General features: G+C 53.2%; 9 protein-coding genes, 1 long non-coding RNA gene and 3 other non-coding genes across 24 annotated transcripts; 5 read left to right on the forward strand and 8 right to left on the reverse strand.

Annotated features, from left to right (window-relative positions):
* The first annotated feature begins 23,768 nt into the window (after nt 1–23,768).
* CUX1 (cut like homeobox 1) lies at nt 23,769–363,852 on the forward strand. The gene is given in 26 exon segments (XM_042921134.1): nt 23,769–23,927; nt 24,206–24,550; nt 101,896–102,006; nt 190,157–190,204; nt 219,644–219,722; nt 239,475–239,612; nt 243,911–244,034; nt 247,757–247,833; nt 249,269–249,335; nt 282,020–282,068; nt 296,378–296,482; nt 303,213–303,401; nt 311,829–311,887; nt 314,902–314,950; nt 315,755–315,851; nt 316,867–317,538; nt 318,651–318,716; nt 320,076–320,177; nt 322,746–323,575; nt 325,562–325,727; nt 326,221–326,277; nt 347,137–347,439; nt 350,870–351,058; nt 356,723–356,987; nt 362,197–362,545; nt 362,547–363,852. Coding segments are annotated over 25 exon segments (4,905 nt in total). The 5' UTR covers nt 23,769–23,927; nt 24,206–24,220; the 3' UTR covers nt 362,931–363,852.
* TRNAR-CCU lies at nt 41,032–41,104 on the reverse strand. The gene has a single exon. It is a non-coding gene; the product is annotated as a tRNA-Arg (tRNA).
* TRNAR-CCU lies at nt 43,873–43,946 on the reverse strand. The gene has a single exon. It is a non-coding gene; the product is annotated as a tRNA-Arg (tRNA).
* On the reverse strand, nt 233,372–233,473 carry LOC122210398. Its single transcript, XR_006198045.1, has one exon. It is a non-coding gene; the product is annotated as a U6 spliceosomal RNA (small nuclear RNA).
* Nucleotides 363,853–390,443: 26,591 nt separating the features above from the next.
* Nucleotides 390,444–414,997, forward strand: SH2B2 (SH2B adaptor protein 2). 3 transcript variants are annotated; one of them, XM_042921713.1, is made up of 9 exons: nt 390,444–390,595; nt 403,224–403,987; nt 407,009–407,110; nt 408,813–408,904; nt 410,199–410,290; nt 410,373–410,537; nt 411,027–411,235; nt 413,744–413,915; nt 414,486–414,997. In XM_042921713.1, exons 1-9 carry the CDS (start codon nt 390,550–390,552, stop codon nt 414,827–414,829), a joined length of 1,986 nt encoding a protein of 661 aa, XP_042777647.1. In that variant the 5' UTR covers nt 390,444–390,549; the 3' UTR covers nt 414,830–414,997. The 3 variants fall into 3 exon arrangements, with proteins under 3 accessions (XP_042777647.1, XP_042777645.1, XP_042777646.1); XM_042921711.1 differs by having other exon boundaries at nt 390,465–390,595; nt 410,376–410,537; XM_042921712.1 differs by lacking the exon at nt 390,444–390,595 and adding an exon at nt 392,181–392,423.
* A 25,729-nt stretch (nt 414,998–440,726) lies between these two features.
* PRKRIP1 (PRKR interacting protein 1) lies at nt 440,727–472,595 on the forward strand. Its single transcript, XM_042921976.1, has 6 exons — nt 440,727–440,895; nt 441,592–441,670; nt 443,160–443,260; nt 450,200–450,285; nt 451,575–451,642; nt 472,104–472,595. The coding sequence occupies exons 1-6, from the start codon at nt 440,770–440,772 to the stop codon at nt 472,208–472,210; spliced, it is 567 nt and encodes a 188-aa protein (XP_042777910.1). The 5' UTR covers nt 440,727–440,769; the 3' UTR covers nt 472,211–472,595.
* A 5,121-nt stretch (nt 472,596–477,716) lies between these two features.
* LOC122210206 lies at nt 477,717–481,718 on the reverse strand. Its single transcript, XR_006197967.1, has 3 exons — nt 481,533–481,718; nt 481,247–481,401; nt 477,717–478,635 (listed from the first exon to the last, which is right to left on the reverse strand). It is a non-coding gene; the product is annotated as an uncharacterized LOC122210206 (long non-coding RNA).
* Nucleotides 481,719–481,779: 61 nt separating this feature from the next.
* ORAI2 (ORAI calcium release-activated calcium modulator 2) lies at nt 481,780–494,638 on the forward strand. Its single transcript, XM_042921189.1, has 4 exons — nt 481,780–481,921; nt 485,123–485,410; nt 489,854–493,839; nt 494,079–494,638. The coding sequence occupies exons 2-3, from the start codon at nt 485,186–485,188 to the stop codon at nt 490,391–490,393; spliced, it is 765 nt and encodes a 254-aa protein (XP_042777123.1). The 5' UTR covers nt 481,780–481,921; nt 485,123–485,185; the 3' UTR covers nt 490,394–493,839; nt 494,079–494,638.
* Nucleotides 494,639–495,573: 935 nt separating this feature from the next.
* ALKBH4 (alkB homolog 4, lysine demethylase) lies at nt 495,574–502,022 on the reverse strand. The gene is made up of 3 exons (XM_042921188.1): nt 501,837–502,022; nt 499,271–499,468; nt 495,574–496,520 (listed from the first exon to the last, which is right to left on the reverse strand). The coding sequence occupies exons 1-3, from the start codon at nt 501,957–501,959 to the stop codon at nt 495,933–495,935; spliced, it is 909 nt and encodes a 302-aa protein (XP_042777122.1). The 5' UTR covers nt 501,960–502,022; the 3' UTR covers nt 495,574–495,932.
* A 75-nt stretch (nt 502,023–502,097) lies between these two features.
* Nucleotides 502,098–508,780, forward strand: LRWD1 (leucine rich repeats and WD repeat domain containing 1). Of its 2 annotated transcripts, none has more exons than XM_042921186.1 (15): nt 502,098–502,281; nt 502,819–503,053; nt 503,154–503,270; nt 503,728–503,868; nt 504,108–504,212; nt 504,472–504,594; nt 504,682–504,796; nt 504,994–505,103; nt 505,289–505,496; nt 506,001–506,073; nt 506,153–506,296; nt 507,600–507,691; nt 508,080–508,235; nt 508,324–508,436; nt 508,517–508,780. In XM_042921186.1, the coding sequence occupies exons 1-15, from the start codon at nt 502,202–502,204 to the stop codon at nt 508,655–508,657; spliced, it is 1,953 nt and encodes a 650-aa protein (XP_042777120.1). In that variant the 5' UTR covers nt 502,098–502,201; the 3' UTR covers nt 508,658–508,780. The 2 variants fall into 2 exon arrangements, with proteins under 2 accessions (XP_042777120.1, XP_042777121.1); XM_042921187.1 differs by having other exon boundaries at nt 506,156–506,296.
* Nucleotides 508,781–509,058: 278 nt separating this feature from the next.
* POLR2J (RNA polymerase II subunit J) lies at nt 509,059–512,533 on the reverse strand. Its single transcript, XM_042921190.1, has 4 exons — nt 512,415–512,533; nt 511,214–511,303; nt 509,859–510,033; nt 509,059–509,264 (listed from the first exon to the last, which is right to left on the reverse strand). Exons 1-4 carry the CDS (start codon nt 512,465–512,467, stop codon nt 509,229–509,231), a joined length of 354 nt encoding a protein of 117 aa, XP_042777124.1. The 5' UTR covers nt 512,468–512,533; the 3' UTR covers nt 509,059–509,228.
* Nucleotides 512,534–514,373: 1,840 nt separating this feature from the next.
* On the reverse strand, nt 514,374–538,203 carry RASA4B (RAS p21 protein activator 4B). Of its 9 annotated transcripts, XM_042921868.1 has the most exons (22): nt 537,969–538,203; nt 533,931–534,058; nt 533,113–533,169; nt 531,294–531,407; nt 530,719–530,780; nt 529,439–529,571; nt 527,785–527,866; nt 527,129–527,260; nt 526,779–526,870; nt 525,383–525,500; nt 524,977–525,127; nt 524,657–524,721; nt 524,233–524,345; nt 523,799–523,991; nt 523,434–523,571; nt 522,747–522,891; nt 522,227–522,393; nt 519,773–519,910; nt 518,634–518,769; nt 516,995–517,115; nt 515,151–515,215; nt 514,374–515,020 (listed from the first exon to the last, which is right to left on the reverse strand). In XM_042921868.1, the coding sequence occupies exons 1-22, from the start codon at nt 538,185–538,187 to the stop codon at nt 514,899–514,901; spliced, it is 2,691 nt and encodes an 896-aa protein (XP_042777802.1). In that variant the 5' UTR covers nt 538,188–538,203; the 3' UTR covers nt 514,374–514,898. The 9 variants fall into 9 exon arrangements, with proteins under 9 accessions (XP_042777802.1, XP_042777805.1, XP_042777807.1 ...); XM_042921871.1 differs by lacking the exon at nt 533,931–534,058 and having other exon boundaries at nt 537,969–538,118; XM_042921873.1 differs by lacking the exon at nt 533,931–534,058 and having other exon boundaries at nt 531,294–531,402; nt 537,969–538,057.
* Nucleotides 538,204–555,185: 16,982 nt separating this feature from the next.
* UPK3BL2 (uroplakin 3B like 2) lies at nt 555,186–559,899 on the reverse strand. Its single transcript, XM_042921821.1, has 6 exons — nt 559,515–559,899; nt 557,787–557,939; nt 557,378–557,597; nt 556,788–556,864; nt 556,404–556,524; nt 555,186–555,536 (listed from the first exon to the last, which is right to left on the reverse strand). The coding sequence occupies exons 1-6, from the start codon at nt 559,780–559,782 to the stop codon at nt 555,428–555,430; spliced, it is 948 nt and encodes a 315-aa protein (XP_042777755.1). The 5' UTR covers nt 559,783–559,899; the 3' UTR covers nt 555,186–555,427.
* Between the last annotated feature and the right edge of the window lie 2,772 nt (nt 559,900–562,671).

Consider the following 562,671-nt stretch of genomic DNA (forward strand, 5'->3'; position numbering starts at 1 on the left):
ATGAAAATGTGTCGCATCTCTTGTGGGCAGAAGTGAGGTATATGCTCCCGCTCCGTCTCGATTTCCATCTCGTGTGCATCTTGGAGTTTCTCTAAACTGCATTCTCTGGGCAAACGCTCAGTCGCAGAATCAGTCCCGGCTAACTGATGACCGAGGTCGCCGCTACCCATCTCTGCTGGCCGGAGCGAGAGGCTGGCAGGCCAGGCTCCCTGTTCCGGCTCCAGGTTGAGCCCCGGTGCCTCTGAGCGAGGTGTCGGTCTCCACGTGCTCCCTTTTACCGATCCGTAAAATGGGTGTGCTGACGCTTCTGTCTTTCGCGGAACGCTTGCACGGTAATTATGTATCTGTGAACTAACCTCCAGCAGCCTTTGGATGAGGAGGCCAAGCATGTTTACGGTTTTCTTCTGAATACCTGCACAAGGCCAAACTTGCTGGCAGGGGATTCCACCTTGCCTGGGTCCAAACAGGTACATGCAACTCCGAAAGCTGCCTTCTGCCCCATTTCCTCTATTCCCGGGACCTTCTAGGCAGGTGTGTTCACACCACTTCTGAGAAGCCTGTTGCACTCTTCAGGAACAATCTTACCAGCTCAGCTCACGAGTAGCAAGACGGTCCCGCCCCTGCTGATGGGTCTCATGTGGGAGAGATCAAGCCTCCCATGAATGGCTCCAAGGTGTGGTGCTAGGACCTTAGAGGGGGGAACCTTCTAGTGGCACCCAGAGAGGTGGACCAGGCTCCTCAGGAAGGGTGAGGGCACAACAGGGGGGCACGTGTTCTTTAATGAGCCCCTCAGTCACCCCGGGGACCTTGTGAAAATGCAGATCTTGACTCAGTGGGCCCAAGGTAGGACCTAAGACTGTGTTTCCACACGGCCTCCAGGCCATGCCAACACTGCTGATCGCAGGAGCCCCCATAAGTCTGGCTGAACTTTGGCATGTCCACCAGCCCCAAGTTCTTACACTTCTGTGATTCTGTGATGCGGTAAGTTAGCCCCCCGGGGGTCCTGGTTGGCTTGGACAAGGGAAGGCGGGAATGGAGTCAGAGAGCCCCCTCTGCAGCAGCCCCAACCTTGCCGAGGCTTCCCAGCTTCTCTCCCTTTAGAACAGTGGCTTTCGGTTTTGTGATGAACCGTGGGGACACTGCTCGCTGAGGCCACTGGGGCCCTCTTGGGGGTCGTGCTGCTTTGGAAAGCCCAACCCCAAAAGGTCTCCATGGAGGCTGGGGCTAGTGTGGTCAGTGGGCTTCCGAAAACACAGCCAAAGTTCCCTTCCACAGTCAAGGTGAACAAAAGAGAGTAAGTTACAAGAATGTTATTGTGCCCACAGGAAACTGCCTGGCCACGGCCACAGGAATCCGTGAACAAGACGTTGCTTCTGCCCAGTTGTCCTTTGTTGCCGGAGGCTCCCTCCATTCTCCAAGCTCAGCACACTCCTGCTCACTCCCCATCCACGTTGAACTCCATCCACCTGGTCCAGCAAGCATTTTTCAGAGGTTTCCCTCCTCTTGCCAGGTACCGGGTCTGATGCAGGGGGGCACAGAGGTGGACCAGGCACAGGGCCCCTCCCCATGTGGTACCACCAAGAGAAAGAAAGCAGTACGCGGAGAGAAGAGAGCTGAGGTCATCAGGGAGGGCTTCGTAGAGGAGGTGAGATTTCAGATGAGCCTTAAGGATTATAAAGATAAAGATCATTGGAAATGGGTCATCGGTGAAGATGGGGAGAGGGTCAAGGATGAACAACCCAGAAAGACCCCCCCCCCCCCCCGCCCTACAGGAAAACCTAGTCAAGAAGCATGAGGGGGCACCTGGGTGGCTCAGTTGGTTAAGCATCTGACTTCAGCTCGGGTCATGATCTCACAGTTCATGAGTTCGAGCCCCACATTGGGCTCTGTGCTGACAGCTCAGAGCCTGGAACCTCTTTCGGATTCTGTGTCTCCCTCTCTCTCCGCCCCTCCCCTGCTATGTCTCTATCTCTCAAAAAAAAAAAAAAAAAAAAAAGAAGCATGAGGGTTACCATGCTGGTGGGAATGTCACAGGCTGCGGCTGCTTTGGAAAACAGTCTGCCGTTAATCAAAAGGTTAAACATGGAGTTAACCTATGACCCGGCATTCCCTGTCCTAGGTACATACTCAAAAGAAGGGAAAACATACAGTCCCGCAGACACTCATACACAAACAGCAGGGTGATTCACAATAGCCAAACAGTGGAAACAGCCCAAATGTCCATCACTTAATGAAGAGATAAACAAAATGTGGTGTGCCCACACAGCAGAATATCATTCAGCCAGAGAAAGGAATGATGCACGCTATGATGTGGGCGAGCCTTGAGAACACTGTGCCAAGGGAAAGAAGTCAGACGCAAAGGACCACAGATCGTATGAGGCCATTTATAAGAAACGTCCAGAAGAGGCAAATCTATAGAGAGACAGAAAGCAGTTAGTGGTTGCCAGGGGCTGGGACTGAGGGATCAGAGAAGGATAGGGAGGGACAGATAACGGGTATGGGGTTTCTCTTTGGGGTGGTGAAAATGCCCTATAAACTTTTTTTTAATGTTTATTTATTTTTGAGAGGGAGAGAGAGAGAGAGAGGCACAGAGTGTGAGCAGGGGAGGGGCAGAGAGAGAGGGAGACACAGAATCCAAAGCAGCCTCCAGGCTCTGAGCTGTCAGCACAGACCCGATGCGGGGCTCGAACCCACGAGCTGTGAGATCATGACCTGAGCCGAAGTCGGACACCCAACCGACTGAGCCACCCGGGTGGCCCTCTAAAAACTTATTAAAGGGATGGTTGATGGTTGTAGACCTCAGTGAGTAGGCCAAACACAGCGGATGGTCCAATCTAAATGGGTAGAGGGTGTGGTACATGAATTTATCCCAGTAAAGCTATTGACAAAAGAAAAGAAGCAACACAAGGGTACTTCCTGGCCCAAGAGTCATCAGTCGTGTTCCTAGAGATTCGCCCTTGATAGGTACTCCTGGTCCCCTGAGCAGCCAATTTCCGGTCACCACCTCCTTGCCCGCAGTAGGTCAGTTTCTCCTAGAACCAGATTCTGAAGGAGAGATTCACGGGCAGGAAATCTACTGGCATCGGCTCAGTAATTCTGGATCCATACTTTTGAGGGACGCAGGTTGATGCGGGAGGAAGGGTTGGGCTGGGATGCAGTCATGAAAAGGCCTCAGCCACTCCTGTGGTGACCTTCGGAACTGAGTTGACCCAGGTGACTTGGCACACTGGAGGCAAGGGGGCTTAGGCCTCTTGAGTTGGGGGCTGCCCCCCCAGGAAGGGGCATGACCTTGAGCAACATGGCCGTCTTTGGGGAAGGACAGTCCTTGAGGAAGGATTCAGCTGAGCACTGGGGGCCATGAGCACTCCCAGAAATAGGAAGCCTGAGGGCATCAGCCCTGGAGGGAGGGTCTGGGCACTACCCCCATCATTCACCATGTTGCTTTTCCAAAAGCCTGGAGACCTGCTTTCCACCCCTGAGAGCGAGAAGCCTCACCTCCAAGGAGTAAGCCTGTCCCCCTGGCCTCCCAGCACAGATAAAACAAAAGAAGGCAGATTTATGGGGCACCTGGCTGGCTCTGTCAGTGGAGCACACAACTCTTGATCTCAGAGTTGTCGGTTCAAGCCCCACATTGGGGGTAGAATTTACTCTTTTTTTAACGTCAGGAAGTTGATTTACTTATTTTGAGAGAGAGAGACAGAGAGAGAGTCAGGGCAGGGGACGGGAAGAGAGAGGGAGAGACAGAATCCCAAGCAGCCTCTGTCTCGTCATCAAGGAGCCCAATACAGGGTTTGAACTCACGAACCGTGAGATCATGAGTCAGACACTTTACAGACTGAGATCAAGAGTCAGATGCTTAATCGACTGAGCTCACCCAGGCACCCCAGGGGGTAGAGGTTACTTTAAAAATATTAAAAAAAAAAAAAAAAGACAGACTTGTTTTGAAAGGACCATTCTAGGGATAATCTTTAAAATAGCTGCGTTATAGCACATTTCTGGCACAAGAAGGAGGAACGTAATCCTTGCATTCTTTCCTGTTTCTTCCTTGTGTTTTTCTTCTTTTAAAATATTCTTTTGAAAAAAAAGTTTATTTTTTTATTTTGAGAGAGACAGAGACAGCACAAATGGTGGAGGGGCAGAGAGAAAGGGAGACGGAGAGGGAGAGACAGAATCCCAAGTAGCCGGGACAGTGCAGAGCCTGACGTGGGGCTCAGACTCAGGTACCGTGAGATCACGACCTGAGCCAAAACCAAGAGTGGACGCTTACCCGACTGACCCACCCAGGCGCCCCTTTTAAAGCTTTCTGAAAATGGAGATACAATCCACTGAACATAACTTTCGTCCCTCCTTGTTTTTGAATCTTTAGTTTTTTCTCCCCTGCTGCCGTTTGAAGGCATTTGGGCACAAGGCTCGAAGAAGCAGCAGGGCCGTGATAATTGAGAAAATAAGATCAGCGGAGGGTTTTAAGACGGTACTAATAACGAGCGTGATTGGAGAACTGGGGAAGCCAACGTTTTACTCAAAGAGATAGGTTTCTCTTGTCCCTTGTTGGTTCTGCCCATAAACCGCCGGAAAACATCTGGGTTGAATAGAAAAAGATAGGCTATCCCTTTAAATACGCTTTCAGCAGAAAAGAAGGGAAACTGACTTTAGGGTATTTGCTGAAGCTTTTTTTTTCTTTCTTTTGGTAAATAATACATGATGTTCTGTCCCACCCGTGAAAGCAAATTGGATCATCGAATTGCCTGAGTCACCTGAGAAGCCACAATTTAAAGCCACCTTCTACTGCCCAGAGTTCCTGTCTCCAAATCAAATTAAGTAGAAAAACAAGTTAAAAAAAAAAAATCCTTAAATAATTATGGAAGTGGGCAGAAGTGTTTTTTTTTCTTTTTTTTCTGATCAAAATGGTTGATAACGCTTGTATAAGGAGTGAAAAACATCTCATATAAAAATTTAATCTGAGTGTTTTTGTTGTTAAAAATCTCATGTGAATCATGAATTATGAAAAACATGACCGGGGAAGGCTGTGAACAAGTTGATTCAAGTATCTCAGGCATCTGATGATCTCACACCCCAGTCCGGCTTGGCTTCTGGGACCGTCAGGATTTTATCAGGTTCAGAGCTCTCTGATGGCCTAATGCTGGCTCCAGGCCTCTCCCGGCTCCTTTCACACCGGCGCCAGATGTTTGGAAGGCGCTCAGGAAATGGTGGAGAACCAGCGCTCCCCTGGTCACCAGTAAATGCAGCGGTGGTGGCTGCCATGGCTCTCCCATTCTTAAATTCGAAGAAAGCCCCTAAAAATGAGGAGCGCTGTAGGATCGACTCATGATCTCTTGACCTTGGACTCTCAACTGAAGCGTGAACCTGCCTCCTGCCTTCGTCAAGTGTCTATTAAACACCTACTCTGTGTCCAACTTGGAGGTGAGGGGAATACAAAGAGACATGAGGCGAGGCCCCTGTCCTCAGACAGCTCAGTCCAGGGGCAGAAACTGAAAAGTCACCGAAGTATGTTTAGACAGGTTGCAGATAACTTTCGACTCTGCGATGGAGTCTGTGTGTCGTGGATTTGGGGCCAAAGAATGGCGTTGGCCTTGAGAGTTGGGGCCACCTGCCCATCCCAGGGAGTGGCTGACCGAACTCCTGGCAGGGAGACTTGCCTGCCCCTTGCGCTGGTGGTTAAACTCTGGGCAAAGAACGGAGTCAGTGACAAGTCTGGTGTCTGGTGTTAGAAAATGCTAGCAACTGGCCAATCGGAATAGAAGGGCTCTGACCAATCAGAGTGGGTGCTGGCCGCGAGGGAGCCGCTGATGCTATACTGTGGGTGTGGCGGGGGGGGGCGGGGGGGGGAAGCTGGGAACAGTCTGGTGTGGCTAGAGCGGTGACTGCGGGGGCTGAGATGGTCGTGGGGGCTGAGAGGTTCAACTCAAGGGGAAATGGAGGCGAAGCTAAAAGGTTAGCAGGAAGCAGGCCACGCCAGAGAGCTTCAAGATGCTCGCTCAGGTGGCCCTGCGCATGTCAAGTGGATGATTTGGTCCCTATGCCCTGTGCACCTGAGAATACAGAAGCCGAGATTGACAGAATGGAAGGGACATGGAAAGCACAGAGGCCTGGGCCACGGGTCCCCTTCTTCCTTTCTTTCTGAACGTGAGGCCAGCATCTAGCCACCTGATGTCCCCTTCTATCATCTTGTCCATGACTTAGAAGCTGAAAGCGGGAGCGAGGCCATGTAAACCTGATTTTTTAACCCCTTCTCATCTCCTCTTTTCCAGCCCCGCCTAAGACCTGGTACGGCCCAGCCCAGCCTGGAGGAGGAGTCCACCCTGACCATGCCCTCTGGAGGGGGGCTGCCTTCAACAAGGCCCGGCTGCCTTTCAACTTGGCCAGAGGGCTTGAGACACTTCTTAGCTGATTCCCTACCACGTGTTTTTGAACTCGTCCTTCCTCCAAAGCACAAAGCTACGAAATATACCCTAGCATGCATAGCTCTACCCCTCCAAACGGGTCCACGGCGGTGTGTGAAAGCCCAGTACGGAGACCGGACCATCTGTTAGATGACTCTTTGGCGAAATGACCAGCCCCCATGCACCAGCCTGCTGGCATCCCGCGAAACTGCACAACAGCGCAGATCACAGACCTTCAGGGTTGGTCCCAAATCCCGGAACCCACAAGCGCTAAGCCCACGGTGCTGAGGGCCTATGGAATCACCGCCACTTTGCAGGTCGGGAGACCCCCACTCAGCGTCGGCCACTCGCCTGCAGCCGCCCAGCTGGACAGCCGTGGAGCCTGGTCGTGCCCTGCTCTGAAGCCTGTGTTGTTTTCCCCTCCCTGCCCCGTCCTTTCGGTGCTGACCGTTCCCAAGTGAGCTCAACTTTCAAGATTTGAAGCATATGAACTGACCTCCAACTCTTTAGGTGGAAAAGATGATCATTCAGCTGGCCTCTGGGCTTCCTTCTCTCTGGTGGTGGGGGGGAAGGCCATGAGTTCTGACCCTAGGGCCCCAGCTACAGACCTACTTTGCAGAAATACCTTTCTCAATCCCCAGCCAGGCTCAGAAACCACAGGTGTCCCTGGAGAGGAGGCTTCCCAGGAAACCCCATGAGCCATTTGCAAGAGAGTCTGTGATCCTTAACTGCCCTATGCTATTCTATGGGCTTCAGGAAACAGGGGTCCTAGCCTGCTAGCATGTTACCTTAGTGGCTTCTCCCTTAATCCTCTGAGCTAAATGCCCTCAGATCGGAACTGCACAGGACCACTGCCTCGGCCCCAGCAAGAGATGGTCTTGATGAATAAGATTGGTCGACGCTTTCATTCATTCAACACATCACCATTGACAGAGCTTCAGACCCTGAGAGACAAAACAGCAAGAGGGAGGAAGACAGACCCCTTTCCCAGCCTCGCTGCTGCTAGGGGTTAGCAGAAAAGACAAGCAAACCAGGGGCACTTTAAAAGCTTGGTATTATGCATACTGACAACAGGGGGGCTAAAATGAACGAAATCCTACCTGAATATCGCTTTGCTGAGTGCATAGGTGTTCTCTTTATCCTTTTTCATTCATGTAATGTAAGTGACATATATATTTTGAATTCCTGCTGTATCAGTCAGGGGCCTACCAGAAAACAAGCGTCAAACGCAGATGAGTCAAGGGAAGTTAACCAGGGACTAGGTACAAGGTGTGGGCAAGAATGAGGGAGCCAGCAAGGGGTGTTGGGCCCCCTGAGATTACCAGCAGCAGGAAGCTGTCACTACCCCAGGCCGGAAGGGGCAGGGGGAGGGTTGTGACAGCTGGAGCCACAGGGAAGCCAGAGTGCAAGGGACCCTGGCAAAGTGGCCACCCTGAGCATAGAGCATAGGGATTAAAGGCGAGAGTGGCTGTGGGGTGGGGTGGGGGTGGAGGGGAGTCAGAGCATAACTCTGAACTGTTGGAAGGAAGACAGGCTAAGATTTCCAGGAGTTGGGATGCATCATTCCATAGGCGTGATCTGCTGGGAACTTGGAGGTGTGGAAGAAGGAAGAAAAAGTGAGGAGAGCTGGTTAATCCGTGCTGTTTGGGTAGTCAGAGCGCATAGCTCAGTCCCGAAATGGGATATGCGGGAGGGCGGGGGTGGTAATGGTGGAGGTTCGTCACCAGCCTGTCCTGTCCTTATCGATCAACTAACCAGATAACTACCAGCTGTCCTGTCCTCTGTGCTGCGAATTCACAGCCATAATGTGTGTGCATCTGGCCCTTAACGAGAGTTCACGGAGGCTGAGTAATGTTTGGATGGAGAAAAAAATTTATTGCGTTCAGCAATATGATCTTCAGCAATTGACAGCTGGTGATGGAGGGGTTTTCAATCTTTTATTTCGTCTCAGGCTGAGCCGCGACGTCTGGTGTTTGGCTGTCTGTTGTATTGATTTCCAAAACGACAAAGAAATTTCCCAAGCTGTCAAGCAAACAGGAGGCATTTATGAAATGAAGTTGTGTTTCATTGCAATTTATGATTTCTTCCTCATCAATTATGGATATTTCATTAGCGATTAGTCAGAGACTTGAAGCTAACTTTGGGGTCTGTCATTTAGAGCTTTCAATTTCCTTATAACACAAGAAATAACATTCCTATAAATAAAGCAAAAGGCTAAGTACATAGGCAGATAATCCAGTGCAGAAAAGAAAACATAATTTCCAAACATATGCAATTATGAAAAATAGAATAACAAAGCAGGCGATGTTTCAAATTAAGTTCCTAAATGTACATTTCATTTAAGCTTAATAAAATATCACTTATATTGCAGTAATATCATTTAATTATTAAAGATCCTCTCCAACTAGATTAATAACTATGTAAAAGATGCTGGTCTAAATTCTAAATTTTTCCTCCACTCGGTAGTCCTTCATTATGAAGACTATCCCTCATTTTAGAAAGAATTTTCTTCTGTCCTTCAAAGACCTGCTGGTAACTCATTTTTAACACCGTAAATTATTTACACCAGGAGCCTGGAAACACAAAGCAAAATACAGAAGATGTCACTGATGCCTCGTTTCATGTTATTTTTCACCACTCCATCTTACTGGGCTCGGGTGAAATTTTACAGGAACATCTTTCATAAAGATCTACAACCGTGTGTCGGGGACAGAAACCAGACTGTGCTGGTGCGCGTGCTAGGTGCCTTCCCAGACGCCGGACGTCTCCTATCCCAAATACTCTCTGCAGCCGGTGCGTGAGGCAAGTATGACTGTGCCCATTTTGCAGATGAGAACAGAGAGGCTGGAAGGGCTGGCACAGCCCGCGAGCGGCAGGGCCTGATCTGGCCCCACTGTTCTGCGTCACCATTTTGTGTTTTCTCCACTAAATCGTGCTGCTAACACAACGTGTGATAATTACCTACTATAATCCCAACGCCACAGTTCACATCAAATGCCATTGCCTTACGATTTGGCTTTCGTCGGATCTTAGCAATCTTAGCGCCTGATCACAGTTTCGGTGCCAACCCCCTTCCATGATACGCTGTGTGAGTGTATCTAAATTGATGGTTTTATTAATCGGTGACATGCCTTGAAAACTCAGTCTCCCAGGGTAAGAGTTTGGGGTCTTGGCAACCAGACAGGATACGCTGGGGGAAGTTTCCGTCTGTATTTAAAATATGTTTTTGGAGTTTCTGCCTTCCTTTTTGTGGTTGCTTTTTACTCCAGGATTATCGTAACGTTGGCCTCAAGGCACTAAGTAATCAGCCCTCAGTTGCTCTGGGGGATTTGTGTTGGGTGGGGAGGCTGTTTTGTTTATTTTTTAATTTATTTATTTATTTATTTATTTATTTATTTATTTATTTATTTTGAGAGGGGGTGCAGGGAGGGGCAGACAGAGAGGGAGACAGAGAATCCCAAGCAGGCTCTGCACTCACAGTGCAGATGTGGGGCTTGAACTCACGAACCCTGAGATCATGATCCGAGCTGAAGCTGGACACTTAACTGACTGAGCCACCCAGGACCCCCTGGAAGGCTGCTTTAATTCCATGAGATTCAATTGCTTTTTCTCATGGAGTTTGCGCTTCAGAGGCTTTGGACCAGAGAGAAGCTTCAAGGATTCACTCGACCACAGAACCATATCTTGCAAGGCGGGATGATGAGGCCAGTGGCTCAAGAGCCTGAGAAAGACAAGTCCATTAACTGTGGTTACAGGAGAGCCCAGGACTCAAAAGGTAGGAAATGACAGACGATCCCTTGCTGTGGTGAACTCGGGACAAGGAGATAAGGGACCTCCACTCCCAGCACTATTTACTCCAGAACCCAGGAGACATTGAAGGGACCTTGATCCTGAGACCCCTGAGAAAGCCTCCAGTCTGGGTCTCTACCTCCAGGGACAAAGCTGATTCACTGTGAGCCATTAGCATGGGACCTGCCCACAAGAAAAGAGTTGTTAATTTTGGGTCACCCATACAGCATGATGCTGTCACTTCCTGGCTGCTGGTCCCTATTTGTGAGTGTGTTAGGAGGGTAACAGTATGCAACAGAACCTGCCTCACCTTTTTCTTTTTTAATCAAGAAGCCTTAGTTTTGAGGGGTACCTGGGTGGCTTAGTCGGTTAGGTGCCCGACTCTGACTCTTGATTTCGGCTCAGATCATGACCTCACGGTTCGTGAGACTGAGCCCTGTGTCGGGCTCTGGGCTGACAGTTCAGAGCCTACTTGGGATTCTCCTCCTACTCTCTCTTTCTGCCCCTCCCCTGCTCACACGTGTGTGTGCATGTGTGCTCTCTCTCTCTCTCTCTCTCTCTCTCAAAATAAATAAATAAACTTTAAAAAAAAAAGCAGCTTTATGGGGCGTCTGGGTGGCTCAGTCAGTTAAGCATCTGACTCTTGATTTTGGCTCAGGTCATGATCTGACGTGGGATCGAGCCCCGCGTCAGGCTCTGCACTGGCAGTGCGGAGCCTGCTTGGGATTCTCTCTCTCTTCGGCTCTCTCTGCCCCTCCCCCGCTTGCACTATCTCTGTGTCTCTCAAAATAAATAAACTTAAAAAAACTTTTTTTGAAAAAGCAACTTTATTTTTGAGAAGAGTTTTAGTTGTACAGACAATCTGAGCAGATAGTACAGAGAATTCCCATATACCTCCCTCCCTGCCCCCCAGTCTCCACTATCATTAACATCTTGCATTATCACATAGTACATTTGTTACGGTGAAGAACCCATACTGATATGTTATTATGAACCAAAGTCCACAGCTTACATAAGGGTTAACTCTTAGTGGTGTATTTTCTATGAGTTTCGACATGTGCATAAGGTCATGTATGGACTATTGCAGTATCATACAGAAGAGTTTCCCCACCCTAAACCCCCATTGCTATGGATCCATTCCGATCCCATGGGTAGTGTCATCATCCTGGAGTTAAGCAAAAACCATACTCCTGGAACGAGGAAGTATGAACAAATATTCCACTCCCGATGGGCTAGGAACATTCTATGACGGATCTGGGCTGCTAAACAAAACCTGTAATAGCAAAGAAAAGAATTACAGGCAGAAGAATGTAAAATAGGGTTGCTGAGGGAGAGTAAATCTTGACTGGGTGAGGTCTGAGCCCAAGTCTGATGTTTTCTTTAATCCCACAAGGTAGGCATGGTAATTATTTCTAATTTACAGATAAGGAAGGGCAGGCACAGAGTTCAAGCAATTTGAGCCCAAGGACGCAGAGAAAGATCATGCCGCAGCTAGGATTTGAATCCGGGCGGCGGAGAAGCAGGGAATGTGCTCTTAACTTCCATCGCGAGGCAGGAGTTTGCTGCCTCATTTCAGCACAATTCACGACAGCCCCACGGGATAGGTTAGCTATGGTGCAGATGTGACAGGTGAGGCCACAAAGACTCAGAGAGGTTAAGGAACCAGCTCGAAGTCGCCTGGCTTCGAGCCTAGGGTTTGCACACGGATCTGTCCCCTCTGAGGTCCAAGCCTGTGACCTTCCCTGCCCACCCCCCCCCACACTCCACCCCGCCCGTGGCCCTGTCTCTTCTGAGAAGATGGGTGGGTGAGGACTTAGCTCTTTTCTGCATCAGTCGAGTCGCTGCTGCAACTGCTCCCGGGAGCGTGAGGCAGGCAGTTTTTAAGAGAGGCAGCGACAGGAAATTTGGTCTATTGTTTGAAACAAGAGGTGCAAACAAGTCTCCGCTTTGAAGTGTTGAATAACAAATTCCTCCGGGAATGGAAAGGCGAGAAGCTACGAGATTCCTGAGCTGGTGTCGAATGCTCACCCAGCGGTGGCGGAGGGCAGGAGAGGAAGACGCAGCCCTCGGAGAAACTGGGGCAGGATCTGTTTGAAGAGAACGTGTCTTAAATAGATCAGGCTACAGAGGACAGCGAGAGGGGCCAGGGGGGTCAGTTCTCTTTTTTTTCTCGAAGGGAGCCTGTTGGGGAAGGAAAACACAGCGTCTAAAGGTGGGGGTGGGAGAGACCGGCTCGACAGTAACACGCAGAGCTGTTCCAAAAGAAAACAAAATCAAACCCCACCACCTGGTCCGCCTTGGTCGGTAATAAAATGCCATCGGATCAACAGAGCTTGTGTAAACTAATCCCACCTCCCACTCACAAGTCAGCGTTACATTTAGGAAGGAGAGAGGGTAGGATACCCAACTTGGAATGACTTGTAATCCCTTTACTGAACCGCCTCTGATAGCGAACCCGTGACCCCACCCTCCCAGCCACACTTGTAGCCAGAACTGGATCGTTGATCAGATATTTCCCCAGACAGTCCATTAGATCAGACTCCCCGAACGCGAAGAAGTGAGAAGCCCCTGGGCAATCAGCGAGGAGAATCCCAATGCTGGCTAGGAAAACACACCCCTCTCTCCAGCCGCCCGGATTGCCAAACATCCAGTCTTCCTGTACTTAAGGGGACTTTTGACTCTCCCCGACGCCTCTCATTTGCAATCGATGTCTCATGCAAGACCAAGGTCAGGTTATCAATCTTTATTATAGATGCCCTGGACCAGGGTGTCTGGAGCCTCTACTGCCGCAGAGAAATGTCCGGAGACATCGGGGAGGACTCCTGGCAAGCAGGCTGCTGTAAGGTAAGATGAAGGCATCCGTCCCGGGGAAAGCAGTACCCAGGACTTCCTGAAGGGGTGACAGAGAGGCTGCCTGTCCCCATGTCCCAGGTGGGTTCCGACGGACCAGGCGGGGGCCTGGGGGTGACAGGGCAGCTGCAGGTAGGTCTAGGGCCGAGCAGTAAGACCAGACACTGGAGGAGTCTCCTTGCCTCTCCGCTCCTCGGCTTTCTTATATGCAAAATGCTTCCTGCTTGCAAACCTGCTGTGAAGATCGGAGATAAAAGCTTTGTATGGCTCAGGACAGATGGCAGGTGCTCCCTGGGTAATAATTGTTGTTATTTGGTGGTTTTACAGACAAAGATGACTCTTCCAGGCTTGTGACTTTCAATCTGGCCTTTTCACCCTCAGGACATCAGTAGATAATAGGATACCCTTTATGGCTCTATTCCCAATCTCTTGAAAGAGTTTCCATGAATATGTTTTACTGGGGTGGCAGGGGGGGGGGGGGGAGGACGCCTGACCTCAGGAGTCTCCAAATGGGAGAGAAGTCTAAGGGAGGTGCATGGCTGTGTCAGAATGGGGCTGGGTGCCTCAGACCCTGATGTCCCCAGAGCACTATCTACCAGCGACAGCAATGGACCTGTGTGCATTTGGGGGTGTTCCGGGCCTCTGCCAGCATCGGATATTTCCTCATGCACATCAAACAGCCTGTACGATGGAACCAATTACGTGTTTCCAGTGTCTTTTCAGCCAGATTTTAAACTTTCTCCAAAGGCAAAAGGCTACCGCATTTCATTTGGCTGTATATACACCCCCACCTTGCCTTTCCACCTGCCCCCAGAGCGTGTGCACGCACACACACACACACACACACACACACACACACACATCCCACACCAGCCTGATTGGGAACATTTGTAGATTTGAGCTGACTTCATTTCACATCACATTTGGGCAAGCGGGAAACTTTGCTTCCCTGTATATGGTTGTGGTCTCAGCCCTGATTTCTGAAATAAAAGGTCTGGGGGGGAAACAGGCCTTGACGCTGAGAATGAGAGTAGCCTTTGCCAAGGTCAGACCTACCAAAGACTTCATTCTGGTGATAAGTGCTTACGTTGCCAAAAAAGGCTGAAGGATTACAGTGCTCTGTGGCCTGAAGAATGTATCTTGGGGAAGGAGAAGGCATTTAACTAGCAATGACATGGCTGATGTGGCAGAGGGTGAGAAGGCTGCGAGGGGCCATTCTCCCTCGCTCTGGGATTTCTTCCCATGGTGCTCAACCATCCTGTGGAGAAGGCGCCGGGACTTGGCACACAGTAGGCCTTCAATAAATATCTTTGAGAGGAATAAATGCAGAAAAGCATCCATCGCTTCTGAAAGGCATTTGGGAGCGGGCAGCTGAGATCCCGTCATCAAGGGGTGGTCAGAAATTTGAGCAGGAGCTAGGCCACCTGGCCGAGACATCCAACCTGTTCACCAAACGACTGGTGCCCAGAAGCTCAGTCTGCTTGTCTCTAAAATGGTATTATATCCATGTGAATGCAGAGACGCCAAGTTAGGGTACGTAGATGTAAATGAAACAGTGGCTCGCTCTTACTGGGTGCTTAGTCCACGCAGGTAGAGCTCAAAGCATTTTATGTACATTTTCTGATTTCATCGGCACCGCACACAAGGAGGTGGGCACGTCTCTGGTGGAGACTGAGACTCGGTGAGGTTCAAGAACATGCTCAAGGGCAAAACGTTCTTTACTAGAATTTGAACCCACATCTGACCCTCTGGCTGCTGGCTTCAGCACGAACCGCCTCTCCTGAGCCCTACTGCTCAAATAATGACTGCTAAGGCAAGGGTGTTTCTGGCACGGTGAATTGGAAACGGGGGCTCAGGTGTTCACAGGAACAGCACGTGGCCAGCAGCTCTGTGGCCCATCTTCCAAAATGGCGGAGTCCCCACTTGCCCCTTCGGCGATGCCACCAGCGTCTTCCCATCTGGCCAAGCCTTTAACATGCCAGTCTGCTGTCCACCTCCTGGGCTCCCAGCTGAAACAACCCACTCACTGTTCCCCTCCTTCGCGGGCATCGTGCGTGCTTTTCCTGACCCCTAACACACTCCATCTTTCTTACCACCTCTTACCTCCTGCCCTGGCCAACACCCCAACATTTCTGAAGTCCTTTGCTCATCTGAACTGACAGGGGCATCTCCCTTCACTGCTCAGATCAAAGCTAGTGTGATGGGGGCGCCTGGCTGGCTCAGTCAGTAGAGCACGCGACTCTTGATCTCGGGGTCGTGAGTTCGAGCCCCACATTGGGGGTAGAGATTACTTTAAAAATATGTTTTTAAAAAGCTAATGCTACGGCACGTATTCCCACTTCATCAGCTTCTTTTGTACATATTGCCTTCTGCTCAAGTTGAATTGTTGCTTTTTTTTCCACGTTGAAAAAAGATTGTTATTTTTTTTTTTTACTATCGTTATGGACCTATTCCCAACAGAACTGTAAGCTTCTAAGGGCAGGGATCTTGTCCACTGCTTCTCTGGTTCTTTATAGTGTGTGACACAGCACTTTGCTCAACAGTGTCTGGTGATTAGACAGCATTGTTGGTGACATCCTTATCTGCCCCCAAAACAACTTTTATAAAGAGCACAGGGAACCCACACAGCCACAGTTTGGCATTTGGCAGGGTATCTATAGTGCCTTCTTCCACCGGCCGTAATGACTGCCGTTTTTCTTGAATGCCTTTGTATTTTATATCCACTTCAATTAGCATTAATAGAACAACACTTTGTACCTTTATGGGATCTCTCGTCGGAGAGCTCAAAAGCATTTTACAAGAAAGTATTAATTATTCCTATTTTACAGGCAGGAAACCTGAGGCAAAGTCAGTGACTCAGTGGCAAAATTAGGACATGATTTTCCCTCTGTTTTCAATTGTCTATTTTAATCACTAGGTCATGCTACCCCTTCTGGTTAGAGTTAAATTACTGCTTAAAAAATGACATGCCAGCCCTTTTCGCCAGCCTTATTTTGAACAACATTCACTATTTTCCTGTATTATAAAGATGGCATATGCTCATGTAGAAATTATACAAAATACAGAAATGTTAAAGAAGATAAAACTTACCCATTCAGTCGCTGTCCAGAGGCATCTGCTGTTAACATTGTTGTGTACTTTCTTACTGCATTTTTTTTAAATCTTTTTTTTTTTTTTTTAACGTTTATTTGTTTTTGAGACAGAGGGAGACAGAGCATGAACGGGGAAGGGTCAGAGAGAGGGAGTCACAGAATCTGAAACAGGCTCCAGGCTCTGAGCTGTCAGCACAGAGCCCGACGCAGGGCTCGAACTCACGGACCGCGAGATCGTGACCTGAGCCGAAGTCGGATGCTTAACCGACTGAGCCACCCAGGCGCCCCTTTCTTACTGCATTTTATACGAAGACAAAATATGCTGTTCTTTGCAGTTGGGGTCACGCTATGGCCTATTTTCTGCTTATATAATAAACACTTTCTCGTGTCATTACATATTTTACAAGCATGACTTTTAATGGCTATACAATATTTCATCACTTCTGTGTTATTGGAGGTTTCTGTATTGTTGGACACTTTAGGTCGGTCCGTCTTTTTTTTTTGTTTGTTTATTTTTTATTTTGCTTGTTTTGTTAGCAGAAATACTTCTGTGCTGAGAATATTTGCATTTCATTCTTTTATTTAACGTTTTGACTTTTCAGATGACACGTGTGTGTGTGAATATTTTAATTAGAAAAAAACAGTTGCTAGATTGGAGGCCCACTTTCCTCCTTCTTTTTTCTGTGTCTCACACACACACAAAATTTTGACATCCAATGGGATTCTGCTAGCGACTTAAAGCTCTAAAGATATTATAATACGGATCCTCAAAAACTGACATTAGACCAAATATTCAATGTGAATGGAGCTCGAGGGAATGAAGAAAGTTTTTTCCTCACTGCTAGAAAGATCAGCTTCCCTATTTTCCAGTGGAAAACAAGCTTTCGGGAACTTCCAAACCACATTTACCCGGGAAAAAAAATAATATCCAATCTGACAGTGCTCATGACAAAAGAAAATCTAATTACATTTCATGAAAACAAATCTTCATTCAACTCCAACCATATAACTGCAGAGATGTGTCATAAATGATCTTGCGGAGAAACAAAACAATATTTTGCTTCATGTTGTAAATGCAATTTTTCAACAAAAAAACAACACATGTATCTACTGTAGATGTCCTGGCACCGGGGATGTAGTTGTGTGTTTAAAATATTGGATGGCAAACTGATATTGTAAGAGCAATATTGATAATGAAAGGTCAATAGAAATAGAACGCATATGGCTCATATCTCCCAGGAGGAAAGAAAAGGAATTAATATAAGGTCTTAGCACAGAATGCGAACTTTACATAAAGCAAGATCATAATAATATTTATACAATACCTTACATATTTCAAGCCCTTTCAAGCTACTGACGAGGTACACTATTAATTTCTAGTGAGTCAGCAATGACATCAGTGAGAGTCACATAGGAAGGCATTTATTGCCACTGTGTACAGGAAATATGTAATATGACATTGCCATGGGCATTTTAAGATGCAGAAGAGGCAAAAAGGGAGAAGTGAGATGTGTTTTCCTAATACACTCAACATTTCCAGCAAATTTATATTAGAATAGAAGTTTGGTCAAACGAGGCTGCTGCGGGGGGGGGGGGGGGGGGGGGAGGGGGCGTGGCTGGTAAGGTGGGGTTGAAGGGAATTGTTGGGTGATGAGATGCTCCAGGTCTGTCCTCGGGGCTTGGGAGTATGAAGCTAGCTGTGTTTTCCAAGGGGAAGACCGAACTCCAACCGAAAAGCTCCAGCTACAAGCTTTCTCGTTTAAGAGGAGCGGAGGACCGCAGAACGTAATTGTTAGAGGTGCAGAAAGATACCTACAGTTAGTGGCATCGGCATATGCTGTCCAGAAGTGTAAGGCAAAGCTAAACGGTGGGCCAGAAATTAAGTCTTTGAAGATTTCTGAAAGGGTCTCGGAGCCTGAGAGATGCTGTCACCAGAGAGAGGCTGAGAGGGGTGGTGAGGCGGAGAGCCTGCTGCTTACAAGTCATTATAGTTTGATCTTACAAGTTCGGCAGGTTCTTGGTACAATTATATAACTACACGTACATTTGGCGGATGGAGACGAATTATGTACTATGCATGTAATTACATGTAGCAAAATGTGTACTTTTATTCGGTGGGTATTTACATAGTACAGTGAATGGTGTACTTAGAAATAATTAACAGAAAGCATTATTTAAAAAACAAAACAATTAAAAGGAGTTTGGTTTTCTTGAGCTCAAAAAAAAAAAAAAAAGAATCTGGAACCTTCCTTTTATTTATTGCAGTCATCTATGCCAAATTGTTCTGGAAGGCAGTCGCCAAAGACAAAAGGAAGACAAAGTAATTTCCTTCTGTTATTCATACTCTTTTGATTTAAGGAAAAGGCCTCTTCAAATTTAAAGTGTCTCAAAACTTCTGTCTGGCCTTAGATATTCCTAAATTTAAAACATTTCAAATTCAGTCAGCTTGAATGAATACCTTGGTATAATTTTCAACTTCTGTCTTTGTGAAATTGAGATTCCTGTGTGACTTATTAGGAGTACGATTCATTTTTACCCATGCCCCACAGAGTAGGCATGCCTTTATGTTTGTTTGGGAATAAATTTATGATGTAAAACACTTAGCAGTATGTTCTGTCTCTGCCTATCTGAAATATTTCTTGCTGAATACTCTTCAAAACCAGTTTTTTTTTTTTTTAATTTTTGATGTTTACTTTATTTTTTGAGAGAGAGAGAGAGACAGAGTGCAAGCAGGGGAGGGGCAGAGAGAGAGGGAGACACAGAATCTGAAGGGGGCTCCAGGCTCTGAGCTGTCAGTACAGAACCTGACATGGGGCTCAAACCTACAAACCGTGAGATCGTGACCTGAGCCGAAGTCGGACGCTTAACCGACTGAGCTACCCAGGTGCCCCCAAAACAGTTCTAATTTGGATGCAAAAATATCCAGAAAGTGAATGAAGCTTTCAGAAGGCCTCTCTTGTAAAGTTTTCTTTTAAAGCCTATCACATGGGATACAAGAATCTCTGAATTTTTTCATCATTATTTGTGGAGTTCAGATTCTTTTCCAGCTTTTTCTGGAGATAAAGTTTCTAGGTGAAACTTCGTTTTATGAGTCCCTTATAAATAAATAAGATCTCAGAACATAAAAACTCTCTTATGAGAGATAAAGAGTATGGCTTTTTTTGGTTTTGTTTTGTTTTTTCTAATGCTCTACATTATAAGACATTGGAAGAATGTCTTGATGGTTAATTCCTTCAAAAAATTAGGTTAAAGGGTATCAGAACAATTACTAAACTAGAATTTTTAGAAAACAAGGTAATGTCTTTTCCTTTCTTGGTGGCTACCAAAGAGGACCAATTTAGTGACCATCAATCCACCGGGTGTTTTAGAGATTTTGCCAATTTTCACCTTAGGATTTAATCAATTACGTGTCGGTGTCAGGAGCTAGGAGGGTCCCCCAATGCCAGGAGGGTAGGAGAGCCTGAACTTCCAAAAGTGCTTTACAACCTTCTAAGTTACATTTACCAGTATTATCATGCCCCTAAGACGGCCACTGTATTTTTCTCAGGCAAAATAAAACGGGTCAGAAAGGAAATTTTGGAAGTCTGGGCTCAGATCCTAGTTGTTAGCTGCCTTGTTTGGTGCTAAGCTGTTATTTCATTTAAAGGGGTCAGGAACACTCAGGTCACTCTCCCACTCCCCCATTCTGATTACTTGGGGCTTGATTTTTGAAAGTTGGGGATGGAGAATTCATCATAAACTTGGGACCTGTGAGCTTTCTTTCCCTAAAGGGAGAGCCTGAACATCAAAAGGTACAAAAATGGCCCTGGGTTGTGTTCCTCCTGCTCCATTGTTAGAGAATGACTTTTAGTCCTGTTGCTTCTGTGTAGTGGGTCAGTTATCTTCCTAACCTGCCTTTTTCTCACACTTTGTTGGGGGGGGGGGAGGCTAGCCATCATTTTATTGTCTTTGTGGGTGCTAATGGAGATCTAGGTCCTAAAGCCTTTCCATTTTCTAAGTATTTTATACAAAATCCACATTCATGGATTTACTGTATTTGGATGTCCAAGAGAGTCCTCCTAACCTTCTACAATGAGACAAAGTCAAGCAGAAAAAAGCCAAAACAAAATCGCCTTTAGAAATCGATACAATTTGTTCTGATTCTATGTCTACACTCAAGAAAAAGGAAATGTACTTTTACAAGCTTTCTAGGTCTCTGCTGATCACTTAACTCGGCTAAGATAATTTTTGATCAGTGGCTTGTTCTGAATTCCATTTTAAAGTGGTAACATTTTGTGGTGTTGGCAAAGTCATTCCTAACTTTTGTCTACCCGCACCCCCCCCCCCCCCCCAATACCCAGAAAGCAAGAAGCCTAGTATAAGGCAAAACTCTGGAAGAAAAAAAATCTACATGTTCTTTAAATAGAGCTTGACCTCTGGGCCAATGTATTATTTCTCTAGGAAGTCAAGTTAGTAGCATGCAAATAACCTAAACATAACCAGAAATGTAACAAGGGTATCTAATACTCATCAAATTTATTTCTAAAATATTGCAGTGGATTCAGAACCCTGAATTCCAACCAGATGTACTTCTGGAGTATTACACAGGTCATATATATTTCACTTTTTTTTTTTTTTTTTTTGGTTCAAACCCAGGGGATCGACACGATAATTAGATTGAGAACATCTGCACCAAATCCAAACCATTTCCCTGATCCTTCCTTGAGCCTTCCCTACGGGAAGTTTTGGGGGTTTTCTGTTTTTTTTTTAAGCCCCTGCACATTTTATTTGTCTGGCCACCTTCAGGGCAATTGCGAGGTCTCGCCTGCCTGCCACCGCACGAATAGGAGAGGAGCGCAGACGTACCCCCAAGTGTTGGGATACCGGGCCTGGAGGGGGTGGGAATCATTAGAGGTGGTATTTCGTCGGGACAGGGATCCCTTGAGGTGGCAGGGCAGTTTCCCGCCTGGGGCCTGGCTCCGGGACAGGGCGTGGCCAGGCGCGGGGCGCGCGGGTGGGCACGTGCGCGGGGACCCGAGGACGCGAGTGTCGGGGCGCCGCTGCCCTCTACCGGGCGGCGCGGTCGGAGCTGCAGCGCGGCCGCCTGCCGACTGCGCGCGCGGGCTCGGGCGCCCCACACCGAGGCGGTCCTCGGCGTTCCCGAGGTCGCCAGTGCCCTGCCCCGCGCGGCGTCACAGCATCTGCGGCGGAGGCTCGCGGCGCCCCTGCCCTGCGCTCGTGCGCTCCCACCCACCTGCTTCCTGCCCCCTCTGCTGGGCGAAGCTGCGATGGGGACGCCGAGGGACCCCCACCCCCGCCCGCCGCCGGCCGACCTCAGGAGCCGGTCACGCATTGACGGAACTGAGGTTCTTCGCCGGCCGAGACCTGGGGCACGTGTGTTCTCTAAATCTCGTGGCCTTTCATTTCCAGGCCCTTCATTCAAAACTGCTTCCGTTCACCCCAATGATCAGCGCTAAGCCCTCGAACTCAGTTGAAAAGCAGTCATATCCTTACACGTTTTATTTCGTATCCCATCCGAATTTTATTTACATATAATTTTCAAGATTAAGGAATTTGGGATGTAATCACACGTCAAATGAAGTGCGGGGGAATAAAAGTACAGTATTCCTGCTGGGAAGTCAAACTCACACGTGTGCATAATCAGTTAAACATGACGATCATAAAACGGGGTGCTTTTGCCAGGTTTCTGCGAAAAAAGAAATCAAAAGCGAATTGACTCTGGGGTTTAAATGCCAGCATTTCTGTAAACCAGGGACCATACTTTGTTGCAAGTGCACCTACACTTTCCAAGTTTCTGCGCCAAAAGGAGTGAAAACCGAAGTGTCTGAACTACAGGAAGTTTCCAAGGCTGTTCCGCCGAAGCGGTGCGGGGCATACACAACGGTGCGCCAAGACTTTTCCTGTCGTGGCCTAAGCTGGCGCAGCTAGGACCCCTGGCCACCCGGCTTGCGGGTGCGTGGCGGCGCGGCGCGGGGACCGCGCTGCCACCGTTCGGGGCGTTAACGTGTGCAGCGACAGCAGGGTCGGGGCTGGTTTCACCCCAACTCCACTCCCCCCAATCTCAAACGCTGTCCCTGGCGGGCTCGACCGGGGTCCGGCTGGGGCCCCGGGGAGGTGGGTGCGCCTCAGCCGCCCGCCAGTGCGCCTCGCACACGCGCGGCCGCCGTGGGCCCGGTTTGCGCGGGGTCGGCGCTCGGGGCTCGGGCAGGTGGTCGCGGCGGCGCCGCGCGCTCGGGGCCCGCAGGAGGGCGAGCGAAAGCGGCGCGGCTCAGGCGCCCGCCCGGACGCGGCCGAAAGCCCGGGACTCAGGGCCCCCGAAGGGCTGCGCTCGGCCGCCGGCGGCCCCCGCGACCCCCAGGGGCCCGAAGCAAGCCCCAGGTGAGCCCGGCCCGGGGCCTCCCGCGGGGCCCCGGAGCCCCTCCCGCCGCCCTCCAGCGCCCCCTCGGGGCCGGGCCGGGGGCCGCCGCCCGCTGGGGCCGGGGGCCCGGGAGGGGCGGGGGTCGCGGGCCCGGCGCCGGGCGCCGGGGGGAGGGGGCAGGGGCCGCGCGCTCCAGGCCCCGCGGCGGCCGCCGCGCCCTCGGGCTCCGACTCCGGCTCCGGCTCGGGCTCGCCATGGCTGCGGCGGCGCCGTGAGGAGGAGTCCGCGTCCTCCGTGGCGGCGGCGGCGGCCGGCTCCAGGCCGGGTTTTGGCGCCGCCCGCCTGCTGCCTCCTGGCGGCTCCTGAACTCCAGCCCCCTCTCTATCAGCCTCTCACTCCGTCTCAATATGTCTCAAGATGGCGGCCAATGTGGGATCGATGTTTCAATATTGGAAGCGCTTTGATTTACAGCAGCTGCAGGTCAGGCTTCTGCTCGCTCGGCCTCTCGCCCGGGGGTGGGGGCTGCGGGCGGTCGCGGCCTCCCCCGGGGCCCCGGGCTGCCCGGCCGCCGGGGGGCCGCGGCGGCGGGGAGGAGGGGGGTGCCGGGGAAAGCGGGGCCGAGTCGGGGACAAGTCCCTCTCGCTCCCCGGCCCCCATTGATAACTCGCTTGATCAGAAATTGATCCTCTTTGTTCAATTCATCGATCAGCCCAAGATGGCGCCGGGAGCCGCCGCCGCCACCGCTGCCCCCGGTGTCGGCCCCCACCCCGGGCGCCCCCCCGGCCCTGCGCCGCCGCCACCGCCGCCGCCGCCGCCGCGGGACCGGGGAGGGGGGCGGCCCCGGCGGCCCGCGGGGTGCGCGCGCGAGCGGGGAGCGGGCGGCGGCGGGCGGCGGCGGCGGCGGGCGCTGCGCCGGGAGGGGGCTGCGGCCCGGCGGCGGCGCCCGGCCGCGCGCCCCGCGCCCCCGGCCCGCCGTATTCCCGGGGAAAGTTTGTGGGGAGTTGCTGTGGGGGGTGAAGCGCCTGCCTCTCCAGGAGGAGCCGCCGCCGCCACTGCCGCCGGCGCGGCGGAGCTGGGGCTGGTGGCGCTGTGGTGCCGCCGGCTCGGGGGAGGGTCAGAGCGGCCACCGGCGGCGGCGGCGGCGGCGGCGGCGGCGGCGGCGCGGCCCGGCTCCGGCCAGGCGGGCGGGTGGCCGGGCGGGCGGCCGGGCGTCCGCGCGCCCCGGCCCCGGCCGGCCCGGGCCCCGGCCCGCCGCGCCGGGGCTGTCAGCGGGCCGGGGCCGCGCCGCCGCTCCCGCACCCGGCGTGGGGGTCTCCGCGCGGACCCCGGGGTTTGTTTACGTCCGGACGGGCGCCCCGGGGCCACCCGCAGCCGCCCGGCTCTTTTGTGTGCCTGCACGAGTGGCGCGGACCGGCCCCTCCGCGGCCGGAGACGCGGGTAGGGGTGCTTGGGGGTAAACTTGCGAGGGGCGGCGGGCACCCCGCGCGCGGAGCCCGAGGGTCGGCGCGCCCGGCGGGAGCCGGTGCGGGCGGAGGGCAGCAACTTTCCCCGAGCTCAGGCCCCGCGCTGCGCCCTGGCGCGCCGTCTACCCGGGTGGGGGGACGCTTCCTCCCCGCCGCCGGTCCGGGCGGCCCGAGCCCCGAGGCTCCCGCGGCCCCCGGTGACCCGCCGGCTCCGCTCTGGCGCTCTCCTCCGAGGCCCTGTCCTCCCAACAGGGTCCGCGGGGCTCGATGGAGCGCGCGGCGGGTCCCGTCCGAAATGCCGCCTCGGGCCGGCTTCTCGAAAGCAAAGCCCCGGGGCCCCCCCTGGACAGTGGTGTGCCGGGCCGTGGTCCGCGCGCCGAGCCCGGGGCGTTGCTGGGGGATCGTGCCGGGGCTCCCCGTCCGGCTCCGGTGCTGCCGCTGTGCCCAGGGGGCGCGATTCTGCCTGTCACCCCAGACCCAGAGGAGCCGCGCGCCCTCGGGGTTCGCCCCGAATCTGCCGGCTCCGCGCTCGCCGCGCCTGGACGGCCCCGGAACCCCGCCAGGTGGATGTTGTGCGTAGCCGGAGTCAAGTTGAAGGTGAGCGGCGTGTGGGTCAGAAGAGCGATGCGGGGGTGCTGGGGGGGGGGGCGTGGGGGCGCGGGAGGGGAGGTCGGTCTTCGGCTCCGAAGGGCCCCGGGGCGGCCTGGTACCGCGGGGGTCGCCCAGCGTCCCTTAGGGACGGCCGCGGCGCCCTGCTTTAAGGTGTGCGGGAAGGTAAACTTGGCCGAACTTTCCTAACCCGGAGGACTGGTGATAGTGACCTACAGTACTTTTAGGAGGGAAGCAAATGAACTCCAGATGCAGCCTTGGATGAAATGAAGCGGATTGGATTAAAACCTATATAAATGGAGTCTGACAACTTTAATTGTATATGCTTGTTTTCTGTTCCTGCCTACGTAAGAACGATAAAACAGACTCATAGTCGTTATGAAATTTCTTCAGATTTCTCGCTTAACTAGGAAGAAGACTATGTGAAATATGTATTTTCGATAAGATTAAAACTTAAAGGAGTTTGAGTATTTATTGACTAAAATAGATTACTCCAAAGTGTCTATTGTGTAAATTAGATTCCTGAATGTAATGAACACAGCCGAATGGCATTTTTGATAAATTGGTCTACCCTGTTTTAGTAAAAATAGCTCCCTTTTACCATAATTTAATTCCTGTGCTTACAGTAAAACCCGTTGTGGAATTTTGAAGAGACAAACCTTAATTTTTTTTCCTTGTCTTCCTAAATGTGACATTTAGCTGAACATCCATGAAGTTTATTTTTTAAGCATTTTTTTTTTTTTTTTTGGCAAAAAAACTGCGTGGGAGGTCGATTCGGTTTCCAGAAAGGTATTAGATTTTAGGATCTCTTTGACACCCCACAACCTGCCAGTGATGAGCTCCTTCGGGATATCATGAGGATATTTAACTGTGGAACTCCAGGATCGGCCTGGAAGGTTCCTTGTCCGTTTATGTGAATGAGCTTTAAGGTGTTGGTCTTGCAAACAAAATTATGTGAGCGAGCATCATTATCATTGTCTGTACGGAGCTTCCTTTAGCTTTTGGTGGTAGGTGAAGATTGGGGCTGAGATGATTTTCTGCCCCTTCTTGACAGGTTTGAAAAACTTCATTTGACTGTGGAATGTCAAAGTTCAAGCAGAAGGCTAAACTGGTTCTTTCTCTGGGCCCTGAAGAGGCCTATTGAGTTGGTATCCAGTTTAACGTCATCTCTGTTCCCATAGACAGTTAAGTGAGCCGATGAGACTGCAGTTTGAGAAGAGAGAATTCATTAGTTTCAGGCTCTTCTCGTCTTTCCAGAACCCCTGACCCGGAGATCGGGTTGCCTGCGGAGCCCAGTGTGGGTTGTGGCATCGCCACCTGAGGGTAAAGAGACCCTGTCTGAGCTAGACTCAGACCCAGGTTGGAGACCTCAGCGGGTTTGCTGGAGACAAGATGGTTGTGTGTCCCTCCCATGCCCCTGCTGCCCCCCAGTGAGCACGGGCTGAGTTCTGGTCCCTCGGCGTGGTCTTAAAGCTGCCCTGGGACGTGGACTGAGTGCCCAGAAAGAGAGTTTGTGAAGATCGGGCTCTATTTCGTTTCCTTTTCAGTCCCAAAGGCTTGTGGTATGGAAGTGCCAGTGCTTCGGTGTTGCTAATAAGACGAGTTGGACAAGTTTTTATCCTATCCCAGACTTGTAAAAAAACCAGGTTTTTTTTTTTTTTTTTTTTTTTTAAGACAAGAAAAACACCATTGTATAAATTTGCCTTTTAAATACATGTTTGAAAAGAGGACACTTTCTAAAACAAGCTCTCGTAACTCTGTGTGTGAGTGAAGCTTTTGGGGATGGGGCCTGCCAGCGACCCACTTCCCTTCGGGGCGTTATTCTTCCGTGGTGACTGGTGTTCCCCTTTAAGGAGTCTCTGCAAAAGTTAACTTTAAACATTTTCCTCTTTGTCAAAATCCAAAAATAATTCCAGTTTTGCCCAAAGTCCGTTTCTCTGATAGCTTTTATTTTGCGTTTCCCTGTTAGGGAAGTATTCCCCAGAAGTGTATTATTTTGATTACAGTATGTATCCCATCTAGTAAACAAATCAAGGGCTTCTACACAGCTGCTGTCTTTGTTTTCTTGGCTCTTTTAATATCAGTGTCTTTGAGATGGCGTGTGGGAGGGGGTCATTGTCAGTGGATTAAAGTTTTTTTCTCTGTGTGAAACTCTGTGTGGTTTTTCTGTTTTTGTCTTTTAAAGGTGCAAGGCGGTGAAGGGCTGGGGTTACACAACAGCCTCTGATACAGTTGGGTCCGTGGAGTCTCCCTTTGCCTCCTTCCCCAGTTTCACACAGCTCTTGCCAGTAGTTAGCTGCAGGAGGGGGTTGGAAGGGCGAGGGGACAAATTGCCAATCCCCTCCGGAATCACTCTCTCCACATCCACTGAGTTAACCTTAAAAATGTTGTCTGGTGAGCCTATGGAGCCCCCGAGACTTTTACAGGCTGTTGAAAAAGTCCCCTGTCCTGTTGTGTACAATTAAAACAAACCCAGCAGGGTTTCTGCAGGAGCTGTGCGGAAGGGATGGCCTGTGCTTCCCTCCCGTCCTCCCCCCTTCTGGGTCCACCTGTAGCAGTCAACCAGCAGAACTGCTCCCAGGGCTGTGCTCGGGGTCCGTCTTAGGAGAGAAGACGAGGCTCGAGGTAGAAAATCTGTATCCGTTTCAGCTCATTGTATAAGGCGCCGCGAACATCCTCAGCGAAACGAAGGAAGGACAGATTTGTTAGAGGGAAGCTTGCACATTTTTAAAGAGAGAAATTCGTCCTGTGAAAAAATCCTGCAGAGCTAGGCCAGATTCGTACCTGTGCTTCCATTTCACACAGTTCACGTTTGATGTCCTGTAAATTTCCCGTTTTTAAAAAGGCAGGTGCATCCGCCGGCCTGTAACACAAATCCTACCTGAAAGTTACTTTAATATATAGGATCGCACACTTATTTGAGAAATTATTTAAAAACCTATTTACAGTCATTTAACGTATGAAAGTGTGTGTATATAATTGCTTTTCCTATGAAAGGTCTGATTTTTACAAGGAACTGTCAGAGATAGAAATTCGTTATCTTGTTCTATTGTTTTGTCTGAAGCTCTGCATTATGGCTGCAGAGAGACAGTTTTGGTTTCAACTGAAATTCCCCTGCCTCTGATTGTTTAAACCAGACCCTTAATCTTATTTTAACATACTTAAAACGTTCAAAAAAACCCGGAAGAATTGTTTTGTATAAGTAGCAAGTGAATGTAGTTTAAACACTCAAAGCAATTCTGGTATCTAATTGGAAACAGGTGGAATTCTTGGAATCCTGTGTTTGAATCTTATTATAGCATAGCACAGAGACACTTTTTACTTATGGCCATTTGTTTTGTTGAAGCTGTTTGAAGAGGGGCCCCATGACCTCTCATTGTGCCTCACTACTGTTTACCTGGACGTTCCAGTCGTGCTGGGCATTTTCGGAACTAGATGCCTGTGTCTGCCGGGACACCCGAGAGAACTATGCATGTGCAGATCGTGGAGTGAAAAAGGAACTTGAATGGCATAATTAGACAAGCGATTTAATATCTGTGTTATATAGCTTTTATAGCAAAGAAGTTGTGAATTCATTTGTGATTTCTGATTTAATAAACATTTATTGACATGAGCATTTGGATACATTTTATTACACCCTGGTAATGATTTAGAATTCACAGAGAAATTACTGTTCCTACAAACTCGACATTTAGGGATATAAAGTCACATAGCAACCAAAAAAAAAAAAAAAAAAAAAAAAAACCTGCCCCAAGTTTGGGATATTTCAACAAAATGTCAGTGGCGGGGCTCTCTGAAATATCTTAGTCATGTTTCCTATTCTCGTTTTCAAAGCCAGCTAAATAGCCTGGTTTTGCTGCATGGTTAAGGACCAGGTTTTGGTTTGTGTTTACGTGTTGATTTTATTGAAGAGGACAGCCAAGATTTGTATTGAGCTGTGGGTCCTGTCACAGTTCTGGATTTGCTGGGCTGTAATCAGTCCCAATTTTCAGTCGTATTCTAAGGAGGTAGGGAGAGGACAGTGGTCTTTGGCTGGGCAGGAGATGTCCCTGCAGGAAGTTGCCTGGGATGGGTGGGTGTGTGGGGGGACCCATGGCGTCGCCTTCATTGGTAGAAGCAGCTTTGAAGCACCTTAGATTTTTAAAAAGGACAAGTGCTACCCTACTCACATAATACGACACCGTTAAAAAAACATAATGAGGGCCAACAGCAGTTTCTGAAAGCCATCTAATTTGTTGCAAAACCCATCAAGGACCTTTCCTTGGAAAAGTAAACAACTCTCTAATAAAAATAATTCTAATTCTTGCTGTAATTAAATTCTGATAGGATGATGTCAGTGCACGAAATAAATCTTGTCATTTTCTTCATTTGAATCTGAAGGCTCTTCCTTGCTGCAGGAGGCCCAGGGCAGTTGGCAGAATTTTTGTGTGTGTTAGAGCCCTGGGCCATGGGCAGCCTGGGGAAGCTCCTCAGACGTGAACCCCCACCCCCGCCTTCCTCAGGACCCCCGTCAGACAGGTGGCTGGAGAGGAGCGAGGTTGGGGGTGTTCATTCCTCCCCAGAATTTACCCAGCATCACAAAGTACCTGGAAAAATAGCCAGGTAGAGGATTTACATGGAACTGAATAGATTCTACTGCTTTTCACTGAAGCATTTGTGAAAATGAGTTGGCCCACATCCCCTTTTTTTTAAATTTATTTATTTTTTTAAGTTTATTTGTTTTAAGAGAGAGAGAGAGTGTGTGTGTGTGTGTGTGGGACCTCAAGTGAGCCGGGGAGGGGCAGAGAGAGAATCCCAAGCAGGCTCCACGCTGTCAGCACAGAACCAGGCACAGGGCTTGAACCCATGATCGGTGAGGTCATGACCTGAGCAGAGATCAGGAGTCAGCCGCTTAAGCGACTGAGCCTCCCAGGTGCCTGGCCCACACCTCTGTAAAACCCCAGACACCACAGTGGGGCCCACTCGGCCGACAATTGAAACCTTCCATGCTTTTGACTGTGATTTACGAACAATGTTGGAAGAAATTATCAGAACTTACTCTGAAGCATGTTTTAGCATCATCCTGAGTATACCAGCACGAGGGTTGTTTTCTTAAAGACATCTTTGTATTTGGCTGTGTTTATTCAAAAAGTTAAATGAGTTAACGTTTTTTAAAAAAGTTATATATGGTTGCGAGGTATCCTGAATTTGGTTAAGGGAAAAACAAATTGACAAATTAGCTCTTTTTTAAGGGAACATTGCGAAATTGCAAGAAATGGAATGCCATTCTGACTGTCATTAAGATTTTATTTGGGTGTTGACAGCTTTTTGCTAAATGTAAGATGTTCAGATCCTGTCCACTCAGCTGGGAAAAAAAAAAAAAAAAAAAACCAACAAACCAAAAACAACTAGCTTAAAAGCTTATTCCCAATTTCCCCCTAAAAGACAGTTTGTCTCACATGGGTTCTTAACCCCCAATACATTTTTAATATTTTATTTCCTCACATAGTTTTTAAGACCAAAAAGAATATGAAGTCATTTTAGGCATCTCAGTTCTGTGATATATTGGACCTGTGACGGTCCTTGCTTGATTACCGCCTTCCCTCCTGTTTTTAGGGGAGAGAGCGTTATTTGGGTCAGAATAAAAAAGCTAATAAACGACACCAAAGGTAGATCCGTGTCTTGAAAAGCCCGAAGCTGCAAGCAAGAGCAGGAAGGGCCTTTGAGGTGCTGCCCTAAGTGCCTGCTGTCACCCCTGCTGTCACCCCTGCTGTCACCCCCTCCGTCACCTCTGCCTGCCGCTTCTTGCCCTTCTCAGCTCCTGCCCTGCCAAGCCTGTCCTGTTGTGACAACTGTTGTTTTATAATTGTTTTATTTTATTTTTTTTGCTAAGTATTTGTGGAGCTCCATTATTTTGAGATTCTTGGAAGAAAGAGAGCTATGTAAATGAAAATTAAAAATAAAATTCTTGCTGGAGGGAATTGTGCATTTAATTTTTTTGATTAGGTTTGGGAAAGACTTCTTTTTCCCCCCTTACCCTGAAAATAGGAACATTCTGTTGCTCCTATCACCATTTTTGCTTCATTCCACAAGGTGTGGCAGATAATGGTGAAACACGTCCTTTATTTTCTGTTTTTCACTGTGGTAGTCGACCTAGAACTTGAACCCACGCGGTTCTGCCTGTGGTGAATTACTTCTGTTTCACATTGCTCTGCCCTGCCCTCACTGAGCACATAGGTAGCTACTGCCCATAGAACACTTTTAGGGGCGCCTGGGTGGCTCAGTTGGTTGAGTGTCCGACTTCGGCTCAGGTCATGATCTCACAGTTCGTGAGTTCGTGCCCTGCGTCAGGCTCTGTGCTGACTGCTCAGAGCCTGGAGCCTGCTTCACATTCTGTGTCTCCCTCTCTCTCTGCCCCTTCCCTGCTCATGCTCTGTCTCTCTCTGTCTCAAAAATAAATAAACATTAAAAAAAAAAAAAAGAACACTAACCTTTTAAAGGGGAAAGATTTTGAGTCCCCAACATGCAGAAATTACAACTAAAATTATAGGAAGACCTGCAGATCCATTTCCACCTTCCCGTCTTGTTCACACGGCAGAGATGTTCTAAGTTGTATGATTTTGAAAGTGAAAACTGACTTTAGGAGCATTCGTGGAAACATGAATTTACTGGAATGGCTTCATGTCAGCTGTGCCTCGGTTTCTTGCTTACATAATCCCACGTGCTGTCACAGCGATCAGCCAAGTGGGGGACAAAGTCAGGTCTGGAGTCCATAGGCTTCTGTTCCGTAGGCATGTGTGGGACGCAGGAGCCAGATGGGAAGCCCAGGCTGCTGCAAGGCGCCCATCCAGGTGACTCGGTCCGCCGTGGACCTCACAGTTGCAGGTGAGCCCAAGGGGCCGGTGAGTGCCAACAGCCTGGAGAGCGGTGCTACGCAGTCAGGAAGTCATTACCTGGAGTGGGTCATCCCGGGGGACCCCTCAGTCATCTCTCTTCTCCCCACTTCTCAAATTTGTCACCATTGGCATGGAATTGAGAGAGGGAGGGTATTGCCAGTTGTGGCTAAAAGGTCATTGTCAGGGGAGTGAGGAATCGTTGGCGATTGTTTTACTTTGCTGTGTGTTGGTGTGCAATTCTGCTGCCATTTTACACCGCAAGGATGTTTCAATGAACCTCTTGTGCGTGTGTTTGCAGTTAGGGTTGGGGGCTGCTTGTTGTATATGAGAGCCAGATCTTTCTAGCACATGAGGGCTGAATGTGTAGCTTTTACTTGTTTCAAAAGTGTTCACAACAGGTCGCAACCCATCATAGATGTGGCTGCCAGATTAATCTTCCCAAATCATTGATCCCGTCATGCTGTTCTCTCTCCTGTAGTGGCTCACTTGGGTGTAGAATGGAGACCACTTTCCTTCGGCAGACAGAGTCCCTGATGGTTGGTCCTGCCTTACCTAAACCTTCTGCCCCACTTAGAAGGATCCCAGATTCATGCTCAATTTGGGAGAACGCTCTCGTCCTCCCTGTGCACATCTGAGCGTCAAACCTTGTTTCACGCACTCCTTTTTTCCTTGCTTTTAACAGCCGTGGGAGCCCCGTGCACCAGGCGCTGGTGATGCAGGCTGGGATTCCAGCACTTCCCATCCTCGGGGAGCGGGCCGCTGGCATTGGCTGTGACGGAGCTGTGTGCTATGAGTTGATGGAGGGCTGTAGAGGAAGGGAGTCCAAACTGGGGACCCCCCCACCCCACCCCTCGCCACTGCCAGCAGAACAGTTGGAGGGTGGCTGGTGGTCTCTAAGGTCTGCCTCCCTTCTTTGGTGATTCTGATGGACCCCACGTAGCATCCGCCATAGCTTCCGGCTCTCCTTAACCATTCACGCTCCTGTTCTGCACCTTGTGTTGTTATGCACCTGTAAGTCCTGCTGCAGGAGAGCCATTGGCCTTTTTCAAGGGGGCAGCCCCCTATATTCGGATCTAAGACGAGTTCAGCTAGTTCATTTAAGAAAGCAAACGGGATTCGTTTTTGGATTGTGCAAAGTAGATAGGTATAGAAAATGGTTGTGTTTTGAAAGCTACTGATAGCCATATACGTAATCGCGACAGAACATGGATTTCTTGTTTATTTCCATTCCGTCTTTGCGAAGTGACGTGTACGTTGGTTAAAGTATATGTAATTGTATTTGTGGTACATAAAACATAAAAAAAAAAACACCACATTTTTAAAAATAGAATTAGGCAGAACAATCCTCTGACAGAGATTTATTCTTTGACTCTGCCCAGGGCCTGAATGGGAGGAAACTTCCCCCTGTGAATGGGGAAAGTGCGCACTGTAATGATTAGAACCCAACCCGTGCACAAGAAAGCAAGCAGCAGGAGGCCCGAAGGTCCGGGTGTCAGCACTGGAGAAGGGTCGAGAATGTGCGCAGCCCCTAGAAGCCGCCCCGTGGGCCTGGCGTGCAGCTGGGCAGAGGCCTCGGACCAGCCCCGGGGCGGAGCAGTGGCCTCAGTCGCCTGCCTGCCTTTCTCTGTTTCTTCATTTACAAAGAAAGTACCTAGGATATTTTTGTGAAGGTGACGTCACTGTCTGGCTGCAGAAGCATTTGCATGGGTTTGGGGGAAGCAAGGCTTGCCAGGGGCATCTGAGGAGCCACAGACCCCAGGGCCCAGCCTGGGGGGGGGGGCGGTGTCGACAGGGACGGGGAGGAGGGAGAGGAGCCACCCCTGCCAGGGGCAGAGGGTGTGTTCCCTGCGGGGTCTGTGGGATTTGGGAGGTCCGGTGGGAGTTCAGGGGCTGAGCCCTGGGGAGGAGGAGGGCGGAGCTCAGTGGAGAGGCTGCCGTTGAAGGCACAGGTGAGGAGTTGAATCGCGGGGTTTGAAGCTGGTGGAAGGTTTGTATGCCTTTCAGTCGGTGTCGAGAGGCTGGCCTCTCATTTGAGGTGGGGAGGGCTGGAGAGCCGATCTCAACTGGGGGACCCCCGCCTGAATCTTAACTTCCCGGCCCTGGGGCCCGGACTCCTGTGATGTTTCAGTCGAGGGGCAAGAGAAGGACAGCGTCGCTGCTGGTAATGTGGATCGCACGTTATCATAGCTGGTCTTATGACCACTGGTGACAAGGCAGAGGCTGAAACCGGTTTTGTTGTTGTTGTTGTTAAATATACGCTAACAGCTATCATTTCCTGAGTATTGACTAGGGGCAGATGCGGTGTGGGCCCTCAACTTCTTTCCCGTCGTGCACACACAGCAGCCCCGAGGAGGCCAGAGGACCCAGCTGGTTAGGTGAGAAGCCGGGAGCCCAAGAGCGGTAGCTGATTCCTGGGCCCATGGCTTTCCTGCTGATCCCTGCTGTTCACGAGGCCGGCTCTGCAGAAGCCGCAGGGTCCTCGTGATGAGGTGCTGCGGTGGGGGGACTCAGGAGCAGGCTCCTGTCCACGGACCACTCTCCCCACCCAGCCCCGAGATGAGTTTGGGGTGGGGAAGTCACTTAGTGTGAGTCACCCGGGATGAAAATGAAGCCTGGGGTGGTGGACGTGCATGTACCTGAGTTGACCTCGGCGGGTGGACACCTTCTGTGGGAGACCTTGGTGGAGTTGTGAGCCTTTCTAGAGCCTCCCCTGCCTTGAGACTCGAAAGAACTTTTCTAGAGCCTCCCCTGCCTTGAGACTCGGAGTCATAGCGATGGGGTCCTAGCGATGGAGCACCAAAGAGAAGGTAATCCGATCCTCCTTGGCCGGCAATGAATCTTCCCATCAGCAAACTTTATCTGGTTGGTACCTGGGGTGCAGTGATGGCCTCGAGCTGAAGGTAGCCCTCCTTTCTGTGTCCCCTGCTATCCTCTGTGCCCTGTCTGTGCATCCAGCAAATGGCGGCGGAAGAGATCTGGGGAAATGGGAGGCAGGAGAGAGGCCTGATCCCGGGACCTGGGCCACGGGGAAGGAGGGAAGGAGCTGGTGGCCCAGAGGCTGTGCCCTGTTCAGCTGCGGTGGCTGGGGAGCACAAACCTAACCAGGGCTGGTCTCTGAGACATGGGACCTGAGCTGGTGTTGGGGAACAGTTTGCTGTGAGAGCCTAATATTTGTGTTTTCACCCTGGATGGCCAAGACAAAATCCCCGCTCGCTGAGCCCCTGGGAGTCTGGCCGATTGAGGCACAGCAGTGATGCTGGGTTCAGATCCGTGCGGTATCACCTGCCAGCACCAGCCACACCAGGGCTCTGTCCTCAGTTACACATGGAAGGCATTGTTGGGGTGTGTTTGGCGAGAGGCTGGCTTTGTAAGGGGTCTGCGGGTGAGCATCTGTCCCGAGAGAAGAAGTCTGGCCAGGTGATACTCCTTAGATCTCAGCTTACTTTAGTCGAGGACATTATCATGGAAAAACGGAGCTTCTAGGCTACTCTGGATTCAGATGACTGTTTTTGCGTGTCTGGTTTTTTTGGGACGATGCAGCTTTTTTTGTAATGAAGTTTTACAAATTTAAAAAGAAAACCTACAAGGTGCAGCCGGCTTGGAAATAATGCAGCGTGTTTGAGCGAAGTTGCTGGCAGTTTGGTTTGTTTTGGAGTGACTCCTTTTTTGCACGGACCGTTGGGGCCATTCGTTCATTCCTCAAGAGTGTCTCCACGGTGCCTGATCACCCCTGGGGTGCCAAGAGGAACGGGTCCCCAGCCCTGCTGCTCGATGAACTGCAGGACACCCCGTATCCCCAGGTGTCAGGATTATAAGGCCTGGGTCCTGGAAAGATGGTCCTTGGCTGTCCTGCTCCCTTGACTGATTTCATCTCCTGTGGGCCATGCAGGGTTGTAGCACAGCATTCTAATGACCAGAACAGTGGGGAAACCCCGGCCTTCAGGGGACCTACCTTCTAGCAGGGAGATGGAGAGCGAAGGTACGGAAGACGTCCATGACGTATTGCCCGTGCCCAGGGCCGTGGAGCAGACAGAACGGGACCTCAGCGCGCAGCCCCACTGAGTCATCGGAAGGGCTGACCAGAGTGAGGCGGGAGGGGTGGTAAAGACAGTGGGAGGGGTGTGTGGAAGGCACAGTTCTGGTGAGAGGTGGGGAGGGACAGGAGAGAAGATACTGGCCCGAGGGTGTGGGGTAAGGAAGAGGGCAGACGGAACCCGGGCCCTGGAATTTTGGGGCAGGGCCCGTGGGGTCGTGGTGGCCTTGGCTGAGAAGGGGCCACCTATGGGTGAGGTGTCAGCAGAGGAACCTGAGTGGGGGAGGGGCAGGGAGCGGCGCAGGGAGGGCCTTCTGGGTCCATTGGACCCCGGGCGTCCGGCAGGCTGGTGTCACCTGGGGCTGGCCCTTCGAGAGGCAGCCCTTGCACCCTGCCGCCTGGCTGGGCCCCACGGGTTTATTAAAGGCAGGTGCGGTCACTACTATCCTGTTCTTGAGCGTTGGGCGTGACTCAGATGTGCAGGGAGTCAGTCTGGAGTTCCTTTATTCATCCCTATTTGCTTTTTGTCGGTAATCCTTTGTAATTCCCCAGTTTCATGATGTAATTTTAATGGAATTAAACTTGAACACTTCGAAATTATGTAATTAATTACGTTCGGCTTCAATTACAATGACTAATTATAGCGTGATACCTGGTGGCAAGTCAGGCAGGTACTGGTGGGGGTTCATGCCTGCTGGCTATCGGGAGGGCCACTTCCCGTTCAGCATGGGAGCCACGTCGCCCCAGGGACAGGTCGCCTGCCCCTGGGTTGCCCAGGGCGCCTTCCAATCCCACCCCTCCGCTGAGGTGCGAGGTGCGGGGTGTGAGACGCGTGGGAAGTGCAGGCGTGGGAGGGTTGTTTGGGGATGCAAAGGCTCGAACTTGTTTCCAGGTTGAAGGGAAGGACTCTTCTTTGTAAGTCTGGGGTGCCAGGGGAAGCGGAGGGCCCTGTTGTGACATTCTTCTGGGACGCGGGAGGGAGGCTGCTCCCAGGTGAACGCGGAGTGTCAAAGAGCCGAAGAGATGGTTTCCAGCGAAAAGAAAAGGTGTGAGAACCACTCTGGGGTGAACAAGGAAGGTGGAAGCAGGTTTAAAAAGGTTACTGCGTGGTGGTGTTATTTCCAGGTGACCCACATGCAGGGCTTCTGGGACCAGGAAACCGAGCCTCAGACCCCAGGACAGAGTGTGTGTTTGCGGACTTTCCAGAAAGTCTGCCCCCCCCCCCCCCCCCCCCGCAACTTTGCACATGGTGGTGGTTTTACTCTGCCTTAGGAGGAGGGAAGGGGTCTAGCTAAGAAATACCCGAGTTGATGGCTGCCTCTAAAACACCCACGTCTCCTAATGGGGGCTGTGCAGCCCCTTCCAGAATGGGGAAGCAGCGTTCCCACGAGGGAGGAGGGGGGTCGGGCCCTTCCGCCATGTCCCGGCACAGCTGCCCGCCTGCCCGCCTGCCTTCCCTGCCCCAGGCACACCTGCCGTCCAGCTGTTCTTGCCGGGAGGCTCCTCGGAAGGGACTTGAAACAGAGGTGCCTGCGTATGGAATTCAGTGGCCAGTGTCCTGTGTCTGTGAGATGCCTGCTGTTTATTTGAGAGGCTTAGGGCGTTTTTCCAAAAGCTGATTCTTATACCTCAAATAGATTTTTTTTTTTTTAATGCGGTCTCTGAGTTTTCCAGTGTGTTCCCCATTGGGTGTACACAGAGCAGATGCGCTGGCCGAGGAGCCCCTGCTTCCAGAAGCTTGAGCTGAGGCTGATATTTGGGTTAGGGCGAGGGCCAATAGGATGTCTAAACATCTTACAGATTTCTGTTTTTTAAGGGACAGCGTGACCTGAAAACATTTTGAGTATACGACTAGGTTTACATTTTGGTTGGGGGATGTCCTGGTACAGAGTGCTCTTGGAACACTTTTTTTTCTATTGAACACGCTTCAGAGGACAGCTCCCTGTACACAAAGCCCATACCTGTGTTGTTACTTTTTTTTTTTTTGATTTCTGAATTTTTTTAAATGTAAGCTCTATGTCCCCGAAGACATGGGGGACATAGTTCGGCCTGGGGCTTGAACTCATCACCCCGAGATCAAGACAGAGTCAGCCAGGCACTCATTTGTTACTTTTTGTTTTTTAAGATCAAATTCATATAAAATTCACTGTATTCACCTTTTTAAAGTGTGCAGTTCAGCTTGTGGGTGTGTTCCTCATGTTGTGCAACTGTCACCACAGTCGCATTCCAGAACATTTTCCACCCTCCAGCAAGAGGCTCGTACCTGTTAGCCGTGACCCCTGCATCTGCCCTGCGCCTCCCCCTACCCCATCCCGCCCGAGGCTCTGTGTAACCATCACGCTACTTTCTGCCTCCATGGATTTCCCTGTTCTGGATATTTCACATATAAATGGAACCCTACAACACGTGGCCTTTTGTGTCTGGCTTCTTTCATTCGGTGTAGTATCTTCTGTGTTCACGTATGTCGTAGTGTGTATCCCTTCTTCATTCCTTTTATGGCCGAATGAGATCCCGCGGGATGGGTATACGACATCTGATGATCCTTTCATAAACGATGGGCATTTGGATCGTTTCCGCTTTGGGGCTTTTACGGATAATGCTGTTGCGAACACCTGTCTGTGTGCAAGTTTCTGTGCGAAGCGTTTTCGGCTTTTCTCGGTACACGCCCAGGAGTAGGAACGCTGGGTCACATATGGGGACTCTGTGTTCCCGTTTCCGAGCCTGCTGCTGTTTGACGTCTCGGGTGCGGCTCCTGTTTGTTCTCCAGGTGCTCATCTAATGCCTGGGCCGCTGCACCTTTTCCCGCTCTGGTCTCCCTCCGGCCGCCTCGTCGGGTTCCTTGCGTGGTGGAGCTGCCTCACTTTGGAACCAGCGTGAGAGACAGATGGACGCGTGAGCAGGCCGTGTGTTTGGCTAACGGCAGATGCTGTTGGTGGCCCACCCGGGGTCTCTCCCCTCTGCGCCTGCCTGCCTCCTCACTCTTCCCCGCACCGGGGCGAAACCAGATGTTTGTCTAAACTGTCCTGGCAGGGCCTTCCCTGTGGCCAGGCGTGGTGGGGGTTGCCCTTGGTTCTGGCCAGAGGGGCAGGGGATGTCAGGGTTGCTGCTGGAAAAGTGCTGCTTCTCTCATAAAAGGAGATGAGCCAGGACAAAGCCCATGAACGTGCCTGTGGGCAAAGAGGCTCCAGGGCCAGCTGCCACCAATCTAAGCATTGGCGGGCCGGTGGGGGTTGGGGGGCAGGACAGTGTGCAATGCAGGGGACGCGGAGCAGGAATGTGGAAGGGGCCTGGGCTCTCAGTCTTGCAGTCGCCCTTCCCCCAACTTTCTGTGATGGGAAACAGGAGTGTTACGGTTAAAATCCGGATGGTAGAAAGTTTCTTTTGGCTGCTTTGCTGGTGTGGACTTAGTAGTCCTGCCTTTGAGATGCTCTGGTTCTGGATGAGGGTAGACATGAGAGCATGAGGAGGAGTGTGTGCTCCAAGCTGTCTCTCCTAGCAGCAGGCAGGGTCCCATTTGCCCAGCCAGATGTCCCTCGATACTTTGCATGGAGCCAATAAAGCATTAAGCAATTAGAATGGTTAATATTCAGTTAAGTATAATTAGAAGCTGGTGTAAATTGTGAATGAAATTGACAGGTTCCAGAAGTTAAGGCAAAATACCAAATCTTTTTCAGCTGTGTGTGTGTGTGTGTGTGTGTGTGTGTGTGTGTGTGTGTGTGTGTTCTGCGAGGGTCTGTCGATTCAGATAGGTGTGGAATTGACACGGAGGGCCGTCACCAACTCAGTTCGTTGTAATTTTCCAAGTTTAGGAACATCCTGCCGATTGTTTTATGGTGTTAAACATTGAAATCCTTAAGTCAAAGTGTAAGAGTTTTAACACCGATCTGTACGAGATGGGCAGGAAAATCCAGACCCCTGTTTTCTGTCTGCCTGTGGGGGTATGTGTGTGTGTGTGTGTCTCACCCTCATCACTCATCAGTTCACAGCACACATGATTCATCTTAGTAAGTTTTTCTTCCTTTAGGCTCCACCCCCATTTCTAGACGCTGGCCCTCCTGCCCTATGCTGGTGTTTAGTATGCCTCTACACAGCTGTATTCTTGTGAACGGGGCGCCCTGCTTTGTAGGTGTAAGTAGCTTAACTCCTGTCTGGTGATGTGCTGTACGTCTTTCTCCCTCCTTTTCACTCGTCACTGGTTTGGAGATCTGACCATGATCCCTACACAGTTTGGTCGTCCTTCATGATAGCTGCATTGGATTCCATCTGAAGAATCCACTTGTCTTGGTTCGCTCAGGCTGATCTAACAAGATACCCTAGACTGGGCGGCTTAAACAACACACATTTTATTTCTCACGGCTTTGGAGGCTGAAAGTCCAAGGTCAAGGTGCCTGCAGATTGCATTCCTGGTGAGCGTCCTCTTCCTGGCTTTCAGACTGCTGTATCCTCCAGGCGACAGACGGGCCTGAGAGAGAGTGAGGGAGCACCCTGGTGTCTCTTACAAGGTTGCTAATGCCATCGTGGGGACCCCACCCTCATGACCTTCGAAAGACCCACCTCCAGATGTCATCACTTCAAGGGCTAGGACTTCAGCATATGAATTTGGGGGACATAAGTTCAGTTCTTAGCACCGCCCGGCTTCTGGGTCCATTTCCGTGGGGGTGGCTCCACACTGTGGTCTCTAATACCCCAGTGCCTCTGGCATCCTTAACGCACAGGGCATGATGGCTGGTCCAGGAGTGGGTTGCTGCGTCCAGAGTGAAAAGGGCTGTTAATTTCACTAAGTGCTGCCAGATTGCTTCCCAGAGCAGAGGCACCACTGCTCTCTCCATGTTCGTGTCAGCACTTCCTGGAGACTTTTTGCCATTCTGATGGTTTTAAAGTGGTACTTCAGCGTTGTGTGATTCTTCTCTAATCACCGGGAAGGTTCATACTTGTTACCTACCTCTTTTATACTTCTAAGATTTTCAGATTTACCCTTCTGTAAATTGTCTGGTCATATAGTATTTTGTTTTGTTTTGTTTTTTTTTAATGATTTACTTTTTTGTTGTTGATTTGTAAGAGTTCTTTGTATGTTTTGCATGCTAATCCTTTGTTGGTTTTTGCTGTTGCAAATGATCTTTCCCAGTCTCTTTTGTTGATTTGCCTGTAGTGTCCTTCGATACGTAAAAAAACTTAATTTTGATGAACTCCAGTGTATTCGATTTTCCCCCTCATGTTTGGTGTGTGATTTCCCTCTTGAGAACATCTTTCCCCATTCGGAATCACGAAGATAATCATGTACTTTTTTTTTTTTTAATGGTTCTTTAAAAATGAAATCTTTTCTAATTCATTTTTGGTTGGTTTTCATTTTTGAGAGGGAGACCGAGCACAAGCCAGGGAGGGGCAGAGATAGAGGGAGACACAGAATCCAAACGAAGCAGGCTGCAGGCTCTGAACTGTGGGCTCAAACCCACAAACAGTGAGATCGTCACCTGAGCTGAAGTTGGGTGCCCAATCGACCGAGCCACCCAAGGGGCCCCATGTCTTTTTTTTCTCTTTTAAAGTTTATTAAGTAATCTTTATGCCCAACGTGGGGCTTGAACTCATAACCCTGAGATCAGGAGTCTCATGCTCTACCAAGTGAGCCAGCCAGGTGCCCCAAAGATACTCGTATTTTGATGGCTATGTCACATAACCATCAAACATTGGTCTTCCTCGTTTAGATCTTTAGGTTGGAAATGGTTTTTGCACAGAGAGGTAGCCAGGTTTTCCAACATTGCTGAACGGTTTTGTCTCCTACCCTGTGATTTTGGGAGCCGCGTCTCTTGTACGTCAGGGCCTCATATACACGTGGGGATGTTTCTAGGGCCATTCTTTTGTTCTGCCCCCTATTTGTTTCTTCTTGCACTGGCACCACACCATTTTACGGTGGCTTTATATGCGTTTTAATTTCTGATCACGTGAATTTATCCTCTTTGGCTCTTTTTCTTTTTTTTTTTTAACGTTTTTTTGTTTTGTTTTGTTTTGTTTTTTTATTTTTGAGACAGAGAGAGACAGAGCATGAACAGGGGAGGGGCAGAGAGAGAGGGAGACACAGAATCTGAAGCAGGCTCTAGGCTCTGAGCTGTCAGCACAGAGCCCAACGTGGGGCTCGAACTCACGGACCGCGAGATCGTGACCTGAGCCGAAGTCGGCCGCTTAACAGACTGAGCCACCCAGGCGCCCCAACTCTTTGGCTCTTTTTCAAAGCACCTTGGCGACTCAAGGTCTATTGTTCTTTGATGCACATATCTGTCTGGTTCCCCCTCAAGTTCTGCTGGAGTCTCTATTGCATTTGGATGAAATCTACAGGTTAATTTGGGGGCAGGGGGGAAATGAAGACCTTTTAAGTTGTCCCATCCTTGAACAAAGATACTTCTCCATTTATTTAGGTCTTCCTCCTCCAAAAAGGTTTTGTGAAATCTTTATTTAATTAATTTCTAGTCCTTTACAGTTTTGTGGTGTCGTGACCAGTGTCTTATTTAAAAACTTTTTTTTTTTTTCTTCTGATTGATGATTGTGGTATGGAAGAAAAACAACCGGTTTTGTTTGCCGATTTTGAAACTGGCAGGCTTGCTGAGTCTCTTTCTAGTTTTACTGATTACCTTGACTCTGTTACCTTTCCCTGGGGATAATATCATATGCAAAAAAAGTGACTCTTTTGTTTACCCCTTTCCTTCCACTCCTTGAACCAGAGTGGCTTGTTTTGTTGGCCAGAAACTCAAGGACTCGCATAGTGGTTTAGTGATGGTGGCCTGCTCTTTCCTGGTCTCAAGGGAATTTTTGGTAGACGCCTTAAACAGATTAAGCAATTACCTTGATTCCCTTTCCCTTCCTTTTCTGAGAGTTGTTTTTTTTTTTTTTTAATAATAATTAGGTGTTGACCTTTAGCAAATACTTTTTCTTAAAATCTATTCATGGCCATGCGATTTTGATCCCTTAGTCCATGCATGTGGTAAATTGCATTACAGTGATGGATGCTTTGAGGCCAGATCATGCAGTGCATTGTGGGGCCAACTGTGTCTTGAATTTTAAAATATGGTTGGATTTGATGCCTAGTTTTGACATCTGTGTTACCCAATAAAATCGGCCTATACTTTTCTTACCCTTATCTAGTTGGAATTGAAACTATACGGGTCTCGTGTAAAATAGGTTAAACTTGTTTTGGGATCATTTCTATGAGATGAGGAACGCCTGTAGCTTCAGCGTGATCGGGCTCCCCCTGTCCCGCCGTGGGTCCTGAGACTGAGTGTGGCGAGCAGGCGTTCACCGTCTCACTCTCTTTATTAGTCTGACTCTTCCTTTTGTAGACCAATCTGGGCATTTTATAACTTTCTAGAAATATGTCCATTTCATCGTGGTTTTAACACTTATTCTTGTATGAGTGTTCGTAATATTTTCATGATTTGTGTAAATCTGTTGTTTTAGTGCTAGCTGCTTCGCATTTTCTTTCTAGATTCTGTATTTCTGAACGTGTCTGTGACTTCTTTTCAGTCTCCTGTAGAGTTTGGTTTGTCTTATGAGTTCTTAAACGAAAACTGCCTTTTGCCCTTCTTGCCCTCTTTGTCCTTTTTTTTTTTTCTTTTGAGTCACTGATTTTTCTCCTTTATTTCACTCCTCTTAAAGGGCACTCTTTGTTCCAAACGTCTGTTTTTGAAAGTTCAGCTTTTGGGGTGCCTGGGTGGCTCAGTCGGTTAAGCGGCCGACTTCGGCTCAGGTCATGATCTCGCGGTCTGTGAGTTCGAGCCCTGCGTCGGGCTCTGTACCGACAGCTCAGCTCCTGGAGCCTGTTTCAGATTCTGTGTCTCCCTCTCTCTGACCCTCCCCCGTTCATGCTCTGTCTCTCTCTGTCTCAAAAATAAATAAACGTTAAAAAAAATTAAAAAAAAAAAAAGAAAGTTCAGCTTTTAATAGTTTACATTCTTTATCGTTTTCTGATGAGTGTATTGAAAGCCGTAATATTTCTTCTAAAAATTGCTTTAGCACTGCTCCATAAACTGACAGTTAGTGCTTTCATTTTTTTTTTTTTTTTTTAAATTTTTTTTTTTAACGTTTATTTATTTTTGAGACCGAGAGAGACAGAGCATGAACGAGGGAGGGACAGAGAGAGAGGGAGACACAGAATTGGAAGCAGGCTCCAGGCTCCGAGCCATCAGCCCAGAGCCTGACGCGGGGCTCGAACTCACGGACCGTGAGATCGTGACCTGAGCTGAAGCCGGACGCTTAACCGACTGAGCCACCCAGGCGCCCCTAGTGCTTTCATTTTTATTCACTTTGTAATTTTGTATTCGTTTTGTAATGTCCCCCTGTAACCCAAGGGTTAGTTAATTGAATGTCTTTCCTAGATTTTTGACATTTATTTTATTGATTGATCGTGGGCTCCATGCCCAACGTGGAGCTTGAACTCACGACCTTGAGATTAGGAGTCACGTGCTCTACCAACTGAGCCAGCCAGGGCCCCTGGATTTTTGACATTAAAAAAACAAAAAAACAAAAAACAAACAAACAAAAACTTCTTGGGGGCGCCTGGTTGGCTCAGTCCGTTGAGTGCCCCACTCTTGATTTTGGCTCAGGTCGTAATCCCCGGGTCGTGGGATCGAACCCCGTGTCTGACTCCTCACTAAACATGGAGCCAGCTTGAGTTTCTGTCACTCTCTCTGCCCCTCTCCCCTGCTCGTATGCGTGCTCACGAGCTCTCTCTGTCAAAGAACAAAACAAAACAAAAACTTTTTATTCTGTTGATGTCTGTTTTGACTGCATATGGCCAGAGAGCATAGTTCACGTGAATGCCGATTTCTTTGGAATAGATATTTAAGAGACCCTATGGCATTTGCCCTTGGAATGTTCCATATGTGCTCAAAAGTAATGTGTTTTTTGTTTGAGGAGAGAATTTTCTATGTATTATTTTGAGCTTATCTGTGGTACTTAATTCTTCTACGCCTCTGCTAATTTTCTTCCCATAGTTTTGACAGCTGTTTTATTATAGAATGTTAAGGCTATATTGTTAGATGCACATACGAGCACGGTCTTTACATCTTCCTGATTAAGTTTCTTTTCCTGGTGTCTGTGCAGCCTCTTTCTTCCTCTTTTATGATGTTTTTTTCACCTTACATTCTATTTGTGTTGATGCTACAGTAATTTTGTTTATTCTTTTGTTTTTAGTTTCTGTGTGCCCGATAAAGCTTTTTTCTCTTCTTTCCAGGTTTTCAGTCTTTCCAGATCCTTTTGCTTTAAATGTGTTTTATTTTAGATACACGATGTGGGATCTTGTTTTTTAATTTATTTCTTATTTTTTTAATGTTTATTTATTTTTGAGAGAGAGAGAGAAAGACAGACAGAGCATGAGTTGGGGAGGAGCGGAGAGAGAGGGAGACACAGAATCCAAAGCAGGCTCCAGGCTCTGAGCTGTCAGCACAGAGCCTGATGCGGGGCTTGAATCCACAAACTGCGAGATCGTGACCTGAGCTGAAGTCGGACACTTAACCTACTGAGCCACCCAGGCGCCCCGGATCTTGTTTTTTAAACCCAGGTTGAGAGTCTGTCTTTGATTAGTGAATTTAACTGGCATACATTTAGGGTAATTGTGATTATATTAGCACTTCTGGAGTATTATTTTATGTTTTCTTTTTACCATTATTTTCGGGAGGGTATCTTTCCTTGCAATGTTTGATTGGGTTGATTTTTTTTTTTTTTCCCTCTGCTGGATTTTATAATTATGCCATCTATTTTCTTTTCCTGAAATTCAGAATCCACATTATTCCTGAAATGATTAAGACCCACTCCCGTATTTATTTTTTCCTCTCCGTTTCTAAAGTCAGTATCTCTGTCCTATTAACACCAGCCCGTCTCTCTCCTCTCTGCTCGTTTGGGCTGCATCCGTTTCAGTTCGGATCCATGAACTCTGCTTCGTCTGTGCAGGTTGCTGGGCTGGTTGATTTCTTTTGTCTAGTGTTCCCTCTCCTTCAGACTGTTTTTCCTTGTGACCCCTGATCCCCTCGGCCTAGGCCTCAGGGTATTAGCTGATCCCTTGCCCCTGAGGGGGGAGAGTTAGGCCACAGCTTGTCAGTCACTGAGTTTGGTGGGTAGAGGGCTTGAGGGGGTGCACTGAGGCCCCTTAGGCAACCTCGGGGTCTTCTCTCCAGCCACACCTGTTTTCCTGGGGCTACCTGCCTCTGATGTCCTGGGCCGCAGATCCCCCTGGGCATGGGCCACCCTCAGGGATTCTGATTCTGCTAGTTTGGGGTGAGTATTGGTGCCTTTTAAAAGTTTCTCATGATAGGAATAGGGTACAGTATGGACTAATTATGAATTGACAGTGGTTGAATATCCAACTAAAATTCATGCACAGCTAAAATTCTGATCACTTCCCAGCTAACACCCAGGAATTCTGGGAGACGGCTTGGAGGAGGCCAGCTAGCTAGACCTGGGGCTAACTGCGAGAACAGTTAAAATGGGTCTATTATGTTTCTGCTGGACAGCGCTGTTCTAGCGTAGACCCTCGCTACTCAAAGAGGTCCACAAACCCGTTTTGGCATCCCCTGGGAGCTTGTTAGAAGTGCAGAATGTCAGACCCCAGCCAGACCTCCTGAGTCAGAATCTGCATTTTTATGGGATTCCCCAGGTGATTCATAGACACATTAAAATTTGAGAAGCACTGGGCTAGATCCTTAAAAGGGAGGGTTGGTCTTATTTAATTCATATTTTAAGAGAATGATGCTTCCCTTATCTGCTCCGATGAGCTTTCCAGAACACAGGTAGCAGCAGTCAGGGGGCTGAGCTGCCAGGGGATGGCTCTCCAAGGGCGCCTCTCTTGCCCCCTCCCAAGCCTCGCTTCCACCCAGCTCCTCTTGTACACACGCTTCTAATAGTATCGATCATCTGCTTCTCAAGGTCCTAACACGTTAAAAGAACAAATCGGAAGAAGGCAAGGGACATCCTCGAGGTAGGACTGGCTGTCCACTTGGGAGCAGAAGACCAGAAAGACAAAAGAATTGCAGGCCCCGGGCTGTGTCGTGCGGGGCCAGTTTCTGCATGCAGACTGTTGAGGAATGTACGGATGCGGGACGGATTTCGGCACTAACCTTCATTATGCTTAGCCCGAGCCACTAAGTGATTAAGTTAGGTTCTGGTTAGACCCCTGTGCCGACCATCCCTGTGGAGGAGGCGTATTTTCTCCTGCGCTGTAGCAAACGTCGGGGCCGAGACCGAAGACACTCACTTGGAAGTTGAACTTCGGGGCGCCTTTCTTCCGCTCATTGTGCCGGGCCCATGGTGTACCGTCATCTGGAAATGGTGGCTCTCGGTGTGAGAACGTGGGGTTTTCTGGGTGGCCTGCCTTTGGATGCGCCCAGAAGCCGTCAGCTGCCTGCCCTGCCGGCTGAGGGCACGCTGGCCTGGGCGGCCGACCCTTCTGACGTGGAACCTTTGCTCTTCCATTTATGAGCCGTGTGACCTTGGGCCCTTAACCTGCTTCCTCTGTACAAGGGTGATAGTAAAACCACTCTCACTTCGTAAGGGTTTTGTTAAGACTCCGCTTAGGACGGTGCCTGATCCACGATCCTTGGTTGGTTTAGCCTGAAAAAGTCAAGGAGGGTGTTACGGGGGAAGCAGCTCACCGGAAGAGACCGCCTTGTCTGAAAAGAGTAATAGTGGTAGTAACCCAGACCGAGATGTCCTGTCGTCAGGGCGGCAGGGATGCCTGGGCCGTCTGGCTCACCGGGTACGTACTGATGTTGTGGCGCTGGTATTTTTCTTTCACGCTTTTTTCCCCCAAAGACTGTTCTGCCTTAGAAGATTAAAAATATCTGCTTCCACATTAGACCCAATTCAGTTTGAATAATTGCATTTTTAAGGCAAAAGCCTGCTCCTGGGCGTGAGCAACTTCCACGTCAGATGTTCAGCGGGCAAATGAAAAACGTGAGTCATGCCGTACTTGGCACCTGGGGCTTTTAATATTTGGTGGCAAACTTCCTACGGAGAGGAGGACTTTGAAAGTGGAAGTCCTTTCAGATCCAGATGGCCAAAGGATTCTCCGGTGTCGGTTGGGACTAGTGATTGAATTTTCTCCTCCTGTTTTCTTGGCCTGCTGGGCCTCTCCGGGGGCCCAGTTTTGTTCAGAAGTGACCGTGTCGGTACGGCGAGGCTGTGTGCCTGGGGAATGTGCATACCTCGAAGGATGAGAACAACCCATCCTAGCAGCTTCTCGAATGCACAGCAGATAGAAAAGGGAGCGCGTGTAGAGCAACGTGCAAGGCATCTTTTGGTTTTTTTTTTTTTTTTTTTTTGTCTCTGGTGGTTGCTGACAGCGACCAGCAGGACCCAGCAGCTTGCCATGTGACTTACGTGTCAGGCTCTGAGTTTTGTTTTCTTGGCCAGGATCTGGAGGGCTGTTTCCAAGTAGGTGTTTCTTCCTTGGCGGCAGATCTGGGCTGTTATGTAGTCAGCCCTGTCCTTTTCTGAAGGGGAGCCGCCGTGGGGGGATGGGAGAGGGGCAGAGTGGCTAATATTAGCGTTCCCTCCCTCCTGGATCATGTAATCTCTAACGGACTGGCACTGTTGCCTGAATTTTGAATGTAGGCAGTTCCTATAAAGCGCACTTGGGTCTGACTTTTAGGTATGTAAGAGGAAGACAAAATTTGGAGGAAATGGTGAAATCGTTTTACAGAACATGCAGCAGCCCCTAGGGATTTCAGGAGCAAAGTCAGAAAGTTTACTAGGGAGAAATCTTGGAGGATAAGGAAAAAGAATTCCGTGCCTGGTAGGGGCTCGAGGCTCCCCTGCGACATAGGTGCTCCCGGGTGCCCGGCTGGGCCCGGGGCTACAGGAAGGGCCTCCTGGGCTTTCGGTCCCAGCAGTTCCCGGCAGCCTCTGGGGAAGTGGGAGGCTGGGAGCCCCCTCCACCTGACGTTTCCAGCCCAGGTTGGAGCAGAGCTCCTAGGTTCTGCCTTGAGAAAATGGTTAGGGGGTGGGGGGGGGGGCGGGGGCGCCTGGGCGGCTCAGTCTGTGAAGCGTCCGACTCTTGGTTTCAGCTCAGGTCATGATCTCACGGTTCCTGAGTTCGAGCCCCACATCGGGCTTCGTGCTCACAGTGCGGAGCCAACTTGGGATTCTCTCCCTCCCTGTCTCTCTGCCCCTCCCTTGCTCACTCTGTCTCGCTCTCTCTCAAAATAGATAAAAAAACACTTAAAAGTTTTTTAAGAAAATGGTCAGGGAGGGCACCTGACTGGCTCAGTTGGAGGAGTGTGCAACCCGTGATCTTTTGGGTTGTGAGTTTGAGCCCCACACCGGCATAGACTTTACCTAAAAATAACTAAAATAAAAAAAAAACAAAAACAAAAAAAAGGAAAGGGTAAGGGATGAGAAGCTTGGGAGGAAAAACAGTTGTGAAGGCAGAATAAACACTCTTCGTGTGATCCTTATGGTTATCACAGTGTGGAGTTGTTGAAGGAACCAGAAAAAGAAAACAAAAGAGGGTTGTCCGTCCTTTTGAATGTATTTCATTTTAAAATAAAAACGGCCTAACGGTAGTCATTGTTTTTGCAGGTTTTCTTTCTTTCAAAGCACTTTATTTTCAGTTTTTACCCCGATTCTATCAGTATGAGAAAAGGACCAGCCCCGGCCCCCTGCCCACCTCTCCCCACCGTCAGCACCTGCACCCTGGAACTGTTCTCTGTCTACGCAGCTGGCTTCTGCACCTGGTCCCCAGGTTTCAGCGTGGGCATTGCTTGCTGGTGGGGGTGCCGTGGGACTGGGACCGGCAGGTGCGGTGGAGGCCTCACCATGGGGCCCCTGCAGAGTGGCCCTGTTTCTCTGCTCAACCGATTTTCGAGTATTGGGCATTTGGATAGCTACGACTATGGAAATAGGAGTTTCTGTGTACAAGGTCTAATTTACCCCCAAACTCTTTTCCAGCAACACGTATCTCTTAAAACATCAGGTAGGTAGGGGTTCATCTTTTCTTTGGGAGCCCCCTCCTGGTCCCTTGTCCTTCTCCTGCTGGGACGGGCTGCTGCCTGGCACAGGGCCCCCCACTTTCCTCCTGGTCCCCTTCCCCATCATCTTGGGCCACCCTTTCCCCCTCCTGCTTTGGATCCCTGTCTCCTGAATTCTGTGATTTTGTCTTTCTCTCATTTGGGGAATCTCCTCCAGTAGCTTCCTGATGAAGGTGGTTGCCGAGCATAGAATTCTAGAATCCCACCCTCGCAAGTCAAAGACGTGGCTCCCCTGGTCAAGGACAGTCTCGTTCCCCGTCCTTGGCCGATTCTCTGTGACACCGTTTACAGACCTGATCTTCGCCTCCTGTTCTCCGGGATCCTGACGGTTCTCCTCGGGGTGGGTCTCGTTCTCTGTCCTCCAGAACTCGTTATGCAGGCGCTGGGCCTCGTGGCCGAATCTGGCCATTTTTCTCCCCTTCCATTTTTCATGTCTTTGTCTTTTTTGATGTATCTGGGAGAACTGTTCAACCGTCCAATCTTCCTGTACTTTTATCTGTCAGGGTTGTAACTTCTGAGTTTTCTTTCTTGTTCTCTGAATGTTACATTCTTATGCCCTACTCTCGTTCCTACCCGAAGGGTCCTTTTTGATCTCACCGGCTGCATTCACCACGGTGTCTTTTAAAAGTTCTCTTGTCTTCGTTGACTTCTCTTCATTTTTTTACTTTTAAAAATCCGTCTTACTTAATATCGGTAAACAATTGGATGGAACACATTTTGGTCACAAAGGGTAGTAACTAAAATCCGCAAACGTCTCTCCCCTCCTCTCTCTTGAACTCAAGAACATCCCCAATAATTTGCATCCACCGGGAGACTCCCTCCTGTTTCTCTGCCTCCTTATCCAGACAGGCGACCCCTGTGCTCCGTTCCGTATCTATTATGTCATAGCCTTAAAATAATGTCGTTTATCGCAAATGTATATATGCTGTGGTATTTACTCTTGCTTGGTTTTGAGCTCTGTAAAAATGGTATCATTTGGCCGACTGCTGGCACTTACTTTTTTGACTGTCGTGTCACGGAGATTCATCTGTGATGTTGCAGGAAATGTGGTCTCTATTTTCTCTGATGTTCGTACCCAGTTGTGTGACTGGGCCAATTTTATTTATCCCTTCTCCTGTTGATTCGTCTCTTTTCTTTTTTTTTCCTCTTTGTCTTGGTCCCAGTTAGAGGTTTCGTCAAATGCCTGGTGACATTTCTGTCATCTGTCCATACTTAAGAGCAAGGCATCAGCATGCTTATATAGAGTGGGGCAGGGGAGGGGGCGCAGGGTTGGGGACAGTTGACAGGTGGTGGCCTTCCCTGTAAGAGATCAGTCAGGTGTTTTTGGGGGGGAGTCCCTGATGTGTCAGTGTCTGTGGCTCTTTTCTTTTGAGTTGACAGTTTCTTTAGCAAGAGGCCCTTGGTTTCCCTGCAGGGAGGGGAGGTTGGGGGCGAGACAGCTGATTGCCGGTTTTCCAGTGCCCAGGCTGGGGAAGGGCCTGGGATGTTCACTCAGTCCCCCTGCATGTGGCAGAGAGCAATTTCAGTCTTCTGCCGATGGGGGTGAGGTGGGGGGAGGTCCCAGGCTGCTTGAGGTGGGGGAGGGGTCTGCCTGCTCCTCTGAATGGCGTTTTGCCCACCTTGCGCCCCCACCTTGCCCCCCCACCTTGCCAAGCCCCTGCCGCTCCCTGTCCAAGGTCTGTGGAACAGATGACCTTACTGCATATTGGGTCCCATCTTGAGGTCAGGCCGTAAGCTTCCTCTGCTCTCTTGAGGCTGCGGTGTGGCTGGTCCAGCCACCTTCCAGCCCCTCACGTTCGGGGGTTTCCCTTTTGCTCCCTCCCCTCTCCTCTGTGTCCTGTGAGTTCAGACCTTACTGCTGCGGAGGGCGCAGAGATGACGCATGTGTCGGTCTGCCACATTAACCTGGAACTCACACGTTTTCAAGAGGCCCGAATTTATGGACGGGCTGAGGCTTTCTACGAGGACACCGGTTTTGTAGGAAACACCAGTTTTGTCTTTCACGGCAATCTTTTGGGAGCTGCTCCCAGCCAGGCTGCCAGTGAGTGACACATGGGAAGCACATGCTGGGATTGTCTTCAGAGCTGCTTCAGGAACTGCCGAGAACAGCCGTCTCCTTACCGTCGGGGCCTTGGCTGTGCTGGGAGGCGGGGGCGCGGCTTCCAGTCCTGCCTGCCTTGCTTACTGGTTGCCTGGCCGCACACCCTCACCTCCCTCACCTGTACCAGGCGAGACCTTCTTGGCTGGGTGGTTACAAAAACAAAACGAGGGGGTAGATGTGAGGTGCCGGCAGGGAGCCGCTCTGTAAACAGGAGCTATTATTAACCCTGCACCCTTGCTGGACCAAGAAATGGCACCTCATTCGCAGCAACGTGCTCCCACCCGTTTTTATTCACACGGACACATGCTCAAAAGGACTAAAAACAGACTCACTTTGGATTGCGATACAATCCTCCCTCTCCGTTTTCTCTCCTTCCCCCCCACCTTTTTTTTAAAGTTTATTTTATTTAAGTAATCTCTATGCCCAGCGTGGGGCTCGAACTCACGAGGCTTAGGGCACCTGCAGGTGGCACAGTGGGAGAGTCCTCAGTGTTCCCGCAGGGCTTTTATAATTTAAGTTCCAACACTGAGTCTGGCGCCTTCTCCGTGTTCTCCCCCCCGCCGTGTGAGAAACAGCTTGGGTCAGCAGGAAGCGTGCAAGTAACCAGTAAGCTTTAAGTTGTCACGATACGTAATGACTAGAATGTTATTCCACGGTTGCAATTTGTTTACCTCATTAGAGTTGTGTGTCCATCCATTCTCCTCCCTGACCTTAATTGTTTACCCAGGCCGCTGTTTCCCATTCTCTAATTGAAGGCTCTAAAAACGGCCCGTCAAGAAGGCTCGTGGATGTGGGAAGGAGGCGGGCTTCGCAGAAGGATGGCCCGAGCAGACGGGTCTTAGGAAAGCCTTGAGAAGGCTGGGCCTCTCCGAGCCGGGACAGACGCAGCAATGCAATCTGTTTCCTGCAGGCCCGAAGGGAATGCTTCCTCCTTGTGGTTAGTGACTTCAAAAGTTGCCCCAGTTAGATGAAGTTCAACCGTTTCTCCAGTTTCCACGACTGTGGGGCAGCCGGTCACGCTGCCGTAGCCACTGTTGCTCGGGCCCTTGAGGGAAAGCCTCCTCCGGACCCCCCGGGAGAAGAAGCTTACGAGCTTTCCTGTTCGTTCTTTCTGGGCCCTTCTTCAGTGTCAAACCGAAACTGCTTTCCTGAAGCCAAATTAACTCAGGGATCCCTCCTCAGGCCTCATCCTCCTTGACCTCCACCTCCTCGACTCCCACACGTGCCGGCTGTACCAGGCCCCTGGGCCTTTGAACCGGCCCTCCTCGGTCATGCCTCTGTCTTCTCCCGGGAGCACCCTCTCCCGTCCTTCTCCCCCAGCCTCTCAAGCCCTGCCCAGCTCCAGTTCCTGTTTCTGTTTGACCGGAGCCCTTCCGATCCCCTCCAGCAGACAGAATCTGCCCTCCTCTAAGGCCCCCGGGCCCTCCGGGCCTGCCCCAGGTTTCTGCTCTCATTGCACCCGGTGTCAGTCGCCTGGGTCCTCGTTTGGCGCCTCTTGGAGGCCTTCAGCAGCGCAGGGGCTGTGCAGGGCTCTGACGCTCCCGCGCCTCCCGCACCTCCCGCGGTGCCTCGCATATTATAGGCATAGCATTCAGTAAATGTCATTTTTGAAATATCCGTAGGAATAAAAAGAAGTGCTTTTTAAAAAAAAATTTTTTTTATTTATTTTTTTTTTATTTTCCAGGAGTCAAAATGCATGGCTTTCATCCACTTTCAACACATAAAAGATGTTTTCAACACAGAAAGGCCTTTCACCGCTCTTAATAGTCAGCTTTTGGAAAGATGTGGACTAGAATGAAAAATGAGGATGAACACCTCTGAAATCAGCTGTTTTGAATTAAATAAAGCAGAGTGAGGTGGGAGTCAGGTGAAGCGAGAAGATGGCATTTAGCCAGTGAGGATTAATACGCCGGCTCCTTTAAGCCGAGGGACCGTCTTCTCTGAAATGTGTGAGGGGTGGACAGGGCTTGTCTGCCCCTCTCCCCCCCACTTCTGCCCCAACAGGGCTGTCGCCCCCTTACCTCGACTTGGCTCAGGATGACTTCATCCTTCCCATGGCTTTGCATAATTGCAAGGAGGTGTTCTGGGGGGTTTTTCGCGGGGATTTTTCCCCCCTTAGCTGTAGTTCCGGGTGCTTTTCGGAGACCCGCTTCACCGGGCTGGCTTAGCAAGTGAGGATTCCGAGTCCGGGAGCGGGTTGTCTGAATGTCGGGGGCGGGTGAGCACCTGGAGGCCCTCTCGGCTCCGTGGGCGTCTGCAGGTGTTTTGGGTGGGTCGAGTGCCCCTGTCCCCTTTGTCCACGTGGAGCATGGTGGCCTGGATGTCGTGTATCCAGCGGGGCCCTTAGCCAGCTTTGCACGGAGACTATGGGAACGGGACTAAAGTCACGAAACGTCCTTGCAGGACCTGTTGACCTGACCTCTGTCTCGGTGGAGCAGTGGGGGTCCCTAGTCTGACCCCGAAGGTGGCAGAGGCGATCTTCCCTTGCTCGAGGCCAGCTGTTAATGAACTTCAACACAGAAGGGAGTTCTCTTCTCCATTCTGGGTGGGGACTAGTAAGATGCCTTTGGCCAGCTGGTAGAACTAAGTCCTGGGAAATTCTGGAACCTCCAGCTCAGTCGACTTGGGGTGAACCGTGTGGACAGCAGTGAATTTGCCCCCCTACGTGTTTTCTCCAGTCAGGCTCGTCCCTCGTGGTGGGCACCTGGTGCTGGTGGTTCTTACGGGAGCCGAGTGCCCCCTTCCTTGGAGCCAGCCTTTGCCTGGGCGTGGTCTTGTCGGCCACTCGGGGCCATTCCAGATAGTGCGGCCCTTCAGGGGTCAGGTCAGGCATCTGTGGCCCCAGGCCAGCATTTTAACCGAATGCCCGGAGTGCACAGCCCAGGCCCTCCACTCAGTGCGGTGCTCGGGCCAGAACAGAGTATTTTGAACACTGGACACTGTGTTTCAGTTGTTACACCCAGGAGCAGGACTCATTACTAGGGAGCTTGAATTTAAGAAAAAAAAAAAAAAAATGCCGTTATCTAGATTCCTCAAGGTTACGACAAAGCTGAAGCAGCTTGTTACCAAGCAAATGGACAGAAGTGTCGCCAGAAGCATTTCAGTTTCTGTTTTTGGGGTAGTGGTGGCAGGGGTTCCATCTCAGAGGCTGACTTTGGTTTGCTTCAGTTGGTTTTACTTCCTTCAGGACGCAGGTCTGGTGTTCCTTCCCGCATAAGAGAGCACCCCCTCCCGGCCCCTCCCTGGACTTTTTCTTCTTCATTGACTTATCAGTCACGTGAGCCACTATTTATAAAGTCTGTCCCCTCCCTCCCCCACTCCCCCCACCATGTGAACCGTGGCTGCTTAATGAAGGTACACCTTGGGCCCTAGTATGGGAATGGCTTTTTAATCACAAGAACGTCTTGCTATTTATTCCTGGATCGTGGAAACCGGTACACTGCTCCTTTTTTTTTTTTTTTTTTTCTTCCCCTTGAAGAAATCCAGTAACCCTAGGCTTTCTAGATCCAAAGTGGGTCAGATGGCTAATGATTGAAGATGGATTGGCGTCCAGTGTCTTTGGAAACCTAAAGCTGGACTCGGGCTGCATTCGTGTTTCTCTTCCTCTCGTCAAAGCGCCTCCAATGGCAGCTGACTTTGCAGTCACTGTGCACTGGGGGTAAGCCAAGCCCCAGCCGCTGGAGACCGGGTGGCCCTGCCTCCACCTGAGCTGGGAGGGAGGCGGGTCTATGATTAACTCGGTGATGTCTTCAATGTGATTGCTGGGGGCTGAAAACATTAACTTTTACAAAATGATTTAAAATTACCAATTGACCATATCCGGGGCTGAACCTGCATGATTCAGCTCCTTTTAAAAATATCTTTTCTCAACAAATTGCTTCCTTAACATTTTAATTTGTTGATCATAAAGGAAGCTTGCCAAATATTAGCTGGTCTTTTCCATTTCCTGCAGCTCCGAGCTTCCCTTATTTGGCATATTTCAGTGGAACTGTAAGGTCACTCCCTAGTTCTCTTCCCAAAGAACTGTATTTATTACTGTCAAGTATTGGCGGGTTTGATCCAGCTGTCATCAGAACGTTTGGAAATATTGTTTTTTGCCAGAATGCTGATTTAATGATCTAATACTGACATGGCTTGTTTTCTCCGCTGATTTGATAACTTACTTGTTCAATAAACTCCCCTCTTAGTGAGCCACGCTGTTCTTTTTTTTTTTCCTTTCTTTTCTTTCCTTTTCTTTTCTTTTCTTTTTTCTTTGTTTTTCTTTTCTCTTTTCTTTTCTTTTCTTTTCTTTTCTTTTCTCTTCTCTTTTCTTTCTGCTACCACAAGCTTTATGGGCAGTGTCTTAAAGACAGTAGTGGATTTTTTTTTCCCCTTCCTTTCTCTTTCTTTTACTCCCTCCACCCCACCTCCTTCCTCTCCTCCCCTCCTCTTTTTTTCTTCTTTTTTTTTGGCGAGGCCCTAGATGTGTTACCAACTGTCCTTGAAGAAGTTAGCATTGCTGCTGCCTGGTATTTTGAAGTGCACTTAAGAAAAATTTCAGACGGACCCCAAAATAGAGAGGCAACTAGAACGAAACCTCCGTGTTCCTACCCTTCAACCAGCTTTACAAACTTAGGACCTAACATTATGCCCGGTTTCATCTCTGCCCCCACTTACTTGAATTTTGGAAAGGACATCGTACTTCCCCGTAAATATTTCAGTATATCTCTAAAAGATAACGTGTTTATTATTTTTGTTTTATTTAAAAAAAAATTTTTTTTTCAACGTTTTTTATTTATTTTTGGGACAGAGAGAGACAGAGCATGAACGGGGGAGGGGCAGAGAGAGAGGGAGACACAGAATCGGAAACAGGCTCCAGGCTCCGAGCCATCAGCCCAGAGCCTGACGCGGGGCTCGAACTCACAGACCGCGAGATCGTGACCTGGCTGAAGTCGGACGCTTAACCGACTGCGCCACCCAGGCGCCCCGTATTTTTTTTTTAAGCACCATATACCCAACATCATACCTCAAAAAAAGAAAGCAACAGTGTGAGGAAGGAGTTTCTACCGTGTGGCACCCTACTGAGTCAGTCTGTGGGCGTCACGGGAGGAGAGGGGCTTTGACTCAGAACTCTGCCCCAGGTCCTTTGCTGCTGCACCTGCCCTAGGGTCCCGGGCTAGTTACTGCTACGACCCAGGCGTTGTGCTAGTTCCTCTGACTCAAAATCCTGAGTCTCCGGATGTTCGAGGCTCTGACTTGCTTTGGAGTTGGCCACTTGGGCTTGGTTGCAGGAGGAGGTAGGCTCGTGCCTCGTGTTGACCGATTCTGCTTGCGCGAGCGTGTGCCCTGCCTCGTTCCTGCCGGCGGTGGGAGTTTGAATGTTGGACTTCGGCTGCATCCACCTGGTAGTGGAACCTGTGCTCCTGATCATCCCGTTTCTGTCCTGGCGGATCATTGTGTGTGTCTCGGATTCCCCTCCTTTCGCTTGTGCCGATCATCTGAAACTCTGTGTAGTAGTTGATTCTCTACGTGGAAGATCGGCTTCCACATTCAGTGGGTTAGTGTTTAGGGCCAGTTAACAGGGGTCAACATTTGCAACCCACTGTCGCCCCAGTCTTTTGGGACTGAGATGTTTTGAATTTAACGAACTGCCTGGCTCTGCGCCAGATACTGGGGCTTCAGAGCTCGTTCAGCTACTGGCTGTGCGTCCAGGAGCTCCTGCCTTCACTGCAGGAGGATGAGCCAGGCATAGGGCTGGGAGCTCAGTGCTAGGGGGCTGGGTGGACAGAAGGTCCTGAGTGGTGGTAATGGTCCTGCTGGGCCTTGGAGCATGCGTGAGATTTGCACATGTCCGGGGGGTGGGGGGTAGCCCTGTGTCGATCACCCATAATCCCACTACCAGAGTCCTATACCGTGAACGTTGTGATTCATTTCCTTTGGATATTTCCCTACAAATATATGTATTTATGACATCTATTCAATCAAGCAACCAGTAACTCAGGAAGTCCGTATCGCGCACCTGGCCATGGGCCAGACCCTCTTTCTTGGTTCTGGGGTTGGTGGGGAGAGGTCAAGGTAATTCTTGCCCTTAAGGAGCTTACATTCTGGTACGTTTATGGAACAAATCCCATCATACAGTAGATGGTATCTGCGTTCGGTTTGGCTCACTTTACAAATCACACCAGGCCATCCGTGGAATTATTTGCCTGCCCTTCCAGCCTGCAATTGCCCTTCAGCTTGACAGAGAACAGCTGCCCGTGACATGTGACCCTCTCAACACCAGCCCCACTAACAGGCTCAGAAGGTGCTCAGAGATGGCTTCCAGCCGGGCGGACTCAGGACCTGCCCCCTTTCCCTTTGGGTTGCCTGTAAAGGGTGGGTTTTTCCTCTTTTTGAGTGATTATACTGACCTAATTTGCATTGAGGGGCAGATTTAAAATCCTGGTATAATTTGCAACCCAAGTATGCCCTTAAATTGTTCCATTGCCAGGGGCGGTGTGGGGGCAACTGTTGTGTTGGTTTTCTTAGATATATAGGTGCCAGGTATGTGTTTGGATATGTCACATCTGAAGTTTAAAATTCAGAAAGGATAAATACCCTATATCGTTCAGTGTATTTGGAAAATTTGGTTCTAAATTCAAATATATACCCAAACAGAAGAGCATAATGAATCCTTTTGTACCCATTATCCAGCTTCCATAATTATCTGCTCACAGCCAACCTCGTTTTAGCTGTATGTTCTCATTCCCCACCCCAACTTAATTTTGAAACAAATCCCAGACAGTGGATCTTGTTTCATCCATAAATATTTCAGTGTGTATCTTTAAAAGATAAGGACTTTTTTTTTAATGTAACCACAATCCATTATCATATTTCCCCCCAGATGGCAAAAAAAAAAAAAAAAAAAAAAAAAAATCATTAATATCAACTATCTACTCAAACACCCAAATTTCCATTTTCCCATAAATATCATAAGTAAAGAAAATCCGATTCAGGAACCAAGTAAGATCCTCACATTGTGATTGGTTCATGCATCTTAGTCTTTTCATTCTTTTAATTGACCAGAACACCTCCCCCCCCCCCCCCCCCCCCCCCCGCCTTTCTTACCCCCGCCCTGAATCTATTTCTATTTTGGAAGATCACATTTGGGCTTTTTTGGGGGGCGGGGGTGGGGGTCTAGATCCTTCCCTAGGTGATGGCATGCATTTCCGTCAGACCTTCCTTCAGGAGGCACACGTAATGTGTATGTGATGGCAGACTTTTTTCTCCTAATTTCTAAAATTGTGAAGTACACAGAGAAGATGCTGTCTTCACTATTTTTAACTGTATTGCTCAGTGGCGTTAAGCACATTCACGCTATTGGGCAAACCATTACCACCATCTCCAGAATGCTCTTCATCTTGTGAGACTAAAACTCTGTCCCCACGGAACACTAACTCCCCATCCCCCGTCTACGGGCAACCACGGTGCTTTCCGCGTCTATGGAGGACTACTGTAGGTGTTTGTGGAAGTGGAATCGTAACGGTGTTTGACTTTTTGTGACTGGCTTATTTCGCTCAACACAACGTCCTCAAGGTTGATCCTGGTTGTAGCACATGACATAACGCTTTTCCTTTTTAAGGCTGAATAGTATTCTGTCGTATGGATAGACCACACTTTGCTTATTCATTCCTCCATGGGCGGACACTCGGGTCGCTTTTGTGAGTAACGCTGCTGTGAACATTGACGTGCAGATAACTCTTTGAGACCCTGCTTTCAGTTCTTTTGAGTATATACCCAGAGGTTTGCTGGATCATATGTTGGTTCTATTTTTGATATTTTGAGAAATGGTCGTACTGTTTTCCACAGTGGCCGCACCAGTTTGCAATCCCACCCACGGTGCACAAGGGCTCATTGCCTTACTTCACCAGTACTTATTTTCTGTGTGTGTGTGTGTGTGTGTGTGTGTGTGTGTGTGTGTGAATGTTTATTTATTTTTGAGAGAGTGTGAGCAGGAGAGGGGCAGACAGACAGGGACAGAGGACCTGAAGTGGGCTCCGTGCTGACAGCAGAGAACCCGATGCGGGGCTTGAACTCACAAACCGTGAGATAATGGCCTGAGCCAAAGTTGGACGCTCAACCGACTGAGCCACCCAGGCACCCCTGGTTGGTTGGTTATTTATTTATTTATTTATTTATTTATATTTTGATTGCCATCCTTAATGGGTGTGAGGGTAAGATGTCCTTGTGGTTTTGATTTGTGTTTCCGTAATGATGGCACTTATTTTTAATAACTTATTTAAACTTAATATCTCATCTGTGGGTGCTTCAAGATGGGGAATGTATTTCGTGAGCCACCTTAATTCTAAAAACAATGAGAGGTACCTGGGTGGCTCAGTCGGTTAAGCGTCCAACTCTTGGTTTTGGCTCAGGTCATGATCTCATGGTCCGGCTCTGCGCTGACAGCATGGAACCTGCTTGGGATTCTGTCTCAAAATAAGTAAGTAAGAAGTAAATAAGTAAACTTTAAACAATTTTTTAAAACTGGAAAATACTAGTTCCTAAACAGTATTCACGATGGATATTATCGTTTGTCTGAAAGGCTTTGTAGAATCCCCCAAATGAGACCAGTCCGCTGAGAGTTTATCATGAAGCGGCGGAAAGCCAGAGAGGGCTGAGTCTTCGCCCACGGCCTCAACCCCACCAGAGGGGAGAGAAGGCTGGAGCCTCCTGGGATCCGAGGCCCGAGTCTCCTGTCTGCCCTGTCCTTCCACGCGCCCTGCTGTGGTGTTTGGGTGGTGAGGGCCAGGTGCACAAAGCCCTGCTTGTTTGGCTACACATGCCCACCAGCAATTGCTCTGATTACAGAGTGGTTATTCTTATTTGTCAAGAAACCCAGAACAACTGTTTTTATTCTTCACAGTGGATGCTTATGCACATGACCTTTTGAGAACATATTTCTGGATGCTGTAGAGGCACTGATGTTCATGCAGATCAGCTCGAGTTAAATCTTTTCTTTCTTTCAGTTGCAGTGGCCTCTGTGCCTTTAAGAATTGCACTTTGTGGAGTTATTGTGTTTCTCATGCCGTTAAATGTTTATTAGACATCCTGTATAATTTAGTATATTATTTTCAGATGACAGAAGAGCCCCTTGGCAGAGAGCGGTGTTAAAGTCTGATGTTAGTTAAGCCCTGTCATGTTTGGTGCCGTACAGGGCTGGGTGTCTGGTGCACGTGGGCAGGACGGGGCAGAGGGGGGCATCGGACCGTCAGCTGCAAGCAGCCACGTAGCCTGTGTCACGTTGCCTGTCCTCCTAGGGGCAGCCGGCCTGGGTTTACACACTTGTGCGTAGTCTGTGAACCCAGGTATTCACGAACGGAGGAAGCCCGTGCGTACGCCTTGCAAGGGCACGGATGTCCCGAGTGCGGTTCATGATGGCCACGAACCAGCGAGGTTCATTTGCTCCTTCATGAAGTTCGTCTTTATCGCTTGTTAGGGAGAGCCGGGCACAATGCTAGGTGCTGGGGATTGTGACGGCCCCTGCCCTCACGGGACTTAGATTTTAGTGGTTCCAAAGGAAAACAACACTTGCTTTTGTGAGACCTTGGCGAAGCAAACGACCTTGAAATCCACCAAAGGAAGAGCTTTGGAGTGCTCGTTTGATAGTCTGCAGACAAAAAAAAATCACATCAGACCCTTTGTTGCAGACGTGAACATTTATTTTAAGGGCTCAAATTAAACCGGAGTAGATAAACGAGCAGGCGTAGTTGTTTGCTGATCGTTCACGGCTGATGCAATCCACAACTCCGTACGTTGCTGCTGGCAAATGGAATCGTGAGAATTTCAACCCTGAGACATTCCAGACAGCCCAAGCCGTAAAACGTTGACGTAAAGGTGATTCTACTTTGTCCTCTGACTTCAAAGCTTCTAGAGAAGGCACCACGGGGGGCCTGTGGGGGAGATTGGCATATGAGAAGGTTCACAAAGTTTCATAAAAGTTAGATTTGAAGTTTCAGTGTGGTTTGATTTTCCATGGTGATAATTAACGTGCTCTGTGTTTCCACAAGCCTCTTAGCTCTGTTTTCTTCAGGATGCTTAAGTTTACAAAGCAGAGAAGAGCATGGCGGTCTCTTCCACAGAGATGCCTTCCAGAACGTGCGCGGTGGAGCCAGCTCGGGGTGGGGGTGGGGGTGGGGACAGCAGTCCAGTGGTTCAGGTGGCCCTTGGCAAGCTCCGTTTTAATGGCGGACTGTTGATTTCAAGTCTGGCCACCAAGAGGCGAGTCTCCCAGCCCTAGCCACTGCGACGCGCCTGCACGTCCTGGGGGTGCTGGCAGTGACCAGGGTGAAGTCATACCCGGCGTGCCAAGTGGCACGGCTGTGGCAGATCTGAGGCGCTGCCGCCAGGGAAGAGGGGGGGAAGGCTGGGGGGTGAGGACAGGCACATAGGACACTGGCGAGATTCTGAGCCACACACCGTGTGCGTCCTCCCTGACACCTGGGGGGTGGGGGCGCACATCACAGAAGCCAGCCAGTGCGTCAGCTGACCAGTGCTCACCCTGCTGGCTTTCCTCTCTGGACCTTCATCTCGGGGTGTCTCCAGAAGCTCAGACTTCAGATAAATTTGCTCTTCTCTTTTTAAGCCAACTAATCACTCACTTGCGGCTTTAACCTTTAATGCCGCATCAGTGTCAGTGCGTTGGAAGTCAGTCCTGTGGGCTTGGTTGCTCGGTGGCCCCACTTCCCTTCAGTTGGGCTGAGGCTAGCCTCATCCGTGCTTCCCCCCTGTGCAGAGCTGGCTTCTGTCCTCCTGCTCGCCCACTGAGCCTTGGCCTCGACACCTCCTCTGGCGTCGCTGGGGGCGTCTTGAATTTGCCCCTCCCCTGTCTCTTCCCCTCCAGCCCTGCACCTCTGCCCCAGTTGCGGGCCGACCTCCCCTGCTCAGTCCGTCTTACCCTGCACGGTGCGAGCTGTTGGTGCTCCCTGTGTGGAGCACTCGATCCATGACGTCTGCGACCCTGTCCCACTCTCAGGGGGTGTTCCCTTAACTGGGCGATGGGCTGTTTGGGGGAAAAGTCAGCCATGTTGACTGCAGGAAATCTCCTGAGCAGCACAGAACTCCAAGGGGACAGACAATTCGTGCTTTAGGAAGCAACAGGAGAAGGGCCACTGGTACCGGAGCTGTTGGGAAAGGCTTCTGGGAGGAGGCACCGTCTGAAGTGGGAGGTGAAGGGTAGGATCACGTGGCCAGCAGGGAAGGGGGCGGGGTCTTGGGAAGGGGCGCGCACATGAGCAGGGCCAGTAAACTTGGGGATGCCGTGGCTGGATCGGAAAGGGAGTCAGGGAGCTTGGGGCCCAGCGGAAGAGTACCGGGCCTGGGGACCCAGGTGTGGTGATGGGGGGGCCAACCGACCATTGGAGACTTCGCGCAGGAGGGCGGCACGATGGCTGCAGTGATGGGTCAGGAAGACCTCCGGCTTTGGAGAGCTGAGTGGGTGGAGGGCCTGGAGCCTGGATCCAAGGTTAAGAGGGCCTGTGGCCGATGTCAGAGGTGAGAAAGAGTCAGAGGACATGGTACCTGTTTTTCGGGGGCAGGGGAGGGAGGAGACTAGGATGAGCCAAGGTGTGCCCTTGCACATGACTGGGATGTGAATCGAGGTCTGGGTCAAAAACCCAGAGGGCCGGAGGGGTGGTCTCACAGACCTCTCGAATCAGCAGAAGTGTTCAAGACACCGGGCAGGGCTGTCCCCTCTGTGCCGAACTCCCCGTGTCCAGGACGGTGCCTGGCGCGTAGTAGGTGCTCCATAGATACAAGGACTGAAGGGGGCGGAGGGGAAGTCAGGACAGGCCCCAGGTCCTCAGGCCTGGTGGTGAGTGAATGAATTCCCGAGGGATGGAATTTAAAGGCAGGAGAGCTAAGGGCTGAGGGCAGGCGTGGGCAGCGCTGGGCACACTGGAGGCAGAGAACTCGGCAAAGGAGTCAGGAAGGGAATGACCAGGGGTGGGAGGAAAATGGCATGGCACAAGGTCAGCCAAGGTCAGGAGGCTCCTGTGAGGGGGTGGCTACTGTGGGCACACGGGCCAGAGGGCATAAGATAAGAAACCTCGTTCAGGTTTCTGCTGGCTTCCCCTGGCCGCCCCTAAATCTGAACACCGCTGCCCCTGCAAGTGCTCCTTCCCCCATAGTCTCACTGCCCACAGAGGACAGTGGGAGGGAGGTGGACGACTTGGGGCCACCACCCCCTGGGCAGCCGGGCCTTTGTCCCTCTGTCTTGGGCCTACCCTCCCCGAACCCTCTCGAGCCCCTCCCGAGATGGCCTTCCTGGTGGAAGCCTGCGTCCCCCGTCCTCCTTCACCCTGGAGGGGGCTGGAGCACCTTGCGGCCGTTCGATCCCTGTGTCCCGTCAGCCCCACAGAACACCTTTCGAGGTCACGTAGCCCGGCGCGGCTGATGTCTCATTTTGGTAGGTGGGTCATCGACCTCCAGGTCCAGAGGGGGCGTCCAGGGGACGGAAGGAGACTGTGCTAATTCGGTCAAGGCTGGTTCTTCTCCACCCTACCTAAACTCTTGTCTAAAAATTAATGGGTGAGAGAAGCTAGGGAATCTTGTCAGATTGTTTCTTGAGGAAACCTCGAGAATATGAACAGCGGTACATACCTAACCTTAAGTGGCAGAGCTGGTTTAGCCAGATTTTTCCCCCCTCACGGTAAAGTTTTCATTTTTCCCGTTACAGTTGTTCAGATAAAGCTGTGAGGGTAGAGAGTTTTGCTTTTTTCTTTTTTTTTTTTTGAGTTGGTAATGAGTGATTTCAGGATAGATGCTTGTGAAGTCTGTAAATAAGAATTAAAAAAAAATCCTTGCCTAGTCAGCGCCTTGCACCTATCAGTTCTACAGATGTTTCCATCGCTGGACTCATCTGTCTGCTTGGAGGGGCTGGGGCTCAGAGCCGGAGATCCTGACGTCCCCCCTCTCTTGACATTTTCTTCTCGGAATCCCACAGTGCATCATAGTTGCACCTGTTGTCTGAGCCCCTCTCCTTGGTGGGTGTTAGTCTGCGATCCTAGCTTCCAGGGCTCGGGAGACGGTGGCATTCACCCTCCTGTGGTCTGACTGCCGGCACTGTGGGGCCACCTGGCTCATCAGGACACAGGCCCCGGCTCCCTGTGAATGGGTCCCCTAGTGAGGACCAAGAGGGGTTGTTCCCGGTGAGGCGATGGCTTTCAAAAGTAAGGCCCCTCCGCCCTTTTACACACCCATCAGAATGGCAAGATCTGAAGTCTGAATATACCGAGGGCTCACGGTGTGACCTCCGTCCGGTCGGTGGGCACGTGAACCGGAATGACCACTTCTCAGTGAGGTGTAGAAGGCCTCAGAGGTAGAAGACCACTTCTCAGTGAGGTGTAGCGATGTCCTGGGGAGACGCTTACAACAACGGTCATGGCGGCATCTCGGAGCAAACGGTTGGAAAGCACATCAGGGTCCCGGAGGCGTGTCGCCGTCATCCAGGGCTGTTCTGGAGGACAGGCCACGCGTGGCTGGACCTTGCAGACACCGTGTGGAGCCCGGAAGGCCCGCTGAAGGGTGTGCGCAGCGCCGTCCTATCTCTGTGTTAAATGTGCAAAACTGTACCTTATGTTGTCAGTGGGATCTTAAAGAGCTAGAAAATGTAGAGAGATTTCTTGAGAAGGGCCAGCGGCAAATTCTGAGAAGTGATTATTTTGGGGGAGGGAGGGAGAAAATGGGACTGAGGAGGGGTCTCCGAGTATATTTTATTCCTTTATTTATTTTTTTAATTTTTTTTTTAACGTTTATTTATTTTTGAGACAGAGAGAGACAGAGCATAAACCGGGGAGGGTCCAAGAGAGAGGGAGACACAGAATCCGAAACAGGCTCCAGGCTCCAAGCTGTCAGCACAGAGCCCGACGCGGGGCTCGAACTCACGGACCGCGAGATCATGACCTGAGCCGAAGTCGGCCGCTTAACCGACTGAGCCACCCAGGCGCCCCTATTTTATTCCTTTAAAAATAGCAAAGATGGCAGAATGTTAAAATTTGGTGAAGCAGAGTGGGGGGCACGCGGGGATTTGTGCTGTTCCGTGTGGTGGTGGGGGCGCCTGAGTGGCTCAGTCGATTGAGTGTCCAACTCCTGATTTCAGCTCAGGTCATGATCCCAGGGTCGTGGGATGGATGGATTGATTGATCCCAGGGTCGTCGGGAGCCTGCTTGGGATTCTCTCTCTCCCTCTGCCCCTGTCCCCTGCTCACTTCCTCCCCTCCCCGCCTTTCTCTCTAAAATAAAAAAAAAAAAAATTTTTTTAAATAAAGCAACGTATGCTATTTATATTTGTATCTGTGTGAATGGTAACCTATTGTACTTCCAACGTAAACTTTTCAAGATTGTGGTGTTTTATGTGCATACTCCTCATGTGCTCACTTGCAGAATACTAAAATTATGGTGACTTTAATTGTTTCTGTTGAAGAATCTTTATGTTCTCTCATTTTACATGTTGGGAGTTAGGTGACGCTTTTTAGGATTGTCTCCATTTTTAAAAGGCAACTTTAAGGTGTGTTTCCTCCTTGGATTATGCCTCTTGCCACTGTTTCTGTTCAATACTGGTGAATCTTCTACAGAAAAATGAGGACAGGCGAACTGCTAAGTGACGAGAACCCACAACGCCCGGATTTCCTTAGAATGTTCGGGATGCCTCGGCAAAAGTAAACCATAAATTATATTTAGTATCGTCCAGGCCGTGCACCTGTAATGGTTTCCTATTGTCCCTGAGATAGGAGTTGCTGCTCAGAATGTGATTTCTGGCTTAATTGAATTAGGATTATTGCAGTCAGGATGGGAGTGAAATGGTACATTCCTTTCGTGCCCGTTGCGGGGGGTGACATTAAAGCAGGCCGTTGATAGAATAATACCCTGTTACTGACTCAGTGTCTCTCTCTGAGGAAATAAGAGCTTACTCGGCCCCATTCAATTAATCCTGACAACATCCTTAAAGGTGAAAGGAAGGCAGGTAGCATTATCTGCCTTTTACTTAAAAAGCAGCTGAAGCACGAGGAGTCTGAGTCCCCCGGGAGCCCTCGGACTCCTCTCGAGGTGCTAGCCAGGAGCCCGTGAACCTGACCGGCGGCGGAGAGGAACGAGGCACACGGAGGAGGAAAGAAGTAGCCATGATGTGGGCCGCCGCGCAGGGCTGTGTTGGGAACTCGTGGGATTGTGATCCCTTTGGATCCCGAGTGCGGTTCGGGGAGGTGGGGGGCGGAGTCCTCCGGGGCCCTCACGGGGCCGTCCGGACCCCGGCCCTGAGTCCCCGGCTGGTTAGCGACAGGCCCGCGCGCTGCCCTGTCCCCTGTCCCGTTGCCCCACCCCCCCCACCCCGAGCCCGACCTCTGCTGCCAGGCCGTGCGCCCGGCCTGGCAGTGAAAGAGAAACCAGGGGGACCTGTGGTCGAAGGCGGAGGTTCAAGGTACCCGAAGCCAGACCGACAAACTTGGTTGAGGTCGATGTCATGTGTAAGACCATTGAACTCACTTTTACCTAAATGGAAGCATTTGGGACCATTGAGTAGAGTTCCAGGGCATTTGAACTCCTGCTTCCTGACCCTAGAAGGGGCCTGCCTACCCCAGAGCTTCCAGAATGCATGCATCGTGCATTCGTAGCCTCTGTCGCTGGACTTTATTGGGCCCCTTGAATGGGGCCCACCGGGTGCCAGGGGCTAGACTATTTCCGTGCTTAACAGTTCTGGCCAGAAATGGTTAGGAAAAGGTCAAGAAGGGGAAATGAGGCTAACTGGGGCCTGTTGTCTTTGCTGCCGGGTCCCGGTGTCTTGCAGGGGGACTTGGCAACAGGGTCTCTCTGTTTTACCGGCAAGGAAAGGGGGGATATTGGAAAGGTGAACTTGTTCGGGGCAGTTTTTCATTAAGTAGTAAAGCTCGATTCCAAACCCAGGCCACTTTGGTTACAAGTTCACACTCTCAGATCCAATAAACTGTGTGCCATGCCTTTGGTGGGGTGGCGATGGTTCTTCTCGTTTTTAAAAAATACCGCTAATCACTCAGAAACCAGGGTGAGGGCTTAGATTTCAGCCGCTTTGAATTAGACAGTGATTTCTCTTATTATAAGCAGAGCCCTTTATTAACTGAAAACACTTGACTGTTAGACATGGTGTTTAATTGCCGCTAGAATGTGTTTTTGTCACACTGCCCTATAATAAAGCCAAAGAACTGTTTGTGCCAAACATAGAAGGGAAGGGAAGGGAGGATGAAAACCCTTCTGCTCCTCCAGCTCCCCATTTGAGCCCCTGGTGTTGTGTTTGCTCTTCTGGTTCTGGTTTCTGTTTACCACTTCTACTTCCTGGGGAAAGAACACCTGGCCTGAGGTCGGTCAGGGCCCGTGAGAGGGAGACCCTCCTCCTGCCTGGTGCTCGGGCACGACGTCTGTGCCCTGGCCGAGTGCTCTTCTCGTTCTGGCCTTCGAGGTTTCCTTCATTATTCCTTCTCTCTCTGCCCAAGAGAGAGAAAAAAAAGCAACTCTTTATGTGGCCTTTTTAATTTTTCTTTGCAAAATGGAAATGACTCTGTCTCTCTGATTTTCAGCAGTGAGAAAGGCTAGTAAAAATGAAGCAACTGCAAAATATAACACAAAGGAAGCAAAAGTCACCACTGGTCCTATTACTGTTCACATTTTGGCAGACGTCCTTCCAGAAACCTCGTTTATGTAAACATAAAGCTAGGTGAGTGTGGTATAACACTTTGGAAACTGTTGTGTAACTAGCTTTCCTGATCTTTCCCCAGCGGAGAGTTTCCTGTGATGTTAAGAATATCTCTCTCTGAGGGGTGCCTGCAGGGCTCAGTTGGTTAAGCCTCTGGCTCTTGATCTCGCCCAGTCACGAACTCACACTTCGTGGGATCGAGCCTCTTGTCGGGCTCTGTGCCGAGAGCACAGAGCCTGCTTGAGATTCTTTCTCTCTGCTCTTCCCCTGATAGCACTCTCTTGTTCTCTCTCTCTCAAAAAATAAGTAAATGTTTTTTTTTTTTTAATTTTTATTTTTGCGACAGAGAGAGACAGAGCATGAGCAGGCGAGGGGCAGAGAGAGAGGGAGACACAGAATCAGAAGCAGGCTCCAGGCTCTGAGCTGTCAACACAGAGCCCGATGCAGGGCTCGAACCCACAGACTGCGAGATCATGACCTGAGCCGAAGTCGGACGCTCAACCGACTGAGCCACCCAGGCGCCCCAATAAGTAAATGTTTTTTAACAAAATGAAAAAAAAAAGATTATTTTTCCCTATTAGTTGAAGGAAATTAGTATGCTGTTCATTGAAGTTACATTTAGTACAGTATGCCCCATATTGCATTAAATTGATCTTTTCTTTTTCTGCTTTTTAGTACTTTAAGCATTTACTATATTTAGGCATCGGGATGAACATCCTTCTACATCTATGTGTGTTTTTGATGATTGTTCCTGATGTCTGATTATTTCTTTAGGTTAAGTTCCTAAAAGCCATGCTGAGTGAGTAGTGTGAGTATATTTTTAAGACTGTGGGTACCTATTCCCTGAACTTTCCAGAAAAGTTGGACCATTTTTATAGCAGCAGTTGCACTAAATTCCTTGTATTGCCTATTTCCAAGTAACAGTCCCATGGTTCCGAAACAAAAGGCTCCTGTCTGCCCTCCCCACCCCTACTGTTGCTGATTTCTTTGAGTATCCTCCCAGAATTTCTTCTTCTTTTTTTTTTTTAATGTTTATTTATTTTTGACAGAGACAGAGACAGAGACAGAATGCAAGTGGGTTAGGGGCAGAGAGAGAGGGAGACACAGAAGCAGCAGCAGGCTCCAGGCTCTGAGCTGTCAGCACAGAGCCCGAAGCGGGGCTCAAACTCACGAGCTGTGAGATCATGACCTGAGCCGAAGTCGGACGCTCAACCGACTGAGCCACTCAGGCGCCCCCAGAATTTCTTTATATGCACAGAAGCAAACATGAATTTATGTCATTATCCTCTATGTACACAAAGTCTAGCATGCTATGCCCAGTCTTCTATACCTTGCTTTTTAATTAAAAATAAATTAACTGCTTCTTAGACTTTCCAAATGCGGCAGAAGCAAATTCGATCTCCGGCCCTTCCTACATATCCCTCTCCCAAAGTGGCAGGATATTCCCTGCTATAGATGGCCGTATTCGATGCACCCAGGTCCCCATCGATAGATACTTGGGTTGCTTCCAGTCCTTGGTGTTCCAACAGCACCGCCTCGAACAGCTTTGTACACACGCCATTTGACACGGTTACACGTATGTCTGCAGGGTATGTTCCTGCAAGGCGAGTGGCGGGGTCCACGGACAGGGGCGTCTGTGAACGCGATGAGCGCTGCCGGCTTACCCCCACATGCCCATGTAGCTGTCCCCACCGTGGAGTCTGCCTTGAGTTCTGGTTCTTTCCTGATCGTTCCAGTTGTGCAGATAGTATGTGCCTAAGGGATGCAGAAACCAAAGCAAAACAGACCACCTTCTCTTGCAGGGGAGTGTGGAAGAGAGCACTGAAGCATGGAGTCAGAAGCGAGAGTAAAATCCGTTACTGTGGGCTACCACCCCCGCACGAGGGAGCGTCCTCCCTGTCTCTTCCCTCCCTCCCCCTCCCCTCCCTCCCCTCCAGCCTGAACCAGCACCACTTCCTCTTATGAACCTGGCGGTGGCTTTCGGTGCGTGCCATCTGAAAAGCAATGGGTCTTCTTAGGGACTGACCTCACAACCAGCAAGCAGCAGGTACTGGCGTCTTAGCGAGATGGTATTTGAAGCAAACATTCTGGCAGTTTGAGGAATCGAGGCAACCAAGGGAGCACAGCGAAGGCTGGCAAGATGTAGGCGGGGCCGAAGGAACACGAGTGGCAGCAACCTGTTAGCCAGCGGGCGGCCGGCCTGGCAGCGGCCCGGAGGCCCCGGGGGTGCCGCTCTAGCCTGGATGCGGCCGGGCTCCACGCGGTTCTGTCCGGAACAGTGTGGTTGCCTCATCACAGAAACAAACTGATGCTTTTTAATACAATTAATTTTTTACAACGCAGAGAGATGAACCAGCAGCTTGCAGGTTTTTAAATAGAAGAAACTGTTTTCTTCCAAGTCCCGTGAGGGTAGGAGGCCCGTCTGTGTTCTCTTCGGGCGTCCCGGCCCTGTCCTTTCCGTGTAAGTGATGCAAACCTAGACAGTATGCTGGGGCTTTTTCAAACTCTTACAAGGCACAGCTCCTCCACCCCCTCGGGGCCGACTTGTGCTGTTGAGCTGAGCCCAGGGAGAGGGCGTGGGGCTGCTCGTGGAAATGCAGGGCACCACCTGGCAGCTTTGGGGGACCTTGACGCCCTCCCTGTCCCTCTTGTGTCCCTTCCTGATGGCTTTTATGTAAAAATGTTTCTAAGTCATCCACCCTGTGCAGGGACACTGAAAACGGGGTGGGTCCCTCCCTCCCTCCCTTTTCCCCATTTTATGTCTAGTTTCTGGCCCTTTAAAATACCATAGCGTTCTGCTTTATTCTTCTAGATAAGTACATTCTAACCATTGGAATGTCAGAGTTCCTTTCTCAGGGGCTGTTAGCTTCTTCCTGGATGAGGCTGGGCTTACCTGATGAGGCTGTTCTTTCCTGATGAAGGTGGTCTTACATGGATGAGGCCGGCCTTACCTGGATGAAACTGGTTTTACCCGATGGTGGTCTTATTGGATGTGGCTGCTCTTACCTGGATGGAACCGGTCTTACCATGGCTCTGGTGGCCTTCAGAGTTTTCTTGGGCTTGCCGCCTCCCATTCCGGAGGTCTGAGTCTGGAGGCCCAGCCAGTGGTCTCCTGAGTCAGTGTGACCCCCCACAGTGGGTTCCCCTGGCTCGCCGAGACGGGGGCAGGGGGCATGGTGTCTTCTGCTTCTTCCATGGCCTCGCCTTGCCGGAAGGTAAAAGTGGGCTCCCTGGGTGCCAAGCGGGTCGTCTGTAGGGTCCCTGGTGCGATTCCGGATACAGGCATTGATTTGCCTTCAGGATCAGTCCTTGACCAGAGGAATCACAGTGGCTGCACAGAAGGCACCCGGCTGGGTGAACCATGGTCACGAAGCACAGGCCAAGGCCGCTGTCGCATTGGGGTACGTGTGTGCATGTGTGGGACTGTAGGATCCTGCTCTCCTTTTCCCCTGCTAATGAACCTCGGTGGCGGGCGATGACAAACAGAAGTCGCCTCGGACTGGACGGGTGACTTCTGGGGGAAGAAAAGGATGTGTTTGTGGACTGTAGTGCACATCAGTCCAGGATTGTATAAAAACCTACAGGAAAAGGCTGGCTTTCAAAAGCAACTAAAGGCCCACAGGACTCAAAGCACAAGAATATCCAGGATGCGTTATATAACGCGTGCCACCGAAAGGAACATTTTGAGCAAACTTAGGAAAAGGATTTTTAAAAATGGCTTTCGCAAAAATACTCCTAGGAATGGGTCATAAAGGTTTGGAGAACTTGCCTTCAGGAAGTTCGGTTCCGGTGTGTTGACTGGTGATCGAAGCTTCTTGGGAGACATTTGGAAGTCTGTATTCCCTAGAAGCGGCCACCTCAGGAAGGATTTTTGAGGAGGGTGCGTGTCCCCCGCAAGAGTGGGCTTTGGGGGCCTTTCCTCCTTATCGCGCATCCCCCAGACCCCTCTCGCTGGCCTCGTAAAGAAACAGATGGTGCTCCAGAAATAGCTCAGAAGTCACGTTGGCTCCTGGCTGTATAAAGAGAAAGAACTGGGACCATAAAAATTTGAAATCTCCCAGGAAAGGAAATTACTCCCTCCATGAAATATCGATGTAAAGGGAGCATTTAAAAAGACAAAAATTATGAACCCAGATTCAAGTCGAACCAGAGACTATACCTTAACCTTTTTGAGAATTGTTAATTTAAAAGCAAATCGAATGAAATATAGACTATAAAAGCAAATTAAATCATTTTTATGCTTCCTGGGGCTTTGGCGTCACGTGACTGGAAGAGCTAATCGAGAAAAGCAGCTTTTGGACGGAGGACTGGGCTCGTGTCAGATCAGGCACAGGCTGTGACCCTTTGTAGGGACGGGAGAGAAACTAGCCGAGCAAGGGCCCGCCCAGGGTTGGAAGGTCTGCAGATCGAGAGTTCTCCGGAACACGGTCCCCCCGCAAAGAGCATTTCCTCGAGCAGAGACCGCCCGTCCCCGCGTCCCGGCAGAGGGAGCAGATGTTCGAGAAAGGTGTCTTTGTCTCATTGATTGGGGGGTGCCCCCCAGCAGTTGATGTTTTGTGTGGCGTAGGGGAAGCCGGGGCTGGGTTGCGTGTACCTGCCTGCAGGAATAAACAATTCTTTTGAAACATCACTGGGGTGGGGGGAGAAACAAGGCAGCTTAAGATTTATCTGAAAAGGAAGTGGGAAGTTTAAGTTGCTGGAGATCTCATTACTGTCTGTCTCGCTAACCGTAATTAAAAAATGCCTGAATGATCTTAATAACACATGATTCAGCTGACAAGCACTAATTGCCCTGTATCAGGCCAAGGGAAGATGAATGTTGTCAAGAAAACCACAAGTCAGACAAGCTGATTCTCTCTTAGTCTGACACCGTGTTCCCATGTACAGACCAGTTTTTACTGGAGCCCTTCCAGCATCAAAAGAAGCTCTTTACCTTGCCATTAATTTTCATCGCTGGCAGGCCCGAGTTGTTTGTGACGAGCTGTTCTCGTTACTCCTGCTTGCCGGGCTCGAGAGCCCGGCTCTGCAGACAAAATGTAAATATGTTTCTTGCTCTTATCTTGGTCCTTTTTAAGAAAAGAAATCCGTTCCCATTCAATACTAATGCCCCGGTGGGCTTGTCAGTGAATTACATGGCATTTGGGAATTGATTTTCTGACGCTCCCGATTTGTCGGGAATTTCTTCTGCCTTTTCAGCAATTTGACAGAACCTGTTGGGCCACCGAATCATGTGATCGGGGATTCGGTCTGCAGAGAAAAGGGAACCAACAACTCGGCGTCACTCGGGCATCCAGAAACCTCCCGGAAGGGGGGTTTGTGAAGACAGAGTGGGGAAAAAGAATGACGTTGGCTCCTTCCTGCACTTCTGCAGGACGGCCGAGTCACTTTGTCACACGGGAACTGAGTCACAGTCGGAATCTAATACAGAAAATCCGTTCCCAAAAGGGGGCCAAGTGACCCTATGCTTCTGAGCAAGCGCAGCGCGCCAGTGGGCGAAGGAGCCACGAGGATGATCACGCCCTTGCCGGCCTCGACCGCCCGCCGCGGCCCTTGGCACCAGGCCCCGAGCTGGGGGGAGGAGGATGGACGAGGAGCCTGGCCTCACCTCTGCGGGAAAACACAGTGGCAGAGTCCTGCTGACGAGCATCTCCTGTGATAGCCTTGTCCCCTGCCCTCTGGAGAGGCAGGCCATCTGGGGATGGAGAGGTTGGTTCAGAAACCTGGCAGAGCTGGGCCCTCGCCGTGGGGCCCAGGGCACGGTTCTCGCCATCTCTGAGCCAGCGTCCTTGTCTGAGAAAGGACCCCCCCCCCCCCCCCCGCCCAGGGTGGAGATGGGGTCTCAGTGCGGACGCCCAGGGCGACAACGCTTAGCACAGTGCTTGGTCCGGAAGGGCTGGTCCGTGTCACTCTACGGTTACTGCCTTACAGGGTTGGGGAGTGGAAGAGGCCGATGAGGCTAGTAAATACATGAGCACGCATGTAAGCCAGCCCACTAACTCAGTGAGGCGCCAGTGGCTAGTTCCTAGCGTTCCCTGCTAGAGGGCTGATGACCAGCTGACAGTGACACCGTGGAGCCACCCCCCCCACCCCCCCCACAGCTTTCGGTTTCGCCTACTTACCCTAAGTGTCTCGTTTCAGAGACCTATTTTCCTGAAATTTGGAAAAAAAAAAAAAAAGTGAAAATTTGCAACGGTCATCAAATACCATCGGTGCGACTTCATTGTAGGAAAAAAAAAAGGATCGCCAGGGAAGCCGTGCATGGAAATGAAGTCAGGGTGCCTGCCCTTCCTGGTTCCCACTCAGAACCTGAGTCTGGGGGCGCCTCCCATTACCCGTCGACTTGGAAACCCGGAAACCCGGGACCCTGTGCAGAGCTGCGTGTAGGTGCTCGGGACAGGAGCCACGGAGGCGGGTGTTCCAGGAGGAGCCAACCACGCACCACAGTGTGTGTGGTCCCTGCTCCCAGCCGGGCTCCTTGATCGGGATCTTCCTTTCGTGGTGACCTGGTGACCTCTGGAGTCTCTGGAGGCCTGGAATCCCCCACCTCAGGATATCCTGGGATTTGAGAATCAGGCTTGTGAAGCCCCCACTGTTCTAAGAAACAGCACCTCTGTGTGGTGTTATGTCCCCTTTGTTGTTTAACAACAAAGCTCTGAGTCGCTGCAAACGGGGACCAGAGAATCCAGATCATTGACTGATTCCCAGCCCCAACCTTACAGACTCAGTTTTAAAATTTTTAGGCTGTGAAGGGGATGGTTGTTCATTTAATCTTTCTATCTCACCGATTTTTTGTGTGGAGGAATGGTGCTCACCACCCTGGGGTTTTTTTTTTTTGTTGTTGTTTGTTTGTTTGTTTGTTTTGATCAAGTTATTTATATTACGGGGTGAGTCTGTCACACGGTCTGAATACGGAATGTTGCCATCTTTCTAATCAGAACTCTGCCAGTAATTTCTGTTTACAATAGAGCTATTGAAATTATATTGGGATGAAACTGACATAATATAGAAATTGTTGGCTTGCGTGCGATTTTTATAATATGTACATGCAGACAGAGCTGGCTTTAGTTCAGAAGGCTACTTCTGTTTATTGTTGTGCTTTTATTAGCTCATGTTAGAGAGCCCCCACGGTGTGCCAGATGCTGTTGAGAAATTCGGGGGAATGGAGTCCCTGGCCACAGACCTCGAGATCTCTCGTCTTATCTGTAGTTAAGAGCCCTCCTGATAGATTCCCAGAAATAATCTGATGCCAGAACTCCTTGCTTTTCTCCCACGATTTGATACGTGCTTTTCTCTGCCCTGTAATTGCCACAGCGCTGGTTTGTAGAGGGGTACGGAAGGCAGGGTGCTCCGGGAAGGGGGGAGGGGGGGGAGGGGGGAGGGGGGAGGGGGCTCGTTTCAGAGACCAGGTGCAGTTTTGGAAAGGTGATTGTTCAACCCCCCCGGCAGGGTAGGTGAGTGTTGCGCAGTCTCCTGCGCGGAGTGCCTGGGAAAGCAGGCTTCTCCAGGAGAGCAGATCAGAGCTTTTAGGTGGGGCTCTGAGAACGGAATACACGCGGTTGTCAATTTCATGGATTACCGTTAATTCTGTTTAATGTCCTTTCCCCCCCTCCTTTTTGCAAAGTCCTGTGCATTATAGAACATTGACTTTAGCATAGAAGTGCTTAATACTTGATTTGGCACTTTAATGGATATTTACACAGTGACACCACAGATGTTGGATAAACAGGGGATTTGTTCTAATGAGATCTTCAGTGATTCGAAGCCGTTTTCCCCCTTGCCTTCTGGAATGCTGGGCTCCACTTCTGCCTAGTTGTGGTGGTGCCAGAGCCACAGAATGCTCTTCTCTGGAGCGTTCCGCTCACTCTGGTCTCCTCGCTTCCTCACTGGGTTTCAGGCGCTTTGAAGCACCAGCTTCCTCTCTTCTGTGTGTGTGTGCCCTCTGCAGCGCCTACTTCTGTGATTTGCATGTAGCGGAAATACTTGTTGAACTGAATTATTTTTACACACGAGTCTTTCATGTGGCCGGCGTTTTGAGGTCTGTTTCCTTTGGCTGGAGGCGGGGAGAAATCTTCCAGTCCCCCGAGGAGCATCGATAGCTTCAGGTACAGGGGCGCCCTGCCCTCCTCAGGGGGGGCGGCGCACGAGGCGAGTGCCCACATCCCCCTGGACAGCATTCAGCCAGACAGGACAGTGGTTTGTCAGTGGTGACAGTCGGGGGTGGGGGGGGTGGATCTCGAGGCCTCTGGATGGACGCCATAGGAGAAGTCCCTCCCGTGGCCGGGCCGAAGGGGAAGAGGGGAGAGAGAAGGCATCGAAGACCTCAGAGTTCCCTGGCCCTTCAAGGCCCAGCTCGGTGCCGTCAGGACGTCCTCTCTGTATCTTGTGGATTAGCCGGTAAATATCCATGCATTCCAAGGATGTTTTGCCTGGCTCTTTCTGACGGAAAACCCGGGCTCACGCTTAGGGGATGTTTGCTCTGTGCGCCGGGGACCGGTCTGAGCTCTTGGCGTCTTCCAACTTTAGTCATCCCTCACGAGGAGGAAAGTGAGGCGCTGGTGGCGGTTCTGGCCCCAGGGTCCCTGTGACCCCCTGGGAAGACACTCCGGGAGTGGCCGGTGAAGTTGCTCAGGCCTCTCCTGTCTCCTGACAGACCCAGGTCTCTGTGTGGGCGTGAGCCCAGAGGCCTTGCCGGACGTCAGTCCCAGCCTCGGGAGCCTGCAGGGACTCCCCTTGCGAGGGGCGCCGGCTCTTTGTGCTGACTCTTCTGTTGACTCAGCCACACTCGGCACTTCTGGCGGGGGGGCCCAACAGTACCCCCCTCCCAAACTGCTCACTGAGAGCTTACAGTCCCGTGTGAGGACCCTCACGGGCAGTGTGGGTTTGGAAGGTCCCGGTCTTGTAAGTGTGGACCCCAGCCTGGCTGAAGTTGGATTTTTGTCCCCAAGGATGCAGCAGCGCCCCCCCCCCCCCCCCCCGGGGTGGGGGCGGTGGTCAGGTGGGCTCTGGCTTTTGTGGGATGCCCCGCACACGGCCACTGCCGTCCCTTTCCTCCCGCTGTCTCTGGGTCACCTGTGCCCTGTGGGGATTTGGAGGCAGCCTGAGGCTCCCACGTTTCCTGGCCTGCCGGGGTTTCAGGACTCTGGGACCCCGGGACTCTGCCACAGCGCGGCCCCCACCCGGCCCCGGGCACAGATCCGGGAAAGCAGTTGTGCCCTAGAATAGGTGTTCTTGCGAATGGGATCATGGCAGGGTGGGGGGTCGCCTCTGGGCTGGTGGACGCTGGAGGTGAGGCTCTAAAGGAGCTCTGTGACTCAGAGATTCGGGAGAGGGAGGCCCCGACTTGGGGCGTTGGGGGTCCTGGCAGCACTGCCTCCCCCCTTCCCCTCTTTGTAACCGCCCAGTCCTCCGTCCCTTCCTCTCTGAACTGTGTGTTGACAAAGAGGGCGAGAGCCACCCGAGACACTGGCATCAGCCTTGAGACCACCTGCATGGACCCTGGGCCTCGGACACCCCCCCGGCCCTGACGGGGGCCTCTGGGAGGAGCCAGCGAGTGGGGCAGGACCCTCAACCACTGCTCAGTACAAGCTCCTGAGCGGCATTTGTTCTCAAACGGCATTTCTTACTCTTAGTACGCAAACCAAACAGTACCTAGTGATGACAACGACCTTGATTTTGCTTAGAAGCTTTCAGTTCTTAGGTGTCTTTTGGCTTATGTGCAGCTCAGCGGTCATGGGGATCTCAGTATGCTCACTCCAGGAGAGCACACGCAAGGCTAAGTAACTGATGTGTTAAGTTATATAGAGTTGAATTTAGGGATTTCCAAGAGAAAGCTCACTGAAAGTTCACCAAACTTTTTTTCTTCAAGTTTATTTATTTCCTTTGAAAGAGAGAAAGAGAATGAGCTGGGCGGGTGGTGGGGGGATGCAGAGAGAGAGAGAGAGAGAGAGAGAGAGAGAGAGAGAATCCCAGTCAGGCCCCGTCCGCACTGCTAGTGTGGAGACTGATGGGGGCTCGACCTCATTAACCATGAGATCATGACCTGAGCTGAAATCCAGAAATCTAGAGTCGGACACTCCACTGGCCGAGCCACCCACACACCCCTCACTGAACATTCGTGAGTGTTTTCCTTGTGCCTGGCAACATGTTTCGTCTCATTTAATTCCACTGGCTGTTAAACTAAACTCATGTTAGCTTTCGGATTTACATACATGTGCTTATATTCGTGTTTGCTTGTAAATAGAAGTCCTTAACACTTAACTGGTTTACTGCCCTTCCCCCTATACACCGTCAGCCTGAAGATCGTGTTCCCTGTGGTGATGTCACTTCCCAAACTGCGCGGACAAACGAATGAATGAACGAGGCTCAGTCTTTCTCCCCGGGATCCGGCACACAGGAGATGGTCATTAAAGCGTGCTGAATTGAATCAGTTCTCGCAAACCCCCATACACTTAGTATCACTCCTGTTTTGCGGGTTAGGAAATTGATGCTCAGAGAGAGAATTTTTCCCCCGAGGGTGGCTGTGCCGTTCCAATCCAGGTCTTGTACTCTGTGCCACGACTTTGTCTCCAGGCGCACATTAGCTTTGGGGTTTTGTTTTCCCCCTTCCTTTCGTTTTGTCCTCACTTTCAGCTTTCAAGGATTCATGAAATAGTGAAGTGTTCAGGAAATAATTTCTTAGGAGGAACTCTGCCATTGCAAATACAGTATTGCTGGCTGCATGCAGGGTGGCGTGAACCTCCTGGCATAAATAGTGATTGGAGGTGCTCTGTTTTCTGGAGATCCAAGCTTTCCTACCCCTGCTCAGCCCAGATGGGATACCAGGGTCTTTGTAGTAGAGAGATGGCCGCCCTGAAAGTAAATCCTGAAAGTGGGGCGTCCCAAATGATCTGGGGAGAAGGAAAGCCAGTGGCAGGAAAGGACTAGAAGAAGAGAGTGCTAGGAAAAACGGGGTCACAGATGAACAGGTTTTCGCACCAGGGCGGCCTCACGTGGATGGCAGGCAGGCAGGACAAGGAGACCTGAAGCTGGCAGTGTTCAGGGACCTAAAGAGTGGGGGCGCTGGGGACGCTGTCGGCTCAGAGCAGGAACCCCATCCTGGCACAGTGGGGTAAGTGGGCACTGGCCAGAGAAGGGCAGGGCGGCGGTTCCAGAGGTAACAAAAGTCCAGACAGTGACCCAGATAGGGACACGAGAGCTTGGTCCGAGCAGACCGACATGAGGGCTCTTATCCCCGGAAGCCCCATCTCTCCTGCCTTGGGTCCAAGCTGGCCGGACAGCCGAACCTGCTCTCGTGGGCAGGAGTCAGGGCTGGAGGGGGCGAAGCACCTGGCAGAGCCCTGCGCTGGATTTACTGGGGTCAGAGCGATACACATGCCTTACATTTTTAAGTTGCTGCTTTTGTGGGTTAGTCTGGGGCAAAAGAGGGTCTCTTAAAAGAGAAACATGAGCTCCAGTCTCTTTTGTGTGTATTCTCCCTGCTAGAACACAAATCTACTTTCCTGTTTTCTGAATTGCATTTCTTCGAATTTTTAAGTCCTTATATACTTCGTGAACTGGGCTCGTTAACCTCGGACTTTTCCGTGGCTGTGGTCACTGCCACCTGCCCCCTCTCACTTGACACGCCGTGAGGTCTTTTTTATTTCTGAAGTGTGGTTTGACATTGTCTAAGCTGCTGCTTGCTTCTTATTTTCGACTCCTCTTTTGTCACTTAAGTAGGATGTCTTCATTCTTATTTAGCGTTAGATCACTTAGCAGATTTTTTTTTTTTGCTATTTTTTTTTAATGTTTTTGTATCGCGTTTTGAACATTTTCCTATGGAAAGATCTTTCACGTTTGCTGCAGATCCTATGATTCTGTTCTCGAAGATATTTAACTGTCAGATATAGACACCAGACACACTGGGTGCAATCATTCATTGAGAACTCTACCCCAGGGAAGTTGGCTGTTTAAAACGAGCCCCCAGAGTCGGACCTTGTAAGAATGCACATCGGATGAAGATTCACTTGATGATGGGCGTGTATTTCTGACCTGTGCTAGGGGCTTTGGGGGAGTCTGAGGGAGAATAAGACAGCCCCCGTCTCCTAGGAGCTGTGTTTAGTAGGGCCAAGAGGACCCACTAATAACTGAAAGCCGCACAGAATGTGCCACGTGCCGTGTGACACAGAGGACAGGCAGGGGAGAACAGAGAAGGATTCAAGGAGATGGTGGCATTTGGTTTCCAAATTTGGGGCTGTTGGGTTCAGATATTAAATTTGGGGTGGTAGTCCGCAGTTTTTACCCACCCCCCCAAATGCAAAGGCATTGTGACATTTGGGTTTTTAAACCAGTTGGTGTGGGCGTTGAATTTCTGTACAGAGAACACTTGCTCATTTTTTTTTATCGTCTCTTCCACTGCATAGTGTCAGTAAATGCTAAAGTGTATCCTATGTAAGGCTTTGTTGTTACCGCTGCTGTGGATGAGCAGGGTTGCCTTATTTTGTTTCACATAGACCGTAGACTGGAAGCCCCGTGTGGGTATGGGCAGGGCTCATTTTAGCTTTTTGTCCCCGCAAACGGACCCACCAGAGGCGAGGGACTCACCCGATGGTCTTTGAAGGAGTCAGACACCAGGAGCGTCCTTCATGGGTCTAAATGGCGAGGCCGTCCACGTCCTGTCCCTTTCCTCGCTCTGAGCTGACCAGTGGCAAGCAGAGGACGGTGGACCCCTTGAGAAAACAGCTCTGAGAGGCAGTTTGTCAGTCAGATTCTTTTCATCTTAGGTTTTGGTGTTGCTCCTTTCTCTCCCATTTGGTAATGGTTTAGCACATTTTAAATAAGATACACAAGCTGCCTTTAGCTGGCATCAAGTGTCGTTTAATCTGGAGAGAAAATGTTAGCGCCTTCATTTGCAAAGCAGAGCGCTGTGGTACCATATTCTGGAGCGTCTTCTGGTGGTTCTGTTTTTCGAAACTTACTGTGGGCTTCTAATTACCCTCATTTAGCCGTCCAGGGCAGAAACTGTCACTTCAACAAGAAAATTTTGTAATGAGCCAGAGGAAATGGGCTCGTCATTACTCTGTTATATGCAGCCTAAAAATCTGTGTGGATTTTTATTTCAGGAGAAAGTGACTGTTTAATTGAAAAATGCTCTTAAAGTGTCCTTTCCCTTGCCGTCAGGCCCTTGTTAACGCGTCTACATTCAAGCGAGAGTCCGTTAAAATGGGTGCCCCTTTGCCAAAATACTTCTTCCCTTTCTCATTTCTTGTGCAGAATTCTGTGGCGCTAGATCTATTTTTGTTTAATTAGGCCCTGCAAGAATATGAAGGAGAGCGGTATTTAAATTTTTAGACCATTAAAGACCTAAAACCATCCTAGATGAGAGGCACAAAAAATTAACTTTAATATTTATTATGTGGATAAAACCAATACAGAGAATATTTCCAGAAACCTTCTCTCTTTTTCCTTCCTCGGACGGCTAAGATTAATAGCAGGCCAGAAAGCAGGGATGTTTACTGTTACTTCTTGTTCTGTTACCAGAAAATAAGTCTTTTTTTTAATTTTTAATTTTTTAAATATTTATTCATTTTTGAGAGACAGAATGCAAGTGGGGGAGGGGCAGAGAGAGAGGGAGCCACAGAACCCGAAGCAGGCTCCAGACTCTGAGCTGTCAGCACAGAGCCCGATGTGGAGCTCGAACTCAAGAGTCATGAGATCATGACCTGAGCCGAAGTCGGACGCTCAACCGACTGAGCCACCCAGGCGTCCCCAGAAAATAACTTTTTAAAAAAATTTAATTTAATTTAATTTTTTAAAAATTTACATCCAAATTAGTTAGCATCTTGTGCAACAATGATTTCACGGGTAGATTCCTTAGTGCCCCTTCCCCATTTAGCCCATCCCCCCTCCCACAACCCCTCCAGTAACCCTCAGTTTGTTCTCCATATTTATGAGTCTCTTTTGTTTTGTCCCCCTCTCTGTTTTTATATTATTTTTGTTTCCCTTCCCTTATGTTCATCTGTTTTGTCTCTTAAAGTCCTCATATGAGTGAAGTCATATGATTTTTGTCTTTCTCTGACTGACTAATTTCACTTAGCATAATACCCTCCAGTTCCATCCACGTAGTTGCAAATGGCAAGATTGCATTCTTTTTGATTGCCGAGTAATACTCCATTGCGTGTGTGTGTGTGTGTGTGTGTGTGTGTGTGTGTGTGTGTACACACACCACATCTTCTTTCTCCATTCACCCATTGATGGACATTTGGGCTCCTTCCATCCTTTGGCTATTGTCGATAGTGCTGCTATAAACATGGGGGTGCCTGTGTCTCTTTGAAACAGCACACCTGTATCGCGTGGATAAATGCCTAGTAGTGCAGTTGCTGGGTCCTAGGGTAGTTCTATTTTTAGTTTTTTGAGGAACCTTCATACTGTTTTCCAGAGTGGCTGCACCAGCTTGCATTCCCAAGAAAATAACTCTTAAGAGGGAATAGAAACTGTCAGTCTCCTTGCATTTTGGGTGGCAGGTTGTAAATTTTATAACTCACCATATAAGAAAATGTTGCTTCCTAACATGATCCCATTTATCTTTGATAGAATGGTCCTAATTTCTACTTCGATAGGGATTCCTTTGAAAATGTTCACGTGGAAGACAAAACCATGTGCGAAAGACTTGCCTCGTACATAGAAAGTTCTTACAACACCAGTTCCGGGGGCATCGAGCAGGCTGGCCCTGGCCCACAAGAAACTCGGCGGGAAGCCTACCTGGGGCCCAACCTGTGAATGTTCCTTTCATCCTTGGGGCAGCCATACCCATTTGGGCTGAGGGTTAGCCAGACACTTTTGTGGAATGATGCATAGACCTCGTTGCATCGAAGGTAGGCTCAATGGGCACAGAGAAGGAAGGGGGGATCCCCGCCTGGCTCGGGCTCTTGTATTTCCCCTGTTTGTTGGAGTCCCCCGAACTGGATTGGCTGTAGGGGCGGAAAAGATTGTCAGCACTATGTAAATGAGACAGGAATGCACATCTCATGCAGATAATTTCTATGTAGATAATTTGCCATAAAAATTTATACTGCAGTCCTTAAAACCTTCAGAGATTTAGTCTGTCTAGGGAAAGGTGATTTATATAGCATTAAAACACTTTTTATGTTCTAGCCCTTTAGATTTAATGTTTATTGCCTATAAAAATGAAATCTTCTCGTGGATATTTAAAAGTTTTGGTACTGTGTGAAATATATATTCAAGTTAGAGCCTGCAATGCTTTGGAGACGCTGTAAATAAGGGGCACACTCTTTGCTCCAAAATCCACACTACTGTTTGGGCCCATGTCTGTGCTTTGCACACTTAGGAGGTTGTACGGGTATGGGGCCTCGTCACCATGGTGAGGTTGCCTGGTAGGAAAATGTTTTATATGGGGATTGTGTGTGTGTGTGTGTGTGTGTGTGTGTGTGTGTGTGTTTAATGTTGACTTATTTTGTGAGAGACAGTGTGAGTGAGGAAGGGACAAAGAGAGAGAATCCCAAGAAGGTCTTGTGCCATCAGAGCAGAGCTCGGGCGTGGGGCTTGAACCCACGAACCGCGAGATCACGACGTGAGCCGAAATCAAGAGTCAAACAGACACTTAACCGACCGAGCCATGCAGGGGCCCCCGTTTTGTTGTTGTTGTTGTTGTTGTTTTTAATTTAAATCTGCTAACAAGTCTGGAGGTATTCTAGTTCTCCAGAAAGTTATGCAAGGTGTGACCAGAATTTCATTCAGACATGTAACTGTGTGAATTATGGCCCAGGCTCTGAAGACTGGAAATGCTCTGGCAATGGAGCACCGAGTGCAGAGCGGGGTTTGGACTTTGGCAGGCCCTCCGATTCATAAGTAATGGCAGGCTTGAATGCTGGTCTTAAATGAGACTCCCAATGGATAAATCATATGGGGAGGGGGGTGCTCCTGGGGAGGAGAAGCGTTTAAGCAGCGTGGGGGCTCCTGAAGGGTGTCTCTGGAGCAAAGAGCCCTGGCCCTGGTTTGATTGTTAAACTACAGCGTAGTCCCCGCAGCCCTGCAGTGTGCTCCCCCGGGCAGTCCCTGTCTGGGTTACGTCCGCGTGCAGGGAGATGGTGGCCTTGCTGAGCCGCACGAGCCAAGTTCCATCCCAGGCTGAGCTCCAGCCAGCTTTCCAGGTTCCTTAGATGCTGGACATTGTAGAAGTTACGTGGGCATCGCTTTTCTTGGCGACATGAAGGAAAAGGTGGAGCTAATCCGTGAGGGCCCCCCTCCCCCCCGTTACAAGCCACGGTGGGTGGGAATCCCGATGGCAAAGCCCTTCGGGCCTGGTAGCCGGGGCGAGCCTGGCCCTGGGTACTGGCTGCTCTTTGAGGACTGGTGTGGCCCAAAGAAGACACCGGGGGTGTTGGGTGTGGATTATATTTGGACAAAAGGAACCTGAAGCTTTGATATGGCTGCGATGGGGGTGTTCTGTTCAGCGGAGAGTGCTTGTCCGTGGGGAGGGGTGTCAGTAAGCTTTGCTGCGTGACCGGCTGGGCTCAGCCTCCGGGCGACAAGAAGAACCCGTGTCCTTACAATTCTAGGGGAGGAAGGACCGAGGCCCCGAAATTCTGAACCCTTCACAGTGGAACCCGAGTAGCTCCGTGCAGCGACCTGCAGGTCAGAGCTGCCCTCTAAGAGGTGTCACAGGGATAGGCTTTTAGGCAGAATCAGAGGTGGTTACTGTTGCCGGATTGTGGTGGTGACACTGGGGGCAGTGTGTGGGAGGCCGTCCCTGCCGACTCAGGGGCCATGTTTTCTTGTAGCACCAATAAAATGAAGCCAGATAGCCTGTCTGGGGAGGGCAGACGCCAGTCGACAGCCTCCTGACGTGGAGCTCTCACTCCTGCGGGCGGCCTCCCAGGCGGGCACACTTACTCACGGGGGTGAGGTTCGGGAAGAAGGTCAGCAAGCGGGCAGATGTGAGAATAAAGCCCTACCTGTCACCCTGGGGACAGGCTCCCACCCAGAGTTCGTGTGTCATCCTTGTGCCTTCGGTGAAAGGAGGATGGGTGTGTGCGATGACAGTCCCCACCCTGGGTGGGGAGGGGACACAGCTGTGTGTAAGAAGGGCCGGCGAGCAGATGGCCAGCCCCGCTTCCACAGCCCTGCGTGCTCCTCGGGAGGGGACAGAGCTCGCCGACTTCAGAACTCTGTTGGCGTGAACCACACTCTCCGAAAGGAACGTGAACACACAGACTTGGCAATGACAGTGTGCGAAGGAGGCCAGTTCCACAGCTCCATCTACTAATATTTTTGGTACAAAGCGGTTGCTAAAATTAATTCCAGCCTGAAACTTGATGAATTCTCAGTCATGGAATTAACAGGTTTCGAAATGAAAAAAAAAAAAAAAAAAAAAAAAAAAATCGGCTCGATTAAAAATAAATGTTGATGCCGGAAATTTGGAGCCTGTCCCTAACAAACTACATCTGAAGTTTGTCACTTGAGAGCATTCGCTTGCCTTTTGGCGTTGATGGGGAAGGTGCAGACCGATAGCCATTTGCCACCCCCCAACCCCATGATCTCTCAGGAGGAGTCAGTACTATTCTTTATGCCCACGGGCCGGCAGGCAGGCCCCGCCAAGATGCAGCCCAGCTCCCCGGGGCCCCCGAGTGGACGTGGATCGGCAGGAAGTGGCGCTCCCACGACCACGTGTGCAGTAAAGAGCGCACAGGAGGCACAGCCTCCTTCCAGCCCGCACACCCAGTGCACCTGTCGTCTTACTAGGCCTTGCTCTGAATTTACATCAAGCCAACTATTTAGGACACCCGTGTGTGTGTGTGTGTGTGTGTGTGTGTGTGTGTGTGTTTCATTTTGTTTTCAGTGAGGTTTCAAACTCCCTCTGCCCGTCTCTGTTCTCTGGGCCACAACGCGGAGCTGCAGGCCATTGGACAGGAGACCTCTGTGGTCTGACCCCCTTGAAAGCGTAGCCACTCCCGGGTCTGCTAGGTGAGCGTCACAAGAACAGACAAGGGCCTCGCGGTGAAGAACTAGGAGATTTGCTGGTTTGAAGATCACACGCGGGCCGTCGTGAGCCGTTCACTCTTTCTGCCCGGCCTCGGCTCTGAGTAATGGCCAGGATGTAGCACGGCCAGCCCGTTATGGTCCCCAAGCCTCCATGGTGGCCTTAGCTGCAGGGATTGAAAATTGAGTAAGCGACGCGTGTTCCTGGATACATCCACGTGGCAACAAGCTGGGCTTTACCAGTGTTTGAAAAAAACAATCCTTACTCAGGTGTCCCTGCACCGCCAAGGCTCTGTCCTCCAGCTGTGAGACCCAGTAGCACACCCCAGGCTGCCCCGTTGGGCCTTTCTGGCAGCCGGCCGGCTTGGGGATCCAGCAGGGTGAGGTCACCCCGGGAAAGGGCAGATGTGCTGGGAGGGGGAAGCCCATTCCCCCGCTTTAAACCGCAAATGTCTTCTGATAACTAGTAAAATTGGCGAGCAGAGTGATTGAAAACATGTGAGAAGTAACTGGATCTAAGTTTCAAGTAGTACATATTTGAAAAGTTTTCCCCAATGTAAAAGGTACTCTTTAAGAGCCTTAAACTAATAAAAACAAGGAAATTCCATGTTACGGCTGCCACTCGGCCTTTCCATTTTTATTCCAGCAGTCGGATTTGACAGGTCCCACGCCGATTGGCTCTGGGACCCCCGCGAGCATTGAAAGCGCGGGGGTGGGGTCCACGAGCAGGCGTTGGCCGCAGCTGGGCTGGGCAGGTCTCCACCGCTGTTTGATGCTAGGCGAATTCCCTTCTAGTACATCCTATTTTCTCTTCTTGGGGCTGCTTCCTGTATTTACTTTATCCACTGAAGCTGATTCGGGATTAATTTAGAGACAGCTCTGGTTTCTTTCTTTTCCCTTTATCTCGTTGCAGACTTCCCTGGGCAGCTGTCTGCCCCACAGGCGTCCAGGCGGGACATCTCTCACCCTTGGGGACCCTTGTCCCTTGTTCCCGTGGCTTCTTCGCGGAACTGCAGGGCCTGCTCTTACTCAGCCTCTCCTCCTTCCAATCCATCCTTCCTGTGGCCGCCAGAACGGTCTTTCTAAAGACCTGCATTGATCACTAATCGCTTCCGAGAGTCGACAACGCATTGACTCAATGCGGCGTCAGATGCACATGCGGGGCCTCGTTAGGTGCCCCCGGTCTGTTCCTCGATCCACCCCCCCTCCTTTCGTAGTGACCCAGCGAATAATGGGTGACTTTGGCACTCGAGACCCCACTGTCCTTGCCTTTTCTCAAAGCAGATCTGGCAGCAACGAGCTGAGGGCGCTCCGCCTGCCCCCGGCCGACGGAAGGGGAGACCAGCTTCACCTGCTCCACAGTTAAGACCTAATCACGGAACTTTAGAAGAGGAGGGAGCCCTCGAGTTCTTTCCCTCCGTGCCCTTGGGAGCCGGCTGTCCCCGTGTCAGCCCCAAGCCTGTTGCGCCTTTGAGTTTTCTGCTGGAGTGGAAGGAGCAGATTTAGGGGCAGAAAATCGTGCCTTTAGAATCTCGATGCATGGCTGTGTGTTCTCGGTCGGGTGACCGAGGTAAGGCCACCGTGGAGGTAAGGCTGGGGCGGCCGTAATGACCGTGTTGTGGGGTCAGTGTGGCGGTTCAGACAACAAGGGATGTAGAACCTGAGTCTGTCCGCTGGAGCTGCGGCTGTTTTTCTTACCTCTGCCCACTCTAGGCCTTCTGGAAACCTCCTTCGCGCCCCCTTCCCCCTCCATGGAGTCTCTTCCCCCACCCCTCAAGGCCACCTCTTGTTGCCTCGCCTGTGACATTGTCCCAGTCCTGCCGACAGGAAGTCCCCTCCCTTCCTGTCCGCTCCCAGGTAGTCTGGATACCGGTCCTGTAGCTCTGCCGTGACAGTAGTCCGGTTGTGTCCCCGGCTCGGAAGCGGTTTGTTGCGCCTTTTGTGCCCGGTCTTTCCCACGAGGGGCTTCCTCTGACGGGTGCATCGTACGCTGACCCAGCGGCTGGGCGGGAGAGCAGCGGTTTCCTGGCGCATTCGGCCCGTGTAGTGTCCCCGGGAGCGAAGCCTTTGGTCTCTGCGGCCCTTGTTTGACATAAGTGTGCAAACGTGGTCCGGCTGTCTCTGAAACCGGTCGTCGCCTCTCTTGTGAGGGATCCCCTCGGACCTCCCCTCCCCAGTCCGGGTGTTCGCGGCACAGCCACATGTGCTGGGCTGTTGGCTTGGTGGCTACGTACAGCTCCTTAAGTGAAATACAGGTGTATAGAAATCCGGTGAAACCCATTAAGCAGACGCTTCGGGGCGGGAGGGTAGCCAGGAGTAAACCAGGAAATCCTCTTTTGTCTCAGCTCTTGTGGAACATCTTGATAAAGTAACTGTGTCGCTGTAGCTTCCAGAATTAGTAGAGTGTACCGAACATAATTGGTTGTTTTCGTTTGCCATCATTGGCGATCTCGATTATCGTTTCGGATCTGTGGCAATACTTCCTTTGTGCTTGCATTAGCTCGCAGCATCGGATGTGAACGCTGGCACGGAAGGACGCTGGCCCTCTGCTGAAACCTCACTGCCTGTGGCCTCCTGCCTGCGATGGAATGGCCTGGGCAGGGAAGTAACCAGAGAGCATAACCGAGGCCGCTTGGCCCGAGCTCCTTCCTGATGCTGCCCGGGCGATGCCCCGGTGCCTGGGCCCCTGGCTGGTACTGCTGAGAGGGCCCGGTGGGGTGGGAGGTGCCCTTTTGTAGATCACCCTCTACTGGGAGCTGCCTTTTGCCACCAAACTAGAACCCTCTGGTCCCCTTTGCCCCTCGACAAGTCACAAGGGACACAACCGATAGAGAACCAAGAACATGCGTTAGAGAAATGTCATTCCTAGGCTGAAATAAGCAGCGTCTGTGCGATTGAAAGGTGACAACACGAGGGGCGCCTGGGTGGCTCAGTCGGTTAGGCATCTGACTTCAGCTCAGGTCATGATCTCACGGTTTGTGAGTTTGAGCCCCGCATCGGGCTCTGTGCTGGCAGCTCAGAGCCTGGAGCCTGCTTCGGATTCTGTGTCTCCCTCTCTTCCTGCCCCTCCCTGCCCCTCTCTCTTTCTCTCAAAAATAAATAAACATTAAAAGAAATTAAAAAAAAAAATGACAATGCGGTGTGAGGGGTAGAAACCGGTGCCAAGAACCTGAACTTGGAGCAGTCACAGATCAGAACGCCTTGTAATTGGCATTACTTTCCTGCCTCGAGAACCTTTCCCTCGCGCCCCACGTGGCCCTGGGATGAAGAGAGGGCTGTTCGTGCCGGGTCAGAGCTGGGAGGGTATTGGGGGGCCGCGCTGGCTGAGCGAGCTGGATTTGGGTTAAGTATGAGAACCCCCTCACATAGTAGTAGTTGGTCGTAATCCTGTTTCTCAATTGTGTGTTCGATAGTTAGCGCCTTGTAAAGTCTGAGTTAATGCGTCCCTCCAGCTATTTTTCGGAAAGCTCCCCAGGCCAGATGGAGGGCAGCTGAGGGCGGGGGCGTCATTTCCAGCGCCCAGAGTGGGCAGACTGGGAGCAGCCCCTCTTCCTCCCTGGGCGTCCCGTGCATCTGGCGCAGCTAGAGGTGAAACCCTTGGAGGATTGAAATGGCCCCCCTAACGTCACACTTGCGCTGTGGGCACGGGGAGCCCGCCTGCAGCGTCACCCGTCGGTGCCCAGCACCCAGGTTTCCTGACTGCGGCCAGCAGCACCGGTGCCAGGGGAGAGCGGAGGAATCACGACGTTCACCTTCTCTGCCATGCGAGTGTCGTTCTGCGGGGCCATCTGGCTGGCAGCAGGTCTCCGCCAGTGGCAGGATGTTGTAAACCTTGCTCGCTGAACGTGGCACCGAAAGCCTCGAAAATTAACTGCAGAGATAAAATCAAAGCTGGCTCCGAGGTGACATCCCTGGGCCCGACACAGGCCGTGCCAAGGGAAGCTGGTCTGAGTCGTTGATAGATGCCTGTTACTCATTCGGTTTCCCCCAGGAGCCACTTCGGCATTCTTTTAACTTTTGCTGATAAATTCCAGGCGAAAAACATTTGGAGAGCTTTTCGGGGTTTTATTTGCTAATTAAAACGTGAGAAGGGAACACAGCTACAGGTGGAGTTCTCGTGCAAGCCACAGCTGTGATTTGGCAAAAAAAAAAAACAAAAAAAAACAACCCAACCTGACACTTTCAAAATGAAGTTATTAGCACTTCACCTATAACTGTGATAGCTTTTAACTTTCATGATCTGTCTCTCCCCCGCCCCCGTAGCATTCAAAAAAGGGAGCTAAGTGAGGAAGTTGGAAGATACTTTACCCTTGCAGAGGAGAAAAAGAGCTCCCATTTTTGCGGAACCTTTTTAACTTACAGGAGTTTTTCTCCTCCTTCATGCCATGATGTCTTCCGACAACCCCCGTGAGCCAGGGTAGGTGGGATCTTTTACAGATGAGAAGACCAAGGCTCAGGGTGTCTTGGTGACCTAATTCTTGTAGCCAGGATGGAGCCTGGTCACCAGAAATTTTCCAGCTTCTCGCTCCCTAGACCTCATGGATGCCCCAAGGGATGGGGCTATGTGGGCCAATCGCCCACTGTTTGGGCGACCCGTCTTGGACCGCTTGCAAAATAATTAAGCGAAATGGACTCTCATTCTGCAAATCAAATTCAGCTGATTGCCCGCCAAGCCCAGTCATATATTCCTAATAACCCCCAAAGCGGCTCAGCCCCAGCAAGCACTGGCTGGTTGGCTCCATTCACAGCCTGTGTCTGTGCCGGCAGATGTTTGTGGCCGGGATAGCCCAAACAGAGAGAGCGAGCGAGAGCTGCAGGGCGGCGGACGGCTTTGCCGCCAAGCTCTTTCCCAGGGAAGGGGAAGGGAGCCGTTGCCAGGGTGGTTGGTGCCCTAACAAATTGATTCCTGCCAAACAATAGAAACAAATATTTTCAACAGACAGAAATTTTGGCTCCTAAAGCATTCAAATTAAGGGCTTTATTTCTGAAACAAATACTTTAGGGGAAAAGCGTTTACCAGCATAGATGAGATCGGAGCTATTCCTTCTGGCAGTGGCATCATTATTTTTTGAGATTAAAACATGCTATTCGTGTCCCTGCCTAATTTTGAGCCCGTGACCTTACCCCCTATTTGCTGGAGAATGTCAAGTGCGTTAAGCTGGGACACGGGGAAGGGGTGTCTGCATGGTTTACTGCTGAGAGCCTCAGCTTCCATGGAGATGGTCTCCCAGGTCTGGGTTCAGAACTTGGCGTGGCCCCTGATCCCTTGGTGGGGTACTTTGGGCCGATCCCCCCGAACAGCTTATCGTCAGTTTCATCAGTGTGTTAAGTATCAGTCTTATAACAGTTAACAGCATCACCCTCGGACCCTGGAGAGTCATTCTAGACCAGCAGTGTGTGGTAGAACTTCCTGCATTGATGGAATGGTCTTTATCTGTGTCATCAAATATAGTTGGCCACTGGCCCTTGGAGTGTGGCTACTGTAACAGAAACTGAATTTCTAATTTATCTTAAGTGGACATAGCCACATGTGGCTAGTGGCTGTCATTGGGATAGTGCAGTCTCATTCATTCTCCTCAATTAATTGGTCCCTGGGTCCAATTACTTGGTTGACGGGCCAGCCTGCTACAGATCTGCCGGCATCCTGAATGCAGCTGTGGGGGTTTCGGGGCTTCTGTTCTCTCTGACACTCGTCTCCTGTCCTGCAGCCAGAGAGCAGCGGGGCAGTTCCCTTGAACTAGACCACAGCCCCTCCGGAATCAACCTTCGTGGACGTGGACGTTTTAAGATTGTAACAAGTTCTCATTTGGTTTTAGAATACGTCTCCTAATGTGCACTAAGTGTAAGAAGAACGGGAGTCACGGAGTGGAGGGAGCTATTCCCTGGGCATTTGTTAGCAAGGGGGAGTCACAGACGTGCCCTGCCTCGGTCTCCTCATCTGTGACATGGGAGTAGCAAAGCTCCTGTGACTGCTTCTCTTTCAAGTTCATCCCGAGGCCCACGGGTGTGTGTGTGTGTGGCCGGGGGGTGCCAATAGGTCAGACTTCATTGGCCCTCCCTGGCCCCCAGTGTGGGTCCTGCAGGGGAACACAGAGGGGGCAGAAGACCAGGTATTCAGACAAGGAGGCTCTCGCTTCTCCCCGGGAGAGAAAGCAAACGAGATAATTAGCAAGGACAAGGTGGAGGGGCTACGAGCGGAGGAAGGGTTCTCTGGGCGCCCTGGAGAAGTCCAAGGTGGGAGGGGGTCAGCACTCTGCTGTCCGGTGGAGGCTGCTGGGCAGAGTTTAGTTTTGTTTTGTGATCTAGCCAAAGAGAATGGTAAAGAAGGCTCCTTACGAAACAGACATTAATTTTTGTAGCTCAAAACTGGGCAAGTGTCAGCAATTTCCTATGGTTTGGTCAATATGTAAAGCAGGAGCCTTCTCGTCCCGTTTAAACGCGTCCTGCCCTCTCCCTGCACCGGCCCCGGGCCACGCGGACCTACTGTTTGCCACACCGGTGCTCCGATCCGTCTGTATTTCATTATGCATCACTGAGACGCCGTCTCTCACGTCTCACTGTTTAAATGAGAGTCTGGCAAGTATTATATGTAGTGCAATGCTTGTGGGATACATCTGGCATTTTTGTCTTTGCATAGTGGGTTTTCAGCAGGGTGAGGAACAACAAAAAACAAGATCTCGGTGCTCTATTGAAATTTCTCAATCCCGAGGAATTCACAAAAGGGCTTGTATAAAAACTCTGTGCTCGTAGCCTTTGTTAGGCCCCTTTATTTATTTTTATTTTCTGAGTCGGTAACGCATTCACTTGGTTCAAAATCGCATTTCCATTTGAAGGTAGATACCGAGGGGGTGCCTGGGTGGCTCAGTCCCCTTAGCGTCCGACTCTTGATCTCAGCTCAGGTCTTGATGTCAGGGTTGTGAGTTTAAGCCCCGTGTGGGGCTCCACAGTGGGCACGGAGCCTGCTTTAACAGTAAAAATAAAAAGCATACACCGAGAAAGCTTGCCCCTGCCATCCCCAGTGGTGGAGTCATTAGATGGAACCGTGACAGGGAGGAAGTCTGTGTTGGAGTAAATCTTTTTACTTGAATTTCCTAGATCAGGAATGAATACCAAGTTGTGTCCCAGAATTGAGAACTGTTGAGTACGTATTAGATGAACAATAGCATCTTTAGAGCGAGAGCAGCACGAGGAAATAATCTTCGTACGAGGTGGGGTCAGCTTCAATAGGGAGAGGAGAAGAGGAACTACCATTGTCATCGTCCCGGGCATTTTATCTTATTTAATCCTCATGACAGCCCTGTGAGATGTGTATTCGTGTCCCTGGTTTAGGTTAGAGAGCCCGGCTGGTCGCAGAGCTAACAGGTCCATAGGCACACCGGTCCCCCAATACACCGCCCCGTAGGCACCTCCTCTCTGTCTCTGTCCCTGTCTCTGTCCGGGGTGCGGGGGAGCAGGACCCACTCTCATGGTGGGAAACCCGTGCTGTGAGTACATCACCTGTGCCCTGGGGACCCGGCCAGGAGGCTGCGTCCCCCTCTAAGTTGGGAGAAGACGGCTGGCTGGAATGCGCAGTGTTTTGGATTCAGCCCCCAGCGAGCTAGAAACCTGAACTGTAGGCAGTCCCTTGCCTGTTCACCTGCCCACTTCTTTGTTCCCTGAGTTGAAGAGCCACGGGGTGTGATTAATGCAGAGAGCTCACTTCTCTGTGGCCAGCGTTTACTGAGTCCCTGCTTGGAGCTGGGCTCTGTACTGGGTGCCCTGGGAAGAGCATTCCCTCCCCCGGACCCCTCCTGGGATCTCCTTCTTGGGGGCACGTGGACACAGAGAAGGGGGCACATGCAGGCCCTTCTCATAGGCAGGGGAAGAGCCCCAGCAGCGAACCCCATATCTGCTTTGCTGCTGTCTGATTTCCCCAAAGCACTGTCAGGATGGACTTTCCCACCACTGTTTTCCCGTTCCGCATTCTTAGGAGGGGGCTCAATGAAAGTTGTTTCCTAGGCTGCTAGGAGAGCTTGCTAGGGTGGCTCCAGCAGGGAGGAGTCCCTCGTGGGCAAATGATCCTAATTCTCGTAAAATGGTGCCATTTTAGGGCTCGACCCAGGATCCTTTGAGGCTGAGCAAGAGGGGAGTGTGGGTCTCCTCCAGGCCCCCCACGCCTCCTTTCCCATCCATCTTGCCTTTAAGAAGCTGGCTCTGTCAGCTGACCCCTCCTCCTCCTCCTCCTCAGCCCCCACAGTCTCCTGAACTGTTCTCAAACATTCTCTACCATTCAAGGCCTCAGTGCTCAGGCCAGCCTTTTGCTTGCAGCCTCTCTTTCCGACTAGAAGGAAGCCTTGCAGAGTTGTTAAATTTCTGCCCCCTTCCTGTATATTTTGCTTTTTATTTTTCCTTTCCTTCTTTCTTAAGCTTACCCTTCCATTTAGCAAATATTGACTGCCTACCTGTGATATGCCCCACTGCCATGTGAAGTGCTGGGAACTCTCCAGTGAGCAGAAGGCGAGCCCTACTGGAGCTTACAGCCCATCGGGAGACGTGCTGATCTCACACACTTGCACGCAAATGCAGCATTGCAGACCCTTTTGCAAACCAGGGTCACTGCCACGAGGCACAGTTCAGGGAGCTGGGCTCATACCTTATAGTCTCTTCCGGAGGGGGGTGGGAGGGGCTGGGGGCTGGGGAAATGGTGTTCAATCGGAGCTCCTCTGACAGTTTGATGGAGGGGAGCAGGGATAGGTCTCCCAAGTGGAGGGAACAGCTGACGCTGAGGGTCTGAGGGAGGGAGGGGACCCAGCCCTCTGGGGACAGTAGAGGAAAGCCAGTGTGCCATGGTCTTATCCGAGGCCCCCTAGGACTGACACGCTCAGATCCCCTCTCCTGCCTCCCCGGGAGGGTGTGTGCTTGTCCTGGCCACCTTTACAGCTCCCCCCAGCTCAGAGAGGTCATTGGTGCTCCCAGGGGATAAAGGGTGCCTGAGTCTTGTGTCCGGGTGCACTCTCGCAGCTCCTGTAGGACTCCAGGATCCCTGCCTTCCTGCCTTTAGGTGTGCTGTTTTCCACCGTTCAGTGCCCCCCAGGGTCCCCGCCGGAGGTCTGTCTAACCGGCGGCACGTAGGGCTTCCCGAGCGGGAGTGCTCACCCCCGGCCCCTGGCTGCCACCGCCTGAAAGCCCCGTAGCCGCGATTCAGACTTTGGTGGGACTCTCAGTGAATCGGGGATCGTGCGCGGGGAAAGCGATGGGTGAGAACCAAGGGTCTGAAAAGGGCACCCGAGAAACACAGCCTCAGACTCGGTCCTCTGCCGAAACTTACAAAGTAAGTGAAAGCAGGGGCGTTTGCTTCAGGACTTCTGCAAGGTTCTCCTTTAAATACCGTGCATTGTCGGTGCACACACCCACGGACGGAACAAAATGCACTTCCCGCAGCTCCGCGGGGAGCACCACTCTGGGAAACGGGGGTGGGGGGGGGCAGTCAGCCGGCCTATCCGTCCACCAGAGCCTGCGTCTCATTGTAGGGAAAAACTGACATTTGGAGAGATAAATGCATACTTTTTAGCAGAAGACATTACAGTTAGGTGCTCAAATTCAAAGGGTATAAAGGGGAGAAAGTAAAAGGCCCCCCTCCTCGTCCTCCTCCCCAGGATACGGGGTGGTACCCATATCTCTTCCAGAGGCGTCTTGTGTACGTATGAGCAAATGAAATGTGTGCACACGTACCTGTCCACTTACGGTGGGTGTCCTGGTCGCTGTTGGTGGACATGTCTGGGGAAGCAGCCTCCGTGCTTCTATTTGAACCCAGTTATTTCCATATTGGCGTGTTCCTCTTGTGTCCCTGCCACCCCTACCCTGGGGGGGCCTGACCAGGCTCCTGGTTCCTCTGAGCCCCTCTTCTTGGTCTCTGACAGCAACCGCCCCCCCACCCGGGTTGTGCCAGGGACTCAGTGAGGGGAAGAGGAGGAGGGGGAGGGTAACGGGGATTGACCCCATCCCCCCCACAGGCCCCAGCCAAGATGGGCATCTTCTGCGAAAGCTCATAGGTCTTTCTTTCTGGAACTTATATTCTCCCTTTTCTAACCCCTGCTCTCTTTTGGTTCCACTGGCCCAGGCCCTTCTGTCCTGTTGCTTTTCCGTGCCTGCCTGGTTTCCTCCGCTGGACGGTGGGCACCTGGAGGTCAGGGTCGGCTTCTGACTCATCTGTGCATTCTCTGGAGCCCCCGACCTGGTTGGAGACACTGGTGGCAGACTGAGTTCAGGCCTGAGGTCAAGTGCGTGGCTCTTATAGTACAGAAAAACTCTCCTTGATGGAGCACGTCCCGTGCCCCAAACTGAACATGCTTTATCTTAATTCCCTCCAGAGAGGGAATCTCATTGGACCAAAACCACACAGGTTACAGCTGGGATGGAGCCTGGATTCCCAGCCGGGTTGCTCTGAGGCCACTGTCCGAGGAGTCTAAAGCTGTTCCGTGTAGGGGGCTGGGCGGGGGCGGCTGTTGGTGGGCTGGAGCCCTTACCCACTTCCTGCAGTTGTCCAAATGACCCTGTTGCTGGAAATGAAGCAGAAAAAGCCCCGGGACCACCCCATGCAGAGACCGGGGTTGCCTTTCCCTTTTTGTACGGGTCCTCTTGGTTTCACCGATAAAGCCATTTTGGATTCGTATACGTGATCTGCTGTTTGATTAGCTTGACAGGTAAACCCAAAGGAAATACCAGATGAACGAACTTTCACTTAAAGTTACAGACAGTAAGCAGAGAATACTTATTTGCCTTGTGGAGGCAGTTGGCCAGGTATGTTTTCCGGCCACCCCAAGGGTGCTGGGGGAGAGGGCTCACCTCCCTGGGCCCAGGAGGAACAGGGAGCCCAGGAGGGCCTGGCAATGGGACTTTATGAGAGGAGTCTCCCAAAAGCACTGCAGGTACCCCCCCCCCCCCCCCCCCAGTTCAATACAGACAAACGGCAGGCATACCTACTTTAAATTGATTTCAAATTGATCACTGAGGTTATTAAGACCTGTTTTATTTGGGAAAATTTTCTTTTAAATAGGCTTGTGGTCACATTTTATTTCCTGTGTGTGTGTGTGTGTGTGTGTGTGTGTGTGTGTGTGTGTGTGTGTTTTAAGCTTATTTATTTATTTTGAGAGAGAGAGAGCGCGGAGGGAGAGAGAGAGAATCCCAATGAGGCTTCTCACTGTCAGCACAGAGCCCAACGCGGGGCTCGAACTCACAAGCCTTTAGATCATGTCCTGAGCCGAAGTCGGGCGCTCAACTGACCGAGCCACCCAGGCGCCCCTGTTTCTTGTGTTTGATAAATCTTTAATACTCGGTTGAGAGGCTGGAGTTCAGGAAGAGAGAAAGTTAAAAAGTTAGGCACTTTGCCCTTTGAGGATCTGTCAGAAATGGGAGGGAAAGCCTGCCAGAAGTTCTCGCCAGAGAGGAAGGCAGGACTCCAGGCGTCCACGGCTCTGCGGGAGCCTACCCGCCTTATAGCAGGGGGTGTGCCCGTGCACACGGGGCCTCAGGTTCAAACACTGGGCCTCGTCACCTCCTGGCATCGGCTGCCACATGATGACTTTGAAAGAAAACCGCAGTTTCTGCCTCCAGGTGCCTGTCCTTGTGGGACACTCACCCGGGACGATTTCCACCACTTTCAGCCTAGTTGAAAGTGCCCGGGTGTTCAGAGCCCGCCGGTTTGCCACCAGCCCTGCCAGCTTCCCATGATTTTGGACTTGGGGCTGTCGGCTGTTACCAGCGGGAGAATATTTCTAAATCGTTTTGAGGGGACGCCCTCCTCTGCCATTCCCTGGGAAAGCTCTGGCCTGGGTGAGCGGCGTTTTCTGTAACTGGCCACCTCCTCCTCGTTCGTAAGCCCGGAGACTGGCCAGTGTGCGACGCGTTGTGCAAGAAACAGCTGTTGTTTTGACAAAGGACGTGCTTGCCTCAGTTTTTGAGTTACCGGAGTGAGTCAAGAGCTCATCTATTCCAGGCCTCTGCTGCTGGGCAGGGGGACACGCGGGCCATGAACATGCCTATTGTGGGCCGCACGATGTAAAATATGTTTCTAGAACAATATATGTGTGTATTTTTCACATTAGCAGGATTTAAAAAGTTAACAATACAGTGTTTCGAATTGGGTAATAATGCATGCACATGGCTAGAATAGTCAGAGGTACAATTGACCCTTGAACAATGGGGGGATTAGGGGTGCTGACCCCGGCTGGTCAAAAATCCACATTCAACGTTTGACTCCCCCTGAACCTTAACTACTCAGAGCCTACTGTTGACTGGAAGCCTGGCCTATAACATAAATAGTCGATTAACTCGTACTTTGTATGCCCTACGTATCATATACCATATTCCTACAATAAAGGGAAAAGAAAACGTTCCGAAGAAAATCATAAGGAAGGGAAAATACATTTACGGTACTGTGCTATAAAAAAACCCCCGCGTCTAAGCGGTCCGTGCAGTTCAAACCCATGTTCTTCGAGGGTCGGCTGGACGCTGAAGGGAAGGTTCCGCCTCCCCCCTCCCCCTCTCCCCCCAGCGCCTTCTCAGAGCCAAGCAGTTACAAGTGTCTTTTGTATCATTCTGGAGACAATCAAAGCTTATGCAAGCATATGTATAGATACTCTTTTAAACAATCCTGGCATTGTTCTTGCACTTTGCTCTTTTTGCTTAAATATATCTCGAAGATCAGCCCGTCTCCTAGCACATGTAGGACTTTTTCTTACCATTGCAGAATGATCCTTGAGTGGATATGCCAACACGCTCTCGTTGGACACTGGTTGATTCCCAGGTGTGGGTTTTTGGTTTTTGTTTTCTCTTGGCGAGTTTTGAGTGCCTTTCAGGTGTGGGGACCCTCCATGCTCTTTTTTACACGTGACCAGTGACTCCGGGACTGAGGGTTCTGTCTTTTAGGCCCCCACCGCCACCTCCCGTCAACACATTAAATTCCCTTGTTAATGTGTCATTGTATTTGACACTTTGAGCATAGGCGGGCCGGGTAGATAATAAAACAGTATTTGGCTTATGTTTAATAGCCGTCTCTTCTCTGCGTCGTCCCAACAACCGTACAAAGCCTCCGTGTCCTTCAGAAGGCCTCGTGGTGGTTTTGTAAGGGGCCTGGTCAAAGATCGCGAGCCCTAAGTCTGACCAACCAGACCCCGGGGCCAGGCAAGCCCAGCCTGTCCTCCTTGGCGGTGCTGGTCGGTTTCTGTGCTGGCGGGCCGAGGCACGGTATTAAATCTGGAGACCCGCGTTCGTTTCTCATGTGGACCTGCGTATGTCTGCACGCATGGGGAAGGGAGTGTGGCGGCCCCCAGGGGGGTCCCCGACTGTCAGCAGTACGTCACCCCAGGCTCACTGGCCCTATGGCCCTGTGACAAAGGTGGGTTCACTGCCTTGTATCAAGGGTCCTGTCTCAGACTCAGCCCTCCTTGGTGGGGTTTTCTGATGGATGTGCCCATGGATCTCGTGGGCTGGGTCGGACTTCAGCGTGTGGGGCATGCGGGGACCCGAGGGGACCGTGCGCTCTGTCACGTCTTCCGCAGCATTGCCCCACTGTCCCCACGCTCGTCCCTCTAGGTGGGAAGGTGGGGGTCAGGGCTGGGACCGCAGTCCCCTCTGTGCCCCCCACCGTCCAGCCGTTATGGCCGATTGGGTGACAGCCCCCCCCCGCCCTGGAATTTAGGTCCTCGTTGGAAGCAGTCAGTGCCCAAGTTTTCTGCATCTGCGGGCGATTAGAACAAAACATCAACTCTACTTTTTCTGTCATGTTTCAATATTGGCGTTTCTCCCCACTTCTTGAAGCCTCCTTTTATAACTTCTGCTCCTGCTGCTTAAATATAGCCGTCTAAGTCCTCCTCCTTACCAGATTGTTTATATTTTTGAAAAGCCTTCTGCTTATCTGCGATTGCTCTCTCTTCTCCGTCTCCATCCCCGCATCACCACATTCGTTTCGGTTGCTCTTTTTTCCCTGCCTTCACTCGACTGGGATGTGTTTCAAATGTGGTCTATCAAAATGTGCAGTGTTTCCCTCTTTTCTGCAGTAGCTTTGACATCTGTTCTTGAATTCTAGCCCATGTTATTCTTTTGGACTTGTTTGCTCAAGATTTGCTGTAATGCCAGAAACACGACAGGGGAGAGAGAGTGCGGTGGGGAGTGTCTCCCCCTCCCCACCCCCCACCCCCCCCCGTAAAAACCGTCTTATGATTTCCAAGTCGACACCACGCTGGATGTGGCTCCAGCGCCCTGTCGTCCTCTCTGGCAGTGGCCCGCCCCATACTGTACGAGTGAAGTGCCCCTCAGGAGGCCCCACCAAACTCCTCGGGTTACTTCCGCCACAAAGGGAAGCAGGTGAAACCTCATAGGGGCGGGGGTGGGGGAGGGGGAGACTCACGTGCTTCCCGGATGTCTGTGGAAGGATCTCTGTGTCTGATGTGCCTCGCTTTTCAGTCCTCAATTGGGTCCTTGCCCTGCTGGGCCGGAGGGGATGGGGCATACCACGGAGAAGCCATGCGCAACAGCCACATCGAATCCTAAGCAGAAGATGCCAGTGTGTGTCTTTAGTAACTGAGGCCGCTGCGCAAGAAAATGGGCCTCTTGGTGGCTACGGCAGCGTGTCCTTGTGCCCCTGCTGTCGGCTCGGGACACCACCCTGGGCCCATCTGCTGCAGGCTTGTTTGAAACGGATCCCATTGGCAGCTCCTCCCAGAATTTCCGAGGCCAGGGCACAGGTTCTCTGATGCTCTGAGCGTTATTTTGTCGTGTGAGCCCAGGTCCTCTTACAGGGTACCTGGCCCTGGTGGCTCTCAGAGTTTCAATGCAACGACGGTAGCTTGAGAATAGCTGTTGTTACCAGGTGCCCCATTCCCAAAGTTGACTGCATCCTGCAAATCATTATTCTTGGAATTTGCCCCGTAAAGGTCCCTCCTGAAAACTAGTCACAGGTTATGGGCATGATACCTCACCTCTCTGAAACCCACAATAGGTACTGTTAAATGAAAGCAGACCCAGTTATCAGCACATGAGCCCCCAGGCCCACACTGTTGAAGTCAGACGAATAGCACGCCCCAGCGAGAAGCCCAGAGTAAAGCAGAGTCATCAGGGCACAGAGACTCGGCAAGAGGGAAAGCTTGCCGAAAACAGAAACCAGGAGCGCCTGGGTGGCTCAGTGGGTTACGCGTCCATCTCTTGATTTCGGCTCAGGTTGTGATCTCGCAGTTCATGGGTGCGAGTCCCGCGTCTGGCCCTGTGCTGACAGCGTGGAACTTGCTTGGGATTCGCACTCCTAGCCCCTCCCCAGCTCACGCTCTCTTTCTCTCTCTCCAAATAAAAATAAGTATGTTAGACGACATCAGGGCATTGGGCTGACGCTGGCTTTAGCAAAGAAAAACGTGTCTGCGTGTTCTGTCCCCGAAGCAGTCATTTGTGAGGTGCGTGTGGACCCACGGCACATCGAGCCGGGGGAGCGTGGTGTTCTGGGACGTGCGCACGGGGCGATGGCAACTGCCCGAGTGTGCCCACTCCCCTCTGCGGCCCCAGCCCCTCCTCTGCCCGGGAGGTGGTAACGCCCAGAGCCACGGGGGGCCTCTCCCGGGTTCTGGTCAAATGCAGATACGATCCCCTCTGGTAGGAAGCAGCAGTGACAACCTTGTCTTCCTTTGTGTCTCTCTCGACAGAGGGAACTCGATGCCACCGCAACAGTACTGGCGAACCGGCAAGATGAAAGCGAGCAGTCCAGAAAGCGGCTTATCGAGCAGAGCCGAGAGTTCAAGAAGAACACTCCAGAGGTGAGGCCGCAGGACCGTCCAGGTGTCTTTGAGAGGGGTCTCCCTGCCCTTGGACATATTCAGAAGCTGTGTTTGTAAGCATTTCGTCCCCAGCAGACTGCGTGCCTCGCGGCGGGCCGGGGGCCCTCGGGCGTCGGTCGGTTGTCGGAACGCAGGAGAGCGCGAGCTCATTCCAGATGCGCCTGCTGACCCACTTGGGTGTGCGAGAGCACGTGGCCGGCTGCGTGGCCCATTCGGGGCTCCGGCCCCCACGCTCCGTGCCCACGCCTGTTAGCACGTGACCCCGAGTCCTTGCGGGAGCCCCGAGCACGAGGGCGTAGCGGGAGGGGGTGCAGGGGGTCCTCAGAGGGCCCCTTCCCTGATTCCCTGTCTGAGGCTGCACACTTCTGAGGACGCGATGTGCCGATCCTTCTTGTCGAACAGACATTTAGTCCGGTAGGGCCTGTTAAACGCCTCTGTTTCCTGAAATACGCTTTAAAGGGCACTGGAAATGTGCTCCTCGTGGGCTCCTCTTTTTTTCTTGTAAGTACACGTTTGAAAGGCCGTGTTCAGAGGGCCTCAGGCGGCATTTTCCCAGTCTGTTTTCGAGGCCCCTGGTTCCCCCGGTCCCTGTCCAAGGGTTTGTAAGAAACGAAAAGCAAGGAGGGTTTTAGAGACCATTGGACAGACGTGGGAATTGCTTTCCGGGAGCTTCTGCCAGGCTGGCCCACGATGGTTCTCGGGCCGCGGGCTCTCGCCCCAGCCTCCTGCACCCTCCCGTCAGGCGAGAGCGGACTGCCCACGCTCTTCCGTGCAGGACAAAGGATCAGGTCTGGAAGGAAAGCTGCTTTCTGGGAGGCATGCCCCAGACTTTGATAATATTCCTGAAAAATGATGCGTGATTGGAACTTTCAAGGGCAGACCCGTGTCGAGTGTACCGTCTAGCTTGCTGCTTGAGGGGGTGTGCTATTGTGAGTCATTTTGGGAAACAAATCATTAACCCTCTGTTTTCAGAATAAATATTTGGGGAGAAAACACGATAGCCCAGCGGGAAGAAAGGGGGCTTTAGGGGCAGACCCACCTAAGGGCTTTAAGTTTTAGATGCACTGCTTGCCCTCACCCCCTCCCTTAAACGTGGATCGTCCCGTCCTATCCAAGCACAGGTGCACATTGTAGAGATTCGGGCCTGGTTACCGCCTTCCATGTGGTATCGGGGATCCGCTCTGCTCTGTGTTGAGTAAAGACAGGATCCAGGACTGCCTTCCTCTAATTACTTTCCTTCTCTAAGGCCACTTCAGAGCAGGCCTTCCTGGAGGGTCTCACTGTGGGGTTTCCCGAGCTCTCATCCTTGTCCTTGACTCCTGTTTTCCCCTGGCCGGCGCCCTTCACATCTGTCCCTCGAGCCACCCTTCGTACCGTTCCCGTAGTGAGCTGTCATCCTCTGCCCTGTGTTCTTACTGCCCTTCCCTTGGTGACCATTTTCCTTGGAAAATCTAAAACAGAAGGTCAAGGTCATCCTTCCGAGGCAGCAGACAATTCAGTAAACATAATCTGTCCCATGGTCGGTACTATGAAGAGCAGCAGAGACCCGGATTCCTGGATGTTCGAGTCCCAGGCTCCCGTCAGCTGTGGGGGCGGGGGCCCGCCGAGGGGGTGCGTTCCCCTCCGGCCACTGAGGGTACGGCCCCTCCCCTGACATGGAAATGGGAGACCAGCTCACACAGCTTGAAGAGCCCTCCCCCTCCGAAACACGTAGCATTTTATCTCCTAATCTCAGTCACTGGAAGAGGCTTGGGGGAGAAGCAGTGTGGTTCATAAATGCCATTTGGAGCATTTCTTTCCAGAGCACAGTTTTAGACCCTGTCTTCCGTGGAGAAGAGGGGCCCAGAAACACCTGGAAGGGGACGGAAGGTTTCTGTGCTGCTCGCTCCTGGCCTCTGCCAGCTGGTCCAGGCTAGTGCTCACTCAGGCTACTCTTGCTGCAATGAGGAGAGTCTCGCTGCAACAGGAATTTTCAGGAAGCCGGGAAGGGTGACGCCCCCTGCGGCTCCCGCCCCTTCCCTCGGCTCTTTCTATCCCAGGACCGTCCACGACATCTGTGTGGGGTCCCTGTGGGAACTCTGAGGCGAGAACCGATAGGGGAGATAGGTTCACTGATGCCACCAGCCGGCCAGAATCCCGTGTAAATAGTGAAGCCACGTGAGGCCAGCACGGGGGTGGGGGCGTAGCTATAGCCAAGTCCTCCGGGGTTCGTGGAGGGGGAGGGTACACGCGTGTGGGGGTCTGGTGGCACGTGTCGGGACTCTAGTGAGTGCGGGGCCTGGGGTCCACAGGGGATATTGGATTGTCTGTTTGGGGTCACAGTGCAGAGGGGCCCCCCACGGTTTTCCAACATCGGTCCCCTCTTGTGACTACACTGCTGGACGGATCGTTCAGCAACGGAGGGAATCAATTCACACTTAACCGTCGAGGAAACTCTTTGAGAGATTGGACATAAAAGTGAAGGTTGCTTAGAACTTGTTCTCGGGGGTTAAAAAAAAAAAAAATTGTCTCATTGGCCGGAGAGGCGTCTTCCTTAGGGGGACACAGACCAGGATCTCCACACCTCAGAAAGTTGGCCGAGTGAGGACGAGGCCCTCGTTCCAGGGCGGGTGGCCAGCGCTGTGACTGGTTTGCACCTGGTGTGCTGATTGCTGATGAGCACGCGGGAGTCCCCCTCTGTGTTCTGGGGAAGAAGATAATGCGCTCCTAGCGTCCGTCGAATGTTTAGTGAATCTACTGTGCAGGACGAGGGCACCAGAGAAAAGTCAGAGGCGAGCGTGCTGGTCTCCCAACAGGGAGTTTCTGTTTTCCAACCTGGCCCTGCCCACGGGTAGCTGGGGAAGCTCAAGTCCAGAGGGAAAGGGGGGCTGTGCGGGAGGCCTCAGAGCCAGCGGGCAGGTCCTTCCACACGGGATGAGCCCCGGGAGCACAGAGTGGCAGGTGCCGCGGTGGCCAGAGCCCTGGAGGTTTTTCGTGGATGGTGCATTTTTTCTTTTAAGTTTCCATTTTGTGTCATTAGATTAATCCCTTCACAGTCAGTTGATATTACCGCTTACATCTTTTTAACCCCCAAATTGTGGTCAATTTGAAGACGGTTGCAATTACTCCAAAAAAAAGTGGTAGACATTGTTCTGATTCAAAACAAACAAACAGAAAAAGCCCCTTTCGAAGAAAAATGGTTTTTAATTTTAATTTTGGAATGAAACATCCCTTCCCTATTGGATTAATAATTGATTAGGTGAACATAAAAGACTGGGGGGATATTTCTATATCCTGTCACTTTCCGTGTCACCTCCGGTGGCTCACTGCCTCGTGGCACTGGTGAATTACTTCACCTCCCAGAGCCTCAGCGTTGTCACCTGTCAAAAGTGTGATGATAGGGCCCAGCTCACAGGGGTTGCTGTGTGTGTGTGTGTGTGTGTGTGTGTGTGTGTGTGTGTGTGTATGCATGCATATGTTGTGTATTTGTGTGTGTGTGTGTGAGCGTGTGGAGGGCTCCACACAAGCCTGGAACCTCGAGTCCAGGGCGTGTTTGTTACCAGTATGAGCTTGGGACATAGAGTACGGAGCACATTAGATGTAGTTGATATCTGCTTCTCAAAGCCAGCTCAGGGAACTTGAAAAAAAAAAAAAAGACACAACAAGGGGGCTCCTGGGGGGCTCAGTCTGTTGAGCATCCGCCTCTTGATTTCAGCCCAGGTCATGATCTCATGGTTCATGGGATTGAGCCCTGAGTGGGGCTCCGTGCTGACAGCATGGAGTCTGCTTGGGATGCTCTCTCCCCCTCTCTCTGCCCCTCCCCTGCTCGTACGAGCATTTTCTCTCCCTTTCTCTGTGTCTCTCAAAATAAATAAATAAACATTAAAAAAAAAAACCCACAACAAATGCAGGTAGTTTCAGCTCGTAGTATTTCAGAAGTTGGTTTGTGGTGACAGGTAATCATTTTGCAAATATTTTTGGAACACCTTCCATGTGCCAGATGGTTCCGCCCTGAGGATACAACCCTATCCTTGTTCTTAAAGAGTTCCTTATCTTTCTTACCAGCAAGTTGAACATCTTGATCTGGCATGTTAAGTGCTAAGATGTTATAATTGGAATCTTCTGAATGTAGACTTCCCCCCAGAAACACTCTTCTATCCGTGGTAAAGGTCTCAGCCCCATGTGCCTCAGTAACCCTTGTTGTAGGTCAACAGGGCCCCTGTTGGGCCTTGGTTCTCAGTCTCTGAAACACCGGTGGGTGTTAAGGACCTCCTTCCTCCCCTGAGAAATGCACGCGCTTGCATAGTTTCTCTTGGACCCGCTGGAGCTCACCCGGAAGCCCCTGGCCTAGAACACAGTCCCCGAGATGCACATCTGCAGCCTCAGTGTGCCACATCTGGAGGGCACTGGGGGTAGGGGTGGGAGACAGGAGGAGGGTGGTGAAGGGGGAGGTTAGGCTGGTGGCAGTATGTGCAGGAAGGGCGGTGGTGGCTTTCTCGAAGATTGTATGCCACTAAGTGCTCGCCTTCTGCTTCGCTCTTGCCCTGATCGGAGATCCCAGGTACAGGCCGGGATGACCTTTGAGGCCTCGGATGGCATTCGCGTCAGTGAAGCCGACTGCGGACTGGGTCAGCAGGGACGTGGAAGCACGTGGGCACTGCCCACAACTGGCCCCGGGAGGCCGGGCCCGCTCTGCACTCCTGGAAACAGAGTCATTTCTGGAAAGTCTGGGACAGCGCTAGGGTTTCACGATTCCACTCAGGGATTCCTTTTTCTTGTTCTCCCATCAGTTAAGTTTTCCACTACTTGGCCAGGCGGTGACGTGAGCCCAGGCGGTGTGGCCACTGAGTCCGTGCTCTTGCCTGCCGGGCTCTGAGGCTGAGTGAGGCGCAGGCCCTTCCAGGGAGGTCCCAGGGCGCCTGCAGGGGGACAGCAGGCCCAGCTCACCGCCATGCTATTTGGATGGAACGCTCGACTCTCAGAAGAAAGGTCCTCAGTGTCAGACTTGATTCCACAAAGAGCATGGGCTTTGTTTTGTTCTGTTCCTGCTCTTTTCAGTGAGGGAGGAACCATCCTTCGTGGGGGGCGGGGAGGGGAAGCAGGGAGCAGGGGCGCAGCAATTTCATCACAGAACCACCCTCAGAACTCATTTCTGCCCTGTCTGTGTCCAGCTGCTACCCAGGAGTCGGTCTTAGGCACTTGTCTGCCCAACTTGGCCAGGTTGGTTCACGTTTCCTATAAAAGGGGCCATGTCAACTGGGGCTGCCGTTTAGGGACTCTTGATGGTCATTTTTGTCCCGACGTACTTGTACCTCGACATGTCTTGCCCTCGAGAGCATTAATCGTCGTGAAACCCGGCCCACGGCGGTCATCGTCGGGGTGGTAGTTTTCCGCGTCCCTCCTGCCCGAGTGCCATGGCGTGTCTTCTCCTGTCACGGCCCTGACTGTCATGGGCACAGCTGCCTGGGGTCAACACCGGGACTGACTGCCCCTCCCTCACTCGCCATCCACGCTGGAAGGTGGCCCTGGGCCCGATGCCAGCCGCACACCCGGCTCCCTGACAGGGAACATTCTCTTCAAGGCTGACCTGACCGCCTGCTCGCTGGCATTCATTTCCTGAGTGGCAGAATCTTGGTTCGCCCCTTCTTGGTTCGCTGCTCTGAATTTTTCATTCTTGGGAAACTGTTACCAAAAGTCAGGAGTCATCTTGGGGTACCACCTGGAAAGGAAACTCGTGCTGTCCCTCCGTACAACCGTAACTAGGGCTGTGGATCCCTTCCCACCTCCGGCAGGGGGGACCCAAGGGGGCCCAGGAGGGGACACCTTCTTCAGGAAAGCCACAGCCATCTAGTTGTTGATCAGGACGCACCCTCGGAATGAAATGAGAAAGCGTGTGCCCCAGCGTCGTGTCCCTCACACGCAGGTCACCCAGTCCCCTGTTGCCGAGGTGAGGACGACACTGCCAACTCTGTGAGTCCTTCCGTGCTCCCCGTGAGAGGAGGAGCCAGCAGGCCGGGGGATGGGGGGAGTAATATATAGTCGTGGCCCAGGCCCAAATGCATTTAGTCACTGCCTCTACAGCCTTTATATAGACACTGCAGGGAGTGACTCAGCCTGGAAAAAGAGAGTCACTTAAAAATAAAGTTGCAACTCAAATGGACACGTCCTGCACGGGCCGCCTGGAGCCCGCGTGGCCGGGTCTCGGTGAGCAGCGGGGGCGTCCGTGCCCTGCGTGGTGCTGGAGGGGTGCCGGGCGCTTCCGGCATCACTTACTGCATCGTGGAGTCGGGGTGGGGGGGGGGGGCTCACACGTGACCCCCTGTGCCTCTTAAACTCTAAAGCGGTGCGGAGACGTTATTAGCAGCTACTGGGAACGTTTGTGTTGAGTAGCGAGCGAATTCTCCACTCTTTGTCTTCTACAAACGGACGGAGTCCGGAGGCCATGCGGCTCTTCAGTGACCACTCAGCTTTTGTTTCGTGCTTCTGTCCTCGTAAGAATCTACAACCGATGCACGCAAAATGCCTGAAACACCGGCATACGTTTCCTCGTCTCGTCGGACGTGGGAGCGGTGGGTTTATTGAAGACCCACAGTGCCGATTGACAGACTGGTTTTCACAGAGCTGGGCGGACCAGACATGCCCCTCAGTGATGGGGGAGGAGGCTTACAAGCCTAGCAGGCCAGGGAGGCAGGCTGGACACCAGCTGGACAACCCCCGCCGCCGACACACTTCTCATGTTGGGGGTCCAGGAACCTGCAGCAGCTCTGGTAGAATGACTCTCTCCTGCTTCTTTTTTTTTTTTTAAGTAGGCTTCATGCCTGGCACAGAACCCAATGTGGGGCTTGAACTCATGACCGTGAATTGCAGACCTGAGTTGAGATCAAGAGTTGGACACTTAACTGACTAAGACACCTAGGCGCCCCTCTCTCACTTTTTTTTTTTTTTTTAGTATTTATTTATTATTTTTTTTTTTTTGAGAGAGAGACAGAGACAGAGTGCGGGGGGGGGGGGGCGGGGGTGCAGAGAGAGGGGGAGACAGAGCGCAAGCAGGGAAGGGGCAGAGAGAGAGGGAGACACAGAATCGGAAGCAGGCTCCAGGCTCTGAGCTGTCAGCACAGAGCCCGACGCTGGGCTCGAACCTCCCCAGCCATGAGATCAGGACCTGAGCCGAAGTCGGAAGCTTAATTGACTGAGCCACCCAGGCCCGCCCCCCGCCCCACTTCTGATGGGCAAGGCCTTTGTTTTGAGCCAGGCACTTTGGATACAATGAGCACTTGATGACAACCATAGCACGAAAAAGCCTTACCATATTTATAGCATTTGCTTCGGAAATCTTTCCTTTACAAAAGAGAATTCTTAAAAATGCAAATTACCCTGCAAGATTCATTTCTCAGACAGGCAGCTAGTAAAATTTTATTTGATGCTTCAGTTTTATTATTATTTTTTTGTGTATAGAACTTTTTAAAAAAGGAATTCAAGAAACGCCTTTCCTTGGCAGTTCTTCAAAATGTTAAACATAGCGTCACCCTGCGACCCACCCTTTCTACCTCTAGGTGTGTGTATGTATTCAAAAGAATGGAGAACAGGTCCACCCAAAAACTTGCACACGAATGCTCACAGCAGCATAATTCAAAAGAGCCAAAAAGTAGCAGCAACCCCAATGTCCCCCGAGGGATGAGTTGATAAACAAAGTGTGGCCTGTCCATACAAAGGAACGTTATTCAGCTGTCAACAGGGATGAAGCAGTGACATCTGCTCTAAGAGGGATGAACTTGGAAAACATTACACAGAGTAAAAGAAGCCAGACACGAAATGCCTCCTGATCCCGTGTCTATAAAATGTCAAGAAGAGGCAAAGCCAAAGAGGCAGAAAGTGGAGAAGTGGCCCGGTGGGGGGGGGGGGGGGGGGGGGGGGTGTGTGTGACTAATAACACAAGGTTTCTTTCTGGGATGGTGGAAATGTTCGGGCATTGGCTAGTGGTAGCAGTGGCACAACTTTGGGACAATGTCAGACACGACTGAACTGCACACGTTAAAAGGGTAAACTTTGCGGTATGTGACTTTTCTCTCAATTTAACTTTGTTTTGTTAATGCCACTCTTTGTGGGGGTAGGAAATTATTCATTTGTTCTCTCTGATACTCCATAGAACCCCCCCCCCCCAGAAGTATCGGGTGAATTTTTCCTTTCGGCGGTAACGACTTCGTTCCTAAAGGGCCACTCTGGTATCTGGCAAAATGATAAAGCTCAAATAATAAACTTGGACGTTTAATCATTCTAGAATCACCCACCGTTAAGGTATCATAAGACTTTAACTAGGAAAAGTTTAAAGATTAAAAGTGAGATTTTTAACTGTTACCAATTAAACTCTTTAAGCCAGTGTATCAACCCAAGAGGTTATTTCCTCGTTTCTTTGGGGTCCCTCAGAGAGAAAACCTGCCCTCGAGCTAGATGGAGTAACGGGTGCAAATCGCACCGAATTCAGCCCCGGTCAGTAAATGGCTGGTGGCTCTATTTCCTCCCTGCGTCCCTGCCAGATTCTGCAGCAGACCCCAAGCCACTGGGGAGGCCCGGAGCAGAGGAGTTAGCTTGAGCACAGACCGTTTGAGAGAGAATCCAGTGCTAGCTAGCTCCATCGCTCATTTGCATGTTGATCTCAGTAGCATCGGGACAGAAACTTCAGCTTCTTCTTCTGCAGAAATATATCATGCATCCTTCAAGGGGTCATGTGAGAAGTGTGTGAGATTCCTTGAAGGTAAATGTCCAGCCCCACACCAGGAGTGGAGCAGATATTTGGGTCAGGTGATCTTGACCAAGGTCACTGAGCATTCTGAGATTCGGACCCATATATATACACGGAACTAATCAGGTCCCGGTTACTAGGCAGGTGAAATGAATTCAGGTAAACAGAGCATATAGTAGGTGCTCAGTAAACATTTCTGTGCTGTGTTCTTTTCTCCCTCGCTCCCTTCTACAAGTAGTTCTGAGCCCTTGCCAGGAGCCAGGGGCAATCTGAGGTTCGGGGAGACAGCAGGCACTGAGAGAAGGTTCCAGCTCTCCTAGGGGGCAGGCAGACAGTGGCCAAGTAAACACAGCAAGCACCTGGCACGCAGGGTACCTAAAGGTGGTGGTCAGAACTGAAACAGGACACTAAGGTAGCAGGTGAGTATGGATGGGGTGAGGGTTCTTCAGAGAGTTCAGGCAGCTTTTTGAATCAAAGATGGACAATGGCCCTTTGTATCTCCCCACAGAGGATGAACTTGGGCAAGTTGTTAGTGGTGGTGGTGGTGGGGGGGGGGGGGTCTCTCAAGTTCCTTTTAGGTCAAAGCCTGGTCATCTTTGTTTATTCCTGATACTCACTTACTTTCCAACCACAGATTCGGTCCCTCTAATTTCTGAGACCAGGATGCTGTTCACTTTGGACATTAGAAAGTTCGGTCAATGGACCTCTGAGTATGAGGGTTACCTTATTTTGTTCAGTCGCCTTTGGCCCAGAAAAGTGACTTCTTAGGTAATCAGTGAAGAATTAATCTCTGAGTTTGATGTGTTGGTGACCCAGGAGCCCGGACCAAGGGGCGGCAGGGTGGCGTCGGAGAATGCACCACCCGCCGCCCCGCCCCAGGCCACGCTTCCTTCAAGCTGTGAACCCCGTGGGGCCGTCTGTCCGGGTCACTCCCCGAAACGTGGATGGGGCTGGCGTTCCCTTTCCTTCCTGAGCCCGCATGTCGTCTCCTTGTGTGTCTGGCAGTCTTTAAAGGACTATTTTAAGTGTAACAGACAAATAAGTGTCAAAAGGAAAAGACTGTAATTGGATTCACGCGGTATGGAAGTTTAGTCGGGACCATGCTGAGTTGTATAACCTCTCTGGGCCCCCGTCTTCTCGTCCAAACACGGGGAGTGATGACAACTCTCCCGGAGTTCTTATGAGTCAGACAACATGTTGTAGAATAATCCAGAATAACCTTGGCAAATAGCAGAGGCTCCATAAATGGCATGTTGTATGTGCGTTATTAAAATCTAATCTTCTGAAAGGAGAAATTGTGGTCACTAATGTGTTTTATTTTTAAGTTTGTTTTTGTTTTTGTTTTTTTTTTAATAATCTCTACACCCAGCTTGGGGCTTGAACTCACATCCCTGAGCTCAAGAGTCACACACTCTTCCCACTGAGCCAGCCAGGCGCCCCCACACGCATATTTTAAAGCTATAAATGAACAATAAAATTTTCAAAGTACTCTTAAAAGCTCAGGGTAGACCTATCAGTCTGTAAAACTACAGACCCAGTTTCCCGTGCGGACTTGAGTCGATCGAGTGAAAGAAAAGCAGTTTCTGTATAGAGATGGTCGTTTTCTCTCCCTTTGGCTGAGCTTGGCTGTTCGTGGGGCAAGTACTTGCCCCTGGACTTGCTCTGTGGAAGCCGTTCTTCCCGAGTGGCGCGGAACGCGTCTTTCCAGTCTGTAACCGTAACCTCAGCCCAAACGCATGTTGAATGGAGGAGGTCATTCTCGGGACGGTCTTCTCAATAGGCACCCTGGTTGTGTGCAGGTTGTAAGGCGGCTGAACGTGAAGGCCATGTGTTTTGGTCGGAATTGTGGCGAACTCTCGTTTACTGGCCCTTCGTTGTTTCCAAAGAGCTCGGCATTGTGCCAGCCTCACAACCCCTCGCTGTCACCCCAGGACGCGGGTGCCGTCAGTGTCACTTAAGCGCGCGTCAGCCACCTGCCTACCAGGCAGCAGGCTCCTGAGAACGAGGCCGTAACCACTGTGCTGCTCTGTCTCCTTTTAGCTTCTAGAAGCTGACTTTTCGCCACTTACCTGTGAGCGGCGCCTCTTCTATCCGTAGAAAACAGTACCGACTTTGAGTATTACTCCGAAGTGACGCCCTCCTACAGCGCGTGTGCGTGTGCGTGTGTGTGTGTGTGTGTGTGTTCTGTGGGAGTGTGCCCAGGGAGGAGTCAGTAGCTGGCATGCTGGGATTTATCGTAAACCAGAGCACAGCAAAGTTTCCCCTTGTGCCTTGAAATTACGTCAGTCAAGGAAAGACACCTGCCATCCCACCGACCCTGAGATTTGTTGTCTCGAGTTCTTCTTTCATTGGCGGGGGGCAGGGGGCTGCGGGCTGGGGTGGGTGCAACTAATCCCTGAACGTTGATGATGCAGTAATGTGCCCGCTCTGGGTTTTAACTGGCAAACCTGAGTTGCGTAAAAACAGTAAGTTTACAAGGAGCGTTACGAGCCCGCCGTGCGGAGCACGGTAATTTTGTCTGTAGCCCGCTATTTTTTCCGGAAGACCCTATGATACGGTCGATAGAGTTAAAGAGTGTGTTTTTCGGGAATCTGGACACTTGGATCCTGATTCAGGCTCCGCCAGGGCCTGCGTTTCTGATCCAAGCAAGCGAGGTCTCTTCTGTCGTTGGATCTGAGAAAGGAGCAACGGCGTGATGCTGTGTGGCCGAGCACCGCGCCTCCGGGAAGCGCCCCCAGCTCGCTCCTGCACACCCTCCCCGTGGCTCCAGACTTAGGTGCGGCCCTTTCTTAGCAGGCCTCGCCTACTTTACCCTCTTGGGGTTTTCTGTTCAGAGTTCATTTTGCGTGCAGCTGAGAGTCATGGCGATCCCACTGGGTGTGCAGTGGGTGTCCCGGGTGGCTCTGTTTTGAGGACTCCGGTCGCTGCAGGGACACAGCAGTGTGTAACAGCCAGTAACAGCAGCTGCCGCTTACTGAGCCCTTCACCACGTGCCGAGCAGTGTTCTGGACGCTTTAGATGTATCGGCTCATTTAACACCGGATGCCGGTGAAATAAGTACGTCATTTATCCCCGTTGCGAAGAGCGGGAAACTGAGGCTCAGAGAGGAGGAGGGGCAGGGGGAAGGACCACAGCTAATAAGTGGAGAAGCTGGCTGGAGATTTCCAGTCCAGGCCAACTGGCCGCAGGGCTGTGCCAGAGCAGGTCCTTGGGGAGCACTTACGAGCTCTGGCGGCTACAGTCCCGGCACGCAGAGCCTCCCTCCCCTGCCCCAGTCTCCCCAGCAGCTACGCTTCCCAGTGCACTTAGCGGTGTGAACGAGCCTGGATCACTGCAGCCCGATGCAGCTTCCAGCTGCGGGACCCCCCCCCCCCCCCCGGGGTTCCCTCCTTCACATTTGAAAGGTCACCGTTCTAGCTTCAGAAGGCCGGCTGGGTCCCCCTGATTTGACCTCATACTTATTCATCCATCCGCTGAGTCTGCACTTGGGGTGCTTCGAGGAGGCCGCCGCTAAGAGCCTCTGGGTCAGGTATCCTGACGTCCGGCCACGGTCCGGCTCTTCCCGACCTCAGCCCCTGACACGTTCCTCGCCACCCGCAACGCTGTGCCACAAGGACCGCATTCGGAAGGTACGGGACACGTTTCACCCCTAAAAACATTTTGCGTCAAACAGACCCTGTCCCGTGTTTCTTTTTAAGAACTCTTCTGAGGGAGTAGCCACTGAGGCAGAAAGACCCGGAAGGTCTGTGCCCTCCTGCCTCCCCCCCCACCCCCAGGCCCCACTCACGGGCCTCACGCAGGATATTACCTGCAGTGACTTAGTCCTTTTGTACACCAAGCTGTGTACCTGGGTTTGATTATTTTTTTTCTATGAAATATTCCTAGCATCCCGACAAGTGGGGAGAACAACACTTTCTTGCCCTTCCTGAAGATCGGGTCCATGTTGACATTTTGCCCATTTGCTTCTGATGCCTGTTTTTTCAAACAGGAATAACACCCTAAACACACAGCTCAGATCCTACCTCTGTTCCTTCTCCTACCTTCTTCCTTAGCTGTAAACCCCATCCTAAAACCGATGTTTCCTTTCCGTACGCTTTTTGCATTCATGGCAACGTTTATGCCCTCGTAAGCAGTGGATATTGTGTGCGTACACAGATTTCACTATTCATACAAACCATGCTGTGCAGACCGTATCTTGCTATATACGTATATGTCCTTTGACCCCTGGCCTTTTTCACGTGTCAGAGAGTTAGTCCTGTGTGCTGCCTGTATGCACCTCGTGTATTCGCTCGAGCTGTGCCACGGTGTTCCGCCCTGTGTGGGAACCACAGAGATGGCAGCCGTTGCCACTGAGGCAGCACGTGGGTTTCTGGTCACGGCTGACACTCTTTCCTTACAATGCTGTGGACTGACTGGCCATGGTGCTCGTGCTGGGGAGTTCTGTGGGGTGGGGACATCCAGAGGTGCGGCCGCCGGTCGCAGCTTGAAAAGCTCCGTGGGCCACAGAGTCGCTCTCAGTGGCGCATGCCGTTACCCCCACTGGCGAGCTTCCGGCCAGGTCCTCACCGATTTTGGCTGTTATTTCCTCATTTCCGATGTGGGTGAGCACTCTCTTGGACAATGAATGACTCGCCTGCACGGAGTCGTCTTTTGTGTTTTAACTGCTCATATCCTTTGCTCATTTTATCTCCTTGGCCCTTGACTATTTTCTCGCCGATTTGTGGGCAGTTTTAATACTCTCAATCGGGACCTTCTGCTGTGTGTGCTTTGCTGGTATTTCCTCCCCGGCCGTGGCCGGTCTTTTCTCTATGTTTCTAGTGTCATTTGTCGCTGGAAGATTTTAATTTTAGTGCAGACGAATGTTTTCCAGTTTTAGATGTGAAGTTTACATTCTTTCTGTATCTTATTTCAGAAGTCTTCCCTATGCTGATGTCATAAAGACAGTCTCCTGTGTTTTCTTTTCTTTCTTTTTAAGTTTTTTTTTTTTTTTTTTTTAAACTTAAGTAATCTCTATACCCAGCATGAGGCTCGAACTCACAACCCCAAGATCAAGAGTCGCATGCTCTTCTGACCGAGCCAGCCAGGCGCCCCTCCTGTGTTTTCTTTCAATAGTTTTTTGGTGTTGCTTTTAACGTTAGGCCTTTAATGTGTTTGTGTGATGCTCTGATTTGCTCCTGTCCGTTGAGAGCCCCTCATCCCAGAACCATTTACCGTGGGGTCCACCTTTCCCCAGTCTCATTGCTAAGGCTGGGCATCCTGTAGAGCAGTGTCCTCACTGCTCTTCCGAATGATCTAGATTGTACTTCTGCATGACTTTCCAGAATCATTTATTCACTTCCATTCTAAAAATTCCATCGGCATTTGTACTGGGATCCCACTGAATTTGTAGATTCGTTTGGAGAGACTCTATAAAGTGTTGAGGGTTGTGATGGAATCACTTCATTTAGATCTTAGGTGAATTTCATTCAGTGCGTGACTGCAGGGATCCGTGAAGATGGTACCCTCTTAACTTGCCCTCGTTCATGGTGTGGATACGGCATAGTCCCAACTGAAGGATTGATCATTGTAGTCTGCAGCCAGGCACAAAAATAAACCCCGCTCTGTTATCATAGGTGGCTGTGATTAAGATCAGGGGGAAAGGTCGGCTGCATGCCTCCCAACATTGACAGTTTCGTTCAGAAGATTAAGTGGTTCTTCATTTTTGGCCCAGGCCATCAGTAGCTTAAAGCCATTACTGTCTATTGGCTGTTTGGTTTGTCTGAAATATGGGGCTGGTCTCAGCCTGCTTCCCTGGGGCCAGGTGTGTTCACATAATCAAAGTGCCGGGAGCCCATAGCCTGTGTGCGTGCGTGCGTGCGTGTGTGAGTGTGCACGTACGAGCCCTGGTCAGCCTCCTCTGGGGAGGAACGCACGAGGCCAAGATACAGAGATGTTCTTCTCATGTTTGCATTTTAAAATGTGCGCCCTTTATTAGTAGAGCGTTTTCCAGTCTGTTTTTGAGACAGGCTTGTTCAGCCAGTTACGTGTGCTTTCGAAAATGACCATTTGTGAAGCTGTCAACCGTTGGCACGGTGAAGAAAAATGAAGATCCCTTTTCTGTTGATGTGTGTTCAGGGATTTTCATCAGCCAATGCAGTTCCCATGACCTATTCGGGAAAGGGTGATAGCTTCTGTTTCCTTTAATTAAAAGTCAGTGACGACGAGGAAATTTTTATTTATTTTGTTTATATATAAACAAGCCAGGAAAAGCATTTCATATATATTGAAATGATTAATTTGCCACAGCAAAGAAAAAATGCTGGTTCCCACAGTGATATGACTCTCCACCCCCCCACCCCCACCCCCCCACCTCCCGCCAATGATCTGTGAGTAGGAGTGAAGTTAATAGTAAAAAATTTGATCTGGACAGGTTGGGCTAATACCGTGGAGAACAGAACTTATGGTTTAATTCTCTTTGCTCCTTTAAGGCAAGGGAAACAGTTACCTATTTTTTTTTCTTTTTCTTTCGAATCTATTTGTACTTCAAATTACATTCACTGTATTCAGTTCCTTGATTTTAAGTGCGAGAAGTGAGTTCCTTGGTAACCCTTTTCAAGTGACTGAACTGATATGTTAGAACCAGAAGAGCTGAGAGTCATTTTTATTTGAAATTCTTTTCGCATTAATACATCTGCAGTGTTGAGGAATATATGGAAAATTGAAATAGTGCTTCTATCCTGCCGTGTCTCCAGCACGTCAATAAATCACCTTTTTTTTCCTTTTAAAATGTCTGGCCTCGTAATTTATGTTTGCATAACCCATTACTAAATTCATAGTAGGTGTTTTAGTTGGCAGAGGCATTATTCCAGGGATTCTGAAGATCTTGAAAAAAAAATACAGAGCCTTTGTTAGTATTTATATTTTAAGTGGACATTTTCCTTAAAAAAAAAAATAATGATTTAGGTTTTTTTTAAAAAGAATTTGGAGCTATTTACCTTTCTCTTAAGCAAACAATATCAAGTCTGTCTTCCCACATTATCAGCTGTCATGGATTTCTTAACAGACTTTTATTTCCTTTCTTTCTTCTTTGGATTAAAACCGGCAGGAGAAAATGAGCCTGATCTTTAGATCAGACTAATTTCTATATAATTTTCTCTAGGTTTCATGAGACACAGAAAATAAGAATTTCTCTTTTAGTAATTTTTTAATTTCGTAAATGCATTTGGCCGTTTTTGTTATAAGTGAAGATGAATATATTCATTCATTTAGAACCCTATTTGGTGCTTGACCAGAAATAGAAATGCTCAGGGTGAGTTTCACATACTTGTGGCTTACCTTTGAGACTTTCTAATTTTTAACCAGACATTTAAAAATAATCATTGTGTCTTCTAAGCTCTAAGTTAGGAAAACGTTCAGAGCTTTACTTCGAAATGACGAGAAGAAGAATTATTTCTGGTTTTTTATTACAAAATTTTAAAAAGTGACTTCTATGGTAGTGAAAAAGCCGGAAAGGCCATTCATGGTTTTCTGAAGAAGTTTGCTTTATTTGTGATGTCTAACCTTCTCTTTCCCTGACTCTCATTAGCTGGTCAATAAAGTTTTCAATATAAAATATGTCTCAGCCCATTGAAATGACTGCGGCCAATCAGAGGAGGGATTGGCTCCCCCCTGCCCCCCCCCCCCCCCGGGGAGCCTTAATATGTTTATCAGGAAGTCTGTAGCCCTCAGTCCTTTGTGAGATGGCTTATAGGTCATTGTTCAAAGGAGGGTGTTGTGTTTAAAAATGCAGAATTTAACAGGGTTCACGCTACGATCCGAAAGTCCAGTTGTGCTGTACAAGCTCGAAAACCTTTGACTTCCCCCTACCTAAGGATGAAAAGAAATGGCCGTTTTCTTTGTTTCTGCTTATTTTAGAGTCCTGGCTATTTAGACATCTTTTAAAGTGCCTTCTCTTCATTAATAACATCACTTCATTCTCAGAGATGTTTATTCCCGTCGTGCCTGCTCTGACAGCCTTCTACACTTAACGGAGTAACTTCTGTTCCTTGTATTTCTGCACTTCTGGAAACTTGAGGGGGCATGCCTCAGGCCGCCTGGTGAAGTGCAAGGGTTTCGTGAGTGTCCAACTTTTAAAAACGCAGCTCTCAGAGGGGAGCCTCTCGTGACTCTTACAAGAACGACGAGAGCAGATTAAAGAAGTGGTGTTACTGCTTTCAGTAGATGAGAAACACATTCTCTGGCTTCCTGTGGAGTTTTCTTCCCCCTCTCCGTCCACCCCCTGCCCTTGGACTTGGTGGCCCCATCGGCGTGAGCCTTGCGGTTGTGTCCCAGAAAGCATTTCCACCAGGGGAAGGTGCTGTGCCAGAAGCTGGAAGAAAGGAGAAAGGAGGTGTTTATCGTCCCAAAGACGCCTTCCAACTTTTATTATTAACTCCTTTCCAAAGTAAACTTTCGGGTTTGTTTCAAGTCGCTTCTGGCCAAAGTGCAGTTGGGTTTGCCGTGTCCTGGAGGAGTCGAGGCGAGAACGGCATCGCCCTGGCCCGGGAGGGGGAGGGGATCCGGACGCCACCTGCGGGGGCAGTTTGGACGAGCGGAACCAGGGGCACGGATGACTGAGGCCCGCCTCAGTTGGCCCTTCTCAGTCCTGTGCCCTGCGAGAGGTGCTGGGGGTCCCCGGAGTTCCCGCAGGCCACCCCTGATCCGGCCGGAGATCGGTGTGGAAATGGAACGTTTCAGTGAAGAGTAGTGATTGGCAAATGGAGGGGGTGGCGCCCCGTGGACGCCTGGGGCAAAGAGGAGGGGTCCGTGGGAGAGGCAGGAGCCCTGACCCGGCCTGGGCCAGTGTGGGACTGTCACCAGGGGTGAACAGCCCGCGGCAGGTGGGGTGGGCACTGGCCCGGTGGAGAGACTCCAGGGCAAGGCTGGGGAGCCTGGGCCTCCCTCTGGCAAGTGGTCACAGGGCGCACACGTAGAAGGGATGTGGCCAGGTTTACGTGCTGCGGGGTCGGTGCCACGCGCCGCGGTCAAGCACGTGGATGTTCCAGGAACAGAGGTGGAGCCAGAACATGTGAGACGCTGCTCTCATGGGCCCGGCGAGAAACAGCATGCTCTATGAGTAAGCGAGCAAGCCACGGTTATGTCGTATTCATACAGCAAGTGCCTGTTGTGTACCTTCTCTGTGCCAGGCACTGTCCCAGTCCCCAGAGACACGGCAGTGAACAGAATACCCCAAATGCCTGCCCTCTCGATGCTTACCTCTGAGTGGAGGCGATGGCAAGCCAGAACATAGGAACGCGTTCCGGGAAATGTGGATATGGAATCCAATCGTGGGATTGTGGAAGCAGAGACCGTGAACTTGGGAAATGCTTGGCTGAGAAGGGCAGGAAAGAGGCAGGCAGTGGCCAGAACGACAAGGTTTCAGGGGGTGGTTTTCCCCACCCTTAGGGGGACCTGCTTGCCTCTAGGTGGCAGTGGGTGGGGAGAGCGAGAGCCCATGAGACCAGGGGCGTCATTCTGAAGGAAGGTCTGAGTCACAGAAGTGGGAAGAGGGACCTGGCTCCCCGGCTAGAGGGCAGGAGTGAGTTCGAGTGGATAATAGGGAATCGGCCAGAAGCGAAGACAAGTTCCGGGTAGTGACACGGACTCTCCTGGGGAAGTAGGAGAAGAAATTGTCCTTGAGGGGCGAGCAGGGGGGCCGAGTGCTAGGGGGTGGGGAGAGGGCAAGGTTTGAGATGGCCAAGAACGTGACGGCAGAGGGATTTGGCGAAGCAAACCAGGACGTGGCGGTCATGGATGTGGGGTGGTGCCCGCCCTCCAGGCGTGCAGAAGGACGCGGTGGGGGTCCTGTTTAGGATGGCACATGACCCGTGGAGAAGTTCCCCGGGCGACCAACCCTGTGGTCCCACCGGCTTCCTTGCCTCGGGGTTTCCTGTCGCTTCGCCTGCTCACGCCGGCCCCCATGCTCTTGAAACTCTACAGTACCCAGCACGTTTCTCACCTCTCCTGGTTTTTTTTTTTTTTTTTTTTTTTTTTCCAACGTTTTTTATTTATTTTTGGGACAAAGAGAGACAGAGCATGAACGGGGGAGGGGCAGAGAGAGAGAGGGAGACACAGAATCGGAAACAGGCTCCAGGCTCCGAGCCATCAGCCCAGCGCCTGACGCGGGGCTCAGAGCCTGACGCGGGGCTCGAACTCACGGACCGTGAGATCGTGACCTGGCTGAAGTCGGACGCTTAACCGACTGCGCCACCCAGGCGCCCCACACCTCTCCTGGTTTTAATGGTGAAGAAATCAGCTTTGCTTCCCGTCACGCAGGAGCCACCACCCTCTGTCGGTATTTTCCTAACTTAGCGAATCATAAAAATCTCCTGGGTGTGTGCTTGTTAAAAATACTGTCCCTGGGCCCCACCCCGCGCATAGTGAGCCGTGATCTCCTGGGAAGGGCCCGGGGACCTGCATTTACAACCAGCACCCGCCAGTTCTTGCTTGGGGAATTCGTTCTGGGTTGGGGCGCCCAGGCTCCCTCGGTCTCCCCGGTTGGGGTGGCCTCTTCCTCCGTGAAGATGTAGACGGCTTTCCCTGCCGGGCCATGAGGCAGCTCCGGCTTTCGTTTGCCTTTCTCTGAAGCCCCACGACACTGTCGACGTGCAGGGAGCGTGTGCAGAGTGGCCACCTGAGACCCAGGGGTGGCCAGGACAGGCGGGGGGCGGGGGGGGGGGTCAGTCACGAGCCCTCCGTGACATCAGTGCTGTCCCTTCTGGAGGGCAGCTGGGAACCCTCCCTCGCGGTGTTCAGGAAAGCCTCGTGGAAAGGGGTGTTGTCCTAAATTGTGAAGATTTGGAAGCGTTTTCTGGGGTTTCCAGCCCAGGGCTCCGTGACTGGCTGAGGCCTCAGCACTGTACAGGGGCGGTGCCAGGATTCCACGGAATTCCTTTTGGCCAGAGACCGCCCACCGCCCTGGCTTTGGGGTAGGCCGGGGTTATTGAGATGTCCCGGGTGGCGGGGTGCGAGGGCACCGTGCGGAGTCCCGGAGCGGGGAGGAGCCACGGGCTGGAACTCTCCTACCCCGGAGGGGCTGCGGCAGGACGCCCGGAGCGTGTGGAGGCCAGAAACCGTGTCTGGGAGGCCCCCACCCAGAGGAGGATTTGGTGGCCGTGGTCTCTGTGGTACCCAAAGCATGGCGCTAACAATAATCACGGACGCCGGCGCTCGGGGCTCGCACATCACACCCGGGCACTGTGCTAACGTGCTCTGCACACGCGCCCCGAGCGCTTGTCCCAACAAGCCTCTGAGGCAGGCTGTCCTCACCCCCCGCGTGCCGAGGAGGGGGATGAGGCCTCGCGGGCACCAAGCCGCCCGGCTGGGATGTGGCCGTGCAGGGTCCCAGCCTGCCAGCCTGGCCCCAGAGCCGTGTTCTGCATCCCTGCTCTCTCACCCCCGCAGCACGGAGCGTGGCACTGGTGGCCCGAGGCGCCTGGCCAGTGAATGATGTTAGTGGTGATGTTACGGTATCACACGTTTCCTCCTCCCCAGTGCTTTCTAGCCGATGTGAGTTTAGCAGGCACGGAAGATTTTTATAAATAATGGGAGACCATCTTAAGTTGAGCAGATTCTTTCTCTGTCCTACCCACACTTAACCCCTCCTGCCCCCCGTCCCGGAAAAGGCCAGGAGAAGGGTGAATAAGTGAAGTAATTATAATCATTAGTAGCGCCTGTCCCGGCCTAGCTACTCATGGGGCTTGAATGTTATCAGTCGGTGAGAAACGCTGTGACCTGTTTTTGGTTACGCTGTAATCCCTTTTCTGGGAACAGCGTGGAGATATTAGTGTAAAATCAATTCTTCACTTGGAGAGAGATTTTTTTTTTTTTTAAGGTCAGGTTTACGCTCGGTAAAATTCACCCGTGTTAGGGCGTCTGCCTCTGAATTTTGAGACGTGTACCGTTAGGGGCCGCCTGACCACTGAGCAGTGCCAGATTCTTTCACGCCTCTTTGTCATCAGCCTCTAACCCCGTCCCTAGCCCATGGCGACGCCTGGTCTGTTTTCTGTTCCCATAATTTTACATTTTCCAGAACGCCAGGTAAATGGATCATACAGCCTTTGAGTCTGGCTTCTGTCCCTTAGCCACGCTGGTGAAAGGTGTCAATACTTCCTGTCTCCTTAAAGGAGGGCCCACTCGAATTCCCTTGCATGGACGTACCACAGCAGGGACGGATTGGCAAAACTGGTTGGACTCCCCTTAGCTCAGGATCCCCAGGATCCAGTCCCCTGGGCCGCTGGAGCCGCGCACAGCCAGGGCACCTGGCTGGCCCGGTCGGTAGAGCACACGACTTGATCTTGGAGTTGTGAGTTCAAGCCCCACGAGGGGCGTAAAGCTACGCACAGCCTCACACCCAATCCTGCCTCATCCTCATCCTCATCCTCATCATCGGCCTCACAGGGAGGCGGGCACGTGCGCTTTCCACCCTGACACAGGATGATCGGGGCGACGTGCTGCCGTTCCTCTGCGTTGCCTGTCCACCGTCATTCTGAGCGAGAGCCGTCTTCCTTGAAGAAGGAGGGCTTGGTTGGTGTTGGTAAAGCTGGCTGGCTTCTGCTTTGTGTCACAGAGAAGGAAGGATGTGAGCGCTGTCGTCGGAAACAGGCTCACCCAGAGATCCGCTCTGTGAAGACCCCGGCCCCGTCGGCTGAGGTGGTGGTGGGGGGGGGGGGGCGAGGCCAGCCCGCGGTGTGTTCGTGGAGGCACAGGTGTCACAGGTGTGGCAGGAGGGCAGGCTGCCCGTCTGTCAGTTACACGCGAGCAGCTGGGCAGTAAAACAGGTGTCTGGCTCCCTCTGGTCTCTGAACTATAGATGTTCTTCTGATATATCCTTATTTTGTCATTCAGTTTCATGGGAGGTGCTTTCTCCGGCTTCGATCGTAAGCTCCGGGAAGGCACGGATACCTCAGATCCTCCTCGGTTCTTGGCTGGATTTGCTGGTTGGGTAAATGCTAGAATACAGATGTGCACTGAGTGGTCCAGACCCCCCTCCCTCGCCGCTGAGTGTGTCTGTGGGGGACAGAGAGAGAGAGGGTGGCAGCGTGGAGCGGTCGGAAGCTCACCCCGTGAAGTTCTTCAGGAGAAAACCAAGGCCCAGAGAGGGCCACTGTTCTCCCCGGAATCACACGACAGGCCCTCAGAGGACTTAGGGACACGCGGGCGGGGTGTGCGCTCCCTCGGGCCCAGCCGCTCCGCACGTCTCCGCTGCAGATTTGGAAAGGCAGAAGGAAAAGGGCGGCCCGCCGGGCTTCCTTGAGGCAGGTGGCTCTTTTAAAGCTGGGGCTTGTTGCCAATCTGACCTCGTTTCCATGGAAGCAGCCAGTGGGGCAGCTTGTTCCTGTCAACCTGAGGCCTGGTGGAGCCTCAGCCCCTGACAGGCTGCAGGAGCTGGCCAGCTCACTCAGAGGAGGGGGGACCCAGGAGCCCCGCTGGCGTCCCCCTCCTACCCGCTTTTTGCCGCAGGAGTTTGGTTTGAAGGGAAAGCCGGGGAATTGCTCTTGCCGGCCTCCTCTGTCCCCGGGACTGGCACAGGGGTGGCCTTCGCCACGGCGCTGGGGACGTGGTGGGGTACCCCTGTGGACCCTGTCTTTGCGCATCGTCCCCGGAGCATCTTCAAGGTGAAAACGGAAGAAATACGTAGCAACTTTGTTCTGTACGGTAAGCGTGCGCTTCAAAAAACCAAGTATCTCAATGGCATCTGTTTCTTGAAATCCGTTTCCTCAAGCTCCTGGAATTTCTTTCTTGCTGAGATGGTAGTTTTCCAGTTTGACGCCATAGGTTTGCTGCCTGTCTTACCTGGTAGTTGTTTTTTTTTTTTTTTTTTTTTTAACTTTTTAAAAAAAATTTAAATATTTATTTGAGAGAGAGAGAGAGAGTGCACAAGCTGGGGAGGGGCAGAGAGACAGGGAGACACAGAATCAGAAGCAGGCTCCAGGCTCTGAGCTGTCAGCACAGAGCCCGACGCTGGGCTTGAACTCACTAACCGGGAGATCATGACCTGAGCCGAAGTCTGATGCTTTAACTGACTGAGCCACCAGGCGCCCCTCTTATCCAGTGGTTTTGACGTCTTAGACATTCCTGAGCTTGGCTGGCTTCATTTCACGTGAGGATCACAGCTCAGTAAGGAAACCTTTATTGTGTTAACTAGTCAACAGATAACGTTCTTTCAAGAATTCTGAGTTTTTAATCACCCCCCACCTAAGCCTCTGGACTCATCGGTTCTGAGGGGCAATTTGCGTTACTAAATTTCAGAGTTGACTGCAAACCTTAAAAGACTAGAAAATGTAGGGGTGCCTGGGTGGCTCAGTGTGTTAAGCGCCCAGCTGGTGGTTTCGGCTCACGTCGTGATCTCACGGGCCGTGAGTTTGAGCCCCGCAAAGACAGTGCGGAGCCTGTGTGGGATTCTCTCTCTTCCTCTGTCTCTTCCCCTCCCCAGCTCACTCTCTTTGTCTCTCTCTCTCTCTCCAAATGAATAAATCAACTTAAAAAAAAATTTTTTTTAAAAGCCTAGAAAATGCTGAGAATGACTCGTCACGTCACAGACCAGGCAAAGCCCCCGCTCCGTTGTCAGTCTTGCTGGTGGGTGGTAGTTTTAAGGGTAGTTTATCAGACCTGCCGACACATACTGCTTCCCAAAAACTATCCGACTTCTGTTCCAGTAGGTGGAGAAAGAGACTCCAGTCCTAGAAGCACACTGCTCACCTACCTTTTTAGGGTATGGCAGGTTTAGCTCGAGGGCTGGAGGACTTCCAAAAAAGTCTGACTAAGGGAGAGAAAGACAACTCCCAAAGCTAACAGGGTGGGGCCTCACGGCCAGGACAGGAAAATTCCCAGCAGGAAAGCAGCCTGTCTGTAATGCAGACACGTTGGCTCATAGATTTGCTTTCACGGAATAAGTGAAACGGAACAAAAGTTTTTCTGAACTCTCAGTCCAAAAGGCCCAGCTCCCGCAGGTGTGTGTCTTTTGGTCCCAACTCGTATTCAGTATCATTTCAAGCGATGTTCCCTTGCGGTGGCGGTGGCCTACTCCAGACAGCCAGCGGAAATGTCCTCCTGTCGCTCGGCGGGACACACGTCTTAGGGCAGAAAGCGAGCAGCATCTCTTCCCAGAGATCCTGGCCGCCGGCTTTGCTTCCCCTGCCGCTTCGCCTTTGCAGGTGAGCAGCCCCGGCCTGCCGAGAGCCAGTGTGCGACGTGCGCCGTGTGTGGCTGCGGAGCCGCGTGGACCTGGGTTCAGATCTCGACCCCGCTGGCTTGCTGGCCATTCAGCCGGTGTGGGAGTCTGCCCGTTCTAGAATCGCTGTGATTAAATCATCACCGCCACGTCCCTGCTCGTCGTTAGCTTAGCGCCCTGCCCACGGGTGTCTGGCGGCCGTGACTCTCCTTCCCAGCCCGGCAAATGGGCACGCACGGGAATCGCAGAAAAGCGAATAAGCCACCTAACTGGGTGGTAGGTGCTTCCCTACGTGCACGTGGCTGGACGCGGCCCATCTGTGGACATCTTCTGGTTGCAGTGGGTCCTCTCAAGCCGGCCGCTTTCAGTTATCGTGTGTCAAGGGCAGATGCCGAGTGAGGAGCCGGCCTCAGAGACACCGGGAGTGAAAGGAGTAGGAGGACCGGTAGTAGAGTGGGAGCCATGTCCCTTCAGAGCCTGAATTTTTAGTTGGAAACAACAACAGGCAGTGATTACGTTTGTGGGTACCTTTTGGCTTTTAGAGGTTCAGAATGTAATCTCGACCACTGTCGTATGCACCACACCGCGCAACGCCTGCCGTGCGACCGTTACAGTAAATATGGGAGAGTAAGTGAATAAGTAACTTACAAAAATATCGTTAACCCTCTTGCATTGCACAGAGACAGACCTGATGGCGACTCTTTGTTGATTCTCTTTGTGGATGAGATACCCTTTGCTGTCCTTCGGGGATCTACGAAATCTGCCTGTATAGAGCACACCTCTGCTTTGCAAGATGGGGAAGAGAAACAAAAAAAAGCTTTGTTTTCTTTTTCTCATTATGAGGGTCAAACAGGCTAGTTGCAAAACATTCAATTCATGAAGACACAAAAAGTCCTCCCCAGTTCTGCCATCTCAAGATAACAACCGTGAACATTTTGCAAACCGTATCTGCAGTATCTCTGAATGCACGCACAGGCTCAAGTTTTGCTCCATAAAGTTGGAAAGCACCTACTACGTGCCGGGGACTTGGGGGTCGTAGCACGTACAAGCCCTCCTCTGAGATGGTGCGTCGGGACATCTGTCCAGTCTGTTCGGGCCTGGCCTCTGTGCCTCCCATGGCTGCATGATGACCCTGGGCTTGGCTCGTCCTGATATGTTCGGCCAGCCCTCACTTGTTGGGAATTCACGTTCCTTGTTATTTTAAGTAGACCATGTCTAATCCAACGATACCACAACTTGAGCCACTAACCGGTTCTTGCCAAGCCCTCTGCCGGTGCTGTGACTCAGGTAAGAAAACGTGCTTTTTCTCCAGGTGCCAGGCCATTCCAGGTGTGAGTGATGGAGGCCTGGAGAGCAGGCAGTTGACCTGTCAGAGGCACAGGAGGGAGCCCCGGCCCCACAGAGAGGGACCGTCTGAGCCCTACGTGATAGAGTCGGGGGGCTTATTATCGGCCCCTGCAACGAAGGAAACAAAACCGCTTTTCCCAAGGCAGATCCTGTAAGCGGTGTGCCTCAGGAGTCTCGCTGGTGTTAGTGACCTAAGCCCGCCCGCTGGAAGGTGGGGAACAAATGGGGGAAATGCCAGGTGCTTAGGTCCTGGCTCACTCCCCGAACTCCCCAGGGAAGTGGGTGGTCTGGGCAGACAGACCCGTGCTAGCCGAGGAGAGTGACCGCCTGTCACTGTTAGGAACGCTCTCTTTGGGCCAGACTCACGTCTGCTTTCCGGTGGCGGCCAGTGAATCCCCGACTTGGGACCCCTGATCCGGTCCACCCCTCCCACTGCACGGACGCTCGTGGTTGCACTTCAGTGAGTTACCAGATCGAGCCTAGGAGCTGGGCCTTCATCCTTCTACTGGGCCCCCACCGAGCGGACAGTGTCTCCACATCGCCTCTGCTTTGTCGTCATTTGCCACACTGTCTGCCTGTGGGTGATTCTGTTTTTGTTTTCAATGAAATCCTGTGCTTTTTGGTTGGTGCTCTTCCCTCTTGCGCATCCATTTGGCCCCCAGCACACACCTGGGCCTGACCAGAGAGCAGGTGCATGTGTCCGCGTTGCCCCCGGGAGAGCCAGGGCCCCCACATTGCCACGTCGGTGCCTTCTGCGCCCCACTCCTGCCTGCCAGGCGTGAGACGAGAGGGCCTGTTTTCTGGAGCGAGGCCCTGCGGTTTGACCTGGGGAGGAGCACACGGCTCAGGGTCGCCCTGCTTTTTCCATTACCCCGAGTTAAGACCAATGTCAGGGGCGCCTGGGTGGCTCAGTCGGTTAAGCGTCCGACTTCGGCTCAGGTCACGATCTCACTGTCCGTGAGTTCGAGCCCCGCGTCAGGCTCTGTGCTGACTGCTCAGAGCCTGGAGCCTGTTTCAGATTCTGTGTCTCCCTCTCTCTCTGACCCTCCCCCGTTCATGCTCTGTCTCTCTCTGTCTCAAAAATAAATAAACGTTAAAAAAAAAATTAAAAAATTTAAAAAATAAATAAAAAAATAAAAAAATGAATATTTAAAAAAAAAAAAAAAAAGACCAAATGTCAGAGAGAAAAGGATGGGGGCACTGTACTTTCCCAAAGTGCTGTCGCTCCTGGGTGCTCCCCACCCCGTGCCCGCTTTGCAACTGCTGCTGGTTCAGCTCATAGTCACCAGAGACTAACGAGCCGTGGGGCAGGTGCAGGTGTGTGCGGGAGTGGGGTCGGCCTGCCCGGCAGAGCCACCGAGGGCCTTGGACCGCAGCCCACTCCAGCCCCGGCTGGGCCCCGGCTCAGCTCCAGGGTGTGTTTGCTTTCGACACATCCACTATCATTTAGATACAAAGCATCACACGGCTGAAGCCATTCGGTGGAATTCAGAGTTCATTGCCAGGAAAATAAAACAAATCAAAACAGTCATTAATAATTTTATTTAAATTGTGAGTAAATTCCCCCTGTTACATTTTGTAGATTATCTCTACGAGTTAATTTATTGCTGTTTGAAATTGCACAAGGACCCATGGAAACCCTGCCTTCGTCGAGCGTCTCCTGTGTGTTGGGCTCTGTGCGAGGGGCTGGCGCGCCACAGCTGCCCTTCCCTCACGGGCACGATGCCCTTCCCGACGTTCTGCACGGGCCTGGGGTCCCCGGGGGGGTGGGGGGGGCATCGTGAGAGCTGCTGCAGCCCAGGGCTCTGGGCAGAAGAAGCACGCATAGATTCTGTGGGCAAGAGGGAGGAGCCAGAGGTGCGGGTCTGGGCCAGGCAGGGGGCGGTGGATAGCCTGCCTCATTTACTCAACACCAAAGCCAAGGGCCGTGCCAGGCCTCTTGCGTGTGTCCCCTGTGGTCGCCCGAGGCAGACCTCGCTGCCTAACCTCTACAGCTGAGGACAGTCGAGAGCGTTCAGGAGCTTGCCCAGGGCCAGTCGGCGGGGATCCGCACCGGGCTCTGCGGACTCCGGCCTTGGCCGCCCCGCGCCACCGCCGGAGGGCTGGCACGAGTGTCAAGAGAGACCGAAGAGTCCAGTTTCCCCACGGGCTTGGCGGTGAACGGCCGAAGATGCAGAGCAAAGGGAACCACGGGGAGCGCCGGGGTGTGTTGTCCGTGTTTTGAGCTGAACGGGGAGATCTGGTGGGGGAGGAAGGGGGAAGCAGGCTGAAGAGCAAGAAAGCAGCGACCTTTATTTTAAATGCTTTGGTGACAGATTTAAAACTTGACTAACTTCACGCCAGAACGACCTCACTCACCCGGGAGTGACCTCGAGCTCGAATATTTTCCCTGTAAATCCATAAGCTAATGCCGTGCGCACATCCACGGGGTTCCCGAGGAAGGGAGCTGCTCGGGACGGGGCGTGCGGGGAGGCGGCGACTTAGGGTGGGGATGGCAAGAATCCCCCTTAAATTTTAAAGAACACGGCAGAGTCTCTAAAATTAAAGAAAAGAAGGATTTTTAAAAAGCCTACAGTGAAATAATTGTCTCAGTCTGTGGCTAGAGCTAATTTGGGGAGAATCACATATTTTGATTTCTTTGGGATTTTTTTTTTTTTTTTTTTTTAAGGAAACTTTTCAAGCAGTAAATTAAATATTTTTGGATGTATACTGAGATGACTTACTTCGGGAGTACATCGACAGTGAGGAAAGTACGAAGACAAATTTGGGGTTAGCAAGGACACCCTCCAAAAGTTTGGCTCCTGAGGATCGTCGACCCCTTGCAATAAAATGGCTGTGTTTTCTTTGAGCTGTCGCTTTAAGAAATCGAGAGCGCTGTCTGGTGACCAGGTCCCTAGCCAAAACATTCACATTTTGCCTCATCTGCAGAGAGACCTGAGCTGAGTTTTATCTCTGTGTCTTTTTGCAAAGTGTTCCTGCTCTGTTAACAGAGCTATAATTAACTCACAGGACGCCAGGCAGCCAGATGCGGCCAGGCGCCAAGAAATCAGCCCCAATTACTATATTCACATCGTCAGTAATGCCCACTTCAAAGCTCCTGCTGATTTGAAATGGCAAGTTCCAACTTTCCATAGTAAAATTACCATTTTTGTACTATTCTATTACATGGTGATATTTGTCCATTATTTTGCCTGTGTAAACTGGGTATTGTAATGACAATTAGTTGTTGAGCGTTTTCTAAAATGATTTGCAGTCACGTCTCTTCAATGGGAAACCCACGGCCGCCTGTATGGAGTGAGCAGCGCGTTCCCTCTGTGCCCCAGACACACTTCAAGAATCGACTTCTCACAGGGGGACGGCATGCCTTGGGATTTTACGATAAACGTTGGCCTTTACGATAAGGAGTAGCCTTTGAATGTCGCCTGTTTTGTAGGTGTTCGGCGTTAGGGTTGTCTGATCTCTTTTTAATGACGGAGGAGGGTCCTGGCCCCGCCAGCTCCTTGAGAGGCCCTGGGGGCTGGTGCTGGGTTTGCATTGCTGGGTCCCCACCTCACCTTCTGGTACTAACTCAGTGGTGGCCCTGGGGTCTGACCCGTGCCCTAGACGCGCGGGGTCACAGCGTCTGTTCTCTGCCGGTCTCTGACCCCCAGCAGGTGGTTTTCCTCCTGCTGGCGCAGTAAGGTTCCCGGTTTTCCGGGGAGGCTCGTCCCCGGGGACGCAGGCCTGGTGGCCTGATTTGGTTGTACATTTTGCTCTGTTTTCAGCAGAAACTTCAGGAGGCACGTTCTAGGCCAGTGTGCCACTCAAAGTGTGTCAGAGTGTGGCCCGAGGGCCAGTTAACCGGTCGTTAACCGGCCTGCAGCTAGAGAAGCATAGAAATTCAGAGCAGACATTTAAAAACGTTTATAGCATCTTGACATTACAGTGACATCCAAGTGGCATTTTTGTTGTATTTTATAAAAATACCAGCCCAGAGCAGATTGGAAATTTAAAAATCCCTGCCGTGGCCTCCCCCACAGATTGTGTCAGAGACATTGGTCATTAATTAACCCTTGATCCCTGGTTGCATTTCACAGCAATAATTCATGTTGGGCAAGGCCGAATATTTTCTTTTTCTGCTGGGGAGTGGTCTGCAGGTACAGTCACCGAGGAAGGGGCTTCTAAGAGGAGAAGGCCAAGTCCCCAGAGGCAGACAGGGGCCCTTGGGAGAGACCGATGACCCTCAGTGGCTGGCAGCCTGGAGTGGGGGCCTCTCTGGGGGTGCTGGTGTCTTCTGAGCATATCTACCAGGACCTGACAATTCGGGACAGGCTCCGGTCTCGGGCCCCGGACGTTGCCTTTCATGTGTTGGCTGGGCATCCTCTGGCCTGCCAGCCTGCCTGCCGCCCCGTCGAATTGCCTTCCACGATTTCCAGACCTTGATGGGGAGGGCGGGGGAACAGAGGCCCAGATTCCGCCTTCCCCCTCAGCCAGCCACCAGTTCCTGATTGGAGCTCCTGCCCGACCCTCGAATCTCTTGGGTCATCTTTATGCCCAGTGCGTAGCTTGGGGGACGGCCACCTCCTGTTGGCCTGCCCTGCCTGCTCACAACGGCATTTCCTCTTCTAAATGGTTAAAAGAAAACAAAAGAAGACAATGATAACGTAAGTTAGGAAATTCAAATGACAGTGTCCACAAATAAAGTCGTTTTGTTTTTTTTTTAATTGCAGTAAAACGTACCTAGCACAAAATTTACCACTTTAACCATTTTGAGTGTACAGGTTGGTGCATTAAGAACATTCATACCGTGTAATCGTCACCACCGTCCATCGTCCCATGCGAGACTCCGTAAATAAAGTTTTATTGGAACACGGCCATGCTCATTTGTTTACCTGCTGTCTGCGCCTCCTTTTCTGCGGCCAGGACAGAGCCGAGTAGTTGCAACAGAGACATCTGGCCCGCAAAGCCCTTTCCAGAAAAAGTTTGCTGACCTCTGCCCTAGTGCCTATTATCTCGCACAGTTACCATAGCAACCACCTAACTGGTCTCCTTACCTACAGTTACATTTCTTTCCAATCTGCCCCTGGAGCGATCCCCCTAAGATGCACTTCTGTCAATGAACCTCCTCGATTAGAATCCTTTAGGGGCGTCGCATGGACCAATGCTGTGTTCCTGGGAGCACCAGCCCCAGAAAAACAACTCTAGCTATTAAAGGCCCTGAAAGCCCTGCAGAAAAAAATCCTGCTGAACATCAATTAATTCAATATCTTCCTAAATTAATTGACTGTAAAATCATTATTTTCTTTTTCTCATCACCTGCGAGCATCCGTTAGCAGGGGTGAGCAAACCTTCACTGTGAAGGGCCAGGTGGTAAAATACCGTGGGCTCTGTAGGTCGTATGGTCTCTTTTGCAGCCACTTGGGTCTGTTGTAAATTAGCCATAGACAATATGTAAATGGTGGGCATGTTCCAATAAAATTCTATTTTATTTATTTATTTTTTTAACACTTACCCGTTTTTGAGAGACAGAGCTCCAGCAGGGGAGGGGCACAGAGAGAGGGAGACACAGAATCCGAAGCAGGCTCCAGGCTCCGAGCTGTCAGCACAGAGCCCCACGCAGGGCTCGAACTCATGAACCTTGAGATCATGATCTGAGCCAAAGTGCGATGCTCAACGACTGAACCACCCAGGCGCCCCCCAATAAAATTTTATATAGAAAAATACAACAGGCCATGGGCCAGATTTGCTGCGCTGTGTTCTGTAGAACAGTGGTTCTCTTAGGGTGGTCCCAGACCAGCAGCCTCCCCTCACCTGAATACCGAATTGGAAACTCTGGGGGTGGCCCAGCAGTCTGTGTCTTAACCAGCCCCACCTGCCAGCTAAGTGAGAGCCCCTGTTACAGAAACACCGGACACACTTCAGGGAGCGTCTGCTTCAGGAACGAAGGCTAACATTAGCAGAGACCGGAGGCCCTCCGAGATCTGGCCTCTGACCAGCTTCCTGCCTACATTTAGCAGACGTTGCGCTCAGGCTGACCCACCCGTAGGTTCCTCGGCATTGCCATCCTGTTCCCGGCCTGTGCGCCTGCACAGGTGACCTTCTGTATGGACCAGCTCCCCTCCCTGGCTGCCACCTGCCTCTTCCCTCACTTCTGCTAGTCGTTTGTGACTTGGTTTAGGTAGTATCTGTCTCAGAAATCTGTTTGGAGGGGCGCCTGGGTGACTCAGTCGGTTGAGTGTCCGACTTTGTCTCAGGTCTTGATCTCGTGCTTCGTGGGTTCGAGCCCCGCATCGGGCTCTCTGCTCCCAGTGCAGAGCCTGCTTAGGATCCTCTGTCCCCCACTCATTCTTTTTCAGCAATAAATAAATCTTTTTTTTTTTTTTTTTTTAATAGAACTCTGTCTGGAGCCTCCCGGCCTCCCTGCTAACCAACCCCCCCCCCCCCCCCCAATCCTGCCTGTTGGGTTTTCCACCTCTGCACTTGTGTAGTTGCTGGTGTGGACTCCTCAGATGGGGCCATTTTACTCATCTCTGTGTTCCCAGCACGCGGGCACCGCGGAGATGTTTGCTGGGTGGTTAAATAAATGGGCAAACCCTGTACTTGGGGCACGATGCCCATTTCCAGCTGGGCCGCCTGGTCTCCATGTGTGAGGAGGTGGGAGGGTGGGGGCAGTGCCTCGGGGCTTCCTGGCTTCCTGCGGTTCTGGAAGGTGCAGTAGGGGCTCCCCAGTCATTTCCTCTTCCCCTACCCCCACACCCCCCAGCTCACTGATTGATTGATGTTTGGAAATTGTGACCCATCTTGTTAGAGAAGGAAAAGGGAATTTTACCCTCCTCGTTCCCCCTCCCTTTCAAATAAGCGAGAAATAAACACGGCCAGCATCGCACTTGGTGCAATACGAAACATTTTTAAATGCATTTCTGGTTTTCATAATTGGTAGCTTCTCGTCGAAGGGTGCTTATTAGGAGAAAAATCTTCCCGGTGTGTTCGTTGTCGGCCTCCTTGTCTGTGGAATCGTAAAGCGAGTTGGTGTGGGAATCGGCCCTCCCTCTTTTTTAAAGGTATTCGTGGCAATTCACGTGTCACCGGTGCGGCGTTGAAAGTTAAAGCCACTTCTCTTTTAGTAAGAAATGTGAGGTGTACCCCTGCCGCCTTCAGAGTTTCAAAATGAGTTCGCTAGGGGGGTGAGTAATGATGTGTTAAGCTGGTTTATTAAATGTGAAAGAATAAGATGTTCTAGGTTGACATCATGTACCAAATATAGATAAGGCCTGGATCGGCTGGGCTCTCGGCCTGGGGCTCATCCCGGTGCCAAACAGTTGAATCTGGTGATGCCTGTTTTGTGTCATGACAGTGGCGACTGGAGGCGGGGGGGGGGGGGCGGGGGGGGGGACACCGCCCCGGCTCTCCAGAGTCTTCTCCTGGGAACCCCAAAAACAGGCGTTGGCTCACTTCTCACGTAATAGTGGAGCTGGAGCTTGGCGTTGTGCGTCAGCCTTTGATTGTCTGCGTGTTCAGCACTTCTGGAGGGTTTTAGGCCCTTGCTTCCAGAAAACCGACCAATGAGGCCAACGTCTTTTCACATCCTAACTTCAGCGAAGGGTTGTTAGGCTAGTTTTGTCACCTCCATCCTTATTATTTGCCGGGCGTAACACTTGCCACCTTAGGTACCTTTTTGTGTTAACGAACGTAACGTGCCTGAAACGGCCTGACCGTGCAGGTGCCATGCTGTCACCCCTGGAGGGCGCGGACGCTGCGGCTTAGAGGGACTCTGGGACACGCTCATGGCTCCACGGCCCTCGGGCTTCCTGACGCCGGTGCCCGAGGTCTTCCCAAGTAAGAAACCCGTCACACAGAAGTAACTGTTGTGGGGAAGCTGTTTATTTAAAAAAAAAATTTTTTTTTTTAAATGTTTATTTATTTTTGAGACAGAGCGTGAGCGGGGGAGGGGCAGAGGGAGAGGGAGACGCAGAATCCAAAGCAAGTTCCAGGCTTTGAGCTGTCAGCACAGAGCCCGACACGGGGCTCGAACTCACAAACCGCGAGATGGTGACCTGAGCCAAAGTCGGACGCTTAACCGACTGAGCCACCCAGGCGCCCCGTGGGGAAGCTGTTTAAATGCAGGATTGGGGGCGGGTGGGGGGTGGCCCTGGCTGTGCCGCTGCTACGAAGCCGTGAGGGAAAAGGAACGTGTTGCTTCTCAACGACGACAGTAGCAGACGTTCGCCATGGGGAGCACTTTGCATTTATTCCCTTCATGAGTATCCCCAACTGCCTCTGAGGCCAGCAGAGCAGCATACCTGTTTCATAGATGGGGAAACTGAGGCGCTCGCCCAGGCCTGCCACCTGCTGCTCACCTCCACAGCCTGGTGTCTCAGAGAACACGCAGTGGGGGCCCCTCTCCCACCCGGACACGGTCCCCGTCCTTACTCCTGGGTCCCCTCTGGCCAGGGACAGACAGCTGGGTCGGCCGGCGGGGGAGGCCGAGGGAGCAGGGCCCCAGGCTCGGACCCTGAGGGTTCGGGGCTGCCCACAGGAGGCCGACTGTGCCAGAGCCGAGAGTCACGACTTAACCTCTGCCCTAAAGCATCCGTTCCTTCTCCAGCCTTGTTTCTAGAGTCAAACAGAAAAGAGCAGCGTGGGAGGAGGGGGAGTCCCCACTGCCACGTCCGCACCCCTCGCAGAAGGGACAGAGCGCACAGGCCACGTCTGACGTGAGAATCGTGGTGTCCTGGTCGCCCCGCGCCCTCGGCGACGCCAGGCTTAGGTCATTTCCATTTCTGTATCAGGAACGGCCTTTTGCAGATAACTGGTTATATTTATCACCGGCTAACTTATCGGCATGTGACGCCAGATACTCTAGAGTTTGTAACCTGACTCGTGAAAGGATAGATAGTTCGTGACTCAGTGGGTTAAGTAGATCAGTTGGAGCAAATCGAGTGGGGTATGGACTCAGCTTCTTCTGGAAAACTTTGTGGGATGGCCTTAAGAGGATTGTCAGACCTTTCTGAAGACAGTTCCCTTGAAAACGATACTCCACTGACCCACCAAACCTATTTTTTGAGACTCCGTCCTCAGCTTTAGAAATGTAGCCCAAGCTTTATGAACAAGAATGTTTGTTATAGTGTTATTTGTAACACTAATAAGCCGGGAACAGCCTCCTGTTCAATGTAGGAGGTCGGTAAATTGTGTTAAAATCCGTTCATTGAAATGGATGTAACTGATCCTGTTTTTCCAAGAATATTTAGTAATATGGAAAATGACCACGATCTGACCCAAAGCAAGAACTATAGAAGCTGCGTCACCTTAGTTTATGAGAGAAAAATATGCAAAAATATAAACAGAACACGAGTACATGCAAATGCCCATTACATAAACACAAGGGCTGGTGCGCATAAGTACGTAGAAAAAAGAAGGGAAGAAAATAGTCTTCGCGGGGCTTATTTCTGGATGGTGTGAGATTGTTTGATTTCTAAAAAATTTCTTTGTTAGGCCTTTCTATATTTTTCAAATTTTCTATAGTGAGAACGTTATTACTTGATAATTTGAAAATAGTAAGAAAATGCTGAACTTTGCAACAAGAAAAGAGACTTTTTGGAAGGCTCTGGCATTTACGAAGCCGTTTACCAGGCCTTGTTAAGTGGGAAATGGGTTAAGGCCAGGATCCTGGCCTGCCATTTACTCGTTGTCGTCCCCAAGAGAGTCACTGAACCTCTAAACCTCAGTGTCCTTGTCCGTAAAATGGGACACTTCTGGCACCGTCCCTTGAAGTTGGTTGCCATGATTAAGTGGGACGAGGTGCTTGAGCCCCCGGGTGGCACACAGGTCCGGAACACCCGCTACTATTAACTCACACGATTGTTGTTGTGGTTAAAGTCGCAGCCTGGAGATGGGGGAATGGGGTGTGGTGTGGCCGGGGCCTCCCTGAGAGCCAGCGGAGAGGGCCTGGGCCGAGGCCTGAGCCAGGTTCGAGGACACTGAGGAGGAGGAAGTATCTAGAGAACTTGGTTCAGTGGGAGGGATGATCAAAAGGGATCTGGGGTGGCACTCAGATTTTAACTGGGGCATCTGTCCAACGGGGAACTTTTTTCACATCATAGGGAGATGATGCCTTTACTTTAAGGAGAAAACAGACTTTTTCCCCTTTTTTCCAGTGTTCACCTCATCTGAGGGTGTGTGTGTGTGTGTGTGTGTGTGTGTGTGTGTGTGTGTGTGTGAGAGAGAGAGAGAGAGAGAGAGAGAGAGAGAGAGAGAGAGAGAGAGAGAGAGATGGGAAGGCGCGTGGTTACACCAGGAGTTTTTGCCTGGCATCACCATTTCTGAGTTGTCTATCTTTGGTCACCTCGGTCTGTTGGATATGCCTTTTTACCCCATCCCGTCGGAGAAGAATCCGATTCTCTTCTCCCAAGCGTCATGCTTTTCCTCTCCTTCTTTCTAGGGCAGACCAGAGGGTGCTCCCGTTTGCCTGGGCACCGAGGGGTTCTTTCTGTTCTTTAGAGCAGCGTGAGGAAACCAGGGAGCCCAAGTCGAGCTCCCTAATTATTTCTGCTGAAACCGATTATACTGAGGGTGGAGGCGCATTGCCTTTCATTTCTTTGTGCGCGTGTAGTCTTTTGCCCCCTCACAAGACGTGTATTCTTTGCTTTCTTGTTTGTTCCTGCTCGATTTGGGGAGGCTGCTGTTTTCATTGCCTAATTAATGGGGAAGTGTTCTGTTGAGGATTTTATCATGGGCCTGTTCTCTGTTTGAACATGGTACAACCTGTGGACCCTTTAAAACATAGTTATGTGCTTGACTCTTTATAGGGCAATAACTAGATTAATTCTGCAATGCTTTTCAGAATACCATTGTTCATTTTAAAAGAATAGGTTGGCTGTTTTAATAAGACACGAATGTCATCAAGACGCCTTAAATTGGCATGCTTGCTTTATAATAGCATAGTCCCTTAAGATGAATTGTAGGGAGCGTTTTATGGCTGCCGGGTTGTTCGAGGCGGCCCCGGCGACATGCTGCTTCTGCCCTCAACCACAGTTACCGTGTTGACCCTAACGTTCTTTCCCGTTCACGTTCACGAGCTTTTTTAGCCTATGGCGAGGTGCCTTGTGTTTGTCTTGCCCCACTCCACGTTTCGCTAATGAGATCCATTTTGTAAAAGGAGAATTGAAAATTAATTGGATGATTAATTGCAAGATTCTTATTCTTAACCAGGGGAAGTCGTAGATGTCCTGGCTTCCGATAAAATGCATAATAAGCCCTTGAAATACGTTTTTTTATTTTTTAGTTTTTAATTTTTGAGAGAGCAAGAGAGAGCACGAGCTGGGGAGAGGAGCAGAAGGAGAGAGAGAGAGAGAGAGAGAGAGAGAGAGAGAACCCGAATCAGTGGGGAAGCCAGCCTGACACGGGGCTCAATCCCATGACCCCGGGATCGTGATCTGAGCCGAAATCGAGTCGGACGCTCAACTGACTGAGCCACCCAGGCGCCCCTGTCTGTTATTTTTAAGAGCATGATCATGTAAAGAGAATTCAGTGAGCTGGACGATATTTTTTTTTTTTCTGTGCATTTGCTACGACTCTAATTCCATTGTAGGGCAGACAGTGTGTTGTTGTAACAGAGCAGAGTGTATGGAGTCAGGAGATTCCCTCCACCCCGTGTCTGCTAAAGGTCCCTTATTTGTCAACCATTGTGCCCTGTGGAAAAAGGTGAGTTTGACCAGGGCCTTTCTGTGCAATGTAGACCGAGCCTTGGGAGTGGTTGGATGTAGGGGTGCGGGAGGAGGGATCAGGGGAGGGAGGAGGACTAGTGAGAGCCTTGCAAGATGCCACCAGGCAGAGCCACCCAGTAGACAGGCTGGCCTTCTGTTTCTTGGTGTTGATGTGGGAGCCCTTGATCCGGAGACAGGTCCCACCTCCGTGTCCCGTGTCACTTCTGGCAGTGTGACCGCGGGACAGTCGTTGAACCTCGAATTCTTGGTTTGTCTCTGTCTGTAAAGTAGACATAAAAAGAACTCCCCTACAACATTGCTGCGAGGGTTGAACAAGCTTAACGCACATGAAAATGCTTTATAAGTTGTTAAACTAACTATAAATATTGCTGGTTATTGTTACAATCGTTCTTCTGTTAAAATATCATTGGCCCAAGCCGTTTGGGAAGCCTTGCACGCCACAGCCCCACATGGAGATTTGCAGGGCATATTATTATCTGTTTGTTCGCTCCGTCACAATATTGATTAGTATTCAAACAACTAAAGCAGTGTGTTTTAAAAAGCAGCCAGGAGCAGCCATTCTTTGACGTGTTCTACAGTCATCAAAAATTATGTTTGCAGAGAGAGTTTGTAATGTCTGGGCAGGCTTCAACAAAACAAGCAGCTTAGAAAGTCCGTACAACGGATTATTACAATTATAAAAGAAACAGGCAGAAGAGATGCACCGTTCTGTGCCGGAATGGGGAGTGAGTGCCTTGGGGGAGGAACTTAGAGTAATTTTTCTTCCTCCTCCTCCTCCTCCTCCTCCTCCTCCTCCTCCTCCTCCTCCTCCTCCTCTTCTTCTTCTTCTTCTTCTTCTTCTTCTTCTTCTAAATGTTTGCTTATTTTTGAGAGACAGTGTGAGCAGGGAAGGGGCAGAGAAAGAAGGAGACAGAGAATCCAAAACAGGGTCTGTGCTGACAGCAGAGAGCCCGACGTGGGGCTCGAAACCCACGAACCGTGAGATCACGACGTGAGCCGAAGTCGGACGCTCAACCAACCGACTGAGCCACCCAGGCACCCCAAATTTTTCTTCTTCATTAATACTTTTCTATGCCTTAAGCATATATTACCATGGCATATATTACTTCTGTAATCAGGAAACAAACGAATTAACAACAGCAGCCCTACGCTCTCCCCCCCAACAGCACACGGCTGGGAAATAGAAGTCCGAAGAACTGAAAGAACACACGTTGGTCTCATCTTGTTCGTATTTTCCTGTATTCGTCTTGCCTGAAAAACCCCTGTTTCCATCTGGCAGTAAAAACTTAAATGTGACTGCACAGAAACGGCGGGAACAAAACCAAAATGTCCCTGAGCACAGTCTCAAATTGCTCTGCCCTTTTGGGATCTCCTGTTTACGTTTTTCGATCATGAAATTTGATCTCGATTTCAGCTAAAGCTTATTGTGTATTCATCTAACATTTGCGTGTAGTGGATGTTTTTAGCAGCCCGCGGAGACCGAAGATAACAAATTGTCGTTTATCTTCTCTGTTGTCCTCGTGCGCCATGGATTCTGGTTCGCAGACGCGTGTAAATGGATGTTTTCATGTGTGCCCCGTCATGCCTAAGAGGGTGGCACCAGCGTGCTGGATATTCTTTTCTGGGACAAGTGGATTTCTCCAGGGCTTTCGGGGTTCTGGGCTTCTTCCCTTCGTTACGAGGAATAGTCCTCTTACCATATTTATCAATCTCGGATTTCTGATTTGGCCCGAAAGCACTTGCTCTTTCGGTCTGGCTGTCATCTGTGCCTTTTTCCTGTGTTTGTGGTGTCCCCGTGTGCCCCTTCTGGGACTCTTGTCCTTGCCTGAGCTGTGGTCATCTGTGCCTTCTGGTTCTCTCTGCTGACACTTGCTCTGTGGTCGACCCTCCAGCGTCTCCGAAACCGTCCCCTCTCTCCCCTGTGTGTGGATAGCCGATATTTTGCTGCTAATCAGGTGGAGGAAGAATCATGTTGGTGAATCGTTCACCCATCCACGTGTTTGCTCGCCTGCTCGGTGCCTGTCCGAGACGGGGCTCCCACGCTGTGAGCCGGTGTGGACGTGGTGAACGAGACAGACCCAGATCCCGCCCCCCGTGTTGGACTCAGTAGTTCATCCCTGTGTCTGGGGATTGGCTTTCAGTCCTTCTTCTTTCCTCTTCTCTCTCTTGAGAGGGGGTTGTTGCTGGTTCGTGGGCTGGACCTCGGGCGGAGGGCATTACGCGGAAGAAAGGGGAAGTGCGGGGTTGGGGACGGAGCAGGAGACCTGAGTCTAGTCCCACTTGGGTCACTAACTTGCCGATTCCCCACTGATGGGGCTAGGAACCACGGCAAAGCCAGTCCTTTATTACCAACTAGCACAGGCCCTTCCTGTAGTTTTACTGTGTACTTTTACTGCCTCTTCTCACCTGTGGTGTAAGTTGGCCATTTTTGTCCCAATTCCACCTGCAAAGGACTTGAAGTTCAGGGACACCCATGAAATGTAGAGCAGGAATCTGGATCCGGGTTTGGGGACTGAGGACTACCCGCCCCCCCCGCCCCCTTGCTCCAAACAGCCGATCGGCCCGAGGGATTATTTCCCTAAGTCTGTTCCAGATGGGTTGTAGATGGCATTCTCGGGAGAAAAGCCTCCGTGACCCGGTTGCTTTGGGCAACACCGCACTCCGAACTTGCAGGCTCCGATGGCGCTGATCCTTCGCTTGGTGTTTCGTCCATTTGCTTAGAGGCCGGGGAAGCAGCACGTGGCCGTGGTTAAAGAGGGCAGGGGTGGGGAGCCAGACCCCCTGGCTGTGGATTGTGGCCCCAGCACTTTCCTTAGGCAGCCACTTCCACTGTCTTTGAAGACCTTGCCTCACTGGCTTGTTAGGAGAAGCAGCTGAGGTCACACAAGTGAAATACTCAGACCAGGACCTGGCCTGTGCTAAGCGGCGTGTGTGTGTGTGTGTGTGTGTGTGTGTGTGTGTGTGTGTGTGTGTGTTCGCTGTTGTTCTCACTGCCATTGCTGTTGCTATCGGCTCAGGGTGTGGAATCGTGTGCAGAACACATACACCTTCTGAGAAGCCCAAGAAAGAGAAGGCTAGCTTGCTTTGTCCAGAGTTTCCCATTCTCTTCTGTCCGCCTCCTCTATTGATCAGGAGTTCTGGAAGCCACAACTCCCAGAGACACGTGTTGGAAATCCTGTTTTAAGTGGTTTTGCTGGTTTTGCACGGATCCCACATCAGCGAGCACACCTCAGTGCCTTCAGACCGTCCCCAGGCAGCGGAGTGTCGTGTTGGGGTTGGGAGGGGCCGCGGAGTCGGCCAGCCCACCCTGTCTGGTCGCAGGCCCCACATGGAGGGCAGTTTCATTTGGCCCAGAGCAGAGGACATCTCTTTCCTACAGGCCTGCAAATGAAATAGAAGAGATTGTGAAGCAAGCTTATCTCCACCAAATCACAGGGACCGGATTCATTTCCAAGGAGCGGGGGCAGGGGAGGGGGTGCTTTCCCTTCCCAAAGCGTGTGTGTGTGTGTGTGTGTGTGGTTTATTGGTGTTGATGCATTTGTGTTGAATTTGATCGCGTGCACGCATAGGGTTTATAACGGTAGGCGTGTGCGCGTGCACACGGGTTGATGGTGATCACGGATTCTGGCAGAGCCCTGACCGCCTTCGCCCTTTCACCTTTCGTTAGGTGTCAAGCCTGGCTCTGACATCGACGAGCCTTTTTCTAGTCAAACGGAAGAGTCGTTCCTGTGTTTTTGCCACGGCACGTGGTCAGGAATGGCAGGTCTTTGCGCGAGGAATTGTACCTCCCGCAAATAGCGCGTGGTTAGGGTTGCTTTGCCGACTCAGCTTTGCAGATGTTGCCAAAAAACATCCCAAGGAGCAAAGCCGTGACACCCCCCCCCAAACCTGCGCAGTAGCCTGAACTCATCAGCCCGGGTTGCGGGCTCAGGAAGACGGGCATCAGTGAGGCGCCCACAGTGATTACACAGTGGGCCCTGATGAGCTATCAATTATAAATGGAATCCACGCAGAATACAACTTCAGTGCATCACTAAGGTGACCTATCTAAAGCAGATCTGTTGGGACATAATAAAAATGAGAGATTTAATCATGTTGTAAGCCGTCTCAGAGTTTTGAAGTATTAGCGGTCTCGCGTCTCTGGGGAGAGGATACCTCTGCTTTCTTTAAGCAGGGAAGATACCAGATAATTCTTCTAGCTGTTAACGTGTTCACAAATCGGAATCATCCCTTTCAAAAGTGTCCTTCCGAGGCCGTGAACGAGGACCTGTCTGTGACCGTCACCGTGAGAGGTCAGGGAGGAAGCGGGTGCAACACCTGGTTTTACTGGGATGTTCTGGGCATCCACGAGGACACAGACCAGGTCCCCATGAGCACATCGCGCCGCGCCGCCCTGACATGAGGAACCGACTCGCCTGGGTTTGCACTCTGCTCCCGCGCTTTCACTGCACCGTGACTTGGGCACGTCACTGTGCCTTGGTGTCCCCATCTGAGAAAGGGAGGGACTGGGACGCTGTTGCGAGCTTTCCGTGAGTTAACGCAGGTAAAGCATTTAGAAGAGAGGCTGGCACGGGGTAAGGGCAAGTAAAGCGTTGGTTACTGACGTGGTAGAGGCCGGACGAGGGAGCCGCGTAACACCGGCAACCAGAGGACGCCCCGAGGATGTGCGGGAGACGTACCACCTGCCGCTGAGAGTTAGGGAGAGGCCAGAAGCCCAGGAAGCACCCCTGTGTCTGGAGCCATGCGGGCTAGTTCTTGTGGGCTCGCAGGGTCGTCCATGCTGGGCACCAGGTGCACCGGGCCCAGAGCCAGCCCCCGCTTTGGGAGCACCGCGGTGCTGGGCAGGGGGCAGACCTGAAGACAGGCATGTGGTTTTACGGCATGCTATTTTAGAAAATACAGCATATTCAAGGGGCGCTGGGTGGCTTAGTGGGTTAAGCCTCCGACTCTTGGTTTTGGCTCAGGTCACGATCTCAGGGTTCGTGAGTTCGAGCCCCAGGTCGGGCTCCATATACTATACTGGCAGTATAGTATATAGTATACGTATATATATACACAAGTATTCTATTATGATGTAATAGGTGGCAGAATGGTATTAAAACCCCAAAATGAGAGACTAATTCCAGTTGGAGGATCTGAGGATGGTTTGAGTGGATCCAGAGAAACTTCTTCGTAGAAGGACAAGACCACAGACTCTTTCGTGAGCATCTCCTCTGTGCTGGCCTCATGCCAGGATGTCCCCACCCATCCAAGAGGGACTTAATAAGCCCATCCTGGCACCGATACCCAGCCCCACGACTTGGGGCCCAGCTGCCTTCGGAAAGGGACCGTTTGAATCTTTTTCCACTTAACACATTTGCGACTTAGCTAAGTGTCTTCTTCAAAGTCTAATAAAGCCTTAACAGCTTCTGAAACACCACAGTCTACCCGATACTAGTTGACAATTTGGATTCCGTCTCCAGTGGGAAAGATTCAAAACTGCGGGTTTTAGAAGCTTTTAAAAGCTTCTTGTTTGTGTAATGTTCATTGAGCACAATTCTTTTGCAAATAATGGTCTGCAAATGCTTTAAAGAAATAAACTCCACTTGCTTAGCTGGGGCACATATCTGTCGATGGCAAAACCACAAGCACACATTCTATTAGCTGAATCGTGTGTAATTAAGCCACATCCTCGGAATGATCCGCGCCATACGAAGGGACAATATGTGCAGCACACTTCCCGAAAAGATATGTAAAGGGTCCCCAGAAACAAATAATCAGAATTTATCCTAGACAAGTCATTTCCTCTCTCTGGACCTGTTTCCTCATCTGTAAAATGAGGTAGCAGGGCTGGGACAGCCACAAAATCCTTGGGGTAATGCAGTTCGAAGATTCTTCTGTTACTTGGGGTAACCGTACAGACGGTCCCGACTTACAGCGGCTCAACTGAGGATTTTTCCACTTTGCCAGCGTGATAACGCATTCAGGAGAAACCGTATTTTGAATGTTGAATTTCGGTCTTTCCTTCCCGGGCTGGCGGTGGAGCGCTTGCTGCCTCGCGGTGCTGGGCAGTGACAGCCACAGCCCCCAGCCAGCCAGCCAGCCAGCCACGCACCGGCGGCCCTCCTGTGCCCAGGCAGCCGCTCTGCTTCTCATCTTCCGTGCGGCATCCGGTACCTTCCATGAGACGTTCAACGCTCCATTGTCCAATAGGCTTTGTGCGAGGTGATTTTTGCTCAACTGCCAGCTATCGTAGGTGTTCCGAGCACGTTTAAGGTAGGCGAGGCTGCTACGCTCCGGTGCTTGGTAGGTTAAGTGTGTTAAATACGTTTTCCACTTAGGATATCTTCAACTTAACGATTTTATCGGGATGTAACCTCATGGTAAGTCCTTAAAGATTTGTAATGCCTTGGGGTTTTAGCCTCCCCCCACCCCGCCCCCCCATCTTCACATAAAAATTAAATGGTAGGGGATTCCCATATCAAATGACTATTCAAATATGAGAATCAAAAGACCAAGACCATGGTTCACACGGAACTCCTGGTCAACCCTGTCCAGGCTTGCCATTGCTCTTTAAGTGGCTCGGAACCCTGGACACGTGGGTGGTGAGGGCACAGGAAGAGCACCTAGAACCTTTCGGCCCTTTTCCGGATATCCCTACGGTCCGAGCGGGAGGCAGAGGTGTGGAGGAGCAGATCCGGAGGCTGACCTCAGCTCTGCAGCTCACCGGCTCTGTGGCCTTGACCCCCTCTCATCCCCCTTCCGTCCTCGGTCAAGAGGACTGTCCGGGCCACCACGGTGGCCGTGAGCACCCGGCAGCTGGCGGCCCTCGGTCCCCTAAGGAAGGTACACCACGTGGACTGAGTACAATCCGGATTTCCCTGAGCCTGAGAAACAGAAAGCTGGAGCTCAGATGAGGGACCTGGAGTTGTTTTAGAAACAAAAGTGACCAGCTCCTACTTTCTGAAATTTCACCTCCATTTTTACACAAGTGGAATCCTCACAATAAAGCAAAATCTGATGCCAGGTTGGTCCTGGATTCTCGGCCGAATTTCCTGCATTTTCAGCGTGAGGGTTTATAGAATCATCTGCTTTCAGTGGTTGAAAGGAACTTAAGATGTACCAGCTATTTCGAAGTTGTGAAGCAGAGACTAAAATAGTTGGAAGTTGAATTTTAAGCCTCTTTTGGCCGGATCAAAGAAACCCAAACTTCTAAAAATACCAAATTAGCTTTTTAAGCATAGTTTCTATCTTTAGTTGGAAAATGTGTGCAGTGTATGCTCCTTGGAGCCTACTTAAATGTATCCATTGAAATGAGCATTTACCTTGGAAAATGAGGCGTTTGGCCTGGGCTCATACTGAAGTCCTTTTCTCTGCCCCCGACGTCCCTGGCCCCCCGAGTCGGGATTCCACGGTATAGACGGGCCTCTCGCCTCTGCCTTAGTTCATCCCTGTCCTCTCGCCGGAGTTGGTCGTGGGATCGATCATACTTTTGAAAACCTCCACGAGCAGACGTGGGAAAGAACTTTCAGTTTACGTGCCATAAATTAAAATGGATGTGCCTGCTGGGGCATAATCTGAAGCATTTGTATTTGGGTTTCAAATGTGTTCCGTGATGCTCTTAGCAGCAGATTGGCCTCTGTCATCGCCGTGCTTGTTCAGATTCAAGTTTGTCTTTATTTTCCCAAACCGGCCTGGACTGGCCGTTGCAGAAAATGGCCCAGAATCCTGTTGAGTGATGGGGGCCAGGGGGCCTGGGCTAGAAAACATGGGGCAGAGTGTTCACAGGAAGTGGACTTGACCTTCAGCACTTCTATTACAGATGCTTTGGAGACAAAGCGTTTTTGCCATACCTAGTTGGCCATGGCCGTGGGGCCTGACCCGTGGTCACTGAGGGAAACGCTCGCTCACATACAGCCAGATGGGGGCACAGGAGCATCGGCTGGGGGCTGTGTTCCCAGGAACGCGGAGCCTGATCTCCAAGAGTGGGACGTGGTCTCCCCAGGCCTCTGCCGAGCATCTCGGGCTTTCGCGTTCCCGGTCCAGACCGGCCCTTGGGTCAGCTGACCTCCTTGGGGCTGTCTGGGGACTTGGGGTGGGATCTCCACCAGTTTCGCCTTGTTTGGAGGAGAGAGGATCCGGGAGGAGGGGCAGTGAAAAACGGAGTTTTCTGAAGCACCTGCTTTGTGCCAGGCACCAGGCTGAGCACGTGCATGCACGTCAGCCAATTAAACGCTCACGACAACCGTGGAAAGATCCTTTCCCCCTTTTGCATCTGAGGAGAGGGTGAGGCTCAGAGAGGGCCCTGGCCTCCCTAGGTGGTGGGGCTGGTAAGCAGTAGAGCTGATACTGAGCCCCGGCTCATCCGACCCTACAACCATGCTTTTGCCGCGACGCTATTCCCGTCCTGATCGCGTTCTGTCTGCTTTCAAAAAGATTTCACAGAGAGAACGAACAAGGCGGCGGGGCTGGGAGCGAGTGGGGAAGGAAGAAGAAACAAAGGGAGGGGAAAACAGTGACGGGGCCCAAAGCTGGGTAACCATCCAGTTCTGGTTCCAGGCCTCGTATGCTTCATAGCGGGGAGAAGCGGTCCCTACTTGAGCTTCCTAGCATCCAGTGCAAAGAGGGCGACCAGATGGGTCATGTGACTCCTACTATCCATGAGCTAAAAACGGAGTATTTGTGTGGGAAGAGCACAGCTCCTCTGGTACTGGTTTGTGTCTGGATTTACGAGGTGTGGGAGACACGTTCTGATTTTAGATGCAGGGCAAATGTGGCGTAGAAAATCGTGATCGTTAGAAACAGAGAACTCTGCCTGTCTGAAGGCTCTTGGTTCCCTCTTCTTAGGTACATACTGTTTTGGGACAGGGAGGTTTGTGAGAATTTTCTTGGTCTGGGTGAAGATCGGGGTGGGGGTGGGGGCTGTCTCACGGAGCCCACGCCACAAACAGCCTGGAAGAGGGCGGAGCCCCGCGGAACCGGCGCCGGGGAGCCCTCCGACCCTCGGCGCATGTGCACATCCTGGCTCTCCCTGGACTCCGGCTCTGCCGGCGACCTGCTTCGGCTGTGTTCGCGCGGTGGAACGTGTCCTCGGCGCATCCTGTGTACCCGTGACCTTGCGTTGAGCCGCCAAGACGGGGAGAGGCTCCCTTGCTCCTCACAGCCCTTAGTTTCATTTCTAGAACTTCAGGGCAGGACCCTGACCCAGCGCGGGGCCGCTGTCTCCTTCAGACCGGTGTGCACCGGCCCCCATTGGGCGTCGGGAGCCCGTTCCCTTCTCCACATGCGGAGATGCGGCCTCACGCCTTCAAGGAGTCATGACTTCCTGTCCCCACTGACCCGGACAGCGTTCTCATCAGTGACCGTAGGGTGACAAGCTCTGGATCTCATGACTGACCAATCTAACCGGCTACCGCCTTCCTTTATTTGATTCTAAAACTGATACCGGGCGTTAGAGGATTGCTTTTCAGGCAGCTGAAGTCCCTGCTTGTGCACCTGGGGCGTGATTCAGGAGGGAAGGAGGAGATTCCTCCTCTGTCCTTGTCCAGGCGCTCAGGCCCGTGGAGTGCTTCTGGGTGTCCGCACAGCTGGGCCTGCTTCCCCCAGCCGGGTGCCTTCGGATTTCCCGTGTGGCCTCAAGTCGCCTCGTGACCTTCCCCGCTCCGTGTCCCCAGCCCCCAGGTGACATCAGCTCCCGCCCCGTGGCTCTGCGGCCCGGGCAGGACACATCTCCTGCTCTTGGCCCAGCCCCTGGAAGGCACTCGTTTCCTGGGAGAGGCTGGCCTCAACCCCAACAAGCCGGTGCCAGGACGCGGTCTGCTGATTGGAGCATTGGGGGCCGCACAAGTCCCCTATTTGGATTAGGTTTGCTAGACACACCCACAGGAAGCATGCTCACTTCGTTAAGTGCACACTCACCCAGTGTCCCCAAACTGAACATGTCCTTGTCATCAGCACCCAGAGCAGGAATGTTACCAGCACCCACAGAAGCCCGTGGAATTGGAAAAAGGTTTACAGGAAGGAGGAAAGCAAAACGGTCTTCACAGACTCCCTTATGGGACAGGCTCTGGCACACTTTTCCCCTGGCCCCAAACCCTCATTTGGAAGATTAGGAATCCGACCCGGAAGGGATGAGTGGCTTGACCAGAGGCCGGGGCCACGGAACCAGCTCTCCCAAAATCTCAGTTCAGTGCTCTTTTCTGTAAACCACAGTGGTGAGCGTTTTTTAATTCTCTCTTCATCTCTTATAGATTGTTAGGAGATGAAATGCCATATTAATATTTTCAAAAGTTCTCAAGAAATTTGAAGTGCAGTATAATGATTAAGATAGAAACTAGGAAACGAGAGCTTTTAATCCCAGCTTACAGGAAATTCTAACTAGTAGGAAATCTAATTCAGGCCGTCCTGGGAAACATCACACGCTCTGAGATGAAAGTCAGCTAAATTGGGATCTAATTCTATAATCTAAATATAGATGTAGATATATTACAGGTTGGCCTTTTCAGCTCGGGAGAGGATCATTCACTTTAAAAAGTGCCTTTTGTGTCAGGAGAGCTGGTGGCCGTGGTGACAGCTCAGAAGGGCAAGGAGGGGCTTTTGCTGTTTTATTCCTCAGTCTTTCTTAAATCGTATAATAAGGATGCATTTGTACATTACATGTGTAATACACAAATGGAAAGGACAGGAGGGAAGAGGGAGTGTTTTCAGGTCCTGGGGTTCAGCCACCAAGAGGGAGCGTTTTGGGGCGTGGACGGGGGAGGTTTTCAAGTGGCTCTTGCCTTTCCTGCCGTGGTGACTGTGGCAGATGAAGGTGGTCAGCTGCCCCCGATCCGTGGGACACAGAGAGAGACCCTCCCGAAGTCAACTAGCTGTTAGCCATTGTGTGGCAGGGGCTCTTTTATTTACAAAATGTTCTATCACAAAATTAACATGCTCAGAAACATGAAACCATTTGCAGATTCGCATAACCTAAGAAAAAGGTAAAGTCCCCTCTCTGTCCCATGTTTCTGAGGTCACCACTATTAATTACATAGCATGTGCCTATTTATTTTGATGGTTGTTTTCCCCTATCTGAACGTAAAGACCAGGATCTTCTCTTTTGTTCACAAGGTCACTCAGGCACCGGGAAGAGTGTGTTGCACGCAGTAGGTGGCACATAAATGTCCGTGGAACAAGTCCATGCTGCGGCGGGCATCTTTGTACATGAGCCCTTGACCCTTGGTGCAGGGACTGCTTGCGGATGGATTTACTTAGGTGCGAAATCACTGGGCCGTAAGATTCGCATGTGGTTTCCTTTTGCTGGTTCTCTCAGTCATCAAGATGGCATCCCCTCAGTTGTCACTCCTCACCAGGTCACAGAAGAGACAGTGGGACTGTCCCTTTCCTCACACCCCCACCGGTACTGGCCATGTGTCTGCTGCTACGTCTTCCACTGGTAAAAAATATATATATATTGCTTCAAGTTCACATTTCATCAGTCAGCAGTCAGGTTGGTCCTTTGGCGTGTCTCAGCCCGTGGCGTCTCTCGTGTAAACTGCCTCTTGACCTTCGTTGCCCATTTTTCTCGCGAGTTGCTTGCCTTGTCTTGGTTCTCACTGGCTTTCCGAGTGAATGGTATTTAATTCTTCCTCTCTTATGAATTACAGACATTTCCCCCCAATCTATCATTTGCCTTGTAAATATAAACATTTTTTTATGATATTCTCTTACAGCAATGGAAGAGTACTGGTTTTTCGTTGGGTTTTTGTTTTTTTTTTTTTTTTCCCCCAAGTCGGAGAGCGAATTTTCCCAGTGCAGTATTCTTTTAAATACTCTGAATCAAAGAGAAGAAAGGTTGGTCTCTGAGAGAGGGGGATTGGGAGCCAAAAATATGCAGAGCAATTTTAATTTAAAAACCCAGACGGGAGCAGGCGTTTGAAATGAATTTCCCCTAAAAGCCAAAACTTGTAGAAATGATAGCCCGAGGGCTTTCCAGAGAGCTGTAATGAGCATTCCGAGATCAGCCTTGACTCTTTCCCTTACTCTTTCCGGGCAGCCACGAAGGAGCCGAGGACTAGTGTGAACGTGGCGGCGTTGTGGCATTTAGGACGGTGGCGTGATCACACGGGCCGACACGCTCTAAACTCGCGTCGGTCCGTCTGCCGCGCCTCATCACACCCAAGGTGTGCGCATCCCGCGTCCCGCTTTGTACACCTGTCCCGCGCATCGCAGTTCGGAGGAAACAGAAGTCACCGTCACTCACATTACAGAGAATTGTTTAAATTAGCCTCGGCTCCCTTGAGTGGATACCGAAACTAGAATTTGAATATGCTTTTCCTTTCTTGCTTTTCACTTCCCCTTAACCCACGCAGCTCAGACCCTACAGCCACCTTCACCTGGGCCACGGGACCCCGTGAGAGGGGCACCCTGGGCCTCGCTCACCGAGCCACGGCCGGTGCCAGCCCAGCACCTGCCCCAGGCTGTGCCCTGCCGTTTTTTCCCCTGCCCCCGCCCTGGCCCCGGGAGTCCCCAGCGCTCACACCCCAGGCTCAGGTCCTTATTCTGCGACACTGGCACACGTTGTCTCGCATATTGTTTCCCTTTTCTGCCTGTCTACGCAGACAGACTGGGACGTTAGTCCCAGGAGAGCAAAGGGACCCTTTATGGTCATTTCACGGCTGCACCTCCAGCCCCCAGCACAGAGCCTGGGATGTAATAGGTGCTCAGTAAATACCAGCCGACTAGCTGGCTGGATCTTCTGGTGGGGGGAATAATGACTGATGATTACAAGTTACAGAGGGGCTACCCGCCCTTTCCCATAAAGCCGGGAGTGCCCATTTAATTGCAGAGGGACTTAGCTCCTGGACAAGCCGTACAGATGTAAGCTCTCAGAGGAGGAGTGCTTTTACTACTCAGAAAATGTTCCAGGTGACGAGTGGAGAGACACCGGCGTGCCCTAGCCTGTGAGGCTGGAAAATTGGGTTCTGGGCTGGAGGAGCAGGCGGGGGCCCCCTGGGGCAGGCCGGTGTCCAGGGCCCCTGGAGAGAAGAGGGGCTTGACGGGGAGACCCCGGGGGCTCTCCCCCTGAGCGGGTTATCTCACACAGAGGCAGAACCTAGTTTGAATTTGGTAGTGCTTAGAAGTTTGAATGTTTGGCAGAAGCCCGAGTTAATGCAATAGCGTGAGAAATTGATGTTATTGGATTTTGAATTGCAGTCAGATAAGCCTTATAATTAATTATCAGTGTACTATTATAAATCAAGTGTTGGGTTAAAAAGATCACGTCTAGGGTCTCGCCCATAGAATAGCAACTCAGAAACAGCTCCAAAGAGAAGATTCCTCGGGATTGACTCCCCAGTGGTCCTTAATCAGCCTGTGTGTTTGGGCAAGATTGTCCCCCGTCACCGGGCCCCGGTTTCTTATGTCCTCACTCATTGTGTTCATTCAGCCAGTGTGTTTTGGGCAGTCTGTGGATGCCAGGCCCAGTGGGAGGTGCGGGAGTGCAGTGAGCAGGGACTCACCGGCTGAATGGAGGGGCTTTGGTCCAGCCCTAAGCTCGTGAAGCAGGGACCCACAGGGGGGCTCCAGGCCGAGGGTAGTGTGATTAACATCGCGATAAAAAAAGGGCTTCTATCCTGCTGCCTCTCAAGAATACAAGACCTTACAGAGTAAGCACTTCTGTGTCAGCAGATCAGACCAGTTCTCTGCCTGGCACTGGAGCGGAAAATGACAATGGAGAGCAAGTGGTAGATTGGTCCCCGGGCAGGCCCTGAGACTTTGGCTTCTCCCCTCTTCTGACCCGAGGGACAGCTGCTGTGATGTCGATGGCCTCCCTGTGCCCTTCGTCAGCTCTTCACTGTGTACGTTCCCCTGCCAGCCAGTCCTCAGGGTTAACTCTGTGGTCCGGGAGGTCCCGGAAGCCACAGCTCCCTGCATCGTTCAGGGCTTTCTCCCCAAGATGAGTGCACTGGTCCTTTCTCTCCTCTCTCCTAATCCAGCCTTTGGATACAATTTTCTCGGTACTTAAACGCCAGAGTTTTTGTTTTCTGATTTTTGAGCCACCAAGTTATACTCTGTGTCTTGGAATTTTGAAAATAAACAGAAAATTAACGTGTGAACGGCCGGCTTGGCCTAGGGGGCGCTACAGACACCCCCTCACTTGCTCCAGGAGCTGAGCAAGGGTAGGTCTGTGGCGCGAACACTCCCCTGCTCCTTTTCGGGAATCCTGACCCGGCACTATGGCCCCCAGCCCCCCTCCTTTACTCGGCTGTGTTTTCTCCATTGCATTTAACTGTCTCCTGACACATCACCTCTCTGTTCGACACCTATGTTTCCCCATTAGGATGTAAGTTCCGTGAATACAAACACTTGTTTCGTTTCTGTATCCGCCATAGTGCCTGGCACGTAGCAGGCCCCGGAATATCGGTTTGATAAATGATGGAGATCAACTCAGGACACAGACAGCGAGTCTGGCCTGAGCTTCACGGAACCACCAATTGCTTAGTGGCCGAACGAGGGTGGCGGGCCATTCCCAGGAGGGGCTCTCCGTCACTCTCTTTGACAGATGCGTGTTTATAGAAATTACATCTAGAAGATTCTGAGTGGTCTCTAAGTCATGGATACAGATGTCAGGAACTCTGAAGTCTCGAGTCTCGAGACTCTAATGAAACCAGGAATGTTGCCTGGTCACATTCGCAGGAGGGAAAGTCGGCAATTGTTTTCTGTATTCACCAGAATGACCTGCAATCTGAAAGTGGCAGGAAAGGAAGAAAACCGAACCCCGAGAGGCTTATGCAAGTATATCTGTGCAGGTATCTTCTTGCCTGCCGATGGCTGGATTTTCTCTTTATTACCTGCATTTCAGGCTAAAAGGTATGAGTCAGCTATGGCCAATAACACACCAATAAAAAAGGGTTTGCCCTCAGAGATTTCTCTTCTTCCAGAGTTGGGAGGGTTGTCAGAGTCCGCAAAAAGCAGGAGTAAGGTCTGCTCTGTGCTCCTGGGCGGAGAAGCCCCTGCTGGCCTCGCCCTTCATCCCAACGGCAGCGCTGCGGACACCGCAGTTCCCCAAAGTGCTCCCATCACCCAGACGGCGCGGCCCAGAGAACGTGGCTCTGCCCGGACGCGGTGTGGACTGTAGGTGTTCCGGATATGAACTCTTGAATGCTGTCACATGTATTCTCCTTAAAGCGATTATTCGGAGGGTGGCAGCCTCTGCTTTAGAAAGCAAACCTTGAAAAAGAAAAAGCAAAAGCAAGCCCATGGGCAGCCTCTTCCCCCGGGAGCCTGGCCTGCTGCCCCCACCGGCGGCCGTCCCTCCCTCCCTCTGTGGGCTGAGACGTGAAGTCTCTTGGTGCCCCTGACGCCCCACACCTGTTGCTGTTGTTCACGCTCAACAGCCACGTAGGAGTCATCGTGGCCAGTGGACTGGAAGCTGTTGGGCGTGGGCCCCGCGTCTTAATTTGTCCTGACTTCCTTGCCGGTTAGCGCATAGGTGCGCCTCCCAGGAGTAGGGCGAGCGGGTGGTTCACCTTTCTAAACCTGTTTCCTAATCCATGCGTTGTACCCACACTGCAGGATGGTTGGGTGTGCAGGTCCTCGTGCACAAAGGGTGCTCAGTAAATATTTTCTTCCCTCTTTCGTGGCCTTCATTCTCAAATGCTCAGATTGTCCTCTTAAAAAAATTGCTCGTGGGGCGCCTGGGTGGCTCAGTCGGTTGAGCTTCCGACTTCGGCTCAGGTCGTGAGGTCGAGCCCCGCCTCGGGCTTGCTGCTGGCAGCACAGAGCCCCCTTTGGGCTCTTCTCTCTGCTCCTCCCCCGCTCATTCTGTGTGTGTGTGTGTGTGTGTGTGTGTGTGTCTCTCTCTCTCTCTCTGTCTCTCAAAAATAAACATTAAAAAAAATTGCTCCCGACAGCAACATGCCCTGTACCCTATTGGGCTGTTTTTACTTAACCGTTTTCATGAGTGTCCCATGGGACTGGGTTTTCAAGGCCATGCGCCGCCCCCCACCCCCACCCCCGCCCGACCGCCGCACTTTCACGTGGCGCAGGCCCCGCCGCGGGAGGTGGCCCCCGCCTGAGAAAGCTAGACATCAGTGAAAAATGCTGGGGGTGCTTGGCATCCGCAGAACCTGGTCGTAAAACCGGTGCGTTCTCAGGACAAAATGAACACTGTTAAAAATAAAACGTGCGTGCGAGAAGAAATACATTTGAATACGAGGGCACTGCAAACAGTTTCGCAAGGTATTAAGGTCGCATTAATCTTAATTTTATTATATATTAAAGTTTCTAACTTTTCAAATAATGCAGTTTTCGTTGTTTTAAACCGTCTGAGAATTATAGAGCTATTTGGTGTGGCTGTCAGGCAAGGACTCCTGCCATTTATTGGGGCCCTGGTTTTATTTAATAGCCAGATGAATGGAACAGTTAATAAAAGAAATATTGCTTTATTCCCTGACATTTATGTCCTTGGTTTCCAATAAAGAATTGAAATTATGAATAGTTGATGGTTTAAATTGATGTTTTATGTTGAACGCTAGCTATAATTTGCCCTCTGAGGATTGTAATACCGAGAAACAGATGGTTTTTCACAGTAACAAATTGCTATGTGTATACAGTCTATAGTCTTGGCTTTCAGATACTTTCACCTTCGGTTCCGCGCCGCCCTGCTGCTGGCCGACCAGGGGAGACGCGGCGGCGCTGGGAAGGGCTTCCCGCGCCGGGGTGGGGACACAGCCAGGCCCCCGGGGTTCGGGGGCGGATCAGATGGGAACCCAGGAAGTGCTGGGCCCCGGATGCTGCCGGTACCTGCACTGCGGGCCCAGCCTGGGAGCCGGGGCCAGGAGGAGCCACCGGCCTTCGGGAGACGCCCCTCCCGGGTTACGGTGGCGGCTCTGAGGCGGCACTACCGCATGTGACATTCGGATGCCACGGGCACTGCCGACCTCCCCGTCCTTCTGGAACAAGCGGCGAGACGCAGGGGAGGCGACTTGCTGCATTTTGCGGGACAGACACTGAGAGCTCGGGCCCTGGAGCCAGGTGGCCCGAGGCCCTGGCCTGACTGCCACCGGCCGGCCCGGTGACCTTGGGGACGTTCCCTGATCTCACGTCCCTCCGTCTGTAAAACGTGAATGACGGCAGGAGCCGCCTCCCTGTTACAGGGATTGAATGAGATGATCCCATAAAACAACAGGAGGCACCGTGCAGGGTTCAAAGTACGGTGCCCGGTAAATGATGGCGGGGGTGCTGCTGAGCTGGGCCAACAGGAATTACAAGGCAGAGAGCGCCAGCGTGGTCGTGAGCCCCTCAGAGCCTCCTTGTTCATCGGAGCAAGTGCCCGCGCCGGTTGCTTCAACAGCTGTGCGTGAGGGCTGCAGAAGTGTACTTTCTAGAATGCTGAAAAAATTTATCTATCTATCTATCTATTTATTTATTTATTGGGAGAGAGAGTATGAGTGGGGGAAGGGCAGAGAGAGAGGGAGACACAGAATCTCCAGGCTCTGAGCTGCCAGCACAGAGCCCGACGCGGGGCCTGAACCTACGAACCGTGAGATCATGACTTGAGTCGAAGTCAGGTGCTAAACCGACTAAGCCACTCAGGCACCCCTACTTTCTAGAACGTTTTCGGGAAACATCGTTTCCCCGGAGTAAGGCCCCTGAACAGTAATCCTCCAAAGTGCCTCTGTGGCGTTGGCCCCCGAGGTGCCGTCCTGGGAGGAGGGTCCAGGCCGTCTCGGGCCCGGTGGCTGCCGAGGCTGGTGGGTGTCCCACAGAAACGTGGAGCTGGGTGAACTGTCGACATGTGAACCAGAGGCCCTGGCAGACGGTGCAGGGATGCTTCCGGATACAAAGTGGTTCCTGCTCGCGTGTGTCATTTTGCACAAGTGATCACAGCACTCGGTGATTGCAATTCATAACGATGCACTTGAAGTCAGAACTTAATATTTTTGTAAAATTTCCTCAGTTGACCTTAGTTCTCTCTTCTTCTAAGAAGAAGGTTGAATTCAGTGCTTTTCCTTGTTTTGTTCCACGAGCTTGTTTGCAGGGCATTTATTTATTACTTAGAATGCAAAGCTCTTTTCCACAAGGAAAGAAAACCTGAAAGTGTTTGAGATCCTGGTTGATTGAACAAAAAAACCTGCCTCGTGACTCACCTAAGAGAAAACTAGCAGCATTTCCCAAATACCTCTTCTGAGCTTCGCTTGGCCTTTTACTGGATCCTCCCAGGGGGGATGAGGCCAGGGCGCTTCCCGACGCCCCGTCGCCATGCCGGTGCGCGACGGAGCCTGGGTCCCAGCTGGTCTCTGTCACAGAGCCCCCGCCGTCACTCCGCCTCGTCTGCCTCCGTGAAGGACCCGGGCTGAGCTCTGGAGACCGATAGAGCCTGCTGGTCCGGAGCAGATGTCTTTGTGGACCTCTTCCCCATCCGGAACGTGAGGTTATAGACGCAGGACGGTCCGGCTCCAGCGCGGAGCTTGGTCCCGCTTCAGATTGTTCAACATCTCCCTGCAGCCTGCGGGACAAATCCGGCTCCTTCCGACCCCAAGCCCGTCTCCAGCCTTGCCGACCTCTGTGGAGCCTCCGGTCTGTCCCCTCCCTGCCACTTCCTGCGCTCTGCCTTATTCGTCCATACGCTTCGCTCACGGCTCAGCTCGGGTCCCTGCCGCCCTGGAGCTCTGACTCCTGTGCACGATGATGCCTCCGACGAGTGGCAGCAGCCCTCGTGTTGGGTTCGTCGTGCTTCCTCCCCAGTTAAGTCCCCTCGCCCGGACACAGTGCCCCGCACGTGGCAGGTGCCGCGCACATGGAATGGACGAGCGTGGGCCACGTGGCCCACCGCCAGGTGCCTCTTCAATGGTGAGATTCGAAAGGCGGGGGGCACTGTGCGCATAGTCACGTCGTGGCCGTGGTTACTGATGGGTTGTCATGTCCTCAAGTGGGAGAGCTGATCAGTGTGGAAACACTGCTTGTCTCGAAGTCTGTCATGGATCAGAGTCGTTTCAGAGCTTTTGGACATTTATTTTTTAATCAAAAAGAAATTGGTCTCGTGAGTGTTAGGGGCCTTTATCCTGAGTACTCCACGTGACGGCGGAGCCCCTCAGGCTCCCTTACAAGAGGCAAGGACAGGGACAGTGTCTTCCTTGGTCACCGCCGTGGCGGCACAGAACACCTGCCTGAGGGCTTCTCGGAGGCCGACTGGGGACTCTGGTGGCAGGTCCGATAGAATACACGAAAGCAACAGAATCGGTCTGGCGCCCTAGTATTCCTGACGCAGGCTAAAAACAAACGTGTGATGTATTTTATGTTGGGAATACGTTCGAAATAACTGTTGGCCGGAAAGGCCAAGGTCAGAAAAGGTGGAGGTCCCGCTGGGAGAATCTGCCCCCCCAGCCCCACCCCACGCATCAGCCCCGGCGTCTCCCAGGTGTCCCGAGCGCCGTCTTCACGGCCTGCATCATCCCAGCGGGGGCTGGGGTGGGAGGTGGGAAATCCGGGCTGAACCCTGAAGTCCGGGGTGAGCTGTGAAGAAAACGTCACCCTCCCTGGCTGTGAAAGCTCGAAGCTTTATTTGCGGTGCCCGCACCACGGCGGGCCTCACCTCGCCTGAAATCTCTTCCTCGTCAGCGGCAGCCCTCCTGGCTGGGTCCGCACCGACTTCTCCTCCTCTGCACCTCCTGCCTCAGACCTCTTCCCCCAGTCTCACATCTCCACTGCGGTTTTTCCGTCACTCCCAGCTCCACAGCCCTGCTCATGCGCCCTCCCGTCCCTCACGTGGCCGGCCCTGCAGACCTCTCACGGTTCCCAGGTCTCTGGGGGGTGCTCGTGATCTTCCCTGCATCCCGGCGCGTTTGGAACGAGGCCTCCGCACCCTGACAGGCACCCCGGGGCTCTTGGCGACGATGGGTCCCACAGCCCAGTACCAGACAGACTCGGCCTCGGCCCAGATGCGCCAGGCTCCCCGTGCTCGGGACGCCGGGGTCCCCTCTGGAAGTGAGGGCTCCCACGTTCCGGGGCCTTTGGGCTTGCTCGTTCCTCTCCTTCCGCCTGTCGACATCCTGCCCACCTTCCAAGGCCCAGCCGGGCCGCCTGCCCCTCTGTGACCTTCCCAGGCCCCCTTCCCCTCCCACAGTACCTTCCTCACTCCGTCCTGCCTCCGTGCGTGGCCGAGGGCCCCGCTCCTCCTAAAGAACCAGAGACCCTGGGTGGTGGCGTCCCCACTGGCGCCTCGCCTACGACCTTGCCTGTGCGGGCGGTGCTGATGACGACAGTAATAGCAGGAGTGGTGGCTGGCTTTATGTTAGGCACAGCGCTCGGTGCTCTGCAGCCGCCATTATTTTATTCCACCTCACGGCATCCCGGTGGGGTGGGTAATCATCTCTGGATTTCACAGATGGGAAAACACAGGCCCCGAAGCATCAGGGAAGTTTCCAGGCTCTCACGGAAGGTCACGGAGCTGCCCAGGGGCAGAGCCCACACTCAAACCCAAACCACTGGCCGTGCTCAGTGTGAATTTTAGCTGAAGGTCCTCGTGTTTAGGAGTTCGAAGGCCGGTTGCGGGTGAGGAGGCCCGGTGCTGTCGCCTGATGGAAGCTGAGCCTGGCAAAGAGACGTCCCGGGTGCGCACGGCGGGTGGAGGCACGGCCGGAGGGCGGGCACCGTGTGCTGACCCCAGCCTGGTTTCCTCCAGCTGCTCGCGTTCTCATCTCCTCCGTCACCCCCACCGCCAGGTGCATGGAGAGCAGAAAGGCAGCCGCGTGGGTAGATTGGGGCAGAGCGTGGCTCCCCGTAAAGGACACACGTCGGGTCTCTCCGCACCTGCTTTCTGTGGCTGTAGTTTGTGTGTGGGTTCCTGTGCTCCGGGGAGTGACGACGACGACGACGGCCTCACCACGGCGGAGACGAGCCACACTGGGGAGAGGCTGAGGGGTGGAGGGCGGCCACCCCCCGGGGTGGTTCCTGCAGCCCCAGCCCTGCCGGGAAGAACAGGTACAGTGCAGTGACCTTAAGTTCATTCGGCACACGTGCGTGCTCGTCTGCCCCAGAGCCTCTCCAAGTTCGTGTGGTTACGTCCCCGGTGACAGATGAGGAGCCGTCCGGCTGCATCGGGCCCGGGGCCGTGCAGTGCGAGGGAAAGCCCGTCTGGCCGCTCGGCTCTCCGTCTTCCCTTTGGTAGATGGTTCTGGGTGCATCCAGAATAGAGGAGCGTCGGAGTGAAAGGTTTTGTTAGAATAGCATCTGCATGCAAATAAGAGTCAACGGGGTACGTGGAGAAAACGAACTTGAAAAAGGCCAGGTAAGTAAAGTAGCTGCTAAGTGTACCAAGAAGCAGGACTCCCCGACGTGTGGTCGGGGAGAACCACCGGCTGTATTTCTTCCCTTCTCAACCCCCCAGCTCCTCAGCCTTTGCACCGGGTAATGCTGCTGACGTTCCTGGTGGAAACCCCGGGGAGAGGGCGGCCAGCAGAAGTCGCAGGACAAAAGCCACGGGGATTTCAGAATCCCCTTTTCCTTTCAGTGTGTGTTTGCACTGAGCCACGCCAAATGCTGCCTGAGCCTCCGGGACGGGGTGAACTTGCCGGGCTGTCCAGGTGCTGCTGAGGCCGTGTCCCCTCCCCACCCAGCTCAGAGAGGCAGCACTTCCCCGGGTGGCTCACGAGATCCGGCACTTCTGGTTTCATAACATTAAAAAGAGTACCTAAGAAAAACGCTGTGGAAACGCAAATAGCGTTCGAAACAAACGGTGGGTTCCCCTCCCTCCCGCCACCGTGGGCGGAGCAGTTGAAGCGCTCCACGGTGGCAGCTGAAATGTTGTCCCCAAGGGAAGCCAGGCACCCAGGCCAAGTGCCGAGGTCACTGCTGAGACAGGACTCGTGGATGCAGTCAGAGAGGGTCACTGGAGGAAAGCCAGCTCCTCTAGCGTGGAGGTTTCCCGCTCAGTGTTTTGAAGCTCCTGGGGAGGTGGGGAGGGGGCTGGCCTTACCGGCCTCCCCATCTGCCACCAGAGTAGTTCCATCTTTGCCCGCACACACCCAGGTACCACATCTGTGTAAAGTTTTGTTTGAAAATAGTTTTCTACAACCAAAAATATAAAAAAAAAAGGTTTGAAAATCACTAACCTAGACTCTCACCTCCTTGTTTTTGATTTGGGAAACTTAGGACCACAGAAGGGAGGTGGCCGGCTAGTGAGCTGGGTGCCGGTTGTCACCTCACCTCATACACTGGCTGGTGGGTCCCCAAGGACCACGTGCCCAGTGCCCATCAAGGGTGTGTCGAGGCTCAGTACATGGTTGTAAATTGGAGTAAATAGACATTTTCCAATTGGCCATATGGCCCATAGGATGACACTGATTTAGTTCTCTTATTTCAGCTTGGCTGGAGAGGTAAACTCAGACACGAAAACGGAAAGTCAGATGGTCGTGGATGTGTCTGGAAGGTGATTCATCAAACTCTCGATGGGTTAACAAGACTTTGCTCTTGTATCATTTGAGGGGTTTCTTTGTTTATGGCAATTATATGCCATTAGAAAGTAACGTAGTTCCATTTTCAGTAGAGAATAATACAGTATATATATATAAGTATATAATACCCCAGTCTTCAAATCTGGGGACCTCTGACCTCCCAAGTTGGGCTGGGCTTGCTGTGCCGACCGCAGTCCGCTCGGGGTTTCATCCGGGTTTCAGCTTTTCCCTCTCTGTGGCATCCTCTCCTTACTGCCCACTGTGTCCCCAGTCCCTTCCTCTGGCCTCGGCCACCGTCCCTGGACCGTGTCTCCAAGTGCAGAAGACACCCTCGGGCCTTGTCTTCCGCATGCCTTCACCTGAGAATGCACCCCTCCCTGGTTTCCTGAGGTCCCCTCTCTCTGTCATCATGGCGCTCCTGGGAGCACACACTGGCCCTTTACACCTGTGTGTCTGTTCAGCGGGCTGGGACTTTACGAGGGCATCACTTATTCTCTCTGTCCCTCAGCTCCCAGCCCGACCAGCTCTGGGTCCATTTACCCAGTGTCTCTGTGCGTCAGAGTGTCCAAAGCCAGCATAGTGATCTCCGCTTGCTCGGGCTTTCTGCCTCCCTGGTGGTGGCTGCGTCGCCCACTGAGCTGCCCCGGCCTGCAGCCCGGGAGCGACCACGTGGCGCTCGCCTCCCTCATCAGCACATTACCAGGCTCGCCAAGCTCATCTTCTAAAGGCCTCAGGTTCATTCATTTTTCTCTCCATCATGCCTTACGAGTCGCTTTGATTTTATTTTTTCTTAGCTTTTATTTTATCTAGAGCTCTGCTGGTTATCGTCTTAGCAGTCTCTCCGAGACACCTCGGCCAGCCTTGCGCACCTTTAATTGGCTTTCTTTGCCCAGACAGTTGGATTTAGACCTGGGCCGAAGGCGTTGGCTCTCTCTGTTCTTGCCTTCCGGTACCACTTGTTATCTGCCTCCCGAGGATGTTACAGAGGGCTTTGCTTTCGTTGGTGGAGGGCATTTAAGAACTCATTTATCCAGAAGAGAAACCGTAGGAACCGGGTGGCTTTGGTGACTGCCGATGGACTGTTATTGGGAACCGTTGGGGGTCGGGATCTCCAGGCACCCCCCTCCCCACCGCCGTTTTTCCCAGATCGTTCAGGACGCCGCCTCACATCCTCCCGAGAGAGCCCGTTAAAGCCACCCTAGCTGATTTCCTCCTGTTTGTATAAGCCGGAGAAACCACACGCCGTGACATAGCATATACTGTGTACCTCATCGGCTCCTTCCTGTTCTTTCTGCCGTTCTTTTAAAAATTAACGAGTCTAGATTTCTTCTTCTCCTAAGTCAGCACCATCTGAACCTGTTTGGCTTAAATTACGGCCTTCTGCCTTTTGACTAAATGACCCTAATCACATCTCTCTGATCTGAGTGAAGGGTCACTTCTGATCAACGTTGTCAGAACTTCCGGCCACACTCGCCTTGGGAAGTGATCTCGATCACCAAATAGAAAATCAAGTGCCAAAAAAGAACCTTGCCGACTGTGATAAAATGTCCTTAGGCCGTAGTTGTCAAAGATTAGATTTACTTGTACAAAACTCGTGTTGATGTTTGAAAAGCACATGGGTCTGGCCCTGGGCCCGTAGGCAAGACGACACCCTGGTGAACACAGAGCGATTTGTGTTTATGGGGACTTAGCAGATTGGTGGGTAGTTTGCAGTCAGCTTGGCAGTGCTTATTCATATTTATCCAAGAGCTGCAGGGCCATCTGCCTTTTTTTACATTTTGGTGGCGATGTCTGACCTTCCTGGGGAGGAGGACTCCCGGGGAGGCCGTGCCTCGGAGGACGGCCGGAGGGTGACTGGGCACTTCAGGAGTCGCTGTCCTCTGCTCTGGGTCGGCACTGGGAGAGAGGGCGGAGGGAACGCTGCTCCAAACTGGGTCCCGTGCTCTCAGGCCCAGCTGACCCTGGAGGAGTCCCCGCTCCGGGCCTTCCGGGTGGACGGCAGCCCGTGCCTCTGGCAGCCAGCCCCAGCTGCTCAGGCGTATTGCGGCAAGTCGTTTTTTTCTGGTTCGCCTCTGCCTCGCTTGGTGTGACCAAGCCCGGAGGGGCCCTGGGGCGGATCTGGAGGTGGTGGTACTGAAGCAAACACACAAGGGGAGGAGATGAAGTGAGGAGCCCCAAATGTAGAGTTTTCGTTCTGCCTCCCTTCTTCCTTTCCCGGCATCCTTTTTTCCTTCTTTCTTTCTGTGACTTGTCGATACGGCCCCCTCGCTGTCTCCTCTTTCTCCTCTACCACGGCCTTGCCATCCGATGTCTACCAATAAAAACCACCAGAAAAATCTCACACCCCCTTCCGTGTGCCTGTCCAAAGCAGCCTGCTCTAGAAACTTCCCTCTGTGTGCGCTTCAGCCCTCCCCTGTTTTGTCCGTATCTAGGCGCTTGCCTTCTGTCCTCCCCATCCCGCAGACGAGAAGAACAGACTCGTAGTTAGGAAGCTGCTCGAAGCCACCCAGCCCCTGACGGAGGAAGCCAGCCAAGCGCAGCTGAGAGCCGGGCTCCAGGGCAAGGCTTTGCTGACAGGCCTCGGCTCTCCCTTCCCGCCTGAGGATCGCAGGGAGGGTTGACTGTGGGTCAGAGTGTCTGGTCATAAGGCCGACCCCGCCCAGCGCTGCGGGGCCCTGCCGGCCCCCCCAGAGCAGCTCTCACTGGCCTGGCCTCCCCACCCGCAGCCCTGGGGCTCCCCGGCCGCGGAGCAGGCGCCACTCAGTTACTGTGTCGTCCTGGCCGTGCACCCCCCCGGCCCCACCCCGGGACCTGGCACAGAGCCATGAGCCTTGTAAAGATTGCTCTCCGCTTCCCCACGTTTCCGGGGTGTCCAGAGTGCCCACTGAGGAGCTGAGCCTGGGGTGCACGGATGAGGCAGCCACTTCCTGCCCCCCCGGGATGGAGGCGTCCCAATACAGGACAGACCCCGGCCGAGCGTTCCCCCAGGACGGCCTGGAAGGCACCCGTCGTCTTCATCTACCTCCTGCTGTGGCAGAGCAGCTTTTCCGCTTAGGCCCATGGAGTTTCAGGAAGGATGGAGAGGGAGGGGCGGCTTTCCCGACTTCAGTTTTCCTGAAGGTAAACCGATTCCTGGTGAAAACGGGCATTTTGGAACGAAGCACGCAGCCTTGGCACATGGTACCCCAGCTGCCCTGGGGGGGGGGGGCGGTCGGGGGACACGCTTCCCAGGATGCATCACAGCACCTGTGGGCAGGGGGCCTTGCTTGTGTGGGTGTCAGCACCCAGCTCTTTCTTCCTCCTTTCTAGAAGTCCTGGGGAGTTGTTCTCTTGAGGCATGATAGATGACGGCTGATGAAGGCCCTTGACCTCTCTGGTTTATGGCGGGGCTTTGCCGTGTGTTTCCTCTTGGCCCTCGGGCAGGAGCGTTTCCCTCCTCGAGCCCAGCCCATCAGCTTCCTCCCGGTTCTGCAGACATTCAGAAAAGGCACGTTGGCTTCTGTCGTGCCATCGAGACCTGCGTGTCGGGGCACCTGCTGTCCCCGCGCCGGCTCAAAGCAGGCGATCTGATTGTCAGGAAAGGGGAGGCGGCCGGTCCCTAGGGCCTCCTGGGTGTTCGTCCAGTCCAGAGAAGCAGCCCTCATCTCCTCTGAGGTTCCCCTCCTCCTGGCCTCAGCAGGAGCTGCCGGCCGCGCCTGCGCATGGCCCCTTGAACTCCATCGATGTCAAGTGTCAGAAGATTACTTTGAGATCTCGGTTCTCCAGCAAATACACCAGCCCGGGAGCTGACATCCTTTGATTTATGTTGGCCACATCCAGACAGCGGGCTGGCCACCGCTTCGAGAGAGCACCCCACAATTAGAGTGTCTGAGTGTGGTTTCTGCTCCGCTGAGGCCCGTGACAAATTGCCTGAGGAGACCCCCCGACAGAGGACGATGGGTTCATCGGCAGCACGGCCACTGGTGGGCCCAATTGCGTCCAAGATTGCACTTGGCCCGGCGGTCTGTGCTGCCCTGTGAGTGGTCCAGCTGCTTGGTTTCAGATTACTTGATGAACGTATTGAATTGGGTCTGGTTGAAAACTCTATAGCTTTTGAAGCCTTTGGGTTTGGTAAGAAAATGGAATCCTTTGTCCCAACCCAGGGCCTGTTGGTTTTGTCGATGTCGTGTGAGCGTGTTTTAAAGAGTCTCTATTTTGAGCTGTTTGGAAAAGCAGCCGCCCCGACTTGAAACACATGTGTCTTAAGCTCATTTCCCGATGTTGGCACTAAAATAGAAATCGGACTCTGTGCAGGATCTCTCACAGGCAACTTGTCGGTGAAACTGCTTCCAAATGTTTTGCCAAGTACACCGGCTTGACCCAGCTTCATCCCGGTCCTCGCGTGGAGGCGGGAGCACAAGATGTCCCGTTGCTTGACCTGCACCCGGTTCTCTCCCACAGCCAGCCGTCCGCACACCCGTGAAGAGTTCACTCGGTGGGGCGAGTGCAGTTCCCCACGGTGCCGATGGGTTGGGATTCATCCGTATTGAGGGCAAGATGTTTCTGAACACTCGCTTTCGACCGATGTCCTGCAGCCTTCGCTTGGAGAATCCGTGGGACAGCTTGGGGTCTTTCAAGAATGACTGTGCCCACCTGCCCACCAGACTCCGGCCGGAGGGGGACCGACCGTGGGCGTTTGTCTTGGGTACTCCCGGGAGCTCCAGTCGCCCTCTCCCCCGGGAACAAAGTTGTTTAATTTGGGGGTTCCTTGTCTTCTAACTGAAAATCTCTTGTTTATTTAGCTTTAAGGATGGAGAATGGAAATGCTCTTTCTGCACCTTTGAGTTTTTTCACCGACCCGTGTGCTCAAGTTAGAGACCTCGCTATCCACTCACTACTGACGTGAATAGAAAAATGAGACTCACTTACAGACGTTTGACTGATGGTCAGAGAAGTGTTGTGCAAAGTGAAAGGGTGTGTGGTTGCAGCTTCTGTGTCACAGCTTGAGTCCGGGGCAGGGAGGGAACTTTGGCTTTCGGTCCCTTCTCCCTTGCCTCCGTGGCCGTGGCGTTTGGGGTGGTTCTGTTCCTCCCTGGCATATTCCGCCTCCTGTTTTCTTGCAGGGTCTTGCCCTTCTGGGGCTCCCAGGTCTTGTGCGGCCCTCCCCAGCATGAGTACAATTCCAGGTGGTGGCCTCCCCGGCTGTTGTGGTCCAAAGACACCTTGCTGGGGGGCCACAGCCCTCTCAGAGCTCCGTCCCCTCTTGGCTTGAGGCTGACGTGAGGTCTGCTTGGGTGTCTGGACGGGGCTCCCTGTTAGATTATTTGGGGGGCCCCAGGGAAATGAGGGCGCTCTGTGGCTTTGACAGCATCTCTGGGCTTCCTGGCTACTCCCTCCCGTCACATACGCCGTATTAGAAGTGTGGAGTCCTTCCCCTCCTTGGAAGGGAGTTGGGAGCTGTGGCCCCCCACGGAGGGACCATCCAGTGAGAGTCATTTGGTCCTTCAAGGGAAGGTCTCTGTCCCGTTCCCCCCCCCCCCCCCCCACCTTCTAACAGGTCCACCGCCTGGGACACAGTGCCACAGGCAGAAGGGGCTGGCACGTGTCTCCATGCTGTTAGAGTCATACTTTGCTTTCGGGGGACTGGCGGAAGCTATCCTAATAAAGGAGGTTATTTTTTGGCTGGTCAGAAAGTGCCCTGGGAGGGGCTGACCACCAGCCTCGTATTTGCAAACGATAGTGACCATATTGGAGGGTCTCGGGGTTGGAGGAAGGGGCTCCTGTGGACAGAGCAGGCCCCCCCCCCAGAGGCCTGGGGCCCATGCCAGCCCCGCCACTCCCATCAGGCCGCCCCAAGCTTCTCCAGGCTCTGGTTCCTCGCTCTCAGAGTGGCCTCCCAGGCCGTTACATTAAATGACCGGGACTCACGAGGTAATAAGGTCACCACAGTGTCACTTAAATTAATCTCAAATTGCGACCCCAGCTTTAGAATGACCTCGAATGTGAAATATCACCCTTCTCCCTGAATTTCTCTCTGCCTTGTGTTACAAGATGCGTAGACAGTCTGGGTTTCCTAAAAAAATATGGCTCAATCCTTTGTCTCCCGTCACGTACATCTGGGCGCAGTCGGGAAGGTTTTCCAAACGGCAGAGTGTGGCCCGGGTAAGCCGTGTCCAGCGGGCCGGGCAGCGTCCACCCCCAGCACACGGGCTTCACGAGGGACAAGTGGGGGGGGGCGGTTAGCCTGACCCAGGGATGAAATTGGATCGTGGGAGCACGGGTTAGGCTGCTCGAATCATCTGCCTGGCAGCTGAGCAAATCCTCACACGCATTCTATATTTGTGTGGACTTGGAGAGAACGTCAGGCTTCAACGTTTACAAGAAGAGAAAATAAGTTTTGGTGATAAATCAGCTCGTAAATAAGCACCAGTGACAATCAGCTTTCATCTCCAGAACGTTCTGAGCTCTTGAAGGAGAGATTCGTATCCCACATCTCATTTGCCGGGTCCTACCCAAGTGGGGAAACTGAGGCCGGAGGGTGCTGCCCATTGAGGTGCTCCGGTCTCCTGGCTCCTTCCAGTCGGCCTCATTTCCCCGAAGCGAAGCCACGCTCCCCCTCACAGGTGCGCACACCTGCGACAGGCGAGTGGGGTGGCGAGTGAAGAGAAGAACGAGGGAACAAATCGGGGGCCCCAAACTTTCTCTGTAAAAAAAAATTTTTTTTTTTTTTAACATTTATTCATCTTTGAGAGACAGAGACATAGCTCTCGTCGGGGAGGGGCAGAGAGAAGGAGACACGGAATCCGCAGCAGGCTCCAGGCGCCGAGCTGTCAGCACGGAGCCCGACGCGGGGCTTTGGAACCCACCGACCTCGAGATCGTGACCTGAGCCGAAGTCGGTCGCTCAACCGAGCCACCCAGGCGCCCCCCAAACTTTCTCTTAAAGGGCCAGATGCTAAATATGGTAGGCCTGGCTGCCCGAGAGGCAAAATAAGGATATTATGTAGTTACTTCTCCAACCCTCTGAAATGTAATCACTGAAAAGCATAAAAACCACTCCCAGCTCGCTGGCCATAAAAATACTGGCAGTGGGGCGCCTGGGCAGCTCTGTGGATTAAGCTTCCTACACTGGATTTTGGCTCAGGCCACGATCTCACAGTTTGTGATCGAACCCCACGTCTGTGCTGTCAGCACAGAGCCTGCATGAGATTCTCTGTCCCTCCCTCCCTCCCACCCTCTCCCCCCCCCCAAATAAATAAACATTAAATCCTGCTGGATTTGGCAGGGGTGGGTGGTCTACTGCTTGTCACTGGCAGGATTCTGCAGGGTGTCCTGGCACAGCCCTCCTCAGCCTCCCACGGGAGTCCCTGGCAGTCTCTGAGTTTCCCTGTGTTGCGGTCACACAGAACTTGGCCTTGGATAGAGTCAGGACCCACGGGATACTCCCGGGGACGCATCCCCTGCCTCCCTGCCCAGCTCCCTACTAACATTATGGTTCTCAGTATATCCCTTCCGGAACCTGTTCCTAGAGGTGCAGGCAGTGCAGCCTCTCTGAGTCCCTTTCCCTGAAGAAAGAGCAGCTGCAAAGGATCCCAAAGAGAAAGAGAGCCAGGAATGGGGGGGGGGGGGGCACGTCGAGGAGTTGAGCCAGGCAGTCGGACTTTTGCAGATGATGGAAGATGAGCTTGGAAAATAAGGCCACGGCAGCTTAAGGGCGAGGTGATCGTTGCGGACCTGGGGAAGCGGGAAGTGCAAGGTTCCGGGGGACGCTGTAGCCACGCAGAGAAAGCCGCGCGGGTTTGGTTTCAGTCTTCCTCCTTCCTGCCTGGGAGAAGAAAACAGATCGGCATGAGGTCCGTCTCCCTTGGTTTGGACCAGCTTTGGGCGCTCTGGTTGCTAACTTGTGTTTTTTAACGACGGGACCCGTTGTCTGGGTACTTTTGAAACAGGGAAGTCTTATTAGACTCTCTCGAGAGGCGGCTGGGTGGCTCAGTCAGCTTAGCGTACGACTTGGGCTCGGGTCATGATCTCACGGTTGGTGGGTTCGAGCCCCGCGTCGGGCTCTGTGCTGACAGCCTGGAGCCCGCTTCAGATTCTGCATCTCCCTCTCTCTCTGCCCCTCCCCTGCTCACGCCCTGTCTCTTCCTCTGTCAAAAATGAATAAAAACTTTTTTTTTTTTTTTAATATCTCTCGTGCACCAGGCATCTCGAGTGCTACGCTTTCTTAAAGGGCAACATTTTCAGGGTACATGGTGTCATCCAGGGACGACAGATTTTTTTCTCAGGGAAGAGAAGGTTCTCGTGAATGAGTCTGGCCCATCCTCCTCAGAAACAGGTTGAATCTAGAACAAGACGTGTGTGGCGGGAGTGGAATAAAAACCGTCCCGCACGTCCGATTAAGTGTCATCAGCAGCTCCCCGGGCAAGAAACTGGGGGCGCAGGAACCCAAGTTCCCGCCCTATCAGCGTGGACCAGGCCGCAGACGGAGGCCTTTCTTGGCTTTTCCAGATTCTCCACGTGGACGTGGATTTCTTTTTGATTTCGTTGCTGTTGCTGTAAGTCGGTGAGCTGTCTTGGGGCCGGTCGCCCCATCCCTGCCGCTAACCTGGTCAGAGGAGTAGACTCTCCTCACTGGCCTGGCCTCCCTGTCCATCTTCACCTCTGACCTTTAACCCCGCTGCTCTCTCCGAGCTCATACCAGTCTCCGCGGCCTCATCCTATTGTCCTTTTATCCTTCTTTGATCCGAGAAAGGCTTTCTCTCTCTCGAGCCTCCGTCGTGTTTTCCCTGTGCCTTTTTTTCCTGTGTCGTCGGCCCCCCACCCCCCCCCTCGCCGTGTCATGATTTGCACACACACCCTTCGTGCCCTGTGCCGGCTTCCAGGTAGAAGGGGGAGCAGGCCCCGCGAGTGACCGTGCTCAGTCCCCGTTGGCACGAGCACCTGAGTGCGGACTCTCACGCTGTCCTGCTCTGCTGTGAGCTTGCGTGCCGGGGTGAGGCTCCGTTCCTAACCTGGAGTAGGACAAGTCACATGTAGGACCGTAACACGTAGCACACGTCAAATTGCACGTGGAAGCTGGACGAAATACTGTTTCAGGAGGAGAGACTAGGATAGGGTTGTGTGAAAGCATGGCTTTGTGCAGACGGGCCCTTGCCAGGATTTTCTTCCACCTGCTGGACACAGGCTCGCAGGTGGCGAATCAGGAGTCGGTGGGGTTCTTGACCGCTCGCCACAGTTCAGGGACCCTTCGGACATGCGCACTCCAGCAGCCCAGGGCTTAACCGGAATGAGCGCGCGCAAAGACTTGGCTTGCTTAGGCGTCGCCCGGCACAGCGTCGTGGCTTTGGCACCAGCTGGCCCCTGAGTTTGCGTTACAGCCAAGTGGCCTCAGGTGAAACACGGCCTCTCCGAGCCTCGGATTTCCTGTCTCCACAGTGAGCATCGTTCTGCCCGCCTGAAGGGCCGTTCTGATGCTTGCGCGAGAGAGCCCAGGAGAGGGCCTGCCATGGCGCAGGTCTCGTGAAGGATGCCCCTAGAACGCCTCGTGGGATGTGGCCGGGCGTCCCCCAACACCCAAAAGTCCACGCTACAGAAAGGCTCTGCGGGGGCGGCAGATCAGCTCAGTCTGAGAAGCCTCAGGAAATGGCTCGGTCCGGACCAGGGAGAGGAGCCTCTTTCTACAAGTGAACTGATGGCCGGGGCCAGGTCTGGACCCCAACCTTGTGCCCTGTGCCCTTCACCCTCCTCTCTCCACCCCTTCTCCCTCACCCTGGGGTCTGTTTCTCCACACCGCGTGGGGGGCAGTTGGGGCAGGCTTCTTGAACTTCTTTACCTCTAGCATGTTTCTGTAAATTTAGACTTTCTCAGTTGGGTAAAAGCTTTAGAATTACTAAGATTCCTTTTGTATTGCATAATGTTCTTGCCATTTAAAAGATTAGCAGGCATAATTTCAGCGAGCCTTCATGAATGGCATGCCTCATTTAGCTTAATCTCTCTTTGGTGCATGTTAAGACATAGAAAGAGGGTGTCTCTAGCATACACAGGGAGCTTGGAAACGAAAGGTCACACTGATCTAGCCTCTCAGAATAGCGCGCGTCTTAAAAAAGAAAAAGTGAGGTGAGTGGCCTCCCTTAGCCTGATACAAAAGTGCCAAGTGCCCACGGGGAGGGCATCGGAAGTCATTCCCACATCATCTGGGAGGAGAGGGCCAGGCACCGAGTTTGGGGTTACAGTGGGGGAAACCGGTGACATTAACGGACCTTCTCGGCCACAAACGAGCAGAGATCACCTTCGGAAATTTCTGCTTGGGAAAAGCCCTCTTAGCCAAGCCCTGCCTAAGACGCCATGAGCTGCCTTTGGCAGCCTTAGGGATGGCTTCGGGAGGAGCTCGAGCGAGAGGGGCTGTTGAGACACTGCTGGCTGCCCCGGAGCCACCAGCATGGGGCGAACACCCAGTAAATGCCAGGTTCTTGATTGAGTGCCTGGGAGAAGTAACAGCCTTGCCGCCAGTCAGGTTAGACTACCTAAGCGCCTACCTGCCACAGAGGAGCGCTTTGCAGACCACTTGGGTAAAAGATGGCAGAGGGGCGCCTGGGTGGCTCGGTCGGTTAGGCGTCCGACTTCGGCTCGGGTCATGATCTCGTGGTTCGTGAGTTCGAGCCCCGCGTCAGGCTCTGTGCTGCCGGCTCGGAGCCCGGAGCCTGCTTCGGATCCTGTGTCTCCCTCTCTTCCTGCCCCTCCCCTGCTCATGCTCTGTCTCTTCTCTCTCGAAAATAAATAAACCTTAAAACAAAAGTTAAAAAAAACTGGGAGAAGTTGAGGGGCTCTGCGTACTGCACACGCAGTAATGGGGTCACATCCCTATCATCGTCCCGGTAACAGCTACCTCAAGGACCTACTGCGTTCCTATTCATTCCAGAATATTCACTGGATTCCTGCTTTGTGTGTCGAACACTGTCCTTGTAAGGCTGGGAGGATCATTTCTACCCGATGGGGGAAAACCTGATGTTCAGAGAGATGAAATCCTAGCAAGGAGCTGAATTCACACAGCCACGACACGCCAGAGCTGGAGTTCCAGCCCAGGCTGATTTGAAATTTTCCATAAGGATGACTTTGCAGATGTGCTTACGTAAGGAAGGGCGCTTCACAGAGCGACTGAAGCATGCACAGCATTTCTGGAATCAAATCTATATTTGGGGACCATGTGTGTTGGGCGTCTCATCTGTAAGGCCACACCCAGTAAGGCCCATCTGTAAGGCCATAGCCTGGAAGGGGCAGGGGCTCCCAGGTGATAGAGTTGTTTGTTGACTTGTTTGTATGTGCATCATCATGCATGTCTGCACGATAAAGAGGATCCCAGAGAGGCTCAGGTGAATACTGACGGAGCCCCTGGGCGGGCAGAGAAGGAGGGGTTCATGTGTGTAAGCACCTGTGACTTGCTAACCTGAGGACTATTCCAGAAGATGCCAGTCAGACTGTCGGTTTACCTTGCTCGGCCCGAGGCGTGTGTTATATTTTATTAAACTTTATTCCTACGGCCCCTCCCAAGGATGTTTTGTGGGGGAGAACCCCTCTCTGGATATATCGCTTTATAGTATAGCGTATACCCACGTTGCCATCTGCTCTCCCGGCATTCCTACCATGGAGTCGGAATCGGCTAAGAGCCCTGTGTTCCAGAGAGAGAGTCGTAAGAGGGCGGTGTGTCCAAGCACCTCCAAGCCCAGCACTCCGCGCGCAGGGGACGTTTGGAGAAGGGTGCACTCTGATCCCGTGATCCTCTGCCTGGCAGAAACCACAGAGTCCCCTAAACTCCCCAAGACCACCAAGAAATGTCTTTCTGGAAAGCTTTGCTGCTCTCTTCGGATGTTGGTGGCATTTGGGAGACAAAGACGGCCTTTTCTGCCTGTTTTCGTTAACTCCTCTATGTAAGAGAACTACCGTGTAGGGCCAGCCAGGCAGGAGACTGAGTTACGCCCCCCCTTGCAAAGCATATGGTGGGGGGCGGGGAGCAGTTGTTAGTTTGCCTGGATACTTGAATTTAAAATACATGTTTTGTTGCAGGTAACTTTGGATGACCGGTAGAGGGTGTTCCCAGATAATTTTACCAAATGAAGTTTTAAGCGCAGGTCGCCATATTGTTGATTTCATGTTATTTTTATATAAACAGACCTCCTAGCGGTCCTCCAAATATACAGACCTTCCCACCAGATACCCTTTTGTGTCCATAGATTCTCAAGGAGCCACCTGATGGAATGCAATGATATGCACATCTGCAGGTGAATCCTCTTAACCTGAGGTCGGACAGATGCATGTTTGATCCCGGGTCTACACAGCCAGTTTCCTTCACGGATCTCTGGCAGGCCTTCAGCGTCTTTTAGAGGTTATAGCTGGAGACTTTGCTGTTGTCACAAGGGGAAGTATGAAATGAATATGAAATACGACAGACAGGAGTGAATGAATGAATGAATGAATGAACGAATGAACGTAGGCAGTAAGCATTGCCCAGAGCGTTCTTAAACTGACTTAGCCACTCATGGAATTTCCCTGCAGTCAGCTTTTGGAAACCTGAAAATATTTTTGATATTTATCTCTTTAAGGAGTATGTCAAAAAAAAAAAAAAAAAAATCAGCCCCAACCACTATTTTTTAGCTGATTCCCGAATGTGTGATAAGAAACATGATTCCTTGAGGGAGAAAACTGGTTCAGGTTAAATTCTTGTGGAAAGCCTTCTAGCCCTATGACGTTCGGCTCCGATGTAGCAAGAATGTAAATAGCTAGGGATTTTGACCTACCTCAAATATTTACCGATGTAAAACATTCTGTCCTCATACAAAAAAAAAAAAAAAAACACCAGCCCCAGGTTATGAATATCAGTATTGTCACTGGGTGTGCTGCCGCGTGCAGCTCAGTCATAGAGCAGGAGACCTTTTTCAGAAAGGCAGTAAGGTAGGGAAAACGCTAAAGCTCATGTTGAGTTGATTAGAGATAAATAGATCTATATTCACCATATAAGGTAATAAAGGAAAAGCCTGTGTAAATGCTCTCGACATTTATGGACTTCTCTATGATTCATCTAGCAGGGCCAGCGGCACTGGCCAAGAGATATAGAATTCGTTAAGCTGTATCTCTTTCCTGAATTGTTTCGCTTACAAAGAAGCCGTGCTGAATATTTAGAAAAAAAAAAATTCCAGAACTGTGTCAAAGTCAGCATTTGGTAACAGGCCTGAGCAGGATTGCTAGAGGAATTCCAGAAGGGTTTTAAGGCCACTTGTTGACCGGAAGCATGATCATCCTCTAAGCATTAGCAGTTTTCTGGACCCAGGTCCAGACCCAGTGTATTTTGTGTGTTTTGTATTTTGTCCGTCCCACACCGGGACCACAGGGCTCTGCTTTTTCCCCCGAGTGACTCAGATGCACGCTGTTCCACTTTCATCTGTTACAGAGTCTGGTGTAAATCCTGGCTCCATTTCCAGGGACAGGATTAAAAGTGAGCACCTTGCCTTTTTTTCCTGAAGTCCAGCGGTTTCCAAGCTGGGTCTGGGTCTTGCCGTCCAGGTCCTGGCACTTCCTGGGCAGTAGGCCTGGTAGAAACCAAATTCGATGGCCTTCGTGGTAGGTTGCCATCACGGATGGCTTTAGAAGCCACCTTTACAGCGCCACAAGGGGACGCATCCCAAAGGGACACTGGGTATGCCCTTTGCTCCCCCGACACACCACCTTTCCCTGCCCAGATTTCCCGTGAAATGTGCAAATTTTGAAATGGCACGTCAGCCTGGGACCGCAGTGTGGCGTGTACCCATCAATACCCAGCAGACTTCTTTTTCTTTTTCTTTTTTTTTAATTTTTTAAGGTTTTATTTATTTTTGAGAGAGAGAGAAAGAGCACACGCAGCGGAGGGGCAGAGAGGGAGAGAGGGAGACACAGAATCCAAAGCTGACTCCAGGCTCTGGGCTGTCAGTGCAGAGCCCGGACGTGGGACTCGAACTCACGAACCATGAGATCATGACCTGAGCCGAAGTTGGACTCTTAACTAAGGACAGAGCCACCCAGGTGCCCCACCTGCTGGATAAGACTGGAAGAAACTAAGGAGATGCTTCCTTGAGGCCTCCAAGGACATCCTTTGGTGGCGGGATGAAGTCTGGTCTCCTTCCTGGAGCCGAGCGGTGCTATTCTGCCACGTGTTTGGGATGCTGAAGTCTAGGGGGGCCAGAAAGTCTGTCTTCGCCCTGGAAGCCTTTGTTTCCCCTTAATTGCTTGGCTGAGGTAATCCACTTGGGAAGCCTCTGAGTGTCTTTAGACATCAAATCTGATTCCAAAGGTACAAATTCCCCAGTTGCCCGCTGACTCACATGTTTCTTAGACTTGGTTTCCAGCAGTATGATATAAATAATTCCGTTTAGAAATTAAGAAATGATGGCCTGCATTTCACATGCCCTTGGCTCTGTAGTCTTTTCCAAAAGCGAAAACACAAGGAATGATCATAAAGCCCCTGGTTTGATCCCACGTCACTGGGGCCTCCTGGTTGCACGGGGGTCACCAAGTACCTTGTTCGGCCACTAAAGAGCGGGACCGTGCAGACGGAGGCCCCTGCCTCCGTTGACATGTGTGCGTGTGAACGGGTTTCTGAGAAAGCACTTACAGTGTGTGCTCTGTGTCTGTGGCTAGATTTTCCTGTCGTTTATTATTAATTACTCCTCTGAGCAGCTCTGTGAAGCAAGTAAATATTAATAACAATATGCACTGATTATTAAGTTACGATGAAGGTATATCTTTTCCATGACACTGAATTTTAGGTGAGCTCGTTGCACACAAATGATGAATAAATTGAAAGTAAGGCCTTCAGGTGGGGAAACAAAACGGAGACCAGAACTGGGAAGAGGGGTTGTATGTTCGAGATCTGGTTTCAAATCTTCTCTGTGTGTCTTTGGCACAATCCATCCTTGTCGGGTGATTTGCCTGCTGAGCGCCAGCATCCCTGTCTGGGATCTGCGTGTGGTGTGGGCTCTTCCTGCCCCTTTGCTGTTGGTTTACGATGATGTTTTAAGTCTCCCCAATATTGTCTGAGATCTGTGACTTCGTGAGTGTTGATTACAGAAATTTGCATATAGCGTAAAGAAAGAAAGAAATCACTCGTAATCCTAGACGTAAATGTTAGCGTGTTGCTTTTAGATCTTTCCATTCTCCTCTTGTTCATGAATGTTACATATTTTAAAACAATAAAGATCATGCCGTGCATCCTGCTTTGTAGCACGGTTTTCCGCAAACCAGAGTATTTTATATACATGAAAAAATGTAAAACGGCAGATCAGTAGATTTCCTGCTAACACTTACCGCACTTATCAAATAATTTTTCCGTAGAGAAATATGTGTAGTCTGGCCACGTGTTAGCAGGCAGAGTATTTCTTTTCTCCGTGGGCCGTGAGTAGACTGATGAACGCTCGGCCGCTCACTTGGCCGCGTGGATGTCACTGTGTCCGGAGGTTCTGCCATTGAGGAGCAGCGGAGGGTAAACCTTAACAACCCCTCTTACTTTTTAAACTATTATCTGATCCCCATCCTCGATGTTCAAAAGAATGTTTTTCCTGTCAAGAGGATGCGAATTATTGAAAGGCCAAGAAGTGACGAATATGCTGTAACTCCGTTCACTTACCACATCACATTGATGTAGTTCTTGCCCTTTCCCCCCAAACGCATTATATGTATGTTTCTTCATTTTTACCCACATGGGGGTCATACTCTAAACCCTGCGTCGTCTGTGGCTTCTCTTTCCTTCTTTAGCCCCTGCTTGTCCTACGGATCTGGGCTCGGTGCCTCTTGGTCAGTGGAGCGCCCCCTGCTGTCCCAGGCCACGTTTGCCCCTCAGGACACCCCGACCCCCAGCACCACGCGATTCCCCTTCACAGCACCAACACCCACCCCCTAGACAGGAGCCCCCAGGTGGCACAGGAGCCCGGTGGTCTGGCTCACGACTGAAGGAGCTCCAGTAACAGCACCCGAGGGCCCGTAATAGCCACCCAACAAATATCTGGTGGAAAAATGGCAACGGTGCATTATTTAATGGTATTGACTGTCCTTTGAAAGATACTTTTACTGGCTACCTAACGTGCCATTTTATTGCTTTACTCGGATTTAACAAGTAACCCCATACCGTTGGCCTCTGTATTATTTCTGATTTTTCTCTTTTCTAAACAGGACATGCTAAAAACATTCCTGCCCATAAATCTCTGCCTACGTCTGTGGCCATCCTTATGGATAAACTCCCAGAAGTAGGAACACCAAACTGATGGATTAACCTACATTCTAATCCCAAGTAGCCCCTTTGTCTCAATGTCCACAGGGCCTAAGGCCTCGCGTAAATTAACACGGTGGGCACGTGTGGTGAAGTACAGTCACGCTTCCTGGTTCTTTTGAGGAGCCGCAGGGTAAAAAGACACCTCTGGGGCAGGTCCCCTGTCTGGTATGTGACCCCATAAAAGGTCAGGGTGCTGATGATGCGTCTGAGCATCCACTCGTTTTCTTACTCAGTCCGCAGGCTGCACACCGTCAGTGGCCCCGGGAGCAGACTTGGGTGTGCGTGGCCCCTCCGCTGTCTGCTGGGAATCCGGAGTCGATTCATCTTTCACACAGAATATAAACCCCACGAAGGCAGCGACGAGCTCACTCCTGGCCCGTAGTAAAGGCTTGAACGGTTTTATAGTGGGTTAGACATCCAACACGTGGTTCCTCTCTTTGACAAACTCAGAACCCAGTGATGTGTAGATACGTAAACCAATCACAGCAGTGTTTTCAAAGTTCTGAAATAAGACTAAGAGTTTAGGCATGAGCGTTTATTCAGAAGTGACCTAAAGGCAAATCAGAGGTATTTAGAATACTGGTTGGAGGAACCTGAGGTTGCCTCTTCCCCCGGCCACCCAAAGCCCTGGCAGGAAGCCCCTGTGCCCCCGGGCAGGGCAGACGCCAGCCCAGGCTGTGACAGCCAGCGTTTCCAAGCCCTCGGGCCGGCGGGCGCCACGGGACGCTGGGGGAGGGCTTCGGGGCCCAGAGGCGGCTGGCCGGCCCAGCTGGTTCCCGGGACGCCCGCAGCTCCTCAGACAGCCTTGACCTGCCCGCCGCCGGATGCACGTCTCTGCCCCAAGCCTAGAAACCTTAGAGCTGCCGTATCTCAAACATCTTGGTCTCTTAAAATTGACTCCAGAGAGCTTTTGTGTCGGGGTGCATATCCATCAGCAGCGGTGTGTTAGCGATCGAAACTGAGACTTTTTAAAGCACAAGAAGACACAAGCCCACGTGGCATCACATCAGAGTGATGACCTCATCACGCATCACAGAGCATCCGGAAGACTCCACGGACATTCGGGAGACAATGAGAGTGGAAAAGGCGAATCACAAAAATAGTTGGGAGCTCGTGGACCCTTGGAAGGATCTCGGGGAGCCGGGAGTCCCCAGACCTCACTCTGAGAACCACGGCTTGGCGACCTTTGGGCTGTCCCGTAACTCCTGGGCCGCCACGAGGCACTATCTGTTTTTCCTTCAAAGCAGGGCCTCTGCGTCTCGAATCTGGGCACCGTCCTCAGCCCTTATCGCCTTAGGTCCAAGTTCAGGCGTACCAGTCTGATAAACCTGCCACTTCTCATCATCAAACGAGTCTTCCAAAGGAAGGACACCACTTGCTCTTGCCCAGGGACCCAGCGGTGCCCCCCTCTGCCTTCCCGTGCCCGCGGCTGGCCCTCGGCACTCCCCACCGGGAACCCTCCCCTCGAGCCCCACAGACACTCCCCTCCGGCTCCGCAAAGCCGGGCCTTCCCATTACGTGGTTTCATTAGGCACAGTGCTTAAGGCATATCCATCAGTGTTAGAGACTTTTTGCCAAGATACAGAACATGTTTTAAATGGAGCAAAGAAATTTAAATGGGAAGAAATTATAGCATGAGTGAGTTTATCCCTTTCAAGATAATCTCATTTAATAACCAAAAAACTCACAAAGATGTGCACTTTATCCAGCTACAAAGGCAGCGTGGCAGGTTATATATTGTGGTAATTACATGTTTGGGGTTCCATTCCCTTCCTTAAACTAGATTTCTATTATTTCAGAAAATCAGCCACTGTAGAAAAGGACTATTCATTTATTTCATTGCCGGGTGGCCCATACACTGTAAAAATAGGTCAAGAACAGTAATCTAAATTGACTGCTGATAAATAATTAAAGCTAATGGAATTTTCTCAAATCTGTGAACTACAATCTTTGAGAAATTGCCAGGACATACTGTCTGCTGTTGTATAGAAACATATTTTTTATTTAACACTTCAGTTTAAATGCCATTTAACATTACCTTTTTCTATCACAAGGACTGCAGGGAGTACGTGTTCATCTCTAAAAGTCACCAAAAGTAGGGTGCTCCATTGATAGCCGCGTGATTCACCTTCCGATGATGAGTCGGGAAGCGGTTTCGGTATCGCGGCACAGAGAGAAACTTCCCTCTTCACCGACCTGTATCTTAAGTTGAGCTGGACAGCGTGTGCATCGTACAGTATACGTTGTCTGGGTTCAGCACCTCCACACCTGGGCCGCGATCCGCCGGACGCGGTAAGGGAGAAATTCCTTCAATCTAAGTGGCGTCCAGGGAAATAAAGGCCAAGAACATTTTTTTCTTTTACAGATAATTAACGATTCTTTCATTGGTGCCACCGGGACCTTATAAAAATACACCGGACAAAGATGCATAGACGTGTTTGTAGAAGGGATGGCTTATCAATACGAAAGCAGACTGTTCTGTGACCGTCCATAAGGCCGGCCTTTGGTATGGTGCACCACGTGGGTTTTTCTTCGCTGATAAGAATGGTTCAGACACCATCAGGATATTTGAGAACCCCAAAGACCTCACAAGAAAGAATCAGTAGCCCAATGTTTTTGAACAGTCTGTCTTCAGCATCTTGGCTTTAAGACGGAGAAAAGAGACCCTATTTTCTCCATTCAGTCCGATGAGGATCTCGGTTGGAAAAAAATAAATCCCCAATTTCTGATTACTTCTCAGCAAAGCTATGGTTCCGTTAACCTGCAGTATTCTTCTCTCACCTAATGCTGTACTTAGTGTGTGTTAATGTACTTTTAAATGGTGGGCCCCATTTTGGAAAATAAATGTGTTCGTATTTTTCTTTAAGAAAATCCTCGGGATAGGGGTTTCTTGATGTCCAAAGGAAATGAGTCCATCCAGTTACCCCTATCCAGCTTCTGTGTCAGCTGCGCTTCTGGCAGCTAGAATCTGAGTGTTTGTTCCCTCCGGAGGCGGGAGGGCTTTGCCGAGGGGGTCCCACAACAATGGTTGGGGGGGCATTTGGTCCAGAGGGAAGACACGCCAGCTCGGTGTTTGAAATCTGTGATCCACGACGAGGCGCATCCTGACACCATGACTGATCCAGGAGGGGACGGGAGTGGCCTTGGGAGGGCAAGCTGCGTGGCCGGGACACCACAGACAGGTCGGAGATTGGACCAGTTGACCCTTCGATTTCCAGGTTAACCTGACGGAGGTGACGGGTGACTAGCTGGCAGCTTGTGATCTTAGAGCGAACGGACCCTCCCCCCCCCCCAACCTCATGAATCTCCCCCTGCCTGTTCCCTGGGATCAGTCAGCTAAAGGCTTGGTGTCTCTCAGAGTGAAATCTAAAAACACTTTCTGTTTCAAACATACACAAGATAGGGTGAGGAGTACCGTGAACCCCGGTACGCCATCGTCCCTCTGTGCCAACGACTGGCACGCTTGTCCTTTCTCATTCTCAGCGTGAGTGAGGGGAGGGGCAGAGAGAGAGGGAGACCCAGAATCCGAAGCGGGCTCCAGGCTCTGAGCTGTCAGCACAGAGCCCGACGCGGGGCTCGAACACACAGACCGTGAGATCATGACCTGAGCCGAAGTCGGAAGCTCAACCGACTGAGCCACCCAGGCGCCCCAGTGACTTCGGTTTTATAAGCAACACCTTTTCCTTGATGCGGCATAAAATCGTGGTACATCTTACGTGTGACGATACTACATTTTATGACGATACTCCGCCATATACTGAATATATACCTAAAATGTTTTCAAATGAGTATTTTCTCCCTTGGAGGCCTGAGTAGGAAGGGGGAAACGGGGGGTGAGTAAACTCATTTGGAGATCACTTTTTCAGCCCCAGGTGGGTGTGTAACATGCATTCAGCTGATGCATACATAAGCATTTCGAGGGTTTTCAGTGCAAGCCAGTCTCCTACTTTAGCCTGGCCTCTAGCAGGGGTTATTCCCCTCCCACCTTTCACCATCCAAACACAGCCAGCAAAATGTGAACTGAAACGGGGGAGCCTGGGTGGCTTAGTCGATTAAGCATCTGACTTCGGCTCAGGTCATGATCTCGCGGTCCGTGGGTTGGAGCCCCGCGTCGGGCTCTCTGCTGACAGCTCGGAGCCTGGAGCCCGCTTTGGATTCTGTGTCTCCCTCTCTCTTCTCCTTCCCCGCTCACACTTGTTTCTTTCTCTGTCTCTCTCAAAAATAAAAAAAAAAAAACGTTAAAAATCTTCTAAAAATGTGAACTGAGTGGAGAGGGGAGCATGGAGAGTGGCCCTGGGCCAAGGTGGTTCTGAAACAGTCTCTCAAGGGTAGTCACTGCTGCCGCCGGCTGGGTCCCCGACAGATCCTGTGACAGCCCTGGTCGAGCCTTTCAGAGGCGACCTGGCCCAGCGCCTCCACTGTCCCCACCCTGCCCCCCTGCCCAGTACTCCTGGGAAGGCCGTGCTGTCCCCAGAGAAGACAGGACCCACTCCTGGGCCACCACCATAGGGGATGAGGTACCTCTGAGGGACGCAGCTAGACGGCTGTGAGTGTTACGGTGTCATTTCACAGAAGTACACGTGAGTTAACACCGCGGAGCCGAAGCGAAAGGGACATTGTGCAATTGAGTAAAACATCCTGAGAAACCAGGACCATACGATATTTTGAAAATAGACACCGTTTTATGACGGAAGATGTGTCTGTGATTCACAGCCTCTTTTCGTTCAGCTGCGACAGCCAGGCTGTCCCCGTTCACCTGCTTGTCCTTCAAAGCCTAAACAGCCGTGTCCTGGGCACCATTCTTTTCCTGGACACAGAGGTAGACCTTGGTGGCCACCAGTGCCGAATCTGTGGTACGAGATTCTGTGATAAGCCCGGCCCTGGGAACGGTAGAGCAAATACCAGGCCCCGAAGTGGGAACAGAGCCTTCCAGAAACTATCCAAGTGCCCTGAATGGGCAGAAAGCCAGCGCCACACGCTGCGTTTTGGGACGTCTTCCACTTGTAGCTCACAAGTGGGGCCGCTGAGTGCCACATGGTGGTCTTGTTTTGTTTTGTTTGGGGCTTTTAAATCAGAACGATTTTCTCCAAGGATCGTCATGACCCAGAAAGTTTCCTCAGTCGCATTGCACCATTCAGCTTTCCGATCTAAAACATGAGCTGCGAATCCGTGGTGTGGAGAACAACGGAAATCCTTTCCGCCTAGAAGCGTCTCTCGATAAACATTGCTTGTTATTTGGAATGAACGCAGGGGAGAGAAGGTTGAAATGCGCCTTTCTGGCTTTGCCAACAGACATCGATAGTAACAGTCTCGAGGACGTCGCTCTGTGCGTTAAGATGTCTGCTGCTTTTTGCTCAATAAATGGTACAGGATCAAAGCGAATTGAAAACCGCACTGCAAAGCCTGTCACTGGGTTAAGTGGGTACCCCTAAATTATTAAGGTTTTCTTTTTTTTTTTTTAATTTTTTTTTAACGTTTATTTATTTTTGAGACAGAGAGAGACAGAGCATGAACCAGGGGAGGGTCAGAGAGAGAGGGAGACACAGAATCCGAAACAGGCTCCAGGCTCTGAGCTGTCAGCACAGAGCCCGACGCGGGGCTCGAACTCACGGACCGTGAGATCGTGACCTGAGCCAAAATCAGGAGCTGGACACTCAACCGACTGAGCCACCCGGGCGCCCCTCTCTAGAGCTGTTGAAACATATGTACACGTGTAAGTGCTGACACACACATCCAGCTTTAACACCTTAAGAGGTTCTTTAAGCAAGTCTGTCGCGCGACAGGACTGTTCCCAGAGGAATAATTGTGAGACTACAGCGGGTTGCTTACAGCAGGGACAGTGGAGATGAGTTTACTTCCTTTACGGTCACGATGGGAGGCTCGGCTCTCTTTGCCTTCCCAGAATGCAGCGCCGGAACTCAGGAATACTTCGGTCACCTCCTCTACTTCTCACAGCTGGTGTTTTCGCGAGGCAGGCCCAGACCCGGGTCGGCGGGGTGTGGGGTAGACTGAGGCAAGCCTGGTAAGAGGCGCCGTTCTGTGGGTTCGACTCCAGGGTGCCCGGGTCTTGTACCATCCGGACCCTGCACCAAGGCCTCTGTGCCCTCACCCTCTCTCCCTGCCTCTTCTGTCCTCCACGGTGGTGCCAGATGCCTCGGCCCCGCCACCTTTTACATTCTCTGACCCCGTCCAGTTTTACCATTTCCCCTCAGAGTTTGGTCCCATTATAAGACTCGAGTGACAGATGAGTCCCCGACTCCATATCCCCGTCCAGGTGGCCCCCAGATGTCATCCCTGTGCCCACACCTGGTCAAGGCGATTGACTCCTGTACAAAATCTCGCCGTGGCACGGGCCTTGGAGAGCTGGGGTCGCGTCCTCCTTTCTGGCTGTGCCACGTCGGACAAGTGCTCCTCCCCTGCTGAGCCTCAGGTGTCCTGAGGTCCGTCACTTCTGTCGGCAGGACTGTTGCGGACAGCGGTGACCCTAGCACGTCTGAGGTCCCTGCCGCAGCGCTCGGTGCGTAGGGCATGCTCAGTGAGAACTGTTGTCAACTCTGCCCGAGACCTGCTCCCCCCACCCGTTCCCACCTCTCTCCTGAGAGCTCAGAGCCCCAGCCCCTCAGCCCCTCACAGGTTGGCTTCTACCCCCAACTCCATTCAGGGGGCGCTCGGCATTCCCGGGACCTCCCCGGCGGCCACATCCAGAGCTTTCCGCGAGCCTCACGTCTGTGATGCCGTTTGATAGAAGCGAGCACCTTCTCCCTCTTGGAACCGCCTCCTCCTGACCTCTGCTCTCCCCGCTCTCCTCCTGCTTCTCTCATTCCTTTTCTTTCACTTCTGCCTCCGACCGGCTGAGAGAGGGAGAGCTGGCTAGCCCCGAGCCTCTCTCCCAAGAGACCCCTGATTTGTGAATCGGCCCTGGGCTGCTCCATGAGATGGGGGTTGGGGGGGGGGGGTGGCACTTGACATGCGGCCGGTCCAAAGAGAGATGTGCCGAGGCGTAAAATGCCCCCCAGGTGTCAAAAGCTTAGTACCGGAAGTATCTGTTCTCTGTTAATAACTTCTATATTGATGGGGCAGGAAATGAAAATATTGGGGAGATATTCATTTCATCTGGTTCTTTTTGCGTTTTCAACATGGCTTTGGAGAGTTCTAAGTCACCTAGGAGGTTGGCACCCGGATTTTGGCGGTGGTGGCGCTGGCCTGGACTGTGGACCGGGCCTTGCACCAGGCCCCCCTCACACGCCCGGGTCTTGATGCGCTCGGATGGGGCGTTCAGCCACTCACTCACTCTCTCTCTCTCTCTCTCTCTCTCTCTCCCTCTCTCCCTCTCTCTCTCTCTCTCTCTCTGTCTCTCTCTCGCTTGCACCCACCCCGTGTCTTTCGAGTCCCGCCTGTGTGGCGGGCCCCTGCCGTACACACAGGAGACTGAGATCAGTGCTCCTGGAAGTGGAGCCCGACATCACGTCCGCTCTCTGGGCCGCAACCAGGCCGTGGGCTGCAGAGGGCACCGTGTGCATCAGGCCGGGCCGCACCCGCTGCCCTCCCCCTGTACCCCCAGGGAGTGGGACTGACCCCTGAATGTGACCGGCTTCCTCAGTCCACCCTTTGTTTTGTTTTGTTATTTATTTATTTACTTGGAGAGAGCGAACGTGAGCAGGGCCGGGGGGGGGGGGGGGGGGCGGGTAGAGAGAATCCCAAGCAGGCTCTGCACTGACCGTGGGCACAATCTCGTGAACTGTGAGGTCGTGACCCGAGCCAAAATCAAGAGTCGGACTCTTAACTGACTAAGCCACCCAGGCGCCCCCAACCTCTGGAGTTTTGAAGCGTCCCACGCCTAGACTTCCCTGGCAAAATATCATCCAGCCCCGCTCGGGTGCTGGAGGTGCGGGATGTGGGACTGTGGGAAGGACTACAACCCATTCCCTGCCCTCAAGCAGCCCTCGGTCCGGAAGGAACAGGATCGCTCCTGCCCTTACAGACTCCCAGTGGGAAGCGACAGGAAACACATCCTGTGATGGACACCGGGGCCTGGCTGCCTCGGTTCTGCAGGCCCAGATGTAGACCCGTTGAAAGCCTTAGGTGTCCCCTCTCCAGAGTCCGAGGCCCAGCAGGTGCCTCCGGCCGTCGGACCGGCAAGGCAGGCCCGCCGCCTGCCCCCAGAGCCCCCCGACTACCTGCCGGTGGGGCGGGGGCTCAGCCATAGCTCCCTGGAAAGCCAAGGGCTGTCCCTGCAGTGGTCGTGAGATGGGCATCACGTTGAGTTCCCGTCCTCGAGCTGTTTACATCTTGCTTGTACATAGTAGATTCGCGTGGCTCTGTGGCCTCGGAGAGGGGGACTCGCCACGCGCGTGTGAAAGCGGAGCTTGCGTGCTGCGAACCGTGCCGGTGCCGCCTCGGGAAAGTTCGCCAGCTCTTTACCCGCTGGGATGCACACCCTAGTGCCGGGCTGCCCGGCGAGAACACCGGAGACTATAGCCGCACCTCATTAGCCCGTCACCGTCCTCGAAGTCGGCTTTTTTAGAAAACCAGCAACAGACAGGTTTTTGCCATCCTCCTGCGTCTGCAGCCTGTCACCAGAGCGGTGCCGGGCGCCCGTCCTGCCTGCCTGGCCCAGCCTCGGGGAGGCAGGGGGAGGGAAGGGGGCCAACCCAGAGTCCCCGGGCTCTCCCCGCCTCCACCCCAGACCTCTGCGTCATTACCCGTGGTCGCGGGTTTCTGCCAAAGAAGCGTGGCTCGTTCCTCGCGGTCGCAACATAGGCTTTTACCCCTGACCCTGCCCGGGACCCAGAGGTGATCTCCCCTCGTTCCTCGCCCTTTTCGTCCTCTGTGCTGCGTCCTCCCGAGAGGGACAGGGGCTAAGTGAGACGGTGTCGTAGTAGGGTCTCCTGTGGCTGCACCGCGGACCTGCTGGTTCAAAACATCAGAAACTCCTCATCCAACAGTGCCGGGGATCAGAAGGCCAACACTGGTGCCACGGGGCTGAAGCCAGGTGTTGGCAGAGCTGTATTCTCTCAGAAGCTCCAGGGAGGGGCACCTGGGTGGCTCAGTCGGTTAAGCGTCGGACTTCGGCTCAGGTCATGATCTCGCGGTTCGTGAGTTCGAGCCCCGCGTTGGCCTCTGTGCTGATGGCTCAGAGCCTGGAGCCTGCCTCTGATTCTGTGTCTCCCTCTCTCTCTGCCCCTTCCCTGCTCATGCTCTGTCTCTCTCTGTCTCAAAAATAAATAAACATTAAAAAAATAAATAAAAGAAGCTCCAGGGAGAATCATTCTCTAGGCGCCTGCAGCTTCCCGGGCCGCCTGCGCCTCTTGGCGTCCACCCCTGTCATTCTGACCCCCGCTTTCACCGTCACACGCTCTCGGGCTCTCGCCCTCCTTCCTCCCTCCTGCCTCCGGCTCGCTTGGGATCCAGGCGCGTCTCCCAGACTCAGGGCCCCCAACTGCCATCTGCAGAGTTCCTTTCACCATGTAGCCTAATAGAGCCACAGGTCCCGGGGATCAGGACGTGGGCGTCCCTGGGGGCCGATAGTGGGCCTAGCACGGATGGCCTTATTTATTTAGGAAGAGCCTGGTGAAGAGTCTGATTGGTTTTGGTCGTCGAACTTGGCGCAAAAACACGGAAGATGATGCATTTCCACCTCCACATGAGCGGGCTGCATTTGCAAAGGATCAGGGTCTTTGGATGCTGAGGAATTCGGCAGGTGGCGGAAAGGTCCCCCAGCCTGTGGCAGGGGCACGCCGTGGACGGCGGCCTTCGGGAGCGCTCCGCCCGTGTCCTGGGGAGGAGCGAAAGCACGGACCTCTCCACGGAAATACTGGCGTCACCCGTAGGAATGCAACTTAGAGGAAGACGTATAATTAAAAGGGAAACTGGATACTTCTTGATCAGATACCTTGGCGGGGTTACAATCCAGAATAACGTGGGTTAGCTGTGTCTGGCCCAGAGCCGATGGTACAGCCCTGTCTCATGGCCGACTCTGCAGCGAGGGAGGTGCTCCGCGTCTGGCATCTGGCACGATGGCCGCCAGCCTCCCGTGGCTGCCGAGCACTTGAAAGGTAGCTCCTGCCACCGAGGAACTGAATTTTTAAATTCAGTTGCTTTAAGTGACAGTTCAGGCGGGAGCAAGGGGTCCTCAGGGTCCCAACCTGGGTTCTGGGGGGAGGCTTTAGGAAGGCCACGGTGGGGTGATTTGCCGGACAGTATCCCTGAGGGAAGCATCGCTCGCTTTCCTCAGATTCTCGGAAGGCCTCGCGACCCAGGGCGGGTAGGGGCCCTGGTCCAGAGGAAAACCACCGAGGACACTGGAGCACAAAATACCCGGAGCCGTGCTTGCTGATAGTGCTCCCTAATAGTGCTCGGCTCGGCGAGTGAGTGAGGTGGGTTCGAGCTTACGACCGAAGGGCCCTTTGGCTCAGGTGCCTGTCTAAAGGAGCACAAAACGCTGTCAGTCAGTCGCTGAAAGAGCGAGCAGGTGCCAGACGTGCAGCTGACAAGGACGGCTCACCTCGGGGTGGGGCAAGCAGGCCCAGGGCCGGGCTACTTAGACCATCCCAGCACCCCAGCGGGAGAGGCCGGGTGCTCAGCCCCCACCCCTTCCGGGGTCCGTGAAGTCCCTCCTCATCCACCTTCAAGTGATGCTTGAAAATCCCGATGCCAGAAAAGGCTGTCTTCTGTGCACTCCGATCGATTTAGGATTAACTCTAAATTTGCTAGAGGGGCGCCCGGGTGGCTCAGTCGGTTAAGCGACCGACCTCGGCTCGGGTCACGATCTCGCAATTTGTGGGTTCGAGCCCCGCGTCAGGCTCTGTGCTGACAGCTCGGAGCTGGAGCCTGCTTCGGATTCTGTGTCCCCCTCTCTTCCTCGTACTCTGTCTCTCAAAAGTAAATAAAATCAATTTTAAAAATAAATAAATAAATAACTTTTTTTAAATTTGCTAGAAACCTTTTCCTTGAATGGTAATGGCGATGTTACTCATAACAATAAAAAGTTGTTCATACTATTAAGTACTTGCCGTGTGTCAGGACCAATACTACCCATGTGGATTACACCTGATCCCCTCTCCGGGGAGGACATCGTGACCCTTGAGCATGTGGAGCTGAGAAAACTGAGCTTTGGGAGGCGAACTGGGATCCAGAGCTCCCGTGGATGGTGAATGGCGGGGCCAGAATTTGGAATCAGGGCCCCTGCCTTCTGCCTTCCGTCTTCCGGACATGGTTCTGACCTAGGAGCTGTGGACAGACATCCAGACCCTTCCTTTGCTTGGTAGCGCCCGTAGGTTCGACAACGGCCCGGCTCAGCGGTTTAGAGGTGGCGAGAGCCCAGACGGGCACATGGACAGCTGACCTACAAAGATCCTGCCTGCCTTCCCGGCTCGGACGCCACTTCCTCTGTGAAACCACTCCTCACCTCCCTTAATCTGAATTGACCCTTCCTCTGTGTTTCCCGCCGTCCCCCCCCCCCCCCTTCCCCGGGGCTCCTGACAGAATGCTTTGCCTTCTTCTTGTGTTCTGGATTGGTTGGCACATGTCCAGTCCTCGCCGGTCTAGTCAGTGTCCGTTGGCGTGTGCTTAAGGCCCGGAACCCGGAAGTACGCGGATACCTGGCTTTGGTCCAGACTTACTAAATCCGATCTGGCGCGTAGGTCGTGCTCAGTGAACGCCTCAGATGTCCGTGCCTCACGTCATTGACTTGTCGGTACAATTGACACGACGTCGTGGGAGTCGGAGGCGTCCGGTGTGTTGGTTCGGCACGTTTGTATTTTGCCCCGTCGTTGCTGTAACAGTGTGAGCCTTTATCACATCGCGTGATTGTCATTTCCTTGTTGCGCTGAGAACAGTTCAGATCTAGTCTCCCCGCAGCTTTGAAGTTTACGATACAGTAGTGTTGACGATAATCGCTACGTTGTGCCTCAGCCAGTTATTTCATTTCAAAGAGAATCTTCTCAAGGAGACTCATACCGACTTCCCTCTGGGCTGTTCCATCGTCTTAAAATGTGGACTGGTGGCTTGGGATGAAATTTCCACTGACCGTGTCAGACATGGCTTCCAAACAGATGTATCTCCTAGTGAGTGACAGCGCCCTAAGGCAACAGCTAAAATGCGACATGGGGACCCCAGATCCTTTTCAGACACCTTTTCAGTCCAATCTACACCGTAACTCCTGTTTTATGCTAAGCAGGTCACCTCAGACCGATACGAGCAAAACCTTGCGTCCCTAGCGCGTTGGGGGGCGAGGTGCGTATAACCTGGACGGGGTAGAAATAAAATCTGATGGTATTCTCGAGGAAGTTCATTTAAACGACAGAGCGCCAGTCGGCGTGATTTATGTTGTCCGAACGAAGGAAACGGACAGGGGAGGGACCAAGATTGCTTTATCTAATGGCAGTCATCACTGAATTCAAAGCTGTTTTGATAGGAGGACTTAACAATGTTTCCCTTCTCTTTCCTTCTCCGATGGCTGTTTCCTGACGCGCCCCTCCCGCTCCAGGATTTGCGCAAGCAGGTAGCGCCGCTGCTGAAGAGCTTCCAGGGGGAGGTAAGCATTTATGTTTATTTTATACCCTGAGCCACCCTTCGTAGTTCATCGTGCTTTCTTTTCATTCTCATTAAGTAAATGCCATTGACAGAAGGGGCTTGCCCAGATGGAACCTTCCCAGCCGCACTAACTCCATGTCATGTGGATTTTGTGCTTCCCGGTGTGATGTTTCCACTGGGTCCTCCATTAAAGCCCGCGTGGAAAGCGAAGCCGTGTCCGCAATGGAAGGAGGTGTGGCGGATCCAGGGGCGAGGCGGCCTGCGCGCTTGCACTTCCCACGGTGGACTGAGTTTGTCCACACCGCGGCCCCTGGGAGCCCGCACGTCCTCAGGCTCGCCGGTTGCCGGAGTTAGCCTGGGGCTGCAGCCGCCGGGAGGCCTCCTGTGTGGGGGGCGGATGCAGTGGGGCAGGCCGGTGCCTTCGCGCCCAGCTACTGAGGGAAGAGGGATCTTCACTCGCTTGAGGCTGGCAACAGCCACGAGGAGTCCGTTTGGGCTCAGCAGAAGCAAGAGCTCTCTGTCGGGTCCTTCCAGACGGGGAGCGCGCCGTCTGGCAAGATGGCGGACAGCCCTTGGAGACGTGAGCGGTCGAGGTGGGTGACGCTCCGGCTCCTTCGTGGCCCTTTGTGTGGTCCCGGCGAATTTGAGAACACCGGGAATTTTGGGATGGTTGCGGAGTTACCCGTTCCCAGCTCTTCGCCTCTCCCGTTGGAACGATGGCAGCAGTGCTAATACTGAGGAGAGGGGACAAGACTTTTTCAGAGCCCTCCAGAGAACCCAGATTGGTAGGATCGTGGGATTCTAGTTTTTGGCCACTTCCCGATGCCCAGAGAACGTGGGGAGGGGGCCGGACCTGCGCAAGTGAGACGGCAGGTTCAGGGCGGGCCTTCTCGGCCCCGCAGCGAAGGAGGCCGGCGTCCTGGGCCCGGGGCTCCCGAGGAGGGGGCGGGGGCTGCCCTTTGGCAGATTCTCCAGGTGACCGCAGAGGGCAGGGGAGCCGTGCAGGAAGCAGCGGGCACCGTTGGCACCGCCGAAGGTTTCGGGAGGGACGCAGCAGAGGGCCCTTCTCTGCTCACCGTCTCCTGCCGCAGGAAGCCCTCCCGCGCTCGGCGCCCCGAGGCTCAGAGGCTGTCACTGTCCCAGGGCCGGAAGGACACGAACTGCCTTTCCTCAGAACTGCATCTCCGAGCCTCGTTTTCTGAGCGAGACCGTCACCTTACACCTGCCCACATTGATCTGATCTCCTCTTTTCCCTGTTCAGCGGCTTTCGTGAGGCCTGGTGGCTTAGTATTTCTGCAGCCGCGGCAGCTCAGGGTGCCGTTTTGGGGGTGTTTGCTTGTTTTTCCTTCTTTCTGAAAAATTTCCAATCCGCCTAAAAGCGGAGAGGCTAGCGTGACGGGCACGCGTACGCCCTCTACCCAGCCTCGCCGCCTGCTGCCGTTTTGCCACGTTTGCTCCCCCTGCCCTTTTGAGGTGGCGCCGCTCTGTGCCCCTAAACACATCCATGCTTGTGTCTCCTAAAAGTCAGGTTCCCCGGTAATACCACAGTAACCCTGAGTATCTCACCCGGGAAAGTAACGCGCCACGATACTTAATATTTGGTCCCAAATCTATCTCCCAGTTATTCCCAAAGTGTCTTTTATAACTGCCCTGCCCTTGAACTGGGGTTCAGTCAGGTTCATGCATTGGATTTGGGGATGGGTGAGTGTATGTATGTATATGTATATGCGTGTGTGTGTGTGTGTGTGTGTGTGTGTACGTATATGTATACATCCATGTATATATACGTACACACACACACACATCTCTCTTTTAATATAAAACACTGCCTCTACACCCTGTCATTTTTAAGAATTTAACACATTTGGGTCACCCGGTGGCTCAGTTGGTTAAGCATCCAACTTCAGCTCAGGTCATGATCTCACGGTTTGTGAGTTTGAGCCCCGTGTTGGGCTCTGTGCCGACAGCTCAGAGCCTGGAGCCTGCTTCGGATTCTGTGTCTTCCTCTCTCTCTGCCCCTACCCCCTCCTGCCTGCGCTCGCTCGCATGGTCTCTCTGTCTCTCTCACTCAAAAATAAAATAAACATTAAAAAAATTTTTTTTAAAAGAGAATTTAACACACTTATTATAGATTGCCCCACATTCTGAATGGGGTAATGGCTGTGGTTCTGGATATATTAATTTTGAAATGCCTGAGAGACATCCAGATTTCTTATCTGCCTATTTTTTAAAAGGCTATTGGAAAAATAAATATTTTTATAGCACCGCTAATATTTACCAAGCCTCTGCTAATTGCTCTGTTTATGTGAAATAATCTGTGCTTTCTAGTAAGCTCATTTGAGTAGAAAGGGCTAAATGCTACTTGTTTCTGAAGAAAGAACTCTCCTAGCAGAGGGCAGCTGCAGACGGGGACCACATGTACAGGGTCGGTTTTCCGACGAGTAAGGCCAGAAGGCAGCAAGCCTTGGTGCTCCAATGAAGCAGGATCCATTCGGCCTGTGTTTCTACAAAGCTGCCCTCTCTAATCAGAGGATTGCTTTCGTATCCTTTGTCAGTGTCCGTTGCACGCGATTTTATTTATTGGATATATTCTTGGAGTGTATCCCCCAGTGCTAGAGTTTCCCCTGGAACAGCATATGGTGTTGGTGAGAACACGTTCTTTGCCTTCGAATTTGTGTACATCACTTTGCTGGTGGAGGTCCCCGAAAGAAAAATACCAAAGAACGAGATAAAGTGTTCAGACAACTAGACATTCATGTATCCGCGGTGTGTCAGACTGTCCTGAGAGACGTTAGCCTGGCCAGAGGACCGTCACCCCTTTCAGTGTTTCCTGGTGGTCCTCCGTGTAAATCCAGGCACCTTCCAGGCGGAGGAGACCCGCATGCTTGGGCGGCCGCTTGCCTTTCTAGACTCTTCTCACTCCTAACCCCTATCGCTGGATACACGCCATTCTGAATTTCTGTCAGGCCCTGGTGTTTGGGGCATCCTCGCCGGCCCCCGGGCCTTGGCACAGGCAGAACCGCTTCCTTACCTGGCTCCTTCAGCTTGGGCGCCCCTTCCTCAAGGAAGGTGTCCCCTGAGCCCCAAATGATAGGCCACGCCCCTTCTACACGTGTTCCCATTGCACGCGCATGGCTTCGACACATTTGTCGTCATGCCTGAGCACCGCCTGTCCCTTTGTCCCTCGTCCTCTTTAGCCTGTAAAACGTGTGAGGGCAACCACTGTGCCTGGGCTTGTTGGCCGTTGTTTCCCAGCACCGGGCACAGCAGAAGCTCAAAAGTCTTGAGGCTCTCAACAATGGCTACAGAATAGATGATGGAGCAGTAAGGTTCCTCTGGAGGTGGTTTTTAAAACATTTTGCCTCCATCCTCTCGTCGGGTTGTGTTGTATTAATAAGGAAAAAGGTACGCCAGAAAGTCTGCTTGGAACATACCTTTAAAAGAAATGAGGGGCGCCTGGGTGGCTCAGTCAGTTAAGCACCTGACTCTTGATTTCAGCTCAGGTCATGATCTCACAGTTTGTGGGATCGAGCCCCACATTGGGCTCTGCACTGACAGCAGAGAGTCTCCTTGGGATTCTCTCTCCTTCTCTCTCTCTCTGCTCTGCCCTGCCTCTCCCCAGTGTGTTCTCTCTCTCTCTCTCTCTCAAAATGAATGAATAAACTTAAAAAAAAGAAAAGAAAAGAAAAAAGAAACTAGTAAATAACTGTATTTATACAGCTGGTTGAATAGTAGGGAATACTATGGATCGTAATGGTCACTCAGAGTTATTATAACAAAGTCTTCACATTTCACTCCCTGAAATTTGACTGACTGATTGATTGATTGCTATACCTAAGTTTGTGTGTTTCATGAGCCTGGCCAACAGATCAGTGTGGGGAAGGGGAATAACCTAGATGGTCGATCCAATTTAAGACTTATCTTAATCTAGTAATTTAGACAGTCCCTTCAGTAAAGTGACCCACTCTCTAGGAAAGTGCTAAGTCTTATAACTTGTCTCCCCCTCTCCGTGCTTCGCTCCCTGACCGGGGTCCTGGTATAAAAGGTTGAGCTGGGAAGGAGTGGCCTTAGAGCCTACTCCTCTTGGCTGTTGGGGAGCTGCATGCTTAAGCCAGGTGTTCTCAGAGAAGAAAATCCTTTTAGGAAATAACTTAGGTGCTTGTATCAGAAAGGAAATGAAAGACTGAAACTCTGTGAGCTCAGCATCTAGCTTAAAAAGTTAGAGAAGTACAACAGAATAAACTCGAAACAGGAAGAAGGAAATAACAAATATAAATAATAATAAAAATATAATAATAACAATAATAATAATAATAATAAAAAGACTGAAGAGAGAAACAGCCCCAAAACTGGTTCTTTGAAGAGGCTACTAAATAGACAACCCACCTTTCTTCCTAAATCAAGAAAGAAAATGTTAGTAATGGAAATAGGGATAATGTTGCAGCTGCAGCAGAGATTAAAAAGATAGTAAGGGAATATTACAGTCAATTTCATGCCAATAACATTTTAAAACCTAGACAACATGGACACATTTCCGGAATACCGGAATGCACTAAAGCTGATTAAAGAAGAAGTAGAAACCCTGAGTAGCCTTGTAACGATTACAGAAGTATTCCCATCAGGTATGGGTGCTTTTAGGGAGTGTTCTGTCCATCATCCATGAAACAGACACGTTCTAATCTTTCGCGGGCTCCTTTAGAAAATAAAAAAAGAAAGAACACTCCCTAACTCTTTTTGCGAAGCTAGTGTCACCTTGATACCCAAACCGGTAAAGAATAGTACAAGAAAAGAAAATCCAAAGTCAGTCGTATTTATGAATAGATATCCAGAAGTCCTTAAAAGAGTATTCACAAATGGAATCCGTCAAGTTCCATGTATGTCAAGAATGCTGTTTGGTTTAACATTAGAAAAATGTATTAGTGTATATTAATGTCATTAGCAGATTAAAGAAAAAATTATCATAATAGTTCTAGGAAAAGAATTTGATAAAATTCAGCATCCATTCATGATTTCAAAACAAAACAAAACAAAACTACCAGCCAACTGATATAGAGGAGAACGTCTTTAATCTGGGGAAAAAAGTATTTGCTAAAAGCCTATGTCGATCATTATGTTCTGTGATATTAAAAAAAAATCCCTTAAAAATCAGGAGCAAGAAAAGAATGTGTACTATTACTGCTTTTGTTTAACATTGTCCTGGAAGTCTTAGCTAGCACGGTAGGCAAGAAAGAGATCAAGTATTGTCAGAGAAGGAACAAAACTGTCAGTTTCCAAGTGAGCCTCAATTATTAAACAAGGTTGCTAGATACAAAATCAATATGCAAAAGAAATGACATACTTCTACATGGACAGCAGACCGAGAAATGACACAACTAGAGTTAGCAACAAAAAATAAAGCATACCTAGAAGTAAAGCTAATAATGCATAGGAACTAACTCTTCCTGGAGAAAAGGAGATCATTTATTTAACATGAAAGACTTTAAAGAGGACTTAAATGGAGAGAGAGAGAGAGAGAAAGTATTCAAGGATAGAAATTCCCACTATTATTAAAGATAATCAATTTCCCTCAAGTCGATTAGAGGGAGTCATTGTCATTCCAATCAAAATTCCAATAGTACTTTTCAGAAAACTTGAAAAACTGATTCCAGAAGTGATAAAGCAAGAGCAAGCGGTCAGTAATGGTGAAGGTCGTATTAAATACGAACAAGATGGGACACCTCGGTGGCCCAGTCGGTTAAGCATCTGATGTTTCAGCTCAGGTCGTGATCTCATGGTTTGTGAGCTTGAGCCCAGCATCGGCCTCTACCGTCAGCATGGAGCCTGCTTCAGATCCTCTGTCTCCCTGTCTCCCTGCCCCCTCCTTCTCTCTCTCTCTCTCTCTCAAAAATCAATAAACATTTAAAAAAGAGCAGAGCAAAATGGAGGCTTTGCCCTGCCAGATGATGATGAAAGCTACAGTGATGGGCACAGGGATAAATATAAATACAGTAATGGGACAAAATAAAAGATCAGGAACTGACATCACCCATAGAAGCCACGAGTATTGCAGAGATGGGACTGTAGATCGGTGAGGTAAGGGTGGATTTCTCAGTAATGGTTCCCCCAATAATTGGTTACCTTTTTGCAATTAAGTGAGATTGGATCCATAACCTCACACCATATGCAAACACAAAATACAGGTGAAGACTTAAGGCAACACTTTAAGCCTTTTAGAAGAAAATATAGATAATGATGACTTTGGGTTGGGGAGGATTTCTTAAATAAGAAACCATAAAGGAAGAAATTGTTACATTTAACCGCATTAACATTTTAACGTATAAGTTTTTTTTTTTTTTAATGTTTGTTTATTTTTGAGAGAAGGTGGGGGAGGGGCAGAGAGAGAAGGAGACACGGAATCTGAAGCAGGCTCCAGGCTCTGAGCTGTCAGCACAGAGCCGGATGGGGGGCTCGAACCCACAAACTGTGTAGGAAAATGCTCCACCTTTCTGAAGACATTTTACAGTATCTGTTGGAAACTTGTAATAAAGATTCAGACTTACGTAAAGACCGAATGTCTCTGACATGAACAGTGCTCCCCAGGGCCAGACTGAATAGGTCATGGGTGGGGGGAGGGGGGAGGGATCTTTGGCCGCGAATCACAAACCCGGAGGAGACAGTTGCCACACACTTAGGTAACAAAGGATTAATATTCAAAAAATATTTTAAAATTTTGCCCATTAATAAGAAAAAGACATAGGAAAAGGGGACAAAAGCCACGAACGGCATCCTCAGAGGGGAAAATCAGAACGGTCACTAAGTATATGAAAAGATACCCAGCCTTATGAGCAGAAAAACGCAAATTCAAATGATTTCATCGCAGCTTCCTCCTATCTGCCAGGTTGGCCAAACTCCAAAACTCAAGATAGGAGTGTAAATTGTGTAGCCATTCTGGAGACCAGTCTGGCATCAGATACTAAAGCTTAAGAAGCACGTTCACCTTGACACAGCAGTTCCACTCCTAAGAATATGTCCTAAATAAGCTGAAACGTGGGCCCCAGGAAGCAAGTTCAGGAGTGTTGGAAATGAGTAAGCAAGCAGACACAGCCCACTTTCCATCAGCAGTAGAAAGAATTACGTCAAGCACGGTACATTCATACGATGGAATACAGCGTAGCAAGAGAAAGTTAACGACGTGAAAACGCGCACTACCGCGCTGACGTTGTTTAGGGGTACGTGTGTCCCTTTATGATATAGTGAAACCGTAAAGGAAGAGTTAAACAGGAAATTCAGAATAGAGGTTATCATAGCGAGGCACAGGCGAAGTTTCAAAGGTCACGGAAGCGTCCCTACTCCCAGGTGCTCGTTTTGTTAATTATACCCGATGTATTCTTTTGTAAGCATGAGCTGTTTCTTTGGAGAAGAAATAATCGCCCTTAGAAGGCGGTGGCTGCGTGATTATAGTTTTGCACGGGAGGAACCAAGTATCTTCCCTCCCCTTTGCGTTTTGTCCATGATAAATTTTCCTCTCCCGGCAAGTGGGTGCTTCTGGGGAGGCTGTGCACCTGGGAGGGCCAGGGGGGAAAGCACAGTTGTGAATGGTGTTCGCAATGACGTTTGTGGGACACCAAGCAAGTCAAGTGCTGTGTGCTAAGTGCTTTCCAAGCACGTGCTCACGCCGTCTACACGGCACTGGAAAGGCTCTGCCCCTTCCTCAAATACCGGTCCCTCCACGTGGGCTCTGGAACCCTCCTCTCTTGCCCTCACAGGAGCCACAGCCCTGTGGGGACTCCTGTCCTGGGTCTTCAGTCTCTGCTCATCTGCATTCTGTAAGCACCAGTATGTTCCATCTTGAGACAGAGTGAGTGGGCAAGTGCCTCCCTTGTCCCCAAGCTGCCGCCTTCTTTTTTTTTCTTTTAATTTTCTTTTAAAGTTTATTTATATTGAGAGAGACAGAGAGAGTGCGAGTGGGGATGGGGCACAGAGAGAGGGAGCATCTCAAGCAGGCTCCGCACTGTTGGTGCGAAGGCCGACGCGGGGCTCAAACGCTCACAAACCGTGACATCACGACCAGAGCCGAAATCGAGAGTGAGACGCTTAACCAACTCCTGGCGCCCGTGTCTCCCAGCCTTGTTGGCCAGGCTTCTCCAGAGCTGTCTCCACCCCCGTGTGCCCATTACTCTCGGACCCACCCCGGTCTGGCCATCTGCCCCCTCTCCCTTGACCCCTGTGGTCCTCGGCTCTCTCATGTCAGGGACATTCAGGCCTCCCGGCAGCTCCTCTCCATGTGTTCCCTTTTGACATCCCACGATATCATGCCTTCCAGACTTTCCGTCTACTTCTCTGCCTATTGATTTTTAGTCTTCTTGGGCAGCTCCTCTGCATTCAGACCTCTGAATGACGGCGTCCTGTGCTATGCGATCTCCTGGGACCCGTCTGCTGGAAACTCACACGTCTGTCTCTAACTCGGTCTTCTCCTTTGTGTTCCAGGCTCACGAGACTGCCTCTTGCATATTACCCCTTAGGTATTCCACCGGAAAGGACTCTTCGCCCACAGCCCTCCCGTCTCCAGCTCCCATACCTGCTGGGGTCTCCGGCTGCCTCCTTTCCCTTCTCAGCAATGGCTCCGTGGTCCGCTCGGCAGCCTCGGCTGGAAATCTAGGACACCCGCTCCCTCCCGTCCGCCCCACTCGCCATCCTTCCTCCCGCCGTCCTCGTCTGCCCACATCTTACCAGCCCTACTCCCCACAGCGCGTCCAAAGCCATCGTTTGCCACTGAGACCCCTGGTCTCTGTTCCGGCCCCTGCCCGCTCCACCCCCACCTTAGCTCCACGCATCAGCCAGGAGCGGGTCCCTTCCTGCTCACTGCCCTTGAGGCAAGCACGGAACCCCGACCTCAGCCTTCAGGGTGCCTGGCCTGGCTGCGTCCTGCCCTCCACCCAGCCCCGTCTTACTCGCTTTTTGGTGCTTTCTTCAGGTGTCATGCCATCAAGAGGTCCCTGCCTGCCCGTCCAAACCAGGGTGTTCTCACTCTTCCTCTTGTAGCACCTTGTCCCTTTGTCCGGAGTGCTTTTCTCATTGTCTTCGTGGGTTTGTCTGTGTCCACCACTCTCTCCAGACTTTCTGTGTCCGCGTGGCCTTGTAGACCCACTGCCTGGCCCTAGCGAGCATGCAGTAGGTGTCCACTAGATGGGTGAGGGCCAGGGGGCGGCACTATGCTTATTTTCAGATGGCAAAGCTACGCCCAGAGAGGAAAAGTACCCACCCAGAGTCGCACGGGTGGTCACGGCAGGGCTGAGACCCACCTTGGTACCGTCCGATACTGCTCGGGGAACAGGGAGGGGGCACCTGCCCTCCATCACCTCAGTCACCCTCCCCGGTCTTTGATAAGGACCTCGGGCGTTGGTGCCGCGTAACGTGCTTTGCAAGTATCCCTCCGGGCCCCCCTCTTCTGACCAGCCCCTCCTGTGTGGATTCTGCCCGCCGTGCTGTGTCTCACACGTACGTAAATACCCCCGCGTGCAGACGCTTTGCCACAACTTGATCTGTACTCCTGGGAGGAGTGGGGGGCCCTGGTTAACTGAAGGCGGGGGCTTCACGCCTGTGTCCCCTGCTCCATGGCCCACACGGACGGCCAGACTCATCTTTTGAAACTTGCCGTCCTCCCGAAGGCCCACTGTGTGTGTGACCTACCGACAGTACTCAGAGCCGCGGCCGGGCCGTGTGAAACTCCACACCATCTCTCTGATACCTGTTTATTTCTTCGTGCAGTGAAACCCTCTGAGTATGTACAGCTCGGGGCCATCCGGGAGCCAAGGATATAACCCTGGCTACAGTTGACAAGGCCCCTGCTACCTCGAAGCCCACGTTCCGGGGAGGGGAAGCGTAATAAAGACGAGGAGTGATGTCAGATGGCGACGAGCTCGGGGCTGGGGAAGGAGCGTGAGGCAGAGCAGGCCGAGCAGGGGCGGCGCTCCCGGTGCCCGGAAGGCTGAGGGGACGAGGGAGGGAGGAAGGCCAGAGCACTCGGAGGCCCCCGAACACCCTTGAGAACCATTTGCCATCCACCAGTAGCTGAAATGGATTAACGGTGGGTAAATATTCTATGAATTCGTTAAGAGGAACTAAGAGTTTTGAGGATGTTCTGTAGCCCGTGTCTGTGGCCCTGTTACATACTTAAGCTTTTAGATCTAAAGGCCATGTCTAAATAAAGCCAGAACGTCCAAGGACTTTATTCCAAAGAACATTTCCCAGGGACTTGGAAGGACCTGGGAGTTGGCCCCGGGCTCTGCCGCTCACTCTCCCGTAAACCTCGGGCAGCTCAGGCCTCCTTCCGCCTGACATCGCTCATCTGTAAAATGAGCGGGTGAGCGAGATGGTCGGCGAGAAGCCCCGTAGCTCTGAAGTCCAGTATGACTCAGCGGACTAACCCTTGGGTTGACCGTCATCAGCAGAATAGAAGAGGACATTTGTCAGCAGGTAGAGCCACTCAGAAATGGAATGAGCAGTCCTCTAAGGTAGTGAGTTTCCTGTCGCTAAGAGTGTTCAAACAGGGCCAGAGGACCAAGGTCAGGGAGGCGGTCAGCTCTTACCCATTCATCCTTCGGGGCCCCGTCATGCCTACACTTAGCAAGGGCTGCACTGAGTGCCGTGGGCGGGACTGTGTCAGAAAGTTGGACCGGACTCTGGTTCCCCAGGCGGGTCCTCAGAGGGGCCAAGAGGGCCGCGTGAGAATCACCCACGTGTTCCCAGAAATTCTGCTCCCCGGGCTCCTCCCACCCTGAGGTTCTGGTTCAGCTGCCCGGGGCAGGGCCCGAGAAGCTGGAATTGGACAGAGTCCACGCGTGGTTCTCCCGCGCGGCTGCCCACTGGGCTGGGTTCCCTGCGCGGGTGCCTCCTCTCCGGGTTACGCTCTGTGGCGCTGCCCGCTCCAGCACCTGAGACTGGCGGGGAGGGGGCTCCGTGATTCAGCTTGCAGTCTTTCCGGGCTTTCGGTCCGTGGCTTCTGCTCCGGCCAGACTGGTCCGTCTACCGTCCCTGAGCATGCCCCTGTGGTTTCCCGCCTCTGACCTTCTCCTAAAGTCACGGCCTCGGCTATTGGAACCTTCCGCCGTTCCTCACCTAGAAACACCATGTCCCTCCTTAAAGACCTGAGCGTCTGCCTCCTTCGTTCCTCTTCCTGCCGTCCCAGCCTGAGCTTCTAGCTTTTTCCTTCTCTTCAACTTCGTACCCTCTTCCTGGCCTTACCGAGCCGTCCTTCCCCTGTTACTGAGTACTCCTCGAGTGCTGTGTGCCAGGCTCCCTGCCAGGCTCCTGAGTGACCCACAGGAGCAGCAAGGCTGCTTCTCCCCCCGGGGAGACGGCAGGGCCGTCTGTGAGTTGGGACCCCGTGTCCCGGACAGGTGAGTGTGGAGCAGACCGGGCACCCCCGAGGACACTGGCAGGCGCCGGCTGTCCGCTTTCCCCGGGGGGACCTTGTTTCTCACCCCACGCGGCCATCGTCGGACTTGTAGGCCTTTTCACGTGCGTTGGTAGTTGTGGCCACGGTGGTGACGGCGACAGTGTTTTAATGACCTCACGGCGCGGTCCGAAGACCGGGTGCACACGGTGTCTTCCTGGAGGCTCCCTCCGTGACGGCTCAATTAGGGGAGCGGTAGGGCTGTGGTTCGATATTCGGGCCAGCTTCCTAATTGAAAACACATTTTCCCCTCCGAAGCTGCAGCTGGTTTGCTTCTGCTCATGCAGAAAAGGATATAACCTTGCCTAACATAGGAAATGAACGGTTGAGAGAGAAGCCAAATTCAATTTCAGTCAGATACGTTGAGGCTAAGCCCGTGATCTATGGAAGCAGGGGAGCGAGCCGTGTGCATGTGGAAAGGGGCGCACTCAGCAGTCCATTAATCACGGCCGCCCGCCCGGCGCTGCCGCCACCGCGTGGGCCTCTGCGCCGGGGCCGCCCCTCCGACGGGGCTGGACCGCAGCCAAGCACTCCAGAAGTTAACCTCTTAAAGACCCGGAGCTGCTTTCTGTTGAATAAATGTAATTTTGTGGTCAGACATAAATGCTTGTGATGTAGCAGGAGCTTTGAAAACAACAGTGAGCCAAAGCTATTACAAATTGCTCTGCGTTGTGGAAGTCAACAGCATACATCAAAACTCCGAGTGTATGGCAAATTGATTTCGGCCCAGAGCTCTGCAGCTATTCAATAAAAGTCCTATTAAGCCATTGTATGTAATGAACAATCCAGAGCAAATCTAATATTTTCAGTGGATAATTATTTTTAACATCCTCTCGGTAACCGTCAGTAGAGCTCTTGGATGTTTCCGGCGCGGACCCGCGTGCGGTGGGCCCTCCTCGGCTCTCATCTGCCTCTGCCGGAGGCCCCAAGGCAGTACCCCCCTGCCCCGAACTCGGGGTCCCCCTGCAGGGTTCACCGGCAGACCCTGCTCCCGGAGAAGGACACGGAGGTTCCGGTCTCCCCGAGCCTGGCACGCGGCGGGGCCCCAGGAAGCACTGGCTGAACTCAGATGAACTGAGTTGACATGGGGCAAGGAGGCAAAGAGCTCTAGAATAAGAGAGGAAAGTGCTGTGTTGGCTCCAGAGCCTCTAGAGACCAGAGGGTCACAGGTCAAGAATTCGAGGTCCCATGTGCTGTACCCAGAGGGAGCCCCAGGACTCGCCCACTGCCCTTCTGCTCCTCGACAGCTGGGGAGACAGGCTCTGTGTCAGGGAGCCCCTGCTGATGGAGCCACCAGAGTGATCGTGTTGCCAGCTGAGTGGGGGTCACCTTGGCAGAGGCCACCTCCTCGGCTGCTCCACCACTCTGTTCGCAGCCGGGAGATGACCCTGGTCACACTGACTCATGTCACACTCTTAATATCAGTCTCTCCTTCCAGACTAAGCTTCCAGAGGTCAGGGTTTACTCATTTATTCTTTCATTCAGTTAGTATTTACTGAACACCTACTCTGTGCCAGTCTGGACCTGACCTAGACTGTGGTCTCTAGTTGTAGGTAACTAAGCTGCTTTCATGGTGCTTAATAGCTGAGCAGGATCTGTGTCCTCAGATGGGAGATAGTAAATGAGGGATGGGTGGGGGTGGGTGAATGGATGGGTGGGTGGGTGGATGGATGGATGGATGAGCAAGTGGATGGATGGATGGATGGGTGGGTAGATACATGGGTGGATGTGTGAGTTGGATATATAGATGAGCATGTGGATGGATGAGCGTGTGGATGGATGGATGGATGAGCAAGTAGATGGTTGGATGGTTGGATGGATGGATGGATGGATGGATGGATGGATGGGCAAACAAGTGGATGGATGGGTGGATGGATGGATGAGCAAGTAGATGGATGTGTGGATGGATAGATGAGCAACTGGATGGATGGATGGATGGATGGATGGATGGATGGGCAAACAAGTGGATGGATGGGTGGATGGATGGATGAGCAAGTAGATGGATGTGTGGATGGATAGATGAGCAACTGGATGGATGGATGGATGGATGGATGGATGGATGGATGGATGGGCAAACAAGTGGATGGATGGGTGGATGGATGGATGGGTAGGCGGGTGGATAGATAGATGGGTGGGTAGATACATGGGTGGATGTGTGAGTTGGATGGATAGATGAGCAACTGGATGGATGGATGGATGGATGGATGGATGGATGGATGGATGGATGGGCAAACAAGTGGATGGATGGGTGGATGGATGGATGAGCAAGTAGATGGATGTGTGGATGGATAGATGAGCAACTGGATGGATGGATGGATGGATGGATGGATGGATGGATGGGCAAACAAGTGGATGGATGGGTGGATGGATGGATGAGCAAGTAGATGGATGTGTGGATGGATAGATGAGCAACGGGATGGATGGATGGATGGATGGATGGATGGATGGATGGATGGATGGGCAAACAAGTGGATGGATGGGTGGATGGATGGATGAGCAAGTAGATGGATGTGTGGATGGATAGATGAGCAACTGGATGGATGGATGGATGGATGGATGGATGGATGGATGGGCAAACAAGTGGATGGATGGGTGGATGGATGGATGAGCAAGTAGATGGATGTGTGGATGGATAGATGAGCAACTGGATGGATGGATGGATGGATGGATGGATGGATGGATGGATGGGCAAACAAGTGGATGGATGGGTGGATGGATGGATGAGCAAGTAGATGGATGTGTGGATGGATAGATGAGCAACTGGATGGATGGATGGATGGATGGATGGATGGATGGATGGATGAGCAAGTGGACGGATGGATGGGTAGGCGGGTGGATGGATAGATGGGTGGGTAGATACATGGGTGGATGTGTGAGTTGGATGGATAGATGAGCAAGTGGATGGACGGATGGGTGGGTAGATGGATGGATGAGTAAGTGGATGGATGGATGGAGGGATGGAGAGTTAACACCCTCAGTGTATAAATCAGAAGTATTCTCTGTCCATAAAAGAGACCCCGTTCTGTCTGCTTACACTTCCAGAACTTTGCGGGGAACCATGTGATACCAAGAGGCAGCTGTGATATGAAGATAAGGGCCCAGAGTTACAAGGCCTGGGTTTGAGGCCTGACTTACCATGACCTTGACTTTCACCATGTCAGTGGCCCTCTCACTGCCTCTTTCCTCATGTGATAAACGTGAAGGATTGGGGAAAATAGCTTAGAATGATGATTAGAAGTAGTATTTGTCTAATTTATTTTTTCTGGACTAAAGTTATCCAACTTGTAATAGTCATATAGTATTTATTTGAATACTGTGGAATTTAAATTATTAGGGTATTTTATTTTCTGCAGAGCTCTCTTTCTTAGAAAAACTCAATCTGGATGTTAATTAGGTTTTACTAATGTTCCATCAATTTAATGCAGTAATTTCTTAAATGAAACTGACACCAAGGACCAGATGGTCCAAAGGAGGACTGTGAAGGTGTGTGCGGGGCCCCCGGAGGGGCTGAGAGATGCTGATACTGGCTGAGAGCTCAGACGAATTTGCCCACATGCCATCTCTCCCTCGGTCTATTACAGTCGTGCCGCTGCTCCCTTCGCTGGTAATCATTTGCACAACATTTTACATCTGTAAGTTCCCATTTCCACGATCTCGCACAGCCTTACCCACGACCTTGTGCTTAGCGACGTTATCGCCAACCAGAGCGACGGGACGGGAGGATGGCCGTGAACTTGAGGAGCAGAGTGGGTTCCCGGGAGTGAGGTCTGTGCCCCACCCCTCGCCCCCAGCTCCATGCCCTTGACGCCTCCCCTGTCACCGTCTCTTGGTCCCACCTGTCCTGGGATCTGTGGCTCCCTGGAGCCTCGTTATGGCCAGCCATGTGCCACCTGCTTGTCACTAAACACCATCTCTAGCAAGTATTCCCGGATGGTGGGAGCCCACCCCTGCAGTGAACATCAGCCACACGCTTGTTAGCCACCTGCACAGACAAGCGTCGCCACAATCGTCGGGGTCGCGAGTGGCCTGAACAGGGTTACAGGTTGGAACCCAGGTGTTTGGACTCAGGCAGATACTCATTCCACTCACCGCCACGGAAGGGGGCATGGACCAGTGTTTCACGTAACTGCAACTTCCAGAGCCTTCCAAGCTGCCAGCCAGGAAAAGGCAACCCGGCCAAGTAGCCCAGTGAGCGCCCAGCTCCCCTCCTGGCTGTTCCTCGGCCTCATCCGCTGCCATCGTGAGGACCCAGAGTGGCAGGAGAGAGGGGGTAAGAGTCGAGTCGGGCCCACCCGGAAGCTCACGCTAGCTGAGCCCCCTAGTGGGAAGGGAGAGTAACCTGGAGAAGGCGTTCCGCTGAAGCCTGCGGACTCTGAGCGCAGCCCTTGGAGAGAGGAGGGAGTGGAAGGAGAGAGCATCTCCTCGGCCAGCCGCCAGTCACCCTGGCCACGGATCTCGGAGAGACCCACTTCTGCCACAAGACCCTGGGAATTCGGCCTCCCCCACTGCACTTGTTTGTTCATTCGTTCATTTTGGCTGCCTGTCTGTGTATCTGTCTGTCTGTCTGTCTGTCTATCTATGAAACAGATGAGACTGAGCAGGGAAGGGGAAGAGAGGGAGGGAGATGGAATCCCAAGCAGGCTCCGTGCTGTCAGAGCAAAGCCCGACTCGGGTGGTTCATACACGGGTGGTTCGAACTCACCGGACCAGCTGAGCCACCCAGGCGCCGCCCTCATCCCCCTCTTCGGCTTCCTTCTTCTCTTTCCCTCAGAGTTGCCTTCCCATCCAGAGTGATCACTTCGGGTCACCTCCTGATTGCCGTCCCCAACCTTACAGCATAAGACCGGGGGCCCTGGCTTAGCCCCCAGGCCCTGCCTCCCAGCTGCCCTGGCTACGGGCACAGCAGCACCCCGACTTTTCTGGAAGGGAGCACACCCTGCCTCTGTGCAGGCTCCCCTTCCCCACTAAGCCCCAGCCCTCCCACCACGAGGAAGTTGACTCTTCTCTTCCGTAAGTGTTCACAACACGAGGTACAGAACAGGATCTGTAATATCCTACCGTTTGCCTTTTTTTGAAAGGGACGACGACGTGTGTATACAGATGCTTGTAAATGCGTAAAATATTTCTGGAAAGATGCACAAGACGATCTCCGCCTGTCAGCCAGGCAGCTGCGTGAAGGTGGATGTGCATGGGAAGGAGACCTACTTTTCACTGCATTCTTACACTTTCTGTCATTTCTATTTTTATTTTCTTTTTGAAATTAAATGGTGGTTAGGATATTCTCCCAAGTTGTGCCGCCATCACCACCGCCTGATTCCAGAACATTTCCATCACCCGAGAAAAGAAACCCTATACCCATTTACACTCCCCATCCTCCCCCGACCCAGGCAACCACGAATTGACTGCCTTTCTGTCTCTGCAGGGGTTGACCCCTCTCAACATTTCACTTAAATGAAATCGTACACTGTGTGGTCTTTTGTGACTGACTCCTTTCACCCAGCATCACGGTTTCAAGATTTATCCGCGTCATATCCTGTGTCAGTGCTTCATTCCTTTTAATGGCTGAATAATCATCCATCGTATCGATACGCCATGTTTTTTTAATCCATTGTCGGTTGATGTGATGGCCATTTGGGTTTCTGCCGCCTTTTGGCTGTTGTGAGTATGCTGGTGTGAACATTCATACGCAAGTTTTTTGCACAGATTCACGGTTTCCTTTCTCTTGGATATGTACCCGGGAGTGGAATTGCTGGATAATATGGTAACTCTGTGTTCAGCTGTTTGAGGAATTGCCAGGGTGTTTTCCAGAGTGCCTCATCTTACATTTCCGTCGCCGGTGTATGAGGGCTCCAGTTTCTCTCCATCCTCTCTAACACTTACCTCTATAGCCTAGTGGATATGAAGCGGTATCTCATTGAATTAGGGGTTTTGATTTGCATTTCCCTAATGACTACGGACCTCGTGCATCTTTTCATGTGCTTATTGGCCATTTGCATATCTTCTTTGGAGAAATGTCTGTTCGGATCTTTTGTCTATCTTTAAATTCAGTTGTTTGTCTCTTTGTTGCGTTGTAAGAGGTCTTTATTTATTCTCTATACTAATCCCTCGTCAGATACGTGATTTGCAAAAATGTTCTGGGATCCCAATCTGGGGGTTCTTTCGTTTTCCTGATAGCGTCCTTTGAAGCACACAAGTTTTAAATGTGATGAAATCCAATTTACCTGTTTTTCTTTTGTTGTTTATGCTTTTGGTATTGTACTGAAAGTCACAAAGATTTACAGTGGTGTTTCCTTATAAGGGTTTTGCAGTTTTAGCTCTTATATTTTGGTGTCTGATACATTTTGAGTTAATTTCCACGTAAGGTGTGAATTAGGGGTCCGGCTTCCTTGTTTGGCGTGTGGATATTCAGTGTATCTCTGCGTTGTCTGTCAAAAATTCCTTCCTCGCTGAATTGTCTTTTCACCCTTGTCAAAACTCAGTTAACTACAATGTGAAAGGTTATTTCCAGACTCTCAATTCTGTTCCACTGATCTAATGGCATGTCTGCCCTTATGCCAATACCACACATTCTTTTTTTTTTTTTTTAATGTGTATTCACTTTTGAGAGAGAGAGAGAGAGAGAGAGAGAGAGAGAAGGAGCATGAGTGGGGGGAGGGGCAGAGAGGGAGACAGAATCCAAAGCAGGCTCCAGGCTCTGAGCTGTCAGCACAGAGCCGGACGCGGGTCTCAAACTCATGTACTGCAAGATCAGGACCTGAGCCAAAGTCGCACGCTTAACCGACCGAGCCACCCACGCACCCGCCAGTACCACACATTCTTGATTAATGTAGCTTTGCGGTGAGTTTTGAGATTGGTAAGTGTGAGTTCCCCCACCCTTGGTTTTCTTTCTTGAGAATGTTTCGGCTGTTTTGGACCCCTTGGATTTCTTTTTTTTTTTTTTTTTTTTTTTTTTTTTTTTAACGTTTATTTATTTTTGAGACAGAGAGAGAACAGAGCATGAATGGGGGAGGGTCAGAGACAAGGAGACACAGAATCTGAAACAGGCTCCAGGCTCTGAGCTGTCAGCACAGAGCCCGACGCGGGGCTCGAACTCACAGACCGCGAGATCATGACCTGAGCCGAAGTTGGCCGCTTAACCGACTGAGCCACTCAGGCGCCCCCGGACCCCTTGCATTTCAATACGAATCTTAAGGATCATCTTGCCAGTTTCTGCCACAAAGCTGGCTGGGGTTTTGACAGGCATTGCGCCGAATCTGTAGATCGAATTTGGGACTTTTGCCATCTTAACAATATTAAGTCTCCCAGTCCATGGACATTTTAAAATCTCACTTTCAGATGGTTTATGGCTAGTGGATAGAAAGACCATCGATTTTTGTGTATTGATCTTGTATTGTGGAACCTTGCTGAACACTATGTGTGTTTTTATATCTTTAAGATTTTTTTTTTTTTACTATATACATATATTACCTGTTCATAAAAACTGTGTTTGAAAAGCGTCACGTAGGAAAAGAAAAGGAAGAAAACCTCCGGTAGGCATTCGGCCTCCTCCACGGCCCCACTGTGATTTATCTGTGAGGTTTGGGCGGGGGTCGGCTGAGGCCCCAGAGGACAGGCTAGCACAACGCCAGGCACACGTCAGCCACCGCTTAAATGACCCTGTTGCCCAAGTGAAGGGCTGAACAAACCAGGAAGGAATTCGGGCAGCCAGACGGTCCCCCTCAGGGGCGCCCTGCTGTTGGCAGAGGCTTTCCTGCTGGGAAGCTGCGACCCTGCCTCGTAGCCTCTACCTGTTGGGCCTGGTTTTGCAGTCGGGGGAGAGAAGACAGCTCATCGTCCTTGCCCACAGCAGCCCTTCAGAGCGTGCTGACAGCCGGAAGGTCAGATGTGCGTGGCAAACGGTAAAGGAAAGAGAGGACTAACTGCCGGTTACTGCTTTCATCGTCTGTACCGTAATTGTCCTGCTGTTCTCTGCCACAGATCCCTTCCCCGTGGCCCCACACCTTTATTTCCCCGCCTGTCCTTCGTGACACGATCTTCTCCGGGCCTCTCCGGTTGCCTTCTCTTAGAGACTTGGTCCAGGCGGGAGGCGGGTGGTTACGGAATATTCCATCGGTTGTATAGGAAGCAACTGCGTGGTGTTCCCCACGTCTACGCCGCATTGCTTCCTAACTGAAAGCGTCCTGTGGGATTTGTCCATCCCGCTTCCAGCCGTGTGGGGATTTCCAGCGAATCTTGTCCACTTGGTAACTGCAGTAACAGACTGGAGAAGGCGTTTCCTATAATTAATTCCCTGCCACGCGGAGTATCCCGGATGCGATGCTTCCTCACCGGTGTCTGTCTGCGAGTTGGAGGTCATGAAGGAATGTGACCTTGACAAAGAAAGCTGGTGATGGCTGCTGGGCTGGCGGGGGGCAGGTGGGCAGCTGGGCTCCCACGTGGGCGCGTTCCCAGTCTCTCCTCCTTCCACGTTGCTCCAAAGGCAGCCTGGGCGCCAGAAGAGGGGCTCCCTCCGCCCCGGGGTCCTCTCGTGTCTCCCACGTGGCTCACAGCAAATATGCTCTCTGCCGCTGTGATCTTGCTTTAGAAAACGTATACCTTCCTTTTACGTGGCCGTGTTCATTTCAAATGAGAACTCCAAAGCTGGGGCCACGCCCGCATCTCTTTTGGACAGGATCTTGGTCATTCTCCGTTGACTTCCGGTTATTCCACGTGACTCCTCCAATCAATCGTGTTTTGCTCTTGAAAGACGGAGAGCGAGACAGAACTGTTCTCGTCCCTGAAGCTCTTGCTGGTCCTTGTCGGCCTATAGTCCAGCAGAGCACATCGATCTGAAGATTCTGTGAATGGTCCGTTGTTTATTCCTAACTCATTAGCTTGGGAATTCCCAGGGTGCAGGCTAGGGGGTGTTTGTGGGCGTGCCATTGCCGCCACGGCATCGTAGGTGTTGTTTAAGCGTCTCCGTCCCCCAAGACTTGAAACAGAGGAAGACGGCCTGTGGCGTGGTGGCAAGAGAATGCTGCATTTGGATTGTTTCTAGAAAGTTACCAATGTTTTCTCAGATTCTGTACACTCCAGATTCTGCCGGCTGCTTGATATGGGAGATTCTCATAGTTGATTTTCACAGCCCAGCAAGGAGCAGGTTATTCACTAGACAGATGAAGAGACCAAGGCGTAGTTTAAGTAACCCCCCCCACCTCCAGACCATCCGGCAAGCATGCGCTAGGGCCGACCTCCGACCGGTGTCTCTGTTCCTTCGAAGCGCACGTTTCTTTCCACTGACTGCACGGCCCCGGGCCCCCGTGCAAGCCCCAGGGTGCTGTGCTGGGTGTCATCATATGCTTAGTGGCGTCCTTTAGGGGCCTGGCTCCAGACTTGGTCGGTTTCTGCATCTGAGAAGCGGCGTTACCGATCTGGCAACCGCATCACCATTCACAGCAACCAAGGCTGATTCTCCCCACTTTGCAGACAAGGAAACTGAGGCACAGAGGTTAATTCGGTGGCTGAGGTAGCACACCTGTGTTAGTGCTGGGGCCGGGACTCACCCTTCTTCTTCCCACACCATATCCAGGCCCTCAGCCCTGTGTGTCACCACCCTACCTAGCACCTGTGCGTGGCAGGGCCCCGGGCGGCACCCTGGAAAGATGAGCCTTTGCATTTCAGGATACACAACACTGGGGGAGCATGAGGACCAGTCCTTCCGTCGCGTATGTTTTTGGTGATCCCTAGGCCCTTGTAAAAAGCCCACACCGTTGTCCGTACCTGGGCCTCACGGCTGGCGTGACGGGGTACCCGCGTGTGGCCTGTGGGGGGTGGCAGCCCAGCGGGGCAGGGCCAGGCGCCCGCAGCAACCTGCTCACCGCACCGAGGAATGGCTTCCTTGTCTCTGAGCGCGGCGTGCGACAGGTGTGGCACCCAGACCGAGGCCACCAGTGTACAAGCAGGGTGCACGCTGTCATGATAACAGCGAGGGTATCCTGCACCTCCCAAGTGCTCGGCCCAGTTACGGGCACATTCCTTGTTACTATTTACCTAAAACCCACGAAGAGGTCTTATTTTCTCCCATTTTAGAGATGACATCACCTGGTGATTTCATCACCTGGTTATTTACCCCAACCGCCCCCCGCACCCCCCCCCCCCCCCCGCCCCACCGCTTTCCTCCGCTGCTGCCACTTCCCCAGGGCTGTCTTGTTCCGACAAGGAAGTTAGCGCTTCCCTAAACTAGGCCCGAACTTGGCTCTCATGGCTTCCCGCTTTTTAGACTAGACTAAATGGGGCACGGTGAAAGCCCCCCTGAAGCTCTTAATTATAGGAAGCCGCCTCCTCCAGTCTGATGCTACAGTTACCAATGCCGCAGGATGCAGCAGTGCATTACGAGGAGTCCCTTAGCCCGTCAGCCGTTTCTGCCTGGAACCTACCCGCATCCATTCACAGATGCTCCCCAGGCAGCCTCCCGCGTTCGTTGGGACCCGGGCGCTGGGGTAAAGAGAGGAAGGCGCCTGTGCCCCTGCCCCTGGCCTGGGATAGACCGCAGGGTGGTGGGGAGGAAGCTCGTGGACGTGAGTCATCATCACATGGTGTGGGAAGTGTGCAGAGAGGGATTTGCAAAGAGCCCAGGTGGCACAGGGACCGAGTGACCAGTGGCGCCCGGGAAATCAGGAGGACACCGCAAAGGAGGCGTCACCGAGACTGGCTCGAGAAAGAGAGCTGGACTCCCCCATAGGTGAAGAGCATTCCAGGCAGAGGACCTAGTGTACAAAGACCGAGAGGCCTGGAGGGGCGTGGCGTGTCGAGGGGACCGGGGCTTGGTGTGGAGAAGCCTGGTCAGTGCTGGGACTTCGTGGGAGGTGAAGTCAGCAGGGTGAAGCACGGGCCGCGCTGGGAAGGGCTTTGGGGCCTCAGCCTGAGGAGTGTGGATTGTAGTCTGGGAGTGAGGAGAAGCCACCAGGGCAGAGTGGCTCTATGTTTTTTCTGGGTTCTGGGACAGGGACCCAGAGGCCCGGAGAAGGACACACCATACTCCGTGGCAGGCCACAGTTCCGGAGATCCGCCGGGCATGGGTCTGCAGCGTCCGAACTGGAAGTCGTGGGGGGGGGGGGGGGGGCGGGGGAGGGTGTCAAGTCTGAAGCATCAAAGGCAGGAAGGAGATAGTTCTGAGATCGATTTCTGAGGCCAAACGAACAGAACTTCTTGCTTGATTGATGGTTAAGGCTGGTCGTCAAGGGGGATTTATACATCTGTAAATATTACACCATTCCGTCCTTTTTCCACCTCTAAGCAAAGCATCTTCCGGTTAAAATTCAGGCCTGTGCTCGTTCCCCCCCCCCATTCCCTTCCCCAGCGGCAAACAGGAGAATCCATCGGAAATTCAAGTAACAGCCCCCAACGCCTCAGACCCGTCAGTGTTCCAAGTCACGGGCGAGTGAGGGATTTCCGCAGGGAACGTCACCTGAAGACATCAGCATGCCCCTAAGAGTTAGAGCACACCCTGTGTGTGTCACACAGGGGCCAGTCGGAACAGGTTGATTCTTTTAAAAGTGGCGTGGCGGTTTGTACAAAAGCGGATGCCTTGAGTGTGTAAATTCTCTTCTGACTGACCCTCTGAAAGCGGACACGTAATTTAGATGATATTTGCATGATGTTTCATTCCCCTTCTAGGTACGTCACGGGTCAGTGATTATCCCCAGCCCTGAGAACCAGCTCACCAAGAGCTCCACGCCGTTAGATCTTCTGTCTCATTTGATTCTCCAGGGCTCCTGTAAGACAGGCATTCTGGCCGTTCCCTTCTCGTAGGCATAGAAAATAAAACGCAGAGAGGCAGAGGGTACGTGGCTGGCTTAACATTCCCAAATGCACGAACGGAGCCTTGTCGTCAATCCCGTCTAGTGGTTTCAAGTCCTGTGCCCTTTCTACTTTGATACGACCCTCCCCCGCCCTGCCCGCGGTAAAAATAATATAAAATATCCTTTGGCCCTCACGATATTGGGGATTTGGTCCTTGTTTTTACTTTGTGCTGTCTTAGCAGTGTGACCACCCCGGGACTGATAACAGACAGCTTGACTAGATCGTGCTGCAGTAACAACCCCAAGCCTCAGTGGCCTACGGCAACAGATTGCTTCTGGTCCATATAATACGGGCCGTGGGCTGACTGCCGGCCCGGGGACCGTGTGTGGTCCTCATTAGGAGACCCCAGTGGAAAAAGTGGCTCCTGTCAGGTCACACTGGCCTCACGACAAAAGAAAAGAGTGCCGTGCTGTGGCTGAACCACAAGATTGCTTTTTTAATCTTAAGCTTGGGCGTGGCGCCTGGCCCTGTCACTTGTATTGCGTCGGCCAGAGCAGCTCACATGGTCAAGCCTGACGTCAGGGGGGGCAGGAAAGCGCCCGCCACAAGCACGCTGCCACTGCCGCGGCCTGCTCTCCGTCACACAGGGAGGGTGACGGTCACGGCAGCAACGAGTCGAGAACCCACACGACCCCCAAAACCCCACAGGGCGGTTCTGCTGGCGCCCCTGTGCCCGGGCACCTGCTCACCCCCTCCCGGTTTCAGGGGTCACACAGGTGATCTCCAAAACCCTCCCAACCTGGCCTGAGTGTGCGTACGACTGTAGGCAAGGATGGGTTGTTTCAGATTCAGAATAAGCTCCCTTCCAATACACTTGTATCTTTAGCTTTCTTATTACAGAAAAGCCAAGGTCCGCACGGTGAGCATGGCGTTGCTGAGGGGGTAACCGGTGGGTCCGGGGACCTGCCGAGCAGCACCCCCACGCTTCCTGCCGCTGAGGATGCACGGCCCACCGCAGGAGGGCGCTGTCGGGCGGCTGCCGTGGGGAGAGAGGCTTCGAGCGCTGGCCCCAGCCAAGTGGCTGTCGTCACATCAGCACATGAACCATACTTTCCAAAGAACTCTTTACGTTACTAAGCATTTTCATGTAGATTTTTTTTTTAATTTTTTTAACATTTATTTATTTTTGAGACAGAGAGAGACAGAGCATAAACGGGGGAGGGTCAGAGAGAGGGAGACACAGAATCTGAAACAGGCTCCAGGCTCTGAGCTGTCAGCACAGAGCCCGACGCGGGGCTTGAACTCACGGACCGCGAGATCATGACCTGAGCCGGAGTCGGCCGCTTAACCGACTGAGCCACCCAGGCGCCCCTCATGTAGATTTAAAACGGGATCCCCTAACTGCCTGCTCACTTCGGCAGGTGAAACTGGTGCTCACTTGAGGCACGTGGCCACTCGTACAATAAGAAGATATCAGACACCTGCCGTGCACCAGTCAGGAGGAAAGGCAGTTGAGGCAAAAAGCATATTGCGGGCTTTCAAGGAACCCAGGATCTCCAGAGGGAGCCTCATCCGCAGTCCTGGAACTTCCAGACAATCCCATGTGGTGATGGGTGTGTCCCACAGGCAGCGGGGAGATGGGTCAGTGGAGCCTCGAGGATCAGAGGAACATTCCAAGGAGGCGCCTTCCAGGCTGCAGGGAAATTGCTCGAGTATTCAGGGAACAGGGAGTAACCGGGCGTGGCAGGAGGTGAGGCTGATCCCTGGAGCCGAACAGGTTTTCCCCAGGGCCAGGGCTTGAGTGCAACCAGAGCTGCGCCAGACCTGGCCCAGTTCCGCCACCCCTGACCTTGACCTCCCTCACAATGGCTTTGAGGGGGCAGGGATGGCAGGCAGACTCTACCTCAGGCTATCTCTGCACACCGCGTAGTCAGAGTGTCTAACCTGGATCCTCCTTCCAGTTATCTGCTGGAAGACCTGATCAGACCTCCTCGGGGCTGCCTGCTGAGGGCCTGGCTCAAGGTCACAAAGGCAGGCAGTGCACACCCCTGAGCACCTGCAGCAGACAGGCGTGGAGGAGGGGAGCAGTTTGGGGCGAGGACGACACTGTCCCTCTCCCCCTCACTCACAGAATGCTAAAGGGAGATGGCCCCGCGTCCCGGGCCGTAACTGCATGGATACCCCAGGAAAGCTCTGGAACGTGACAAAGCCAGCCCTTCCCCGGGCCAGGCACTGAGCCTCCTTACCCCCGTGAGCTCATCTGCCCGCTCCGTCCTGGCAGGTGGGCGCCATCACCCCCAGCCCAGCCCCGGGGCCCCCCTTCGCCCTCCAAACTCAGAGCCCTGCCAGCCACGGGAACCCGGCAGCCGTCGTCTCTCCAAGCGTGGATAGGTCTCCAGCAGCGGGGATGCGAGCAAGGGGTAGTCTAGTACGCAGAAGCACTAGGAAGTGCCTGGCCGCAGCGAGGGGAATCCCACCACGGAGCTGGGACAGAGGATCGACCGAAACGCAGACTCCAGCGCTGGTCGTGGATGAGGGTGCTGACCATACGGGCGTCAAGAGAGGGAATGAGAATAGAGAGTAGCATCATTCCCAGAACCAACACATTCTTCCAGGTTCGGAGATCGTACGGGGGGGCCGGGTAGGGTCCTCATCAAGTAGAAACTCAACCACGTGCGGAGTGCTCATCGCCTTGTAGTCAGTCCAGCTGCTTAATGAATTAATTAAGCTCATTGCCCTGACCTTGTTCTCCCAGGGGCGGGCTTTGAATTTTCTTGCATTTGTGGAAAGGGGACACACGGGAAGAGAGCTCAGAATCACGGTCCCTGTGTCAATCTGCTGGAGCTGCCGTGAGCAGGTACCACACACTGACCAGCTTAAACAACTCACGCTTCTGGGGACTAGAAGGCCAAGATCAAGGTGTGGGCAGTATGGGTTCCTTCAGAGGCTATGAGGGAGGATCTGTCCCCAGCCTCTCTCCTGGCTTCTCGTGGTTTGCTGTCAGACTTCCGTGTTTATCACCCCGGTCTCTGCCTTTGTGTCCACATGGGGTCCTCCCTGGATGTTTGTCTCTGTGTCCTAAGCTCCCCGTTCTATAAGGACAGGGTCATATTGAATTAGGCTTCCCCCCAATAACCTCCTCTTACCTTGATCACCTGCAAAGGCCTTATTTCCAAGTAAGGTCACATTGACAAGTATTGGGAATCAGGACTTCAACATCTTTGAGGAGACACAGTTCAACCCATAACAGTCCCCAAGTTTGCTGTGTAAATTACCAACCCCATTCCCACCTCCCTCCCCATCAACAACCCAGATAGGAGAGACAGGACCACGTTTCAGGATCCTTCCACATCCTATCCTTTGCCTACCACAGGGGCAGCTACCCTTTGTACCCTTGGTCAGAATACCTGGAAAGCGAGGGACCCTCGCTAGGTGCGTCTTGAGTTGGGTGAAGAAGCCTCTGTTGGTGTCGAGAGGTACAAAGAACAGGCAGGACATCTGCCCTGTTTTCTGGGCAGAAACTCTGCTCCCCGTGAGCACGTTGCTCCCCAGAGGGAACAGAAAGATCCAGAGCACAGGGAGTGTTGCAGACATCTGAAGAGGTAACTCCACTTTTCCTCAAACCATCTATTTATGGAGTAGTCGTATACAGAGGAAATCGGTACTGTTAACACATTTTCCAAATCTTGCAATAGATATTGAAAAAGACTTTTAGGTTACAAAGGCACAGTATAAAATTTTACGTATGATTTAATTTCAAATACACATATTTTAACAGCTTTATTGAGATATAATTCACGTACCATATAACTCACTCATTTAAAGTCCACAGCCCATTGACTTTGAATATAGTCAATATAGTCAATGTGCAACCATTTCCACAATTAACTGTAGAGCATTTCATCACCCCAGAAAGAAACCCGGCACCCCTAAGCCATCATTCTCCAAACCCCCCATCCTCCCTGGCCCCAGACAACCACTCGTCTACTTTCTGGTCTCTATAATTTGCCTCTGTGACTACATTTCATTCAACTATATATTGTTTTCAATTAGAAAAAAAAATTTTTAAAGGGAACTAGAGATCAGGGGATGACTTCTACTAGAGAGTGGCAGAATTCGGATTTTTATTTCTCTCCCTCTCTCTCTCTCTCTCTCTCTCTTTCGGTATTTTTCTAACTACTCAGTGAGCATGAATTGCTAACGCTCGGGAGGGGGGAGAAATGTTTTATTTTAAAAATAAAGAGAGAACTATCTTGTCACTTTTAAGTAGTCCTTCGGGTTTCTCCAAACACTTCCCCAGCACCTAAATCCCACTCTCGTTTTACGGGGGGACGTGTGTCTGAGTTCCCAACAGCTGACTTCAAACGGGAATCTGGGGGCACCACGTGCTGGAAGCTGGAGCTGCTGGGGTGCTTGCTGTGCATTGGGCTTCCGGAGACCTGTCCCCCGCCAGCCCTCGGGTCCTACTCCCCAGCATCTTCCAGTCCTACCTCAGGTGGCCTCTCTCGGCCCCGAACAAATTGTTGGTTGGCTCCCACGAGAGACCCTGTAATTAAGCCACATCCTTTTGCCTCTTTAATAACACTGGAGACAGTATAATTCTGCGAGGGGACAGCAGGAGTATGTAATTTAGTGTCCTCTTCCTGAGCCAATATGAACCCCGTGCGTGTAGTATCCTGCATGCTTCAGGTGTAAAAAGTGATCTGATGTCTCAACAAGTGTGTCCTGTGAGCAAAATAACGTACTGAGTTCATCCAGCAATCAGAGGCTCTCTGGATGTGTGTCTGGCATATTTAGGAGTTTCACGTGTTCCCTTTCTTTGATGAATAGACTTTCTGCTGGCTCATCCGGGTTAAGTCACGAGACAAACTGATGCTGGCCACCGTCACAGAAACTAGCCTGGTGCCTAAGCTAGAAACCTGGGCGCCGTCCTTGACTTGCCTGCCTCCTCTGTGCCTCCTCGTATCAACTCAGTTTGACCCCATTCTCCCCGATTGGCCCCTTTTCCCCAATCCCTATGGTTGCCATCGCTCACTGGGTGAGGGCACGGACCCCGGAATGGTCACTCCCACGTGCACTGCTGGCCTTTCGCCATCTCACCTGCCCACTCCTGTTACCCACGTATCCACATTCCCACCCCAGCAGACCCCCATGTTCCCTGGTGTGTTGTAACAGCCCCATCCGTGGGTTGTTGATCTGGATTCCATGGCCACAACACAAGAGGACACGCAAGTGCTCTAAGGAGAGCACATAACCACGTGTGCGTGTGTTCCTGCGAGGAGGGTCCTTGGCTTTCATAAAATTCTTTTACTTTTTAAAGTTTATTTATTTATTTACTTTGAGAGAGAGAGAGAGAGAGAGAGAGTGCTCATGTGGGACGGGGGGGGGGGTGGGCGGTAGGTGGAGGGGCAGAGAGAGAGAATCCCAAGCAGGTTCCGGACTCAGCGCAGAGCCCAACGCGGGGCTTGATCCCACCCGCCATGAGATCGTGACCTGAGCCGAAATCAAGAGTCAGGTGCTCAACTGACTGAGCCACCCTCATAAAATTAGGCAGAAGTATGTCTAAGAATTGTGAGGCGCCCCTCATTAAATTCCTAAGGAGGGTGTATGAACCCCCAGATTTTAAGAGTTTTGCTCCAGGTGTTTGAATAGGTCCCTCCCTTTTCGTGGGGAGGAGTCTCTCTCCTTCCCATCTGGTGAACTACTCTTGGATGGTCACTCGCTTTCCTGCTTGATGGCCCTTTCTCAGTGTCCCTATGCCTCTGCTTACCCAGCGCTTTCCCGGCGGGGATTCAGTCACCTGTTTCCCCTACTGGACCACGGCTCCTGTGGCTGGGAGCTGTCGCTCTGCCCTCGCCTCCCACACGGTGTCCGCCTACGGTCGGCTCCCAGTAACCACTGGCAGAGGAAGGAAAGGGACCGTCTTCCTCTGTGGGGAGCCCCCCCTCGGCTGGGCAGTGGGACCGAGGGTCACAAATGGCCACATAATTGCACAGCACCGCTCCTGCCTCGTCCCCCACGCCAACTGGGCCACGTGGATTGTCTCCCTCTCGTGTGTTGGCAGCCGTCTTCCCCGAGAGGAAGGCCCAGCTGTCCGGCACTTTCGTGAACCAATCAGACTTCTGTTTGCCGTGGGAACTCACTAGATGTGTGATGATTTCTAAATTGCCTCTTGACAAATTTTAAGCTCTTTGTTTTTCTTTTCCTTCTTCCATCGCCTTTCAGATTGATGCACTGAGTAAAAGAAGCAAAGAAGCTGAGGCAGCCTTCTTGAACGTCTACAAGAGGTTGATCGACGTTCCAGGTAAGCCCCTACGCTCACCCGGCCCCCCAGTGGGCGCTGTGTGTTGGCGAGGCGGTGGGTCTCGGGCTCACTCTTCTCAGCTTCTCTAAGGGAATCATACCAGCAATGGCATCTCCCCCAGGAAACAGGGCATTCTGGGACTCTGGCGTCTCCAAAACCCAGACTTTGGTGGGGTACGGACATCAGCTGCATATGTGCTGAAGTTAATCAGATAGCTTCCCTTTGATGCCTTTGTAAATGCAGAGACTCAAATCCGTGGGGCTACCTTTCTCTTTGGTATAAAAGGCTACGCGTTCCCAGAGAAGAACTAGAACCCATGTGTGTGCTACGTAAACATTGTGAACGTTCGCGGTTCTGGGCTGGCCGATTCCGCTTTCAGGAGTGGCCCTAACGGGGCACCTGGAACGCTTCCTCCCTCCCAGGTCATCCAGGGAATCCGCAGCCTCTGGGCAAGTCTCTCACTGAAGGGTTATAGCCGAGGGCAAGGGGTGGCCTGTTGACCACATATGTGGGTTCTTTCCTTTAAAGAAACTAAGGAGTTAAATCTTTAATGATGCTTGCTGGGCATTCAGAGAAGCGATGGCTTTTCATTCCTTATTTTAGAAAAGTGAGGCAGATTTTAGGGCACCTTGAGCCATGGGTCCCATTGGTCCTCTTTTTCTGGGTGTTGCCCTCACCAGGAACTCATGGGGTAGCGATGGCCATGATCACGTGAGTCCCAGCTCAGTCCTGGGAAGACTCAGATCAGAAAATTAGGAAAGCAGTTTGAATGTCCTCCTCTTTTGACCAAGAAAGCCCAGTTATCACCACCCTCCCCTCCCCAGCTCCTGGAGTTGCTCACTTGCTGCTAGCAATCCTTTGAACATTGCTGGCATTACTGGAGCCACTTGTAACAAAGCAGAGCAGAAGCACGTCTCCTTGGTGTCTGTACTTGGACTCCAGTTCAGGTTCACCATTGGCTCTGCTGTGCCCTCCGGGAGTGGGGGTTAGTGGAGGCCACACCAAGCTAAAGGTGGCGGAAAACGTTCCGGACGCTTTGGACAAAGAGGAGGGAGATAGAGATTCTCCTGCCAGGGCCTATCGTGAGGTCTTGGCCACATTCTTTTTCTTCTCTGGACCTCAGCTTCCTCATCTGGAAAATGGAATAAGGTGGGGAACAGCCTAGTGATGAGAATGGTTTTCTTTGAACTTCTCACAGTCTTGGAGCACATCCAGCCCTAGGTTCCAAATTCTAGCCTGTTGATTTTCTGCAAGAGTTTGTATCCCCCTAGGGGTTCCCTGAAGACTCTGGCTGGGGCTCACGAAGAGGCTCCTTCACAGTAACTGGATCATTCGATGCCTTAGGCGCCCTACATCTCGGGAATCGGCCGCGTGTTGGGCCTGTTTGCATTTTCTTTTGCAAGTTTTGTGTTGGTGACTTAGTTGAAAGGGGACAGGCTTATTTTGTCTTCGCCAGAGACCCAGAGAGCCTTTCACTACTGTTTTCTAAATAACGCACACTCTCTTTCTTACACGTCCATTTGTACCTGAGTTTTCCCTTAGTGAAGTTTCTCAACTGGGCAGTCTATTGGATTTCTCTTTCTGAAATTATTTTCTGTCTTTATTTCCCATAAAGCAAGAAGTGATTTTTTATTCTATTCTATTCTATTTTATTTATTTATTTATTTATTTATTTATTTTCTACCAAAACTCCTCTTTGCCTGAGCAGGACTCATTCAGAGACATAGATAATTTTTACAGAATTTTGATTGTAACTTATATTTTGCTTTTCTTGCTTACTACCGTCCCAGAAGCATTTTTTTCCCATATTGATGATACTCTTCATAATGATCGTTTTTGGCCAGAGAATCCCAGGTTCGCAGTTTCAATTTCAGATGGTAGGAGCAAACGACGTTTGATGTTTTCTGTTAGAGTAAAAGTCCATCGAAGTTCGTCGACCTGCCACGTAGATCCCTTTTGCCCCCCTCCCAGGTATTTCTTCCTTTACAAATGCCACGGCCTGATGGCTCTAACAGGTGCCTTGAGAAGCAGGAATGGAGCTTGGAGCATCCTACCTGTGTGTTGAAGTCTGCTTACCGCTCAGATGAAGTAATCCTGCGGCTGAGGCTTACAGGAAGGGCCTGGTCAATAGCATTGCATTTACTGACAGTCACGCAGTCGCGGGGAGTCAGGGTGTCTTAACTGTCTGTGCGCGTCAGGCTTCGATCCAGCTGAACCCAGAAACATTGGCGGGGCGTGTTGAGTTGTAGTCGCAAGAAACAGCAACTGACACTGTCAGAAAAGTGAAGGACGCTCCTGAGGATAGCGGGATGGGGATTTCGGCCCTGCATCACGTGGCCCAGTTTCAGGAGCCCAGGAAGAGCCGACCAGGTGGCTCCAGGAAGAGGAGGAGCCAAGGTCCCACCGGCCAAGGAGGCTGGCCTGGAAGCCTGACAGAACCACCCCCTGCCCCGCACGGACCCCCTGCCCGAAATCTTACTTGTTTGTGTCTTTTCCTTGTTTCTCACCTGTTGGCTCTGTTGGAAGGAAGGCCCCCTGAGTTTAGCTTTGCGTTGTCACTCTATGCCCAGCACCTGGAGCAGAGCCTGGCATATCACAGGTGCAGTATGTTACATGGCCCAAGGGGCCCGTCGTCCGAGAGCCACCAGGGGTCACACCGTTGGCTCCTGAAGCTCAACCTCGTCTCAGTCCTGACTCCTGAGGTTCAGCCTGAATATCCGGTAGCCCCTGCGCATCCCCACTGGGATGATACGGGTACCCCGAAACCACCCACTGCGTCCGGAGCAGACTGGCTCCTGCTTGCGTTTCCTCTCTCAGCGAGCAGTACCGCCTTCCACCCAGCTGCTCACGCCGGAGCACGGGGTCACCGAGCCCTGGCCATGCTGTCTCCAGAATGTTCTGGATTCCATCCACGTCTCTCCACCCCAGCTTTTGCTCTCCACTGCGTACTTCAGGCCACCCTCCTCGCGTCTACGCTGCCTCAAAGCGAGTCTCTGAGCTTGCAAGGAGGGGTTGGTCTTCACCCTGCAGGCAGGCCAGGCCGATCGCTTACTCCTCCAGATTCACTTGAGACACCATTGCCTGACGTCCCAGGTCCGGCTTAGATGTGCCTCTCTCTCCCACACACACACCCACTCCCTGCGCCCTGTGGGTTGGCCCCCGTTATAGCTACTTGATGCTCTGCTGGTTTCCCTTCTGCCCCTCCTCATTTTCCTAGTGTCTGCCCCAGTGCCTGCCGCGTAGCAGAAACTCCCCAAATATTGGTTGAGGGAATAAATGAAAGGGTCAAATTGTTTCTTCAGAACGTTTTCTGAGGTTTTGCGGTCTCTTAATTGTTCACGCTGAACCGTGCTCCCTAGAGCGGCACTCTCACTGAGGGAGAGCACTCTGGCAAGTTCTAACAACCCGGATTGCAAGAGAGCAGAGCGCATCATGCGTTGAGCTGTAGCCATGTGGTACCTGTCTGAGCCTCCTTTTGCTTTCGTATCATTCCATACAGATTCACCTGCCTGCGTAGACATTTATAAGACCCTTAGCATTCCGGGTTCAGCAGATCGGCACATGCGCCTCTTAGGGACTCACGTCCAGAACCCGTGTTTGGTTTCCCAGCCGCCCTGCTGGAAATCCCTGTGCCCACCCCCTCCCCCTCCTGCCCCCCTCTCGTGCAGTGGTGTCACGCAGCTCTGGGGGAGAAGTAACATTGGAGCCCTGGTTCTTCCTTCTTGTTCATCTTCGACATCCCGAATCCCAGATCATGTTATTTCTCTTCCCCAAAGTTCATTCGTGCTAAAGACACGGAATAAACTTTTAAATGTGTAATTGTCCCACGGATTCCACCGAACAGTTAAAATAGTTAGGACCCCCATCTTTGCTTTCTTCCTCATTTGCCACCAGACTGTTCCGCATTCTCTGGTCAATTCGGAGAGTATCTTAAGATGCTTTTTATCGGAAATACCCTGCTTACTTCAGCCAGAGCACTCTCTTTCCGCACTGCTGTGACCTCCCCCGCCCCACCTCCCACTGATTAGTCAGTGGGTCAGCACCTCAAAAGCTGGCCCCTCCCTGTGTCGCAGGAACCATGCTGAGTCCCAGGGGTAGAGCCGGGAGCAAATCGGCCACATGGCTTCCCGTTCTCATGGGCTTCAGAGGGTGCTGGGAATGTGGGCGTTAAAAGTAATCACACACATAGTCATTGTAGCGTGGGTGTGACAACTTTGGAGACAGAGCCCATTGGGCCTGAAGTGTAGATTGGGAAGGACTGGGCAGGGTCCCAGCTTGGCGAGCAAGAGGAGAGGGCAGTAATGTCATCTAAACCAAGACACTGGTTTAGGGGGCGCTGGGTTCACTGGTCAAGGGGGCGCTAATAGTTAACGCCCGAGTAAAGGTCACACACCAGTATGGTCACCCAGCTGCAAAGGCAGGTGGGGGCCTGGTAGGTTATGTGAAGGATTCTGGACTTTGTCTGACCGAGAAACCAAGCATGGCTTGCGAGCATGGAAATGCCACGATCAGATGCGTGTAACAAAAAAGTCATTCCGACTATACGGGTAGGACAGCAGATTACAAAGGTGTCCCGAGGGGATCTGGGGTGTGAGAGATGAGGTCCTTTGGTTTCAGGTGGCAGGAGTGAGATTAGAGGAAATGGACAGATTTCACCTGCATGTAGGAGGTACGGTAGATGGTTGAGGAAGGCCACCAGGGCAGTCCTCGCCTGGACACGGTGAGCGCGGTGTGATTTCCTTCAGGACTTGTTTCCGTGGTTCCCTCTGGTGTATTACTTAAAAGGAGGACCAACAGACAAGTTCGGAGGATTAATCTCTCTTCCTGGTTCTCTTATCGTCTCTGATCGTTGTCCTAATTGAAAGCGGCCTTTGGCTTTATCGTCAATGTCATGGCAGTAGGAGAGCAGATTTACATTTTGATTCATAAATAAGTTAGGATTTTACTGCGTCAGTCTAGATGGCTTCATCTGTCAATTTTGTCACAGACGGATTTTTATATCCTCATGTTTATGGTGAGCAGATAGGGGTAGCTTACACTTGGACACAGCTAAGATCTTTTTATTTTAATACACCTCTGATTGAGATTCGTATTTATATGTATTACTTGCTGATGATTAGCCATACGGAGAAGAGCTTCATGGTAGCCATCTGCCAACAACATGACTTGGTAAGGACACCTGGGCAAGGCCCCCCCAGATGGGGAGTCCCTCTGCGGCCGGCTCCCTCTGGAGCCTTGCGTCCTTCTGCATGGGGATCTGTGGGTGAGGGCCAAGTTCAGTGAATATCCGTCAACAACAATGACCCTGAGCGTGCGCAGAGAGGTTCAAGGTGTGCTGTGTGAGAAGTCCCAAAACACGTTCCCTCGGCCAGCACCTCCTGGCCGTCTGCTGTGTGCCTGCCCGGTGCATGCACCCGACATACAAATGTAGTCGAGGCTTGGCCCTTCCTGGATGGCTCCTTTTCGAGCAGCGGGGGACCATACAGCCTTTGAGAAAACACTCCCATAGTGAAACTGGCAGCGTCCATCCCTAACTGTAGTGAATGGAGAAAGAAGTTTCTCTTAAAGGAGGATCCTCTCAGACAGCTGGAAATATTCTGGAATGACCACCTCAAAGCTCTGAGATAGCTGGCATGTTACTGTACTCTGAGAAAAATTATGATGATACACGTAATCTGCCAGAAATTTACTTCGCCTGAGCGACTTGCTCTTGCTTCTTGATACTCTTCAGATTTTTTTTTTTTTAACAATGAGCATGTATTTATCCCGGCAACGGGTGGGGGTGGGGGAGTCTGGGGGGAAGCATAAATCAGGAAAATAGTCACGATCTTAGTTTGTGAATAGCCCTTATTAATGGATCACAGATAAGAACTTAAGCCCTTGTCAGTTGAGTATCTGTGAGACACTTCTCAATTGGTGGCAAGCACAACTGTGACTCTTCTGTCTCAGAAGCACCTCGGACATTTTTTCGGTTTGTTTTCTAAGTTGAGAAAGGAGAAAAAGACAGAGCGGGAGGAGCTCCCGCCTGTGCCTCCCAAGGCTTTGGGCGCCGGTGCATCGGGAGAGCCTCCCCGCAAAAGCTCGCATCGCCTTCTTGGCCTTCATCTGTGGCCAGCCCGACAGGGAATCATCTTTCACACCTTGCTAAGATGTGGTCTAGGTCCTCTAGACACAAACCCTTCAAACACAAAGGCAGTGCCTGGAAGGGTTTATTTTAAGATTTAAATCTTAGGAAGCACATTACCAGTGGTATAAAATATTCATTGACTCATGACACGCCGCTAGAACTCCATGTTTCATGACTGCCCGCTCTCACTTTGTTTCCGCGGAATCACTGGCCTGCAGGTGTAAGTTGAGGCGGTAGTTTGCAGAAGTCTTGGAAGAGAGCTAGCCGGAGAGAGAACCCATCGAAACGCCTCCAAGGGGCTCCTCCGGGAGGTTTTCATTTGCCCTCGGGGAATACCTGCGCGGCTGTAAATATCCCCGCCTCCCCGCCTGCCCAGCGTTTGAGGATCTAGAAATAAAGGAGTGCGTCATCCTTTTTAAGAACTGCTTTGTAATGCTCCTGCATAAGAAGACAGTACTAATCTGGTCATCTGGGCCCATCACGCTGGTTCCGAGTGAGGACACCACACCGTCAGTTAACATTGAAAAATACTGTTACTTCCGTTCTCCTTTCCCTGCCTGTCCCCCCCGACTCGAGGATCCCAATTGCAAGACTGCTGGAAAAAAAGAGGTGAGATCTTAGGATTTAGTTGGAAACACCCCTGGCTTCTCATATCAAGCTTTAAAAGGACGTGCCACTTGGTGGCATTTTTTAAGACCTTACAGATGTGGCCGCTCCAGCCTGATCCTGTGAGGCTGCTCCAGTCCGTGTATTCTAGGTCTCCTGGTGTTGGCAGCCCAGCCGGTGCCCAGGCCCCTCCGGAGAGAACTCTGTAACCTCAGGATCCCCTTTGCACATTTTCAGTTTACCTTCATAAGACATTTTCATTCACACGCAAGAATCAGCCACCAGCACCCTAACAGGCCAGAGGACGAACTAGGGCTGCAGCCAACATATGAAGCCTGTGGGTTGCAGATGCCTCCTGTCTCCCCTCTGGGTGCAGGGCCAGAGCTGGTCCCGAAGCAACCTGGGGACCAGAGGACGAGGGACAGTTCCGCTCTGCCCAGCACAGGTGACTGTAAACCAGACAGGGTGGAGATTCTCAGCCCTCCCTGGCCAGCCTCAAACAAACGTGGGGCCTGACGAGCCTCACCATCGTAGGTCTGCGAGCTGAGGAATCGGCTACATTTTAAAGAAAAGTGAACGTGACAAGATGGGCGTCGGAGTGCCGGCCGCCACTTCTGCACGCTGCCCTCCTCTCCTGGGCTGTCCCTGCCCGTTCCTTTCCCGGTCCCTCGTCCCCCTGCGGGACCTCGCGAGCCGGGACTTGGGGATCCTGGGTTCCCTGGCGTGGGGAGGTGTGGCGCCTCTTCCCCCCTTAGCCGTAGCCGGGGTGGTCCTGGCACACTTCATATCTAGACAGCTTTTCATCAGTTGCTCATCAGCATGCTAATTGCTGTATGACTAATTATGCCCTGAATTCCAGTTGATTTTCTTAATGAGACAGCTGGGTTAATTATGTAATCGTATGATTACATTAGCCTAGAGTGCCCCGGCGAAAAGTAGCGTCTGCCACGCTGTGATGTCATCGCAGGGATGGCACTCACAGGGGCACATTCGCCCTCCGATGGTGGCGGGGGGCCCCGTCGCCCGCAGAGCTCTCTGCGCAGACGTGGGCTTGGATTTAGCAAGGTCGTTCTTTCCAGCCCTCGCGGTGTAGGTGGAGAAGCAGCTCGCCACCAGCCTGTCCACACCCTCCCCTGCGCGCCTCCGCCCCAGCCAATCGGCCCCAGCCAATCGGCCCCAGCCATTCGGCCCCAGCCAATCGGAAGCCCTGCTTCCCAGCCTCTGCCGCTCGCTCTCCATGAAGTCCCGTGGCATCCTCCTCCCTCCAGAAGTTCCCTGCACCAAGACTGCCACGTTTTATGGGAGTGCCAGTGCCTCTTTTATGGTGACTCAGAGAACTCAAAAGGAGAGGAAGACCAGGGAAGTCAGTTTACGCAAAGCGTAAGGAGCATAGACCGGCCCAGCCTCATCGCCCTCTTCCCCATACGGGTACTATTCATACCGTCTTTCCACCCTGATCTCCGCACCCCTCCTGGTGCGCGAGAAAATACACGTGATCAGAGGAGGGGGGACGTCTTCAGCCACTGGCCACCTCTCTAAGACTCTGAGAGTCGGTAATGCCTGCTGACCACCCCCCGGCCCCCGACCACCTGCGACCCTCCCCCAGCGTCACGGCCGCCTCTCTTCTTGGCCAGGCTCTGAATGGGGGGACAGATCCCAGTCTCTGCTTAGCCTTTTTCTTTTCACCATTTACATTCTCTCCCTAAGTGACTTTTTTTTTTTAAGTTTGTTTATTTATTTTGAGAGCGAGAGAGAGATCATGAGCAGGGGAGGAGCAGAGAGAGAGGGAGAAAATCCAAAGCAGGCTCTGTGCCATTAGCCCAGAGCTCGATGGGGGGCTTGATCTCGTGAACCATGAGCTGAAATCAAGAGTTCTGACGCTCAACCTGACTGAACCACCCAGGTGCCCCTCTCTAAGGGACTTCCAATGTGTGTTATGCACCCAAATTCCACCGGTTGATTCCCTGCCCCTCCCCCGCCCCCCCCCCCCCCAACCTTCCGAGGAAGGGAAAGAGCATCACCCAGGGAGTCAGCCTGGAATCCTTTCTTTCCCTCACGCCTGTAGCCAGTCCATCAGTAAGTCCTGCCAACCCGGCCTCCAGAGGGTATCCCAAATTCGGCCTGATGCACATCAGCCGTCCCCACCCTCATCCAGGCCACTGTGACCTCTCCTGTCTCTTTGCTCCCCCTTCTCCTGTCCAGCACAGCAGCCAGACAGGTCTAAGTCAGTGGTGCCCAAACCGCTTTTGTTCATGTACCCCAAATCCTGAATTCATACCCCCAATGTATGCTTATGTATGTACTTGTTTAAATGATAACACACGTGTAATTACAGAAACGTATTAAATACACTGTAAGACATATGCTAAAAATGGAATTAGAAGGATGTGGTGAAGAGTAAAAGCAACTTCACATTTGTATTTTATCAGCAGTACAAAAAACTTTGCTCTCATGAAAAAAATCATACTTCAAAGTCAACTTGATGGAGGCATGATTTGCATATGATAAAACGCACCCGTTTTATGTATATAATTTGATAGCGTGGCCACCCTCAGAGCCTGGATATGGATCATATCCATCGCCTCAAAAGTTCCCTGATGATCTCAGACCCCAACAACCGCTGATCTGCTTTCTGTCGCTTTCGATGAGATTGGCCATTTCTGGCATTTCGCATAAAGGGAGTCTTTGGGTATGTTCTCTGATGTGTCTGGCTTCCTCCCCTCAGCATGGTATGCTGGGGATTCATCTGTGTCGTTCGTCTATCACAGTCCTTTCCTTGTCATTGCGGAATGGTGTTCCACTCTATGGGATAGTACAACGTGCTTATCCATCCGTCTGCTGACGGACATTCAGGTTGTTTCCAGCGTGGGGCTGTTGTATTTGGCCCGCTATAAGCACTCACGTACATTTCATTTATTTATGATTTATTTTGAGAGAGAGGACGCATGCACGCGTATGTCGAGGAGCAACAGAGAGACAGGGGGACAGAATCCCAAGCAGGCTCCGCACTATCAGAGCCCGACGTGGGGCTTGAACCCTCGAACCACGAGCGAGATCATGACCTGAGCCGGAATCAAGAGTCGGATGCTTACCCAACTGAGCCACCCAGGCTCCCCTGGACATACATTTTAAACGGGCTAGAATTTAGGGCTAGAATTGCTCGGACCTAGGGCAGGTTGTGGTTAGCTTGATAAGAAACTGCCAAACTGTCCTTTTCCAAGTAGCCGTGTCGTTTTATCCCCAGTGAGAAACCAGAAGGAGTTGCATTTGTTCCATGTTCCCTCCATCAGTTGTTCCTTTCGGTCTCTTCGACTTTCCACATGGCGTGTTTTGTTGCGATTTTAATTAGCATTTTCCTGACGACTGATAATGCTATTTTTTCATGTGCCTTTTGGTCATTCTTAGATCTTCACTAGGGTTTAAAATCTTTTGCCCGTTTAAAAAAAAAAAAAAAAAGGAATGTCATACTGAGTTGTAAATGTTTAACATATTCTAGATACAAGTCCTTTCTCAAATATATGCACTGCAAATGTTTTTTCCCCGTGTGAGGATAAGGTTTTATTTTAATAAAGTCCAGGTTCTTATTTGTTGGTTGTTCCTTTTTATGTTATGAGGAGTCACTGCTTTAGTTATAATTTTCTTCTCTTGTGTTTTTTGAGTGAAGTGGTATGATTTTATCTTTTACCTCTAGGCCTGTAAACATTTTGAGTTAACTTTCATGTATGGTGTGAGGTTGGGCCAAGTTTCATTGAACATTAATGGACGCTATGTGTGAGATATTTTTCTGGAGCCTCTATTTTACTCCATTGATCTGTGTATCTTTCCTTATGTTAATGTCACACTATCTTGGTTACTGTGGCTTATCAGTCTTAAAATCAGGTAATATAAGTCCTTTATCTTTGGTCTTCTTTTTAAAAATTGTTTTGGCTAGGTGAATTTCAGTATAAATTATAGATTTAATTTGTCAATTTTTACAAACGTGTTTCCAAGGACTTTTATCAGGGTTCCACTGTATCTGTCGATAATCTGAGGAAAATTGATAACTTACCCCTATCGAAATCTTTCAGTTCAAGCATGGTTTATTTATTTAGGTCTTCTGTAATGTCCCTCACCAATAGTTTATAGTTTTCAACATACAAACCTGGCACATATCTTGTCCAGCATATCCCCAAGTTGGTCATGTTTTTGGATGATAGAGTAAATAGGGTTTTCTTCATAATCTTCTTTTCTAGTTGTCATTTTTATATAGAAATGCAGTTAATTTTTAGCAGTGCCTGGGTGGCTCACTCGGTTGAGCATCCCGCTCTTAATTTCAGCTCAGGTCATGATCAACCAGTTCATGGGATCGAGCCCAATGCTGGAATCTACACTGATGGCACAGAGCCTGCTTGGGATTCATTCACTCATTCATTCATCTTCTCTCTCTCTCTCTCTCTCTCTCTCTCTCTCTCTCTCTCTCTTTCTCTGACCCTTCCCCTTCTCATGCTCTTTATTTCAAAAATAAATAAACTTTTTTTAATGCAGTTAATTTTTATATAATAATACTGTGCCCGTGGCTTTTTCAAACTCACTTATTCTCGAAGGTTTTTTTTGTAGATTCCTTAGGACATTCCATCCTGAAGAGATTGTGTGCTTTGTAGTTGTTGGGCAACATGTTCCATAAATATCAGTTAGGTCAAATCGGTTGACAGTGTTAACTGAAGTTTTCTGTATCCACATTGGTTTCCAATCTGTAATATCAAATATTTCTTTTTCTTGCTTCCTCACCCCCCCCCCCCCCCGCCTTTTTTTTTTTTTTTTTTTTTCTTTTGTACTGGCTAGGACCTCAAGTATGACAGTGAACAGAAGTGGAGAAAGCAGACATATCACATTGGTCCCAACTTGATGGAAAAGCATTCAGTCTTTCACCATTAAATATGATATTAACTGTGGGGGGGGGGGTTGTAGACTCTTTTTATAAGGTTGAGAAAAATGCCCTTCTATTCCTAGTTTGCTGAGAGTTTTTGTCATGAGTGAATATTGAATTTTGTCAAATTTTTTCCTGCATCTGTTGAGATGATCATACGTTTTTTCTCCTTTGTTCTCTTAACATGGTGAAATCATTTGATTCATTGCTTAATGTTAATCCAGCCTAATATTCCTAGGATAAATCTTAACTTTGTTATGAATTAGCTGGATTCAGTTTGCTAATATTTTATTAAGGACTTTCACATTTAAGTTCATCAGGAATATAGGACTTTAGTTTTTTTGCTTGTTTGGTTGTTTTTTGTTTTTGTTTTTTCCTTTTAAACTCTTTATTGAGTTTTGGTATCAAGATAATGCTGATCTTACAAGATGAATTGAGAAGTGCTGCCTCTTCCCCTATTTGCTGAAAGGGTTTATGGAAGATATCTATTATTCTTCCCTAAAACTTCTCTAGTTTGCCAGTGAATCTGTCTGTGCCTGGGGTTTTCTTTGGTGCAAGGTTTTTCATTACAAATTTAACATCTTTAACATTTATATGACTATTAAGATTTTTTATTTCCTCTTGGGTCTGTTTGGTAATTTTTCAAGAAATGATTCATTTCATGTAAATTATCCGGTTTATTGGCGTAATGCTATTCATAATATTTTGTTATCTTTCAAACATCTGTTGGATGTGTAGTGATGCCCCCTTTTTCATTCCTGATCTTAGAATTTGTGGATTCTCTCTTTTTTCCCTTTGATCATTCTGGCTAGAGTCTTCTCAATTATAGTGATTATTTTCTTAAGAACCAGTTTTTGCTTGCCTTACTCTTTCTCCTCCCCCCCCCCATTTAAGTTTTATTACTCTCTGTTCTTATTATTTACTAATTTCTACTTACTTTGGGTTATATCCACTCGTCTTTATCAGCTTTCTTAAAGTGGTGTTGAGGGGTTAGATCATTGATTTATTCCATTGTGGTTGCAAGACATGCATTGCATGATTTCTGTTCCTTTAAATTTATCAAGACTTATTTTATGATCTAGTATATGTTCTGTCCCTATGAGTGTGTGCACTTGAAGAGAATGAATATTCTATAGTTTTTGAGTGGAGTGTTCTATAAATGGTAATCAGGTCAGGTTGGTTGACAGTGTTGTTCAAGCATTTTGTATCCATACTGATTTTGTATCTAGTAGTCCTGTTAGTTAGTGAGAACAGAGTTTTGAAACCTTCATTAATGTGCTTTTTTTTTTTCTCCTTTCAGTTCTTTCAATTTTTGATTCATGCTTTTGAAGCTTTGTTTTGGGGTGTGTATATCTTTAGGATTGTGATAGCTTGTCAATGATTCAGTTCTCTAAGTTTTGCACAGTGGTTTTCTTTATCCCCAGTAGTATTTCATGTCCTAAAGTTTCCTTTGATTTTAATTTAGGCACTCCAGTTTTCTTTTGATTAGTGTTTTCATATTATATCTTTTTCTGCCCTTTTCCTATTAACCTATTTTTGTTATTATGTTTAACTTGCATTTCTTGTAAACAGCTATGCCTTCCTTTATTATCTAGTCCGATAATCTTCTTTTTAAGTGGAATGTTAGATCTTTTACATTTGATGTAATTATAGGTAAAGTTGGGTTTAAATCTTCCATCTCACTGTTTTCTACTTGTGTTACGTGTTTTTGTTATATTTTTCTGCTTTCATTTGATTATTTTTATGATCTTATTTTGTCTCCCCAATTGTCTTATTAGCTATAACTCTTTGTCTTATTTTCTTAGTGCTTACTTAGGCTTTACAGTCAGCATCTTTAATTTATTACACTGTACCTTCAAAGAATATTATACTATTTTACATACAGTGTAAGAATCTTCTAGTACACGTATTTTCTCCCTCCAGTCCTTTGTGTATCACTATTCATTTTACTTCTACATTGGTTATAACCCTACAATACGGTGTTACTATTTTTTCTTTTTTTTTCACGTTAAAAAATATGGAACATTCATGAATTTGTGGGTCATCCTTGCATGGAGGCCATGCGATCTTCTCTGTATCATTCCATGTGCTGCCAAACCGAGCGCTACTGTTTTTGCTTTTAAATAGTCTTTTCAGGAAATTAAAAATGAAAAAAGTAGTATTTTATTTTCACCTACAAATTATAATTTCTGGTGTTGTTTATTCCTTTGTGCACATCCAGGTTTCCATCTGGCACCATTTTCTTTCATTTTTCTTATAGTATAGGCACACTGACAGTGAATTCTGCCACCTTTTGTTCATTTAAAATAGTGGGGGGAGGGAAAAACCTCTACCTTACATTTCTGAAAGGTATTTTTGTTGGGTATAAAACTGTATGTTGGCAACTTTGGGTTTTGTTTTTTTTCTCTCAGGACTGACCCACTTTATTTCTGACAGGACGTCTCCAGTTAGTTGTATCTTTCTTCCCCTGTATAGAATGAGTCTTCTTTTCTCTGGCTTTTAAGATTGCTTTTTTATTCTTCTTTCCAGCAGTTTGATCATGTTTATTGGTGTTCTGTGTTTATCATGTTTATAGTTTGTTGAGTTTCTTGGAGTTTTAGCTTTATAACTTTTACCAGATTTGGAAAATTTCACCACTATTTCTTCAAATACACCTGTTGCTCCTCTCTAGGACAGGTATGTTAGATTACCTGATACCATTCCACAGGTTGCTGAGGTTTTAGTAACTTTTTTTTCAGTCTTTTCTTCATGTTTCTGTTCAGACAGTTTCTATGATCTTGTCTTTGATTTACTAATCTTTTTTTTCTTTTGTAGTGTCTAAGCCAGTGTTAAGCCAAGTCTAGGGAATTTTTTCATTTCTGATGTTGTATTTCAAGCTCTAGAATTCCATTCTCTTCTTTGTATCTTCCATTTCTCTCCTTAGTGTGTTCTTATTTTTCTTTAAATCCTCAAGCAGACTTATAATAGTTGTTTTAGTTTATGTCAACAAATCCCATTATCTCTTGTCATTTCTGGTTCTGTTTTTATTAGCTGATCTCTCCCCTCCCCCATATTATCCTGCCTCTTTGCTTTCTTCGCAGAAATTTTTAGTGGTTGAGACATTTTTGTAAAGGATGTTGTCTTTGCCCACAAGTTTGTTTTTTTTTTAATGTTTATTTACTTTTGAGAGAGAGAGGGACAGAACATGAACAGGGGAGGGGCAGAGAGAGACAGAGACACAGAATCCGAAACAGGATCCAGGCTCTGAGCTGTCAGCACAGAGCCCGACGCAGGGCTCGAACCCCCGGGTTGTGAGATCATGACCTGAGCCGAAGTCAGATGCTTAACCAACTGAGCCACCCAGGCACCCCTGAATAAGTTTAGACGATGATGAGAATGTTTCCAAATATCTGCTACTAAAATGCTGTCACTATAGCATGAGTATCTTTCAAGAAGTGGTTTTTTTGCCACTAAGTGTTAAACCATCGCATCCACTTCAAAGACATAGTTTATGTGTTTGTTTTTTCAGAAATGCCTCTCAGGCAGCAATTACTGATAGCCATTTGCCATCAGCGATCAGGGCAGCTAATTTAGAACTCTTGAATTTTCAAAAGAAAATTGTATAATTCATCTTTAAGCGTAAAACTCTTAAATACTTCACCACTAAACCGACAAAACTTTTTTTGGTTCAACGTCCTGCAGTTTTCTTCTCATGCCCCAGTGGCTCACCTCGGAAGGAACCTCTTCTCTGGTGGGTTTTCCCATCGGGAGTAGAGTTGAATACAGACTTGGTTCAGACATTGTATTTTTAAGAGACCAATGTGCTACCTACTGCACCTCACCAGGAGGGCACTTCAAACATGGTATTTTCAGCTCCAGAATTCAATTTGATTCTTCTTTATATCTTTTATTTCTCTCCTTAACTTTGTTCATATCCTTGAGCACAGGCCTCACTGACGACGTGTCCCTGGTTACTCTCTCCCCTTCGTTGCAGCCTTACCGGCTTCCCTCTGTGCCTTGAATATGCCACATTCATACTCACCTCTGGGCCTTTGCACTACCCTTCCTTCTGCCAAGAAGCTTCAGAGTTTCTCCCTTTTGCCACACAGATCTTAATCTCCACGTCACCTCTTCCAAGAGGCCCTCCCTGTCCGTGTGTCTCCAGGACCCATTCCCCGTTCCCACACCCCGTTTCCTCTCTTACTCCTGCTTGGCAGTACTTGAAAGTATTCTGTTTTGTTTAGTTTTGCTTTTTTTGTCGGTTTCCTTCACTTCAGTAGAATGTCAAGCCTTGGGAGCAAGGATTTTGTCTTTTTGCCACCGTGATTCCCCCCTCCCACCCCCGCCAGCACCTAGAACATTCCTGACGTCATAGAAAGTACGTGGGTGCCGGCAGTCGGACTGAAGTGTTCCTTTGGCCGTGCCTGGCACTTCTCTGCTCCTTGATCTTCCCTTTGCTGCATCTTCCACAAGGACTAATCGCACCACGGTCTCCACGGGTCGAAATTCTGTCTCCTCTTTAAAAAAAAAAAAAAAAAAAAATACAAAAAAGTTTACCTTTGCCAGTTTCTCCATCTGGGAGTGGTCTTCCCCTCATCCGATCTTCCGGGTGGCCCTCCTTGCTTTCCCTTTGTCATTTGTGAACTTGGTTTCTCTCTACTGTGAGACATGGTCCCAGCTGAATCAGCTGAATGCCCTGTCCAGTGCCTCACCTGGGCGGGGCCTGGCGCAGACAGATGAGTAGGAAATACTTGTTAAATTAGTACTCGACGAGACAGTGTAATTTAGGTGACTGGTGGTTCGGGAAGCAGAAATCTTAATTAGAATTGTGCGTGCCTGTTTGCCCAGGTGGCGTCTCTCCTCCCCCTGTCCCCGGGTGGGATGCCGGCGCCCCCTCTCCCCTCTGACTGTGATGCTGGAATTAATGAGGTCCTGTTACAAGTACTTGGGAGAAGGTGCTGAATAAATACAGGTGATGGTATTGTTGTTGTTTGTTGTAGTTATGTTCTGAGTCCGGGGCTGCGTGATGAGCTATGCAATGCCTCCAAGAGTGTTTTAGGAATTAACTGTTGGATGGCTGTAAAACACTTGGCAAGTTTGTCACGTTGGGTGGATGGAACTGACAGTAAAGCGTGCTGAGTTGGAGGAGGCCGGCAGCCGGGTTGCAGGATTTGCTGTGTTCCTGTTCCTCGCTTGGGTGTGTTCTCTGGCCTCCCCCAGACAATTCCCTAATTGAGCTGCTGAGGTTGGAGGCTTGTGACGTTCAGAATGAGACCCAACAATGCTTGTGTGGGGTTTAATGGCACGGGGAGTCATTAACAAGACAAAAAGCCATGATTTCCCCTAGATTAACATGCAGGTTGGGGTTTGGCATGTCGGGATTCATTGTTTTGGTCTCCAGCCCAAACATGCTAGAGTCATTATATTGTCATGTGGTAATTAGCTGTTCCTTTAATACAAGTAATAAAAATTAAGCCTAAGAGGTACTTTAGCAACGCCTTTTACATAATCCAAAACAATATTCAAATGCTGTAGGCATATAGCCATCCAGCTGTACTGTAGTAAAGTTTGAAGCTTAATGCACGGGGATGTTGGAACATTCTGTTCATTCTTTATTCTGTGACCAGTTTTGCTACTTAGGCATTAACCTTTAATAGTGTTAAATTAAATATACATGCCTAATGAATAATTATGAGATTGCCAGAGTTTTCATTTACAATAGAAGGCTTTGAAAATTCGTCTAAAGGTCTAGTTACCATTCACTTGATAACGTGCATGTTATTTTTATATGTCACTGAGTTCCTCGCTCGATCGAACGAGAGAAGCTATTTTCTATTCGAAGCAGACACAGTGGGTCCTGGCCTTTTAAGAGGAATGGGCTAGAAAAGTTGTCGACAGAAATTTTAGGGAAGGAAAGGGCAGTATACTAGCTTGGCTCTTCAAAAATATAATTTGCGCTGGCTGTCGTGCCACAAAGCCTACATGCGCGAACGTTAATAGAATGTTGTCCAAGTGCAACAGTGCTCCTTCTTCTCAGTCCTTCTCTGACCTCGGGGTCAAGTTCACATTGTAGTTGTATACGAAGGTGGCTGTGGGCAGACTGTTTGTTTTCTGCAGGCCGGTGGCCCAGTGTGAGGCCATAGGGAGAAGGGTAAAAAAGGTAGAGGTTGGGGGAGTGTGGGGCGCATAGGAGCGTACCCTGGAAAGATCTTGAAGTGGACAAACACAACCAAAAAACTGCACCTGGAAAGTTCTGAGGAATTCAGTCTCTGGTGCTATTGCTACCCCTACTTCGAAGGAACCATTTTCCCCAAAATAGCTTTTGAGACCTAATTTAATGTAAATATTTTAATGCTGATTAAAATAAGAATGAAAAGCCACAAATGAGAAAGTGATGTAGTCATAAACTGTATATACACACAGAATAAATGCCCAGTGGCCAGGGGCGTCACGTGACGGACAGTGTTATGTTAAGCCCCACGCGCAGGCCCACTGTTGTGCTGGACATATCCCAGAGCCTGCCTTTTGTAAACTCTGCATCTCACGGAGTTCCTGGCTCCCGGCGGACTGGCCGACTGAGGCACGGGAGATCTACCCTCGCTTCCAGGAACTGAGGGTGGTCTGAAAAATTAATGACTCTGGTATTTGAAAATTAAGTGAGCTCTTGAATATATACCCTTGCGGATCCACTGGGCTCGGTGTTTAGCATTCCTCAACCAGAGACTAAATCTTCGCAGCCACCTCACAAGTGATGCTGGCGTCCATTCCAGAAATATCTTCAATAATCTCTTCTAAGCCCAGCGGACTTAGATACTTCTCTCTGACGGGGCCGAGAACAGTAGGGCAGAGTGTTCCGCTGGTGCCCAGCAGGTGCCCAGACGTGCCTTTTAGGCAGAAGGAGAAACAAAAGATCCGATCGACGCCAAAAGAACATTTAACGCCTCTCCATTTCGGGCTGAATTAATGATAAAGTCAAAGACCAGGAGTCCGTATTTTCAATTCCGTGTGTCTGCAATCTCTAATTTTAGGTTAAAATCCAGTTTTTTGTAAGTAAATCCGATGGCAGGTTGTACGTTGAATTGGCCACGGGACCTCACCTAGCCAGCCCAGGTGCTGTCTCGTCCCGTCCCTACTATAATCAGGAGTGCGGTGCTCCCTCCCCCTTCCCCCTGCTGGCTGGCCCGCTGGCCTGGGCAGGCTCACACTGGGCCAGGTCACCAGCTGTGTCTCGGGAAAAGCAGGAGCCAGATCACCACGTGCTGAGCCCTGACTCCCCCTCGGAGCACCCTTCCCTGGTAAAGGAGGACGGCGATGGGGAGCCATCATGCCCTATATAGGGTGGCCTCGAATGAAGCCCTCGTTGATGTCCTCCGCTCCGCCAGGGAACCTTCCTCACTGGGAGGATGGTCACATGGAGTTAACAGACTGGGTTCGAGTTCCTTCTGTCCGCTCACTAGCCGGGAACCCTCGGGCAAGTCCCCACGCTTACCGGCGCTTTGGCCCGCACATCCTCTTCCCGTGATCGCTGTGAGGCTCAAGTGAGATAATGTCCATCACGGTATCTCGTGACGGCAAGACACTCTCCGAGTATCAGGTGTTATTTCCACCTTCGTAAGGGTTATGGGAAACTTGAGGCTTACGGGACCTCCGCACACACTGTCCATCCTGCAGGCGCGGCTCTGGGTACGGGGTCGACTTCCCGGGGCTCCTCCACTTGCCGTCACCACATGCATCCCCTTCCTGTCCGTCAGATCAAGGACCGAGAAGTCCTTCCGGTGTCGTACCATGCCGGAGCAGTGGGCAAATCCCAGCCATTCCCAGGCCGAGTCCATACGCTGCGGCCCCAGGGGGTGGCTCTGTGCACACGTCCTTGGTAGGCCGCAGAGGAGCGACCCCCACCAGCCAGCCGTGCGGCCCGGGGCTCCGCTGGGGGCTTGGGGGTGGACAGGGGGTGTTGAGGCCACAGGTGCCCTGGCCTCTGGCAAGCGGTGGCAGCCCGTGGGGAGCCGGCGGGGGGGGGGGGGTGCCGACTCCCTGGGCACCCCGGTTGGCCTGCCCCGAGCCTCCGTGCGACCGTGAAAGTGGCTCGTCTTGTGTCCAGAGTGGGGGTGACGCGCGTTTTCCCCTCCCGCAGATCCCGTGCCGGCTCTGGACCTCGGGCAGCAACTCCAGCTCAAAGTGCAGCGTCTGCACGACATTGAAACAGAGAACCAGAAGCTGCGGGAAACTCTGGAAGAGTACAACAAGGAATTCGCTGAAGTGAAAAACCAAGGTTGGTGGGAGATGCACTGTGCGCTCCGCTCTGTCTTTTCTTGCTTTTTTCCCTGCTGCTAATTGCCTTCCCCACCCTGTCGCGACGAGCTGAGCTCGAACCGGGCTACACCCCGCGAAGGCCGGGTGGGGCCCCCATCGGCGTCATTGAAGAGAGAGAACGATGACGCTTAGCTGTTGGGAGGTAGAACTTTTCCTCAGCACCATAGCTACATATGATTTTCTGGCCCTGTGACAGGACCGGCCGGGATTCTTTAACATTCTTTCTGGATCATCCTGCCATAGGATCCGCCTTTCAAAAGGCCACCGTGTCGCCTGCGGGCGACACCTGCCAGAGAGCCAGCTTGTGATCAAAGGGCCCCGTCCGGGAAGTCAGTTAGCGATGGCTGCCGGGACACGAGGGCTTCAGACGCATCCTTCAAGCCCGCGTGCCTGAGCCCCACCGTCCCCTTGTCGGCGGCGCCTGTTTGTTACGAGTTTAATGAAAGGGAACAGCCCCGTGGCGTGGCCGCCCGGCCGTCAGCCCCGGCAGAGAGGGCAGAGGTTGCCCGGCTTTTCCTGTCAGGGAAGGACAGAGTCCCCCCTGCACCTAAAATCCAGCTGTGTTCAGCTCCTTCTCGAAAATCACAAATCCCAGCTCCTTCTCGAAGCAGATGCGGGAGGAGCTGGGTGCGAGGCCGACTGCTTGGGCGACTTGGAGGGCTTCCCCTTAGTGGGTCTAAGACGCCCCGAGGGCTGGACATGGGATTACTCGTTGAAGGGCCTTGAAGTGTCCTTTAGCTCTGAGACCACGAGACAGGCTTCGAGGCGCCGTCCCAAGGATGCCCCCCTGCCCCCCGTGGTGGGGGGACGGAACCAGCCGAGGCCCCGCCTCCATCCGGCTCCACAGGGAGCAGTGAGCCTTTGGGGCGCGTCCACCCAGCTTCGTCCCGCTTGAGAGGGAGGTGTTGGACTGAGTGGGCTGGGATCCAGGTGCGAGAAGGTGCTGCCCCCCCCCCGCCCCGCCCCCACACGCAGGTGAGAGAGAAGCTGTAAATGCATACATCCGGGTATGGGCACCACACTGTCCAAGAGGAGGTGCTTCTTTTTTCCCTCCCGTGACCCCTGACATCTCATTTTGACGGGCCCGCTCTGTGGGTTTTCTGTAGTTCGATTTCGTTTCGTTGGAGGACGTGCGGGGGGGCCCGGGGCTCTGCGTGGCCCCCTTCCCCCACCACACAGCTCTGTCAGCGCCCCGGTGGCCAGTTGCCCAGCGAGGAACTGTAACTGAGTGTGGGGTGTCCTCCTCCCCAGAGGCCTCATCTGATGGGCTTTTTCTTTTTAAAATTTTTTTTAATGTTTATTTTTGAGAGAGAGACAGAGACAGAGTATGAGCAGGGGAGGGGCAGAGAGAGAGGGAGACACAGAATCCGAACCCGGTTCCAGGCTCCGAGCTGTCGGCACAGAGCCCCACACGGGGCTCGAACTCAACGAACTGTGAGCTCATGACCTGAGCCGAAGTTGGACGCTTAACTGACTGAGCCACCCAGGCACCCCTCTGATGGTTTTTTTTTTTTTTTAACATTATTTAAAAAAAAAACATTTTTTTTTTTTTAGGATTTATTTATCTTTGAGAGACTTTGAGAGAGATGGAGAGACAGAGCGTGAGCAGGGGGGCAGAAAGAGAGGGAGACACAGAATCCAAAACAGGTTCCAGGCTCTGAGCTGTCAGCACAGAACCCGATGCAGGGCTCGTACTCATGAACTGCGAGATCATGACCAGAGCCGAAGTTGGGTGCTTAACCAACTGAACCACCCAGGTGCCCCTGATGGGCTTTTTTAAATGAAATAACAAGACAAAGACTCCAGAGGCAAACAGACCTGGTTTGAGAGCCTTCGATGCCACTGTGTACCTCTGAGACCTTGAGCAAGTGATCACGTGATCTCACCTCTTGAAAATCCTCCTTTTGCATACTGACCTCTTAGGATTGGGGTAGGCTGACATGGGGTGCTGGGGAGGCGTTTAGCGCTTTTCCCAACACTCAGCAAATATTAATGACTCTTACGCACCGTTGTTTTTTTCTAGAAATTCCCACTCCCCCCCGCTTCTTTATTTATCGATATCTTTACCGATTTTCCCAACATCCAAAAAAATGTCAACTTCCTCTCTTTACTTCCCAGTACACAGGGATTTTGATTTGGAAAGGTGGGGTGTACATCACTTGTTTTTATCATCGCCACCGTGGTGTAGACTGAGAAAGTTGCGGGAAAGGCATCTCTCTATCACGTGCTGGAACTCTCCCCGCCATTTAAAGATGAGTCCATTGGCGCCCAGGCGCAGCTGATTAGAGCAGAGCGCTGGGATCCTCTCTCTGCCAGGCTGTTCTTCCTCCTCCTGGGCTCACCCGTAGGGGATCCTGCTGGGACACACCCAGGGGGCCGTCCTGGACCCAGAGGGGCCCCAGGGGCTCCAGGACAAGCTGGCCCCTGGCTTAGCGTCGGTCGGCCAGCGAGCAGCCCACCCCTGGTGGGGATGGCAAAGAGACCTCCTCAGACAGAGTGGGAGCCTCCAGCTGTGCCGCAGACTCCTCTGGAAGGAGCATAGCTGTGTCACACTGAGAAACCGCATTGGACAGAGCACGGAGGTCCGCGGGCTGTGTAGATCTTCCCAACCAATTGTGAAAGGCAGATGTGCTAGACGTTCCCACGGCCACAGAGATCATTGACGTAAAAGAACACGCATGTGTTTGCAGAGTTGACCTGTCACGGTGTCCACTTGGGAAGTGTTCATTCCTGCCCAACTTTGGCCCTGTCACTGTGGGTCGACAGTGACGTGTATGTATCACTAGCCATTAGGGTCTCAGAGTGTTTCTTTCAGGCCCCGAATAGCCAGCCCCAAAGGCAGAAAGCCCCCCTCTTTTTCTTTCAGATGCCCTGACGGGGTCACTGGTTTTAATTTCCTCTCTTTCCCTCTAAGGAGAACCCTTTGGGTTCCACTTAATGAAAAGGGCCAATTGCTTCTCTTAACAAAAGAGCCGTTCTCTCTTACCCACTAAGCCACACGGGTGCTGACCGCCCAGCGGTGTGCACCTGCCTCAGCCGGCACGTCCGTGCAGCGCAGGGAGTAAGCGTGGATGTGGGCTCCAACCTGAACGGCCAGGGGCCCCTGTCACTTGGGCAAAGACCTGGCAGCCAGCGCTGCGGCCTGGGCCCCGAGCCTCGTTGTCACAAGCCCTACCTGGGCCTCTCCGGTCAGCCTGCCTGGCCTCCTCCGTTCGTTTGTGCCTCAGCCCTTCCTCGGCCTGGCCTTCTACGAGATGATCTATGCACGGCAGGTGTGGTTGCCCGGGAGCTCCCCTCTCCTTGGAGCTGGGACCACAGTGCCCTGCCCGGGACCGTCTGGCACAGAGGGTGATATGCTGGTACCTGTGGGAGGGAGCAGGTGCAGCGAGCCAGCCAGGGGTCTGAGGCAGGACCCTGCCTTGTTCGTTACATCTGCTCCGGCGTTTCCATTTTGGGTAGTGAAAGCGAGGGCTGTAAACATGCACTCAGGGGGGGCAGGGGGAGGGCTGGACTCTCCAGGGACGGCCCTGCCCCCGGAGGGCCCTTGTGTCCCCAGCACTGAGCACCGCAGGGCTCCTCCGTCGTCCAGCACTGCCACCCGTGCGCCTGGCACTCGCTCTCCCTCAGATGTGGCTCCCCCGGGCCCTGTGCCACCTGCCCTGCACACACAGCCCCCACCCGCCAGACTCCGGCCCGGGGGAGGGTGCCCTCGTCACCCAGGCTGCAGCTGCGCCCTTCTAGCAGAGATCTGTGCCGCACCCACCTGGCACGTAGTGTTCCATCCCTGCTGAGCCCACGGCCGGGGAGGTCTGTGGACCCGCCTGACTTTGGCTAAAACCGCTTCCTCCAAAACGCACACACAATCATGAACTGTTCTCTTTAGAGAAAGACTTCAACCACACAAAAACATTATTAATCTTCCCTCGGTAGAGGACTAATTTAAAGCTCATCAATAAGATGATATTCTATGTTACCATCGATCCCCCCCCCCCTTTTTTTTTAAAGTTGTATTGGAGAAACGATAGCTCTTCTTCTGAGCAAAATCCATTGATCCTCCCAGCCTAAATGTTTAAAGTTCAATTTAACATTTAGGGAGTAAAAGGTCTCCGAAGGGACTCGTAACCATTGATTTTGTGTCAGGGTTGAGGAGCCAAAGTTTAAAACACAGCGATCCTAGCAGGTTACAAAAGCCCCGTGTGTGTCACCTCATGGAATTGTGCTCCTGTGTCACCGTCGTTTTTTTCCCCCTTTCTGCAGAGGTTACGATAAAAGCACTTAAAGAAAAAATCCGAGAATATGAACAGACTCTGAAGAACCAAGCAGAGACTATAGCTCTCGAAAAGGAACAAAAGTTACAAAATGATTTTGCAGAAAAGGAGAGGTGAGTGTCTGTCAGCATCTGCCCGCACTTGACATTTTTTTTACCTCCCAAGTTCACAATGCAAGAAGTATCTGTTTGTTTTTTTAAGTTTACTTATTTATTTTGAGAGAAAGAATGAGGGGAGGGACAGAGAGAGAGGGAGAGAGAGAATCCCAGGCAGACTCCACACTGTCAGCACGGAGCCCGGCGTGCGGCTCGAACTCACGAACCGTGAGATCATGACCTGAGCCGAAATCAAAAGTCAGACGCTCGACTGACAGAGCCACCCAGGCGCCCCCACTTTGCGAGAAGTATTGAAGATGGGCCTGTGAGACCAGCGCAGTTCTGTGGGGCTCTCAGCAGAATTTTGTTTGAAGGATAAAAGCATGCCTTATTCTATGATCTGTCGGATTACCTTGAGTGACAGTCGTTGGTCTTTCCCAACGGGTGGATGGCGTCAGGTAGTTAAGGGGCCACAGTATGTCCGTTGGGGTCACCTGGGGCCAGGGATTGAACAGAAAGTGAGATGATAGGGAATGACGGTTCACCCTCTGTGGGAAGCCCTTGGATGCAGGCTCAACTCCTGACACCTTCTGAAAAGAATTTGGATATTTGACATCACCCACAAATCTTGGGGTTTTGCTTGTTTGGTTGGTTGGTTGCTTTTTTTTTTTTTTTTTTTTTTTTTTTTGCCTCCTTTTCTTTACCTCACAGTCCTTCATATATCGAGCAGCTGATGTCAGTAAAATATGTTAGTGCACCATCCATCTGCTGTGGGCGTTGGATTTCTGGTGGCCTGCCTCGCCCAGAGCTTTTCCACAAACGGGGGAGTTTAATATTGTTAAGACAGTTTAATGCAGGTTAGATTTCTTGTAAAAACTGATGAAAACTAACAAGACCCAATTCACTCACCCAGTGCCTACTCATTGTGTGCCACACCCTCTCGGTGTCTCACTGAGTGCCCAGAACATTCCTCAAGAGGGGACGGTCTCATTTTCCAGATCGAGAAACCGGGCTTCAGATTAGGGATCTGCCCACGCTGTCCCAGCTAGTCTCCCAGAGGTGGGACCAGAGCCCAACCCCCTGCTCCAGCCCTGGCCTCCCTTTATGCTCCTGTGTCGCCTCCCCAAGTCCTGGCTGTGGGACCAAGGCCAGTCCCTCGGGGCCTGGGAGAGCAGGGCCAGGTGCAGCCCCCCCAGGAAAGAAGGGAGCCAGGTAGAGAGTCCAGGTTCTGAAAGGTGAGCAGACTTTTTTTTTTTTTTTAGGTTTGCTTATTTATTTTGAGAGAGAGAGCACGAGTGGGGAAGGGGCAGAGAGAGAGAATCCCAAGCAGGCTCCACACTGTCAGCGCAGAGCTCAACACAGGGGCAGGTGCAGGGCTCGAACTCACCATGAGATCATGACCTGAGCCAAAATGAAGACTCAGATGCTTAACCCACTGAGGCACCCAGGCGCCCCAAGATGAGCAGATTCTTGACCCAGCCTAGATGTGCTTCCCAGGAGAGCACTTTATGGCCACAGCAGTTTCTTACCATGTTACTGATACTGGGGTGTGGGGGCGGGGTGCGAGCAATCAAAATGCCCTCTGCCAAAGAGACGTGGGGGGTAAAGATGGGCCACCCCCAACTGGAACAGCATGCAGCCCTTACAATAATAGTCATGTAGAATTTGCATTAAGACCAGAAATGCAAACGCATCCAGCATGATATGGAGTGAAAAATGCATGATACAGAATCACATGCAGTGTGATTACAGCTGCACAGAGCAAAGTTAGAAAATTGTGGAAGTAAATTCATCCGGGAATTTGATATTATTAAGTGGACTTTTCAAACTAGGTAAAAGGATGAGTTATATTTAAAGTTGGAAGCGATGGGCTGACCACTCAGGGTGGAGGATGAAAACAGATTTTTTTTTTTTTTTCTATCTCATTCTTTACAGCCAAGAAATTGAAATGGCTCTCGGGTTTAAATATCAATCATTAAATCATGGACATACCGGAAGAAAACTTAGGCAGTATTTTGTTTTTAGTAACTTTGGAGTAGGTATTTCTAATTGAAAACTGAATTTTTAAAAAAATAAATAATAAACATTTTTTTCTTTTTTTTAATGTTTATTTTTGAGAGAGAGAGAAAGACAGAGCGCGAGCAGGGGAGGGGCAGAGAGAGGGGAGACACAGAATCGGAAGCAGGCTCCAGGCTCTGAGCTGTCAGCACAGAGTCCGACACGGGGCTCAAACCCACGAACTGTGAGATCATGACCTGAGCCGAAGTCAGACACTGAACCCACTGAACCACCCAGGCTCCCCTCACAATAAACATTTTAAAAGCATCAAAAAACTGGGAAGAAAAAAAATAAAAATAAAAGTAAAAAAACTGGGAAGAAATTTTTGCACCACATAAGAGCTCTCACAGATTAATAGGGAAAATTGAGCGCTACAAAGTAGACCAAGGAGATGTACAGATAGTTCATACAAAGAGAAATGCTCGGCTTTACTCAGCAGGAAAATTAGGCTTAATTTTATCCAGTGTTGGCACAGGAAAACAAACATGTATTGTTAGCAAGAGTTTAAGTTAGTGAGGTTTTTTGGGAGGGGACGTTTCTCAATATCAGAACAACAACACGTTGCATCTACTCTGTGACCATATACATCCTCTGTTAGCATTTCATCCAACAGATTCCGTCTGAGAATTACACGGCAATATCTACATAATGATCACTGCAGAACTGTTTAGTAGAAAGAGGCGATAAACAAGCTAAGTGTCCACAGAGGCTGGTTACGTTAATTATTTAATAAGAATGAGCAAGAATGTTTCCAGAGTGTGGAAATGAGGAGAAGAGCAAGAATGCCCGGTGTGCTGTGATCCCTTTTGTGTTCAAAGGGGCGGGGAGTGTATGTTACGCTGTCGTATATTACATCGGCGTGTCTATATTTGTGCATGTGTTTTGTTTTTGTTTGTTTGTTTGTTTTTTTTAACTTGGAGCCTCTATTAGTTTTATCATTAGAATATGCAAAAACACGAGCAGGCTTTTTCCATAGGTGATGGAAATTTGGGTGATTTTTTTTAACGCTGTAATTTCTACTTTTCTATATTCCCAGGTTCGTTAGTATGAGCGCATGTGTTCTGTTCATATGATGTAAAAATAATAAACTTATTTTTAGACATCCTCTGCAGATGAGGAGAAAGGAATGCTATTTATTGACCAGGGAATTCATTTGGAGATCAGGGGAAATGTAAATCTGGGGATGTTGGGTTCAGACATTGAGAGCCACCCATTAGGTATTACGGTCACATCTGCATCCCATTATAACAGACATGGAACAGCTGTCACATCTATTAGCACATCCTTTATCCCAACAAATTCCTTCATTGTGTCAGCAAAATGTAAATGTATCATTCTTCTTGGGTAACTTCAGAAAACAATGAGTTCGTGATGATGGTTGGGTTTTTTTTGTTTGTTTGTTTGTTTTTAATATCTGGCATTTGAAGAACAAGTCACATTTAAGATAACCGGCTGCGTCAGTTAGCACACGTCAGGTCCTGCAGGACGCACCCTGCACATTCGGTCCTACGTGGGTGCAGAGTCCGGGCGCTAAAGATCAGGGAGCGGGCGCGCGCGCGCACCGTCAGCGGCCGCCGATTGTGTGCCTCCCGCCAGCTGCCGGTCACCGAGCTGCAGAGCACACGAGACCTTCACGTTGGGAAACGAGGTGACCAGCTTGGCTTTGTTCTCTTCCTTTCCAGAAAGCTGCAGGAGACACAGATGTCCACCACCTCAAAGCTGGAGGAAGCGGAGCACAAAGTCCAGACTCTGCAGACAGGTGTGCTGTCCGTCGCCCTAATAAAGTCCGTCCAGGGCAGGCCGAAGTTAGGGGGCACTCCGGGCCGCCTCCCGGTTGCCCCGAAGCAGTGACTCCTCGCAGCCCCCAGCGCCTCCGCCTTCCCTTCATTAGCCGCCCCCCCCGAGTTGTTGTTGTCGGAAGCGGGAGGATCTGAATTCCATTTTCATCCTTCCACAAGCCATCCTTTCTTTCCTGCGCCTTTTCCAACAAACACATCTAAATCACCAAACTGTCAGGGACTGACATTTCATTTGGAACAATAATAGGAAAGAAAAAAAAAAAAACCAAAAACCAACCACTTATTTCCACCCTAAGCGAAGTTAAGAACACTCATGGGAGACCTTTCAAATTTAAGACACCAAAAAAAGGGTGTGCTAACAGTTTTTATCATTTCTTTACACTTCTTTTTTCTTCTCTTTCTTTGTTCCTTTTTTTTTTTTTTTTTTTTTTTTCCGAAAGGGAAACCGCACGATATAATGAATTGAAACGTGGGGGCAAAAATATTGGACGACCTCAGAATCCAAGTGAAAACCACCCGACCGAGTGCTGTGCTGTGTAGTCACAGCACATTTACAGACACGTGAATAATTACCCCCCCCCCCCCCCCAAATCTAGAGACCTCCTAAAAACCAGTAACACATCAAGAAAAAGAGATAAACAATCCAATAGAAGCAGGGGCTAGAGACGCAAACAGGCGGTTTGGGGAAAAAATACACGTGGCCAGTACACATATGAAAAAAAAAAAAAAAAAACGTTAACCATTCTTCCCAGGCGGGGAGATGCTCATTAAATCAGGGAAAGATCGTTTTGCCCGTCAGACTGTCAAAAGAATTTTTTTTTAATTGATACTATCCGGTGTTGGTGAGCGTAGAGGCACCATTGCTACACTCGCGGTATTGACGGGAATGTAAATTGCCTCTGGGGGGAGCCAGCTGGGTGGGCGTGGCCTGTTTTGGAGTATCTAAGTATCCTTACCCCAGAACCTTCGCTTCTGCGGGTCCTGAGGTGCCGGGCATTTGGCAAGCTCTGTACGAAAGCTAATTGTTACTGCCTATGTCCTGACCTGGAGAGTTTTTCATGCCTTTCTGCTAAAGGAAAAGAACAAGTCTCCTTGTAGCATCCTATTTATGCAGAGGTGAAAATATGTATATATGCGGTTATGTATGGAAATATTTTTTTAAGCAATAAAATGCACATAAAGGCAGGAAATCTGCACACCGAGCCAGTAACCGGCGTTCTCTCCCAGGAGGTACGTGGATGAAATGGAAAAGAAAGGGGGTTTTTGGAACTTCTGTGCATTTGCATTATCTTCAACTCCTCAGATGAGAATATATTGCTTGTATATTTTCGCTTTTTTCATTTAATTCGGACAACTGGCATCTTACATTACGGCTTTGTGTCCTCTGCCTTTCAGCCCTGGAAAAAACCCGAACAGAATTATTTGACCTGAAAACCAAATACGATGAAGAAATTACTGCCAAGTAAGTCTCTGCCTGACTTCCTCTGTCTGCATGCTTTCGGTCAGGTGTCACCTGTATTTTGCTAATCCATAGAAAATTCCCCCGGCTCTGCCCTCCTGTCTGTCAGCTTTTGCCAAGCGGTACGGGATTCAGGAGGTGCTTGGCCTCAGAGCCGCCGTGAGGAACACAGCAGCACCCCCGTGAGCTCCTGGCGTCAGTTTACTCCCCACGATGTGACCGTAATCTCTGGTGCTCTCAGGACGCTGAAACTTTTGTCTTTAATTAATGTGAAGCCTCATCAACCTGTGCCTTTTTCTAAGAAAACTTGGGGAAAAGGCAACTTACAGAAGATGTGATACAGGAGACGTTTTGTGGAGCTTGGTCTGTGCAAATCACATCACCTCTCCCCGTGTCTGGGTCCTTGGCTCCCACACGGATGTATTTATTCAACTCCTACCTTAGGACACCGGGCATCTCTGTGCACACGTCGGGAATGTATACACGTATACACGTCTGTGTATACGTCGGGAATGCGTGCATTTGGGCAGGTATGTCACAGGTGGCTGTGGCGGAAGGAAGTGTGTGATCTGCCACAGGGACACCTGTTCCAGCCCGCTCTCCCTGCAGAACACCAGAAAAGAAGGAATAGTATTGACATAAGTCAAGAGAGGTGGAGAAGCAACAGAGGTTGTCCCTAGCCACCCTCTCCTCTGCCGAAGTCCAGACAGGCGGCACCAGGCAAGGCGTTGGTTCGCCTTCTCCTGTCCTGGGAGGGTCCTCCTGTCTCCCTTAGAGACCCATGTCCTCCTGCCGTGCTCCCACAGCGGGCCTTCTGGGTAGCGGGCAGGGGCTCTGAATAGTGCACCCCCTCCGAGGCTCCTGTTTTGCATAGGGCGTCCCTCTGCCCCATCACACTCGCCCTTGGCCTTCAAGGTTGCTGCTGGGCCTGCTGCTCGCGGGGCCTCTCTCGGTGGGCTCTTTGCCTTTGCTCTGTGTGAGTTAGTAGCTCCAGACTGTGAGCGCCCACCTACCCAGGCCTGGTGCTCAAAACCGACTTTGATCATGAGCCCAGAATTCCCGCACAAAGACTAAATACCTTCCTCAGTCTCGGCGACTCGGCCCGTTGGCATATCTAATCCCCGTGGACGTTCCCTCTCCTGTCAGTGTGCTAAAGCGTGGCTTCAGGTGAGGTAGAACGGGCCGGCTCGAAGGGGTGGGATAGCTGGTTGAGACTTCACTTTGAGACCTGGAGGCTCTGGTATTAACTTCTCCAACCCGGGCGTCGCTGTCGACGGGATGTGGCAAACGTGCAGAGCCGTCTCCCCTTCACCCCCCTAGACGTGAGCTCCGCAGAAGCCGTTTCCGCTGCTGTCACCCTGATGTTCCCTGGTATCCGTGTCCGGCTTCCCTCCTCTGCCAGTCCGTCATCTTTGTTTTTCTATCCTTTCTGCCTGGACCTTATCTACTAAGTAGAATAGTAGTTGTTTTTCTCAGTAAATTCCAGTTTTATAAGTTACAATATTTTCATCTGATACAGAGTTCAGTCGGTATCTGTTCCATCTGATGCAGTCCTCAGTGTATAGCATTTCCTTTCTAAAAGAGTTCCTTCTGGTCCTCTGGCCCATGCCTTCTTATTGACATCGATTTACTCACTGACAAAATTCATAGTGACTTCGGTGGTGATCTATTTATTTCACTAGTTTTCAATATTTTATTTTTAGCAAACCGCACCTCTTTGTGGAAGACATAGATACATCTTGTGTTTCTATAATTAACCAAAGTTTGCATTACTACGCATGTAAAAGCTCGTACAACCAGTCTCTGAGCGCCTCTAAGCTAGCGTTTTTGAAACGGGGTGTCACAGTGGTGAAATCCGTTTAGTGAGTGGCGACCAGCCAGTTGGGCAGTAAAATTCAATAGAAAACAAAATAACAGAATAGAGTCGAAAATATCATGGCTCATGGCACATAGGAAAGTCGGGTATTGTTTTGTGACCCTTTTGGGTTAATCGTGTGTCTAACTGTAAAAATGTAAACGTACAGTTACTGGGCCACAGTGTCGAATGTCGTTCTTCCAGTGGATCTCAATCAGAATTTTCTTTTGAAAGCCACTGCTCTGAGAGTGTTACAAAAGCTTGACTTTCAGAAGCCGATGTCTCCTACCGTGTCCTCACGGGGCACGCTGGGGAGATGCTGTTAGTCACGAACGTCCACCTACTTAGGGGAGAGAAACGGCCTGGTGACACATAGCGTCTACCGAAACTGTTCAGAAATGACAGCAGATAATGCCACTTGTCACATGATTGCTAAGTACTGGCCCCTGGTTTACATTCATAATTTTTTACTGGGCTTCTAAAGGCCACGTAGAAAATGTGTATCCATTTAATCGGTTTGTTTTCGGGGTTGAGGAAGCGATGCAGCAGAAAACAGCCGTGTAGGAAGGACTTAAATGTCCCCTGCTCACAGGTTTCCATTTCTTTGGTTGAGAATATGGCGGCCCGGGGGGCAACTGGGAGACAGGCCAGAGAGGCAGTGTCTCATTGTCTGTCCCCACCCTTTCTGACCTTGCTAGAGGCCGGGCTGACGCTGGGGAAGGACTCGCTTCTCTCACCCAGAACCGCCAGTTATCCAAGGACAGGGCCCTGCTCTCAGGGGAATCGGCTCCCTAGAACAGGATCAGAGGTACCTCTTAAGATGATGAGGACGATTTTCAGTCTAAAGTGTTTTTCTAGTTACTGTTCACAGGTGCATTGACTCCTGGGCTTTTCCTAAGCAGCCCGCTCTGCCATTTTATAGGTAAGAACATTAAATCTTGGGTCCCCTGAATCAGCAAGGTCACCGGGGGGAGCCTCAGAGGCCCTAGACCTCTCCTAGGCTCCAACCCTTCTGGCATCTGACGAAAAACGGTGTGGTTGTAACTGGTGTGGGCTCAGTGAGAAACGTCTCTAGACTCTTTCTCTTTGTATCCGCATGTCTTAAGGCCAAAAAGGTGTTTTCCCCATATAAATGAAAATCTATGCGTTACTCGCTCATTTTCACCAAACTACAGGAACCGGAACGTAGAATCAAAAAGTATGAGAGTTGCTTATTCTGTCGTGTAAAAATGCTTTGCTTTGGAACTATGGCTATTGTTAAAAACTGCTTATGGGGCTGTGGGCACTCTTGGGGTGCGTCCCCTCCCGGGATCCGAGCAGGAAATTCTCACCTTCTCCGGTGATGAGAAGGGAGCCAGAGGTGTGGCATATACGGCTGTGCGTGGAGAGAAAAGCCTAACTCTCGTGATGGGCACGACTCAGAATAGATCCCCTCGTCGGTGCAGTAGACATTCCTGGAGGCCTCTTCTGTGCTTGGCACTTAGCTGGGCTCTGGAAGCCCTGAGAAAGAAGGCTCAGCAGGGTGGGGATGGGGAGCCATTGCAATCCGGTGTGATCACTGCTGTGACAGGCCCTGTGCTGTCAGGGTGTCCACGGAAACCAGACGGTGCACTCAGCGCGGGGCAGGGAGCAGGGAAACCACAGAGGCAATGCGGTAGCATTGAGAAGACCCCTGACCTCACCCTCCCCCCTTCCTGGTGCCAGGACTCTCATGGCCAGACTCCGCAGAGGCCAGTGGGAAGTCCAACCAGCTCGAACAAAAGGAAAGGGTAATCAGGGAAGCCTTCCTGAAGGGGGTGACGTGTGGTTTGAGGTTGAAAGATGAGTTCCAGCCAGGGGCTGCTGGAGGCAAAGGGAATGAAAACACAGGGCAACCACGCTGACCTGGGGAACCAGCCAGAAGTGCCGGACATGGGGACGGGGCAAGGTGGGCGCAGTGTGTATAGGGCCGGGGGAGGGGAAGGGGGTGGACTCAGGCCCCCACAGGGCTCGGTCATTTCCCAAGTCAGAAATGGACTAGCTGTTGACAAAAAGGCAGCCTAGGGCCAAACACTTACTGTACATGGTTCCCAGAGTAAGTAATCCGCAAAAAATGTGGAGAATGGACTGAGTTAATAATCACTACTTTCTTGTAGCTTTCAGGGGGTTGCTTCAGTCTTGGAGATCCCATGTAGATGGAAGTTTCCCCCTCCGCGTCCCTCCCCTCTTCTGTTTTCTGGGAAACGTTTGTCCCGCCCTCACGCCCACCCTCCATGTATCTCATTAGACTCGATGTCTTTTCATCAATACCTATGAATATAAGCCCTCCAGGGGCAAATCTTTTCACAAATGGTCTTAAAATGTCTCACAACAATTTATTTTCTCTCTGTGACAGTAGGGATTCTTAAATACTTATTACAGAAAATGCAGGAAGTGGGTGGGGGCTTTGGAGAAGGCTGACCCGGCGCGGGTCGCGGGGTCCATGACTCTCCGTGTGTCCTTGGGGGAGCTCGCTGCTCCTGCTGCCCTCACCCTGCAACGGGCGGGCACAGTGGTGGTCAAGAGACCGGCTGGCTGTGCAGGGTAACGGGAAGGTGCGCAGGCAGCCCCCAGCGCGGTGACAACCCGCCTCGGCCATCAGCCACTCTTTTGTCGCCAAGAAGAACCTATGCCCAGCAAGCTCACGGTAGGGCTTGCTGTGCGTTTCTGAAATGAGCAGTCCTCAGGGAAGGTTGACGTTAATGGCCCCAAATCCCAATGGGATTTGAAGAGCCCACGTTGCCTCTGCCTTTCCGTCACCGGGGGATGTCACCGGGGTGACCCTCCCTCACCCCCGTTTTGGAAAGAAGCCTGCAGGTCGAAGGCACCAGGGCTGTTCCGAGAGAGCCTGGTTCATTGTGTGCGGTCACCGCCCTGCGTCAGCTGGGACAGCGCAGGCTGACTTTGTCAGGGACAGCAGCAGTAAAGTTTTCCATGTGTAGGCTTGAAGCAAAATGTAATTAGCCTTTATGTGCAGAACAAGGACCCATTGATGAATACAGCTGGTCTTTGTTTTGTCCCGTCATTGAGAGTGGGAGGTAAAAGTGTTCTTCTTCATGTTTATTAATGCGAGGTTCCTTAGACAAATGGCAAGCACAGTTTAATATTTGTCGGAACACAGGGGGGTTTGCCAAAACAGTTGTGTAAGAGGATTGCAGGGTTGCAGATTATAACCGTTTCTGGGTTAAATAAATGAATTATTTCTCTGCTTTTTTTTTTTTGTTGTTAAAAAGATCCCTCCTTTCTCAGAGGTGCAGCTCAGCTCATCCCACTTGTGTTAGCAAATGGAGATGTAGCACCCTGACCGACTTTGCCTCGGAGATTGCAGCCAAGCACAGCGTGTGGACTTTAGACAGTTCCCAGGATGGCCGTGGGGGCGGGCGGGCGGGCTTCGTTTCGGCGCGTGGCATCTGGCCCCAGAGAGAAGCCTGCCTCGCTTCTGGCTCGCCCGCTGCAGCTGTTCACCTGGGCTGGTGGCTGGGCTGGCACCTCACGCCGCAGGAGGGGGTTACCCTCCCAGACTAGCGTCCTGGGCAACAGTGCAGGAATTCCCTTTTTTTTCTTCCTCTTCTTTTCTCAAGTGCAAGTCCACGGCCACCTACCTCTTTGGTCTGTCCCCCGAATGCCGGTTGCAAAAGCATCTTCGGTGCTAACACATACAGACGGCTTGTTCCATCCCCTTCAGCTTGTGGTCTGTGACTCTGAGCCTCCGATAAAAGAAAATACCTGATTACACTGAAATGCTCTATTTTTTTTTTTTTTTTTTTTTTTTTTTTTTTTTTACAGCTAATGTTAGTCTTAGGAAAATTTGAACCTACCAAACCTCTCCTGCCAGAAAAAATGCACATTTCTTAAGGTTACTCGTGTTCTATTCCTTTCCTATGTGCTTCTTTAAAAGAACTACATTGTATATACACATACTTACCTAGTATATTACAAAAGAGACATTTACGGGGAACTTCACTTGGGTTGATTGGAGAGTATTTTCTTTATAGCATGTCTGTAACCAGTGCTTTCTCACAAAACGCAGTGTGCTCTGGGAAAGGAAACCTTCCCAAGTGAGCCTGGCTTAGGGCTTTATGGAATTGTTGAGGGGAGCCCGTACCCCGCATCGTAGAGGTAGGGAATGCCCAGCAGCGGGGCACAGAGGCCCCGAGAGGCAATTTGACCGAGGGGCGGCTCCAGACACGACGCCCAGGTAGGAAGTGCAGATGGTGTGCCAGTGAGTGGCCGCGGTGTAGACACCTTCCCTGCACACGGATCGCCCTAGACTCTTTCGCGGTGGTTTTTGCGCACACTCAAAATCCAGGGCAGTTCACACACTGCCGTGGTGGCCCACAAAGTCCCGTTCTGGTGCTGCCTTCTTAAGAGAGCGCCAGGTGAGAGGTTTCCAGGAGAGTTTCAAGCCTCCTCTCCCCACAAGCCCCACCCTATTGGCCCTTCCAGACTGGTCACTCTCATATTTATTTTTTTACATTGCCACACGAAAAACTTAGAAACCTGGGCCAGGTAGAGCCCAACCGACAAAGCCTGAGAACCACACTAGTATTTTGATGATCCTGTAGGACACATCTTCATCCCCCAGTTGCATTTGCAAATACCAACTTAAGTGTCTGAACGGAGTCTCTCTGCTGTACCTTTAAGAACGGAACATTTTCTATTTCCTGTCTTTTTGATGAGTCATCAATTTCCAGTATGAGTTGCTGTAATTATCCTGGTTAGATTAATTTCCCTAAAAATAGGCAGCTTCTTTCATGGTTTTGTGGGGATGGGCTTGAATAAAGAACCCTCCTGTCCCTTCAACCTTAGAGGCAACCAAATCACACTTGCAGGGAACAGCTGAGGACTTTTTTTTTTTTTTTCTGTAGCTTATCTCCCAAAGAGTGTAACTGTGCATTTTGTAGAATTCCTGGGATTTTCCATCCCTGTACAAGTATTTCACTTCACACCTAAAATCCGATGCCTGGGTGAGCCCTAAAAGGCTTTCCTTGGCTTCTGCAGCAACAGCAGCGTCTCTAAAGCAGCACAGCCCAGATCTGGAGATTTCCCAGCCCAGGGCGCTGCACGGGAAGGAGGGGGTGGCTTCGTGTTTTCAAATTCATGTAGAATTTCCTCTGAGTGCCAAGGATTCTTCACCTGTTCTGTGGACTCCAGATGCAGCTGGAAATTACGTGGCAGCAGTGAGAACCAGCAATCTCTACGCCTCCCGCCTTCAGCTAATCTTCCTAAAGGCCTGTGTTAAAATGTCAGGCGTTGTGTCACCTACCAGAACGGCAGAGTGAAGGGGGCGGGCGGTTCCAGATGGGATCCGCACATGGGCTCACACGCTGTGCTCTGTATGCTAAAACACACATATATATACGGTACAGAGGGCGATCCCGTATGTGGTGTGTGTATATAACATGTTTATGGATGGAGAGATAGTGCTCATATTCATACAGCATCCTTGGAGACGGTATTGTAGGGAAAAAGCATTATTCCTCAATTGTCATCTGGGTTTGGCGGGCATTCATAAAAATTTTGTGCATTTTTAAAAAAAATTTGTTAATGTTTATTTATTTTTGAGAAACAGTACGAGTAGAGAAGGGCAGAGAGAGAGAAAGAGAGAGAGAGGGAGACACAGAATCCGAAACAGGCCCCAGGCTCTGAGCCGTCAGCACAGGGCCTGATGCAGGGCTCGAACCCATGAACTGTGAGATCATGACCTGAGCTGAAGTTGGAAGCTCAACCGACTGAGCCACCCAGGCTCAAAATGTTGTGTTTTTAGAGACCCTTGAAGTTTTCCTGATTCTCTATAAAGGTAAATCTTGAGGAGCTCACAGTTTGAAACTCAAGGAAACAGGTTTGGGGACCGCTGGAGAAAACCATCAATTTGTGGCCATCAAGGTATATCTAACGACCTGTAAGAACACCTGTAAGTTGACAAATGTCAACTGAACTGCCTCCGAAGAGGGACCTCATCTTCTTTCTTTTTTTTCATTTTGGAGAGTGGGGGAGGGGCAGAGAGAGAGGGAGACCGAGATTCCAAAGCGGACTCTACACTGTCAGCACAGAGCCTGACGCGGGGCTCGAACTCATGGAACCGTGAGATCGCAACCTGAGCCAAAGTTGGACACTTAACCAATGGAGCCACGCAGGCGCCCCAACGATGACCCTCATCTTATTCTCTGTATACCATGTGCGCGTCAGCACGGTCACAGGTACGTCATCAAGAGAGAGACTTTGATCGATGTACTAAACCAGCATGAGCCTTCACCTTGACGACAGGTGGATGAGGTCTGAGTAGCACAGGGCTTGGACCCTGACCAGTGACATCAAGGACGCTCCGGCAGGACAACCTAAGGGATCTGGTGGCTTCTAGGAAGAGAGAGGGAGCCATCTAAACCACGAGAGGGCTTCAAGAAGAAGCCTTACAGAGGCCCAGCCCAGAGAACACACGCCAGTTCCTGCCCCTAGTGGAATTCCTCCGAGGGCCACACGTTTCTGGCTCTCTGCGGGAGGTCTGTGACCACGCAGGTCACCATGACGCAGCACGTCTCCTCCAGTGCCTCCCCGCTCCCCAGGTGGCAGAGGAGAATGTGATCGGATGCTCACCGGCCGGTCGACAGCCCTTTGGAAGGGAAGCAGGAGGGCCGGGAGAGGCGAGAGATTCTTCTTCCCACGGGCTGCCCCCAGATCGGGGAAGATCAACCCCTTTTATATGACACAGTATTTTTAATTACAAAAGTCCTGCCTGTGGATTATACCAAATTTAGAAAATTTTAAATGGTTTTAGAAAATGGAGGTCATCAGGCGTCATCTCGTGATGCAGACATAACTTGTTCACGCTTTGGCATATTCCTTCCTGTCTTTTTTTCTAGACCGTGGTTTATTAATTCTGTTGTCTTTTACAGACGGCGTCAGATGGATAGGCACTTTTCACTTCTAGGCTGTTGGTTGTTTGTTTTTTGTTTTACTTGACATCTAAGTGTTTCTTTTGTGTCGTTAACCATCCTTCAGAAACTAAAAGCGGGCAGCGCAGTGTTCCATCAAAGAGGTGTGCCGTGGGATAGTTACTCGTTAGCAGTTACTCCCTGTTGTTTGGGAGCCTGATTCATTACACCGCCCTCCTTGCCTTGCAGGTTAAAACTAGAACACTCCAGACACGCTCCGTCTTTCTGTGCCTCTTTATCCTGCCAGTGGCTGTCGCATTTTTAGGTGGCTTCCCTGTGGCATCACCAGACGGGAGAGTCTGGACCCCCGGAATGCTCCGAGGGCTCCCGCGGCACAGGCCTCGCCACCAGACTGCTGCTCTGTGACGCTGATAGACGTCCCGGCCTCCTCTGGTCAGTGGGCGGTGGAAGGGGCTAGGCCTGTTGTCAGGAGACCCTGGGTTCCGGCCCCAGCTCTGTCACCGGTGTGGCCCCTCAAAGTCCCGTCCCTCAGCAGTAGCTGTGTGCTCACTAGTAAAACGAGCAGATTGGGCTGGATGACAACGGGCGGCATTGAGGAGCCTGCTCCCTTTTTGGCCTCTTCACTTTATCCCCCCCTTGCTTCCCAGAACCTGGATCCCCCATCCTGTGTGCTAGCTGGGCCCCTGCAGCCTGTTTGTGGAGTGGTCTCCAGGGAAGACACTCTGGGAGCAGGAGGAGGAGAGCCCCGGCCTCAGGCGCTCCGTTTCTGTACTCGGGCCTGAGTTTCCTCACCAGTGGAATGAAGTAATGCCCGTAGAAAGTGCCTGCCATGGTATCTGCACACGGACCCTCGGCAAACGGGGCTCGCGGTCACCACCACTGTTGCCTACCAGGCCCCTCGCGTCCTGCCTGGCCCGTCGGAAAAAATGGTGGCCGAGTTCCCCCAGCCGGAGGTCTTTCCCAGCCCTGAAGGGCCCCATCCTTTATCTGTGTTGACCTTATGAGAGTCGGTGCGTCTGTGCCTCTTGGTCCACGTCAGCACGCTGTGGCTGTGGGAGTCATCGTCCTAAGGGACTCGTAGCCAGTTACCCTGTGGGCGCTGCTAAGGCGGGGGTGGGGGGGGTGCAGAAAGCTCCGAGCACATACTACTGCAGAGCTGTTAATGCCTTAACCTCTAGAGGTTCATAACCACGGAGCAGCTCTGCTGAAACCTAAATGCCACATGTGCGCAGGCCCATCTCCCGACGCGAGAGCAAGTCGTTCGCGTGTGGTCCCCGCCGGCCACGCGTCGAGGCGACTCAGACTCCAGGAGACATCTCACCCCGTGTGGCTTGGAGAATTTCGGGGCTCTCTGGGCTGTCGTAAAACAAATTAAGAGAGGTGCCAAACATCTGGGCACCAGCAAGGAGTCTAGGGCTCTGGTTTGGGGATATGCTAAAAAAAAAAAACTTTTTGGAACCAGCCTTAAGAATGAAAAGTTTCCTATAGGAGAGTAAGAGCGAGCGAGATAATTGAACTCATTGATTTCCTTCACGGCCTGTTTGCCCTTTCATTCCCTTCCTGAGGTGCTGTTTGTTGAGGAATGTCTCCAATTGCCAGAAAGACAGTGGGGTGTCTCATATTTCCCCGTCAGCTCTCCTTTCAGCCAGAGCCGAGTTCCGAGGCGAGCCTGCGATATGAATTTTTAATGCAGAACTTTATAGCTTCACTGTTGCAGCCTGGCTGCACTGCTCTCCTGAGCTTTCAGATTTAATGCTCTGATGAACAAGCAAAGACTCAGGGCATTCAGCATCAGTGAGAATTAACCCCCAAACGACCGCACGTGCGCCCTCTAATTTCCCTAAAGGTAAACCTAAAGGAATCGGGAGGGGGGGAAAAATGAAATGATGTGGTGTTTGGAAACTTCTCAAAATAGCCTGGAGCACTAAAGCAGCCTACTCTCAAAATCTTATTGGCTAGCATGTATTTTTACCTTTTCATTTATCTTTTCAACGTTTGTCCTCGCTTTGATGTACTTCTGCGCTCTTCTCGACCCTTAAGAAAGCTGTACGATTTTTAGGATTTACCGAGCAGAAAGATTACTGGACACTCCCATTTTTCCATGGGAAGCACAAGTGTAGTTAGAAATCCAGAATCCAGGAGCACGTGGGTGGCTCAGTCTGTTAAGTGTCCAACTGTTGATTTCAGCTCTGGTCTTGATCTCAGGGTTGTGAGTTCAAGCCCTGTGTTGGACTCCACTCTGGGCATGAAGCCTACTAAAAAAAAAAAAAAAAAAAAAAAAAAAGAAGGAAGGAAGGAATGAAGGAAGGAAGGAATTAACCATCAATAATGGAAAAAGTACCACTTACATCAAATGGTCAGTTCTGTGTGTAGGCATATGATTGTGGTTTTTTTTGTTTGTTTGTTTGTTTTGCTTTTTTTGCTGGTAGCTCTGTATATTAGTGAAAGTTTTGAAATTAAGGGTTTGCTGTCTGTAAAAGTTACATGAGTTTAAATAAGTTAGAGAAGGATGGAGTTTTCAGTAGGTGGTGTCAGAATAATTGGCCAACTATGTAAAAGACAAGAGTCAGAGCTGAGCCCCATCTAGAATCAAGTCTAGATGTTTTAAATATGTGAATGTAAAAAAACATAAAAACACTAGGAGAAACTTTAGATGACTACTTACATGATGTGGGGGTGGGAAAAACCTTTCGAAGCATGAGGCCAAAGGTGGAAATCAGGGAGATTCACAGCTTTCTGTGAATTGGTTGATTGATAAACTGACAAAAAATATTTGCATTGTCTATGACAGATATCTATCTATATATAAAGAGTCCTGACAGAGCAATAACAAAAAGTTTAGAACCCCAGTAGAGAAAGCTCTATATTTTCAGCTCCATCTCCTTTCCAGACAGTTCTTTCATGGGCATCTCAAATTCAAGTGACCTCACTGTCCGTGACTTCCCTGCAGACAGCTTTTCTTCCCACTTAAGGCAAACAGGGTCCTCCTTTATTCCAGAGACAGAGGGTCTTTCCTGCCTCTTACCATCCCTGCTATCTAACTATATTAATTCCACCTCCTTGAGACATTCTGCATCCCTCCCTTTTCACTATAATCATTTGGTTCTTTTTGTCTCTTGGCCCTGCTACATTAGTATCTTCCCAATGGATCTCCTTGCTGCCAATTTCTCCCTGGACTAATCCATCCTCCAAGTGTCTGCTGAAAGTATCTTCCTGAAATGTAAATCTTATCCTGTTAAAATCTGTCCTCCTTAAAATCTTTCCATGGCTCTCTCTTGCCTCTGCTGAAAAATCATGACGTAGTGCGCGAGAGGCTTCGTGAGTCAGCCCGGCCTTCACCGCCTCGTTTCATGCCGAATCTGATGATCACTCCCCTCGTAGAATCTCGGGCCTTTCCAGGCTCACCATGCTCTGACATCCCCGCGCATCGTCACCAGCCTTTCTTCGGAAGCAGATCCCTGTCCCTCCACATCCCGTTCCTGTGCCCACACTTACCTGCACCAGCCTCTGCGTGCATGTTAAGAGGGGATCTGGTCTCTCCCGTTCCAGGGAGAGGATTCCAGGTGGGAGGGGACCGTGAATTTGGACACCCCCCCCCCCCCCCCCCAGAAAACATACATCTTCATTTTCACTAACACCTGACTATGATGTAGCATTTCCTTCCCTTGCAAGTGAGGTCAACAAACCAGAAATAAGAGGGGCGCCTGGGTGGCTCAGTCGGTTAATCGTCTGACTTCGGCTCAGGTCGTGATCTCAGGGTTCGTGAGTTCGAGCCCCACATCAGGCTTTGCGCTGACGGTGCAGAGCCCGCTTGGGATTCTGTCTCCCTCTCTCTCTCGCTCCCCGACTTGCCTCTCTCTCTTAAGGTGAATAAATAAACTTTAAAAAAATTAATTAAAAAAAAAACAGAATAGGAACCTGTGACTTGGTTGCAAGTGGAAATCACATTTTCCATCACATTACAATTGTTGTTGATCCCTCAAATAGCCCGTGGTTCTTAGAGCCACAAGATTCCTTATTTCATGCTTCGATAAAGAACGTTTGTTACTATCTCCTAAATTCGGGTATTGTTTTAAGTACTATAGTAACTGCACTTCAAAATAAGTGTTTTCCTTAGTAAACATACATATTTTTAAAACATTTTTCTAGGAAGAGGTCCATATGCTCTTACTAGACTTTCGGAGGGGACCAGGGCACAAGAGAGGGTCAGCGTCCACATGAGACTGGCAGCATCCCGAGGGCCACAACTGGTGCCGCCTAGTGCTTTGCCCTAGAACTTCGCACAGTGCTTGCCACATTACGTGGGCTTTTAATAACAGTCTGTGTGGCTTTCATCAAACCCACCTCTCCCAGCCACGAAACAGTTGGGGCTGGAGGAGGTATTGTCCGCATCCGTACGCGCACAGTTCTGATTGTGCCTGACAGACCCTTCCTCTAGGGATGATGGATGCCTGCCTGCCCCCCTGGGCATGCACCTCACGTGCCCGGACCCCTGGGGGAAGAAGCAAGGTGGGGGTTAGCTTGCCTCGCACACCATTAGCATAACACGGGGTGTGAATGCAAGTGAGCCACAGTAAGAGAATGTGCACCAGAAAGTCTGCAGCTGATTTTCCTAACGAGGGGAAGGTGTAAACATATTTTCAGCTAAGCTAAAGGACCTTCCTCCTTTCATCAAAATGGAGGCATTAGCCCCCCACACGCCCATGTCAGGGCTTATTTTGAACATTGATCTACTCAGTAAGGATCTGCTGGGGTGCCTCCTGTGTGCTTGGCACTTACGGGCACAGGGAGCAGCCTCGGGGCTCAGTCTTTACACTTGCTCCCCGCGTCCCTGAGAGGTCCACTCCCCGCCATCACCTTAAGTCCCAGCCACACGCCGATGACCCCCGCATTCGTGTTTCCGGCTCAGACCTCTCCCCTCCCCTCCGGGCTTGGCAGCCATCCTTAATAAAGACATCGCAGGCTTCACCCAGACAAAGTCAAACTTCCGATCTTCCCATCAAACCTGGCAAGATGGCCGCCGAAGGGATCCCGTCACTTTGCAAGTTGGCCATGGCACCGCTCACAGAACCTGGAAAGGGACTCCCGTCTCTCCAGGAATCAAAGGTGGTGGGTCCTTCCAGACCTGCAGCTCGCCACGCAGGCGGCCTTCTCCCCTCCTGGCAGTCTCTGTCCTCTCGTCCCTTTTCATTTCTCTCCTTCCGGCACTGCCTTTGTTTCCTGACTTGCCGACGGTCTCTCTCCTTGCTAGAATACGGGTTCTCTAGTCCTGTGATCTCATTTGCTACTGTGTCCCCAGTGTCCCAGAACAAGGCCTGCTCGGTCCTCACAGAGTGAATGACAGCAAAGCCTCTGCTCTCCTGGAGGCCATCTCCGAGCAGATTGCCATATAATGAAAGTTTGGGTGGGGTCAAGAGTCCAGTGCTGCTGAGAAAATTAAAGCAAGTTAAGGAAGGCGGACGGCAGGGAGAGAGCCTGGCCGGCTTCCACGGATGGCCAGGGAAAGCCTCCTGGTTGCCAGTGAAATGTAAAAGCCCGGAGCAGGGGCTCCATTCTGTGTGTGTATCATATCCACCCCCTGTGTGCTTCACTCGTTACTTGTCTTTTAATGTGGACATTTATGCAGAGATGACTTAAATGGGGGTCCTTCGACCCGGCCCCAACATGAGGAGGCTCATGCTGAAGCGTAGAACTCCCCTAATACGTTCAGATCAGAAAATACAGGGCAGGTCCAGGTGTCTCCTAGAAGGACAGGAATGTACGGTGGGAGGGAGGAGGGGAACACGTCTGTGCCTTCCCACATAAGAGAGTCGACCTAGCTCTGCCCCAACTCCAGACGCGTTGGAATTCAGTGCCCTGCCCCTCATCACGCAGGTCCTGGACCCCTGACCTTGACTAAGGTTCCTCGGAGGCGTGGTTAAACGTGCAGCTTCCTGGGCCGCATCCCGTAGTTCTGACTCAGTGGGTCTGGGATGGGACCCACAGCTCTGCGGCCCTCCCACACACGTGGCATCTGGTGACCACACTCTGGAAAACTCCAAGCCAGTCATTCTGGTTTAATTGTCGTTTTGGGTTTGAGGAAAGAGTTGTCCAAATAACGATAAGGGAACCGTGGTGTCTCCGGAGCCCCTCGTCTGTGCCCAGGGCTCGGGCGCTTCCCTCCCCGGGCCCGCACCGTGTCGGACTCGGGTGTCTGGCCGTCCCATCCGCCGTACCGGACCAGGAGCTCCTTGAGGGCTCGCATCTGGGTTCCGAGGGTCTGTGACCGTGCCTGGCACCCAGCGAGATGTCCGTCAGCGTCTCGATAATCCAAGAGCTGATGTTCCCGGGAGGAGCAGACGCTTCTCCACATCATTTCGTGGCCTCGCCCTTAGGATTCTCCTAGTCACAGAGTCCCCGTACTGGAAGGTCTAAAGATGCGTGGAACATCAGCATAGTCTGAGAGCCAGCACGGGGGAGGGGCACACACGTGGGTGATGGCCACAGCTGGCTCTGTGATGGGCGGTCGGCTCCATGAGGCTCTGCCGTGCCACCTCCGGCAGTCCTTCGCGCTTCTCCCGTTGGGGAGTCCCATTGCCAAGTGCAAAAGTAGCAAAGGAGGGCTTTTGTGATTCATAATTCTTAGGACGCACAGCCAGGTCGTAGGTTCGAGCCTGGCGGCGGAGTTCACTCGGCGGCCTGTGACAGCCCCAGGGTCCTCGTGACGCCCGAGCGCTATGAGGGGCTGGTCGGGGCGGGACGTGTTGCAGGCAGCGGAAACTCTTCTGCTTCTGGTCTTCCGGAACGTATGTGCGCTCTGCTTGCTAAGTTAGTCTTCTGTTACTCAACGAACGCAGAAGCCCCTTCTGCACTGCTGTGGGGAGATCGCCAACATACGTAATTAAGTGGAAAACGCCGGGTTCAGAACCTCGCTCTTTTAATGTGCTCTGTGCGCTTGTAAATTCAAACACCGGCTCTAAAGGGGGACCTGGGGGCAGGGAGAGAGGCACTTTTGACCGTACCCTTTTCTGAATTTTGAGCCTCCGGTTGAATGAGAACCTATCTGGTCAGTCCTTCTGTACCCGTCAGGCCCTGCCGCTCGGCAGGCCGGACCCACGTTTAGCCCCATCTCTGTCCAGCTTCGAATCCATCACCAGGATAAACGAAAAAGGACTTTGGAACCCCCTTTGTGAACGTGTGTATCTTTCAAGCAGTTCGTACTTCTCTACCGAAAGCTTAGTTAAACGTGCCCGGCAGACCCTGTGGAGAGGAGGCCCGAGCACGCGCGGCCCAAATCTGGGGGCTCACCCGCTTCTACTTGCCGGTGAACAGCAGGCACTCCGCCGTGGCCTGGGTTCCGTGGCCCGTGAATGGGTCTGCCTCCACGTGAGCTCCCAGGAGTTAACTGGTGTAAAGTGTCCGGTGGTCCCTCTGCCAGGGTTCAGGCAACAGGAGCGGCCGCCATCATTACTAACACGTCTGACTTGCACCGGGCCCGTCTCTGTTGTTGGCAGTGAAATAATTGGCCCTCTTAATCGTAAGAGATGAAACCTGAGACGTGTTTTGTCTCCGCCTAACCAGTTTTCTTCTCAAAAACAGACATTTGGACGCATCTCAGGTGCCCACGGCAGCGGGTACGCACGTACGACTGGGCGGGCTCAGGACATTCCACTTGGTGTACTGTCCTTTGTTCCTTTGGCTTGACATCATTTCCAGTTTCTGTAACACCTCATCTGCCCATCTGTCATTTCGATGGCAAATTTTTATTTTCTTCTCTCGACGCATTAGGGTTTACATACCCGGGCCCGAGTTGCGAGCATCTCGGTTTGGGGTTTTCACAGTGACTTTTCGTTTAGAAAAACAGCTCCTTGAAATACGTTTCAGAAAGAGAGATCATCAGAGGGAAAGAGATGCCGTTTTACGCTTTCATAGGATGTCGCTCAGCAGAGGAAGGGACCGCTTGCGTGGCAAGTTTTCTCCCCTCCCCACCCCCAGCCCAAATTTCCGAGGTGTAAGCCCAGAGCTCCAGTCGGGCCCGGGGAACGAACACTACTTGACTCAGACCTCCTGTGCCAAATCCAGAAGATAAGAGGTGGGCTACAGCGATTCCCGCCTCCTCCCTGCCCGCTAGGTGGGACCTCGTACGTGTCGAGCTTTCTGTGTGGTAGCACGGAAGTCAGCACATTCCCGTCTCCTCGTTGACTCCGTTTCGTTCTATCCCAAGAACATGACTACAGTGGGAACAGGGGGGTGATTCTACAGGTATTCTGGATTTTAATTACTCACATTTGTAGAGACTTTTACCTAGTAATTGATGTTCTTTTATTTCAGTTTTACTGATTTCAGTGTCCAGAGGTATTATATCTAGTTTATATGAGATGGGTCCCATCAAGCTTATCGTTAATCCTTTTCAATGTGGTTTCAGTAACAGAAAATGGGCTTTCCTTTCTAGTCCATTTTCTTAGTATCTTTTTATGACTTATTATATCTTCCATCTCTTTAGAATTTGTTCTAGAATATGAGGGTAAGATGCGTGTCTGTTTATTGTTCTTCATGTGAATATCCAGTTTATTCAATAGTGTGGACGATCCCTTCACCCAGTATTTAACACTGGGCAAATCAGGGGTAAATTGCATACATATCTGGACTCCCGTCTGGAATGGCGTTCTGTTGATCTAACTTTTCATTCTAGTAAGCACCATACTGTTGGCTAATGTCTCTCTGTTTTCTACTTTGATATCCTGTACACCCAGTTTGCTGTCGTTGGAATTTTTTGGTTTTTTGTTTTGTTTTGTTTTGGTTGGTTTTTGGTTTAAAAAACCTTTGGTATTTCGATCGCCTGATTTTTCTGTACACATCTTGTCATTTCACCAAGTTTTCTAAATCAGCTTGGGAGCTGAATTTATGTTTATTTGCCTTTAAGGCAACTGCAAGTTAAGAAGCGCTGTCATTAACTTTCTTTGCCATTAGCATTTTGTGATTCGGTTTTCTACAGGTGGAATTTATACCATGTTATTTTAATTCCCACGTGTTTAATACCTGTATCCCTGTTGTAGATGAGATAGAGCTTTCGTTTTCTGGATGCTTCTTACTGGTACGTGGGAGTTTCATCTTGCGTGTGTGCGTGTCTTTACCAAAAACCACGGGGTTCTGCTGAATTCCTGGGTTATCTCTGCTCATTTACTCAAGTGAATCCCTTAGATTTGGTGAGCAGGTGACTGTGTTACCCACAGACGGGGAATTTGCACCCTTTTGTGAGAACCGGTACATCTGATCCTCCTGGAGCCTCTTGGTTCCGAGGATCTGTCCTGATCACGCTAGACAATCTCGCGACTTCCCCATTTCAACTCAACCGTGACCTGGTTTTCAGACTCCACGTGATAGGAACCCCGGAACTGTGCCACAGGCTCCGAGTGGCGTAGGCCAAACTCCAGTAGGATTATGTTCTGTGTACTGTGTCTCTTTCCATTTTTATATTACATATTTTATAGATTTTCCTGCCTCCGGACTTAAGACAAGTGCAAGCTTGTTGTGTTTTATTATTTACTGTGCCTTTTAGTGTGACTTACTTGTCTGGAAAGTTATTTTCTGCGTAGCATATTGGCTGCTGTGGTTCAAAACCATACCTGAGCCTTTTAAAGACATCTCGTCAAGGTTCACCTTCTGCCTCCAAGTGGGTTTCTACTGCATTTTGTTAGATTTGGCGTTTTCTTCAAATACGTATTTTACGTTTATAGGTGAATTTGGCCTGGTTCCATTTGCTGATGTGACCCTTCTTTTAACATTTTCCTTTATTGTGGATGCTGGACTTTTCTCCAATCCTTAGTATCTGTCATATACTCTCTGATCTATTTAAGGAAGAGGGCCAGGAAGCTTAATTGACTCCTGGAGTGTCCCCAGTCCTCCAGCCCAGCCCCACTCTGTGTCTCCTTTTCTTACTGGAATCTTCCGTCAGATGCAGAACCGTGGAGCCCTTCTGAAACCTTTAAAAAAAGAGCATCCATTTTGTTTTTAATGTTTATTTATTTTTGAGAGGGAGAGAGAGAGAGATAGAGCGTGAGTGGGGGAGGGGCAGAGAGAGGGAGACACAGAATCCGAAGCAGGCTCCAGGCTCTGAGCTGTCAGCACAGAGCCTGACGCGGGGCTCCCGCCCATGAACTGTTGAGATCGTGACCTGAGCCAAAGTCGGACACTCGCCTGACTGAGCCGCCCAGGTGCCCCAGCATCCATTTGGTTTTGATTCTCTTACCAGACTGTGCGTAATTACGTGACACATCACACATAGCAGCAAGTGACAGCGCACTGCATTAACCTTTGCCGCTCCCCCTGCAACGAGGCTCACTCTTGGATGCGGTACTCTTGAGCCTACAGACTCCAGCTGTGAATTCTTCCAAGTTATTTGGATTTTCCAGAGATTACCTGCTATCTTCACAAAGCAGTGCTGTGTGGCAGGATTATTGACTAGAAATAAAAATCCTTTTTTTTTTTTAAGTTCATTTATTTTGAGAGAGAAAGACAGTGCGCGCGCACGAGCAGGAGAGGGCAGAGAGAGAGGATCCCAAACAGGCTTCCCACTGTCAGCACGGGGCTCGAACCCACAAACTATGCGATCATGACCTAAGATCAAGAGTTGGGCACTTAACCGCCTGGGCCTCCCAGGTGCCCCTTTTGAGTCTTCATCGATTAAGGAATCTCTACATCCGACATGGGACTCAAACTCACGGCCCCAAGAGGCATCTGGGTGGCTCAGTTGGGTAAGCGTCCGACTTCGGCTCAGGTCATGATCTCACAGTTTGTGGGTTTGAGCCCCACGTCGGGCTCTGTGCTGAGAGCTCAGAGTCTAGATCCGCTTCCTATTCTGTGTATCTCTCTTTCTCTCTCTCTTTCTGCCCCTCTCTCTCAAAAATAAATAAACATTAAAAAAATTAAAAAAAAAAAAAAACAAGTTGCTTGCTTCTCGGACCGAGCCAGCCAGGTGCCCCAATAAGAATCCTTTGTTCTCTAGTTCGTGGTAAGTACTTTTCACAGACTTGAAGCATGCCAGGTAGATGCCAATGGGTGACAGACATAGACAAATAGGCTCTTACCATTAACATTGTTTTCACTTTCACTAAACTCAGGGATTTATCATCTGGGTACTCAGGGTCCTTCTCAGAAGGGTTGAACCTGGGGAGCCCCCTACCCTGTCATTGAAAAGAGACCAAATCCAATTTCCTGTCCGGAATTACCATGGCATTGTACATCAGCGATCACAAGCGTAGCTGGGCCGAAAGGCAGCTTTTTGCTGCACATGTCTTCCTGATGGCAGGGCCTCGAGATAACATCAGCTGAGGTTTTCCAACCATGAGCATGTGAAAGAGGGTTTGGCTTGGCTAATAAGCATCCCTTCCAAAATCAATTCCGTAATAAGACCGGGAAGGTTGTTTGTTTAACGCAAAATTGTCATCATACCTACCTCCAAAAAGGATTGCAAGGGGCTTTAGCACAACCCACAGAATCACTGAGGCTCTGAGGGTGGACCCTGGGAGTTCAAGGGTAAAGCTCTATGGGGAAGATACTTTTAAGGCTCGGATTTGAATAAAAAGGCTCGACTATTCAGTAACCCGACGTGACTAAGACATTCCATACATAAGGTTTTTAAAGAGTTCCGTATTACTGTGACTGATGTACTGTTTGCTTGGCTACGAGGGAAAACTTTATGTTGCAATTAACCTTTCTATTTTTTTCCCCCGCGTCTAAGTATTGTGAACTTCCTTTGTGGTATTTTAGTGATTAGACAGGATGGAGGGTGTTCTTAAAGATTCATGGCCAAGTCCGATGATGTCAGAATGAAGGGAAGGGACGGTCTTCGTGGGGCCAGCAAGTCTGGCCCCGTCTGAATTGTTTGTCTAACACTTCACAAGGAGAATAGGAACCGCTGAATTATTCATTTTCAAGTTGCCCTAAAAAAGGCACTTACGCTGCCGAAATGCAGACTTTTGGTGCCAGCGAGAGGAAGAGGAAGGATGCAGTCTTTCCTGAGTGTGCTGCGGCCTCGAGTTTCACTTCCCAGCCCCGCAGGGCGCAGGGCGGAGGCAACAACCAGCTGGCTGGAGTGCGGGCCACTCGAGGGGGAGGGGGTTGGGGACAAACACCGGAGGGGCCTCCGCAGCCTCCAGTGGAGCTGAGTGTTGGATTTGCTGGGGAAAGACCAGGGGGCCAGGAAGGTTTGCAAGGAGGCCCGGGCCTAAGATGGGCCTGGGGAAGTTGCCTCGGCCTTGGACTTGGAGGTGAGGAGGGGGAGGGAGCCGAGAGTAAGAACCGGGGTGCAACTGGAGATCTTTTTTATTCTTAGTTTTAGCTTCTCTGCCACCAAGCCTTCTCTTAGCGTTTCCTACCAGGTAGTACTTAGGGGAGAGGAGGGGTCATTAGGATCCGTTACACTGAGGAATGAAAGCAGGGCTCTTGCCCTAGGCCGGCCGCTCACCGGCCAGCTCCTCTGTCACTCCTCCACCCTGGGCCTCAGTTTCCCCACCTGGGAAGTACCAGCAGTTTTTTCCTGTAGGCCTGTGGTTCCCACTGGCCGCGCATGCCCTGTACGTGGAGACGGGGGAAGCAGGGGCAGTGGCAGGAATCCGATGATTTCTCTGGAGCAGTCCCTCGCTTGGCCAGCACCTGTCAGTGGTAGGCAGGGCACCTGCAGGTCAAGTAAACAGGGAAAGAGAAACAAAATCTGCAGGGCGGTTCTAGAAGAGCCAGGCTTAAACGGGGGAAGCGGTGCTCCAGCTGCTGGAAAGTTGCGCTGACAGATTCCACGCTGAATAGTGCAGAAGACGTTTAAAATGTATATGTGAAAAGTGACGTTAACAGCGGGCCCTCCCCAAACATTTTTTTAAAAGTCTGAAAGCAAACAGGCAGCAACCTGGGTCCTCAGTGCTGCCGGGATGGTCTCTGCCGAAGGGCCCTCGTACTGATGGTGCCGCTCCTGGGGGGCAGGGGCGCTCAGTGAGCCGTGAGGGGTGCGTGGGACGGAGGCGTCCCCCCCCCCCCCCAGAATTCGTTGTCCTCTCGTTCTCTGTTCTCAGCAGTCTTTTTTCTGTATCAAAGACAAATACTCATATGTGACGTTTCAGTCATGTTTCTCTTACGGAGTTCGTTCCTCCCCTTTGCTGAGGGAGTCCGTTGAGATTCTGGGAGGTTAACTGACTTCCCCAAAGTCTGCAAAGCGCCGAGTCTGGGCAGAGCCAGACTTCCAGCACAGAGGCCCGCCCCCCCCTCCCCTGCTGTGAGTTGCTTTCTTTACTTATACTTTCTATTGGGGAGGGGGGCATTCCTTTTTATGTTAAATTTCCCACACACAGTAGAGGACAGGACCCCGAGGTTCCTGTCGTGTAGTTGTGGCCACCCCGTTCATGGCCGCCTGTCTCCTCTGCCTCCTTCCACCCCAGTTTTATCTTGAGGCTCTTCCAGAATCCTTTCCCTTCACTTCTAACTGTTTTATCATATATACGTCACATAAAGACTCCTTTTGTGTGTGTGTGTGTGTGTGTGTGTGTGTGTGTGTGTGTGTGTGTTTTTCAAGATTTTATATATTTTTTAAGTAACCTCTTCTCCCAACACGGGGCTCGAACTCACGACCAAGAGTTGCACACTCCACCCACTGAGCCAGCAAGACGCCCCTAGACTCTTCTTTAATGTAACCACAATACTATCACCCGATCAAAAGCTAATTTCTTAACGTCATCAATACTTAAATTTCTAGTTGCGCCCAATCCTAGATGGTTTGATTTTTTTTAAATTTGTTGGACCCGGGATTCAAGTAAAATCCAGATGTTGGAATTGGTTGGTACACCTTTAAGCCTCGTTCATTTTCCAGATCGCCCTTCATCCCTTTTCCTCTTCCCTGCAATCTACCTGCGTAAAAAAAAACTGGCTCATTTGTCCTGAAGAGTTTTCCCACGGTCCGGATTTTGCCAGCAGCATCCCCGGGTATAGCCGAGCGTGTTCTTCTGTCCTCCGTAATTCCTCTAAGTGTGTAGTTGAACCTGGAGGCTTGATCAGATTCAGACTGGAAATTGTTGGCAAAAGCCGCTTCGTGGGTCAGGTTGAGTACCTTGTGATGTTCTCAGGTACTGAAAATCGGCTGAGCGGTAAAGATCGTGTTTTTCACGCACGACAATGAGCATGGGTATGTGCGTGGTCTCAGTGGTTTCCAAGCCCTTTTCCGCTCCAGCCGAGCTCTTACTTTATCCTCATTCCAGCTTCTTTGAGAGAGGCCGTATTATTCCTGCTGAGCAGATGGCTGTCAAGCTCAAAAGTCTGCCCAAGGTCAAACAGCTAAAACGGCAGCGGGGAAGAATTCGAGCCTGTTTGCTCTCCTGGCCACACTCCTGGGCTTCTCCAGACCACAGTTTCCCCCCATTTTACCTCCAGTACCTCCATCCTACTTGGGACCCCCGGGCCCTTGATTTGAGGAAAGAAGAGGATGTTCCTATCCACCCTGCTTCTGGCTGCTCTGAGGGCAACAGTGTTTCAACTCGAGAGAAATGACAAGAGGCATCCAAAGTTTAATCCCGACACTTATCCCAAGAGGCTTTGGATGGTCTCGGTAGCAAAAGCAGAATGAATTGTGCAATCTCATAACCTGATTCTCGGCTACAGCTGTCCCACGTCCCTGCCCAGAGATGACTGAAGCCTGAGTGACAGTCACAGGCTGTTTCTGATCACACCGAGGGTCATACACACTGGCGAGTGACCGGCCTGCCGGAGCTGCCCTTGTCGGTTTGGCAAACCTTGTGCAGACCACTTCGTGGGTCAGCTAGAACCAGGTTAACCTAAAGGAAGGTTTTATTTAAATCATTTCATGAAACCGAGTCCGCCAAAGAGTGGGGCAAGAAGGGAGATTTTCTTCCCGTTTGGGATCGACAGGAGGAGTCTAACTGAAATTGATTTTGTTACTTGTTGTATCGTTTAAATTTAAATAGAATGGTCAGGAAAAAAACAAACCAATTGTGGTTAATTTCCGTGTAGGCAGAGGTGATGGTCTGGCCGTTTCACTGCCTCGACGCGATTTCATTTCCAATAAGACTAAAAACCACTGTTTCCGGAAGGTTTGACCTGGAGGTTAAGCGCTGCGGCCATCTCTCTGCTCAGGCCCTTGATTTGACTGGGGAGGGATGGGTCCGCTCTGGAGTGACACGTTTGATCAGAGGCTTGGAAGGGAGCCAAGTGGCTTCTCCCCTGCCCTCCGATTCTGCCAGAGCAGAGATAGCTTAACGCCAGTGGAACATGAAAGATCGGTCTGGTCACACACAAGAGGGTTGTCCAGAAAACCTCTCCTCAGAGAACACTCTCCTCCTCTCCACTTGCCCTCCCAGTCAGTGTCTGCTGAGTCCCGATTTATGCCCAGCTCTGTGCCAGGCACACAGATACGCTGGGAGCCAGGACGACTGGCCCTGCCTTGGGGAACTCACGGTCCAGTAGAAAAAGGAAGCCTAACTCTGGGTCTTTGCATATTTTTTTTCTCCAAGGAGATTGTTGTCCCTTTTTTCAAAGGCTATGAAAAGTGCCAAGAACTTAAGTCTGCAAAAGCAACTTACAGACTCTTTCCTTAAGAGTCATATTTACATGGGGCGCCTGGGCGGCTTAGTCGGTTAAGTGTCTGACTTCGGCTCAGGTCATGATCTCATAGTTCATGAGTTCAAGCCCCACTTCGGGCTCTGTGCTGACAGCTCACAGCCTGGAGCCTGCTTCCGATTCTGTGTGTCCCTCTCTCTCTGCCCCTCCTCCACTCACACTCCGTCTCTCAAAAAATAAATAAACGTTAAAAAAAAAATAATAAGTCATATTTACAGTTTGACAAAATACACCTACACCCTCTGCTCTTTTTTGTTTTGCTTTGAGAGAGAGCTCGAGTCAGGGAGAGGGACAGAGGGAAACAGAATCCTAAGCAGGCCCCACACTCAGCTCGGAACCCAACGTGGAGCTGGAACTCACGACCCTGGGGTCATGACCCGAGCAGCAATCTAGAGTCAGACACTCAACCGACTGAGCCACCCGGGCTCCCCAACCGTCTGTTCTTTAAAATACCAGCCCACCGGCTGCTGCCTGTCAAATGCCAAGAGGACTTCACGTAACACACAGATGTCATCGTTAATTTGCATGTTGAGTCAACTGATGTTTTAGTGTGCACCTGCTGTGTTCGCTGAGATTATAGCGGTGAATAAATAAGTGATCAATATATGAATAAGATACTTTGAGGCCAGAATAAGTGCGATAAAAATAAGACGAATGGACAGTGGGGAGTGGGGCTGCTGGGAGGCCTTTCGGAGGACAGCCACTAGAGCTGAGACCTGGGTGGTGACTGCAGCCATCCATCAGGACCTCAGCAGAGGGGACAGCTGTAGGGACAAGCATAGTCCCAAGGAACAGGACTGAAGAAGCCATGAAGTGTTAGTTAAATGAGCTACAGAAGGAAATTTACATGGGACGCGTGTTGCTGGCAGGTTTCTCTGCAAGAAGGATGAACCCCAGCAAGTCTCTTGGGTTGGAAGACTTGGTTGTTTGAAACGTGGGAAATGTGGAAAAGGAGCCCAGGTGTTTATGGGAGGCAGGTCTGCAATCGGCTCTGTTCCCTGCAGGGTCGGGGCGCCTGAGGAGATGTGGGGCCTCTGGCCCAAAAGACAGACCTCATTGGGCCTCATTTGGACCTCATTGGGAGGGAACAAGCCAAAAAGAAGCTCCTGGAATCCATGGCGCCAACCAAGGCTGACTGGTGGCCAGCAGACTAGATTTGACCACAAACTGCCACGGGAATGCAGTGGAGGGAAGGGCTAGTCCCGGCAAAAGAGGCCACAGACCTCATGGGAGAGGAAGGGCTAGACGGACCCTCCCCGAGAGATGGTGGCCGGGGTACTGCCACCTGGGGGTAGTGGGCGACGGGTCCAGGCACCCCAGGGCTCGTGTGCCCAACGACAGCATGCAGGCCGTACAAAGGGAATTTGGTTTGGGTTTTTTAAGAGCAGCGGCATCAGGGCACCTGGCTGGCTCAGTCGGTAGAGCATGTGACCCTTGATCTCAGGGTCACGAGTTCGAGCCCACGGTTGGGTGTAGAAATTACTTGAAAACAAAATCTTTAAAAAAAAAAAAAAAAAGCAATACCGTCAAATCTGTTATGACTTCACTTTGGCAAAGATAAGACAAAAGAAACTGCAAGCAAAGCTCCTACGTAAGTATTTATGAAAAAAACACTAAATAAAATATCAGCACGTAGAAATCAGGAACACATAACCATGTGATACACCACAAACAGGAGCAAATAACTGTCAGTATAATTTACCATTTTAGCAAGTCAGAGGAGAAAACCCACTTAATTCACTTCATAAATGCTTAAAAGGCACTTAATGAAACCAATATCTGTCTTTTATTAAAAAGTCTTAATAAAATAGGAACAGTTGGATATTTCATTAACAAAATAAAAACACATATATTTAAGGTCCACAGTGAGCAACGCGCTTAACGGTGGACCATTCGATGCGTCACCCTCAAAGCCAGACACCAGGCGGGGGTCCCCACCGCCGCCTCGCTATGTCACGTGGTACCGGAAGCACAGGCCACCGCCACCGTCCGAGGGAACGAAGAGAGATAAAAGGGCAGGAGGAGACCGTCCTTTCACATGCACGTGAGGGACAGGACACCCCAAAAGCCCAAGAGAGCAACCAGAAAGCCGTTCACGAAGTTGAACCGGCGTCTACTGTGTTATGAGCCTTTTCTCTGGCTGGAAGGCTGTTCCGCCCTCTGCCCCACCGTTCTGTGCCCGCAGACACCTCTTTATCCGCCGGGATGTAGACCAGATGGCCCCGCACCCGTGAGACTGTCCCTCCTCCTGTCTGCAGAGGAGACACGGTCCCTCGGCGGGCTATTACTGTACCAAGTTACACCCCAAATCATTGGGGTCTCTTCATGTCCCTGCATCCGTCCCCCCAGCTGAGTAGGCGGTGACAGGGTCCTAGCGGGTGCATATTTCTGAGTTCATAGGACGGGCAGGGTGTGTCCTGTGCACTAGCAGTTAAGGCAGACGCCATTAGGCACTGTGCACTCGGCACGGGGACATTTGTGTCCCTCTCCGACGGGGCACGTAGAACGTGCTCAGTAGGCGTTATTGAGTAGAGATCCCCCACACCTGAGTCCGAGCGAGTGGCGCCCGTCCCGGAAGAGGGCACGGTGCCGCCTTCTCTGGGCACAGCCTTGCCCCGGCTTGTCACACGATCCTCTGCAGACCGGCCTTTCCTCTTGGCGGCATCGGGTGCCTGTGCCGTGCGCAGGTCCTCAGCCGTGTGCCCGTGCAGGGGCAGGGAGAGACCTTTCCTGAGAAATTCTGCCCCCAATTTAGGGAATTCCAGACCACGGCCAGGAAGCCTTCTTCCGCACCTGGCCTTCTAGCCACCTCTTTTTCCCTTTCCTGCGTGTTATTTCTGAACCCAGGCCGGTGAGCCCCACTCCTGTATCTCTGCCTCCTGTGCTAAGAGAGCCTGGCCTGGGTGACCAGTGACTGACCACCTTCCTGACAACAGAGACCAGCACATGCAGCGTCCGGGTGGAGGGGGAGAGTCACCTTATTAAACATCCTACAGCTTTTTAAAGTTGCATTTGCGGGGCACCTGGGTGGCTCGGCCGGGTGGGCGCTCAGGTCATGATCCCGCGATTCATGCGATCGAGCCCCGAGTCGGGCTCTGCAATGACCACACGGAGCCTGCTGGAGATTCTCTGTCTCTCCCTCTCTCTCTCTGCCTCTCTCTCTCTCTCTCTCTGCCTCTCTCTCTCTCTCTGCCTCTCTCCTGCCTGCACTCGTACTCTCTCTCTCAAAAAATGAAAATGTGTTTTTAATTTTTAAAGCAGGGAGAATTAATCTTTAGATACTTCTTTTGGTGTCCAAGAATTTTACAGTCTAGTGTTGAGACTACTGGCTCTTGACTTGGGTCCAAGAAGACATACTGATCTGAAGGTTGCCCCGGACGCTTTTCCAACTGCCCTGTAGATATGCTTTGTTTTAACAGCTCCCGATGTGGTTGTGATTCTCTGCTGTTGAAATCTGTGCCAGCCTTGCCCCGATGCCATCCCTTAGCGCTTGGGAGGCTAAGTACGAAAGTAAATACGGAGTTTCTAGCGTGGGTATAGTTTGTCTTCCGTCACTGACCGCATCCCTTCAAGTTCCTCATAAAAATTGTGTGCTAGCCCAGAGAGGACCCTGAAATGATCTGTGGGGAATGGATTGGACGAACTGCACATTCCAGGCCGAGCACAAATTATCTGCTTTGTGAAGTCAGAGCAGAGCATAACGCAGTACAGGTTAGTAGATCGGTGAAAGCTGTTTTGTCAGCTCATAAAAAGGTGAGAGAACCAAATTTTTATAATAAATAGTTTTGCTGGGCAAATAGTACGTGCGGTTATTATGGACTTTGGAGAAAATAGATGATTTTAGGCTAATGTCGGGTTCCAGACCCTGACGTGGTCGGTGAGCCCTCAGAATGGAAAGGACAAGAAACCTCTGGAATATCGTTGACACTCGTGCCGTGAAAGCACATGCCATTTCGCTCATTACTGTGCTTTTTCAGATAACATTTCTACTTGTGGTATGAACCCCTGGGCGTTTTCCTAATACTTACTGCTGAGGGCAGTGTGTCCGGTAGGATTAATTTTGTTGGGGGCTGGGGGCAGCCATCGGGAGGGGAGGAGACTTGTAGGCTCAGCAGCAGATGTGTCCTCAGACGAGGCCGGCACACGCATCCGAGAGCCCGCCATCTTGGTCCTTGTCTACAAATGCCAGTGGCCACGCTTTCTGTCTTCAGAAGCCCTGACCACACATCAGTAGCCAGCTAGTTGTGTCTTCTTTGACCTCTTAAGAGGTATTGGAAAAGCCAATCAGGAGCCTACAGACTTGTAAAATAAGAATCCGAACCTTTCCTCACCCCCGGCATCCCTGGTTCCTTCCATTGTCTCCTCCTGTGGTTTCGGGTCCATTGTGTGAATGGGAAGCTGTAGCAGCCAGGCCCCACTGTCATCAGGATACCCGGTATTGAGTAGCCACCACCCCCCTCCCTGCTTGTTACCAGCAGAACTCAGTGTTGTGATTATCATTTGAAAGCTTTGGAAATCTGAGAGTTGCTCACAGAATGAAAGGTAAGTGAGGTAGTTGTTATCAGGTTCAATATTTTGGTCCATTTAGTGGTTGCTTAGTAACCGAGGTGAAACTGACCAGAAGATGGAAAAAGTTGAAATTCATTTCCAGGGATTGCCGCAGCCTGCCAAGAAGGCACCTTCCTGTTTCAATGTGACTAATCTTTCTAGAAGTGACTTGAAATCTTTTGGAGATGATGCACTGTTTCCTGGATGTTAGGTATACTAACGAATATCCAAAACCATTCGCTTTCTGAGAAGAAATCCGGAGAGTCTGCGTTTGTGAGGAGGTTGTCAAGTTCCACCCACGTCCCCTAAACCAAGCAGGATCTGGATGCCACTTCCCAGCCCCCACGGGTGCCAGCCTTGCCCATCCCTGCCTGTAGGTAAAGCCAGGCCCCTGGGAACCCCTCTGTTCTCTAGCTCCAGTGTGTGTCCGACCCTGAACCGGCCCCTTGGCCACTGGCAGCGGCCAGGTGAGAAGTGAGGAATGGCTGAAAACAGGCGACGGTGGCCCAGTGACCCCCCCGCCCCAGGCAGCCACACGTCTACCCCGTGTCTCCAGACCCCCAGGACTGGGGAACTGCACCCAGGGGGACCACCGCTGCCTCTTCATACGGCTTCCCTCTGAGAATTAAAGTGGAAGCCCTGGCCGGAGACTTCTCCCGGTGGAAGGGAGTTACCAGTGAGGGCTCTGGGGGCCTGGAGTCATCCCCTCCCTACACACACGGCAAAAATGCGTTGAACCCCCGCCATGCACCTTTCTGCTCCAATTCACCTTGAGAGACACACAGCAAAGCCCGCCCTCTCTCCTCCCTCCACCTTCCCTGCCAGATAAAGAATAACTGGTCCTCCAGGGGTAAACAGCCCCAGAGGAAAACACCCCCCTGGAAGACAAACCCCCAACCCAGCAGTGTATCCACTGTGTGAAGCAAAAGCAAGGAGTGATCAAAAAACCTCATGAACTGGCAACGCCCAGTATGAAGAACAGAATAATCAAACTAAGGAGCAAATGAGAAATGTTCCAGGGTGGGTGCAGCCACACTTGGGTCAGACCAAAGAACCGACCAGAAGGCAGCAGGAAAGGCTAGAGAGACGGCAGGTGCAAAGCAAAGGTTGTGGGAACGTGGAGAGACGGAAGGAGATGTGGGTACGTGAGAGACCCAGCAGGAGAATTTGGGGAAAACCCTCAGCGGCACGGGCTCAGGACCTGGGCTTCCTCCGCCCAGGCCATTCCCCAACCTGATCTGTCCAAGGGAGAAGTGAGGCGTGGTCGCCAGCATAGCTGGTCTGGGTACCCAGTGGCCACGCGTTTCCGTTCTTCTCCCATACATGTGCAGCACCCGCAAAATATGCAGGAGCCGTGTCTACGTGTGCCCGTCCTATAGTCCCCGGCCAGGGCCAGATGCTGGCAGCTGTCGGGAAATGGTTGCAGAACGAGCGAGGGAATGAATGAGCCATGCCCATAGCCGGGGAAATCTGCCATTTATACCTGGATTTCCTAAATACATGATGAATAACCGTCTGATTTAAGTTCCAGCCTGTGTTTAAAAGTTGGGATTTGCCTGGGGCGCCTGGGTGGCTCAGTCGGTTGGTTAAACGTCCAACTTGGGCTCAGCTCATGATTTGTGAGTTCAAGCTCCTCGTCGGGCGCTGTGCTGACAGCTCAGAGCCTGGAGCCTGCTTCCGATTCTGTGTCTCCCTCTCTCTCTCTGCCCCTCCCCCTGCTCATACTCTCTCTCACGCGCTCTCTCTCTCTCTCTCTCTCTCAAAAATAAACATTAAAAAAAGTGTTTTAAAAAAAGTTGGGATTTGCCTTGGGAAAAGTTCGCTATTTCATCTTGAACCCAGTGAACTTTGCACGTCATCGGCAGGTGGTCAGGATGGCACCTGTCAGTACTGTCAGGCAGTTATGTTGAAGACCCTCAACACTGACATTGGCTTCTTTACCCTCTGTAGTCAGCAGACTCTCTTTTCTATGGCCCTGCCATTTTTCCTTGAGGTCTCGGCGGTTTCCAGTTGAGACGATGCGCTGAGATGTTTCGTAATTTAAGCCACCCCGGCCCACCCCCTCGTACCCAGCACTTGGCTGCAGGGGCCCCGAGACACTGTCTTCTTCACAGAGCCACTCTAAAAATAGCTTTGTGTCTCTAAGCCATTTTATGAGTTGCTTCGGACTTTTTTTTTTTCTTTTTTTTTTCAGACCGATCTGAAAGCAGGATACTATTTCAAACAGGTTTATAAAGAGCGTTGAACCCGATCACAAGGCATCGGTTACCCCATTCAGGCGGCTGGGCGCTGATACGGTTGCCTCAAATCAGTGTTCCTTCCACTGCAGTCTGGAAAAGCCTCCGGGCCAGAGGGAGCCCAGATGCAGCAAACAGCAAAAACCAGGGCCTGAGTACAGTTTGGCTAACTCCTCGTATTAGGGGTGGGCGGTTAGGGCCAGACGGGCAGGCTTCAGGGACAGAAGAACCCTCTCGGAGCTGGGCCCGTTACGGGTGCCCTGAGCTGCCCCAGGGAGCAGCCAGGCCTGAGGCCAAGCCCTGTGAAGCTCCAGGGATGAGAGTGAAGGAGACCCCGCTCCCAGTGCGTGGGGACCTCACCTCTAACCCGTAAACTCAAAGCCCTGCCACTCCCTGAGATGGAGCAGCTAGGAGGGGTTGGGAAGTGCTGGGGGTGGGGGCAGAAGCAGGTGAGGGTCCCGGGAGCGGAGGGCAAGCCAGGGAGACAGCACAGGCTCACTGCGGGCCCACGAGTGGCGTTTGCCGTCGGAACGCGGGGCCCTGGGCTGACGGGTGGGCCAGGGCAGGTGGTGGGCACAGCCTCATGGCAGGACCTGGTGTAGAGCACGGAGCAGGAGGCTGGGGCCGGTAGGCGACAGAGGGTTCTGGCCCACATGGAGTGTGGAGTCAGGGGTCCCCCGCCGGAGCGGGCCCTGAACCCCAACGAGGAGCCCCGTAACATGCTCCACCTGCCGCGGGCGTGCTAAGCCTTCCTCGATGGCCGCCAGGCTCAGCCTTGGCCTCCTGACAGGGGCCCCGGGGACCTGTCTTGCAGAAGTCGGGGCCGTGATGGCCCAGGTACCCTGCTCTCGCCTACGTCAGACTTTTGGAACCAGCCCCTTTTTAGCACTCAGCATCCCCTCTGTCTCATGATCTTGGAACCATATATTTGCCTTGGAATCGCTCAAGGGAATGCATTCAAAACAGAGAGAAAAGGACAAAAAAGGAAAAGACCCTAGCAACTCCCTGTGTGTGAGCCACCAGGTGACAACAGTGAACTCGGGTGGTTTATGGAGCAGACTGCAGACTCTCTCAACCTCCATTTCCATCCTCCTACGTCCCTCTCCTCTGCCTTCTTGTGGTGCTCCCCGTCCTGGCAAACTTCTACACATCCTTCAAAACCCAGTTCACACCTCACCTCCTTTGAAGCCTTCCCAGATTCCCTCCCCTAAGAGGAATTTCTGTCTCCCTCCCGTTTTCTGGAGGCACTCTGTTCAGAGCTCTGTGCAGTCTCCTGGAAGGACACAGCCTAACCTATCTTTTCCTGGCTCTGTCTCCCTGACGAGATTGGGAGCCCCACCCCCACCCACGGACAGGGCGGCCTTCCCCACAACTCAAGCACACCTCCTCCCGACGGGCAGGTCCACACAACCCCTCGCTTCCCCAGCGCCAGGGACTCTGGCCTGTGTGACGGCGGGTCATCGTGCCCAGCTGGGAGCCGTGGTCACCCTGAGCCCGCCCGTTGCCAACTAACAGCGGTGTCTCTCTCTCTCACCTTTCCAGGGCCGACGAAATTGAAATGATCATGACGGACCTTGAAAGAGCAAACCAGGTAGGATGCTTCACGGCCTCGGACTTAAAGTCACCACAGCATAGCCATTTCTGTCATCTTGCAAGACATTTCTCTCTGAGTTAGCAGGCCAGTTATTCTTGTATTTTTTTACATAACAACTGTCCATGTCGACGCTTCTTCTGGTGCCCTGAGAAGTGCTTTCCTGGGAAAAGTGTTTGGTGTGGTCCCAGCGCCCCAGACTCCGTGCTGAGAATCCGCTTCAGGGTGGCCGCTGCTGGTCCTTTTTCTTAACCAATCCCTCAAACATCCGTCTCGGCTCCCGTGGCGGCCGTCATGCCCCAGACTTTGTCGCGGTGACTCGCACCGTAAAGAGGTCTCTACCTCTGCCTTTGGATGCACAGCCCCCTCCCGCCTGGTATTTAAGTCGTCACAGATGCTTTGGGGAAAGTACCCGCCACCGTGTCCGGAGCGGAACATCACACAGTACAGCGGGGGGGCCCTAAACCCTCAGCTGCCTGGAAAGACTTGGGCCACCCTGCAGAACCCCTGACTTCCCCCCGGGGACTCCACAGAGCAGTAAAACATTCCACATTCACAAATGATGCTGCTGCTTTGGAGAGAAGGGCTCTCCTGTTTATTTCCTTTATGAGCGAGGAGACGCGCCCAGAGCTGGGGTGGATCTCAGCCCCAGGAGGCCACAGGCTGCGGCCTCTCCCCACTCAGTGCACAGCGGGGTAGCCACCCCAAGAGCACAGGAGAGCTTAGCGGTTTGCTTAGCGGTTTGCCTCGGGTGGCCTGGGCAGGCGCAGCCCCCCATAGGATGAAAACCCTCCCCGAATCTGCGGTCCCCGCATTCCACCTCGCGAGAGTTCCGCAGGCCAGCGGCCTCCTGGCGGCTGGCACTGCTGGCCCGCAGCTTGGCACGTGCCCTGGAAAGCGTGTCCTTGTCCATCCTGTCCGGTAAAAACACCCCGGAGTCTGACTGGAATACGGAAGTCCGTTCATGCATGGGAGCGATCCGGGGGTTTGTGGATGCCCTTTATTCCGGAAGGAAACTGTGCGGGTTCGGCGTTGCGCACTCAGACTCACCGCTGAGGATCCTGGGCCTGGGCCATAGAAGGCACGCAATAGAGAGGCACGGAATGAGTCACCTGAGCTAGAATCTTCGTGCGTTAGTTCTCCTGATCCTAGTAGTAACGGAGTCGCTGAACCCTCAGGGCAGCCCGCCAGGATCAGTGCTGTTACGACTCCCATCTTACAGACGAGGAAACTGAGGTCACGGCTGCTCAGGCACAGAGCCAGGGGTTGAGCCCGTGCTCCTCACCGCCACACCCAGAGCCAGGGACGCGGGACCGGCGTTCACTTGGCCTTTCCTGCAGACCGTCCCAGCTCCCAACGCACCCGCCCCCACAGCTCCTTGCTGTGAGGCACTATTTCTGCTTCACCTCACGAAGGCGCCTGAGCATTTGTTTACCTTTATTTGCTGAACGAATTTGCTTTGGCCCCTTTGCTTTTACACAGCACGGCTCAACTTTGCAGCGACCTTAACTCGGGAGTAGTTGCTGGAGAGAGTTGACCTTCTCCGCGAGACAGCTGCCATTTGCACATCTCAGATTTGTTCCCGGGCCCATCTTGGGCGTGCCCGTCGTTTTGATGGCACTTTGGGGTAGGCTCCAGTTTGTTAAACAGAGAGCCTCGTCCTGGGGGTATCGAGCCTGGCTGTCTCGTACCGTCTCCGAGGCAGCCCCCAGGAACTGAAGAAGTTTGGCGGGGTCGGTGCACTTGAAAGTACTGAGGGCCACCTGGAGGGATCTCAGTCCTGGGAGACACGAGGCAGGACTGTGGAGAAACGGGGCAACTCCGGAGTGACACTTGGTTCAGGTCCGGGAGTCTGGTATTTGCTGGCCATGTAGCCTCGGGCAAGTCTCTTAACTGCTTATATCTCTTTTAAAAAAGAAAAGGAAAAAAGCGAGATGAGCTCTGCAAACGGGCTAAGGGAGAGAGGAGTCAAAGTCACAGAGACAGAAAATGGAATCCTGGCTGCCAGGGGCCAGATGAGGGGGGATGGGGGCCTGTTTCATGGGTACAGAGTCTCGGCTCTGCGAGATGAAAAGCTTGTGGAGATTGGTCACACAACAACGTGAAAGTTCTTAACACTGCTGAAGCATACGCTTAAAAATTGGTTAAGACGGTGTATTTTATTTGTATTTTACCATCATTAAAATGTTTAATGTTTAAACCTTTTTTTATAACGTGAGAAAGAAGCGGAGGGAACGAGAACTGGTGGTTCTCTGCACGAGTGTTTTGAAGGTTAGAGGTTAAAACGCCCAAGTAAGAAGTAGGTCCATAGACAAACGTTAGCTTCCACAGTTGCCAAAGTAGCACTGATTTGACGGGAGAATTACAAAGTCCTGCGCTAGGGAAATGCCAGCATGGTGGGCACGGGAGAAGTATAGGGGAGTCCGGAGCGACAACTAAGGGTGAGCTGTAGCCTGATGATGTGGCTGCCAAGAGGCTGCATTAATAGAGATAGAGTTTCTAGAATGAAGGAGGTAGAGTCTCTGCATCGGTCTCCAGCAGTCCGGCCATGCCCAGGGAATTCCCATATGTCCTGGAAACCACACTGTGAGGAAAAGTGTGCCTGGAACGCACGGCCACGGCCAAACTTGGAGGCTTGGAGGCCAAGCTCGGAGGTTCCCTCGGAAGGAAACTACTCCAACGTAGAGAAGCCCTCTCTCAGTCCTGGCTCTCCAGAGGTTTCTGGAGCTGCCTGCCACCAGAGCTGTGAAGGCAGATGCGGGCCAGCCCTCACCGAGGGTGTGAGGTGTGGGAGCAGACACAGAGGAACAGAAGGAGGGATCGCGCTCGACGACTTGACGGGTTGACAAGGAGAAAAATTCCCCAGGTGGCCACGAGGAAGACGGTGTTACAGGTGGCACCGAAGGGCGCGGCGAGCTCTGCGGGTTCCAGGCCATTCCATAAGGCTAGGACGAGGGAGTGCTGGGTGGGAGAGTGGGCCCCCAGGAGGGGGTCTAGATCCAGGTTCGGGGGAGGGGCTCTGTCGGAGAACGGTGGAGAATCACCGGGAGCGAGGCATCGGACTTACGTTCTAGAAGGATCACCCTGGCGAAACATCAGAGAACGGATGAGAGCAGAGAGAACGGAAGCCAGGAGAGCCGTAAGCAGCTGTCGTGATACATCCGGGCCGCGATGACTCGGGCCTGAGCTGAGGTGGTCCGAGCGGAGAGGAGGCGGCGGGGCCGGAGGAGGGGCCGCCGGAGCCACGCGCCCGTGCAGGCGCAGCCAGACATCTGGTTCGGCCGCCTTTCCCATCAAGGGAGATCCCCAGGAGGAGCAATTTCCTAGTTCATTGGCATATAACATTATTTTTGCACCAGGTTTATAGTCAAAATGTTCTACCGAGACCTGACGCTGTTTTATCGCTGAAGCGCTCGTGTTTCTATCGTGGAAAAGCCGAAGAGCTGTAGGCGGCCGGCGGCCCCGGGTCCCGCTTACACCTGTTTGTTAAACTCCAAGGCGCTTGCACTAGTGCTCCGCCTTAATAGGGGGCAGTGAGGGTCCAGAACTTTCGAGACCTCGTGGTGAACAAGAAGCCACAACTCTGTGCTTCGCGACCGTGTCAAACCGTCTGGGGCCTCCGCCGTTCTGTCACTTGGCCAGCTGCGCCTTCACCTGGGAGCCCTTCCGAGTGGCTCTGGTGCGAGCGGCCGGCCGCACAGAGTCCCGGGGGGACGGCGAGGACGTCCTTTCGGTGAGTGGCCCTCTTCCCGCTAACCCGCCTGGTCCTGCTGGAGGAGACTGCCCCGCCGCGAGGGCCGCCCCTCGAAGTCTAGTTGGGAAGCCCGGTTCATCTTCACCGAGGCAAAGAGTCAAGGGTGGAGAAGATTGCAGAGAGCCACAGGAAAGGCATGGCACTTTCTTCCACCAGGGTTTCTGTGTTCCAGCGGGGAACACCTGGGCTGGAGTCCCAGACCCCCCTCCCCCCGCCGCCGTTTCCCAGCTGTGCGGCCTTGAACGAACCCCCAGGCTCCCAGTGTGTTTCCCCATCTATAGAATGAGGGTAGTAAGTCACACACCTGAGAGAACACTGCTGGAAAAACGCATTCGCTGAGGACATTTTAAAGACCTTTCTGGCTTTTTACTCAGTCCTACCGACTTTCTACCCGAGGATTCATGAATCGGGCGGCACCCCGTCTAGCAGGCAGAAAGGAGCTCTGAGAGGCTGTGCCAAATGGAAGGCTTTTCTAGGCAGAAAAGGGAAGGACAAGGAAAGAGTGGATTGCTTCAGGCAAGGTCACCTTCCTGCAGGGGCCGGGAGGGGCCTGTCCTGTGGGCAGATGACCTCACTAGCGCTGACCAGGAAATTCCCGATTGATGGGTTAAAGGTCACATTCCCAGGAGAGGCTGACACCGCAGCTAGGTTAAGATCTTGGTTTGCTTGGTTTGCTGACTTGGGGCTTGGCACAAGGGACTCCATTTGGGGCCTGTTGTCTCTTTTTTAACAGTTCCTCCCTTTTGTTTTTTTTTTTTTTTCTTTAATGTTTGCTTGTTTTGAAAGAGTGCGGGGGGAGGGGCAGAGAGAGAGAATCCCAAGCAGACTGCACTGTCAGCAGTGAGACGGATGCAGGGCTCAAACTCACGAACCGTGAGATCATGACCTGAGCGGAAATGGGGAGTCAGATGCTTAACCAGCTGAGCCATCCAGGTGCTCCAGCAAAATTCCCCCCTTTCGATCAGACCCTCATCCTGAGAGACGCGATCGAGATTTAAGGCATCAGTGCCATTTTGAGCCACCACTCTGTCGTTCTCGCAGCTTTGATCTGTGCGACATTCCCAGGTCATGGTGTTTTTGCAGAATTCCTGTGGTGGTCACAGGGTCACGACCTCAGGCTCACGGTTTCTCAGTGGGTCATTCTCTTTGTTCCTTTCCTGACATTCATTCCAGTCTTTGCGAGATCATTTGCTTGGCGGTTAGTGGTTTTGAACATGCGTTTAAAACTTTTGAGGGAAGACAGCGCACCAGGGAAGTTACTGTGATTATTAGAAGCAGGAGAATTCCCAGGGTCTGGAATGCACTTTGGAGCTGTGGTCCCCAAGACCCAAACTACTCAAAATCAAGGAAGTCAAAGAGAGATCCTGTTGAAAGAGTTGCTTGTCTAAGCCTGGCGGCTTGCTCCACTGTGGTTTTATGTAAATGAGTTTCTGCTTTCCCTGAAGTGTTCATCCAGGTGCATGAGTGATGTTGACCCCAGCACAGACCCCTCGTTCCGCCAGAACATGATCAAGGCCTATTGTCTTACCAGAACAACCTTGGCCAGAGAGCCTAAGGATCTTTGCTGAGCAGTTGTTGCTTAAGCAGCAGAGTGCCCGGTACTTTCATGAGTAAGGAGAGGTTCCTGGTCACAGCATCGTTTGAATTTCCTGCTAACCAGGGTAGTAGGCCCCAGCCGAAGGAAGCAGATCCTGACTCACAGAGACCTCCCAACGGGTCCTTCCCAACTCTAAATTCAGGGGCTGACCATGAGGCGTCTCGGTCTGTAGACAGTTAGGGGCACGTTCGATAACCCTAAGAGGCTCTGCCCAGTTATGTGCCAGCCAGCCAGGCCTTCGCGGGCCCAGGGAGAATGGTAACCACCCCCAGACAGAGATCAGTCCTGTCGGGGCACAAAGCATTCCCACTGAGGTGACGCCGTTAATGGCCAGGTAGGAGTTTTTTTTTATAACAAACCCAGCAGCCTGAAAGGCAAAGGTTTACCCCCCACCCCCAACCCAGAAATGGCCTAGGAGATAGGGATGATGGTGCTGCCTCCCCAGACAAATGCCAGATCCAGGAATGAAAAGGAAGAAGAAAGAGTTTCACATTCAGTTAAAGTCTGAGGTCTCCATCCAGCATCTTGGGCAGAAGCAGCCTACACAGATGTCCACTGCTTCTCTCCCCAGTCATTTGACGCAGAGGATCTCCAGTGATCCTACAAGACCAGCTGCCAGGGGGCGCCTTCTTCAGCTGTGAGATGCGTACGGAAGCTTCAGGTCCCTAGACCCTGGCTGCCATCCAAACAGGAGGACCTGGCCTAGTCGCTTCCAGGTCTCCCTCAGGGGCGGTCTTTGTTCCTAATGATTCCAAATCAGAAGGGTAGGAGAAAATTAGAAACGTTAGTTTCAAGGGTCAGGGTCAGGTACTTGAGGAAACTAGAAGTATTCAGGATCCAGTCCAGTTTTCGGGTCTATCACAAAACCTCAGAGACAATTAACAGGATTAGAATCTGATACCTACAAAGGTGCAAGCATCATTTTTCTCTCCGCGATTACCCCTATTCTTTTTGCACTACAGATAATCCCAGCAAAAGTAATTTTACATTCAGTTCGGCCTGATTAAGTGCAGCGAGAATAGTGACCGACCACGTAAGCTTCTCCATGGTTTCAAAGCTAGAACCATGTAAGCAAAGTACCAGGTTGACTTTTTTTTTTTTTTTTAAGGGGCTTTATTTATTGGGCCCATACAGTCAGCCTCAGTTCCTTGAAGCTGTCTGGTCATATCTGAGTCTAGGCCTGTCTCTCTCAAATACGGCAAGTGAGTCAAAGCCTTGGTAATACAGCCAATATTTCCAGTTGTGTCCTGTTACAAGGATAACACGTTCTCATTGAACTTATGCAAATAACTAATTATATTGCCATGAAAAGAAAACTTTAAAGTTTCTGAGTTCCAGAGGGATCAGCTCAGGAGAAAAAGTAAATGTTTCATCTTTGTTTACAAAGGTATACTTTACCAAATTGCTGTGTGAGAAAAGTTTCCTTCTATCTGGAAAAACGAAACATCAGTGTTTCAAACAGGAAGTCATAAAAATTACAGTCATCCTCCTCAGCTGGTCCATTTCCTTGTTATTAATCCTCATTCTGCTTGAATTCGGTTTTTCTTTTTTTTCCTCATTAGTTCTGAAAATTCTTACCCAGTTCAGTTTTATGACCTTGAACTTATCTGAAATCTGGACTTGTCAAAAGTTCTTTGCATGAAGCCCCGTGAAGACGAAACACTTTTGTAGGAAAACGTTTGCAAAAGCATCTGAGTAAGACAGTAACTTTCTGTAAATGACAGAGACTTAAAAGTGTCCATTGTTAAAGATCAGCTGAGAGTTCACTTGATAAGGAATTGTAGTTATTTCCGTGATGTATGACATTTTAAGATAATAACTGGAATCATGACATAATACCAGAACAAACAGATTTCTAGGAATGTCATGCAATTTCTGCAACTCTTACATACCTATACAAATAAAGAAGGTTTAGTATTATATTTTGACAACACTTCCTTTGTGATTTAACATACCAAATAAGCCAAGGTAGTTTAACATCTCCCTTTTTGTAAGGTGAGAGAACAAATCTGTTGAGACGTCCAAGGGCCTCTCTGAAAAATCTCAAAGTTAGTTGAAAGTTAAAAAGAGTTCATTTAGGGGCCCCAGGGTGGTTCAGTCCGTTAAGCATCTGACTTTGGCTCAGGTCACGATCTTGTGGCTTGTGAGTTTGCGTCCTGCATCGGGCTCTGGGCTGACAGCCCAGAGCCTGGAGCCTGCTTTGGATTCTGTGTTTCCCTCTCTCTCTGCTCCAACCCCCTTGCACTCAGTTTCTCTCTCAAAAATAAATAAACATTAAAAAACATTTTTTTAAAGGGTTCATTTAACATTTGATTCTTAGAAGTTTATTTAAAAAATCAAAAGATTTTAAAACACTTGGTCAAGTAGGATCATAGGTCACGGTGACACAATATTTACTCATCTATTTAACCACAGTGACGACTGAAGACCTTGAAGGCAAATACAGGAAGTTAAATAGTTGTTTAAAAATAAAAATAAATAAATATGTACATGCATAAATACATAAATAAACACATAAATAAATAAGTAAAACCTTAGCTCTTTTAATAGAGAAGACTCAGCTTTCTTAAGGAATCAAAGACCTAATAATAAAGACCCAGGAAATTATTTTTGACAAGACACAAAATCTTTGTTTTCCGGGCAGATAACTTAAAAGGTAAGGAAGAGCCTTTTACAATATCTTATCAAGAGCAACCAGGCGCCTGGGTGACTCAGTGGGTAAAGCGTCCAACTGCAACTCAGGTCATGATCTCACAGTTCGTGTTCAAGCCCCGCGTCGGGCTCTGGACTGACAGCTCAGAGCCTGGAGCCTGCTTTCGATTCTGTGTCTCCCTCTCTCTCTCTCTGCCCCTCCCCTGCTCATGCTGTCTCTCAAAAGTAAATAAAAACGTTAAAAACAATAAGAATTAAAAAAAGAGCAACCAATAGTTCAAGAAAACTTTGTCCTTTTTTAATTTTTTTAATATTTTTAAGTTTATCTTTTTTGAGAGAGAAGGAGAGAGACAATCCCAAGCAAGCTCCACGCTGTCAGCACAGAGCCCAACATGAGGCTCAGTCTCACAAATCATGAGATCATGACCTGAGCCGAAATCAAGAGTCAGACACTTAAGCGACTTAACCGCCACGCATGCATCCCAAACATTGTCCTTTTAAAAGAGAGAAAACCAAATTGTAATTTTGCACCGTATTGTTTTTGATGTTAAAAGCCATTTAACTTTATTAAATGTATTCTAATCGTAGCTGGCTTGACCAGACATGACCGTCTCTTTCCAAAGACTTATTTTCCACATATCTACAACTCTCTCTTTTACATTCAGATTTTGCCATACGTTTTCCCTCTTTCCCATTGTGAAATAAACAGCTTCACTTTAAGCCAAAATTTCTTTCTTTTCCCTCAACACAAAAGCCTTTCCTTTCCTCATACCTTCTTTGAGTAAAAACACACCTCTTACTTTCTTTACCTATGGAGATGTTTCCGTTATTATTTCCAGTAGCTTAATTACATATATTAGAATTTTTAACCCTTAGAAACTTTTCATTTCTAGTGGCAATGAAGAAGTAAGTTATTGGGAACTTTTACATCAGCATTCTGTGGCTCAGCCGATTTGTAAACGCAACGTATAATTTCTAGAAGCATACTTTCTCATAAATTTTTCAGTGTAGCACAAAACGTGTTTTACCGGTAGACCCAAATACCTTTGGTTCCTCCGTAAAAGGAAGCCAAGAGTGGATAAACCTGTGTTCCGTGATTAACCAGCCTCTTGCAACGAACCTCTCGGTGAAGCCACTTTGGAATTTGGAAGCATTTCGGAGGCTTCTGCTCACCAATTCAGTTGGTATCCTATTCTGTTTGTTTGATTTGGGGGCCCTGACTTTCAAGTGCCCTTCTTAAATGATCTTATCTAACTAGATCGTTCCTCATAATGGCCCTTGTAATTCTAGGTTGTTTTTAATAAGATTCTGCCATTTTTGCAGGTATTTGAAGTTTCTGAGACTATAGTTCCTAGACTTAAAATAAGTGGGTGGGCCAGGAGGTAGTATGCTTATCCTCAGAATTGTTATTACGGTTTTAGCTAAGCCTTTAGGTCTTTTGGAGCAAAACTAATATCTACAAGGGATAGGCCGCTGGGTTGGGAGTTGTGTGATGTTTAACAGTGTTACCTCGCCGCATTGAAGTTTTCTTGAGGTTGACGGGTTCCCTAGTGTCGCTGTCTGTAACCCATTTCTAACTCATCCTAATACAGGAGTCTTAGAGTTAGGTAGGTCTACAGAGGGACTCCAGTCACCAGCACAGGGCCACCTTGGGGCACATGGCAAGAAGTATCTCCTGTCTGGTGTATAGAGGACCTTTCTGACTTCCCTTCTGCAGAACCACTGAAGCAGGGTCACCTCTGGGGTTCTGGCTGTTCTCCAGAGTCGCGTGTGGGTATTGCCTAGAAGGATGACTTTGGTTGGTGTGCACTTTCCAAAGCAATGGAGTCCATCCCATAGGAAGGCTCACTTGTTGGCCTTGCCAGCCTCCCCCTCTCTTTTATCCCCTCCCTCCAGAGTACAGGGCCTTGTGGGGAGCAGGCCGAGAGGTCATCCCCCAGGAGAGCTTGCCTCCTCCTTGAAATTGTCCAAATGTGGGGTTATTTGCCCTTGAGCATGGTGGCCGGAAAAATGGCCCCAAAAGATGCCGCTTCCCAAACCCCACAACTTGTGAATATATTAGTGTACCTGGCAAAGGGGGGGTTAAGGCTGTTAACAGCGGACCTTGAGGTGGAGAGATGACCCAGGTGTGTGTGAGTGCACCCGGTATAATCACAGGGTCCCCAGAGGCAGAAGAGTCCACGTCAGGGTGATAGGCTGGTTTTGAAGATGGAGGAAGGGGCCACTGCCAAGGAGTCTGGGTGGCCTCCAGAAGCAAGGAGCGGTAGGAAAACAGATTCTCCCCCAGAGCCTCGGCAACCCAGTCCTGCCCACACCTTGATCTTAGCCCAGTGAGCCCCAGTGCAGACTCCGAACAAAGATAATAAATTTGTGTTGCTAAAATCAACTGAATTTGTAGTAATTCGTTCCAGCAGCCTTAGCAACGTAATTCAAGGAGGGCTGCCTGCTAACAGACCCCTGTTCCGGTCCAGGGCCCACCTCTGGGACGCCGTGGGTCTACCTGGAGGCTCAGTCCATTGCCGGCTCGTGTGGCTGCTCGGTCACTGGAGAGACTTGCTCATCTCTGGTGGCCCCGAGCCTGGGTTTTCATGGCGACACATACAGAGGGGGACAAGACACAAAGACCGGGACCAAGATGGAAGAACACTGGATCCGACACCCAACACCACCACCACTGTTGAAAACCAGGGACCCCCAAAGGCTACACCTGAAATGGGTAAACTGGGAAACGGATTGGATTCCGACTTGTCTCAACCATGGTACCGGGAGGAGAAGACACGCCTCCCTAGAGAACGCCCAACCAGAGCCGCCTTTACGTGGGCCTGGAGCCTGCGGCCCACACCAGGTTGTGTCTGGCCTCGCCAGCCCTTCCCATGAGCCTTCACTGGCCCCACCAGCCGCAGCCACCCGGGGGCTCTGCCCTTGCCCGCTCTCTCTGTCCCACCCCGCCATGCCTCTCCTCCACATTTTATGAATCAAATTTTTCAGACTTGAAGACCTGGAAATAGCTGTCAGCATCGTATATTCACATTCTAATGTGTCCGACTTCAGGGGCGGAGCTTAGGGAAAAGCTTTCTTATACTGCCCCTCCTGGGGCCCTTCAGGACCCCTTGAGGAGCTGGGGCGGGGGGACTCCCCTTAGGCCTTCCTTTAGGATGAGGAGATACCCCGGACACACCGTTTGGGCTGCCCTTCCCAAGACGCAGAGCTGTGACTTGGGCCAGCCGGTGTCACACGCGTGGGTATTGTCACTTCTTTCTGGTATCGTGACTGACAGAATTCTTGAAACAAAGTGCTTCCAGCCACCTCCCGCCTTCCAAGCGACTGCTGAAGACCGCCTACAGTGTCTGGTCATCTTTCCTGTTTGATTAGACCCCTGTCCCCACAAGGTGGGCACTGTTAGGCCCTTGGCTCGTGTTACCTCTTGGGTCCTCCGTTGGCCTGTGAGAGCCGGTGAGGCGGCTGCTTTCGTGTTTGTATCCAGGTTACCGGCAGATGCGGGCCGTGTCCCCATTCATTCGTGTGACCTCCTCCCTCGCTGTCACCTGTGCTCTCGGTGTTTACTCTCCCCTCCCAGGGAAGTACCGAAAGTAAGCAACAGCCAGCAAAGGAAGCGTCTCAGGGGAGCAGCTCAGGCTTGGCGAGGCGCCGTTCTCATCACGGGGTGGCCCCTCGATCACCCCCGGGTGATCTGCCAGCCAGAACCGCGGCCTCGTCCCCGCAGCTTTGCCTGAGCCGGGCGGGTTGGAGCGGGGGAGCCCGTCACCGGACACAAGGAGTCAGGGGTCTCGTGGCAGCCGCGGCTCCGTGTCTGGGGTTCCGGGTCAGAAAACACCACCGCCTTCCGCCTGCCATGGCTGATGCCAGTTCTTAGAAACCCTTCATCCGGTTGGGTCGCCGTCCTCGGGAAGACGGAGGCCCTGCAAACAGGTGATCGCGCGGCACTGACCCAGCCCAGCGCCCCTTCTTTTCTGTCTCAGCGCCGGCGATGGGCCTGAATTTCCAACTGCAGGAACTAATTCCGCCCGACTGCTCCCACTCCATCCTTCAGCTGCTCTTAGGCCTGCTTTTCCTTTTTTTTTTTTTTTTTAGTCTTCTTTGTGCCTGTTTAGCTGCACAAGCCACCTCAACTGTTTTGTGTTGTGTTGTGTTGTTTTTGATGTCCTCGGGGCGTAAATCCTAAACAAATCCTAAAAATTCCAAATCGTTAAAACGCTGCCCTAAAGTAACCAAGTCAAGCCAAGTGAGCAAAGGCCGTGACCAGCATGGACAGGCCACAGAGTGACTCTGCACACGAACTTGGAAACAGAACGAGGTGCAGAAGCTCCGGAGAAATTCCACAAGCCGAGGAGAAAATCCTCAACAGCCAGATCCCTTGTTCCATGAGCCGCCCAGCTTGGGGGGCGGGGGGCGGGGGGCAGCTAAATGCCCGTATGAGAGCCTTGCCGTGAACCCGTCGCCCGGGCCTGCCTGAGCTCTGCTGGTTCCAGAACACTCCCAGGCGGGGCAGGGTGGTGGTGTGGCCTCACTGGCTGCCCCCGGAACAGCTTCTCCACTCGGCTGAGGAATAGTTTTCCTAGTCAGAGATATTAGAAACATGTCAAAGAACACCTCCTTCCTGGCAGAGTTGTAGAGATTTTATGCCCCAGGGTTCTGCCTACCAGCAAAGGAAGGGAAAACTTTTCAGTAGTAACAACACGATTATCGGAAAAACTCGGAGGGGCGCATCTGGAACTCTTCCTCACTGAAGAGGAGACTCTCTGCAGAAAGTGAACCAGAAATCACCCCTGCTATCGTCGCCACGCCGGTCACGTTGTCGCCTTTCCCGACAGGCTGCTCCGGATTCTGTTTGGAGCAGAGCGTGGGCGGCGTCTGTGTGAGCTCAGCAGGGCCTGGCCAGGCGCCATGTGAATTAGATGGGGTGAGGCTCCGGGCGCCCCTGGAGAAGCAAGGCAGGCGGCCATCAGCACCAATTTCTGTTGCCGTTAGAAATACCCGAATTTGTCTGCGCGCAGAGATAGATTTCGCAGAACGATCGTGCGTCAGAGAACCGCTCCAGGCCGCCGGACCCGTCCGCCCCTCCCTCCGCCCGCCCCCTTGATCCGGCTCACTCCCCGATTCCCTTCAGTTCTTTCAGCAATTAGTTGACACGTGCTGTCACGCCGCAAAATCGGAAAACACACAGAATAGCCCTGCTCGGCCGGGCTTTCCTCGTTCATCTCTTCTGTCGGCGCCGACGTGAGGCCGGTGGAAAGAAGCGGCGCGCGATCTCCCAGCCCACACGCCCAGGACTGCCTGCCGTTGTCCCCCCGTCTCAGAGTTCCGTCTGCCTCGTGATTGTAGAATCGGGACGAGCACGTTCGCGAGACGCTTGCGGATGAGCTGTGTGTACGGTATACTTCGGCGGACGCTAATCCCCGCGAGGTCCCTGAGAAGGTGACTGTGTCCCCAGTTCTGGCGGGGACGGTGGAGGCGTCGTGGGCAGAGGTAACTTGCCCCGGTTGCGCCGCTCTCCCCGGCGCCTTCGCGGGCGGCGGGCACTGGCGTGTCCCAGTCTCGTCCGGTGGGAAATCCTGCTTTGCCGTCCGGTAGCATTGGTCGCCTCGTCTGGGAATGACCTGCAAAGAACACAGGGGTCCACCCTTTCCTCCTCGGCCCCCTTCCTGCGGTTGGCTCCTCACCCCGAGTGGGCCCGGCCGCCCTCCCGCCTGCGGCCCCGGGTTGCCCTGGCTGCCTGGGGGTGCCGGCCTCGGCCGGCTTGGTCAGGTGAAGGGTTAAATGTGTTGAAATAAGCCTGGCCCTCACAAAAGAAGTGACATTTACACCCTGGACGTTTATGGAAATACTTGCCGAAGGAAAACAACCACAACATTGTGCGTGTTTTTAGGAAGAGAACGGCCAAAGTGTCTTTAATTCACTGTTTACCCGTGAGAATTACTCCCAGGAGTGATCCTGCAATAAAATCTTCTTGGTCTATGAGAATAGAGAGAAATTGAATCAAAAGACTCTATTTCCACTTGTATTTATTCAGTCTGGGAAATTCAGTGGGCCGGAGCATTAGTATCAGCAGGGGATTCCTTGCTCCTAGCGTTAAATTACTGTCATAATCGCTCAATTATTTCTTCCTTGTACTGTTTAAAATAAAAATCCATCACATTCTATGTTTTTTTTCTAGCATTTATTAGGTTGAGTGTTTAGGAAAATCAATTATAGTCAGTCAGGCATGAATTGATGAATGTTCTTGTAATAATTGTCAGTTGTTAAACTGAATGTACTTTCTCTTCTCACTCTTTTCATTTCCTTCAGAGGGCAGAGGTGGCTCAGAGAGAGGCAGAGACCTTGAGGGAACAGCTCTCGTCGGCCAACCACTCTCTCCAGCTGGCCTCGCAGATCCAGAAGGCGCCGGACGTGGTGGGTAGCCCGGCCCCGTGGGGACTCTGTGCGCCTCGCGTCTGCACCTCTGTGCTACAGCTGCTTGCCTTTGCTCACGAATGTTGCATCTGGGGGAAAATAGTTGAACCGGTGCTGTGTTGGTCGGGAATGCTTCGGACAGCCTGGGGACGGGACTCGTTAGGGTCAGAGGAAGGACTATGCCGATGGCGCATCAGTGCTACCTGGTCGCCAGCCCAGCGTGGAGGCCGAGGCGGGAGATCCCCCTCACTCCCAGAGGGAGTGCCTTCCTGGCTAGGCCTGTGGGGAGACGGCTGGCAGGGGGGTGGGGGTGTGAAACAAGAGCCTTGCCAGAATCACATTGGAAAATCGGAGGTTTGGTCTCCACCTCGATGTGTCCTTCCAGAGTGAGAAAACAGTTGGCGATGAGCAGGGCGGGCCAAAGAAGTAATAACACAGTTAACGCGCTCTGAGTCTGCGTAATGGCAGAATCTCTCTGGAAGTGCCAGCATTCCGAAGGAGCGAGGCACTCGTCTCGGTCCTTTCTTTGCTTCTGGATTTTTCTAAGATTAGCAAAAATTGTTCTTAGCCGGAACTTTTCCCAGCTCGAGCAAGGCAGCTTGGACCTATCAGATTACAGGCTCTCGCCTTCTGGCTCTGAGCAGTGACTTAGGGCAGCACGGAATTAAGACCCGGATATTGGAGCCACGCCCCTGGGGTCAGACGCGCCTTCTAGCTGTGTGTCTTGGGGCAAGGAACTTGCCTTCCCTGAGCCTGCGTTTCATCACTGGTTTTGTAAGGGTTCCAGGACATTCTTACGAGCAAATAGTTTAGAACAAGGCCTGACCTGTAATCTGTGTCATTCGGCTTCAGCGGTTCCTCTTACTTCGCCTGGCCTCACCGTCTCTGATCCGGGAGCCCTGGGTTCAAAGCGCTGACTCATAACCTGTTTACTCACAGACCTCAGGTAGTCAAACTTGTGCAGCGTCCGTGTCCTCGTGTGCAGAGTAGGAGTGAGTGGCCCTGAGGCCCTTCAGCTCCTGTCACCTGTGGTGGGTGAAGTATGCTTATAAGTGTCCTTTTCTTTAACAAAGAGTTACAGGGTGCGTGCCGTGTGCCAGGACCCGCAGTGGACGGTGGGAGAGCAGGGGGGTGGTGGGGGAGGCGCCAGGCCCTTCCAGAGAGGGCACAGTCTAACCAGGAGCCTTGCTGCTGTGATAACTCACACGTCGGTCGGACAGCCATTCTTCCACTTCACCTGTGAGGCGGGTGTTTCATTTCTTTACCTAGATGAGGAAGCGGAAGTTCTGGACTGTGAACCCCTTGCCCCAGAACGCTGGGCCCCGCAGGGGCTAAGCCGGGACTCGACTGGGTCTTTGTAAAATTATTCCCTAGGAGCAAACCTAAAGCAGAGTTTTAGTGCTAGGACCCCTTTATATGAATGGATTTTCGGGCACCCAGTTGGCTCAGTCGGTTAAGCATCCGACTTCGGCTCAGGTCATGATCTCTCAGTTGGTGCTCAAGCCCCACATCCGGCTCTGTGCTGACAGCTCAGAGCCTGGAGCCTGCTTCGGATTCTGTGTCTCCCTCTCTCTGTGCCCCTCCCCTGCTCACACTCCATATACCTCTCTCTCTCTCTCTCTCTCTCTCTCTGTCTCTCAAAAAAAAAAAAAAAGCGTTAAAAAAATTAAAAAAAAAAAAGAATGGGTTTTCATATTCTTTCCTTAAGTTAACGTTTAATTTTTGAAATTAATTAATTAATTAGGGGCACCTGATGACTCAGTCGGTTAAATGTCCGACTTTGGCTCAAGACGTGATCTCACGGTTCATGAGTTCAAGCCCCGCATTGGACTCTCAGCTAGCAGTGAGCCCACCTCGCGTACTCTGTCCTGCTCTCTGTGTCCCTCCCCCACTTGCGCGCCCTCTCCCTCTCTCAGAAATAAACATTTAAAAAAAATCATTTAAAATAATATTAATTAATTAATTAATATTAAATAAAACATGAGTTAAGTGTTTCCGAAAACAGAAAAATTCTTCACTCAAGGGGCCATCCCAACTTCCCGGACCCTGATACTCATTTTACCTGACGTGTCCCATGGGCTCCGTCTCCGTCCCCTGATCCAAGTGTACCTCCCTGGACCCAGCGCCACGCTGAGGCAAGGGGAAGCCCTCGAGGAAGGAGCCGGTCTGGCGTCTCTCAGCCTCTGCGGTCACCTTGGGTTCTCTCGAGAAAGCTGTCCATCCTCCATGTCTGCACGGGGCTCCTGAGCTAAAGGTTTTTGATTGAAGGGCTTTCTGGCACCATCCCGGACCGTGGCAACCAAAACATTTCAGGAGGAAATGAATGTTTTCGCAGGTAGAGTCAGTTGTGGGTCCTTGAGGCGCTTAAACACTTCATCATGGGCTAAGTGCAGTGTTTACATGGCTCCGGTTCAGCCTTCCAGGAGCGGGCCTGCCAGGGCTCCCCCGGGTGTGCGTTCCCAGTAGCTCCGGCCCCAGCCCCAGCCGGTCGGGGAGCAAACATAGGAAACGGGGCCAGCGGGAAAATATCTGTTGGGCTTGGCTGGCAGGACTCGGCAGAGAAACAGTACAGTCTATAGATCTAGCAGAAGCCAAAACCGACCCGTGGGGTGTCTTAACGGAATCGCCTGTTCTGGAAGGCGAGCCGTCTCTCGGCGAGCTGTAGCTCTGCGTCAGGGGCCTCACCGGGGCTTTATATGGTTGTCCCGTTTATGCCTCGAGACACCGCGGTCATTAGAGGTAGGTTTTATTATCCTCGTTTTACAAGTAAGGGAACGGGCTCAGAGGAGTTAAGTAATGTGCCCAAGGTCACAGAGCTAGAAAACGCCCAAGCAAAATTTGATCCTAGGTTGTCCTACTCCAGAGCGCATTCTTTCTCCCCCACGTCAAGCTACTCTCCTTCGTGTGCGCTGAATGAGACGGGACATATTCAGGTCCTTTGTCGAGTATTTATAGACCAGTATTAGTCCAGGGCTCTGGGACACCGCCTCAGGCCACCCCTTGAACCTAAACAAACCGTCACAGGAGAAAACGCATCTAGCAGGCGAACCTACCGGGTGACTCTGCCGGATGGAGTCTGCCTACTTTGGCCACTTGGTGTTGGCAGAAAGGCGGGGGGTCGGTAGGAAAGAGAAGTAAGACTCAGGTGCCTGTGGCCTCATCTTTCCCCTGCGGGAGTAAATGTAAGTAAGGTATTAGCCTAGGTTCAGGCATCTGTCTCTGAGTCTCGGGTCCTAGGTGCACCTTCGTTTCACAGTTCGATTTTCCCTGATTTTCCCTGTCTTGCATGGGGCTCTGGCATCTCATCCCTATTTGATATGGAAACGGCCGCCGGGTAGAAGAGGTCATTATGTAGCTTATCCAGGACTCAGACGCAGGCAGCTGGGGAGAGAGGGGAGGTGAACGGGGTTCAAAGGGACAGAACTCATTGGGGTCCTCCACCAATAGCTTCTGCTTTTATGTTCATTTAAGTTGTGTTGTTTTGTGGTTTTTTTGGTTTTTTTTTGGAGAGAGACAGAGACCGTGTGAGTGGGGGAAGGGCAGAGAGAATCCCAAGCGGGCTCCGTGCTGCCAGCTCCAGAGCCCCACGTGGGCCTCAGGCTCACAAAACTGTGAGACCATGACCTTGAGCTGAAATCAAGAGTCAGACGCTTAACTGACTGAACCACCCAGGCACCCTCTTTTTATAATGTTTATTTATTTTGTTAATGTTTAGTTTAGAGAGAGTGCAAGTGGAAGAGGGGCAGAGAGAGGGGGACAGAGAATCTGAAGCGGGCTCCACGCTGTCAGCACAAAGCCCGATGTGGGGCTCAAATTCACAAACCTCGGATCGAGACCTGAGCCAAAGTCAGACATTCAAAAACATTCTAATGTTTTTAGACTCTGCAGAGTATTTTCACATCCTCTCCTGGCTCCTGAGCTGTCAGAGCCCCCACCCCCAAGACCTGGCACCCGTGAAGAGCGTAGGACCCCCTCTGGGTCGTGGAAGCCCAGAGCCGTGGGTACGTCCCTGCTGGGACAGACTCTGGGGACCTGGTTGTGGTGCCCACCCGGGCCTCTTGTCAGACTTGGAAAAGTCAGTTTCTGTTCCTTCCTTGAGAGGCTTGTCCGAGCCAGAGTCCTGACCCTGAACCCCATCAGACTCGCCGGGGAGTTTCCTGGGTCCTACCCCACGCTCCCTGAGCCTGTGTCTCCAGGGCTGAGCCCAGAACCCATACGTTTTCTGAAGCCCCCAAGTGATTCGAGTGCAACTGAATTGAGGCCCAGACGCACACGAGGGAGCCGGCGGTGCTGACCCTCCTTGTGACCGTCTCCTGGGCCCTTGTCTGCTTCTTCCTATCTCCCTTGTGTCTTCATGATGGGACAGCCAGGAAGTGAGCCACGTTTGGGCTTCAAGTAGAATGCTCTTTTCTGTCTCATTTCCAAGGTCTTACTGATTTGGGTGGATGATCTCATCTCATTTAGCTTATGTAAGACACAAATGGCTTTGGCTGTGTTATGAATGAGGAATCTGGCCTGGGTGCCTGAGACATAGTTGATGTGCCCAAGGTCACACGGCCAGCTTGTGGCGAGGCCAGACTAGGACCCTGGAGTGGAGTAGATGGCCCTCTGGGACTACCTGCCCCCAGGTCCCCAGCCTGAATCCAGGTTCAGCAGTGAGAGCTGCTGTTTTTACACATATCATGTGAGCCACTGATCCCTGGTCTGTGAACTTGCACTTGCCCATTTAAAATCCCGGATCCCCCCTTGTGGCTCGTTTTACCAGCTCTCCCTAAGAGCACTCGAAACCGTTGTTATGGCTGGCATCCCTCAGGTTGGAAAATTGATAAATAAATTAGATATTGTGGCTCAGTCTTTACCCCCCATAAGTCTGACCTCCCCAGATATCCCTTGCATTGTGTCCCCAAGCCCGCCACCTCAAGGTGCCTCTGGCCACCCTTCTGAGCAGTCGGTCACCATCAGGTGGCAGCAGGCTCGGTCCTTTTCAAGCTGGCCTCGGCATCAGTCACTCCCCCTTATGCCCTGTCCCTGCTCTTTCTGACCCCTCTGCCCTCCTGTGGTGCCCCCGCCCTCAAATGGAGCCCCTCTTCCTTCTGACAACTCCTGCCAACCCTCCACCCCCGCCTCTCCCTCTCACGGCTCCCAGGTGTTTCTGTCACTAGTGTCCCAGGCTCTAACCCCTGGCGTTGCCAGGAGGACTTGTCTCGGGTCCCCGTGTCTCCTGACCTTGGTTGTTGGCTGGCGTGGTGCTCCCCAAACTCTCTGTGGCCAAGGACGGCTTGTTTGCTTATTCACTGCCGATCCATTGCAGACCGATGGTTTTACAAAAGACAGTAAGAGCGTCACAGCCGTGGCAAACTGCTGTACAAGTTTCTAAATGCTCAGTCTGCATTTCTCTGCGTGTCTCACTGTATCAGCAACAGTCTGTGAGCTGGCACCAGGCCACGGAGCGCACTCTGGACAGAGCTGATCTGCACGCGCCCTTTAAATAAGCTGGCGGGAAGACGCTCGCTAGGGCCATGTGCACATCTGCCAGAAGTCAGGAGGAAATGAACCCACTTTATAATACGACACAAACCAAAGAAACAGAAAAGAGTCACTCCTTTACACACAGAACTTGACATTCTTAAGTGACAAAAGTCCTTAATTTCCTGGGGAGGGTCAGTAGATATGAAAAATTATTTCTCTGACGACGGGCTGTCCCCCAACGTGAGAAGTCGGTGACCAGCGCATCGTGCGTGGGACGGATTGGCTGCACATCCCGGCTGGGGCTGTAGCCGCTAGTGTTTTCCATCCCCGTGAAATGGGGGCACCCGGGCGGCTCGGTCAATTGAGCGTCTGACTCTTGGTTTCAGTTCAGGGCATGATCTCACGGCTCGTGGGTCTGGAGCTCCGCATCGGGCTCTGTGCTGGCAGTGTGGAGGCTGCTTGGGATTCTCTCTCTCCCTCTCTGTCTGCCCCTCCCCTGCTCATGCCCCCAGCACACAGCTGGACCCTTTCTGTCACCTTATTCAGATCTTTGCACAGGTGTCACAATGTCAACGGGGCTTTTCCTGACCATCTTATTAAAACCCCACTGCCGGGGCACCGGGGTGGCTCAGGCCGTTAAGCTTCTGGCTCGGGTCATGATCTCACGGTCCGTGGGTCCAAGCCCCCTGTCAGGCTCTGCGCTTGTGGTGCAGAGCCTGCTTAGGCGTCTCTGTCTCTGTCTCTTTCTCTCTCTCTGCCCCTCCCCCACTTGCGTGCACGTGTGCGCGTGCTCTCTCTCTCTCTCTCTCTCAAAAATAAATACACTTTAAAAAAACGCAAATCAGTAAAACCCCACCACCTGGCCCAAGTCTGACCCCGGGCCCCGCCCCCGCTTCAGTCTCCTGATGGCCTGGTTGCCGCCCTACACGCTTATGCTGTCAGCCAACACATCTGATGCGGCTCGCACGCCCAGCCTCCTCCCGCTGGCTGGATGCTCCGTAACGACAGGGACCGTTGTCCTGTGCTCACTGTACGCCCGGCTCCTGGTGGGCACCCAGTAAATCCTTGTCCGCCAGCCGAATCCAGGCGCATTTGCCGTGCAGACAGGAAGGTGGTGCAGGGAGGGTGTTGGCGGGTCCGGGCGGAGGCAGGAGGTCACGCCTCACCCTGAGCTCACCACCCGCATCCCTCCACCTGCGTGTTCTTGCCCAAGCCCTGCCCGAACCCCGGGTGGCTTTGTCATTTCCTTTCTCCTCCGCAGGAGCAGGCCATAGAGGTGCTGACCCGCTCCAGCCTGGAAGTGGAGTTGGCCGCCAAAGAGCGGGAGATCGCCCAGCTGGTGGAGGACGTGCAGAGACTCCAGGCCAGCCTCACGAAGCTGCGGGAGAACTCGGCCAGCCAGATCTCCCAGCTCGAGCAGCAGCTGAGTGCCAAGAACAGCACGCTCAAAGTAAGGGCGCCGAGGGGGCCGCGGGCCGAGGGAGGGCTGGACCCGCGCGCCTGCCCGCTGCCCCGCCTTCCTCCGCACACGGCCCGGGGGTGGGGGGGGGGGGGGGGGGGGCGACTGGCGCGGCGCTTCTGGCTCCCCTCTGACACCCACAGCCCCTCAGTGGGTTGCTTCTGTCCCCGGCATCGGGGGCACGTGCCGGGTATAGTGACCGTGGCGGGAGCCCTTGTCCCAGAGGCCACCTTATTCGTTTGCCCCGTCTCGGCTGTTGCAATGAGTAGATCTCATGCTTGCAATCTGCACGGGTCCCGGTGAGAATTTGTTCTCCGTCAGGAAGCCAGAGTGAGCGCTTAGGTTGTTCTTGGTCTGAACTCCAACCGTCAACAAGCGTTTTTCCCTCCTGTGGGAACAGTGAGGATCCCCTGGACACGTCTGTCAGAAGCCTGGGTGCACCGGGGCCGTCAGGTCTTTCTGGAGAGCATCTTGTCTGGAACTGACCGCAAGTAGGGCAACCTTGAGCCTCCATGAGGGAGCTAGAAGCAGGGTCCTGGGGCCCAAGACGGGGAGAGTGCCTTTGGACCCTTACCAGCTCTTGCCTGGACAGCACTGCCCTCGATGGGCCATCCCTTGCAGGCAGCTTGGTAGAAGGGGGCTTGGTAGAAGGCCCCGTCCCGCGCCCACCCGTGGCCATGCTTCCCAGCCCGGGATGTCAGACTGCCACTTCGTGCACTTGCTGGTGAAGGGTTGGTCACAAGCTGTCTGCACAGACGTGCCCTTCGTTCGTCCAGCTCAGCTTTTGAAAAATAATTGCACTTGATTTCACCCTAGGTCTGTGGTGCACCAGAGAGCCATGGGGCCTCCTCAGAGGTAGCTTGTTTGACGCTCAGTGACACGACTAGTGACGTGTGGGCCCAGCTCCCGGGCCAGATGTGCCCCCGCTCCACCGTGCCTCCCCAGCCTGGGCGATGCCCTCCCGGGCCTCCCGCCCTGCCCCGCGTGTGCGTGCAGAGCACATGAATGACGGCCGAGCACAGCCGTCCATATACTAAATGCGGTACGTCCAGATGAGTCATACAAAAACATCAGGAAAACTTTTTCTTATAGAAAGTACTTCCAGGACGTAGTTAGGCCCGTTTGGATTTTTTTATAAAACTGACATTTTCCTTCCCAGCGCATGACCGTGTCTCTGACCCAGAGCCGAGTTTCCAACAGGTTCTGTGCTCCCGGCAGCTTGCTGGCCTGACCTCGCTGACTCAGGGCCCCCACCGTATTTCCCCCTGGTCTCTTCCTGGCCCCTTCGGGGTGCATTTCACTCCCTGTCCGAGGAACCGCTGGGTGCCTGGGCCCCTCGGAAGAGCCGGTCCTGCCGGCTTTGGGGAGAGGGTTGAGGACCCGTGGCATTTATTTCTTCTGAGTTTCTTACTCTCCCATCAGCCTGCCCAGTGAGCACTAGCACTCATTTTTTATTTCTAGATTAAATTTAATTTTCTCATGTTATAGCCATTTCTGACCCCAGCAGTGGCATTATTATTAGATAATTTGCCTTTCTCTCCTTTGTTACAGTTAAGGGGTCTGACTCAGATACAATCCCGCATTTGACTATGAGAGGGAGGCTATAGACCTTACATTTTTTATTATAGAGCAATTTCTTCTAAATCAGTTAACGTTTTAATGTTTGCCTTCTCAAAAAAAAAAAAATGAAACGCAGTTTCACAAATTAATGTTCTTTATCCGTATCTTGGGGGAATTCTTTAATACGGTGCAGTTAATGAAACAATTTGGCAATACTTCTTCCAAAATTACCGCTCCCTTATCTTCATCTGATCTAATAATCAAAACATATCCTCTAGTAACAAGACTCTGATTCTAATTATCTTAACCCCTTGTCACCAGGAGTGAAGATCTCCCCAATATTGAACCCGCACGCAAAAGGCATCAGCATCCCCCAAAGAACACCTCTATGCCTCCCTCACCCAAAGGAACGAGGTTAATTGAACCAGTTCCCTTCCCGGGGCTTTTTTTTTTTTTTCCCTAATGTGTATAATTTATAGTCTCAAATCTAAACTAAACAGCAATACAATTATGAAGAAAATAGGAATGAGACCTGTCAAATGGGCAGCTTGCTGCTTCCGCAGTGGTGGCAGGGGGCGGGTCTCCGACCCAGCAGCGGTCCCTCGGAAGCAGCCAGGAGCTGCACCTGAGCTTGCCCTGGGGCTTTCCTTTCTTCCTCCTCCCTCTCCCGCCCCACCGCAGCCTTTTCCTTCTTGGGCCGTGTCATTCAGCTCTGGGGGACCCTGGGACGTGGCGCGTGGGGCTCGAATCGGGACCGCCGCTTGAGGATGCTGAGGCTTCCGGCCCGGCTCAGCTGCTTGACATCGGGCGTGGTTTTGCCATGCATGTTGGCGATGGTCTTTGAGACAGATGCTCCTGTGCCTGATGGCAGTCACTGGTGGGGTGTGGGGCTGATCCCACAGGGCACAAGGCATAACGGGCAGAGCCTTTACGCTGCGGCTTCTTGGGGTTTCTCGACCAGTACAGTACTTCTTGGTGGTAGCACTGAAATGGACCGGATCTGGGGACTCACTGGTTCGCTTTCTCTGACACCTTGAAACTCTCCATCTCTCGCAACCAGTATTTCCTCCCTTTGCCTCAACGATCGATTGGCAACTGTGCGAGGATAAATGGACAGGTGGATGTTTTCCAGTCTCTCTTCCCGCCGTGCTCTGCTTTCTCGAGCCAGATTCACCCTAAACGCATCGCTCTCCACGCGCAGCGGCATACCCTCTAGTCTTAGATGGCGAAACACGCTCAGACGTGGGTGATGTTTCTTCCTGTCTCATCTGACAAGTGCTCAAGCACAGTGCCACTTGTCCGGGCCAATTCTGTATTTGTAATTAATGAACTAACCCGACTGCCATTACAAGCCGGCTATTTTCGATAACTCTATTCTGTGGTCTTCTGTTGGAGCACTTCAATACGGAGGCAGTATAATTAGGCAGTCACCTGCACTCTCCTTGCTAAAGCACAGAAAATAAAGCTCCCGATAAATAGCTTCCATTTAAAATGGCTATTTATAAGAAAGGCTAGCTAAAAGAATGCCATTCTCCCATTAGGAGAAGGTATATTTTTTAAAGATGAGTACTTCCCACTAAGGGGGTGGTGGGCAGGTGTATTAGCATCTTCCGGGGGGGGGGGGGGGGCTGTCTGCAAACCACATGCCTCCCCAACTCTCTGTTCCCCTCACCCCCATCTCCTGCAAGGTCCTGCTGAGCCACCGTGGAGCTCGCCTTGTCCCTCGGGGGGTTGGGCCAGGAAAAAAGAAACAACCACTTCCGTAGACTCACTTGGGGCCTTTGATCCTGGACGCTGCCTCTTTGGCACGTAGGTTCCCTCGCCCGGCAGCGGATTTACTCTGCGCTGAGGCCGCCTTCCGTCCTGTTTCGGTGAGCGTCCCATCGATGTCTCGGGCTCACCACACGAGCAGGCGTGATGGTGATCCGGTCTCACGGAGGAGGTCACTGAGGTGAGGAGAGGCCCGTGCACGCGCCTGCCCGCCAGCAGGACTGACTTAGCCTGGATGGCACAGGCGAGCCCGACAGCAGGGAGCCCGGGACCGAGCTCCCCACAGCCTTGTCCTGGCTGGATCTTGAAGACAGTGTGAGCACAGAGTCAGGGAGAGGAAAGAAGGAGGTTTCCGTGGGGAAGAGGAGGCAAAGGTGGCCCCGGTGCAGGAAGCAGAGGCGATCTGCGTGGCCGCAGTGGCGAGGCCCCGGGAGAGAGCACGCTGGACTCAGTCTCTGAAAACCTGAGGGGCCCCATGCTAGCGGCCTCGAGGTCCACGTGAGGATTGAGGTAGGAGCGGGAGGCCACAGGTGGGCTCCTCCAGAGTGGCTGTAAACCCGGACCCATCACTGGAAACGTTTTCAGGAGCTGATCACTTACGGGAACCTACGACGCGTCCTCTTGGCAGGACACCCGTGCCCCCGGCCACCTGGAGATGGACCGAGGCGTTTCACCTGCAGGCCGCCCCCGGATCGCGGCACACCTAGCTGACCACGACGGGCAACGTCCAGGCGGCCTGAGCACGGAGCCTGGGCCCTCCTGGTCTGTGATGGCGCCATTCCGTGAGAAGGAGTTGGCCGCCTAGGTCACACCTGGACCACAGCTCGTGGAAACTGGCAGTGACCCGTGCCGGGAGCGAGCCCTCCAGTATAACTGTCACTCCCCCTCCACGGCCTGGCCTTGTGCCCGCGGGCCCTCTGGGCTTCCCCCCACCCCGCCACACCCAGCATCTGTAGGTCCTAAATTCGCGTGGGAACCGTGGAGACCAAATGGGCTCCCCGTGCAGGTGGAATCCTAAGCCTGGACCTCAGACATGCAGTGTCTACCTGAGGGCCTGGGCCTCAGACCCCCCCCCCGTCCCCGCCGCCCCCCACCGCCACCGCCCTGGACCGGGAGCCCGGTCACACCTCCTCATTCGTGACTGGTGGTCCCCGTGAAGACAGGGGTCACACCCTGATGCCCCTGGCCGGCGCTGTCGCTCCTAAGAAAACACGGCTGAAAGCCTGGCTCTGACCATCCCTGGAGGAAAGACGGAGGCGTCTGCCCACGGCAGCGCCCCCACCTGCCCGGCCCACCGTCTCTTTTGGGGCAGAGATACGTTACTGCCCGACCCCTGCTGTGGCAGCCAGAAGAAGGGCCTTGCCGAGGGTCTCTGCCTCAGAGGCCCCTTCATTTGGCAGCCCTAAAACGGGGCAGGCGTGACAGAACTTGAGTAAGAGGCGTCTTTTATAAACGTGGCACCCGTCTGCCACACGCCGGTATGCCTTGCGTTTCAAATTAAATTTCCTTAATTCTTCAAGGCTTAGCCAGGTTCTTAAGCACTTCCTCTGGATAATTAATTCGTCTAGCAATTCAAGATAATTTGACGAGCACCTCCTGAGCTCCCGGAACGACATGTATGCTCCCTGTCGCTGAACGGACGTGACCCACGTCACGTGGTCCTCTCAGAGGGGCACTTGTGTGTCCTGCGTGTCCTCGCCGCGGCCCTTTGAAAACCCGTCATCCAGATGAGGAGCGTGAGGCCCGGCAGGCGTGAGCCCCTCACCCAGGGGGACACCCTTGCAGGCCAGGGGTGGGCCAGCAGCCCGTCTCTGACCCTTGACCTTTTCTCACCTCTCTGTGAAAGCCCAGGCGGGTTCCTTCGCCAAACACCTTTTCGGGAAGATACCCTGGTTCCCAGATGCTGCACACACTAGACGCACTGCCTGCCTGCCACGGCACTTCACGGCCAGCGCTGCCCCGGGCACCCGTGCTCCTCCTCCGTGGGTCTGCCGGGGAGCTGGGATGTGGCGAACTCCATAAGGGGCGCCCCTGGATTCAGAACCGGAGAGTCCCTCCCAGAATCATGCAGTCTATTCAGTACCACCCCCCAGGGTTAAAGTCCTAGCAACCACGGGAACGGTAACAACCATTTGCGAAGCGTTTTGCCACGTGCCATGCACTTAGCATTATTTCCTCCAGTCCTCGCCAAACCACTATACCGTGTGCACCAAGACCCCCATTTTATACATGAAGAAACTGAGTTCAGTGTCTTGTTAAATAAAGGTCACCCCGCCACTAAGTGGCAGAGCCAGGCCTTGGCCCTGACCTGTCGGGCTCCGGAGCCCAGGCTTCCAGTGAGCGCCTGGCCTGGCCTCCGCACACGCACCTTCTCGGTTCCTCCTGGAATTACCGACAGGTGCGGCCGGCCTCTGCTCTAACTAGGTCTGATGGTAGAACCCAGTGACACGTTTGCTCTCTGGGCAGACAGCCACCTCTGCAGAAGCGATGCCAACATTAAATGAGATCGCGTTTGGGGCACGGAACCCGGCCCACCCCGAGGAGCACCAGCGAAATCGGAGCGGAGCCTTCCTCCACAGAGAACGACAGACGGAGCACCTGTTGCCTTTCCAGATTGAGAGTTTTGGAAACTAGACTTCGCAGGCACCCAGCAGGGAGTTTCTGGTCTGAAGCCCAAGCAGAAGACCATTGATCTTTTTTTCCACGGTGGGCATATGTGGTACCACAGGCCGTGTGCCTCCTGCCCCTTCACGCCACTACGAGTATGGCTCTGGGGACATCGCACTCCCCAGAGACCGTGGTGAAGACGGGCTCGAGGTGCTCACGGGTCAGGACAGGCTCTGTCAGGCGGCCCCGCCAGCCCGCATCCAATCATCTGCCCGAAGAAATGAACATCAGAGGTTTACAGATGCGGTCTTGGGTTCTTCTTGATTAAGATGCCCCCAGGGGGGTGACAAATTTCAGCAAAAGCTATTCAGTTCTCAGCGAAAAATGTCACATCCAACCAAGTTACACAGCTCCAGTCCTAAAACCTTCTAATTAGGGCCCATCACAGGTCTGCAAAGCCATGCTCCCTGGGAGGCTGGGCCGTGATGACAGCCCCACATCAAAGGCCCTGTGGCGCCTCATCTGCACCAGGACCTTGCCCCGTGCTCTTCTGCTTGGCCCTTTGAGGTCGTTGCTGCCCTTCCCGTATTTCACAGATGAAACACTCATTACCGAGCCCCAAGGTGTCCAGCTCATGAGTGACGGAACTGACTCCAGGTTCCGTGCCGCACCGGGTTCGGAAGCGCTCCGTATTTTCCCCTCTCCCTGCCCTCCCTCCTGTCTGTCTCGTGTTCCCTGAACACGACCGAGTTGTGCGTGTGTCCCAAATCCAGCATCCCTGACCTCCGGCCTGGTACCAGATCACCTTTTGTCTGGGAGTGCTCCCTGCACTCGATCGTAGGGGAGTGAAATAAGCGCTTCTTCAAGAGACCTGCAGAGACCCTGGTGTGGGAATATGACTGTATGCTACCCCCCCCCCCGCCCCCCCGCCGTTTGACTGGGACGAGAAACCGTTAGGAAGTTGACAAGGGGTCATAAAAAGGAACTAGGGCAGAGCAGTTTTACACCATGGAAATACACAAGAAACTGCCAGCAAAGACGACAGGAAAAGAGGAGCGAAATGAGTTTAGCTTACAGAACACCCGAATCCTTGAACAGCAGGCAGATTGAGATGCACGTTGAGCATCCAGCCCGATGGGCCGGATGGGCATGTCCTCCCCAAACTCTAGAACATTCTCACCCGGACTTAAACTGTAGCCGCGGTCGTGGCTGGCCACGCAGAACCCTGTAGATGGGAAGGCGCTGTGGATTCTGCCCCCCAGGCCCGGAAACCTGCTAAATCGTCTGCCATCCCCTGCCCCAGCTGGGTCTGTCTCCTTCCCCTTTGCAGGAGGTCACAAGCAAACTAGTCCAAACACCCTCACGGAGGAGCACGTCCTCTGCCCACCACCCGCAGCTAACGGCCTCTCCTGGCAAGAAAGCCCTGCAGAGCTCTGTGCAAACCGATTACATCAATGCCCCGTGAGTTCGCAGACCCTGATGGAGCACGTCAGAGCGTCATCCTATCAGGGGAGCGTGTCACCTCGCCCTCCCTCTAAAGGGCACGCGAGGGCCGGGGAGTCGGCTGCGCCCCGCCTTGGCCCTGCTGGCCAGCTGCCCTCCGAGGGTCCTCCCGTGCCAGCGCTCCACGACGAAGGGCTCGAACCCCTTGTCAGCAGGGTCCTCGCCAGAGGTGTTGACATGCGACTGACTGCCTGTGTCAGCTTGCCTAATGTATTTCGGGAAAAGCCACGCGCTGATTTTAAAGTGCTGAGAACTTCTCTCCGTCCTGTTTGCCATTTCACGGTATTTCATACAAAATGGCCTTTTCTTGTTCTGTTTTCCATTTACGTAAAGCCTTGTCCCACCTCGGTTAAGTTTTATGCTCCGCTGTGTGTGACCACGCCTGCACGCGGGCCCATTCACACCCGACCGTGCCCGCTCACACACACGCGCACGCCGGACCGGAAGCGTGAGGGCCAAAAGGCGACCCCTACGTGTCACCACCATTCACTTCTAGGTGCCGGTGTTCCCTCTCAGGGACGGCTGGATGGCTTAGAGGGAGTGCAGTCGGCGATGGCTGTCCCAGTCCGGACAGGCTGCCATAACACAACATCCTAAACCAGGGGTGTAAGCCACAAACATTTTATTCTCAGAGTTCTGGAGGCTGGGAAGTCCAGCATCAAGGCTCTGGCAAATTCCGCATACGGTGAGGGCTTCTCTCCTGGTTCACGGACTGCCGTCTGTCCGCCCACTGTGTCCTCACGTTCCTAGCAGGGCAAGGGAGCTCTGCGGGGTCTCTTTCGTGAGGGTGCTGATCTCATCCATGGGGCTCTCCCCTCACGCCCCCGTCACCCCCGAAGACCCCGCCTCCTCACACCATCACCTTGGGGGTCGGGATGCGATACACGAATTTGGGGGGGGGGCACAGACATTTGTTCCGTAGCCAAGTCCGCCCACCTGTTTCAGACACAGCCACTAATAAAGTTCCTCTGTTTGCAGCAACTGGAAGAAAAACTCAAAGGACAGGCTGACTATGAGGAAGTGAAGAAAGAACTAAGGTAAGTGTGGAGACGCCTGCTCGGCCACCCGCCAGTCGGGGCTCCTCAGCGACATTTGCTCAGGAGACTCTGCACCAGGAATGGGTGGGGGGACCAGCCACGGGTCCTTGCCCCGGGCCGCCCAGAGCCATGGGCGTTTGCACTCAGGCCTGTGCCTGAATTCTCCGGACTTTCCATAAAACTCTGCGCGTTTAAAGTAGGCCAGCACGCACAGAATCAAAGGAGACGTTGCCTTTCAAGCAATTATAAAACACAGGGCCATGTTGCAGACAGAAGTTCCCTGAACAGGAGCAGAGCAGGGAAATGCTTTCCCGTCGAAAGAGTTCCCGTGGCCTCCCACCCCCTGCCCACCTGCAGGTGCCAGGACTTTCTTCTCCCAATGTCCAGTTTCCCCTCCGAGAGGCAACAGCTAAAAGCCTGTCACCCCTCCAGTGCTAACGTTTACACTCTCAAGGTGAAGTCCCCTCCCCACGCCCGGCCTCCCTGCCTCCCCCTGCCTTCTCAGACTCCCTGCCCCCCCCCCCCAAGGTCGCCCAGCCCTGGAGTTCATGGGCAGCCCCCACAGTGCAAAGGGTCCACTTCTCCCCCAGTCTGGCCGCAGAGTCTGTCCCTGAGCGTCCCTGCCTCCGTGGCTGGGCCCTCAAACACTGCGAAGACAGCCACCCGGCCCTCCAGGCCTGTGGTCTCCACTGCTGCTGGAATGAGGGTCCTTCTGCTCCCCGCCAACCCCTCCGCAGACCTCCTGGCGTCCCGCAGCCTCCCCTTTGGCCTCCGGATCCCCACTCTGATCCTGGCATCTCCCTCCCGCCTCTCCGGGCTGACCCTCCCCCTGCACCTCGGGCCCCCTCCCCCTCCCCTGCCAACCCACCAGCTCCTCTCTCTTGCTGACATTTTTAACTTCTCCTTTTAAAATAGGCCACACCCCCTCGCCATGCTGTTCTTTGTATTCTTAATGATCCCTCGGGTTTGCCAAAAAGCCCACGGGAAGGCCTCTTCGACCTTCTTGCCACCAGGTCTCCCGTCGCCCTGGCTGGGCCACGAACGCTTCCGGCCTCCCAAGGGAGTTGCCTGCAGGCGGCTCCCCAGCCCCACGCCCAGCGCAGCTCTCCCCGCACAGTCTCGCCCCCTCTGGCCACAGGCAGCCTCGCAACCCCTCCGTGGCCACCCGTACACCTGCCGACACGCAGATCCAGCCGTGGGGCGTTCGTTACTTACCCGTCCGGCCTTCTAGATCTGCCTCTCTCGTCCCCACGTCCCCTCCTCCCTCTCTTCCTCCCACGCAAAAGGAAACATTGTGTGCCTTCTAGTGTCGAGTCAGAAAACTCTGATGCGAAGGCCTTCGCCCCCAGCCCAGCCGCTGCACGCCGGCCCCCGTCCCCTCCCAGAACTGCACCCGTATTCCTGGAGGCCCTTTCTGTCGCACCTGCGCGCACCAAGGCCCCACCTCAGCCCCACATCTGCATCCGAACGCCCCATTGGGATGGCTTTGCTGCTGAAATGTGTTCAACCCAAGTGCCCTCCCAAACACACGCCTCAGTCCCCACACCCGTCCCCTCCGCGGGCTCCCTGCCCACCTTGGTGGTCTGTAAAATACCCTGCTCCTTCCAGGCCTTTGTGAGACACTGACTCCTCCTGAGACAGACCCCGTCTCCAACCCAATGGGATTTCTGCCGCCAGGGGGACCCACCAGGTTTTCACTTTCACACACTCTTTGGATTTTGTCTTCTAAGCACATGGCAGCCGACGGAGTCCACACGGGTGAGGGGCAGAGTGGCTCCGATCCTCCCGAGTGCCAGGCACCTAATAGGTCATCGGTAAAGATTTGCTGAATAAATTGAAAAGATACTGGTGTTTGGGGTCTACGCTCATAGGCTCACTCCGGTCTTTTGTTACACGATGTTAAAGATCTCAGACAAGAATATAGTTGCGCACACGAAGGCCATAAAAAAAGACAAGTTCCAGACTGCTCGTCACTTCTCTCCCGGCTGATGCAGTGGGGCCCCGAGTTCTTATTATTTTCAATAGCTCACCATAAAATAAAATTATGAGGTTCCCTCCCCCCCGCTCCACCCCTCCCCGCAGCTGCTCTTCCGTTCCTGTTTTGTTAGTCTACGTGACGAGGGCCACTCTGAAGATATAACCACAGATAAACTAAGCCGTCAGCTCCTTACTGGCTGCCACGGTGGCAGTGGCAGAGCGTGGTCTCCTGGGGCCCTGGGCATTTTTACACCATGCTCTCTCTGTGACACTTCCGTGGAGCTTAAAGAGGGCAGGGGCCAGAGTCACAGCCGTAAGAACTCTGGGAGAGCACAGGTGGCCCACTGCCTGGGACTACGGAGGCTCTCACTCACCTTCCCGAGCTCCTGGGGCCACGTGGACTCACAGAAAGGAAAGGGTGTCCCCTTAAATAGTGGTTCTGGGCACCTGCACTCAACTCGGCTGTGGGACTTGTTGAAACAGGCCTGGACGAAGTGATTTCAGTGATAAGGAGGACAAAGGAGAAATAGTCCTGCTCCCCCACACCGCCAGGGGCTACAGAGTAGGTCTGCGACCAGCCTTTGAGCCATCCAACTTGGGACCTTGCTCTTTGACCATTTCCCCGGGGCCCAGGTGCCAGGCACCAAGCGAGCGTCTGGCCCCGGGAGCAGGTAGGAGGGATGAGCTTTCTCTCCCTGGCTTCCTTCTTACAACCTTAACATTCCCTGTACGCTTGACAAATACATTCCACTTGCAACAATGTTATGTCTGTGTTCAACTTTAAAATTATACTCTGAACAGCCCTGGTGTGATTCCATATGGAATGATTTACATGCTGGGCAAGAAACTTTTGCGGGCCAACTGCTAGTTGAATAGCTATTCTAGAGACACTATCAGATGATAATGCTGCCAGGGAGGTGGTTAGAGCTCTCGGTTCCTCGGTTCCTGGAGTGCAGGAAACTGATGTCAGTGCTCGTGAGTGTGGCGGTTGTCAAAGGTACGCGGGGGAAATGACTGCTCTGTCTTGCTCTTCACAGCATTCTGAAATCCATGGAGTTTGCACCGTCCGAGGGAGCTGGGACACAGGTACACGGTCTCATTTGCTTTCAGTGTGTGCGAGGGTCAGCTCGCCGTGCTCACTCGTCCGTCCCCGGGCGAGCATCACGAGCTCGAGATGTCTATGAAACCTCCCACCTGCAGCTGACGAGCAATTTCTCAGGAACCTTAAGCAAGTTCAGGCACGTTATCTTTAATGTAAAAAGAGGCAAGAAGAGAAGAGTCAGTGTTTTCCAAACTGGTAACTCAGTTCACGTGACACTGTGATTTAACTCGGGCGGGCACTAAGAACATGGCTAAAAACAGTCTGAGATTATGTCAGAGACCCGCCCAAAATGGACTGGCTTTTATTATCTGCTGCCTCACGTGGAAAAGGGACGGGGCAAGATGACAGCGGCACATTGTCTACCTGGTGGCCGCGTAGACTTTGAGGCACCAAACGGAAGCCCACTCCTGATGCCCAGACGGCAGCTGACCCTTTGGGGCGGGCAACCTCTGCAGTGACCTTCGGACAGCCAGTTCTAATGCCCAATGAGGCACAGGTCTAGACCCCCTGGACGTGGGGACGGAATAGAGCATGATTAGTTGTCTAGAAGCCACGTGGACGTAAAAGAAGACGTAAAAGCTCCAGGTGGAACGAATTCCTTTGGAAAGGGACTCGAGCGTTTCCCACGTGCGCGTGACCATCTTCAGGGGAAGGCAGACCTCTGTAACGTATCGGAGTCAGCCGAGTCGGGCGCACGAGCCATCAGAGCAGGGGGTGTGGGGTTCTGGTGGCCCCGGGGAGCGGGAGGGTGGCCGGCCCCGCGGTGAGCCCTGCTCTGCCCCATCTAGGACGCATCCAAGCCCCTGGAGGTGCTGCTGCTGGAGAAGAACCGCTCGCTGCAGTCCGAGAATGCCGCGCTGCGCATCTCCAACAGCGACCTGAGCGGTAGGTGGACGGCATCGCGTGCCGTGCTCGGTCCCTTCCGGGGGTCGAGGAAGAGGAAGGTGAACCGTGAGTCTGGGCCGATGCATGACGGGAACATCACCGGTTGATGACAGCCTTGACTAATGAGTGCTTGGTCTCCTCCTGGTCCTCCTCACTGCTCCTCCCCTCCCCTCCCCGCCCCGCTTAAAGATGGTCAAGGCCGGATGTGTGGCCGCAGAGCGCCTGCGGAGGTCAGTTAGAGCCAGTGTTGCAGGACATCCAGGAGGGACACTCGGAGGATGTTGGCTTTTCTGGTCTTTTCCCAGTTGTGCGGCCTCTCTCTTGTGGTGTTTTCCGGGGCTGCTTGCGGAGGCCCGGCCCTTCCAGCCTCAGTGGAGCTTTTCTTCCTTCGTCAGGTTTTCCTTGGGAGCGCATCCCCCATCCTTAGCCTTTCTTTGCTCGTCCCAAAATGGTGGCGTCACTGACTGCTTCTGGTTTTGGCAGCTGGTAAACCGTTTAACAGTGTCTCGGGCTCCGATGATATTTCGTTCTTAAAATGTGCGTGCCTTCGATCGAGTGGACTCGGTACAGTGCATTCGCCTCAGAGCAAGTGGTGTGAGAGAACCCGTTGGTCCCAAAATGTCAGTGTTTGCTGCTCCTCAGGTGGGGCCCTTCTGGTAATAGCTCGAATGCTAGCGGCCCGATCAGAGGCCCCGCGACCTGTCGACTCTTTACTGTGTGTGGTACCGGCTCCTTGTCACTTTAGGACTTTAAATCTATGTCGAGGGGACTCTCCAGGCTGCAACGTACAAGAAAGGTGCAAACATGAAATGCATGTTGCTTGTTTCGGGGGGCCTCGTTTGGCTAATTTAAAAATTCAATTGAAAAACAGACCAACACACCTCATTGGCCCTTGTAAAATCTGCACTTTTTGGTTTTTTTTTTTCCCTTTTGTGGGGCAAACTCTGCATTTTGGTCTTGGTTTTTTTTCCCTTTTGAATCCCCCATAATGCATTATGTTTGCCCTTCCTTGTAGGGTCAGCCAGGAGAAAAGGGAAAGACCAGCCTGAGAGTCAGCGTCCTGGACCTTTGCCGGCCTCCCCTCCTCCTCAGTTGCCCCGCAACACGGGGGAGCAGGCTTCAAATACTAATGGTACACACCAGTTCTCACCAACGGGGTTAACGCAAGACTTTTTCAGCTCATCCCTGGCAAGCCCCAGCCTGCCCCTGGCTTCTACGGGAAAATTTGCACTAAACTCTCTCCTCCAGCGACAGCTAATGCAGTCCTTCTACTCCAAGGCCATGCAGGAAGCAGGAAGCACAAGCGTGATTTTTTCAACAGGTCCATACAGCACAAACTCCATATCTTCCCAAAGTCCATTACAACAAAGCCCAGATGTAAATGGCATGGCCCCGTCTCCCAGCCAGTCAGAAAGTGCTGGGAGCGTCTCCGAGGGCGAGGAGATAGACACTGCGGAAATCGCCCGGCAGGTGAAGGAACAGTTGATCAAGCACAATATCGGACAGCGCATTTTCGGACATTATGTCTTGGGACTGTCTCAGGGGTCCGTGAGCGAGATTCTGGCCCGGCCCAAGCCATGGAATAAACTGACCGTTCGCGGCAAGGAGCCCTTTCACAAGATGAAGCAGTTCCTCTCGGACGAGCAGAACATCCTGGCTCTTCGCAGCATCCAAGGCAGACAAAGAGGTGAGAGGCTCTCGCGGGGTGGTGCCAGCGTGCGAGCCCGGCACGGAGTTGTGTGTGAGTGCGCGTGCGCGTGTGTGTGAGCTGAACCGTCCGTGCGTCACAGCAGGTAAAATTCCGTTCGCCGCTACCATCTCTGGGGTCCGAAGGTCGGCGGCATGAGCCGGAGCCGACAGATACGGGGGGCCTGGCCTCTGACACTCGCTCAGCCCCCCGCATGTAGTAAACTCAGAACTAAAGCGCCACCCGTCAAATCGGACGGAATCGCATCCTGTACAGCGTCCCGACGCGTGTCGCGTCCAGCGGTCCGATTGGCGGTGGGCGCTGGCCTCACGTGGGAGGAGCCCTCGGGTAGCGCCAGGCCCCAGCACAGCAGCAGCAGCCGGCGGGGAGAGCGTAGCAGCCACGTGCCCCTCCTCTTCCCACGCACACGGGGGGTGTGTCCCGTGGCCAGCTCTCTCCCGGTGTGACCTTCCATTAGTGGTTCCTTTAGCCGAAACCAGCCAGACACCAGCCTGCCTTGAGTAAGATCCGTGAAAGCTCTATGAAAACCGCCTTCCTCCCCCACCCTCCACAAATATGACAGCCACTCCTATCCCTGATGGAAAGAATCCCCTTCCCTCCCGAACGACGGGATCATTCCGCTCGACCAGCAGTGGTAGAGAAAGGTAGTCTTACCAGACACACTGGAGACGCAGCAAACAGGGAAGGGAGACGCTTTCAGGAGCGTCGATTTGCACAGGGCACGTTGAGCTTTCTGTGGCGATGTTAACTGAAATTGACTGTCTTTGGATGATTAATGTGAGCTTTGTGCCGGGGGCTGGTGGGCGACGCGCTCGGCGGCAGGCGGTGCCCCCTCCCTTTGACCCTCACGGCTTCGGTGCCGTGGGCCACTCCTTAGGTCTGTCTGATCTTCCACAGCAGGGCCTTGGCCTCTGCGGGCCGGCCGGCCAGGGAAGGGCCTCTCGAAGTTTCTAGTACCTCCCGAGGTGTACAGGAAGCCCTGAGCCCTTTCTGTAGTGACAGGAGGCTCAGACGTCATGTCACACAGCCCATATCGTCAACGCCACCGTCCCCCTGATTGTTTTGTTCTTACCACACTTGTTTTTCAACAGAGAATCCAGGCCAGAGCCTGAACAGACTATTTCAGGAAGTACCGAAACGAAGAAATGGGTCTGAAGGTATGTCGCAGGCAGGTGTTTTTCTTTGCAGTTAGTAAAAACCTAGGAAGCAGCATGTCCTTAGCTGTGCATTTGGGTTAAAACTGTGCAGTGTGATTCTGGCCTGGAACCTGATGGAAAAACAGCTAGTAAGTATAAAACAAAGCACGGGTTCAAGTACGCACGGTCCCTTCCTCCCCAGCTGCCCGCACCCTACTGGGTGCGCAAGAGGTGAGGCGGGGGAAGCACCGCTAAGAACCAGCCCCCACCCCCACCCCCACCCCGGACCAGCCCAGCCCCCCGCTCAGGTGCAAATTACACCTTTCCCCGTTTTCTCAGAAGCAGCCAAGAGCTAACGACTTTCGCTCTGAGAAAAATCAGGTGACCGAGGCAATGAGATACTGCTGCTTCCTCGTACTTCCTTTTAACTCTGAAATACGTTAAAGGTGCTACGGAGTGGACAGATCCCCAGTGTCATTATCGGTTCTCCTCTGGGCCCTGGCGAGCCAACCCCCACTGTGCTCCTGGGCGCTGCATCTTCACAGGGGCCGCGCCCCAGCGGTGTGCTTGTCTGGCAGTGGTTTGGTGCGGCGGTGGCCTTACTTAGCAGGGAAGTGGAGGATGAAAATACGCGGAAGGCTTCCAGAAAGAACTGGGGCCAGCTCCCCCCCGCCCCCGCCCCCGCCCCCCGGGCCGCAGTAGCTTCGGTGCCTCCGTGCACGTGGCTACTCTGCAGAGCGTCCCCCTGTGACCCAGAGACGGAATTCTTGCCCTGGAGGGAATCTCTGCAGGCTTCTGTCCTCGTTCACGAATTTTTAAGACCCGGCATGGGATGATAGAGCCGAAATGTTAAATCTTCACCCTCTTCACCTTGTACATGCAAATGACCGATAGGCGATCAGCCTCAGCCCTGCCCCCTCCTCTCCCATCTCTGCTCTTTGCGATCCGGCGTCCCACAGACGCACAGAACCTCGAGCGTAGTCCCAGGCCAAGACAGCCGTTGAGGCTGCGTTTAAAGGGCTCGCGGGCACCACTGCCTTCTGATCCCTCGTCTGTTTTTGTGCCGGATTAAGTGATGTGCTCTCCCTGGCCCCAGCCCACGGGTGCCGTCCAGTTTGGGTAAACGTGAGAGCTTGTACCGCTGGCCAGATAACACCAGGGAGATTCAGCAGGAGCCCTTCCTGCGCGGGGCCGCAGTACCTGCTGTGAAGTTGCACGCACAGCAGATACGGGTAAAGGGGAGGCCACGCCTGCCTCCGTAACCGTCACCGGCCTCAACTCGGGAGCTATTGATCAGAATGACATCTTCGTGCAGCACTGATTTTTTGGTTGTTGTTCCACGGGTGGGCTTGATGTCATTGGTATGGCTTCTCCCTGCAGGTAACATCACGACCCGGATCCGAGCCTCCGAGACCGGGTCCGATGAAGCAATCAAGTCCATCCTGGAACAAGCCAAAAGAGAGCTGCAGGTGCAGAAAACCGGTACGGATTCCACTTTTTTGACCACTGCCTTCCAAACTCAGAAGAATTGTCCTAAGGGTTCTGGTTAGCAGTAATTAATCTTAAAAAAAAAAAAAAAAAAAAAAAAAAAAAAAAAAAAAAACGAAAACAAAAACAACAGTGTATGTTTTCAGGCATTTGGGCAAGCACGGAGGGAAACAGATCTGTGTGATCTGAATGTTGCCACTAGTGACCGCTCTTTTTATAATGTCATTTCCTAGCACTTGACTCAAGAACGTACCTTCGGCCTAGACTCTCCTTGACTTAAACAAGTGAACAAGTAGTTGGTATCAGATTTCCTTCTTTAAATGCCATCCAGGCTTCGTTATTTGGATATATACTTGACTAAGCACTGAAAAAGAGCGGCCAGAAAATAAATCCTAAGCTCCTTCATGGGATGAACGCGGCTGGGGAGGGGTGTCTGAGTGCAGGAGGTCGGCCTCAGGAACCGGCCCTCGGAGCTCCCGCGCCCCCGCTGAGTTGGAATTGAGAGGCACACGGTGCTGTAGGTTCAGCTCAGACCCTCTGCCGGAGAGGAGACTGAGTGCCTGACTTCTCTCGCTCTGGGGTTCAACGTATGGACACACACCCGCCCCGTCCCCACGAAACCCCTGCTCTGCAGAGCCCTTCCACCGCAGACCTGGCCACTGGGCTCCCGCCAGGCCTGGCCACGGGCAGCCGTGGCAGCTGAGGACGGGCCGCCACCTGGTCACTCCCCTGATCACTGGGCCTTCTCCCCAGGCCACCCCATTCCCACATGACGTATTCAGAGGTGAGCTCGGGGCTCCCTTCTGGGAACCAGGCCTGGGCTTGGGTCTTTACCCGCCCCCCATCCTACTCAAACCGAGTCCTCACCACCGCCCCGGAAGATGGATTTTGTTATCCTGTTATGCTTGATTAGCAAACTCGGGCTCCAAGGGAGAACGGTATGCCCAGGTACATTAAATGGCAGGTCCTAGATGCAAATCCTCGTCCCTCAGCTCTGTCCCGGCACATTCCCCTCCGCCTCCTTGCAGGGACCCCAGAGTGGTGGGTGGGGGACTGGCCTGTGAGGCCTCAAGCCTGACCGTAGGTGGACCTTCCCTCTGGTGCGGTTCCTACCCTCAAGACCAGAGTGGACGTTTAAGCCGGCCCCTCGTCGGGTGGCTGAACAGCCGAGAAGCTTGGCCGGGCCCCCCTGCAGGGGGAGATAGCCCCAAATTGAGAGCGGAAAGGCCCACTTTGAGGGGTGGCTCGAGCCATGCCCTGCCCCCTTCCGCGAGCCGCAGTTGTGCCTGCCTGCCCCCGGTCGTGTGCGCTAGAGGAGGAGGGCCTTCTGTCACCCAGTGAAACCAAGTCCCCGAGAGGCCTAAAAGGTTGCCTCTGGTATCTGAAGCATTTTTTGGCCCCATTAACGTGGGTAAGGAGCCGGCTTAATGTGATTCCTTCCCCCAGACGTGAAGGTGTCTTAGAGTTGGAGCAGGTGTGGGGGCGGGGTTCAGTTCCGTGCTTCTCAGCCAGGGCCTTGCTCCACAGTCATCTGGGAGCGCTGGGTGCTGGGGCGCCTGGGTGGCTCAGTTGGTCGAGTGTCTAACTCTTGGTTTCAGCTCAGGTCATGATCTCACAGTTCATGAGTTCGAGCCCCACATTGGGCTCTGTGCTGACAGTGAGGAGCCTGCTTGGGATTTTCTCTCTGTGTCCCTTCCCACTCGCTCTCTCTGTCTCTCTCGAAATACATAAACTTTAAAAAAAATTTTTTTTAAATGCGGTGCTGGTCCAGGCCCCCACCTGCCTACTCAGTCAGCCACTTCAGGGCTGGGGCCTGGGCATGTGCGTTTTAACAAGCCCAATGGGCGGTTCTGGGGCACAGCCCTAGTCAGGAGCCCTTGATCTAGACCAGTACCCATCCCAAGCTTGCAGACGGAAATCCTGAGGCCTAGCAGTGCCCCGCGATCCCCCCAAGGTCGCAGCCCCCGGTTCTGGACCAGGGCCTACCCGCTGTCCCCCGCCACCATCCTGGGCCTCTCTATTGCTGGCCACACCACCGTCCCCTGCCCAGAGGAAAATAAATGTGAGCCAACCCAGACGCGGCCATTTATCACTGGAGACTCTCTGGTCTCACACCACAACCGTTAACAGAAATTAGGTTTCTGAAGTTTGACGAAACCACTACAATTTTGGAATTTAGCGCACAAAAATACTGCTTACAAATCATCAAGGATTAAAAAAAAAAAAAATCACCAGGGATGACGGCACATCCCCGGGTGTTGGCCCGCTTCCCCCCCCCCCCCGCCCCCGTGACACCCCAGGATAATGAACCCTCTCAGATGGTGCGGAATAGAGGCCAGCGGTCTCGGAGCCGTGATGTTAGTCTGTCCGTCCCTGCCCGGACAGATGCACGCGTGGTTCGCTGACATAGGAAACGATGGCAGGGCAGAGCAGCTCGGGTCTCCCGGCTAATCCGCGTGTTGTGGGCGGGGCAGGTTAGACCGGAGCGGAGGGAAAGCAGCACGTTCCCACCCGCTGGGGACGGTCCCGCCGCCATCTCACCTCCGTGTTTGCTCCGTGCAGCAGAGCCGGCCCAGCCTTCTTCCGCATCCAGCAGCGGGAGCTCGGACGACGCCATCCGCTCCATCCTGCAGCAGGCCCGCCGCGAAATGGAGGCCCAGCAGGCCGCCCTCGACCCCGCCTTAAAGCCAGCGCCACTGTCCCAGGCCGACATTGCCATCCTGACCCCCAAGTTGATACCCTCCTCGCCCATGTCGTCCGTGTCCAGCTACCCTCCGCTCGCCCTCTCCCTGAAGAAGCCCCCGTCCGCCCCCGACGCCAGCGCCTCCGCTCTGCCCAACCCCCCAGCCCTCAAAAAGGAGTCCCAGGACGCGCCCGGGCTGGACCTCCAGGGAGCGGCCGAGTCTGCACAGGGCGTCCTGAGACACGTGAAGAACGAGCTGGGCCGCAGCGGCGTGTGGAAGGACCACTGGTGGAGCACCGTCCAGCCGGAGAGGAAGAGCGCCGTTCCTCCCGAGGACACCAAGCTGGAAGAAGCCAGCAGCGCGAAGGAGAAGGGCGGTGGAGGCCAGCCGCGGGCGGAGCGCGGCCAGCTCCAGGGACCCTCGTCGTCAGAGTACTGGAAGGAGTGGCCCAGTGCCGAGTCGCCGTACTCCCAGAGCTCGGAGCTGAGCCTGACCGGAGCCAGCCGCAGCGAGACGCCCCAGAACAGCCCCCTGCCCTCCTCCCCGATCGTGCCCATGTCCAAGCCCGCCAAGCCCTCGGTCCCTCCGCTGACCCCGGAGCAGTACGAGATCTACATGTACCAGGAGGTGGACACCATCGAGCTCACCCGGCAGGTGAAAGAGAAGCTGGCCAAGAACGGCATCTGCCAAAGGATCTTCGGGGAGAAGGTAAGGGGGTGGACTCGGGGACCTGGGTGTTCTCATCTCTTTTCGCTGCTATCTGGCAGCATCTGTCTGGAGGACGTGGCCGTCACCCCATTCAGTGAGCCACGGGGCAGAAAGATTTACCCACTCCCAGACTTCGGAGAGGCCGGCCGACGAATGTTCCACTGTTCGCCCCACCTGGGGCGAGACTCTGGGCTAGACCTGGGGTGAGACTCCGTGTCGCCCACCTGGGGCGAGACCTGGGGTGAGACTCCGTGTCACCCACCATGCTCCTTTAGGCTCCCAGTGACACGTGAGGGTGCGGACAGTCGCCATTTGACAGATAAGGAAAGTACAGCTCAGGAAAGTTGAAACTACATGCCCCCAGCCGGCCGGTGCCGGAGTTCAAGTCCCGTCTCTCTGCCCAGGGTGGCCCAGACACGACTCTGCAGGCTTTTTTGGCCAAAAAAGCTCTGATCCCATAGAGAGACCTAGAGAAGGAAGATGCATGTGACAGGAGAAGCTTCTGTCGTGTGATAGGCGTAATCGTACCTGTCTCCCAATTCAGCATTTTCCTGGGTCCTGTCGGCCAGATCGGTGAAGTGACCTGCCCAGAATACACAGCTAGAGGTGGCCCCGGGCACAACTGCCATGCCCGCAACTGGCCCGCAAAGCCCCTGCTTCCACCCCTTCCCTCCCTGGCTCACGAAAGTCAGTGATTTCTGAATGAGCCCCCAGACCCTTTCTGTGCCAGGCACTTCCCGGTAACAGTTTCTCGATAATGGGGATTTACCAGGCCTGTAAAAAAGAAGGTAAACATAATACCCCAGCGTTGTTTCAGATTAAGTCATTACTGAGCATAAGGAGAAGCGCTCCACTCCCCTGAAAGGCAGCCTCCCCGAGGGGTATGTGGTGGGGTCGACAGTGGCCTCTGAGGAACCCCCACGCGGGGGTCTCCCCTCCCGCCTCCCGGCCCTCCCTGCCCTGCATTGTCCTGCCTTCCGCTCAGCGTTTGCACCGAACCGTGCAGTGGATCCTTACAATATCTGATTGTGATTTCTTTGTCCTGATTTTACAAAAGGTGATGGGGCGGATAGAAGTGAGGATGAGAATTTCAAGTCCCTTGAAATTTCTAGTTCAGTGTTGTAAAAATATCATTTGAGAACATTTAAATAGACATTTGTGCTCATGCCTTAAATTTAGCAGAGACTTAATAGCGTTGAACTTGTTTGGCCCGTGAGTGCAGTTTATTCTGGAACTTGAGAACTTTTCAAAAGAGTGATCGAACGCAGCCCCTAAATATCTCTGGGCTGCATCTGTGTCCTGTGGGGGGTGTTTGTGCCCATACATATGTATGGCCATATGTGAGCGTTAAGAAAACTCGGGCATGTACGTGCAATTTGTCGGTTGTCTGCAGTGAGTTTCACTCCCAGGCTGGCGCCCCCATCGCCGCCGGCTCACCTCTGGGCCCCCACTGTCGAGCAGGATGCGGTCCGAGAGAGCAAACCTTTCTCGGTGCCGGCCCGGCCCAGCGCCACAAAGAAGACCGGCCTCCCGCACCCCGCCGGCCCCCGCCGCTCTGGCCACTAAAGGGGTCCTTGGCCCCGGCACCTCAGCCTTTCCTGGCACCTCCGGGCAAAGAGCAAGCTTTCAGCGCTTCCTCCTCGGGCTGTCGGGACGCCACCCCTGAGGCCTTGGCAGGATGGAGGCCCTGGGCGAGATCCCCTCCCCTCCTCCTCCCACCGCTCCTCTCCCTGGGAGTAGAAAGCTATGACTGTAACTAGGGCTCCCCAAGCCAGGGCCTCCGCCCGCCGGGGCCTGTGACAAGCTGATTCCCCAACCCCAGGCTGGCGCCATCCCCCGGGCAGGGGTTCCGCGCTCAGCCCCTGAAGCCCTCGCTTGGGTGTCGTCCGTCCCCACCTCTCCGTGGCCATGTGTGCATCACTAAAGCATTTGGTGGTCTCACACTAAATCCTGGGCACCGATGCATGTCTTTGGTTGCCCCACCAGGTACTGGGCCTGTCCCAGGGCAGTGTCAGTGACATGCTGTCCCGGCCGAAGCCTTGGAGCAAGCTGACCCAGAAAGGCCGAGAACCCTTCATCCGGATGCAGCTCTGGCTGAACGGCGAGCTGGGCCAGGGTGTCCTGCCTGTCCAAGGGCAACAGCAAGGGCCAGGTAAGGGCAGCCCCTCCCTGGGCTCCTGCAGATGGGGGGAAGGGAAATGCATGCAGGGGGTGGTGAGGCCACCAGCCGCGCCCTGGACTGTTGGCCGGCGCCTGGGGGTGGAGAACTGCCCCCTTCCTCCACAACCTGTTGCCATGGGACTGACTTTAGTTTTTCGGAGACAGAAAGCTGTGCCTAGCTAATTTTATAAGCAGCAGAAAATGAGTTACTAATTAGGAAAATGCTGTTTGTACATAAATATAGGTAAAAGTCAAGTAGCTAAATCAGGGAATCAGGAAAGGAAATCAGCCAGACACACAGAGGTGAAAGATACAACGGGCTCCAGCTTCTGCCTGCGTGGACCCCGAGTTCTGGCCCCCCCTGTAAGGAGCGGGACCTTTGGGAACTTTATGCCGTCTACGCTCTGCTATGCTCGGTGCGTTAGGAAGTTTTAAACCCCTGGGGTTTGTTTCCTCATTTAATTGTAACCCTTTGTCTTATTCAGTCCTCCATTCTGTGACGTCACTACAGGACCCCCAGCAGCAGGGCTGCGTGAGCTCAGGTAACTAGCGATTTCTGTTGTTTTGTGTGAAATACTTCCCTCCCTCTACGTTTCCCTGTCCTCTGGTCTGTAGCGGGGGGTCTCCGAGGATCCCTGGTTCTGGATTCGGTGAGCCGAAAACACCATATGCGGCTGGCACACTGGATTCCTCGTGGTCCTGGTTTCTAATGGACACAGGGAGAGTTAGCAGCCGCGTGAGGGTCTCCTCCAGCATTTTCCTGCTCGCCACCAAATTCTTTCATCGGCCTGTGGCTTCTAGGTGCTCAGGACCGGGGGCTGGGGTCCAAGTCAGAGATAGGTTCTGCACTCGCGGGCGCTTCCATTCTAACAGGAGGGGGCTGGACCTCTCCCGGCAGGGTCATGGGCAGGCAGAAGTTGAGTCCATCCAGAAGACCTTGGGGCCACCTGCAAGCAAGAAGGATGGGGACGAAGGAAGCCAGTAAGGGCTGAGGGTGGGAATCCAGCCTAGAGGTGGGTGGTGGAAGGCCTGCAGTGCCGGCCGGCCGAGACACCTGGCGCCTTCCGGTTGGCATGTGGAGCCCCGGGGCCTTTGAGCCGGTGTTTCTGCTCTGCGGACCCCTTGCGGCGGCACCGTGCTCCTGGCCGTCATCACACGTCCACCCCGCGCTTCCGTGAGCTCGGAGCCTTGCCTGCCCGGCTTCCGGGAACGGCCAGCGTCTTGAGCTGCTCCTCTGTTCGCTTTTATTTTTCTAAACACGCGGATTAGCCTCCATATCCCATCGATTCATTGAAAACTCAGAGCTAAGGGAGGGGCACGAAGCCCGCCAGCCTGCTGCAAGTTTTAGGAGGGAAAACGTGCGTAGCACACGGAACAGCTGGGCAGCGGCCCGAGAGACACCGAACTGCACACAGATGCGCCCCGAGCGGGGCGTCAGCCGCAAAGGGCCTGGTTGAGTTTGCATTTTGGGTGCTTCCCTTTGATTCTGACCAAAACGGGGGGTGGAAGTCGGTGTCTTACCCAAATCGTTGGTCTTCTTGGCCGGACCTCTGAATGGAGTGGTTTGTCCACCTGAAGAGGGACCACGTGTACTTCCTTCCCCCCCTCATGTCTGGGTAGGTCAACTGAAGTAGCGAGTCCCAGAGAACTTAACAGAGCGCCGGCTCGCGTCCCAGATACATCGGGGCAAATAATGCACAGTCTTGTTTGTGCCAGAGCTTCACAGACGTTTGCATGGAAAATTCGCCTCGCCTCTTGCCCCAGCGGAAAGTTGGCCTCCCCTTAAACTCTCCAAGAGTATTTGCTGCCCAACAGAGTTAGGACTACACTTGGCAGATCGTGACGAACGTACTTTAGATCAAAATCACTTGTTCCTGGGGCTCCTGGGTGGCTCAGTCGGTTAAGCCTCTGCCTTCGGCTCAGGTCGTGATCTCAGGGTCCATGGGTTCGAGCCCCGCGTCTGGCTCCGTGCTGACAGCTCAGAGCCTGGGGCCTGCTTCAGATTCTGTGTCTCCCTCTCTCTGTTCTTCCCGTGTTCATACTCTCTCTCTCTCTCTCTCTCTCAAAAACATTTAAAACAAATTTTTCTTTAAATCACTTGTTCCTAAAGAAAACAGGAGCTCTCCCACAGCTCCCAGTCAGTCATGATCGATGCCCAAATCTTCTCCATGTGCGAACACATCCTTGAAGAATGGCCTCTCGCTCTTTATCGTATGGCAGGTATTTGCTGTTGTTGCTGGGAGGTCTGTTGTCACGTTTCCGACATAGGGAAACCACGCTGGGCCCCTCAGAGGGACGTAAGTGGTATTTGTAATAAGATGTCAAATTACTTTATAAAATAAAGCGATGTGTAAGACTCTTGGAGAGTCTGCAGATTGGCGGAGGCAGGGAGCCTCTGGATCAAAATGAGCACCAAAGAACTTTCCAGCAGTTTCTGTGAAGAGGTGGCAGGCGGGCCTCTCCCTGTGTCATCCCGGCAAAACGGGAGACGACGGATCATAGACCGCTTGCCCGTCGCACCCAGGGACAGTCAGCAATAGGGAAGTCGTCAGTAGAAACACTCATTGTGGGGGTTGTGGGGGAAAAGATGGAAAAATATTTCCTACATTGTAGGAAAGTACGAATTTTTTAATATGACAGTCGCTAAGCAAAAGCGTTTCTCTGGATCGCAAAGACGAGAAAACGCGCTCGTCGACGTTAAAAGAAAGATGATCACTGCAGCAGGATTGTGGGTGGTAGTTTTTCTCGCGTGAAACTTCTTTACTACCAGTGGTCTCTTTTCAGGAGTATTTCTAAAAGTCAAAGTAGCAGAGCTTTTCACTTTGTGGGATTTAGATTTGAAAAAGAGAATTATTTTGTAATGATGAGTATCGCTGTATCATTGGGATGGATGCCCAGAGGGGACGCCAGAATCTTCCTCGACAGAGTAGAAAATGAGTGTCTGTGAGGAAGCCTCCAGTGAAGCCGTGCTGCCCCAGAGGCACGTTAGCAAAGCCTCCGGTTCCAGGATTTCCCCAGGATTCGAGTTCTCTGTTCTCACCGCGGCTACCATGGAATCCTTCCCCAAGGCCCCCGGGCCCAGAAAGGTGCTGTCCTTGGCAGTGACTCCATGAGGCCCGTGCCAGAGGTGGCTCAGCGTGGTAGAAACAGATGGCTGTGGGAAGGTAATTCCAAGCCTAGGTTGGTTGGTTCCTGGATGCTGGGGAGAAACACTCTGCGTCTGAGCAGCCCGGGCCCTGGGCCGGCCTAGTGGCCAGAGTAGCCTCCCGGGTGTGGAAGGGCTTTGGAAGCCCGGCCTTCTGTCCACGGCCCAGCAGTGAGAGACTACAGTTGCCCGGCAGAGAATGCGTGGGCCCAGCGCAGGACTCTGTGCTCGGTTACCATGGCGATAAGATGCCCGGGAGTGGAGTGGCCTCACTCATCTGAACAGCAAGCTGCTGACACAGGAGTCTGCTTGCCTCACTAAAGGCTCCCTGCCTGCTTCTCTGTGCCAGGCGCTGCTGCCCCTCGGGGTCTCCGTTTTCCTTAATGATCTGCACGTCAAGCTTGCTGATAAGCTTTACGAGGAGAGAGAGAGAGAGAGAGAGAGAGAGAGAGACCGAACTTTTAATTACATCACCCCTTCCTCTTCTTGAACGGAACCATTCCTGAATGTTCCTTTGATGATCTGAGCATTGGGGTGATGGCCTCGGGCAGTCAGGAGGGTGAATGCCATTTTCTGCTGGCGGCCTGCGCTTTTTCTTGGAAGCTGTTGGGGCCTTGACGAAGAGTTAGGAGAGCAGAGGGTCCCGTGTTGATCACATGAGTTAACTTTTAATAGATAGTTAGATAGAGCAGAGGGTCCTGTGTTGATCACATGAGTTAACTTTTAATAGATAGATAGGTAGATAGATAGATAGGTTTTTAAAGGCCAGAACTTCCGATCAGGTACTCGTTGAGGTTTCCAGGCAGTCTAGTTCCCTACAAACATTTTTGAGTTGGCTTCTTTCGGAGTTCCCAGTGCCTTGGGGGAGGTGAGCCGGTGGTTCTGCACGGGGTCGTGTTTGACCTCATACGGCAAACTTATTGGGAGATAGTCCTTTGGGGATTGGTTCTCTGCTTCTTCCTGTTGTCGGTCTTCCATCCCAGGTACCAGGCATCAGCTGACCTCGCTGCTTAGCTATCGCCATGCTCTGGGGAAGCAAAAGAAAGCACTTACGGATGAAGGGAGGGGCCCTGTAAGGGCTGTTTCCCCTGAGTGTGACCTCCAGTCCTTGCTGATCAGGTAGCAGGCTTTCTTTTAAAGGGAAGAAAACCTCAAGATGCACGGAAGGGGGTTGTGTGAGGGCACGTGTGTAGGTAGGTAGGTAGGTAGGTACATAGATCGGTAGGCAGATACGATCTGGTAAACCGCTGGGGTTTTTTGTGTGTGTGTGTGTGTTTTTTTTTTTTCCATTTTCGTTCCCTACAGCTCATTTTATATTCACAGTTCCTTGGTGTGATTAATCTCTTTGCCCCAAGGGAAGGAAGGAGACAAGAGACGATCTAAAAGGGGGAGGGAAAAAAAAGGGAAAGGAACAGATTTTCCTGGATGCGATGTTAGTCATTACATTACAGAGCGTAACTTTTGAACACGAAAGCATTTTGTTACTGCAGTTAATAAGCTTCCACACCACCCTTCAGATGGATTATTGCAAACCGCATAAGACAAAGCATGCCCCAGTCTCCTCGGATTAATTCTGCAACATCCAGTTTTTTTCCCAGCATGTGAGTCAGGAGCGGTGGGTTCCGGGTCCTCTGCACCCGTGGAGAATCCCATGGCTGACTGTTGTCAGTCAGCAGAGCGGCAGCTGCCTCCCGAGGAGACAGCTGCCACAGTGTCTTGAACGTGGGTGGCCTCACACACCCTGGAGAGACCCGTGGCCACAGCCCCCAGTTAGGGACGGGCCAACATTCCTGTGTAATACGCAGAATGACTCTTGCTTGGTGCCCGTGAGATGACCAGGAAAATCTGTCCGGGGTTTTAGTGCTTTGAACTCAGCAGTGGGATTCTCGGGCAGGCATTTGGACAGCTTGTTAATAGGGACTGCCAGAAAATTCCATGGCGGTATCTAAAACTTGTCAGTTTTAGTGCCTCAGTTTAGTGCCTTAGACTAGATTTGATTTGATTTTTTTTTTCTTTCTCTTCCATCGAAATAAATCAGTGATCGTAACTGTCGGTTCTCTCTAAGAAGAATTTTTCTAACCCCTGAAAAGATTTATATATAACTGATTTATACCTGGCCACAGAGAACAGATCGAAAACAAAAGAGGATTCTGGAAAGCCACCTGTGAACTAGAGAGTGCCCTTCCCTGAGCAGAGGGTGGGCCGCTGCTGATCATTTGGCTTGGGGCTCGGCCTTGTGCGCCCACTCATCGACGCAGTATGGCCGGGAGAACTCAGTGTGCCGTGCGTGCCTTTCTTTCTTGGTTGCAACCTGCATTCGGATGCTTTGTTATATCAAGAACGCCATGATAAAGGAATAACTGTTCTAAGGTCTAGGTCAGAAAAGACGGGTTTCTGGATTCAGACACAGCCTGCCTTCCTATTGTCGGTATGTGTGGGTGCAGGCCCCGCGACGCTGAGGGAGCCCCACGGAGGGACTGGGCCGTAAAGGGCTAAGGGGTCAGGGAGGAGAACATTGCAGGTACAAAGTTCATAGACAGGGAAGCACGTGGCGTGTGCAGAACCTTTGAAAAAGGTGAGAAGCCCCTGACGCAGAGGGCTTTTTTTTGGTTTGTTTTCCTTTTAAAACGACAGTAGGAAAGTAGATCCTGGGAGCATTTGGTCTTTCCTGTGTGTAGTCTACCGTTGGCTGTGCTGCCTTGAGGCTTGTGTGGTAAGAAGAAAAGTGTGCGGGCGCCTGGGGGGCTCAGTCAGTTAAACATCCGACTCTTGGCTTTGTCTCAGGTCATGATCTCACGGTTCGTGAGTTCGAGCTCCGCATCCGGCTCCTTTTGCTGACAGTGCAGGGCCTGCTTGGGATTCTCTCTCTCTCTCCCCCTCTCTCTCTGCCCCTCACCTACTCACTCTCTCTGTCTCTCAAAATAAATAAATAAACTTAAAAAAAAAGAAGAAGAAGAAGAAAAGTGTGGACGGTGGGACAGAAGGGAGGCCCCGTGCTCTTTCAGGGGGACCTCGGCGACCTGCCCCGCCCCCTCCCCGGTGGTGTTGGGCCTGCGATGTGTACCTGCTGCCTCTCCTACCAAAGTGCTTCTCCTCACCCCTACCCCCCCCCCCCGGTGGCTCTTTCTTGAGAGGAGGGGGGCTGAGGCCCGTGATCGGTGGCACAGCCCTCCTGAGTTCTCACCCACCCCGTCCGAAGAGATCAGAGGATGGAGGGAAGAAACTCCTGACCTCAGAGCTGAGCCGCTGGACCACAGGGAGCCAGGAAATAAGCAGGAAAGAACTTCCCGCCACTGGACCGTGGGAGGGGCAGGTGAGGGGTTGAGACTCGGCCAGTGGCATAGCCTCCAGGATGCAGGGCACTGAGATGGCATTAGCAGTGGCTGAATATGCGCAGCGGGGGAGGGGGAACAGTTCAAGAAGAAATTGGCCAGGGCTACAGGATAGCCTTAGGGGGCTCAGAGGCAGAGAGGGAGAGGACGTGGACGATGATGGCCCAAAGCCCAAAGGTCATTTGGCCCCGTATGGGGAAGGGCCTTGTTCAAACAGGGTAGGCTGAGGAGGCTGTGAGCCCGAGGAGCACGTGCCCCAGAGCCACCAGGCCTGGGGCCCTCAGCTGAGGCAGGGCTTAGGGAATGTCCCACCAGGGCCTAGAAAGTTCCTTCCTCACCTTGGGTGCAGTGGAGTAACTTGCTCTGCCAAGAGCGAGATATCCCCTGTGCCAGCCCAGACGGTCTAGGAAACTGTGCTCTGTGAATTGCCTTCTAATTAATGTCTTTCAAAAATTGTCAGCCTTATCTCAGCTGAGCTCAGGTGACAAGGGGTTTGGGCATTCTAGAGCTAACCCTTCAAGAATGATGAGATGCAGGCCGGGCACAGCAAATGCAGGAGGGGCCTCGGCCATGCCACAGGACAGGAGGAGGCCCTCTCTTGAGCCCCCTCGAAATGGGACTTGTTGTCACCTCCCCCTAGTGCGTGTGCACTCGCCGCTTTGTGGGAATTCACCACGGGGGTCTGGCCATGTGACCCGGAAGCAGCCCCCACTGCAATGTTAATGTAGGAGGGCAGGGGGAGAGTGGAGGCCCGGCCCGCCTGCCTTCACCCGGAGCACACTGTACCTACAGGCCCCGCATGGGGTTCGCTCTCAGGCAGCAGACGTCAGCCTCACCGTTCCTGGGAAAGACTGCTCCTTTGTAAATCAGCCCCCAAAGTCTCTGTTCCTAGAGTGGGATTTGCCACCATTACCTCTCCAAAAAAGAGACAGAGAGAGAGCAACTCAGGGTAAGAGATTTGACTTGGTTAAAAATTATGATTTGTGGGGTTTTCTTGAATAAATGAAGTGTACACCATGATTATAAAATGCAAGCTTTCAAAGAGTTTACACCCCTTTTTTAAAAATGAGTTGATCTCCACTGGTGAAGCGTCTGACTTCGGCTCTTGTCGTGCCCTCATGGTTCTTGAGTTCAGGCCCCACGTCACGCTCTCTGTTTCTCCTGTGCTCACACACGCTCTGTCTGAAAAATAAGTAAACATTGGGGCACCTGGGTGGCTCAGTCGGTTGAGCGTCGGACTTTGGCTCAGGTCATGATCTCGTGGTTCGTGGGTTCGAGCCCCATGTTGGGTTCTGTGCTGACAGCTCGGAGCCTGGAGCGGGCTTGGGATTCCGTGTCTGCCTCTGTCTCTGCTCCTCCCGTGCTCGTGCTCTCTCTCTGTCTCTCAAAGATAGATGAACGTTAAAAAGAATTTAAAAACAAAATGTTTCAAAAAAAATAAGTAAACGTTTAATTGAGAAAAATAATGAGTTGCCCACCCTCCCAAAACCCCCGTCTTCCAGCCGCCCTCCCCGGAGACTGTCTATCCCGTTTCCTGCAGACGGTCCCTGTAACTAGATACTGTTCTGCACAGAAGGAAGCCTGCAGGCGTCCAGGTGCCGTGTCTTACTCTCCTCAAGCAGCAATATGTCGCAGGTACTTCTTAGCCCAGTACGCAAAGAATCTTCTCCTCTTTTTACAGCTATAGGGAAGTCCCATATCTGGATATACGGTATCTTATTTAACCAGTCACTGGTGAGAAATATTTCCATTGATTTCAACAGCAAAACGTAAGCAACTGCCCTGCAGTGACCAGCCTTGAGTGCGTGTCAGCGGCCGTGTGCGCAGCGGGCTCAGCCGACTGCCGAGGGCTCGTCCGGCCTCTGCCGCCTAGCGACGGTGCGGCCTTGGGCAAGTGCCCCGACTTCTCTGTCTCAGACTCTTCTTCTGTAAAATGGGGCAAATACAGGACCTGTCTCCCAGGCTGTTGGGAGCTTTAAATGACTTTGTGTACAAAAGCTTTTCAGAACCGGGCCCTCTGGGGGCACCTGGGTGGCTCATTCGGTTCAGCGACCAACTTTTGATACTGGCTCGGACCACGATCTCACGGTTCGCGAGTTCAAGCCCCGCATTGGGCTCTGCACCCACAGTGTGGAGCCTGCTTGGGATATTCTCTCTCTCTCTCTCTCTCTCTCTGCCCCTCCCCCACTCATGCTGTCTCCCTCTCCCTCTCTCTCTCTCACTCTCAAAATATATAAACTTAAAAAAGATTCAAACTCTGTTTAAAAGGAAATAAAAAGAACAGGGGCCGCCGCTGGAACATTTACTTCTGCTGCTACACTTCCGTTACACGTTGCCCCGCGTATACGTGAATGATATATGTGCACACACAGAACGTCAGGCCTCCCGCTTTCAAACAGGAAAGCAGTCCAGCCGCTCGCTCCTGGGGTGGAGCTCGTCAGGCGCGAACATCACCGGGTGGAAGCCGGCAGCCAGGGTCTGCTGCAGGGGAAGCCGCGGGCAGCTCTCCAGACTCCCGGCTCCTCGGAACTGCCATCGGTCTTTGGAAGCTGCCTGCCCGTCTACCATCCTGTAAAGTTGACCCCAAATCCTGAGCTTCCAGAGTAAAGGCTGCAGGTTCTATCACTCATGCCATCTGGGGCCGAGCGGCGTGGAACCCGGCCACGCTGCCGGGATATAGGGGTGACCGACCGTCGGCACGGGTGAGCCGTGCCGTCCCGCTCAGGTTCCCTTGGTTACTCTGCCTGGACCTCCGTGCGGGCACCGCCCAAATCGCCTTTGAGAGAAAGCCCGTGCGGAGCCTCGTCACGGGCCTCTGGACACGTCTCCCTTCTCGCCCCTTTCGGCTTTCTTCGGAAATCAGAATTTACAGTACGTTGGGCATTCGGCGCAAGGAGCAAAAGTAGGTCGTAGGAGCAAATGAGGACTTGGGCTTTCAGTGGTTTGGTTCCAGGGAAAGACGAAGGAGCTGACATGCGTATCTATCCTCAGGTGATTTTCAGGCCTGAAAGGAGAAAACTCGCGTATTCGTATCTTTTATGTGCCCTGCACAGAGCTGATACCTTTAATCCTCCATCAGTAAGGGGAAGTGATTTCCCCCATCTTACGGATGGAGAAAACCAAGGCTCAGAGATGAGCGGTGATTTGCCCTCAGTCAAGAAGACGGAAAAAGCGACCGTGGTCCTGAGGCCAGCGGCCCTACTGCCATGGAACTGGGCCCAGGCGAGCTGTCGCTCAGCCCCGAGGGCTCTGTGCCCCCCCAGTGGGTAAAGGGTTGGTGCCTGGAACGACATGCTCAGAGAGAAGCCAAGGCCGCATTTCAAAACCAGAAACAAAACTGGATCCAAATTATAAATTTGAATAAATACAGAAAAGCAGATCCAAGACTAAAGAAACAATAGGAAAAGCAGATCCCTCCATTACCCCGGGACGCGTCCCTTGTATTTCAGCCAGGAGTTGGGCAGGAGAAGAGGAGAGAAGCCAGCGACAAATCAGTGGCAGAGCCGGACCCGACTTTATGCAGTTTGCAATGGAACATATATAATCCATCCAGCCGGGGATACAGGTCGGTGCTGCTTTGAAACCCTTCCCGTCTACATGCACGGAAAATACACACAGTGGTGCAGGGCCCTTTCCCTTCCTGAAGGATAGCCCTGCCCTTCAGCTGTCTGGCCCTCTCCCTGCTGGGAGCCCTGAGCCAGCCAGGGACCCGAGCCCCAGCCCCTTACGACTGGCCCCTGGGCCACGCTCAGGGTCTGCACGAGAAGTGAGGAGGGGGGGCTCCGATACAGAGCAAACCAGGAGGCTCCATCACCAGCTTCATCTTGATTTTGTGTTTTGCTCTTCCCTTTGGAACTGGATTCCCAAATATAGTCTGAGTCTGAATTGGCAGATGTTGGGTTTGTCCTTTATGAGAGGACCAAAATTAGTCTGTCATTTGGCACTTAAATAAAGCAGCCGAACTGCCTTTGTACCAACTTTGCAACAAGGAGGGACTGAAGTTGGGGCATTTTGTCTGATAAGGAAACTTTCTTGGAAGCTTCGGCAGCACCTCCAAAGCCAAAAGCTGAGGGAGGAGAAAGAGAGAGACAGAGAGAACACGGAGTCCAGAGGGACGTGCCTTCCTCTTGGCTAGACCTGCTCGTCCATGAGTTACGGTCAGTTGCGTTCCACGTGGTTTAAATACCTCCCAAAATTGAAAGGGAGAATCGATACTCCACGGAAATAGCAGTCGGCGAAAACAGCAGCGGTGACTCGGTTTTGGGGAGGAAAAGAACAATCTGTCCAGAGTGCCTGGAGCTGGGTGAGCAGAGGGGCTCCCCAGGGGCAGCAGAAAGATGTTATAATCAATTACCACATCATAACACTGATGTATGATAATTACGGAGTGTTTCTCCTGAGATAGTGCGGCGTTTGGCTGGGATACAGTTCTTTCATGGTCCACTGCCTGATTAATATGCAAATAATAGGCTGATTGCATGATGCATGCAGAAAATGAGTTCGCTGATAACGTGAGCACCGAAGCGGGAAGATGATAAATTACTTTTACTGACTGTCCTACATTAAGTACCCTTTCTCAACAATTTCATCACAAATTAAGTAAAGCAGTATGGAGAGATTAGGAGGATGTGTAAAATAACGTACCTTAATAGCTTTTCTAATACCGTCGTGTACGACGAGACGTTACTGGTTCTGCTCGGCACGGCCCGGTGCCCGTGTGGGGCCAGACCCATTCACCCACCTGCGTGCTGTTGGAAAGCCGGGTCCCGGCCCGCCACACCGTCACATTTGGCGCCTGCCATCGGCCCTGGATCCTCTGAGGAACATTCCGTCACAGCCCAAACATCATTACCCACATGCCAGGCTGCCTGGCAGTGTTACTGAGCAGGGACAGGCTGCTCTCGGGGCAGGCGCTTAGCGCCTCTGCACATATGGACGCTTCGAAGCCTGCTGTCCACCATGTGCCTGGGGAAAGGAGGGTTTCTGAGCTGCAGGCCTAGAAGCCGCAGCAATAAACCAATATCCAAAACCACCTCCAACTCTCAGAAATCCGGGAAAACTAATTCCACCCTCGGAACAGCGGTGTGACCGGTCTGCCGGAGAATATGAATATCGGTGAAGGATGGGCAGGTTTGCCCAAAGCCAGAAACGGAACCCTGGAGAAGAAGCGAGGACGCGGGCACACACACTCACACGCGCTCAGAGTGATTAATCTTTGATTACAGCAAAGCAATTTAACTAGAGGGTTTGTTTTTTCCCATCTCAGTAATATATATTTAGACTGTTTGTATGACATACATTTTCTCTTAATGCACAGGGACGCATTGATAAGTGTTCATACACACAGCTGGTTCGGTAATAAGGTTATTGAAGGTAATTTGAAAGCATTATTTCTAAATCAGTATAGATCTGCAGAAAAGCTGGAAGCCGGGAGATCACCGAGCTCCGAAGCAGGGCCAACTGTGTCGCCCAGTGCAAACTTTCGCCAGACCAAGTTCACTGCAAAAGGCGAATCGTGATTCAAGAAGGGTTTTTAATTTTGAACTGAATTCCCAGACTCTGCTTTTGATGTGCGTGTTTCCTCAAGAGCTTGTACAACGTGCACCACAAATACGAGGATCCCTGGGAGAGGGCGGACAGGTGCCCCGAATTTTCCGCCAAGCCCGCCCTGGCTCTGCCACAGCTGGGTCAGCCCAGGGTTGCTGAGAACGTCTCTCCCCCGTGTGCTTCCCCAGTGTGGGGAGAAAAGAGAGTGAAAAACAGTCTGGAGAATGAGGCAGGCACAGGACTGTGTCGGACGGGAGGAGCCGATCATCCGCAGGTCTCTGGGTGACCGCGAGGCAGCGGTCACAGAGGCCAGCATCTCCCGCACCCGCGTGTGCAGCGACCGTCTGCCTCCCAACTCCTCCCACCGCAGGTGGACCGCCACCACCAGACCCAAGAACTCAGGGCCACCTCCAGTGAAATGCACCCAACCTTGAACTCAGCCTTGTCTCCCCAGGACTGCTCCTTTCGGTGAACAGCAAGCCTGTAACCCTGGTCATCTGAGCCAAACCTTGGCAGCCCTTCTCGGTCCTTCTCTCCCTCTTACGCACCCTCCCAGACACACACTCGTGTGTGTGCGCACAGATGCACACGTGCACACACACACACAGTTTCTGTTTCCTAAGTGTCTCGCAGAATTTTTTTCTTTCCGTTCCCTCAGTCCCCACCCTGGCCCAAGCCTCAGAGCCATCGTCCCAGATGGCACTTCCGGCTGGGACACTCCCTTCCCTGCTTCATGCCCTTCCCTAGGGTCCCACCTTCTTAGTGTGTGACCCGGCCCCCATCTCTTCTCCACCCAGGCCTTGGCACACCGCGGCCTCCCCTCCACACCCACCCAGCCTCAGTTTCGGGGTCACGGTGCCCCCAAGCGTCCCCGTCCCGCCCTCGTCTCAGGGTCTTTGTGACCGTGACTTGCTTAATGAAGTCTTCCTGGCTCACGACCGTGCCCCCGTCCCCTAGCGCCCTGCCTGGCACTTAGAGGGCCCCCTCATTGAATGGAAAGCCCAGGCCCTCTCTTCAAGTGGCCTAGAAATCAAGTTTGGGGAGGTAAGCTCTACATGGCTCAAGTTAAATAACCTTGCTTCTATTTTATTTTAGTTGTTTTAGTTTTCTCAGTTAACAAGTAAAGGATGTGGGCTTTAATGTCACTGTAAGAGTTCCTTAGGCAGGCATTAGAAATGTTGTGTTCACACACGCAGCTCAGTACCCGCCGCGTGCTGGGGCTGCTGTCTTTTCCCACCCTCGCTTCTATCCTGGCCAGCGCGACCCAGTAGGATCCGGGTTTGTGGGAGAGAAAGCACCGATGTTCCCTATTCCAGAAGAAACCAGGACCGACGGAGACACTTTCCTTTCCTGGGTCCTCCCCAGGGGTTCCTGCCCCAAACCTTCCTCCGGTTACTCCTTTCTGCCATTGGAAAAAAACAAAGGATTTGGCAGGTTTGCTGGGAGTTTCAGCGATATAAGGCAAGGTTGGCTTGGGGCCGAAGCGTGTTGCCAGCCCAAGGAGGGGACACTGTGTGCTGATGCTCGATGCCACCACCTGTTTGGGAATGGACCTTCCTGTGGGTGGGGGAGACCCTCGGGAATGGGTTACTTACTCCCCTGGGGTATCAGACGCAGGCCTCGGCCCTCAGAAGGAAGGCTGTTTTGTAGCATGGATGTGGTTAGCATGTGGTTAGATTACTTCCGGTTCTTTCTCGGTAGAAAATGTCCAGGGACGTGGTAGGACGCGTGTGGAAAGCTCTGTCATCTATTCAAGTATCCATGTATTTGGTTTCAAGCCCGTGCTAATCCATCAAAAGGCTGCTCATACTCAAAAACAAACAACTCCACGTTTTCTGCTGGCCCGGAGAAGTCGGCGGTAGTCCTGAGGGGCCACGAGCGTCTGCTGTGAGCCCCCGAGGCAGGGATCGGGGCTGAGGAGCCCGTCTACGCCGCCCCCTGCCGCTGGGACAGGGCGTGGCGTCGGGGACATCCTAAGAGGTGTGGTGCAGGCCTGGTCGATTTCTGGCTAAACACAGGAGGGCAAATGAGCCTTGCTGTTCAGAGGGGTGGTGCGTCCCTTGGAGGAAAGTGAGGAGTCCCCACGCTTCGGCTCGGGTGCAGTGGCTCCGTCACACAACCCACATCCGAACTCCACTGAGAAGTGTTGCAGACCAGTGGTCACGCTATTGTGGCCTTGGAGGCTGTCGGCGCCGTCAGCCAGGAGGGCCTACAGCCGGGCAGGGTCCTTCCAGGCCACCAGAGCTCCCGCTGGACCCAGGGTGCCGGCACCGGGCACTCCAGAACCTTCTGCACGTCCTCGCCCCACTGTGCGGCCGCAGCTGCCGAGGCTGCTGTCCCCCCCCTGGCTTCCACTCTCTGCCTCTCCCCCACACCCCCCTTGTATCTTCTCCTTGACTCCCTCTTGCTCACATTTCCACGTGCCGGACCACAACCACGCTGCACCCCGGCTCCGTTTGGCCAACCTCTCCCCCCCCCCCATCTTCTCCCTCCGCTCTCCCATCTTTCCATACTTGTCTGTCTTTGTAGTCACTTGGAATCTCCTGGCTTGGCAGGGGCTCAAAGCCTAAACTATGGACATAATGAAAAGTAGTGCATCAGACCGGCCACCAGTTAAATAATGTTTGGGTTCTTGTCAGAATGTCACAGAGTACCCTGTCATTTTGTTTCAGCAACTTGTCCTTCTGAATGCACAGTTCGCCTTATGGCATGCCAGCAGTAAAAATGTCACTTACAATAATTACTTTTTGGTGAAAATGCTTGCTGACTTCCTACCTTCAAGCTGTTTTTTACACAGTGGGGAGATAATAAGAAACGACTTTATCCTGACTGCTCAAATGAACACTAAATGGAATTTGGGTTATTATTACTGCAGATAGAGGGCTGGGTATGGAAATTTAAACAGTGGATCGGATAAACTGCAGAGAGATTTGTCTCTGGAAATCATGGCGGGCGAGGATTTTCAGTTGGCTTGTATGGGAAACTTAAGGCAGCTGTTGTTTGCCTGCTGTTTTTGGAATATAATATTTTTCATAATCCTTTTATAGTTCCTGAATGCCTCATGTGTTTCATAGGGGCTCGCGTCACTGTCTCTGCTTTCTGTTTCTTTCTTGTAATCTTACAAGCTACTCTTGTGTAAGATTCGAAGCCTTGCAAAAAAGAAAAAAAAAAAAAAAAAAAAAAACCCTAATCCACATGGATCACTTTTTAATGTAACACCTTACTATTGCTGTCAAAATTGGATACGTGAACTCTGTGGCTGGGCTTTTCAAATATGCAGACGACCCATTTCCGATTGTCCCCGCCCTCCTGGCTATAGATGCCTTGAAAGCAAGATGGGTGTCTGATTCTCACTTATCCCCAGTGCCAGCGGAGTGCATGACACAGAGTGGGTGCTTTCAGAATGCTTGAGCGAGCGAGCAAGCGAGCAAATGAATGAATGAATGAAAGCATGCCTATGCTTATACTTCCGTAATTGCCAGACAAAGGACAGTGGAAATGTGGAGAGTTTCTTCTCTCAATCTGGTTCGGATCCTTCTCCATCCAACGTGGTCTGGACAACTCATGTTGCCGGTCTGAGCCTCAGTTTCCCTACCTGGAGTTGCAGGATTTATATTCCCATCGCGGGGCCATCAGGAGAATTTGATGCAGCCGGGTGTAAACGCCCTTCTCTCGCTGCTAATTACATTTTGGTTCCCTTCCCTCACCCCGGTAGTGGGTTGGCTTTTTGGCCCTGACCGCGAGTTTCTGAGACTCGCGCATGTTGACACGGATCGCAGAGCAACTGTGTCCTGGAAGGCAGGCCCGGTTCTTCTGCCACGAAAGGACACGCGGGTGCAGGCATGGCCCCACGATATAGGTGGCCTATTATGAATACAGACTGGTTCCCAGCTGTGTCGCTGAACGTGACGTCTTATATCTGTGAAAAGAGGAACATGGATGTCCCTTCTGGTCCTTTCGAGGAGTGCAGTCGGTGATTCTCGTGAGCCTTAGCCCAGAGCCTGGCACACGGGGAGTGCATGAGAAATGATGTTAGCTTCAGTGGTAGCTGCTCTTTACAAATGATGGTAACATAAGCCTTCTTAATACGGTCTCACTCCCACCCCACCCCACCCCACCCCAAGGTGCTCCTGCTGTTAAGGCTCCTGCTGTTAAGGCACTCACCAGAGTGAATAGCACTCTGTCCAGGTACCCAGACCCCACCGTGGAAAGCACCCCTGTTTCTTCCCTCTTCCTCCATCCACTCCCCATATCAGCCCCTCCATCTGTCTTGGACCTAGATATTTCTCCCCACCCCACTGCCTGTCTGCTTTGCGGGCCAGCACCCGCTCTCCCCCTACAGCACTGCAGCCTCCACAAGGCCCCAGGCCCCAGCCTCACTGCTCGCAAGTTCATTCTCCCCCTCTGAAGCAATAGGGAGCTGAATTGGTTTCTTATTTTTTGACATTAGGCCTGTGATATTTAAAATCCCAGAATAACGCAGTAAGCACCCATGTTCCAACACCCAACTTTACCCTTACCATTTGGCCACCATCCAATCCTTTATTTGTAAGAGAAACAAAACCTCAAAGATAGAGTTGAATCCCTCCCCCTAATCTCATTGGTCCTTGAAGGCCACCCCTCCTGGATTTGCTGTTTATCGTTCCTGTGCATGATTTTATTTATTTTATTCCTTAAATTTTTTTAATGTTTATTCATCTTTGAGAGGCAGAGACAGAGCATGCTCGGGGGGGGGGGGGGGCAGAGAGAGAGAGGGAGATACAGAATCTGAAGCGGGCTCTGAGCTGTCAGCACAGAGCCTGACGCGGGACTCGAACCTACAAGCAGTGAGATCATGACCCTGAGCTAAAGTCGGACGCTCAACCGGGTGAGCCACCCAAGCGCCCCAGTTTCCATGCATGATTTTAAATCCTCGCCTCTACGTATCTACGTAGCCATGCAAAACGTAAAGTACGTATGGGCCCTCAACGTACGCAAACGTTACGCTCCGTTTCATTCTGTCCCTTGCTTTGTGGGCTCCCCCAGCATACCCCGGGTGCCGGTATGTGTGGCCCCAGCCCTGACGTCCTCGCCGCTGCTTACATAGCACGCAGTATGTTGTATCAACATGCCACAATCTGGAGACCCGGTCTCCCAGCGACGGACCCTGTTCCCAGTCTTGTGTTCTTCCACATGAGGCCTCAATACACATCCTGGTGACCGCTCTGAGTCCCCAGAAGAGAAGCACCGCTGGGGTGAAGGGTAGGCCCACTTTCTAACAGACCTTGCCCTGGCTCCCAAGTGCGTGAGGGTCACAGCAGACATCGGGGCCCGTTCAAAGCCCCTGCACCGGCCAGCCTCAGGGGGCCTCTCTTTGCTTCATATTCTTGCCACACGACATTTCACTCGTGCCTCAGCCCACCAGATGTCCAGAGTAGTCTACACCTCCCTTGCCACTTCTGCCTCTCGCGACTCACCTGGCTAACTCCTGCTCGTGCCTGAAGCGCACCTGAGGCATCCCCCTCCCGGGGGACCTCTCTGATCTTCATGCCACATCAGTGTCCCCTGCCTGCCCACTGCCCCCTGTCCTACCTCAGAACCCCCACTGCCCTTTAGGTACTTCTGTCGAATGGCCGTCTCCCCACTAGGCATGAGCCCCAAGGGGGCAGGACCACCTCTGACCAGGTGACCACCATATGCCCAGTGGCCTGACTCAGCAGATTATGGAGCGGGTGAAAGAATGAAGGGAATGACATCTCATTCTTTCCAGAACTTTGTCCTCAGCAACTTGGTGCCAAAGTGTAATTTACATACAGCAGAATTCACTCTTGGCTCATGGAAGTGTCCCGTGAGTTCTGGCAATCAAGACACAGAAGAATCCCATCATCCCCACCCCCCCCCCCAGAATTCCCTGGGACCCCTTTGTAGTCTAGTCCTGCCCGCCACCCTGATCTGCTTTATGCCCCTACAGTCTTACCTCTGCCAGAATGTTATCTCCATGGTATCCACCAGGAACTGTGGAAGAAACAGCAGTAATCAGGAGGAGATTTATACTGAACGTAGGTTCCCTTTATATAAACAAATGTATTTCAATACAATTTAATAACTGCTTTTGTTTTTTTTTTTCCTAAAGCTTTTATTTCTAAGTAATCTCTATACCCAGTGTGGGGCTTGAACTCAAAATTCCAAGATGAAGAGTCACGTGCTTTTCCAAAGGAGCCAGCCCGATCGATGCCCCTAATAACTGCTTTGAAAAGAAAAAAAAAAAAACAAAACAAAACATCCAACTTGGGTTTTGTTTCTTAGCACTAACCATGTGCCAGGTTCATTCCTCACTACAACGCTGTCTGCATTTTCCAGATGAGGAAACCAGGATGTTCCAAGAAGTTGAGAATCCCACTCATGTTAAAACAGCTGGCTAACAGAGGTAGCCCTACCCCCAAGTTCGTATCTTAATGCCAAGCCCAGGACTCCTCCTTTTTTTGTTTTCTAAATTACTTGTAATTACGTGGAGTGGAAGAAAACCTTATTCCTTCAAGAAAGTATTGGTTTAGGGGCGCCTGGGTGTCTCAGTCGGTGAAGCGTCCGACTTCGGCTCAGGTCATGATCTCCTGGTTTGTGGGCTCGAGCCCCGATTCAGGCCCTGTGCTGACAGCCTAGAGCCCGGAGCTGCTTCGGATTCTGTATCTCCCTCTCTCTTTGCCCCTCCCCTGCTCGTGCTCTGTCTCTCTCTCTCTCTCTCTCTCAAAAAAAAAAAGTATTGTTTTAGTCAGAGGCCTCCATTTGGTGATTTGGGGGAAAACAAACAAAAAAAAGTACTATCCTCTTCTGTTGACAACGTTTCTTATTCTGTCAAGATGATCAAGGACAGGCAACCACCTGTCCTTCCTGCACCCAGGGGCCGGGCCACCTTGCCAGGGGCTCTAGAGCCTGTCTCTGTGATGCTCCCACCAAAACGGGCTTGGTTCTGGTTAATTAGCCGCTGTGGTGCCGGTCCGGCCGCTGGAGCGTAGGGCTTCCTGGAAACAGCTTTCTAAAGAAATGACTCCCTTTCCAACGTGATGCTCTCTGCGTGAGGATTTGTGGCGTCTCCCACGGGGCCATTTGCCATTGCATCTGTCCGTGCCTAGCCAAACACGTGGGCCCAATCTGCTTTCCGTGACCCGAGAGCGCAGTGGCGTGTGTGTGCACGTGTCGGTCCGTGAATCGTCGTCCCCCGGAAAGAGCACTCCGCTTCGAGTTGTCGGTTGCAGTTTCGACACAGAGTGGAGATCCAATGCAAACCCGCCCAGCGGCACTTTCCCGGTACATTTCCAGGCCCAGCTCGGGGGTGGGGGGGCGGGGTTTGATCTTGAGGGCCTTGCCTTTGTCTGCAGCCATGGCTGGGAGCGCAGAGGGACTCCAGTAACGTGCGGCCAGTGCCTCTGTTCGGTTCTCTCAGGGCTTCTGCGTGGCAAAAATCCCCACGAGTACTGGCCGGGAATGCCTGCGAGAAAGAAACGCGCCGCCGTCCGGGGATTCGGGAGCTCGGTCTCGGCCGGCACCAGACAAAACAGGGGAAGCACCAGGCGGTGGCACCGTGCGGTTTGTTAGCCAGGCAGCCGTGCTTTTGACCTTGCTGTGGGTTACAGGACACAAACCTGAGAAGGAATCTGTTTATCATGTGGGGACTCATGCCGTCCTGGACAGTGTGCAGTGAGCAAGATGGATGGTCTGCCACATCGGTCCCTCGCATGGGTGGATCGGGGCAAATTTACAGTACAATTTCTTTGCTGCTTCAGACACAAAAATAACATTTGCTGGGTTTTATATCCAGTTGTACGATGACCCGGAGGTGAGCAGAGAGAAGAAATCCGATTTGTAGGATTCATATTGCCTTCAAGATTGATATGGATCATTTCCGCTGTTTACGTCTAGCTCTTTTACATCTTTTACAAACCAGCGGGTTGTTTTGTGTTTGGTTTTTTTTTTTAAACCAGAATTTCCGGGTTGAGGACACAGGTTTATGTGATGGTGGAACCCTCGTCCTGTTTAGGATAATGAACAGGTTCACTGGTTGAATTGAAGTTGTTTCATTTGGGATTTTTTCTAGGTATTCACACAAAACATCCCTTGTATTCAGAATACATCTCCCGTCTCGTTGAGTTCAGAATAGGTCGTTACCCTGCGTCTGATCCAGGTCGCTATCTTGGATGTGACCTGTCCAGCAAAGGACACTCCACTTCTATGGCCAATTGAAATTCAGTCACTACTCCACGTTACGTTTTGTCTAATCAGGCAGCGAGTGTTTTGGGGGCCACCCAGGTGCTCTGATGTCCCATGAGGGGCCTGCTTCCTGAGACTTATCTCTCTGAGGCCATACAGCCCAAGTGACAGGACCTGGCCTGGCCCCTCACACGTGGCACATGGGCTCTTGCTACGTGCCAGGCTTGATGGGAGGCGGCGAGAGGGAGCCTGTCCCAAGACACCAAGCCATCAGCTGACTTTGCCTCGAATAGGACCTTAGCGCTATCTCACTCTGCGTTTTCCTCCCGGACACAGCCTTTCTGTGTATTTGGTAATTAGGAAATGGCCAAAGCCTTCATTCCAGACATCCTAGGACTCCGATGGAGGCTGGGTTTCACGGGTGGCACGGGGTGGCGCTCCCTACTGGGCGCCCGGACCAGGACAGAAGGGAGAGCGTGGAGACCCGACTGCCACTCTGGCCCCATCTCTCCCGGTGCCAGCGTGTGTGACAGAGCTTGGCCTTCAGAAGCACATCCTGGGGTTTGACAGGGAGCAGAGTGAGTGCTTCTCTTCTGTCGGTCCCCTCCAGGCTGGGTGCTGTGGAGCCCTCTGGGATCAGAGCAAGAACCCACAGGGAGTCCCAGGACTCAGCACGGGGGGGGGGGCCCCCTGGGGCCAGCGGCCGAGGCCTTAGGTCTCCTCTTCTGGGGCCTTCCTAACCACACGTCGTGGGCCGCCCTCATTTAAAATAATCCACCCGTTCATTTTGTTCTGAAAATTAGGGACAGAATATAAGATGCAGATTATAATTTAGCCGAGGGACTTCTGAATTCTGGAATCACAGGGTCCCGCCGGAAGACGTCATGACCGTGATGGCCCATGGTTAATACGACAGCAGTTTCGCAACAGGATGCCCTTGTCTTAAGCCTTCAGATCCCTTTTGTTCAAACCTCTAGTTTTTCTTCTGTTGCGGTTTTCAGGGTTCTTGTTTGTTTGTTTGTTTTTTCATTTTTTAATGCAGAAGATGAAGTTTCTCTCAGGCCATACACCCAATAGCTCGCCATGCTGTCTTCTTGCACAGGCGTTTAATGTATTTCCTGGGTAAGGAAAGTAATGCTCATGGTGAGAGACAGCTATTTTCAGCCTCAGATTTTCGTGTCCTTTCATTACAGAAAGCACTCCAAAGACCTCTGCCAGCTGCAGCCCTGCGCCCGAGTCGCCGATGAGCTCTAGCGAATCAGTGAAGAGTTTGACCGAACTGGTCCAACAGCCCTGTCCCCCCATTGAGACGAATAAGGACGGCAAGCCTCCGGAGTCCAGCGACCCGCCCGCCTCAGACTCCCAGCCCGCCACGCCACTGCCTCTCTCCGGACACTCGGCCCTCAGCATTCAAGAGCTGGTGGCCATGTCTCCCGAGCTGGACACCTACGGCATAACCAAGAGAGTCAAGGAGGTGCTGACAGACAACAACCTCGGTAGGTGCCCTCCCCGGCTGCCACGCTGGGGGCGGTGGGTGGCTTCCTGGTGGTTTCTGGAAGAATGGGTGCAGGGACCAGCCAGTGAGTTTAAACGTTTGTAAGCCATCGCTAAGGACATAAAACACCCTCCAGTTGTGAATACCAGGGCTCCCGAGGGCGGTCGGTCCCAGCCTGCTCCCTCCCCGGCGCGCCCACCAGGACGTCTCAGCCAACGCCCGTGCGCCCTGACCAGGGCATGCCCGGTGCAACTCCCCGGTCCTCACGGGTGCTGCCGGGCGGGAGCAGCATCCCGATGGCATACTGGAAGAATCCACAGACGGGGTTCACGTCTCGGCTCTTCCTCTGACTGTGTCTGTGATCCTGAGCAAGCCACTCTCAGAGCCTCCCCTGTAAATCTGGGACGGCAATGCCCGACGGGGGCTTATGAGCAGAAGCCATTGCTTCGCACCGCGCCTGGCAGCTGATAGTCTATTACTGTCCTCCCTGCTGCTCCAGGAAGCCGGCTCCCTTCCCCAGGCCCTCCACTGGGAGGCAGTAGCCTCGGTGGAACGGAGTTCACCACCCCTCTCACTGGGGCTCAGCCCCAGACCCAGGCCATTTTGCTTCGCGCGTGCCCCACCCGAGGCAGCTCTCTCTGAAGCCTCTGGGGCACACGGGCGGTGGCTTTGTCTGTCGGAATATTAAGAGTGTTTGGTCATTTTAAACTTCCGTGCCCCCATGGTACAGCATTGACCAGATGGGATTCTCCTGGTCGTAGACACCCAGAGAATGGAAACAGCCCGTCCCCAAACACTCTGTCCTTACTTCCCGAGTGTAAAGGTCAACGGAAGGAACAGTGTTGTGTGCGGTGCGTGTTAAGACAGCCCCGAAGAGCGGCTGGAATTTGCGGAGGGGCCCTGCGTGTCTGTTTCTCCCAGGGGATAGCACAAGAAGGAAGGAGCAATGAAGTCCGGGGAAGTTTGTGTGGTGGGGGGGTTAGGTGGCCAGCTTGCCTGGTTGAGGTTCTCTACCCCACCGCTTGTGCAAACCAGAACAAGGGAAGAAGCGGTGTCAGCTGGGAACGTTTTTAATGAAGTTAATTCACAAAAATGAAATGGCTGTGAAGCCCCCATATGTTCATCAATGATCGAAATATTCAGGGATTCCTAGACCTGGGTCCTCCCCTACCTTACAGTCCCATCACGAGTCCATAGAAGCAGGCCCGATATCTTATTGCCGCCCACCCCCTCACAGGAAGTGTCGTTTTCTGTAAATGTGGGCAAGCGGCTGAAGACAGCTCTGCCGTGAGCCCACTGCTAAGTTGCAAGGTCGCAGTCGTGAGATCACGAGCATGAAAGCCTCCACCTTGGCCTTCCCGTCCGTGTCTCCATCCTTGCTGGAGTTTCAGCCGGTGTTGGGCATGTACCGCCAATGCCGTGTGATGCGTAAATCAGTGCTCTCAGGGGTGAAACTTCTCCAGAGAGATGACTGCCTCCTCTTAGAGCAGGAACTTCCGGAAGAGCTCCGGAGCAGCGCCACCGTGGAGCTGAGAAGCCAGCACAGTGGTAGCTCTAGCCGGTCCTAGCTTCTCCGAGGAAGAGCCCATCTCCCCTGCTGGGGGTCTCTGAGTGGGGACTGAGGGGGCCAAATTACCGCTGAATTATGCAGCTGTCAGACCCAGGCGTCCTCAACCTCTGGCTTGAGATCTTGAGACGTTCGGGGGTCAGTCTCTGGAAATCATAAGCAGAGTATGTGCGTGCACACATTTTATCGGGAGAGGGTAGGTAGCGTCCCTCGGGTTCTCAAGTGGGTCTGTGACCCAAAAATGATTGAGAGCCACCGCTGCGAAAGCTCTAGAAGCAGTACAGGTTTCCAAGAATAATCCCCCCCACCATACAACTGGGTGGGTCAAGCAAGTAGTAACTAGCCGTGTATACATATATCCACTTTCCTGACCATCCCAAGCTCCTTGGAATGTAAATGAGATTCATTTGCCAGATGAGAATTAGATAGAATTTATTTAAAACTACCACAGCAAAAATCTGGTGAGGACTTAGGACGCTTATAGGCCCTATGAGTTTGAAATGCAGGGAACCACAGGTTTACGAAATCGGTAAATGTATCCCTAAGTGAAAATGATGGAAACAAAAAATAATAATATCTCAAATCCAGTGCTTTCCGGGCTGTAGACTTCCACTTGAAGGCCTGCTCTTTTTTCTTAACGTTTATTTTTGAGAGAAAGAGGGTGCGTGCGTGCGAGTAGGGGAGGGGCAGAGACAGAGGGACACAGAGGATCCAAAGCGGGCTCTGTGCTGACAGCACAGAGCCCGAGGCGGGGCTGGAACTCCCGAACTGTGAGATCACGACCTGAACTGAAGTCAGACGCTTAATTCGCTGAGCCCCCCGGGAGCCCCTGAAGCCCCGCTTTTTTACAAGGAGGTACTCCACCGTTGCTCACACCTGCCCTGGGAGCACAGGGGGTGGTGTTGCCCTCTCGAAGACGGGAGCCCATGAGCCTGTCATCCGCGGTCACCCTGCCGCTCGGGGACCCAGGTGTCGTGTTCCCTACTCTGTGTGGTACCCAGCGCCGGCCTGTCTGATCCCAGTCTCCATTTCCGCCTAATAAGTCCTGTTAGTCACGTTCCGAACCCATCTGGTCATTCAGGTTGTGCCGCATTCTCATTTGCGCCTTCAAAAGTGCCGGCCCCTCTTCACCCGAGGCTGAATGGCTCTCAGAGAAGAGAAATTTTCTCTTGAAGCCTCTGACGAACCCAGCAGCCCTGGTGTCGCTGTGCTCTCCAGAGCAGAATTCCCTCTGATCGGCCTGGGGAGCGGGCTGCCCACCACGGCCTCGGAGAAAAGGCTTCGAGGAAGGGGTTGCCATCGCCTTTGAGCTCCAGTCAGCAGAGGCAGCTGAGACTGCGGGAATAGACTTTAGAATTGGAAATGGCCTGCTTTTCAGAAAAACGGCGCTAAGGGGCTCTTTCTCCTTCTCTTTCCTGCTGTGACCTTGGGTCAAGTGGCCTGTTTTCTCAGCAAGACCGGATAACCTTGCTAATCGTGAAAGGAGCCAGACAGCCCTGTGGTTTGAGGTTGTATAAGAGAGGGCTCCCCGTGCGCTATTAACCTCCTGAGCTTGGGTGAGGGATTAACCACCTCTGATAAGCGCTACCGGTGACATCCAGGCCTCGGTGCCTCCAGAGCCTGAAGGCTTTTTTGCGAGAGACGTCGTTGTGTGCCAGCAGCACGCGGGAGTGATACTGTCTCCGTCACCAGTGGAGTTCGTCACAAGTCTGGCTGAAGAGCGCTTTCTAACAAGCGCTCGCTCCGACGCGGGACCCAGCTGACCAGACTCTGGGTCTTTCAACCTGTGCCTGCATCTAACCTTGTCCTTCCAGATCCCTGGGTCTCTGTAGTGACGTCTCTCTCCGTTCCGTTTTCTCGCCAGGTCAGCGCTTATTTGGGGAGACCATCTTGGGGCTCACCCAAGGCTCCGTCTCCGACCTCCTTGCTCGCCCAAAACCCTGGCACAAGCTCAGTCTGAAGGGACGGGAGCCCTTCGTCCGGATGCAGCTATGGCTGAATGACCCCAACAACGTGGAGAAGTTGATGGACATGAAACGGATGGAAAAGAAAGGTAAGCCCCGGCGCCTGCCCCGGCTCGTTGCTTTCTCGTGTACAGACGCGCCGTCGCTTCTAAAGCCTTCGCCCAGAGCAGCGAAGGGCACTGATCTGTGGCCGAAGGGCCCTCAGGCAGGGCCGGGTGGGGGGGGCGGTTCTCTTCTGACAATTATCAATGGAGGAGTACCTAAGAGGACTGGGAAGGTTTGTGACTTTTCTACCCAGCCGACTGAACCCAAATACGTTTTAGCATTGAGGGGGGCACTCTGAGAGTTCCTCATGGTCGCCCTGGCGGTCAGCGTAGCCCTTGTTTCAGGCCACCAAGAAGCGAGCGTCACAGCACTCGGTGGCGGCCCATTTGTTTCTTGTCTTTGCCTTGCTGGGCGCCTGGGGAGCTCTGTCTCTTGCATGTGGACCACCAGCCAGGGCCTTCCGTCTCCCGTCTTATCGGAAAGCTCATTTATAAACACATTTGTAGATAAGGAAACCCGCGTTCAGAGAAGCCAGGTGCCTCCGTTAAGGTTACCCCGCCTGGTCACCGGAAGAGCACATTCCAGCCAGAACAGATCCCTCTTGCTGTTACTTTATGGGCTGTGGGGCTGCGTGGGATTAGCCTCCTTGAGGGCCAAGCGTGGCTGTTCTTTCCGTGCGCATCTGGAGCCCTCTCGGATGCTGATCGGCATCCTTCCCGCACCCCGGAGGCCACAACACGGGAGAAATCCCAAAGCAGGGGCACCTTGGTGGTGGCAAGGAATGTCTTCTCTGTCTCCTGGTCTGTACTGGTACCTGCTGCTCCTCCCCGCGGAGGGCACGGTGGCCTGAGCTCACGGTGGCCTGAGCTCACGGAGTGGTCGAACCCGAGTCCCTCAGATGTGGGAACGAGGCACCACCCACCCACGTGGCTGAGGCGTGCGTGTCTGAGCCGGGGGCCAGGCACCAAGCCCAGGCTTGCGTCCCGAGTTCACCAAGGCAGTCTGCTGTTCGCCGCCGGCCTAGTGGCACTGTTGTCACCCAGCCAGGGCTGGAGCTCCAGGAGGAAGCAGGCACCTCTGACGTCTCTTCCCAGAGCTCTGTGGGGTCAGGCCTTGTCTAAGGACGGAGACTTTGGGTCCTGAGGGCCTCCTGTTTGGCGCGGTGCCCAAACTTGACTCAGTCCACACAGCTCTGTCTAGCGTAGGCATATCATCCAGGAGAGATGAGGCCCTCGCGTTATGAGACTTGTCTGCTTTCAACCGCTGGCCTAATAAGTAGGGAGCCGGCACCCGCACTCACGGGCCATCAGGCTCTGAAGCTGGTGCTCTCAGATGTGTGTTGTGCGGCCTTCTGTCCAGAATCAGCCACACTGGGGCCCTGTGCCCAGGCAGCAGCCTTCCACCCCACCCAGGGCCCTCCAGTGGACCCTGGCCTGCCTCCCGGTGTGTAGGCCACGGCTCTGACATAGGCCGCGACCCTTTGGGCAGCTGCACGTGATGTGACGCCTGGTGCCGTATCACCCCCAAAGGTTTTTTTAACATTTCCCCCTTGGGGAAATTTCAAATAAAGACGTAGAATGGCATCGTGAACCCCATATATCCATCACCGAGTTGCGACACTTATCAGTGCTCACCCAAGCAATGTTAGAGCTCTCTGCGTTGTCAAGGGGCGGGGCCTGCCACCTTGAGCTCCGTGAGGCTGCTGCGCCCTGTGCTGGGGAACCCCTCCCTGTGGCCGGCCCTCCGAGGCCACCTCCTGCACAGCCTCCCGTCGCTGCAGGTGTCAGGAGGGGGACAGCCCTGGTTCTACCTCCCTGGCGTGCTTCTCCTAGGCCACTGGGAAAGGACCCTTGCCCCCACAGGTAGATCTCTGGGGGGCGGCACAGGCCTCCTTCTTTCCGCACGGGCTCTGGGCGCCATCTTGTGTTACGAAGGAGTTACTGTTTCAGCCAGGCCCAGGCCCCTCCCCACGTCCCAAGTTCCCGAAAAGCGGCTGTGGCCCCACTGTCTTCTCCCTCTAGTAGGGATGCTCACTGGAGGAGCCTTCACCACAGTGGGTGACCCCGAGCACAGCACTTCCCTGGGATTTCTGCCGATTACCGGCCGTCCACCCAGTGGCAGCGGCCGGCTTACCAGGCTCATTTTCTGGCCACTGACAGTATGATTTTCGTTTTCTTTGGGGAAGATTTGCCTTCTCAGCTGTGTCCTAGGTCAGTCACAAAATGGCAAGTTAGTTAAGTAACTCCTTAGTCTAAGTTTCTGCATCTGTAGAAAGGGGATGGTAATATGACCTCCTTCAGGTTTGTGAGCATTAGAAAGAATGTACGGAACTTAACCACCAGCACACCTAAGTGCTCCGTATGTCACAGTTTTTAAAATAAGTTGGGTTCCTCTAAAGCAGATGAAAGTCCATCATGCTCCCAGGCTGGACTCTATGAAGAAGTGAGCACCGGGTGATCCAGACTAGGGGGTTCGCACGTGCGTCATGCTTCCCTCTCTTCCAGAAAGATTTTGCTGCTTCTCCCGTTAGCTCCAATCTTTTATTGCTCTTTTTCCTTCTTCATAAACTTTTGTCTCCATCCTGATCTGCCTTCTGCTTTCCGTCCCTTCACGAGACGGCCCTTGAACCAACCTGTCCACACGGCCACCAGCCCCCAGACGTGCGCCCGTACAGCGTGGGCTAGCTCATCAGTATCTCTTCCTGGTGGCTACAGATGGACCCTGACAATCCATAGTCTTCTCCTGTAACATTTTTTTGAGACCTGAACATCAGTGCTGCTGAAGGGTGGCTCCCGTGCTGCGGGGCCGGGGCACTGGCCACCATCAGGCAGCTCAAGGCAAGCAGCACTGCCCAGCACGGACTTGGGTCAGACCTCAGTCCTGTCACTTACCAGCTGTGTGACCTGAAGCCCAGCATTTCGCTTCTCCGGGCCTCGGTTTCTTCCCCTGTACGCAGGGGTGGCAATGACCCCTCTCCCACCGCATACGTGGGAGGATCCCGTCCCAGATGTTGGCCACTCTGCTCCTCCTATTCAATAATATTACCTCCCATCTTCCATCAGTTTTAAGAAGTTTTCAAGGATTTGCAGACTCTATTCCAACCAAGCTAATCCACTAGAAAGATCACTATGGATGACTTATTGGCTCAAACCCGAATGGGTTTTAACTTGAAGCATAGCTGGGGACAGGTGATGCATAAGGACAGACGGGGCAGATGAAGCCCCAACAGCACAGAGAGAACAGAGAACTTGAATCTGAAGGCACGTCCCCTTTACTTCACTGCTGCCCACTGCTCCCCCCTGCAGTCCTTCCACAGTAAAAAGCCATATCAAGGGCACAAGGACCCTGCTTGTCCCCAAAAGCAAGGGCAAGGGCAAGTCCCCCAGGGCAGGTGCATGTTCCCTGAAGCGCCGAGCCCCCTCCAGCCGCCCCCCCCCGCCCCGCACTACTGGACTTTTTCTCAAGACCATGGCCTCTGGATTGCTGCCTTCCTCCATACCCACGTCCCACCTCATTCAGGGGTGTTTTAAGACCCTCAGACCCCGTCCAGGGCCAGGCCTCAAGTTCTTTGATCTCCTTAACCATGGGCTTTTCCCCAAGTCTTGCTGTCACCCACGACTACTCTACTTCTCAGAGACTAAATTCAGGCACCCCACCCCCTGACCACGTTCTGCTGTCCTTCTGTCTTTCCATGTCTCTCATGTTTCATGGCTCATTCTGCCTCCAGGCCCGCCGATCCCTGTTCCCACCCTTGTCCCCATCATTTTGCTACCTGGTACCCTTACCTCCTCCTGCCATTGTCCCAGACACAGCCGTCTCTCTCCCGCCTTCCCATTCCCCGTCCCCCTGCAGATCCCAACCTCGGGTTCGTGCTCTGCCTGTTTTCTCCACCGCTCTCCTCTACCCCTCCAAGACTCCTTCCTTTCCCATCACTTCAGATCATCACTCCTGCCTTCCTACTTCAGCAGGAAAACGCCAGCCACCAGCCTTCCCTGCCACAGCCCCTCTAAGCTCGTCTGTACCTCCAGCCCTCCCCGCCTGTCCTGTTCAGACGCCATTCTGGTGCACCTGCAGCGATCATCTCTCTCACCTGTACCGCCAGCTCTCGCCCCTCAGCTTGGAAACACGATCAGCTCGCTCTCAGCTTCAGATCCACCCTCGGCCCTTCTAGAAACTATCCTGTCTCTCGCTGTTCTTTTACATTCAGGCGTCTTAAAATAGCAACTCGTGCTCACTGCCTTCACCTCGTCACCTCCCGTTCGGTACTCGGCCTACAGCCACCTGGATTCTTCTGCTCCCACAGCCCTGCTCTGCCTGCTCCCCCCGGTCTCTGGTTATCTCCTAAAGCCAGAGGGTCTCCGGGGTCCTTGTCAGACTCACTGCAGCACTGACACTGTAGATCTCATCCTCTCTCCCACCGTTGTCTCCTGGTTTTCCTCCCATCTCTGGATCCCTCGTGGCTGCTTCTTCGTGGGGGTGCTCTCTGCCTGTGGATGTCCCAGGGTTCCGTTCCCAGCCCCCATCTTTCTCACCGACGGCACGGACCACGACCACAGTTTGTGTTCTTGTGGTCCAAAATCCCTCTCTCTGGCCCAGCCGTTCTTCTGGGCTTCCTACCTACCTGTCTCACTGCCCACAGGCCATCTCCAGGTGGGCAACCCAGAGACCCCTCCGACTCCACAATTCCAAGACGAGCCACCGTCTTCTCCCTTCTTCCGTGGCGCCAACCCAGAGACCCGAGCACCCTCCTCACTTCCCAGCCTGGGACCGGGGGCTCCTCCGCCCTCCTCAGCCCCTCCTGCGTCAGTCCCCCCCCCCCCCCCCCCCCCCCCGCCCACCGTCCTGTCAGCTCTGGCCCTTACCATCTCCACACCCTCTGGACTTTTCTCCAGTCCCACCACCACTGCCCCAGTTCAGGTCTTTTTCATTCTTACCTCCTAACGGAGCACCTTCCTGCCAGCCCTGCCATCCGCTCGATCCTCCAAACTGCAGCCAGAACAGCCTTTCCGAAACGCATGCAGCTGATCAGACCATTCCCGACTAAAACCTTTTCGTTCCTTCCCTCTGCCTCTGAGGTAAAGTCCAAACGTCCAGCCTACCCCGGCACTGCCCGTCTCTCCGGCTCCTCCCTCCCCCTCCACACCCCAGGCGCACGCGGGCACGCGCACGCTCACACACATACACACTCTGGAATTGTGCCGTCTCGTGCCCTTGTGCCCTCTTTTTTACACCTGCCGGTCCCACTTTCCGGAACAGTCTCCTACCGCCTCCCACCTCATCCTCTCTTTTTCTGGTTAATCACCCTTGGCCTTCAAGATCCAGCTTAAACACCATCTCTCCTGGGAAGCCTCCCTTGACCCCTCCCCGGGCTGAGCTGGGTACCTCCCTCCCTTGGTATCTCCCTCACCGCGCTTCCCCGGGGTCGCCGGTACGCTTCCCCGCGTCCCCCGCTGAGCCGCCAGGCAGGGCCAGCCGGCGACGTCGTGTTCCCACAGAGCAGGCGCTTGGCGAACGTGGGCTGGGTTTCAGAACGGTTCTGGCCCAGGGGTTCCGAGACGCTCTTGGAAGAGCAGGGCCGAACGGCCGGCTGCCACGACGTACACACGAGTGTGAGCCGGCAGCGCCCCGTGGCGCTCTTGGGAGTCAGGGGCCCGGGCTCATCTCCCGGCTGGGCCTGCACCTCAATCCGCCTTCTCTCCCTCCCTCAGCCTACATGAAGCGGCGGCACAGCTCGGTCAGCGACAGCCAGCCCTGCGAGCCCCCCTCCGTTGGCATCGACTACAGCCAGGGCGCCAGCCCGCAGCCCCAGCACCAGCTGAAGAAACCCCGCGTGGTGCTGGCTCCTGAAGAGAAAGAAGCTCTGAAGCGAGCGTATCAGCAAAAGCCATACCCGTCACCAAAAACCATCGAGGAACTCGCCACCCAGCTCAACTTGAAAACCAGCACCGTCATCAACTGGTTCCACAATTATAGGTACGTCCCGGCTTGGTCCGGCCCTCGGCGCCCTCAGCCCTTGGGAGGCGGCCCATCTGTCCCGCAGGGAAGGGCCACGAACGGTGCAGCGGGCTGACGTGCTGGGGACCTGGCCCTGGCGGGCTGGGGACTGAAAGCCTGGTGCTGGGTCGGTTAGTTTGGCTTTTTATGTTTCGTTGGAGATTTTAGCTCCCAAGGTGGAGGATCACGTCATTAGGGACAATCCACGTCTGTCTGCTGTGCCAGGAAAACGAGATCACTGTAAGGGAGAGTGTAGGCGGCCGTGGTTCCATAGCAGCGAGCATGTCTTAGTGCAGACCCAAAGGTTCTTTTACAGCATTGTCTTCCAAATCAGCCTGATTTGTTTCGTAATGAACTAAATCCAGTCAAATTAATGAGATTTATTGAGCACCTACCAGATCTCCAGACACTGAGCCAAGTATTTATTTTGAGAGAGAGTGTGCACGAGGAGGGGAGAGGCAGAGAGAGAGAGAGAGAGAGAGAGAGAGGAGAGAGAATCCCAAGCAAGCTGCACGTCGTCATTGCAGAGCCCGGCATGGGGCTCCATCCCACGAACCAGAAGATCAAGCCCTGAGCCGAAATCGAGTCGGACGCTTAACCGACTGAGCCACTCAGGTGCCCCTTACCTGCATTTTACAGATGAAAGACATAAAACTCACACAGGCTAAATACCTGACCGAGGCGTGTCAGCTTAGGGCCTAGTGCTCTCCCATAGAATGAAGCCGACTAGGGTAAAATGTTTGGAGTAGGTCATGACACCGACACACAATGCATGTCGATCGTAGCTGCAACCAAGACTTCCTGCCGCTAGAAACCGGGACTTCCCGGTGGCCCGATGGAAATCCCTGCTTGTTTAATGCCCTGAAGTGACTGTCTCAAACTGCTGGTTGTCATCAGAACATCATTGTCTCTAGGGCCCAACAAAACTGAGTCGGGGGCTCCTGGTTCTACCCAGGGGACAAGCACACGCATGTGGCCAGTGCGGGCGGAGCCCTCATGGTTACCCACCTGAGACAGGTGTCGGGCAACAGAGTATATCCCAAGCAGCCGGGGACCACAGGGACTGGTGTCTCGGACTGGGCCCTGCCTTAGCTGTTAGGTTCTGCTGCAGCTTCCCAAGCCGCCCTGGTAACCAGCCCCCCTCCCACCAGGTGCTAAACAAAGTGGGGACTTTGAAAATATTAGATGGGACCCAAAACAGTACCTTTATTGCCGGTGAAAGCTAAGTAGGCATTTGTAGCTTAGTGTGAGAGCCAGACAGACCTGCTGCCTGACCGCTGGAACCAGGCAAGGGGAGCCACGATGGCAGCACCGTCCCCAGCCGGCCTCCCGGGCGCGGCCTGGCTCCCGCGAGGACAAAGACAGTACACGAACTGAGCACAGCCAGCTTATTCATCCTCGGTCTACAGATGAGATAAGAACAGAGGCAGAGCGAGGCCAGCAGTTGCAATGGTGGAGCTCCCTCCACCTGGACGGAAGCTCTGAGAGCGGGAAACAAGTGAAATGAAGGAGAAGGAACGGAAACCTGGGCAGAGGGTCACCGGAGCCTCTCCCCGCCAGGTGTTATGCAATCCCATTTTTACTTTCTAGACACAAAGGTGCATTCGAATGTGTTCTTTTAGGTCTTTTGCAACTATGTTCGCTTTTTTTTTTAATGTTGATTTTTGAGAGAGGGACACACAGAGCATGGTGGGGGGGGAGGCAGGCAGAGAGAGAGAGAGAGAGGGCGACACAGAATCCAAAGCAGGCTCCAGGCTCTGAGGGGTTTGAACTCACAAAGCTCGAGATCATGACCTGAGCCAGAGTCGGACGCTTAACTGACTGAGCCACCCAGGCGCCCCAAGCGACGTCCACTTCAGTGCAAGCACGGGAACCCTGGAGACGGCGGAGTTAACTGGGTCAGGTTGCCACCTGTTACCCAAAACACCTCCAAAACATTTCCCCTGGCGCTGCTGGGGTCACCTCGTTCCCCAGACCCTCCCCTACAGGCCTCAGCTGAACGACAGTCACTGCCTCCTGGCCGGGGCACGCTCTCGCCCGGTTTCTTAGCTTTGGTCACTCGCCTTCCTGACAACTGTGTAACGCCCATCACAGTACAGGTGGTCAGCTGCTCACTGTGGAGACGCCCCATGTGTGCGTTTAACAGCAGCAGGGTCAACCATACACCACAAAAGTAAAGACAGAAGGGGGAGAGAGGAGAAGGAGGAAGAGAACCTCAAAACTTAGGAAATGAGCTCAGATGCAGATCTAGAGTGGATGCTCAGTAAATGTTTTCTTGCAAAAATAACCGTAACAAAGCTGGCCAGGCCGACAAACGGAAGAACCTGGGGCAGAGATTCACTTCAGCTGCCGAGATCTAGAAAGATCTTCTGCAAGAGGTAGGAGATGTGCAGGGTCTTGACAAAAGAACTGAGAAGAATTTTATAAGCCACAAAATAGATCAGATGAGAAGTGAGCACCAGGTCATTCAGAATTGGCATAAAGCCCCAAGAACTGAGGTCACTTGGGTCACCCGGGAGGCAGAGTGCAGAGCAGAGATTCAGACGGAGAGCACACCCCCTCCATGGCTTTTAGCTCTTCCAACTAAATGCTTCCAGCAGAGACCAGCCCGGTAGACCCCAGAGCTTCTTACAAGAACTGGCACACAGCAGCACTTAGCACACATGCACAGAGTTCCTTTCCTTGTTTCTTAAAATGCTGATTTATTTTGAGAGAGAGAGAGAGAGCACGCAGGGGAGGGGCAGAGAGAGAGAATCCCAAGCAGGCTCCACATTATCAGCACAGAGCCGGACACAGGGCTCGAACCCACAAACCAGGAGATCGTGACCTGAGCGGAAACCAAGAGTCAGACACTTAACAGACTGAGCCATCCAGGCCCCTGACACACACACTGAGTTCCTAAGGGAGGAGATGTCTCTCATATTCTGCAGGAGTTAATTAAACAGGAGAAGTTGACTTTTTTTTTCTCCTGCCCACGGGAACCCACAGGGAATAGTGGTGGGGCGGGGGGGGGGGGGGGTTGGAGATCGATTTTCACCCCCATCAAGAGAGTAAAACTTTGCTTCCTCTTACCATTTCACCCTCAAGGAATTAGAAGTATCTTAGGGTGACCATTTACCTGGGAACAGGGCCAGGAATGCCGGAACAGGGTGTCACAGGACACCTGGTCTCCTCCCGGAAGAACAGGTCCCCCAGTAGAAACTCTTCTGAACCCTAAATACCGTGGCGCCCTGCAGACCTCGCCTTACATGGCTCTCTGCTCCCGGGACCTGGTGTTTCTAGCTCAGAAGAGGATATTCCTCACAGACGCGGAGACAAATCTAGGCGAGGAAAGATGATGTCTCCTGTCGCCTGAGCACAGAGTGTGTGCCAGGCACCGAGCCGGGAGCATCATGTGTGTTGTCTCATCGGATCCTCTGATCGGCAGCGGGGTGCGGTGCTACTGGCCCCATTTTCCAGACAGAGGTTACACGGGTTCACCCAGCTGCGGAGGGGGGCGGCCAGGATGCCAGGCCACAGGCATGAAGCTGTCCCTTCCCGCCCCGCAGCCCCTTGACCTCAGCCTCAGCACTTACAACGGGGATTGTGGCATTCAAAAGGCAGCTGGATGGTCAGCACAGTGCCCTTTTTTTCTGGGTCTACTTTGTGTCCCGTATTATGCGTTAATATTTTATTCCTAACATCTCTGCAAGGAAGAAACTATTCTCCATGATTTTCAGATCATACGGAGAGGCTCCAAAAGGTTCAGGAATTTTTGCCATGTTGCAGAGCTAGTAAGTTTACAAACCCAGGTTTGCCTGGTTCCACAGAGCCTGTGCTCCGTTCTGGGGCCAGTCTACCCCTGGGACTCAGAGTTACAACCCACAGGTCTGCCTGTCTGGCCTCCCTCCTCCCCAGCCAGGGTGGGATGGGATTAGGTGTTCACCCCGGCTGGCATTCTTGGCTGCCAAGGGGCCTGAAAGGCAGCAGACAGGCCTGCCCTCACAGCACAGCATCCAGGAACCTGACGGCAGGGGCTCCCACTTCATAGGCTCCCGTGGGAGCCCAGAGAGGGAGGGAAGTCTTCTGTTACCCCCTGGGAACTTCGGGAGGGGGGGATGCTTTAGGACCTCACCCTGAAGCTCTGGCTCAGAAACCATCCTCCGGACAAGAGTCCTCCGCAGGGAGCAAATAAGTGTTGACACATCAGTGCCATCAGGGTTCTGATACACTGGACTAAACTACAGCCAGATTCCCGGTGGCTTCAACGCTGCCCTCCCCCAACACAAGACCTGGCATATAGTGGACTCTCAAAACAGGTTACCTTCACTGGGGAAAATATTTTTATGCATGCCTAGCCCAAGGCCCGGTTTCTTTCTGCAAGACAGTGGGCTTAGTGCTGACTTGACCTGAGGATGCTTTTCCACTAACAGTTGGCACATTAATCAGAGGCTTTTTCAGCTCTTTGGAACCACCTAGAGAGACTTCTCATCGAGCCTAGTACAGTGGGCAAGGTGGAAGGAGAAACGCAGGCCCAAAAGCAGACTTAACAAGAGCCATTTCATGACGTCCCAAACCAGGGACGGCCAGGGCCCGTGTGCAGCTTGTTCCCTTCACACCCGACAAAGTATGGGAGCTTGATTATAACACGCTTGCTGTGTTGGAGCGCGTGTCTGGTCTCCTTCCTGCTTGTTCAAAAGTGACCCTTCCCTGGTCTCCTCTGAAAGGAGGGAATTGGTTGAAACGTAATCTGGGAGAACCCTGCCCGGGCCCCGACCCCTGACCTGTGGCTCAGACACTTTGGGCGACTACCCAAAGTCCCGGGGAGGACAGGCCCGTTCTGCATTTCCATTTGTTAGTTCAGTCCTCATTTAAGACCGCATACCTAGCACCATGCCGGGCCTGGGGTGCGCGAAGGATGGGCCGCGCCATTCACAGCGCGATTGGAGGCGGGGTGGGACAGGAGATGCAGGAAAAGTGCCATCGAACCAGTAACACTGGCGCGCCATCCTCCCTGAAAAGAGGGGCCTGGCCCTGGCCCCGAGGGGCGACTCGGGCAAAGGCACTGAGCTTGGGAGGTGGCGGGGGCGAGGCCCGGGCCTGGCGTGGGGGGTGACGCCCTGCCCGGCCGGGGAGGGGTCCCCCGCGACTCCGAGCGCGCGCACGGCCGCCCCCCTGCTCACGGCGCCGCTCCGCTTGTGTCTCGCAGGTCTCGGATCCGCAGAGAACTGTTCATTGAGGAGATTCAGGCCGGGAGCCAGGGCCAGGCCGGGGCCAGCGACTCCCCGTCGGCCCGAAGCGGCCGAGCCGCGCCCAGCTCGGAGGGCGACAGCTGCGACGGCGTGGAGGCCGCCGAGGGCCCGAGCGCCGCGGACGCCGAGGAGTCGGGCGGCCCCGCGGCCGCCGCCAAGTCTCAGGGAGGGCCGGCCGACGCGGCCGCGGCCCCGGAGGAGCGGGAGGAGCCGCCCAGGCCGGCGGAGAAGGCGCATCCGCCGCCCTCGGGGGCCCCGGCCCCGGACGACGCGGACGACGAGGGCCGGCCCCGGGCGCCGCCGCCGCCGCCCCCCTCCGCCGCCGCCGCCGCCGCCCGAGGGCCCCGCCGACGGCCCGGGGCCCGTGCCAAACCCCGCCGCCGCCGCCGCCGCCGCCGCCGCGCCCGCGGCCGGGGAGGACGCCGCTACCTCAGCCGCCCCGCCGGCGGAGGGCCCCTGCCGGGCCCGGGACGGCGCCGACAGGAGTTCCGCTTTGCCAAGCACCAGCGCGCCGGCGGCCGCCCGCAGGGCCAGCTCGCTGCAGAGCCTCTTCGGCCTCCCGGAGGCGGCGGGCGCCAGGGACTCTCGAGACAACCCCTTGAGGAAGAAGAAGGCCGCGAACTTGAACAGCATAATCCACCGCCTGGAGAAGGCCGCCAGCCGGGAGGAGCCCATCGAATGGGAGTTCTGAGAGGGCGCCGCCCGCCCGTCCCGCCGAGCCGAGCCGAGCCGAGCAAGAGTCGGGCCGAGCCGGGCCGGGCCGAGCTAAGCCGGGTCTGGCCGAACCGAGCCGGGTCGAGCCGAGCTGGGCCGAGCCGAGCCGAGCTGAGCTGGGCAGGGCTGGGCCGGGCAGAGGGGCGGGCGCCGACTCCGCGGCCTGGACCGTGTTGCGCACTTAACCGCCCTGCGGGCCACAGGGCAAAATCGCCATAGGCCAAGGTGCATATAGAAAACAAAGGAGCATTAAGCCCAATCTATGTCGTGTTTTCAAGGAAGAAAACGGAAATGTGTAGTCGAGCTTTTTTGTACCCTGAAGTGTTTTTTTTTATTGCCCTAAGTGATTTCCACAGGTTCTGGAATAACTCTTACAGCTTTGCCTTGCGCCCTCCTCTTTCGTGTGGGCTTTAAAAAAAAAAAAAAAAATCAAACCCACATATTAAAAGGGGGCTTTTTATCTGCCATCTAATGGCTTCAGAGCGATAATACACTATTATCTTCTTAAACCAGGAAAAAAAAAGGGGGGGGGGGTGGGAGGGGGGATTTTTCAGAAAAATTAAAAAAAGAAAGTTTTTGTAGCTGTTCAGTTGCCACTAAGAGATTGCACAGTCAAACCGACTCTAAACACACTAGTTTGGATTCCTAAATATTTTCAAGTAAAGAATCTTCTCGTTTGAAACTTTGAATTAAAATAAAACACATTTACTCCACATATTTTTTAACAGAAAGAGAAGTCACATCAGGAAACGATCTGATTTTGTGGTAGCTGACGTAGTGTTTTCTTGTACGTGAATAGAATCCTGACATGTAGTGCACATGATCCATAGCTTTAACTGGCTCTGGGCTTTTGCTGGCCAGGGTCTGTTTAATACACTCCATTCTAGGCCAAATCAGGACAAAAAGAAAAGATCCGAATCTAGGTATTTTATAATCTGCTTTTTAACCTCTAACCGCAGAGCACGCTGATCAGACCTCATATCTCGGAGGTTAGGAGACAAGTTAGAACTGTAGCATGTCCCCGTTCATTCTGTTTTAATTTATGGTGTCTACGTCTGCGTTGGTGAGTCCGCACACGTGCGAGCGTGTAAAGGAAGGAGGAAAGAGTGGGCCGCCGAGGTGGCAGCAGGCAGCTTGGGGGGGGGGGGGGCCACAGGGGTCCCGCCCCGCGTGGTCAGCAGGCTTCCCTTGGCACAGAAGGCAGCACATCTCTCAGCACTCTCCCGGGCGCCTGATGGACTGAGCCCCACCAGGGGCCGCCGCTCCCCGGGCCCGGCAGGCTCTGGCGCACGCGCACTCTCTCTCTCTCTCTCTCCCGCTCTTCCCACCACAAGCACTGAGGACTGTTGACCGTCGTGGGAAGCTTCCTTCCCTGCAGCGGAGAGAACGTGGCAGTCCGGGCTCTGCCCTCACCCCTGTAGAGATGGCCCACACTCCCACCAAAACGTTGTTGCTCTTCACTTCCAGACCAGACCATCCATCGACCCTTCATTCATTCTGCCTCTTGGAACAGTTCTTTTATGCACAGTGTAGGGCAGTCTAAGTACAAACCTGAAGTCTAACTTGTCTCTGATTCCTCCTGTTGTCTATGTGTATACGCGTGAGAATAGAGGTGGGTGAGAGTGTGCGTGTGTGCGTGTGTGCAATTTTATACGTCTGTGTATTTTCTTAAGTACCTGTGCACACATAGAGTGCATTACTGCCACCTTTTTTCAATAAGCTGTTTTATCAGTTATGGCTTCTACAAGTTTGCTAATTTAGACTCCTTTATTGCCATATCTTTAAACTAACAATAGATGATTTCGGTATATATATATATTTTTTTTTGCTTATTTATAGGTGCTGTATTTTATTATCTGATTGTTAGGAAGGGATGAAAGGGGCAAATATTCTTTAGAGGGATAGACTGCCGGCAGTATTGGGTATAATTTACAAGATGTAGTTGTCATACTGTATATTACTGATTGAAAACTTTTTGACCGTATTGTGTATCATTGAAACCTTTGTCTTAGGTCAACATCTTTGGATGGCATTTTAATGGTGCATTCATTATTTCTTAAGTTTAATTAATATTACCTTTTTTTTTTTGATGGGGGGGGTGGGAGGGAGTTATAATTTTCAAGGTATGCCCCCGCTATTACACCTCAGTGTGCTTGTATTAATTAACTTGTAGGACTTTGACTGTAAGATGTGAAACCACGTTTCTTGCATGATGTTTTAGAAATTACGTAGTTCATTTACAGTCCTTTAACCTGCAACTACAGCACTTAGTTAAAGTTTTCACAAATTTAAGAGTCACTACACTAAAGACAATGCCTTTTCGTGAATAAGAAGTTTTCAGAAGGCTCTAGGAGGCTGGGAGGCAGGCTATTTGCCTTTTGATGGTCGTATCATCTCTGAACTTGATACCTGGTTCAGTGAGAAGAGAATTCAAAATGGAGGAGCTTAAGGGGAAACAGATTAACATCTGGCTCGATTCAGGTGCATTAAGAAGAGCGAGTTTGCATTAGTGACCCCCCCCCCCAGGACAGTGAGTAGCGGAGCCCCTGACAGTACTGTGGTGTCCTCTCCACGAAAACCTCGAGGGAATCGTGTCATCATGTGTGATGAATCTCTAAATATCTGATTTTTCATTGCAATGAAAAGCAGGGTGTTAACCAGAAATATTAGGGTAGTGTTTTCGTTTTCAAGGCATGACTGTTATTTACCAAGGCGTTAAATCCGAGGGAATTGAAAAAAGTATAGATTTGTCCATCCTCGTGGCCAAATAGTAACAGTCTAAAACAGCCACTTTGGCTCTTCCAAGCGATTTAGTCATTTTTGTTGGGTTTTGGTGGTGGTGGTGGTGGTGGTGGTTTTTAAACTAGGTTTATGTTGACTTCCGCTCTACCTTTTTTGCCAGACTTACATCTGGGTGCTCGATACAATCAGTTGGTTAAAGTTTGCTTGCGGTTCTGTGTTTGTATTTTTTCTCTATTTATATATATTTTTTTTTATCGTGATCCCAACCCTATGATCTTTTGTGTTAAGCTTTCACTGTAACACTTCTAAGAGCTGCCACTATATAACAGAAACCTGTCAGGGGGTCGGGGGAGTGTCCCCCCTCCTCGTTGCACCTCAGTGTGAGTCTAAGGGTTGATCTTTCATCTTGATAAGCAATATTCAAGTGCCTTGAACAGCATCCTCTCCGGGGGGGCTTACCTTCAGCTGGCTGGCATTCCAAGCTGTAGCCCCCACAGGCAGCCGACCTCCTCTTTACGCTCCATCAGTTTAAAAAGCTGATTTGTACCTCTCCCCTGGGGAAAGCGGTTCCGTATAAAACACTAACACTTAATTACAAGCTCCATTATGCCATTTTAAATGGCTTCTTTTTGTTAATTGGAGGCAGTGTTCATAACTTAAGGGTTTTGCCATTACTTAGCTGGCTAAGTGGAGGTTCGGTGTAAAATCCGCGTTCGCGTTCGGCCTCTTGACCCTTGGTTCCAGCCACACTCCCTTTGTGGGATCGGAGGGGGAAGGCGTGTGGGCTCCGTCCTAGACCTGTGCCCGCTCGCCTCCACCGTCTGGCTCCCGGGCGACCGCCAGCCTTGAACTTCTGGATCAGTCGGCCTGTCCGGGATCTCTGTCCGCCAGACTGATCTTCAGAAAGGATCGCCGTAGCCATCCAGCTCAACTCGAGTATGCTCAGAGCCGACCTGCGTGAGGAACATCACAACATAAGGTGGCTCGTGGTCGGCAGACTGTCCCGGGATGCAGGCTTGGAGAAGTCTCCAGGAAATGCCAGGATCTTGACCCGTATGACCACCGTCAAACCATGGCCGCTGTGTCTGTGAGAGTGACTGAGGCAAAAAGATGACGGTTGCCTCCCCGGGGCCGGTTCCCTGTGCTTCCAAAGCACAGGTGCCTCCCTGCCCGGTCTCCTCCTTTTCGGCATCTTCGTTCTTCTCCCCATTTAAAACTCATCCCCTCCGATGTGGACGTTTGGGTCCGCTGGTTGCTGGTCCAGACCCAGAGTGCTACAGAGCTTGGGGTTGAGTGTTTGTGCTCTCTCTGGCCATGGGAGACCCTCCCCATGTACCGCCGCCTCCCCCCCCCTACCGGCCCGGAGCCACGTCAGTCGTGCGGCTCAGGAGGAAACCAAGCAGAAGGCAGGTTGTACTCTAATCCGAGGGAAAGCTCTGGTGTCGGCTCGTTGCCCTGAGATCACGCCCCAGTCGTGCCCTAAGAGGTCGGGACAAGAGTCACCGGACGGCTCAGTCCACAGGCCGGCGCCTTCCCGGCTGCAGGTGAACTGGGGTTCCTCCTGAACGCCTGCCCCCTCTGGCACGGTGATCAATGAACCCTGTTGACATTCTATGCAATGTTTCTCATTCCTCCTTAGAAAAACAAACCTCCCTGAAAGTAGCAGAGGAGCCGGGGGGTAGGGTGTACGCACGCCCTTCTGGGATTAGCACAAAGTGAACCGGTGTTAGTGACCGGCTACACCTAGAGCTGGGGGACAGCGGCCGTTGCCTTAAATGCACTCTGCCGGGCGCCTCTGGACAGGCCTGTAAAAACAAGAGTCCGCCCTTAGCCATCCCGAGCCCCCACTTTCTGAGGCCAGTAAGCCAGCCGTGCGGGGGAGATGTAGCAAGGCGAGGTTCGGGTTAGCCACGTCCCTTCCCTCCCCGGGAAGGACGGGAGGTCTGCTTCCCTCCCTGGATGTCCTCCCTCGTCAGCACACTCCTCCTCCGTCCCCTTCTACCTCACTGACCTGTGCTCCCACCCGATGCTACTCCCCACCCCAAGCCCCTCAGAACCGCGAGGCCTGAGTGGACTCCGGCGCGGGAGAGAGGGAAAGAGCCAGAGGCGCGGCATTCCTGAGTGTCTCGGCCTGGCGGGCAGGCTTCTTCCCCCTCTTCTCTTTTGTGAGCGCGACATGGACGGACAGCTGTGCTCCACGAGGCACATGGCTTTTTCTCTCGACTTCCACCTGTTCCTGACGCTCTGACAGCTGTTTCCTTTGCTGGCGGGGGCGGTCTCGGGCCTCAGAGGGCCTTGTCTTTGGCCTGCCTTTGCTTTCTGTCCGTTCCTGCTCAGCTGTTGAGCTCCATCAAAGCCGTTTTTCCCTTGCCCTGAGCTGCCCCTACATGGCCACGTGAGGACACTTCCCCAGGATCCCTACCTGGCGTTGGGGAACTCTGCCTTCATTGTCTCTGGCACAGGGAGGCTCTGATTTCAACTCCACCGCGAGACCTCCTTCGGAAGCTTCTCAAGGTCAGGAGAGGAGATGGTGTTCTCCAGTCCACAAACCCAGTCTTCAATCACGTGACTCTGCCCAAAAGAACATGCCAGTTTCTATGCAGTGCAGAGGAAGGAAGAAAAAAAAAAAACAAAAACAAAAACAGCTCCCTGAGCCGCCGGTTAGATGTGGGTGCGCCCTCTCTGGTGGCCAGAGTATTCTCCTGCCGGAACGACTCGGGAACCTAACTAAAGATTTGTGCCATGATCGCCTGCTTGCGCATCTGCCGGGAAAGCTCGCACTTAGAAGTCCCCCCCCCACCCCCGTGCTTGTTGTAGTTTCGTCTGCGCCTTGGTGGCAACAGGAGAGCCTTCGGGACCACCACCCCCACCCCTGTACCCAGGGCAGAGCTCCCACCCCAAGTGGCAAGGTGGTGGCCTGGGACTCTAACGTGATACAGTCCCATTGCCCGGAACGTTTGCTGAGAGAAGGGTCCAGTTTGACAAAAATCTTTCCATTCCCATCAGTTTCTGCCTTTTTGTAGATGAAAACCATCAGGAGAAGAAAACCAGTTCCCAGTGAAAGTTCCGAAAAGATCCAGCCTGTGAACCCTTTACAGATGTGCTGAAAAGTGGAGGCCCAAACCCAGGGGGTGAATCCGGAAGGCAGAGGAGGGGCGTGGAGAGCAGTGAGCTGGGCAGGAAATGAGCTCCGCCCGAGTTCCCTGCCCCAGCAGCCCTGGAGCCTCATCCTGCTGAGGGAAGAAGGAAAGGCAGGTTCCCCGGGCTCTCTCCTCTCAGGGGACCTGCCCCCACCTGCCCAGGCCCTGCGGCCCTTCCTCCACCTCCCCTCCAAAGATACCGTGACCACGCTGTCAGCGGTATCTCCATTCTCATTTTTGCATGAAGTGACATTTAGCTTTAACAAGACATTTCCAAAGCGCCTAGTCTCCTCCGGAATGCTAACTTGAAAAGTTGGGCATTGTAGGCGAAGAATCCTAAAAAAGGCTAGTGAGAGAAAGGCATTAGGCTATGCAGAAATGTGCACTTCCCCATCCCCCTGGTATTAACCTTTTAAAATACCTTTGAGTTGCTTTCCATGGATCATTTTCGCTTCTCCAATAATAAGTGTAGTCTGTGTTACTGTCGTTTTCTGTAGCGTTTAGGCTTTCATTTCTACCACAAAGTAATGCTATATGCTATGTATCAAGCTTTCTGTGATCAGAAAGGAAAGGTGCCTTATATCCCAATGTCACGGCTACATCCCTATGGAAAAAATAATCAGAAGCACAGTGTGTACGGAAGCGTTGGGACTTCCGTTGGCGAAACCAGACACCATTCAGCAAGATGCATCGAAGTGGCACGGGGCTGCTTTTGTTTGAAAGTTCCTCTCCCTTTTCATTTTCCCTTCTTTGTCTTTTTCTTTTTCTCCCCCCCCCCCCCCGCCTTCCTTTTTTTTTTTTTTTTTTTTTGTAGTTTGCTTTAAACAGAAAGCACTTAAGTAGATGACTATGTGTAAAAAGCTCTGTGCAATAGAAATCATTTTTCTTCATTTTTAAGAGGTAATGTATTGCACACCAAATGAACTCGAAGTAAGCTTTAGACCAGGACGATTCAGGTTGTGGGTGAGCATGTTCACTGTAGTTCCGTTTGTTCATGAACTGAAGGGAAAACAGGCCTCCCCAGCATCCCCCCACCCCCCCATCTCAGCCTGCCTCTTACCACCGAGCGAGGTGTGCAGGTGCACAGGGCCCCCCCCGGGCACCTGCTGGAACCGCTGGCTGGGGGGGCAGGGGTGGGGGGCGGGGGGGGGCGGTGTTTGTGACCCAGCAGCTCAGAACCCTCCCAAGTGTGAGACCACAGCCATCCCTTCCAGCACTTAACCTTTTCTTGTTGAGATGGATTGACTGCTACTGACCTGCCAGCGTGCGTGAGGAGAATTATAAAAGGATGTTTCCTTGAGAAGAAAAAAAAAAATTATTTCTATCCTCTTCTATTTATTGTTAGGTTAATCATTTAAGTACTTATCAGGAGTGTATTGTTGTTTTGTGTTGTTGTTGTTGTTGTTGTTATAAATGCTTTTTGCTATCACTCCAGTGGTTACTGTCTTCTGCCTCCTGCCCTCTCCCCCCCCCCCCGCCGCCCCCCGGTCCCCAAAAGAACCGAAGGGTCTGGGGATCTGACTGGGGGGCCAGAGGGGGCTTCTCCAGCAGAATCAGACATCTGTGTCCAGAGTAGCCACTCAAAAACTAGCGGTCTCCGCGTGTCTAACTTTTTTAAATGAGAGAGTTGAAGAAGAACACTCAGTGCAAGGAGCTGCAGAGACGTAGAAAAGCAAAGTTCAGTTCCCCAAAGCCTCCTAGAGCCTCTGGTTAAGACTTCTGGGTTCATGAAGTTTCAGTGAGCCCTGGTCAGAGAGGGCGGCGCGGCAGCGGCCTGGTCGAGACTGTGGCTTCCGAGGGAGAGAGCGGTTTCTTGCAAGGCTCGCGTGGGTTGCTGTGTTCTGTTGGCTTTTCTTGTTGTTATTGTGGTTGTTTTCCTTGCACACAAAGTTGGTCAAAACCATCTTGCATCTCGCGAAGCAACAGTGTATTCTGGTCCGGCTGTGGCTTGAGGACCCACACCAGCGAGGTGGGGGGGGAACCCCTCCCCGCTTAATGCGGTGAAGCTCTGAAGCTTAGAGGGAGTAACACAGCCTAACACAGCCCGTTGCTTGCTAATCGGGTGTGAAGGTGGGGTGGGGCCCAGGAGAAGGGGGCTGCCCGCCAGGCCGAGGTCCAGATGGGGCCGCGCGGCTGACCCCCGCTCCCAGAGGGCCCCCCCCAACTCCGACTCGCTTTCTGTGCCATGACTTCCCTTCTCTGAAATTGTCGGGGGTCCTGATTCTGTCCTCATCTCTGAAAGAAAGCCCTCCGACGAAATAACCGCCCCCATCTCCCCCACCCAGCGCCCCAAAGAGTTCTCATTTCTCTCGAATCAGTCTATGCATTTCTCTCTTGAGCCGTTTTCTGCCTCTTTCCTGGGGAAAACGGGCCTCTCCTGTCCCACCGAGACCCCTCAGAAAATGCTGTGCATTTTGGAGACGTGAGGATTCGTGCAAAACTCTTTACCGCGTTTGAGAACAACTCGTTAGCAAATACAAGTGGGGGAAAAAAAAGCAGCAGAAAAGGTGGGTTTCCCCACGTCCCTTTCCACTGAGTAAGACCTAGCTCTTTGCAATGTGCAATAACTACTTGCCGCGAGAGCGGGGAGCACCACGCTCCTGCCCAGACTACTAACACAGCACAAGACAAGCTCGCTCGCAGAGTGGCGGACTTCTTCCGGAAAACTCTTCATAAGCTCAGCTCCCCCCCCACCCCCACCCCCCAGTGTATCGTGGTGTCTTACATTTTAGCAGTATTTTATATTTTCTGTAACGCACTAAGTCTTAGATGTTTTTAGAGCTCGTTTGTTAATACAATCACAGACCTTTTTTTTTTTTTAAATCCTCACAGAGACCCGATTGACCAAAAACAAAAACAAAAAACAAACGAAAAAAAAAAAAAAGGCGTCGTTTTTGTACAAATAGCTTTGAGAAGCCTCTGTTGTGTTGCTGTGACCCATCTCTGGTAACATTTTTTTTTTTCTTGCTATTTGTTTTGGACATTAAGAGTCAAAAGTTGATCCAGCTGGCGTGGGGGTGGGGGAGGCACCCGTCGGCCCCTCGACGTCGTCCCTTCTGTCTTTGGTTAGCCATACGATGTCTGTTCTCAGCACTGTACAACGGTCCCTATATGATATGGAGAAGCAATATCACTGTATGAAACTCACACCATGTATTATTATTATTCACTAGCACCCTAGGTGTGATAATTGAAGTAAATATCTTTTATACAAACACAAGAATGTGTGGGTTGTGTTTATTTAAAGTGCCCCGGCCTGAGGAGAAGCAGCAAACACTGTCATTCTGTGTCCAAAGGGCACCTCGGGGACTGCCATTCCGGGGGCGCCTGGGTGGCTCAGTCGGTTGAGCGTCTGGCTCTCGATTTCAGCTCGTGATCCCAGGGTCGTGGGATCGCGCCGCGCGTTGGGCTCCTTGCTGAGTGTGGAGTCTGCTTGGGATTCTCTCTCTCTCTCTCTCTCTCTCTCTTTCTGCCCCTCTCCCCCGCTCGTGCTCTCTCTCTGTCTCTCTAAAATGAAACAAAAAAAGTATCGCCATCCCTCCGCCTCCCAGTGTCCCCGATGGCAGGTGTCAGCAGAAACCTGGCGTGGGGCAGGATGCGCGGGGCTCTGCGCACCAGCTGGCCCCGCTCTCTGCTCTCCACCGGGTCTGCATCCGGGTCTGCGTCCCCGCTTGCTGTTGTCACCCTTGCTGTTTGAGGACCAGGAATGGTAGTCGGCAGTGCTGAGCGAGGCACTAGGCTGATGGTAGCAGCCCAGTAAGTGGGGCTCAGGGGCCCCAGGGCCGCGGCCAGGTACGTCTTCAGAGCAGCCAGCACTCAGCCAGTGGCCTGGCTTTGCCTGCTCTATGGGGATCTCTCACCTTGTCCCTGAATCGCGACGTGAAGGATAAGCCAGGGGCACTGGTTAATGCGAGCAAGTGAGTGGGAAGAGGAAGGAGGAAATGATGTCTGTGGGTTTCTGGAATGATCGGGCTCCTGAGAAGGGGTCTCCAGCCAGCGCTCGAGGCTGGAGGCAAGAGAGCTCCGCAGAGTTGGCCGGTTTCTGATCTTGAAATCTAGAAGGTTGGAAAAGAATTGCCATTCCTCACCCATGTGTGACAGGGGGCGGGGGCGTGATTAGTTTGTCGTGCATTAATTTGTAGGTTTCGGAATGAGACGCTCCTAATGTGACACAGGAGCCTCAGCGATCCTGCCTCCAGTGGGAGGAGCCCCCCAGCACAAGACGGTCCCGCACCAAGGCCAGGCACTGCCGGCAGCCCTGAGCCTCATGTGGTCACTCAGGGACCTGAGCGCATCTAGAACTGTCCCCAAATGTCTGCCCCCACAGATGGGAGAAATGTGCCTAAAACCAACAGAGCTCTGTCCGTCTGACTTTGACAAACTTGAAGTCTGATTCAGCTAACATTATCTGCGACTTTTAGCAGATTGCTAGTTTATGTATGCCCCGTCCCCCTTCAAAGATCTGGTAACTAAATTAAAATGTAAAATGTAAAAAAATTAAAAAAAAAAACACTTGGCACAAAATCTCTTAACCCGGAAAGTCTCCCCAGGTGCTTTTAAAGGGAGATTTAATTAAGCAAAACTGCTGTTGCCCGTGGTTTGGTCGGCCTGACTCGTTTTGCAAACTGCCAGGTCCTAAGGCAGAGGAGGGACTGCGACTGGGGGCAGGGGGTGGCCCTACTCCCGGCTGGGCCCCCAGCCTCCCTCCTCCCCCTACAGTTAAGTGAGTCTGAGCAATGATGTGCCTTGTTTGATGCCCGGAGGAAACACGGTTGGTGATACAGGGGGTGAAGCAACGGTTGAGCCTTGGAAAACACGGAGGTTTGGGGCGCCGACCCCCCCCCATGTAGCCGAAAATCCGCGCATAACTCTGGACTCCCCCAAAACATAACTACTAATGTCAACTACCGTTGACCCGAAACCTTTCCGGTAATGTAGTCGCTGAACACGTTTTGTATTTATACGTATGATACACTGTATTCCTACAATAAAGTCAGCTAGAGAAAAAAACGTTGTCAAGAAAATCCTAAGGAAGAGAAAATATGTGTGCGGTACGGTACTATTCAAAACACCCGCCGTCTAATTGGACCCGCGCGATTCAAGCCTGCGTTGTTCAAGGGGCCGCAGGAGGTATTAGAGTGTGCGAGCCATCCGCCGTGATCCTGTCTGCTTGTGTTTGGGGTACGGCCTGCCTCCTCCGCAGCCCCAGCGTGCCGGCTCTGGGGGGACACATGCTTGCTGGTCTCCGCTTGGGTGCGGCATCGGTTCCTATGAGGGGGCAGGGGTGTGGGGGGCCGAGCTGAGAGCCCAGAGGGCCCCGGAGGGCTGTTTTGATGTTGGTGGGGGGCTTCCGGTCACCAGGCCCTTGATCTGCATCTGGCCCACCCAGTGTGGGGTGAGCCAATTTAGTAGAAGCAGGAAGCAGGGCGCGTGCACGGTGTTGGGCATTCAGAACTTAGTACCTCTTCCAGGATATCACCAGGAAGGGCTTTTTTTTTTTTTCCAGGAAATTGGTTTGTGGACAGGTAAAAGGCTGTTCTGTTGGGACGGTGGAACGGGGGGCGGGGAGGGGGCTCCAGGGAGTGAGGTTTGAGGACCCCACTCACCTTCCAGTGAGGCATCGGTCAAGTGGCAACGCTCGGGACTCCCAGTGTCTTCTCTTACCAGCTGGCTGGTGGTGGCCTTGGGCAAGTCCCGGTCAGTGCTCAGGAAACCCTTTCGCAAAGAACGAATGAGTTTTAACGTCTTTGAGATTCCATTTCTGTCTCTTTGAAGGGGATATAATAATGCCGGACTCGAAGGGCCGCTGGGGGGGGGGGGGGGGGGGGACCGAGCGATGGCACCTGTAGGCGCAGCGCCCAACCCACAGCGGGCACTCGGGACGTGGCAGTTGTAGCTGTTGATGTGGGTGTCGTGTCATTGGATTTAGTGGCTGGAGAAGCCCCTCTAGTCACAGTTGTGTCCACTTTGTGCCGGGGCGGGAGGGGCCCCTACGCAGGGCCGGGCCCTCTGGCGGGTTAGCCAGAGCACCAGTGGCTGCGGCCTGACCACCGCCAGTGATGCCCGGTGACACACGGCGGGCACACAGGTGAGGCGGCCGAGTCCCCCACACCCAGCAGCTCTCTCTCCAGTCCTTCACGGGCTTAGTCAGCAGATCGTCACTGACAACTGCCCTGTGCCGGGGACACGCTCCGGGCTAGGAGTCCGGCAGCCTCAAGTGGTTCACGGCCCAGAGGGGAGACAGAGCAGGTGCACAACCACAGCCCAGGCCCGGGCCTGCAATTGGCATTGAGGGGGCACCGGAGCACCGGCTTGGAAAAAGGCAGGAGACCTTGATGGGGAGTGGCCTTGAAACGGGAAGAGCCAGCTGCAGGAGGCAGGGAGGGCACACGGGAGTGAGAGGCAGCATGTGCCCAAGTCAAAAATGGATCCGCAGTCCCAATTCAGGGCATGGCCCAGAGGATTCTGGGTGAGGCCTGGGCAGTTATCAGGTGGTGGGACCAGCAGAGACCAGCTGGCCATGCCAGCCCTTACTGCCTGTGTCCGGCCACCTCTGACCCAACCTGGGAGACTGTGTGGCCCCGGAAATCCCTTTGCAACTTTCCACCTAAGGGAATGGGCGCTTCCCCGCTGGGGGGGAGCAAACTCAGCCCGTCGGCTAGCAGGCATTAAGGGCTAACTGTGTGCCACTGATCTGGGCACTGCAGTGATAGCAGGGGACAAACAAGGAGCTTGCCTTTTAGTGGGGGCTGTCAGACGGTAGACATAATAAGCGAGAGAATTCCACAGTGCTTTAGGCAGTGATAAGTGTTATGGGACAGAAACAAAGGAAGGAGGACAACTGGAAAATCAAGTAGAGGAGTTACAGTTTTAAATCAGGAGGTCAGGGTAGGCCTCCTTAAGAACCTAACATGTGAACAGAGTCTTGACAGAGGGGAGGGAATGAACTATGGCCGATGCCTGAGGTCAGAACATTCCAGGAAGAGGGGAAACAGTAAGTGCAAAGGTCCTGTGGTGTCAGTGTGCCTGGGAGCCAGACGAGCTGGAGCACAGCCACCAAGGGAAAGAGTGGGAGGCAACCAGGTCAGAGAGATGAGGACAGGGCAGGGCAAGGAAGGCCTCGGAGGCCGTTGTAGAGTTTTGGCTATTACTCTGAGGGATGTAGGGCCCACTGGACGGTGTGACCAGAAGGTGGTCCGATCTCACTGTTTAAAAGACTCTCTGACTGCTGCTTTGTGATTGTAGGAGTGGGGGTGGAAGAAGGGAAGTCAGTGAGGAAGCTGTCACCATAATGACGAGAGCCGACGACCGGCACGGGCTGGCAGAGGCCGTGAAAAGCGATTGGAGTCTGGACGTGTTTTGATGGTAGGGCCGAAGATAGGACTTGAGACAGATCAGATGAAAGGAGTGATAGAGAAGGAGCAAGGGTGGCCCCCAGGAAATTGGGCCCGGCCACTCACGGGTGGCCTGGCCTCTGCTCCCACCGCCCCGAGGATACCACCTCCTGGGCTGTGCAAAGGGGGTCCAGCTGGGGTGAGGCAGGCTTGGGGGCGGGGGGGATCGGCCTTCAGGCGGGACCTGTTTGGACTCCGCACAGTGAGCTCAGGGAGAGGAGTGGCCTGGACGGCACGCTGGAGAGTTACCAGCTTTCAGAGGCACGCAAGGTGGCCAGAGGGAAGGGACGGGACAGTAGTGTGCGCTGCCAGCTCCGGGTGCCTCAGTGTTGAGAGCTGAGCAGGGAGAAGGGGCGGCACAGGCAAGGGGGGGCAGGAGGCCTGAGAAGCCAGGTGCTGGTGGGTCAGTAAGACGGGGGCTGGGGACACAGCAGCGTGTGCGACGTCATCGGCCACCCTGGCGAGGACAGTTGGCATGGTGGGCGTCCAAGTCAGACGGGAAAGGTTTAAGGACACTTGGGAAGTGGAGTCAAGAGGAGTGTGTGTGTGTGTGTGTGTGTGTGTGTGTGTGTGTGTGTTCCAGAACAAGGTCAACACGCTGGTGTATTTGTGGGCAGGAGCACAAGAGCCGATGGCACAGGAGAGAAGGCGCTCACGGGCTAGGGTCCTCTGGCCTGGGAGTGGGGGCAGGGGGAGGCGAGGGGAGCTGCCACTGCAGGTGCGGGAGCCCTCAGCGCTCATCTCTGGGCACCTGTGGGGACAGACAGGTGCAGAGACGGTGTGTGACGAGCAGCCCCGGCACTCCCAGCTGGCTGGCAAGTGGCTGGTGGAATGACGCGGGGTCCCCCACCCCCGGGAAAGCTGTGGGCACCACACCCCCGGGCCTGCCGTCCAGTTGTGACAAGTTGCGCATTTAATCGGCCCACAGTCCGAAATCGTGCCTCGATCTTAAGTCATAGTCCAGTCTCCTTAAGTCTTGACCTTGATGTTGCTTGGATTTCCTTCTCCCCTCTGGGAAGTGCACCCTCCAGGAAGCCTTCCCGGATTCTCCCAGAAGGACGAGGTCCCCCGAACTTGCGTGGGGGGAGGCTGTCTGGCTCACACACAGGCATTCCTCTATCAGTCACCCCTGCCCCCACACCTCCCCCTGCCCAGCCTCTCCCTCTCCAGAAGCTTCCCCCTCATTCTTAGATACAGCATCCCGCATGCCTCCTGCTCCAGGTTCTGCCCACTGCACGGCACCATCCGGTGTCTGTCCGGAGTGGGCTTGTCCCCAGGTCCCTCCACACCCCTGCCGCTCCCGCTCCACCACCCCTTGACCGGTGGCTTCCCTCGGCCTCCTTGCTCAGCCTTTCTTGAGACGCCGGTGACCCCTCCTTAACTCACTGACAGTCACTATTCACCTTGGCACTTTGGCATGCTTCCTCCTGAGTCCCCCCCGCCCCGCTTCCTGCCACCTCCTCTCTGGGTCTTTTCTGGGACACCCCTGAAGGTGTCCGCGTTCCTGAAGATTCTGGCCATTCTCACGGCAGCTCTCTCTGGGCTTCCATGTTTGCCACCCTGGGGGTGGGACCTGGCGGGGGGTAGGGGTGGGTGGGTGGCGGGGGTTGCTGAGCTCTCCCTGCCTCCGGCCACCGGTCCCCCTCCCTCATCCACACGACCCCTCAGCCGGTCCACTGGCACTTTGTACTTGCCAAAGCCAAACGACGCTGCTGCTCTCCCCTTCCCCACTTGGGGAGCCAGTTCCAGGCACGGGCTTCCCCCCCTGGGTTCTGTATGACGAAGGGGTCATGACTGTCTCCAGTACCTTCTCCTGCCTTGTCCCTGGGCCAGAACTCAGGCCCAGTTCCGCCAGAATCCGGCTCAGACCTCCCTTGACACCACTGAGTGGCCACCCGGAGAGGTGACCCCTAACTTCTTGGTCTGAGATGCTCCTTCCCCCGGTAGAGGAGGCAGAGGAAAGCAAGGAGGTGGCAGCCAGGGGACCCTCACGTAGCAGCTTTAAGTGGCTCGGGACTCTGTGTCCCAAGTGCCAAGCAGGGTCTCTAACTGAGGTCCCTCCTTTGGGGATGCCCACGCGGTCATTCTCGTCCCCGCGGCGTGGAGCGACGGTTTGCCGCCGGGGTCTGGCTGGGCTCCTCGACGGCGTCCAGGTCCTGGCTCTGGGGCCTCCCGTGTCCCACCACACCCGGGGCCATCCTTCAGCCTTACCCCTTCCCCTCCGCTGGCCCGCCGTGCCCAGCCTCTTCCCCGCACCCCAGGGGCAGCGGTCCACCGAGTCTGCTGCGAGTGCGTGCCCGCCAGCCCTCAGATCTGCACAGAGCCACCGCTTCGGGGACGGCAACACCCAGCTTTGCCCCCCCCCGCCCCCCGCAGCGGTCCCCTCGGTGGCGGACCCAGCGTCTGGGGCGGCCCAGAACACGGGGTTTGCTGTCAAGGCCCCTCACGTGCCCAGTGTCACGTGTGTGCGTGGGCAGGGAACGTGTGCCCACACCCACAGCAGCGGGCACAGGCACGAAGGCACAGGAAACCTGGGCGGGGCGCCCCCTCCGCTCCCCCGTGCCCACCACGGGTTCCCGGAGCTGCAGATCGTCCTTACCCCAGGGGCCTGGCCAGGACCGTGCTGGAATGGCCACACGCCGGTGGCAGATCAAGGAATCCTCTTGCTGGCCTCTCTGTCCCTTCTGTCCCCAGGGCCTACGGCCCGAAGGCCAGACCCCAACCCTGCCCCCCCACCCCACAGCTCTCCCTCCATGACCTGACCCTGCCCTCAGATCCAGCCTCTTCCCCCAACCCCCTCCCCCCCCCCGACCCTCACTTTCACCACCACCACCTACCTGCCGGGTACCGACGTCTGAAGGAAGAAGGCCATTCAGGGCCTGAACCGGTGCAGACCCTGCGGTGGGGAAGGGCCCCGACATGGCCAGGAGTGGACCCCCTTAGGTTTGGGCCTGGACCAGGAGGCCTCAGTTTTTCATCTATAAAATGGGGATCGCCTTTTCTGCCTGACTGAATTGTTAGGAGATGTGTAAAGAACTCGGGCGTGCAGTGGGCCCCCAGGAGATGGAGCAGGTAAGGGTGGGGTCAGCTGCCCCCCCCCCCCAGCCGGGGACGCTGAGCACGGCCAAGACCAGGTTGGCCAGCAGGTCAGCAGGCGGCACAGTGATTGAGGGCGAATCACTGTGATGGGGAGAGGACGGGCAGTTCTCCTGACACTGCCCATAGCCTCGAGCCTTTGGGCATTTCTGGTGTCACAGTGCCCCCTGGTGGCCATGCAGTCTATCCCAGAGGACAGCGCCCAGGGCCTCAGGCCTCCAGCACCTTCTCTGTTGAGGCCCAGACAGGGCCATGCTGCTGCCCAGAGTCGCAGCCAACCAGAAGCAGAGCCAGACCTCAAGCTCAGGTCGGCTGGCCCCCGGGGCCCCTGCCGTCCCCCCTGCCACTGGCTGCTGATGGCACCCACCAGGGCCTGGATTAGATCTCCCCAATATCTCCCACCCTCCAGGACAGGGAAGTCTCCACACAAAATTATTTTGGATTGGCGCCGTTGCGAAGACACTCGGGTGGCACGTGGGTGGATCAGAGGTTTCTTGGGGGGCCACCCCACCCCCCTCACTGGGCCAGAGCCTGTTGAGGAAGAGGCCAAGCAAGTCTGGCCTTGAGCTCCAGAGGCGGGACCCCTCACTCCCCCACCTCCTGCCGGATCTGCAGGGGGCCTGCCCACCCCTGCGCCTCCTACCGCCTGCTGATACCTTTCTCTCTGACTGCTACCCCGAGGCCTCGCTCTGGTCGTTATCCCAGGGCACCGGCCCTGGAAGGAACGTGGGGTTTGCCGGGTTCCACCTCCTTGTCTTGCTTGACAGAGGCAAAGCGAGGCCTGGAGCGGGCCAGGGGCTGGCCAGGCTGGTCACGACAGAGCCAGAGTGGACCCGTTCCTCCCGCATCCCCGACCTGGGCTCCTTCCCGTCCCCGCGTAATGAGTTCTTAGAGCCAGGAGCACCCCTGGCCTCACTGGTTGGCCTAATGGTGGTGCCTTAGGCAGCGGCACAGGCTGTGGGTTGGAGAGGCAGCACGAGCCACACCAGGCTCCCTCTGATGACCACGTCTTCCTCTGGCACAGGGCGCTGCGCAGATCTGCAAGCCCACGTCACCGAGGCCATGGCCACTGCCGCTGAGCAGAGGGACCTGATCGCCCGCTTGGAGCAGGACCTCAGTACCATCCAGTCCATTCAGCGGCCAGACGCCGAGGTGAGCCCACCCCCTCCACCCTGCCCCCTCACCGCCAGCCCCAGGCTTTGAGTCTCGGAAATTGCAACTCTGCAGGTTGACCAGCCCGGTCCTCAGGCAGCTGGTGTCCACCGGCCCCCACAAGGCCCGCGGGGGCTGTCACCCACAGCCTCTGAGCATCGCCTGCACACGTCACCGCAAAGGCCCGGTTCCGGGACGCCGGACCACAGGGCACAGGGGGCAGGCTTCCTGGAGCTGGCACGAGGCACCCTGTGTCCAGGCGCCGGCTTGGAACTGGGCCCTGGGAGCTGTGGGCTCACCCAGGCATCCCACAGCTAGAGGACTGAGGCCGCAAGAGCATGGAAGGCTGGGACACAGGGCCCTTGGAAGTCACTCTGCTCTGTCCCCCACCTCATTTTATAGATGAAGAAATGGGGCTCGGCGAGAGCAGCCGGGCCGGCCCAGGTCACCCAGCAGGCTGGCGGGCAGGGCCGAGTGGCCCCGTGACAGCACCGCCACTGAGCTCCCGCCTCGGAGTCAATTTAAGGCCCAGCCTTCCCTTTGGCGGCCCATGTAAGGCACCGTCTCCAGGCCTCTCGTGGCCACCAGCGTGCCCAGCCCTGCCGCCAGGCCGCCCCGCCTGGGCCTTGCCCCCCATCTGCTTGGCACCCCGAAAGGTCATGTTCGGTGGCACGTATGGAGGGGCCTCTTCCTCTCCCCTGCAGGGCGCCGCTGAGCACGGCCTGGAGAAGATCCCAGAGCCCATCAAGGAGGCCACTGCCCTGTTCTATGGTAAGCACGGGCTGACCTGTCTCCCAGGCAGCGATGCGCGGGGCAGGAGCAGGGAGAGGAGAGGTGCTACAGTCTGAGCGCTGATCCCTAAAGGGCACTCCCCTTCCTCATAGGTCATGGTCCCCCAGCCCAGCAATGCAGCAGCAACCTAAACGAGGGGCCTACTTGCCCTTCTGTGCCTTAGCTTGACACCCCCTCCTAGGACCCTGACCCCCTCTGCCCTGCCAGTGGCCTGTCGACAGCTCCCCACGGGAGGCCTCAGCACTGAGATGCTGTCAGGGAGCCCCCTGCGCTGCCGGGGAGGTGGCCTCCTCCGGTCTCGGTATTGAGGCGGAACCCAGGGCTCCGGGGCCAGGACGCTGGAGCGGGGGCTCTCGTGGCTTCCCGGCACCTTCAGCGTCCCTTTGCTTCCCCAGGAGCCGGGGCCCGAGTCTGACAGATGCAGGGGTCTCAGACTCAAGTACAGAGGAATGAGGAGGGGGCTTTGGGGCCTGACCCTCCGACAGCGTGGCCCTCCCCTCCCAGGATCCCTGTTCCCTGTCGCACCTCTTCTGTTGGCCACCCTTCTGTTTCCCCAACCGCCCAGCACCTTGTGCTCAGACACCTATGCCTCTGCCCTCATGGCACTTGGCCAGAGCTCCGTCAGAGCTGGGGCTGCTCCAGCTGAGGGCCCACTGGTGGGTTCTGCCTCCCACCACCCCAGGACACTCTCCCCCTACATCCTAGGCCCCTCGGCACCAGCCAGCGGCACCCTCCCCGAGGGCCAGGTAGACTCGCTGCTTTCCATCATCTCCAGCCAGAGGGAGCGCTTCCGCGCCCGGAACCAGGAGCTGGAGGCCGTGAGTCACGTTCTTCCCTCCCTTACACCCCTTGGACCTGAGGACGCAGTGGGGGACACACAGGCTTGGAGAGGAGGGGGGTGTCACCTCAGAGGGGTTAGATGTGTTCCGTGCGGTCTGGGAGGGCTTCCTGGAGGAGGTTATGCCACGCTGGGCTTTGAAAGGATAGTAGAGGAGACTAAGCGGCCAACAAAACCAGAAAGGCTGTGCCCTAAGACGCAGAGTGCCCTACTGGCAGGCGGGGGCGCTGCCCGAGGACTTAAGCAGGGCAGTGACACGGTCCGAAGGGAGCGTAAGAAGGGCCACTCGGCAGCCAAATCGGGACAGAACTTGGCCTCAGAAGATGACTGGGGGGTGGTCACCATTGTCCTGGAAGAAACATCTAAATCAGGTGGGGGACCGGAGGCAAGAGCAGGTTGGAGAGAGCGAGGTCTTGGAGCCCTGTAAGGAGGAACAATCTGGAACTGTTGAGGAGCTCTGTAAGGATCGGGAGAGCGCCAGGCTGAGGGGCCTTCCTGGAGGCGTGCCGTGAGGTAGGGGTGGTCTGCAAAGGTGACCTTTACCGTGAGGCGCCTCCCCGTGGGTGCTGCTGACCCTTGGATGGCGACTGCGGTGCCAGCAGGACGGCTGTGGTTCCGGAAAGGGGAACAGGAAACGAGAGTGGGGTCAGGGAGGAAGTGAAAGGGGCATGAGCAAGGAATATCCTGGACACAAAGTCCCAGGCCAGGGCGTTTCCCCCTCCCCCCCCCCCCCCCGCCCGAGGGGGTGGATGCTGGAACCAGACTGCAGAGGTCCCAGTGACAGACCAGAGGCATACTGGGAGGTGGCACCATCCTGGCCTTGGGGACCCTGCGGACTCCCCTCCCCACAGAGCCAGCCCAGGTCATCCCCGATCTTGTCCAGTGCAAGCAGGAGCCGGGGAGAGTCACTGTTTGAGCTGATGAGGGAGCTTCTAGACCTTTCCTCTCCAAACCCACGGTTGCCCCCATGGGATTTTCAGGCTCGGCCCAAGGGGAGGCCGATGTTCAATGACCACTGCGGGTCCAAGGGTGGGCCCGACCCAACAGGACCTCCTGCGATCTGGGCTCCACAGCTAGAGGCTTCAAACAAAGATGGTCGGAACCACTCCCCTCACAGCACGGGCTGGAAACACTCTCCTTGGGGACCAGGGACAGCCGCACAGTGGAATCCTATGCAGCCCTTAACAGGAGGTCTTAAAAATAGATTAAATGGGAGGAAAAACGTTTTCTAGAATTCCACCTTTTGCTTTAAAAATCCAGTGTTTTTTTTTTTTAATTAAGGGACTTACTTTTTAAAAATTGTGGCAAAACACACATAACATAAAATTTATCATCTTAACCATTTTTAAGTGTTCAGTTCAGGGGCATTAAGTACATTCACGGCGTTGGACGAACATCACCACCGTCCATCTCCAGAATTCTCTTCGTCTTCCCAAACAGAAACTCTGTCCCCCATTAAACACTAACCCCACGTTTACCCAGCCCCCGCTAGCCACCCTTCTACTCTCTGTGTCTGTCATTTGACTACGCCGGGGACCTCACCTAAGTGGAATCGTACAGTATTTGTTTGTGCACTGGCTTATTTCACTGACCATAATGTCTTCAAGGTCCATCCATGCTGTAGCAGGTGTCCGAATGCCCTTCCTTCCTGAGTAGTGTTCTGTTGTGCTCTAGACCAAATGTTGGTCATCCATTCATCCATCAGCGGTCCCTTGGTTTGCTCCCATCTTTTGGTGCCTGTGAACGATGCTGCCATGAACACGGGTGGACCAAGATTTCCTCGAGTCCCTGCTTTCAGCTCTGCCCGGTAGATACCCAGAAGTGGGATTCCTGGATCATTTGGCAATTCCATACGGAGCCATCCTGTTCCCACATACTGTTTAGTCCTGTTTGAATTGTTAACAGTATGAAGGAAACAGCGACTTAAGCATTGGAATAAGCTGACAAATAAGGTCCCCTCTCGTTTGCTCCTGGATGGGCAAACATTAAAATCATGTACATAGTGTATGATTCCGTTTATACGAAGTGTCCAGAAGAGGCAAATCGAAAGAGACAGGAAGAGGGAATGACCGATGGGTTTGGAGTTTCCTGTTGGGGTAATAAGGATATTGTGAAAGGGGATGATGGGGATGGTTACATCACACTGTGCCTGTTTTAGAAAACTGAACCGTATACTTGAAGACAGTGGCGTTTATTATACAAATTACATCTTGATGGTTTTTTAAAGGTTGATGGCACCAGGGGCGCCTGGGCGGTTTAAGCGTCCGACTCTTGATTTCAGCTCAGGTCATGAGTTCATGGTTCATGAGTTCGAGCCCCACATCAAGCTCTGCGCTGACAGTGCGGAGCCTGCTTGGGATTCTCTCTCCCTCCCTCTCTGCCCCTTCCTTGCTCATTCTCTGTCTCTCAAAATAAATAAAACATTAAAAACTATATAGCTTTATAGGGGCATCTGGGTGGCTCAGTCAGTTGAGTGTCCGACTTCGGTTCAGGTCATGATCTCCCAGTTCTTGGGTTCGAGCCCCACGTCAGGCTCTGTGCTGAAAGCTCAGAGCCTGGAGCCTGCTTCGGATTCTGTGTCTCCCTCTCTCTGCCCCTTCCCCACTTTCTCCCTCTCTCTCTCTCTCTCTCTCTCTCTCAAAAATAAACATTTAAAGTATATATATATATATATATATATATATATATATATATATATAGTATATATACTATAGGTATATGTACTATATATACTTTAAGTGTTTATTATATATACTATGTATAATATATATATATATATATATATATATATATATAACTTTATAAAAGGTTGATGATACCATAAACAAACAAAACATGAAGAAACCTGACCCCAATCTGTCTTCTGCTCAGGGTGGGTCACAGGAGGAGAAGGGGGACTTGCCAGAGTCTAGAAGGTCAGGGAGATAGCCACAGGCAAAGAAGGGGCTCCAGGTAGATGGAGGAATACTTGTGCCAGCCTGGTGGCCTCTCCACCCCCCACCTCCCCTTCCGCTGCGGGCCCTGCCTGCCCGCCCACCTGCCCACTGCCTACCCGCCCGCCTGCCCCCAGGAGAACCGCCTGGCCCAGCACACCATCCAAGCCCTGCAGAGCGAGCTGGACAGTTTGCGTGCCGACAACATCAAGCTCTTCGAGAAGATCAAGTTCCTGCAGAGCTACCCGGGCCGGGTAAGCGCCCTCCCCGATTTCAGCCCCAGGTGTAGGCCCAGGCAGGGAGAGGGGTCGACGGGGCCCTCCAAGGCCAGAGGGTTGGAGACAGTGACCTGCTGGGCAGCACTGGGCATAGGAGCCCTCAGAGGCCATCCAGCCCGCCCTGCCTACCAGCGGTCCTCCCTAAGCCGGGGAGAGCCCCCCACAGCGGAGCCTTTGTGCAGGTGCATTCCTCAGAAGCAGTCGGGGGGTGGTGAGGTGCTACAAGAGGCGGGGGCCCACCCGTGGGCCCGGGTGACCCCTCCAAGAAGTGGGAGTGGTCTCCTAGTTGATCTTAGGATCCAGGGATTTTAACATGCAGGATAGGCCCTGGGGAATCCATAGGTTTTTTAAACTTACATTCTTTAAAAAAAAAAACAAAAAACAAAAAACAAAAAAACGAATTGGCTCCAATATCCCCCAAAACAATCCAGAAAAGCAGAACAAACACCTATTCCATTCTGAGCCTCGGAGTGCCCTCCCTGGCTTCTCTCTCAGCCCCTCGGCTTCACACGGGACCTCCTCGTGCGAGGAAACCCTTTGTGACCGTAGGGAGACAGAGTGGCCTGTGGAAGGGTCCCGGCGGGGGGGCCACCCTAGGACAAGAGCCTCAGCCACGATCGCCCACTGCACCTGTTGGAACTGTACTCAGGCCAGCAGAGGGCGCTCAGACTCTGTGCAGACTAGCGCCATGTACCCAGTGCCCGCGGCTGGGGCGAGTGTGACCATCTCACCTCTAAGGTGCCCGCCCATGCCCCCCGGCCACCCTGCACGCTCCCAGCGAACCCCTTCCAAACCCACTTCCCTGCACTGGTCCAGCCCTGCCTGTGCTGGGCGTTCCAGCCCCAGACTGGGCTTTTAGTTCCCACTACCTGCCCGGAGTCAGGCGGCCCAGACCCCCGTGGCAATGCTCCTAGACGTGTGGCCCCAGCCTGCTGTCACCCAGCCCACTCCCAGCTCTAGGGTGCGGGGCCCCTCCCTCGCCTCCGCTGTGCTGATGAGGAACTGAGGCTCCCAGGTGATCCTGCCAGCCGCAGAGCCTTATCCCTGGCCTCCCTGCCGGGCCCTTGGTGACTGGGTCTCTCCTCTTCCTGCAGAGTGGCAGCAGTGACGACACAGAGCTGCGGTACTCCTCCCAGTACGAGGAGCGCCTGGACCCCTTCTCCTCCTTCAGCAGGCGGGTGCGTGAGCCCGGCCTCAGAGCAGGGCAGACGCCCTCACTGGCCCGGCCACGGGGGCTGCAGGGAAGCCCGGAGGACCCACCAGCTGACCGGGCCTCAGCCCGCCCTCACTCCCCACGCCACCAGCCCTGGTCTGTTCGCTCAGGCCCGGCCTCGCCCTGCACTCGGCCCCACGGCCCCACACACACCCCAGACCACCGGCGTGGCCTCCGTGCCTGCTTTGGGGCCGCGGAGGCCCAGGGTCCACGCCGGGCAGGCCAAGGGCGCCCAGAATATCTGACGGCTTGGTGGGGATGCGTGACAGCGAGTGGGTGAACCCCACGTGCATGCTCGGGGGTCAGGCAGACAAGCACGGAGCTCCCCATGTCAAGGGGCCTCCGGGAGCCCCCCGTCTCTGGCTGCAGAGACCCCGCCAGGGAGAATGGGCCTCCGAAGAGGGCAGAGGGAGGCAGCTATGGCGGGAGTTGCTCACACAGGGGTCGGGTGAGCCTAGGTGTGCCACCGAGTGGAACGGGACACCAGGGAGGCCCCGGCAGCCCCCTGGGGTTCTGCAGGAACGGCAGGGCACGGTCCCTCTCTGCGGCACGCCGGGGCCTGTGGGACCCTCGGGGTCCTCTCCTCATCATCTCCCCCCCTTCAGGAGCGGCAGCGGAAGTACCTGAGCCTGAGCCCTTGGGACAAGGCCACACTCAGCATGGTGAGTCCCCTCCTCCACGCCCAGCCGAACCTCTGACTCTGGGCCTCCAAAGACACCTGCCCTCCGTCCGGTCTGGAGAGGCCCCAGGGACCCCACTCACCCCTCACAGGCCCTGCCATGAGTGGCTGTGGGACCTAGAACAGGGTCCCTCCCTGTCCAGGACAGCTCCTCTTGGTAGCACCATTCATGGTAGGTTCTGGAATGATGCCGCAGGGGGCGCCATTCCTTAGCGCTCCTGGGGCCCGATTTCTCAGCCCCGCTGCCTGCCCTCCCCTCCTCTCGCTGCCGGGGGTCCCTCTGTGCAGGAACCCAGGGCGGCCCTTCAGGGCTGGCTGAGGCCTGTCCCCTCCCCACTCCACACCTTGTTGCTCCCCAGGGACGACTGGTTCTCTCCAATAAGATAGCACGCACCATTGGCTTCTTCTACACACTGTTCCTGCATTGCTTGGTCTTCCTGGTGAGTATCCAGGCAGGCAGCCAGGACTGCCTTCACCACGCTTCCCGGACCTCCAAGGGCAGCGGGGTCCCTATTATCGTGGCCTGGCACCCTGGGCCAACCCTAAGCCATACCGTCTACCCTTGGCCACTTCTCGCCCCTTCTCTCCCTCTGGCTGGGGCTGCAGCCCAGGTGCTTGCTCTGTGGAAACAGCCTGGCTGACTCCATCCAGGGGCCGGGCCTAGAGGGGCTCGGGGGCCTAGAATGGCCACTGTGGAAGCCTGAGGCAGGCAGGAAAGAAGGTCTGAAAACTCTACTAAGGGCCAGCCAGGTGGGCTGCACAAGCAGGGACGTCTTGAACTGAATCTCCTCAGATGCAGAGTGATGGTCCAGTTAGAGGGCACGGCCTAATGATGTCTGCAAGTCCGCTGAGTCAGGGAATCGGAGAGGGTAGGGCGTGCCTGCGGAAGGCTCCGGCCTCGGGGACTCCCGTCCCCAGCAAGGCCCCTACATGGTTAGCCTGGGCTCCAACTCCCACCCCAGGGCCAATAGGCTACAATGTTAAGGACCGTGCCTCCGCGTCCAGGCCCGCCTGGCCGTGTGTGACACAGGTGGGCACAGGGGCATCTCTGAGGCCCTCCCGCCCAGGGGTCTGGGCCGTGAGAACCATCATGTGCCGCCGGGAAGCCAGGCCCAGGGTCTGGGGGTAGACGGCAGGAGTGGGGGTGAGGCAGGACAGACGGCTCACTGTGTCTCTGCCTGGCCAGGTGCTCTACAAGCTGGCGTGGAGCGAGAGCATGGAGAGGGACTGTGCCACCTTCTGCGCTAAGAAGTGAGGACATCACCGGAGTCCCACCACAGCCCTGCACTGAGCCCCCCAGCCCCACCGAGCTCCTCCCGTGTTCCCCACCCCCAGCCCCTCACCTGCCCCCCACGCCCGGCTCCCCAGCACCTACCCTGTCACATGGTGCACGCCCCCTGGGGATCCCCGTGCCCCCCCCCCACACACACACAAGCACTTCTCTCCTTTTTACACTCGGTCTCAGCAAAGGTTTCTGTCCCCAACAGGTTCGCTGATCACCTGCACAAGTTCCACGAGAATGACAATGGGCCGGCCGCCGGTGACTTGTGGCAATGAGTCCCCGGGGGCCCCCCCCGACACGACAGTGATGGCTGCATTCTGCCCCCCTGCTTGTTCAGCTGCTTCTAATGATTTAGACTTCCCTAGAGAATTCCCCTAAGAAACCACCCACCGGTGCCAGAGGTCCAGGTTCCCCCCCCCCCCCACCGTGCCCCCTTAAAAGAATGTCTTAGCCATATCAGGCCCCCTAGGTCCAAAAACCCCCCAAGGCCCAGCCAGGCTAAGGTCCAAGGGGCCCCCTCAGCCCCATCTTAGGGGCGCCACCCACAGCCTGGCCATCAGGCCTGGTGGCAGTCACCTCCCAGTTATGATGCTGATGGAGTCCTCACTGATTCTGGCCATGGTTAATCCAGCTGGCAACCCATGGGCCTCTCTGTGCCAGACTCTGGGATCCTCTAGGGCCCCCCTAGGATCTACCACCACTCCCCAAGAGATAGAGGGCCCTTCCTAACAGGCCAGCAGGCTTTGAGTCCCCACCCCACCCCAAGAAGGGGAGGCCCCGGCGGGCATGGGATAGTTTTCCATGACCTCCTTCCTGCCCCCAGACCCACTGTGAGTTTTGCTTTCTTCTTTAGCAAGCTATTTTGGCTTCTAGGCAAGGACGGGTCTCCAGTGAGCCCCTGGGCTTCAGGGTCTTCAGACCCAAGGACTGGTCCAAGGGGCCCAGGTGTTTTTCTCAGCCAAGCAGAACTGGCCGTGGGCCATCGTTGCATGGCCACCTTGGGGCCACTGGCCGATCCTCCTAGGTTAGATTTGCACTTGCGTGTTCAGCTTTGCACATTTCAAATAAACACATGGTTGCAGCGACACTAGTGCCCGTGCTCTGTGACTCCCGGGGTGCAGGAGGCTGGTGGGTGCCCGCAGCCACGTGCCTGGGAGCTGTGGCCAGACCTTCCAGCTGCTCTGCTCGTTTCAGGCATGGCCCCCCCAGGACGTGGGATGTCTCTTCCTTTTCCCATCCCTCAGGAATTCCGTGAGTGGGTCCAGACCTTTGCGGGGACCAAAATCCACAAAGTCTGAGTTCTCTTGAGCAGATAAGCGACCCAATCAAGAAGAGACGTATATCTCTTTTAAAAAAACCCCAAAACTATCCGTCAGGCTGCATTTGGATGTGTGACGCGTGATGCATGTGTGATGTCAGCCTCTGGGGAATCCTTTTCTATGTGCCCTGGAGCCATGCACTCTCTGCCACTTTCCCTGGGGCCCCTGCTGGCCAGGTACTGCAGAGCCCATGCCCACCAAGCCTCCTGTACCAGCTTTGCATGGGGACCCCCTGAGCCACAGGTCCGCCCCAGCCCAGCTCTATTCATATGGGTCCCTTCCCACCCAGACCGAGGGGCCTCCTTTTGGTTTGTGAAGGCCCCGCTGGCCAGCTGGCCTCAAAGCTGGCTCCACACCCAGCTACCGCCCCACAGCCCACCAGGCCAGAGTCCCCTGTACCATCCGTGTCTCCGTTTTAGTCCTGGACACTAGAGTGCAGGACCCTGGGGTCCCACCCTCAGCACCTGCCCCATCAGACCTTCCTCCAAGGCCCCAGAGGCTCCTGCCCTCAGGGGCCCCAGATGATGAACCTGTCCTCCCTGACTCTCATTCCTGTCCCCGCGACAGAGCTGCTCTTGGCCAATCACCAACACCCCCCACCCTCCTTCCACTGTTTCCCACTGGTTCCTCTTATGGGTCAGAGTCACCAAGCAGCCGGCTCCTCCTCGCTTCCTCCTCCCTGGAGATCAGAGCAATTGTCCTGCCCAGGGCTCCAAGTCCCAGGACCCTCCCTGGCCGATGACAGCCCATCAGCAGAGCTCAGCTCACTACTTGGAGGAAGCAGGTTAGTCCATGGGGGCCAGGCCCTCCCATCTCCCAGAAGGGTGGAGGGGGACCATAGCCAGGCCACCCACACACACTCCCGCAGCTGTGCCGGCTTCATTCATAGACCTCCTGGTCGCCAGCCAGGAGTACAGGCCTCTGCACAGCTCCAATCGATAGCTGGTCCACGTCTAAGCTTTCATCAAGTGTCTGTTAGCCAGGTCCTGCTGAGGGGGCAGCTGGTCTGGGTGTGGAAGGGAAGAGACCAGGTACCAGGACCTCGGATGAGACCCGACTTACTTCAGCACCCCTGAAGAGGGCAGTCCAGGGCTGGGGGGCAGAAGGTAAGGGCTCCAGGCCAGTCTCCACCTTCACCAGCCCAGTGCTCCTCTCTAGGCCCCACCCTTCCCATCCACAAGATTGGGATAAAAACCTTTCCTGGCCTGTCCTGCTTCCTTGGAAATCAGAGATGTGAAATGGCTTTGAGAAAGGTTAGAGGGCTCTGTACAAAGATCAGAGGTCATTATGGGTGGGAAAGGACAACAGATGGGGGCACTCTCGGCTAGTAGGGAGACCATGGCCGACCACAGAACTGCCAGAGGTGGGGCTGCGGAAGGTTTAGTAAGGGCAGGGAGAACTGATCTAACCACCCCCTGCAGGGGTGGAGGGCTTGGCACAGGAGAGGAGGGGAGAAGGAGTTCCAGCACCCTCCTCTCCCCGGGAGCAAGCAATAGGTCTGATCTCTGAGCTGCCCTCCCACTCCCCCTGGACCCCTGCTAGCCTCTTGGAGGCCCCAGCTTGTGAGGGGTCAGTCCATAATTGCTCCGCAAAGACCAGCAGGAGTCTGTTTTCTTAGCCAGAGTGGCCTTGGCCCTAATCTCTGCCTTGGGCTTTGGGGGCTGCAGAACCCAGCAGGGGTGAAAAAGCCAGGGCTGTGTCCCACCCTCATCAGCCCCATTTGACCTCTGAAGATCTCTCCGGGAGCCCTCAGTCTCCCCATCACTGTGAAGGTGCATAGATGGGCCCCTGCTTGGGTCTTCCCCGCCCTCTAGCCCTTGGGCTATTTCCGGCAAGGGGAGGGCGGAGAAGAGAGGGCGTGGTGCTCGCCCTGGGGATTTATGAGAACCAGACGTCGACTTCCCCTGTTGCGACATCTGGGCCTCCTCGAGGCTCCCATTGTTCCCGAGGCAGAGGGGTCCAAGACGGCGGCGGCCCCCGCTGGAGGCCCATCTCCAAGGGGCGCCTACGCCCCCATACACCCCACTATTCAGGCCACCCACCCGGACCCCACCCGCCGCGCTCGCGGGGCACGCTTCCGCGAGGGGGAGACTTTCGCCCCAAAACAGGCGGCTGCCGGCCAGTTCCTAAGTCCCTGAGCCCCAGCACTCTGTCGCCGCCGCCGCAGCAGCCCCACGGAGGCTGACACCAGCAGCGGGCGAGGTTCAGGCTCCGCTAAGGGCTGGGGGCGCGCCGGGGGCGGGGCCGACGCGGCCCGAGGCGGGCGGGGGGCGGGGCCCGCGCCGGGGGCGGGGCCGAGGAGGCGCGCGCCGCGCGGGCGGGGGGCGGAGGGGGAGCGGGCGGGGCGCGCGCGGCGCGGGGCTGAGCTCGCAGCGCGCGGGGCTCGGCCGCCGGGACCGCCGAGCCGGGGCCGCGCAGGGCCCGCGAGGAGCGCACGAGCCTTCGAGGTTGCGGACGAGGGAAGGAGGAGCCGCAGCCGACGCCGGCGCCCGCCGGGAGAGAGCCCGAACCCGCCGCGGGCCATGAGCCGCCGGGCCCCGAGAGCCGGGCCGCGGTCGGGGCAGCGCTCCGCCGGCGCCCCGGCCCGCCCGGTCGCAGCTGCGCGCCTGTAGGTACGGCCTGCTTGTCCTCAGTTCCCTCGTCCATTTCCCCAGACCCGGTCCGTCCCTGAGGGCGTGCGTGTGTGTGCGCACGGCTGCCCGGGGAAGCGCGGCCGCACGCGCCCTGGTCCGCGCGTGTCGTCTTTGTGTGCGCGGGTGGGAGGGAGCGCGACGGAGGAGATGCGTCCCCAGCGGGGACCCACTAGCCGATCCCCTCCCGGGCTGGGCGGGAGGGGCCGAGCCGCCTCCGGAGCAGCTGCGCCCCCGCCCCCTCCTAGGGCCCAGGCCGAGTGGTGGGGCGAGCTCAGCGGGCCCCCTGGAGGAGGGGTCTCTGGCCCGGGAGCGTCGCAAGGGAGACCGAGACTCTTCCCTCGGCTGCGAGGGCGGGGGGCGGGCCCACCTGGAAGGAGGGTACGAGCCCCGAGAGGACCCTATCCAGTCCACAGTCACCGGGCCGGCACGCCCTCCATTGGGCCCAGGCCATCTTTCTCACGGTCCCCAGTTCGGCCCGCCCACCCCGGGAGCTCTCCGACCGCCCTCGATAGTGGGGAGGACCGTGGAGGGTGCCCGAGAGGCCGGCTCCTTTAAGAAGGGGCGGGTTCATGCCCTCCATTCAGGCCCTTCGGCCTCAACCATTGATGAACCTACTGGCCGCGCGGGGCCCGGGAACCGCGCCAAGGCCAGGCAGAGGCTGGGACCCGGCCCGGCCCCCATCAGCCCACGAAGTGAGGTCCTCAGAGGGAGAAGGCTACAGTGACGGGGGTCCGTTAGGAACCGCGCAAGGCCGATCCGGCTGCCAGCCTCAGGAGTAACTGAACATGGATAAGCCAGAATCTGTGTTCACACCGACTTGGTGCAGGGGAGAACCTCAGGGGTGGGAGTCAAACCTGGGTTGACCCCTACTTCTGCACTTTGAGCCTCCATTATCTACCTTGTAAAATGGAGACTGTGCCGCCTATCTCCTAGCTGGTGGACCAGTAAGAGTTGTCCGCTTCAACACAGGCCACCGGTCGTGGGGTGAGTGAGGGCAGCAGCAGGAGGGAGGGGAGGTTCCCCTAAGCTGTCTCTACCGGGGACATGATCTGAAACCTCCCCGACTCTGCCCCCACTTTAAACAGATCTCTTCCCTCCTAACCTCCCTGCTCCATCCAGGAGGCCGTTGGTCAGGGGACTGATTAGAACCTTCTAGCTCTAGGAACTTTGGGAGAAGTCTGGCAGTAGGGGCAGTGCTGGGAGGCTGGCGTGAGTCAGGGTGTTCATGGGGGTCTGGAAGGCAGAGTTTCCCACAAACTGTTCCCTTTTACTCCTCTCTCCCCCTAGAGGGCATGAATGAATGATGGTGGGCAAGAGATTCCGAAGCAGGTTAATGGAATGGTTCGAAGTAATTGAGGGTTCATCTGTGCATGCTTTTCCTCTTACCTACTGTGAAAATTGTGTCTAAATTTTCTAAACCCTTCCTACCTACTTAGTGGGTCTCCAAGGAGAATCCATACATACATACCTAAGGGTGGTATTCCACCAAGGCTGAGCATTTGGTTTTGAGTCGATGTGCCAAGCTGAGGGCGTCCTGCTGGTTCTCATGTAGTCTTTACAATAACCCTGTGGGTCTGTTACTATTATTACCACCATTTTACAGAGAAAGAAACAGTTTAAGGGAAGTGAAATGACTCGGCCAGAGTCACTCAACCAACAAGCCAGGCCTCCAAACCACTCGTGTCTGACAAAAGCCTGGCTGTTCCCTCTTGCTCCCTCTTCTATCCTGGGTTGTAGGGAAATGGGGCGTAGGTGTCTTGAGCCTCCCGGCTGCTGTCCACATGGGGTTCTTGGTCCAGTCTTGGAGCCCACCTCCCTTCCTGCTCCTCCTTTGTTCACGTGGCTCCAAGGGCAGGGTCAGCCTTGGAGCCTTGGGGAAGTTTCTCTTCCCTTCTCACCTGGCTAGGTCTGTTTTTATGTCTGCACTCTATCCCAAGGGAGTGTGCCTCCTTGTCTAGAGGAGGTTACAGCCAGCACCTCTTTGGGCAGAGCATCAGTGTGTAGGAGTATAGTATCTTTTGACTCCTCTGGGTGATGCAGGATTTGGGCTCCCTTCTCCAGATACTTCGGACCCTCTATGTATAGGGCCCACCTGGGGGTGCGTATAACATCTGCTGGGGGTTCATGGTCTGGTGCTATCGCAGAGGGGCAGGAAAGGGAGGGTGGAGGCGGGGACAGGACAAAGGGGGCGTTCCCAAGGCCTCCATAGGCTCAGTGGCCTGGCAGCTACTGGGGCAGAGGAGTGGGAGCAGGCGGGGCAATGCCTGGCTGGATGCTGAGACTCCGAGCAGAGAACAAGCAGGGGTTGGAGGACGAAGATGTAATAGAACTTGGAGGTGGTGAGTTTGAGGCGCCTGGTGATCAGCCAGGCTGGGAGTTCAGGTGCTTGGAGAAAGACCCAAGGAAGCCGTATAAGCATCTACGGTACCCAGAGTATCTCAGAACTGAGGGGAGGTACTGAAGGTCTCAGGAGTCACTGGTATGTGTGTCATGAAAAAGCCAGAAGGCAGACAGGTGGGCTGGGTGGTGGGGGTTGAGAGCGTCTCGCAGGTTTCAGGGGCCAGGCCAGGGAGGTCTGGGAAGGGTATGAATCCGGACCTAGGTGAGATCCATGGCACTGAGAGAGAGGGAGAGACCTTTGAGGCTTAGGCCAAGGCTGGAGAGGGGGTGCCCCCGCTCTGTACTAGTACAGCTGGAGCCATCCCAGCCTGCATTCCACCTAGAGCCTGTCCAGGAACTGTCCAGCACCAGGTGCTCCTGAAGAAAGATGGGCTTCCCTCTAAGCCCCCCAGGCCCCAGCCTAGCTTATTGTCCTGGGCCCTGCTGCCTGCTCTTCTGACTTCTGTTTCCTGCAAGGCCCAGCTCTGGACTCCCCTGCCCTCCACTCTGTCAGAGTGCCGCTTCTCACGGCGGGCATCTCCTCTCGGGAGGCGGGGCCTAGGTCCCCCACGCCCACCATGAATGCCCTCAAAGGAGAGCTTCCCAGGGACAGGGCCCTGTTGTGAGTAGCACATGCTGCAGACAGGTGCGAACTCTGCTGGACACTCCCTTCTTGCCCATTCTGTGACCCCAGACCCACCAGCATGGCTGCTGACATTAGTGGGAAGCCAGCACACATCCAGTGAACGATAGGCTAGTCACCTCCCTTCCAGCAACTTAATTTCTTCATCTGTGCAATGGGCAAATCCTGTCTTCCTGGCCGGGAAGGTGTGAGGGGAGAAGGGTTTGAGGGGCATCTTGGGTGGCTCAGTTGATTGAAGGCTGACAATCTGACTTGAGCTCAGGTCATGACTTCACGGTTTGTGAGTTTGAGGCCTACGTTTTTTTAAACATTTTTTTAAATGTTTATTTTTGAGAGACAGAGTACGAGTGGAAGAGGGGCAGAGAGAGAAACAGACACAGAATCCAAAGCAGGTTCCAGGCTCTGAGCTGTCAGCACAGGGCCCAGTGTGGGGCTCGAGCCCATAAACCACGAGATCATGACCTGAGCCGAAGTCGGACGCTTCGCCGACTGAGCCACCCAGGCACCCCAAAAATGAATAAACATTTTTTAAAAAAAGAAGAAGAAGAAGGGTTTGAAACAGGGGCATAGCCCAGTTGGATGTGGGTTCTAGGAAAAGACCTTGGCCACACTGTAGAGCCTGGATTTGTTGGGGGTTGGAGGGGTCAGTGGGAAACAGGGAGGCCAGGGAGGAGGCCTCTAGCCATCTGCTCAGAGCAGTGAGAGGAAAAGAGGGAATGGATACAGAGCATTTACTAAGTAGAGGCAGAGGACTTTTGATTTTTAAACCATTTACTTTTTTTTTTAAGATTTTTTTTTAAGTTTTATTTACTGAGGGAGGGAGGGAGGGAGGGAGGGAGGGAGGGAGAGTGTATGCGGGAGAGACAGGGAGGGGAGGAGCAGAGAGAAAGGGAGAATCCCAAACAAGCTCCACATTGTCAGTGCGGAGCCCCACACGGGCCTTGATCCCACGAAATGTGAGATCATGACCTGAGCCGAAACCAAGAGTCAGACACTCAACCGACTGAGCCACCCAGGCGCCCCTTTAAAATTTATTTTCAAGTAATCTCTGCACCAGGTGTGGGGCTCAAACTCACAATCCCAAGGTCAAGAGTTGCATGTTCCACTGACTGAGCCAACCAGGTGCCCACCCCCCCCCCACCCCCAGTTATTTAATCCTGTGATGGCCCTCTGAGCCCTTTAACAGATGAGGAAACTGAGGCCCTAGGAAGCTGTGGAGCTGGGATTCAAACCCAGACGCACTGGCTCCCGATCTCAGGCTTTTAACCTTCTCCACTGTCCTGCGTGTCAGATGATCAGATGTGGACGCCCAAGCAGTGGGGCCTCTGTGAGGGGGGCAGCTATGGAAGCCCCAAGGACTAGGGGTCTGTGGGTCCCAGAGTTCTCCCAGGGTTGGGGGCATCAGTGGAAGCCCGGGGGCTCAGCAGAGGGTTTTCACCACCCCACAGGGGGAAAGGCCGGGAGTGTATGATAGGCGTGGGGAAACCCTGGGCACAGAGCTGCCTCCCAGCGCTGCTCCTCAGCATGGGCCTTGGGCCAGGAAGCAGCCCGTGTGGGAGAGCAGCATGGTTGTTGGTCCCTTCACGGCTGTAGAAACTGATGCTCAGAAAAGCCAGGACCCGGGTGCCTGAGCAGTTAAGCGTCCAACTTGGGCTCGGGTCATGATCTCATGGTTCGTGGGTTCGAGCCCCACGTCAGGCTCTGTGCTGACAGCTCGGAGCTTGGAGCCTGCTTCAGATTCTGTGTCTCCCTCTCTCTCTGCATCTCCCCTGCTCACACTCTGTCTCTGTCTCTCTCAAAAATAAACATTAAAAAAAATTTTTTTTAAGAAAAGCCAGGGCCCCCTAAGGGAACCCCCCCCCCACCGCCACCCACACAGGGCCAGAATCCCAAGGGCTCTTAACCTGCACCTGTCCCTGTCACTAGCCAGAGCGCCCTCCTCCCACACCCACTCTGCAGCAAAGTCCCAGCAAGTTCGAGGTTGTTAAGACCAGAAATCACACCCATTTCTGCCTCTCCAGGGTCGTGGGGTGAGCACGGATATTCTGTGTGGGGAGGGCGGGGAATTCCAGCCACCTCCTCCCAAGGAGGCCCTGGTTCAGAGCCTGCCCCAAGAAGATGAGGACGCGTTCTGGGGGTGGGTGGGGCGGGGACTAGACTCTAGAGCCAAGGCCCGAGGCCCCAGCAGTGACGCAGAGAATGTGCCCCATGTACTCTGAGCCTCCGTCCGCAGGACAGACTCAGGCAGCCAGTAGGCGGACGGCACCTCTGGCTGAAGGAACAGCCCAGAGGTTGTCTGCATCCTGTGAAGGGAGGGGTGCAGAGGAGGGGCTGGAGGGGACTGTCCCACAGAGGCCAGGAGGTCAGCTGGAAGGAGAGCAGGATGGAGGACAGAAGGAACGTGTGGGGTCGGGGTAGCCGGGTCAGGAAACCCGGAGGAGAAGACAACAGTGGGCATGGTTGAGGCCACGTGAGGCCTTGTCTCCTCTTCTGGTGCTGGGGGGCCCTCGGTAGAGACCACAAGCTTCCCCAGCGTGAGTGGCTCATGGCGGGGGGAGGGGAGCACTGCTCACCTGGTGCAAAACCGAGCGCCCTTAGTTCTGACCCTCACCACCCCTTCTGGCGCTTGGCCGTCTGGGTGCTCTCCAAGCACGGAGCTGAGCGAGGGTGCAGGCGAAGGGTCGAGGACCTTGGCGATGAAGGAGCTTGCCCCCAGGACACCTTTGCAGGGTACTGGGTGGCTAGTTTGCGCTGCAGGGCCGCCTTCCCTTCCCTAGGGGCAGACTGCCTTCCGTGATGGTAAAACCCCCAGCTGGGGCTCCCACAAACAAGGCCGTGAGGCCCCTGCAGGTCGTGGGCCAGGCCGGTGCCTCCTGTTCCAGCGGGGCAGAGGTCCTCCGCGAGTTGGATCGATTGGTCGTCAGCCCATTAGCGGGGGTGGCCAGGCTGCCTCATCAATATTTTAAGGCATGACCTGGCCGTGGGGTCCGGAACTGCGTGTGGCAGGGGCTGATGACTGGCCTTTTTTCTATTCCAATTGTGAGTGCTATTTTTACTACCGGAAGGCCAGCCGCCCCCTCTCCCAGGCGGCTAACCGGGTGGGGGTAGGGTCTCCCATCTGGGTTCCTGGCCGCAGGGTTAGGAGAGTCCGTGGCTTGGAAAAGTGACAGGCAGGGACTTGATTAGGCTTCCTCCCTGAAGCCCCCTCCCTTCCCGCTCTGGCCCTGGTGAAATGAGAACGAAAACCAGGAGCCAGACAGGCCGGCTGAGCCTCGGAAACCCCCGGGTGATGGATCAGGGGAGGGTGGTCTACCTGGGTGGGCACCCTTTGTCTCCAGCCCCAGTCCTCAGAGAAGAAGCAACCCCTGCCCGTCCCTGGTCCCAGGGGGGTGACAGTGAGGCCCCAGTCTTCAGTGTCCAAGGGCCGTAACAGTCCCAGGCCTTAGAGGCCACTGCCCCAGCGGCCCATTTTACTGGTGGGGAAGCCTGAGGAGACACAGAGCCTGGCCTGAGACAGAGCCCAGTCCTCTAGTGCCCTCCCGCACCGACTCAGCAGGTCTCTTCTGGCTGTATGGGGCCACAGGAGGAACTGGGACTCTGCCCATGGAAACAAGAGGGCCAAGGACCACAGGGACCATGGGAGCTCGGGGAGGGAGGGCCAGTGTAGGGAGAAGGCTTCCTGGAAGAAGAGGTTTTACACAGTCTAAACACCAAGTAGAATTTGAGTAGTCAGTAGAGTGAGGACAGCTGTTCAGGCAGGAGACTGGCACAGGCCAGGACCAGGGGGCCACTGGAGGAGGGAGAGCCTAGGGCCATCTGGATTCATCCATAAACCTTCCAGGCGAGCCAGACAGTGGGGGCCAGGGTGAGTTCATCCACCCTGCTTCCAGGATCGCTGAGGTCTGGTCACCTGCAGAATGGGAGAGGGCCCCATCTCATTCATTGGGTGACACTGGCTGGTCCCTGGAGAGGGCTGGAAAGGCCTCCTGACTGCACCCGAAGTTAGGGAGGACCCCGGCTCTGCCCGTGGCCGCCCATGGACTATAACATTGCAGAGTCCGCCTCCTGTGCTGTCCTTCCAGGAAGGGACACCCCTTACCCCGTTTTAAAGTGAAAAAACAGGCTCAGAGGTGGGAGTCGTGGTCGTCACTCACCCAGAGAGCAGTGGGGTCAGGCTTTGAGCCTAGGTCGGCCAAGATCCCTGCACTTGGTCTCATCCCCTGTTTTGGCTCCGAGGGCAGTTCGGTTGGGGACAGTACCTCACTGCTCCTGCCAAGGCCGAGGCCTCTTCTGTATGGCTTGCAGCCTTCTCTTTGCAGACAGCCACGTCTGGACCTCTGTCTCCCTGTCTGTAGCTAGTGTGGGGCTCCCTGCTGGCCCTGCTGTTTGTCACTTACCTCTCCATGCCCAACCCCTGTCCTTTCTATGTAGCCCTGGCTAGACCCGGGGGACACTGAGCCCCATAGGCTCCTGGCCAGCGAGCAGGGGTGGGTAGGGGAGATCAAGGCAGTCCAGTCTCTGCCTAGGACGTGGCCACAGCCACCATACCCTTGACAGATTCTTCTCTTGAGGTCCACCCCTATCTCCAGTGAGGGCTAGCTGGGACCCACGCTGTGAGAGCCTCCCCTCAGGGCCCCATGCCTCCACTCTGTCCCCTTCAAGCAGCAGGAAGAACAGGGAGGACCAGGGATTGATGTGCAAAGAGGCGCACCGGGACTGATTTCCTCCCTGCGCCCCGTTCCCCTGTGGGGCAAACGGGTGTTCACATTCGGTGCTGGATTCGGTGCTAGCCCTTCCCAGGCTGCTGTGTCATCCACTCTGACCGCCCTGATGGTACAGGGGGAGAAGTAGGGAGCACTCCCACCTGTGGGGAGCACAACCACACGGGGTAAGTGGATGGGCTTGGAACAACAGGAACAGAGCCTCACCGGCTTAGCCGCCGGGCTTTCTCCCCACTCCCACCCCCAAAAACGTACCCCCTCGGCAGGTCAGGCCAAGGCCTTGTCTCTCCACCTTCCCTGGAGGCCTTGCTGGTAGTGGCAGGTGTGTTCCCACCTCCGCCCTCATTCCTGGCATTATGACTCAGGCCTGTCTTCTGCCCCCAAGGAGTGTCTATGCCGGATGGGGGGGGGGGGGGGCAGACGTGGAAACAGACACCTGGAGCACCCTGTCATTGGCACCTTTCCCGAGGGGCATACCGGAGGGGACTGTGGGAGCTTGGAGGAGATCCTCATGCCACATGGGTGGGGGAGGTCAGGGAAGGCTTCCTGGAGGAAGTGCCCCTGGATTAATTATGGGTGCCTCAGCCCCCGTTCTCCCCCAGCCCCTTCCCCTATGTCCCGAAAGTCAGCCTCCGAGTTATTGTTCTTGCCTACAGTGAGGTCACTCTTTGTTCTCCTCCCTCTTCACTGTCATAAAGGCCATCGCAGACCCCACCTCCTCCGGGAAACCCTCCTAACTCCTCGCAACCCTCTTCCGCAGTGCGGGGGCAGCAGTCTCTGAGCAGACCGCTGGTTTGGAAAACTGTCCTCTGTGCTAAGTGCCTCATCAAGTGGCCCGTTTCCTCCCTGGGGCTGCCCTGTGGTTATTGACTTCAGATCGATGGCCGAGGTTGCCCCAAGGTGAGAGGGAATTCCCACAGTGCCCTATGGCCCAGAGGCCCCGCAGATGATCTCACAGAAGTGGGGCAGCTATTTTTACCAGGCGTTTAATTACAGAGTTTGGATCCCAGAGGAGAGATGAGATGATGCTCCCAGGAGCTGTGAGGGAAAGGCCATGCTGGGTAACGTGGGGATCCTGGGAAGACAGGTGAGGGCTTGACCCTCTGTCTCAACTCCCCTAACACCAGGCTGGCCCCCTCAGACAGGGGCTCCCCAAGGCAGGGCAGGACCACATTACCCCACTTATTCTCCACTGGTAATTTTCACCCTGGCCTGGGGTCAGGGGTGGACTACGTACACACAATGAGCTTGCTCTGTGCCCCCACGGGTGATGGCCATCTTGGGGGACAAGGAAGCAAGGCCGCCCAAATGACTGGCCACACCAGTAGGGTGGCGATTCAGAGTGATGAAGGCTGGATGGGCCTGGGAGCAGGAGAAAGCTGGCTGACGAGACAGCTGGGATCCCTGTGTTGGGGCCTCTTCAGGAAAACCAGGTTTGGATGGGAGCTCTGGAGGGAACAGGATTCTAGAAGGTGGGAACACAATAGAGAGTGCAGGCTCCGGGGGTGGAGAGAGACCTGAGAGGGCAGTGCCTTCGGTGCCAGTATGAAAAGTTGGTTCCTACTTTTCTTTTTAAGCTTCTTTATTTTGAGAGAGAGACAAGAACAGAGCATCCAAAGCGGGCTCTGTGTTGCCAGCACAGAGCCCAATGTGGGGCTCGAACTCACAAACCGCGAGATCATGATCTGAGCTGAAGTCTAACGCTTAACTGACCGAGCCACCCAGGCACCCCCAAATCGGCCCTACTTTATCCATACCAGGTGACCCACGAGTCCTGGAGTCAGGGTGAGAATCCCCGGTCGATCACTAACAAGCTGCATGTTCTTGGGCCCCATGCGAGGGCTTAGGCAGTGACAGCTGTGACATGCCCGTGGGCCAACGTAGGGCTCGAACTCACGACCCTGAGATCAAGAGCCGTGTGCTCCTCCAACTGATCCACCGCCATTCATTCAGTGTTTACTGCGCCTCCATGTGCCCGGCACTGGGGACACAGCCACTTGAAATACTGCATTCTCAGGGGAAGGCCGTGGCGGGCAGTTGGGGACAGGACAACACAACCAAGCAGTGGAATCAATGATATATCAGAGAGGATAAGCATCGTGGAGAGTAGTAAGCAGCCAAAGGGTGTGGAGACACCAGCACTGAGTGGAGCAGGAATCTTCCTTCCTCTCAGTGGAGTGGGAGTTGGGGAAGGCTGTTGGACAAGATGGTATATGAGCAGAAACCTGAAGGAGGTGAGGGAGTGTGGGGGTAAAGAATATTCCAGGCAAGTGCAAGAGAGAATTGCAAGTGCAAAGGCCCTGGGGCTGGACCCAACAGCAGCCAGAGCAGAGTGGCAGGAGATAAGCTCAGTGAGGTAAGTGGAGGCAGATCATGTGAGGCCTGGGTGGTTATGAGAAGGACTTCTACTTTTTCCCTTGAGTGGAATGGGAGCCAATGCAGGATTAGGAGCAAAGGAGGGACCTGATCTGTCTTGTTTTAGGAGTGATGTCTGGGTGGAGAACAGATGGTTCGGGGGTGAGGTCAGGTTCCGGGGGACCGGTGAAGAGGCTGCTCAAGTACTGGAGGCCAGAGAAAGGGTCACGTGGGCCCCTGGGCGGCAGCCTGGATGATGAGGAGTGGAGGAAAGGTTGGGTTCTTGGCATATTTCAAAGGCAGAGCAGAGCGGATTGCCCTTGACTTCTTCCTGCCCACCTGCCTTCGGAGGCCCTCGGATAGAGGTTAGCTTGGGATGCTAGACAACAGGAAGCTCATAGGGACCCCAAATCAAGGCACCTGGCACCCCAGCCTCTTTCACCAGCCCCAGAAATGACCTTGAGAATGCTCTTTGAAGGGTATGACTGGGGGGAGGGGGCTGCCTCCTGCAGACGCCTCTCTCTCTCTGCTCCGAATGGCCACAGGACGTTGCCCCCACCTCAACACACACACAGCCCCAGGGAGCCCTGGGGGGGGGGGGGGGGGGGCGGGGGGCGGGGAGAGGGGCCGAGTAGTGAGCGCTGTGGTCACAGGGTCACTCCGCACTCTTGTCGCCCACAGCCGCAGGGGGCTGCGATGGGACGGGAGCCATGAATGGTGCCGCCTCCGGCCCCGCCGCCGCCGCCGCCGCCCCCGCCCCGGTCCCCGACTGGCGGCAGTTCTGTGAGCTGCACGCGCAGGCGGCCGCCGTGGACTTCGCGCACAAGTTCTGCCGCTTCCTGCGGGACAACCCGGCCTACGACACGCCCGACGCCGGCGCCTCCTTCTCGCGCCACTTCGCCGCCAACTTCCTGGACGTCTTCGGCGAGGAGGTGCGCCGCGTGCTGGTGGCCGGGCCGGCGCCTCGGGGGGTGGCCGAGCACCCCGAGGCCATGGAGCCCGAGCCGGCGGGGCCCGCGGCGCTCAAGGCGGCGGCCTATGGCCACTCGCGGAGCTCCGAGGACGTGTCGACGCAGGCGGCCGCCAAGGCCCGCGTCCGCAAGGGCTTCTCGCTGCGCAACATGAGCCTGTGCGTCGTGGACGGCGTGCGCGACATGTGGCACCGGCGCGCCTCCCCGGAGCCCGACGCTAGCGCCGCCCCGCGGGCCGCCGAGCCCCCAGCCGAGCCGCGAGACAAGTGGACACGGCGCCTGCGGCTGTCGCGGACGCTGGCGGCCAAGGTGGAGCTGGTGGACATCCAGCGCGAGGGCGCGCTGCGCTTCATGGTGGCCGACGACGCGGCCGCGGGCCCGGGCGGCACCGCCCAGTGGCAGAAGTGCCGCCTGCTCCTGCGCAGGGCCGTGGCCGGCGAGCGCTTCCGCCTGGAGTTCTTCGTGCCGCCCAAGGTGAGCGCCAGCCCCGACCAGGGGGGCGGCTGCGGGTGCCAGGGGCTGGCTTCCGGGTCACACTGCCTGGCTGCCTGCCCTCCTCCGTCCTTCATCTGGGGCCCCTGGGTGGCTGGAGCCTCCCAGACGGGGTGACAGTGGCACAGAGAGGGTGCCTGAAATGTGTTGGTCCCCAGCGCCGCCCAGCCCCTGCTGGCCGGCCCTTTTCAGGCTTTGAAAGCTGAGCTTCTCGCTGTCACCAGCATTGCTGCTCACCTGAGTGCACCCGGCCCCTCCCCAACTTGGGCCCTCTCCCATGGAGAGCCCCCGGGGGCAGCTATGGGCCTCCTCCAGGGGGCACACCTGCCCTATTTGGAAAGTGGGAATCATTGTAGTAACAGCGGCCCACTTTCCAAGGGCACGCGGCCCTCCCAGGCCTAAGCCGGGTGCGAAGTCTCCTCCCCCGCCAAGACCCCGGCAGGGTGGGCATCGTGGTCCCCAGGTCACAGAACAGAGAACAAAGGAATGCTCAGAGAGGAGGTGCGGCCTGCCCAAGGGCGCACTGCTGGTGGGTGGCAGAGCCGGGCTAATTATACCCACCACCCTGGTGGTCCCTAGAATGAGGGAGCGTGGAGGTGGGAGCCGCATGTGTGCTAGGAGATTCGGAAAGGTGGGAGGTCGTGCTGGAGCAGCAGCTGGCAGCATCCCCAGGAACCACCCAGGCCCTCAGCCCCCACCCCAGGCCTACTCTACTCCCAGGCACCTTTAGTCACCCTGAGCCTCTCGCCTTCTCCATCTCCCGGTCTGTCTCTCCCCACTGCCTCCTGGCCTCTCTCCACTGGAGGTACAGGGCGTGGGCTCCCCGAGGCTCGGTGCCCACGAGCTGCGTGGACTCTGGAGAGGTGACTTCCCAGGGACACGCTTACTCCCTGAAGAGCTTTCTCCTTGAGTCCAAGGACCCCGACTTCCCGAGGGCTTTTTCCCCCTGCCAGGCCCCCACCGTTAGGCCCCTGAGAGAAATCACTGACCACTATGCCCAGCTCCACCGCTTGTCAGACCGAGGCCTGGCAAGTGGGGGGTGGGGGGGCTGGGGCTTGCCCAGAGTTGCCCAAAGGGCAGGGGCAGAGGCCCAGGGCTCCAAAGCCTCTGGGCCTGAGTGGCAGTCACAGCTGCCTGGCCATAAATAGCAGTGTCTGCGGCCCTTGGGGGGAGGACGTACAGGAGATGGGGCCTCTCTGTTAGTCTCTCTGGAGCCCACCATTCACCAGTGACAGAGGGCAGAGCTCCTGAAGGGTCACTTTCCCAGCTCTGAGGAAGGCAGACGGGTGGGTTCCTAGCCCCTGATCTGGCCTCAGACCCTCCTTTTTCCAACGAAGTGTTTGTGAATTCGGAAGTGAACCCCATAGAAGGTAGATAATACTATGGTCAGGGCTCAGGTCAGGTCCCCCAAATGTGTTGGCTCCCAGGGTGTGTGAGCCCCACAGGGCATCCCTGCTGACACCCCTTCCCAATGCCTTTTAGTCCTGTTCACCCACCCCTGGGCCAGATCTCCTGCTCCTGGAGGCCTAGCTGCACCCTTGGAGCACAGGAGCACGGAGTCCGCGGCTTAGGGACTTTTTCCTGGGATCCTCAGACTTCCCTCTCACAGCCCCATGAGTCAAGTCTCTGGCCTCCTGCTCCCTCATCCTGCAGGAAGCCTCCTAGACCTCAGGTCCCCCCCACCATAGCCCTTTGCCAGGCCAGCCCTGGGGGCTCCAGGGAGCAGTGGGCCTGGCCCATGCTGTTGGGGAGCCATCAGGGAACCTGTACGTGCAGGACTAGATGGTCAACTTCAGCGGGGCAAGCACTGGATACTCTGGGAGCCCTAAGGAGGGGAAGCTCGGGCTGCAGAAGTGTCCACCAGGAGCAGAGCCCCCGGGACGGGCCTCTCCGGAGGCAACGAGCTGAGTGAGCAAAGGCTGGAGGTGCGACACAGCCTGACAGCTCTGGCCAGGGAAGAGGAATGGGGAGGTGTGGCTGGAGCGGGGTCAGAGGCCGCTGGGCCAGGACAGACGCAGTTCAGATGCCAGGCAGGGGAATCCAGCTGAAGCCCCCAGGCCAGGCCTGCCCTGCAGGACCACACGCCCCTGCTCCACTGGCTGGCACGATGGCCTGCCCTGGTCAGCCGAGGCCCTCGGTCCCTGCTCCAAGTCCCGCCAGCCTGCACCCGCTGGATGGCAGCCAGTGCTACCAGGAATTCCCATCAGCCTGCCCACCCAGCGTGTGGCCCTTCCCTTTCCTCCTGAGAAAGTCCCTATTCTGGAGCCCAAGCCCTGCCGGGAAGCCCAGTCTCAAGCCAGCCCGGGAGGACCTGAGGGCCATGGCCAGGAGCTTTGGAGCAGAGTGGGGCGGGGCCAGGCACAGGGTGGCCCTCCCCCGGAGACCTGATGGCTCACCTTGGTTAAACCCCACACTGGTCCCTTTTCCTCCCCCCCCCGGGGACATGGCCCTGCCCCGCTCCAGGAGCCCTGTTCTAAGTCAGGGACTCCAGAGCCAGGCTCTGGGAAGTCTAGTCTAAAGGGGGAGGAGAGCATTTTTTCCCTAAATGAACTAAGACAGACCAGAAGATCCCTCCCTCCATCACACACAGTCAGGGGGAATATTGTCTGTCAAACGTTCGTTTCAGAGATATTTTTACCTCAGCATGTATGTGCCGGGTCACGATGTCAAATCTATTTCTTACTACGGGTCAAGGTCAAAAATGTGAGAACCACAGATGTGGTGGGTAGAAGGGCTGCAGAAGGGCAGCCTGGGTGGTTTTCCCCTCAGGGCTCAGAGGTGGGAGACTCCGATGTCAGCTCCAGCTGTCTGTGACTTGCCCTGTAACTATGGGGGGAGGTCCCTTGTTTCCTAGAAACCCCCTCAACGTAGCCATCGGTGGAAAATGGAGTTCGGAGCACCTCTGTGCCCAGGGCTGCTCTGACCTCCGAGAGGTGGGAGGGCAGCGAGGGTGTCAGAAGGCCCCGGGTGACTCTCTCACCGCCCCTTCCCCTGGTCTCCCAGGCCTCCAGGCCCAAGGTCAGCATCCCTCTCTCGGCCATCATCGAGGTCCGCACGACCATGCCCCTGGAGATGCCAGAGAAGGACAACACGTTTGTGCTCAAGGTGAGCCCCACCCCCAACCTCACAGATCCTCTGGCTGCCCCAGGCCACCTCTGCTGAGGGCAGCACAGCCTGAGGCCGCTGCCCGGGTGGGGGTGGGGGGGCTGCGGGTGGTGAGGGTAAGGAGCCAACAGCAGGGCACGGGGAGGCGGCCCTGGTGGGGAGGCCCAGGACCCTACCCCGACGTCTAGCACACAGCTAGGACTCGAACCCAGGCCTGGGCTCTAGCACCGTGGGCTCTGGGTGTCACCCACCATCTGCCCCCCCCGCCCCATTCCCATTTCCTCCTGACCCCTCGAAGCTCCTCTGAGTTTCACTTCCTCGCCTCCCTTCCCCAACTGGAACCAGCATGTCCCCACCCCGCAGTCTGCAGCAGTTATGCAAATGCCCCTGTCACAGGGCACTGGAGTGTGGGAACCTGCCTGGCCCCACGGAGGGCACAAAGGCATTGAGGGTGGGCGGGAGGGGCACCCCAGTGGGTCTGGGGGCAGCTCGTCCTTTTTCCCAGGCTCCACGGTACCAGGGTGGCCCGCTGGGGTTGCTGAGGACACAGCTCCAGGCTGCCAGCGCTGTGGCCCTGTGCCTCCTCAAAGCACTGGAGGGTGTTTGTGAGGCCAAGTCCCCAAGGAGGCCCGGTTCCACCCACCCAAAGCTACATGAAGCTCCCACCCCCCTCTCTAGGCTCCTCGTCGGGTTTATGTTTTACTTGGCCCTGTTTGTTTAGTCACAAACTCCCTTATTCGTTTAGCGAATGTTTGCCAAGCCCCTACCCTGAGTCACCCCAGGCCAGGGGCCGAGAAGGTAGTCCCTCCCTGCCTGGCATTCTTGTCTGCTGGGCGAGACAGGCCCAGAGCCTCACTCCTGACAGCTGGCTGGCCACCGTGCTTCTGACTGTGCCTGGGAGCCCCGAGGCAGAGGGGCTCCCCTGCCAGCTCCGCTCCGGGCCTCAGTTTCCCCATCTGTCGAGACAGGACTTAAGCCCCACCACCACCACCAGCTCTAAGATGCCGGGAGTCAGCAACCGCGTTTTAACCGAGACGCACACCCTGCGGGCCGAGAGCTCGGGGCCTTGGCATCCCGGAAACCCGGGGTCAGGTCCCAGCGCTGCCACTGAGTGCTGGTGTGAACAAGTCAGCTGACCTCTCTGACCCTCAGTCTTCGCCATCAAATGGGGAAAACATACCGCCCCCCTCACAGGGCTGCTGGGAAGAGGGCCTCAGGTGACGCATGTGCAGAATTGCACTTTGGACCACGGCAGGGGCTTCCTCCTCCTCTCCGCCCCTCCAGGCGCTAAGGTGTGGGAGCCCCTCGACTCGATGTGCTGGGCCAGCTGGCCCTTCATTCACTTAAGGGCTGTGACACTCTTTTACCCCATCTCTGGGGTGCCAGGGTACGTCCCTTCCTTGGCCAGCATGGCTTCCTCAGAGGCTGCGTCCCCAGGGCCCAAGGAACCGTGGTCAGCAGGGCCGGACATCGCCCCGGGTGATCCCCACTGGCAGCCTCTGGAGGGAGGGGCTGCCGAAAGTGTGGCCGAGGCTCCACCCCAGGACCCTGACCTGGGCTTGGGCTGCTACCCGATGGTGACCCCGCTGTCTTCCCTGCTGCCCACACCAGTGAGCCCCCGTGATGGAGGGGCGGGATGAGCCATTTGTCCCGGAGTCTGGAGCCCTTGGCAGACCGGGACTCCTGGCTTCCCCCTCCCCAGGTAGAGAATGGAGCCGAATATATCCTGGAGACCATCGACTCACTGCAGAAGCACTCGTGGGTGGCTGACATCCAGGGCTGTGTGGACCCCGGGTGAGTGCCCCAGGTGGCCCTCAGATGGGTAGATGGGGTGGGGGCCTGGCTGGGTAGTACCCTTGGTCCCCCCTACGGGATGAGGTTTCCGGTGAGGGTGGGGGCTGAGCTTGGAAGCTGGGCTTTGCTCATGGCAGTCCTGTCCATGTTGGTGCTGCCGGCCAGGCTCACGTCGTTCCCCACCCCCAACAGGCTCCTTGAAGCCTGCTGCACAGGGCCAGGGCCTCGGGACCTGGGAGAAGGTTAGACTGATGCTTATCCCCACTCCAGGGTAGTCTGAGACCACTAGGAGATGGGCAGTGATGGGGAGAGCCCAAAGGGCCAGGGGTGGGGGAACAGAGGCAAGGCCCCGAACCCAGCCCTGGGGCTCGGAGAAGGCGTGCTGGTAGAAGGACTCACCTCTTCTGAAACTTAAAGGAAGAGCTGGCCTGAGCCAGGCAGAGGGGACTGCTCAGCCAAAGGTGTGAGGTGTGTGAACGCCTGGGACTTGCGGGGAATGTCAAGGCCTCCGGGTTGCTGGAAGTAGAGTTGATGAGGGCAACTTTGATGAGAGCCTGGGAAGTTGGGGGCAGCGGGGAGCCATGGCTAGTCATAGGCAGAGGGCAGCTACGGTCAGCTGTGTGGGGAGGAGCAGCAGGGAGGCTGGCTGCATGATCCAGGAGAGACTCTGAGGCCAGGAGTAGGAGGGGCAGGCTGGCCAACCCCGGAGCACTTGGCAGCAGCTTGTCTGGCTAATGGGGTGAGCCAGGCCCGGGGGGAGGGGCTGCTGCTTTCTAATTAACAGCTTCATTTGAAGAAGCACAATTAAAGGCCTGAGTGCCTCCCAGGCCCCCGGATCCCCAAAGTGGCTGTAATCCCTCCCTTGCCACCGTCCCAGCCATCTGGTCTGCAAACTCTTCCCCCAGCCCCTGTGAAGGTGACCCTCACTTTGCAGCATTTTCAAGCTGGCAGGGTCCCAGATGCCTCATGTCACGGACAGGGAGACAAAGGCTGGGGCAGGGAAGGGAGCCGCCCGGGGCCCCGCCTACCACTGTGCCCTGCCATCGTCTGAGGGACACCCCCTGGGGTCCCAGGAGGAAGACTGCACCCACTTGGCGAGCCGTCCATATGGCCTAGTCATGTACATGGTGGCCAGACAGTGAGCTGATGGTGTGACAGAGGGACGTGGAGGCAGAGGGACCCAGGCCAGCAGGAGAGGGCTGCCGTTGTCAGCCGGGGCATGGCTCCCTGAGCAGCCGGTGGCTGGGGTCCGAGTCCCGTGGCAGGACACGGTTGTGCTTTCCTGCCTTCACAGGGACAGCGAGGAAGACGCCGAGCTGTCCTGTGCCCGGGGGGGCTGTCTGGCCAGCCGAGTAGCCTCCTGCAGCTGTGAGCTTCTGACTGACGGTAGGTGGGGGCCGAGCTGGCGGGGGTAGCGGAGGGCAGGGCCGGAGGGGGTGGGTGTTCCCGGATGGCCACTTCTCTCCAGCAGGGGACCTGCCCCGGCCCCCAGAGACAACGGCAGCCGTGGTGACAGCTCCACACAGCCGAGCTCGAGATGGCGTTGGGGAGTCCCTGGTCCACGTCCCGCTGGAGACCTTCCTGGAGACCCTGGAATCCCCGGGTGGCAGAGGCAGGGACAGCAGTAACACAGGTGCAGTGGGTGTGGGGTTCTGTCCCCGGCCCTCCTTCCTGAACCCCCACCCCAGGCCGCAGAGGCCCCTGGACTCCCTCTAAGGCCATTCCTGAGCCTCAGAAGTCATGACATTTCACGCCACCGGGTCCAGTGCTCAACAACTCAGTAGGCACGTCCTACTTGACCCCTCCCACGAGCCCTGGGTTCCGTGGAACATGCTTGTAAAGGGTTGGAACCAGGAGTGGGGGACGAGGAGACTTGACTCGTTCCCAGGTTTGTTGCCGACTTACAGAGTAACTCCAGGATCATTGGTCGCCCTGTGCCTCAGTTTACCTCATATGCTGAACTAGTGGGTTGGGTTGGTGCCCTGCCCTGTTCTAAGATCATTCGAACAGCATTTTATGTGCAAATGCCCAACAGGCTGTTGCATCACCTCTCATTTACTTACCCCCCGCCACCGCCTCCCGTCCACTCCCCCATGCCCCTCACGCTGTCGTCCTCTCCCAGGGGAGGAGGGAGTGGAGGCAGAGCCTGAGGCCGAGCCTGAGCTGGAACTCTCCGACTACCCCTGGTTCCACGGCACGTTGTCACGGGTCAGGGCGGCTCAGCTGGTGCTAGCGGGAGGACCCCGGAGCCACGGCCTCTTCGTGATCCGCCAGAGCGAGACTCGGCCTGGGGAGTACGTGCTGACCTTCAACTTCCAGGGCAAGGCCAAGGCAAGTCAGGGCAGGGGAGGTGGCGCACAGAGGCCGAGTGGCCGGCTGGAAGGGAGGGGTGCTAAGGAGGTGCCAGGAGCAGGCTCCGCGGTACAGGCGGGGCGTGACTGCCCACAGGCATGCCCTCACCCCACCTGTATCCCCCCCCCCCCCCACCCCTCTGAGGGCTGCAGTCAGCCCCAGATGTGGCTTCTTCATTGTCCACATGGGGAAGCCACCCACGTTTTGGCTGAGCCCACAGGAGGCCGGGCCCTTCTGAGAGTTTAAATTTGACCCTGTACCTTGCGGATCGCTTACCACTGAGACTCCTGAGGGTCTCCACCACATTGGTGCAGAGCAGAGGTCAACCAAGGCCCTCCTGCCCCACCCACCCCCACACGGCTCTCTTCTTCCCTGCTCAGGTCAGTTCCCCAAGCCCTCCCGGGCCCCGGCTCTGAGCCAGACCGGTGGCAGGCCCAGGGTCACAGAACCGCACGCAGGTGGTGTCCTGAAGAGCCAGGCAGGAAAGGAAGAGGAGGAGGACTGGGCCAGAGGGCTGCCATGCAGGGTCTTAGGGCCGGGGGGTGCTCCTGACCCCACCAGCCAGAATAAGGGGTCAGTGACCCGAGGCATGCAGTGAATGGAGAATCCTCGAGGGGAAGACGAGCAGAAGGGAGGTCCAAACAGGGCACAGCAAGGGAGTGGCCGTGCATCCAGATGGGGGGGCTCCTGAGGAAGGGTACTGTGTGCTAATAATGACCTGAAGTGCAAAGGAAAATATGACAGAACGTTGGGGCGGGGAGGGGTGGTTTGTGGCTACAATGTGACCAGAATGGGCAGGAACCCCATCCCACTCCCCCCAACCATCCCAAGTTTCCGATAAGGAAACAGACCCGGCCCCGGCTCCTCCCAGGACACGGTTCCCGTCAGTCCCTGCTGGAGGAGGGGGCACCCCAGGACTCCTGCTCCAGGCCTGCATTGGTAGTCAGTGCCCCAACCCCTGGTTGGCCTGCCACAGGCCCTCCCCCGGCTCCCTGGGCATCTCTCCTCGGCAGCGCCGGCCCCGCCATGAAAGAGACGGCGCCTCCCCGGGGGACACCTCCTTGGAAAGCAGCTGCCCTTCCCAGTTCCTCTGGCAACCAGGCACTTAACGCCCGTCCCTGGCAGCCTGAAGTTTACCTTCCGGGCCAGCACTGCCCCACACAGACTCCCTGGAGGGCCTGGGTCTGACTCCTACCCAAGCCGGAGGCTAGGACCGTGTCCGGCCCCCTGTGGGACATCAGTGGGGGGAGGGAGTTGGGAGGTGGTGAAGCAGAGTGGGAGGCTCCTCTCCTTCCGAGAGCGTGACCCAGCCTTGAACTCACCCCATCTGCTGCCCCATCAGAGCAGGGTGACTGTCCAGCATTTGACGTGTTAGTCGTGGGATAGAGCAGGACCCCCAGCCTGCTGCTTGCACACCTCCTAGGAAGAAAGACCCCTGTCTTCCTAGACAGCTCTCTCCATCTTCGGGTAATATGTCCCGAAAACTGAGACGCTCTGCCTGGTCCTCTACCCCCAAAGGCCCTGCCCAGACTTGAGGCTATAGTAGGACCCACTATGCTTTTCCTCTCCGGCTGAGCCCCTGCCCTAGGCTGCCATTGATGCTCCCTGGGTTCGCTCACACTGTTCTGGCAACTTCTGGCCCTGCTGAGTGGCAGAACTTCCTCACGGGGCTTCTCTGTCCTTTAGGTAGGGGGCCAGGCCTGTTTCCTCTCCTGGGCGTACCCTGAAACCCTCCTGTCGCTGGCTCTCTTGCTACACCCTCCCGCCACCCCCCAGACAACCACCCTTCCTCCTGTCGTATACACATTGAGCAAAATAAGGCTGAGGCCAGAGACCTGTGGCTCACCACTAGAGACCACAGGCCTGTGTCTCCTCTCCCTGAGGCAACTGTCACGTGTGGGCTCCCCTGGAGACCCAGGAGGAACCAGCGCTATCCCTCGTGCTTCAGGGGCTCCTGCGACAGCACAATTGGGAAGCAAGATGTGGTCACTCCTCCCCAGCTGGACTCAGGGTTGTTTCTACCCTCTGGGCTTGGACTCTACAGGAATAACAGGCCGACCGCTCCCCGCTGGGGTGGGAGAATCACACAAATGAGTTCTCTTCCCAGCTGGGTGCCCTGTGACTGTGGGCGAGTCACTCCCTCCCAGTGCCTCAGTTTCCCCATCTCTAACACGGGGGGTGTATCTCCACCCTCGAGGGCTAGTGGAGACGAGAGATGGGGTGTGAAAGGCATGATGTGGGTGCGTCTAGCACAGGGACGAATGCATGGCTCCCTTCAGTCCCAGCCTGGCTCTGTTGCCCTCCTTCCCCACCCTTACTACAGGGGTAACCCCCTAAGAGGGGGCTCACGTGTGCGGTGTCCCCGCTCTGACACAGCCCCACGTGGCCTCTTCGAGACCTCGTGTTCCCAGTGCCCCCCAGAGGCGCTTGCGAAGCCGCTGGCTAGTCCAGGACCCCACCACTGACCACACCCACCTGTGTCCACAGCACCTGCGCCTGTCCTTGAACAGCCACGGGCAGTGCCACGTGCAGCACCTGTGGTTCCAGTCTGTGCTTGACATGCTGCGCCACTTCCACACCCACCCGATCCCACTGGAGTCAGGCGGCTCTGCGGATATCACCCTACGCAGCTACGTGCGGGCCCAGGGCCCCCCACCCGGTAAGGCTCCCCCAGTGGGCCTGTGTAGACAGGTGGGCGGTGGGCAGAGGGAGTCACCCACAGGTGGGCGCGGCACTGCCAGTCCGGGTCGGAGGAGCGCCAGGTCTTGGGGGGTTGGAAGCACTCTGGGCCATGGGGGTTGGGAGGAGACTGGCAGCCCGGGGCCAGGTCCGGAGTGATTCCGGGCAGGCGGAAGGAGGTCGCCCAGAGGCGGCGCTGCGGGGGTCCCTAGACGCCTGCACAGGTGGGGGTCCCTAGACGCCTGCACAGGTGGGGCTCGGTGGCGCCGAGCCGCTGAAGGAAGTGTCGTGTCGAGGGGGGTGGTGAGGGTGGCCAGCACGCGCAGGTCTGTGTGTACCTGGGACGTTAGGTACCCGGGGATGGGGGACCGGAGCCGGGAGACCTGAATGCGAGTCCCGGCCCCGGGTGTGATCCCAGGCTACCCGGCACTCCGCGTCCCCGCGTGACACGCCGGGGCTGCGGAGGGCTGGGGGGTGGGGGGTGGGGTGTCGGGGGGCGGTCGAGGGTGCCCGGGCCGGGCCCTGACGCGCCCGCGCTCTCCCGCCGCAGCCCCGGGGCCCTCGCCCAGCGCCGCGCCCGCGCCCCCCGCCTGCTGGAGCGAGCCGGCGGGCCAGCACTACTTCTCCAGCCTGGCCGCCGCCGCCTGCCCTCCCGCCTCGCCCTCGGAGGCGGGCGGCGCCTCGTCCTCGTCCGCCTCGTCGTCCTCGGCCGCGTCGGCGCCGGCCGCCCCGCGCCCCGCCGAGGGCCCGCTGAGCGCGCGCAGCCGCAGCAACAGCGCCGAGCGCCTCCTGGAGGCGGCGGGGGGCGGCGCGGACGAGCCCCCGGAGGCCGCGGCCGGCGAGGGAGCGCGGGGCCGCACGCGCGCCGTCGAGAACCAGTACTCCTTCTACTAGCCCGGCGCGGCGGCGCCAAGGCCCTGGGGCCCCCCGGACGCGCCGTGCGGCCGCCGCCGTACCCGTCCATCCCTCCGTCCAGCGGCCCCAGCCCGGCGCTGGGTGGGAAAAGCGAAGCTCTTCAGTGAAGACATAAATGTTATTAAAGAGCCTGTTTTAGGGACTGCACACGGCTCTCCTGTCGTCCTTTCTCCTGCCCTGGCCTCGGACACCGCTCCTCTGGGACTGCGGGGAAGGAGGACCGGTACCACACCGGGCATCCCCATCTCCTACACCTTCCCTATCCAGGCCCACAGTGGCTGGATCCAGCTGGATCCGGCTCTGCCTTAGGGGATCCAGCTCCCAGTCCGGCGAGGAGACGACCCGAAGGAGACACCGTGCACTAGGCCCCACAGCAGGGCTCAGGGAGACGGCCCCGGGGGGGAAAGGGATCGGGGAGGGGGCTTTATTGGAATTTTGGGTGAGCTGTGACCTGAGCAGACCCTTGGGGGGAAGAATGAAGGGTGGTGGTTGGGGAAAAAGGAGAAAGGAGGGGTCCTTTGATGCAGGGACTCGGGGAAGATGGTGGGGGCCTTGAATGCCAAGATAAGGAGTAGTCCCTGGCTAAGAGAGAATAAGAGTGTTCTTGGGGGTGACGGGGCAGGTTTCCTCCACATTAGCGCACTGGGAGGCTGAGTCTCCATCTCTGACCTAGGTTCAAACTGGGAAGAGGACTGAAGGCCCTCCCGCCCCCAGCCCCAGCCCATGCTTCCCTGCAGGCGGAGTTCCAGCTGTGGCTCCTGTGTCCCGACCACTGGAGGCACAGCCTGCTCAAGGTCACAGCACCCCAGCCCTCTGGCAATACTCCCTCTGGGGAGGATCTCCTTCCTGCTGAGCCAAAGCACACGCCCCTCCCTCAATCCAAACACCCGGGGCCACAGACTCAAGGTTCCCCTGCCCAGCTGTGTCCTTGCACAGCCTGCAGTGATGTGCCTTTCGGGACCCCTCCCCCCAGACCAGTGATCCTCCTGGGTCTGCTGGTTGCAGCACCCACATGCCCTCCCCCACATGGGGGGCACTGGCACCTGCATGGGGCTCCCAGGGCTTTGCTGCTGCAGCTACCCAATCCTGATTCACAAAATGACCTGGAAGTGACAGCCGTGCTCCGGCTGCCGTCTCGCAGAAGGAGGAGTGCAAGGCCAATGCTCTGGAGAGCAGCCTGTTTCTCGGCCTCCGACGTCTCCATCCATTTGGCCAGGGGCCCTTTGCGCTCTTGCCGCCAGGCCCTGGTGGTTTAGGGTCTGTCCCACCCTGCCTGGAGTAGAGATCTGGGGTGAGGCTCAAGCTGGGCAGAGGCCCAGGGGCTGGTGAGAGCTCTGTTTGGCTGCCTTCTGCCTCTCAGTCATCTGGAGTCCCAGAACATTCCTCCCTCCAGCAAGATGCTGAGCCCCAGACAGCACCCCAAGCCTGGGGCTCCATCCTTGTTCCCTGAGGGGACTGCCCCTTGGAAGTGTTCAGAGTGGCCTCAGGGCGGGGTTAAGACGTGAGCCCAAAGTGTGTGGGCCTTCAGGCCCTCCCCGCCCTCCCCTCCTGGCACAGGGGGCCACTCTGGAGTGCCCCCAAGCAGGAATCTGGATGTGGAAGTAGGGCAAAAGGAATGAAGCCCGTCACCTTTGCTGAACTGGGGGCACGTGAGGAAGTGCAGAAGGGTCTGCGCCCACCTCCCACTGGCAAGTCAGGCGCTGCTCCTGAGGTGTTCCCAGGGTAAAATGAATTTGGGGGAGAATAGCAGAGAATGGGGACCACCCTGGGTTCTCCAAGAGGCACGAAGGGCCAGCAGCAGGAGGTCAAGTAGAAAGGGGACTCCCCGCAGCGTGGCCCCCAGGGCGATACCCTCAGGCCTGCTACTCAAAATGGTGCTTCCAGAAAGCCCAGACTCTGGGGCCCTGAGGAAACCACCGCCATTGTCCAGTGGCAGCAACATTTCTTGTGGCGGGGTGGGGGACATTTCAGGTGCCCACTCTGTGCCAGATGGGGCCCACAGGGTAGCAGGGCGGTCAGCCAGGCAGGCCCATCGTAGTGTGACGAGCAGTGACAGGGGGCTGTCCCATGCACCGCAACCACATGGCAGATGTACCCAGGCTGCCTGTTGGGGCACCGGTGGGGCCGGGGGCCCCAGGTGTGAGGGGCAGGGAGGGGGCAGAACAGCCAGGTGAGAGGGTCTTGAATGCCAGGCCAGAACTGAAGGCACTGGGGAGCCAGAGCCAGCTTGAAATGGGAGCAGAGATGGTCAGTTCTGCATTTTAGACAGATCATCCTGGGGCCGGAAGGTCAGGGGCAGGGGGAGGAGGGATTGGAAGGGGCAGAAACGAGGGCAGGGGGCCCGGGAGGGCGCGGAGGTCTGGGGAGGGGCGGTGAGCTGTGTCAGGGCAAAGAGGAGGAGGAGGAGATAGAGGGAAGATCATCCATAGACTGATGGGAGGGGGAGGGGCGGGGGCGGAGACGAGGTGGGGGGAGGTTGGGGGCAGGGGATCTCAGGCTTGAGGCTTGGAGGCCAGCTGGACCCACCTGGAGGGTTCCACCTGAGAGGGGCTGTGGAGAACTCAGAATCCACTTGGAGAGAAGGAAGAAATCTCGCCCGAGGCGAGAGCGTTACACGGTCACGCTAAATCTGGGCCCATGCGCAATACCCAAGCCACCTTGTCTCAGAGGGCTCCAGGCTAAACCAAGGCTTCGGGGTCTCTCCGGAGGGCACCCAGACCTGACTATGTGAGGTGGGTTTTCCCTTACTCAGCCACCCACCTGCCAGACCAAGAAGCGGGGAGATGCTTTCCATCCTGCCTCCAGTCATGAAGCTGAACTTGCTCCAAGGCCATTGCCATGGGAATGGAGGTATGTGTGTTGGGGTAGGCCAGAGGGTCCACACCTGTGCCTGCTCCATCAAAATGCAAAGCCAGTATTTTATGGTCCTGGTGGTGAAAACACTTGCAGAAAGAGAACTGATGTACCAGCAAGGACTCAAATAAACAGTATCCTCTGCCGGGGGGAGGGGGGCTCCTAACAGCCAAGTTTGAGCCCTTTGGGCATAGAAGATGTAAAATTTCCTGGGACTTAGGAGGGGGTTCTTATATGTATTAAGAGACAGCAAAGCAGTGCTCTAATGCAGATTTTGACTAATGAACCTTAGTCGGTGTCCCCAAATCCTTTAAAAACAGAAAAAAGACTGGGGCGCCTGGGTGGCTCAGTCAGTTGAGCGTCCAGCTTCGGCTCAGGTCATGATCTCGCAGTCTGGGAGTTCGAGCCCCGCGTCAGGCTCTGTGCTGACGGCTCAGAGCCTGGAGCCTGCTTCGGATTCTGTGTCCCCCTCTCTCTCTGCCCCTCCCCTACTCATGCTCTGTCTCTGTCTCAGAAATAAATAAACATTTTTAAAAAATTTAAAAAAAATAAAAAACAGAAAAAAGATTCATCTGGCCCAAATTGCCATCCTGTGGGTAGAAAAAGCCAAGAGTCCTCAATCTCGTTTGTGCCTCAGACCTTGTGGTAGTCTGATGAAGAATAATGCTCAGAATAATGTTCTAAAACTCACGAAGCAGGGCACCTGGCTGGCTCAGTCGGTGGAATGTGCAACGACTCTTGATCTCAGGGTTGTGAGTTTGAGCCCCGCGTTGGGTGTAGAGATTACTTAAAAATAAAATCTGGGGGAAAAAAAAACCAAAACACCTCATGAAGTAAAATGCATAGACTTGCAAAGGAAACAAATTTTACTGGAATTCAGCCAAAATATTAACTACAATTAAAAACTAATTTGGGGCACCTGGGTGGCTCCGTTGGTTAAGAATCTGACTCTTGATTTCGGCTCAAGTCAGGAGCTCACGGCTCATGAGTTTGAGCCCCTCGTTGGGCTGTGCACTGGCAGTGCGGAGCCTCCTTGGTATTCTCTCTCCCTCTCTCTCTCTGCCTCTCCCGTGCTCACACACACTCTCTCTCAAAATAAATAAATAAACATTAAAAAAGATAAAAAATAATTCAAATAAGAATTTTAACTTGTGATACGGCAAGCTACACGCTTCTTTGTTAACACTTTTCTTTCTTTCTTTTTTTTTTTTTTTTTTTTAAGTAGGCTCCACACACAGCACGGAGGCCAATGAGGGGCTTGAACTCATGAACCTGAGATCAGGACCTGAACTGAGATCAAGCATCACTTAACTGACTGAGCCACCCAGGTGCCCCTATTAACGCTTTAAATAGCAAGCTCTAGCAGGGGCTCTAATAAGTACCGTAATTTTCAAAGAATGACTAGTGTAATTGATGCTTCGAAGTTTCTGCAACGACCGAGATCTGATATGAAAATATCCCTGATTTCTAGCCGTGGCAAAGCGACAGGTGCCACTAACACTGCTGTGGTTTCTCCTTCAATTAAAGCATTGTAACTCTTAGCTAGCTGTTAGTTAAAGATGTAATTTTATACCCATTCAAGTTCATGGACTTACTGAATGATTTATGCATGAACCATCTCAGAACCTCAGGTTAACAACCCTGCTCTAAAGAGTAAAAACAGGGGTGCCTGGCTGGCTCAGTTGGTAGAGCATGTGGCTCCTGATCTCAAGGTCATGAGTTCAAGCCCCACGTTGAGTGTAGAGCTTACTTTAAAAAAAAAAAAAAAAAAAAAAAAAAAAGAGTTAAGGCAATTTACATGTATTTGAAATAGAATGTTCAGAGGTGGCAGAGAAACGATGGCATCGTGATAAGAAATCAGATGCACACTATCTGAAAAGCCCTCAGCATGTTCTCTCACTGACATTATTCTCCTGGTTTCAGACTGGCTGGAGAGGGCTAATTAAAAGAAAGCAGTTAAAGGATTTTATGCCCATGTATATTTCTGCATCCTAACTTTCAACTTGAAGCTTTGTAAATTGGAAGATTATTTTGTAACTTCACTGATATTAAAATTTGGTGCCCAGGAGCTTTAAAAGATACCAGCAAACTCATAGAGACAGAAAGTAGAGGAAGGGTTACCAAGGACTTGGGGGAGAAGAGAAGTTATTGCTTAATGTGTATAAAATTTCCATGTGGGGTGACAGAAAAGTTTTGGACATAGATATGGTAATAGTTGCACAACATTGTGAATATCATTAATGCCACTGAATTGTACACTTAAAAATGGCTAAAATGAAAAAAAAATTGGCTGAAATGGTAAATTTGGTGCAATTTATAAAACACACACACACACACACACACACACACACCAAATAAATTACCGTTTATGCACAACAGATTGGCAAAAACTACATTCAGTACCCTCCATGACCAAAATTGATCAGTGAGAATTTTTAGTTGAGTAGGAGAGTTATAAATTGGTAGAGCCACTTCGAAAAGCTCACAGAGTGTGAGCAGGGGAGGGGCAGAGAGAGAGGGAGACAGAGAATCCAAAGCAGGCTCCATGCTGTCAGCACAAAGCCCAACGTGAGGCTGAAACCCACAAACCTGAGCCGAAGTTGGATGCTCAACCAAGTCACCCAGGCACCCCATTAACTGGTTGTTTTAAGAAAAAGAAAGTGAAACACAACGCATAGAATGGGAGAAATTATTTCCAAATAGTCTATCTGATAATAGTCTAGCATCCAGGATATATAAAGAACTCTTACAACTCAACAACAAAAAGATAAATAACTCAAATGAAAAAATGGGTACCGAAATAGACATTTCTGGGGCTCCTGGGTGGCTCAGTCAGTTAAGCATCCGACACTTGATTTTCAGCTCAGGTCATGATCTCACAGTTTGTGAGTTTGAGCCCTGTGTCCAGCTCTGCACTGGCAGTATGGAGCCAGCTTGGGATTCTCTCTCTCTCTCTCTCTCTCTCTCTCTGAGCCTCCCCCTCCTCAAAAATAAGTAAACATTAATTTTAAAAGAATAAATAGACATTTCTGGGATGCCTAGGTGGTTCAGTCGGTTAAGTATGCAACTCTTGATTTCAGCTCAGGTCATGATCTCACTGTCTTGAGATCGAGCCCCGCATTGGGCTCAACACTGGGCAAGGATCCTGCTTAAGATTCTCTCTCTCCCTCTCCCTCTGCCCCTCCCCCACTTGTGCAGGCGCACATGCATTCACACACAGACTCTTTCTCTCTCTCTCTCAAAAAAAAAAAAAAAAAAAAAAAGACATTTCTCCCAAGAACATATACAAGTGGCAAATAAGCTCATGAAAAAATGCTCAACATCATTAGTCGTTAGGGAAATGCAAATCAAAACCACAATGAGATACCATTTTACACCCACCAGGATGGCAGTAATCAAAAAATTGGAAAACACCATGTGTTGGCAAGAATGTGTAGAAAAATGGGAACTTTTTTATGTTGCTTGTGGGAATGCAAAATGGTAGAGCCACTTTGGGAAACAGCTTAGTAATTCAGAGTTACCCAATAACACAGCAGTTCTGCTCCTAGGTATATACCCAAGAGAATTCAAAGCATACGTTCACACAAAAATGCAAACATGAATGTTCAAAGCAGCGTTATTCATAGTAACCAAAAAGCGATGACAACCAAAATATCCATCAGTGGATGAATGGATAAATAAAATACATTATAACCATGCGATGGAATACTCTTCAGCCATAAAAAGGAAGAAGTATTGATACATGCTGCAACATAGCTGAACCCTGAAACATTACGCTAGCTGAAAAGAAGTCAGACGCAAGATGCTGCACATTATAATTATTCCATGTAGTCTGAAATGTCCAGAATAAGCAAATCCACAGAGACAGAAAGTAGATTAGTGGCTGCCAGGGGCTGGCAGGGGGAAGAGGGCAATAGGAAGTGATCGCTCTGAGTACAGGATTTCTTCTGTGGGCCATGAAAATGTTCTGGAGTCAGATAATGGTGATGGCTGCACAGCTCAGAGAATATACTGATAACCACTGAACTGGTTCCAGTTCAAAAGGATGAATTTTAGAGGCACCTGGGTGGCTCAATAGGTTGAGTGTCTGACTTTGGCTCAGGTCATGATCTCACAGTTCGTGGGTTCAAGCCCCACCACATCTGTCTCTGTGCTGACAGCTCAGAGCCTGGATCCTGCTTTGGATTCTGTGTCTGTCTCTCTCTCTCTCTCTCTCTTCCCCCCCGGAGTCCCCACCTGACTCTATCTCTCTTTCAAAACTAAATAAATATTAAAAGTTTTTTAAATAGATAAACATTAAAAACAATTTTCAAGGTGAATTTTAATGTAGATGTAAATACGTGAATTACATGTCAATAAAGCTACTGAGATAAATAGTTTACAAATGAAGTTATTAAAGAAGACTTCATACAAATCTCAAAAATAATTCTACACTTGAAAAAGGAAAAATTTACACAAAATTCTTTGTGTAAAATTTCAAGATAATTTTTTTAAACCTCCATATATACATATTATACTTAAACTTCTGATTTTCATTTTTGTGTTTTAAAAAATAAATGTATGATGGTGCCCCACTAAGTCAAAATTCTTTTTTTTTTTTTTTTTTTTTTTTAATGTTTCACTGTCAGCACAAACTCCAACGTGGGGCTCGAATCCACGAACCACAAGATCAGGACCTGAGCCGAAATCAAGAGTCAGATATTCAACTGACTGAGCCACCCAGGCGCCCCAAGGCAAAATATTTAAATATCTGGAGTAAACACATAAAATGCTTTAACTTTTACCATTTCTAGGAAAATCCATGGATCCCAATATTCAAAATTAATAAGGCTTTGTAAGGTCCCAATACAGTATAACCGTACCTTGGGTTGGTTTGTCAGTTGCTAATCTTCGTGTTTCTGAAATGACTTATTTATGGAAAAAGACAGCCTCACTGAGGTTAAACTGAAATACAAGAGAACAAGATCCCCAAAACAATGATCAGCAGCACGTTCTCCACCAAGGCTGAGGTCAAATGGGAAATGGGAAGTTTCTTTTTAAGTTACTTTAAAATCCTGCCCGGAGGTCATGCATGGATTTAGATTTTTGCACAGAATTCAAGGTAGCTTACGATGTCTGTTCTAGTGACTGTGGCTGCATAATGACTCACCTCAAAGCTTCATGGCATAAAACAACAACAATCATTTTATTATCTCTCACGGTGGCTGCGCATCAGAAATTCTCGAAGGGCTTGGCTGGGTGGTTCTGGCTCAGGTATCTTACGCAGTTGCAAATAAATGGTGGTGGGAGCCTAGCAGCGAGGGCTGGCCAGCCTTCTCATACTCTTCCAGTAGCCTTGGGGCCTCTCCATTTGGGCTAGTTGGGGCTCCCTTACAACATGGCGGCCTCAGGGCGGTTGCATTGCTTATGAGGTGGCAGAAGGCCACTCCAGGGGGAGTAATCTAGAAAAGAAAGGAACTGAACTGCATTTTTATGACCTAAGTTTGAAAAACATCTGGTATGGCTACTGCAAGGTTGGTTACAAGCCTACCCAGAATTCAAGGGGGACTCAGCATCTCTTAGTAGTAAAAGTAGTAAGGTCCTCAAAGAGCATATGAGATAGAAGATTTTTTTTTTTTTAAGATTTTATTTTTAAGTAATCTCTACACCCAACGTGGGGCTCAAACCCACAACCCTGGGATCAAGAGTTGCACACTCCACCTCCTGAGCCAACCAGGTGCCCCAAGATGAAAGATATTGTCGTACCCATCATTGGAAGATAGAATGTGTTCAGTGCCCATGGCCGTAGCTCTCATTTTTCTCTGCTGTGTCTCATGAAACTCTGAAGTATACCACCAACCAAAATGACACTATGGAGTTTATAAATAAAATATAAGGGTGGATGGGCAGCTCAGATGTGTAATAATCAAGGGTGCTGGTAGAATCTGTTTATACACTGGCTCTTGAGAAACTCAGATAACAGTATAAACATTCCGTGGACTTACGGAAGGTGTTTCATGTAAGTTTTCTCGGCACGGTTTTTTATTTTGGTAAGATGTGTATACCTCACAACGTACCACTTTAACCCGCTTTAAGGATATAATTCAGTGGCATTAAGCATATTCATGTTGTGTAGCTGCTGTCACCACCCCTTGCAGAACAGTTCCATCACCCCAGACTCAAACTCTACACCTAGTAAACAGCAGCTCCCCATTTTCCCCCTCGACCCCAGTCTCGGGATGGTTTGTTTTGTTTTCTTTTGTTGTCAGTAGGCTCCACACCCAGTACGGAGCCCAGCATGGGGTTTGAACTCACCATCCCAAGATCCAGACCTGAGCTGAGATCAAAACTCAGACAGTTAACCAACTGAGCCACCCAGGTGCCCCTTGAGATAGTTTTTTGGGTTTTTTTGTTTTAATTTTTTTTTTAACGTTTATTTGTTTTTGAGACAGAGAGAGACAGAGCATGAACGGGGGAGGGTCAGAGAGAGAGAGGGAGACACAGAATCCGAAGCAGGCTCCAGGCTCCGAGCTGTCAGCACAGAGCCCGACGAGGGGCTTGAACTCACGGACCCCGAGATCATGACCTGAGCCGAAGTCGGACGCTTAACCGAATGAATGAGCCACCCAGGCACCCCAAGATACTTTTTTAAATGTAGTATTTGACATACTTCTCTGGTACTTCTTATTAATTTTACTTAACATTAGTGCAATTGAATTTTCTGACTTTAGCTTTTATAAATTTGTATCTGCATTTATCTGCATATAAACACTAAAAGTGCCTATGATAAAGAAATAAATAAACAAGGGGCTCCTGGGTGGCTCAGTCAGTTGAGCATCCAACTTCAGCTCAGCCATGATCTCATGGGGTTCGTGGGTTCGGGCCCCATGTCGGGCTCTGTGAGGCCCAACAGCTCAGAGCTCACAGCTCAGAGCCTGGAGCCTGCTTCAGACCCTCTCTCTCCCTCTCTCTCTGCCCCTTCCCAGCTTGTGCTCTCTCTCTCTCTCTCTCTCTCTCTCTCTCTCTCAAAAATAAATAAACACAGGGGGTGCTCAGGTGGCTCGGTTGGTTAAGTGACCGACTCTTGGTTTCAGTCCAGGTCATGATCTCACAGTTCGTGGGTTCGAACCCCACATCAGGCTCCATACTGACAACACAGAGCCTGCTTGGGATTCTCTGTCTGCCTCTCTCTCTGCCCCTCCCCAGCTCGAGCTCTGTCTCTCAAATAAATAAACATGAAAAATAAATAAATAAACATTAAAATAAGATGAATGGTAATTAATGAAAGGACAAAGCTAAGGTTCTAGACATCTGCCTCAGTCAACACGGGGTAGCATGGACCAAATTCACTCTCCATCCTCAGTGCCACGCAGAACATTGGACAGCGGGAGGGAACAGCGATGTCTGGCAGACAGGAAGCAAATGAGCTGAGCCCCACGAGGGTCCCAGATTACCGCCTGGAAAAGGTTTCCAGGCTGCGGTGCAGGGACGGGGGAGCCAGGAAGAGCCCAGCAGCCTCTGAAAGCTGAGGACGCAGAGGCAGAAATCTAGAAAGTAAAATGGCTACAGTCCGCAGGGCAAGTAGCGGGAAGAGCAAGCTGCATGGTGACAGAATTATGGAGACCGGCCGAGGGCCCTCCCTGAGCGTTCAGTTGAGAATACTGAATGCACCTGCAGTATGTGATGTGAAGAAACTACCAGAGGCCAGGAAGAGAGTCACCTGGAAGGATCAGTGGGAACAGGGCGCCGTACCCACAGCGGGGCCAAGAATAGTGCATGCGTCCAACAGCCAGAGTGGGAAACCTCCAAGTCCAGAGAACATCAGAGTGCAAGGCAGGGTGTGGCCTCAGCAGTGGAGAGAATCAACCCCGGACCAAACAGCACTTCAAGTTTAAAAGGAATAAACTGGGAGGGGGTGGGGGCCTGGGTGGCTCAGTCGGTTAAGACTCCGACTTCGGCTCAGGTCACGATCTCGTGGTTTGTTGGTTCGAGCCCTGCGTCGGGCTCTGTGCTGACAGCTCGGAGCCTGGATCCTGCTTCGGATTCTGTGTCTCGCTCTCTCTGTGCCCCTCCCCTGCTCACACTCTGTCTCTCTCTCTGTCTCTCAAAAATAAATAAGTGTAAAAAAAATAAAATAAAATAAAAAAAAGGAACAAACTGGGGGCGCCTGGGTGGCTCAGTCAGTTAAGTGTCCAACTTTGGCTCAGGTCATGATCTCGCAGTTCGTGGGTTTCAGCCTCATGTTGGGCTCTGTGCTGACAGCTCAGAGCCTGGAGCCTACTTAGGGTTCTGTGTCTCCCTCCCTCTCTCTCTCTCTCTCTCTCTCTCTCTCTCTGCCCCTCCTCTGCTCACGCTCTGTGTCTCTCTCAAAAATAAATAAACATTAAAAAAGAAAAAAGAACAAATTGTCTCCAAGTAACAGAACAGTGTCCCAGAACAAAACTCAAGGATATTTAGAAGAATATAAAAATACCCATGGGGTGCCTGGGTGGATCAGCCGGTTAAGGGTCCGACTTCAGCTCAGGTCATGATCTCACGGTTTGTGGGTTCAAGCCCCGCATCGTGCTCTGTGCTGACAGCTCAGAGCCTGGAGCCTGCTTAAGATTCTGTGTCTCCCTCTCTCTCTCTGTCCCTCCCCTGCTCATGCTGTCTCTCTCTAAAAATAAATAAACTTAAAAAAAAAAGAAAAACTTAAAAAAAAAAAATTACCCAGCATCCAACAAGGTACAGCTCTCAAGGTCTGACATCCAGTTAAAACTTAGCAGGCGTGTGAAGAGAAAAGAAAGTTTAACCCATAACGAGGAAGACAGTCAACCAAAAGTGACCCAGAAATGACACCGATGGTAGATTAGGAGACAAGGAGATCCGGAATGGTTCTTATAATGAGATTCCACATGGTCTAGAAGCTATACAAAGTAGTGAACTCGGTAAGTAGAAACGTGAAACATACAGCAAGCAGAGTGCCCAAATCAAGCTTCTAGAGATGAAAATTACAAGGACTAAGAAGAAAAATACCCAAGACCTGATTAACAGCAGACTGGGCCTTGCAAAAGAACAGGTTAGCGAGCTTGGAGGGGGAGTAACAGAAACTAACCAGAGGGGAACTGAATAAAAATTAACGGCCCAGGCGCGAGAAGACAAATATTGTATGATCGCACTCCTTTGAAATATCAAGAATCTGCAGGTTACACAGAGACAGGAAGTAGATCAGAGTTTACCAGAAGCTGAGTGGAGGAGGGCATGGGATTATTGCTTAAGGCTGCAGAGTTTCTGTTGGGGCTGACAAAAAAATCTGGGAACAGTGTGGTGACAGTTGTGCAACACCACGAACGTAATTCATGCCATTGAATTACAGTCAAAAAGGTTAAAGTGGCAAACTATATATATATTTATATAAATTATATATTTTATATATGATAGATATTATTTATATATACAACAGATATTATTTATATATAAATGTATACCTATGTGTTTTGATATATATATATAAGTAATATATATTTATCCACAATAAAAGAATTAATAAAATGGGATGCCTGGCTGGCTCAGTTGGTAAAGCATGTGACTCTTGTTATCAGGGTCATGGGTTCAAGCCTTACAGTGGACATGAAGCCTACTTAAAAACTAAAAATTAAGAATAGCTAATAAATAAAATTAAACAAGATAAGCTGTTTTAAAAATGAACAGAGCATCAGCAAACTGTAGAAAAACTTCAGGCTGCTAAACATCCATGAATTTGGAGTCCCCAAAGAAGGGGAGAGGAGAGAGAGAAGGGGACCAAAATATTGAAGAAATAATGGCTGAAATTTTTTCCAAATTCATAACACACTAAACCTACACATTCAAGAAACTCCGTAAATCCTAAGTGCAAGAAACATGAAGAAAATTCTGTCAAGACATATCACAGTCAGGGGTGCCTGGCTGCCTCAGTCCATTAAGCGTCCGACTTCGGCTCAGGTCATGATCTCGCTGTCCGTGTGTTCGAGCCCCGCATCGGGCTCTGGGCTGACAGCTCAGAGCCTGGAGCCTGCTTCTGATTCTGTGGCTCCCTCTCTCTCTGTCCCTCCCCACTCAGGTTCTATCCTCTCTGTCTCAAAAATAAATAAACATTAAAAAAATAAAAATAAAAAGACATATTACAATCAAATTGGATTGATCAGTAATAAAGCGAAAATCCTAAAAGCGGCCAGAGGCAGGTGTGGGGGGACAAAATAAGGTGGGAACAACTCAACTCTTCATGTTACACTATTGTCTTTTGTTTTGGGTCCTGTTGAGCAAGGACGTGGGTTATTGATACTTTTGCCCAACTCGCTTTTGCTCTCTATGTAAATGACAAACTGTCAAATCTAAAAAGGTCTGGTCGTTTCTTTACCAGCCAAATCTGTCAGCCCTGCCTGACACCCCTCAGTGAGTTCGAGGTTGAGCCATAACTTGGTCTGAACAGGGACTATGTTCTGCGACTTTACAGTGACCAGAGGGCCCTCGAGGAGCAGGCAGAAGGGACAAAGAGCACTTGCCCAAGTTTCCAGCCACGGGAGGGGAAAAATTACCCACCGGCTGTGTTTTTGTTGTTGTTGTTATTGTTGTTGTTTTAATCATTCTATTCACCTCTCTGCTCCCAGGTCTACTAAATGTCCTCTTTGAAACACGAAAATGATGCTAAATGTTTCAGAAAGTGTGTTTTGCTCTCCTAAAACACCAGAGTTTTGTTTTCTGTTTTGCATAGTAATTTTTTAAGTTTATTTATTATTTATTTTGAGAGAGAGCAGGGGAGGGGCAGAGAGACAGGGAGAGAGAGAATCCCAAGCAGGCTCTACACCATCATCAGGAAGCCCGACGTGGAGCTCGAACTCACGAACTGTGTGACGGTGACCTGAGCCGGGGCCAAAAGTGAGGCACTTACCCGACTGAGCCGCCCAAGCGCCCCTGTTTTGCACAATAATTTTGATTCAGCGTTGTGTTCGGACTGGAACTAAGTTCTTGTCTCTAGCTTTTGAAGGTTGGGGAAGAGTGCTTCTTTCGTGGAGAACCATCCAGACTACTAGTTTCCGGAAGAAACGGAGCGCTGTCCCTGGGAATCATGGTCTATGGAACTGGAGCGGCTGTCATGAGGGCGATGGTGTGAGATCCACCGGGTCACGAGGCTGGATGGACACAGTGCAGTCATCGAATAGTGGAGATGGTACATTTGGGATCGGACTGAAGCAGGTCCAGAGGACACAAGTAAAAGAAACAATCAGGCAACTTCCTTTTCTTCTGGCACATCATCGCTGTCAGCATCACCCTACGGAGGAAGGCGTGGGCAGTATCCCGAACTTGCCCGTGTGCGCAAACCGAAACGCTCTCCCCTTTAAACACTAGCTCCCCATTCCCCTCTCCCAGCCCCTGAAAGGTGATTCCACTCTGTCTCTCTGAATTTGACAAATCTCGGGACCTCATATAAGCAGAGTCATGCAACACATAATGTCTTATGTGTCTCCCTTGTTTCTCTTAACATAATGTCTTAATATTTTTTTTTAATTGTTATTTATTTTTGAGAGAGAGAGAGAGACAAAGAATGCACAGGCGAGGGGCGGGGTGGGGGGTGGGGGGGGACACAGAATCTGAAGCAGGCTCCAGGCTCTGAGCTGTCAGCACACAGCCTGACACGGGGCTCGAACCCAGGAGCCGTGAGATCATGACCTGAACTGAAGTCGGACGCTTAACTGACTGAGCCACCCAGGTGCCCCTTTGTTTCCCTGAATTTAAAATGTCCTCTTCCTCTGGCTGTTTAAGAATTTTCTCTTTCTCTCTTCAGTCTACTGAAGTTTGACTTTGATATGCCAAGGTGTGGTTTGCTCTGTATTGAGCCCATTAGGGTTTACTGCACTTCTTATATATGTGGATTCATACCTTTCATCAATTTTAGAAATTTCTCAGCCAGTAACTCTTACTACTCTGGTGCTTTTTCTCCATCTTCTCCTGCTGGCTCTGGTTTTCAGCACTGACTCGCCTCCAGCTACTGGAGATGAGAAGTCCCTTTAAGGGTTGCATCAAGGCACTGTCTCCGTGCTGGGTTCCACTGGCTGTCCTGAGCTTGTTATTTTCTTCCTTCCGGTTTTCTCAGGCGGTAAAGAAAAGTCAGCCAACTCCACAGTTCATAGAATTGCCATTGCCCCCATATCCTTCAGGATCTAAGACTACAACATACGTGAGATTCTTGGCAACTGTCAGGCCACATCCACAGGAGCAGAGAGACACGGACAGTTGAGGTGTGTGGCTCTCAGGGCACGTGGTAAACTCAAAGGTCAGCCAAAGAGATGTGGGTTATAGCTTCAATAGCATTATCTCTACAAGATAACCAGATGGGCAATGAGGAAAGCTCTTTAGAGAAAAATACCAGCTAATAAATGCATAAGGAATGATAAAATTCAACATCTTATAGCACTCAGGGAAATAATGGATGCAGGAACAACCACCACGGGCTGCAAAAACCATTAGGTCAGGTTTTTGGAGCTTTATAATGGATGGATTAGCCTGCCAACTTCTAACCCCCAATCAATCCTATCATGACTAAAAGCAAGTCCTGAAGTGAGATGATGGAAAGAACGTAGAACTTCTTATGAATCAAACAAATAAGCAAAAAAGTTGAACTTGAATCCAATCACGTCTCTAGATCTAAATATGAGTTTATTTAAAACATTATTGTAATACGGGGATAGATGAACATGTCAAAGAACACTTGGGGAAAAAAAGGAGGGGGGCCACCTGGGTGGCTCAGTTGGTTAAGCATCCTAATCTTGACTTTGGCTCAGGTCATGATCTCACAGTTCATGAGTTTGAGCCCTGAGTCAGGCTCTGTGATGACAGCACGGAGCCTGCTTGGGATTCTGTCTCCCTCTCCCTCTGCCCCTCCACTGCTTGCTCTCTCTCTCTCAAAATAAATAAAAATAAACTTAAAAAAGAAAAAGAACAGAACACATTTAGCCAAATCTAGAACTGAGAAAATCTACAGGAATATATACTCTGTTTCTTCAACAAATAATTGTCATGAAAAAGAAAAATGGGAGGGGATGGGGCGCCTGGGTGGCTCGGTCGGTTGAGCGTCCAACTTTGGCTCAGGTCATGATCTCACAGTTTGTGAGTTCGAGCCCCGTGTCGGTCTCCATGCTGACAGCTCAGAGCCTGGAGCTTGCTTTGCATTCTGTGTCTCCCTCTCTCTCTGCTCCTCCCCCGCTCACACGCTGTCTCTCTCTCAAAAATAAATAAAGATTAAAAAAAACAATGTTTTAAGAAAAAAAGGGAGGGGAACTGACATAGATAAGATGTAGGAACTAAATGAAATCATCCAACTGTAAAAAAAACCAGCGTTTTTGAGACAATTGGCAATATGAAAACATTGGGTATTAAGTATAAAAGAATTCTTGTTAATTTTGTTAGGTGTGATAGTGGTATTACAGATTTTTTTTTTAAGGTTCTTATTTGTTAGGGACACATGCAGAAATATTTACAGATAAGACAATATGATGTCTGGAGTTCGCTGATATTCCAGTGGGGGTGGGGTGGGGGCAGGGACAGAAACAAAAGTGTTGACAGGTGTTGAAGCTAGGTGATGAGTACGTGGGAATCACTTTGTATTTGGTCTTCTTAGGACTATTTTTTATAACCATAATTAAACTTTTCAAAAAGCACAAGTTGGATGGTGAGGAGAAGGAGAGCCCCTGCACGGGGACGTCGAGTCTGGAGCATGTTTATATGTGGAAGGAGGGATAGAACGACAGAAAAAGAACTCCCCCGTGGAGCCAGGGCTGGAGGGTCCTGGGAAAAAAAGGTGCAAAGCCCAGGTGGCAGGCTTGACCTTGGCGAGGGTGGCAACTACAGTCCAGCCTCCATTAGATGAATGCCAGCTTGTGCCCTATTCACACATTTGATCTTAATTGGCCCTTACAGCCATCCCATGAGATAGCGTCATTATTCCCATTTCAGAGATAAGGAATCGAGACTCCGAAAGATGGGTGACTCACTCAGGGTCAGACAACCTGTAAATGGCAGATCCTGGATTGAAACCAAAGTTGCTGTACTTCCAGAGCTTGGAGCTGTGAGACGGGATGAAGGTGGTGAGAGCGGAATGTCAACCATTGGAGGTGACAGAGGTGACGACAGACGCAGCCTGTGCGACTGGTCGCCTCTCTTCCTTGGGCAGCTGGATGGGAGCTGTTAAGGACAGGGTGCCTGCCCTGCTGATCACGCTGGGCCAGCCGGGGAGGCGGAGGTGTCCCCACAAGGAAATTCCGCAGGGAGAATCGTCAGGTGCCTCACGTGGCCCCCTCCCACTCTGCGGCAGCTTCACGAGACAAAGGTCCAAATACAGAGAGTGCGAGTTGACCTGAGCTGCATATGAATCAGCAGAGGGTAGAAGGCTTCCAAATAAAGCTCATGCAAATTCAGCTGCTACCAAGAGCCCCAGGAAGGGGAGGCGATGCCCAAGACTACCCCCATCTCACGGTGCTCTGATTGCACCTGAACTTCCATTCTCTGTGCAGCTGTGCCCTGCTCCTGCGTAGACACCTGTTTCGGAGCCAAATGCACAGACACCGGAGGGGCTTCAGACAGAAGCTGAATGACCAGCACCAGACGAGCCATCTTGTCTACCTGGGGTTCATTGTCACTTTGGATGCCTTCTGACTTTCGCAGCCTGCCTTGAGTTCGTGGTTGGCCAACCCGAGCCTGCGTTTTCTTCTTTTGGCCCTTCTGAAGCAGTTGACGGGAAACAGCCCACAGCATACTTCTCACACTTTCCTTTGCTCCTAAGCCTTTCAAGTGCCATCAAGGCGCATGAGCGAACACACCTTCCACCTGGGTCTTGGCTCCATCTATCACAGGAGACAGCAGGAGCGATCACGCTGCTGTTGCCCGCTGGGGGTTGTCACCACCCCCACGGACCCCTCCCACAGCCTGCCCAGTGCACAACCCAATCCTACAATCATGAGGGGCCGCTTTCTTGAGTCACTTCTACTACCAACTGTCTTAGCCTGGGTTCCATCCAGAAGGATGAGTCATTTATTTTGGGAAGCGATCCCAGGGTGACAGAAAGTAGGGGACAAGGAAGATGGAAACAAGGAAGAGAAAGCGCCAATCCAAGAGAGATTGATTGAGCTGCTCCCCGCTGTGGGCGTTCTGGGGCTGAAGCCAACTCGGACCCTCTGCGAAGCCCCATAGAGCACATCTCAGAATTTTCCACTCCAGGAGCGGAAGAGAGAAGCATTTATCCATCAGTTCCTGTCCCCATCGGTCAAGCACCCCACATGTAACGTTAACTCCCTCCCGCGACCAGCTCTGGATCCGCGTGAGTACCAGTGGGCCCCAGGGCATGAAGCAAGACAAGTGCCATGCTCCAGGAACAAGGCCCATAATAAAAGTCGGGTCGGGAAGATCTGAAGGGAAGGACAAGAACAGTGAGGAAAGGCAGTTTTTTCCGGTAAGCGATGCTGGGGAAACCAGATAATGAGATAACCAGAAAGCGAAATTAGTTCTTGACTCTACCTCAAGCCCTGGAAACAGTTTTAGGTAAATCGCAGATCCAAATGGCAAAGGCAAGCTAACGGAGTGGGTAAGAAAAGAATTTCTTAAAGTAGGACACCGAAAGGGGTGCCTGGGCGGCCCAGTTAGTTAAGCATCCAACTCTTGGTTTTGGCTCAGGCCGTGGTCTCATGGTTCTCAGGATTCAGCCCCACGTGGGGGTCTACACTGACAGCTCGGAGCCTTCTTAGAGTTTTCTCTCTCCTCTCTCTCTGCCCCTCCCCCTGCCTCTTTCTCTCTCTCTCTCTCCTGAAATCAATAAACATAAAAAAAAAAAAAACCTTTCACATAGGACACAGAAGGCATCCTGATGGCTAACAGACACATGGAAAGATGCTCAACATCACTCATCGTCAGGGAAAGACAAATCAAAACCATGATGAAATACCACCTCGCGCTGGCCAGAATGGCTAAAACAAACAACACAAGAAACAACAGGTGTTGGCGAGGATGTGGAGAAAGGGGGGCCCTCTTGCACGGTTGGTGGGAGTGCAAACTGGTGCAGCCACTCTGGAGAACAGTATGGAGGTTCCTTAAGAAACTAAAAATAGAACTACCCTCCAATCCAGCAATCGCACGATTAGGTGTTTATCCAAAGGATACGAAAATACAGGCTTGAAGGGGTACATGCACCCTGATTTTCATAGCAACAACAGCCAGACTATGGAGAGAGCCCAAATGTCCACTGACAGTTGAATGGAAAAAGAAGATGCGATATATATATATATATATATATATAATGGAATATTACTTGACCATCAAAAAGAATGAAACCTTGCCATTTGCAATGATGTGGATGGAGCTAGAATGTATTATGCTAAGCAAAATATGCCAATCAGAGAAAGAAAAATACCATGTGATTTCACTCATACGTGGAATTTAAGAAACAAAACAGATGAACATACGGAATTGGCGGGGGGGGGGGCAATAGAAGAGAGGGAAACAAACCACAAGAGACTCTTAATGACAGAGAACAGACTATGGGTTGATGGAGGGAGGTGGGTGGGGGATGGGCTAACTGGGTGATGGGTACTAAGGAGGGCACTTGTTGTGATGAGCACTGGGTGCTGTAGGTAGGTGAGGAATCACTGAACTCAACTCCTGACACCTGTAGGTTAAGTAAAATTTAAATTTAAAAAAAAAGGAAAAAAATAAAATGGGACACAAAAAGCCCTAACCAAAGGAAATGGTGATAAATTTGACCACATTAGAATAAAGAGCTGGGGCACCTGAGTGGCTCAGTTGGTTGAACGTTTGACTCTTGATTTTGGCTCCGGTCATGTTCTCATGGTTCCCGAAATCGAGCCCCACATCGCCAGCGCAGAGCCTGCCTGGGATTCTCTCTCTGCCCCTCCCCCACTCTCAAGCACTCCGTCTTTCTCAGAATCAATAAACAAACATAAAAAGAATAACGGGGAGTTCCTTTTTGACAACTGATGGCAGTAAACAAGTAAACAGGTGAACACAGAGTGGAAGGAAGATATTTAAAATGCATTCTGATTGATTCCGAGCATGTCGAGTTTCAAACATCTGACCAACCACATGAGTTTTAGAGGCATATGGTTAGATGGTGAAACTATAAAGATATAAAGAAAATTGAGGAAGCCATTACCATTCAAGCCAGAAGAGTGGTTACCTCTAGGGGGAACAGAGTCGTGATTTGGACGATTGCGAGTGGCCCGTGGGCTGTGTTCTAGCCCTTGACGGGAATGGTGCCGTATGGGTGTTTGCTTTGTGTTCGTTCATCGAGCTGTGTTTTGTCTGCGTACATTTTTCTGCGTGTGTGTTCTATCTCACAAGATAAAAGTTTAAAATAGTGTCTATCTCAGAAGGTTTTTGTGAAGCTCTGCGTGAAATACTGCATAGGACCCCATCACAAAGAGCCTGGCGTATGGGAAGGTACCTGCCAAGGTTAGCGACTCTGATTATCGTTGGGCTGGGGGTGTTTTGAATGTGACCCTGCATGTGGAACTTAGCAGATTTGTGGGCGGTCCACATGTATTCGTGGACGGCCACCCAGGGAAGGTGTGTGGGACACAGGTGGGGCAGATAGTGTCGGAAGGGGAGAGATGATGGCCCAACCCAGATAGAGCAATTCATCTCTCCCATTGGGTCCTTCAACCAGCAGACTGAAGTCCCCTAACCTTAGGAGTCCAAGTTCAGGAATAGGAAGGTACTTTAGTAAGTCAGACGGGGAGCTCTGGAGGATGGGGATTGTGCACCTGCTGCTCTAAGCCCCTCCTACCATTGCTCAGTGTGGCCTGGGTCAGAGAGAGCCCTGGGCTTTGGGTGCTGACTTGCCTCAGCCGGAGCCGCCAGGACCCTGGCCTGTGGGTGTGTGGGGCCCAGAGGCGGAAACATGGGGGCTTCATCCACATTGGCCTCTGGGCTTTGGAAAACCTATTGCTGCCACCCGAGCCCTTAGCCCCACTCTGGACAGGCCAGAGCAGGGCACGTATACAGGCTTTGAGCTGCCTCAGGTGAGCACGATGGGCTCAAAGCTGGCAGTGCTCCCCAAAGCCACCCAGACAATAGGGGGTTGGCACCTCTGTAACCTGGCAGGTGACTTCTGTTTATTATGTCGAGTGTACTGGAGTATAATTATCATACAATCAAATTCACCTTTTTACATTTTTATTTGTATTTTTTTTTTTACGTGGATTTATTTAATTAGAGAGAGAGTGAGCATGAGTAGGGGAGGGGCAGAGACACAGGGAAAGAGAGAATCCCAAGCAGGCGCCGCATTGTTAACGCAGAGCCTGATGAGGGGCTCAAACTCACAAACCGCGAGGTCATGACCTGAGCCAAAATCACGAGTCAGATGCTTAACTGACCAAGCCACCCAGACGCCCCGTAAATTCACCTTTTTTATATAAAAAAAAATTATTCTTGAGAGAGAGAGAGAGAGACCACAAGCAGGAGAGAGGCAGAGAGAGAGAAATACAGAATCTGAAGTGGCCTCAGGCTGGGAGCTGTCAGCACAGAGCCCAATGCAGAATTCAAATCCACAAACAGTGAGATCGTGACCTGAGCCAAAGTCAGACACTTAACTGACTGAGTCATCCAGGCACCCCTTAAATTCACTCTTTTTAAAAATTATTTAATTTTATTTTATGTTATTTTATTTTATTTTAGAGAGAGAGCAAGTGTGAGTGGGGGAGAGGGGCAGAGGGAGAGAGAGAAAGAGAATCTCAAGCAGCCTCCACACTCAGCCCAGAGCCCCACATGGGGTTCGATCCCCCAGCCCCGGGATCATGACCTGAGTGGAAATCAAGAGTTGAATGCTCAACCGACTGAGCCACCCAGGTGCCCCAAATTCATCTTTTTTAAGCATATACTGGGACACCTGGGTGGCTCAGTCGGTTAAGCATCCAACTTTGGCCCAGGTCGTGATCTTGCAGCTCGTGAGTTTGAGCCTCGTGTTGGGATCAGTGCTTGACAACTCAGAGCCTGGAGCCTGCTTCAGCTTCTGTGTCTCCCTCTCTCTCCCCCTCCCCCGCTCGTGCTCTGTCTCTGTCTCTCTCTCAGAGGTGAACATTAAAAAAAAAAATTAAGCATATACTTCAATGAGTTTGACAAATGTGTGTGTTCACATAACCACAAGCCCAATCCAGACATACCATGTTCATCACCCCCAAAAGTTCCCTTGGCCCCTTGACAGTCAATCCCCTCCCCCCGCCCTTGGCCCCTGGCCATCTACTGATCCGTGTTCTGTCCCCATCGTTTTCGGCTTTTCCAAAATGGCAAGTAATGGAATCATTCAGGTTGTAGTCCTTCAAATCTGGCTTCATTCACTAAGCATAATGCTTTTGAAATTCATCCATGTGGTTGCAAATATCAATAGTTCCTTCCGCTTTATTCCTCAGAAGTGCGTCACTCTATGGATATATCACAATTTGATGGTCATTTGGGTTGCTTCCAGTTTGGGGCAATTATGAATCAAGCTACCATAGGTATTTGCATACAGGTCTCTCACTGGACGCATATTTTCATTTCTCTAGGGTAATGCTTAGCAGTGAGATTCTTTTTTTTTTTTTTTTAATGCTTTTATTTATTTTTGAGAGAGCATGGACGAGCAGGGGAGGGGTGAAAGAGAGGGAGACAGAGGATCTGAAGCAGGCTCCATGCTGACAACAGAGAGCCCGATGTGGGGCTTGAACTCACGAACCATGAGGTCATGACTTGAGCTGAAGTCAGACTCAACCAACTGCACCACCCAGGCACCCCCACCCACACACCTTTAAAAAAAAAAAAAGATTAGATTTTTTTTATGTTTATTTATTTTTGAGACAGGGGAGGGGCAGAGAGAGGGGGGACAGAGGATCTGAAGCAGGCTCCATGCTGACAGCAGAGAGCCAAAGGTGGGGCTCGAACCCACAAACTGTGAGATCATGACCTGAGCCCAAGTCGGACACTTAACCGACTGAGCCACCCAGGTGCCCTAGGAGTGAGATTTCTGGGCTATATGGTACATGTATGTTGATCTTGATAGGAAACTGACAAACTCTTTTCCCAAGTGGGTGTATTCCACCTTAGTTTTTATTCCCCTTGGTGGAACTTTCCTCTTGTCGTGTTTGGCAGGACCATTGTGGGAAGACCACTGACTCACTAATTCAGTGAGAAACTCAAATTATGGAATAGCCGTAAATATTTTTGGTGTTTCAGTTCTTTAAGCACCAACCACAACTCAAAGGATTAAAAGTAGGAGCGCCCACCCGGCTAGGGTGACTAACTTGCCAGTGTGCCCGGGATTCTCCTGGTTTTAACACTGAAAGTCCTGCATCCTGAGAAACCCCTCCATCCTGGCACCAAACGGGGATATGTCGCCACTGAATGCCGGGGCACTGAACATCCATCACATGGTTTTATTCATGAGAAAGTGTCAAGGGTGGGTTTGTGCCCTGACTCGTGCATGAGGGAACAACCTTCTAGAGTTGCTTCCCCAGCCCACGCTCCGGAATAGGTGGAGCCAAACTTTGGCACCAGATCTGCCAGACTCCAAAGCATCCCCCCGGGGTCCTGGGCTTCAGGGGCACAGGCCAGCAGGTGCACCTGGGTAGAGCTCTGCTGCCCTCTGGTGGCAGCAGAGGAGGCACTCTGGGTCAGAGTCCACTCTCGTGGGGCAGCCAGTGGTGGGAGCCGGAAGACACCCTTTCCCCCCAGGGAGCAGGACCTCAAATCTGGCCTCGGCCCTAGAAAGGTGCCACATGGAGGGACCCCACCAAGGCCTGCTGGGGGCCTTGGTCCAGCCGTCCGCGAGTCACGTGATCAATCGGGCCCTCACAGACCCAGGGCCAGAGTGCTGGGTTTGAGTCTGTGTGTAATCCTGAGCCAATCACTCAGCCCTCGGGGCTTCAGTTCCTTATCTGTAAATCAGGATGATGAGCGTGTCGACACACTTAGACTAGGCTTAGACACTGAGGTTGTAATTACCAGCTCCATCACACCCACATGCCCCCCACCCTTGTGCACTCATTCACTCCGTTCACTGACTTAACTTCCATCCAGCAGCTATCTGCCAAGCACCAGCTTTGTGCCAGACCCGGAGGTGGAGGGGTGACAGAGACGGCTGCTCTCCTGGCTCTTAACTCAGCTGATCCACTCTCTCATGCATTCATTCATTCCTGGAGTATCCATTTATTTATTGAGTGTTCCTTCGTTCTTTTTCAGACTCACTGAAATTTCTTTTTCATTCATTCATCCGTCCCTTGGTTATCACATTGACACATCCATTCTTTATTTTTTCAGGCAATTGTTGTCTCCCCGCCCCCCTTCCTCCTTCCCTAACTCCTGTTTTGCAAGCATTCTGGAAGCACCACTCAACTCGAGGCCAGGATTAGATGCTGGCATTCTGGCTCAACCCTCCTCCCAGACTTGTGGGTAGGCAGATGGTGAGGACACGCTGTGCTAACTACCATATGCCAGCCATCAGGACCCAGAGCAGGGAGAGCACCAAGAAGGGAGCAACTGACTGCCTGGAGGAGGGAACAGGGGGGCAATCAGAAGAGGCTTCGTGGAGGAGTTAGCATTTAAACAAAGTTAAGAAGGGTGTAGGGCAGTTCTCCAGGGAGGGAAAGACACTCCAGGTAAAGTCTTTTTGTGTGTGTGGTACGTTTGGGGAGAAGTGAGGTACCTGGGTGGCTGGAGTATATGATGTAGGTCATGTGTCCATGACAACATCCAGGTCAGGCTCTCCCTAGGTTCCGGTGACAGTCATAGGCCAATCAAGGACTTCTAATTCATCACCCTTGGGCACTGGAAAACCACCCACTATGGGGGGGGGGGGGGCGGGCAGGAATAGCTTTAAGGCATTAACAAAACACCCTGTCACCGGGGTCACCTGGCTAGACTGGGACACTCAGTGAGAGAGCTGCCTGGATGAGCAGGCTGTGCAGACAGCAGCAACATTAGTATCTGAGGTGCCTGGCCCCCAGGATCCCATGGTCATCAGCAAAGGTTAATTGTGTCCTTCGCTGTGAGCCAGTCCTTGCCCCAGATGTCGAAATACAGCAGTGAATAGAATGCCCATTCTTTAGCTGGTGACAAATACAGGAGAAAACTAGCAAGTGTGAGGACCAGCAGAAATACACCTGCAGTTGAAAAAACAATTGGTCTGTTGTCTCTTTTAGGAAAGGAGACTACACTGACTCCAACAAGGGGGTGTGAAAGAGGACTTCTTGTAGCATTTACGCTTGGGTGAAGTGATTTGGGGGAGGGTTCAAGTAAGTGGATTTAACTCTAGGTGCTGTCAGGAAGCAACACAATTCCATGACTGGCTGTCTTAATAGTTAAAGTGAACCGGGGGGGGGGGGGGGGGACAGAAAAGAAAGAAAAAGGAAAAATAGAGAAAAAGAAATAAATAAAATAAAGTGAACCGAGGCTAATGCTTTAAAGAAGCAGTAGTTACTCACAAGAGCCAGAATGAGGTTTCAACAATATTCCTGTTTTCATCTACTTTCAAACATGATTACAGAGCAGTCTTGTTTATGCCTCGTGTGAGGTCGGTGTTCTGGGAAATTGTTTACGTCCAACAGGAGGACATCAAGGTCTAGCTGTAAGTGCCAAGCCAGCTCCCAGACGGGAAGGGCCCTTTTCTCTTTCTCATAAGATTGTCATAAATGGGAGAGTGGACCAGCCCCGAGGAACGGCCAGGACAAAGGCCCAGGGGCAGGAGGGGATGCTGAGAGCCATTAGCAGGGCTCCCGGCGGCGCCACGACGCGTACGCGGACTGGAGAGGGCGACTGGGGTCGCACCCTCGGGCGTGCAAGGCCACCTCTCCCATAGGAACTTGGGCTCTCGGCTGCCTTGATTTGTACAAACACAGGAAACGAAAGCAAACGGCTTTGATCAAGACAACCTACTCGGCCACGAGCTCATGAATATTCAGCAGGATGCTTCCGGCTTGCGACTCCGCCCCAGCCCCGCCCTGCGAGAAGACTGCGCTCGCCCCGCTCGCGCGCGGCTCTGTCGTCATAAGTACGCGCCGCCACCGCCGCCGCTCGCCGTGGGGAACTGGAACGCTGTCATGGCGAGTTCGGCTGCTTCCTCGGTGCGACCGCCGAGGCCCAAGAAAGAGCCACAAGCGCTCGTCATCCCCAAGAATGCGGCAGAAGAGCAGAAGCTCAAGCTGGAGCGGCTCATGAAGAACCCGGTGAGACGAAGCACTGGTTCGACTCCTCCTCCGAGTCTCCTTCCGTTACGGCGCTGCTGGGGACCCACGGGCCCACCTCTCCCACCTCCAGACTTAGGAACTGAGTACCCGAACCCCAGGGCCAGCCCTTAGGAAGGAGTAGGCGACCTCGCAGACCTTGAGCTTCTTCTGTCCTTGTGTTGGAGCCCAGCCCGGATGTGGGTGCTTTTAGACACTTAGAGTTTAACTTTCTGCGAACAGAAGCGTTGACTGGAAGGATAGCATTCATGGGTTAGCACAAGGGTTTATTAACTTCTAAACAGCACTGATTGTTAGAAAGGCTTTGGCTGAGCCACCCGGAGCAAATCACTCCCTCAGTCATAAAAATAATTGGGTGAGGTCTCTTACACCTTTGGCTAGAAAGGGTTAACTCCGCACGTAGTAGAGTTAGGGTTAGAAGTTTCCAGCCATAAATGGTGAGTTGCGTTTCTGAGTTTTGTTTTGGAAAGTTAAGTGTAGCCCTGGCAAGGCCACGGGCTGTGGTAGACCCCAAGATGTATGGGATGAAATAAATCTAAGGCAGCGAAGAAAATCGGCTTTAGGTCCAAGGAGCAAAGCAGCCTTTCTTCACCAATCCAGTTAAAATGCTTTGGTTTTAAGAGATGTGATTGTCAGCAGGTTTGTGCTTAAAAACGCTATTGTGTTTAAATGTTGCAGGACAAAGCAGTTCCGATTCCAGAAAAAATGAGTGAATGGGCACCCCGGCCTCCCCCAGAATTTGTTCGAGATGTAATGGGTAATGTCGTGTGTGTGTGTGTGTGTGTGTGTGTGTGTAAATATAGTTTTTAAAGCATAGATCTAAAAATCCTGCAGTTAGCATTTGTTAATTAAATCTAAAATAGGAAAAAAAAAGTTCACCGTTTCAGTAACTTTGTACTTACAGCAAAGGGGTATTGTTGCTTACAGTTTGGCATTAGAGAATTTTCTTCTGCATTTTAAAAAAAAAAGTTTATTTATTTATTTTGAGAAACAGCGCAAGCGGTATGAGGCACAGAGGGAGAGAGAGAAATTCCTAAGCAGGTTCTGTGCTCAAACCTAGGAACTGTGAGATCAAGACTGAGCTGAAATCAGGGTCAGGTGCTCAAGCCACCCAGGAATCCCTTCTGCATTGTTTAAATAACATATTTATTTATTTGTTTGTTTGTTTATTTATTTTTAACGTTTATTTATTTTTGAGACAGAGACAGAGCATGAACAGGGGAGGAGCAGAGAGAGAGGGAGACACAGAATCTGAAACAGGCTCCAGGCTCTGAGCTGTCAGCACAGAGCCTGACGCAGGGCTCAAACTCACGGACCGTGAGATCATGACCTGAGCCAAAGTCGGACGCTTAACCGATGAGCCACCCAGGCGCCCCAATAACATATTTTTTTAAATCTAACTGGAAATAGCTTTATTATTTTGGGTGGTTGTAAATTAACATACTGATTATAAAGAGGACTAAGTAACAGAGGTCTGAAAAATTTTGAACCCCCATAATTCCATCATTCCCCTTGTAGCATGCTGCTACAACCTTCTAAACTCCCCTAGTCAAAATCACTCGTGTAAGAAAAAATGATTTTTAAAAATGTGGCCATTTGGGGCGCCTGGGTGGCGCAGTCGGTTAGGCGTCCGACTTCAGCCAGGTCACGATCTCGCAGTCCGTGAGTTCGAGCCCCGCGTCAGGCTCTGGGCTGATGGCTCGGAGCCTGGAGCCTGTTTCCGATTCTGGGTCTCCCTCTCTCTCTGCCCCTCCCCCGTTCATGCTCTGTCTCTCTCTGTCCCAAAAATAAAAAAAAATAAAAAAAACGTTGAAAAAAAAAAAAATGTTTAAAAAAAAAAAAAAATGTGGCCATTCTACACATACTATTTAGTAGCCTACCTTTTTCCTTTAATATACATGGACATCTTTTCAGCTCAGTAGAAATTTAGCGTGTCAAGTGTGAAGTCATCTGGCAGGGGAGGGAAAGGTCTTAAGCGATCTTCTAGGTTTCTGGTCACTTAACTGCAGACTGTTTCTCCTCTTACTACTGTGTTAGGGTGGAATTTTTAGTGACTTCCCCTTCAACATTCGTGCAACAATTCTTTAATGATGCCGACACTATGCAAGTCACTGCTAGATTCTGGAGTTCAGTGGGGCATGGTCCTTTCCATTACTTCCAGTTTGTTTTTTTGGTCCTTTTTGATCAAGGGTCACCCGTGTCGGTGACTGGATTTCATTAAGAACTCTGGACTCTCCTGGCTATAGGTTCCAGCGCTGGGGCTGGCAGTGGAGAGTTCCATGTGTACAGGCATCTGCGCCGGAGAGAGTACCAGCGACAGGACTACATGGATGCCATGGCTGAGAAGGTCAGTGAGTGACAAGGCTGGCTGAGCCCTTGGGTTTGGGCAATGTACACTTGGGACTTTTAGGAAAAAGCTGCTGCTGCTGTTTTTGGCTTTTTTTTTTTTTTTTTTTTTTTTTTTTTTTTTTTTTTTAAAGAAAGAGAGAGTCCCAAGCAGGCTCTTGCAACACAGAGCCTGATGTGGGACTCGATCTCAGGAACCATGAGATCATGACCTAAGCTGAAATTAAGAGTTGGGCGCTTAACTGAGCCACCCAGGCTCCCCAGGAAGAGGCATTTAAAGAAGAGAAGATACACCTGGTGTGAAGGCTGCCTTCTTAAGTCAGCATGGGAAACAGACGTCAAGTAAATCCAGGTTAGTCCTAGGTCAGATTCAGCACATCAAGATGCTCCCACTGGGAGATATATGAGAGAAGGGAGACTTCCAGTTGGGCAGAAAGGACAGCAGAGACCTCTCTCCCTTCCAGGCCATTTGCCGTGAAATGGAATAGAAAGCAAGATGTCCCGCATCACTTGAGTTATTATTTCTAATTCTGTTGTTCTCTTTTTGGCTGAACGCCTATAATTCCATTCAGCTATGTGTTTAGTGTGGATAGTGTGTGTGCGTGTGTCTACTTTGAGTTGTCTAGCGTAGAGACTGGCATTTCTTCATGACAGGTGTCAAATAAGAATTGGGAATGGCTTTAGAAATTGAGGGGCACCTGGGTGGCTCAGGTGGTTAAGGATCCGACTTTGGCTCAGGTCATGATCTCATGGTTCGTGGGTTCCAGCCCCATGTCAGGCTCTGTGCTGACAACTCAGAGCCTGGAGCCTGCTTCAGATTCTGTGTCTCCCTCTTTCTGTGCCCCTCCCCCACTCATGCTTTGTGTCTGTCTCTTTCTCAAAAATAAAATCAGAAATCGTATCATAAGGGGTGCCTGGGTGGCCCAGTCGGTTGAGTGTCCGACCTCAGCTCGGGTCATGATCTCACAATTCGTGAGTTCGAGCCCCACATCCGGCTCTGTGCTGACATCTCAGAGCCTGGAGCCTGCTTCAAATTCTGTGTCTCCCTCTCTCTGTCCCTCCCCCACTCATGCTCTGTCTCTGTCTCAAAAATAAATAAACATTAAAAAAGATTTTTTTAAAGAACTATTAAGGTTTTTGTTACCTGACTGGAAGGGCCAGAAACCTCTTTTTTATTGCTCTTAAAAAATGCTCTTTGGACATTTCGCTTATTTTATTTATTTTTCAGAGAGAGTTTTGGAGTTATTTTATCCACACCAAAAATTGTGTTGGATTTTTTTTTTTTTTTACTAGAATTGAGTTGAATCTGTCACTTAAATTGAATGAGAATGGATGTTATAGTGTTTAGTTATCCCCTCTAGAAACTTTTATCTTTTTTTGTTTAAAAATTTCTGTGTCTCTCAATGATGACTTATGGAGATTTGATACTTATCTCACTGTATTTGTTCATAGATTTTAAGTTTTGGCGGGGCTTGTTTTTAGGTAGGCTCCATGCCCAACGTGGGGCTCAAACTCAAGACCCTGAGATCAAGAGTCGCGTACTCTACTGACTGAGCCAGCCAGGTGCCCCAAAGATTTTAAATTTTTAAATTTTTTTTTTTAAGTTTATTTATTTTGAGAGAGAGAGTGCAAGTTGGGGAGGGAGGGAGGGAGGGAGGGAGAGAGAGAGAGAGAGATAGAGAGAGAGAAAGAATGAATCCCAAGCAGGCTCCACACTGTCAGTGCAGAGCTTGGTGCAGGGCTCAAACCCATGAACTGTGAGGTCATGACCTGAGCCGAAGGCGGACACTTAACCAACTGAGCCACCCAGGCGCCCCCAAGATTTTAAGGGATTTTTTTTATTGCAGTGGTTCTAGGTACTCCTTTATATTTTATTCTTGACTATTAGTAAAAATCAGAAAAAACCCTGATGTTTTAGGGCTCTTCTATTTTCCAACCTGGCTATTAATAAAAACCAAATATTATTTGGCAAATTCTTTGTGATTTCCCACATTTGATTTCTCCTTTTTAAATTTTTTTTATTTTTTATTTAAAAAAAATTTTTTTTTAATGTTTTTATGTATTTTTGAGAGAGAGAGAGAGAGACAGAGCACGAGTGGGGTAGGGGCAGAGAGAGAGAGAGACACACACACACAATCCGAAGCAGGCTCCAGGCTCTGAGCTGTCAGCACAGAGCCCGACACAGGGCTTGAACTCGTGAACCGCGAGATCATGGCCCGAGCCGAAGTCAGACGCCCAACCAACTGAGCCACCCAGGCGCCCCTGATTTCTCCTTTTAACGTGCATGAGAGATTGCCTCTCATTCTTAATCTTACAACATGCAATGTAAGACCTTTTCCTCACTCTGACTATGGTGCCCATTTTTTCATGGAATACGTTTGTGTGTTTTAGAGATTCACATGCTTTAAAATGATATGTATTTGTATTGTGAAGTCACCACCTTGAGATGAAGACCTAAGCTGAGATAGAGTCAGACACTTAACTGCGCCACCCAGGTATCCCTTATTTGCTTTTTATAAAGGAGGAAACCACTTTGGGCAACAGCGTGTGATTTTCCAATAATTTGCTTAAAAAAAAATTAACTCACTGTAGAACTTCTTCCTATATAAAGGAAATAAAATGCTTTAAAAATTTAAAATAATCATTCACAAGGGGTACCTGGGTGGCTCGGTTGGTTAAGCGTCCAACTTTGATGCAGGTCATGATCTCACAGTTTGTGAGTTCTAGCCCTGCATCAGGCTCTGCGCTGACAGCTCAGAGTCAGGAGCCTGTTTCAGACTCTGTGTCTCCCTCTGTCTCTGCCTGTCCCTAGCTCATGCTCTGTCTCTCAAAAACAAACAAACATTAAAATAATCATTCACAAAAGTAGAATACTACTTAGCAATAAAAAGGAATAAACTACTGATATATGCAACAGTGTGGATGATTCTTAAGACATATGCTGAGTGAAAGAAACCTTGCATAAAAGAAACCACACTGTAAAATTCCATTTATATGAAGTTCTACAAGAGGAAAAACTAATGTATGTAAAAAAAAAAAAATCAGGGGCTCCTGGGTGACTTAGTTGGTTAAGCGTCCGACTCTTGATTTCCACTCAGGTCGTGGTCTCAACAGTTTGTGGGTTCAAAGCCCCGCACCTGACTCTATGCTAACAGCAGAGGCTGCTTGGGATTCTCTCGAGCTCTCTCTTGAGCTCTCTCGCTCTGTCAAAATAAACATTTTTTAAAAATCAGAATAGTTGTTTCTGAGAGTTGGATAAGAAAAGGTACGAGGGAACTTTCTGGTGTGATTACATTGTACACTCTAGATTTGATCATTTTGTTGTATGTATTACCTTAAGTGGAAGAAAACAGAAAAACCGTTAACAAATATTAAACTCTAGTTGATGATATGCATGCTTAAATCTTTAGAGGTGAAAAGTCCTGGTGTCTGCAACTTACTTTGAAATGTGTTAAAAAGAAATAAGATGGATTGATGGAAGGATAGAGGGATAGATAGGTGGACAGGCATGTGCTAAAGCAAGTAGCAAAATGTCTGTAGGATTTAGTGGTGGGTATACGGACTGTATGATTCCTTCAACTTTTCTATGTTGGAAATTTTCCAACATAAAATGCCAGGGAAATTATTAAAGGGATAGATATGATACAGAAGAAACTATGTAAAAATTTACTGGAATGGCCAAAAATTGACTTTGAAAAATACCTTTATGATTTTGGAACAGAAGGGAATCTGCCGTGGTGGTTTTCACCTGCTGTTTGCTTGTCCTGCGTCTCTCTTGGCCCCCAGCTGTTGGTGGTTCTTCTCCAGCTACTGCCGTCCTCTGGATGTGGCATTCTCAATTCTAGGGGGGAGTTTCTGGTGGCTGGTCACACCTCTACCTGGTCACTGAAGTGGGTTTTCCACTACCAAGAATAAATAAAACTCTATGTAGAAACTATCTGAAGCTACTTTAGCTTCATTTTGAAACTACTTTACATACTGAAACTACTTTAGAGGGAAGGAAACAGAGCAAGCTGTTGGCTCAACTACCATCAGCTAGTCTGGTTTTTATACATCGATTAAAGACCCAGGGAAAACACAGAAAAATGTTTCACAGACCTTGAATCCACACAGACACGCAGGTTCTTATTTCACACGGCGAAAGACAGGCTCTGAGGTTAGAAGAAACAAAGAGGCAAGGGTGTCCCCACCTTTCACGGTGACCAACAGGGCGTCGCCACTGGAAGGGCTCGTGGCGCCGCTCGTGGTGAGCTCAAGTCCTGCCAGGCCCGGCGGGGCTCCGGCGGGTCACTTGTTGGCTGCAGCTGCTCCGGCAGCAGAGTGAGTTTACGGTCCAGCTGTGAACAGACCACATGCTTTTCCTTTTAAGTCGTTTGCTTTCTGGTGCTCTAATCGGAACTGGGTTCCTTGAAAGGAGACCCTTCTCTCTTTTTTTTCTTATTTACTTATTTATTATTTTTTACTTTCTATTTTAGAGTGTGAGTGGGGGAGAGGGCCCAGTGGGGGGAGAGGGAGAGAATCTTAAGCAGGCTTCGTGCTCAGCGCGGAGCCCAACTCGGGGCTCCATCCCACAACCCTGGGCCGAAATCAAGAGTCAGACGCTCGACTGACTAAGCCACCCAGGTACCCTGTTTTATGTATTTTATTTTTTTTAGTGATCTCTGTACCCAGCGGGGGGCTAGAACTCGCCACTCCGAGATCAAGAATTGCACGTTCTTCGGACTGAGCCAGCCAGGCGTCCTGACTCCTCTTATTTCATGATCTCTGCTCTCAGAGAGTTTCTGCGTCACTCTAAGCAGAGCCACACAGCCCTGGCAGTGCAGGCCAGCAGAGGGGTTGAAGCCACCTTGTCCTCTGCTGGCCCCTTGTTTACTCTGTTGACCTTTAAGGCTTTGACTAGAAGAACGAGATGGCATTTTATTATTTTTTTAAATTTAATTTAATTTTTTGAGAGGGAGAGAGAGTGCAAGTGGGGGAGGGGCAGAGAGAGAGACACACAGACTCCGAAGCAGGCCTCCAGGCTCCGAGCTGTCAGCACAGAACCCGATGCGGGGCTCAAACTCACGAACTGTGAGATCGTGACCTGCACCGGAGTTGGACGCTTAACCGACTGAGCCACCTACGCGCCTCAGAGACGGCAGTTTAGATCCTTGTATCTTTGTGGTTTACAAGTGCTTTCTAGTAGGTTATCGTATGTTATCCTTTCTAAGGGCTCTAGGAGAGAGGAATTGGTCTTTTCCCCATTTTATAGGTGAGAAAACGAAGGCTCAGAGACAGGGAGCTGCTATGAAGGGAATTATTAGCCAACAAGGGCAAGGGTTGGCCTTGTATGGATGTGTGTACATTCACGTATTCCTGTGTGACACATGTATGTGCTTAGTCGCAGTGATGGCACTGGGTGTCGTCTTGCTGTGGAATCAGTCACCTGATGACTGTCATCATTAAGACTTGAAAATCCCATGGTTCCCCCTCTCTGGCTGTTCCATCTGATGAGCCCAGGTCACCGTAAGGAAAAAACGTGCCCCTGTGTGTCTCCTCTACTCTCAGTTCTCTGCTCCTCTTCTGACACTTCTGGTCACCAAGTATGTGGGGATTTCTCTCACACCAAGCAATTCTGTGACGCTAGCTGAGCATCCTACAGTTTAACTCAATCCTGATGCCATCCACCAGGCAAGAACGTCCAATGCCACATGTTCAACGGGCTCAGTCCCGTGAGACTGCCTCCCCGCCCCCAACCACCTCAAAGGCCAGTCCCAGGCCCAGGTGTTGTCCCCTGTCCTTCTGACCGACTGGCTGTGGATTAGAGGTCTCCCACCACTCCCTCCTCAGGTTCAATTAAGTTGCTCAGAGGGACTCACAGGACTCAGGAGAAGCCAGGTGGAAGAAGGGGGCACAGAGCTTCTGTCCCCTCCCAGCCCCTCCACATGTTCACCAACTCGGAAACCATCTGAACCCCATCTTTTGGGGGGTTTGGAGGCATTACTACTAAGGCACAATTGATCAAATCATTGGCATTTGGCAGTTAGTTCAGCCTGCAGCTCCTCTCCCTCCCTGGAGCACAGGAGGTGGGGCTGAAAGTTACCCTGGTGACCAGCCCTGCTCCTTAAGGGCTTTCCAGAACTCACTCGTTAACTTAAACTCCTGTGTTTCAAAAGGGGCTTGTTATAAAAAAAAGACACCATTTCACCTTCTCTTGGGAGCTATTTCAGAAACTGGGAACATAATTAAGTATTATAATAAAAGGTGCCCCTGTGGCTCTTGAATAGGAAATTTATAGGAGCTTTTGGAGCCACGTTCCAGAAGTAATGGATGAAGACCAAATACAGTTGACTCTTAGCAGGTGATTAGGGGCACCAACCCCTCCACCATGCAGTAAAAAAATCTGTATGTAACTTTTGACTTTCCTAAAACTCTAATAGCCTTAACTATTGACCCAAAGCCTGATAATATAGTCAGTTAACATATATTTGGTTACGTGTATCATATACTGTATTCTTATAATAAAGTAAGCTAGAGAAAAGAATGTTAAAATCCCGAGGAAGAGAAAATACAGTACTGGACTGTATTTATCGAAAAAATCCGCATGTAGGTGGACCCGCACAGTTCAAACCTGTGTTGTTCAAAGGTCAGCTGTGTACGTTTCTTATTGTAAATCACAATGTCACACTAGCCAAGGCCCTGGCTACGTAGCCGGTAATTCTTCCTCTGCCTTCAGGGAATACACAGTGTGCACCTTCTCGTGCGCTCATGTTTTGTGTATGACTGCCACCCTACGGAACGAAGTAACTTTCGCCATCGGAGAGCCAGATACTGGGGGCACCCTCTTAATGGTTACGGTGGCCCCAGAGACCCGGATGTGCCTATGGCACCCCCAGTGCTGCGACTTCCAGAGCTCCCATACCCAGCCCAGAGTGTGTCTAAATGACGTGTTTTTTCACAGCAAAGATTGGATGCAGAGTTTCAGAAGAGACTGGAAAGAAATAAAATCGCCGCAGAAGAGCAGACAGCAAAGCGCCGAAAAAAGCGGTAAGGGCTTTGTGGCTTCTCCTAGCCGATGACACTTAAAGGCAGAAACGTGAAAGCTGGGGAATGAGTCGTCCTTGCGGGCAGAAGTTCACCTTATGACCTGTCAAGGTCTTAGGTGTTACCCAGTGGAGGAATGGCCTTCCTTCCAATAACTGAGAAGAGATTAGGTCACTTAACTACCACTGCATCCCCCTTCCCCCGTACAGATTCTCCATAGCTCAGGTCAGCACTTTGGTGCTCACGTGGATTTCTGGGTCTCCTTCCCTTCTGTATTTTAACACCAAGTTTAACAATATGCTGCGAGTAAGGTTCCCTTAGCTTGTTCCTTAAATTAGGGTGTGTGACCTCCCTCAGTGACATCGTGTGAGCATGTAGACTGCATGTGTGTGTGTGTTTTAATAAATACTCCCTCGACCTTTAAAGAGCTGAGCAGGATTCTGAAAACAGTCCTTAATTCTTATTTATTCATTTACTTATTTAAGTGTATTTATTTATTTTGAGACAGCACGAGCAGGGTAGGGGCAGAAAGAGAAGGGGTGAGGGAATCCCAAGCAGGCTCCACACTGTCAGTACAGAGCCCAACGTGGGGCTCGAACTCACTAACCATGAGATCATGACCTGTGCCAAAATCAAGAGTCAGACGCTTGACCAGCTGAGCCACGCAGGGGCTCCTGAACGGTCCTTAATTCTTAGTCTGTTTCTGGCAATCTGTTCGTGTATTGGGGTAGTTCTTTTTCATTTGCTTTCCAATAGGCATAGTAAAGGTAGTTAAAGAGCACATCTGTATGCTACAACTTGATTACATCTTTTTTTCTGTTTTGTATTTTTTCTTTTATCATGTTCCAGTTTCTGCATGTAGAGTTAAATAAGAAACAAAACCTGTAAAGCTGTAACATTTCACATGGAAATGCTGCCCAGCCTTCACCAGCTTCGGAAATCTGACCTTTGCTGATGGCTGCAACGAAGTGTCACCTAAAAAAATAAATAAAAATAAATAAATCAAAACAGTCCCTAAACATCTTGGAATGAAAAATCTGTCCAATATTTCTGAGATTGTTTTAATCACCTCAAGACTCTGAAAGGTTGTTTCATTTTGATTCAAGAAGAAAACAGCTTGATAATGTTGATGGTGTTGGAGTAGCAGAATCATGAGAAAGTATTTCTTCCATTTCATTATTGTAGTGTTTGTGTAATTGTAAGGTCTTTAAACATTCCATAAGTAGCTGTTTGTTTTCTAAAATACATAGTAAGGTAGCGGGGGAATTAATAGATTTATTTTATATTTGTAGCCAGAAGTTAAAAGAGAAGAAATTATTGGCAAAGAAGATGAAACTTGAACAGAAGAAACAGAAAGAAGGTGAGTGGCACCTGCTTTTCTTGGTTGGGACCTTTCTCACCTATCAGGAGTGAGATTTAGAGTTTGGAGCTGGTTGGCTGGCCACTGAAGACACGAGGACTTCCTTCCATGAGTTAGGACGCATTTAATTGCAAGTGTCAGGATGTTAAACTGGTGTCAGCAAAAAGAAAGATGCTGACTGGCATTAAGTCAGGACAGACCTCCCTTCAGGGATGGCTAGTAAATGAGCTCCGTGATGTTACTGGCCTTCTTTGTCTCCCTCTGTCCCCTGGCTCCTTGTCCTCAGGCAGGTGCATGTCCTCCCTGTGGTTGTGGGGTACCTGGGGCTACACCATGCCTCATTCTCGTCCAGTAGGAAAGACTGAGGGGATGTCCCTCGCAAAAGTGCTTTTGTGTTTTTTTGGCCCTGATGAAGTCGCTTGGCAAGTCAGTTAAGAATGCTTTGGGCTATAAAAAAAAAAAAAAACCAGAAAACTAGCAGTAGTTAAACAAAGAAGAGTTCATTTCTCTCACTTAATAAGAAATCTGGTGGTAGATGGCAGCCTCTTGTGGTTCAGCAGCTCAGGAGTGGCAGGCCCAGTATCCCCTGCACTTCTCTTGGCCTTTACTTTGTGGGTGTGAGATGGCTGCTGTGGCTCCTGGCATCATACCTGTGTCCAAAGGGGAGAGAAGTGCAGGGGATGCTGGTATTTTAACAGAAGTGCAGAAGATCCCCCAGAAGTGCCCAACAGATGGCATTTTATATTTCACTGGTCACCTTGCCATCCCTTGCTGCTATTAGGCTAGACGAATAGAAAACCGAACTGTTGTGACCGTGTTTAACCTGTCACGATTAATCTCTGGGAGCCGGCTACATTGCCACCCCGGACTGGGATGAGATTTTGTTAACGAGGAGGAATAGGGGTGAGTCACGTGTCAGTGTCCCATAGTGCTACCAGTCCTGTCCACCTCTGAGCACTCCACCTGGCCAGAGGTGCCAGCCGCTCCCCTGAGAGCCCCTGAGCTGAGAACCCGGGAAAGAGGGGCCTCAGATGGAAAGGACCAAAGATGCTAAGAGACCAAAAAACGACAAGTGCATACACATTACTGAATTGGTGGTTGTTCCCTGATTGACTAGGCATGCTTCCTGGTTAGACGGTTGTGAGTTTTGGTCTTAAGATAAAGTCAGACTTTCACTGACACACTAAATATGATCGGTCCCTTCCAGGATCAGTTTCCTTATGGTTTGCAAATATACTGCGTGACACCCTCTGTATGGTATAGTCTTAGACTCTTCCTCCCCATTTCTTAGAATCATTTTTTCTATAACGCTGAAATATGATTGCTAGGACCTCATCCCTGAAAGAAACCACCTCATTACTTTCCCAGCCCTCTTCCTCCCCACACACACAGGAACATCCAGTACTTGATCCAAGGGCTGGAGGATTGGGCACAGGAGCCAATATCATGGTTTTTGGTTTTTGGTTTTTTGTTTTATTTATTTTAGAGGGAGCGAGCGCATGTGTGAGTAGGGGAGAGAAAGAAGGAGAGAGAATCCCAAACAGGCGTCACACTCAGTGTAAAGCCTGATGCAGGGCTCGATCCCATGACCCTGGGATCATGACCTGAGCCAAAATCAAGAGTCGGACACTGAACCGACTGAGCCACCCAGGCGCCCGAGCCAGTCTCATGTTATATCGAAGGAGGTATTGTAACTTGGACCCATGACATCAGGATATAGAAAGGTCCTTGGCTCTAGGTGATTTATGTTTTCTTTGTGTTGTCATTGCTATTATTTAGTGTTTAGTGAATTTCCTGAGCTAATTTTGTAAAGCCTGCATTCTTTATTGAGTCTGCTTTGTTAGCTTAGTGGTCAGCTGAAGAGTAGAGATTTCTTTGAACTTCCAAGTCTCGCAGCCTTTGCCGAGGGGCTCTACGTATCTGTAGGAACATGCCTTCAACGTTTTGGCAGGCGGTTCACAATTTGCTTTAGCCTTCGTGCCCTCCTTGCACAGAGCTTCGAGGTCAGCCAGAGGTGAGATTAGGACCATCACTTGTCTTTCTTAGACAGGTACACAGCTCTGCACGTGGCTGTCTAAAGTCCCAACTTTTCCTCAGGTTTTGATGGATTTCTTGATTGCGCCAACTGTTAATACCTTAGGCAGCTGCAATGTTCAACAGTTGCCACTGGTTGTTTTTGACGACCACCCTTGAGAAAGGGCTGTTTGCACTAAGGTTGAATGAAGATAAGCCTCGGGAGTGGAAGTTTTCCGGGGAGCAGCTAGACAGCTCACATAGGGACAGTGCTCTGAGTATGGAACTTCTGAGGACCGTCCAACAGTTTACTTCCTCCAGTGGCTGCCAGGCGGTTGGTTTCCACAACCGCTGTGGTGATGAGGGGCTACCTTGGATATGGTGAGAGAGAGACGTTAGAATGCCACAGAACTTGCTGTACTTACCAAGGTTCAGCCATTTTTCTTGAACAATCCAAGGAACGTTTCCAGAGTTCTGAAAAAGTTGGTTTTGACAATTGTTGATGTTCTTAATTATTTTTATGGAGGAGCAGATTTTTAGAGATCCTTACTCTGCCATTCTGAAAGTGCTTCCATCCCTTTAGACTTTTCCCTGCCTATATTTGAAATGTTTCTTGGGGGCACCTGGGTGGCTCGGTCAGTTGGGTGTCTGACTTCAGCTCAGGTCATGATCTCACAGTTTGTGGGTTCGTGCCCTGTGTCAGGCTCTGCGCTGGCAGCTCAGAGCCTGGAGACTGCTTCAGATTCTACGTCTCCCTTTCTCTCTCCGCCCGTCCCCTGTTTGTGCGCGTGCCTCTGTCTCTCTCAAAAATAAACATTTAAAAATAAAATGCACTGGGGCGCCTGGGTGGCTCGGTCGGTTAAGCGTCCGACTTCAGCTCAGGTCACGATCTCACGGTCCGTGAGTTTGAGCCCCGCGTCGGGCTCTGGGCTGATGGCTCAGAGCCTGGAGCCTGCTTCCGATTCTGTGTCTCCCTCTCTCTCTGCCCCTCCCCCGTTCATGCTCTGTCTCTCTCTGTCTCAAAAATAATAAACGTTAAAAAAAAAATTTTTTTTTTAAATAAAATAAAAATAAAATGCACTAATAAACTTAAAAAATTTTTCTTCTGAATAAATATGTTTCATGTAGATATCAGATGTTTGAGTCATGGGGTTTTTTTTCCCCCCATTCTTAGAGTCTCTACCTTTTTATATTGATAGTTTGGATTTTAGCGCTACCATTTTATTTGGGGGTTTTTCTGTTGTTCCTTCTGTATTTCTCTGTTTCTTTTTCTCTGTCTTTTGTATTTGAACATTTTTTTTTATCTCACTTTAATGTATTGTGTTTTTAACTATATCCCTCTTTCTAGCTTTTTAGTTGTTCCTCTGCAGCTTGCTATATATGTACTCCTTTCACAGTCTACTTAGAATCGGTATTTAAGTGGAATGTAGAAACTTGTCACCATTTAGGTCTCTTGACCTTTTATGTTGTGGTTGTCTTAAGTATTACATCTACATACATTGAAAACCCTAGTGGATAATGTTATTTTTGTTTTCAATCATCCGGTACATTTTGAAGATCAGGAGGAGAATTGTCTAGAACAATAATAGTAACCAGATAGTTAGATTTCTGTTGTTCCTCCTTTGTCTGTGATGTTCCAAGCTTACCTCTGGCATCATTTCCTTTCTGTCTGAAGAACTTCCTTCAGTCATTTGGTTAGAAGAGGTCTGCTGGCTATGAATTTTCTTGCTTTTCTTCATATGAGGCTGTCTTTATATCACCTTTGTTCCTGAAGGACATTCCCACTAGATATAAAATTTGGGGAGCACCTTGGTGGTTCATTCGGTTAAGTGTCTGACTCTTGATTTTGGCTTAGGTCATGATCTCACTGTGAGTTCGAGCCCCACATTGGGTCATGATCTCACTGTTTGAGCTCCGCACTGTCATTGTGGAGCCTGCTCTCTCCCTGCCCCTCCCCTGCCTGCCCTCGCTTACTCACTCTCAATCTCTCCCCCTGCCCCTCTTTTAAATAGATGAACTTAAAAAAAAATTGGGGGTTGGCAGTTTTTTCTTCCAGCACTTTAGAAATACCATGCCACTTTCTGTGGCCTGCATGGTTTCTGATGAAAATTTTATAACTATTGAGATTGTTCTATCATTATTTTTATCTGGCTGCTTTTATTTAATATTTCTGTCTTTAGATGTCAACAGTTTGATTATGATGGGTCTGCACATGGATTTCTTTGGTTTAATCCTGTTTGGATTTCACCGAGCTACTCCAATCTGTAGGCCTGTTTGTCTTTTGTCAAATTTGGAAAAATTTTGGAAGCAAAAAGAATATAAAAACAGGGAGGGGGACAAAACATGAGAGACTCTTGAATATGGAGAACAAACAGAGGGTTACTGGAGGGGTTGCGGGAGGGGGGGGATGGACTAAATGGGGAAGGGGCATTAAGGAATCTACCCCTGAAATCATTGTTGCACTATATGCTGCAAACTTGGATGTAAATTAAATTAAAAACAAATTTTTTTTGGAAAAATTTTTATTCAGTCGTTTTTGTTTCTGGTCTTCCTATTGGATAATTCCTACTGATCTGACTTCAAACTATCTCTTTCCTATGCCATCTATTCTGCTGTTGATCCTTTCCAATGGATTTTTTTTTTTATCTCAGTTACTGTGTTTTTTCAGAAAAGTCCTGAAATTTCCAGTAGGTTCTTCTTTATATGCCTTCTATTTGCTGCAATTTTCTCTCTTTCCATTCATTTCGAGAGTGAGTGTTCACTCTTCCCAGAAAGATTTCCAAGCAACTGCTTTAAAGTATTTGGTTACTCCAGCATCTAAGTCATCTTAGCATTGGCATTTGTTGATTGTCTTTCCCCGTGCAAGTCGAGATTTTCCTGATTTTTCATATGTCAAGTAACTGTCTACTGTATCCTGGGCACTTTGAATATTCTATCATGAGGCTTTGGTCTTGTTGATACTTATTTTAGCAGGCGGGCAGCCTGGTTCTCGCCAGCCTTCTGTAGGTTGTGGTTGCGGCTCCAGCGTCGGTTGGGTTCTCGGAGCATTTGGTATGATGACTAGGGCCACGTCCATACGTGTGCTTGTCAGCATGAGCCCAGGGATTCGGGAGGTTCTAATCTTTTTCTCCGTGACTGCTCCTGTACTGTCCGGGTCCCTAGGACTCTGCTTTTCAGAACTCCAGGCAGAAAGCCGGGGCTTTAGTTACCACTCTGGTACGTCCTTCCTCCAGTTGCCCCTGCATCCAGGGCGGAGGGGGAAAGCGGCAGGCTTGCCCAGCTCTCTTAGGACCCACGGCTCCTCTGATGGGAGAGAAAGGCTCCCCTCTTTTGAAGTGTTTGTGCCAGCAGGCCCCCGCTGCCGCCGCAGTTGCTGTTGCCGCTGTGACTCTGGCAGAGTGGCCTGGGAGCTAGGGTGTGAGAGAATGGAGAACAAAGAAGCACAGAATTTCCCTTACTCTGAGCATCGGGAACCCCCTTTCTTACTCCTCAGACTACAAGCGGAGGGTTCTGTCTGTGCCCAGGCTTCACTTCTGCATGTTGAACATCTGAGTCTGGACCGAGGGATACCGGAGTGGGGAAAAACCCTAGGAATTCAAAACTGTTCCAGTGGCACTTTGTAGGCTGGTCTTTTTCCGCAGTCTGCTTGCTTCTCAAGAGTCCATCATTCTGTCCAGGTCCCGTCACTATATTCAGTGGAGAGGAGGAGTCCGTGTGCTTGCTTTATCTTACCTGGAACCTTCTATTTGTTTTTTGTTTTGTTTTGTTTTTAATTCAAACACGGGAATTTAGCTCTTTTGCGTTTTAACTTGGTGCTCTCGGCTCTGTTGATTCAGGTTCCAAAATCCTTTTGAATCCATATCCTGAAATCAGCATGTTGCCTACCATGTCTTTCTGATGTTGTCATAGGCAGATTTGATAAACATAATTCCCTTGTCATTGATAAAAATGTCGAACCAGACTGAGCCTGGGTGGGGGCCAGAGCCCTTTAACATCCACAGGAGAGTTCCTCCTTGTAGGCTGGCAGGAACTGGTTTGTTAAAACTCTTAGTGTGGAGTTAATTCTCCCACTAAGAAAGCAACCAGACTCCCTCTTCTTTCCTCTTACCAACAGACATGGCATAAGAAACTAAGTGGTAATATGAGATCATGCAGTGAGTATAGTAGAGGTAAGTTCTAAAGTTAGCTCTTCCTCTGGCTCACCCTGACCTCAAACATCTGGGTTCTCTTACTTGAAATTTCTTTTTTAGCTTATAACTGATAAGCTCTTTCTCGATCTAAAATTCTGTAGTTTGATAACTTTGCCAAATGCCTTGCTGTAATTACTATATTTGGGGGCGTGGGGTGGTCCCTCACCAGTGAGTCTAAAAACTCTTTCAGAACAAGAAACAGGTGTTAGTTTGCACTTAACGAACGAACCTGTATTGGGTCTTTGGAATGGCATATAAACTTTTTAGTAATCGGTTCTGTAATTGAAGGGGACCAGTGGCACCATCACAGAGCTGGGGCCTCTTGAATCCTCCTTTTCTAACCTCTTCTAGACATTTGGTGCACCTGACCGTACGGTTTTCTGTCGCCTTTCTTTAATTTGCCCGAGGCTATGAAGTGTATTTGAGATCGTACAGCAGGCTTTAGTGTTTTCGGGGAGATTTCATCTGGAGCCTCCAGCTTCTTTACAGCAGCCTTGTGCCCTCTCCCCGGGTCTCCACCTGTCTTAAAGTTCAGTTCTATCAAAAAGACAGATGTTTGTCATAATGCCACATCCCGGAGTCACACCACAGTAGCACGGTGTTTTCTCAAGCCGAGGGTGTGATCTTCACTCGCTAAGTCATGCAGTTAGTTTTGAGGCTGCAGCTGTCATTTTTCCAGACATCAATAGAACAGACTAGAAATTGTCAGAGTGCATCACACTCTGGTTAAGTATTTGTGAAATTTTCTTTCAGATTCTGTGTCAGCTGTGGGCTGCAGACCAACAAATTTGAAAATCATTGTTCAGGGGCGCCTGGGTGGCGCAGTCGGTTAAGCGTCCGACTTCAGCCAGGTCACGATCTCACGGTCCGCGGTCCGTGAGTTCGAGCCCCGCGTCAGGCTCTGGGCTGATGGCTCGGAGCCTGGAGCCTGTTTCCGATTCTGTGTCTCCCGCTCTCTCTGCCCCTCCCCCGTTCATGCTCTGTCTCTCTCTGTCCCAAAAAAATAAATAAAAAAAAAAAAAAAAAAAAAAAAAAAAAAAAAAAAGAAAATCATTGTTCAGATTCAGGGGCCCTGCTCTTATGCTTAATTGTGAAGTTAGCACCTGTACGTACTAAACAGTGATCAGTAATAATACATGGTTGTGTGTGCTTGGTACCAGTGAGCAGGATAGAGTGCTGGTCATAAAGACGGTGTGTGTGCCTTTTACTGTGCCTTCTCAGTTTCCTTCTTTATTTTTCATATTGTGAAAGACAAAATAGATCTTGTTGTCTGATTGAAATGAATAGAAACTTAATGTGGTGATACCGAGTTGTGCCACAAGGTGGCTTCTGTGCACCGCTGGGTTCTTGATGGGCTTGGACTGAAATCGTTCCAGCTTTTTAGGCCCTTCTAAAAAGCAGCAAGGGACAGCTGGCTACGAGTTCCATTCTGTTGTTCACGAGGAAATCTCCCCGTTCGTTGTCCTTGCCGGTCCAGTGACTCAGTGAAGACACCCTGCAGTGCAGTCTGAACAACACCACGGGATGGCATTAAGCCAATCTGGATTTTTGAAACCTTGAACTCCTGAAACGATGTGTTCTAACACCAATGTTACTTGTCCTGACATAGGCCTCCCTATCAAAGAAACCCAGGGTGGCCTCAGGCGATTTGTTGTTAGGTATGTCAAGAGCAGTTTCTCATCCTCTGTGCTATCCTGCTGTCGACATTTTGGGCTGAAGAATTCTTTGCTGGGAGGGGCTATATCCTGTTCACTGTGGGATGTTTAACTCTACCTGCTAGAGGCCAGTAGGACCCACTGTTACCTAGGTCACTGACAATCAAAAAGGTCTCCAGACTGGGGCGCCCGGGTGGCTGAGTCGGTTAAGCATCCAACTCTTGATTTTGGCTCAGGTCATGGTCTCACGGTTTGTGAGTTCAGGCCCCACATCAGGCTCTGCACTGCCGGTGTGGAGCCTGCTTGGGATTCTCTGTCTCCCTCTCTCTGTCTGCCTCTCCCCCACACACTGTCTCTTGAAAATAAGTAAAACTTAAAAAAAAAAAAAAAAAAAAAAAAAAAAGGTCTCCAGACATTGCCAGTGGGGAAGGGGGGACAAAATTGCCCCGGTCAACACTCACGTCAACTGGTGTGTTCAGAAGGAACTCAATATATGTTTTGGATTGAACTGTTTGTTTCAGTGCCAAAATTCTTATACGCGCTATGTTGAGAAACTCTTCGTATTGTTTGTGTCTTTTGAGAATAAAGATAATATATGGTCATTTTAGAAATTTTGGGAATATGCAGACAATTCGTGATCTCAAGGTTTGTGAGCTCGAGCCCTGCCACTTGCGCTCACTCACTCGCTCTCTCTTTCTCAAAATTAATCAGTTGATTACAAAAAAGAAATCTGGGGGCCTGGGTCGCTTCGTCATTGAAGCGTCTGACTCTCAGTTTTGGCTCAGGTCATGATCTCACAATTTTGTGAGTTCCCCCACATCGGGCTCTGTGCTGACAGTGCAGAGCCTGCCTGGGATATTCTCTCTCTCTCTCTCTCTCTCTCTTTCTTTTTTTCTTTCTTTCTTTCTTTCTTTCTTTCTTTCTTTCTTTCTTTCTTTCTTTCTTTCTCTGCCCCTCCCCTGCTCACACTGTCTCTGGATTTCAAAATAAATAACTTTAAAAAAATTAAAAAATTTTGGAATATGCAGAAAAGAATAAAGTCAAAACTTTAATCCTAGGGCTCCAGGGTGGCTCAGTTGGTTGAGTCTCCGACTTTGGCTTAGGTCATGATCTTGGGGTTTGAGTTTGAGCCCCGCGTCGGGCTCTGTGCTGACAGCTCAGAGCCTGGAGCCTGCTTGGGATTCTGTGTCTCCCTCTCTCTCTGCCCCTCCCCCACTTGTGCTCTGTCTCTCTCTCTCTCTCTCTCTTTCTCTTTCTCTCTCTTTCTCTCTCTTTCTCTCTCTCTCAAAAATAAAATGTAAAAAAAAATTAAAAAACTAAAATTAAAAAAAATTTTAAGTAAAAAATAAAAATAGAAAGTAAATAAGCAAAAAATAAAAAGTATCCGTTTCAGTTACACTCTGTGGCATTTACTTAGTATTCCTAAAATATGTGAATAAAGTCAGATCCCTGGATTTTACAATGTTGTGTAAACAATAGTATAGCACTAATGGAAACAGCTCAAATGTTATCCTAGTAAAGCCTCTTTCTGTTCTTTTGCTTTAGTCTCTTGCCACATGCACGTGTCATTTGTATGTAGTTACAGTGTATGAACAGTTTTCTGTTTTGCTTATTTTATTTAATATTGTGAGAATTTCCAGTCCTTCCTAATTTTTTCAGTGACTGATGACATCCAGCAGTTGGCATGCTATGATACGTCTAACCTTTTTCCCTTTTGTTAGACATTAGCTTGATTTGGTTTGTGTCTTCTTTAGAAGACACGTTAGCGACTATTATATACCTGTCTCCCTTCCCCCTTTATAAGGTTTATTTCCTTAAGATACATTTCTAGCAGTGGGAATTACTAGATCATAGAATATAAAAAGATTCCGTGCCTCTTGAAATACGCTACTTTCCAAAGGAGTAGTTCCAGTTGTTACTGTCATCTACAGGATGCAGTGGGGCACACTTCTGCCATATCCTTGCCAGCGCTGGCTTTTAAAAAATTGTTCCTCCAGGGGCACCTGGGTGGCTCAGTCAGCTGTCTGCCTGTTGCTTTTGGCTCAGGGCACGATCTCACGGTTTGTGAGTTCGAGCCTCGCATTGGGCTCTGTGCTGACAGTGCAGAGCCTGCCTGGGATTCTGTGTCTCCTTCTCTCCCTGTCTCTCCCCTGCTTGCTCTGTCTCTCTCAAAATAATTAAATAAACTAAAAAAAAAGTTTTATGTTCCTCCACGTGGATAAGAATGTGACTTCAAACAAAATTCATCTGAGTAAATTTGAGGATCAAATTGGCTTAATTTTAAGCAATTCATGAAACTGACACCATCCCATCCAGCAAGTGGAGAGATGCCCCCAGGAGGTGTACAAAATGGAAGGTTTTTATTGGAAGGAGGGTCAGGCAAGAAGATACAAGCAAAAGAAAAGAAAGGATTGTTTCAAGCTGGGAAATCTTTGTGGGGAGGGCAAAAGGGAATGGCAGGGTTTTTATCATTCAGATGACCTCTCCCGTGTAGATCTGGAAATTTCAGGTCCACTGTTTAAAAGTCACATTCCTGGCATAGGTTGAAACTGTCATTAAGTCTTGTTTGCTGTCGTGGGGGGCGGGGGTGGGGGGGGCGGCAAATGACTCAATTTTGGGCTTCTTTTTTCTTTTTTAACATTATGTAATACCAGGGGCACCTGGGTGGCTCGGTCGGTAGAGCATGTGACTCTTGATCTCAGAGTCATGAGTTCAAGCCCTGGGGGTAGAGTTTACTTAAAAAAAATTACAATAGCTAACGTTTATTGAAAATTTTTTATGTACCCCCAGCTGTACGAGCTTTGTGAATATCAACATGATCCTCCCGACGACCCTGAGAGACAGGCACTGTGTTATCCCCAGTTTACAGTTGAGGGACCTTAGGCACCAAACAGTGCTGGCACCCACAGGGCCGGAGGGAGGGAGGGGACGGGGCAGGATTTGACCCCAGGTGATGCGGCTCCACGTTCTGTGTTTACCCACGAGGTGACCCTGCTTGAGATCTAGTCAGCAGCTCCCGCGTTCCCAGCTCTTCCTTCCCAGCCCTTCCTTCCCAGCCTCTCCACCAGTTGGGTCTGGCCACTCCCTTCCAGCGGTTCTCTGCCCTCGCCAGGCGTACGCCTCCGTTCTTCACCTCACTTCACGCGCTCTGGACTCTGCGCTCTTTCCTTTTTCCCGCCCCCTGAACCCCCCTCTGCCTGAAGGGCTTGTAGTCATCCCCCGCCTTCCTCCTGCCATGTTTTCTCTCTTTGTAAAGCCTTACCTAACCTCCCTCCTCAACCTAACCAAACTGTCCCCTCCACCTTGCTCCCAGAGGGTGCTGCACATGCTTACTCGGTTTATAGAATCTGTTGAATCCTGTAATGTAGTTGTCTATTGAAGGAGCCAGGATCAGGCTGTCCCAAGATGGGCCACGTTGGCAGGAACATTATTTTGAGTTTGTTAACCTTAAAAATAAAAATTGCTAGTAATCTGGGGCACCTGGGTGGCTCAGGTGGTTGAGCGTCTGACTTCAGCTCAGGCCATGATCTCACAGTCCATGAGTTTGCGCCCTGCGTTGGGCTCTCGGCTGACAGCTCAGAGCCTGGAGCCTGCTTCAGATTCTGTGTCTCCCTCTCTCTCTGCCCCTCCCCTGCCCATGCTCTGTCTCTCTCTGTCTCAAAAATAAATAAAAACATTTTTAAAAAATTGCTAGTTATCTTAGCAGCCAAAAGGGGGTTATTTGGAAATAGAAAAGAACCGCAGTCGGGACAGGCAAGCTGCAGAAAACCATAGGCAAGTCTGGGGAACAAAGGCGAGGTAATGCTTTTTTAAAGAGGACAGGGGTAAGTTGGGAAGGCCGTTACAAACCGGAAGTCCGGTGGAGTAAACTGAGAATTCAAAGTATGGTGGCTTCTCAGTGGCTGGGCTTTTGGGGGGATACACAGTAAAGCATTTCTTCCTCTGCCTGGGATAGAAGAGTAGTAACCACGTGCAAAGTCAAGCCCATCTCTCCCTGTTGGGTCTGCAGCCGACCTCGAATGGTAGGGTGTGAGACCTCCCCCTGCCAAAACCCCTCAACTCCATTTTGGTGAGGTTTCCTGTTACTAGTTTTCATAAGTTAAAAGCAACCAAAACCTAGCAGATTCAGGAAAAGCTCTTTACCTCCCCCCTCAACCACCTGCTCTGTCAGGAAGAGAGCTATTAATAGAGATTCCTCATTACCTAAGAAATTATCTGCACAGTAGGACAACCTTTGTTTTCCAAACATCTCCTATTACCTTCCTGCTAACGGTTTTCCGCCTCTTTATATCCTCAGGCTCCTGCCCTCTCCTATGCTCAGGATGTCACTCAAGCGTTCATGTTGCGTGTTCTTGGAATTTTGTATCTGTCTGGATTCCCCATACATACAAAACTAAATTTGATTTTCTCCTATTACTGTCCCATGTCAATTTGATTCTTAATCCAGCTAGAGGGACCTTGAAGGGCAGAAGAAATTGTCCCTCCCAACACTATTCAGCTGTAATCTCAGTTCCATGAATGTGGTACAGTGTCCTTTTTTTTTTTTTAATAAGAACTTTTTAACATGGTTTTAGATTTACAGAAAAAGTGCAAAAATAGTACAAAGGATTTCCATATACTAAGCTTCCTTTGTTATTAACATCTGAAGTTAACCGTTCCTTTGTCACAATTAATGAACCAATTATTGATAGATATATTAGCTAAAGTCCATACTTTGTTCAGACTTCTTTAGTTTTCACCTCTAATGCCTTTTTCTTGTTCCAGAATCCCATCCAGGATATCACGTTACATTCAGTCACAGTTTCTCAGACTTTGCTTGTTTTTTGCCTTTGAGAGTTTTGAGGGTCTGGTGTCCTGTAGAGTGTCCCTCGATTGGGATTGGTCTGATATTTTTCTCATGATGAGACTGGAGTTACTTATTTTGGGGAGGAAGGCCAAAGAGGTAAAGTTCCATTCTTAATGACATCATGTCAAGGCTGTATACTGTCAAGATGACTGGCACTATTGATGTGTTGACCTTGATCACCTGGCTGAGGCAGTGCTTGTCAGGATTGCCTACTGTAAATTTACTCCTTTTCCCTCCTTCCCACACTGTACATTTTGGGAAGAAGTCACTATGTGCAGCCCGCACGTATGGAGTGGGGGATTATGCACCCTCTCTGTGTGGGTGGGAATGCTACATGAATTATTGGAAATCCTTCACAGATTTGTCTCTTCTCCCCTGTTTGTCTATTTATATCAATATGGACTTGTGGATATTTATTTTATACTTTAGGTCGAATCCGGTACCACTTTATTTCTTTTGTTACTCAAATTGTTATAGCTTTGGCCATTGGGGGCACTTTGCTTTGGCTCCTGTGTCCCTTTTACATACTCCTGTTATTGTGGGATTTAGGTGGGGTTTCCTTCCTTCCTTCCTTCCTTCCTTCCTTCCTTCCTTTCTTTCCTTTCCTTTCCTTTCCTTTCCTTTCCTTTCCTTCCTTCCTTTCCTTTCCTTCCTTTCCTTCCTTTCCTTCCTTTCCTTCCTTCCTCCCTCCCTCCCTCCCTCCCTCCCTCCCTTCCTTTCCTTTCCTTTCCTTTCCTTTCCTTTCCTTTCCTTTCCTTTCCTATCCTTCCTTCCTTCCTTTCCTTCCTTTCCCTTCCTTTCCTTCCTTTCTTTTCCTTTCCTTTCCTTTCCTTTCCTTTCCTTCCTTTCCTTCCTTTCCTTCCTTTCCTTCCTTTCCTTCCTTTCCTTCCTTTCCTTCCTTTCCTTCCTTTCCTTCCTTTCCTTCCTTTCCTTCCTTTCCTTCCTTTCCTTCCTTTCCTTCCTTTCCTTCCTTTCCTTCCTTCCTTCCTTCCTGGCACTACAAGCTATTCCAGACTTACCTTGTGTATTTCCTGCCCCAGACCTAGAAGCAGCCATTTCTCTGAGGAGTCTTGGTTTGTTTTATTGGGGAATGGTAGTACAAACCGAGATCTGGGGGTTCGTTGTGCTCTTTGCTACTGGGGTGTGGTTGTTTGTAGGCCAAGGAAAAGTGCACGTGTACTGACCAGTGTATAAGTGCATTTTTATAGTTATTTCTATATATAACCATCCGTATTAATCTGTATTTCACTCAAGGTGAGTTTGTCTCGATGTCTCCAACCCTAATTCATTGCCACATGGATCATTCCAGCCTTCTCACTTGTTTGCCTATAACCTCCCACTTTTGACAGTGAGTAACCTGGCCCCTACTACCTACCGTTCGGTTATTCAGTTGTTCAGTTCCGATGGACGTGGATCGTGGCTCAGAATTGGTAACCCGTTACCCGTGCAACACAACTTTTATCAGCTGGTGCAGTGTTACGCACAGTTCCTTTGCCTTTGGTCTTACAGACACCGCCGTATCCAAAAGTACGTCGGGGCGGCACCCCGTCCCCTTCACAGAGGTTGTTTCCTCCATTTGTTACACGGTTGGATTCACGTGCCACTTTTTGCATTCATCCTGGGATCCTTGACATCCTAAATAAGTCTTTACATTCGCACACGTTAAGATTGATTCTTTGTGCTGTGAAGTTCTGGGAGTTTTGACGAAGGCACGACGTCATGTGTTCACTATTACAGTATCACACGGAATAGCTTCACTGCCTTCAAAGGAACCCCCTGTGCTTCACCTCTCCAGCCTCCTGCCACCCGCGGTCCCTGGCAGCCTCGATCTCTTCACCGTGTTCCATGGTACCAGATAGCCGGGGTCCCGCAGCACGCAGCCTTCTCAGGCTGGCTTCTTTCACTCGGAGAAATACGTTTAAGATCCATCCATGCTTTGGCCCGGCTCTATAGCTCATTCCTCTTTATTGTGGAATAGTACTGCACCATTCCGTCGTACGGAGACACCATGGTTTCTTTGTCCATTCGTCTATTAAAGGACATCTTGGTGGCCTTCTGTTTCTGGTGATCGTGATGAAAACCTCCACAAACACTTCTGTGTGACTTTTGTGTGGATGTGTTTCCAGGTCAGTTGACTGTGTCCCTAGGAGGTGATTGCCGGGTCACATGATAAGCGCGTGTAGCCGCGTAAGAAACTGACGGACGGTCTGCAGAACAGCTGTTCCATGTCGCCGTCCCTCCAGCAAGTGAGAGCTGCCAATGCTGCACATCCTCGCCAGCGATTGGTAGCATCAGTTTGCATAACTGAGCCATTCTGGGGTGTGCGTTGTGGTGTCTCGTTTTCATTTGGGACAGCATCTTTCTGAATTCTTAGGTCCTAGCTACTAAACACAGTAGTAATGAGCGCTTCGTTTTTTATTTCTTTACTATGTTGAAAGACGGAGCGAGTGAAATAATTTTATTGAATTACCAAAGGACTCGAATGTGCACCAGACTCCTAGGTTTCTCCTCTTTGAGAGCAATGCTTCTAGGCCCTGACGTGTTTCCCACACGTAGGAATCAGTTGTGTTTACTATTAGGTGAGGTACCACATTTTCAGGGGTTTTTCCATCACAAGGGATGATTCGAGCCCTCCTCTTCTTGTTAGCATCTCAGGCTTCCAAAACACCCATTGCACAAACACCCAGGTTAGTCAGCGTTTCACGGTTTCTTCAAGATCAGAGTTGAAGGGACACCTGGATGGCTCACTCGGTTGAGCATCTAACTCTTGATTTCAGCTCAGGTCATGAACTCAACAGGTAGTGAGATCGAGCCCCGAGTTGGGCTCCACACTGACAGCACAGAGCCTGCCTGGGATTCTCTCTTTCTCTGTCTCTCTGTCTCTCTGTCCCTCCTGCATATGTGCGCTGTCTCTCGCTCACTCTCTTAAAATAACTTTAAAAAAATAATAAAAAGTAGAAATAAAATACGTTTAAATAGAAATTTTTTTTTTTTAATTTTTTTTTTCAACGTTTTTTTTATTTATTTTTTTTGGGACAGAGAGAGACAGAGCATGAACGGGGGAGGGGCAGGGAGAGAGGGAGACACAGAATCGGAAACAGGCTCCAGGCTCCGAGCCATCAGCCCAGAGCCTGACGCGGGGCTCGAACTCACAGACCACGAGATCGTGACCTGGCTGAAGTCGGACGCTTAACCGACTGCGCCACCCAGGCGCCCCTAAATAGAAATTTTTTAAAAAAAGATCAGAGTGGAAGATCAAATCCTGTGCTCCTGTCCTGTGTTCAGACCTGTGCAGGGGTGGTTGGTGGTTCTTAGAGAGCCTTGAGATGGACAGAATATGGGCTCCGCGTTGGAGCCCACGTTCTAGAGCAGGACTCCCAGCTGGTATGTGGGGAATGGGCTACAAGTGGCAAAGACTCTGCCTCCTTGTTCTTCAGGGTGGAGACCAAGTGCCCAAGGTCTTGTAGGCATCACGCCGTGTGCCATAGAAATAACGTCCTTTTCCGTTGAGTGCTGTGCTCAGAGAGCTGAGGGGTAGCATCTGGGGCTCAGAGCCGGGTTTTCAGTCCATCTCTAGCTTTTCATTGTCTTTCCATGGTATGCGTCTCTCCCTCTCTCTTTTTTTTTTAACTGTGGTGAAATAACATTTACCTTTTTTTTTTTGGGAGAGAGTGTGCAAGTGAGTGAGGGTGGAGAGAGAGAGAGAGAACCCCACGAGGGGCAGAGAGAGAGAAGCAGGGCCCAAGCTCACCCAGTGTAGGACTCGAACTCACAAACCGTGAGATCGTGACCTGCGCCGAAGTCAGATGCTTAACCAACTGAGCCACCCAGGCGCCCCTTAACATTTACCATCTTAACCAGTTCAGTGGTGTTAAGTACTTTCTCTTGGTGCCGCCATCCGTCTCCAGAACTCTTCATCTTGTGAAACGGGAACTGTATCCATTCAGCCCTGACTCCCCCTTCTCCCTCCTGCCAGCCCCTGGCACCGCCCATTTACTCTCGTCTCTGAGAATTGGACTACTCTGAGCACCTCACAGAAGAGGACCCAGAGGTATCTTTCTCTCTGGCTTATTTCGCTTCATGTCGTGTCCTCAAGTTTTCTCCACGTGGTGTCTGTCAGGCGTCACGATGTCCCTTTCTAAGGCTGACTGGTATTCCCGTGTGCACAGACCACACCCTGCTTATCCACTCAGTGTGCTCACCTCACTCCTGTCTCCTTCTCGTTATGCTTTTGCCTCAGTTTCCCTGTGCACTTGCGCATGCAAGGTAGGCCGAGTCCTAGAGAATCAGTCAGGTTAGAGGCCTGGGTCTTACCGAGTATGACACGTTGAGTAGCAGCTACTTAATCTCTCTGAACCCCGTTCCTCACCCGTGAACTGGATCTCTTGGCGTGGGACTTGTCCAGAGACTTCTGTTAGAGTGAAGCAAGGCGCTGCGTGGAGAGGTGTTCAGTGCTCACTGTTGGTACTTTTGGCAGGAGGTTGAGGAGGAGGAGGAATACCCGAAAGTCGTTAAATCTGAGAGGTTTCCACCCACTGCCGTGAGTGCTCTTTAGTGTCGCGTCCCAGGGTGTGCGGGTGAATCGTAGGCTGTGCTGTGTCCTGGGCACTCCACACCTCCTGCCTTGAAGCTCTCTGTCTGATGCGGTGATGACAGCGTAGCAAAGCTCCGGGTGCCTTGTGCTCTGGGGGTGCTGGACTGAGCTCCTGAGCGTCTGCAGGGAGGAGGTCCGTAGGCGGGCCCGGGGAGCCCACTGTGCCCGCAAGGGGCTGGAGGACCCGGCTGCTTTGGTGGCTCTGGCTCTGCTGTTCCAGCTCTCGCCCACTGCCCTGCTCCCGCGGAGAGGAGAGAGGAGGAGGAGGAGTTGGGAATAAGTTGTCTCTCTGCTCTGCTGTCGGCCAGCTCAGCTGCACTGTGGGTACCGGCAGTCGTGCCGGGGAAGCACTGGAATTCAGAGCTGCGCGTGGAGTGTCAAGAGAGAAGGTTTCTGGGTCTGTGGGAAGAGCCGGGAAGCTGGCCTGTTTGTTGTGGGCAGAGCCCTCTGCTACAGAGTTTTCTAATCCTTTTGTGGACTGTGGTGAGAGCTTGAGACCTCCACAGGAGCATTGTCAGCCTGGTGTTAAATGCTAAAGGGCTGGCCGGGGACATTGCCCTGCCATGTTGACAGACCTGGGCGCCGGGGGGGGGCATATAAAAAGCAGTGAGGCAGACTTCAAGCTGTATTACAAAGCTGTAATCATCAAGACAGTATGGTACTGGCACGAGAACAGACACTCAGATCGGCGGAACAGAATAGAGAACCCAGAAATGGACCCACAAACATATGGGCAACTAACTTTGAAAAGCAGGAAAGAATATCCAATGGAAGAAAGACAGTCTCTTCAGCAAGTGGTGCTGGGAAAACTGGACAGCGACATGCAGAAGAATGAACCTGGACCACTTTCTTACACCATACACCAAAATAAACTCAAAATGGATGAGAGACCTCAGTGTAAGACAGGAAGCCATCAAAATCCTCGAGGAGAAAGAAGGCAAAAACCTCTTTGATCTTGACCGCAGCAACTTCTTATTCAACACGTCTCCGGAGGCAAGGGAAACAAAAGCAAAAATGAACTATTGGGACTTCATCGAAGTAAAAAGCTTCTGCACAGTGAAGGAAACAACCGGCAAAACTAAAAGGCAACTGATGGAATGGGAGAAGATATTTGCAAACTACATATCAGATAAAGGGTTAGTATCCAAAATCTATAAAGAACTTATCAAACTCAACATCCAAAAAACAAAGAATCCAGTGAAGAAATGGGCAAAAGACACCAAAGAAGATATCCAAATGGCCAACCGACACATGAAAAAGTGCTCAACATCACTCATCATCGGGGAAATAAATATCAAAACCACAAAGAGATACCACATCATGCCTGTCAGAATGGCTGACATTAACAACTCAGGCAATGACACATTTGGCGAGGATGTGGAGAAAAGATCTCTTTTGCATTGTTGGTGGGAATGCAAACTGGTGCAGCCACGCTGGAAAACAGTATGGAGGTTCCTCAAAAAATTAAAAATAGAACTACCCTACAACCCAGCAATTGTACTACTAGGTATTTATCCAAGGGATACAGGTGTGCTGTTTCGAAGAGGCACATGCACCCCAATGTTTATAGCAGCACTATGGACAGTAGCCAAAGTACGGAAAGAGCCCAAATGTCCATCGATGGATTAACGAATAAAGATGTGGTCTATATATACGATGGAGTGTTACTCAGCAATCAAAAACAATGCAATCTTGCCATTTGCAACTACGTGGATGGAACTGGAGGGTATTATGCTAAGTGAAATCAGTCAGTCAGAGAAAGACAAAGATCATATGACTTCACTCATACGAGGACTTTAAGATACAAAACAGATGAACATAAGGGAAGAGAAGCAAAAATAATGTATAAACAGGGAGGGGGACAAAACATAAGAGACTCTTAGATATGCAGAAAAACAGGGTTGCTGGAGGGGCTGTGGGGGGGGGGATGGGCTAAATGGGTAAGGGGCATTAAGGAATCTACTCCTGAAACCATTGTTGCACTATATGCTAACTAACTTGGATGTAAATTAAAAAAATAAATTAAAAAATACCTTATGGGGCACCTGGGTGGCTCAGTCGGTTAAGCGTCCGACTTCGGCTCAGGTCATGATCTTGCGGTCTGTGAATTCGAGCCCCACATCAGGCTCTGTGCTGATAGCTTGGAGCCTGGAACTTGCTTCGGATTCTATGTCTCCCTTCCTCTGCCCCTTTCCTGCTCATGCTCTGTCTCTCTTTGTCTCTCAAAAATAAGTAAATGTTAAAAAAAAATTTTAAATAAATACCTTATAATACCTTAAAAATAAAAGGAATTGCCTTTCAAAAAAAGACAGGCCCACTAGATGGGGTGTTGGGCTCTCTTTATGGATGCTCCTGGACCTTCTTCACAAGGATGAGATCCACCTGCCAGCAGTGGTAGAGCAGTTCTGTGACTGACCCTTTATACCCGAGAAGTGGCGTGAGGGACTAATGGACATGAGGACCCCCTCTGGCCCCTCGCTCTACTCTACGGGAACAACTACAGCTGACCCTTGAACAACCTGGGTTTGAACTGCGTGGGTCCATGTAGACATGGGTTTTTTTTTTTACAGTACAGCACTGTAAATGTATTTTCTTAATACCATTTTTTCTCTCTAGCTTACTTTATTGTAGGAATACAGTATACAATGCACGTAACATACAAAATGTTTTTTTTTTAATTTTTTTTTTAATGTTTATTACTTTTGAGAGAGAGAAACAGAGAGACAGAGAGCAAGCAGGGAAGGGGCAGAGAGAGAGGGAGACACAGAATCCGAAGCAGGCTCCAGGCTCTGAGCTGTCAGCACAGAGCCCGATGCGGGGCTCGAATTCACAGACCCCAAGATCATGACGTGAGCTGTAGTCGGCCGCCCAACCGACTGGGTCACCCAGGTGCCCCAACATACAAAATATGTTAATGGACTGTTTACGTTATTGATAAGGCTTCTGGTCAGCAGTGGGCTGTTAATAGTTACATTTTGGTAGAGTCAAGAGTTATACAGGATTTTTTACTGTGAGGGGTGAGGGGTTGGTGCCCCTAAGCTCTGCATTGTTCTAGAGCAAACTGTAGATCCTAATTTTTCCTCAGTGCTCCTCCATTTTTAAAGTGCCCTTTGCTTCTCTGGGTGAATTTGTAGGCCTCTAATCAAATGTCATGTGATTACAGGATCCAGTCAGTCCCAGGAGCAGCCATCCAGTAGCTCCGAGGAAGCATCTGGAACGGAGGAGGAGGAGGAAGAGGAGGAGCAGCCCGGCTTCATCATGGGTCGATGACAGTGTTTGCTGTAGCAACTCTCTGCGGCCTAACCCATGCTGTGACCAGGACCTCAGGAAACTGTCCACACAACCCGAGGGAAAAGGAATGTGTGTTTCAACTCAGTTTCCCTCCCAACGCTTTGCTGGAGAGAAGCAAGTGGGATCCCCTCCTGATCATTCCCAGCCCCACCTGTCAGCAGGACGCTGAGCCTGTGGGACAGAGAGGACCGTCTGTTGGACACTGTCTCTTGGACACTCACGGCTGCCAGGCAGAGTTCATTCATGTTCCTGCTGATGGGGAAGATGTGTAACCTTCTGCCCCTGATCCCTGTTCTGCTATTTGGACAGTGATGAGTTTAGGCTTCTGTGAAAGAAATGTTTAGTAAAGAGCAGAAACATCTTAGATTTTGTTCAGACCTGTGAAATGTTGTTCAGAAGCTATAGGGAAGGCTGGGAAATGGTGTGGCAGGGATGGTCCAGTAACATGGACCTGTTTTCCACGCTGAAGGAAATGGCCTTGGCTCTGGGGCCAACGGCGCACCGCAGGGTGCTTGACCGCCATTTCCCTCAGCTGCGGGGCAGACTGTACCCTGTGATACGTGCTGCCGCCCGGCTGCCCCCTGTCCACAGGTGTGAATCGGGAAGCCCCCACGTGTGCAAGGGGAGATGGGGGGCTTAACCAGGGGGCCGAGCCATAGGAAGGGTGACTTGGAGTGTGAAGAGAGCTTTGAGGAAAACGAGAAAAATAAGCAGGTTGAGAATCCAGGCTGGGCTGAACCAGAGCAGAGTATGGGGAGTCCTGGCCCAACCAGAAGCGGGGGGTGGGGTGGGGTGGTGGTAACCAAAAGCTGCGTCTTCATCCTGCAGAAAAGGGGGGCTAAGTAGAGTGGGAGGTGGCCAGGGGCAGCCTTTCAGGCCAGCGGGAGGGACAGAGATGGTGTGAATGAGAGCCTTTGCTCACTTTTTGGATGATTTATCTCCAATTCCAATTTCTAAGTATATTTTGTGCCTTTTATGGCGTTTGATAGAATTAAAGATACAGTGGTTTTGAGTGAAGGGAAACTAAGAAACATTCTACTTGTTTTTCATTTCTGCGGTATGGATTTCCCGGCCCCGCCCTGAGCCGGGCGACATCTGTGATAACTTCTGTCCTTTAAGCAATTCAAGCCACAGGAATTTTTCTTTCCCAGGAAGCTGAAATGGAAAATCAGCCCTAATAAATGGGCACACCCCGTGGCTGTACGTTTTGGAACCTGTGTTTCTCTCATCAGGAACTGGCTGGTTAGTTCTGTGCTGGTTTTTTGTTCTACTGTCTTTGAGCCGTTGGTCTCCTTATCTCCCCACAAGATGTGTGTCACAACTCTCGCTTTGAATCTGCAGCCTGGATCTTGTGGGTGTTCGCTTGCCCTGGAGGCTGTCGAGGGTGCCAGAGCTTGGAACCCAAAGACCTAAGGATTCCAGTTCTGACACCACCTCTGCCCGGTTCACCTGGCCAAGAGCTTAGTGACACAGCAGAGCAGGTTGTGTTGGACGGGGCGGCATATGCCAGAGCAGGTAACCGGGTGCCAGACTGGAGGTTTATGTTCTGCACCTTTACTGCATTTCAGAAGAGGATGTTTAGGTAGGAAATGTCTGTGGCAATTTCTGGCGATTTTTAAGGTGCCGTCATACCTTCGGTTGAATGACTCTTGGTCTTCGGTGTATTGTTTGAGAAAAGAGAACAGTTAGGTGTCATCATTGAGAAGGGAGTGGGAGATACAGAGAGAGACCCCCCCCCCCCCCCGCCTCAAAAAAGCCATGATGAGGGGAGAATCATTCAGTAATGTCCTCATTCATTGGCTTGTGGGTGGAGAAAAATCTGGAATTGATCGACACAGGTGTGCATAACTTGGTCATGTCAGGAAACCTCAGGTACAGGAATTCGGACTTCCTCCCCACACTTTTATTGAGCACTTAACGAGACAGCCCTGCGCCAGCCAACGTACTCGTATTAGAATACTCTGTCCTTCGATTAGATGGCCTTATAGGTTTTTTTTTTTTTTTAATTTATTTTTGGGACAGAGAGAGACAGAGCATGAACGGGGGAGGGGCAGAGAGAGAGGGAGACACAGAATCGGAAACAGGCTCCAGGCTCCGAGCCATCAGCCCAGAGCCCGACGCGGGGCTCGAACTCACGGACCGCGAGATCGTGACCTGGCTGAAGTCGGACGCTCAACCGACTGCGCCACCCAGGCGCCCCAAGATGGCCTTATAGGTTTACCAGACAAGATTCATGAACACAGGTCTGGAAACTTGCCCAGGTCACCCAGCCAGTAAGTGTAGAGCTGGCATTTGAATCCCAGCAGTGTGACTCCAGAACCCACCATTCTAACCCCTGCACCACAGCGCTGTGCTGCTCTGGGGAGACGCTGTGTGTGGCCCGGACCTAGTGACAAGGGGCGCCCGTGCACTGCTCTTTTAGTGCCAGAGCTATAGGCTGAAGGCCGCTTTTTTTTTCTTTAATAGAAAATTTATTGTCAAATTGGTTTCCATGCAACACCCAGTGCTCATCCCAACAGGTGCCCTCCTCAGTGCCCATCACCCACTTTCCCCTCCCTCCCACCCCCCATCAACCCTCAGTTTATTTTCAGTTTTTAAGAGTCTTTTATGGTTTGGCTCTCTTCCTCTCTTTTTTTTTCCCTTCCCCTCCCCCCTGGTCTTCTGTTAAGTTTCTCAGGATCCACATAAGAGTGAAAACATATAGTATCTGTCTTTCTCTGTATGACTTACTTCACTCAGCATCACACTCTCCAGTTCCATCCACGTTGCTACAAAAGGCCATATTTCATTCTTTCTCATTGCCACGTAGTATTCCGTTGTGTATATAAACCACAATTTCTTTATCCATTCCTTAGTTGATGGACACTTAGGCTCTTTCCATAATTTGGCTTTTGTTCAAAGTGCTGCTATAAACATTGGGGTACAAGTGCCCCTGTGCATCAGCACTCCTGTATCCTTGAGTAAATTCCTAGCAGTGCTATTGCTGGGTCATAGGGTAGATCTATTTTTAATTTTCTGAGGAACCTCCACACTGTTTTCCAGAGCGGCTGCACCAGTTTGCATTCCCACCAACAGTGCAAGAGGGTTCCCGTTTCTCCACATCCTCTCCAGCATCTATAGTCTCCTGATTTGTTCATTTTAGTCACTCTGAGCAGCGTGAGGTGGTATCTCAGTGTGGTTTTGATTTGTATTTCCCTGATGAGGAAGGCTGCTTCTTTAGTAACCTCCTGGTGCGTGCCTGCATATGCGTACATGTGATTATATATGATAGTTTTAAATATGGTTGCCCCCCCAGGGGTGCCTGGGTGGCTCAGCCAGTTAAGCATCTGACTTCGGCTCAGCTCATGATCTCACAGTTCATGAGTTTGAGCCCCGCATCGGGCTCTGCTGACAGCTCGGAGCCTGGAGCCTGCTTCAGATTCTGTGTCTCCCTCTCTCTCTCTGCCCTTCCCCTACTCATGCTGTCTCTCAAAAATGAATAAACGTTAAAAAAAAAATTAAATATAGTTGCCCCTTACCCACTCACAGGTTCTGTTTGTGAAGTCTCCTGTTCACTAACACTTATTTGTAACCCTAAGATCAGTACTCATGGTGCTCTGTGGTCGTTTGCAGGCACAGAGTGGTGAGAAATCGGAGTTGCCTAAATGCCCTGTTCCCAGCTGCGTTCAAGAAAAAACATTGTTTTTCTTGTTCAGCTCAAACGCATCATTTAGTAACAGTTTTTTTGGCTTTTTCTTGATTTTGCCTTTTTTTTTTTTATTTTTTTTAACGTTTATTTTTGAGACAGAGCATGAACGGGGGAGGGTCAGAGAGAGAGGGAGACACAGAATCTGAAACAGGCTCCAGGCTCTGAGCTGTCAGCCCAGAGCCCGACGCAGGGCTCGAACTCACGGACCGCGAGATCATGACCTGAGCCGAAGTCGGACACTTAACCGACTGAGCCACCCAGGCGCCACGATTTTGCCATTTTTAAAACGGCCCCGAAGCATAGTGCTCAAAGTATTTTGTCTAGTGTCCTAAGAGCAAGAAGGCCAGGATGTGCTTTCCTTACGTAAGCTTTGTCCGGGCATGAGTTACAGTGCTGTTGGCTGCAAGTTCATTGTTAGTGAATCAATATAAACGAAGGCTTTTTTAGTTTTATCTTTTAACGTTTTTATTTATTTTTGAGACAGAGAGAGACAGAGCATGAATGGGGGAGGGTCAGAGAGAGGGAGACACAGAATCTGAAACAGGCTACGGGCTCTGAGCTGTCAGCACAGGGGCCCGATGCGGGGCTCGAACTCACGGACCGCAAGATCGTGACCTGAGCTGAAGTCGGCGCTCAACCGACTGAGCCACCCAGGCGCCCCAGTTTTATCTTTTAAAGAGTTTATTCTTAATCTCTTCAGCTAGTGTGGGGCTTGAACTCACGACCCCGAGATCAAGAGTCGTGTGCTCTGCTGACTGAGCCAGCCAGCCACCCCCAACCAGGAATGCTTTTGAACAAACACATAAAACAAGGTTATGTGTTGATCAGTTGACGTGACCAAGTCCCATGTCTCCCCAGATGGCAGCGGCCGGGCAGTCACTAACACTCAGTGCTCGCAGTGACTTTGCAGAATGGAACTACCAGGAATAATGAGAACCAGCTGTGCATGTGTCAAGTGTGAGCGAGCCTGGGCTTCCAGAGAGTGGTGTTTGCTAATGCAGGGGATTGGACTTGACTGGTGTGTTCCCTGCGTGAACGGTACTTATCTCACCGGGCATCAGGAGCTGAACTCCTCAGTCCCGCTTGGCATGCAAGGCCACAGGTGTCACCTGGGAACCGGCACCCCCCCCCACCCATCCTTAGGTCTTCCCGAACAGGCTCATCTCCCACCATCTGAAAGGTGCTTTTACGGCACCTCCCCCTTCAGTGAGTAGCTCTCTCAGAGCAGAGAGAGCGGGAGTTCAGGCCAAGCCCTCATGCCCCAGGACTTCACGCACCTGCCCTGGTCGCCCTCCCTGTCGCTGGAGCCACTGTCCCCCCACCCCACCCCACCCCCGCCCCAACAACCTCCAGCAGTTCTGGGGTCTCCCATTTGTGGCAACAGAGCAAAGCTCCAGGTTCTCCTGCACCTACCACGCCATTTATCTCCTCCCTTCTCAGCCCAAATCCCAGAGTTCTTCCGCCTCTGCAAGGTTTCACCCCCAAACTGAAAGCCTTCAGTTTCACCACATCCAGCCCGTGGAGGCATCTGCACAGTAGAGAAGCCTGAACTCTCAACATCTCTGACAGTGCTGCCTCCTGCCTTTCTTCCTGCCTTTCCCTGGCTGGCTTCTCTGCTCAAACTCGAAATGTTTGGGTGACCCAGTGCGCTGCCTTTTGTCGTCAACACCCAGGCCCCAGGAGATCTTAACCTGACCCGGGCTTCAAATACCATCCTCACTGGTGTGTTCTGGGTTTGTGGCTTCAGGTTCCCTTTGGAGCCTCAGCCGGGGTCCATGCCCCCACTCCCCTCTTGCTCTGCCTCTTCCTGTGCTGTCGGACCTCAGCTTTCCGCCCACTCTGTTCTGTTCCATTCTCTTCCTAGCATCCATCTCGTTTACTGGTCTGTACCCTGCCCCACCAGCACCCCTCCCCTCCCCACCTCAGAGCACCACGAGAGCAAGGACCTGCCTGTTCTGTCCTCTGCTGTACCTCTAGTGCCAGCACAGTGCCCGAGACACCACGGGTGCTGGATAAATGAGGGGTGACTGAGCAGATCTGTGACGGAAAGCAGGCGGGGAAGTTGCTCATACTGGAAAAATGGCCGCTACGGCAGGAAGAGCCTGAACAGGCGCATGTGGTCGTGTCTGCCGGAGGCCACTGGTGCCATGGCCCCGGCCACCGCGGAGCCCACCTCTGACATCTGGACTCCCCGACCGCGCCCCAGAGACCACCTCGTGGCAGCTCAGGCATTTGGGACAGCCACCCCAGCAGATTCTGCCACAGGCCCCCCTTCAGAAACATTGGTTTAACCTATCAAGGACTGTTGCTAGCTTACTCTCCTGTTTTCAACATTAACCCTTCTGGAAAAAGCGCGTTATTCAATTGAGTTAGAGGAGTGATGTTGCTTTTGGGAATGGGAACATCGCTAAATCAGTTTCGAGGCTGCATGGAAGGAGAGTTGTGAGGACAGGCGTGCCTTCTCCTCCCCCGTGGAAGTTTATGTTTAGTCTTTGGCACACTTGATTTAAGTGAGCTACCGTTACCATATTTTAATATATTTCAGTCAAGAGAACACCCCGGTACGAGTCCTGAAGCAGTTTTCTTTTTCCACAGAATATAGCAAATTGTTGAACATGCCCGAAAGCTTAATCTGAAGGTTTCCTGAGTGTACCTGGCTCAGCAGTGGGGACGATGGTGAGCAAGACACAGGCCTTGCCTTTAAGGAGCTCCAGATCTGATAAGACACAGACAAGAAAAAGGTCAGCACAGTTGCACACAGCACAGGGTACAGCGTGGCATGTGACCCAGGCCTCGGGGATGAGGGCAGGTCTGAGCTGAGCTCCCGGGTAGCCCAGTAATGCAGGAGTTCTAAGAAACCAAGCCGAGGAGAAGCAGATGCCCTGTCATGGCCCTCAGTCACTAGGTGAGGGGACTGGAGTTGATCTAAGGCCCCAGGGAAAACTGAAGGGCTCAGTGGGGGCAGGGGAGAGACGGGAATTTTCCACTTTGTAGCGTGCAGATTAGATGGGAAGGGGACAGATGGAAGGCACTTGCAGTAACACAGTGCAGAGGTGACGAGGGCCTGAATTAGTCTGAGACCTGTGGAGACAAATGGGAGACTTCACAGGACTGGATGGGGATGGGAGTAATCATTAATGACAGATCTGTAATGTCACCAGCTGCGTAGCTGCTGGGTTCCTGACACAGGTAACCCAGGACGTAGAGCAGGCATGTGAGGGAAGAGGGGGAATTCAGCTGTGAGCATGGTGAGGTGGGGGCCCTTGGGCCACGCCCTGCCGGGCTGGGGTGACCATTTGGAGTCAACAGGCTGCTTGACACAAGGGGAATGGATGAAACCAGTCAGGGGAAATTGGAGAGACATCCACATCTAGGGGACAGAAGAGGAGGAGACTGCACAGAGGTTTAAAAAAAAAAAAAAAAAGTGAGGTCACCAGAACAAGGAAAGAGATGTTTCTAGCTGGAACGACAGGTTCCTAAAGACAGAAAAGGGCACGGCTGACATCTGTCCCAGAGTCAGCACCATGCTGGCAGGCAGCTGCAGAGGGGCCGAGAAGGAGATGGTAAGGACAGGTCGCTTGAGAAGTTGGGCGTGAAGTGGAACGTGGTGGAAGGAGAGGTTGCGAGGGCTCAGGCTGAGTCAGAAAGGAGGCTGGGGGCAAAAAGCGGGTCTCAGCAGAGTCCAGGAAGCGAGGTGGTCGGCTGAGGACTGGGTGAGAAAGGGTCAGAAAGTGAGATATGGGAACTGAAGATCTCATAAGGGGTAGTGACGAGGACCTGGCCATATGGCCAAGGGGACAGAACTGTCCGGACTGGTTCCATAGTCCAGGGCAGCTGAGAGGCCATCTGGATGAGAAGACTCAGGGAAGGGGACAGCAGGGCCACAGTCTTAGCTGAATAAGGGTATGCATTGATGGGGAAGATGAACGCGGTAGGCCCCCGGGATGTGCCTCCAAGAATTGGTCTTTTTCAAGCTGAGGCCTTGGGCAAGGGAGCAACTTGCCATGGCCAAACAGCTAGGGAAATCACAGCCCAGACTGTCACCCAGACATCCCAACTGGGTGGCTGGTCCCTGTGGGCCTTTCCCTCACTTCTGTGTAACTCACGCTCAACTACCTGTGCACCTGAGGGGCCCTCCAACTATTAGTATTGTAATTTGTACCACCTTTCAGCATGGTGCCAGCACCTTCCTTACTCGTCTAGGCGGGGAGGAGGGGGGAGCCATTTTCTGTGTTTGGTTAGGAAATGGACTCTGAAAAGCACAGGTAATTATGACTTAGATTTTCCTTTTGTCCAGACATGCTGGATAAATGTGCTTGAGGGTGGAGGCATCACTGACTAGTACCGAAAGCCTTCTAAAGGATGTGCAGTCAGATCAGACTCCAACGGTGAAAACTTAAGCAAGTGACTCTGTTGTGGAAAGAATGCTCATCTGTGATGCAATTACTCTGGTTTACCAAGTGTCGTCTTCCTGTTTTCCACATCATTTTACAAAGAGCTATTGCTTTTTGAGGATTTTGCCCTGTGAAATTCAGATGATCCCTTTCCTATAGCCATCTATAATGTGTGTGTGTTGATGGGGGAAGGTCGGTAATCAGACCCTGGGATTTCCCTATGCTGTGGTCTGTTTTTAAGTGTCTTCCTGGATTAAAAGGTGTCGTTCTGGCTCTCAGCAATGGCCTCTAAAATGCGTCTTGAGAGATTAATGGATTTGGCCTGACATCCGTTAACCTCTCCTCTTACAATTGTCAGAAAACTTGGACTGGTTGACACGAGTGGAATTTTTCTTTCGTTTGGATAAATGTGTCACTGTCAGATGCTGTTGTGACAGATGGAAAAATCCTATGTAGGGCACGCAGGAAGGACTGTGAGGAAGGACTGCGAGGGGCCCTCTGGCACAGGGGTTGATATGAACCCATCCTGCCTCTTAATTATTCGTGTGCACTTCCTGAAAAACGTTCCTGTTTTAGATCTCAGTATAACAGCTTGGTGGAGGTCTATCAGGGGCCCAGCAAGTTGCACCCAGCCTAGGACCCCAAGTGTCTCCCTGGGCCTGTGGGTAGGGGGTGCGGCGGATGACCACCTGACCAGCTCCTGCACACTCTACGGAGTGCCAGGGTCCACCCTGGCGAGCGGGTGTGGCTGCCTGAACCCTTACCAAACAGAGCCTCACCTTCCAGCCCTTTACCGCACTCACCTCACACCCACCCGCCCGGTGGCCTGGTAATGGGATACCTGTTCCCTCTCCCCACAGGGCGTGCCCTTCTGGTCTCTCCCCAGCCCTCCACCTGGCCCACAGCCAGTCCTGGGCATCCTTTGAGGCTCACCCTGGGGATTCTGTGCTCCTTTCCTCTACTCAGACCCACGCACTCGGGCCGAGCAGGGCTCACCCTGTCCTGGACCTGTTGTCCAGATCCAGGGACCCAGAGAAGCGCGACCACATCGTCCTGTGTTCCGTCGTCAGGGCCGGGCGCCCGCGCGGCTGGGGGGAAAAGGAAGGGAGGATGGTGAAAGCGAGGGATGCCCAGGCTTCCGGCCCCCTTCGCGGCAGCGCCAATCCGAGTGCACTGTGGCCCACGGCACGCCCGCCGGGGAAACGGGAGAGATGCGCACCTTTTACCGGTTTCCGCTCCCCGGCTTCCGGCCGGGTGGTCCAGGCTAGAACGGATCCCCGAAGCCGGGGTGTAAGGCAGGAGGGGCGGCGAGTCCCGCTCCTCCCCTCCCCTCCTGGCCAGCCAGATCACGTGGTCCGTAGCGCCCCCAAGGGCCAGCCACGTGACGGCGGCTCGCCGTTGCCTTGGCAGCGGCTGCGGTGGCCTGCGGGGGTGGGGCAGCCCGCGGGGGCGGGGCCGGGGAGGGGGGGACCCGGCGGGACGCACGGAAGGAGGGAGGGGGCCGTGCTCAGCGCCCCGGCCGGGCCACGGGGCCACAGGGCAACACGGCCACGCCGCATGCCACAAGCCTGAGTGGGAGCGGAGCCGGCCGGCAGGCAGGGCAGCTCGGTGAGTGCTGGCCGTGGGGGGCGGTTGGCGGAGTGGGGGGGGGAGGTACCCCGCCCTGTTGGGGGACCAAAATTGCAATGGGAGACTCGACGCGGGGGAGGGGGTGGGCTTTCTCCTGGGCTGGTTTGGGATGGGGTGGCTGCGGATTTGGAGGGTGGCCAGGGGACCCCAACCCTAAGGGATCCTGGGAGGAGTGCGGCGCTGAGAAGACTTGGAAGTCCAGAACAGGGGCCGAGTGCGGGTCCTGCTTCTACTGAGGCTTTGCTAGAGGAAGGGACAGAGATGCAGGTAGACGCTTCTGGGAGAACCCTGTGGAGGCTGCGGGGGCCCCTGCGCCCCCGCCCCGCGCGGGTGTGACAGAGTCTGACTCGCCATTGCTCATGCCCCAGATGTTTAAAGGAAGTTAAGACAGGCAAACCCCAAACCTACAGCCTAGAAATGTTTCAGGCAGGCCTGCCAAGGAGAATAAATAGCTCATCTTTAGAGACACCATTATTCTTCAAGAGCTTTTTTTTCTGACTGCTCCTTATATATAAAAAACAAACAAAAAAGCCTCCGTGAAGTTTAGCCAGGAGGGCATCCTTTGAAGCCTCTGTCACCCGACAGAGATGTCAATTTTCATCTTGTCCCACCCCACCGCTACCCCAGCCCAGAGTGTGAGAACTCTGCCTCTCCTGGGGCAGGGGGAGGGGGCCTGGCAGAAGGTAGGACACCTGGACTGGGACGGTTAGGTGGGATATGAATCCAGTCCAGGCTACTCCTTCAGCAGGAAGTGGCCTCTCTATCTCCAGGACCCACAGGCCTGCCTCAAGACCCAGGCTCCAAGCAGACGGACAGCCTGCCCTTCCTTCCACTCCCTGCCACTCAGAGGACATCTTCAGGGCCAAGACTGCCCGGGCACTACCCAGAGGCCAGTGTCAGCCCTCATTGCCCCCAAAGCCCTCCCTCTCCACCCTCCAACTTGAGCCCAGCCCAGGCCCACTGATGGCCCCCGGGCTTGTCTTTTCACCCTTTGGAGGCAACCAGGTCCTCCTGCTCCTCCCAGGCAGCCAAACATTTCAGCGGACAATCACCCAGACCACACCGACCCCAGGCTGCTGCCCCCTTCACTAGCTCCTTCAAAGCCCCTGCAGCCCGGCACCACCATAGAGTCCAGCACGGTCACACTGCCTGGGCTGCCTTGGGCTCCACATACTTACCACATCCTGCTTTCCACCTACATTTCCCTGACTCCCTCTGCAGCCAGCCTTCCTGCCACATCCCTTGTCTCTCAGAACCCTCCCATGAGGGCAGAATCTCGTCTTTGAGGGAGGGTCCCTCTTTGCAAGTACTGCCTTTACTACCTATGTCCTTGACTCCTGTCCTTGCTCCCTAGCAGGGACCTTCTCCTGGCCCAAAGTTGCCCCTTTGTCCTCACACCCCCTCCACGAAAGCAGCATTTAGCTCATTGGGTGAAAATCCCCCCCCTTATGTTGCTTCCCCACCCAACTCACAGGATCCTCACCATTTTCATCGCTGATGCCTAAGTACCAAATGCAATCTGACCTTAAAGCCCAGTAAGAAGTGTCTTTTGGATGGAGAATAGAGAGATGGCTACTCTGTGAAGGCAAAGGTTGTGCCTTTCACCCATCCACCTGCCATATGCTGTCTTCCTCATACCTGTTGGTTGGCTTCTGTTATGTATGGATAAAGAAAGGAGGAAAAGTTAATTTCCAAATGATGCATTCTAAATTATTTGGTGTGACCAACGGATTAGTTAGTGAGCAATGTTTCTCTTAATTCTTCCCGAAGGAAGGGACGGTCCAGTGATTGAAGAGCTGGAAAGCAATGCTTCTGGCTGCAGACAGGGGCATGGGGCAGTGACCAGGGCTCCCAAGCCAACTTTCCTAGAAACGACCTAGTAATTGGTATCCCCTGGCAGAAATAGGAGAACACAGAACTGTTCCCCAGGGTCCTGTTGGCCAGGAAAAGCTGTACCTCTGCAGCCGAGTAGAGAACAAAGAGGAAGGCACCCCAAAAGAGAGAGCTCTTCTCCACCTCTAGGACCCTCCCATAGAACCCTTTCAGAGATTGGTGTGGATAGATCAAGTTTGGGGCATTTCCACAGCCACTGACCCTGGTAAACACCCCTTATACCACCTACCCACCCCCAGCTCTGCTCCCTGGGACCTAGAAACACTGATCTGTTTGTAATAGCCTTAAGTTGGCTTTTTGTGGGGCCTATGCGGGCCTGAACATACAAGTTCACATCTGATGCCAAGTGAGCTGCGAGGTGCCGATGCCCTTGAAGTCTGCCCTGCAGATTAATTAGAACCGATCCTGGCGTGCTGCTGCGCAGGCCGGTCCCTTGGGCCACATGAGACCGCCAATCGCCTATTTGGATTAGTGGAGATTTGGGTTTAAATTCACAAGTCTTGACAGATCAGCCCTTCTGATCTTCATTCCGTGTTACTGTCAAACCTGATATCTACCTGGGATGACCGCAGAGGTCTCTGGTCTCCGTTTCTCTGTAACATGTGCTCATGTCAGTTGGTGGATTCAGCTTTTCCTTTTGCTCAGGGTTTCCACCGCGGCCTGGATGTGGCTTTTCCTTCAGTTATATAAACCAAGTATTTTTGGGGGTGAACTGCGCTGATTAAAATTTAAATTGGATTTGAGAAATTAGCTGCTCTTTGGAATTATTATTATGTTTTTCTTGTGGTGGGACCCTAGACACTGAAAAGCAGTTTTGAGTCTTTGGGTCTGTTATTTTGTTTAAGAGCCTTGTAAGGGTGGGGATGTCCCCCACAAGGTCAGAAAGTTCAGATGTCGTGCTCAAGATCACATGATAGATTAAAATCCAGGCCTAGCAACTAGGTCCTAGGGTCTCTGTAAATGCTATAGCTCCCTATTCCCTGAGGATAGCAACAGATTGGAAGGTTCCTTAGGTGCTTTGGGGCTGACCTTAGAATTCCATTCACCCACATTTGACTGGAGCCTTTCTAACATAGGGATGGAAGGCCGGATTCTAGCTTTGTGGAGGGAGGCACAGTGGACACTGTGGTGGTTCCTGGAAGTGTACTCCTGACCCTCCTCGCCCACAGATGGTCCCCACGGTCCTGTGTTAGGGATCAGGGTCCCATACTCCCACTACCCCCCAGTGTCAGGTATAGACAGCAGGTCCCAGAGAAGGTCAACTTGCTTGGCTTCTGGCTTTTCCAGGTCCCGGGAACCCTCTGGGATGCCTGAGAGTATCTGCCTCCTGCCCCCAGCCTGGCTCCCACCATGAGCGCCGAGCTCAACGTGCCTGTGGACCCCTCCACTCCTGCCTGCTCTGAACCCGGCCACAAGGGCATGGATTACCGGGACTGGGTCCGCCGCAGCTACCTGGAACTGGTCACGTCCAACCACCACTCTGTGCAGGCGCTCTCCTGGAGGAAGCTCTACCTGAGCAGAGCCAAGCTGAAGGCCTCCAGCCGGACCTCCGCCCTGCTGTCAGGCTTCGCCATGGTGAGTGCAGACACGTGGTGGGGAACGCGGCCTGCAAAATGGGCTTTTGCTGTCGAGATCCTATGATGCTTCAGGGAGCAAAGCACTCCCTCTAGGCCCCACTGGCAGACAGGCTGGCTGCCAAGGATGGTCCCCAAGCAGTTACCTGGCAAGGAGGTTGAGAGTAATCAAAATAGCTTCAGTATGCAGGGAGAGAAGTACCCCCTGTGTGCTCCCATCTTGGGCACCCCTCAAGACTTTGGAAAATCTGAAGGATTTGAGCAGGACTCTTGCAATGATTGGGGTTTGCTCAGTTTGGCCCAACTCAGGACGCAGATGCCCCCCAAATGTGGCCCCTGGGGTGACGGAGCAGAGCCTCTGACCTGACTCCTAGCTGCCAGGCCACTGCCTTCCTTCTGAGTCATTTCCCAGCACAGGAGTCAGTCTTGGGCCAAACTGCGGGCCCTGAGAAGGGCCATGTCACCTGTTGACCTCAAAGTCCCTGACTCACATCCCTTCAGGGAATTGTCCCAGAAGGTGAAGATGCCAGGACTCAGAGTGAGAACGCAGGGAGGGCCACCCCTCTTTCTTCTCCATTGAGTGGAAATAATTTTTTTCTTTAAAAAAAAAATTTTTTTTTAATGTTTATTTATTTATTTTTGAGAGAGACATAGAGAATGTGAAGGAGGGGCAGAGAGAGAGGGAGACAGAATCCGAAGCAGGCTCCAGGCTCTGAGCTGTCAGCACAGAGCCCGACACCGGGCTCGAACTCACGGACCGCGAGATCATGACCTGAGCCAAAGTCAAATGCTTAACTGACTGAGCCACCTAGGCACCTACCCCCCTTTTTTTTTAAAGTTTATTTTTGAGAGAGAGACAGAGTATTAGGGGAGGGGCAGAGAGAGAGAGGAAAACAGAATCTGAAACAGGCTCCAAGCTCTGAGCTGTCAGCACAGAGCCTGACACCGGGCTCGAACTCTGAACAGTGAGATCATGACCTGAGCTGAAGTCGGATGCTTAACCAACTGAGCCACCCAGGTGCCCCTTTAAAAATTTTTTTTAATGTTTATTTTGAGAGAAAGCAAACATGCAAGCGGGGGAGGGGCAGAGAGGGACAGAATCCCAAGGAGGCTCCATGCTGTCCGTCAGCACAGAGCCCCACTTGGGGATCCATCCCAGCAACCGTGAGATCATGACCTGAGCCAATATTAAGAGTCAGACACTTAATGGACAGAGCCACCCAGGCACCCCCAGGTCAGTAGTTTAAAGCAAAGCCTTTATTTATGTGTTGTATTGTGTTATTTATTTATTTTTAACATAACACCAAAAGCATAAAATCATATGGTGCACAACTTTGGCATATAGTTATTTTCTTCCTGTGGTTTCCATCACATGCAAAAGATAGAATGTTTTCTCAAGCTTAATTGTACGGAATGCGGGTAAGAAGTTTAAACGACTCTATGAAGGCTTGTTTTCCACATGGCAGAATTATAGTCTCAGGTTAGGTTTGTCTGGCTCGCGCTTGTGTTTTTAACTCTGGAAAACACACTGTGAGAAGTGCTGCGTGATGTGATGCAGTAAGACAGTTTCCTTTGTGCGCGGGGCCCGGGTCTCCGAAGTCACTTCCTGTCTGCAGCTGTCTTCTTAGACCCCCGCCTTCCCAACACTCAGATCGCCAAACTCTGAGAAGCTTCGCGGTCTTCCCCAGCCAACGAAAGACTCACCCAAGTTGAAGCCTCCCAAACTGCTTGTTTAAAGGCCCTGTGCATAAGGTTCTAAAACCTAGATCGAATTCTGGAGGACTAGTCTGACACTTACCAGCAGCCCGCAGGGGTACGAAGTGGTCTTAGGTTGAAGATAGTGACCGCAGGCAGAGACCAGGATGGCAGGGCCTGGATGCATCCTGCAGGTTGCTGGCTGTCCTTAGCTCGGCAATGGCAGTCACACTTGCCAGTGATCAGTCGTTCGTTTCTTCAACATTTATGGGGCATCTCCTCTACCAGCAAATGCTTCCTTAAGCAACCCGGGATACACTTCAGAAGCCATGCGGTGCCCTCACCTTCTCTTCTAGAAGGTTCCTCTCATGGGGGCGGCCACGGCCTAATACGCACCGGACATTCCGTGGTAATGGTGAAGACCGGAAAGCAGCAGAACCAGGGGTGGGAAAGCAGCAGTGGGCCCACTAGATTAACACGCCACCTGCAGGCCAGGTAACTGTTCAGACTGTGGAGCAGCTTGCGAGAAAAAAGACCAACACAGATCATCGGATAGGATCTCAACAGTGGAAACCATGGCTGAACAAGGGCGGGCCAAGAAAAAGTGAAGAGTCCGTTTGCTAGGTGTCCCCGATTAGAATTGCAAAGCTGTTCTTTTGCCCCACAGCGAGCATTTATGCCTAACCTTAAGCCCGTTTGTTCATGTTTATCCTTCTGCTAACACACAGAGCCAGTGAACCGTGGCCGCCTCATAAAATCTTTGCATAAACACATTGAAAAATGGCCTTTCGGCCTTTTCTCTCCATGAGGCTGAACAAAACTGCTTTCTTACTGCAGGCCCTTTAATTATCTTTGTTTCTTACCTCAATGCCCTCTGTGTTTTACAACGCCTTTTTGTTGAGCCATGTCCTTTGTGGTAACGAGAGCCTGCCCAGGCCACAGGGGTCACTGAGAAAAGACCACGCCCTCAACGCGTGTCCTATGGCAACTGTATGGAGCAGTGATCGGTTCTGAGTTTCTGTTCAGCTGTGGTCCACTGGCACTGCCGTGTCTTCTTTTTACCAACCAAATGTTCCATCTGTGCTGAAAGGATGAGTCTCTCACTCTAGGAGGCAGGACTTGCTAGAAGTTGTGAAGTTGTCTTTCTTGTAAAAATTTAAAAACAGAAGATGGCTCGGATCTAGGAAGCGAACGCAGTGGGTGGAGAAGCCTTCCTCTGGCTTCTCTCTTTCTGCCTCCCCGTCCCCCTTCCTTGACTGGTCTGGTTTCTTACCTGTGGGCACCTGGGGGAAGACCCTTGGTGAGCCCCGGAGTCCTTGCCAGGCCTGGACTGCACCATCCGCTGGGGGTGGTCCACTGTGCTGAGGGGCAGGGGAATGCCAGGCCACAGAGGGAGAAGTTCCCGGTAGCCTGGGTCCGCCCTGGGGGAAGTGGGGGAGGGCCACGTTGCCCAGCCTGTAGTGTGAATGCCCTTTAGGGCCTGTGGTGAGCAAATCCTGCCTGACTGGCTGTAGACATTCGCTACTACAGAGCTAGGCTGGGGCTTCTGGTTCCCTCTGTGGGTCTTTTTTCCCTTTTATTTAAAATTAGTTTTGGGGCGCCTGGCTGGTTCAGTTGGTAGAGCTTGTGACTCTTGATCTCGGGGTCATGGATTAAAAATTTTTTTTCGTCGGGGGCACCTGGGTGGCTCAGTCGGTTAGGCGTCTGACTCTTGGTTTCGACTCAGGTCATGATCTCATGGTTCGTGGGTTCGAGCCCCACATTGGGCTCTGTGCTGACAGTGTGGAGTCTGCCTGGGATTCTCTCTCTCCCCCTCCCTGTATGTTCCTCCCCCACTTGGGCTTTCTCTCCCTTTTGCTCTGTTCCTTTGTCACTTGTGCTTGCTCTCCCAAAATAAATTTAAAAATTTTTTTAATTAAAAAAGTCGTTTTTATTTTATCAAAATGAATACGTGCATGCAGTTTAAAACCAAAGTGCTGCTGCAGGGCATGTAAACCACCCCAGCAACCCTGGCTGCCCACCCCCGGCCAGCTGCGGCGCCCTCAGGCTCTTCGTTCTGAAAAACTTTCTCCAGACTGCTGTTTCTCGATTTATCCATCTCAGGCATTACCTATTGGCCCGGGCTTCCTGTGACTGCGGTTGATGACTCAGCTCTTTTCCCAGCCCAGCCCCCTCCCCACAGCCTCCCCCATCACCGTTGCCCTCATTTTTTGTTTCCATTCCTGGCCTTTGAGATGCGGGCTTCTCCCCCGGGGCTTCTAGGGCTGTGAGCTGCACCCTGTGGCCTGTGTGAGGCTGTCTGGGCGTGCCCCTCCGAGTCTGGGAACCTGGGGACCCACGGGAGCCTCCATGATTTCTTTTTTTTTTTTTTTTTTTTTTTTTTTACTTTTTGAAAGGTTAGCTTTTAGTTTTTGAAAAACAGCCATTGTCTTGCAGCTAAGTCAGCAGCAAAGCCACCTGTTCCCAGGGAAGGGTGGCCTCCGCCCTGGGTCAGAGCTCGGTACCCCTCTGGGCTGGGAGGGCCCCCCCAGGGGGTGAGCCCCACTGCCCCCCACCTTGTGCTTTAATCTCTCCTGCATTTTCTAGGTTCTTCCTTAGTGAGATGTGTCCTTTAGCTCATCAGAAAACAGGAGAGTTGGAAGTATGTGGACAGTGAGGTGGGAGCCCTCTGCCGCGAGTGGGCCCCGCACGGGGAGGTGGGGGGCGGCTGCGGGCACCCCGGCCCAGCCTCGCCTGCTCTGCATTGCAGGTGGCCATGGTGGAGGTGCAGCTGGAGACGCAGTACCAGTACCCGCGGCCGCTGCTCATCGCCTTCAGCGCCTGCACCACGGTGCTGGTGGCCGTGCACCTCTTTGCCCTGCTCATCAGCACGTGCATCCTGCCCAACGTGGAGGCCGTGAGCAACATCCACAACCTCAACTCCATCAGCGAGTCCCCGCACGAGCGCATGCACCCCTACATCGAGCTGGCCTGGGGCTTCTCGACCGTGCTGGGGATCCTGCTCTTCCTGGCCGAGGTGGTGCTGCTCTGCTGGATCAAGTTCCTGCCCGTGGACGCGCGGCGCCAGCCCGGCCCCCCGCCCGGCCCCGGCGGCCACACGGGCTGGCAGGCCGCGCTCGTGTCCACCATCATCATGGTGCCCGTAGGTCTCATCTTTGTGGTCTTCACCATCCACTTCTACCGCTCGCTGGTACGCCACAAAACCGAGCGGCATAACCGCGAGATCGAGGAGCTGCACAAGCTCAAGGTGCAGCTGGACGGGCACGAACGCAGCCTGCAGGTCGTGTGAGGGCGCGGCGCCCCGGGCACAGGCCAGCAGCACCCCCCCCCCCCCGCCCACCCCCCCATCCCCTGGGAGCCAGCGATGAGCTGCTTGCCTTCCGGGGAGCATCACACGGGAACGTGGGGATTCCTGACAAGGCTGCCTAGGCACTGCCAGAAAGTTCCAGACCGAAGTCTCGTCCCTGTCTTCATGTCAGAGAACCTGGCTGGATGATGCTCCCGCAGAAAGTGGAAATCTGTAGTTGAAAGAGAGACTCTGTTGCCAAGAGTTGAGAGCAAAAAAAAAAAAAACAAAACAAAAACAAAAACCTGAGTCCTTGGGCCTGGGGATTCTCTGCGGCAGGGGACAGGGCTCCAGGCAGCACCCAGGCGTCATGGGCAAGGGCAATCTCAGACACGTGGAACAGGCGGCCAGCAGAGGTGGGAGAGCAAGGGGAGGGCGGAGAGTTTCAGAGAAGGGATTGCCCCGTGACACGTGAGGTGGGTCTCCTGGCGGCTGGGTGTCTGATGAGAGGGGGTGCAGGCCCACAGCTTTGCCTGGTGGTTTCCTCCGCTGCCCTGGGGGGAATCAGTGGCCTGGCTCACAGGAGGAGGGCAGGAACCTGGAGCACGGGTCCGCTCAGCTGGTGCCGCCGGTGCTCAGCCAGCCATCAGACTTGTCAGGCCCCTGGGAAGCCGTCCAAGGATGGAGGCCTGATGGGGCTGGCAAGGCACATCTGTGGGCATCCCGTGTGAAAGGCCCTCTTGAGGAGACTTTTAACTGAGGGGTGCTCTGAGGCACACTGGGCTCAAATTCTCTCTTTCTAGCCAGCCTGGAGCCCAGTCACAATGACCCAACAAAGCCACTGGGTCGGGGAAAGGGCTCAAGTCCAGAGTTCTCCATGTTTGGGCTACAAAATGGCCTTGGAGCCCAAGTCAGTTGCCTCTCCAGGCTATGGCTGCCAAAGTCACTTGCTCAGGAAGCAGAGCCTGCTTCCTGTCTCCCTGCTGCCTTGTGACCCCAGGAGGCGGGAGGGGGCAGCCCGGGGGACTTTCTGTTTAGACAAGGCCATTGGCCGGCCCTGGCCAGATGCAGGCCCCGCTTCTAATGGAAGGCGAATCCCCATATAGTGTTCCCCTGCAGCAACCCCCAGTCCTCCCAGCCACATGCAAGGGCCCAGCTGCCACATTTCCCGGGCCTTGTGCAGCATGGGTTCTGCTGTTTTCATTAGACTGTAGCCCATGTTCTTGGGTCGTGCACATACATACTACAGCTCAGCTCAGGGGGAAGCATGCCACATCCCGAGCTGCTTTCAAAAACCAGGCTTACCACACTGGCCAACAGCCACCTAGAGAGGGAGACTTTTGTTTTCATAGTCCTCGGACGTCATGCTCTGATGGCATTTCTGTGGACAGCTTACTCTCTGTGGGGTCTGAGTCGCCCACGCCAAGAAATCCTGGCTGGCCTGGCGGAGGTTGCTGGGAATGTGACACACTGTTGAGGACACAAACCTTAACACGTAACCAAAATGCCAAGGGGCTGCCTGGGAGCTGTGCCGAGAATCAACCGTTGTTAAGTCGGGACATTGTGGGAGCCTGGACAAGAGCCTGGCATCTTCCAAAGGGCGTGTTCCTTGCATCCTGCAGACGTCTGTCGTTAATTTGCTTGCTCTCTGGTGCATGTCTGTTCTTTCTTGGAGCCTTGTTGAAAAGGCTTGTCTGGCTTACTGTGTATTTGCTTTGTGTCTATGTCTCTGTAAGACAGCCACTCTGTCCTGGACAAGACAGGCTGGCTTCTCCCCACGGCTGGGAGTGGGCAGTAGGCCCTTCCTCCAGCCTGGGCCTTTCGAGAGGGGCCATGCTGGCCTCACTGCCCTGGGCCATCTGGTGCCTCCGCCCCAAGTGCACCAGATGTGCCAAGCTCCCCAGACTAGAAGGCACCCCCCGGTTCCAGCTAGGAGCCAGCTGTTAATGCCTGCTCCATGGGCAGAGCCTCGGGCCTGACCTCACAGGGCTACACACTGGGTTACCTGTGACTGGCACATGGGCAGGAAAGGTGCCACATCTCGTTTTTAACAATGATTGGAAGAGTGTAATTCTTGTTCTCTTTCATCCAGAGCGTTCTCCCTCCCAGCTCCCAGAGGCAGGGGGCAAGTAGAGGAATTTCTGTGGGGACAGAGAGGACCATGGTCTGGGGACTGGTGGTCAGTAGGGAACCTTCCTGGTGGCCCCAGAGCTTCTGGGGAGATGGAGGGACCAGCTGCTATTTGGAGCTGCAGACACGACTCAGCGGGGCGGGTTGGGGGGAGGGGAAGGCACATTACAAACTAGAAAGTCACTTTCTGGAGGCTTAACCTGATTGTGAAGCGTTCCAAGTGCAGCGGCCGCTGGGTGGTGAGGCCACGCAGGCCGCCCTGGAGCCGGCGTGGGCTTGCCCTATTTTCCTCTGAGCGGAGCCTCCCCCACAGGTACGCTGGGGCCCTTTCCAGAGCGGAACGCGGTCTCCATTTAATACCTGACCAGAAGTTTCAAAACTCCAGGTGTTTCTATTTTAGAAACTGCGAGGGCAGGACGTATCCTAGTGTCTTCTAGGAAAGCCTGCTGAGGCTAAAACCGCGTGAGCCCGGGTGTCGGCGGCTGTTCCGTCTTGCGCTGATGGACTCATGCGTGACGCTGCGGAGATCACGTGCGGTGTACATAACCCCCGTCCCGCGTGTGGGTTTTTAACACAGTTGCCCTGGAGTGAGCTGAATAAACAGGTAAAGCTATGAAGCCCCTGGCTCTCCCCTAGTGTCTGCTGCATCCTGGAAGACTGCTTCTCCTGAAGCCCCTCCTGCGTCTTCCTAATCGCTGGTCACCGGCCACGTGTCTCCCCAGGCCAGGGCGGTGGACTTTTCTGGAATGGACAAGTGGGGGGGCCTGGACCCGGGCACGTTGCGAGGCTCCCTTCAGGCGGGGCCCCGGGAGAATGGGGCATCTCTGCCTGCTGCTTCCCTTCCCGAGCGGGCTCTCCCTTTCCAGAAACACAGCAAGAGACGGCCTCAGGGCTGAGTGCTGAAGGGGTCGGTTTGAAGGTCCCCAGATCCCCCAGTTGAAAACGCTGGGGAGCCACTGAAGCTGTGGTCTCACGGTGCCTTTTCCATCCCAGGTACCTGTGGCTGCGGGGTCCAGCCAGCCAGGCAGGAATCCCTCCCACAGCCCGGTGACACTCGAGGAAGCTCCCATTCTGTTTTGAAAGTGTTATCCACGGAGGCCTCCACCTAGGAAAAGATGTCTTGTATTATTTTTAACTTGCAGGCAGTTGAACCTAGCGGCTCCTAGGAATCAGGTGTGCAAAGCAACCGACACTGCCGTATGGACAGGTTCTGCCAGCCGAGGGGGGCCCTGCCGCTACAGCCCGGGAGGATGACTTCCAGGCCCCCCGGGTCTAAAGAAGCCTGTGTCCAGCGAGCCCACTCCATGGACCATTTCCCAGTGAGTGCGGCAAACCCATAGAAGGCTCATCGAAGTCTTGACTCATTGTCCCCAGTAGGTGGAGAGGTAGGGTCCACGGAGCCCGGTGTAGGGGCTCAGCGGGGTGAGTGGCACAGGACCGAGCCGGGATTCCTTGTTAGACCCTTTTAGAACCTGCTGAACCCGATTTTCAACCCCGATGTCTCCAGCGCCCCCACGGTCACTGGGGACAGTACAAACAGGGACATCCATCTCAACAGGGATAACCCAGAGGATGCTTCCCGGACAGAGCTCAGCGTCTCCCAGCCCCCAGCTCCAAACAAGTAAATGGCCCTGAGCTTCCTTAACATCTTTCAAAACAAGCCAGGCTGAGGAGTATCAGCTGAGCTCTCCCTGGCTTACTCTGGAAGACCGTGCAGGAAGCCACCCTCAGAGTGGATGCTTCCACAGGAATACCATCCCATAAGGCTCATCCCTTCCTGTCGCCTGAGACGGTCAGACCATTGCAACAGACACGACTGTCTGCACGACACACGTGTGGTGTTTTGAGAGCACGCTGGCTGCAGAGACGGCCACCTGAAATACAGGGTTACTAACCCTCAGGCAGTGGCTGAACCGCCCAACCTGGCCATCCCCAGCCCCATCCTAGTCGAGGGCGCAAGCAGTGGATGCTTAGGTGGACACATGGAATCTGATGGGCTTCATGGTGTAGTTTCAAGAACGAACCCGATGCAGGGTCACCGGTTTGAACGTGACACGATGCCCGTCCCGAGGCGGGCTCTGCGGACTGTGCGGACCAGGCGGACCTAAGGTGCGCTCGGTAGGGCTGGAGGAAGGGCCCACCGTCAGATGTCTGGCAAGCCCTGGGGGATTCTGGGGGAAGTGGGCTGCTTTGCTTAGTGGCTCTCCCGGCCCTAACGGGCCTCTCCCCAGCAGGCCTGGGTGTGCAGTTTCCCAGACGTACGTTTCCCGTGGAGCCCTTCTTCGGCAGAACACCTTGCAGGCTCCGCGTACACGGTGCTCCAAGGCCCAGCCTGTCAGGGCAAAGGCCTCACGGGCCCCATGGGGTAGACCCTCCCCCCCCCCCCCCCCCCCCCGACTTGCAAGTCTACTGCGTTGCTCACCGGCAGGCCTACATCTAAATGCCCAGTGCGGGGTCTGGGAGGGTCACAACCTTGGGAAGAAGCTATCCTCTACCCTCCTGCTCCAAGTGAGCTTAGGGAGCCACCCGCCCTGCAGCCGGGCTCATATAGCCACTGGAAACTCAGCAGCCTCTCCATGGGTCTCCAGATCAATGCCACTTCACAGTGTGGTGGCCAGTGACTCCCCCACCTGACAGGTGATAGAAGGTTCTAGAATGACTGAAGACCAGTGCCTACCATGAACCTTTCTGGGCTATAATGGGGCCCTGGTTCCAAAGTTCGGCACTGAGCATGTGGCTAGCGAGTATATTTTGTCTCATAAGCAGAAGAGGGCTGGCTGAGCATCCAAGGCGAGCACCCCATGAAACACCAGTGCCAGGAAGTGAACTACACTGTGCCTTCCCCTACTTTTTAACAGCATGGGATGGGGAGGTGGGACCAGACTCTCCGGGGACTTCCCTCTCCTCATTGCATCGCCCACCTCCCTGGGGTCAAGCATGACCTGGGCAGAGCCTGGCTCAGAGGCCATCGCCAGCTCTGAAGTCGGACATAACTTCAAATGTTCTGTCGATTCTGTTCTCCAACTCGCTTCCCAAATGAAAGGACTGGAGAATGGGCTATCAGGGAACTTCATTAAGAGCGAGGGATAAAGGAGAAAACGGTTTCAGGTGGTACCAACGTGTTTAAGCTCAAACGATCCCACTGCCCTCAAACTGTGACAAGCCACACAGGTGGCCGCGGTGCGGGTCAAACAGGACTGACCCGAGGCACATTCCCATCACAACCAGCTCCCGGGCAGGGCTCACGCTGTCGTGATGTCAGGGTGCTGAGCAGTCTTCTCTGAAAAGCTAATCGGCTGGGGAGAAAGCCCCTTGTGCTGGGCTTCCCGCCCTTCCGTCCTGGCAGGCAGTCAACTCTGGAGCCGGCGCCCTGGCCAGGCCCAGCGCCAGCTCCCGGCCCCAGGGAGGTGGCTCACATAGGTCTCCCTTGAAAGGAGAGAGAGATCTGCAGGAGTTCCTGCCCCAGTTCTTGCTGCCTCCCGCCGGGACGGAACTCGGCCGACAGCTCCCTGAAGGTGGCGCACACGCGGCGGGCCTCGATGTGTCTGCGGTGGATGGCGTGTTTCCACTGGTGCCGCGCGGCACCCGTGAGCACGAGCAGAGAGCGGCGGGGCAAGGGGACGGCCACCTCCACCTCCTGGCACAGGACGGACCTGCTGGGAGCCATCACACCCTCCACCAAGGCCTCCGGGAAGCCGGATGGGGCCAGACAGAGCAGCAGGCTGCCGGGCGCCTCCCGGGACATGGACAGCACGGTCGGGGACAGGAGGTTGAGGCTCACCAGCCGCTCCCCCCACAGCCAGGCGTCGTCCAGGTGGGGGTCGATGGCCGAGCCCCGCTCAGGGCAGTAGTCCAGGTTACACTGCTCCACGGGCCGGAAGTCCTCTAGGATGGGGTACAGGCCCATCCTCCGCACCACCTCCCGGCTGAAGCTGGGGAGGCCTCTGAAGCCAGCGGTCTTTAGCTTCTGTTTCCTAAAGTTGACTTTGGGGCCATAGTCCTGAAGGGGGTGGACAAAAAAGAAGCAGAGAAGCGTCTTGAGTTTATAGGAAGGGCTATCACAGACCAGGGCTGAAGAATCCGATCGCGGTGACCAAGACAAGCAAAAACTCCTGACTCCGTGGGTCAGGATCTGGCTCTCCAGCAGCAGGAGGCCTGCACCAATGACAAAGGGCCAACACTCAGACGTTGGTAAACGCTAAGGGAGAAAATAAAGCAGGAAAAGGACGTGATGTGCTCAGGGGGATGTCTTAGACTACGTGCCCCCGAAAGCAGAGCTAAAGACAGAAGGCCCATATGCAGGTAGGGTGTTTTGGGACGGGAGACCAAGGGGTCGGGATGTGGGTAGAAGGAGCGGCGAGGGAAGGCGGGCTAGCCCAAGGCAGCCTCATCAAGCTGATCGAAGCTGGGGATCAGAACCACGAGAGAGAAGTTAGCACACAGCCCAGGAGTCAAAACTCCCAGCTCCACGCCCAGTCCCGAAAACGCGGCCACGCAGACACTTGCCACGTGGGCATTCAAAGCGGCACTAGGGCACAATGGCCAGAAAGCGGAAACAACCCAGTGTCCGCAATCGGACAAGTGGACGAAGCAATGGTGGCAGAGCCACACGACGGAGGAGCTGTCTGTCCAGCCGCAAACAGCGTAGCACCGACACAGGCCGACGTTATGGTCAGTGAGAGGAGCCGACACAAAAGGCCACATGTGACACAATCCCATTTGCATGAAATATCCAGAACAGGCAAATCCAGAAAGAAAGTAGATTAGCGGTTGCCAGGGGACAGGGGAACGGGGAGCGTCTGCTAATGGGTACAGGTTGCCTCTGGGGTGATGGGCACGTTCCAGAAGTAAGGCAGTGGAGATGGCTGTGTGATATTATGAATATACCAAAACAAACCGTACGTGTTAAATGGGCAGATTTTACAGTGTGTGGGTTCTATCTAAAAAAAACAACCCCAAAACAAGTGTTAGGGAGGAGGCTTCTAGAATACACCTCAGACCTGTGGCCCAAGGGATGAGCATTTATCCACCGCCTCCTGCCCCCTGCAGTCCCCCTCTAGTGGAGGGGGGCACTGTCTGGTGGAAAGGTCTTTCTCCTGCCGGCTTTGGCACGTCTGAGTGGCTGGGTCCCCCGGGCGGTGGCAGGCTAGAAGGGAGGGCTTGACGCTGGAGCCTCTCAGGAGTACCGAGCAGGCTGCTGTAGGGACATCCCAGGAGCACCAAGCAGCAGGGGAAGCCCAGGCTGGGGCGGAAGGCCTGGTGGGTTTGTAGCAGAGCAGTGAGTCCATCTGAGGGGGCGTCAATGGGGGTCACCTTCCTCTCCAGTGGAAAGTGACAGAAGAGGGGTAAGGGAAGCTCCTGTGGGAATCCCAGTGACAGAACTGGGGGCTGGGACCTAAGGGGGTGGCGGTGGTAGGGGTGCTGTGTTCTCAGATCCCGAGTGTGTTTGAAGGAAGAGAGCTGACGGGGATTACCAATGAGACACAGCGAGGAATCTGGAAAGCTCCACGGTTGCCAGCCTGAGCAGATGGAAGCTGGAATTTGCCAAGGTGGGGACACTACAGGGGGGTATGGGGGGGGGATGAAGACTCAAAGCTCAGTTCAGGTCTGACAAATAGGAGAAGCCGGCCAGAGACACGAACGTGGGAGTCGCAAACACACACTCGTGTCAGAGCCGTGACTCATGGAGCCCGGCGAGGGGGCGTCTGGAAGAGAAGAGGCCCCAGGACTGAGCCTGAAAGTCGGCTGCTCAGGGTTTAGGGTGCAGAGGCCGGGATGGAAGTGCTGAGTACAGTAAGCGGAGCAGGAGGAGAGGAGCTGGAGACGGAATAAACAACTCTTCTGAGGAATCGGGCCGCAGAGGAGAGAGCTAGAGCTTACTGGCAGCCTGGCGGAAAAGACCCAGTTGAGGCAAAACTAATGTTGAGAGCGAGGGGAGCAGCACCCGCCAGCATCTTCTGAGTCAGAGGGGGCTCGGTGGAGAGCCGGCGGAGGGGGGGAAGGGAAGGTTTGGAAGGAGAGCCACAGAAGGGCCACCTTGGGGGAGGTTGGCATGACCTCCAGGGCAGGACGGCCCAGCTCAGGGTTGGAGAGCCAGGGCTGGGAGGCGCCCAGCGAGGGGAGCCAGACTTGATGGGGGCTGTGGTTTAGTGGAAGGAGGATAGCGAGGGACGAAAGGGCACAGGAGCAGCAGAGGAAGTGGTGTGATAACTCGCCGGGCACCGAAGTGGGGACGGAAAAGCCCACGGGAGGGGGAGGGAAGGAGAGAAGGCGGCCGATGGATGGCTCTCAGGTCCCGGCCGACAAGCCTGCAGAAAAGAGGGGCTGTCATTCCTGACAAAGAGGAGGCCCAGGACTCGGAGGCCCAAGTGTCTCAAAACGGATGGGGAGAGGACTTCGGGGGGGAAGGCGAGCGGCGGCCTTCCAGAAACCCTCTGAGCTGGGCACCAGTCTGCCTTACGGCCCCGCCTCACCGAGTCTGGGGCGTCTGGGGAAGCGGAGCAGGCTGGGCCCGCCTCTGCCCCTCCCTCCGGCACACCCACGCCCCAGCTGCCAGAGCCCCAAGGTCAGAGGAGCCCGCCCCCTAGCGGCCCTGGTGAGGGGGTGTCACGGGTTGTGGCTGCCGAGAGAGGCGCTGGGAGGGAGGTGAGCAAGGCACGGGGCAAGGAGTGTGCAGGGGCCCGGCAGGGTGACTCCTCTCTGACCAGCCAGCCTGGCCCTCCTGGAGTCCCCGGCTCTGGGCCGTCCTACCTGCTTCCTCCGTCCAGACTGGGAGAGCTTCCAAGGCTCCCGGTCCATCAGCTGTACCATCTCAGCTTCTTCCTCCCGGGTCACGAAGTCCTCTATCAGCGTCACACCGGGGAACGGGAAGGCCCAGCCTTCAAAGTCAGACTCCTCAGCCCCCACGGCCCAGCCAGTGTCAGAGTAGTAAATGAAGCGGTGTGTTTTCTGCAAAAGAAAGACGAGGGACCTGGAGCCACCGAAGCCCTTCCTCACTGTGTGTGCACCTTCCGGAGGCCCCTTCTTAGGAGCGGCCCCTGCTGAGAGCTTCTCCCTCCCCTGGTGCCACTTTGGGAAGCAGCTGGAGTCCAGACTAGGCTGAGAGAGGCAGTGATGCAGAAGCCCTGCCCTCTCCTTTGTCACATTCCTCAGCCGTAGGTGGGAAGAGCATCCATGTAACCATTTTCTGTTCTGTTTTAAAGATGGGGTGACCCAGGACGAATGAAGTTAAGGAACCGGCTGAAGGCTACACAGCCCAAGGCTGCCCGCGAGTTCACACTGTTCTAGCGTCACTGTGGGGTGTCTCCTGCTCTCCCCAGCGTCTGAAGGAAAGGACCCCGGAGCTGTTCAGAGGGCGAGCACGTTGGACAGCTAGAGGCAGAGGTGGGGAGGACTCCGGGCCCGGCCCTCCTCTGTGGTTGCACAGGCACTGCCTCAATCTCCCTTCGAAGGAGAGAACTTGCCAGTCATCCTGGAGGAGTGCCCGGCTGACCCCCTCCTGCTGCAGTGCCTTCAGAATCTGCCCCAGGTTTCGGCCAGAGGCCATCCTGGTCCCAGACAGCCCCCGGCCAATGACTCAGCGCAGGTCTGGCTTTTCATACCCAACATGGGACTCCTCTACCAGTCAAGTCTGCTCCGGAGCTCCCAGCTGGGTTGGCCATGACTCTGTCCCAGCGGTGTGGCGGCACGAAGCCCTCCCTGCCCAATTAATTCTGCTCCCTCCCCTTTTGCATTTCATGGCCGTTGCTACCCACCCCATTGTCCTCTGTCTTCTAGCACTTCACACGGACACGTTACAGTTAGGGAGCCATCCTGGACCTTCTGCTCATCCCACAGACATCAAGTTGAGCAGGTGCTACCCCACAGTGCCCTGTGTCTCCACACCCATGGTCACAGGCAAAGTTCAGACTTTTGGCACTTTTCACGCTTTAATTGCGGTAAGAAAAAAAAAAGTATATATATGTACACATGCACATGTACGTATATGTACACATGTAAGTATATATGTATATATATATACACATACGTATATATATATATATATATATATATATATATATATATATATAAAACGTTTTCACCGCCTTCACCACCAAACCTTCACGTTGTGCACCCATCTCCAGCATTTTTTCATCACGTAAAAGCAAACCTCTGCACCCATTAAACCACAACTCCTTCTTTTCCCCCAGGCCCAGGCACCCATCATTCCACTTTCTGACTCTAAGAATCTGATTACTCTCTGAACCTCATGTAAGTGGAATCCTACAGCATTTACCCTTTTGTGACTGACATTTCAGTCAGTATAATGACCTCAGGATTCATTCATGTTGTGTCAGAATGCCCTTCCCTTTTAAGGTGCATAATATTCTACTGTACATATTGTGTCACATTTTGTTTATCCACTCATCCACTGATGGATGCTTACATCGCTTCCACTTTTTAGCTACTGGGAATGAGGCTGCTGTGAGTGCGGGTGTACAAATCTCTCTTCAAGTGTCTGCTTTCAATTCTTTTGGGTGTCTACCCAGAATTGCTAGATCATACAGTAATTCTACTCTTAATTTACTGAGGAATCACCATACTGTTTCCCACTGAACCTTCCAAGCTTTTGCCAGGGACACTGTGACAGTTTCTTCCTTGGCTTCCCAGGGTCCATACTTTCCTATCCCCCCCTCCCCCTCCCAGGATCTTTCTAAAACTCACGTGTTAACTTCCTTTAAAACCCTCAGCAGCTCTCCATGGCCCTCGGGACAAATCCAGGCTATCCAGCAGCCACACACAGAGCCCTCTGTGATCAGGCCCCACTGACCATCCCCCCAAGCATCACCCTCCTTCCAAACACACGCACCTACCCCAGGCCTTTATCTAAGCAGCTCCCCCAGTGGAAATGTCCTCGCCCACCTCAAAGGTTCTAAGTACTTTTTCATTAATTAACTGGAATTAATTTCCTCCTTGCCCACTTCTGCCCAACGGTTTCTAGGACCTTCGCCTTGCCTGGTTTTCGGCATCCTTTCCTCTTTACGGTTCGTCTCCCCACTCCGTGAAGCTCCTGGCCCCACGGGGGTTACGTGGAGGTCCGCTGTCACACTACCCCCCCACCCCCAGGGCTCAGAGGGGAGTTGCAGTCAGATGGCACCCACTCCAGTCCCTTCCCCAATCCAAACCCCCCTCAAAGCACTCATCTGATCCTGCAACGCCCCCACGGCGAGGGTCTCTGACACGGGTTGAACCGGGGCCCATCTTCGTAGCCAGTTTGGGCCTCAGTTTCCCTATCTGAAGAAGGGAGTTATGGCACGGCCCCTCCCCCAACCCTCACCTGCGGGGGGTGCTGCCAGGGCGGGTCACCTCCGCGCTGCCGCTCGCAGATCAGACAGGTCCGGATGCCCTTGCAGCCGCATTCCCGGAGGACTTCGGGGGCCGCCACCGCCGCAGCCGCCATCGCCGCGTCCTGGCGGCCAAAGCGCAGGCGCGGGGCCGCGGGGGCCGCTGGGAGTCGTAGTCAGCCCGCGGGGCACGAGGTCCGCCGGGCCGCTTCCTTCCGGTCGTCGCCAGCGACGGGCTCGCGCGGCGCCGCCTCCAGAGCTCCGCCAGCCGCGGACGTTAACTTCGGTCTCCAGGAGGCACGGACTCGGCCCGACGCCGGTGCCGCCGACCGGCCAGCGCGGGTCGCGTCTCCTCGCCATGGGCCCCCTCTCGGCGCGGCTGCTCATGCAGCGGGGGCGTCCCAAGAGCGACCGGCTGGGGAAAATCCGGAGCTTGGAGTAAGAGGCGGGCCGGGGGCGACGGGGGTCCGCCGGGGGGGGGGGGGGGGCGGGGGACACACAGCCCGCCACCCGGGCCTGCGTCGCCCGCTGGGAGTGAAGAAAGTCTGCGACCCATGCCCACTCCCTCCCTGGCCCCGTTATCGCCTTGTCGGTTAGGCGGAGGCTGATCACTCGGGCCAAACTCAGGGCTGCCGTTATGAGAGGGGCCGGCTGGGGCCCTGAGTGGCCTTTTCCCTGAAGGGGGCCCGGGCTTAGGGGGAGACAGTCCTGCAGAAAGGGTATTGAGCAACCTGTTGAGCTAATTCCCGAGGCCCAGGGCAGCACAGAGGAGTTCCCATAGAGGATGAGGGAAAGCGTTCTGGAGGTACCAGCTGTACTCAGTTGTAAAGTAGTTACTAGATTTTAAGGAGGAAAAGCTGTGCATGAAGGTGATCCTCTGCTGGAAAAGGCTTTGGAGGCACCCTGGACTGTCCTGGGGGGGGTGGGGCTCCTCCCCTCCCCTCCCCTCAGCCCTCCCTGTCTGCCCCCACCCAGCTTGTCTGGCCTGAAGCTGCTCTCGGAGCACTTGGACCCCAAGCTCCTGAGCCGCTTGACGCAGCTGCAAGAGCTGGATCTTTCCAACAACCAGCTGGAGACGCTGCCCGCCAATCTGGGCCTGTCCCACCTGCGCATCCTCCGCTGCGCCAACAACCAGCTGGGAGACGTCACTGCCTTGTGTCAATTCCCGCAGCTTGAGGAGCTGAGCCTGGAAGGCAACCCCTTCCTGACTGTAAGTAGGGTACCCCCTCCCCCACCTGCCACGTACCCAGGACCGGCACGCTTGGGCTGAGCCACAGGTGGACACTGAGCCACTCTCCCTCATCCCCCAGGTCAGTGACAACCTGAAAGTCTCCTTTCTCCTGCCCAAGCTCCGTAAGGTCAATGGCAAGGATGCTTCCTCCACTTCCTCTCAGGTGGAGAACCTAAACCGGGAGCTGACCAGCAGGGTAAGGGAGCCAGCAGGCTTCTCTGGTGTTTGGAAACGCTTGGGGACCTTGAGGAATGAGCAACACTGGGGGGACCCCGAGTGAGGGTCACGGGAGTGCTCTGCCCTGATACTGAGTGGCCTTTATGTCCTAGCCTGACATGTTGCTCTGAGCCTGGCCGTGGTGCTTGGTCTCTCGTCCTGAGAGGTCTGGCTCTCCAGGTGTGGGGGCGGGGCCCGGCCAGGGAGGCTAAGACACTTTCAAGTAACCTTACTCTGGGCCAGCTTCTCCTTGGGGCTGTTGCTCACGTGTGGGTTGTTTAGGACTGCGTATGCTGCAGCTAAGAAGGCTGTGGTTCAGGGAGACTTCCAGGAGACAGTGAGGTGGAGACACTTGGGGCCAGAAGATTGGATGCAGAGGTTCCACGGAGGGTCCAGGAGATCTGGGGTGGGCTTGAATCTGGTCCCTCTGGTGGCAGGTCACCGCTCACTGGGAGAAGTTCATGGCCACACGGAGCCCAGAGGAGGAGGCAGAGAAGGCCCAGGCTGACTTTGTGAAGTCCGCAGTCAGGAACGTCCGCTATGGACCTGAGTCCCTCAGCGAGTTCACCCAGTGGCGGGTATGGCCTCACCCTGCTGTGCTGGGAGTTGGTTCTCCCAGATCCTCTATGGCTCCCATGCCTTCAACTGCCCTGGAAGCCTCTGGCCATAAGGATTTATGGGAGAGTGGCATGGGTCAGGGAAGGCTGACTTAATGGTTGCATGGGAAGCACAGGCTGTTTGTCCCAGCAGTTGGGGAGGGGCTGGGGGCCCCTAGGACTGCATGTACCCAGCTTCCTGATGTCCCGGCCCCACATAGGTGCAGATGATTTCTGAGGCGCTGGTGGCCTCTGGTGGGACCCAGGTGCATGAGACCGGCATCCCGGAGAGGCCTTCAAAAGCCACAGCCGCCCAGGAGCCCAGGGTAGGTGTATCATGCAGCTCTCAAGGCTCCACAGGCCTGTGTTGGCCTTTCCCGCCTAGGGAGACTAGAGGAGGGAAGGGGAGGGGTCCTGGAAATGAGCCCAGGAGATGGCCTCTGATGGCTGGGCGAGTTCAAGCTGACCTTGGGCCAACCCTGGCTTTCTACGCCCATGGGAGAGTGATGCAGAGGAAGGAAGCCCTGGGCAGATGGGCCCATGGTCACCAGGCTCTTCTCAGCCCAGCCTTGACCCCCTCCACAGGCCAGACCGATGGCCTTGAAACGGTCGGGTGACGTCTCACTCAGCTTGTCTCCCAGCAAGCGGGGATGCCCCTCCCCACCGGCCCACGTGAAGGGCAGCCCCATGGGCTCCGATGGCAGCCAGGTAAGCTCGCAGGGGCCAGGAAGCAGCTGGGCAGCTGGCAGGGAGTGAGGGCTGGGGCAGCTGTGAACCCCACCTCTGCCCCCACAGCCTGCCCTGGACCTGGAGCCCCTGCACTTTCTGCAATGTCACAGCAAGAACAACAGCCCTCGGGACCTGGAGACCCAGCTCTGGGCCTGCGCCTTCGAGCCGGCCTGGGAGGAGGGTACATCCTTGTGGGGCAGGCAGGGCCAGGGTGACAGCCAAGGGAACGAGCAGGAACAAGCTTTCTGGTCAGGGGGCCGCCTCGGTGGATGGGGGACCTGCGAGAGACAGCTCATGAAGTGTCGTCAAGGCCAGGAAGGAGCTGCTGGGGCAAACCTCACAGGAAACGCTTTTACTTAGGCTGACCCCTCACAACAGGGCAGGCAGGGGCCACATCACAGACCGTGGCCACGTGTGGCGGGGAGGCCGTGTGTGTGATAGACTGCCAGACGGGCATCGTACTGCACAAGTACAAGGCGCCTGGCGAGGTGAGTGCCGGGGCCCTGCTCGTGCGGGACTGTGGGCAGAGTGCCGGGGTTGGGGGCCCGGGCTCGGCCACCCGCTCGCTCGGTGACTCTGTTCTGCCGGGCTTCAGTACCGCAGGCCTGACCTTGCAGGCACTGTGCGCACGTAGCCCTGCCCCTTAGTGATGCCCTCTCCCTCCCCCCCACAGGAGTTCTTCTCGGTGGCCTGGACAGCCCTGACAGTGGTCACGCAGGCAGGCCACAAGAAGCGCTGGAGTGTGCTGGCGGCTGCAGGCCTGCGGGGCCTGGTCCGGCTGCTGCACGTGCGTGCTGGGTTCTGCTGCGGAGTCATCCGGGCCCACAAGAAGGCCATCGCCACCCTCTGCTTCAGCCCCACCCACGAGACCCACCTCTTCAGTAAGACCCTCTCCCACACCCCTGAGGTGTCCCCAGCACCCAGACGCCTCAGTGCGCCCTCCCCAGCACGGTAGGGAGCTCCTGCGGCTGGCGGGCTTCATGGCTGGCGCCACGCTCTGCTCTGGCCGTAGTAGAAACAGCGTGGCTTTGCGGACGACTGACAGGGCGTCAGATCCTGGCTTTGCCCCCAGCTGCTCCATGGCCTTGAAGCTTTCCCACAGGCTGGGCTGCTCTGTGACCTGGGTGGACACCCCTGCCCCCCAAGAGTGGTAAGCCAGACAAGGGTGATGTGTGAGCAGAGGCCTAAGAAGATGGCTGCCTGCCTTGGGGCACGTTAGATTAGGGCGAGGTAGGCAGCGTAGGCACGCGAGCCCTCCGTGGCCCAGCTGTGGCTCGGCCTGCCTCAGGCTGGCCTTGCGACCTCGGCCTCAGCCTGGAATGGAGCCCGCGGGAGGGAGCAGGGCCTCCTCAGAGCCGCCTCTCCCCTTCCCATCTCCTGCCCAGCGGCCTCTTACGACAAGCGGATCATCCTCTGGGACGTCGGGGTGCCCAACCACGATTATGAATTCCAGGCCAGGTGATGACGCTGAGGGGCGGGGTGGAGGGGGGCGGGGCGCCGACACGGCCGCGGCCTCACACTCTTCCCCACCTGCCAGCAGCCAGCTGCTCACACTCGATGCGGCCTCCATCCCGCTGCGCCTCTGCCCTGTGGCGTCCTGCCCGGAGGCCTACCTGCTGGCTGGCTGCGAGGGTGGCTGCTGCTGCTGGGACGTGCGGCTGGACCAGCCTCAGAAGAGGAGGTGAGGCCGGCCCGGGAGGCCTCAAAAGCCTGGCCGCGGCCAGTCCAGACGTCTGACCCTGAGTGGGTCTGCCGGGGGTGGTGCCCAAGCTGTGCCCCGTTCTGGGCAGCCAGAGGCTGTTTTCGGGGGCCTCTTCCCAAGTCTGGTCTGTCCTCACCTCCCGCCAGTCTCTCGAGGAAAGCCTCATGACCCATTCCTTCCCTGGTGTTCTGTGGGTGGGGGGGACTGGGCCGGGTCACTTCTCTGAGCCGTGATCACCTCACCTTCGAGGGCAATGGGGAGGCGCGGGGCTCATCTGTACCACCCGGTAGGCCAGAGACTGAGCTCAGCATAGCATCCCTGCCCTTGCGGGGCCCACAGCCTTGTGGCGGAGACGGGCATTAAAAAAGATGGCCCGTTACCCCCAAGGTGTGAGGTCAGGTGCAAAGGAAGACTAAGGTACCATGCGAGCCTAGCAGGGAGTCAGGCAGAGCGGGGAGGGGCTCACACAGAGGCAGCAGTCTGTGCACAGGGTGGGGACAGCTGGCTGACCTGGGAGGTCTGGCCCAGCTTGGGAAGCTGGAGGAGATGGCACAGGAGGTGGTGAGGTTGCTCGGGCTGGGGCCACTGGCCGTCGGCCCCGGTAAGATTGTGAATTTTGTCCTAAATGCAGTCGATGGCCTGGGAAGAACCTTAGAGGTGGGTGACAGGAGTGAGGCAGCTGCTACATGGAGGCAAATCCCAGAAGCTTCAGCACGGGCTGGAGCAGTTGTCCAGCCCAGTGCCTGTGGTGGCCCTGTGCCACACCTGGTTAAGCCCTGGGCCTGCCCCCTACCCTTTGCCCACCCACATCTGTCTGGGGTCCAAGCCCTGTGGTGGCCCACGCCTCAGATGGGTCTGCTGCTCCTCAGCCGCCTATCTGGCTCCAGGTGGCACGGGGACCGTGGGCAGCTGCCGGGCGGCCTTTCCAAGCAGCGTCGACCCCGTACACTTCTCAGCTTGGAAAAGTGCAGCAGCCACTTCCCACCACCTTCTGGCTCCTGGCACTGGCCCAGAACTGCCTGCCTCACCCCTGCCTCCGGACCTTTCCCGGCCCCGCCCCCCAGGACGGGGTGGGAGAACCAGCCCCTCCTGCTCCTGAGTTCCCACCACCTGTGGCTGTGTCCCCAGAGGTGCTGGCTCCCCTTCCAGGGCAAAGCCGAACCCCTCCAGGGCCCGGGACAGATCTTGTCGCATCTCCTAGTTGGGGCAGAGGGCACGTCTAGAGGCACACGGCTCCTGTCCGTGCAGGGGTAGCTGACCGGCATCTGCTGCTGCCCCGCAGGGTGTGTGAGGTGGAGTTTGTCTTCTCCGAGGGCTCGGAGGCACCAGGGCGGAGAGTGGACGGGCTGGCGTTTGTGAATGAGGATGTCGTGGGTGAGTGAGCCCTGCTCAGGGACAGCCTGGCTTCCTGAGAACCAAGGATAGGCCCTGGTAGGGCCTTTGCGGGTCGCTTCTCCCTGGGCTGGGTTTTTTGGTTTAAAATTTTTTTATTTTGAGAGAGAGCACAAGCGGGAGAGGGGCAGAGAGGAGAGACAGAATCCCAGGCAGGCACTGCACCATCAGTGCAGAGCCCGACGTGGGGCTCAAACTCCCCAACTGCGAGATCGTGACCTGGGCTGAGATTAAGAGTCGGATGCTTAACCGACTGAGCCACTCAGGCGCCCCTCCCCGGGCTGGGGTTTAGGGGCTCCTGAGGGGTCCCCGCTATGCAACAGAAGTGTTTGTGGAGAGGGCCCCCCCCAACCCCAGTTCTCGCCCGCAGCCTCCAAGGGGAACAGCCTGGGCACCATCTGCCTGTGGAGCTGGAGCCAGACGTGGGTGGGCCGAGGCAAGCAGTCCACACTAGCGGTGGTGGTCCTGGCTCGGCTGCAGTGGTCACCCACCAAGCTGGCCTACTTCTCGCTCAGCACCTGTCCTGGTGAGCCCCCCCACCCCGCTGCCCCATCCCGCCCTCCACCTCCCGGAGCTCTGCCCCACCTTCGATCTCAACGTGTGTGTCCTGGCAGATGAGGGCATCGTGCTGTGTGGAGACGAGGAGGGCAACGTGTGGGTCTACGACGTCAGGCACATCCTGACCCAGCAGCCTCCACTGCCGGCAGCTCCGCAGGCCCCGACGCAGGTAGGCACCGCGTGTCCCTCTCCTGCCGCCGGGACTGCCGTGTAGGAAGCGGGAGCCCAGCCCCCCTCTCTTCCCCCCAGATCCTTAAGTGGCCCCAGCCCTGGGCCCTCGGCCAGATGGTGACCAAGACCATGGTGAACACAGTGGTGGCCAACCCCACCTTTACCTACCTCACCGCTCTGACAGACTCCAATATCGTGGCCATCTGGAAGAGACCGTAGCCAGAGCAGGGCCTCCTGTCTGTCGCGGAGCACCAGGGACACAGCTTAACTTATTCAGCTTTGGGGCTAATGACAGGGAGCTTTTTATCAGCGAATGTTTTTATTAAAGTCTCTACTGTTTAAGAGAAGACTGGAGAGCGGTTTGTGGCCCCGTCTGGCATTCCTAGTCTGAGACGGGCAGGCGGACCTGGCAGCTGAGGGTCTCCTGGAAGCACTGCCTCCCCGGCCGCCCCCCAGCTTTGCAGCTGTTGGTCTAGAATGAGGGATCGCGCCACCTTCTCAGACAAAACTGAGTCTTCCACTCTGAAATACAGCCCCAGAGTAACCGCGCAAGAGTCTACCTCCGTGGAGCCTCGCAATCCACGTGCTGTGTGGTCGCCTTGCTTTAGCCCACATCCAGGTCTCTTCCTGCCACACTTTTATTTGGAAGGTAAAACAGACTCTATGTACATACACGTTGGCTCTGGAGGGAGGGGCTCACCAGGATGTCCCCGAAGCTGGGGAAGCAGCTCTCTACTTGGGGCCTGGAGAAGGTTCCAGTGCAGGTGCCAAGCAAGACCCCTCCAGCTTTCTATTCGATGCCTTCTTGCTTGTCTTTGATGGCCACCTGAGCAGAGAGGGGCAGCAGCGCACTCAGCCGGAGAGGCCCGGGGCTGGGTGCCGGGAACACAACCCCAGGGTCCCTGACAGAGGTCTGCCAGGGAACCGCCACCCTGGCCCCTCCTGGGAGCCGGGCAGTCAGCAGCGGCCCCACCCCATCTGTGCAAGGTGCAGATGACACAGATGTTAAAATCTGACAAGCCGTGGATCTTTCCCGCTCTATCTTGGGTCTAGACTTTGAGCCCCCCCTGCAGGGACAGGTGTGGCCATCCCCCCTAACTATGGGACCCCCACCCCAGGATGAGCTGCCCCCTCCAGAAATGCCCTGGAAGCAGCCAGGCCTTACAAACCAGAGTAGCCGGCACCACAGAGAAGACTTGGGGGAGGGGCCATAAGAACACCCAAGGAAAGCCTGGAGCCCTCAGTAAGGTCCCACCCGTGCGTGCAGACAGCAGGCTCCAGACCTCAACTCCATAACCCCTTAGTCCGCACTTGCTCGAGACTATAGTCACATCCCTGCTCTGTCACCACCTGCCCCCAATGGTTGCGCCGGATGTGGGCACGAGAACATCCCCGCTCCCCTGCACAGCTGGCTCCTCACCCGGAATCGCTCTTCCAGCAGCGAGAGCTCGCTGATGAGGTCTGTGATGGCATTGGTGAAGGCCTCCTGGGGGCTGTAGTCCGGTGTGGTCTGCACCCGGATGATGATCTTGTGCTCCAAGGGGTGGGGGACTTTGTAGCCCGCAAACAGCACCTGGGGGTCCTTCAGCAGCTGTCTGGGACACACAGATGGCCAGTGTGACGCAGGGAGGCTGAGCCTAGCACCCCTGGGGATTACCAGGCCTATAACCAAGGAATCTTCCCATTGGGTTGAAACCTATAAGCAAATACAGCCGGGGGCTGACCCCAGGTGGCTCCCTGCTCTTGATTTCCCCAAAAAAATCCTGAAGGAAAACGCTTCGAAGATAGACCACATGGGGAAGCCTCTCATAAACACCTCTGTGGGAATTCCACGTGGTAAGCAGGATTTCCAGAAAACTTCCCTCAGGGGAAGTCAAAAGAGCCCTCCCCAGGCAGCCAGGATTCAGTAAACCAGAACACAAAATACAAAGCCCGGCTTCCAGCCCGATGAGAGCAGTAAAGGCAGCAGGGGGAGAAATCGAAGTCCTCTGGGCAACACGGGCTGGCAGCTGCTGCCCACACACAGAGGGCCCCGTTCTGCAAGGCTGTGGCGAAGTGAACTGAAGCCCGGGGGACGTGCCTCGCCTTGCACGGGAGCGGCGAGGCCCCAGGAGGGCCTGAGCACCACCACCCGGCTCAGGGCAGGACTCGGCCAGAGAGAAGACAGGCGGCCAAGTCCACCTCCTCCTTTCAGCCGGGAGACCGGGCAGGCTCCTGCCCACGGCCTCAAACCTTGGAAAGACCCGGCCTCACCGATAGTGTTTTTCAGCAGTGAAACAAATCCTTGGGCCAGAACAGCAATCGCACCTGGCCGGGATCTCACTGGCGTAAACAAACACCCACCAACCAATATCCGCGCTCTGTCCACAGGGGCGCCAGATCACCACAGCCTCTCTCCCACCTCTTTCCTTTACTCTGTACGTTACAGTCTCTGGCACGTGTTATCTTTGCATGCCAGGTGTTACTGAGGACACCGTGACAAACCGCGGTGGCCGGGGTCGGGGGGCACTAATCCTGACTGCTGCTCCGTGCCCAGCCCCAAAACACAAGTAGGTCTGCTTTCCTCTGGCTCACTGCACGTTCGCTTCCTTTCCTCAGCTAGACGAACCGACACGGGTCAGTGTCCTTCTGCAGAAAATGCACGTTTACGTGTGAGCTGCCAGAACAAGCACCCAGATCTTCCAGTAGCTCAGAAAGACCAGGAAATCTGGAATTTCTGCTCTGCCTCAGAGAGCCCCCTAAACACTGCCCAAGAGCCTTTGACTTGGAACTTACGATTTAATGATGTTTCCTAGCGTGTGGTCTTCTTTGTTGATGGTGAACAAACAGGCATTGGGTACCTTGGTGTCCTTGTTAATGGTAATCCTAGGAAGAGACGAGAGCAACTGATGGGGAACAGGGTCTCTCCTCCCCCAAGTCTAAACCCTGCCCTTCAACGCTGGCTCAAGTCCTACCTCCTCCTGGAAGCCTTCCTCAATCTCTTCAACCATAAAGACCTCTGACTCAGAGCGCAGGGTGGCTACGCCCTGATTCTGCCGGGACCCTCGCCTACTCTGGACTGTTCCTTGTTCCTAAAGCAGAGTTCCTCCACCTTGGCACCACTGGCATTTAAGGGCGGATAGTTCGTTTTTGTCGGGGGCTGTCTTGTACACCGCAGGACACGACCGGTATCCCTGGTCCCTACTCACTGCCAGGAGCACCCCTTCATGACAACGAAAAATGCAGACACTGTCAAAGCCCCCCTGGGGGGCAAAATGGGCCCCAGTCGACAAACCCTGCTCCCAAGGGAGACTAAGTGGCTGGTAAGGGCTAGACCACAGAGCCCTCCCTGCATGCCAGGCTGTTAAGAGAAGGAAAAGCGATGCTTAATTGGCTTTCCGTAAATTACCTCGTTAAGCTCCCCTAAGAGAAAATCCTGTGATTGAATACAGCAAGAAGCCCACTTTCCAGAGGAGGCTTCAAGCAGATCAAGTCACTTGCCCAAAGGTATGGAGACGTTAAGTGGGGGATCCAGGAGCCAAGTCCAGTCTGAGACCACGAGACACCCTTCTCCTTCCCCCTGCAGGCAAGGGGTCACCCAGGGTTCCCCACGGGCGAGTGAAGATCGGACTAGAGCCTAGGAGTCATCACTCTGGCTGCATCAGGAGGATGAAAGCGGCGGCCAGGAAGAGAAATGGGGAGGCTGTCGGATCCCAGAGGAAAAGCACTCTGGCATCAGGTACTCTGAGTTCCGATACAGACCGCCACTTCCTGTGTGCCGGGGCAGTTACTCAGCCTCTCTGAGCCTCAGTTTCCTCCTCTGCAGAATGGAGACATTCATTCACCACCGCCCGGCAGGGCAGTCTCAAGTTTGGCGTACGCAGGGCGAAGCGGACGGGACGCCCAGTAAAAGGTGCTTCCGTCCTCCCGGCAGTGGACGAGCCGGAGGAGCCCCAGACTCTGCCCGCGACCCCCGGCCCGCCCCGCCTCCACTTACTTCTTCTCGCCCTCGAAGAGCAAGAACGACTCGAAGGCGGGAGGGGCGTTCATCCTAGCGTCGCAGCCGCCACCACCGCCGCCGGCTGAATCCTACAACACCACCTCTTCCGGGTTAGAGGCTGCTTCCGGGTTACTCCGGCCAGGTCGAACCCGTGTGAAGACCGGCTGATTGCCCCCTATCGGCCCGGAGGATGTACCGCAGGCACGAGAAAAGCCCGTGGGACCGAAGGCGGGGGGGGGGGGGGTGGAGGTTCTGCGCATGCGTAAACCCGGAGTCGGCTCCGTGTGCTCGTTCCCCTGTGGGCGCGCTTCGGCCCCCACTCGCGGTGCTGGGAGCTGCTCTGCTGGTGCTGAGAGGGCCTCACCGGGCTAAGCGGCAATGTGCCCCTCTCCGCTTCCCCGTGCCCCTTGATCCTTCTTTGGAGATGTGCCCTCGGGGTACCCAGCGAGGCCCTCGAACGGAGGGTGGAGCCAGGGCGCAGTGGGCAGCTGTGGCCGGCAGGGGGCGGAAGACGCCTCACGGGCTCCCGGTCCCCGGGCCAGTGGGTTGTGAAGCCCACGCCAAGGCCGCCTGCCACGGGCCCCCGGCTGTGCCGTCCCTGGCTGGCCAAGGGGGCTTGTGGCCTAATGAGCTTCTTGTTAGCCAGACAGCGGGTAAGGGCTGGGGACAGGTGTATCCAAGGGGGAGAGAAGAGCTTGGAGGGGCAAGTGTAGGAGTCCGTTTTGATTGGTTGGTATTCGGCAGACTACGGTTTAGGGGTTTTTGGTTTTATCCCAAAGCCAATTTAATCTTTTTTTTTTTTTTTTTTTTTAATGTTTATTTTTGAGAGAGGGGTAGGGGGACAGGATTCAAAGTGGCTCTGTGCTGACAGCAGAGGGCCCCACGTGGGGCTTGAACTCAGGAGACCGGAGCTCATGACCCTAGCCAAAGTCGGAAACTTAAAGGTCGGAGGTTTAACTGAGCCACCCAGGCGCCCCTACTACTGTTTAAAGGCCCTGCCTGAGCTGGCTGAACCAAGGGCCTGGGTCTCCCATAAGCTACCGAAGCCTCAGCAGCGGAGGAGCCCCCAAGGAAACCCGGAGCTTCCACACCACTTCCTGGGAGGGGCTGTTTCCTCCTGGAGCTTTGGGCCCCTGGGGTGAGGAAGTGGAGGCACCGGCCTGCAAGCCAGGCCACACCAGGCTAAGTAGGTAGGGAGGAATGGAAGGCAAGGAGGGTGACGATGCCCTGAGGCTGTAACCCGCCCTTCTGGGCCATCCTGGGAAAGTTTGGAGGAGGGATTGCTACTTAACTGTTCTGGGCGGGGGTGAGGGGAAAAGGGGATGTCGTTTTCACCCAAACGGGACCTCATTCCCTGCCTGAGAGACCCTGAGGGTGCGGGGGTACATGGCCAGGCACTTTGTTGTAACCTCCTTTGGGCTGCAGCAGCCACCCCACCCCAGGACCCTTTTGGAGGACAGGGTGGTGGGTGACACTACGGGGCCGCGTGTATGTGGTTAAAGCCTGGGCTTCTACTTGTGGCAGCCCCTTAAGTGCACACCTCTTTCCCCTTCACTCTGCATTAGGGCACAGCAGACCCTGGGGTCCATAGTCCCTGACCACAAGGTTCTTGAAACCCAAGGAGATTCAACAGGTGTGCGGACTTGTGTGAGGCCCTAAGGAAGCAGCCAGAGAACAGACGCTGCTGGGGGGCGCAGCCTCAGCACCCCCTATGCCAGGAAGGGAAGGGGAGACAAGTCAGGCTCTGGAGCCTGTGGGGGATGGAGCCGTGGGACCCAGGGGTGTGGTGGGGACAACAGTTGTGGGGAGGAGGGAATCCCCCCGGGATTTGGGGGTGGGAGACAGAAGGGATACACAAAGGCTATGCTGGTGGCCCCAGTCCTTGGCCACCCACAAGAGCCACTGGAGTCCCCAGGCCCACTCCCTCCACCGACCCCCATCACAAGACCCCAGAGGCCAGGCAGTTACAGCAGGTTTATTGTCAGCGACAGAGCACCGCGAAGCTCTCCCAGGGGGCCCAGGCAGTGGCCGCAGGGGAGCAGGTGGGGGTGGCCAGGAGCGAAGGGGATGCTGAGGTCGAGGCCTGGCCTCCTAGGATCCGTGTCCCCCTCCCACCTCTCTGGGCCCAAGGAGCATCAGTCCAACAGGCAGGGGCCATCCTAGGGATGGTTTCTGGCTAGATCTGTCCTGGGCAGGAGGGGTCCCCAGAGTCTGGGCCAGTAGCAGCGAGGGCTGCAGGGCCCGCGGGGAGCAGCCAAGCTTCACCGAGAAGCAGGAGCTCCCCAAGTCCCCTAGAGACTTGAGGTGGGTGACAATGGACCCCCTGCTGCCTGGTCCCTTCGGACTCACCCAGCCCAGGAGAGCCCTGAGCCTTGCTCCCCAGGGAGGGGGACTGAAGTGAAGAGCCAGAAGCACATGGGGGCGGGGGGCGGGGTCTCCAAGCACCGGTCAGGGGGCTCGGCAGGGAGTGTGGGGCAGGCCTCACGTCTGCAGCTCCAGGAGGCAGCTGGGCTCGGAAGGCGGTGAGCTGGCTGGGCTGGATCTGTGGGCCTCCTGGAGGTCCCGCAGCACCTGCAGCAGCTGGGCCAGTGGGTCCTCAGGGGCTGGAGGCAGATGCGGCATGGGGGCAAGGTGGGGCCAAAGGCCAGAGAGCCCCTGGGAGTGGGGCCCCGCCCATAGCAGCCCTGAAGGGAGCTCGGGCCCCTGCAAGAGTCCACACGGGGGGTGACCTACCTCCGCCAGGGCCTGTGAGCACAGAGCCCGCCTCTGTGCCCGCGCTCAGCTCCCGGTGCTTCTCCCTGCGGGGGAGGACAGAGTGAGGGCTCCCGGTGCCCTCGCCAGGAAGGCTGGGTGACCCCTCTGAGCTGGATGGGGTCCTGGGACTGGGGGGCTGACCCTTTCAGTCTGTGGGGAAGAAACAGAGGCCCAGGTCTTGGTCCCCTGGTCCCCTGGCACTTTTCCTCTTCCAGCGTCCTCTGGTCCTCCCCACTTCTAAAACGGGGCAGCTGGGGGGGGGGGGGGGGAGCGGGGTGCGGTGGTCATCAGAAGGCACCACTCCTGTTTCAGAGGGCCCTGGGGAAAGGGGCCAACTGGGGCCTGAAAGCCCCACTATTAACTGGCTGTGGAACCAGCTTCTTTCTTCTGGAAATAGGAAACTGACAATTCAAGCACGGTTCCTAACCGGGGTCCACCAGACCTGGGCCACCCTGGGCCCTCTCAGGTACAGTCCTGTGAGTTTGCACAGAGGGAGAGTGGGCGGCCAAGTGGACCCCAGGCTTGAAGTTCCTTAGTTAGGAATTCGACTGGCTTGGCCCTTTGGATGGTCTCCCTGATCTGTTTTGGAAGAGAGGTGTCCCTGTGCTAAGATCTAACGGGGGTCCTCTTCCTCAGATGCCTTCTAGGTCCTGCGGGGTCGGTCCAGGCCCTCACCTGCTCTGTTCATTGACGTATTCGACATTTACCGCGAGAGAATACATCTGCGTTGTTTCTGGCCACCAAGTGTCCAGTAATTGGTACCAGCAGCCATGGGAAGTGGGTACAGCAGGGCTGAGGACAGGCCACCGTGTCAGTGGATCAGAGGTGCGGGTGAGGCAGGAGGTCTGGTGGTGTGGGTGGCAAGGAGGTGGGCACAATGAGAAGGGTGGCCGAGGCGTTCTGGAGGTGGGAGAGGCTCTCCAGGCAGGGTGCTGTGATTGGGGCCATGAGCCCTGGTCCCGTGTTGGGACCACCCGAACACAAGGCTGCTTGGGTTCAAACCTTTGCCACTTCCTGGCTTAAATGGGGGTAACCGTGGGTCCCAGGAACAGAGCAGACAAGGTGGTGGCTTCATCCTGGAGGTGGAGGATGAGGTCCCTGAACAAGGGGGCCAGAGTAGGGGTGGAGAGGGAGCTGGTGACAGGGCCGCACCGGCAGAAAGGAGGTGGCTGCAGGGTGGCCTGGAGGCTACTGGTGATTGTGGCTCACAAGGGGGCAAGTGGTTCTAATCTGACCGCATGAGCTTTGAAGGGTTTTGAGGAAGAGAGTTAACCGCTGGAAACAAGGAAAAGTCATGAAGGAGCGAGGACCGTAGCCCCCCTCCCCCGGGGCCCGGGGACAGGAGTGTGGGAGAGAAAACCGCCCCCATTCCGCAGACTCGGGGAGGCAGTACTCTCAGGAAACACCGGGTTGCTTAAAAATATCGCCATGCTGGCCTCGTCCTCCAGAGCCTCTGAGTCAGTGGGGTAGGGTGCAGGCATCCCATTGGTTCCTGAGCTGGGGAGTTGGGGCCAGGGCTGGGAACCAGGGCACCACGGAGGTGGCTGAGGAACCCAGAGAGGTGGCCGAGGGGAACCCCTGAGCCCCGAGGGCACAACAGGAAGGCTGGACAGGCTGGGAGGCTGGGGCTTCCATGGACCTTTGCCCTAAGTGCCTCACGCCGCAGAGACCTATGTGTCCCTCCCCAGGTGTGGCCACCAAAGGCAGGCCCGTGCCGGGCCTGATGCGAAGGGAGAGACCAGCCACACAGAGCAGCCCTGAGCCCGAGTCCCAACTCTGGGCCTCGCCTGGCACATTCCCTGGGGCTGCACGGGCCCCCTCACCGCAGCGCAGGCTCCACGCCCAACAGGTGCCGGTAGATGAGCTGGGCCTCCAGGTCGTGATCGAGAGGGTCATTCCACTCCTGCAGGGTCACCCGCGACCGGGTCTTGTCACAGCCCAGATCTGGGGGCACATAGAGGGCAGGGTGTGGGCAGGCCCTGTGAGAGCTTACGTCCAACTTCCTGGGAGTGCAGGTGGGGACACTGAGGCCGGGAGAGGGACAGGAGTGTGCTCGGGGGCCCCGGGAGGGCAGCAACTCATCCCTCGGATTCTGAGCCCTGGGACACACGAAGGCAGAGCATGGGAGCTGCACGACCTTCTGGAAGGAAGAAGGGAGTGCCCTGGAACCGTAAGATCACGAGGAGGGAAGCTGAGGGGTTTGTGCCTTGGAATGAGCTGGCCCTGCCACTTGCTGGCTTTACAACCTTGGCAGAGGTACCGGCCCTTGGTAAGCCTCAGTTTCCGCCTCCATAAGATGGGCTACCAGACCCTGCCACCTAGTGCCCTGGGGAGCCCCCCTCACCAATGACGAGGGTTGTCACCAAGAAGGTCAAAGCCAACGGCTCCAGGTCAGGCCAACCGACCAGCGACACCCTTGTAAAGACCCGCCACTGCTCAGTCACACACGCGGGCCCGGGCTAGAGTGGGTGGGTCAGCTTCCGAGGGCCTCCCGTGCCAGGCTCCAGGGGCCCGGCCTGGAGGCAGGGGGGCTCCAAGGGCTGAGGCTCTTCTGTGACTGGGGAGCAAGAATTTTGTGAAGCAGCCGGAGGTAAGGGAAGATCGTCACAGTGCCAGAACTGAGCTGTGCGACAGGGTAGCCACTAGCCACGCCTGGGGGGCTCCGTCAGTTGAACATCCGACTTCGGCTCAAGTCACGATCTCGCGGTTTTATGGGTTCGAGCCCCACATTGGGCTCTCTGCTTTCAGTGCAGCGCCTGCCTCAGATCCTCTGCCCCCCTCTCTCTGCCCCTCCCCTGCTCCCGCTCTCTCTCGATTAAACATTAAAAAAATAGCAATACTAAAATAAAATTATATACGAGAAAACAAACTTAAAACTCAGTTTCCGGGCCACACTAGCCACATTTCAAGCCTAGGCACACGCTCATGACCAGCACATGCTCAGTACTGGGTAGCACAGACACATACCATTTCCGTCATCACCGAAAGTTCTAGCAGAGGCTCCTCCCGGCCAGCCCTCTAGTGCCCAGGGTCCCCCCGCCCACAGCTCCGGTACCCGACTGCGAACTCCGGGGCCCTCTCTTGCCCTCATCAGCAAGGAATTCCTAAAGCATCTTCCTTGGAACCCTGGTTCTGCAAGAACCTCAGTCACTGGGCAAGAAAAGGCTTCCTGTCAAGTGAGTTAGGGAGCCCTGGGTCACAGGGTATTAGAAACGGGATCCCAACTGGGCTTCCGGCCACCTCAGGGCCTTCCGTGTTCCCTCGCGTGGCACACACACCACACGGCATTTCCCAAACCAGCCAGTCACGAACCCTCCTTGCCCGGAGCACCCGCAGGGGCCGGCCGGCCTCTGGCGAGTTCCCGCAGGCGCACAGGCGGCCCCCCAAGCCAGGCCAGTAAGCCAGGGCTCGAAGGCCCCGCGTGGGTGGGTGCAGGGTAGGGGCCCGCGCCTCCTCTCCCACCTGACTTGTCCTTCTGGTGGCAACAGCTCCACTTGTCCCCGCGGAAGACGCCAGGGTGGTAGGAGCCGAGCAGGCCAGGGTTGCCGATGCTCACCTTCCGCAGCGCAGACAGCCACTGGTTCAGCTCGTTCACGCACTACAGGCGACACGGGGGGCGGCGGTCAGAGGTCACCCCCTCCGGGAAGCCCTCCCTCCCTGGCACTCCCAAGCACGTGGGCCAACGCGCAAAGCGTGGGCTGGACCGCAGCCAGCACCGGCCCCCTCCGCTGTCCTTGGGGCAGCATACCCCCTGCCGACAATACGTGGTGGCCCTGCTGTCACTGTTTCCCCCTGTGGCTTGGGACAGTCACTTCCCAGAACAAGCCAAACCCCTCCCAATTCAGCCTTCCTTCCTGATCCCTGCGTCCCCCCTAGATGGTCCCTCCTTCACAGTGGCCCTGCTCAAATGCCACGCGTCGGGGGTCCTCCCCCCACCGAAGCCTACGTCGTCCTATTTCCCTCCCTAAGTCTCCTTTGTGCTCTTGAAGGCACTGCCACCATTTGACATTTTAAATATTTATTTAACATCCATCCGCTCCCCTAGGACACGAGCTCCACCAGGGCAAGGCTGTGTTCCGCCTGCCGCTGAACCCCCACCGCTGAGAACAGCCGGGGACCTTGCACGTGCTCACCAGATATTTTTAGATGAGTGAATGAGTTAATACGTGAAAAGACGAGAAGGCGGTTTGAGGTCACGCACTCAGGGCCACACACTTCCGTAAACGTGTGATTATTACGTGTTGATACACACACACAAACACACAGGCGCCAACACACATACTCAGAAATCCAGTTTCCCGCAAACAGGTACAACACGAAGCTCCAAATCATGGGGACGTACACGTCCAGACGCTGGGCCTCGCACAGACCTACATGTGGGTAACCGGACAGGCCCAGGGAAAGGCAGGCACGGCACCCCGAGTCCAGGACACAGACACACGAGACGCACACACACACACACACACGCCGGATCTCACACCCTGCTGGACCCGATGTGGCCGACAAAGGGGTAGGGGACTCCCTGGGGCCTCCGTGGAGCCGCCCCCCAGGTGGCCATTCCCACAGCGCCCCTCCCCTCAAGGGCCCTCCACGGCCCCCACCCTGCACTGCAGGTAGACCGTCTGGGGCTTGCCCGCATCGTCCTCGTAGATGAGCTGCATGACGTTCGAGCTGCCGAAGCTCTTCTCCTCCACCTTCTCCGCCGCCCGGATGTTGGCCGGCTTGATGAGGGCACTTTTCTGGAGTGGGTGGAGTGGGCAGACTCAGGGTCCCAGCCGGGGCCCCCCCATTTCCTAGTTCTGGGCCTTAGTCTCCCTTTCTGCAGCAGCGGGGGTTGGCGTAGAGGACCCAGCTCTGTGAGTGACCTCGGCCAGATGCAGTGCAGACAGATGGTGACCGATGCCTGGCCTCTCGAGGGTTCCCGGCGGCCCCCGGAGGTCTGAGCATGGGAAACATTGTCTGGAATCCCAGCATTCCCCAGGGCTGGAAGGTAGCACCTGCCGGAATCAGACCCTGTGCCTTTTCCCTTATGAATAATTCCCCAACTTGCCTTTACCTTGCCCAGCTCTAAGAGTCACAACCCACCTCCTGGCCCTTTCTCACTCCTGTCGTCATCCAATATGGTAAGACACAAACGGGATGATGGGGAGTTCTGCGCCTAACAGATCCACATCCCCGAGGGGCCCCCAAGTTGCTGAAACTCCGCCTGTGCCAGCGGCCCCCAGCCCCTCGTCTCTCCCGTCAGAGCTTGCCGGGGCCCTTAGCACACAAATAACCAGTCCCCGTGGCCCTCTGGAGAGCACCCACACCCCCCAGCCTGGCATCCAAGCCCGCCAACCCCTGCTGGCCTCAGTGACGAGCGGGGAGTGGGGAAACCTGGAGGGGAGCCTTGGGGACACACATCTGAGCCATCTTGGGGCAGAGCCTCCCAAAGGGCAGAGGATGGAGGGGCACCCGGGTGGCTCAGTCGGTTAAGCATCTGACTCTTGATTTCGGCTCAGGTTATGATCCAGGGTTGTGGGATCGAGCCCTGCACAGGCTCCATGCTCACCGTGGAGCCTGCTTAAGATTCTTTCTCCCTCTGCCCCTCTCACATGTGCTGTCTCTAAAATTAAAAAAAAAAAAATTTTTTTTCTATTTTAAAAAATCAGGGGCAGGGCGCCTGGGTGGCTCGGTCAGTTAAGCGTCTGACTTCGGCTCAGGTCACAATCTCGCGGTCCGTGAGTTCGAGCCCCGCGTCGGGCTCTGTGCTGACAGCTCAGAGCCTGGAGCCTGTTTCAGATTCTGTGTCTCTCTCTCTCTCTCTGCCCCTCCCCTGTTCATGCTCTGTCTCTCTCTGTCTGAAAAATAAATAAATGTTAAAAAAAAAAAATTAAAAAAAAAAAATCAGGGGCGCCTGGGTGGCTCAGTCAGTTCAGCGTCTGACCAGCTCAGGTCATGATCTCACGTTTCGTGAGTTCGAGCCCCGCGTCGGGCTCTGTGCTGACAGTTCAGAGCCTGGAGCCTGCCCCGGATTCTGTGTCTCTCTCTCGCTGCCCCTCCCCTGCTCATGCTCTGTCTCTGTCTCTGTCTCTCTCTCTCTCTCTCTCTCTCTCTCTCAGAAATAAATACACATTAAAAAAAATTTTTTTTTAATCAAAAAAAGAAAAGGGCAGAGGATGTGCTGCCCATTCTGGGGTACACCTGCTGGAAGGGAGACAGGAGGGGGGCAGACGGGGGTGGTGCTGCACAGGGGGATAGGCGGTATGTCCACAACAGGGCAGAGCTCAATGCTGAGCCCAGAGGGGGATGAGGGAAGGTCCTGCTGGGCTCTGCTGAGGCTGCAGAAAATGCTGAGGGGACTCAATGGCCAGGCAGCTGCTTAGAGTAGAATGCACTGGAAAGCAAGAGGCCCAGGCTGAGGAGTCACCCAGGGAGCTCAGTTCCCCCATCGACTGCTCAGGGCTGGATTGGGCATCCCCGGAAGACTGTCCCCAGAGCCTGATTGACTGGGGGCCGGGTCGGCCCAGCTAGGGGTCAGCAGGTCTGCCCAAGAAGCATGCCCTCCGCCCCTCCTGGGAGAAAAGCACAGAGGGACCAGCCCAGGGCCTTCAGTCATTCCACTGGCCAAGATCCCGCCCCGTGCAGGGCCCAGGCGCTGCACCTCAGAGCGACCATCTCCTCTACCCTCAACAGCTTGGCACGTAGGGACCGTCATCCTCAACTTGAAGGCCAAGGCAACAAGCCTCAGAGGGACTGAGACCCTTCCTAGAGCTGGGAACCAGGACTCCTCCCAGACCCTCTCTAATTCCTTGATTTCCCGGAAGCACCCCTCAGCCCCCCACCCAATTCATGCACCAGGAAGCCAGGACTGACACTGCAGCACTGTTCCCCCACCCCCAGCCCTTGGGGAAGAGAAGCTTCCCTCCCGTGAGTCTTAAGAGATACTGTGGCTGCCACCCAAACAGGGTCCTGCCGGCTTTATTCTCTGATCCCAGTGGACCCTGGGATGGGCTCCAAGGGAGGGACAGGTGCCTCCAGGGTGCCCCCGCTTGCCCACCTCCTTCCTCACCCACCTTGGAGTTGGGCGTTTTGGCGAAGCTGAGGGCCTCGGTGGTGAGGGAAAAGTGGAGTTTCTTGAAGGAGGACATGAGGGGACCCTTGCCCTTGGTCCTGTGGATGAAGAGCGGCCCCTCCTTCACCGGCGGCGCCTGCAAGCTCAGCGCCCGCTGCAGGCCCAGCTCTGGCGGGCAAGGGAGGGAGGGCAAAATGTGAGCCGAGAGACCAAGCTGAAGTAGGGCCTCGGGCAGAGCAAACATGGACAGCAGGCAGTGGGCAGGGCCTCGAGGGGCACAGGCGGCAGCAGGCAAGGCCATGGGGCAGGGAGCGGGGCAAACATGACCAAGAGGCCGCGGATGCAACCAGAGAGGCGCAGAGGCAGGTGGGGACCGGAGACACAGGGCGGGGCAGACGACACCTGGAAGCTGTGGGCGGGGCCGGAGGAGGATCCGGTGTGGGCGGGGCCACCAGCCGGGGGGCGGAGCAAACGCGTGTCTGGGGCGGTTGCGCGGGGCGCCTCGCTCCGGGAGAGCTCACCCTCCTTCTCCTCGATGTCCACCAGCTTGGTGATGAAGTCCTTCAGCTGGGCCACGCCCTGGCGCACGGTGGGCTGCAGCGGCTCCATCCAAGCCTCCTTGGCTCTGGAAGCTGGCGTGTCCATGTTGCCCACGTTCTGAACCGCCTGAGGGGGGACAGCCGCCGAGGGCCAGGCTCTGCTGGGTCAAGGGCCCACCCCTGCGACCTCCCCCGCCCCACCACCAAATCTGTGCTACCCCCACTGTAGAAGCAGAGGTGGAGGCAGCACACGCACTGCTCACAGGCCCATTCCATCCCCATTGGGACTCGGCGCCGAGCACCCCATGGAGTCTGAAACCTTTCGGGACCCGACAGTCGAGGCTACTTGAGCCCAACCGGCTGGCCTTTCACAGCAAGTTTAATATCAGCCTGTTCCACCGGGTGTGACGACCCCAGCCTGGGAGTGAGTAGAGCTGGGGCTACAAGGCCCCCTATTCACACGCAGGCTACACGGCCTTGGGGAACCTCTTGCCCCTCGGAGACCCGTTTCCTCATCCACACGAGATCGGTGCCCGTGAAAACGCTTTGCAAACTATAAAGTGCGGTGCTACAGGTGTTCCCGGAGCCAGTGGGGGGCACACCGCTGTCCAGGCAAGGGCCCCCCCGGGCACCCGGTCGGGCATCTCGCCAGCGTCCACGGGCCCGCACCTTGGCCAGCAGGAGCAGGGTGCGGCTGGTGCGGGCGTCCGCGTGCCGCTCCCGCAGGTGGAAGAGCTTGGGCGCCATGATGGCGGGAGAGACGAAGCGCAGGCACAGGAAGCTGGTGACGGCGATGAATGGCACGTTCTAGGGGGTGCGGGAGAGCAGGGGCTGGACTCCCCGAGGCCGGGGCTCGGAACAGCCCGCTGGGTTTTGGTGCTGTCCCCGCCTCTCCCTCTCCCCACGACCCCGCCAGGCGCTTCGAAGCCCCACCCCCCCCCGCCCCGCCCCAACACCGCGCTTCCGGGCGCCACAGCTGCCCCCTTCCCCACCGCTTTCTTCCCTCCGCCCGGCCCCACCGGCAGAGGGCGCACCTCGTGCTGGGCGCTGGGGAAGCGCTCGCGCACGCGCCGGAAAAGCTGGCGGAAGGTGGCGCGGACCACGGCGGGGCATGCGCGAACGGAGCGACTGAGCGCGCTCAGCAGCGCCGCCAGGTGGGCGCGCAGCGTCTGCGCGCTCTGCTCCAGCACCTCGGCCTCTGTCTGCGGGCGGTGCAGCCCCGAGCACCTGCGTTGGCCCGCAGGGGACCCGCAAGAGAAGGTCGAGGTCAGCGCCCGTGCACACGGCTGCACAGGGGCTCCTGGAGACAGGCGCAGTAAGGCATCAGCGGAGACGGGGGCACACAGGCAACGCACAGGTGGGCAGAGCGATGAAAAGGTAGACCCAGACCCAGGCAGAAAGGGCCAAAAACATACATTTGCATAAAGGGCCTGACACCCCCGCCCCCAGGGATCGCCCCCGGCCTCACCCTACGTCCTTGACTTCCACTTTGCTGGGGTCCAGCTCCACGTACTTCTTCTCCTCAAACACCTTGTCAATGATGGGGCCCAGGACGCCGTGCAGATACCGCATCCCAGCCACCTGGGGGCGGCGGTGAGTGGCGTTGGTCCTGTCTCCCACCTCCAGCTGCCTGCCATCTCCCTGCAGCTGACCTCCCAGCCACCCCCTACACCATCTGCCTGCTGTGTCTACTCAGGAGAGAGCGGGGCACACAATGGGGACGGCGCACGACACACTGCTGCCACAGGATGACTGCATGGACGGATGAAGGCAATTCTTAGCCTTAAAGGGCCCTGGACACAGGAGACTGGAATCTAAGCTCCCACTCTGCTTCTTGGCCCTTCTGAAACTCCTCATCTATGAAACAAAGAGCACATATCACTCAACCTCACCTTCAGAAAAGACTCCATGGACTTCGAGGCCAGAGAGTTGCTCCGGAACAGGGTGTTAGCCTCACCTACAAGCAGAGGTTCTAGTGGGTAGGGGGGTTGAGAGAGGGACCAGGCTTTGGGGAGGACAGAGGACCTTGGGAGCCCCCAGCCCACTGCCCCAACTCTGCCTTTTGCTCTTTCCTTTGCCCCCTAATCAGATCAGGCAGCTTCCTACAGGAAGACTTCCCAGATTTCTCCCCTCTCAGCACCTCTGGAGTCCTTGGCTCCTGGCTCCCCTCTCCACCACACCCTCAGACAGGCCACTCCCTCCCGGGCCTCACTGGTACGACCCAGCTCCAGCTGGAAGAGCAGGTCCAGAAAGTCTTTGGCCAGTCCCTGCCCCAGGAACAGTTTGAGCAGGTTGGTGGCCACATCCTGGCGGCATTCGGTGCTTGTTGTCTCCTCGATAAGTGCTATCAGCTGCCCTGGGCCCTGCAGGAGGCAGCAAGGAGAGGCAGGGTCAGAAGACGCACGGGGGAACCCAAACCCTTCACTCTGAGGGCCTGGGACCACCACGGGGAAGGGGGAGGGGTGCTTTCCCACAGAATGGCGAGGGGCCCTGGGCATTGGTTAATTCCTTACCATCCTGAGAACTGAGAGTTTTGCTCTTCAGAGCAGGTTTAGAAGGACAGGGAGAACAGGCCTGCTGTCCCTGGACCCTCCCACCTTCCCCCGGGGCCCCCTCACCTGGGTGCCCAGCTTCACCTCACGGCACAGCAGCTGCACCAGGGGCTGGTAGCAGCCGGAGGGCAGTACCGTCTCGTCCCGCAGCCGCACCTCCAGCTGCAAGGAGCCCAGGTTGCCCCTGGAACGGGCAGCCTGTGACCTCTCCACCAGGGACCCAGGCCACCTGGGCCGTGCCCCCTCCCGCACTGCCTCCATACTCCCCCCTGGGGCCTGCCCTCCACCTTGGCTCCCTGCACTGCACCCCTCCCCCTTTTTCCCCAAGGTGCTCTCTGCTTGGAAAGCCCTTCCCGCCTCCAAACTCAGGGGAACGCCACCCATTTTCACCGCCTGGCTCCCTGTCACTTCTAGACGCCTTGAACTCTGCGCCTGACCCACGTGGACGTGCGGGGCTCCCAGCTTTGAATCTGTAAACTCTCAGAGATCCGCTCCTCCACATACACAATCCCCAACTGTCATAACAACCTGCCAGGGGAAACTGAGGCTCGAGGGGATTAAGCAACTCGCCATAATGGATCTAACTACCAAGCTCCTCTGCTCAGACCCCTTCTGGGGAGGGTGCTGACCAAGGCTTAACCTCTCTAAGGCCCCCACGTCCAGAAGCACAGGACAGTTCACTAAGTGATGCACTAGCACATGGCCTCATACACAGTAGAAGCCGCCAAAACAGCTCGTCCTATGGAAATGCCTGCTGCGGGGCTCAGCCCCTGCCCTGCCCTGCCCTGCCCCTGCCCCGCTGATGGTGGGGATGGGGGGTCTGGGGTCCTCTGCAGAGAGAGTGAACCATCCAAGGTGGGGGACACTGCTGATCCCCCACTTCCGGGCTGAGTGGTGAGCGAGGAGGCCAGAGGGCTTCCTCGAGGGGGTTGCCAGATTTACCAAAATAAAAACACAAGAAACCCAGTTAAATCTGAATATCTTTGGTAGAAGTCGGTCCCCACCATCGCACGGACATACTTACACTAAAAATTATTCATTGTTTGTCTGAAACTCAGCTTTAGGGGGACAGCTTGTATTTTATCTGGCAACCTTATTCCTGGAGAATTTGGGGGGAGAGTCAGAGCTCTGGGGACTCAAACTACGGTCTGAGGTCTGCAGAGAAACCCTTAAAGGGAAAGGGCTGAAGGCCCGTTCCAGAATCTGCCAGAAGGTGGAAAGCAGTTGACGTGCGCTGCCTTGGAGGACAGGGCTGAGTCCAAGGCTGTGAGAAGCCAGAGGCGGCAGGATAGGCCAGGATAACGGAGCCTGGGCCACCGGGCAAGCGCAGAAAGAAACCTGGAGCTGCGTCAGCCCCTCCCCCCACCACACGCAGCCCCGCCTATTGGAGCCACTGTCCGCGCCCCCCTGCCCTGGGGACCCCGAGCCCACCAGCCCCACCACCGAGCCCCCAGGCACTCACTCTCCCCGCCGATTCTTGGACTGGTCGGGCTGCAGCCGGAACCAGCCCTCCTCCTTCTGGGCCGCGCACAGTTTCTGGACATTGAACACCACCTGGGGACAAGGCAGAGGCAGGGGGACCGCGCTGGGGCTGGGGCTGGGGCCCTCAGCGCTCTTCCTTGCCAAGGAATCTTCCTTTGGGGGAGTCCCTTCCGGGGGTCCCTGAGCACCAGTGGCTGGCCCTGGGGAGTGCCCCTTTGAAGCAGCAGCGGGGCGGGGTGGGGGAGGAGGGGAGGAGGGGAGAAGGGGAGAAGGGGGGTGGTGCTGGAATGGAGGCGGGGCAGGTGCAGCCAGAAGGGGCAGGGTGCTCACTTTGCCCAAGAAGTCATTCCTGCTGACGAGGTCCCAGTCCCAGGCTTCCACACACAGCGCCTCCGCGGCCCCCTCCTCCAACTCAAACTCAAACATCTCGTTCCAGCGTGGGTAGCGTGATTTCTTCACGATCTGCCCAAAACGGGGTGAGTAGGGGTGGGGTGACCCCAAGGGGCCCCCCCAAGGCCCAGCCACCCCAAACACCCCACGTGGGATCCCTGCAGGGGCCTTGCAGCAGGAGAGGGATAAACTTCCTGTTCAAACCTTCCCCAAACCGGGAGAAATTGGGGCTCAGAGTGGGTAAGGCACTTGTCCAAGGCCACACAGCAGAAAGGTAGCAGATGGCACTGAGAAGCCAGGACTCCGCCCCCTTCCCCTCCCCACCTTCCCTTGCGCCCACCACCCCAGCTATTTGCTGGAGGTGAGGAAAGCCACGTGGGGAGCTGCTGGACTGTGCAGATGAACCCCACACTGGTTGTCTCGGCCCAGCCTGCAGGGGTCGGTGCCAGAAGGGCTGGGATCTGTTAACACCCTCACACAGGTCACCCCGCTTTTCCAAGCCTCTTCTGTGGGACCGTAGTCCCAGCCTGACCTCCCGGGTGATGAGGGCCCAGGCCAGACCCTGAGCCTGCCTGCCCCCTCCCCAGCCCCCTCACCGAGGTCTCCTGTGTCCGGCCGCTGTAGCGCACTCGGACAAAGGGGTCAGAGGCACCATTCCGGTCCTTCGGGGCCAGGTCCCTGGGGAAAGTGGAGCATCCACTTGTCACGTGACCGTTGCGGGGGTCATCCGGGCCCACCGGGTAACTATGCACAGCGCCCCTCCCTTTTCTGGACCCTGATTCCCACAGCGTTCACCCCATGGGCCTCCGGGGGCACCCACACCAGACCAGGGATCCTCTGACTCAGGCAGGACTAGCTGCTGCTCTGGGGACTGGGGGAGGCGAGCGCATCCGTGGAACAGCCCGGGCTGTGCCGCCCCACCCCCAATCTGTTCCCAGGGCAGGACTGAGCTGGGGCCACCTCTCTGAGCCTCGGTTTCCTTGTCAGTGGAATGGAGAAGATCGCCCCAACAATTAAGATCACGGGCTTCTAGAAGGCCTGCCCCACAGGGCCAGGGGGGTTTCATGAGCAGCCCCGATAGGCCATCCTGCCCTGTCTCCACAGCTGGTCCTTTGCAAGGCCCAAGGGCGGTCAGGCGCCCCCAGCTCAGGACCCTTTTGCGCCAAAACAACAAAGCCCATCCTTCTTCCATCTACTATAAATACTAGCTTCTGCTCTTTTTGGTATTTTCAGCTCAAAGCCTCTCATGCCTGGTTTTCTTTCTTCCTCAGAACCGTCTAATAGGAATCCCAGAGCTTGGCCTTGAGGACCTGCCCAGAAAGATGAGAAATGTTCTTTCTGCCTCTGCAGCAAAGGCGGCTTCGTAGGCCTCTCAGGACCCCAGCAGGGTCTGAGCTGGGGGCGGCGGGGGCCAAGGCCCCTCACACTTTACAGAGAGGTCTGGACAGACCACTCCTCCCACCCAGGCACCTGCTGAGTGGAGGCCAGGCTGGAGCCTCGGCCACCCACAAGTTTTCCATGTGTTTGTGGCTGTTCCACGTTCCAGCCCCAGGACAGAAAATAAAGCCCAGGGGAGCCACAGTCCTCATCTGCAGGAGAGAGATCTTCCTCCCAGGGAAGCCATCCACCCACAGGGGGTTCCACTCCCCACCCTGCCGCCCCAGAGGCGAGCAAGGACCCTGTGGAGGTGGGCTGGAGCCAGAAAGGAAGGCGCTTCTCATGGAACGTGTGTGACTCACACTCAGGCCCAGACGGGAGGGGAGCCTGCAGCTAAAAATAGCGGGGGTGGGGGGGGAGGGGGAACCCTGTCACAGGTGACTCAGGCCCACCTTCCCACCCAAGCCTCCCTCCTGGAGAGAACCCCGCCCCTCCCATCGGGAGTTTTCCAGCAACTCCTTCCACCCCCCACCCCACTGAGGACCCTGCTACACATCCACGCCGTATCAGGTCAAGTTCATACTGGAGTCAAAGGCAGCAGAAGCCCAGGCTTAGCACTGGGCCTGCACGTTCAGAGTTTGGGGTCCCCTCTGTGATGCCCGAAGCTCCACCATTAGAACCTCACCCCTTTCCCCAAGAGACATAGCCTCCCGTGTGCGGTCACCCAGGAAACCTCTTCGGGTCCGAGGCCCTCCTCGTGGGAGGAGGTGCAGGGCCAGGGCGTGGAGGGGGGGACGGCACACCGGGAGTCCTAGCCGGTGTCCCTAGCTGTGTGGGGCCCTCCGCCCCGCTCCCCCGCGCCTCCCGTCTCACCTGGCCTCCAGCACAGAGCAGCGCAGCAGCCGGCGGGCCCGCGGCCCCGGCACCACCTCCAGGCGCAGGTGGATCTCGCCCTGCACCTCCTCGTCGGGATCGACCTCCGTCAGGTGCGCCCATCCGCTGAAACCTGTAGGGCTGGCGGCTCAGCCGGGGGCCCGGCCCTCTCCCTCAGCCCCGCCAGGCGCCACCCGGCCCCCTCTGCAGGCCCCTCGGGTCCTCTCAAGCTCCGTGAGGCGGGGGCTGTTGTCCCCACTGACAGATGAGGAAACTGAGGCTCAGCAGCTGAGCAACAGCGCGTGGAAGAGGCTTGATGAGCATCCAAATCCGGTGACCCCTGTGTCCTTACTATTGTGTCACAAGGCATGTGACGGCTCTGACCCTGACTCACGACGGGACTGCCTTCTCTGTCCTCAGTTTCTCCAACTTAAAACAATGGCTCTTGTCTAGGGCTGCTGGAGGAGGAACTAAGGCCAGACGGGGAAGCAGCAAGGGAACAGCATCACTTGGGCCACTGGACCCTGAGGGGCTGGTGGGGGCAGCGGGCAGGAAAGGCCTCCGGCCTGGCAGGGGCCAAGAGGCTCCATGAGTCAGCAAAGTCCCCCCCACCCCCGCGTGCCTGCCCGGCCTCACAGACAGGAGCAGGTGCGTGCCGGGAAGGCCCCGGGAGAGTCCCAGGGACTCAGACAAGCAGAACCTGTACTGTCTGAGAGCTCCTGGCCTGAACCCTCCCTGGCAGATAGGGACCCAGCCCAGAGGAGGCCCTGGGTCACACAGTGAGGCTGGGAAAGAGCTGACCCTGGAAACAATGTCAGCATCCCGGCAGTCACCAAAGGGGCCCAGCCCAGCCACAGGCTGGCCCCTCACAGGCTTAGGACACGGTGGCACTGGGGCCCAAGCGGGGGGGACTCCAGGGGTACGGAAAGAGCCAGCCCGATTGGGAGGAGGGGGCCTCTACACCTCAGCAATGGAGCATAGAGAGGCCCTTCTTCTGCCTGCCGAGGCTTCAGATCCCACTGCTAGCAGCCCCCCTCGGCCCTAGGGGGGTGCAGTCCCAGCCAGGGGGCAGAATGGGGCCCAGGGCACAGAGGCCAGGGTGCCGGAGCTGGCCAGAGGCCCTTCTAGGGAGGGCAGACATGGCTCTCCCTGAGCACGGGCCCTGAAGCAGCCTAGAAGAAGCGTCTTTGAAATGGGGGAAGGCCAGGGACAAGCAGAGCAGTGGGGCAAGAGAGGAGGGAGGCCAGAGTGGGCCACAGGCTCCCTCCCGGGGGTCTTACCCTTAGGGTGAGCGGCCAGGGTGTCCCTGGTAAGGCAGACCTTCCCAATAACGTCATCCCGGCTGGAGGATGAAGAGGGAACCAGAGCTGGGCAGGGCTCTGCAGGGGGCTCAGGACCCCCCTCCTGCCCAGTTCAGGGGCCCTGTGGGAAGCAGGGAGGCTGACGCTCGTCACTTACAGGAGCCTACTGCAGCAGGACCCATGACCCTCCCGTAGGCCCTGCATTCTGGACCCTCTCGTGGGTATGTGCCCTGTTTCTGCGCACGGATGGACACGTGTGCCCACGCATCTGCCGAGCTCATGCTCTGTGGGTTCTCTAGCTCGCAGCCCCCACGCGTGGCCCAGCACACCCGTGCCTGTGTCCCCGCACACGCACATGTACGATGCGGTGTGAGCCCAGTGAACCCTCCGCCCCCACAGACACCCACACGCTCAAACCCCGATCCCTTCCAGACCCTTCTGGGCTCCCCCTCCCGCCAGGCTGTAAAGAGGATGCAAAGCGACCAGCAGTCCCAGCAGTGAAATGGGCAGGTGGTGGGGTCTGGGCCCCAGCCAAAGAGTGGGGGCCCACCCACCTGAGGGCATCCTCATCCATCACGTAGAAGGCCACCGCGTGGAAGGCGGGCGGCAGGTGCACCTGGTACTCCTCACCCCAGAACGGGCACAGAGTCTTCCACACAGTGGCTGTCCTACAGGAGAGGACCCTCAGCACCTGTCTGGGCCCCCCGCAGGCCCCAGGCCACGGCAAGACGGGGCCGTGTGACCTAAGTCCACCTTTCCCCGCATCTCCTTCCGCTCCCGGGAACAAGTGCTCTGCCAGTGGATGGTTTTCCTTGTCCTAGACCCTACTGCCCACCATTAATCATTCCTTCCTGACCTTCCTTGCTGCTCTGGGCAGGGCACAGGGCCGCATCCATCAGGCCATTTTCCATCTGGGGAAACTGAGACCACAGGTGGCCGGAGCTGGCCTCAGGTCCCATAACGGGGCAGTGGCAGAGCCGGGACCAGAAGCCCGGCCTCCCAGCCTCACCCTGGCTCCTGATGCTGAACAGACTTACTAAGGGTGGGAACAGGGGGATGGCCAAGTTGACCCTGGAGCTAGACAATCCTCCTGGGGGGGCCTGGGAGCCACGGTCCAGAGCCTGACCCAAAGAGGTCTTGCGTGGGCAGAGCCTCACCCAGCTCTGGCCAAACCCCCCGGGCAGCGCCCCTCAGCTCACGGGACTCAACAGGGCATGTGGGGGTGGGGGTGGGGCAGAGCTGAAACCCCCAAGGACCCGGATGAAGGCTCAGGGCGTCACGTTCACCCCAACCACTTCTCAGGTAACTTGAACTCTGGAGCCTCGGTTTCCCTGTCTGTCACAGAGACAACCAGAGCCATCCTGCCTGCCCCCTCTTGGTATCGTGGTTTGGAGGGAATGAGGCAAAAGACTTGAGGTCCTGTTTGCAGTGGGGGGAAGAACCGCGAGTCTGTCAGCCATGGGCGCTCAGGTGGGCGGAACAGGGGGGCGGCTCTGGCCACGAAGTCCGGGACACGGAGGGCACGAGACCGCAAAGGCCCTGCCCAGAATCGTGGAGCCCTTCTGTCCACACCCAGGGGAAGTGGCCCTTCTGGGTACAGGCTGGGGCCCCCAGGCTGCAGCAGCCTTTCTGGGGTACAACCACTGTGGGAGTCTCTCAGGAAGCGGGAGCAAGGGCTGGGGAGGGCGAAAGAGCTCTGGCTTTGGGCTCCGCCAGATGTGGGTTCCAGTCTGAATCTGCCACCTCCTAGGTAGGTGACCCTGGGCAGGTTACTTAGTCTCTCTGAGCCTCCGGGCTCCTCATCTGCAAATGCGATTTAATAATATCACAGCCAGCTCGTTGTAAGTTTTCAAATGGGCTGCAAAAGGTGTAGCGCAGGGTTGGGCAGACTGTACTCCGTAAATGACAGCTGCTGGTCCTAATCATCATCCTCTGTCCCTTTTGAGGGCCGTAAAGATTGTAAACGGGGCGCCTGGGTGGCTCGGTCCGTTAAGCGGCCGACTTCGGCTTAGGTTATGACCTCACGGTTCGTGAGTTCAAGCCCCACGTCGCGCCCTGTGCTGACAGCTCGGAGCCCGGAGCCTGCTTCGGAGCCTGTGTCTCTCTCTCTTTCTGCCCCTCCTCTGCTCACTCTCTGTCTCTCAAAAATAAATAAACGTTAAAAAAAATTTTAAAAAAAGGAGCAGAGTTGGTGAGAAGCCCTTGGATATAATCCCTAGATGGGCGTCAAGGTCAGTCATTAGCATGAGGAGTTATGGGTCAGGTCTTTCTCCCCTCCAAGCGGGTGTGTCAGGGCATTGGGGGTGGGGGCGGGGACAGGGGATTAGATGCTCCAAGACCTCCCTCTTCTACCCCCCACCCCCACCCCCGTACCTGATGATGGGCTCATTGTCCACCTTCACGATGCAGTAGGGGTCGCTGCTGCCGGTGCTGCAAGACAGAAGGCCAGGGAGGGGCGGACTGGCGTCCAGCTGCAGGCAGGGTGAGGGTAGGGGTTCCCAGCCCTCCCCTCGGTGACCCCAGGAGAAAGACAATCAAGTCTGAGGTACCAGGGCCCGGGCTGGTGCCTGAAGGCTCCTCAGGCCAAAACGTGTGCCCCGCCATCAGTGTGGGAGGCACCGAGGCTCCCCTGCCCAGATGCAGGGGAAGGGGAGAAACGGCTCACTGCCCCCCCGCTCATGAATGGATGCCTCTTCCTGCCACCCTTTCCTCCCGCCCCGCCCTGTAACGGTGCCCAAGGAACAGCCCCGGGCAAGCTGGAGAAACCCCTATTCTCAACACCCAAGTCAGCCGGTTTTCTCCTCTGAGCCCTTGAACCCTTACCCCTTGCTACTGCTGCTCCCCAGCCTGGACAGCGAGGCCCACCTCCCAGCCTCAGCCTCCCCCAACCCCCCCCCCACCTACCCCCCCAAGAGCCCTGCCCTGTCCCAGAGGCAGGAAGTAAGGTCTCCCCTTGGGTCCCACTGCCTACAAACTCTCCATCTTCTCTCCATCCCGGGACTGCTCGTGAGTACTGTCCTCAGCTGCCATCCCCACCTGACTACCTGAGCGCAGGGGCCACTTCTGCGTCCCCCCAGGGGCGAGGACAGGGGTCCCAGGAATGTTTCCTGGATACACGAATGAATGAACAAACGTAACAGTCTGCCCCCGAGCTCTCGGCCACCCGGGAAAGAAGGAAGGGGCAGACCAACCTGGGACTGCTCAGGCGCCCTGGTCTCCGTTGGTGGGGATTCCTGGGGTGCTCTAGGCCTAGGGCTGGTCCCAGGCAAGTAAGGGGGTGAGGACTGTCTCCAGAAGTGCCTTTCAGGCCCAGTGTCCACTAAAAGGAAGTGTATTTGCTTGTTGGAGGTTGGGGAAATTCCAAGTCTTGCTTCCCTTCTCAGAAGGGGCCCTTCCTGCAGAGGAAGCCACGAGATGCAAACATCCCAAAGGTCCTCCTGATGCTGACCGGAAATGTCTGCCAAGACTCAGTTCCCCACACGGCACGGTGGGGCCACGACGGTGGCTCACGGCTGCCTCAGGCCCTGACCTTCAAAGAGGGCCAGCCGGTGGGAGAGGTTCAGTAAATGTTGGCACCGCCCTAGACGCCTTGCTCTTCTTCCTGTAACCCCTCTCCTTGTCCTTTAGGAGCCCCCTCCTCCAAAGAGCACCTGGGGAACACTCCAGCTTGCATCCCACCACCCCAAAGCCAGGGGGCCCTAGGCCTCCAGCAATCAGGGCCCTGTGCGCCCCAGGAGCTGGGCTGGGCGGCAGGGCCCCGGCAGCTGCACGCATGTTTGCACCAGGAACTCCGAAGGAGGGAGACATCGGTGTGGGCTGAGGCCTCTGGGGGGTGGACTCCCTCTACCCCGCCTCTGCCTTCACCCCTGGCACCCCTGTAGCCCAGCTCTGCCCACAGCGCAGTTCTCACTCAGCGAATGAATCTCTGAATGAAGAGTGAGGTCTGTGGCTTGTGTTACAGGCAAGGTTGCTGGAGGCCCGGAGGCTGGAACAGACCTACGTGTGCAGGGGCAGGGTGAGCTGGGTGGCTGGGTCACAGGGGGGCAGAGGGGCCGGTGTCAAGAGCGGGCTGAAGCCAGAGGCCCGACCACGATCCCTGGCCAGCTGCTGGGACCTGTGGCCCTGCCCAGTGCCTTCTGCCCTGATGAGGCCCCTGGGCTGGTCCCGTCTGACTTCTCCTTCCCCAGCCTGGCTACTTGCAGGGTCTCTATATTTAGGCCTTTGGCAGTTTCCAGGCTGTGGAAGGGGAAGGATCAGGGCAAGCCCTGAAATAGTTCCGGGCCCGTCCCCAGGGCCACTGGGCGTGGGAGCCAGTCACCAGTCATTATGAGACTTAGCTCCTGTCTGGCTGACCCAAGCACCCAAGGATGGGAGACGGTAGAGGGAAACACAACAGGAACAGGTGGGCTCTAAAAGCTGTCGGTGATGGGGAGCACAGCTGTGCTCTGTGCCCTTAAGAGAACGAAAAGCCCATGAGTGGAGGTGGCAGGGAGGCAGGCCGCGGCCGTGTGATGATGTCTCCCTCCTTAGAACAGTCTCAGTCAACATGGGCCACTATAAAGGTAGTGAGCTCCCCGTCCTCAGAGGTGTGCGAGTCCCGGCTGGAAGAGATGCTACTCAGGAGACAGGCTGATGAGGCACAGTGAGGCAGGCTCACCACCACCCCTGCCTCCAGCACTCAGTGCGGGGCCTCCAGTGATCTTCAAACCCCTGACATCCGGGAGCTAAATCATTTGCATGGCATTTGCAAGGCTCAGTCCCCACAGAGCCCCACAGCAGGCCTGAAACCTTGGTCCAGCCAGGATTCTTGGCTTGTCAGCAGCAGAAAGAGTGGGTTTCAATGTGGCAGGTGACTTGCACACCCTGAGCCTCAGTTTCCCCTTCTACAAATTGAGCATATCTACTTTATAGGACAAATAAAAGGATTAAATGGAAAGGTCCTCCACACCCCTTATTCCCCCCTACTGTGGACCAGGCGACCCCAGAGCCCCAGGAAGGCCAAGATGAATGTGTCCCGGTTCCTACCCTCACCCCCAGGCTGCCCAAGAAGCAGCAGCTGCCACCAAGGGCTTCATCCCAACTGCCCCCAAACCGCTGGAGGACACAAAACAGCCAATGAACAGCCCTGCCGGAGGGCACCAGGGAAAGCCAGAGCGCAAGTCTGAGAGGGGTCCTGAAGGATGACCAGGAGTTTTCTGGAGGACTCTGAAGGGGAGTGTTTGAAGGCAGAAGATCCTAAACATGTGCAAAAGCAGGGCCGGGAAGAGCCCAACCATGAGAGGCTGGGGGGGGGGGGGGGGGGCGCGGGAGGCGGGGTCACACCTAGATTTAAGAGCCAGGTGACAGGTCAGAGCCACTAAGGGGAGGGCGGAGGAAAGGAGGTGAGGGGAGGTGAGTAGGGAGGGGGACAGGGCAAGGAAAGAGATCCCGGAGGCAAACCAACAGGCCTCGGTGGCCACTCCCCCCGGGGAAGGAGACCCAAGGCCCCTCGGCTGTGCAGAGGCAGGGCTGGCCAGAGAAGCCGGCACCTTGGCTCCCTGGTAGACGCAGTCCAAGGCTTCACGACCCAGGGCTGGGGAAAGCCTATGGCCAGGCACTAGGGCCTGCGGGGATGGGGGGGGGGGGAGGGGGGGGGCGGGGCGGGAAGGTGACAGACGGAGGGGATGCTCCTCCCGGCAGCCACCAGCCAGAGGAGGCCCAGCTGACCTAGTTACCAGTGCCAGCAAGGGGGGTGCTCAGAGGCTGGGCCCGGAGGCTAAGACCCTCCTCGGAGTTCGGTTGCCTGCTCTCCCCAGAGACCACAGGCTCAGCTCCCGCCCCACCTACAAGCTCAGAAACCCACCTGGAGATGGCCCTCGCAGCCCCCTCCCTCACCCATTGCCATAGCAACTGCTGAGTCTGGCCTCGCCTGGCCCAGGGGGCCTTGAACTAGAACTGCTCAGGGCGCTGAGAGAGCGGGGGAAATTCACGGGGCCAGGGGCCACTGCGCCTAGGGGAGAGATGCCCGCGCCCCAGCCTCCTGCACCCCTCCCCATTCGCATCCAGGTGCCTGCTGAGGAGCCGGGGCTGGGCAGAGGAGGGGTGTGGAGGGGGGCTCCCGACAGTAGACTTTGGACCCAATGCCGCCTCTGGGCTCCCCTTCCCCCACACCCTGCTCCAGGCAGCCAGCGCACCTGGAGCTTTGTGCTTAAGAGATTTTATTTTATTTTTTTAAGATTTCATTTTTAAGTGAACTCTACACCCAACCTGGGGCTAGAACTCACAATCCCGAGATCAAGAGTCACATGCTCTACTGACTGAGCCAGCCAGACACCCCTGTGCTTAAGGGATTCTGACCTCCAGTCTACAGAAGGGGAAACTGAGGCTTCAGAGATAAGATGCTGTCTAAGGCTGTATGCGAGGGAGGCAAGGATTGGATGGGGCAACTCATCTCTGGAACCTACTGAGAAAGGGGCTGGGACAAGGGGCCCCTAAAACCTCCTCAAATCTGGCCAGGGACCAGGGAAAGCCCTAGATGTTGGTGTTGGTTAGGAGCTCTGGCCCCAAGATGGTGCTCAGCCATTTGGAGCCAGCATTTCACGTCTCTGAGCCTCAGTTTCCTTATTTGTAAAATGGAACGATGAGAACGGCCTTGCTGGGCAGTTGTGAGGAGGTAAAGCCATCGCATGGCTCAGCCACCCCATCTTTGCACGGTACCGGCCTCCTGACCTACAGGTTCACCCTCCACGCCAGCGCGCAGCTGGAAGCCCCGGGACAGCCCCCCGCGCTGGGGGCGTGTTTCAGGTGCACCCTCCCGGGTACTAAAGGTTTCGGAATTACTGAGGAAGACCCCTAGTTTCCAGGGGGCACCCCCACCCCCCCCAGCCACACCCCCCGCAGTTCACTGAGGCATCTCCCAGCGAGGTCTCCCCCACGCTCAGCCCCTGTCCTGTTAAAGCTCTACCCTTCCTTTCTTGAGCCGCCGTTCGCTGTCTCCCTGCTAACTAAGGCCCCTTATAGACCCCCGTCCCCTCCCCAGTCCACAGCCCTTCCCTGTCACCCCCTGCCCGGTGCCTGCAACAAATCTTAACTGTCCCCATTTCCCTTCCAGTCCCCCACCGCGGCCACACTCGCCACACCCTCGCCGCTGCTCCACTTGTGGGCGGGCCGTGCGGACCCCAGAAAGGTCAGGCACAAGGGGCAGCGCCCCTCCCCAGAAAGTTGGGGCCCCCACCCGCGGCAGCGCTCACATGTCCTTGGCGGGCAGGTTCTTCCCCTCCACGATGCGGATGGACAGCGAGCTGCGCTTGGCCATCGCGGGTCCGCGACGCGGGATGCGGGTCCGGGAAAGCCGGACGCCAGAGTCGGGTGCAGCGGGCGGCCAGCGCGGGACTGGGCGCCGGGTGGGGGGCGGGCCGCGCCAGGCGCGGGAGGTAAGCGCGGGGGCGGGGGAATCGCTTCCACTTCATTCACCCCCGCCCCCGCCCCACGTGCGGGGGCCAGTGCTCCCGGGAGGGCCAATCGGCGGCGGGGGCTCCCCGGCGTGGGCGGGGGCCGGCCCAGGCCGCCGCGTTCATTGGCTGCCTGGGGGGATGGGAGGGGCCTGCGCCGAGATCTGTTGCCCTGCTGGCTCCGGGGCGCCGTGGGGCTAGGGGGCGACGGTCGGCGCCGGGTGGCCTTGCCACGGGTATGTGGGGGCGGCGGGCGTGGTCCCAATGCCAGTTCCCAGGTTCACCGGGGCAGTGGGCCCTAGTGTGTACTCAGAGGCGCGGGCAAGTGCGGGGACACGCGGGCAGGGGACGTGCGAGGAGGACAGCCCTGGCCACAGGAGCCTGACGCGTGGGAAGCGCTGCGTAGGTGTAAGATGAATGAATGAACAATCAGACGAACTTAGCAAACAATATGTGTGTTTATGTTAGAGCCACCTGGACACAGAAGGAGGCAGCCAGAGCCAGGGCAGTCCAGAGCTTTGGGACAGTGTATTTGAGTCTGAAAGACCAGGATTCTTTTTGAGAACCTGTTTGTGAAGAGGGGGCTTTCTCAGTGATCACCTCACTTAACGCCTCCTCCCTCCCCCGAGGTGGGAACTTGGATGAGGAGCTCAGGTTTCTAGAATTGGCCCCTCGCGGTCTTTCTCCCAGATCTAGAGGTCACAGTCCTAGGACTGGCACAGCCATAACTGGCCCTGGGCATCTGTCCCCCCTCCCCCCGCCCTTCCTGCTCCGAGGGCACCGTCTGAAACATCACTGCAGACTTGGATCCTAGACCCAGCTTCACCACTCCCTTGCTGGGTCACTCTGGGTGGCTTTCTGAACTGCCATGAGCTGGTTTCATTTCATCACCGGCAACAAGGGCGTAGTGACACCTGCCAAGGATGCCCAGGAAACACTATGTGTGGGTCCCTAGCACAGGTTCTATTTTCTCTTATCTTCTGTTTTCTTTTCCTATTTTGTTATTTGTACAACACACGCACACTTTACCAAGTTCAAAAGCCATTGGATATTTACAATGCTTTCCAATGCTTCCTTTAAAAAAAAAAAAAAAGAAAAGAAAAAGAAAGAGGGTGCCTGGCTGGCTCAGTTGGTAGAGCATGTGACTCTTGGCCTGGAGGTTTTGAGTTCAAGCTCCACCTTGAGTGTAGAGATTGCTTTTTAAAAAAATGCTTTCAGGGGTGCTTAGGTGGCTCAGTTGGTAGAGCGTCTGCAGCTCAGGTCACAAGCTCACGGTTTGTGAGTTCGAGCCCCACATCGGGCTCTCTGCTGTCAGCTCAGAATCTGTTTCAGATCCTCTGTCTCCCTTATTCTCTGCCCTTCCCCGACTTGTTCTCTCTCTCTCTCTCTCTCTCTCTCTCTCTCTCCAAAATAAACATTAAAAAAAAATTTTAATGCTTTCAATGAAGAGTCAGTCTTTCTTCTCTCCCAGCCGCAAATCCCCTCCTCCAACGAATCCACATCCCTAATTCTTTGTACTGCTTACTGGAGACAGTATCTGTCACAATGGTACAGCAGACATATATGTTTTTCTTTATTTTTTAAAATTTGTTTTTAGAGTTTACTATTGAGAGAGAGTGAGAGACAGCAAGAGCGCTGTGTGTGCGAGCCGGGGCGGGGGGGGGGGGGGGCAGAGAGAGAGGGAGACACAGAATCTGAAGCAGGCTCCAGGCTCTGAGCGGTCACCACAGAGCCCGACACAGGGCTCGAACCCACGAACTGCGAGATCGTAACCTGAACTGAAGTCAGATGCTTAACCAGCTGAGCCCCCCAGGTGCCCTGAAGCCAGGCTTCTTTTGTCCACTTCAGGATCTAGTCCCTGCTCACCCCCAGTGCTGGGGAGCCCACCTCCTCCACAGGCAGCCCTGTCCATCTTCAAAGACTGTTCCAGATGTGAACAAGGCCTGGATCCCCACCCTTCGAGCTGCCAGAGTGGCCCTCGAAGCCTAAACCATGGCTGTTCTCCCCAGCCTCCTCAGCCCCAAGCCAGGCTCCCCTCCCCTGCCATGAGTTCTAGATCCCACGCTGCCATGGGCACTGTCCCTAGAAAGCCTCCAGTTTGTCACAGGCCTTTCTGGAGTGGAGCTTTCAGAGAGGGGCTGGGCCTCCTTGCTGTGCTGTGCCACGCAGAGCAAACATGAACAGACCAAACCCTCCTTTTGTCTGGGCGCTAGACCTTTTTTTTTTTTTTAATTTTTTTTTTAACGTTTATTTATTTTCGAGACAGAGAGAGAGACAGAGCATGAACGGGGGAGGGGCAGAGAGAGAGGGAGACACAGAATCGGAAGCAGGCTCCAGGCTCTGAGCCATCAGCCCGACGCGGGGCTCGAACTCACGGACCGCGAGATCGTGACCTGAGCTGAAGTCGGAGGCTTAACCGACTGAGCCACCCAGGCGCCCCTGGGCGCTAGACCTTTAATGATACCACCCACAACCCCCCCCTTAGCTTTTTTGGGCCGTACTGCCCTGGTTTCTACTTCCAAACAACAGAAACCAGCTCTGACTAATTTAAACAGAAAGGGATTCCTTAGAAGGCCATTGAGCGTGTCACAGATTCTGTGGGAGGGCCAGAAAACCAGGCCCAAAGGCCACACCCAGCTGAAAACAACGCCCCAAAGCACATGCCGGAAGTGACTCTGTGCAGACACCCCCAGCGCCGGCCCTAACCACAGACCCCTCATCTCATGCTGACACCGGAAGCCTGGGTGTTGCAGTCACAAGCACTGAACTGTGGCAGGGCACCCCCCCCCCCCCCCCCCCCCCCCCCCCCCCCCCCCCGTCACCACAGGGCTGGAAAGCCAATGACAGCACACGCATCTGTCCTGGGAGGGACCTACCTCAGAAAGGTTGCGGGGGGGGGGGGGGGGGGGGGGGGGGGGGGGGGAGGAGGAGGGGCCTGGGGAGAGGAAGGGGCTTGAGGGGCCGGGCATCCCCGGGAGTGACGATATTCACCGCACGGTCTCGAATTGCCATGTTGCACCCGGATGACATCTCTTTAGCACCCACTAGATGCCACCTGGTTTCTCTAGATGCCACCCACACAGGTTTCTCATCTGATTCGCGTGACACCCCGAGCCTCAGGTGCTGTCACCCCCTTTCCCCAGAGACGCCCGCGGGGTGCTCAGCGTCCTGCAGCGCACCCACTTTACAAGGAAGGAGGAGGCTGTATGGGGGCTGCTCCCGCCCCTCCTGCTGACACATGACTGCTTTCCCTCTGCACCACCTTGGCCTTGGCTTTGCAGCCTGGGAGCACAGCCTCTGAACGCGGGGACTCCGGGGGCAGAACATGGTCAACACGGAAATCGTCTCTGGGGAGGGGTGAGTCAGGGGGCGGGGCCCGGAGGGGAGCCCAGCCCTGGCTCCCCCATCGGCCCAGACCCTCCGTCTGTGGAGGCCTGCAGAGCGGACCCCTTTGTGGGGCAGTCCACTGCCCTCCTTTCCCATCCTCCTCGCTCACTCATTCATTCATTCACTCGGCCGCCCGCTTACGTGTTCGGCATTCGCTGAGTGTCTGCTGTGTGCCAGGCCGCCTGCTGGGCACTGGGGACCCAGAGAACAGCCAGCTGTGGTCCGTGCCCTCAAGGGGTTCACAGCTGAAGGGAAGAAATGGACATGCAGGGGTGGGTAAGTGGAGGGCGGAGAAATGAATGAGAGGTATGGAGGTGGTGTGGGCTCAGGAGATCTCACGGAGGCTGTGACACTGAGCTGGTCTGGAAGGATGGGGAGGCGGTGCATGATGCGGCCACAGGTGGGAGGGGAATGCTCCCCGTGGAGAGAAGGTTTGGAGCAGAGGAGCGACGTGGGTGGACGTGGGTGCTGGAGATGCAGGAGGCTGACATTTCGAGGCATTAGCATACGGGTCTCCCTCCCACCCTGAACTTCTGTGCCCCTGCCCCACGTGGTCGGGCGAATGGAGTATCTCCACGCACCTGTTTTTAGGAACCCACAGAAATGTTTTAGAAGGACAAGAAAATGAATATAATCTAGTGAATATATAACAAATGAGTCCAGTCAGGACTGTGTTCATCTTTATACCAAAGCAGTCATAAAATATACGTCTTTTGGTTTTTGTTTTGTTTTGTTTGAGAGAGAGAGAGAGAGAGAAGCAGGGCTCACCCCGCTTGAACTCACAAACTGTGTGTGGGGCTTGAACTCACAAACTGTGAGATCACGACCTGAGCCAAAGTCAGATGCTTAACGACGGAGTCACCCAGGTGCCCAGTCATTAAATAGGTTTTCATATCTTGACCCATGCCAGTCAAAAGTGCCCAGGGCTCATGAAAGCCAATTCACAGCGGATCAGAAAGGTGGGAAGAAGAACGTGTTGGAGTTGCAGAGTCTGGATGTTGGAGCTTCAGAGGAGCCTTGCAAGGGGCCGGCAGGACCAGTGACGGCCTCCGGGCTCCGCAGGGATAGGGAAAGAGCCCTGGACAAGGGACAGCCTTGAGATCAAAAATGAGTGTTCGATCGAGATTACATTGAGTGATGGGGCGCCTGGGTGGCTCAGTCGGTTAAGTGTCCGACTCCTGGTTTTGGCTCAGGTCATGATCTCACGGTTCGTGGGTTCGATCCCCACATAGGACTCCACCCTGGCAGTAGGAGTCTGCTTGGGATTCTCTCTCTCTCTCTCTCTCTCTCCTCTCTCTGCCCCTCCTCCACTTGCTCTCTCTCCCTCTGTCAAAATGAATTTAAAAACTTTAAGATGACATTGAGTGATAGAAAAATAGTTTTACTTGGGGAACCCCCCACCCCCCAGCTTGCACGCTGAATGCCTTGCCCACACACGGGGCTATTTTTAGACCTGCCTCAGCCAGGGCTCCACTCCACATCCCAATAAACATTTAAAAATGCACCCAGTGCGGGGCAGGTGAAATGAGTGAAGCTGGTCAAAAGTTCCAAACTTCCAGACTTAAGGTCAAATAAGCCCTGAGGATCTAACCCTACAGCCTGGTGACTGTAATTAACAATACCGCGTAGGGTATTTGAAAATCACAAAGAGCGTAGATCTTAAAAGTTCTCATCACAAGAAAAAAAAATTATAATTACGTGAGGTAGTGGGCGTTAACGAAACTTCTGGTGGTGATCACTTCACAATGCATACCTGTGTCACATCATCGTGTTGTATACCAAAAACGAATACGAGGTTATAAGTCGCTCACATCCTTGTAGAACTGGAACCAAATTGATTAAACGCACCCATACCGGGGCGCCTGGGTGGCTCAGTCGGTTAAGCAGCCGACTTCGGCTCAGGTCACGATCTCGCGGTCCGTGAGTTCGAGCCCCGCGTCGGGCTCTGTGCTGACAGCTCAGAGCCTGGAGCCTGTTTCAGATTCTGTGTCTCCCTCTCTCTGATCCTCCCCCGTTCATGCTCTGTCTCTCTCTGTCTCAAAAATAAATAAACATTAAAAAAAAAACAAAAACGCACCCATACCAGGTTCCTCCAAAAATTAAAAATAGAATTACCACATGATTCATCAATCCCACTTCTGGGTATCTAGCCAACAGAACTGAAACCAGGGTCTTGAAAAGGTATCTGTACCTTCAAGTTCATTGCAGCATTTTTGGTAATAGCCAAGAGATAGAAGCAACTTGAATGTCCATCGGCAGGAGAATGGACAGAGACAATGTGTTACACACACGCGTGCATGCACACTCACACACGGGAATATTATTCTGTCTCAAAGAAGGGACTCCTGGAGGCTAGAGGAGAATATCAGCTCTTTTTTTATTTTAATTTTTTTTAATTTTTTTTAACGTTTATTTATTTTTGAGACAGAGAGAGACAGAGCATGAATGGGGGAGGGTCAGAGAGAGAGGGAGACACAGAATCCAAAGCAGGCTCCAGGCTCTGAGCTGTCAGCATGGAGCCCGACGCGGGGCTCGAACTCACAGACCGCGAGATCATGACCTGAGCTGAAGTCGGACGCTCAACCGACTGAGCCACCCAGGCGCCCCTATTTTAATTTTTTAAAAAAGTTTATTGTTGAGAGAGAGAGACAGAGCATGAGTTGGGGAGGGGCAGAGAGAGAAGGAGACACAGAATCCAAAGCAGGCTCCAGGCTCTGAGCTGTCAGTACAGAGCCCAACATGGGGCTCGAACTCACGAACCGAGAGATCATGACCTGAGCCGAAGTCAGACGTTCAACCGACTGAGCCACCCAGGCGCCCTGAACATGCAACTCTTGATCTCAGGGCTGTGAGTTCGAGCCCCGCGTTGGGGGTAGTGTTTACATTAAAAAAAAGAAAAGAAGGAAATCCTGTTACATGCTACCACACGAACGAACCTTGTGGCCATCGCGCCTGGTGAAATCAACCAGCCACGAAAAGGCAAACACGGCATGCTTCTACTTATATGTGATACCTGGCGTCGTCAAATTCTTAGAAATAATAAGTGGGATGGTGGCTGCCAGGGACCGGAAGGTAGAAGGAGGGGGGATGGGGAGTTGTTGTTTCATGGGTATAGAGTTTCAGTTTTGCAAGATGAGAACGTTCTGGAGATGGGTTGCCCAACAATGTGAATGCACTTGATACCGCTAAAGAGTGCCCTTAAAAAAAAAAGTTGGTTCAGGGGCGCCTGGGTGGCTCAGGCGACTCTCGATTTCAGCTCAGGTCACGATCTCGCAGTTTGCAGGTTCAAGCCCCGAGTCAGCGGCTTTGCGCTGACAGGGCGGAGCCTGCTTGGGATTCTCTCTCTCTCCCCCCCTCCCTCTCTCTGCCTGCCCCTCCCTTGCTCTCTATCTCTCTCTCTCAAAATAAATGAAAAAAACATTTTTTTAAATAAAAAATAAAAATTGCAAATATACCCCAACTTCATATGTATATTTTGGCCATAAACATATTTGAAAATAATGTTCTAACTTAGCTTTTGAAGCTGTCTGGGTACAAGCAGCTCTTGTGATTTGCTGTTGGCCTTGATTTTTCTACAAACGCCATGCATTCTTGGGAATCTTGGGGATTTTTCCAAAGTGAGAAAATGTGACCTACAAATTGTCTTCACGCGCAGTGACATGTTTTAAAATACTAAGTGTAACAGTGGGTGAGGCTGACAGAGTGTTACTTCTAGAAGAAACTTAAGTAAACATTTACTATTGTTTTCGGTTTTGTGGTTTCAATATTTTGGAGCCATTGCATTTGCCCCAACCAGACCTTGTGGATTTTCCTGAGCTGGAGGCCCACGCCCACAGCGCTTCCTGGGGAAAACTGTCACTGCCCAGAGGAAAGGCCTTGTCATGCCACCCTGCCACCCCCCACCCCCACCCCCCACACAGTGGCTGCTGGTACCGTCCCTTCTACGGGGAGGAGACAGGACGGGGGCAATGGCACTCGGGCATTGCAGCTCAAAGGGGGTGCTGAGACGGTGGGTCAGAGGAAGGAGAGGGAATGGGGATCCCAGCAGCTGGGCAGATGTGCTGAAGGTGGGGAGGGCCGCCCCCACACAAAGGTCAGAGAGGCCCAGCTGGGCACCCGCAAATTCCGGGCGCGGGACTCTGGACTGAGCCCGGGGCCGCAGGGAGCCCTGGCAGGCTCTGGGCCGAGTGAAGCCGTGTGCCAGGCAGTGTGGACTCAGCAGCCATGAGAAGTCTGGGGGGGCAGGTAGAAGGGGATTCACAGGCCAGATGGGGCTCTGTTCCCAGCTTCCCCTCTTTCGGCTGGCCTTGACACCCCACCCACCCCATGCAGACAGAGAGCGTTAAATACAATTTTTAAGGGGCGTCTGGGCGGCTCAGTCGGTTAAGCAGCTGACTTCAGCTCAGGTCAGGATCTCACGGTTCGTGTGTTCGAGCCCCACGTCGGCTCTGTGCTGACAGCTCACAGTCCGGAGCCTGCTTCGGATTCTGTGTCTCCTTCTCTCTCTGCCCCTCCCTCACCCATGCTCTGTCTCTCAAAAATAAATAAATATTAAAAAAAAATTTTTTTTTAAATACGGTTTTTAAAACTGAGGCCCGTGGTGAAGAGTGTGGACACTGGAGGTGCAGCACTGAGTTCAAATCCTGAATCCACTACTCCAATAGGACTTGCTGTGTGATTTTAGGCGAGTAACTGCCTCTCTGGGCCTCACTTGCCTAATCTGTAAAGTGGGACAGTGGTGGCTGCACCCCGTAGAGTGAGTGGCTGTGAAGACGGCATGCCGATGTCACCAGACCTCAGGAGGCACCTTCCAGTGCGGAGCACGTCAGGGACATTCTTTTTTCAGTGCGAGGGGATGAGGAAACCACAGACAGAGCCCCTGCGGACAGGCCTCAATGGCTCTGGATCCACAGCATAACTGGGGACTAAGTGCTGGCATCACGTCTGCTTTATAAACAAGGAGCCGCAACGTCGCTTTGACAAAGCTGTCCTCTCCTAGCAGGGCCCTGTCCTTGTCCTTGGCAGGACAGAGAGAAGACCCGGCCCGGAGCGAAAGACAGAGAGAGAAATAGGTGGAGAAAAACATTCAGAAACAGAGCGAGAGAGACAGGAAGTCAGAAAGAGAAAATACAAAAAGAGAGGGGACCGTCCTAGCCCCCGGACTGAGGTGGGGACAGGGGGAAGGACGATATGGCCCCTCGATTCTCCCCAGGGACCCCTTGTTGGGGGCTGGGGTGGGAACAGGCTGCGGGTCCCTCTGGGCTTTCCAAAGTGGCTGAGCGTGGTCTCGGGCAAGAAGCCAAGGTGGGCCGAGGCAGGCACAGGGCTGGTGACAGGTGTCCCTCAGGCACCCTGTGGGCATGGAGATCCCACCAGTGGCAGAGGGTGGCTGCCAGCAGGGAGCTCTAGGCCCCTTTCTGTGAACCCCCTCAGCCTCGGCCCCTGTGGGTAAAAACTACTTTCCCACCACCCCCAAAGTGGGAAACTGAGGCGTGGCAAGGCAAGTGAGAAACCAGGAGTCCTGGGTGTTGGGTCCAGATCTCCGCCAGGGCCTCTAAGAAAACCAAAGCACCCCCTTCCTACACAGGGTGGCCGTGTTCCGAGTGGGCTTCCTGGAAGGGGTGGCACCGGGCTGGGTTTGAAGGAGTAGAGATGGGGCCAGGAAGTAGGGATGAAGGGGCCAGGCCCAGCTCTCAGGGTGTCCCCTGAGCAGAAATGGCCCCAGATCGTGGGGACGGCATGATCGCGGGGAGACCCTGGCCTCTTGGGCCCCGACCGGGCCTCTTCCGGCTCCAAGGGGAGAAGGATGTATGTGTGAGACAGGAACTTGGCTTGAGAGCAGGGCAGCCGCAGCCAGGTCATAAACCTGCTGTGGCTTCTGGCGCCATCGCCTCCCCGCTCCGCTCCGCACGGGACCCTGGCTGGGCTGACAGGAACCAGGGGTCTTGGGGTAAAGAAGGGAGGTGCAGGGTTGGGGTAGGGGGGGACACAGGAGGTGGAGGCGGCTCCCGGTTCTCAGCCTGACTCCTGCCCAGAGGCTCCAGCGCACCCCTCACTCCCAACCACGGGCAGTGCTCCCCACCGCCCCCTCCTCCACTCCGGTTGCTCCTGGGGCGTAGCGGGCACTCGGGCCCCCAGCCTCACTGGGGTCTCCTGCCCCAGCCGCCCCCTGCAGGATCTCCACCGTCCTCCTACACCTTCTGTGTGACTGTCCCCTCTTCCCCTGCCGGACCCCACGCGCTCTGTTCCTGGCCCACGTCTCTCTGGCCTGCGCCTGGGGGGAGGGGCAGCCTGGCTGGTGGGGGGTGGGGGGACCAGCTCCTCTGTGGGTCAGGGCCTCGTGGCCGCGGTGCTGTCCGTAGAGGCTCATGAATAAACACGGACCCTCTCTCCTACAGTAAAACACACAAATCTCTTCTTTTTTAATGTTTATTTACTTTTGAGAGAGAGAGAGAGAGAGAGACAGCATGTGCGAGCGAGTTGGGGAGGGGCAGAGGGAGAGACAGAATCCCAAGCGGGCTCCAAGCTGTCAGCCCAAAGCCAGACGCAGGGCCCGAACTCACAAACCGCGAGATCATGCCCTGAGCCAAACGCAAGAAATCTAACGCTTCACTGAGCTGCCAGGTGCCACCAAACCCACACAGATCTTAAGCGAACAGCTTAATTTTTCACACATGCAACCCGTCTGGGTAACCATCCCCCAGACGGAGATCTAGAACATTCCCAGCCCCGAGCTGGCTTCCTCGTGCCCCCGTCCAGTCACTGCCTCCCCCAGAGACAACAGCTATCCTGACAGTCTTGCTTGCTTTTGACCTTCAGATGGATGGAACCATACAGAATGTACTATGTTCCTGGCTTCCCACAATTTCCTCCAATTTCTTCTCCCTTGGCCTGTGGAGAGACACCCGCGCTGTGTTCAGTTTGGGGGCTGTCACGAGTAAGACGGCGGTGAACATAGCTCGTGTGTCTTCTGCTGGACACGAGCGCTCGCTTCCCTTGGGGAAATACCTCCGAGCGGAATTACGAGGTCCTAGGGTAGAATCCTAAACGGGTCAACTCTTAAGGTCCTTCCCAGGGCATTTCACGCCTGTCCCCACCTCTGCCCAGTGGACCTACCAGATGTCTCCTCCACCTCCCTCCGGGGGCCCAGATTCTTCAGCCTTGTCTGGCAGAGAAGGACACCTCTGGCATCATTCCGGCCACCTCATGAACCCAACCCCCCCCCCACCCCAGCCAAAGGGCCCGCCTGACCTGTCAGCAAGGACAGAGCGCTTCCTTACCCCCAAGAGGACACCCCTCTGTCTTGGCTACCCTCTGCCCCCTAGGACAGGAACTGTGGCTAAGCTGTTTCTGCCCCCGGTGCCCAGCATGCAGCCTGGGAAGGACAACAGGCAGCTGGGGACATGGAGAAATGTTGAGAGATAAATGTCCCCACCTTGGGGACCAAGCCTGAAGATGGAGACTCAAGGTCCAATCTGTGTGCCGCTCTTAATGCCTTGGGACCTTAACACAGGCCTGGGATCCCTCCAGGGTCCTGGTGGGATTCCGAACCTGTTCTCCCCTTTACCCCTGTCAACCGGGCCTTAGACTCAAGGCAGGTGAGTTGGGGACAAGCAGAGTCTGTCAGCCCTGAGGGCCCACCTCCCAAATAACCCTGATTGGAGCAGGTGCGCAGTGGAAGAGAAGGGGTCTCTGACATTCTTGGGGATTCCGTTGGGGCCCTTGGCTGGTCAGAGGGGCTCAGCTGTGGCCCTGGGACAGCGGGTAGTCAGGCTCCGTGACCAGAGATGCCGTTGGCCACCCCACCCTTGGCCTTCAGCCCAGATCCAGGTTCCTGTCTTCCGCGAAGTTCATCTCCTGATTGCAGTTCCGTGCTTGGCTCTCATTAACCTCTTGAACCTTTCCGAAAGGAGTGGAAAGCCCTGCCCCATCCTCCCGCTGAGGAAGCTGGGGGAGGGAGTTGGGGGCGGTAAGGGGACCACCCAAGCTGCTGTCTAGATCAGAGGCAGGGGTGGGAGCCTTGGGCACCCTGAGTCCCCTCCAGGAGCCCTGCAGCCCCATCCCCGCCAGCCAAGCTCTAAGACCCTCCCTGCCCCACCCCAAGCTGGGTTCCCTTCCCCTGTGTTTCCTGCCCTGGTGGCTCTCACCATGCCTCCATTTCTTCATCTGTAAAATGAGTTTATCATGGGCTTGCCTGAGGATTTAGGGGTTCACGTCTGGGAATTGTTCGGCCCGTTCCTGGGACCCAGTAAGTGCTGTGCCATGGGTCAGTCCCTCCTGTGACTCACCGAGCCCTCTGTGGGTGGCATTCGCTGGGCTGGGCTGGAGTGACCAGGGGTGGCTGACAAGGGTGGTTTGCGTCTCCTGTCTGTTTCCCCTGCTCCGCGTCTGTCTTTCTTGGACCCTTCACCCCACTAGGGATGGATGGACAACCAGGGAATATTCTTGGAGTCCTTGAGATTCAGGGGGGACAAATAACTTGCAGTGAAGGGGTCACAGGTGGCCACAAGGAGAAGGGAGACGTACAAGCTGGGCTTGAAGGGCCAGGAGGGTTTGGGGTCTCCATGAAGGTGGCAGGAGGCGGGAACAGCATCAGCAGGGCAAGGGGACCATCACGTGTGAGCCCTTGGGCCATCTTGATAGGAACCTTAGACCTGACTCTGGGCGGCTCAGACCCACCCAGCAAGCAGAGATTCTGGCCCCTGAAACAGCACATCCCCAGGGGGATCCCAGGAGCACCTGCTCCTTGGCCTGGGATTCACCAACGGATCCTGGGAGGGTGGAGGAGACCACCCCCCTGGCTGGACTGTCCTCCCTGGGAGAGGCCTCCCAACTGGGTGACTGGGACCCTAGAGAGACCCCTCTCTCAAGTTGGGGTGCATTTTGGTGGCTCAGGGTGGAAACATCCCCCAGGGAGTTTAAGAGGATAGGGTCAGATGCAGAAGCAGCCCCCTCCCGGACTTCAGGACTAGCTGATTCCCTCCTCTCCGGGGCCTCGCAGCCCTTCCTGCCTGCCTGGCTTCTGCCACCACCCAGGCCTTCAGACCCCTCTGTGCGAGCCAGTGTTCCCAGCGGATCTGGGTCCTGTGCCAAAGATGGGGTGCAAATACCCACGGGCAGGGAGGAGGGGGTGGAGCTGTCTACATTCCCGTGACAGTCCACAAGGGCCACCTGGGTTCCTGCTGCAGGGGACAGCTGGGTGTCTCAGACAGCTTCCTCCAGGAAGCGAGCCAAGTTCCCATGGCTTGTCCTGGGGGGCTCAGTCGGTTGAGCGTCTGACTTCAGCTCAGGTCGTGATCTCACAGTTTGTGAGTTCGGGCCCGGCGTCGGGCTCTATGCCGTCAGTGCAGAGCCTGCTTCAGATCCTCTGTTCCCTTCTCTCTGCACCTCCCCCGCTCGAGCTCGCTCTCTCTCTCAAAAATAAACTTAAAAGAAAAAAAAAAAAGAAAAGAAAAAGTAAAACAGCTAGCAAGGCAGAAAAAGGCCCCTGCCCAGATCCATTTGTCCATTTTTCAGCCTGATAGCAGGTGACATGGGGACCCACTGGACATCTTTTCATGGCTCAAGACGATTGTCCCCAAGCCTGTGTTCCCCAGGTTTATGCCCCTGACAGCAGGCATGCTGAGTGGGTCAGCGGTCAGTGTCACCCCACCAGCTCCTGCTCCGTCACATAAAGGCCCCCTTGTTACCTCTGTGCATACCTAGCCCCCATGAGGCCAGGTTTCCATGTCTCGTGCCCGGCGAGCCTGAAGTCAATGAGGGTCTGCTGGGCGTAGGAGTGAAGTCAGTGAGGGTCTGCTGGGCGTAGGGAAGGGGATGATGGGAGCTTGTGGCCCGTCTCTTCTGTCCTTCTCATGGACGAAAACAGCCAGGAGGGTCAGGCAGGGGGCCGGGGCTGGGGCTGGGGCCAGGGCACAGAACTTCCCAGGGTCCTGACCGCCGTGTGACTCTCCCCGACAGTGGGTCCCACGACACAGCTCCGGAGCTGAGGTTCCTTGTCTGCTGCATGCGGATCGTGATCAGCAGCTTTACGGGGCCACCCTGGCTCAGGCCTCCCCCTCCAGCCAGCCCCGAGCTCCCAGGCCCCAGAAGAGCTCAGGGAAGCAAACCCAGGCCTGTTTGAGGCTCCACGGGAGCTCGGGTGGGAGAGAATCCCGCCTACACGTGCTGGGCTCTCTGCATCCCTGAGCTTGGGCTCTGAGCTCGGCACCAGGCAGGACCCGAGGAGATGGCTTCGGCTTCGGGGCCTGGCTGTGCCTGTCACCGAAAACGGTGCGTGTACTCAGTGGGGGCCTGTAGTTAAGGGGAGAGGTTCATCAGGGGCTTCAACATTTGGCCTGAGGCCTGGAGGACCAGGGCACCAGGAGGAGGTGGGGGTCTGGGGGCAGATCTAGGTTTGGCTATGGAGGTTGTATGGTGGCCCTGGGGGCCTCTGGGATGTCCCGTCAGAGGTCCCTGTCCTCTAAGACTCCGGGATGCGCTCCTGCAGCGTCCCCTCTGCACGCCCCCACCCCCACTCTGGCCTCAGGCAGCCCTCTGTCTGGGACAGGACTTTCAGGTCACCTGTTTGCCCTTCTGTCCGGTCTGGAGACCACAAAGGTGGGGAAGGGTCTGATTCCACAGGCTTGGCACAAAGGCAGCCTGTGACCCTCTCTGATATCATCATGATATTGGGGCGCCTGGGCGGTTCAGTCAGTTGAGCACCCGACTCTCGATTTCGGCTCAGGTCACGATCCGGGGTTCACGGAATCGAGTTGCGCATGGAGCTCTGCGCCGAGCATGGAGTCTGCTTAGAATTCTCTTTTTCTCCCTCCGCCCCTCCCATTCTCACACTTGCTCTCTCTCAAACTAATGTGTGTATTTATTTAATTATCTTTGTTCCTGATTCCCAGCACTGAGCTCCTAAGAGTCTTAGACGCTTTTGAATGTTAGGGGAGACAAGAAGGTCCTTTGTTTTCAGACAAGCTTCTTTCAACCACACCTGAGTCCATGCTAATGAGGTGACTCTTGGGGGGGCCCTGGGTGGCTTCGGGATGGGGCTGGTCACCAGAGGCACCAGCCATGCGCTTAGATGGTTGGAACTTCCAGCCCCACCCCACCCCGTGACAACCGCGGGCGAGGATCGAGGGGCTGCAGTGGTTGATTCAACCATGCCTCCGTGATGGAGCCTCGAGAAAGACCCTAGTCGATGGGGTTCAGAGAGCTTCTTCTTCTTCTTCTTCTTCTTTTTAACATTTATGTTTGAGAGAAAGGGAGAGACAGAGCATGCGCAGGGGAGGGGCAGAGAGAGAGGGAGAGCCAGAATCCAAAGCAGGATCCAGCCTCTGAGCTGTCAGCACAGAGCCCGACGCCGGGCTCGAACTCATGAACCACAAGATCATGACCTGAGCCGGAGTTGGGCGCTTAACGGACTGAGCCACCCAAGCGCCCCCGTTCGGAGAGCTTCCGGGTTGGTAAACATGCTGGGAGCGTGGGGCACCCAGAGAGGGCATGCGAACCTCGCGCCCCTCCCCCCACACCTCACGCTAGGCGGCTCTTCTATTTTGCTGTTCAGTTGTAGCCTTTATGACAATCCCGGAATAGCAAGTAAACGGTTTTCCTGAGTTCCGTGAGCCGGTCTAGCAAATCAGCCAATCCGCGGATGGGGTCACAGGAGTCCCTGATTGTAGCCCAGTTGGACAGAAATGTGGGTATCCCTGAACTCAGTACTTGTCAGCAGTGTCTGAAGCCGGAGGGGGCAGTCTTATGGGGCTGAGCCCTTTACCCGTCTATACTAACTCCAGGGAGTTAGTGTCAGAATGGAATTAAATCATAGTACACCTGGGCGCCTGGGTGACTCCGTCGGTTGAGCATCTGACTTCGGTTCAGGTCATGACGTCACAGTTCACGCCTTCGAGCCCTGCCGTCGGCATAGAGCCTGCTTCGGAGCCTCTGTCTCCTTCTCTCTCTGCCCCTCCCCCCCCCCCTCAAAAATAAATAAACATTTAAGAAAAATAAATCATAGTAGACAACAGAGAATTTGTTGGTGTCAGAAGTGCTCTGAGTAAAACAGATCACAGGAGTCCTCTGTTACCCATTTTTGGTCCTTCTCTGTCCCGCTCTGGTCCCAAGAGGGTGGCACATGGACCACATCACCCAGAGCCCCCTGCCCTGTTGTTTCTGGTTAGGTGTGGTCACGAGACACCAGCGCGAGGTCAGAAGGCAGGAGAAAGGGGGGTATTTACTCGCCGGCTCCCTCTAGTGGTTGCGTCCTTCTATCTCCAGCCCCTGCTGGGCAGACCCTCACCCACGACTCCGGCTCACTGGCCCTGGAGATACCACTCCCCTCTTGTCAGCCCTTGAGGTACAGGAGTGATTATGTCCCCGTCATAAACACTGGGTCCGGGCCCTCTCCTGTTGGCTCCCTTAGCACGCTGACCACACCTTTGTAAACGCTCTCAATTGCCCTGCCAGACAGCATGCCATCTGTTTCCTGCCAGGCCTCACCGTACAGGGCGTCGGTTTGTGCAGTAAGGGCCTTAGTCACCCAGTTCAACCCTCCCTTTCTACAAAAAGGGAAACTGAGGACCAGAGAGGGTAAGGGACGTGTCCAGGGTCACCCAGGCCCAGGGTTGGGGCTCATGGCTGCTCTGAAAAGGCTCTGGAGAGGTCAAGGCTGACCTAGGCAGGAGGCGGAAGCCTGTTTACCCCCCTCCCCACCCTCACCCCTCCCAGCCTGGAACGGGATGTGTCTGCACTGGCTATTAAACCAGGGCCATTTGCCCCTCCCAGAGACAGGCACCTGGGAACCCAGCCAGCGCCCTCCTTCCCTGCCCCCTGCCCCAAGGGGATGTGGCAAGGGCCGCCCCTCGCCTCCCTGCCATCCCTCACCCCATCCTCAAGCCACCCAAACCTGCCGGCCCACCAGCCCCTAGTTGCTTCCAGGCCTTTGCATAGGCTGCTGCCTCGACCTGTGCCCCCTTCCCGTGTCACCTGGCACAGCACTGCTCCTTTGCCAAGGACACCCCTGCCCAGCAAGCCTCTTCTGAAGCCTCATCTGGATCTGGCACCTGCATCCCCTCTAGTCCTCGAAGTGCTGGTGTCCCTCTACTCCCCCCACTTCCCTTCCCGCTCCCCCTCCCCCAGCACGGGGCAACTTGAGGGCAGAACCCTGCTCGGGTCATCTCCCGCCCGGCCCGGAGTGGGGCTGATGACGACAAATGCTGGGCGCCCTGGCTTAGGTTTGGGGCCAGAGTCAGCTCTGGGCTGAGCCCAGGCTTCCCTAGGAGCCCCAGGGCCACATGCACTTGCTTCCCCCCATGCCCAGAGTGAGCACAGGGCTGGGTGTGAGGCTTAGAGGCCCTGAGCCCTCCAGCCGGGAGGCCAGGTCAGCTGGAGAGGGGGCCACCGGGAGGACACTGGGGGCTGGGACAGCCAGGGCCAGACATGCAGGGCAGGGTGAACACATCCATCTCATTGGTGGAGAGGAACCTGGGCCCAGTGAGGCCAGTGTAATCACCCTCGTTTTCCAGAAAGGGACATAGAGGCCAGACGAGAGGCTTACCGGGACCCAGATGGCTCAGCTGGCCTGGGACCCTGGGCCTCACCTCCAGTGCGACATCTTCCTAAGAGCCCCCACTCCCACCCTGCTCAGGAGAGCTGGGGACAGGGGTCCAGGGAGACTCCCCAGGTGAACAACAACACAGATGTGCAGGGCTGCTGGGGACATTTATTTCTGACAGGGACAGGCCTAATTTTGGGCTAAGGACACTCTCCCCTCACCCTCACTTGGAAACACTCTCTCCCAGGGCTCCAGAAGCTTCCGGGCATGCTCCCAGCCCGGGATCTGCAGCCTGGACCAGGGAGGAGGCCGAGGGGCAGGTGCGGACCCCTCAGGAGGCCCCCACGGCTGGGGGGCCAGTCACGTGGTGGGTGTTGTATCTTCTCACGCAAGTCGACTGCTCTGGGCCCGAAATGGGAGCGCTCCTGCAGGTGTCGTGACTTCGGGGAGGGGAGAGAAGATGAGCATAGGGCCTGATCCAAGTACCACAGCTACTGCCCATGGCTTGGAGCTCGAGGCATAGGAGCATTGGGGAAACTGAGGCTCCACTGGCCGGGCTGGATTAACCTAAGGGAACCGGGCTATTCCTCTAAACTTCACAAATCCAGCTGTGCCCTCCCAGCCCCTACACTCTCCTCTACTCCCCTCACCCCAGGGTCTGCCCTGTCTCCCCTCATCGAGAGCCGCCACTGGCTCCCTCTGGCCTTCAGGACACAGCCCTTTTCCTCAGCTGGGAGTCATGACCCCCGCCCCCCACCCCTTGCTTGGCTGCCAGAAACCCTCCTGCCCCAGACCCTCCCCCCTCCCTCCTAGAACTGCTCCCCCCTTCCCCAAATCCCACCCAGAGACCAGGTTTCCCCTTTTCTCTAGGAAGCCCCGTGGGCACCCCTGTCCACCAGGCCCCAGCATGCGAGTTCTGAATGAAGTTTTGAGGCAAAGCTCAGCGCTTCAACTGAAAGCAATTCTCCGCCTCGGTGTCTCCCATCTGGAGTGTCTGCGGTGAGCCCCCTACTCGCAATTCCAGCTGTTGCCGCCAGGGGGCGAGGGGTGCCGCTCAGAGAGCGAGGACACGCCCAGGCCACCACCGTCCCGCACCGGCAATTGGTCGGCGGAAAGGGACAAAGGAGGGAGGGGTTCATGCATATACACACACACACACACACACACACACACACGCACGCACACGCACACGCACACGAACACACACAAGCCCTACTGGCTTCTGGGTAGAGAGGACGAGGAGGATAAGAGGTGGTCTGGGTCAGAGACCCCAGCCTTCCCAGGGGGCCCAGACCCTGGCCACTTACCAGGTGTAGATAAGCAGAGCAAGGAGGGCAGTGAAAAGGACAGCCAGCAAGACCGACAAAATGGCAATGATGACCACGGTGCCCGCGCTTTGGGGTCCTGGGACAGCCTGTAGTGCCTTGGCTGAGAGGTGTGAGGGGGTCCCCCAGGCAGGTGGGGGGTTGGGGGGGAGGGAAGAGAGTTCTGACCCAGAAGGGGGACTCGGAACAGCCTCCAGACCAACCATCCCTGCTCCAGCTGGGGGAGGGGCACCTGCAGACAGCAGGATGGTAATGGTGGCTCTGATGGGGGGCTGGTCCATTCTCCCCAGCCCAGCCCGACCTCAGGAGTCCCCCAGGCCCCAGGCCCCCAGCCCCAGTGTTTGACCTGCTCGTTTGGCCCCGTACCTTGCTGCAGGCGGGTCTCGCTGGACCATTCTGTCTCAGCCACAGGTCCCCTGTCACTCATCACCAGGAACTTCACTCTGAGAAGGAGACCCAGGATTGGGGGTGGGGGTCCCCGGAACCTGAAACCCTCTGGCCCCGGCACCTGTCTGACCTCTTGACTCCCAGGTACTGGGAGGTTGGGGAAGTGGGGACTGGGCCTGAAAGCCAGCCTTAGAACCCACCAGAAGGGGTTCCAGTTCCAGCTGTGTAGCCTTGGGCGCATCCCTCACCCTCTCTGGGCCTCAACATCCTCACTTAGGAAATGTGTGTGGGATGCACTAGCTCCCCAGCACCCCACATCAGTGAATCAAGCCCTGAGTGAGGGGAGACAGGGCTGGGGACAGTTTGTGGATGGGAAAACACCCGCAGGGGCGAGATGGCCCATGGGGGGAGGGGCTCAAGTGGGGGGGCCCTCTGCCCAAGAAAGAAGGGAGAATTCACCAAGGTGTCCCTGGTCCCTGCCCCCTGACCACCCCCACCCCCGAGCAGAAACCCAGGCACTCAGCTCGGAGCTGACCCAGGCTCAGGTTTGGGCACAGGCAGGTGCTCACCGATAGGGACCGGGGCCCGGCAGGGGGTGGTTACAGCCTCTCGTCTTAGGGGAGCAGCGGGTATCATTGCCAACGCGTAGGACCCGGAGCTGGTTGCCAGGCTGGTTGCCCGGGTAGAGCAACCGGTTGGCCATCAGCGTGAGATAGTAGCCCCTCTGGCTGAAGTCAGCCGGGACTGGGATGTCCTCCACCCTCTGTGGGGCAGCGAAGTTCTGGGTGGCTGAGGGTAGCCGCAGGTCAGATGGTGGGGGCCGCGAGGGCAGGGCCCCACCCCATCCCACCTGGCCAGGCAGCCCTCACGCCTCATCCCCTGCAGACCAGCCTCCCCTCCCCCCACAGCCGCTGCTCCGCCCAGGCCTCCTGCCCATTTCACAGAGGGAACACCCAGGCCTGCCCCTGCAGCACCCACCGTTGCTGTGGGCCACCACCAGCCAGATGGTGTCCAAGTCGGAGATGTTGAGGCGACTGAACTGGCCCCTTGGCTGCTCCAGCGTGAAGGTAGACTGGGTGAGTGTCCCTGCCAGGGTGGGGCTGGAGAGCTGGGGCATGTAGCTGATGCGCTCTGGGGCAGGGGGGGGACAGACAGAAGGGCTCAACAGGACAACCAAGCCCCCACAGCCCAGTCTGAAGTGGGAGTCATGGTCCTGGAAGCCCCAGTCTGAAGGGGGAGGCATAGACTTGATCTGGGGACCCCAATCTGAGGGAGGAGTGGAGGCTCTTCCTGGAAGCTCCAGTCAGGCATTAATCAGGAGGGTCTGCCCGTGGGGCATGGGCCGGTGACCAGTCCGGCCCTGCCTCCTGCCTCGCTCGCCTACTAGGGGTAGGAACTGTGGGAGGTCAGGAGGGAGGCCCTGCCCCACCTGAGTCACTGGGGTCTCCGCGGTGGGCAGGGCCTGGGGAAGGCATAGAGACACAGGAGACCCCTTCCCCCACTGCATACACAATTCTGAAGAAGACGTCTTAGGCCTTGTTGGGGCGAGACTCAGATTTAAGGTAGCCTGAGCCTGAGCGCAAACCTTAGACGGGACTCTTGACAGTGACCTTGAGCTCCGGCACTCTCTGGGCCTCAGTTTACCTGCCTCTCAAGTCCCTCCGCTCCACCCAGATGGTCCAGGTTGGTTTGCTTGGGAAGAGGAATGAGTGGTTTGGGGGGCTGGGAGGGGGTGACACGGGAAGGTCCCCAGCAAGACCCCAGGCCCAGACGTGCCCCTCCTGGAGGTGTCCTGGCTGAGAGCACGGGACATCCTCTCTTCCTGGCCCAGGGCTGTGCCACCTGCCAGCCCACCCCAGGCACCTGTCCCTCTGGATCTTGTGCCCTAACCCCCACCCCCACCCTCCTGCTTCAGCCTCACTGGGGAAGGGTGGGGACAGGAAAGGACAAGAACCCTGGGCCCCCATGTCAGAGATGGGGGCGCGATGGACTCAGGACCCAGGACAAGTAATGTGGCCACGTCCAGCCTTGCTGCCCAGAAGGCTCCCGAGGACAGTGCCCCTTCTCTCTGCAGTCCCCAGTCCTGGAGGGCAGCAGAAAGGGGAAGCTGGCTTTCACGCAAGTCTCCAGAGCCCTCTCCCTCTTTTTGTTCAGTTCCCCTCAGCAGGATTCATGTCCATCCCATTCGGCTCCCGAGGTTGAGGACTAGACTCTTCCTTTCTCAGAGCCCCCGCTCCTGTCTCCGAGGCCCAGTGCACACTGCATACAGCAGGTACTTAATGTCCACTTAACGAGGGAGGAATGGAGCAGCCGAGATGGGGCACTGCATCTCTAAGCCCCTCTAGTGTAAGAGCCCACAGTGACCAGTGCCTGCAGCCCCCCGGGAGAGCTTCCTTCCTTCCGGGAGTTGCCCTTGTAGACTTGTTTAAACCCTCCTCAGGGACAGAAGGAGGGGAGGTGGTTGCTGAGAACAGGATGGGAGCTCAGGAGGCATGGGGATGAGAACCCTAAAGAGAGGGAGGAAGCATTGCTCACTCCCTTGTCTTGGGTGTGGGGGCAGGTGTCTGTCTGTGACCCCTTTGGTGGGCCATCTCCCCTGACCCACCCAGGACCCAGTCCCCAGACTTGGGGCTTGGGAAGCAGCCGGGGAGGTGGGGTCTGTCCTCCTGAAGCCGGAGGCACGGTGCCCCGTCCCCCTTCACTCACCCAGGCCTGTCCCCTGCTGGAGGCAGGTCAACAGCAGCCACAGTGGCACCGGCAGCCGATACTGTCCCCCACCGAGCCCCATGGCCAGGCCAAGTGTCTGACCGTCCGTCTGTCTGCAGCGTCCCAGAGCTTCCGCTGTGCTGTCTGCCGGGGGACTGGAGAGCTTGCCTCCGGTACCTCCTGAAGCTCCTCCCAGGTGCCCCCTCTTCCCAAACAACTGGTCGGACAGGTTTGGGGGCAGAATCCACTGGCCCCACGGATTTGGCATCCCAGGGAGGGGTCTGAAGAGAACAATCAGGCACCGCTGCCTGGACAAGCCCGTGGATGCTCCCACCCCCCACTCCAGGAGGCCCTGGCCGGGGAGGGGCCAAGGAAGGCGGTGGTAGCTCCGGGGTCCCCAGGGCCCCAGTGACAGTCCTGCCTACCTGGCACCTGGGGCCCCCCACGGTCACCCTGTGCTGAAGGGAGTTACCCTCATTTTCTAGTCGGAAGGAGCATGGAGACGAAGGGGCTTGTCCAAGATCACCGGCCGGGTGGGGCAGAGCCTGGATTAGCCGGTCACACCCAAAGGCAAGTTTAGGGCACTCCCTGCTGTCCCCCTGCAGCCTGGGCCCTGGAGGGGGGAGCTCCCCGACATCGCCCTGCCTCCTCTCCTTATCCAGCTGCATCTGGCCGGAGCCACCCTCCTAAAACTCAGACTCCTTCGGGGAGTACTTAAAAAAACAACTTTTAAAAAAATTATAAATATTCTCTAGTTATTATGATGCATTTACATGCTATTTGATTGCCAGCCCACGTACACTATTTCCCCCCCCCCAAAAGGACTTAAACTGTTCCAACTGTTTATGACAGTGACCTCCAAAAGGGGTAAATACTCCTGCCAACTATGTAACTGCCTGGTAGGCTTTTCGTGACCAACTCTTTACCGGGACATGTTGGCAGAGAGTTTCAGATTTTTCAAGATTGGAAATCACTGTATTTCCTTCATGATTGACTCGGCCCCAAGGGAACTGGGGGCCGAAGCCAGAACAAAAGCTCAGGGAAATCACCGGATTCTACTCCTGAAACCATTAGTGCCCTGTACGCTAACTAACTTGGATGCGAATTTAAAAGTAAGTAAGTAAATAAATAAATGGGGGGGAAAAAACCCAAAAATAAAATTAAAAAAAAAAAAAGCTCAGGGAAGGGAAATGAGAATGAGGTCAGGGGGAGTCTGGGGGTGTGCGTGGGGGGAGCCTCCTCCGGGAGGACCCTGCTACCTTGCAGTACCCAGAAGCCTCCTGTCCTACCTACCTCAGGGGCCAGTACGATTAGACATGTGCTCTGGTCGGGCTTGGTGCCCCCCCAAATGCTCCCCTAGCACCCTCGCCCCCTGGCACGCGTCTCCATTTTCCAATCACTGTAATGTCATGCGCTGTCACCTCAAGGGCATCCCTGCACACACCTGTGCCCTGCTCCTGCTGACAGCTCCGTGGAGGCGGGCACTGGCCCTCCCGTACCCGCGGGGTGTGGAGGGGAGAAGGGTGGGGGCCAACCAGAGGGTCTGGGCTTTCTTTAACTCCCCAGCTTTTTTTTTTAAGAGAGAGAGAGCGAGCGGAAGGGAGATAGGCAGAGGGAGAGAGAGAGAACCTTAAGCAGGCTCTACGCCCAGCACAGAATCCGAGGAGGGGATCCATCCCATGACCCTGGGATCGTGACCTGAGCGGAAATTAAGAGTCAGACGCTCAACTGGCTGAGCCCTCCGGGCGCCCCTCCCCAGCTCTTTATTATAGAAATGGTCACACCTTTAGGACAGTTGAAAATATATAGTACAGTGAATGCCCATTCATAGAGCCTCCACCCGGATTCGCAACTGTGAGCATTTGGCTGTATTTGCCCTTCACCTTCTCCCTCCCAGATATACGAGTATATATACGCTATGTTACTCTCTACGTACCTTTACATATTTATTGTGTATATAATATATATACTTATATATAATAAGTTCTCTATTCCTTTTTTTTTTTTTTTGAGAGAAAGAGAGAGAGAGTGTGCAAGTATGAGCAGGGGAGGGGCAGAGGGAGAGAGAATCTCAAGCAGGCTCCATGTTCTGTGCAAGAGCCCAATGTGGGGCTCGAGCCCATGACTCCGGGATCATGACCTGAGCCGAAATCAAGAGCCAGATGCTTAACTGACTGAGCCACCCAGATGCCCCTTCTCTCTCTCTCTCTCTTTTTGTTTTTTATGCAGCTCTATGCTCATGGGGCTTGAACTCATGACCCTGAGATCAGGACTTGCACGTTCCCACCCAGTGAGTCAGTTAAGTGCCCCAACATGTTTTCATATATTACGTATTTTTATACAATACATATTAATAAATATATGTATTTACTTTTTTTCTCCTCTACCTTTGAAAGGCGTTGAGAGTGAACATCACAACAGGTGGAGAGCTCGCTTCTTTCTGAAGACACGTTCCTGCTCATCGACTCATCTCCTCAGCTCCTCTAGAAGTGAGTAGGGCAGGCATTATGACTAATCTCATTACACAGACGAGAAAACAGAGCCCAACCTTCCTGCAGTGGCCTCTCGAGCTGGAGATCAGCCGCAGGTTGGTCATACTCAGGACTCTCTCCCTGTGGATCTGTGTGGCATTGGGGGCCGGCGGGAACACTGATGTTTCCCGTCTCAGTTCGTGGCCCACGCTGATTACTGCTCTGCACAAGGCCCTGAGTTTACTTTTGTATTTTCCCTCTTTGTGCCTGCGTCCCTCTGTCTCCTGCCCCCATCCCCAGGACCCCCACTGTCCTCGGTTTGCTGTGTGTCCAGGATCACTTACCTGTGTCTGCCGTGAGATATACTGTGGTCCGGTACCCGGCATGAGGCCCCTAAAGGGGTATCTTTGTTCCCTCAAAGTGCTCCACAGTAGTAAAGACAAAAATAGTGTTTTTGTTTTTCATAACAAGCCCTTTCTTTAAAAAAATAATTTATTTTACTTATTTTGACAGAGAGAAAGAGAGAGAGCACAGCAGGGGCAGAGGGAGAGGGAGAGAGAGAATCCCAAGTAGGCTCTGCACTGTCAGCACAGAGCCCGATGTGAGGTTCGAACTCATGAACTGTGAGATCATGACCTAAACCGAAATCAAGAGTAGGACGCTTAACCCGCTGAGCTACCCAGGCA

This window comes from Panthera leo, chromosome E3 (assembly GCF_018350215.1).
Source record: "Panthera leo isolate Ple1 chromosome E3, P.leo_Ple1_pat1.1, whole genome shotgun sequence".
NCBI lineage: Eukaryota > Metazoa > Chordata > Mammalia > Carnivora > Felidae > Panthera > Panthera leo.

Coding starts and splice junctions, on each gene's coding strand:
- ALKBH4 (XM_042921188.1), bottom strand. CDS start 501,959: ATGGCGGCTGCGGCGGTGGCGGCCCCCGAAGTCCTCCGGGAATGCGGC. Junction 499,469..501,836: donor CCTGGCAGCACCCCCCGCAG/GTGAGGGTTGGG, acceptor TTTCTTTTGCAG/AAAACACACCGCTTCATTTA. Junction 496,521..499,270: donor AGTCTGGACGGAGGAAGCAG/GTAGGACGGCCC, acceptor CACCCCCTTCAG/GACTATGGCCCCAAAGTCAA.
- SH2B2 (XM_042921713.1), top strand. CDS start 390,550: ATGACAGCCCATCAGCAGAGCTCAGCTCACTACTTGGAGGAAGCAG. Junction 390,596..403,223: donor TCACTACTTGGAGGAAGCAG/GTTAGTCCATGG, acceptor TGTCGCCCACAG/CCGCAGGGGGCTGCGATGGG. Junction 407,111..408,812: donor ACAACACGTTTGTGCTCAAG/GTGAGCCCCACC, acceptor CCCCCTCCCCAG/GTAGAGAATGGAGCCGAATA.
- LRWD1 (XM_042921186.1), top strand. CDS start 502,202: ATGGGCCCCCTCTCGGCGCGGCTGCTCATGCAGCGGGGGCGTCCCAAG. Junction 503,054..503,153: donor AAGGCAACCCCTTCCTGACT/GTAAGTAGGGTA, acceptor CTCATCCCCCAG/GTCAGTGACAACCTGAAAGT. Junction 507,692..508,079: donor TGTGAATGAGGATGTCGTGG/GTGAGTGAGCCC, acceptor TCTCGCCCGCAG/CCTCCAAGGGGAACAGCCTG.
- ORAI2 (XM_042921189.1), top strand. CDS start 485,186: ATGAGCGCCGAGCTCAACGTGCCTGTGGACCCCTCCACTCCTGCCTGC. Junction 485,411..489,853: donor TGCTGTCAGGCTTCGCCATG/GTGAGTGCAGAC, acceptor TCTGCATTGCAG/GTGGCCATGGTGGAGGTGCA.
- RASA4B (XM_042921868.1), bottom strand. CDS start 538,187: ATGAAGTGGAAGCGATTCCCCCGCCCCCGCGCTTACCTCCCGCGCCTG. Junction 522,394..522,746: donor GGACATCGAGGAGAAGGAGG/GTGAGCTCTCCC, acceptor CTTGCCCGCCAG/AGCTGGGCCTGCAGCGGGCG. Junction 519,911..522,226: donor CCAAAACGCCCAACTCCAAG/GTGGGTGAGGAA, acceptor CACCCACTCCAG/AAAAGTGCCCTCATCAAGCC.
- PRKRIP1 (XM_042921976.1), top strand. CDS start 440,770: ATGGCGAGTTCGGCTGCTTCCTCGGTGCGACCGCCGAGGCCCAAGAAA. Junction 450,286..451,574: donor GCAAAGCGCCGAAAAAAGCG/GTAAGGGCTTTG, acceptor TTATATTTGTAG/CCAGAAGTTAAAAGAGAAGA. Junction 451,643..472,103: donor ACAGAAGAAACAGAAAGAAG/GTGAGTGGCACC, acceptor ATGTGATTACAG/GATCCAGTCAGTCCCAGGAG.
- UPK3BL2 (XM_042921821.1), bottom strand. CDS start 559,782: ATGCCAAATCCGTGGGGCCAGTGGATTCTGCCCCCAAACCTGTCCGAC. Junction 557,940..559,514: donor CCAGCAGGGGACAGGCCTGG/GTGAGTGAAGGG, acceptor CCCCTGCCCCAG/AGCGCATCAGCTACATGCCC. Junction 557,598..557,786: donor GGTGGTGGCCCACAGCAACG/GTGGGTGCTGCA, acceptor GGCTACCCTCAG/CCACCCAGAACTTCGCTGCC.
- POLR2J (XM_042921190.1), bottom strand. CDS start 512,467: ATGAACGCCCCTCCCGCCTTCGAGTCGTTCTTGCTCTTCGAGGGCGAG. Junction 511,304..512,414: donor CTCTTCGAGGGCGAGAAGAA/GTAAGTGGAGGC, acceptor GTCTCTTCCTAG/GATTACCATTAACAAGGACA. Junction 510,034..511,213: donor CTAGGAAACATCATTAAATC/GTAAGTTCCAAG, acceptor TGTGTGTCCCAG/ACAGCTGCTGAAGGACCCCC.